The 576,716-nt window shown below is 41.3% G+C and overlaps 4 protein-coding genes across 22 annotated transcripts; all 4 read right to left on the reverse strand.

Moving 5' to 3' along the window:
* Positions 1-215: 215 nt before the first annotated feature.
* Positions 216-68,379, reverse strand: srek1 (splicing regulatory glutamine/lysine-rich protein 1). 4 transcript variants are annotated; one of them, XM_041185995.1, is made up of 13 exons: positions 64,996-65,128; positions 53,091-53,224; positions 45,309-45,431; positions 44,926-45,032; positions 44,116-44,322; positions 39,794-39,972; positions 37,347-37,477; positions 35,411-35,501; positions 25,422-25,550; positions 14,821-14,961; positions 10,023-10,430; positions 6,473-6,650; positions 216-3,060 (listed from the first exon to the last, which is right to left on the reverse strand). In XM_041185995.1, the coding sequence occupies exons 4-13, from the start codon at positions 44,974-44,976 to the stop codon at positions 2,794-2,796; spliced, it is 1,782 nt and encodes a 593-aa protein (XP_041041929.1). In that variant the 5' UTR covers positions 44,977-45,032; positions 45,309-45,431; positions 53,091-53,224; positions 64,996-65,128; the 3' UTR covers positions 216-2,793. The 4 variants fall into 4 exon arrangements, with proteins under 4 accessions (XP_041041929.1, XP_041041931.1, XP_041041930.1 ...); XM_041185997.1 differs by having other exon boundaries at positions 45,337-45,434; XM_041185996.1 differs by having other exon boundaries at positions 45,309-45,434.
* A 27,613-nt stretch (positions 68,380-95,992) lies between these two features.
* Positions 95,993-409,051, reverse strand: erbin (erbb2 interacting protein). 5 transcript variants are annotated; one of them, XM_041185891.1, is made up of 26 exons: positions 408,940-409,051; positions 315,518-315,715; positions 312,598-312,715; positions 266,332-266,410; positions 248,165-248,254; positions 220,323-220,379; positions 199,599-199,662; positions 198,859-198,933; positions 196,094-196,238; positions 193,430-193,502; positions 193,053-193,182; positions 190,298-190,413; positions 179,452-179,521; positions 167,172-167,271; positions 157,961-158,082; positions 151,130-151,303; positions 149,296-149,481; positions 145,631-145,745; positions 139,070-139,244; positions 135,684-137,298; positions 128,940-129,083; positions 127,251-127,373; positions 111,986-112,210; positions 106,771-106,863; positions 106,444-106,518; positions 95,993-98,924 (listed from the first exon to the last, which is right to left on the reverse strand). In XM_041185891.1, exons 2-26 carry the CDS (start codon positions 315,704-315,706, stop codon positions 98,817-98,819), a joined length of 4,461 nt encoding a protein of 1,486 aa, XP_041041825.1. In that variant the 5' UTR covers positions 315,707-315,715; positions 408,940-409,051; the 3' UTR covers positions 95,993-98,816. The 5 variants fall into 5 exon arrangements, with proteins under 5 accessions (XP_041041825.1, XP_041041827.1, XP_041041826.1 ...); XM_041185893.1 differs by lacking the exon at positions 408,940-409,051 and adding an exon at positions 408,612-408,633; XM_041185892.1 differs by lacking the exon at positions 408,940-409,051 and adding an exon at positions 329,600-329,707.
* Positions 409,052-464,314: 55,263 nt separating this feature from the next.
* LOC121277322 (neurolysin, mitochondrial-like) lies at positions 464,315-501,423 on the reverse strand. Of its 5 annotated transcripts, none has more exons than XM_041186646.1 (13): positions 501,179-501,423; positions 495,920-496,173; positions 493,450-493,598; positions 490,915-491,022; positions 490,563-490,665; positions 486,406-486,566; positions 484,330-484,465; positions 481,803-482,169; positions 477,523-477,724; positions 476,502-476,688; positions 468,585-468,713; positions 466,025-466,161; positions 464,315-464,713 (listed from the first exon to the last, which is right to left on the reverse strand). In XM_041186646.1, exons 1-13 carry the CDS (start codon positions 501,343-501,345, stop codon positions 464,552-464,554), a joined length of 2,262 nt encoding a protein of 753 aa, XP_041042580.1. In that variant the 5' UTR covers positions 501,346-501,423; the 3' UTR covers positions 464,315-464,551. The 5 variants fall into 5 exon arrangements, with proteins under 5 accessions (XP_041042580.1, XP_041042584.1, XP_041042582.1 ...); XM_041186650.1 differs by lacking the exon at positions 501,179-501,423 and adding an exon at positions 499,685-499,829; XM_041186648.1 differs by lacking the exon at positions 468,585-468,713.
* Positions 501,424-519,222: 17,799 nt separating this feature from the next.
* On the reverse strand, positions 519,223-553,943 carry tlr3 (toll-like receptor 3). 8 transcript variants are annotated; one of them, XM_041186287.1, is made up of 7 exons: positions 542,643-542,953; positions 541,021-541,082; positions 540,675-540,938; positions 539,776-540,244; positions 535,052-535,243; positions 520,918-522,770; positions 519,223-520,644 (listed from the first exon to the last, which is right to left on the reverse strand). In XM_041186287.1, the coding sequence occupies exons 4-7, from the start codon at positions 540,208-540,210 to the stop codon at positions 520,416-520,418; spliced, it is 2,709 nt and encodes a 902-aa protein (XP_041042221.1). In that variant the 5' UTR covers positions 540,211-540,244; positions 540,675-540,938; positions 541,021-541,082; positions 542,643-542,953; the 3' UTR covers positions 519,223-520,415. The 8 variants fall into 8 exon arrangements, with proteins under 8 accessions (XP_041042221.1, XP_041042224.1, XP_041042222.1 ...); XM_041186290.1 differs by lacking the exon at positions 540,675-540,938 and having other exon boundaries at positions 542,861-542,961; XM_041186288.1 differs by lacking the exon at positions 541,021-541,082.
* Positions 553,944-576,716: the final 22,773 nt, after the last annotated feature.

Consider the following 576,716-nt stretch of genomic DNA (forward strand, 5'->3'; position numbering starts at 1 on the left):
CTGTTGTGGTCAAATGAGGAAAGGGAAAAGAGGGGAGTCCTTCAACCCCTTTTCACCTGGTTGTAACAATAATATAATATATACACATACACACAACCATATATATGTATATATCCTCTACAGTTTGCAGCAATCACTAACAGTAATCAAGCTTAATTTTGTCTGATCAGAAATAAATAATTCAAGAAATAAACCATTGGACAATAATGCTTTGTTTTGTCACAGTTCCCATCTTTCCCAAAAGATATTTCCTTAACCAATATCATTAAAAACATGATTCCAAAGACATTACAAGTACAGTAATCAAATTAAGCCATGTTGTAAGAGGGAAAACAAGAGCTGTTCAACCAATTGTCCTTTTATTAATAGTTTAACTATAGTTATTAATTTTATAACGATTAAAAGGGAACAGTTGGACTAAATAATCACAGCAATCCGTGACTATTTGTAAAATGGATATCACACAACAATCTTTAGTGCCACAAAGATGAATTCAGTTGCATTTTCTGAAATAGACTGTAATTAGCAACTAGCCAATTTGCAAGTTTTGTATTATGGTTCTTCTTGTACTATAAACTTTTAATAGAAAATTGCACTTCACAGTTTAACACAATGTACAAATAGCATCTTTGCAGACTGTCAGAGCCTTACACGTGCTAAATATTCCAAAATGTCAGTAAATACCTCACCCTCCTAACACAACGCACCTTCAAAATGTAAGCAGTATGCAATAAATGGAGCTTATTTAACAGACATGAACCATTGGCAAAAGAAAACAGACATTATTAACTTCTGTATTGTTAGATCAACGAAGAAATAATGTGCCCTGTGGCATTCTGTAGAAATGAGAGGAAAAGGTTATTTGAACTATGAATGGTAGTGTGTTAAGTTTAACAAGACTTACTCTTGTATTGATAAGTATAGTATATCATGGTACAGTACTTGGACTCAATTATAGGTCTTAGCTTCTGAAATAAGAGTTCAATTCTCCATTTTCTTTGGCAGGAAAGCAGTCAATTATGGAAAAGATGTTAGCAGATTCCTACTCAGTCAAATAAATCCAGCAATAGTTTAGAATTACATTATTATGACCTAGACAAATTATGGCCTTAGAGCAGATTGTTTATCAGTTGCACTGTACTGGGCCATAAAATAGGGCAAGCTTGATCCTCCCCCAGCCCCCGCGCCCCTATTATTAGAGCAAAACAGTCAACTGCCACTGAAAATTACATAAGTAGAAGAGCGAGTAATATTTTCAGGAAGTGTTCCATTAACTATATATAAATGTTTTTCACTATGTTACAGTGCTTTTGCCTAAAAATTCAGAGGTTGAGATAATGCTTTCTTGCTATACTACAACACTATATTGCTTTGTTAAATATATTGGGTTAAAATGTAGAATTAGATTACACCACTGCTTATTTTATCTGTTCGATTTTTATCTCTCTTCTTAACGTGGTGGGTCATGCAAGGTATAGTTCAGACACCAAGAGTCCTCCAGTACTCTAACTCATGTAGCCTCTATACTTGTTGTAGCCAATCCTTACGCATGAGCTTCCATGAGCGTCAGCAATTGTAGACTTATGAGCTGCCAAGTTGAACCTTATCCTCATTTACAATTTGCACCTGCTCAATTTCTTGCAAGGATCACTGATAGTATTTAAAACCAGAAGCTCTGCCTGCTTGTTCCCCTTCCTATTCCACAGCTTAGAAGCTGTCAAACCCAACCGCCATTTCAGCTAATTCTGCATAAACTGATATTGGATCTTCCAGATCATTATAGCTTGGCATCACTAAATGATGCATTTACCTCACTAAAGTCATTGCAGGAGCTCTGTCTGCTTAGCTAATAATGAGTCACATCCTCACGTCTAGTTTTGGAATCTTTGTTCACAAACTCATTAGTTTATCTGTAATCAGTAAGATTCCAGTGCATGACAGCCCACACACAAAAATAACAACAAACGTGACCATAGTTTAAAGCTTTCAGTAATAAAGTGATTTATAGCAACACTAGAATCTGATTCATTCTGTTAAATCTTAACATCTTAAATCAAAGCAAATAAGCCAATCTTCTAAAGTAATTAAAAAGCCATCGTGAATAAATTGAATAGTAACTCTATAATTTCAGTGAAAGCACTGGTACCACTGTAACATCATTACTTATCAAATCACAAACCTCTTCCTATCTGTGATGCATATACATAAGAGTGCTTGATTTCATTTACTTGCCAAAGCTATATCGTACAAATAGAAAAATTCAGAGTTTGGAATCATTAATTTTATTTCTCCTGGAAAACTTGCACTCTGCAATAAAATCTTATTCTATCCAACTGTGTATTTTTCTATATTTCATCTGTCTGTATCAATACATCTGCAAATGGCCAAGTCTACAACTGCAAGGAGTGGAAAAAAAACTCTAGATGAAGAAATTGTTATTTAAGCATGACACTGTTCCCTCCCCTCATTAACACTAGCAAAATAATGTACTGGCAACTTACAGACTTAACAACATTCTGTGAAGGCAAATGTGTGTTTTGTGAGAGTTTAAACAAAGTAGTACATATATTTACAAATCCTTTTATGACAAAGGCACTACTTTGTCATTTTCAGTCTGAGTGACATTACTCATCCATCCATTCATTCATTCTATGCTCACTGGTTCATGCACGAACGCAGTTAAGTTTTTCGTTACAGATTTCTTCCATCATCAGCTTTAAAAGATTGATGAAGCACCCAATTGTGGGATCCATCAAAGATAATGCCACACAGATGTATAATTAGGTCAAACTGCTAAGGACATTCTACCTCAGCTGAAGGTACAGACTTGTTCTGCTTATCATTTAAGTCTGTAGATAATGTGTCTGTTTTTTCTCCGTTTTCCTCTTCAGCATTAACTAAAGGGGTATTTTCAGACTTCTTTTCTTCTTCTGTGTTTTGGTGAACTATGTTATGGTCACCATTTTCTTTAACATTGACCAAGACTTCACTACTGGTTTCAGTGTTTTCTTTATTTTTATCATTATTATACGCTTGTTCATTATTGCAGTCACCTTCGATCTGAAAAATAATAAATATCCATTAAAAACCCCACAAAAAACATGACTGATAATAGTAATCTAAATAAAGTAAGTTAGCATACGCTATCATAACATGATATTTACCTAAAAAAAAGTATGACTTATATTTAAGTTCAAAAGGGTAGACATAGAACGAATTGGACAGCTCTTTCATTATCCAGTGAAATTCCATTGCTTTTACTGGGCTGAATGGTCTCCTTCTATTCTGTAAAAATCCAACGATGGTTCCATCACAACTATTTTAGAATAGTTGACACAGATGTAAACAGAGCTCATCAACACAAATGTAAATGCTGTATGAAGTTGAGTCTCTTCATAAGCCACTCCTTTATACCCACTAGTTCTCATTATTGAGCAATGATGTCAAATGCCTTCAAGTCAGTCATCCAAACGAACATAGCGTGGGCCTGCACCAGAACCTCACTGAAGAGTCGATCACTGAACAGTGGCCCAAGAATCTATGTAACTTGACATACAGTTACAGGTAGATAGTTTATTCTTTAAACTCCTTAGCTCCTGTTTTGGTGATCCACCACCATTCAAGCTAGCTGTTGGTCAAATCCTGATTTACAATTTATGGAAGCAAACTAAAAAAAGGCTTGTTTAAAGTCAGCATATGCAAGTTCAAATAGGCACTGCTTCATAAATTTTTTTATGATACTATCAATCTCTCTATTTTCTCCCCAGTTTCCTCGCACATTGCAGTACCTGTGGCCGACAGAGGTGGCAGATAGCCTGCTCTCAGGGATCTACCAATAATACTACATGTCAACTACTAAGAACATGGCAGTGTCTTGGGGATGTCACTCATTTTAGTATTCTGTTCCAGTGGGAATTAGCTGGCCAGTTTGGTTATTCACACCCATGGTATTAAAAGTAGTTTCATGAATGGAGAAAACTTATCAATAACTTATCAGGTGCTTCTGTCAGATTTAACTGGGTAAAAAAAAAGTCCACAGATCCCAATGTAACAAAACAAAATGGTATGATAACATGGCAAGCAAAGATGATCTTACTTCATGCTATTTCTAACTATCGGGTCTATTCGGGTGCTTCACAATATTAGGATTATACTTATCGCCTGTGATACACAATTTGAAGCAGTCAGAGGGCCTTTTTAATGCAAAGTTGTCTAAAACTAAAGCCTCTCTCAATACGACGTTGTGTCAGTTCTGGAGAGATGAAAGGTAATTCTGAAGAGGTAACATGCTTTACAATCTTGATAACAGTTCATAATTAAACTAAACAAATATAAAACAATATTCACACCAGTTGTATAAACAGAATATCCATAATAGGTAGGGCAAATGGTTTGTAATTTCCCAGACCAGCTCAGAAATTGGCATTTTTTTTACTGTCTCTGGAACTTTTGTAAAATTGCAGCATTCAAACAACAAATTGCAGTGAGCGTAACAGAAGAGAATTATTGGGGATGTCAGTCAGTTGATACATTGTGACTGCCTTTGTGACTGGTGAAGAAAGTCTTCAAAACTACACTATGGAGTAAACTGGCTGTTCCTGTGTCATTATTTTGCAGACCTTGCATTATTTCTGTGTTACATCTCAAAACCCAACTAGCCAGGATAAGAATAGAAATCTGACTCAGTTTAACAGATCAACTTTGATTCCAATTTGGGCTGCATTGTATTTTAAGGTTATTTTACAACAGCACTATTTTAAAATTATTCATTCATGGGCTGCAGGCTTTGCTGGCTGGGCCATCATTTATTGACCATCCCTAGGTGATGAGCTGCCTTCTTGAACGTTGCAGTCCATATGGTATAGGTACCAGTGCTGTTAGGGAGTTCCAGGATTTTGACCCAGCAACAGTGAAGGAACGGTAATATATTTCCAAGTCAGGACGGTGAGTGACTTAGAGGGGAACTTCCAGGTGGTGGTGTTCCCATCTATCTGCTGTCCTTGCCCTTCTAGCTGGTAGAAATCGTGGGTTTGGAAGGTGCTGTCTAAGAAGCATTGGTGAATTCCTGCAGTGCATCTTGTACACACTCTTGCTACTGTGTGTCGGTGGTGGAGGGAGTGAATGTTTGTGGATGTGGTGCCTAACAAGCGGGCAGCTTTGTCCTGGAGGGTGTCAAGCTTCTTGAGTGTTGTTGGAGCTGTACTCATCCAGGCAAGTGGAGAGTCAGGAGGTAAGTTACTTGTCGCAGGATTCCTAACCTCTTAACTGCTCTTGTAGCCTCATTATTTATATGGCTAGTCTAGTTCAGCTTCGGGTCAATGGTAACCCCCAGTATGTTGATAGTGGAGTATTCAGTGATGGTAATGCAATTGAATGTGTTCCAGACTTGGCTAGGGGTGCAGCAAGTTCTGGTTCACAAGTCTTCAATTGAATGTCAAGAGGTGATGGTTAGATTCTCTCTTGTTGGAGATGGTCATTGCCTGGCGCAAATGTTACTTGACATATGTCAGCCCAAGCCTAGATATTGTCCAGGTTTTGCTGCATTTGGACATGGACTGCTTCAGTATCTGAGGAGTCGCAAATGGTGCTGAACATTGTGCAATCATCAGCGAACATCCCCACTTCTGACTTTACGATTGAAGGAAGGTCATTGATGAAGCAGCTGAAGATGGCTGGGCTGAGGACACTACCCTGAGGAACTTCTGCAGTGATGTCCTGGAGCTGAGATGACTGACCTCCAACAACCACAACCATCTTCCTTTGTGCTAGGTATGACTCCAACTGGTGGAGAGATTTTCCTGTGATTCCCAGTGACTCCAGTTTTGCAAGGGCTCCTTGATGCCACACTCAGTCGAATGCTGCCTTGATGTCAAAGATAATCACTCTCACCTCACCTCGGGAGTTCAGCTCTTTTGTCCATGTTTGAACCAAGGCTGTGACGAGGTCAGGAGTTGAGTGGCCCTGGCAGAACCCAAACTGGGCATCAGTGAGCAGGTTATTGATAAGCATGTACTGCTTGATAGCACTGTTGATGACCCCTTCCATTACTTTACTGATGATTGAGGGTAGACTGATGGGGCACTAATTGGCTGGGTTGGATTTGTCCTGCTTTTTTGAGTACAGGACGTGCCTGAGCAATTTTTCACATAGCTGGGTAAATGCCAGTATTATAGCTGTACTGGAACAGCTTGGCTAGGGGTGCAGCAAGTTCTGGAGCACAAGTCTTCAGTATTATTGGAATGTGTGTGCATATTGAATTTCTAACCACCTATATACATATTCATGTAAGGGGATTCCATTTATTTCTGCTTGCTAAGTTTAGGAAACCTGCTTCTCATTAGTGAATGTGTTTTATTTTTATCCATACCCACAATAACCACCTGTATTTCTTAAATACTTTAAAGCTGCTCTTAAAATAAAATACGAGTTATGGCACAACTTAATTTCCAGCAATTCCTTCATTAAATTGCACCTTGATATCTGTTTTATCCAGCTTGATTTTGCCATCTTTTTCCTTGTCTTTCTTCTTCTTGGAGGTAGAATGATCCCGTTTGTTCTTATCCTGGCTCTGGCTGCTTGAATTTTCTCTGTTCTCAACTCTATCTCTGCTGTGTCCTCTGTCTTTGTCTTTTCTTTTCTCTTTCTTATTTCTGACAAAAAGGCAACATTTACACAGTGTACAAAAATAATGGACAGCCAAATATCTAAACATACAATGATCATATTAATATTCAATTGGCAGGGTTCCTGGAATTTTGCAAGACAAAGAGGGGAAGGAAAGGAAAAAATAAGCAAGACAACAAGAGGGAAAGGAGAGAAATAAAGAAAAAAGTGAAAGCGAGGGAGAGGAGGGGAAAAAAAAAATCACTGAATTGTTACAGTGCAGAAGGAAGCCATTCAGCCCATCAAGTATGCACCAGCTCTCTGAATGAGCAATTCACTTAGCGTCATTCTCCATAAAGTGCTTTTAAGATGTCATGAGGCTCATGAAAGCTGCTATGTAAATGCAATTTCTTTTCTAGACTTCATAGTCCTTTTTTAGAATTAGACTGTTATCTGAAGAGAAAGAATTTGTAAGCTTACGGAGAAATGGTAGTAATTTTGAAGAGTTACTGTCGCAATATAGGAAATGTCAATCTGCATACAGCAGGCTCCCACAGACATAAATGTGATAATGACCAGATAATCTGTTTTAGCAAAGTTGGCTGAAGGATAAATATTGGGCAGACAGAGGGCAACTCCACCACTCTTTTCCAAAGAGCATGGTGTTGCACCAATTTCCTGTAGGAATTGTACAGATATCAACAAGATAAATATTTTTAAATTACTGTATAAAATATATTAAAAGGACAGTTTGGTTTAGTCATATTGTGCATTTTAAACTATAAAAATTAATGTAGGTACATATGTACTTATCCCATAGCCAGTTGAAGAAATTAATTAGGTAATCAATGGTAGTTTGAATACTAATAGAACTTAATCTCTCACAAATTGCATCTTAATACCCAGTAATTTGTATCCATTAATCTTTACACATTCACTTAAGAACATAATAGGAGAAAGATTTAGGTCATTCAGCCGTTCAAGCCAATCAATACGATAAAGGCTAATCTTCTACCTCAACTCCCCTCCCCACCCTATCCCCACATCCCTTAATTTCTTCAGTATCCAAAAATCTAATAATCTGTCTTGAATGTAACAAATATTTGCGCAGCTCCTTTAATGTAATGAAACATCCCAAGGTGCCTCACAGTATTATAAAGCAAAATATGTCACAGAGCCACATAAGGAGATATTAAGTAAGATGATCAAAAGCTTGGTCAGAAGTAGATTTTAAGAAATGCCTTAAAAGAGGAGAGCGAAGTAGAGACATGGAGAGGTGCAGGGAGGGGGGCCTAGGCAACTGAAAGCAAGGCCGCCAATGCTGAATACAATTACAACTGGGGATATACAAGAGGCAGAATTAAATGAGCACAGATATTACCCCCAATCCCATGAGTTTTAAATTTGCATAATTATCTGTTAAACTCTTCAGAGGTTCTGCAAACTTAAGGAGCTGAATTTAATGGTGCTTGCCAATGCCCCTTGCATCCCACCTTATATATAGAATGCATGCTAAATTTAGCCCTCTCAAGAGGGAAAATATTAACTGGTATATGTTTCTGCTTCAAAATTACCAATTCCATATATCACTTCAATCCACACTGGATAACGATTCTAAAATGATACTTCTGAAAAGTGCATGCGTAAGGATTGAGGACAAATCCAATTTCGCAATGAAATACGATCTTGAAGTAGGTTTCTGTTAGCACAACAAAAGCTTATTTTCAACTTTGACTATGCTGCTGGGGTAAACAATGAGCAGAAAGCACTTTTATACTCAGAGGGAGAACAAAAGCAGCTATCAAAATCACCATAGATGATGGCGAGAAAAAGGCATCAATGCTATTGTGATCATCGGGTCTCAGGAGTGGTCTCACCAGACTGTATCACAAAACCTTTGTGGCAGCGCTACGAAGTGGAGAGGCTGAGCCTTCCTAATCATCTCTATCGCACAAACAGTAACACCATGAAGGTGAACAGTCATCTGGATTCTCACGATTTGTTTTTATTTTCCCAAAATATTGCAACTGTACCACAGAGGGGGGCTGGAATAATAAACTGAAAATTTTTTAGACTGAAGTCTGTGTGAAATGTAAAGGAAGCCTCTATTTTAGAGTCAGGAGTCCTGCCCAAATGGCAGGAACCCTACTACAATTGGATAAAATGGTGGCTTGGCATCACAAGCTGAGTTTGTGCTTTGCCATTTTAACTTCCAAGTTTTAGCAGCTGCAAGGTCAAGCCCAAAAGCTGTCAGCAAAAGCTGGAGATACACAAGATCAAACGCGAGGAGAGGCTGAGGTAAGTTAATTTTAACTTTTTTTTGTGTCCTTATGGGCCTGGAAGAGCAGGACTGTTCCTTTGAGCCTGACAAGGACTCCTTGGGTTTTGCCAGCCTCAAAACGTCCGTTTCCCTGCCAGCGCATACAATCACCATGGTCCCTCCCTCTTTGCATGTACCTTGATGGGGACCTTTTTTTATTCATTCATGGGATGTGGGTGTCACTGGCTAGGCCAGTATTTGTTACTCATCCCTAATTGCCCTTGAGAAAGTGGTGAACTGCCTTCTTGAACCACTGCAATGGTACACCTACAGTGCAGTTAGGTAGAGAGTTCCAGGATTTTGACCCAGTTACAGTGAAGAAACTACGATATGTTTCCAAATCAGGATGGTGAAGGGTTTGGAAGGAAACTTCCAGGTGGTGGCATTCCCATGCATCTCCCGCTCTTGTCCTTCTAAATGGCAGCAGTTGTGGGTTTGGAAGGTGCAGTCTAAGGAGCATTGGTGAGTTCCTGCAGTGCGTGTTGTAGATGGTACACACTGCTGCTACTGTACATCGGTGGTGGAGGGAGTGAATGTTTGTGGACAGGGTGTCAATCAAGTGGGCTGCTTCTACAAACATTCAATCCCTCCTTCCTGGGGGTCCCTGTTGGTGGCCTATTGCCATTTCCCACTCCCACCAGCCATCATGGCATTCTGTTGGCATTGGGTGGGAGTTAGCACTGTCCATTGTAAATTAGAGTCAGCAGGCAAAATTACCTGTAACTCAAGCTGCCATACACTCATCAAAGCATGGAACAATAGCTTGCCAATGTACTAATTTAATTGTAGCCAAGTACCCCAAAGCATTTGATAGAAACAGAAAGAGAAAGAAAAGACACAGAGCAACAGAGAACTGTTAGGGAGATGACTGAAGGTACAGTCAAAGAGGCAGATTTGAGTAGTCAACTGAAGGTGCGTAAGAGTGCAGGAAGGATGAAGGGATGTGGGATGAGGTCCAGGGAGCAGAGGTATGACAGTTCAAAGCTTGGGAACTTAAGTGTACTTAGGCTGTTTGATGTTAAAAAAGATTATATAAATGCAGGTATCTTTGTAGGTCCAAAATAAATTTAGTTATATATAGAAATTTATGTAAAGTCACCTTCTTGGAGATGGAGATCTGGAAAACTTTCTTTTTGGTGTCCTTGGCCGTATTCTCGGTGACCTGGACCTCCTCCTTGGTGACCTGGATCTCCTCCTCGGCGATCTGGAAACCCTCCTCCTCGGTGACCTGGACTTCCTTCTCGGAGACCTGGACCTCCTCCTCGGTGACCTGGACCTCCTCCTCGGCGACCTGGACCTCCTCCTCGGTGATCTGGACCTCCTCCTCGGCGACCTGGACCTCCTCCTCGGCGACCTGGACCTCCTCCTTGGTGACCTGGACCTCCTCCTCGGCGACTTGGACCTCCTCTTTGGTGTCCGGGACCTCCTTCTCGGAGACCTGGACCTCTTCCTTGGTGACTTGGATCTTTTTCTTGATAAACTCCTGCTTTTCTTTCGATATTTTTCTCTGTAAATATAATTACCATAATTTCACAACATGTTCACAACAACTGGTAGAAAAGGACATTGGATGACAATAAATAATCCCTGCTGTCATCTTAGTGGCAGCATCACCTGGGCCAGAAGGATGTGGGTTCAAGTCTGAGTTCCAGACTCGAGTGCATAAATTAGACTGGAACTTCAGTGCATTGAGGGAGTGCCATTCTTCTAGAAGCGCAGTCCATTAGATGAAACAACTATGCATTAAAAATTCAAAAAAGAGGGATTCCTTTCTTAACCAACACCACCAAAAACAAAATAACTGGTCATTCACCCAGTTGTTTTTGATATCTTACTGTATTAACTGGTTGTCATATTTCTTCAAATAACAAAAATTTGCATTTATATAACACATTTAACAGAGGAGATGGGATTTAAAGAGGATCTTAAATGAGGAGAATTCTAGAGATTGGGTTCCTGGCAGCTGAAGGTACAATAACCAATGGTGGGGTTGAAGGAGGGATACACAAGAGGCCGGAGTCAGAGGAATGAAGAATTTGGGGGTGTTGTAGAGCGGAGAAGATTACAGAGATAGGGAAGGGTGAGGCCATGAGGGATTTGAACAAAAGGGTGAGGAATTTTAAATTTGCGATGTTGGTTGATTGGGTACCAATGTGGATCAGGGAGGAGAGGAATGATGGATTTGCAAGACTTGGTACAGGATTGGATAAAAACTGCAAAATTTTGAATAAGCTGAAACATATGATGGGTGAAGGGTGGGTGGTCTGCCAGGACAACACTAGAATGATATAGTGTGGAGGTGACAACTGCATGGATAAGGTTTTTAGAAGCAAATGAGTGCAGTTAGAGGCAGAGATGGATGATGTTAAAGAGTTGGAAGTAGGCAAGCTTTGTAGTGTAGAAGATATGGGGTCTGAAACTTGGCTCAATAGGATGCCAAGATTTCAGACAGGCTAATACAGCCTGATTCAGTGGTCTGGGAGAGGGATGTATAGATGGCAAATGTGTGGTGGCGGCTGAAGACAATGGCATTCGTCTTTTCAATGTTTAATTGGAGAAAATTGTAGCTCATTCAAGACTGGATATTTCAAGTAATTTATTGTAAAATTAAGTGCTTTGAGAAGTTTCCATGTAAAAGGTGCTATATAAATGCAAATCCATCTTTCTTGTATGTTAAGTTCTAAAAGTCCATAAGAAACAAATGGCCTCAGGGATGCCCAATTTCTGTCCCTTCCAAAAGGTCATAACAGTGAACTGGGCTGAAATTCCAGTGCAGTACTTAGGTAAGTAATATAGGCTGCACATCTGGCTCATTCTGAGATCCAGCACAAATTTAACACACTGCCTGTGATCATGTGAATGCACTGCATGCTTTGAACACCACCTGCCAGTTTTCAGGTGTGATCGAATTTCTAGACTCTCAAAAGTGCCTTGTATTTCTTGAGTTTTCTTCAAGCAAGAGACTAGAATGTTGGGAACATGGATATCGTTACAACTGTCATCAAAGCCTGAATGTGGTCAACAAGCAATTATGGCAGTTTTTTTCCTCCCCCAGATGGACCTACTCTGGGAGTGCATTGAGTCCTTCTAGAACTTTGATTGAAAATTGCTCCCTATCAGTGGTGAATGAATTTAAGTAATAAATAATTCTGGCCCACATTTAACCTTAGAATCCAAACATCAGCAGTGTATATGATTAATAAATAACAGAAAACAATTAAGCAGAGACAAGCGATGTCAAGTGAAATACAGCCCTAAAAACATAGCCAGTTGTAAAGCAGCAATAAATCAACTCAACTGACAGGCATCCATATAACCAGTCATCTAAGTGCCTGTTCCAAGCTCCTAGGAGAAACAATCCAATTAATTCCGCATTTCTCCTCTTTCCCACTAGCCCTGCAAATGTTCCTTCTTCAAGTATTGATCCAATTCCCTTTTGAAGGCTGTAACTGAATCTCTTACACCAGCCTTTCATGCAGTCCAAACCGTATCAACAATCCACTGCACAAAAACATTGCTTCATTTTGCCTTTGACTCTTTTGCCAACTATTGAAATTTGCGTCCTTTAGTTACTGATCCTTCTGCCGCTGGATACAGTTTCTCCTTATTTACTCTATCAAAATCATCCATGGTTTTGTGCATCTCTATCACATTTTCTCTTCAACTTCTCGGCTCTAAGGACAACAGCTCCACCATCCGCAGTCTTTCCACAAAACCGAAGCTCCCGATCCCTGGTTTTATTCTAATAAATTGTTTCTTTATCCTCTCGAAGGACTTGACATCATTCTTAAAGTGTGGTGCCCAGAACAGGACAATACTGCAGTTGAGGCCAAACTTCTGTTTTATACAGGTTCACCATAACTTCCTAGCTTTTGTACTCTATGTCTCTTATTTATAAAGCCCAGGTTCCCTTATGCTTTAACAGCCTTCTCAACTTAAAAAACATCATTCACGGGATGTGAGCATCACTGGTAATATTGCCCAAACCTAATTCTCCTTGAGCAGTTGGTGAGCCACCTTCCTTAACCTGCGGCCCATGCATATAAATACATTCACAAGAAAGGGGTTCCTGGATTTTGACCCAATGACAGTGAAGGAACAGCGATATCGCTCCAAGTCAGGATTGTGTACGACTTGGAGGGGAGCTTGCTGGTGGTGATGTTCCCTTGTGCCTCTGCCATTGTTCTTTGGTTGGAGAGGTCAGGGTTGGGTTGGGTTTGAAAGGTGCTGTCAAAGGAGGCTTGGCAAATTATTACAGTGTTTCTTATTGTTGGTAGACACTACTGCCACTGTGTGTTGTGGGTGGAATGCCAATTAAAGTGGCTTTGTCCTGGATGGTGTTGATTTCTTGTTATTCCACTTCAGAGATCTGTACACAAATATACAAATTAAGAGGAGTAGGCCACTCACCCCCTCGAGCCTGCTCCACCATTCAAAAAGATCATGGCTGATCTGACTGTAGCTTCAACTACACATCTCCGCCTATCCCCAATAACCTTTCATATACACCTCCAGGGGTCTCTTTTTTTAAAAAAATTCTTTCATTTGATCACATGAAGCAACATTTTTATGCAGTGGATTGTTGATATGGGATGGACTGCCTGAAAGGCTGGTGCAAGAGATTCAGCCTTCAAAAGGGAATTGGATCAATACTTGAACAAGGAACATTTTTAGGGCTACGGGGAAAGAGGAGAGATGCGGAATTAAACGGATTGTTTCTCCAAAGAGCTTGGAACAGGCAATTAGATGACTGGCAATGTGACAGTCTCTGGAAGTGCCAGCATTGGCTGCTCATCCCTAATTTCACTTGAGAACATGGGTGGTGAGCCGCCTTCTTGAACCAATGCAGTCCATCTCTGTTCCTGCACCTCCTTTAAAATTGTACCATTTAACTTACATTGCTCTGCCTCATTCTTCTTATCAAAATGTATCACTTTACACTTCTCTGCATTTACTTTCATTTGCTTTGTGCCTGCCCATTTCATCAGCCTATGTTCCCTGAAAGATCCTCAACTTCTACTATATTTTCAATTTTCCAGTCACCTGCAAATTTTGAAATTATGATCTAAAAACCAAAACCCAGGTAATTAATAATAATCAAAAAGAGCCTTATGAGAGTGGTCCTTAAAGAAGGAAACCTTTTAGTCTGAAAAACAACCATTCCCAACTGCTCATTGCTTTCTGCCCCTTAGCCAATTGTGTATCCAAGCAGCTGCTGTCCCTTTAATCCCACAGGTTCCAATTTACTAACAAGTCTATTATGGTGCTTTATCAAATGTCTTTTGAAAGTCAAACATACATCAACCGCACCACCCTCAACATCCTTCACTGTTACTTTCTCAAAGAACTCAATCAAGTTAGTAGTGAAAAATTATTTGCCTTTAATAAATACAAGCTTTTGATTATTACTCCATAATTTGCCAGCGTCAATTAAAGTTGTGCTGGGTTACTGTCCCTAAAGTTTCTTCACTCCCTTCCTTTGATCAAAGATATAATATTTGCAATTCTCCAGTCCTCTGGCATCACTCCCACATGTAGTGAGAATTAGAAGACAGTGGTCAGAACCGTTGCAATTTCTACCTTTTATTTTGCAAACTGGGATGCATCCCATCTGGACCAGGTGACTTTTCTATTTTGAGTACTGTTATCCCATTAAGCACTTCCTCTATATCCTATTAAACATCTTAAATCAAACTTCAAGCAGTAACAAGTCAAATTAAGTGTGAAAAATCAACTGTCATCACTTGGGTTGACATGTCTATGTTGCTTATGGCAACTCAATTCTTTATTTTTTTAAAATCATTAGGTCATCAAATTGAAAACAATTCTAAATATGTGGGAGCATTTATCTAATTTTCTGAACATAATTAAATACTCCAATTTATCTGATACCCTACTTGCTTGAACTCCGGGATCTCCTAGATGAGCTGTTTCTTCCTGGCGGAGTGCTGGACTTCTTTTCTTTCTTCTTCCCATAATCTCCATCTCCATCTTTGTTTTCTTCTTTCACTTTACTGTCACTTTCCACTTTCTTTTCCCTGTTAGTGTGCACAGAATTTGTAAATCACAGAAATAAGCATATTTTAGCAAGATACAATTTAATCTGTACACTTCAAAGATAGAAATTTCAGTGTATTTATATTTATCATCAGTTTTGTTCAACTTAATTTTTAAATATTAATTTTGAAGATTTACAAAGATACAACAAAGTTTTCATTAATCTAAATTCACCCATAGTTTTTAATTGAAAATTACTGACTATAATAATGAACACTAAGAAAAAATAAGTAATACCTATTTACAGCTGAGATAAGATTTTTAAACAAATTAAGGTCCAATTTTTCCCAATTGTAGAATGACTGTGGCCGCTTTTACCTTAAAAGGCTTGCACTTATATAGCAGTTCATCAGGTTGTTGAAACATTTCAATGCATTTCACACAATTAATCACTTGTACAATGCAGTGACATAAACAAGAAAGTTGAACTTCACATCGGGAATTACAAAATAACAAACTAACAAAATCACAAAGCCTGCCTAACTCATCCTTCCAGAGGCCCAATGGTTCACCTATCGCATAGCATTAGGCCTGTTAAGTCTGATGCTATAATGCTGAAGTTCTATAATGCTTTACGTGCACCTAGTACTACATTCAGTTCTGGTTACCAAGGGACAAAGCAAATAAATATTAAGTTTTGGAGAAATGCAGAGAAAGACCACAAGCTGCTATTTAATATTGTAGCTTTAAGAAGGGTAGAAAAATTTGAACACTTCAGTCAAGAAAGGGGGCAAATGAGCAAGGAGTTTAGATAGTAGTTAAGATACTAATTTGAATGGAAAAGGTTAATCTGAAAACTATTTTGACTTATATCATAAATGCAGGACAAGGGGAGATACATACAAACTAGCAAAAAAAACTGCAGGAATAATAGTGGTAAGCATTTCTGCTAGGCAGGTCAATGGAGACAAAAGTCTGGAATTGGAATCATTCTTGAGGTAGATTCTGTGATGGGGAATCAGTAGGTTTCTATGGGACGATAAACTAAATGGATGAAGTTAATTCTATTAGGGTTAATTTAATTACAGAAATGTAGGCATAGGAGGATATTTGATTGAGCTTTTTCAAATGATGAGGGATTAGATTCTTTCCAGTGGACAGATTATTTTTGAGATGAGTATAAAATAAATACGGAGAGTTAGATTAGATGCTATGAAGTAGTTATTTTCACAGAAAAGTCTTTGACTCCTGGAACAAATTGCTGGTGTGATGAATATGGATTACTTGTAGGCCTTCAAAAGGGAGCTGGATAATCTCCTGAGGCCACTTCAAGTTAACTAATAGGTAGTTAGTGGGCTGACTGGAAATAAAGGGGACTAATGAGTTATCAGTCTCTTGGAGTTTGCTTGATTGCTTTGGCAAATCACAGAAACATGTTCCTAAATTTGCCTAAGGCATTTCCTGTTTTTCTGCCTCTTCCAGATGATTAGGTCGGGTACAGTCAATAACCCATGAGGTTGCAATATGTCTGGATGGGACAGGCTTGATGGATCAGAGGTCTCTGCCCATTCATTTTCATGTTTAAATTTATTTCCATGATCTTCTCAATTTACTAGCACAAGAAAGTAACTCTGGAATCATGCAAAAGGTAGATAAACATTGTATTCATTGGATCAAAGGTTTGTTTCTAAGAAAGTGGCTGGCTGGCTGCATTGCCTTTAATTGTAGCTACCATTGTATCTTTTAGGGAGCTAGAAGTTCCTGCAATGTTCAGTGAATTTATCCAACAATAATTTAGCGAAACAGACCAAGATGATCCCTGGTCTGTGCTGATCTCAGCTGGGGCAACAGTAGTGCCACTATCCTCCGCGTACCAAAGTTACAATTCTTACTTCTGATCACGATCCGGCAACCATTGTTGGAAGTTCAAATGCAGGAAAAAATTTGTTTAAATGCGATGTCCCCATTATAGAAGAACATGCCCACAATTATTGTCAAGGCTTACCAAGGACCATTTAGATCTAGTACCAGAGGATGATGTTACTCATGGAGCTATATTTAAAGGAGGGGCAACATCTGCAGATGAGGAGAAATTACTGGGCAGAGAAAAAAATCTTGGCCTCCCTAATAACGTGGTAATGCCCAGGATTCTATTGGTTTTCATCACCTTAGAGTGAAAAAAAAATTTAATTAAAAAAAAGTCATGTGGCATTTAAAAGCTAGGAAAATAATTATCTGAAATCATGTGTTTCATATAATACAATAGGAATTGAAATGGTCTTATTTAATCAAGTCATCAACTTGGTTCTAACCCAGGCTGTCAGAAAAAAACTAGATAATGCCATTGCTTCACTCAGATAAAATTACACAAAACTGGTGAGTTGCTAAAGGCCTTCTATTATATTTTCTCTCATTAAATGACAATCACCATAAAAGTAAAAGAAATTAGTGTTCTTGCTCAGATTTTCTGCTTCCAACTGAATAATACAAGAAATTGTCACAGTTGCACCTGAAATCTTTAACAGTGAACTCTGCTCGATTTAGAAAATGAGACTAAAGTAGATTCATTGAGTTCTGATAAAGAATACAAATTTAAAATGACTAGGAAAGAGGACCTGTTTGGGGATTATCAGGAACTAGGACCTAAATTAAAGAACAGGTCCTCAAGTGTTATAATCTCCGGATTACTACCCGAGCCACGTGAAAATTGGCATAGGGACGCGAGTATAAAGGAAGTAAACATGTGGCTAAAGGAGTGGTGCGGGAAAGAGGGGTTCCATTTCGTGGGGCACTGGCATCAGTACTGGAACAGGAGGGATCTGTACCGTTGGGACGGTCTCCACCTGAACCGATCTGGGACCAATGTTCCAGCGAAAAGGGTAAATAGGGTGGTCAACAGGACTTTAAACTAGAAAGTGAGGGGGTGGGGGGGTGGAAAGGGTAAAACTCCAAGAAGTATGACTAATGGGAAACAAAGCAGCAGGTTAGCTTGTGGGGGGGTGGATTCAACTTCATGGAAAATTATGAAAAAACTGAAAAGAAAGGAGAGCCCAGGAGAGGCTATTAAAGTCCCCAGAACACACAATAGGAGAGTGTTTGGAAAGGGCTAGGAATCTAACTTCAAGCACATCAGATAAAGGGACGACAATGAGAAAGGGGACGGGAAATACAGGACTGAAGATGTTGTATCTGAATGCACGCAGTACACGAAATAAGGTAAATGAGCTTGTGGCGCAGATTGAAATTGGCAGGTATGATGTGGTGGGCATTACAGAGACATGGCTGCAAGGGGATTAGGACTGGGAGCTAAATGTCCAAGGATATACATCCTATCGAAAAGATAGGCAGGTTGGCAGAGGGGGTGGGATTGCTTTGTTAGTAAGAAATGAAATTAATTCGATAGCAAGAAATGATGTAGGGTCAGATGATGTAGAATCTGTGTGGGTAGAGTTGAGGAACCGCAAAGGTGAAAAAACCATAATGGGAGTTACACACAGGCCTCCGAACAGTAGTCAGGATGTGGGGCACAAGATACACCAGGAGATAGAAAAGGTGTGTAAGAAAGGCAAGTGATCATGGGGGATTTCAATATGCAGGTAGACTGGGAAAATCAGAACAAAAACAGAATTACCTGGAAAAACTCAGCAGGTCTGGCAGCATCGGCGGAGAAGAAAAGAGTTGACGTTTCAAGTCCTCATGACCCTTCGACAGAACTTGAGTTCGAGTCCAAGAAAGAGTTGAAATATAAGCTGGTTTAAGGTGTGTGTGTGGGGGGTGGAGAGATAGAGAGACAGAGAGCTGGCGGGGGGGGGGGGGGGGGGGGGGGGGGCGGTGGTTGTAAGGACAAACAAGCAGTGATAGAAGCAGATCATCAAAAGATGTCAACGACAATAGTACAATAGAACACATAGGTGTTAAAGTTAAAGTTGGTGATATTATCTAAACGAATGTGCTAATTAAGAATGGATGGTAGGGCACTCAAGGTATAGCTCTAGTGGGGGTTTTTTTTTAATAATGGAATTAGGTGGGAAAAGGAAAATCAGGTTGGTAGTGGATCCAAGAAAAGGAATTTGTGGGATTTAGCGATGTGTAATAAGACAGATTTGATAAGGGAGCTTAAGGCGAAGGAACCCTTAGGAGGAAGTGACCATAATATGATAGAATTTATCCTGCAATTTGAGAGGAAAAAGCTGGAATCAGATGTAACGGTATTACAGTTGAATAAAGGCAACTACAGAGGCATGAGGGAGGAGCTGGCCAGAATTAATTGGGAGATGAACCTAGCAGGAAAGACAGATGAACAGCAATGGCAGGAGTTTCTGGGAGTAATTTGGGAGACACAGCAAAAATTCATCCCTAGGAAGAAGCATACTAAAGGGAGGACGAGGCAACCATGGCTGACAAGGGAAGTCAGGGACAGCATAAAAGCTAAAGAGAAAGCATACAATGCGGCGAAGAGCAGTGGGAAACCAGGGGATTGGGAAGCCTACAAAGACCAACAGAGGACAACTAAAAAAGAAATAAGGAGGGAGAAGATTAAATATGAGGGTAAACTAGCCAGTAATATAAAAGAAGATTGCAAGAGTTTTTTAGATATACAAAGGGTAAGAGAGAGGCAAAAGTGGACATTGGGCCGCTAGAAAATGACGCTGGAGTAGTAGTATTGGGGAACAAAGAAATGGCTGAGGAACTGAATAGGTACTTTACGTCAGTCTTTACAGTGGAAGACATGAGTGACATCCCCAAAGTTCAAGAGAGTCGGGGGGCAGAGGTGAGTATGGTGGCCATTATCAAGGAGAAGGTGCTAGGAAAACTGAAAGGTCTGAAGGTGGATACATCACCTGGACCAGATGGATTCTGAAGGAGATAGCTGAAGAGATAGCGGAGGCGTTAGTGGTGATCTTTCAGGAATCACTGGAGTCAGGGAGGGACGCAGAGGACTGGAAAATCACTAATGTAACCCCCCTGTTTAAGAAGGGAGTGAAGCAAAAGACGGGAAATTACAGGCCAATTAGCCTGACTTCGGTGGTTGGTAAGATTTTAGAGTCCATTATTAAGGATGAGATTTCAGAATACTTGGAAGTGCATGGTAAAATCGAGCAAAGTCAGCATGGTTTCATCAAGGGGAGGTTATGCCTGACAAATCTGTTAGAATTCTTTGAGGAGGTAACGAGTAGGTTAGACAAAGGACAGCCAATGGATGTTATCTACTTGGACTTCCAGAAGGCCTTTGACAAGGTGCCGCACAGGAGGCTGCTCAGTAAGATAAGAGCCCATGGTGTTAGAGGCAAGCTACTAGCATGGATAGATGATTGGCTGTGTGGCAGGAGGCAGAGAGTGGGGATAAGGGGGTCCTTCTCAGGATGGCGGCCGGTGACTAGTGGAGTTCCGCAGGGGTCAGTGTTGGGAACACAACTTTTCACTTTATACATTAACGATCTAGATGAAGGAACTGAGGACATCCTGGCTAAGTTTGCAGATGATACAAAGATAGGTGGAGGGACAGGTACTATTGAGGAGGTGGGGAGGCTGCAGGAGGATTTGGATAGGTTAGGAGAATGGGCAAAGAAGTGGCAGATGGAATACAACATGGGGAAGTGTGAGGTCATGCACTTTGGTAGGAAGAATAGAGACATAGACTATTTTCTAAATGGGGAGAGAATTCAGAAATCTGGAGTGCAAAGGGACTTGGGAGTCCTAGTCCAGGATTCTCTTAAGGTTAACTTGCAGGTTGAGTCGGTAGTTAGGAAGGCAAATGCAATGTTGGCATTTATTTTGAGAGGACTAGAATATAAAAGCAGGGATGTGCTGCTGAAGCTTTATAAGGCTCTGGTCAGACCACATTTAGAATATTGTGAGCAATTTTGGGCCCCGTATCTCAGGAAGGATGTGCTGGCCCTGGAGAGGGTACAGAGGAGATTCACGAGAATGATCCCAGGAATGAAAGGCTTAACATATGAGGAACGTTTGAGGACTCTGGGTCTATACTCGATGGAGTTTAGAAGGATGAGGGGGGATCTGATTGAAACTTACAGAATAATTAAAGGCCTGGATAGAGTGGACGTGGGGAAGATGTTTCCATTAGTAGGAGAGACAGCCTCAGAGTAATGGAAGACCTTTTAGAACAGAGATGAGGAGAAACTTATTTAGCCAGAGAGTGGTGAATCTATGGAATTCATTGCCACAGAAAGCTGTGGAGGCCAGGTCATTGAGTGTATTTAAGACTAAGATAGATAGGTTCTTGACTGGTAAGGGGATCAAAGGTTACGGAGAAAAGGCGGGACAATGGGGTTGAGAAACTTATCAGCCATGATTGAATGGCGGAGCAGATTCGATAAGCCGAATGGCCTAATTTCTGCTCCTATGTCTTATGGTCTAAAATGTCAAAACTTTGCAGATGCTGCTTGTCTATTTCCAGAACTTTGCTTTTATTTTTAATCAACAAGTCACCTTCACCCGGAATTTATGGCTTTTAACTCAGACATTGCAAAGACAAATTTAGTCATAGCTTCCGCCTTGATTAATGAGATCATCTAGGTGTTTATGCTTGAAATATTAAAAAAAGTACTTTGTACAATTAACATTTGAGAACCACTAATCCATGGTGGATACTGTTTGGGTTGACAGTGTGCATCAGAAGTGCATTACACTTCACCAAATACTGGTGCTTGTACATTACCATTGTAGTACTCAAGTATGTGGAGCAGAAAGACTTCTGATACTGCTGGAGGCCCCCTTTTGGGCACTAGGATAGGAAGATCAGGAGAAAATTAGATCCTGCAGTATCATTATGGAGGCATTAAAACCCCATGGCAGAAGAGAGAAACTATCTCATTTTTATGCAAGTAATGGGTCAAGTATTTTATCTGTATACCTTTCAATGAATTTTGGTAAGGTTATAATTTAATTACTGTGTGTAAGAAGCTGTGATCGGAGCGTTGGTATTCTTCATGTTTATTTAAATGTTCTGTCCCCTGCGAACAAGGTTGTGCTGCTGTGTCATTGCTGGAATGGCAGCAGAACTCTGCACAGCTATCGAGGCACCCATGCAATCTGCCTTGTAAGAAACTGATAAAAGGACTGTGTCATGATGCCAAATAAGAGGTGGAACACGCATAGGAGATTATCAATTAACTGAATCTTCTCATTTCATTCCAGGTGACATGGCACAGTTCTACAGTTAAGGAGTGGAAAGATGGTGAAGGAGGGAGGGCTTTAGATACCTGGGATACTGGATCTGGGGGAGATGGCACCTGTACAAACCAGATGGGTTGCACCTGAACAGAGCTGGGACTGAATTCTTTGCGGGGCGTTTTGCTAGAACTGATAGGAGGGTTTTAAGCTAACTCAGCAGGCGTGTTGGAACCAAGAGAAAATATTAGCGAGGAATACCAGGGTGCACCAAATACTGGGAGGGACAGACAGCACTCATATAGAGCATAGCAAGTTAATAAGTAAAGCTGGGGTAAGGGAGAAGGTAACAAAATCTAAATCAGAGTTATTATGCATGTATGTGAATGCATGGAGTACAGTGAATAAAACTGGAGGGGGGGTTGCAGGCGTAGATTGCCATGTGGAAATATGATGATGTGGCGATAACAGAGACCTCCCTCAAAGGAGGGCAGAACTGGGTGTTAAACATTCCTGGGTAGGTGGTGTTCAGAAAAGATAGGAAATGAAGGAAATGAGGAGGGGTGGCTGTATTGGTTAGGGGTTGTAGCATTGTAGTGTTGGAGAAAGAGGATGTCAAAGAGGCTTCATGGACAGAATCAATTTGACTGGAGCTAAGGAACAAAACGGGTGCAATTACATTGCTTGGCACAGTCTTTAGGTCACCAAATAGTGAGAAGGACATAGAAGAACAAAACTGCAGGGAAATTACAGAGAGATGCAAACACTATAGAGTAGTTATAATGGGGGACTTCAATTACCCGAATGTAGACTGGGGCAGCAGTAGTATAAAGGATGGAGGGGCAAAAGTTCCTAGGTTGTGTTCAGGAGAATTTTCTACAGCAGTATGTGTCCAATCCAACAAGAAAAGACTCTTGGAAATGAGGTGGGCCAAATAGATCAAGTGACAGTGGGGCAACATTTAGGAGACAGTGATCATTGTGTTGTACATTTCAGGAAGATGATGGAAAAAGAGAACTGGCAATCCAGAGTAAGAATAATTAACTGGACGAGAGCCAACTTTGATGGGGCAAGAACGGAGCTGTGACAGCTAGACTCGAACGAAAGATTGGCAAGAAAAACTGTAGCTGAACAATGGTTTATCTTCAAAAAAGAATTGGTTTGGGCACAGTCAAGGTAAACTCCATTGAAAGGGAAAGGTAGGGCAAGCAAATCCAGAGCTCTCTGGATGAAAAAGGAGAATGAAATTAAGATAAAAAAGAAAAACTGTCAGGTAGAAAATACAATTGAGAACCATGGGGAATACAGAAGGTTCAGAGGGGAGGTGAAAAAGCATATTAGAGAAGCAAAGAGGGATTATGAGAAAAGGCTGGCAGCCAAGATAAAGGGAAATCCCAAAGTCTTCTATAGACATTTAAATAGGAAAAGGGCGGTAAGAGGAGTAGGGCCGATTAGGGACCTAAAAGGGAATTTACACCTGGACGAAGGGGCCATGGCTGAGGCATTAAATGAATACTTTGCATCTGTATTTACCAAGGAGGTAGATGCTACCCAGGCCATAGTGACAGTCAAGGAAACTCTGTCACTAAAAAAGTTCAAAACTGACAAGGAGGAAGTGTTGAATACACACTCGGTACTTAAAATTGACAAGGCACTGGGACTGGATGAGATGCATCCAAGGATACTGAAGGAAGTGAGAGTAGAAATTGCAGGGGCACTGGTCATAATCTTGCAGTCTTCCATAGACTCAGGGGTGGTGCCAGAGGACGGGAGAATTGCAAACGTTATGCACTTATTCAAAAAAGGTTGTAAGGATAAGCCCAGCAATTACAGACCAGTCAGTTTAACTTCAGTTAAGTTGGAGTGGGCAGTTAGGTGGCAGATGAATTTCAATGTGGATAAGTGAGGTGATGCATTTTGGTAGGAAGAACATGGTCAAACAATATAAAATAAGGGGTGAAGTTTTGAAGGGGGTTTCAGGAGCAGAAAGACTTGGGTGCATATGTGCATAGATCATTGTAGGTGGCAGGACAGGTGGAGATAGGAGCTAATAAAGTATATAGTATCCTGGGCTTTATTAATAAGGGCATAGAATACAAGAGCAGGGAAGTTATGATGAATTTATATAAGACACCCGTTAGGCCTCAGCTGGAATATTATGTACAGTTCTGGACGCCACATTATAGAAAGGATGTGAACACATTGGAGAGAGTGCAGAAGAGGTTTACAAGAATGGTTCCAGGTATGTGAAACTTCACTTACGAAGATAGATTGGAGAGGTTGGGACTGTTCTCCTTGGAGAGAAGGCAGCTAAGAGTAAATTTAATAGAGATGTTCAAAATCAGGAGCAGGCTGGATAGAGTAGATAGGGAGAAGCTGTTCTCGCTCGTGAAAGGATAATGAACAAGAGGGCACAGATTTAAAGTGATTTGCTAAAGGAGCAGATGTGAGAAAAAACTTTTTCACATTAGTGGTTCAGATCTGGAATGCACTGCTTGGAAGTGTGGTGGAGGTAGGTTCAATCAAGGCATTCAAGAGGGCATTGGATGATTATTTGAATAGAAACAATGTTCAAGGGTACAGGGAAAAGGCAGGGCAATGGCACTAGGTCAGAATGCTCATCTGGAGAACCGGTGCAGACACGATGAGCCGAATGGCCTCCTTCTGTGCCATTAAAATTCTGAGATTCTGGGTAGAGGGCTGCCTATCTTGTGATAGGGACACAGTTGCCAATGGCTCATGAGAATGCAGGCAAATGACTTCACAAGTTGCCAAGGGATCTCACAGCTGTTTCTGCTCAGCATCCTCCAAAGAAGCCATAACACAAAATGCAAAGTTGGCACTGTACTGAAAATGGCTTGCAACATTAAGTATAAAGAACCAACAGCATTCTGCAACAAGTACTCAGGCAATAAAACCATTCTAATTAAAAAGAAGCAAAAATAAAGACCGTTCTTAGTAATACCAGCCTTTTTAAAGATAGATAGCATCAACATTCAAGTCTGATAGGTGCAATGCCAGTTTTGATTTGGGAGTTTGCTTATGAAATATGTTGGATGGGGAATTGAGTGTATAGGCTTATAGTGCTCATCAGCACACAGTTTACACTGGTTCACCATCTTCAGGCCAAGTCAGGTGGAACTACCTCAAAAACCATACAAGAAAGTCAGCTGTTATTCAGGTGCAAGACGGTAGCAAAGCATTAGTGCTTGTTAACATGCTCACTGAGATGTTCTAGCTGACAATCTCTGGATAGGACACATTTGTTAGGTGCTGTTTAGGCACCTAACCCAAGAATATTAAAACTGAAGACTGAAAGGGCAAATTGGAAGTTTGGCTCCTTAAATTTTAAACAATAACAGGTGTTTACCTTGATGGCGAACAACTTTTTGATCGGCGCCTGTCTTTTGATCGTGAACGCTTTGTATGAGGACTCTTAGAATCACACCTGTCTTTGTGTCTTGAGGGAGATCTCTGTTGCGACCTACTCCTGGAACATCTGAAGAATAAAGGTAGGAATAAAGTTTTTTTTCTGTGACAACACAAAGAGACTCAAAAATTGAACGCATGCATAATTTTTTTAGAAAAAGCAGAAAATTTTGGTAACTAGCTTTGTAACCGCTTTGAAGTAAAACAAAACACAATTTTTTTTTCAGTGCTGTAGTTCAAAAAAGATGCCAGTTTTAAAAAAAAACTGTGATGTAACAACCAAGTACAGCAATTTTCAGCATTCCAGTCATCAGTAGGTAGCCTGCTATAAAAAGAACACTTCCCCCCCCAGCCCGTGACCACAGGAAGCAACATGATAGAAAGCATGGAATGTCATAGTGTCGGGTTATTGAAGTCCATATCTAACAAAGGGTATGCAAGTGTCCACTAAGTAATGCTGACTAGGGGATTAATACTTCAGCTGGTAGTAGAGCATAACAACAAATCTCAGTCCTTTTAGATTAGAAAGAGGAAATATCAGCCATGATTCAGGCTCCCAACTGTCATCAATAAGTCACCAGAATCAGATGAGATCCATTCAAGGAAACTGAGGGAAGTAAGGATGGAAATTACAAAGGCACTGGCCACGATCTTCCAACCGTCCTTGGGTTGGTGCCAAAGGACTGGAAAATTGCTCAAGAAGGGGTGTAAGGATAAGCCCAGCAACTACAGGCCAGTCAGTGTAACCTCACTGGTGGAAAAGCTTTTAGAAACAAAAATCAGGGATAAAATTAACAGTAACTTCAACAAATTTGGACTAATTAAGGAAAGCCAAAACGGATTTGGGGCAAAGGGCAAATTGTATTCAATTAACTTGCTTGATTTTTTGATGAGGTAACAGAAAGAGCTGATGAGGGTAATGCGTTTGATGTGGTGCACATGGACTTCCAAAAGGCATTTGATAACATGACACATAGTAGGCTTGTCAGCAAAGTTAGAGCTTATGGAATAAAACGGACAATATCATCATGGATACAAAATTGGCTGAGTGGCAGGAAATTAAAAGTTATGGTGATGGTTGTTTTTCGGACTGCAGGAAGGTATACACCAGGGGTTGGTGTTAGGCCCTCTGCCTTTCCTAATTTCCATTAATGACCCAGATGTAGTCGTACAGGGCATAATCTTAAAAGTTGGGGAATACACAAAACCTGGGAGTACTGCAAACTGTGAAGAAGATAGGGATGAATTTCAAGAGGACGTAAACGGGCTTCTAGGTTGGGCGGACAAGTGGCACCACATGGACTGCAGAAGTTCAAGGTGGCAGCTCACCACCACCTTCTCAAGGGCACCTAGGGATGGGCAATAAATGCTGGCCCAGCCAGCGAAGCCCACATCCCATGAAAGAATTAAAAAAAAATTAAATGCAGAGAAGTGTGAAGTGATTCATTCTGATAGGAAAAAATGGAGAGGCAATTCTAAACAAAGTGCACTTTTACACCCAAATCCTTCTGCTCCTGCACCTCCTTGGAATTGTACCCTTTATTTTATACTGTCTCTCCATGCTCTTCCTACCAAAACGCATCACCTCACATTTCTCCACACTGAACTTCATCTGCCACCTATCTATCCACTCCACCAACTTGTCTATGTCCTTTTGAAGTTCTATACTATCCTCCTCACAGACATCATGGGTCAATAGTCCACCTTCTGTGCTGTAAACAATGTATGATTCTGTAATAATCCCTGCTGGAAGATGAATAATTGGATATTGGGTAAGGATAGGATTGGGATCAGCTGCAATGTATACCGTATGGTCAAATATGTTGCCAACACTCATTGCTTAGGTTCACATGTGAAGAATAGGCACTACAGTGGGCTACTTATACTCCAATGTGAATTAGCATCTTCATGAAAAAAAAATCTAAGACTGTCTAACACTATATCCTGAGTGTCATGGCCTGATTCAGAATGTGAAGTTCCAATTAAATGGAGTGGCCCACTTTACACTGCAGATTCTCTGCAAGAACTACTCAATAAGCATGATGACATTTTTCTCTTTTCATACACCTTAGGAGAGAACAGTGTATGGATGATAGGAATTTGATCTGATGAGCAAAAAATGGTCAGGGCTGAAAACATGAAGCAACTGCAAAGCCAGTAAGCATTCAACAGTAACAACTTGCATTTGTATAGCACCCTTAACATGGTAAAATATCCTAAGGTGCTTACAGGTGTGTTATCAGGCAAGATTTGACATCAAGTCACATAAGGGGATATTGGGGCGGGGGGGGGGGGGGGGGGGGGGGGGGGGGGGGGGGGGTTGTGTGTGTGTCAAAGAGGTAGGCTTTAACATGCATCTTTAAGGAGGAAAGCCAAGTAGAGAGGTGGAGAAATTTACAGAGGGTATTCTAGAGCTTGGGGCCAACATAGCCAAAGGCTTGGCCAGCAATCTTGGAGTGATAAAAATGGGTGTGCAAGAGGCCAGAAATGGAGGAGTGCAGAGATCTTGGAGGGTTGTAGGACTGTCCAACTTTGAAACTATCAAGTCTAGGGGTAACAGATGAGGGTGTCAGCAGTAGATAAGCTAAGGTGAGGAAGAGACGGATGAAGTTAAAAGCCTGCAAAGCGATACAGATAGGTTTGTGTGGACAAATATTTGGCAGATGAGAGTAGAATGTGGGAAAGTGAGAGGTTCTCTACTTTGGCGAGGAGAATAGAAAAGCAGATTATTTACAGTACAGAGGAATCTGGGTGTCTTGTACATGAATCACAAAATGTTAGTATGAAGGCACAGCAAGTAATTAGGAAGGCAAATTGGAATGTTAGCCTTTATTGCAAGTGGGATGGAGTATAAAAATAAGGAAGTCTTACTACAACTGTACTGGGCGTTACTGAGACTGTACCTGGAGCACTACATAGTTTTGGGCTCCTTACTTAAGGAGGGATATAATTGCATCTGAGACAGTTCAGAGATGGTTGATTAAGGGGTTAAGGGGTTGTCTTAGGAAGAAAGATTGGGCTTTTACTCATTGGAATGTAAGAGAATAAGAAGTGATCTCATTGAAACACAAGATTCTGACGGGACTTGACAGGATAATTGCTGAGAGGATGCTCCCCTCATGGGGGAATCCAGAACTTGGGGGCTGTTTTAAACGAAGGGATCTCCTATTTAAGATAGAGATGAAGAGAGTTTTTTTTCTTTCAGTAGGGAGAAGGAATTCTTTGGAATGCTCTACTGCAGAGAGCAATGGTGGCTGGGTCATTGAATATATTCAAGGCTAAGTTAAATAGATTTTTGATCTCCAAGGGAATCAATGGTTATGGGGGTTAGGCAGAAAAGTGGAATTAAGATCACAATCAGATCAGCTATGATCTTATTGAATGGCAAAACATGCTCAAGGGGGCAAACAGCCTACTCCTGTTCTTATATCTTGTGTTATGTAGGTGTAAGTAGGTGGTCTCGTTGATGGTGGGGCTGGAGGTCAATTCTGTCAGGGTACATGCAAGCCCATTTAAGATCTTTCCTATCTCAGAGTCACCAGCCTGTAAACATATCCTTGCATGAGACCTTTCTTAGCACTCATGATTTGGAGCAGTTTGATGGTGCGAAAGATAGACAATGCGAGAAAGAGACATGCTGTACTGGCACAGCAGGGTTTCATTAGCTGAGACGGAGATCTACTGTTGCAGCAATACATGCGAGGTACACCTGATAATGCCATTCTTGTCATGGTTACTCATGAAAAGGGATAAAATGTCACAAAGAAACAAAGTTGTCTAGAGCGCTGCCAAAAATTTAAAGAGAGGAACCTATTGCCCATTGGTTAAAAAAAAGGATAGGAAATTTTGTAAGATTCCACTCCTGGTGCAGAGCCTCACCTAAGTGGGAGCATCGATTGGAGAATCTGACATGCAGGTCAGCCTTCCCAATTCACAATTCTCCTCCTGATAAAGGATTGTTGAATATGCACCCCAACTGAGGAAGGCTATATGAATAATCCTAAAAAAAAAACTGGCAAGTGTAAAAATCATATAAACTATCTCAAAATCTGGGTTCAAAACATACTGATAAACTAGCCTCTTTTTCAAAAGTATCTGAATTTAAATGTTACAACTGCACTTTTTGGTAGTTAATTATTTTAATGTGTACGAGCTAATTTCAGAGCATATTTTGCTAAACAGATATTTTTGGGCATGCTGCAAACTTTGCACAATACTAAGAGGTTTTGTTTATTAGTGCTGCGCGTTTCAGTATATTTTGCATGCAGCAAATTTACCAAAATATATATGTGATTTAACATCCAAGCAGTAGGTTCTCACCAAATTAAATGCAGAATCAGTAATGCATAGGAGAAATGCATTTATGGCTTTGGTTGAAATCTGAAAAGGGCTTTAATTTACTAAGATCACAAGTTAATACACAAATGTAGGTATAGTCTCACACTCACTAAGAATTGGGTCAAAGCTCAAAGAATTGAATAAATACCAATTATTACATTTAGCGAAAACTTTCAGCACTGTTGTAATAAGTTTACAGAAGTAAGATTACAGAATAGACACACGATGCCAATTTCTAGTATCCTTTCTTTTAAAAAAAATCCTTCTGAGAATTCCTTCTGAAAAGGGACATGTTCAGAATGATCCAATTCTGGTGAAAACTGAAGTCCTCTAATTACTTAAGTTGGTAGAATTTATCATCATTGGGTCATGCTCCTTCAATGATTAAACTCCATCCATGTCTCTGTCACTGTGAACATTTCAGCAATAATATGTCACATATCAGCACAACCCCCATTAGTCCTTAGAAACTTTCCTCCTTCTTATCAACCTTGGGGAGGAGGGAAAAACAAGCATACAATGCCTGGTCATATTGGAGTATGGTTGAAATCAGGAATTATGGAGAAACAGGATAGCTAAACCAACACCTATCTTTTCATTAGGATCTTCAATATAATGTGCTCATTAATCAAAATCTAGGCCAGGATTTTCCATGCCCGCCAGCATCAGGCATGATCAGTGGTGCAAGTGGACAATATGGCACGATGGGTTTCACGATGGTTGCAACCAGTTTGCGATCATCTGCTCAGCCTGCCATTGATGGGCTGCATTTCCCGCCATCGGACGTCGGGAACCTCATTGTAATACATCAGCATATTGTTATTAGGCCTGCCCGTTGGATTTATTGCCCCCCACCTCCCGCTGGATTGTCTGTTCATGCTGGCGGGGAAACACACTGATGTGTTTCACAACAGCACATAAGCGACGTACATTTGGCAGGCTGTACTTCGCTCGGGACTTCAAGGTTTGTTTGTCTACGTTGCTTCAGTCAGCACTCGCAGTCATCAGCACCAGGATTCATAGACAGCACCAAATCACTTTTAGCGGGTTCACAGCAGGTCTCTACCTACCAGATCAGCTGTATGTGGGTGGCTTTTCAATGGCTGCAGGGCTAGGACTTGCTTGGCGAAGAGAGAGAAGTGGCTTCAGGCAAGGGAAGAGGCTGCAGGACGAGGGCTGTACTGGGGAAGGAGGGTAACCCAGGGTTGTGTGGGGGCACATGCTCATCTGTGCAAGTGGCCTCAAGATGGTGATGCCTAAGGAGGCAGCCTCCAGAGGAGATGAGGCCAGATGAATATATGAGGATATGGGTTTGAGAATGGGTGATGATGTCTCTTGTGCTGACAGTGAGTGAGATACCAGTGAATGTGTGTGATGGGCTTGTGTGTGAGAGTTGAGAATGATGAGATGGTTGACATACCCTGGCTGGACAGATGAGATCATTCATCCTCTATCTGCACTGGATGGCCAACCTCTTCTGTGCAACATTGGCACTGGCCACCGCTACCATCACCTACCAAACTAGAGTGGTAATGTTGCTGCCCCTCCTGCAGCCAGAATGGGGTAGACATCATCACAGTGGGCCTCCACAGCATCCAAAGGGTGCTCGAGGGCCTTTTGTGGCATGTCTTCTTTGCTGCAATCCTGGGCTGGAAGCGAGCGGAGCTGTACTTTAAATGTGGCGCCTGGCATGATGAAATGGCGAGGTGACGGCGTGGCAGGCGAATCAGAGCCCACCTACCATGGAAACGGCAGGTTTCCTGGGAATGCATAAATAATGTGGCAGATTTGGGACGATACGGCGTGAAAACCTGCCATCACGGCCGGCAGGCAAATGTTGTTTTACCTGACAGCTACCGCACTTAGTGCAAATCTGGGGCGATTCCACCCCTAGTAAAGTGGTTAGTTTGTCCTGTTTAATGTCATAACTGCAAAGTTGGTGTTCCTGGATGAGTGCCATGTTTCAATTTTAACTGGCGAAAACATAACTTTCAAGATATCTAATACTTTACTCAAAAATATTTTAACCTTTGGAGATGGTCAGATAGCAGAATCAGCCTTTACTGCTATAGTTACAATGATTCTTTTTCTGAACAATCCTGCCCACAAAAATAACTAAATGTAGTTTTTTTTTTACAGTGTTGTAATGTTATAATATGAGTGTTATAATAATATAACTTCTTTGAAATTCAAACTAACAGCAACATTGTCCCATGCAGTTGAGGTATTACAGGTGTTACTAATCACTCCATGTTACAATAGAACTTGCTACAGGAATTGACAAATCGGAGGGGGTGTAACTGGACTTACTGCTCACCATATCCAAACAGTACGAGATGGAAAAAAGCAAATGTGATGTTGGGTTCAATTGCTAAATCAAACCTCAAACCTCTCAGAAGTCAAAGCCATTGTGGTGACCAGGATGCTCAATGTTCCAGGCCATTGCCAAGAGTACAGAATACATTTTGGTCTCCATGATTTAAGGGACCATCCAAGCCCCAGGGACAATGCAAAGTAAAGCAACAGGACTTATCTCAATGTAAGCAGATGATCTTGGTCAAATGCTTCGAAAAGCCAGAGATCTTTAGCTCAAAGAGATGTTTCAGAATCAACCTGATATGGGTATGGTAGACTTATGGTTATGGCACTAACTTAGCAATGTATCAGTTGAGAATTCAAATCCCACCAAGTTGTGAAACTGAATTGAATATTCAACTTGTTCACTAATGTCCTTCAGAGACTAAAATTTGTCTTCTCTACACAGCTAAATGACCTTAGCCCTGTACTATAATGCTTATTCTTAATGCCCTCAGGACAATTAGGAGACAGGCAATAAATGCTGCATCATTGTCATTCACATCTGAAGAGAAAATGATGAAGAAAATACCTACAGTTTGAGAAAAGTAAACCCAAATCAATATTTTACAAATACCAGGACAAGAAACCATCAATTCATGTTTGTGAAGGAGAAGTTTAGAACAGTAGAACAGAAGGAAATACACAGACAGGAAATTTTTGTTTAGAGGTTGCTCAACAGCAGGGAGGATCGTTGAGGGTGGGATACTGGAGTAATTTAAAGGAGCATCTAAATGCTACAACAGGAAAACAGAATGGTTGTTATTCCAGATTGAAATCAAGTGTATTACAGGGCTTTCTTCACTGTGATATCACTACAATCTCTATACCTAACAAACAGGATATTTATAATAACAGATCAAATCTTAGAGATGCAATTGGTTTCACATTAAAACAAAAGCAGTATCTACATATTTAATAACCATCAACCAAAATAAAGTGAATTATTAATTTTTGTATTTCATATCTCATAACATATGTGATATAAACAAAATATTAGTAAGTCACTGAAAATTGAATTTATCCCAGTTATTAGCAGTACATACTCAATCCACACAAGAGAACAAGAGATATTTGGTCCTCATTGCTAAGGAACTACAAGAAAGCAGGGAGACAGAGAGACAGACGGAGTGGGGGGAGGGGGGGGTGAAGAGGGAGAGAGAGACACAGAGACAGATAGAGGGAGGGGCAGACAGACAGGGACACCATCTTCACCATCAACCCTTCCACAAAAAATGCAAAATCCATTTCACCATGGACTCCACCCAACTCATCCAGTCACCCAAAACATAGCTCTTGGAAAACATGAAGGCAAACACCACTACTTACATCTAAACCTTCACCTCCACTTTTCAAAACAAGCCTGTCAATCTCTAAATGACACGTTTCTGATCATCTTCATTCATACTTATTGCCATAACATTCAAAAATAGCAATAATTTTCTGGGACAAATTCCATAATCAATGGCTTGCTACTGAAACTCCTCTTTAAAACATTCACTAATATTAACCAATGTATTTCAGTTATTTATTTTATGTGCTTTTATCAGACTCGTCTACATTTTCTCTCCAACTTCTTTGTTATTTTAAACTTGCTTTAAAAGCTTATACAGTAAAATTACTATCAAAGGAATTTGGAAGTAAGTTTCAAACAGTGCAGTTATGTCACTCTTACTGTGGCTAATTCAAGATCTTGAAAAGAAAGACAAGCAAAAACCTGTAAATTTCTCTCACATGTATCATCAGATCAGCCATTCTGAGTTCATGGAGGTAGCCTGCATAACGCCATCGTACTCACTGAGTATCATGTTTCAGCAAGTTACTTCCAGCTGCAGTTAGGGGAAAGAAAATACCACAAAATGGCAGGCTAATTTATTATTTACCAATTAGAGGTATGCTGCACAAAACAGATTTTTAACTTTTTTAATTTTTGTACAAATGCAAATCTTCATTCAGGGCTCATCACAGAAAGGTCAGTGAGAAATGTTAGGCAGTATCCATTAAACATAATACTCAAATTTTGTAAAGGGAACAGGAAAGAATACTTCTTTAATGTCATAAATGTTAGAAAATCTACTGAGATGATACTAAAAACCAAAATGCAGTTTTGAACTCATTACAGTAATCACTTTTTCAGAAGGGAATCTTTTTCGATTAGATCAGTCTACAGGTATGAATTGGGACAATGACTTAAGTATTAAAAAGAGTTACTGTAAGAGGAGGCAGTCATAAGATAACGTATGGCTGCATAGTAACCAAAACTAGTCAGATGCAAGTATGCCATTTCCCAGCCCAGCGCTCTACTTGCTTCAGACCTGGCCCAGTGTTTCCCTGTGTAAACCATTCAGCCTAAAAAAAATAAAACAAGCGCTATGAAAATAATAGATACCGTTTTTTATATGTTGAATGTCTGATATAAAATGGTTACTTATTACGGACTCATCAGAATGCGTAATATGTTTATTTCTATGCCTTTATTTGAGAATGAATCAAAATATTAAAACAAGCAAATGGAGTGAATGGTGTCCAACTACTTAATTTCAACTACTTGAACAGTGCATCAACTGATCACAAAGCTTCACATAGAATTCCAATAAATCTTTGTGCTAAACCACTTTACATATTTATAGATACTTCCAGAAACTAACGTCAATATCCATGTCAAACATTTACGCAACACAAATTCCATTATGCTTTACTATTTTACAAAGTCTCACACTTGCATTTGTGCTTCGCCTCCTCAGAAAATTATAGCATAGTACTTATGGTTGTTCATGTTGATCAACAAAAGTTCTCTTTTCAAATCATTTGCATTTTTTTATGGAACTGTGTCACTGCGTTATTTGCTTTACTATTACCTAGCCTCAAATCAATATTTTAATTGCAATAATGCCTAAATTTTCATTTAATCAAGCTTTCACAAGATATATATTCTGCTTTGTTAAAAAAAAATGCATAGATCGAGATTGCAATAAAATGGCACAGTACAATACTGCATCACAAGTATATATTGAAAAGCAGTGGACTTGGACACAATGCAAGACATGATAGTAAGAAAAAGAGCTAACAATAAGTGATCTCACGGAGGGTAAATTATATTTTGAAATTACCAGTTTTAACAGGCGATTTATGTTTTTAATAAACATCTGCATTTATCAGATGATAAAACACCCAACGAAACATGAAACCCTTACAGCAACCACATCTGAAGTAAACATACTTTGTTTAATGCCTCACCTTTGTTTTGAACTGGAACGAGATCTTTTCTTTCTCGATCGGGAATAGGATCGGGATCTTCTGTTTTTCTCATCACTTTCCTTTTCCCCAACTTGAGTAAGTAAATTTAAAAAAATACAATGACTAATACTCAGCAAGTTGCATAGATTTAAATAGAATGAACAGCTCAGAAATAGGTCACTTTATGTGGATAGAAAATTATAAATATAAATCCCACTTTAAATATGTAAAAAAGTATAGAACAGGAATTGTACTAAAATGTCACAGTACTGTACTGTGCTTCATGCTGCTGGTAATTATTTAATTTCAAAATGGTAATGTGATGAGAAATACTGGCCTTGACATCAAGGCAGCATTTGACCGGGTATGGCTTCAAGGAGCTCTAGCAAAACTGAAGTCAATAGGAAACGGGGGAAATCTCTCCACTGGTTGGAGTCATACCTAACACAAAAGGAAGATGGTAGTGATTGCTGCAGGTCAAATATCACAGTCCCAGGACATTGCTGCAAGGGTTCCTTCAGCTATTTCATCAATGACCTTCCCTCCAACACGGGGTCATAAATGGGGATGTTCACTGATGATTGCACAATGTTCAATATCATTCGCAACTCCTCAGATACTGAAGCACTCTGTGCCTGCATGCAGAAAGATCTGGACAACTATCAGGATTGGACTGATAGGTGGCAAGTAACATTAGCGCCACAGATGCCAAGCAATGACCATTATCGAAAAAGTCATTTCCCTTGACATTGACCAGAAACTTCCCTAGACCAGCCATATAAATACTGTGGCTACAGGAACAGGTCAGAGGCTAGGAATTCTGCAGCAAGTAACTTACCTCTGACTATCCAAAGCCTGTCCACCATATCTACAAATCATACTCTCCTCTTGCCTGGATGAATGCAGCTCCAACAACGCTCAAGGAGCTTAACATCATCCAGGTCAAAGCAGCCCACTTGATTAGCACCCCATAACCGCCTTCAACATTCACTCCATCCACCACTGAGGCAACAATGCATACCATGTATAAGATACACAGGATCAACTTGCCAAGGCTCATTCGACTGCACCTTCCAAAGCTGTGACCGCTGCCACTTAGAAGAACAAGGGCAGCAGATGAATAGGAACTACCTGCAAGTTCCCCTTCAAGTCACACACCATCCTGACTTGGAATTATATTGCTGTCCTTTACCGTTGCTGGGTCAAAATCCTGGAACTCCCTCCCTAACAGCACTGTGAGTGTAGCTACACCATATGGACTGCAACAGTTCAAGGCAGCGGCTCACCACCATCTGCTCAAAGACAATTGGGGATAGTCAATAAATGGTGGTTGGGCGAGCGATGCTCACATCTCAAGAACAAATGAAAAAAATTGTTTCTTGTTGTTTACATTGTTCTTTAGATAGCAAACTAACGACAAACTGTAAAGACAATAACCAGAATGCCAATGTCCCACTAGTTCTTTTGTGATTAGATTTAATTTATATTTTCCTCAGTAACTAAAACTGATGATTTGTCTTGCTTTTTATGGTAAAAAGCTTTTCTTTAAAATGAAAATACCTACATGCAGATTGCCAAACTGTTCAAGCCACTTCTTGTAATTGCCTCACTTTGGAGCATTTAAATGACAAGATTTACCCTAAGGGCTGATTTTAACTTCCAGCAACTGTGAAAAAATTGCCTCAAGCGGTTATAGTTTTTTCTTGTAGGAATGGATAGGGAATCAGGAAAGTAAGTGCAATAATCAACTTAAAATTATATAGCACTTCAGCCAAGTATAATTTTGGTTCGGAGCACGAACCGAAATACTGAACAGCCAATGATAGGTAGTTAAGTAAATATTTAGTTAAATAGTTACAAAGGATAAAATGTTTAATGTCAAATATCTATCATGAAAATCCAAGATTTACTTCTTTACAACTCTCATTTTCTATACCTGGTTCAATAACTGCTGATATAAAGGACTGGGCTTCTCTCACTCTCTTCATCACTTCTTCAAGCTCTTTGGCAGCAGCCTGTGGTGTCATCTCAGGAGGCTTCACAATCGCATTATTAGAATGATTGATCCTGGATATCAAAAATACAAAAAAAAGAATCCTTTCAAACATATGCAGAGATTCAAAGTCATTCCTAGAAAGGCATACTTGGAAATTGCTGGCCTAAAAGTCACGCTGCCACTTCAGAGTGGAGAACATTTATAAATTTTGCAGATCTGTTGATTTAACACAGAACATGTGTTAAATCTTCCCTTGCGTAACTGGATTCTTTGATAATGTACAACAAAGTAATTTATATGAACAAACTGAAAATGCATCTGGAGCACAACCCAATGTTTATCCTTTTCTGGAATCTTCCTATGAACTCATAGGAGTGAATTTTTCCAGCTCTCCTTTGAGCCACCAGGAAAATGTCTCCCCGGCATGTTCAGGCCTCCTTGTACTTTTGTTGAAAACAGCTTTACAGCAATAATGGCAACTTACCTATTGACGATGGGAAGCCAATTAACGTAATTATGGAGGCAATTAGCGGGCATTTTTGAAAGGTTGTGGAATTTTGCCAGTGGCACACGGCTTTGCCCAAAGTGAAGACCCCAAAATTACGTTTCAAAAACAGCCAAATGCTCCAAGACCAGTCGTTAGTTAGGTGTGCAATTATAATTGCATTCCTGGGCTCAAGACAACCAGGTGGTTCAACTAGTATGACCCATCAAAAATACAGGTATAATTACTTTCGATATGATGAACCCATCCAGCACATGGCAATAGGAAGGGGGTGGGGGGGGGGGGGTGAATTAAATTTCAGAGTCCATTTGCTTCCAGGGTATTCTGTACTAAGTTTTTGAAATTTTTGAGGATAGAGCGATGTAGAACTAGATGGCTAAGAGTGAACAACATGAACAATAGTGCTAACCAAGTTACGTCAGGGACAGAGGATAACTTCACTAGTTCAGCGGGAACCCTTGCTCAACAGGCACACAATTGAAAGAATTCATGCGACATATCCAGACCAACCTCAGCAAGACTGCTAGTGGGAGCACAAAATTTTTCCCTGCAGTATCAGCTAAGCACTCTTGCATTTGAGGTTGTGGGTTCAAGTCCAATGACATGAAGACATTCCAATGCAGCAGCAAGTTGGGCTGCATTGTTGGAAATGATCTCTTTCAGTTGCGATGTTAAATCAACAGTCTATCTGTTCAGGTGAAACTTAAATCATAAAGGTGTATATTAAAAAAAAAGTGTTTTCTCCCTGGTGTCCTGGCTAACTTTGATCCGTCAATCAACATCACCCAAAGCAGGTTAATTGATTGTTTATCTCATTGTGGCCTGTGGGATCGTACTGTCCACAAGATGGTGGACACATTTACTACTGTAATAACCATCACTATGATTCAAAGTAATTCACTGTACCTTCAGATATTTTTATAAGTTAAAAGCGTATATAAAAAGCAAATTAAAAACCAACTTAAAGGAAAGATGCACAAACTCACACCAAGATCTGTAAAGTTTCCCTTATTTTTGCTAAGGGCATCGGATAGCATGAGGGCTCGTAAGTCAGCCAAAATGTTCATAAATGCTTTCCCAGACATGATGGTGGTAAAATTCCACTTCAGCGAAGGCACAGAACATATGGCAGTGGATTTGCTGTCCATTATATCCCTGCCCAGATTTCCTCTCCATTGAAGTCAAATCACCCATTTTATATCCTCGCTGAAGTTGAATTTTACTACTGCAGAATTGTGGCAGCTTCCATTCAATAACAGTTAGTTGATGGAATGGTCCTTAGTTTTAACTTTATTTGTCATGAATCCTGTTTAGCTTTCACAAATTGTAAGACATCTCAGACCAGTTCTATCTCACACAAAGTGCCCATGGTAACAAACAAAAAAATACATAATTCTATAATAGAAACTTTATGAAATATTACTTAGCAACAGTAAATAAACCTATGCCATAGCAGAGTTACCTGCAAAAGCACAGTGTGCCACTGAAAAAGTCAGCCTTCTAGGCTTTGTGTTGGATTACTATTGTAATCATTGGGGAGGATAGGGCCATCTTCAATTTTGAACTTTATAATGGAATGAACTATTGATAATTTTATTTTGTGTTTGTCAGATGTAACAATCTTTTCACTTTGCATTTTCCATTTGCAGTTCTACTGATCTGACTTTCTGTTAGCTATCTTATTTGAAGTCTAATATCCTATAACACAAAGGATGAAAATGATATATGAGGGAGGAGGAGCATTTGTAAAAAATACCAAGTGGCAAGTTCACAGACAGCCATTAAGAGCGTTTGATGCTCTACTTCTGGATTTATAATACACACTTAAGGTAAACAACTGGTTCTTATTTTAAATCAATAATCCAAACAACTAAAAACCTACTTTAAAGGCCTGTCCCCAAACATGGCTCCATTGAAGGCCAAGGCTCGTAGTACAGAAGACTGCTCAGCAAATTCAACAAAGGCAAATCGGGTTGGCTGCGTCTCATCTCCTGCCATACGTACAAACTTCACCTCACCCACCTGGCTGAAAAATTCTAGTAGCTGATCTGCTGTTGTGGTCTTTAAAGAAAAATGAAAGTAACATAATTATTGTGGCTGTTAGAGAACAATGCACCCGTCATTATTCATAATGTTGTACAGATAAGGGTTCATTTAGCAATTATCCTGTAATCCCAGTACAGGATATGGAGCATTTCTCAGCTGTTCTATGTTTCAGAGGATTGACACAAAAATGCTGTAGACTGTCAGATAGAATTGAATAATCAGAGTATTTTGTAGGGCTGAAGGAGGTAACTCAAGGCTTAGTGCTGAGACCAGTGGGTTCATAATTTACAGAAACAACCTGGACTCAGGAATCAAACAACAATTTCAAAATGTGCAGTCAACACCAAAGCTTTTGGCCTGGTTTGGGGGCGGGAAGGAGGCGTATATAGTTAATACAGTGGAGGATCGCGACAAAATATACGAGGACATTAATAAACTGCAGTATGGTTGCATAATTGGCAAATAAACATCAATATAGATAAATATGATGTAGTACCATTTTGTGTAAGAATATACTCCTTGGAAAATAAGTATCTAAATGGAGCAGGGGGGATCGGGAGTACAAATATACCAAAGATTCTTTTTGACAAGGGGGTCAAGAGGTAGGCTGGAAAGTCGAGTTGAGGCCCCAAGCCTATCAGCCATGGTCTTATCAAATGGCAGAGTAGGCTTGAGAGGCCGAATGGTCTACTCCTGCTCCTAATTCATACTTTCGCATGCTTGTATGGCTAAAAAAGAATCATACCAGAACTGAGAGGTTATCACATCAGGAAACAATGAATAGGCTGAGGTTTTTTTCTCCAGAAAAGGTAGGGTTGAGGGGATAATCTGATAGATGACTTTATTATGAAAGGTTTGACAGGGTAGGCTTAGAGAAAATGTTTCCACTTGAGGGGGAGACCAGAACTAGGGACCATAAATGTAAGATAGTTACTAAAGCCAACAGGAAATTCCAGAGAAATTTCTTTATCCAAGTCTAGCGAGAATGTGTATGTCGCTACCACAAGTAGCGGTTGAGGCAACTAGCCTAGATACATTTAAGGGGAAGCTAAACAAACACACATCAGAGGAAGGAACAGAAAGTTAGGTTGATGGGTTTAGATGAATGAGGATGAGAGGATGCTTATATGAAACATAAACACTGACATGAACATTTTCGGCTGAGGGGTCCATTTTTGTGCTGTAAATACTATGTAATAAGTAGGCACAAGGCCATGAAAGGATTTAAACACCCATTCACCCCACATATAACCAATTTCTCAGATATTCCACAAAGGTATCACTGCATTAATAACTGGAAACTTCACCATCTCAAGGGCATTCAGGATAGGCAGGAAATGCTCGCCTTACCAGAGATGCTTACATCCTATGAATGTGTTTGGGGTAAGTGCTTATTAATACATCAGTAGAATTCTGCTTAGTTAGTTTGACAGAAGTCATTTCGAGTCTCTTTCGAATCCTGGTACTTATTTTATCTTCTGAATCTAGTATTAACCATGTGCTGGACATCCTTGTGTGTAATGTGTCTAGAATGTTGGGACTACATTAGTTTTTAAAAATTTGTTTCTTAAAATTCAATACACACAAAAGTGTGCATGGGAAGGGTTTAAAATGCATGGAGTATCATCACTAATGCTGAAAGGTTTGCAGAAGAGTATTACAGCCCACCGAATCATGCAAAGTTCCAGCACAGAAACAACCATTTGGCTTATCAAGTCTGCCGGTACCCTTCTGCACAAAGCAGATAGTTTGGAGAAACTGGGGAAATCAGTGCCTGAAGAAAATATTTACAGGGCTGTGAGGAAAGGGCGATGAAGTGGAACTTAATTGGCCATTGACAGGTCGGCGGGCCTGCAGCTGATTTTGCTGTGCCCCCGCTTTCCTGAAAATTTAAATGGGGCGGGATGATGTCGGGCGTTCCGCCCGACATCATTCCGCGTCATTTTACATGTCGGCGAGCAGGTCCAACCCCCTGCTCGCCAATGGCAAAATTCTGCCCCATGTCTCCATTTACTCAAGGTTGTTGCTGTATTATGTGATTACTTTTGTAGCATCAAGTCCTCAGGTGAGTTGTTACGTTTTGCAACTAACTCAATGTTAGTAGAACTTAATTAATCCTGTTCAGCTTGAGTAAGCGCCTACATGCCTCAAGTGCTGTACCTATCAATATATCGGGTTCCAGGGCAAAGCAGCTTGCTTTATTGGCACCCTATCCACAAACATGCGCTACCTCCACCACTGATGCACAGTGGCAGCAGTGCATGCCATTGACAAGATGCATTGCAAGAACTCACCAAGCCTCCAAACCCGCAACCACTGGAAGCACAAGAGCAGCAGACACATGGGAACACAACCACCTGGAAGGCCCCCTCCAAGCGACTCACAATCCTGAGTTGGAAATATATCGCTGTCCCTTTACTGGAATTCCCTACCTAACAGCACTGTGGGTGTACCTACACCACATGAACTGCAATGGTTCAAGAGGTTCACCACCACCGTCCCAAGGGCATTAAATGCTGGCCTAGCCAGTAACACCCACATCCCATGAACGAATTAAAAAAAACTTCCTACCCCATATATGAAAAACTCACAGGATTGCCTTTCTCCAGCTTCAAGACAATACCCGACAAGATGCACTTTATTTTTTTGTAGTACACAGCCTATTAAATGCGTGGGCCCTTTTGCATGCTCAGCAAGAGCAGTAAATTGAAGTGACTAACTTCTGCATGGCCTTTCTGGAAACTTTTGGGTTGCTGTGTGGCCTAGAAAGAACACTGTTGCTCATTACTGTTCCTAATTTATTTCATTTGCTCCTGAAATTCTAATCCATGCCTTCAAAATTTAAAGGATTAACTTTCTAAATAGCCATATTTTCTACAACAAAAACAAAAATCGCTGGAAAAACTCAGGTCTGACAGCATCTGCGGAGAGAAAGGCAGAGTTAACATTTCGAGCCTGTATGACTCTTCTGCCATATTTTCTACTTCCACCCTTCACAGGCTGCCGTTATCCCAGAACACAATGGCATGCGGCATCTCCCACATACCTATTGCTCCCACCATCATCCAAGTTTACCGGTTCCCTTGCCAAAGTGAATATTGTTTAAAGTCTATCATGCCTCAGCCTATTTAGGTACTTTCCTGCAACCATGCCTTCAGCCCAAATGCACTGTTCCTCCGACTCCTGCTCACTGCTTATACTGCTTATCACTCAGAGGTCAATCTTTCATGCTTTTGTGCAATGGAACTATTTTGTTACCTGTCTTCCCATCTTCAAAGTTCCAAAGATTTCTCTGTAACTATGCCTTTAGACTGCCACCTCCAAATCCTGATTAAGTATCCTCAATTCACACAGCTTATCGGGATAATGGCCTGGATTTTGTGGTCATTGGTGAAGTAAAGGCATATGCTGCTGATCTCTAACAAAGCCACCAATTAAGATCTAGCGATCTCTGTGGCATGTAGCAGCAGTGATGTCAGCGAGTAGAGTAAGCAAGCAATCATATTAAAGTATTCTTACAAACAGCAAAGCTGAAAGTTAAAAGGAGTGAATCCTTTTACTTTTATTTTAAAGTTTCAAATAGCAAAATAAATTATTCATGATTGGGATTAATATTGAAGCTAAAATAAAGGAACAAAACTTTTATTTCAACTTGTGGATTTTTTATTGTCATAATGAAGAAATTTGACATTCCACAAACAAAAAATTTGCTTTTAAGCGCTAGCGAGGGTGTTTAGCAATAATTACGAAGTCAGTACATTGTTAGAAGTCCAGTTAAACTTCATTCAACAAGGTGTAATTTGTTCAATGGTTTTTACAGTGAGAATAACTACAGAACTGAAGTTCTTGTCAGCTCAACAATTTGCCATAGATTGCAGTCTGGGGAGACCTCAACAACGTGACCTCTGGAAAAGCATAGGAACACAGACAGCAAATTCTGGACTTCCATATTACTTTGCACATGTGCAAACTCCTGAAGTTGCTGTCAGTTTCACTGGAGTTTTAGGCCAATGTAAAATCAAGCTTTGGTGTACATGATTTCAATATAGATATTGAAACAACTGTACCAGTTTAACTTTTCAGTAGCAGAACATTTAAGAGAGAGAAGAATTTAAAAGCTTGACAGTTTTATCAACATAAATTAATTAAACAATTTACCTGTGAGTTCAAGTTTCCAACATAAATTGTTCTTCTGATTTCTTCAATCTTGGAAGGGTCCACATTTCCCATTGTTGGAGGTTGAGAGTTTATTCCTAAAGCTGTAAGAGTGGGATCAAGTCCAGCTTGTAGTGCTCCCAGTGTAGTAAAAGGGACAGAACCAACCACAGCTCCCATTGTACTCGCAACTGCGTCAACTGTAGTAATCTGTCAAAAATAAAGTAGTTTGGGAATTAGTTAGCAAAAATCTTTTTCACTGAACCGTACAATTTCTTTTAAACAACAATTTCCTTTCAAAATGTGCTACACCCACCTAACATTCTGAATGTACAAGTGAATTTACAAGTGAAAATGAATACTGGGCTGAACAAGATTATCAGGAGGGGTGACCATAAGCTTGCTCCAAGATGTGGATTGAATGAAGGCCTTAAATGGTGGTTGTTGGGGGGGGGGGGGTGGAAGAGGACGAGGGGTTTAGGCAGGAAATTCTGGAGCATGGGCCAATGATGGGGTGAAACAGTTCTGCATCCATGTCCCTCAATCCAAAATCTCATTTGTTCAGCACAAAATACACCTTTCATTTCACTAATTTGCATTTTTCTGCTCCAACTCAGCCAATAGCTTCCAATGCTCACAATCTGCCCTTACCCCTTTAACAAGTTTAACACCAAATTTTAGGAAGAAAACTACCTGGCCATCCAACTTCTATTCCATTTCATTTGCTATACTTATATTTAGGCTTCGACTAAGCTGTAATATAAATATTAAACAGTGCTTTACAGGCACTTTATAATTCAAAACATCACATACGGAAACAAGGGGGGTTGATGTTGGGGCTGGGAGCAACCCTGCACCAGGCATCAATCCTGTAGAAGGAGCCAAAAGGGACAAGGCTTTGGCTTCATCTGGAATTTTACCTGTGAAAGAAACAAAACAATTACTTAGGATAATGGAATCAAGTTTAAAAAAAGAGTTTCTTTTCCCATCTCAAAAGCACAGATTGACTAATCTGAGAGCTCACTTCTAGATCCTTCCAAAAACATACAAACAAAGATGTCTTTTTAACCTACTCTGTAATAAAATTAAAATAAAATGCAAAACTGTCAAAACTGTAAGCAACCATATATTACAGGAAAAGTTGTTTTAATAATTAAAAATGTAGACAATAATTTAACACTTTGAGCTATGGTCACCTGTACTTGAAACTTATTGGTCATGTACCATACGATATCAAGCATGGACGCTTTCCCCAGGCGATCACTCTCAGTGTTCGAAAGTTGTGTTACACACGACAACCGTTCATGTTGGCTGCATCACTACTAGCACACAGAACATCAGATACAGAAAAGAAGAACATTTTTTAAAATTCTTTTTTTTTAGTCCCCAATAAAATGACATAGCCAAAATCGAAGAACTGATTTTTTAAAAAAAATTAAAAACCAGTTAAACAGTCGCAGCAAGACACCATAATTGTTTACTTATGAGATTATAATGGTTCATGTAATTCAATTTGTCCTGAATACCATAAATTACAGCTCTAAAATTTCACATCTGTTTACCTTGCCTGTGTAACAGTAATTTCTATGTGCACCAGCACAAATGATTTTACAGTCAACTGATCACCAGTTACTGTGCTTTTAGGCTTGGGTGGAGGTTGGGGAGGTGGGTGGGAAAGCTGCCAGCTCAATTCGCATGCAGCCCTTTTGTGGCTGAAGTGTAGCTTCTTTGATGAGTTACTTAACTGTCCTTCCTCTTCCTTAATCCAGGTAACCTATATAATTGGAATTAGCTGATCTCCTACAGCATCGATTTTATAGTGTAGTTTCCATGTTTAGTTGCCAAGATAGAACTATGCTCCTTTTAAGATTACTGCTAAATTATTCTCTGTGGAGAAAAGTGGTATAAACTAGGAAAATACGAAATTAAACTTATGTAGATCAGTGACTCTAATTTTTCAATTCCTGCCTGTCGTTAGAAGCCAGTTTATCAATGTCAGAAAGATTATCTGGAAAATAACTGGCTTTGTCTTAATCTTTTTAACAATTTTGAGGTGTGACGGAAAGAACTAAAGGGTTTTACAACCCTTTGATAAAATACACTACTTAATTTTACCCAGCAGAGGTGCTGCAACAAACAAAGCTTTTGAGCAATCAAATGGTCCAGCACACTCCAAAAGGGAGGAAAGCGAGGGTGGTGGCAGGGGGAAGGGGGTGGGTGATGGTTTGTGACACTGGTGCTACTGCCACAAGCACATTCTTTTAGTTTTACAAGTCTCTGCAGCAGAGAAGAAGCCAGATCTGCTCCCTATTCAACTATGTGCTGCTCAGGTTATTAAGTAATAAGTAAAGCAAAAATAATAAAATGAGAAAGACGGAGCGGGAGTGAATGCAAGAGACTGATGAATGAGTGAGCAAATGAGAGAAAACTGCAAGCAGGCAGAAACAAAATGACAGGATGGATAATTGTTGGAAAGCAAAGGGCAATGAGCAAAAATAGAAAAGGGGAGAAGAAAAATGGGATTCAATGAACAGAGAGTTTGAGAAGACAATGCAGATTTCAATTAAATAGTTAGACGTGTGCCAAGTCATACTGCAATAATATTTGGTGTGTCAGTATGTGCAGCTAAACGGTAAATATGTTTTTAATAAACTGGTTCATGACTTTTCTATGTCTGCTGCTTTATGGTCTAAGCTTCTTGCATAGAGAACTTGTAGTTATAATGAGAATATCAGAGAGGTAATTAGTTTTTTTTTAAATTAAACTTGAGTATCCATTGTTAGTATAGAATAATTTTGATGTTTGTTTAGCTACATTGGTCTCCCTGCTATAAATCATTCTGATGCATCATTGAACCCAATAAGCCCAGACTGGCTTTTCAAAATGCTAATACGGTGGCCGCAATATTTACAGAGAGTGCAGGAGAGGCCAAAGAACCTGGCAAGGCCAGAAACATGCATGTACTGTTGAACTTCATTGCAGGGTCTCATTATAGATTTTGCATCAGTTTCCTATCCAACAGCTAGTCAGTGGCCAGGAGGAAAAGCCATCTGCAGGTGGTCACAGTCAGATATTACTGGGAACAGTCCACAGCAATCAGTGGCGAAGAAGGTCAGTTGGCAGTCAGCAGAGGCTGTAATTGAAGAGAGGAGGCCGAAGGAAGCACTTCTGCTCCCTGGCCTGCAAAAGTGCTAGAAAGGCAATTGCCTTTCACCCTTTTATGGCCATGGTTCTTGACCCCAGGGAAACCCACACAGCAATAGTCAATTTAACATTGGGCTCCCATTTGCACTATGGGAGTCCAATTTAAATATGTTAATGAAGTGTTCCATGTCATCACAGCAAGACATTCTGATGTCAAGGAACCCACCACCTTAAAAATACAGTGGGCACATGCTCAGAGGGTTAGGTCATGTTTTGTGCACTTGCCGGTTTAATCTCCTGCCCAACCTTCTCCAGCTTATAACAGAAGGGTTTAATATCAAGGCCTGTGATTTTGTTGCTCACAACACAACAGTGATATTTTTGCTCCCCAGTCCTGAATATCAAACTTGACAGCAAGTTTGCCATGACAGAGTTATGACTTTTTACATTTAGTGTTACTTGACAGTAATGATAGTAAAATCTTCAGAATATGTTTAAGATTTCACTTTACTCAGGTACTAGTCACCTATAACAACTCTTGCGTCTTTGGGGTTCTGGGAAGAATTTCCCATAAATTTGCCCAAGTTTATTTTGTCTTTCCCACAGGATTGTTTGACTGATGGGTGTAGCTGAGTGGATGGTACATGAAGGCTGTACCATGTCTGGATGCATCAAAGTGGATAGGACCAGCTGGTCTTTGCCATATGTTCTTACGTAAACAAAAACAAATTATTACTGCCACCTTTAGCTTACTGGACTTGTGAGCAGCAACAACATGGTGAACAAGCCAGAAATTAACTACAAAACATACAAACGATCAGCCTCCAGCTATTGTTATAAAGGATTATCTCCCAAAATGTACCCTGTGGTTATTACTGAAATTAAAATTAGCTCAGAATTTTAAAACAAAAAAAAAATGTTTTTAACATTAGTTCAACCTAACTCAACTACTTCCTAAAAGCAATCAGTAAAAAAGATAGCTTTGTGGAAAAATGCATCATTTGATTTGGTAGTCATTGCAGACTTCGAAGGTCTCAGGTTTAATTTCTGGTTTGAGCTGACCACAGATAGGCCAGAATAAGGCAATGGCGCTAATACTTGCCACCATACCCTTTAAATAGTGGAGAAGAAAATTAGGTAGGGTTCACACTGATGATCACTGTGGTCTGTGCTTGAAACCGTAAATGTGGATATTGGATGAGGATAAAATTCAATCCTGCTGTGTTATTCTCTCATAGCTCAACAGACAATGCTGATGAAAGGTTATCAACCTGAAACGTTAATTGTTTCTCTCTTAAAAGATGCTGCCTCTCCTGCTAAATATTTCTAATAATTTGTTTTTTTTAGCCAGGTGATACTTGTTGTCAGAGCACATATATAAAATAAGCTTTTGAGTAAGGAGCCAAAGAGCTATTGGCACCCAAGCAAACTGTACATTAACACAATCATTGCCTATGGTTTGGAAAAAATTTGTCAAAACTTAGGCTAAAAAATAGAAATGTACAGTTTCAGACAAACAGAACAAATGTTTCCAAACACTTGTGCTATATTTGAGAAGTATATCAATTATTACTTTATGAAGGGATATTATCACCTACCACTAGCTTTTACACGCAAAAATGTCTACGTGCTTTAACATTCAATTAGTGCCTGAAACCACTAGTGAACAACTTACAAATTTTTTGGTGGAAATGGTGAAGATCATGCAGTGCACTGCACTTTACTGCTACCAAGTACATGCTCTGTTTTATACCACACAATGACCTTATTTTAATAATAGCAGGAGAAAAATGCTTTGAAACTTTTAACTGCACAGAGGATATAGCCAGTGTGCTGTTACTACATAGAATACAGATGAAAGATCAGCTTTGCATTATATTAATTACTGTACACAATTTAGTTAAAAGACTACATATTAAAGCACCACTGTTTTTCAATCATAGAATAAAAATGTACAAGGCCAGACTGGAAAGTGATGTGTGGTATAAAACAGAATTATTTTTGCTGTAGCCACTATTCATTATCTATACAATGTAATTACATTGTTTCCAAAAACGTTTCTCATTAACATAAGGAATACGTACAAACATATAGCTATCATTTACTAAAACAGAAAAATAGATTTCACTGCAACAATCACAGAAAATGTGATGGAACCAATAAGAAGAGAATTGCATCATATATCAATTGAAATTTCAATGCCATACAGAAAGCTCTCAAACAATTGTTGAAAACAAGCTCTTATGGTTTTAAACATGATATTATGGTATAATGCAAAATCTTAAGTAACAATGGCATAAATTTATCTTGGCATTTTAAAACAAAATGATTTAATTATAAGCTACTATATCTAAAAAGAACTCCACTTCCCAATACATACACACACACATACATACAGACACGCACATCAGGAACTGATTTATTAAACAGTATTTTAGTTAGAACACATTTATAAACAACACAGTACAAAAACAGAAAGGTTAAAATGTTTAAAGAGAAGATGTATACAAGGGACAAATAAAAAAATAAAGACAGGGTATCCATCTTGGAAGATGTCGACGGGCAGTCTCCAGCCATTATTCCCCCCGTGAAGGTTTTGCTTGGTGTCAGCATTAGTGGCATGGCAAACAATGCCTACAGTAGGCAAGTGCACAGGTCTGCCTTCGCCAGTCTAGTCATCTACTAATGCACACACATCACAGAGAAAACATACAAAACCAAATTAATATTGGTACTGGGAATCCATCGACCATTAAATATGGTTAATAAAGAAAAATCTTAAATTAATTAGGACATATTTCAAATTACTTGAAAACATGATATACCTGCAGGAAAAGAACCAGCCACTGTTTTGGCTTATATATGAGATAATGCAGCAACTTGTACTTAACAATCCATTTAGTACTAAACCAGCTTTTAGAATTGGAATGTAACAGTTGCCAACATAAATTAAAGGAATTAAAAAATGGCTCAGATGACTTAATACTGCACAGATTCAAGTTTTTTTTAACGTCTGTCCATTGAGTAAAAACTTGTTTGTTCCTACAAGATTGTAAATTCCATTATCACTATTGAAATGGCACATAAAGTCACAGAGTATGAATTTTAATTTGTAAAGACCAAAACACAGATTTCAAATAAGAGATATAGTGAAAACCACACCTTTAAGTTTTATAAAGCAAGAATCAGACTTTAACAAGTTATGTTTAATTTAAGTTCTAAATATGCATTTGAAAGTGAACCTTTATCTGCCATGACATCTTTCTCAGTTCACACAATAGCATAAATAGAACACCGCATTATTAGCTATCTAACATAATTATGTGTATTATAAAGTAGCTCCATAGAATACATTTTCCAAACCACACCTTAAAAATGTTTATCATACCTGTGAATCTCAACTTAAAACAAAAGATGCGAGATCAATGTCAAATATTATATTTTGGTGTGGGCTTTCCACTGGAAAGTTTTGCAATGGGCCCAATTACATTTAGGTTTTACAGGATGAAATCAGTACAGAACAAAGCAGTTGAAACGAGTTATTGAATTTCAGTAAAAATTCCTACAGTAACCTTAAATCTTGTCTACACTAGCTAACATATCTTCTACAGACAGTTGGCAAAGCCTATTATTATTGTTTATAATTTAAAGTGCCAGTATGGAAATATTTTTAATAGTGTTACTCAGAGATAAAATATAATCTATATGTTTATAATATCTTGATGGTCTTTTTCCATGGATATTTTTCTTTAATATGGATACCTAAACGTGTGTGCTCTTGATCTGTAGTCCCATATGTCAGAAATCAGGGCTACAATGGAGTGTGGACCTTTTCCCTGCCAGCAGGGAGCAAAGTATCAGCTCCATAGTAATTTCAGCAGCATGATGACAACTAACTAGCATAAAAAATATTTATTTCGAATAAATCAATTTTTTTTAAAAATCAGAAGATTTGTTCCAAAGCCATCTTCTGGTTTGCTAGGACAAAATTAAGATCCTGGTCCAGAATATGCAGTTATAACAATACTATAACTGTCAGCAATGCCATCTTTGCTGTGTAAAACTGACATCTGGTGCATGTAGACGCGTAGTTAAATCTGATGATTGCTGTCAAGAATACTCTGCTCCTCCTCACAACATCAGTAATTTGACATCAACCTCAACTTTTTGCGCATTATTCTCACTGTAATAAACACTGGAAATGTTACGCCTTGCTGAATGAGATATAACTGAGTTTTTACAAAGTTTGTTTATAATATTTCATTTTCTACCCTAATTTCATGGTTATATCACAATATTTATTTCACTTTCTGTAAAATGATTAAAAATGAACTATAATTCATGCTCTTTACTTGGTTTGCTATCAGAATTTTTCAATCTGACAGGCTGATCAAATTGCTTGGATGATTTCACTGTTGCTGGGTGTCAAAAATCTCCTAAAGATTATGCCTGGTTAAAAGTCACATTGAATGGAGCCCACTAAATCTTTGTGGGCAGCTTTTATTTGAGGAGGATTGCCAGGAGAAAGCACCATCTTATAGCAGACCTCACTGCTCATCCACCCGACTTTGATCTCCCACAACGACAATGGGCCCTTTTAAACCATTTCCAGACTGGCCAAGACCACTGTGCAGTCACCCAACCACAGTGGCTTTGCCAAGACTATCCAGGCTGCAACTGAGGTGCAGTCAAATCAATGACTCAATTTGTTGACTAAAGTTGAAGACGGGTTTAATGAACTTCATCTAGCCACTGACAAGGCTGTCCCCTGGCTCTGTGACTATGCACACGCTAAATAAATAAATACTCAGGTCAACAGCAAGCACTATCCTTGCAGCATGTTCTGTAAAATCCAGGACAATGATTTCTGCATACTTCATACTGTATTTATGAAATCTTGCAATATTAATTTCCTGCTTAATAAAAAGAATTCAAGCAAAACTGGGCATATTCCAATTAATAAAAATTGGTATTAGTAATATCTGTGAAAGTACAGGATATCCACAATTTAATTAATGCTTTTTAAAAATTAATAATGCTTCAGTATTAAGTGGCCTGCATAATTTTATTAACTCAAAAAATTGCATCAAAGCTTTTCTGAAAAAAAAAGGAAATATATATACAATATATATGTAGTTACGCCTCACATCAACTGCTTTACTTTAGTCATCTAGCTTCTGATCGCAATATGATCGGTTGCAGACAGACCTGCCAACAAATCTTGTGCTACATTTCATAAACTGTGTTTTTCCACACAGCCCAATAGGCGAGGCACTCCCTATTGCAAAATGCTTAGGCAAGACTAAAATAGGTAGGCTAGTTAGATTTCAAAGGACAAAATAAAAACCATAGTTAACTAATACACACAAATGATTGGCGTACCACAATGCAAGATTAGTAATTAATGCATTTATACGTGCGGATGAAATTCATCTGCCTGCTCTTCTTATCTGTTAGTCCATTTAAAATGATTAGATTAAGATCCTTGTTAAAGTAATGGAGCATATTAATTACTAATACTGCATAGTACAATTTCTAACCCAAGCCTTCTTTTATATTTGATTGCGATTCCATTGCTCAACATCAAAGAACAATTTTGCCCATCATGAATTTTTGAGCTGTGCTTTTAATGCAATATTCAGAATTCCACAAAACAAGCCCACTGCTTAACACAGTAATACACATTCCAGACAGTGGAATAACCGGTGTTAGATAAAGGCCACTGTCCACCGTCAAGAATCCTGAGAAACTATTTCCCTCAGCTAAAAAGTGGATGTACATTAAAATAATAGTCAGAGAGCTGATAAATTTGCAACAAAGCCTTAAATACCTACCTTCACTGAAGGGTACAACTATCAGGCCTCTGTCTATAAAAACCACGTTTGTTAGATGCTGGGCCACACCAACACTCACAGGATCGTGATATTTAATGTAACATACCCTTGACGAAACTGGAATAGGCGAATTGCTGCAAGAAGAAAAATGTCAGGGTAAGCTTATTACGTTTAACTTACAATGATGCTACAACATGTTCTTCAAAATTACAATAAAAACTACCATTTTTATAGCATTATCATGCATAGTGAAACATCTCAAGACACTTTACAAGATGGACAGTAAGCAGGAAAGAGAATGGGAAATTTGTGATTAAGAGGGGGTGGAAATACAGTAGAAGCTGCTGCAGAAAGGAAGATGACAAGGTAGGAACATTGTTTCAAGGAGTTGGGCTGAAATGGCTTTTTAGAAAATTCATTCCTGGATGTAGGCATCACTGGCAAAAGCCAGCATTTATTGCTAGACTCTGTTTGCCCAGGGAAGATGGTGATGGAATGCCTTCTTGAACCACAAGCAGTGGTTTGATCGAAATGAATGGTTTGCTACTTCAGAGGGTAATTAAGTCAACCATGTTAATGTGGGACTGGAGTCACATATAGGTCAGGCTGGTTAAGGTGGGACGCTTCCTTAAAGGACTTTAGTGAACCAGTTGGTCAAAATGACATGGTAAGATCCGAATTCTCATTCTATGATTATCCAGTAACATAACCACTACACTATCATATCTAGCTGAAGGGCTATTTGTGAATAAGAGAATGGGGGGGAACATGAAACAAAGTAGGATAGTGTTAGAAAAGTAGAATTCTGGCACTGAGACATATGGCTGGAGAAAATGTTGGGGTATTCACACAGTTGTTTTGTCAGCTTCAGTAGCATGCTACTTAAGCCATATTAAATATGTCAGTCTTTAAAAAACAACCTTAAATTCAGAGTTCTGAAGAAATTTGTAAGTAAGTAGTACTTCACTAACCAGGGCCATACATTTAACTGTGGAAATTAAATTATAGGTACATAGAAAGACTACAGGAGCTGGACTTACTTGTTCCTTAAATGAGGAGGGCTGAGAAGAGATTCAATAGATGTGTATAAAATCATGAAGGGTTTAGATAATTAAAGAAAAATAGTTTCAAATGGCTGAAGACTTGCAAACCAGATTTAAAGTGGTTCGGAAAAGTTAGGGATGCGACATGAGGAAAAACTTTTTAAAAAAATGAATATGTGGTTACGATTTGGAACACATTGCCTGATTGGGTGGTGGCAACAGATTCAATAATATCCTTCAAATGCAAAGGAGAAAAAATTGGAAGAATATGGGGAGCCTCTATGACTAACTGGATTGAACTTCAAAATAGAAGGCACAGACCTGATGGGCCGAATGGCCTCTTTGTGTTATACCATTCTATGATTCTATGGAATTGCCTGAACTTATTTCATGTAGCGCTTTTGCAGCCAGTAGTCAAAACTTTGAGTCTAAACCCCAAAGGCAAAACACCAATGTTTGACTCAGGGTCACCCAGTTGTCCTTCCTCTCCCATTTCAAAATACCTGAGCCCTCTTCTCCTGAAACCAATGACTCAAGCTACAATATTTTTCCGTGGATGGTGGCAGTCCTCTTTACTTCATTTAAGCAGCAATCCCACATGAGCCTAGACAGTGCATGCCAGTTCCCACTTTTCATACTATCTCAGAAATTGCAAACCTTAGAAACTCTAGCCAGTAATCTTTTAGCTATCTACATTACTCTTAATTGTATGTCACTCCAATTTTATTTAGGTCCCAAAATTTCACTTCAAGTCACATAGTTATGAAACCTTATGCAAGAAATTCTCATGTATTAACAGAATCATAGGGCAGGATTTTTATCTTGTTGGGCGGGTGCAGCGGGCGGGGGGGCCAGGAATGGTCGCAAAACCGAGCCACAATTTCATGCTGGCTGAAACGCTCAGCACTACCCGGGTGGGAGCGGGAGGAAGGCAAGGGTGGAAGTTTGTGCAGGCGCGCATGCACACTGAAAGTTCCCTGAAGGCACAGAGCTCCCTCAGGGGGCTGAAGAATTTTAAAAACATAAATGAAGAATTTAAGAATGTTAAAAACATGTCCCCTTATGTGACTCGTCACACGTGCAGGGACATGTTAAAAATAAGTTAAAAAATTTTTTTTTAAAAAAAATCACTTGTCGAATCCCGCCTGTGGATGAGGTTTCGCAAAAAATGCAAAGGCCGCTTGGCCTATTTGCCCGCCCACCAATCAAACAGGCAGTGAAACATCCGACTTAATTAAGGGCCTTAATAGGCCTCTTAATTGTCAGCAGGTGCGCTGCTGCCTTTCACACGTGCCCGCTGAGGGAAAGATCATGCACTATTTTACTCTCATTTGGGTCAGGTGCACGCCTGCCTGACGAGAGAAAAATTCTGCCCATAGAATTGTTATGGTGAAGGTGGAAGCCATTTAGCCCATCGTGTCAGCACCTGCTCTCTGAACATTTTAACTTAGTGCCAATCTCCTGCCTTTCCCCCGTAACCCTGCACATTGATTCTATTTAAATAATCATCCAATGTCCTCTTGAATGCCTCAATTGACCCTGCTTCCACCACAATGCCAGGCAGTGCATTCCAAACACTAACTACTCGCTGTGTGAAAAAGCTTTTTTTCACCTCGCATTTGCTTCTTCTGCAAAATACTTGAAACCGTACCATCTCGGTTCTCAATTTATGAGCGAGAACAGTTTCTCCATATCTATTCTGACCAAACCCCTCATGAGTTTGAAAACTTCAATCAAGTCTTCTCTTAACCTTCTCCTCACCAAGGAAAACAGTCCTAACTTCTCCAATCTTTCCTCATAACTGAAGTGTCTCATCCCTGGAACCATTCTCGCAAACCTGTTTTGCACTCTCTCCATTGTGTTAACATCCTTCCTATAGTGTGGCACCCAGAAGCGAACACAATACTCCAGTTGAGGTCTAACCAGTGTCTTATCTAAGTTAATCATAATCTCCCTGCTCTTGTACTCTATGACCCTATTAATGAAGCCTAGAATACTGTGTGCTTTAGAAACAGCTTTCCCGACCTATCCTGCCACCTTTAATGACTAATGTACAGATACACCCAGGTCTCTCTACTCTTGCACACCCTTTAGAATAGTATCCTTTATTTTATACTGTCTCTCCATGTTCTTGGTACCCAAGTGTATCACCTCACACTTCTCCGTATTAAACTTCAACTGCCACCTATCTGCCCGCTTCACCAATGTGTCAGTGTCCTTTTGAAGTTCTACACTGTCCTCCTCACAATTTACAATTCTCCCAAATTTTGTATTGTCCGCAAACTTTGAAATTGTCCCCTGCACAACAAGATCTAGGTCATTTATATACATCAGGAAAAGCATGGGTCCCAATGCCAGCCCCTGGGGAACTCCGCTACAAACCTTCCTCCAGCCTGAAAAATACCCATTAACCATTACTCTCTATTGCCTATCTTATCCTAACAAACATAAAATTGTGTGAATAGTGCGAGTAAAAATGCAGGGAAGTTATACTGAACTTTTATAAAGCTTTGGTTAGGCCCCAATTACAGCAGTGTGTTCTGTTCTGTCACCACACTTTAGGAAGGATGTGAGGGCGCTTCAGGGGGGCAGCAGAGGAGATTTATCAGAATAGTTCCAGGGATGAGGAATTTTAGCTACTGGGTTAGGTTGGAAAAACAAAAGAGACTGAGGGGAGATTTGACAGAAGTGGCCAAGATTAAGGCAAGTTTAAATGAAACAGACAAAGAAAAGCTGTTCCCATTAGTAGATGGTACAAGGACTTGGGGATAAATATTTAAGATTTGGGGCAACAGATTCAGGGGCAATGTGAGGAAGAACTTTTTTTTTTACAAAGCTAGTGGCAAAAGCTAGTGGCAATAACCTAGAACTTGTTGCCTGTGCAGCAGAGACAATGAATGTTTTCAAAAGGACATTGGATGGGAAATAAGCTTGCAGAGATACAGGGATACAGCAGGCAATGGGCCTGACTGGACTGCTTGACAGAAAGCCGACATGGCCTCAATGGGTCAAAAGGCCTCCTCCTGTGACAGCAGGCCACCAGCTCTTCAGGCCCTTGGAGTAACACCAGGAACGTGGCAACCCAGCCACAATAGCAACATGGACAACAAACTAGAACCAAGGTGAGTGGGAACGGTGCCACTGGGCAGGCTGTGGTGAATTGAGGGTGGGGTGGGAGGGGGGGTAATTGCTGAAGTCAGCTGGGTGTTTCTGCAGGGGAATCCCTTGGTGGGCCACAGAGTGACTGATAGGCCACAGAATGCCAGTGGCAGTGGGAAGAGACCCTTAAGTGACTTTAATTGGCTACCTAGGTCCAGGAATGCCATCCTCCACCCTCCCAGCTGCTGAGAGAATTCCAGGGTATTTGGATGGTAAAGGGCACTCCACCTTTTACTTTCCCTCCTGATGCTCCACTCCCACAATCCTCCAACCCCACTTCCAAAGGGCAACTTTAAATTTCACCCCATGACTCTAATGATGGTAAAATGAATCTGCATCACCAATCAAAAGCTATTCAGGAAAAAAATGATTTTTTGTGAGGTTGGGAGGGGTGGGGTGGGGTGGGCCAAGTACCACCTCAATGAAATCGAAAGGTACTTCCATTAGGTCAAGATGAGAAGATCTACACATTGTTACCATACATCCAAACTGCAAATAACAATAGAAGACACTGCATTTTGTGCAATTTCAACATAGCTTATTTCCTTTATTTTTTCTCACTGGGAATTTCCTCAGTACGTTCTTTCCGTCAGTTATTGGATGTTTAGTAGAAGATTGAGGAAACCCTGTTTATGCACAGGTTTCTGCCAATTTGGCTGACCAGGAAAATACCCCCCAAAATTATGCTTAATGCGTCCCACTCTTGTTGACCTAGCTATTTCAATTAAGTTAAGCTTTCTTGTAATAATTATTTTTGGTCAGTAATTATTTTAGTTAACCTTTCCTCTGATAAGCATCAAAAAATAGAGATTTGAAAAAACCCAAAGGAGAAAGGAAAATCAGAGGGAAAAGACGAAGAGACAAAAATAATAAGCTTTAAAATAATAAATATAAAAATGTAAATGAAATACCAAAGTTTAACTGATGAAAAAAAGAATAAAATATTCAAGATAAAATATATAGGAAAATAGTAAAGACAATTAAGAAAAGAATTCCCAACCTAACTTCTTTCTAACAGGACCATTTTAGCTTGTAAACACAAGTTGTTGTTATTTCTCAAATCTACAAACAAGGTGCAAAACTTAGCTGATATATTTCACAACAATTTTCAGGTATATATTGCCCATAACATAGTAAAACATCCCAAGGAGCTTCACAGAAGCATAATCAGATCAAAATTCACACCAAGCCAAAGGAGACCTTAGGGCAAATGATCCAAAGCTTGAACCAAGAGCTAGTTTTCAAAAGATTCTTAACAGAGGAGAGAGGTTTCGGTAAGACTTCAAAAGCTTAGGTCTATGCAGCTGAATTCATGGCCAACAAAGGTGGGGGGAAGGAAATCAGAGGAGGCCAGAAATGGATGACCACAGAGTTCTTGGAGGTTCGAAGAGTTTCAGATTAGAGAAATAGGGAGGGACAATATTATATAGGGATTTGAACATGAGGATGAGCATTGCAAACTTGTTGCTTTGATGGACCAAGAACAACGTAGGTCAGTGAGCACAAGGGTGATGTGCGAAGAAGTTACAAATGGGCAGAATAATTTTCAATGAAATGAAGTTTCTGGAGGATGGTAAGTGGGAGGCTAGCTTGGAGAGAATTGGAATTGTTGATCTGGAGGTAACAAAGCCTCAATTTTAACAGCAAAGAGACTGAGGCGGGTGGACACAGATAATATTAGACATGGAAGTAGGTGGACTTGGTGATGGAGGGGAAATAAGGCTAAAAGCTCAGCTCAGAGTCAAGTAGAACACAAAGGTTGTGAACAGTCTGGTTCATCTCACAGTGCCAGGGAATTGATGACTAGGGAATAGCGTTTATGGTGGGAGCCAAAGGCAATGGCTTTGGTCATCTCAATGCTTAACTGGAGGAAATTTCTGCTCATCTAGTATTGGACAATGGACAACCAGCGTTGCAGCACAGAGGCGGTGGAGAGGTCAAGAGAGCTGTTGGCGAGGTATGGCTGGCATTGACAGTGTATTTATGATATACAGTGATGCATGAAGACACATGACCCAGGCCCAGTGTAGTGTTGAGCAGAGGAGTGTATAGACCTAAGCATGGAGACAGCTCTATGTACATGTATAAATAGTCCCAGTACTTAAAGATTTACACTTAACCTACAGGAGACTACAGAGCCTTTTTTTAAAAAAAGGCATACTGATCTGTAGCCAACACTCTCCCAACATGGTGGCAGAAATAGGATTCAAAACCCAGAAACTTGCTAAAATGCAGAGACAAACCAAAATGAAGACTGAGAAAAATTCAACAAAGCATTCTGACCTGAAAAGAAGCAGAGGCACAGAGGAAAAATCGCCAGAAAATGCTCCAGAGAAAAGAACTGGAAGCTGAAGGCAAAGATTTAAAATTCGTTACTGCAGTAGAAGACTTCACTGAATCTCCTTTGGAAATCCAGCTTCAGAGTGCAGAGTTGACAGAACCTGCAAGCATAAGCTAAAATCTTTTAAAATTCTAGGCTATAGCAAGTCCTCAGAACTCCTTTAAGTAATTCAGTGTCACAGGTTAAAGGCAAAATACTGTGGATGCTAGAAATCTGGAACAAAAATTCAGCAGGACTGACAGCATCTGTGGAAAGACAGAGTTAACGTTTTGAGTCCGTATGACTTCTTCAGAGCTAAAGGGAAGTAGAAATGTGGTGAAATATATACTATTTAAGGATGGTGGAACAGGTGAAGCTGGATGGAAGGCCAGTGATAGGTGAAGGCAAAGGAGAGATTGCAAAAGATATCATAAACAAAATGTCAAAGGGTTGTCTGCTTCCAATTTCCACCCCTCCATCACTTTCATATGGTCCATCTCCAATACTTCCCTTCCCTAGACCTGTCTCAATTTCTGGTGATGGGCTATCCACCAACATTCATTACAAGCCCACCGACTCCCACAGCTACCTTGGCTACAGCTCCTTACACCCTGCTTCCTGTAAGAACTCTATCTCATTCTCTCAGTTCCTTCACCTCCATCGCATCTGTTTCGATAATACCACTTTCCAAAACGGTGCTTCTAACATGTCTTCCTTCATCCTTACCCGAGGTTTCCACCCACGGTGGTTGACAGGGCCCTCAACTGTATCTGACCCATCTCCCATGCCTCAGCCCTCAAACCTTCCTCTCCCTCCCAGGACAATGATAGGGTCCCCTTGTCCTCACTTTTCACCCTACCAGCCTCCGCATTCAAAGGATCATCCTCCACCATTTCCACCAACTCCAGCATGATGCCACCATCAAACACATCTTCCCTTCACCACCAGCCCCCCCCCCCCCCCCCCCCCCCCCCCCCCCCCGGCCGCGTTGGCATTCCGTAGGGATAGTTCCCTCCGGGACAACCTGCTCCACTCCTGCATCACTCCCTACACCTCAACCCCCTCCCACGGCAGCTTCCCATGCAATCGCAGAAGGTGCAACACCTGCCCCTTTACTTCCCCCCTCCTCACCGTCCAAAGGCCCAAACATTCCTTTCAAGTGAAGCAGCATTTCACTTGCACTTCCCTCAATTTGGTCTACTGCATTCACTGCTCCCTATACGGTCTCCTCTACATTGGAGAGACCAAACACAGGTTGGGTGACCGCTTTGCGGAACACCTTTGGTCTGTCCGCAAACATGATGCAGACCTTCCTGTTGCTTGCCATTTCAACACACCATCCTGCTCTCTTGTCCACATGTCTGTCCTTGGCCTGCTGCAATGTTCCAGTGAAGCTCATCGCAAACTGGAGGTACAGCACCTCATCTTCCGATTAGGCATTTCACAGCCTTCCGGGCTTGACACTGAGTTCAACAACTTCAGACCATGAACTGTCTCTCCATCCCCACCCTCTTTTTGATCCACTTTTTTCTATATTCATTTTTATTTTTTACTTTTTTATTTTTCTCCCATTTATTTTTATTATTGTTATTTTTAAAATTTATTTCCATTTTTATTCATTGTTTTATCCCCATCTTTTAGCATATTTTCGATCTTTTTCTCACCACCGTCCCCTCCCCCACCCCACCCACACTAAGGCCATCTGTCACTTTCCAGAGTGCTTACCCTGGTCCAGACATCATCACATTCTGCTTTCCACTTTTAATGTCACCATTTGCACCTCCTTAAGCCAGTACCATCACTATTAACAACCATTTGTTTATGACATCTTTTGCAATCTCTCCTTTGCCTCCACCTATCGTTTGCCTTCTATACAGCTTCACCTGTTCTACCCCCCCCCAAACAGTACATATTTCACCACATTTCTACTTCCCTTTAGCTCTGAAGAAGAGTCATACGGGCTCAAAACGTTAACTCTGTCTTTCTCGCCAGATGCTGACAGACCTGCTGAGATTTTCCAGCATTTTTTGTTTTTGTTTGTGTCATAAGTGCCATTTGAAAGAAACCCATCGCTAAAACCTGAGTCAGAGCCTGAAAATGTGGTGTCCGACTGAAAAGAGAAAGAATTAATTACGTATTGCCGGAACATCACGACTGTCTAGTTCAGTGAAAAACAAGCAGAATTTTCAGTTCATATGACTCAATAGTTTCTGAAGTAAACCGGTGAACAAAAGTCATCTGCAAGCAGCCAATCTAGGCAGCCATTGTTACATTTTTTTTTACAAGAAGAGCTCCAGTGCTACTGTGCGGAGCCTGCCAAAACTGGCAAGCGCAGGACATCCTGCGCCTGAGGGAGCAACGCCATCCTGAAATCTAGAAAAAGCTCCACAGAAAATTTTAAAAACTGCTGGCAGGGAAAAAAGAAAGCTTTCAAATCGAGTCCAACAACTTAGAGGAGCAAATCGCTGACCAAGACTATTAGTTTGAAGGTGCTGCAGAGCAAAATGGTTACCGCTCAGCCACTCTTACAAGGGAGACAACATTTAAAGCTGTAACTGCAGAAGAAAAATGACCATGGATCAAAATTCCACCTTACCAGATCAGTTTGCACTTATGCAAGTGCCAAACCCAACAAGAAACGTGGCATCGTTGAGAAAATAATTTTTAAATTACTGGAGTATATGAGGTCTCAGTAAAAATTCAGAAGTCATCCAGATTAATACTTTGTTATATTGCTTTGTGAACTTACAGAACATGTAATCCTAATACATGGCATTGATGAATACTCAATCAGCCTTGAGGAACTATTAACAGCCTTTGACAAATACTTCAATCTTCAATTTGAGGAGTGTGCAGAGTTTAAAACTAGGCCTAGAAACCCCCAGCAAAGTGATGAAACGGAAAAGACAGTGCCCAAACAAACCACGAGGGTGCCATAGAGACAGGGAATCTTACAGCTGCCCCAAAGGCATTCTATATTCCGGGAGGAAGGGTTTTATTTTATTCATTCGTGGGATGTGGACGTCGCTGACTAGGCCAGCATTTATTGCCCATCCCTAAATGCCCTGTTCAGGAGGCATTTTAAGAGTCAGCCATATTGCTGTGGGTCTGGAGTCACATGTAGGCCAGACCAGGTATGGACAGCAGATTTCCTTCCCTAAAGGACACTGGTGAGCCAGATGGGTTTTTACGACTATCAGCAATGGTTTCATGGTTATCACCGGAGTTTAATTCCAGATTTTTAAAAATTGAATTCAAATTCCAACATCTGCCGTGGTGGGATTCGAACCCAGGTCCCCAGAGCATCACCCTGGGTCTCTGGATTAACAGTCCAGTGACAATACCACTATGCCACCACCTCTCCTCAAAGAAAGAGACTGCAGCACTTAAGAGAACAATTGCACATTTGGAGTGAACCTTGGAAAAATTACATTTCCAACAAGATATACGAAGAGATGAAAATCAAGAACATGGAATGGCAAACAAAGGTAGAAATTCTCACAATAGAGTGTGAGGTATCCCAAAACCAATTGGCAGAAGTGCCATAACAGAATGTGAGCTTGAAGGATAGCACAGAGGAATTATACTCTGCCAAGGAACAACTGTTCAGTGTAGAGAATCAACTTTCATATAGGAACTGATGAGAATGCTGGAGTGTCACTCACAGGAAGTAGGACACCTGAAAGAGGACTTGGAAGTGCTAAAATGATGAACTTGTACAAACAAATTCAACAAAGATAGATCTTCAATTAAAACTTGATGAATTTCAAACATCAGATGTCTCTAGTAAACATTGCGAAAAATGCCTGGAACAGGAGAAGGAATTGCTGAAGAATCAGACCAGTTCCTTGAATGCAGAATTAATAACCAAAACCAATGAATTTGTTGAACTCCAATCTAACCTGAACAACATGATGGACAAGATGCGTTGCATGGAATAGCAAATTCAAACTTTGCAAGTAGATAAGGGGAATTCTAAGAAACATATTGAGGATTTAACGAATGAACTGAAGATTTCTAAACAGCAGTCAGTGACCAGGCAACATTCTGGGAAGAACTGAATGCCCAACTGCAGTTGTCAAACTTATATTAGAGTTCCAAAGGCAACTCAAATAAAAACAATTCAACTTACCAGAGAAGTTGTGGAGCAAGCTTGTCCATTCTTGTTACAGGTTCTGAAAAACCCTCAAAGGACAGACCAGCCAGCCAGCCACCCTGGAGGCAACCATGACGCCTCCAGTGGAAGAGGTGAAAGAGAGTGATCAGCAGTCCATAAAGCCTCTACCTCCAGCCCCGAAGACAGGACAGTAAATTAATACTGCAATATTGTGCATATGCCGCAACACCCAGCCGGCATGCCAAAGCCACAAGAGATGCTGGAACCTGGAAGCAATCATCCACAACCAACGAGGTGATCATGCCACTAAAACTCTTTCTCACCGCAGGAACGCTCTTCCTCGGCCAGAGAGGACATCAAGATGACCCACGTGACGATGGAAAAAGCGTAAGAAGCAACAAGGAAATGAACACAATATTCGTCCACCCTGCAAGAAATGAGTTAGAGTAACAACAATCACCGATCAACGCAACAGCCGGACCAACTGAATATGGTTCAACATGATGGAATGGAAGAAAAGAATGAAAGCATATCCAGATGCCAGCTCAACCTCCAGGCCAACAGGAAGTACCAGCAACGACAGAGCCTACCACTCCTCTGACAAAATGTGAACGAGATATGGAAGGGCTAAGGCCTCCAGACAACCTGAAGTGTTAAATTCAAGGACTTGAAGGGAAGAGATGGAAGTAGTCATAATGCAGTAACAACGTAAATGTATGTATGGCAGCGATAACAATGTAAGACATGAAGTAAACTAGTACAACTCCAAATACATTGGATAACGACTGGGGGGAGGTGCAGTATAAGAGTCTAGCACTTTTGGGTTAATGTGCGACTGAGTACAGTACCACCCACAGAGTGATTAAGATGGCACATGACCTAGACCCAGGATGTGGTGTTGAGCAGAGGCGTGTATAGACCTAAGCATGGAGACAGCTCCTAGCTTGTTCCCATTACTGTACATGTGTAAATAGTTCCAGCAGTTAATAAAGACTTACAATTAACCTACAGAAGACTACAGAGACTTCTTTAAGGCATACCAATCTGTAACCAACACCCTAACAGAAACAGAGATATTTTAGAAACCTACTTAAATACATCTAGGTATTTATTTTCAAAAATACAGCATAAAACACACTGGAATTGATTCAAGTGAGGTGAGAGTGACATCAACGGAGCATTTGACTGATTGTAGCATCAAGGAGCCCTAGCAAAACTGGAGTCAATGCGTATTGGGGGAAAACTCTCCACTGGTTGGAGTCATACCTAGCACGAAGGAAGATGATTGCGGTCACTGGAGGTCGATCATCTCAGTTCCAGGACATCACTGCAGGAGTTCCTCAGGGTAGTGCCCTAGGCCCAACCATCTTCAGCTGCTTCATCAATAATTTTTCCTTCCATCATAAGGTCAGAAGTGGGGATGTTCGCTGATGATTATACAATGTTCAGCACCATTCGCAACTCCTCAGATATTGAAGCAGTCCATGTCCAAATGCAGCAAGACCTGGACAATATTCAGGCTTGGGCTAACAAGTGCTAAGTAACATTCATGCCATGCAAGTGGCGGGCAATGACCATCTCCAACAAGAGAGAATCTAACCATCACCCCTTGATGTTCAATGGAATTACCATCGCTGAATCCCCAACTATCAACATCCTGGGGGTTACCACTGACCAGAAACTGAACTGGACTAGCCATATAAATATTGTGGCTACAAGAGCAGGTCAGAGGCTAGGAATCCTATGATGAGTAACTTAGCCCCTGACTCCCCAAAGCCTGTCCACCAACTAGAAGGCACAAGTCAGGAGTGTGATGGAATATTTTATCCACTTGCCTGGATAAGTGCAGCTCCAACAATACTCATGAATCTCACCACCATCCAGGACAAAGCAGCCCACTTGATTGATACCCCATCCACAAATGTCTGATAATGAAGGAATGGTGATATATTGCCAACTCAGGACGATACGTGCCTTGGAGGGGAACCTGTAGGTTGTGGTGTTTCCCTGTGCCTTCTGCCCTTCTAGGTGGGAGATGCTGCAGGTTTGGAAGGTGCTGCTAAAAAAGACTTGGCGAGTTGCTGCGCTGTAACTTGAAGATGGTAAAACACCAAGGAAATGCATGTTTAAAAGTCAATGATGCCAAGCTCCTTGTGTGTTGCTAAAGCTGCACTCATCCAGGCAAGCGAACAGCATCCCAACACACTCCTGGTTTGTGGCTTATAAGTGATGGTTAGGCTTTGGCAGTCAGGAGATGAGTTACTCACTGCACTATATGCAACCCCTCACCCATTCTTGCAGCTACAGTATTTATGTGGCTGGTCCGATTTTGTTTTTGATCAGAGGATGTTGATGGTGGGGGAATTCAACAGCAATGCCATTGAAGGAAAAGGGTAGGTAGCTGGATCCCTCCTTTTGGAAATGGTCACTGCCTGGCACCTCGGTGGCAAGCTGCATGCGGGCATAGACTGCTTCCTGGGCTGAAATGCATAAAGCTTCCCACCAAGATCAAGAGTTCAAATCTCACAATGGCAAACTATGAAAAAATGTAATTTCATCTGAAACGGGTTTGTACTCGAAAGAGTTACATATTATCAGAACGGTTTTGCTTGGCCTAAATAGCCAAGTGGTTATGGTACTGGGTTTGTAACCCCAAGATCAAGATTTCAAATCTCACAATGGCAAACTATGAAACAATGTAACTTCATCTGAAACAGATGGAAACGTGTTTGACTCGAAAGAGTTACATATTCTATGGTTCAGCATCCAGAGGTTCGGTGGACCTCATATCCTTGATGATTCGGATAGCACCGTTATTGCCCAAATAGCATGGCCCAAGGTCACTGAAAGTGGCAACGCAGATGGATAAGGTAGTCAGGAAGGCATATGGCATGCCTGCCTTCATTGGCAGGGGTATTGCATATAAAAGCTGGGAAGTCATGCTGCAGATTTGTAGAACCTTGGTTAGGCCACACTTGGAATATTGCGTGCAATTCTGGTCGCCACATTACCAGAAGGATATGGAGGCATTGGAGAGGGTGCAGAGGAGGTTTACCAGGATGCTGCCTGGTCTGGAGGTTATTACCTATGAGGAGGGGTTGGAGAAACTCGGATTGTTCTCACTAGAGCGACAGAGATTGAAGGGTAATTTGATAGAAGTTTACAAAATTATGACTGGCATGGACAGAGTAGACAGTCAGAAGCTTTTTCCCCAGGGTGGATGAGTCAATTACTTGGGGACATAGATTTAAGATGAGAGGAGAAAAATATAGAGGAGATGTGCGGGGCAAGTCTTTTACGCAGAGGGTAGTGAGTGTCTGGAATTCGCTGCCAGAGGTGGTGGAAGCAGGTACGATAGTGGTGTTTAAGAGGCAGCTTGACAAATACATGAATAGGATGGGAATAGAGAGATACGGACCCCGGACAATATGATCGGCGCAGGCTTGGAGGGCTGAAGGGCCTGTTCCTGTGCTGTACTTTACTTTGTTCTTTGTAACTACAAAACCTTTGATTGCATGTACAATATTTTGTGATCTCACTGATTCATTTTAACTCTGTTAAAGTGAAGATACAGTTATCATCTTATTGACTGGCAGAACAGGCTAGAGAAGGTATAAGGGCCCACTCCCGCTTCTAATTCGACGTTCCCTAGTGAAATGTGGGCAACTTTAAAATCAATACAGTGGTTTACTTGACATGATTGAACAGAACACCATTTGCACAGCAGGGTGAATTTTCACCGGCGAGGGGAAAACAGACCGTAGCGGACAAGCTGTCGGATTTACAAACCGCTTAATTTTCGTTTGCATGCCGAAACAATTTAGGCTGTAAAACAGGCGGCACAAATCACAGCCCTGGTTCCTGCCTGGAAGAGGGGCAACATTCACCCCATAAGTTGTATACGTTCCCCATCACTCAGTAACATGAAAAATAAACGATGACCCAGGTATATCCTTCCGTACTAGTGGGCATCACTGGCACTCAGTCGGCGAGGCACCGGGATTTTATATTTTTAGTAAAGGTCAGGAGCTTGGAAAGGGGGCGAGATTAGGCAGAGATGGGAGGGACAGGATGGGATGGACAAGCCGAACCTGCGATCTCCCGTGTACTGGAAACCCAGGCCCGCCGGACCTACCCCACCAGGCTGACTTGTAGCTCTGCTGCCGGGCGGGCTCGGCGCCAACAGCAGAAGCTGCGCAACGCTCGCCGTAAAATGGCGGCAGCGCTGGGACCGGGATGGGGGTGGGTGGGCGGGGGAGAGAGAGAGAGAGAGCGCGCATTGCCCGCCGCTCGGACCAGTCCGTCCGTCCCAAACTGCCTCCTTCCTCGCCATACCGGCTGCAGCTCGTTCACTTACTCGGAAGGGAAGACGCGGAACTCGTCGATCTCTCCCAGGAAGCTGAAGAGAGTGGTCAGCTGCTCGCTACTGGCCACCGGGGAGATGTTAGTGACCTGGACCACAGAGGTGGACATGATGCAGGGTCCCCGAGGGAGGCTGTGCTCGGTTTCTGTGGGAGTCAGTCTGTGTTTTTTTTTTCTCTCACACGCGATCGAGCAGTTCCTTCTCTATCTAATCGCTTTTCTTTCTTTCTCTCTCGCTCCGCTGCGCGAACGTCGCACTAGGCCCGTCTCCCAACAGCCTTTGCAACGCAGCCAGTGATTGACAGTAGTCCAACCCCGCCCCCCTCAACCCAGCCGCTGATTGACAATAGTCCAACCCCGCCCCCCACAACCCAGCCGCTGATTGACAGTAGTCCAACCCCGCCCCCTCAACCCAGCCGCTGATTGACAGTAGTCCTTCCCTTCCTTGACCTCTCTGTCTCAATCTCTGGTGATAGACTGCCCACCAATATTCATTACAAGCCTACTGACTCCCACAGCTACCTCGACTACAGCTCCTCACACCCCGCTTCCTGTAAGGACTCCATCCCATTCTCTCAGTTCCTTCTCCTCCATCGCATCTGTTCTGATGATGCCACTTTCAAAAACAGTTCCTCTGACATATCCTCCTTCTTTCTTAACCGAGGTTTTCCACCCACGGTGATTGACAGGGCCCTCAAATGTGTCCGGCCCATCTCCCACGCATCCACCCTCACGCCTTCTCTTCCCTCCCAGAAACATGATAGGGTCCCCCTTGTCCTCACTAATCACCCCACCGGCCTCCGCATTCAAAGGATCATCCTCCACCATTTCCGCCAACTCCAGCATGATGCCACCATCAAACACATCTTCCCTTCACCCCCCCCCCCCCCGGCGGCATTCCATAGGGATCGTTTCCTCCATGACACCCTGGTCCACTCCTCCATCACCCCCTACTCCTCAACCCCCTCCCACGCAACCGCAGAAGATGCAACACCTGCCCCTTCACTTCCTCTCTCCTCAGTGTCCAAGGGCCCAAACACTCCTTTCAAATGAAGCAGCATTTCACTTGCACTTCCCTCAACTTAGTCTACTGCATTCGTTGCTCCCAGCGCGGTTTCCTCTACATTGGAGAGACCAAAAGCAGACTGGGTGACCACTTTGCAGACCTCCCTGTCGCTTGCCATTTCAACACTCCAACCTGCTCTCATGCCCAAATGTCTGTCCTTGGCTTGCTGCATTGTTCCTGTGAAGTTCAACGCAAATTGGAGGAACAGCACCTCATCTTCCGACTCGGCACTTTACAGCCTTCCGGACTGAATATTGAGTTCAACAATTTTAGATCTTGAACTCTCTCCTCCATCCCCATCCCCACCCCCTTTCCGTCTCTTGCCCCTCCTTTTTGTTTTTTCCAATAATTTATATAGATTTTTCTTTTCCCACCTATTTCCATTATTTGTAAATGTATTTCCACCCATTGTTTTATCTCTACCTTTTGGCCTTTTTAGTATTCCTTCACCCTACCTCACCCCCATTAGAGCTATCTGTACCTTGTTTGTCCTGCTTTCTACTCTTAATTAGCACATTCCTTTAGATAATATCACCACCTTCAACACCTCTTTGTCCTTTTGTCTGTGACATCTATTGGTTATCTCCACCTATTACTGGCTTCTTGTCCCAACAATCCCCCCCCCAGCACCCCACCCTTAAACCAGCTTATATTTCACCCCTTTCCTATTTTTACTTAGTTCTGTTGAAGGGTCATGAGGACTCGAAACGTCAACTGTGCTCTTCTCCGCTGATGCTGCCAGACCTGCTGAGTTTTTCCAGGTATTTCTGTTTCTATTTTTGTTTTGGATTTCCAGCATCCGCAGTTCTTTGCTTTTATGACAATAGTCCAACCCCGCCCCCTCAACCCAGCCACTGATTGACAGTAGTCCAACCCGCTCCCTCAGCCCAGCCGCAAGTTCCACAGATCATAAACTGGTGCAAGCGCGCTTCTCTCTCTCTCACACACCCCCAGCAGAGATTGATAGAGTGGGTTCATTTTACTACAAGCACCACCTTTTTGTTTTGCACGTTATATGTGGCATCGGAAAAAGTGAGGAGAAACTGAAAGCAGGCTAGCCGAGTTGACCTTTCAGAGAAAACTGAAGCCAGCGAATCCTGCACCTTCTTAGCCCACTGCTTTCATCTACAGAAAGTGCAGAGCGGCAATCCCAAGCCACATCAGGTAATGCCAAACGGAGTTGACCATCAAAGTGCAAACCATCGTCTAATGAGGAGGAAAATATATTGCAGTAGTTTTGCCAATGCAATGTCCTGCTAATGGTGATTCTAAGCTCCTTTAAATTTCTCATCAGAGACCTATCCTCAAAAAAAAACCAACCCTCGACCCATCTGTCCTTGCAAACTACTGCCTCATCTCCAGCCTCCCATTGCTCTCCAGTCCTCAAATGTGTTGTCACCTCCCAAATCCACACCTACTTTTCCTGGAACTCCATGCTCCAATTGGGTTTTTGCTCCTGCCACAGTACCAAAATGGTTATCAAATGTACAAATGACATCCTATGTGACTGACAAAGGTAAACTTTTCATCTTTTTTTCTCTATCTGACTGCAGCCTTTGATGCGGTTGACCACATCATCCTTCTCCAGTGCCTCTCCAATGTTGTCCAGTTGGGTGGGACTAATCTTGCCTGGTTCCATTCTTTTCCATCTAATCACATCACTTGCAATGACTTCTCTTTCTGCTACTGTACCATTACCTCTGATATACCCCAAGGATCAATCCTTGACCCCCTCCTATTTCTCATTTACGTGCTGCCCCTCAGCAACATCATAAAGCACAGTGTTCGTTTCCACATGTAGGCTGATGACACTCAGCCCTACCTCACCACTGCTTCTCAATCCCTCCACTATTGCTATTATCACATTGCTTATCTGACATCCACTATTAGATGAGCGAAAATTTCCTCCAATTAAATATTGGGAAACTGAAGCCATGTTTTTTGGTTCCCGCTCCACACTACATTCCATTGCTACTCAGTCCATCCTTTTCCCTGGCAGAAGTCTGAGATTAGCCAGTCTGTTCACAACCTTAGTGTTGCATTTGTTCCCTCGAAGAGCTTCCGACCTCGTATTTGTGCCATCACTAAGAACACCTATTTCCACCTCTGTTACATCTCTTTATTCTGTCATGGGATGTGGGGTCATTGGCAAGGTCACTGTATGTTAACCATCCATAATTGCCCTTGGACTGAGCAGCTTGCTAGGCAGTTAAGAGTCAACCACATTGCTGAAAGTCTGGAGTCACATGTAGGCCAGAATAGGATGGCAGATTTTCTTCCCTAAAGGACATTAGTGAACCAGATTTTTTTTTTTATGACAAGCGATGATAGTTTCATGGTCACCATTATTGAGACGAGCTTTCAATTCCAGATTTTATTAACTGAATTTAAATTCCATCAGCTGCCATAGTGGGATTTGAACCCCTGTAGCCTGGATTACAAGTCCCATGACTTCATCCTTGCCTTAGTTCATTTGCTGTGAAATATTTATTCTTGTCTTTGTTGCCTCTAGACTGGACTATTCCAACACACTCCGCTCCCACATTTTAACCTCTGTAAACTTGAGGTCACCCAAAACCTCTGCTGCCTGTGTCCTAACTTGCATCAAATCCAATTCACCGGTCACTCCTATGCTCACTGATTTACATTGGCTCCCGGACAAGCAACATCTTGATTTTAAACTTCACAGCCTAACATTTTCAATTCCATCCATGGCCTTGCCCCTCCCTATTTCTCTAATCTCTTCCAGCCACACAACCCTCCTGTGCTCATTTAATTCTGGCCTCTTGTGAATCCCCTGTTTTAATTACTTCACCACTGATGGCTGTACTTTCAGTTGCCTAGGCCCTAAGCTCTGGAACATCCACCCTACATTTCTCTGTCCTTCTACCTCACTTTCCTCCTTTAAGAGAATGTTACGATCTGGTTAGGGATCAGTAACTTTTGTCATAATGTAGAAGGAATTTGAAATCCAATGTATTTACTAAGAGAATAAAACTACAAAGAGTCAACAAAGCAAACTGTCAATACTATTTCTCTTCTACTCTAACATCCAGAAGTGACATGAGGTAAACATGTCAAATTAACAAATTAACATGTCAAACTCAAATCACAAATGGCAGACACAACCAAAACAAATCCCATGATTTTTTTCAGCAACCCATCCAGATGTCAGTGATCACTGAGAGTCACAAAAACTCTTTAGAACTCTCCCTTCCTCATGAGGAAAGAGAGGAGCTGAAATTTCCAAGGATATACCACTGATTACTCTCAACAGCAGCTCCAACTCAGCCTGGAAGCCCTCTTGCTTCTTCTGCCTACTAAGAGTTGTCAAGCAACTGGATTCCAGCTCAGGCTGCATCTACAACTGCCCGCCTCACAGCCACTCAAATCACGTCATCTAAAGCTGTGTCCCACTGGATTGACCACCTTATACCCCAGCAGCTAAACACCTGCACAATCCCAGATAACCACTGCTCACCACAAGCTCTCTCTTCGCCCCAGCTTCACTGAGCTGACAACTGCTTCTGGGCTTCTCTAAGCTCAAGCTCCCCATGGGCTTCTCTAAACCCCAGCTGCAGAGAGCTAACGACAGCACTTCACCTGCTACCTTTTCAGCTCCGGACTATCACGTGGGCTCACTTTCATCCCATACATAGGTTATGTGGTCCTTGTTTTGTGCCGTAAACTGGGTCAAGTGAGCAAACTTTTGATGCCAATTCCCCAACCATCAAAGGGAACCCGAAATTGAGAATGCAGGTCCTGTCTTACTGCCGTGTTCTGTGCTTGTGCTGGAGCCCCAGGCATGCCGGGAGTTATAGTCCTCCCACAGCACCTGGAGTGTTGGACAGCAGTGTCAGATCTCCTCACAACACTCCTTAAAACCTACCTCTGACCAAGCTTTTGGTCATCCGACCGAATATCTCCTTATGTAGCCTGGGTATCATATTCTGTTTTTTAATGCTCCTGTGAAGTGCCTTGGGACATTTTGTTAAAAGCATTATATAAAAAGTTGCTTTCAACAACAATTATTTTTAATGAGTTTATTTTTTAAAGACGTTGTTTAGAACAAAAACTTGCATTTACACAGCGCTTTTCACAACCACAGGAAATGCCAAAGCTTTACATCCAATGAAATACTTTTGAAGTCTATTCATTGTTATAGGAAACACAGCAGCTCTTTTGTGGGGGACAGGGTAATGGAGACGGAGCTTCCATTTAATGTCTCATTCAAAAAGATAGCCCCTGTGATAGTGCAGTACACTCTCAGTACTGCACTGGAATGCCAGCCTGGATTTTATGTTCGAGTCCTGGAGTGGGACTCAAACCCACAATCTTGACTCCAATGCAAGCATGCTACTAACTGAGCCATAGCTAGCAGTTCATGACACTTGTTTAGCCGCAAAGTTTGCGAGAATGAATTAAAGTTTTTGTGTTGTTCGTGCAACAAAAATCTCAAGACCCCTAGAATATCCAGAACTCCCAGTGTTATTCTAGTGCTTCAGAAGATAGTAACTTGTACATTTTGAGCAAATGATTGAATGCAATAAATGGAACAATACCACTAACAACCTTTAGGGTTTACCTAGCTATTTCCTTGTTGAACGTGTTTGAAGAAAGCAAAAACAACAGCTGTGTGCTTGCCGGAAATAGAGGTAACTACTGGGTTCAGTCAGGTTTCCATGATCAGTTGTATACACAGAAAAATGATGGTTAACATAACTCCAAACTTACAAACTTCCAAATTTGGAATTCGGCATAATTCCACCGAGCGAGAGTGAGATCCCCAGATAGGAGCTGGAAAGTGCAAATTTTAAAATTGCATTGATGCATTAAAAAAATTAAGGTATTTTTGATGTAATATAAAATGTTAAATAATATATACGTTATAATGTAGATAGCTAAGATTCATTCATACCCTGGACTATTGGGAGATGTAGAATGGAACCTAGACCCCGTCTATCTCCTTCGGGAATATCACAGGGTTTTGTTTTGAGGGAACTGGTTGGCTGTCAACAACCTCAATTGTTCCTAAAAACATTAGAAAATGGAGCTACCAAATCAATAGAAGCACTTCAACTAGAAGTGCCTATCTCAAAAATTACTGGCATCTTTATAGTGCCTTTAATCATAAAACATTGAGTGATGCAGAAGAGGAGGCCGCCATTTGGCCCATCGTGCCTGGGTGGCTCTTTGGTCATGCTATCCAGTTCATCTCATTCTCCCGATAACCTTGTAAAATTTCTCTCTTCAATTATTTATCTAATTAATTTTGAGAGTTATTAAAGAATCTACTTTCACCAATCGCCTTAAATTTGTGCCCTCTGGTCACTTCACTGACCGTTCTGCCACTGGAAACAGTTTCTCCTTATTTACTCAATCAAACCGTTAAGGGTTTTGAACACCTGCTCTTAACCATCTCTGCTCGAAGGGGAGCAATACTAGTACACTTGTCTCTGCACATATTGCAAGTTCCTCTTCCCTGGTCCCATTCTAATAAATTTCTTCTGCACTTTCTGCAAAGCCTGGCATTCATCTTTAAGTGTGTTGCCCAGAATGGGACAGAGTATCCTAAGCTGAGTGTTTTAACCAGTGTTTTACAAACATTTAACATAACTTTCTTGCTGTTGTACTCTGTTCCTCTATTAATAAAGTCAAGAATCTCTCTTTTTTTTTAAAAACAGCCTTCTCAACCTATCCCTCCACCAAAGATCTGTGTGTTTGTGTGTCCAGGTCTCTATCTGCCTGCACCCCCTTTAAAATTGCACCATTTAGTTCATATTATCTTACCTCATTCTTCCTAACAAAGGCGTGGATTTCCACGCAGAGGGTCTCCATCTTTGTGAAAATTCAGCAGAGGCCTGAATCTGAAGTCCCATCCCCAAACTGGTGTTCACCATTTCTTGCAGGGGGTGGTGCGGTGGTGGTGGTTGGAAAGGTGTGTGGACGTGTGTTCTAAGTAGTGCATTCCTGGTTCACGGTTCATGGGACATGTTTGGAGCAGGTCAAGTGCCCTTTGGAAAAAGTTAGGCACCCTTTGGGAGAGGTACGGTGCCCCCTGGGATTGTTAAAAGTAGACATGATTATGTGTAAAATGTGCATAAGTTTATTGGAACTGTCCAACTATCAAAGAACTATCCAAGCTGTCAAGGGATTTATCTCTGCTGGGTTTTAAATTTAAAGTGTGGAATTGAAAAAAAAAATCAGTGCTTGATATTTCATTCTGTCTGTTGACATAAGCCTGAGAGCTATCATTATAGCATTTGTGCTGCATAACTGATTTTACAACTTAACATTATCGCAGTGGGGTGCCTGTTAAATGAGCAGTTTTATTGATAGCTCCAAGTGGTTATAGAATAGAATTTTTTTCTTTAAGAGATTAATTGAACGGATTTCAATGGTTTTTTAATGAGTTTTTTTCTTGAACAAAGACGTAATTAATAGCCACATCCTTATTTTACGTCAGCATGGCTCCTGAGGTTTGTCCATGGTGGATACTGGGTGAGTTGACATGGAGGGGGTCAGGGCAAATTGTAAGGGGCATGAATTGGCACTAAGTTAGATTATAAAGACCCATGGGGGTGAATGGGGTCTTGGGTTGGCATAGGAGGTATGAGGCGCCATAGTGGGTTGGTACAGGGGCTTGTTGATATGAGGGGTATGGGTGGAGAGAATGAAGGGCTATGGGGGTGGTTAGATAGGCATGAGGTGGCAAAGGTTAGAATGGATGGGACACAGGGTGGGTGAGGGGCTGAGAGAAATAGATGCTGTTTTTTTGTTTTGTTCATTTTAAAAATAAATTCAACAAAGTGCAAGAGCACAGAGACAGGCCTTCCACCCAGCCTACCTCCGCACCCAACAACCTCTGCATTCATTTGGGGGCAGCAGGCCCAACTTCAAGTCAGCCCTCCCATCATACCAGAACAAACATTTCAAATTCAGGGTCTCTTTTTCCTGTGTCGGGTTAATGGAGCCAAGAAATGTCACATCTCTGCACACCTAACCTGGGAGCAAAAATTCGGGACATAACGTGTCACTACCCACTCCTCCACATTAAGTTGTAGCTGCTGTGTGTTTGTCCATTTCACCATTCTGTCCAACTTCCTGAAGCCTGTTACTATCAGGTCAGCCACGATCTTATTAAATGGCGGAGGGGCTGAATGGCCTACTCCTGCTCCTTGTTTGTATGTTTGTATCATTTCCTTATTCACTATATTTGAGAGTTTCACCTGCAAATTTTGAAATTATGCCCTGGATGTAAATAAGTCCAAGTCATTAATTTAATAAAAAGAGAGTGATCCGAATATCAATCCCAAGGATCCACCACTGCATAGAGTGATCACAATACAGGAGACAGCCATTCGACCCATCAAGACCTTGCCACACCCCAGTCTGGAAAACTTTTCACTATTATTCTCTGCTTTGTCTCCAAGCCAATTTTGTATCTAAGATATCACTTTCCCTTTAATCCCACGTGTTTTAATTTTGTTGATAAGCATATTATGTGGTGCTTTGTGATCACATCTTCAACCTACTTCATTACACCAAAGAGTTCAATGAAATTAATTAAACATGTATTGCCTATAATAAATCTGCGACAGCATTCATTTATTAGTCCTTACTTTTCCAAATTCCAATTCAATTCGTTTCGGATTATTCTCAAAGTTTTCCCATCTCAGGCCGACTGGCCTGTAGTTGCCGGGTTTATTCCTCTCTCATTTTTTCCAAATAAGGAGCAACATTTGAAATCTTCCAGTCTTCTGGCATGACCCCGATATCCTAGAAGGACTGGAAGATTGTGGCCAGAGCCACTGCATCAGAAAGTAAAAATAGGAGGAGGAGTAGATCACAAGGCCCATGGGAGAGTGCTTCATCATTAAAAATTGTCATGGCTGATCTTGGGCTTCAACTCCACTTTCTCACCCCCTTCGCATGTCTCTTGATTCCATGAGAGACCAAAAAGCTGTCTATCTTAGCCTTAACTGTATTCAATGATGGTACATCCACAACTCTCGGGTAGAGAATTCCAAAGATTCACAACCCTTTGAGTGAAGATCTCAGTCCTAAATGATCGGCCCCTTATTCTGAAACTGCGCCCCCTTGTTCTAGATTCGCCAGACAGCGGAAACAATTCTCAGTATCTACCCTGTCAAGCCCCTTTTTAATCTTGAATGTTTCAATGAGATCACCTCTCATTCTTCTAAACGCCAGAAAATATAGACCCAATTTGCTCAGCCCTTTCATCCCAGGGCTCAATCTAGTGAACCTTTGCTGTACTGCCTCCAATGCAAGTATATGTTTCCTTAAACATAGAGACCAAAACTATAGGTGTAGTGTCACCAAAGTCCCAAAACAATTGTAGCAAGATTTCTTTATTCTTGTATTCTAAATCCCTTGCAGTAAAGGCCAACGCGCTAATTGCTTTTTTAATTGCAGGGTGTATCTGCATACTAACTTGTGCAAGTACACCAAAGTCTCCCTGAGCATCAACATTTACAAGTTTCATGCCTTTTAAAAATATTTTGCTTTTCTATTCTTAGAGCTAAAATGAATATCCTCACACTCTCTCACATTATACTCCATCCTGTTGCCCACTCACTTAACCAGTCTATATGAGGTGATCTCATTATCTCAGAGGCTGCTCTTTGCAGCCTCTTTGTGCCATCCTCAGAACTTGCATTGCCGTCAAGTTTTGTATCGTCAGCAAGCTTAGCTACATTACTCTCTGTCTCTTCATCTAAGTCATTAATAAAGATTGCAAATAGTTGAGATCCCTGCACTGATCCTTGCAGAACTTCACTAGTCAAGCCAGACACTTGAAAATGCCTCCATTTATCCCTGCTCTTTGCTTCCTATCCACTAACCAATTCTCTATCCATATTAATATATTACCCCCAAATCCATGAGCACTTATCTCGTGTTAGCTTTTTGGCTGGCACCTTATTGAATGCCTTTTGGAAATCCAGGTTCCAAACAAGACTTGTTCCCCTTTAGCTATCCTAATAATTACATCTTCAAAACATTCTAATAAATCTGTCAAACAGGATTTCTCTCTTGTAATACCATGTTGACTTATTCGAATCATACTATGCTTTTCTAAATGATTAAGGCTTCCTTAATAACAGATTCCAGCATTTTCCCCAACTGATGTTAGGCTAACTGGTCTTTGGTTCGGTGTTTTCTCTCTCCCTCCTTTCTTGAAAAGTGGTGTAACATTCGTCAACTTCCAGTCTGCTAGTCTGTTCCAGAATCTAGGGAATTTTGGAAAATCATAGCCAGAACATCAAGTATCTCTGCAGCTTTCTCTTCTGGAACCCTCAGGTGGAGACCACCAGGTCCCAGGGATTTGTCAGATTTTCATCCCTTGAGTTTCTCCAGTACTTCTTCTCTGCTGATATAAATTACCTTAATTGTGGCCATTACACCACTTTCCTGCCTGTCCCCATAACCCTTGACACCCTTGTCAATGAAAAATCTGTCTAACTCAGCCTTGAATAACGCAGCTTTCCTGCTGCCTGTGGAAGAGAATTCCAAAGACTAACAACCCTCTGAAAGAATAAATTCCTTCTCAGTCTTAAATGGGAAACCCCTTATTTTCAAACTGTGTCCCCTAGTTCTAGGTTCCCCCATGAGAGGAAACCTCTCAGCAGCTATCCTATCAAGCTCCCTCAGAATCTACTATATTTCAATAAGATCACTTCTCATTCTTTTAAACTCCAATGAATATAGGCCCAACCTGCTCAACCTTTCCTCATAAGACCACCATTAGCCCCTAGGTTACCCTCTATTTCTGATATGTAACTTGCGTCTTCTACTGTGAAGATGGACACAAAACATTTGTTCAATAGTTCTGCCATTTCCTCACTTCCCCTTGATAATTCCTCCTGTCTCTGCTTCTAAGGGACCAGTATTTACTTCAGCTACTCTCTCTCTTTTTATATCCTTGTACATGTCCTGACAATCTGTTTTTATATTCCTGGCTAGTTTACATTCATATTCTACCCTTTCCCTCTTTATCAGCTATAAGAATAACAAAAAAATACTACTTGTAGTATCTGCTATTTACCTCCAATTGGAATGTTTTCTTGCCACATTCCTTCATAATCCAGGTGCTTTTAAAAATCAGATTAGAAGTATAGTTAGGGAAACAACTCCACAATCACAGATCCACTTATTAAATCACTGAAAATCATTAACTTTGACATTATATATTACAAGAAAAAACAGGTTATTTTTCAACTCACCCATGAATTGACATGCATTTGCACATCTTGCAATTTATGTGCATTTTGTCTGTCAGACTTGGACATTTCTGTTACATACACCTAAATTGCTCAAAATTCATTCATAAAACTGCAACTGAATAAACAGGGAACGTATTAATCAAGGCAAGCAAATTAACTACATTACATAAACATCTGATGAAAATCTACTAAGCATATATAAACACAATGAATGAATTTCTAGTAAAAGATATTAATTTAAAAACAACAAAATAGAGTAAAAATAACAAAAACAAATTTAAAAATAACATATTTAAGTTATATGCAGTTACTTGTATGTCATTGCTGGAGGCCAACCATCTCAGTTCCAGGATATTGTTGCTGGAGTTCCTCAGGGTAGTGTCCTAGCCCCAACCATCTTCAGCTGCTTCATCAATGACCTTCCCTCCATCATAAGGTCAGAAGTGAGGATGTTCGCTGATGATTGCACAATGCTCAGCACCATTTCCGATTCCTCAAGTACAGAAGCAGTCCATAGCCATAGGTAACAAGACCTGGAAACATTCCGCTTGGGTTGATAAATGGCAAGTAACATTGCGCCACATTATGTGTCAGGCAATGATCATGTCCAACAAGAGAGAATCTAATAATCTCCTGTTGATGTTCAATAGCATTACTAACACTGAATGCCCACTATCAAACCCTGTTGGTTACATTAACCAGAAACTTAACTGGACTAATAATATAAATACCATGGCTACGAGAGAACGTCAGAGGCTGGAATTCTGCAGTGAGTAACAAACCTTCTGACTCCCCAAAGCCTGTCTACCACCTCATATGCACAAGTCAAGAGTAGAATGTAATACTCTCCACTTGCCTTGTTGATTGTAGCTCCGTGACACCAAAGAAGCTTAGCACAATCCAAGACAAAGCAGCCCGCTTGATCAGCGCCCCATCCACCACATAGTGGCAGCAGTATGTATCATCTACAAGAAACACTGCAGCACGTTGCTATGGCTCCTTCGACAGCACATTCCAAACCCGTGACTTCTACTACTTTCAAGGACAAAGGCAGCAGACACATGAGAATACCATCACCTGAAGTTCCCGTACAAGCCATACCCATCCTGACTTGGAACTATAATGCCATTCATTTATTGTTGCTGGTTCAAAATTGTGAGCTCCCTTCCTGTGGGTGTACCAGAGGGGAAATGGTGGTGTAATGGACTGGTAATCCAGAGACTCAGGCTAATGCTCTGGGGACATGGGCTCAAATCCTACCTTGATAGCTGGTGGAATTTAAATTCAGTTAGTAAATCTGGAATGTAAAGTTAGTCTCAGTATTGGTGACCATGACAACGATCATTGATTATTGTAAAAACCCATCTGGTGCTTTAACGTCCTTTAGGGAAGGAAATCTGTCATCCTTACCTGCTCCGGCCTGCATGCGACTCCAGACGCACAGAATTGTGGTTGACTCTTCACTGCCCTCTGAAATAGGCTAGCAAGCCACTCAGTTCAATTAGGGATGGGCAACAAATGCTGGCCTCGTCAGCAAAGCCCACATCCCATGAGAGAATAAAGAAAAACAAAGATGGACCCCAGTGATTCAAGAAGAGGCCTCACCACCACCTTCTCAAGGACAATTTGGAAGGGGCAACAAACGTTTGCCTTGCCAGTGATGCTCACATCCCACAAAATAATTTTAAAAAATACCTAATACAAAAGCAAAATACTGTAGATGCTGGAAATCTGAAATATAAACAAAAAGTGCTGGAAAAACTCAGGTCAGACAGCATCTCTGGAGAGAAATAGTTAATGTTTCAAGTCGAAATTACCAGTCATATAAAACAAAATCCCTCTGCTCAATCCTATTAAGACACTATTATTTTTCCTACTAAAATATACACTTCTATCTATACTGAAATTCATTTGCCAATTACAAACCCATTCTTCAAGTTTATTAATGTTCCTTCTCTGTGTTAACTACACCTCGCCAAATTGGTATCATCCACAAACTTTGAAATCAGATTTCAGAGTTCAAATTGTTTATGTAAATTGAGAAGCGGTCCTAGCACCAATCTTGCAGAACACAACATCCCACATATTGTTATTTAGTGAACTACCATTAAACCCTAAACAAAAACAGAATTACCTGGAAAAACTCAGCAGGTCTGGCAGCATCGGCGGAGAAGAAAAGAGTTGACGTTTCGAGTCCTCATGACCCTTCGACAGAACTTGAGTGAATCCAAGAAAGGGGTGAAATATAAGCTGGTTTAAGGTGTGTGTGATGGGGTGGGGGGGCGGTGTGGTTGTAGGGACAAATAAGCAGTGATAGAAGCAGATCATCAAAAGATGTCACAGACAACAGAACAAAAGAACAATGATCGTTGTTAAAGTTGGTGATATTATCTAAACGAATGTGCTAATTAAGAATGGATGGTAGGGCACTCAAGCTATAGCTCTAGTGGGGGTGGGGGGAGCATAAAAGATTTAAAAATATTTGAAAATAATGGAAATAGGTGGGAAAAGAAAAATCTATATAATTTATTGGAAAAAACAAAAGGAAGGGGGAAGAAACAGAAAGGAGGTGGGGATGGAGGAGGGAGCTCAAGACCTAAAGTTGTTGAATTCAATATTCAGTCCGGAAGGCTGTAAAGTGCCTAGTCGGAAGATGAGGTGTTGTTCCTCCAGTTTGCGTTGGGCTTCACTGGAACAATGCAGCAAGCCAAGAACAGACATGTGGGCAAGAGAGCAGGGTGGAGTGTTAAAATGGCAAGCGACAGGGAGGTTTGGGTCATTCTTGCGTACAGACCGCAGGTGTTCTGCAAAGTGGTCTCCCAGTTTACGTTTGGTTTCTCCAATGTAGAGGAGACCACATTGGAAGCAACGAATGCAGTAAACTAAGTTGGTGGAAATGCAAGTGAAATGCTGCTTCACTTGAAAGGAGTGTTTGGGCCCTTGGACGGTGAGGAGAGAGGAAGTGAAGGGGCAGGTGTTACATCTTTTGCGTGGGCATGGGGTGGTGCCATAGGAGGGGGTTGAGGAGTGGGGGTGATGGAGGAGTGGACCAGGGTGACCCGGAGGGAACAATCCCTATGGAATGCCAATAGGGGGGGTGAAGGGAAGAGGTGTTTGGTGGTGGCATCATGCTGGAGATGGCGGAAATGGCGGAGGATGATCCTTTGAATGCGGAGGCTGGTGGGGTGATAAGTGAGGACAAGGGGGACCCTATCATGTTTCTGGGAGGGAGGAGAAGGTGTGAGGGCGGATGCGCGGGAGATGGGCCGGACACGGTTGACGGCCCTGTCAACGACCGTGGGTAGAAAACCTTGGTTAAGGAAGAAGGAGGACATGTCAGAGGAACTGTTTTTGAAGGTAGCATCATCAGAACAGATGCGACGGAGGCGAAGGAACTGAGAGAATGGGATGGAGTCCTTACAGGAAGCGGGGTGTGAGGAGCTGTAGTTGAGGTAGCTGTGGGAGTCGGTAGGTTTGTAATGGATATTGGTGGACAGTCTATCACCAGAAATTGAGACAGAGAGGTCAAGGAAGGGAAAGGAAGTGTCAGAGATGGACCAATTGAAAATGATGGAGGAGTGGAGATTGGAAGCAAAATTAATAAATTTTTCCAAGTCTCGACGAGAGCATGAAGCAGCACCGAAGTAATCATCGATGTACCGGAGAAAGAGTTGTGGAAGGGGGCCTGAGTAGGACTGGAACAAGGAATGTTCCACATACCCCTTAAAGAGACAGGCATAGCTGGGGCCCATGTGGGTACCCATAGCCACACCTTTTATTTGGAGGAAATGAGAGGAGTTGAAGGAGAAATTGTTCAGTGTGAGAACAAGTTCAGCCAGATGGAGGAGAGTAGCGGTGGATGGGGATTGTTCGGGCCTCTGTTTGAGGAAGAAGCTAAGGGCACTCAGACCATCCATTAAACCCTGATTGCTTTCTGTTTTGTAGCTAGTTTACCATCCATTCTGCTACTTGTCTCGACTCCATATGTTCCGACCTTAGTCGCAAGCCAACTATGAGTCTCCCTTATCGAAAGTGTTTTGAAAATCCAAGAATGTTCCAATGTTACCCCACTGCATTACCCTCATCAACCCTTTCTGTTACTTCTTCATAAAATGCAATCAGGTTGGTCAAACATGATCCATCCTCTTAAAATATGTGCCATTATATTTTCAGTTTTTAGATGTTCTTCTTTTAAATGTTTGAGTGAAGATTACATTATCTTTCCTACCACTGACATTAAGTCCATTGGTCTGTCTTCCCCTGGACTTGATCTATCTTCCTTTTTAAACATAGGAATCATATTGACTGTCCACCAGTCATAAAAAACATAGGGCAGAATCTTCCAGTCCCGCCAGCTGTGAGAAGCGTGGCAGGCAGGGGAACTTAATTTGGCAGGAGGCCAAAAATCAGTTTCCTCACATTGGGATGAATTTGTGGAATTCTGTTCTCGGGACTTTAAAGGCAAGTTAAAGGTGGTTCGAGCTTCCTGATGAACAATGTCAAGAACCTCATTTGCATGCTTAAGTATCTCATGAATGCCCATTAAAAGGCCACCCTCCAGAATTAAGCTCCCCCATCAAATTAAGTTCGCCTCCAGCAACAAATTTGAATGTTCACTTTTACAACCCACATAAGTGCCACACACCTGGCAAGCTTATTTCAAAGTCGTGGAAGAAGTTGAGTAGATTATGCTTTTGCGCTCTTGGAATACGCTCACAACTTGACTGATATCGGATCTAGTGGCACAAGCTGCGCAAAGGGTGGTTAGGATGGAAGGATGGAATGGAGGCTGGACTTGGGAGGCAGGCTAAGGGAGGTGCGGGGGGAGAGGGGAAGAAGGGAGACTGCCTGGGTGTCCTTTAAATATGGTGCCCTAACCTCCAAACCAATGAGGTAATGGTGGGATGGTGATTTCCTGCCTGCCCCTACCATGAGATTCGTTGTGCTCAGCAAAGATGTATAAGTAATGAGCTGACCAGCACATGGTCAGCCATCCCGCACCCCCTCCCCGTACAGACACTCTGACTTTTGCTCCCACCACCAAATTTAGACTTCAGAGTGGAAGATTCTGCCCATAGCAAATAGGAGCAAGGGTGGGCTATACAGCTCTTTAACCCTGCTCTGCTATTCATTAAGAACATGGCTAATCATCAACATTAACTTAACCTTGATGCTCTACTTCTTTATTCCCCAATCCACCTGGTGCACAAAAAAATCATCCATCTTAATTTTAAACATGCTCAATGACCAAGCATTCACAGCCCTCTGAAGTAGCAAATTCCAAAGATTCACAACCCTTGGATGAAGACATTCCTCCTCATCCAATTCATAAATTGCTGTCCTCTTTTCCTGAGACTATCACCTCAATTTCTAGACCCTCCAGACAGAAGAGACATCCTCTTAGCATTTACCATGTCAAGTTAAGAATTTTATACCTCTTGTTATGACCAGGATGGGAGGAGTGTGCAGTTTCTTTAGCCCCACTACTCCATAGATTGCAAAGTAAGTCTAAATGTTTAATTCACTCACCAAAATGGCTAGTTGTTTACCTTCATTATTGCTAGACCCAGAATGAAAAAGAGACTTTAACCAGACCTTTTTCAATAAACTCAGAATAATTGATTTATTGTGAAACAAAATTCATTTTTCGCAAACAAGTTGCGAAACTGGGTAACATACAATTTACCCTTTTTAAAACCCCAACACACACACACACACAAACAAGGTTTCTGAAGGGTTTGACATAAGGGAATACTTTTATGAGAAAGGATAAAGTTCAAAAAGGTCTTGATAATGTCAATTTGGTGCTCCTGCATGTGAAGACAGCACTGGTCACTGTAGTTGTCTGGAAGTCCTTTCCAAAGGATCTTTGGTGAAACACTGTCTTTGTTAACTCTCGCTTGTCATAGCCTCGTGGGCTTTCAAGTACCGAGTTGTACTGAGATGTGGATTTTCTGGCTGAAGGTGAACACCCACTCTGGACTGCAGGCAATACAGGGAGAGAGAGGGGAGCAATTTTCCTTCACAGTTCACTCCCAAGACACACACAGTTCAAAAAAAATTCAGACAGAACTTCTCAGGCCAGGTGTTTCTCAGCCAATCAGCAGAAGCCCACAGCCTGGCAGAAGTTTATTATTTGAACTTAAGTAAACAAAATAACTCTCATCTCTGCAGGTGTCTTGCAGGTCATTTAGTTGAAATCATGGGATTTCTTGGAAAAAGCAGCTTGCACACGGACCAAAGTGAACTTGTAAGCTTTTAAAAAAACTCAGGAGAGTGTCCAAATAATTCAATGTTCTTCCAGTTTTTTTTAAAAAAAGCATAAAGTTGTTGGAGATATGGATTCCTAACATGCATCCACCCTTAGGAAATGAAATGCCATTTCTAAACGTTTTTCATTACAAAGTGTGCAGGAAAAAAACATATACAACATTTTTTAAAAATTTAAACGTGCACTCAATCATTAATTCCTTATATGGAACCTATACAGCTTTCTCTGATCTTCTTGATTTCCATATAATTCTAACAAAAATTACATTCTTGATAATGCTTCAGAATTTATCTCATCCTCCCCAGCAATATGGACAATCTTTAAGTTATACAGCTGTATTAGCAAGCTCCATCAGAACAGTCTGGTATTTTGAGTCTTAAATGTTTCCACAAAGGCCAAGGGATTATGGTCAGTATATTAGTGTTTCTTTACAGCCATGACAGCATATACCTCAAAACGTTCAAGAGCCAGTAACAATCCCAAGGTATCCTTTTCTACCGTAGAGTATTTCTTTTGATACCAATTTATTTATTTTTTTAAAAAAGTACCCTGCTGACTTCTCTATGCCCAATTCGTCATCTTGCAATAAGACCACTCCCACCCCCAAAGTCATTGGCATCGATTGTCATTTTGAAGGATTTAGTGAAGTTAAGGGCAGCTAACACTGGTTCATTAGAAATGCCTACATCTTCTCAAAAGCTGTCTGGCACTCTCTTGACCATACCACCTTTGCCTTCTTTTGCAACAAAGCTGTTAGTAGAACAGCTATTATGCTGAAGTTTGGCACAAACGTATGATAGAAGCTGCACTTCCTGAAAAATCTCATGATATCTCGTTTCGTTTTAGAGCCTGGGAATCCCACCAAAGCCTGTACTGTCAGCATTCTTGGCAACACTTGTCCTTGTCATACAATATGCCCTCAGTAAGTTACTGACGTTTTCACAAACTCACTCTTGGCAAGGTTTATTATGAGATCTGACTGTAATTATTGAAATAGGGCTTCCAATTGTTTTAAATGATCTTTCCAAGTGTTGCTATAAATCAATACATCGTCCAAGTATACCACACACTTAGGAATACTGGTTATAACTTGATTCATTAATCTTCGGAAAGTGGCTGCTACATTTTTTCACCTGAATGGCATCACTCAGCATTGGTATAACCCATTTGGCGTGGCAAAAGTGGATATCTCTTTAGCTCGCAATGTTAAAGATACTTGTAGGTACCCTTTCACTAAATCTATCTTAGTAAGGAACGTGGCATTGTCAACCCTGTCAATATAATCTTCTAAACAAGGGATTGGGTAGGAGTCAGTTTTTGTTACTGCATTAGCCTTTCTGTAATCTATGCAGAATTTGGATGATTAGGTTTAGTTAGGTGATTTTCCAACATATATTGAATTTCTGCTTTCACTCAAGTTTCTCTGGGCTTAAACAATAAAGATGTTGTTTTATGGGAATAGATTTCCCTACATCCACATCATGCTTGGCTAAGGTTGTATCCCTACAGACTCCTTTAAATTCTGTAATCTCACAAGATCTTCTTGTTGTCCTGTCTCTAAGTATGAAAATATGCTGTCCTAATATTTCAGTGTTAGCTAATCAGATAATAGGAGGTTCAATTGGTGAACTGTCTAAGTCTCCTTCTGCCTCACTCTGTTTCTTTCACCCTCCACTGTCCTTACTATCTGACATACCTGCTGCTCCTTATCCTCCTCCCCATGATGGTATTATTTTAACATACTGTTATGACACAGCCAATTCTTTTTCCTATGATCTGGGGTGTCGATCTAATAATTTACTTTACCAACCCTCTTAATGACCATATATGGACCACTGAACTGTCCTTTCAGAGGTTCCCCGTCAAGGCAATAACACTAATATTTCATCCCCCCGTTGAAACGTTTGAGTCTCAGCTTGCTTATCTGCTCACTCCTTCACTTTTGTTTGTGAAACGTTAAAATGTTCTTGAGCCACTTTGCAGGCTCCCGGGAGCTGTTCCTGGAACAGGGACACACAATCTAGCATATAGGACTCATCCCTCTGTCCTAAAAACTTTTCTTCGATTAATTTCAGAAGACTTTATCTCATGTCCGTAAATTAATTCAAAAGGACTAAAACCAGTCAATTCATTTGGTGAATCTCAGGTGGCACATAAAAGAAAGTCCAGTCCTTTGTTCCAATCATGGGGATATTCATGACAATATGCTTTAATCATTGTTTTGAGAGTTTGATGGTACCGCTCCAAAGCTCCTTGTGTCAAGGATGATATACCATGTACTTTAACTGTTTTATACCCAAACTACTCATTATTTTTTGAAAAGTGTTAGACCTTAAATTGGATCTTTGATCCAACTGGATCTCAACTGGTAATCCATAGAGCAAAAAATTGGGAAAACTTCTCCTCCCTGACCTTAGCTGTAATTGTTCTCAAAGGGATGGCCTCTGGAAATTGAGTTGTCATATCCATAATAGTAAGGATACACTGATGTCCTATTTTTGGTAATAGTCTCAAGCAGGTCTACTAACAGCCTATTGAATGGTTCCCCAAAAACTGGTATTAGAATGAAGGGTGCAGGTTTGATTGTAGGTTGTGGTTTCCCCACCATCTGGCACATATGGCATGTTTTACAAAACTGCACCACGATCTTGTAAAGACCTGGCCAGTAAAGATGCTGGTTTATTCATGTCTGAGTTTTCCATGTCCCTACATGTCCTGCCATAGAAATTTCATGCGCTATCCGTAATGTCTCTTTACGATATTTTGGGTGGTACAACAACCTGATCAACAACCGTTCACTCTTCACTTCCTCATTGGAATTCCCTTTTTAACATAATGTTCTGGAACTCCCTCAGCTTCAGCTTGGACTGATTGTGCTACCTTACTGTACTCTGGGTCAAATTGTTGAGCCTCGATTAGAGAAGATTTACTAAACATCTTTCACATTATCCAAGTCTTTAAAGAAAGTTTTGGCTAACTAAATATCTGTCTGTGGTATCACTTTGACTTCCCATAATGGACTTTGCTCTGCTTGGGTCATCACACATGAAGGAAAAAAAAATCCTGGTACCTTTTCCTGCAACTGCGCCATCTCTTTTCCTTCACTTGGGCTTTCTATAATTATGGGAAAAGCTACTACTTTCACTCTGGCTAAATTAGTAACCGTGTCTTCAGGCAACTTCCAGACAACCCCTAACATCACTGTTCCAGACATTAGGTCATACCCCAGATACAAAGGTAGGAGTATATACTCCCCACTAATGCCATTTATTAAAATTTTGGCTTTTTATGTGCTCTCTGGTGGATATGTTATGCCTTTCCCCAGCAAGAGTGCTCGTGTGGCTCTTGTGTGTCTTAATATAATAGGTTTAGCTGTCTCATTTGAGGGACAAAGGGATACTTTTCCTCTCAGCAAAAATTCTTTATAACCCTCATGTACTTTAGTTACCTCCCCTACACTCACAGCAGTGTTCACACTCAGACTCACAGCTGAAGTTAATGTTACAACTTGATCTGTTGTATTTTCAGTCGGGGCTCTTTTTCCTGAATTACCCTTATGTACCTCAATAAGTCCCTTGATTTCCCACGCAACTTCCAGCAGTCTGCCTGAAGGTGTCCCACCTTGTTACAATGGAAACACTTAGGCCTTTGAATATCTCCTCCACCCTCAGCACCTTCCTTTCTGTGCTGAGGAGGAGTTCCCAGGGCGTTCCCAGTTCTCCCTTTTCTTCCCTGGCTACTTGCATTCCTTTAATTCTAAATGCTGGGTAATTACTTTAATCAGATCATCCTTACGAAATCCTGCTTTTATTTCTACTTTCACTTTACCTGCTAACTCTCTCAGTTTAGCCTTGGTCAAGAATTTCAAATTATTTACTGTTACATCTTCTACTCCCAAAAAACTCTTAGCAACTTCCAAAGCCATTTTGGTTTACTAATATATAAGAAACCTGGTATCTATCCTTTTATCCTTTACCAATTAGTATTAATAAACATCCAATCACCAATTGTTTGTGTTTCAAAATCCCAAAGGAGTCCCCAGTCTATGTTAGGACCGGGATGTGAGGACTGTGCAGTTTCTCTAGCCCCATTACTCCACAGGTCGCTCCTGTAAATGTTTAAGCCACTCATCGAAATGGCCAATTGTTTACCTTCGCTACTTCTAGACCCAAAGTAAAAGAGACTTTAACCAGGCTTCTTTCAATAAACTCAGAATGACTGATTTATTGTGAAACGAAACTTTTTCTTTTAAACAAGTTGCAGAATTGGTTAACATTAAATTTGTAATCCAGAAGTGTATTTACCCCTTTTAAAATCCCAACACACACACGCGCGCACACAAAACAAAGGACAAAACAGGTGCCTGTAGAGATTGGTGTAAGGGAACACTTTATGAAAAAGGATAAAGTTCGAAAAGGTCTTGATGCTGTCAATTTGGTGTTCCTGCAGTAGTTGTCTGGAAGCCCTTTCCAAAGGATCTTTGGCGAAACCGTCTTTGTTAACTCTCATTTGTTGTAGCCTCTCAGGCTTTCAAATACAGACGAGTTATACAAAGATGAGGATTTTCTGGCTGAAGGTGAACACCCACTCTGGACTGCAGGCAATAAAGGGAGAGAGAGAGAGTGAGAGGAACAATCTTCCTTCACAGTTCGCTCCCAAGAGACACACACAGTTCAAATACATGTTCAGACAGAAGTTTTTCCAGGCCAGGTGTTTTTCAGCCAATCAGGAGTCCACGGCCTGGCAACAGTTTTTTTTTAACCCAAATAAACAAAATAACTCATCTCCCCAGGTTTCTTGCAGGTCATTTAGCAGAAGTCGTGATACCTTGGAAAAAGCAGCTTGCTCACAGACCAAAGTGAACTTGTAACCTTTAAAAAAAACTCAGGAGAGTGTCCAAATAATTCAATGTCCTAATTTTTTTTTTAAAAACCAAGCATATAGCTCCTGGAGATATGCGTTCCAAACAATTTCAATGAAATGGCATTATTCCCTTTACTAAAGAATATTTTTTTATTTATATATGTGCATGTAATAATGCCTCTACTATCTTTTCCCAAACTTCTATTAATGTGCGGTGGCAATCCATTCGGATCAGGAATTTTATCCTCAGCTCCATTTCAATTATCCCTCCCACCTCCGCCTTTCCATCTTAAGTATCTTTATTTCTTTTTCAATCTGTTCTTCTGTCACGTCCATGTCAGTTAGTCTAAGTATTTTAAAACTGAGTCTAATCAATTACTTATTATTAAATCTATTACATCAAATTTAATTTTCAAGCAGAAGGAGCCACTGGTGAGTTGTACAAGTTCCAGCTGGGAGTCATCTTTTTGACGTGCTGCAGATTACCTTAGCTGGAATGGATCTCTGAGAATAGGGCTGTTGCTTGGTCAAGGAAACTCTGTTGCCAATTGTGTCTGCCATAATTAACTACGAAGGGACATACTTGGAATTGGTTGTAAATTCCAGCAATGATTCCTGAAGGTTTCTAACATGCCAGTCACCCAATAATTACAATCAATATTTTTCTGTGTCTCATGTCTGTAGGAAACTCCAGTAGACTTAAAATAAGATAACATTATACCCTGGCTGCCATTCTACTCCAACATCAAGAACAACCATGGCCAACTGGTGTCCAATAATGCCTGTCTGTACTCAGCAATATAAGGTGGACTATGTACAATAGGGAATTCATTGGACCCTATCTAGATTCTTGAGTCGAACATGGACAGAAGAGCTGAACTCCAAAGATGAGGAGAGAGTGATTGCCCTTGACATCAAGGCAGCATTTGACAGAGTGTGGCATCAAGGAGCCCTAGCAAAACTGGAGTCAATGGGAATCAGGGGAAATACTCTCCACTGGTTGGAGTCATACCTAACATAAAGGAAGATGGTTGTGGTTGTTGCAGGTCAGTTATCTCAGCTCCAGGACATCACTGCTGGAGTTTCTTAGGATAGTGTCCTAGGCCCAACCATCTTCAGCAGCTTCATCAATGACCTTCCTTCCATCATAAAGTGCACAATGTTCAGCACCATTTGCAACTCCTCAGGTACTGAATTAGTCCATGTCCAAATGCAACAAGACCTGGACAATATCCAAGCTTGGGCTGACAAGTGGCAAATAACATTCATACCACACAAGTGTCAGACTATGCCTATTTTTTAAAAATTCATTCATGGGATGTGGGTGTCATTGACTGGGCCAGCATTTATTGCCTATCCATAATTACCCCTTGAACTGAGTGGCTTGCTAGGGCATTTCAGAGTCAACCACATTGCTGTGGATCTGGAGTCACATGTAGGCCAGACTAGGTAAGGACGGCTGATTTCCAACCCTAAAGGGCATTAGTGAACCAGATGGGTTTTTACGACAACTGGCAATGGTTTCACAGTCATTAGATTTTTAATTCCAGATTTCTTTACTGAATTCAAGTTTCACCATCTGCCATGGTAGGATTCGAACCTGGGTCCCCAGAGCTTTACCCTGGCTATCTGGAGTACCAGTCTAGTGACAATACCACTATGCCATCACCTCCAACAAGAGAATATCTAACCATCACCTCTTTAATTCAATGGCATTACAACGGCTGTATTCTCCACTATCAACATCCTGGGGGGGGTGGGGATTACCATTGACCAGCAACTGAACTGGACTAGCCATATAAATACTGTGGCTACAGGAGCAGCTCAGAGGCTAGGAATTGTGCGATGAGTAATTCACCTCCTGATTCTCCAAAGCCTGTCCACCATCTACAAGGCACAAGTCAGGAGTATGATGAAATACTCTCCACTTGCCTGGATGAATGCAGCTCCAACAACACTAAAAAATGCTTGACACCATCCTGAACAAAGCAGCCCGCTTGATTGGTAACCCATTCACAAACATTCAATCCCTCCACCACTGATGCACTGTGGAGCATTGTGTACCATCTACAAGCCTCCTTCGGCAGCACCTTTCAAACCCATGACCACTACCATCTAGAAGGACGAGGACAGCAGACACATGGGAACACCACCACCTGGATGCAAGTTCCCATCCAAGCCACTTGCCATTCTGACTTTGAAATATATCACCATTTCTTCACTGTCACTGGGTCAAAATCTTGGAACTGATTCCCTAACAGCACAGTGAGTGTACCTAAACCACATGCACTGCAGCAGTTGAAGGAGGCAGCTCACCACCACCTTCTCAAGGGAAATTAGGGATGGACAATAAATGCTGGCCTAGCCAGGGATGCTCACATCCCATGAACTAAAAAAAAGCCATTCATCTAATCCAAGCCAAATTGCTGCAGACAACATGGGAAGAGGGAGTTAAAAGCCTCAAAAGTCTTTCTACGTTAACCTTAGTGGATACAGAATGGGATCTGACACAGAAGCTCACTGGTATCTGATGAACCCAGTTTTTGCTTATGCTGAGATTTCTGATGAAATCCAACTTGAGGAATGGAACTAAAAGCTGGTAAGTTCCACTGGTCCCCAAATTGAGCCATTAACCTCAGCTTTCTGAAAATTCCAAAGCTCTGTGGAATGATGCCATGAATGTCAATTAAGACAGTAATGAGGGAATTGCAGTCATGACTCACTGGAAAAAGACAGTCATCCAAATGGAGAAAGTAGTAACGACTGCAGCGTAAGCCAAATAGATTCTTTCAGTTTCCTTAACAACTTCTGAGGGTTCTGAGCTCCTGAATCTGTTGGAGATTTATGATATTGCTTGTTCAGCTGGGGCTTCTCAATAGGTAATGTTTTCAATACCATTCAGAAACAACCTCTGGAAGCTATTATGAATTAAAAACCCAAGTCTGCACTAAACTTGCATCAGTTTAATCAATTAAAAATTTGCTCAACGTATTTAATACATTTAGATGTCCAAAAGTCTTCTGTTGAACTCTGTTCCACATGCATTTCACTAATCCTGCAAGAGATTGTTTGAGCACAAGTGGTCCCAAATTCCTTATCCACGTACAAAGATTGGTGCAGAGCATCTCTTACCTATTGCAGTTTGGGATAATCAGTGAGAACCTTGTGCCTCCAAAATCAAATTCCATGTTGATCTAAAGCTTGAAGAATGTTTCTCCGACTGTGGTATCCAAGGCCCCAGGCTGGATAATAGACTTGGGACATATTTATGCAAGAATAGTCTTCTACTGGGTAACCTTATTTTGAGCTCGCTTACCAAGCAAATTTAAAAATTTAGTCATGTCATCAATTACAAGGAAGGATCTATATGAATCTTTAAACTTGGAGCTGCTATCAAAGTGAAGTTAATAACAAATGCATAGAAAGCAACAGACATTGCCTCATAGATCAAGTAACATGACAAAATGTCTAATCACTACAAAGTTTCTCCAATATATTACAGAACTTGGCCTTTTTAAGCTGATGAATGGGGGGGGGGTCTTTGCTGACGATAGGGTTTTCAAAACTATGCAGAGAGAACAGGAAGCTCAGCAGGTGCACATGAAGTTCTATAAAAGGGTAGCATCTTAGTCTCCACATACAAATGGAAAAATGCTTACAGTTTTCTATGATTCTATCATCTAACAAGTAAAAAGGAACTTAAGATTCCCTCTTCCTCCCAAGTAGATGTGGGGAAGAAAGAGCAGGTATTGTGGCAGGTATACCTGCAGAGCATGACTGCTTCCCACCACACTGATTGTTTCTCTGTATAAGTCTCTTGAAACAAGGTGTGCAGGAATCCAATTAGTCTTTTAAAAAAGATCCTTTGCCTTTAGTGGGAGGTACTAAGTCACCAAGAGCTTATTTTCTTAATGGGCTATACCCCCCAAAAAATTAAAATTCTCACTGTACTCTCTGAAGAGTCACTGCAACTCAACTTGCTTCCCAACAGAGGTATTTTTTCCTAGACTGAGAGCTTTGCACGGAATGTATAGTAGAAATAAGGCCAGAGTTTTGCTCTTGATTTTTTTTAGCTTATAATCCCTAAAGGCCCCTTTGTAGAAGTGAAGTGGCAAGGTAAATAGGGATGGTTCCAAAGGCAAGGTAAAAGTGGCAAAAAACTTCAAAGATTTATGCTGGAACAGAGCAGAGGCAGTGTACCAGAGCAGGAGACACAAGCACTAACTGGGATTTAGCCAGAGAAGTTTGCTCAGATAAGGTAGAGCAAGATCATTGGGAGATTTGCAAACAAGAATATGAAACAGATAAATAGAGAGGTCAGCACTAGAAAAGGGGGTCAATTCAATGGTATATGGAAGATAGACAAACAGGAAAGAATTACTTGTTGTCTAGATTCCAGAATTGGTGTACACTGACAACTCCCTCATATCTTAACTAATTGATAGAATCAGTAAAATTGATTAACCTAATTACCCTTGAAATGCAATCATCTAAGATGGTGTACAAAATTTACAGAAGCTTTGCCTAAAAAAGACTAGGTATCACTGACTGGAAGATGAGATTGCATGAGTTTCCTTTTATCAATATTTTCTGAGGGTGTTTAGTGAGTCTTATGGTCAATATTAGACACCTACTGGTACGACTAGATGAAGAAAGGTCATGATACATTAATACATTCTAATGAAAGTTTAGTTAACTAGTACTGAGATAAATGAACACAATAAACTCCATCTGCACACACAGTGCAATATAATATTTACTGTTGTGTAATATCATCCTAACCGGAATTATTTCTGCTTCTTTAGTGAGACATACTTCTGCTATCTTCTAAGGTAACTTGTGCTACTACTGTATTTACTCGCTGTTGTATGTAATTGCAACAGTGAGAGGTTCTTTCAGTGCAGCAATGGCAACACATGTTAACAACTTATATTTGTATGGAATTAAATGTTGACTGCATGTCCAGGACTTGGACATGAGTCATAAATGAAGCAAAGTTAAAAAAAGACCTTTTAAAGTCATTCAGTATGGAGAGGTCAGAGGTAGCTCAAAAGCTATTTTATTTTTATTTACACTATAAGTTTAACAATGAGAACAAATCCATGAACCTAGACTGCAGGAAGCATCCTGTTTTTTGTTTTTGATATTACATAAATACTAAACTTTGAGAGTCTAATGCACAGAAATTTAATTATAAAATATAGTTTAAGATAATAAACCTCCCATCAATGATTTATAGACAATCTGGAATTTATAAATAAGACTGAAAAAGTGACTTGACTTCAAAGTTTTTGTTTTAGTAATATGCTTCTAATTTACATTACTGCTTATAGAGTTCACTTCATATGGTTTACATAACAATGGTACTGCTTAGGTAATATTGCAACCATAAAGTGCTTTAGTGTACTATAGAAATTATTTCAATATAAAAAAAGCACAAAATGTGGTCAAGTGAAGTAAGTGATTGGAATTTTTTTAATAAACCACAATAGGAACATATAGAAGCAATTTGCATTTTTGTAAATTGAGTGGATTTATAAATCAGTTTCAGTTGTCAGTGGGACACAGCGATTTTGACTGACTGTTTAAGATTTCATATACAACAGACTGCCTTCATTAAAACTAAAACTGTACAAAGTAAATCAGACTGCGAAGAGCATTAGTTTACCCTAATTACCATAGATTATGTCAGAAACCATCTAGTTATATACAAAATGTGGAATGTTGAACAAATGCAGCTCTTTTCAAATATCATTTCAGACTTGCTCAATAAAAAGGCAATGGTTCAAAATATAATCAGGAATACAGTGTTACTGTGGGGACCAGGTTACGTACAGTGGCTACTGCTGGTTCATTTTAAATTTGTTATAATCAAGGACGCATTCAACTATATACAAACTTTAGAAAAATCCAGTCCAAAAGAAACCATCTAAATAAATAAGTTACATAATAAATATGAGGGAATGTTTAAGACTTTTCAATTTATTTCTGGTTTACATACGCAGCTGAATTACACCTTTCATGTATTGGTCATCAACAGAGATCCAACAGTTACCTAAAATGCTACTGACCTTATAATCAAACACCGACTTCGTAAACCGGTTATCACACAAAAAAATAGTTTTTTTTAAAAAGCTTTATGTAAAACAAGATAGAAATGAAACAGAAACTAATGACTTTAAAATCAACCATCTTCCTGCAAAGTCAGAAATGCTGCAGGATATGGCTTACTAAAGACAGGCGAGACTTTGTTTTACTTTTGACAAGTAGCTGGCATCTCATCCACTGCTTTGATCCAGTCCAATCAATGGACTTGCTGATATTGGTCGAAATTTGGCTTCAAAATTGTTGCTCCAGGTTACATGAAAATCAAACAATTCCAGATGTATCAGGTCATTACTGCATCCAGGAATTGAAAATTCCTGAAGTAAATGTGAAATTAATTAGCTCTTTTTGACCCACCAAAATATAATTTGACAGTGCATACACAATGCAAAGATTTCAAACAGTGGTACTTTTATGATCACCAAGTTCATGAAAGGCAATTCTAGCTTGAAACATTTTACAAACTTCAATTCTTACCAATAGGCTATTTCATTGAAATATAATTTACTCTTTCTGTATAAGTTCTGTTACAGTATTACCACGCAGCTGAACAGTATTATTCCCCATTAGGTAAAATAGTTTCTTACTTTTTAAAAACTGTTTCCACGATTTTAAAAACCATGCCTTTAACCGTGGGTAAAAATCTTTTAAAATAGAAAGTTAGCAATCAACGCAGCTTGTGACCTTGCATCAAACTTAAAAAAAAGAAAACCTTTGAAGTTTTCAACGCACAACAAACTTTTATACAATTTACCTTAATGGGAATGCTGCTACAAAATACCAGTGATCAAGAGACATGAAGCCATGAGCTGCTGCAACATACAGAAAATACCCAAGCAGGGTTTTGTTTTTGCTTATGTACACAATTATTTCTGCTAAACCCTTGGAGCAACTTTGTCGATAAATTTGGTTCCAATGTGAGGAAAATAGCCTTTTAGCACCATCATGGGAGCATTTAAAGGGTTTTGTTCAAATAATTCTTAGACTGAACATTTTATAAAATAAATGAACTGATTTAATGCTTATGTTGGTATAGAAATTTTACAGGGAATTGAGATTTTAAAAGGTAAGCAATATTACTAAATTCATAAAACCCCAGATATTTTCTTCTAAATATACATACAGTATTGCTTCTTTGCACAGTTTGAATCTGTATTAAAAACTTAATTCTCGGTCTCCTATGGCACTTCCACTGTGATACACAAGAGTGACCAGTATACATCAGTATTGTTAATTATACCCATTTTTAGTAAAGATAGAAAGGTTTTTTTTAAAATGTTGGCCAAATGTACTAGAAATGATAACAGTGTAATAAAATAACATTCTCGTACAGTAATAGGCAGCATAACCACAATCCTCGTTCTTTGTAAAAACACTAAGAAACCTTGTTCTTTAAGAATCCACTTCACATTTCAGAACACTCTTATAGTAACAGACCATCTCAGACAGACAGGTTTCATTTGCTCTTCCTTTCCCAATCCAACTTTGAATAATGACTTCTCCATCATTAAACCACACTATCATACATTTACTTTGGTAACCTAGCCCCATATTCAGTTTTACCATCGACTCCCAGCAAGGTCACTTTATTGTATATGCTCAAGCCACTCACCTACCCATTCGTCTAAACAATGCACACACATCCATTTTCCAGCTCCTGTATATCATACCCAGAGGTTTCAGCGTTTAACAATTATACAAAGGTGATTAAAAATAAAGGCATACTTCTATGGACCAGATAGCCCTGCCACCTGTCCATGAGCTAAAATCAGGCTCACTACATAAGCCTTGTACAATTTATTTAGTAATGTATAAGATTATCCAAAAATAAAACCTAAACTCTGTACAGAAAAGCACACAGGTTTGTTCATATTAAGAGTGATTTTGATGTTTACTATATTAATTCCTCACCCTGCAATATTTGCTTCCATTACCTATTTCAGTCCCTGTATCCACACCCCTACCATTATAGAGTGGTTGTGCCCCTTATACCAAAGCTCTACCATTGCCAATACATTACAGCCTAAACTCATTTGACCATTTTATCAGTCCATTGATCCCTCTCCCAACTCCCAGTAAAAAGTGATATCAGCTGCATTTTTTGCTATGGAATTACTTATTTAAAAAAAACTGGTCACAATGGTTGATTTCTTCTTTTTGTCCATGATTCACATCATTAGGATGCAACTTCCCTCAGGATAATTAAGTCCACTGCATTCTGGAAGGTTTTTAATAGTGACACTGCTTGTCCATGCTCAATATTGACGAAATTGTATCCATTAGCCTGCAAAAGAAGTATATCCATTCATAATATATTTTTTTTAAAAAGTACAAACAGCAAAAAAATTAACCAAGCTTAACAAAAATTAAACCTATTCACTTGTAAAATTATAATTCTGCAGTTTGACTCAAATAGGAATAGAAGAACAAGATGCAGAAACATTTGCCCTTTTGAGCCTGCTTCACTATTTAATAAGAATATTGCTGGAAGACATCTTTACTCTTGCACTCCAACCCCTTAGTAATAAAGACTTGCTTTCCTAATTGCTTTCTCCAACTGCATGTTAACTTTCTGAGAGTTGTGTACCAAGGTCACTCTAAACACCAACACTTCTTTGTCTCACCATTTGAAAAAATAATCTGCTTTTCTACTTTTCCCATCGAAGTAGATAGCTTTACATTTCTCCACATTATATTCTGTTATATGCCTGCCCACTTACTCAACGTGTTTATATCCATTTTCAGGCTCCTATCATCCTCCACATGGTTAACCTTCCCATCTAACTTTGCATCGTCAGAAAACTTGGATACATTACTCTCAGTCCCCTATATAAATTACTGATATAGATTATATATAGCTGAGGCCCAGGCACTAATCCACGCAGTATCCTACTGGTTACAGCCTGCCAACCCGAAATTGACCCATACTGGTTCTCCATTATCTACCCTGATAGTTACAGCCTCAGAAAGACCTGACACATTTGTCAAAAATGATTTCCCTTTCATAAATCCATGTCGACTCTCTCCAATTATATTATGATTTTTAAGTGCCCTCAGAGATCAGGTACCTAGTAATAGATTCTAGCATTTTACCTACTACTTATGTTAGGCTAGAACTCCCCCAACAAATGGTTCAGAATGTGTTCTCTCCATCTGCTTCTCAATCAGGTCCAGTTAACCTCATGAGTATCTTTGCTTCAACACTGTGCTTCACTACAGAGCTGAAAGACCAGTTCTATGAGGAGCTTGACACTGCTTTCAGCAGAATCCCTAAGTCATGAACATTTTTCACCTACTGGGGGATTTCAACGCACGAGTGGGCGCAGACCATGAGGCATGGACAGAGACTATTTGAGCTTTGCTGCTACCAAGAGCTTTGTGTAAGTAACACCTTCTTTATGAACAAACCATGCCACAAGATGTCCTGGATCAGGGTATTGGCACCAGCTGGATCTCATCATCACTAGACGTGATTCTTTGAACAGCACTCTCAATACACACAGTTACTACAGTGCTGACTGTGATACAGATCCACACCCTTGTGTGCACCAGGGTTAGGATGCAACCCCTGAAGCTTTTTCATTCAAATCAGAAATGCCATTCTCATATCAAAGTCAGCCAAATTGATCGCATACTCACGTTGATCCTCATAATCAACGTCAGCAAGATAAAAGCCAACAATTCCTCGACTCGATAGAACAGGCACTCTCTGGCATTTTCTCACAGTACAAAAGTGAAAAGGAACATACTTTGGACACCATCTACAATGCTGCACTCTCAACAAATGAGAAGAGCGAAAAAATGCTGACTGATGCAAGGCTAACGTCACAGGGCTGTTAACCGTCATTGAAGACAAGCGGTCCGCTCTCATTAATTACAAAAGAGATCCGAGCTAGAAAACAGTGAATGTACTATAAGCCACTTGAAGTCCAACAGACTGCTAGGCAGTGCGCCAATGACTATTTTGCCAGAACATCCAGATGTTCTTCGATACAGGGAATATCAGGGGCATGTATAAAGGAATCAAAAAAGTAACAGGTCTATCAACAAAGAAAACAATTCCACTGAAAAAGGCAGGGGAGGTCATCACCGACTGTAATAAACAGTTGGAGAGATGGGTGGAGCACTATCTTGAGTTCTATTCTAGGGGGAACACTATCACCGAGGAAGCTCTAGGCACCATAGAAAACCTGCCTGAAATAGCAGAGCTGTATATTGAACCCACAGTGGAGGAGCTTAATAAAGCTATTGACTCCCTTGCCATGCGCAAAGCTTGAGGTGCTGATACTATAACCGCCTGAGCTCATCCAAGTACAGGAAATCTTCTCTGTTTCTACTGGTGGGAGGGGCCAGTGCTCCAGGATGATTGAGATGCAAAGAGTGTACAGAACACGGGTAACTGCAGTGACTGCAACAACCATCAAGGCATTTCTCTGCTGAGCAGCACGGGAGAAGTATTTTGCCCACGTTGCTCCCGTCAGATTGCAGATCTTGACCGAACGCATCTACCCTGAATCCCAGTGTGGTTTCAGAGCTGCAAATTCTCCAACTGACATGACCTTCTCAGTCCAGCACCAGCAAGAGAAATGCTGTGAACAAAGGAGACCACTATACACTGCCTTCACAATCTCACCAAGCCGAAGGCAGAGGTGGTCTGTTTAAGCTGCTGGAGAAAGTTGGCTGCCTGCCGAAGCTGCTCAACATGGTCTTTTTTCCATGACAACATGATGGGTAAGGTCAGCTATGACAGGGCAACATCGGAACTATTGGAGATCCAGAGAAACAGGGTTGTGTTCTGGCATCGACACCCTGTGGCACATTCTTCTCTTTGCTGCTGTCACATGCCTTCAGGTCATCTACAAGGATGTTTACTTACCTACCAGAACTGACCAAAAGCTCTTCAGCCTTGCTTGCCTGAGATCCAAGACTAGTTGTGCCAAAGCCTCATCAGAGAGTTGCTCTATGCTGATGCTACACAAACATTCCATATGTAGCATTAACTTCAGCAGCAAATGGACAGATTCACGCCTGCAATGCATTTGGTTTGACCATCAGTACCAGGAAGACAAATATCATGGCCTAGCATGTTTTCATAGCCCCTTCCATCAGCACTGACAATTTGACGCTGGAGGTTGTTGATAGCTTCACATATGTAGGCTCCACAATCACTCGTAATCTGTCACTTGATGCTGAAATGAACACTGGCATTGCAAAAGCTGCAGCTGTTATATGCAAGCCAAGTAAGAGTAACAGCAACCTGACCAAGAACACCAAAATACTAGTCTACCAAATCTGTGTCCGCAAGCACACTTCAGTGGTGAGACCTGGACAACTCTAGCTAGGCAGGAGAAAAGGATGAACAATTTCCACCTTTGCTCTGTGAAATGTATTTTTGGCATCTCTTGGGAAGACAAATCGCCAATACAGAAGGTCCTGGAGTGTGCTAATTCCACCAATATGCACTCAAGACTAAGCCAACGATATCTACGCTGGGTCAGCCATGTTCATCAGATAGATGGTGGCTGTATACGCAAAGGTCTTCTGTATGGTGAACTGGCCACTAGGTCATGACCTCTTGGGCGACCTTATCTCTGCTAAAAGAACACCTGCAAGTTAGAAATAAAGATGGCAGATATTGACACTGACAACTGGAGACAGTCACAGACAGCCGTGATCTCTGGAGGCTGACTGTTTGGAAGGGCTTTGGAAGAGACGAGCAGAAACAAAGTGCTCAGCTGGCTGAGAAGAGAGCCCAGAGAAAACAGAAGCCAGCGAATCCTGCATCTTATCAGCCCACTGTCTTCCTCTGCAGCAAATGCAGCAACCATGCCAGAGTGCATCTCCTGAGCTGAACCAGGAGATGCTCAAAACAGAATTGACCATCATGGTACAAACCACTGTCTTACAAGACAGAAGGCTGCCAACCAAGGTGTCAGCTTAACTGGCCTATAGTTCTTTGTTTTTTTCTCTCCCTCCTTTCTTAAATACTGCAGTGACATTTGCTACCTTCCAATCCATGTTGTCATTCTAAAATCTAGGGAATTCTGGGAGAGCAACACAAATGCATCTATTCTCTTTCAGCCACCTCTTTTAAAACCTTAGGATGTAGGCCATCAGGTCCAGGAGAATTATCAGCTTTTAGGCCTATTAATTTCTCCAGTACTACTTCTTCACCAATATCAATTTCTTTTAGTTCATTATTCTCATCAGACCGTTGGTTCCTTAAACTTCGGAATGTTTTTGTGCCTTCTACTATGAGGACAGATATAAACTATTTGTTTAGTGTCTCTGCAATTTTCTTACTCCCCATTATAATTTCTTCCATTTCTGTCCATAACATTTAGTTTCACTTATCTCTTCCTTTTAACATAGCTATGGGCGATTTTACGACCTGTTTTTATGTTTCTTTTTAGTTAACTCTCATGTTCTATTTTCCACCAATTTCTTGATCATCCTCTGTACAATTCCAGAACTGTTCCAATCCTCAAGCTTACTACTCTTTTTGACAATGTTGTAGGCCTCATCTATTAATCTAATGCTATCTTCTAATTTATCTTGATTGCCATCGTTGGACCACTTTTCCTATAGGGTTTTCATTCCTTTAGAATGTATATTCATTGCAAATTATAATCCAATTTATTTGCTAGCCATGTTATAATGAAGGTAAATGATGCCAGGTTGAATGTAACAGTAACCTCTTCTAGAAAGAAAGAATGAGTTTAAATTGTGAGTGCTAACATAAACAATTTGTTTTTATACAGTGTCCTTAAGTGTTTTGCCAATGTTTGGCAGGGGCCGGGGAAACCCTAAAAGAAAATGAATTGCGGTGGGAGAGGTAGAAGACGTGACAGAAAGCTTAGTCAAAAAGATGGGTTGTAAACAGTTTTTAACAGTGGCATGAGAAGTGGAGAGGCTGATGGATTTAGGGAAGGAATTTGAGACATTAGTTATTAAGTAATTGAGGGCTTTACTGCCAAAGGAGAGTATGGGGAAGCAAAGCAATCTAGGTTTGGCAGACCAAAGGTTGCAGCAAGGTACACAAGGTTGGAGAAGGTGCCAGAGCAGGGTGGGTAGAAGCCCTGGTATGATTTGAAAATGGGGATTTTAAGTTTGACAGCTTGGCAGGAAGGAAATGCTGGCCAACAATGATAAGGGTGAGAAGAAGGGATTATTGTAGAACAGAATCTGGGTAGTTTTGAACAAATTAGTGCTTTTGAAGGGTGGAAAGCCAACAAGGACACGGGAAAAATCAGTGACTTTGGGAGTGAGATAGGGGGCAGAGCTTATAGTCATAGTAGATTAGTAGGGGTCTTGGTATTGGGTAAATTGTGGATTAAACAACACAATCAAGGTTTTGCACTGTTGGGAAGGGGATGGAATCAATGGTTTGACAATGGCATTTGTAGCTTCAATCTTCCCTATGCTGAGCTGGAAGAAATTTCCAAGGCTAGATAGCAAACAGGTGGTTATGAGAATTGGTGAAGCGGTACTGCTGGATGTTACCTGCATACTTACAAAAGTTGACTGTGCAGGTGGAGGATGTCACCAGAGGTATATACATCAAAAAAAGGAAAGGGCTAAGCATAGATCACTGGTGGACTCCAAAGGTAACTGCTCCGCCAATGAGAGAGAAGACATAGCTGGAGCTCAGACAGGTGGAATTGGTACCATGCAAGAGCCATCCTATGGAGCTGAAAAATAGAGGCAAGGCAATGGAGGAGGATGTAGTTGATTCCCTCAAATGCAGTGGAGAAGTCAAGGAGGACAGGAGAGATAATATTGCAACTTTAGTCATAGAGGATGTTATTTGTAACTTTTTCCAGGGAATTATCAGTGCTATGAACAGGGCAGAAGCAGAATTGACACAGTTTGGACTTTTGTAAGATACTGACATGAAGTTGGAAGGCAATGACACAAATGAGAAAAAAATGGAACTTAAAAATGGGTTGTTAGTTGGATGGAACAGATGGGTTAAATGTTGAACTTTTGAGTAAGGACCCAATGAGGGATAGTATCTGTGGAAAAGGATTTATTGCCAGCAACATGGAGGCCAAGAGTTGCACGAGGAAGGAGAAATCATGAAAACGGAGAATGAGCTCATTGAAGAGGTAGGATTGGAGAGGATGCGGGTACCAGGAAAACATGAGTGAAAGAGGATTGCCAATAAGGTGGTTGGGACCATATGACTAAGGGAAACAAGATGTGGAGGTGACAGCAGTGACAACTGCTAGATATATGGTATCAATATTATAAATAAAATAATCCATGTATTCTTTGCACCTGGTTTGAAGGCAAGGACAAAGGGAACAGTGGAAAGGGACTTGATAAGACAATTCACCATTTGCTCTAGAAGGGAGCTTTGTTTTTCCTTGCTCTTGATGATAATCCGTGAATAGCGGAAGAGAGGGAAGTGCAGTAATATTCACTGTGGCTGAAGCAGATGTGATGACAAACAAGACCAGTCATGAACCAAATGTGCTTGAGGTTTTGACAGAGATCTGGCTCAATGAGTCTATCCCTTAGTGAATGGAGGAAAGTATCCACAGTGGTGAAATTATTTCAATTAAGCAAGCTGATCAGAATATTTGCCATATCGACTCCTGAAAGCAATTGAGTATTTAAGTTCTTTTTTCCTTTGTGAGAGGAAATTGATGGTGCCATATGTCCTTTAGACAAAGATAGTAAGTAATGGAGTGTGTTTTGGCACAGATGATGTAGGCAAACAGTTTGGATATAGTATTACATGACTTACTGAATCGATCTATAATATTCGAAAATCAGGAGTTTGAAAAAAAAAAGCCATTTCACCTAGACAGGTAGCTGTGATCATAGGCTTCCTGGAAGCTTAAGCAAGTCTATTTAGCAAGTACCTTTGCAATTAAGACCTAGAAGGTCCCAAGTTCAACCCTATGTTGGGTTGATTCACTCAGTTAAGTCAGCGGTAAGCACTGGTTTCAGCAACTCCAATTTAAGGAAGGAGAAAAGTGGGCACAGTTCTCAGCCTAGCGACACCTGTTGCTGCATCTGTGCTTGTCAGGTGAGGACAGGATTGGGCTTGGCTAAGATGCCTACTGCGGAGAAATAGCCCAATAACTCACGCATTAAGGTTCAGGCAAGAACCCACTTGAGTGGGTTACTGACCCTGTGAAATTAGAACCCAGTAAGTACTTTTAGAAGAGACAGTCAATAACTTAACTTTTGTGGTAATCAGAAGAAACTAAAACACCACTTTGGAAGAAAAATGTTGCCTCGATTCCCAAAGTTGGTTCATAGATACACAGATTGAAGCCATTTACATGTAAATGTGTTTTACGACGTAAATCAGAGTAAGGAGATTGAGGAGAAATCTGCTGTTAGATTAATCACAAAGAACATAGCAATGGGAAAGTAAAACTAGGAAATCAAGTGGAATTATGGATGCCACTTAAAAATAAACAACCTTATGGACAATGTGCTTTACCACTGGTTAAATTGCTGCTCTTTTAACATTAATTCAGGATTTTGAGGTTTTTCCACAACAGCACAAGTTTAACAATGCTAATGCTAAGCTAGTAACAATGGATGAAGTTTTCACTGTACTATATTAAAAAACAGTCAATGATTAAGTTCAACATGTTGAGACAATTTCTTTAAGGCAAGAAATATTAACATATAAGCAAATTTGAACAAATCTAGAGCAAATGCATGAGAGCATGCATAATAGAAAATACAGGAGAAAGACTGTGTGTGAGAACAAATGAGAGAGTGTGCAATTTGTGGCAATGTGGAGATCAGAAAATTGAGTAAGCTTAATAGGAAATTACCTGAACTATTTTATCTCCAGGATGCAACAGTTTTGAAGCTGGCCCTTCTGGTTGAACTCTAGTTACAAATATACCCTAAATAATGAATAAACATTAAGAGGTGTAAACATATTTTTCTATAATCTTAAATACTTACAAAGAAACTCATGATAATAAACTATGACACTGAATGTATACAATTTGGAAGACATCATGGGCAATTCTAATTAAAACAAGGTTCAGTAATTTTTTTAAACATTGCTCGTTACTGAAACGGCTAGCTCAAGGTTTATTTTCCTCTAAAGTGGTCAATGTCTAGTTGAAGCAATAAAATAGTTAAATACTCACATTATCATCAGGTCTGAAAGGGTTCCCTCGACCTCCAATACCTCCAGATATACTGAAACCCAGCTCAGGATTCTTATCTATTCTAACATGCATCTGAAAAAGTGGGATAAAGGAAACAACATTTAATTAAATTGAGATATTTCACTGTTATTTAACTTGGTGTTTATAACTTAAACTGGGAGGGGAGGGGGGAGAAAGGAAAATCAAAAAGTAGCTTAAAATCTTTTTCATCATTTGTACCTTTGGGATTTGGGCACACATCTCACCCACATGCTGGGAACGAAAGTCTGCATTTTTTAAAGAGATAATGATCCTAATTATAGTACACATTGGCAATTGCAACTCAGTTCTCACTGGAGAGAACTTTTCAAGCACATGGGTTTTCCACAATTTTCATAAATATTTCAAAGCAAATTTTACTGACCAGCAATTGTATGGCTCATGTTAAATTGTCAACTTGGTTTAGCTGTTAACATTCTCATCTCCAAGTCAGCAACCTGTAGATTGAGGCCCAAAGTAGGACTTCAGCCTGTGATTAGTGCTGTGCTGTTGAAAAATTCTGCCCTTTAGATAGATATCAAAACAGGGATCTGTCTACTCTGATGGTGGATTTTAAAAGTCCCATTTGACTGAATTAGGGATATTTCCCACTATTCTGGCCAATATTTCTGCTTCAGATCACAAACTTCAAACTCAGATGACCTGGTCATTCATCACTTTGCTATTTGTGGGCTTCTGCTGCTTGCAAAATATCTAGCAGATTTTTCTACATTGCTACACTCCAAAAACTAATTATTTGCAACACAAGTGAGATACTACTGAAAGACATGATAAGGTCCTTTATCTGAAGGTCTGAAACCTCATACTGCTGCCCTGCCATAACTGGTGTAAATGGGGCTTATTTTATATATATGGTGACGTTACTGTGGCAGAAAATCAAACGGAAATTCAGTCTTTCTTAGAGGTGAACTGTTCAATGCTCCAAATTTACCTCAAGGCTTTTTTTTTACTACTCGTGACACCAGACAACTACTGCTGGTATAGAGGCAATGTCTGAACCTGTAACGTTAAAGGTGAAATGAATTTAACCAACCTGTTAAACTTTAAATTTATGATGACACCTTAAAGAAACTCAAAAGGTCTAGATTTGCACTTAATAGAAGTGCTTAAGTCTGAAAAAAGGGTGCCTGAGAAGCTATAGAGTGTTACAGACTATCAAAGTCCCAGGTTCAATTACCAGTCCGTGCTGTTAGCCAGTCTAAGTTTAGGTGATCGCGGGAATGTTGTTATTAGCTTCAGTGCTCCTGGATAAAGGGAAAGGAGAGGAAAAGGTCTATGATTTCTCATTATCTGATTCAGTGATGCCTGTTTAAGAATAATAGTGTGGGCAAGGCAAGTGAAGATTTTCAAGGCCCATGCAACAAGGTTCTAGTATCAACTGTTACTTTTAGAAGAGGAGGATGTTACAAATACCAAGAATATAAGATTGTTATGTTTTGGAACTGTCTCTTTAGGGCAAAATGGAGGAATGAATGGGGGTCATATGGCCTATTCTGTATTCTGTCCCACAACAAGCCTGGGTGGCTTGGTTGTTCAAGGTTAAAGGGGAACCCAGGTAGCTTGACTGGGAAGAAAGTGCAAAGTGTTCACACCTGTAGACAACGTCAAGAGCATCTATGATGACTGTTGGTAGACTGCTGGTCTTTTGAGACTCACAGGGAAGCGTTAGGATAATCATGTTTTATAAGCAGATACATTTTAAAGTGTCCATTTAATTCCCAGAAAGAATGGAATTTCTGTAAATTATAGTATAGGTTGCCCATTGAATAGTGTTTAGACATTGTTGTTTTTAGGTTTTTTTTTACAGTAAAAGCCTTAAAACTGGAAATTTTGTTGTGTGGTTCTTCTAGTTCTTCTGGAAATTCAATTTTTTAAAAATTCATCCACAGGACGTGGGTGTCGGTGGCTGGGCCAGCATTTATTGTCCATCCTTAATTGCCCTTGAGAAGATGGTAGTGAGCTGCCTTCTTAAACCGCAGCAGTCCATGTAGGTACATCCACAGTGCTGTTAGGAAGGGAGTTCCAGGATTTTGACCCAGTGAAGAAATGGTGATATATTTTCAAGTTAGGATGGTGAGTCATCGGAGAGGAATTTCCAGGTGGTGGTGTTCCCATCTATCTGCTGTCCTTGTCCTTCTAGGTGGCAGTGGTCGCGGGTTTGGAAGGTGCTGTCGAAGGAGCCTTGGTGAATTCCTGCAATGCATCTTGTAGGTGGTACACACTGCTGCTACTGTGCATCGGTGGTGGAGGGAGTGAATATCTATGGATGTGGTACCAGTCAAGCAGGTTGCTTTGTCCTAGACGCTGTTAAGTTTCTTGAGTGTTGTGGGAGCTGTACTCATCCAGGCAAGTGGGGAGTATTCCATCACATTCCTGACTTGTGCCTTGTAGATGGTCGATAGGCTTCGGGAAGTCAGGAGGTGAGTTACTCGTCGCACAATTCCTAGTCTCTGACCTGCTCTTGTAACCACAGTATTTATATGGCTAGTCCAGTTCAGTTTCTGATCAATGGTAATGCCCAGGATGTTGATAGTGGGGGTTCAGTGATGGTAATGCCATTGAACATCAAGGGGTGATGGTTTGATTCTCCCTTGTTGGAGATGGTCATTGCCTGGAGCTTGTGTGGCGTGAATGCTACTTGCCTCTTGTCAGCCCAAGCCTGGATATTGTCCAGGTCTTGCTGCATTTGGACATGGACTGCTGCAGTATCTGAGTCGTCACAAATGGTGAACATTGTGCAATCATCAGAGAACATCTCCGTTTCTGACCTTATGACGGAAGGAAGGTCATTGATGAAGCAGCTGAAGATGGTTGGGCTAAGGACATTATGCTAAAGACCTCCTGCAGTGATGTCCTGAAACATCTTCCTTTGTGCTAGATATGACTCCAACCAGTGGAGAGTTTTCCTCCTGATTTGCATTAACTCCAGTTTTGCTAGGGCTCCTTGATGCCACACTCCATCAAATGCTGCCTTGATGTCAAGGGCAGTCACTCTCACCTCATCTCAGAAGTTCAGCTCTTTTGTCCATGTTTGAACCAAGGCTGTAATGAAGTCAGGAGCTGAGTGGCCCTGGCGGAACACAAACTGGGCATCAGTGAGCAGGTTACTGCTAAGTAGGTGCCGCTTGATAGCACTGTTGGCGACCCCTCCATTACTTTACTAATGATGGAGAACACACTGATGGGCCGGTAATTGGCCGGGTTGGATTTGTCCTGCTTTGTGTGTACAGGACATACCTGGGCAATTTTCCACATATCCGGTAGATGCCAGTGTTGTTGCTGTACTGGAAAAGTTTGGCAAAGTGCACGGCAAGTTCTAGAGCACAAGTATACAGTGCTATTGCCGGAATGTTGTCAGGGCCCATAGCCTTTGCAGTATCCAGTGCCTTCAGTTGTTTCTTGATATCACATGGCTGAAGACTGGCATCGGTGATGCTGGGGACCTCCAGAGGAGGCAGAGATCGATCATCCACTCAGCACTTCTGGCTGAAGATTGTAGCAAATGCTTCAGCCTTCTCTTGTGCACTGACGTGCTGGACATCATTGAGGATGGAGATATTTGTGCAGCCTCCTCCTCCATTGAGTGGTTTAATTGTCCACCAACATTCATGACTGGATGTGGCAGGACTGCAGAGCTTACATCTCATCTGTTCGTTGTGGGATCACTTAGCCCTGTCTATCAGTTGCTGCTTTTGCTGTTTGGCATGCAAGTAGTTCTGTGTTATAGCTTCATCAGGTTGACAGCTCATTTTTTCATATGCCTGGTGTTGCTCCTGGCATGCCCTCCTGCACTCTTCATTGAACCAAGGCTGATCCCCTTGGCTTGATGGTAATGGTAGAGTGGGGGATATGCCGGGCCATAAGGTTACAGATTGCGTTCAAATTCAATTCTGCTACTGATGGCCCACAACGTCTCATTGATACCCAGTCTTGAGTTGCTAGATCTGTTCGAAATCTATCCCATTTAGCATGGCGGTGGTGCCACACAACACGATGAAGGGTATCCTCAATGTGAAAGCAGGACTTCATCTCCACAACAATAATGCGGTGGTTACTCCTACCGATACTGTCCTGGACAGATGCATCTAGGACAGGCAGGTTGGTGATGAGGTCAAGCATGTTTTTCCTTCTTGTTGGTTCCCTCACCACCTGCTGCAGACCCAGTCTGGCAGCTATGTCATTTAGGACTCGGCCCACTCGGTCAGTACCGGTGCTACCGAACCACTCTTGGCATTGGACATTGAAGTCCCCCATCCAGAGTACATTCTGCACCCTTGCTACCCTCAGTGCTTCCTCCAAGTGGTGTTCAATATGGAGGAGCACTGATTCATCAGCTGAGGGAAGGCAGTACGTGGTAATCAGCAGGAGGTTTCCTTGCCCACGTTTGACCTGATGCCGTGAGATTTCATGGAGTCCAGAATTGATGTTGAGGACTCCCAGGGCAATTCCCTCTGACTGTATACCACTGTGCCGCCACCTCTGCTGGGCCTGTCCTGCCAGTGGGACAGGACACACCCAGGGATGGTGATGGTGGAGTCTGGGACATTATCTGTAAGGTATGATTCTGTGAGGATGACTATGTCAGGCTGCTGCTTGACTGGTCTGTGAGACAGTTCTCCAAATTTCGGCAGAAGCCCCCAGTTGTTAGTAAGGAGAACTTTGTAGGGTCGACAGGGCTGCAATTGCTGTTGTCACTTCCGATGCCTTGGCCAATGCTGGGTGGTCCGTCCGGTTTCATCCTTTCTTGTGACTTTGTAGCAGTTTGTTACAACTGAGAGGCTTGCTCGGCCATTTCATAGGGCATTTAAGAGTCAACCACATTAATGCGGGTCAAACCAGGTAAGACGACAGATTTCCTTCCCTAAAGGGCATTAGTGAACCAGATGGGTTTTTAACAACAGTCGACAATGGTGTCATGGTCATCATTAGATTTTTCATTCCAGATTTTTATTGAATTCAAATTCCACCATCTGCCGTGGAGGGATTCGAACCCGGGTACCCAGAGCATTAACCTGGGTCTCTGGATTACTAGTCCAGTAACAGATAACTTTTACAAGCTATTAGTCTCTATGGGAATCATAACAAGGTCAAGGAGAGAAAAAGTTGGGGAAATTCTTGGGAGTATTAGGAGAAGGATCCTACAATTCGGCCTTACCTCATGCTGTACAATATCACGGCCTTGTCTCATCAGATGGCTTGTTGATGCACCTTGTGTTGGACAGTAAGGAGGTTGATGCGATACTTTTAGCATTAAAAAATCAATCAGCTGCTCCCTCGAAGGATGTCTCCCAACAGTTGCTTGGGACATTGTGTGATGTGGTTGGTTGCAATTTATCGGAACTCTTGAAGATTGGTACATCTGGCCATTTGTCAAAGGCACCTGGGTAGCAAAGTAGCAATGAAAACTTCAAAACACTTGCTTCAAACTTAACAGTTTTGAAAGATTTCTGCACATATTTGCGAACAAGTTTCTGAGAAATTTGAGAATAGACCACTCAGCCAATCAATCTTACTTCTTCATCTTGGGTCTGTTTAGGGAGCTTGTGTCATTTTCATCTTTTTCTATCTTGAATCTACATTTCTTAACTTGAGAACTGATCCAATCCCCTGCTGAAATCTTCAACTTCATATTTATTGCACTAGGTGGCAGTTTCATAGAGCAGACAACTTTAAGAATGACAATGTTATACATATTTATCAACCAAATTGTGAATACAATGCAGAACAAGTCATTAGATATATACATGGGAAGTCCGGTTACATTGCACTCTTTCACTTGTGGAAAATATGCCTCTGCTTCACTCTCTTGACAGTGACATATTTAATTAGGGACTCAATGATGTGGGAGATTATGGCTATGAACTCAGATCCTTCCAATCAAATGGTACTTTGTGCTCCAGTGCAGTGGACTAATTTGTTCCACCAAGATTAATTCAATACTCTGAATGCAGTCTGCATTCAATTACATAACTTTTTTTTAAAGAAAAGCACAAAACCAAGAAATGAGGACATAAAAATGAAATTACAACTGGCACGTGGGTATATTTAGTGGTTGATACAATTAAAAAACAAAACCCAATTTCCAAAGTCATCTTTCATAATGAAAAGCACAAATAAATAATTTAAACATTGAACTCCTCCCAAATGACACTTGGTTAAGGTGACACGTGCTTCAGCTGTACAAACCAGAAGGTTGCAGTTTACAGCTGGGGTGACAGTAATGGTGTTCCTCAATAGCAGTTTGGTGGTGGTAGGGATGGGGCAGGGGGCGTGCAGGAGAAAAGAGTTTACTTTTTCAGCAGGTATTCACAAGTGCAAAGGTCCGAAAATTATTTAAGGAATACCTTCAAGGGCAGAAAACACAGCAAGTTATAACACATTATGAAATGCAAAAGCATTACAACTGGCACACATCTAGAAAGGCTTTGCATTAATCATTTAAAATATTTCTACATATTTCCTAGGCTTCATTCTAGGAGCTTTAGATGCCAAAAGTACAAATGTTTTCGTATCCAGGTTACAGAATTGTTTTAAAATTGCTGCCTCTGGAAGTCTGCTAAATACTGTTAACACACCCATTTCAATCACACTGGACTCAAATCTTCTCAATGTTCTGTGCCAAACTTCAAGATTTCAGCTGTTTTAACAATCCTTAAAGAAAAATCAGTAGAACTTGGGTGACTTCTGCCATAATTCAAAAGGATTTTTTTTTCAATGTATAAATGATACACAATACTTAATGCCACAAGAGAAAGCTGACAAACCATTTGGACACAAAAGAGAAAATAAACAGGCTAATAGACAATACAAACCAATAAGAAATAAATGACAATGTAGAGTATAGACAAAATGGGAAATAAGTAAATCAGTTTAAAGGGCTATAACTGAAAAAAAGCAAAAAATGCTAGAAGTATTCAGGTCAGGCGACAACTGTGGAGAAAGAAACAGAGCTGATGTTTCAGGTCTTTGACTTTTCACCAGGACTGGGAAAAGTTAGAAACTGAATAGGTTTTGAGCTAGGACTCATTGAGACAAGGACAAAGGGAAGCTATGTAAAAGAGTGAAAGACAGGAGGGATTGAATAACAGAAGTATTAGGCTGGAATTTTCCAGCCCCAGCGAGCCACTGATATCTCCATTCACATGAAAGATCCCACCAGAATGAGGGGCTGGAAAATTCTGTCCTCAGTCTTACAGGGCCAAAGGGTATGGTGATGGGGCAAGAAAAGAAAGGGCCATACCTGAATGTGGCTGGCCAGAACTGATTTGCAGACATTTGAAGAGACAGAATTGGCCTGGATTTTCATCCTCGAGCCAGGTAGCGAGAGCCAGGAAAACTGCCGGCTCGGCCTGCCCGCCTCGGGGGTGAAGTGCCCGCAAAGGTGGGATCTTCATTGCAGGGGTGCAGATGCAGCTGGAGTCTATCAGCTGGCCCAGAAAAAAGTGCAAAGGCAGCCACAGGGGCTGCCAGGTGCCAAGGCAGGCAGTTTAAAAGGCCACCTCAGTGCCGTGGGACTTTGTTCCAGTTAAAATAAAAAAACTAAGGCCCTCCATCCTTCACACTCCCTTCACCAACCAAACACTCCCTGTGCCCTATCCATGCCACCTCATGCCCCTCACCCATTCCCTATGACCCCTCAGGTGCCCTCATGCCCCTCTACCCATGGCCCCTCATGCCCCCTCATGCCCATGTTCCCACATGATCCTATGCCCCTCTGCTCTGCCCTTTCACCCACGTTCAGTCCCTTCATGTCCCCTATGCCATGGAAGTGCTATAGCTTGGCACAGGGTAACTGGGGATGGGCAATAAATGCTGGTCCAGCTAGCGAAGCCCACATCTCGTGAATGAATAAAAATAGGGGGCATCAGGAGACATGGGGGGGCGGGGTGTAACTTGGTATAGGAGCCATGGAGGGGCATAGCTTGATATAAGGGGCATGAGGGTAACTTTTGAACTTACCTTTTAAAGGATCGCGTCATGCAAACTAGGGTTCACTATTCCTCGAATGAGCTGTGAATGACAACTCTTTAAAAACCTGGCCCAACTCCATAAAAATTGCGGAGGAGGAGGAGATGCTCATCTCCACAACAGAGCCGACCAGGTCAGGAGTGCCAGATGCGGGCATTTGACAAGAACAAGCCTGCACCCTTTAAAGGAACACCTGAAAAACAGATTGCTTGGGCATGGGATGGGGAATGCCAGAATCTGAATGTGTCTACCATTTTTAAAGGGCTCCCAAGTCAACTTGACTCAGTGAAAATCCAGGCCAATGTCTCGAACTACTTTAGTCAAATACAACAATGTCTGCAGGCACCACACACATGCATTCTGAGCAAGTACACCAGACTACACATATAGCCTGATTGAGAAAAATATATTATTAATCTGATGCCATATTTCTGTTTTGTAGATTTTGGACGAATTGACAGAGCTGGACAATTTTGAGCGCGCAATTCATTTTGCGGTGTCCCTGATATCCAATAAAATCAGGGAGTTCCAACAAATGTCTCCAAAATGTTAAGTGAAACATTTCTAAGCAAATCCTCATTCTCAAGTAGTGCAATTTGAGGACCATGAAAAATCCATTCTGGGAAAAATGTCCAACCCCAAATTAAATCTGCATTTTAGTCATATTTATCACCAGCAATTTCAGCAATAGCACCACTTGGCCTGCCTGATGATTCATGTGGACTTTCGATTTAAAACAATACAATCCAATTTTAAAAAATGAAAATATTTTACATTTGATTTTGTAATAATTTATATAATTTTACTTCCAATAATGCCAAGTTATTCTTCTGAGCTAGATGAAAAAATTGCTGCTGTGGGTAATTATTTGTTCTAGAACTTAAGGCTGTAACTCTGTATGTTTGTACAGCCAGCCCAGTAAGATGAGTGAAGTTACACATTTCAAATTTTACCTTTTATGGAAATGCTAAAAAAATTCAAAATTGCAAAACTGAAAACATGGTCAAAAACCCGGCATCTTTATAAAGTTAATATCCATGATGGAATTACCATCTTGGCACAGACTTTGTCAGTGGCAAAGGAATTGCGCACACAGCTGATTTCAGAAAAAGCTGCCCACAGAGTTGCACCAGGATCTAAAACACAGGTTTCTCTATTCTGACGTTACTTTGAACTAGGTGCCTTCCACAAGGGATCTGTGGTATCTAAAAGCAAGAGCACGCAGGCTGATTCAAGAAGCAGATTGAACAATTCACAGAGTCAGCAAAGCAGCAAGTAAAAATCAGTGAAAAAATCACTGTACAGAAAGTGAAATAAAGATTAGGACATATACATGGGTTAAGGAGGAAATGTAAATATCAGAATGAAATTTTTAAAAAATTTAAATGTTCTTTTGAGGGACTGATGCTTCAAACTTGTAAAGTCAGTTTTTCAGTGCCTGAGAGATTATTCGGTATTTAGTGCTTAGTACAAGGCTTAGTATTCCATTGAAAATCATTTACTCCTGATTAAACAAGGCTTAACATTTTCCATTGGTCCTTACAGCAAGAATAGGGTAAACAAAGTTATTGAAAAAGTGATTTCTAATTGCAACCATCTGTGAAAACCACAACAGCGCATCCAGTGGAAGAGCAAGGTATCTCCAGCAACTTCTGGACATTCATTCTTAACTGAGCATGTGTGGATGCTAGAGGTTGCTTTACACAGTAATAAAGGTGGCAGTGATTAAATCTGCATTTTCACTGTTATTACTACCTCAAATTATGAGCTACGATGATGATGATACTTGGGAGTTTCTGATGAGAAATATCCAAAAAGATTGGAGCCTAGGAGTTTAAAGCTTTCCAACAGATAAGCATCTGTCTATGCATTATCTCAGTTACAATTACATTCATACATAGTCTCTTGAATATCATGTCAGAGGATAAGTAACATATCAACTCTCTTATAAGCTATAGTTTGAACATGCAGGCTCCATGTCAAGGTGCCAATGTTTCTGACACTACTGACATGAACAGAATATTTGCTCAAAATAATCTTTAACGCAAAATTCACGAGTATTACTTGAAAAAGAAACTAGGTACACAAAATGATAATTAGATCCCTTAAAATATGAATTTTTTTTCTTGTTGCAAGTATGTCTGTATTGAGTAGATCTCTAGGCTAGCTCTTAATTTGATGAAGAAATATTGGCGTTTGGCTACTTTTTTCACTGGTTGTTTTAAATGTCTAACCAGTGCTTGGTCATGTCAGCTGAGTTAGAGGTTTCAGTTATGAGCAAAGACCAGAGAGACTGGGGCTTTTTAACTGTGAAAATTAGTATCGGGGTGATTTATAGAGGTATAGAAGACAGTAAATGGATGGAAAAGGTGAAACTTTAAATTAAATGACTAGCAGCACAAGGGTCACAGGTTCCAATTAATATAATACATAATAATAGAGCCATTTTGGGTGGATAAACTAGGATGGCCTTCCTTATTAGCAATTACCTTGTGATTTACTCAAGTTTAAAGTTGAGAAAGAGTTGACACTCCATACCATATAGGAGTTAGTCTTGCAAGAGGTGATGAACTCTCAAGTACAGAAGAATAGTTAAGACATAGGAAGGCAAGTGGGTTAGCCCATCTGCTGGGAGAAAGGAGGAGGGTTCTTAGCAGAGGCAGAGCAGAAAATGAGGGCGTGCAGATGTCCAATAGGTATATACAGTGTTGGATACTCATTTTGCAGGCAAGGACAGTAACTCGGGTGGAGGGAAATCAAGGACAATTAGGGTTGGGCAACAAATGCTGGCATCGCCAGTGATGCTCACATCCCAGGAAGGAAAATTGCAATACTTGGGGTGAGGGACCGATTGTGCTGAGAAAAGACAAGTGGGTTGTACACTGAAACAATGGTTAGACCTTTCTGCAGTTGTGACTATGAAGTCCAATGCTCCATGGTACATTACCTCTTTTTTTTCATTCACGGGATGTGGTCTTCACTGGCTGGGCCAGCATTTATTGCCCATTCCTAACTACCCTTGAGAAGGTGGTGGTGAGCTGCCTTCTTGAACCACTGCAGTGCACATGGTATAGGTACATCCACAGTGCTGTTAGGAAGGGAGCTCCAGGATTTTGACCCAGCAACAGTGAAGGACCGATGATATATTTCCAAGTCAGGATGATGAATGGTTTGGAGGGGAATTTCCAGGTGGTGGTGTTCCCATCTATCTGCTGCCCTTGTCTTCTAGATGGTAGTGGTTGTAGGTTTGGAAGGTGCTGTTTAAGGAGCCTCAATGAATTCCTGCAGTGCATCTTGTAGATGGCACACTGCTGCCAATGTGCTTCGGTAGTGGAGAGAGTGAATGTTTGTAGATGTAGTGCCAATCAAGCAGGCTGCTTTGTCCTGGACAGTGTCAAGCTTCTCGAGTGTTATGGGAGCTTCAAGGCAAGTGGGGAGGATTCCATCACACTCCTGACTTGTGCCTTGTAGATGGTGGACAGGCTTTGGGGAGTCAGGAGGCGAGTTACTTGTGGCAGGACCCCCAGCTTCTGACCTGCTCTTGTAGCCACAGTATTTATACGGCTAATTCAGTTCAGTTTCTGGTCAATGGTAACCCCCAGGGTGTTGATATGTGCAAGAGTAAGGAATACATTGGAGAAATGAAGAAAATTCTGCTTCATATTAAAACTAATACGTGAAGAATATAATGAAGGTCTTACATAGGAAATTGAGGCACTAGGTGTCAGACTCAAAAGCAGGATTCGAAAGGGTCTTGGGTTATTTTTAACGTAATGTGCTAAGCCAGTTAGGAAGAAGCAGATACATCACCAAGGCTTAAAAGATAGTTTAGAAGAGAGAGTTTCAGACTCCTGACACTGGAACAGGGAGAAGCTTAATGGGTTCACTTAAACCAAATCAGCGCCACTGCCCTCACTACTAAGGTAAATAGAGCAATGGAGGGGCTAAAATAAGCATAGTGAAAGGATAAAGCAATTGAAAAATGAAATCTGAGGGGAAGATCTTGAGGAAGATAGCCAAGGAAAGAAAAAAATAAACAGAATCGCATAACAGAATGGTGCTCATATTGGGGGTTTGGGGGGGTGGGGGTGGGGGGGGGGTGGGGGGGGGGGGGGGGGGGGGGGGGGGAGACGGACGATGGGGGGGCATGGTTGATAGTTGAGGGTTGGGGGGGAGCAATAGTATAGTTACCCAGGTATTAGAACTGCTTTTAACCTTTCCTGTGTAACCATTCTGCTGAGAGAATTGGAACCATCTGAAATCTCCAACTTTAAATCAGAGTTTCGGAGGGTTCCATACACAGGGAAATTGCCCAATGGAAGTTGAAACTTCCTGGGTGATTCCTGTGCATTCCTTGCATGGGGACTTCCAAGAGGTGCCCCAGCGCATCTTCTGGGGTACCACTGGGGAACTAAAGATCTGGGCCAATATTTTCAGGAATGATCAGGATTGAAGATACATTAGTGGACAGAAAATGGACCCTTTTCACCGGCAGAAGAGCAGGTTTTTTTTGGGAGAATTAAAAAAATAGGTGGTCACAGAGCATTGGACAAAGCAAAATAAATCAAAGAGTGTGATGGTGAAATCTAAATGGGTCAAACTTCAATAAATGAAATTCCACATATGCCGAAGTTGTCAACCATTCCTGCCAGCAGAATAGCAAAAGCTATAGAACAGTCCTCATGATTTACTGAATTCCACTGTGATTGACCACGGTTAGCCGAACTTTTGTTTGGTGCCAGCAAGGAAAATAATGCCGAAACCCTTCACAGAGGTGCAAGCAAGCTGGCCTCTTCCGCCAGGGGTTATGTGACTGTGCTGACCAAAGTGGAGTGGTTGGATCTAAGTGCGCTCAAATTTCACTGTGAAGTGACATGCAAAGGGTGAGAGCATGGTGAAACCTATGAGCAAGTTAAAAGTGTTATCCATCTAAGAGAAGTTGAAGTTGATAGAGCCAGTGGAAAATGTGGCGTGAAAGAAAAAGTGGACATCACGAAAGAGCTTTACCAGTGCTAAATCCTGGCCTTTTTTCAAAGCCAATACCCAGCCTTTTTTCAAGGCGAACCCATGGTAAGCTGTGAACAAATAGAATAAAGATTTTTTTTACTCTTTTACTTTGTTTTTTTTATTTGGCATTTGAATCTGAAAAACAGAATAATGAGCTTTAGAATGACTCAATATGCAGCATTTCAAATATAGTACCGCGTCTGTAGAGGTAATGGGTTACACATTCACGTGGCAAATTCTGTGGTCAAAATAGTGTTACAATCCCTGTGGAGGCCAATCACCTAAAACTGAGCCTCCCAATGGAAGAAACTGATGGACAAGATTCCACCTTTTAAGAGCTTTTACTCTAACAAAACAAAATCAACATCAATTAAACATTAATTAACAGGCAAAATATATTCAATACATACCATAGGTGACCCTTTAAACAGATGATACAACAAAGATAGGTCTCTCAGATTTCTTAAGTATATGGCATTAATCTCAGCCGTAGGGTCCCTCAAAAACTAGTCTTCCCTAGATAGAGTTTGCTTTCCTTTATTCACATAGAAATTAGGCACCAAGTCCCATGCAACTGCAATTTTACTCCAACCAAATTCCATGGATACAATTTCCACCAAATGGTAGCAAGAGTCCAGATCCCTCTCAGCTCTGCTTTCAGAACCAGCCTTTTTGGTCTTCTTTCCAGCTGTGCCATGACTTTCTTCCTTATCACTATCTCATTCACACATAACGCTCCAGTGCCTGTCTGTATTGTTCTCACCTCCAGCCGACGTTCAATCTCGGCTTAATTGTTCCCCCTCCCAATCTGCTTTTGTTTCCCTAGCAGCCTAAACCGCAGGCATATTTCCTAGGAGTCTGATGTAACAGTTAGGAATCCAGGGTTACACACTCCCACTGCCTTTTCCAGAAACCCAAAGTTTTGGTTTCTTTTTCAGTTAGGAACTGTCTCAAAATTACAAGCATTGAAACCAGTCAGTTCAGGCAACAACTTGCAAACTGTGGATTTCGCAACAAGAAGGAGTTCTTAGAATGCATCCTTAGTCTGTTGTACATGTAATAAAGAAGGATATGAAACCAAGTTCTCAGGAGATGAACTTAGAAAAAGTAGCACGCTTGGCAAACTGTGCTCATAATCCAATTGGTTCATACTGAAAACAGAATTCATCCAAGAGAAATATGTTGGACTAGAAATTAGTGGGACTCGTGCAATGCAAGGAGACCTGGCCATATTAATTGACTTATTATCTATTCTTTTCCCAGCATTAGAATGAATCAATTGATCAGAGCAAAACTCTCACTACCACATCAAATTCAGAATGGAGCAGCCTCTGTAACCATCGACAACTTCAACCACAGTGGAGCCAAGCATGTAAGTGGAAGATACAAGGCCGAGATGTCAGCAAGCATCTTATCTAAAAAGTGCTGAACGGATAATCCTACTTGACCTTTTCTTGCGGACTTCATCATTTCAAGATGGAAGTGTGCAACTAAGTTAGCTCAATCGATGTGACATAAAGAAACAGTGCATTCAACAAAGCAAACAAAGGCAATCATCTGGTTGTAGTGCTGAAGACCTAGGATTACATAGGACATATGGTAGAGAAACAGGCCATTCAACATAATCAGTCCATGCTGGTGGTGTTTATGCTCTACTCAAACCTCCGCCTTTCTTTCCCCCATCTAAGTCTATTGTTGTAACTTTCTATTCCCTTCTCCCTCATATGCTTGTCCAGTTTCCCCATAAATGTATCTATACTAATTGCTTCAGCCACTCCATTTAGTAGTGTAAAGAACATATTTTTATTTTTTGGACTGTGGCTTTAAAAACTACCAAGGCTGCAGTTTGAAGATGTTCACTCGAGCAGGAAGAAGAAAATCCACAATGTTGCTATCTCATGGAACAGTGCGCACCAGGTTGGACAGAATGGTGCTGGAACGGAGACCTGGTTTAAGAGGGAACTGCTTAGCAACAGTGTTTTGATTGGCTCCTGACCAAGTGGCCAGGTTCTGTTTGAGGCTAGTGCAGTAGTTCAGCTCCTAGCCTGAAAAGAGGAAAGACTTGAAACCTCTCTCTCCTGTGTTTTGTAAGACTCCAGTAATCCTGCCATTGTAGCTAGCTGGCTATTCCTCACATCCTACTTTCTTTGAGAAACTCCAGTCAGGAGGAAAAGGGGGAAAAACACTAGTAGAGACATTAAAAGCAAGTTTCAACCAGAGAATCACAGACTGCAAGTGTTGGGAGACCACCTCATGTCAGCCACAACAACCTGCAAGAAATTTGGAAGAAAGCAATCAGTCAACCTATCTAATCCTGAACTCTGGAATGGTGCTGTTGAACTGTTTTATCTCGCCCTTAAAATCTATGTTTTGTGTGGGGTGAGAATATGTTTGTTTGTGTGTAGTAATTCATATTTCTTTCTTTTGCCACTGGTTGCAGACAATTTGTTTAATACACAGTTATTTACTTGTTAAGTTACAAACCTGGCGCTCGTATTCTTTTAACCTAAATTAAACAGTTAGGTAAAATGGGGCAATCTGATGGTCTAATCAAACTTTTCATATTTGTCACAGCTCAGGGAGCAGTGGGGCTTGATACTACAGTGCACTATGCCCAGTGAGTCGTGACAATAGCAGGTTTCATATTCCCACCACCCTTTGGGTAAAGTTCTTTCTTCTGAATTCCAAATGGATTTCTTGGTGATTATCTTAATGATGGCCTCTAGTTATGGTCTTCCGCAAGAAACATTTTCGCTGTATCAACTCTATCAAATAGTTTAAAGGCCTCTATTAGATAACCCTTCAGCCTTCATTTTTCTCAAAAGAGACGAAGCCTGTCAATCCTTTCCTGATACGCATACCCACACATTTCTTGTAAATCTTCTCTACACCTTTTCCAGTACCTCTATACCCTTTTTATAATATGCTAATCAGAACTGCACACAGTACTCTTAAGTGTGGTCTAACCAAGGTTCGACACTGGTTTAGCATAACTTCATCTTTTTTCAGTTTTATCCCTCTATTAGGAATAAAGCCTTGGCTTGGTTTGCTTTTTTTTTCTAATGGCCTTGCTAACCTGTTGCGCAACTTTTGGTGATCCCGTTGTTCTTCTATGCCACCAGTTGAGGCCAGTTAGCAATGCATTTTGCCACTTGTCCCCTAACTCCACATTCATTGGCCTTGTTCATTCGTCCATTATGGGGCTCCTTATCGAAGGCATTTTGAAGATCCAGACAAATTATATCTACTACATTAGCATTGTCTGGTCTCTGTTAACTCCTCAAAAAATTAAATAACGTTGGTCAAGTAGGATCTTCCCTTTTAAAATCCAAGTTGACTATTCATTATTCGATTTTTCGTTTCTCAATGTTCTTCAATTCTCTCTTGTTGGGATTCCATTACTTTTGCTACCACCGTTGTTAAGCTGACTGGTCTATAATCCCTTGGGCTTGTTCTGTTCCCCTTAAATATAGGGATTACATCAGCTATCCGCCAGTCTTCTGGCACTACACCTTTTTCTAACAAATTATTAAATATGTGTAGTAATGCCTCTGCTATCTCTTCCTAGTTTCTTTTAAAATATGCAGATGTATTCAATCCACAACAGGGGCTTTAATCCCCTTCATTTTGATTATTTTATTCAATACCTCTGCACCAGAGTTATCTGTTCCCCTAGCTATTTCTGTACAGTGAAGACAGTGGCATCTACTAAATATGAAAGATTGCCCAACTTTCCTACTCACCAAAAGCAGGTTAATCTAAGTAAAAACAGAAAATGTTGAAAAAACTGGAGTGCTAGAATAAACCTAACCAAACTGGCATCCTATCAGCCTCCTCTCAATTATCAATAAAGTTTATGGAAGCAACTCTCAATAGTGACAACTCCACACCAACCTGCTCATCAACACCTAGTTCAGGTTCTGCCAGGACCATTTAACTGCAAACTTCTTCACAGCCTTGATTCAGACCTGGACACAAGAGCTCAATGCCACTGAAGAGATGAAAGCACCTGCTCTCGTCATTAATTGACTGAGTTATGAAACAAGAGAGCCCTAACAAAATTGAAGTCAATGTTAGTCAACCAGAAAACCCTCCAATGACTACAATTGTACCCGATGACATGGTTATTGGAGGGTAGCAATCAAGCCACTGGTCAATACTTCAGAAATGTGCCCTCAACCTAACCATCTTCAGCTATTTCATTAATTAACTTCCCTTCATCATAAGGTCAGGAATTGGGCCATCACTGAATAATCCAGCGTTCAGCTCTACTCATGGCTTCTTTCAATAATGAAGGAACCCACATCAGCCTACAGCAGGACCTGAATACCATCCTGCTGGGGCTGAAAAGCAGCAGGTGACAATCTCGCCAAATGTGTGCCAGGTAATTATCACATCAAACACGAGAAAATGCCACCATCTCTTCTTGACTTTCGATGGTGCCGCCAGCATGAAGTACCACCATCAGCATCTTGGCAGTCACCAATGACCAGAATCTGAACCAGACAAGCCACATCAACACCATAACTATGTGAAGGAATCCATGTAAAGAAATATGGTCGTAATGAAGGGTTATAGGGGACAAAAAGTGTTATTTTTCCATTGAAAACTCAGAAAAGTTTTAAAAGGGTTCATTCTTTAAGAACAGGTCTAAAATAGTTCATAAGGACAAACTCTTAGTGCAATGAAGATTCACTGACAAAAAAGACGTACACCCAAAAAGTCTGCACACCAGCATATTTTCTTTCTTACACTATCACAAAAGATGGCACAATGTAGGGATTGATAACTGAACCACATTTAGAGAGAAACTTTTACAATTCGCAGTTATACTCCAATCTTATAACACAAACACCAAAAGAAAATGTTAATGAAACATTCAGCAAGGTTCACTTTCCCAGAATATGAGAGGCCCATGATTTACATGGAATTTGACAGTTATATAAATTTCCTTAGAATTAAAGTGGAATGTCTTTCATGGAAATTAAGAATGATCAAAATAAATTGGAGCATTAAAAGGAGGGACCCAATAACAATGGAGAAACCAACCCTATATGTAAGAAATTAATTATGCAACCCAAAAAGTCTTCAGGAGCAAACTGGAAAAGGCAGATTTGCTTAATCAGCTTAGGCGAGTCTTGCTCTGGGGATCAAGGTAACCGTTACTTTAATATGTGATAGATGTCCCATTTAAAATATTTTCACTCCAGCAATTAAAATATAAAACTGAATTCTCTATCAGAAATAAAGCTTATAATTTTTTTCCCTAGAACCTACTTAATGTTGCAATTTACTTTTCCACCCAGACTTTGAATTGTATATTTGGTTCTTTAATAAACATATATATTTTAGAATTTATATTGCCTTAAAGTGTTCTTTATCATCAACTTGAGAACCCGACTCCATGCTCTCTTAGGTAGAGGAATACATTATTAAGGAGCTTTTACGCAGATCCTGATAATATCTGGGAAAATTACAAACTGGCTTTAACTTACTGAAAAGGCTGTCCAGAGGACAGTAATAATCTCGGTTGGCCCTTTTCCTTTGGGGGAGAGATAGATCAATGCTTTAGACCCATTTAATTGTCTTTGATTTCTGACTTTCTTTACCCGAGGTTGAAAGGAGTTATCTGAGAAGTCCACCTAATCTGGGATTGTCCCAAAAAGGGGCTGGGTACTGTATGACAAATGGCTCACCTCCTAAGCTCACAATGCCTTTTCACCTTCTACAAATCTGTAGTCGCAAGTCAGATGGAATAATCACTTCTGACCTGAATGGGTGCAGTTGCAACACTCAAGCTTGACACAATCCAGGACAGAGCAATTCACAACATTGATTCCCTGTCACTGGACTCAATGGGGAGGCGGTGTTAATGGTCACAGGACTAATATTCCAGAGGCCCAGGGTAATGCTCTAGGGACCAGGGTTCGAATCCCACCATAGCAGATGGTGAAATTTGAATTAATTAAAAATCAGGAATTAAAAGTCTGATGATGACCATGAAGTCATCTGGTTCACTAATGTCCTTTCGGGAAGGAAATCTGCTGTCCTTACCTGATCTGGCTTACATGTGACTCCACACCCACAGGAATGTGGTTGACTCTTAAATGCCCTCTGAACAAGGGCAATTAGGGATGGGCAATAAATGCTGGCCTCGCATTTAATTAATTAAATAAAAATATGCACCCTCTTCACCAATAGTGCACTATGTTGCAGCATATACAATGTACAACATGCATTGCAGTGACTTATCAGTTATTTCGGCAGAAGTTCACTCCCCTGTGGTTGTTGGGTCAAGGACAAGAGTAAGAAAGTTGTCGGGACACTATCACTTATTTCCCAGTTTACCTCCCAAGTCACATAATATCAAGGACTGCAGTGATTCAATGAGACGGCTCACCACCACTACCTTCTCAGAACAATTAAGAATGGGCACTAAAATGTAGCTTTGCCAGCAATGCCTACATCCAGAGAACAAATCAAACAAAACCATATTTAATTAAAAAACACATTATTAAAAGTTAAAAGAATGTTTATAAGTTAATTTTCAATTAAATTTGAGCTGCTCTTTTCAGTGTTGTTTCACAGTTCAAATTTGCTTGCTGACACTTGGAACAGCTAGCCGAGGTTCTGTTCATTGTATTGGTTTTGGACTGACATCTGTTCTACGGTGCATTATGAAATCACCATTGTAGTTTAAATATTTTGCAATCATTGCCCTTTCAAATTGATCAGAAATGAAATCCACTGTAAATAGATTCAATTTCGTTCTATAGCAAGGACACTTTGATGTCTACTAAACAATGAGCAATACGAATATCTGTTACTATATATGACTTAAGTATCCAACTAGGTATGTGTACAAGGATAAGAAGACATGCTCAGCTTCAATGCTCTTCTAGTTCCAGGCTTAGTGGCATTCTAGTGGTGAGTAGCTATGAGGATAATGCACCTCAGCCCATGCAACATGGCAACGTATGACTGCAGAACTAAAATCACAAATAGAGTTTCTAATTAAACCCAATACCTGATTAAAGAAAGCACCAGTAGCTTTTATGATGAAACAGAATTCCTGATCAAAACCTGGCTAACTTAAATGGGAAAATTAGGAAGATTTTTATTTAGCAATTCTGATTAACCACCTTTGATCATTAAAAGTAAAATTGCAACTCATTTAGACAATGAATATGTTGTGGCTTGTGCCTCATCATTTTTCCCCGAGCTGAACTGCAATGTAAAATAGGGCACAATACCACTGCTGTCAGAAATGCTATCCGTTATATATTAAAGATATATTTTCATTTTTTCAAAAATGCTGTATCAAAATTAAAACCTGGCACACAACAAGGAAAATGTGTACAGTGCACAACATTAAAAAGGTAGCAACCTTCTGTTGAATTACTCCATAAAATATTTTTATGGCTGATCACTTGCAGAACACTTACTTTTCTCATGCTGTCTGGTGGAATATCCTTCATAACATGTGTAGCAGATGAGTAATTCTGCTGTCCAACACTGAAGACATCATCTTGATTTGGGTCCCCGATACTGTTACCTTGTGATGGATACTGTAATAAAAATGGGAAAACATAAATAACTTCGGACGTTGATCATAAAGATCTGATAAAAATGACTGCAGGGTTTCATTTGAAAAATTGCTCAAAATTTTAGTTGAAGAAAATTTTACTGTGTTTAGCAAAAGCAAAGTTTCTTCCTATTGTAACCATTTTGTCATTCGAGAAGGAGCAAGGTCGAACAACAGGCCTATGGGTTCAGAATCATTTTAGGTAGTGAGATATGTAAATTTCAGCCCATATGTAAATCAAGACTTCAGGGATAACATTTTATTAATTTGACAAAAGTTAAGCAAGCAACAAAAGCCTAGGCTGAATGAGTGCTCCATTTCAAATATACATATTTATAAAAATAAATTATTTTGGACTGAACCACAGCAACAGCACATTCACAAAAAGAGCAAGGAATGGGACAGGAAGATATTATATAATACACTCTTTCATACACGCTCCACAGGTGCTGTTTAAAAATAAGGGGTCACCCATTTAAGACAGATGAGGAGGATTTTTTTTTTCTTTGAGGGTCGTGAGTCTTTGGAACTCTCTTCCTCAAAAGGCGGTGGAAGCAGAATCTTTGAATAGTTTTAAGATTGAGGTCAATAGAATCTTGATAAGCAAGGGGGGTGAAAGGTTATCTGGGGTAAGCAGGATATGTAGAGTTGAAGTTACAATCAGATCAGTCATGATCTTACTGAATGGTGCAGCAGGCTCGAGGGGCCTACTCCAAATTCATACGTACGGACATGCATTATTAAGTAAAGTAATTGTACCGTAAGGCTAAACATTATAGCTTCATGGCTAAACAGGCCAAAAGAAATAAGAACTTTCATAATCAGAATACTGTGAATATTATTGAAAGGAACATCTGCATTTCCAGTGACTGTATTTCAGAATGGGCTGTTTTCCTTACATAGAATAAACTCAATGCACTGGAAAGTTGAGGTTTTATCTCTGCTGACTTAGATCATTTCTGCCAGAAGAGCAGCAAGAATCTGGTTATACACCACATCTCTGGCTGGACATGGCCAGATTTTCCACTCCTGATTGCTATCAATGATCCCTGCTGGAAAATGCACTTATGTGAACGTTAAGCGAGTTTGCCTACACTGGCCCCTTGACAGAATAGTTGGCCCAGGCACTCTGTCCAAGCTCAAACATGAAGAACAGCCATATAAATGAGACAACAGATAGCTGCCACCACTGGAGCTCTAATCCAGCTTGAATCACGTGCTCATGGGAGAAGCAGAGAAAATGGAATAAGATTGCAGGAGGTGGAGAAATACTTATTTTAAAACCTCAAGATTTTTCTATAATGTGTAATGAATACCATGGAGCTGAGGTCAAAGTTATTCATGTGTTAAGGCCCGGAAATGCGTGGAGTTGTGAATTTAAGTGATCTGATAAAGAATTTTCACATAACCAGAGGTGAGTAAGAACTTTTAGTTCTATGCAACCTGAAGATTGACATTTAGTTAAAAAAACTAATTACTTGTAGCTAGGATTGCTCAAGTACTTGCTACACAACTCGTTCATGGTAACCAGCCCATTGTTGGTACTCACACGGAACATGTGCACTCCGGAATTCCTTCCGTCTGCAACACTCAAGGCAACGTTGCCCTGGCTGTCGTGCAGTTCCCTACAGCTTCCAGAGTGCATGCTGCTAAAAGCAGCATAATTGAAATTAAACGATCTAGACAGCATGCTCTGAATAAAGAGGGACAAGAAAATTCCACAGCTTTAACACAGAGATTAGTGCAGCATGCAGTAAAAGGATAAATTGCAAGAGACAACTTCCCTCCCCACCAAAGACTCAAGGCATCATGCAAACAGAAAAAGCATGCAAAACACAAAACATGTACTCTGATCCAACAACTTTCGTTAAGGTTAATCTGAATAAGCACTTGTGTTTTCTGAATAGCTCGTAAAAACATCCAGCAAATACGCAAGCAAAGGCAACCTAACTTTGGACCTTCAGTTACATTTTAGAAAAAAATTTAATTTTTTATATCAATGCTATAATTTTGACTTACAATATTGTTCCCATGTAAACTAAGCTGGCCAAAAAATGTAAATTTGACTGCTACTGGTTGATTACACAACAGCAGTGCTATTGTCAAAGGCTTGGGAGAAGCTTCAAGGTTTCACTCCACAGATGTTGTCTGGCCTTCTGAGTATTGCCATTACTTTTTGTTTTAAATAGTTAAGAGAAACTTGCTTGGCCACTATTTCAGATGGTACTTAAAAAGGGAAGCAAAAATTACTTTTACATCTGTGTGTTTGATATAAAGGAGAATTAAAAACATAGGTGCGACAACCTAGGAATACACACTAGAAGTACTTCCAACAAGTGATGAAGCAATGAGTTGAAAATGATTGCAATGAAATGGAAGAGGCACTTTAAAAAAAAATGAAGTTCCAGTTAGGTGTTATTTAGTTGTATTCATATTTGCTGCAAGTGTTGCTTGATTGATGACCAATTGTCAGTTAAACATGCAAGGATCTTAACATTACTGATTGCCAAGAAGCCCATGTTTCTAAATGTTAATACATAAAATGTTAATTTGAAGTAAATATCTAGATACAGGGATGAATACTAAAGCTGTGTAATGATATGAGGTTTAACAATACATTTCGTCTCAAGCATATTTTTCGCATTTAAAAGAAAAGCAAGATGATTTTCTAATTTCTATAGTACTATTCTCTCAAACATTTGCTGAACACAAGTTTTGCTTCACAGAACAGGGAGGTTAAGAACTGTAAGGAGCATGTGCAGTTAACAAGATAGTTTGTTCATGCAATCTTATGGAATAAGGATTTCTAGTAAAAGGGTATAATCAATGATGATATATGGAAATTGCAGTATACCTTTCTCTAACCTTTTAAAGTAATATATGAATTATCATGTTTTGAAATAATTAATTGTCTTTTTCAAAAAAGGAACATTTAACTATGTATTATATTTCTGGAAAAAGACATGCTGTTGATGCTTTTTGTCTTGCACTCATCAGGGTAGATGCGAGAATGCCATCTTTCAAAGGGAACAATTATTTACAGTGCATGAGAAAAGGGTGCTGATTGTTTGGCAAGTCGGCTCTGATTGGTCAAGGAGAATGGAGAATCAGCTATGGAGAATGCACCAGGGACCTATTGTCCCCCATGTTTTTGTTTAATTCAAAAAAGACACAATGCCTGCAGAGGACAGGTTCCTGTATATGACTATATGTAGCTTCCATCAAGCATAATGCGAGCCACATTGCGAGCCTGACTGATAATCTTAAATTGGTTGTCAATGTAATTCTTAGTACATTCAGGATTGTTCAGCACATGCTGTCCAATCACGGAATCACAACTAACATTGGACATTATGTTCTGAGTTCTGCTAACAGTGGTTGGTTAAGTACAGTCAGTACTCTGCCTATTGTGAACAGCCGAAGGGAGGTGCTGCTTGATATGATCTGCCACTTGTTGGGATGTAAGGTTTACGTACCTGGCATTGCACTGGCACTGAAGTTTATCCACCACATTACTCATTTGTGTAGTAGGCAGTACGTCTTTTTGGCTTGACGGCCACATCCTGTTAGTGGAAAATACCCCACCATGTTGCTACTGCATTGTACTAGCATGAAATGGCTAGCTTTGGCTGTTGTTCAAAGGTTTGAGATACCTTACCCTTCCAGCGTAATTTGAGGTAGACTGGGCACTTTTCAGACCCTAAAGTGGTGGTCTTAGGCTCTTTTGTGAGTATGTGTAGAACACAGCAAGCAATGGTATTATGGGGATAGTCATTATCCTGCAAGGTATTTCGATGTGCCCTATTTCAGTATCAAGCGTGCATGGAGAACAAATGCCTCGGGCCTTATTTTCAAGTTTGGCGATAAGGCCAATATTATAGCAGAGCAATAGGAATGCCTTGCATATGTTGCCCAGTAAAGATAGGCTTGCGGTAGACAGTAGTAAAGAACCCATTAGTGGATTTCTCAACTATTATACTGAAGGGAGCTTGTTAGACTGCTCCTTTTGAGCACAGGTTGGAGCAATGTGGTGGATGAATTTCAGTGCTGGCATGATGCCAGGTACGTAGAATGCACGTCCCAACTGGTGGATCATATTAAACAGCACATTCCTTGGACTGTTCACAACATGCAGAGTACTGAACATGCTTAATCAGCCTGTGCTTACAAAACTCAGAAGTTCATGTCCAATATTAGATGTGATTCCATGATCAGATTGTTCAGCAATTGCTGCCCAGAGTGTGCTAAGAATCACACTAACAACCAATTTAAGATCATCAGTTGAGCTCGCAATGTAGCTCCCTTAAGCTTGCCAGAAGCTGCAAATATTCATATGCACAGTCCTTTGCAAACAGAAGAAATTGTCCAGGGATTGCGCTTTTTTCAAATTAAATAAAAGGATATGGGGCAATAACTCCTTGGACCATTCGCCATGGCAACACTTCAACCAGTCAGAGCTGATTTGCCAACCAATCAGCACCATTCTCTCATGCAGCATAACTTGTTGCTCCCTTTGAAATTTGCGTCTGTCCTGATGAGGCATGCTGACAGGCATGTCTCTTTTTTCAGCAATACTCAAGTTCTGTGCTACCAAGCAACTATATGTATTATATACTATACCAATAAAGGCATGTGCTTTCTATTATATAACACTAAGTTAGAAAGTGACCCTCTTGCTGAAATATGTTGCTAGAAATGGCTGTGAAAATAATTCCAAAAATGATCCAAATTCTAAAGCAATGCACACATATGCAAATAATGCATAAAGCTACTTCAAAAACAGATCTGCTGCATTTATAAATTTGTAGATCATTCTGGGTCTACCATTAAAAGCAACCATGAAACCTTCAGTCTTACCCTGGTGAATGTGATGTACAAGTGCACGAGAAGGAAAATGGGTATTACAAAGTCGACTTCACTATGTTTTGAATTCAGTATTATGGGTAACAAAAATAACTCATAAGCTTGAACGTTTGAACAACAAACGCATGGCAATTTAAAAAAAAGCTATTAATGGGATTTTCAGTTAGGGTTCTGGAAATTAGGTAGCGTTTTTACATCTGATTTTCTTTAGGAAAAGAAGTTTTAATGTTTTGCACTGATGGAAATGAAACTCTCAACATGTACTCTCATAAAAATAATATATTCTTAAAAGTGCAGCTACTTTTAAATCTGATGAAAATACAAACAGCATACAACTTGCACTTATATAGTACCTTTAACATGGTGAGATGTCCCAAAGTGCATCAGAGGAGAGTCATCAGAAAAAGCCTGGCATGGAGCCACATAAGGAGGCATTAGGTCAGATGGCCAAATGCTTAAGTTAAGTTTTAAAGGGACCTTAAAGGGGGGAGAGAGAGAGATAGGGAATCGGAGAGGTGGGGGATTTCCAGAGCTTAGGGCCTCTGTAGCTGAAAGAACAGCCACCAGTGGTGGAGTGATTAAAATCAGAAATGCTCAAAAGGCTGGTATTGGAGGAGCATAAACACCTCAGGGTTAACAGGGCTAGAGGTGGTGACAGAGATTGGAGATTGAGGAGTGGTGGGGGGGGGCGAGAGAGAGAGAGGGGGAGCTGCGTTAACAGCCATGGAGGATTTGAAAACAAGGATGGGAATTTTAAAACCGAGGTTAGGTCATTGAGCACAAGGGTGATGGTGAGTGGGACTGAGTGCTACTTAGGATACAGGCAGCGTAATTTTGGATGAGCTTAATTTTATGCAGGGTGGCAGACTGGAGGCCAGTCAGAAGTGCACCGAATCTTAGAGATAACAAAAACTTTTGTCAATAATGGTTTCAGCAGTAGATGACCTGGGGGAGGGGTGGTTTCAGGTGACGTTATGGAGGTGAGGCTAGGCAGTCTCAAGTGAGGGCATGGATATGTTGTTGAAAACTCATCCTTGGAATCAAATACAACACCAAGGTTACAAACGGTCTGGTTCAGCCTCAGACAGTTGCCAAGGAGAGAACTGAAGTCGGTGGCTTGGGATTGGAGTTTGCGGTGGGACACAAGGTTGGCCTTCCCAATCACAAAAATTGCTGGAAGAAATCGGCAGGTCTGACGGAATCTGTGGAGAGAAAGACAGAGTTAACGTTTCCAGTCCGAATGACTCTACTTCAGAGTTATTCGGACTCGAAACGTTAACTCTGTCTTTCTCTCCACAGATGCTGTCAGGCCTGCTGAGTTTTTCCAGCATTTTTTGTTTTTGTTTCAGATTTTCAGCGTCTGCAGTATTTTACCTTTATTTTGGTCTTCCCCAAAACCTGGTTTAAGGAAATTTCTACTCTTTTAGTATTGAATGTCAGACAAGCAGTCTGACAGTCAGGAGACAAGAAAGGTGCTAGTAAGGCAAAACTGGGTGTACATGTGGAACCTGATGCTGTTTTCGAATAATGTCACTGTGAGGCAGCATATGCAGGTAGGGAAAAGGAGACAGCCAAGGATATACCCTTAGGTGACACCAGAGATAATGGTGTGGAAGAGGGAAGAGAAGACATTGCAGGTGATTCTCTGGCTATGATGTGACAGGTAAGAATGAAACCAGGCGAGCGCAGCCCCAAGTTGAACAACAGAGAAGCACTGGAAAATTTTGTGTGGACAATCATGTCAATGGTTGCAGGCAAGTGAAGAATGATGACAAGGAGTAGCTCACTCTGGTCACAGTCACATAGGATGTCACTTGTCCTTTTTGATGGCCAGGAATTATTTTTGCATTCTAGGATTTTCCTGAAATAGTGAGCAGTTTTGGCAGAGGAGAGCAGGACACAATAGTATTGATGAAAGGTCACTGACCTGAAAGGTTAATTGTTTGTCTATCCACTGATGCTGCCAGGTCTGCTGAGTATTTCCAGCATATGTTGTTTTTATTTTAGCTTACCAGCATCTGCAGGATTTTGCTTTTGTGTTACAACAGTGGTGTGTGGGGTCAGGCCAGATTTGGTAATGAATGGGCTAAACCATGTTTCTGTCACGTACGTTCAAGTCTGTGTCTTGTGAACATAAGGAAGTGAAGATGGGGCAGTGCCAGGGGGATGATCAGGGTGAGACAGTGTAATTATTCTAATGGGGACTAGGGCATCAAAAGGTAGAGGTGAGCACATGGTTGAGCAAATCAGTAGTTGCAGAAAGGTCGTGGTGAATGGAGGGCCAAAGGCTAGACAGTTGGTATTTTAAACGTGCAGTTGTAAGTGAACTGGGAGAGATTTTTCCAGGGATGGGCACAGTAGGGTAGAGCGCTTGGAGGGGGAAAAGATATGGGGGGGAGAGCGATACAAGGTCATGGCCATAGTTAGCTTTATCTGTGACTGACATTATGGAAGTAGTGAGGCCAGGTGAGATGGCAAGGTCAAGGGGGTAGCCATGAACATGCAGGGGAGTTTATATGGAAGGAGAAAGTGAAGGAGAGCAGTGAACTCAGAACAGTCAGATCATGATGAGTTGAGTTGGTGGTTGAAATCATGGAGGATATGTCGTCGATCAATGCAGAGTGTCGGGAAGGGACACAGTGAAGCTATCTCTAAGAAAATTGGCATGGTACTTAGGTGGGCGATACAAAATGAGGATTTTAAATGTCAGGCAAGAGAGGTAGAGCAAAGTGAGATGCTCAAAAGGAGAAGATGCTAGAAGAGTCTGGGACAAGCACCACCACCATGGCAGTTTGAGTGGAACAAGTGGCAGAAGTTATAGTTGTATAGAGAGGCTTCATCACCCCTCAGCTAGATTTTTGTTAAAGCCACAATGCAGATGCAATCATTCGCAAAAGCTCGTGGATGATAAGGCCTTGTTTGCAAGTAAACAGACATGTACTAAAATGTGGTTTTTGCAAGTGGCAGACAATTTCTGATATACAATCTACTGAAAACCCAACAACATCAATACCCATCTCATGCTTACGCACTTGATTCAAAGGCAAAAAGATAAGTATGGAAAAAACTGCTCAAGAAAGCAGCTCATCTATTTTAAAATGAAAACTGTAATTTTAGGATTGTTTTTGAAAACTGTCAACTATTAAAAACCACTTGTGTTAAACCTGCACCAAATCTGTATACACTAAACAACTATCAAATGTTCAATACAAATGAATCAAATATTAGAAAAGGTGAAGAGGTGAATAAGTATATGAGAATCTTTAGGTTATTATCACAATGCACAGAGCTTGCAATTATACCTGTAAATGTTTCAGTAGCATTAACATGCAATATTATTGTTTAGGTAACTGAGAATAGTCTAATCGTTGATTTTTTTTCAATCTAACATATGAAGGTTGGACTAAAGCAATTAAAAGAGAGTACATACCTTTTCTAACTTTTTGGCTTCAATGTGACGTAACACCTGCTCCCTCCAATCAGGTGGCACCTTGTTGGCCCCCTGTGCATCCAGAAGTGAATGCTCAGATTTCACCCTCACATTGGGTCTTTTAGTTGGACTAGTCCGTGAGTAATTGAAATCGCTGATAGACATTGTTCTCTCTGGAACTTCAGTTACATGTGGCCGTGCACTATGAGGCCTAGATGCAGATGGACCATCAACACTGTAAGTCCTTGCAGATAGAGGTCTTTGTGAGCCCTGAACTACCTGGGGCCCTCTTCCAAGTGTATGTAAATCCCTGTAAGTCATATAGTCTGCCTCTGGTACTGGAACTCGCCTACAGTGGTGGGCTTCAGGAAGAGTAACAGAGGAAGTAGATGAAACACTGCTCTGTCTCTGCAAGGTGGACCTCTGACTGGCCTGAATCAATCTCTCACCTGGAGGGCAACCCCACATTTCCACTTGTCGAGTTCCAACCCTTGGCTGCATATTGTAAGTCATGTTGGATTGGGCATTATTGCGATTAGAGAAGTTCATGTTTGCAGAATGCTTTACGTAATTGGCATTGTCAAGTGTCTCAGACCTCTGAAGGTGATGGGATCCTATATTACCTTGATCTGTTTGAAACGCTTGCCTCTGTGGCCACACATTCTCTTTGGTTATTCCACTGCTGCTGTACTGGACATTGTACTGAGGTACTGGAGGCATCTGTGCAACAGCGATAGCTCCTTTCTTTAAAGTGATGCCTTGAGGGTTGAAGTTTTGATCAAATGTGTACACTGCCTTTTTGCATGAAATAAGATCTGACGATGACGCAGAATTTCCAGTAAATGGTTGTAACGACTGGTCACTCAGAAGACTGGCAGACTTACTGCGGATTATATTTTGTCCCTGTCCAGCTATAGGTGGCGCCCTTACTATTAAATTTTGCTCATGAGGTCCATTGTCATTGATATCATAAAGTTTTAACCCCCCTGTTTCAATGTGTGTTATACTGAGAGATTTGACAACTGGTCCTTGAGAACACTCCCGATGTGGAGACAGCTCTTCAGTGCTCCTAGAGATAGCAGCATCAACATTTGAAAATGTACCAGGTAAATTTTGTTGTTCTGCTTCAGAGTGGAATTGATATTGTTTAATTTCCTCCAGCCGTCCATTTATTTGATTTTGTGGCAAATCATTAGGTACTTCATTTCCATTCTTTAAACGCTCTGTGATTTCTTTTGGATTACCTTTCAAAATATTTTCTGATGATTGTTCAAATATATTCATCCCTCCATCAACACTACTTTCACATTTAGTTCCTGCATCTAATTTCTGAACCACATCCTCTGTGGCAAGCTCATTCTTATTCACACCAACCTTGAATAATTTCTGGTATTGCTGTGTATTACTATTCAAATCAATCTCCTTCTCCAGGAGACCTAGTTTCTCCTCAACATTGAATTCAAATTCAGACAATTTAATGGCTTCTTTGTTCCCTGCAGGAGAATCAATAGATGAATCAATCTCATGAGTTTTCACAATGGCCTGAAGTGGTGTGCTAGATCTTGTTCCGTTTTGAAGCAGTGGAGATGTTTCACGAAGATCACCTCGATTGTTCCTGCAAACAATATTAAAAACACTTTAAAAACAATAACAAACAGTAACAAAAATGAAAACAGCCACTTTCAGTAGCCGAAAGCTTTTTGTTACAGATAGGTCATCACATTTCACAATGGCAAGCAACAATGGATAAACGACATAATTGTAACAGGGAGATGGTGGCATAGTGGTAATGTCACCACTATTAATCCAGAGGCCCAGGATAATGTCCTGATGAAATGGGTTCAAATCCCATCATGGCAGCTGGGATTTAAAATCAAGAAATAAACCTCGAATATAAAGCTAGTCTCAGTAATGGTGACCATGAAACTACCATTGATTTTTGTAAAAACCCATCTGGTTTACTAATGTCCTTGAGGGAAAGAAATCTGCCATCCTTACCTGCTCTGGCATACATGTGACTCCAGACCCACAGCAATGTGATCAAATTTTAGATGTCCCCTGAAATGGCCTAGCAAACCAATTGGTTCAAGGGTGATCAGAGATGGGTAACAAATGCTGGCTCTGCCATTGATGCCCATGGAATTAAAAAAAAGGATGGATAGCTTGAAGATGAAGCTGTTAAACTGTATGAATGCAAGTTCGGTATTGAAATTAGAATTTCTTGAATAGCAAATTTCCGATGTCTACGATGATAGGTAATGTTACAGCACCTTGAGCTGTTTATTACATTTAAAGCACAATATAAATTGCCATTCTAAAACTGCAACCCTTAATGCTGTCAAGATAGTTTGCACAAGCTAAGAAAAACATTTAGCACTAGGGAAACCAATATATTTAATTTCTCAGTTCACATGGCATGAAAAAATTATACTATTTGAATCTGTACCTCTGCAGATTACCTTTGCAAACCTTAGGTTTCTCCAGAGCAAAGTCAAAATACCAAATGGTGCAATGTTCATCATCCTTTAGTTGCCATAAAGCTTTAGGACCTACTCCAAAATTAGTCTCTAATGCCCTACTGGAGATTAACCCACTCTACTTACACCTTGCAGTATAGATTCACTTATAATACATTAAGCCTGTAGCTAATTTTTACAAAGTTGTAAGAATAACCATTGTTAAATGATAAAACTAAGTTGCCAACATTTGACTTTACACAACATTACTTCAAAAAGTTTTTTTTAAAAAAGCTGATCGTCAAAAGGGTTGAGGATCTATCTTCAGGGTGGTCAACCTCATTATTTGAAAGAACAGGAATAAATTTTGATGAACTAGGATTAGGTTAACCTAAACCTAACCCCAGAAAAAGGGGCTGGTTAAGAAATCATATGGACAAGAGCCTTTACTTGCAACCTTGATGCGAAAGCCCACAATTTAACCTTGCTCCCAGGATGCAGAAGCGAACTGCGCCCAGTCCTCACTTACTTTTGAATGAGGAATCATGTTAGCATGGCAAGGCGAGGCTGTTCAAACATTACAATAATTATGCCATATATAATTTCTTTTTCTTGTGCATGCAGTAGAAGTATAAACTTTGACAAATTTGGTAATTGCATTAAATGGAAAATATGTAAGTTTAAAAGACATTATTAAAACAGCAAATGGGCATTAAATGACTCGTTAGCATACTCATCTGCCAGGGCAATTTCTTATATAAAGTTCTCTTTAAAAAAATTTGCATAATTTCCTCACTTTTGATAATTCATACAAATTGAAATTCCATTTGGTAGAAAGGTATAGGTCATTCTTGAATATGTCATCCAATCTTGCTTTCATTGCGCCAGTAAGTAGAGGGTAATTTCTCTTAACAGAACAATGGGCTTTACCTTTTAAGAAGTGGAATGGCAGTTTTAGCATCTTTGTCGGGGGTTGACTGCAAGGTCTCCTGGCTACTTCCTGTGTTGAAGGAAACTGTATCCGATATCCTGGATGGCGACGAGCAATTACTGTTGTTCTGATTACTGTTTGGAATTAGCTCCTCAAATAAGGAATCGGCATCATCTTTTTTGAGAGAGGAGAAAGTATTCAAATACAATTGGATAAGTTACACACAAACACAGACAAAAGAAATACACTCTTATGATCTTGGATTTAATGGAACTGTCAGGTTCCTGTAAGCTGGGCAAGATGGTTTTCCTCGTCCACTTGAACACCTCACCCAAGGCTCATGCGTCGAAGAATAGGGTTAGATACGAAAAAAACTGAACGGTAAACCAATGTAAGGCACTGCTTTTAGAAAAGATGGTTGCTTATGTAAAGATGATGTCTTGATAATCTCAAACCACAAGATCAAACAAACTTTAGGGGCAGAACTTTTCACTTGGCGGGCAAGCACCCAACCCCTTCAAGCATGAAACGATGTGCGTTGACATCAGCCGAGTCACGTGATAGTCCGGTCAGCAATGTGCCCACCGACAATTAAAAGGCCTGTTAAGGCCATTAAATATTCAATTAACCTAAATTTTTCACTGCCCGTCCAACCTAATGGTTGGTGGGCAGGCCAAAAGGCCAAGCAGCCTCTTTTTGGAAACCTCATCCACTGGTAGGATGAGGTTTCCAAAAACAAATAAAAATAAAATATAAGTTTTACAATTGAATTAATAACATGCCCCTGGTCATGTGACACAGTCACATGAGGGGACATGTTTTATTATATTTTTATTTATTTTTTTTTAAACAGTGCTTCATCTCCGAGGCAGCTCTGTGCCTTGGAGATTATGAAGCACTCACTCGCACATGTGCGTGAAGTTCATGCTTGCCCCGCTCACCCTCCTCCCCCCGCGCACACAGGCAGTGCTGAGTGCTGCCACTCATGTTTCACGCTGGGGGGGCCTTAATTGGCCCACCAGCTTGAAATTGCAGTCCAGTGCTGAACACCTGCCAAGGGCAAAATTCTGCCCAAGATTATATTCAAAAATCACAGCATGATCCCAAATGTGTAAAGCATTTTAAGGTTTGCATAAGCTGCTGGGTTTACCTTTGTGCCAGCAGTTTTACTCACTGTCTAAACTGACCAAAAGCACTATTTACAGTAACTAATGTCTGCAACTCAATATTTGTGTAATAACAAATACTTCCAGGGTGTTAAAATTCCTATTTTTTAAACTTATAAATGTTAACATTTATGATATTTCAGTTCTTCATGCATGTCTCAATCGTTATTTTATTCCATGCAAATTTGTATATTTTATTCCATGCAAATTTGTATAAAAGTGAATGAGTCAATGCATTTTTTGCTGGATTGTGGACCAAGAGAATTCGCCAATGTGATTGGTTGCTTAAATTGCTTGATAACATTACTATTGGAGGAGGCCTGGAGATCCCTTGACATGATGCCAAATACAAATTAACACTAGGAAAGGGGAAATCCACACCATGGAGGTTAATAAGTCTTTGTGGGTAGGTTTTTGAGGTGGCCTCACCATTGATCAGCACAATATTTCAAGCACATTGCTACAGACTACCTTTGTAATATTGCCTGTCTCTGGCCCTGCCTCAGCCCATCTGAAACCCTCATCCATGCTTTTATCATCTTCAAACTCAGTAGTCCAATCTTCATGTGACTTCCATCCCCCATTAACTGTAACTCAAGCAAAATACAGTTACCTGTATCCTGTCTCGGACCAAGCATTACACCAGCCCTGTGCTCATTGACTAACGCTGGTTCCAAGTTCAGCACCACATCAATTTTAAAATTTTCATCCTCAGATTCAACTTGTTCCAGGGGCATCGTCCCTCCCATATCCATAACCTCCTCTATCCCCCTAAAACCCTCCCAATGCTGACACTGCTCCAATTCTAGCTTCTTGTGCATCCTCTGTTTGATTTCACCCCTCCATTGGCAGCCGTGTCTTTAGCTGTTGAGGCCCCAAACTCTAGAAACCCCTCCCCAAACCTCTCTGCCTTGCCCACCTCCAAGGTGTTCCTTAAAACCTGCTTCTGTCACCTGTCCCAATATGTCCTTATGTCTCACAGTATCAAATGGGGGGAAGTGTGAAGTTATTCACTTTGGTCAGAAGAATAAAAAGTTGAATAATTTTAAAGGGTGTGAAACTTGTAAATGTTGATGTTCAAAGAGACTTGGTGTGCTCATACAAGGAATGCAGAAAGTGAACATGCAGGTACAGCATGCAATTAGGGAGGCAAATGGCATGTTAGCCTTTACTGAAAGGGGACTGGTGTACAGGAACAAAGGAGTCTTGCTACATCTGTACAGGGCTTTGGTGAGACCACCTGTGAAATACTGTGTGCAGTTCTGTTCTCCATTTTTAAAGAAGGATTTGCTTGCATTGGAGGTGGGACAGTGAACTATCACAAAATTAGTTCCTGGGATGAGGTAGCTCTCCTATGCTGAGAAGCTGCGTAAACTGGGATTATATTTTCTGGAATTTAGAAGAATGAGAGGTGACCTCATTGAAACATACAATGTTCTGAAGGGGCTTGATAGGATAGATGCCGAGAGATTGTTTCTGCTGGTCGGGGAATCTAAAATGTGGGGAGAAGTGGGGGTCAGGGGCACACTCTCTGGATAAGGGGCCAATCATTCAAGACTGTGATGAGGAGTAATTACTGTACTCAAAGAGTTGTGAGTTTTTGCAACTCTTTACCCAGAGGGTTGTGGATGCTGCACCATTGGACACACTTAAGGCTGGGATAGACAGGTTTTTGGTCTCTCAGGCAATCAAAAGATCCGGGGAGTTAAATGGAGATATAGCCCAAGATTAGCCATGATCATTTTGGAAAAAGGACCAGGTTTGACAGGCAGTCTGGTCTACTTCTGCTCCTATTTCTTGTTTTCTTGCATCTGATAACGCTCCTGTGAAGTGTTTTGGGATCCTTTACTACATTAAAGATGCTTAAACGCATGCTACTGGTGCAATTTCTAAAAGCATCATTTTAGACATAGCATTGATTCCACAACAATGTTTCTAGTCATTCAGTTTAACTGTAAATCAATAAGATGCATATGAGACAGTTTTGTTCATAAAACAGAACAACAGGAATTTACCTCTTGGTTAACATATATATGCAATTTAAAAGGGTACACCTGATGGAATCAGTAATTAAAGCTGGGAAAGAATGAATCCAAACTTGGAATTAATGCATTTCTGCAGCACTTTAAATCTTCAATGTCCCTAGAGTCAATGTGTAAAATTGCGCCTGATGAAGAAAATGTTGAGGGGAAACCCAATTAAATGCAAATGGATCTTAGTACCCTGGCAAACAATACCAGAAGTGGAAAAAAGTGAACTGTATAATCTTGCTTAGGAGAGGGAATCCCATTATTATTATAAAAGGAATAAAATAATTATGATACAATTATGATTTTTTCCTCATATTAGAAAAGAACCTGAGAGCTGATGACATCATGGAGCCACCTTACAAACTCGGTGTGGTAACATAGTGGTTGCGCTATTCATAATTCAGAGGCTGTGTCTAATAATCTGAAGACATGATTTCAAATCCAAAAAGGGTAATTTATGAAATGGATTCAGTCAAATAAGTAAATCTGAATTTTTTTTAAAATCTAGCCTCGGTAATGGTGACCATGAAGCTATAGGGACAACGTTTCAAAGAGCACGAAGAGACACAGCAGCAGATCAGTTAAAAGAGCTAGGCCAGTCTGTGGCTCCAGAGCAAACCGACAGCGTTCTGAGGAACTCAAAGTGTGATGTCACAGGGAAACGGGTAAAAATGATTGACTGGTGAGTATTTTTTCCTTGTTTCTCTTCTGAAACTTGGGGTTTTTTTTATATTCGTTCATATTCGTGGATGTCACTGGTTAGGCTAGCATTTATTGTCATCCCTAATTGCTCTAGAGGTGGGGTGGAAGCTGCCTTCTGGAACCACGTTAGTCCATGTGGTGCAGGTACATACACAGTGCTGTTGGAAAGTGTATTCCAGGATTTAGACCCAACAACAGCAAAGGAATGGGAAACAGTTCCAAGTCATAGTGGTGTGAGACTTGGAAGGCAGGTTGTGGTGTTCCCACGCATCTGTTGTCTTTCTAGGTGGTAGAGGTCACAGGTTAGGAAGATGCTGTTAAAGGAGCCTTGGTGGGTTGCTTCAGTGCATCTTGTAGATGGTACTCACTACTGCTACTGTGTGCCAGTGGTGGAGGGAGTAAATATTTATTATGGTGGATGAGGTGCCAATCAAGTGAGCTGCTTTGTCCTGAATGGTGTCGAGCTTCTTGAGTATTTTTGGAGCTGCATTCATCCAGGCATTACACTCCTGACTGGCGCCTTGTAGAAGGTGGACAGACTTTGGGGAGTTAGGAGGCGAGTTACTTGCCGCAGAATTCCCAGCCTCTGACCTGCTTTTGTTGCCACAGTATTTACATGGCTGTCCAGTTCAGTGTCTGGTCAATGGTAACCCCCAGGATGTTGATATTTGGGGATTCAGCAATGGTAATGCCATTGAATGTCAAAGGGTGATGGTTAGATTCGCTCTTTTCGGAGATGGTCATTGCCTCACACTTGTCTAATGCGAATGTTACTTGCCACTTATCAGCCCTAGCCTGAAGATTGTCCAGGGCTTGCTGGACAATAATTGTAAGGTTTATTAATAGTAGCAAGGTTTACTAACAGTTGTAAAGCTTATTAGTACAGTAGTAGAATTTATGAATCCTAAATTAATTGACCTAAAAGCAATGGAGGCTGGGTCATTAAATTTATTCAAGGCTGAGTTAGATAGACTTTTGATAGACAAGGGGTTCAAGGGTTATTGGGGGGGGGGGGGGAGAGGCAGAAAGGAAAGTGGAGTTGAGACCACAATGATCTTATCAAATGGCAGAGCAGGCTCAAAGGGCTGAATGGCCTACTGCTGCTCTTAAGTCCTTTATTCCTTTAGGGTTGTTTTAAAAACTCAACTAGTTCACTAATGTTGTTAAGGGAAGAAAATAAAAGAGGCTGGCCCTTCATATGGCTTCAGGCCACAGCTACATGGCTACCTAATACCTGCCCTCAAATGGTTCAGCAAGCCACTCAGTTGTATTCAAGGCAGTGGTTCACCACCACTTCCCCAAGGGCAATTAGGTATGGGCAAAAAATACAGGCCTCTACAGCAACATCCATAACCCAAGAATGAACAAGGTAAAAAGGAAAATGGAGTTGAATGTGTACATCGAAAATCAGCGCACAGTAACAAACTCTGGTTAAACTGTGTTGATTCAGCTCACTCACATGGTTTAGCTCAATAACTCTTAATATACCTTTATCAATTATCTCATTCAACCAAGTGCAGTAAGACCCAACTTTTTTTTTGAACATGGTAGAGAAGCAAAGCTCTAAAGAAAACACAGTTCTGATAAAAGGTCATTGACCTGAAAATGTGAACTCACTCTCTCCAGATTTGAATATTTTCAGCACTTTGTTTTTAATTACAACAACTAAAGCTCATTTAATATTCCCCCTTTCTCCATCTCAAACAAATGGCAAATGCTTATAAGAAGCTAATTTTTTGTGCTTTCTGGAAAGTTAAAATGTTGCCAAAGGTGATCATCAATATGCTATAACACAAAGAGCCATTGGCAACAACTAACATGTTGTGGGCATAACTTAACATGAATCTGCTCTCCTGCTTTAGAAGTATACACCAGGCTATGGACAGCCAGAGAGTATTTCTTCGAGAAAAACAGTATTGACAAATAAGTAAAACTTATGAGTTCAAGAGAACCACTGAAATGATCAAGTTTAATTAGCTCAGTGTTAGTTAATTAACAGTGACTCTCAGTGTCACCTGTGAGTAAGACAGCCATTAGTTCAAGACCTACTTCATCAGATTACCTAGGCTGTTATTTAGGAAATACTACATTATTGGAGGTGCAATCTTTCAGCCTTTAAGCCAAAGCCCTATGGACATAGTTATATAGGTGTCAATCAATACCATCAACTGGAACTTTGCTGTAGACCAATGTGGATATTAGCATACTCATCAAAGTAGTTAGCTGGCTCTTTAGGGCATCCCAAGAACATGAGAAGTACTATAGACATGCAAGTTTGTTCTTTTTAAGTACATCTAATTTGATTTCTTTTCGAAGCTTATTATGTTCTCGCCATGCTCTCCAACTTATCAGTTAGATCAAGATGCATATGAAAATCAGAAATCAAAGCAGCCATCCAAATTGCTTGAAGCACACACAGAATATTAGATATGAACTAAAAGTGAAGCCAATTGAACTTAACAGCACACCATATTTATAAAAACTAACTTCCTATATCTGTCCTTGATTGAAGTGCATAAAATACATTTTTAATGCACCCAAGTAGCTGCAGACTAAAGTGAGCAATAACATTTTCTAAAATATTGACAAAGGCTCTTCCATGTCTTAACCACAACCAACAGATTCTGACAGATTTATCAATATTTAATTTAATTTAACCAACCTCTTTTCTCTTTACTCAGTGCAACAACTTTTGGTTGAGTGATTGGTATCTTAATCAAGGGTGGCCTTAATTCTGCCATCTTCATCTCTTCGTCTGAAGAAGTGTTTTCAGTATCCTATCAAACCAGGATGAGAAGGGAGGGAAAGTTGGTTAAATGCCATACAGACCAGAAAATAATTTCTAAAGCACACAGAAAACCATAGGATGCATGTCACATTTTCAACTTTGACTTTCTAAAAAATACAAAAGGCTTTCCTCTCCCCATTTTAGCAACTCCTAAAGTTATTGATCCATACTGGTCAAGATCTATGGAAATTTTAGATCACCTGGTCTGTCTGGAGCTCCACACAAGGGGGTACATTGATCCACTGAATCCACCTTTCCAACAGCTTCTTTCAAATTCATTGAAAGCAAGCCACATGACTTAGAACAATTTTACATTCTTAGAGCATCTTGGGATCAGTTGATTTATTAGACTGGCTGCTGTTCAAATGATATTTCCTTGCACATCCTTTAGCTTCATATAGAAGTCCATCTTTTTGGATTGTTGTACAGCAGTGATTCAATCCCTGTAGTGCTCCTTATTCTGAAAGAACAGTTGCTGCATAATCTAATGCAAAATTCCCCTTGATACAGTTTTTAATGTGCTAAAATCTCAACATTTCTGAAACAATCTTGCTATTTGACTATACTTTAACTCTCAAAATCGTCTAAATTATGCATTGATATTAATTATTAAATTCTCTAGTAACCTGTATAGAGTCACATTTCAAATCAGATCATGCCAATTAAGTTTGAATTTGCAGCCTCAGAGATGAGCAAAAATACAAGAAACGTGTTCTACTAAGACTGCAGAATCATACAGCACCTTTGTTCCCAACTTTTCTTAGTTTAATATCTTTCAGATCATATACTTAACTGTGGATCTGTCCACTTGTTCATGTGGACAAAACGGGTGATATGATATTAGTTGAGGAGCAGAGGGAAGCTTTCCTCATTTCCTGGCCAACATTTATCCCACAAACAACTCCACCAAACATAACAACTGGCAGTTTATCATACTGCTGCTTGTGGGGCCTTGTTGTGCACAATACATAACATTGAATTTTGAAATGCAATTATTCATTACCTGTGAAACAATTTGAAACATCTAAAGGAAGTAAAGCTGTTGTATAAATTCAGATTCTCTCTTTTTCTTCACTAAGAATGTTTAAGCACAGAAATAAAGTTCAATCAAAGAAATCTGATTCATGTGTATTTATCCTAATGACCTTTTTGCTTGCATTTCAATTTAACTAAACATTGATGTATGTGTTATGATGAAGATGGCACATCTTGCCTTCTTAGTTATAAATAAAGCCTAGAGTCTTTAAAAATTAATAGGGCTTTTGGTCAAACAATGCTCTATAATGCTGCTCCTGACTATCTGTGCTTCACAATTTGTATATTAATTGAGTTGTAAATTCATCTGAGAGAGGAGCAACACAAAAACAATATCAGCAAAGGGCACATCAGTTTTATATAAAGTTTAAAATCTACCACAAGATGCTGCAGTAACAGGTTGACCACAATGGGGTGGGTGGTGCAGGGGGAGGAAATGGCATGGGGGAAGTGGAAGACAGCACACAAGGTAGGGGGGGATTGTTGGGGGGGGGGGTGGTGGGGGAGAATATGGGAAGGAGCACTTACGGCAGCAGAAAGAGGATGGGATCGGGAAGCCGGTGACATGGTATACGGGGCTGAAACAGTCTAAGGGGTGTGGAATGAAGGATGGGGATGGCATAGGAAAATGGCATGGGTTGGAGATAATTTAATTCCTTCCCAACAGCACTGTGGGTGTACCTGCAACACATGGACTGCAGTGGTTCAAGGCTGACCTCTCAAGGGCAATTAGGAATGGCAATAAACGGCGGCCTAGCCAGTGACACCCACATCCCATGAAAAAATATTTTTTAAAAAAAAAATGAAAGGAATAAACAGGCATCGTATGAGAGGGGTGACAATGGAAGGATGGAATGACATGTGATGGCATCTAAAGAAGTACTGTTGTAATAAAGGTGCTTACTTCACGACAAATGCAAAAGCAAGCAAAATCAGACAGCCAAAGTGAGCAAAACAGTATCAGTAAATAAATGAGAGAAAAACTAAGAAAAAGACTAAAAATGTTAATTGTAAATCAATTGCGGGTTAATTGCATTAATGGGTTGGGCATTATTTGGGGGTTCACCTCTGTTCGCATATGTAGAAGCAGGCTGCAAGAATGGTTGGAGGTACATGAAATGTAATGTGCCGCTGTCTAAAAAAGATTTAAGTGTATAGAGAGTATGCTGCAGTTTTATCCTTCACCACCTGGCTATGTGAGGTATAACAGTAAATGGCAAAGGAACAATTTTTTAAAAGTTTGTTCATGGGATTTATTGCCCATGAGAAGGTGCTGGGAAGCTACCTTTTTGAACCGCTGCAGTCCATACAGTCCAGCTGAAGGAGGTACATCCACAGCAGTGTTAGGGAGGAGTTCCAGGATTTTGACTCAGCTACATTGAAGGTACAATGATATATTTCTAAGTCAAGATGGAGGAGAACTTCCAGGTGGTGGTGTTCCCATGCGTTTGCTGCCCTTGTCCTTCTAGATGGTAGTGGTCATGGGTTTGAAAGGTGCTGTCAAATGAGGCTTGGTGAGTTCCTGCAGTGCATCTTGTAGATAGTACACACTGCTGCCATCAGTGGCAGTGAATGTTTGAAGATGGGGTGCCGATCAAACGGACTGCTCTGTCTTTTAGTGTCAAGCTTGAGTGTTGTTGGAGCTGCACTGACCCAGGCAGGTGGGAGTATTCCATTACACTCCTGGCTTGTGCCTTGTAGGCAGTGGAGCGCCCTTGGGGAGTCAGGAGGTGAGTTACTTGCTACAGGATTCCTAAGCTCTGACCTGCTTTTGTAGCCACAGTATTTATATGGCTAGTCCAGTTCAGTTTCTGGTCAATGGTAACCCCCAGGATGTTGATAGTGGGGAATTCAGTGATGGTAATGCCATTGTAGGTCAAGGGGGTGATGATAAGATTCTCTCTTGTTGGAGATGGTCATTGCCTAGCACTTGCGTGGCGCGAATGTTACTTGCCACTTGTCAGTCCAAGCCTGGATATTGTCCAGGTCTTGCTTCATTTGGACATGGACTGCTTCAGTATCTGAGGTGTCGCAAATGGCGCTGAGCATTGTGCAATCCATCTGCGAGCATCCCCACTTCTGACCTTATGATGGGAGGAAGGTCATTGATGCAGCAGCTGAAGACTGTTGGGCCCAGGACACTACTCTGAGGAAATCTTGCAGTGATATCCTGGAACTGAGATTATTGACCTCCAACAACCACATCCAACTTCTTTTGTGCTAGTTATGGCTCTAACCAGTGGAGAGTTTCCCCCAATTCCCATTGAGCACGGTTTTGCTTGGGTTCCTTGATGCCACACTCGGTCAAATGCTGCCTTGATGTCAAGGGCAGTCACTCTCACCTCACCAGTATTTGTTAAGAGAAAACGAAAATCAGAATAGCTTGACTATGACCTGGCATTAGCATAGTTTTAAAATTTGTGCAAAATCATTTTGTCCTTAATTTTCAGAAAATAATTTAGTAACAACAATGTGAACACTGATAACAACAGTTACTGGTATACCTCAAGTGCATCTTCATCGTTGGCAGCAGTGCTTATATCCTCAGCATCATCCACAACTGCATTTTTTTGGGTATTTTCCACATTGTCACTCAGGTCTTCCTCAATGTTTTGCTTGGTGCAGTTTTCCACCATATTCAATTCAACATTTTCTGATGATTTAATGCATTCTATAGTACAGTCTGTTACCTAAGAATACAGTATGGATATTTTCCTTGTAACTAGGTGCAGGTCGTTAGTGATTAAGTCAGTTTTATATTTCTTGCAATGCAGGACATTGAAATACAAGAACAGCAGTTTTATCCAAATATGTCTTTTGCAAAAACTACTTCTAAAGGAACAGAAGATTAGTATTAACAAAGTACTACCTGCATTTTGGTGCAGGTAGGAGTAACAATTTGTTTGTGCAACTTAAAATTTCTACTGAAGCACTACCTAGATTCCTAAAGTATACAAAAATCATTCAAACTGAAGACTAAGAATAGGTTCTAATAACGTCAGGAAAAACTTCTTGTGAATGATGCAATCCAATCAAATTTAGAGAATATAGTTCTAAATGCATTTTTACCAAAAAGAAATTTGGGAGCCAAGGTTCCCCCACCACCCCCTCCAACCAGGTGTTTATATGTTTTGAGATGAGGTGACAAGCTCAACAACAACAAAAAATCCAAATGGAAGGAAATGTTAGCTCCTTTAAAAGAATTTCTTCTGTACAAGTGCAAACGTATTTTCAATCCCAGCAACATGTTGCTAGATAAACAAAAGTCAAGCAATACATATAGAAATTCTTTTTTTTTAAAATCTGACAACCAGAAAGTTGGTGTTACATCTTTTGGAAAAAGACAACGAAAAGGAGAATTTGTCTTTATTTTCTGATAGGAAGGTTAACGCACTCTTGTCTCTTCAGGTACCATCCCCTAAGAGGGCATTGGTGACCATGGACTTCCAAGTGTCGGTCCATGGTACAGCAGTGTTTTGTTATTCCCTTCTGCAGGTTCTGGCTGACAAGAGACTCTCCCACTCTTAGCTCCTGGCATAGGCCTATTGGGAGATTTGCAGATTGATAATCAATCCATTTGACCATATTACGAATGCTCCATCAAGTCCCGGAGTGCAACTTGAGCTTCTGGCTCAGAGATGTGAGTGCTACCACTACACCACAAGACCCCTGTTAACACACTGGCTGATAGTTAATATTGGTCACTTGGTCAAATTCTTTTACTGTCTTTGAAGTCAGAACTGCAAAAAGCTTCATTGAGCTCAAATATGACACAGACCTGTGTTGTATACACTTTTATATACGAGCATCTAAAAGCTTATCTACATATACAAGAGTTTTCTCAGTGAAAATGCCACAGATCTCAGCTTATAAGTCAACCACTGAATCCTGAAAAATCAACATCTATGTCAAGTATAAAAGTGAACTGTTAGCATGGGTGTGAATGGTTGCCATCTTTGTCATTCACCATGTGAAGTTCTGATCTATGTGGGCCTGACTTAACCTCCTGTGCACCTTAGCAACACAGTCTGCTTGATCCCTTGCACCTAGTTATGAGGTACTGGTAGGTAAAACATCAGTTGTGGGGTGAAAAATTGAGGCTGACCACTAATATGAATATAGAATGTTGTGACTGAAAATTGTTGGTGGAGGAGGTGGGCTGGGGGTAGGGTGTCGACTTCTGAACCAAGTATATGCAAAACATGATTTTTGGGGCTGAAAAATGGGGTACTCTTATATGTCACAATCCACGGTAATCCATAAATAGGCTGTTGACTGAGTTATATAAAGATCTATTTACATTGCAATTTCTAGAGCTGTGATTTAGCATTTTCTCACCTCTACACCAGAATTTTTCGTTGTGACTGATCGGTCATCATTCTGCTTCATTTCAGTTCCAGAATCATCTGATGTTCCATCATCTTTTAATCTATGTACCACACTCTGAGCAGTTTTAACCATGTTTTTGAGCTCATCAGGATATGGTGTTGGATACCTTTTCAAGTTACCTTCCTATACATGAACAAAAAGAGTAATAATTGGTAGTGCCATTGGTACCTTATTGGCTCTGCAGCAGCACAGGCAAGTTGGTCAACAATTTTCCTGAAGCTCAGTATGCTTCAAACAAACATGTACATGCTTTATTGGACAGCTGTTTCTGTTCTGCATACTAGATAACAACTGGACCATTCATTGGTCAAATTAGGATCTTAATTAAACTTATCTTAGCTCCTCTTGCACTGTCTATATACAAACACAGCCAATGGTACAAGCTACATGTGAATGTTGACTTGCCATTGGCCTGATGCATATGAATACATAGGAATCTGAGACTATTCAATCTCCTATAACAACTAAAATAAAAACAGCCAAATAAACATGAACACAATTCTTTAAGCTATTGTGGACACGACTCACTAGTTCATTTGATAAACTATTTAAAAGCAAATCTTTAAATGTTTACATAGAACACTTCTTTACAACTACTTTTCAATGTCACAAAAATGTTAAAATAGGGATACAGTATAGCTTTCATACAGTCAAAAATCAATTCATCACAAGCATTTCATTGTACTACGGCTTCTTTAAAAGCAACACTTTCAAATCGCTTTTGGATAGTGTTATCAGTTAGACACACTGTCATCTCACTGTCCAAAACTGGGGAAACTTCTGATAAGTTTTCTGTTGCTTTTCCAGCCATATCCACCCTAAATTTCTCTGTGGATCGCCACCTTGATGCAGTGGAGAGGCTTGTGTGTTCTGATAATCCCTTGAACAATGCCATCGGGGGCTCTCGTGGCAGGGTCACTAATAGCAACAAGGTCATTGGGAGATGCCAGACAAAGTGCATTCCAAAACGTCCTCAACAGCAGAACCAGTGAAGTAAGACTGTGTTTCTCAATGGCTATGAAGGGCAAAGAAGGCTGTAGCGACAAAGTGGTCCCATTCAGCATGGTTTGACATGTCACCAATATCTGATTGTGAGGACAATGTTGGCACCTGAAGGTCCTCACATTAAATAAAGTAACGCACAAGCTTCTACCAAGGTCCATTTGCGAAGTCCTGAGGCGATGTAGGACTGGTGATGGGGGCAGGGCTGTGAACGTGGGAGTCACTAGTCAAGATTCTGTATACCAGTGACAGATGCATAAAGGTTAAAGTTGAAGAATCATACGGACTCGAAACATTAACTGTTTTCCTCTCCGCAGATGCTGTCAGAACTGCTGAGTCTTTCCAGGTATTTTTATTTTTGTTTTTGTGATGCATAAAGGTTGTTGGACATCTGTACTGGGATCAAGGTCAAACTGACAAAATCCTCATCATTCACAGGATGGTCTTTCGTTTCTTAATGATAACAATGCTATCCATCAACACTGGAAAGAACAACTCACCAAACATGAATCTACAATGGCAGCAGATGCCTTCTAGGCTTCAAGAATGCGACAAGTGTAACTACCTTCACGAAGGGAGATTAATCATGTGGAAACTATCGAGGTACTTCCCTCTTGTCCACAGCAGAGAAAATCCTGACACGCAGGCCCCTAAATAACCCACTTTCTGTGGCTGAGGAAATCCTCCCAGAGACACAATGTGATGATAGACCTTCCAGAAGAACTTCTGACATGGCCTTTGCTGCTAGACAAATGCAAGAAAAATATAGAGAACACCAGGAACATTTCATTGCATTCATCGACCTGGCCATGTGACTCAGTAAATAGCCAGGCTCTGTAGATTGTGCTCCAAAGATTCTGGCGCCCAAGAAACTTCATCACAACCTGCAATTGCTTCACAGCGATGTGACTGCAACTGTCTCAAGTGGGAGATCTGAAACAGATGCTTTCAAAATCCGGACTAGGGTCAAGCAAGGCTATGTGAGCACCTTCAAGGATCACTTGCCCTCTGGTGTCAGTATTAAATACCCTCTAAATGGAAAACTCTTTAACCTTGGTTGCCTCTGTGCCTAAATTAAACTGAACTCCATGGACATACATGATCAACAGTTTGCAGATGACTGCAGTGTCATTGCCCATTCTGCACCAGATTTGCAAACTACTCTTGATCCCTTCAATTTTGCATACAAGAAACTTGGCCTATCCTTGAATGTTGCCAAAACAAAACTCATTATCAGCTCACAACTGGTCAGCCAAATATTTCACCTTCCATATATGTTGAAGGAGGCACTCTGGAATATGTTGATCACCTCCCATTCCTTAGTGTTCCTCTGTCAAAAGGCCACAATTGATGAGGTCCAACAATAGATTAGGTGCACCAACTCAGCCTTCTACAAACTATGGTAGCGAATGTCTGTCAACAAATAGCTGCACAAGTCAACGGAAACCCTAGTGCATATCGTCACCACATTCCTGTAATGCAGCAAGACCTGGACTGTGTACCGGTGCTGTATTAGAACACTAGAGAAATTCCATCAGCAATGCCTCCACTGAGATTCTCAAGATCCAATGGGAGGACCATTAAAAAAAGGCTTGTGCCCTTCTTGAAGCCAAGTCCACAAATACACAAGCAAAACTCCTGCAAAATCAATTTTGATGGATTGGACATTGAGCTGGGAAAAACATATCCACCGCCTGCTCCTGTTCTCTTAACTCTCAAATGGCCAATGTTCTAGGGAAAGATAAAGAAAACAGTTCCAAGACACTCCGAAGTCCTCCTTGAAGTGCAGCAGCTTTGACATTAATAACTGGGAGGAGTTTGCTACCAGTCATTCAGATGGGTGATAACTTGTCCATCAATCAGCATCTTGCTTCGAGTCCCTATGCATTAATGACAAGGCAGAGCGGCAGCAGAGAAGAAAAGAAAAGGAAGCAAATCCTGCACCCTGGATCCTATGACCCTGTTGGATGTCCTGCCCCATTTGCCCAAAGATCTGTGGGACAAGGATTGGCCTGTTCAGCCGCATGAAGACCCATGGCAAAAACTTGCGACCGAGTAGACATCATTCTCAAATCATGGGATAGCAGCTGATGATGACCCTATGCTATTAGGAAATAGGCTTGCAGAGTTATCTGAAGAACACCCTACCACCACTTTTATTCATAAACAAGGTGATCTTTCTAACTATTACTGCTCTTAACATTCAAATTTCTAAAATTACCAAGGCTGCTGTTAATACAAATATTTTTTTTAAAGTTATTAGCAGTTTGTTTTTGGATTTTGCTTAAAAAAACAAAGTGTTGCCTGTTACACACCTCTGGAACTGTTCTCAAGCACATCAAGGAATCACCTGGCAAAATTTTTTAAATCATTTGCAAGGCCTGGCATCATATACTTCCAAACAGGACACCATTTTTTCCCTTTCCACTAAAACTAGGTCTATGATGATCTAGTTGATAATGCTCATGTGAAGCACCTCGGGATATTTTATTATGTTAAAGATGCTAAATAAATACAATTGCTGTTGTAGCTTTGTTTCAAATAGCTCTATGTTTGTTGTATTTGGTGACAGCTCTTGACCCCTTTTCCAACAATTCAATAACTCCCCTGGGTTCTGCCTCCTCTCTCTCCCCTCACCCACTTAATATCCAATATTTATGGTAATCGAGGAATAGAGCACAAATACAGGACATTATGTTAAACTTTTAAAAAACTACTGATTAGGTCTCAGCTAGTTTAGTATGTTCCGTTCAGGGAACCATACTTCATGAAGACTGACAAGGCATCAGAGGGCACAGAAGGGATTTACTAGAATGATATGTGGAATGGGGGACTTCAGTTATGTGGAGAGACTGGAGAAGCTGGGGTTGTTCTCCTTCCGGCAGAGAAGGTTCAGGAGATTTGACAGATGTGTCCAATATTATAAATAGTTTTGAATATAGTAAATAAAGGAAGGACCGTTTCCAGTGACAGAAGTGTTATAATCAGAGAAAGGACACAAATTTAAAGTGATTAGCAAAAGAACCAGAAATAACAAGGATTCTTTTTCATGTTGCTGTGATCTGGAATGCACTGCCTGAAAGTGTGTGTGGAAGCAGATTCAATTGTAGCCTTTAAAAGAGAACTGGATAAATAATTTACTGGAAATGAAGCATGGGGTCATGAGGAAACAACAGGGAAGTGGGATTAATTGGGTGGCTCTACCAACAAGCCAGCACAAACTCAATGGGCCAAATGGCTCCTGCTTTGCTATATCATTCTATGATTCTAGGGCCATGGGCAAAGAGAAGAGGACTGGGATTAATTGGGCAGTTCTTAGCAACGGGCTAAGTAATCTCATTCTGTACTGTATTATTCTGAGTGGACGATTCTATGACCACCCAAAACAGATCTGGTAATTTATCTCATTGCAGCTTGTGGGAACTTGACTGCCATAATTACCTGCAAGTGACTACATTTTAGAAATATATAATTGGCTGTAAAGCAGTGTAGGGCATTGACATCATTAATTTTTCCTTCTCTAAATTCTCCCTTAACAAATTTCTGCCACTATTATGGATAACTGTTATTCAGAGTAACATCACTGCAACCTTTTATTAACTTGTATTCCTCTATAAGGTTTCCTATACGTTGTTTACCTTCAAAGTTATTGAGCCCCATTTTTCCTCATAACTCAATTATTTGCAATCTCACGGATGCAACATGCCTAGAGCTTAACTATTCTCCTTATGTCTTGGTAACCAAAACTACATACAATTGTTGAAAGTTCAGTCTAAGAACTGCACAGTTTTAGTTTGTTTGCGTTCCAAAATTCTCAGTTGAACACTAGTTCATTTCTGTACAAGACTCATTTGAGAAGGTACAAGTAGACATTCAAGTACAACCAATGCTTAAAGTAACCAGAGATGCAGATAAAAGAAGACAAATTTAAAATAGGGATCAGGTTTGTCAGCTGGAGCATTAAATAATTAGAGTCGTGCTCAGAGAAAATTACCAGTGTTTCCAACGTTTTTGTTTTGCGAAATATTGTGTGGTAAACACCATTCTCAATAATGTTACTTTTTTCAGAAAGGATTAGGAAAATTGCAAATGTGCACGCAGCATGAACATTTTTCAGTATAATGGCAGTCAAATGTTATCCATAGGGGAACTAAAGGACCTCTTTCTGAATTAATGGTTTCCACACAAGCTATGTTCCAGACATCAGGCTGCATTTTCAAAATAATTATTTCTAAAGCATAACAGTAGGGGCTGTAAAGTACAGAGCTTTGGCAGTATTCTTGTCATGGATTTGTTACAACAATAAATGTGTCCACATGGTGATGCTATAGTTCTTGTAGGCTCAGCAGCTCTAAATCACATAGGAAGTAACTGATGAGTCACTGAGTAGAAAGAGCACATTGCGCAAAAAAGGGAACTGCGTTCTTCCACTAATTATAAGTTATTGCTTACTTGTCAATCTCTTGAGCAAATTTATCCCAATAAACAATTTTAAATACAATAGGAAATGAATTTAATTTTTTTTTAATCAAAACACAGCTTTCAAAACAATGCTTATCCACAACTGGGCATTTACCAGCTAACACAAAGTTAGGCCCTAAGTTATCATGCAAGTTCATCTAGTATTACTTGGACTGAAAGCTTTCAGGACTTTTTCCCTCTTATTGATCACTTTTAAAATAAATTTCACAAGAGTAATCATATTACTTTTCCATGCTTTAAGTATTGGTTAAAAAAATAAAGTCTTGTTACTTTAACTCCAAGCAAAATACTTTGACATCTAAGGAATGAATAAATGTAAAATGTAACTTGAATGTTTAAGGTAAGCTATTGCTATTGTCTATCCTGGTGCCCACTCCTCCCCCACCTACCCACCACCCTGCCAACTGCAAATGGCAGCCTGAAAACAATGTCTGTTGCAATGCTCCTTTCTCTGTACAGCAAGGTGCTAAGCTAAGTCTCCCAATTCATAATGTCATGCTCCAGAGTTCAAGTGACAGCACTCTATTGCTCAATATTTTTTTCCTGGTATTTAAATGATATTGATGTCAACCCTCCCTTTTTAAAAGCACTTGTCACAATGACAGCAATATTAGATTTTGCAAAAGGCAAAAAAATTATTCAATTAAAAATTTTAATGGGAGCAAAATAATTATTTCCTTTTATCAAAGTTTGAAAAGTTAGTATGAATGACTCAGGGTTTCTGACTGCTAACTAATTGAAGTGAGCACTAACACACACATCATTGACTTTGCAGTCAATATCCACAATTCAGTTCAGCAAAATATTCGCATTTGCATAGCACCTGGGACATGGCATCTCAAAATACTTTATATAATTAATAGTTTGGCATGCAATGTCTTTTGTAACCAAACGCAGCAACAATTCTCTGCCACCCAAATCCTGCAAGCAGCAATGAGGACAATGACCAATCTGCTTTCACGTGGCATTGGTTGCCTAGGGCAAATTCTCTGTATTTTAAAAAGTGACATTAACTATTTAATAAACTCTATTTGACATCCATTTAAACACATGGAACAAGTAGAGAAGACCCTGTTTTAATGTTCCATCTATGACAATGCAGTGCTCCCTCAGTATTGTACGAGAGTGTTGGTAATGTATTCAGGCCCTGACCTTGGGCTCAAGTCCAGGATCTTCCGGTTCTGAAAGTGTGCTATCAATGTGGTTAAGGTTAACGTGAAAAAGCTAAAAATTTTGAACACCTAATGTTATATATGACTTTAAAGTGCCATCAATTTGACTAGTTATTGAACTCACCCTTGGTGGTGCCTCTCTTTCATCCTTGTCCTCATCACATTCAAAAGCCACTTGAGCACGCTGCTTCCTTTGTTCTTCCCACAGCGAAGGATTGAAACTTTCATTATCCGAGATAAACAACACTAATAAAGCAACAGAATGCAGTTTCCCATTAGAAATCCTTTATAGTAAACTGTACATTTTTGCTGGAACACATAACTATCAGTTTAAACAAAGAGTCCACCTCGAGCAAAGCAGAATGTTGTAGGTTTCAATGAGATCACCTTTCATTTTTCTAAACTCCAGAGTATACAAGCCCAAATTAGTTAGCCTATCCTCAGAGGACAACCCCCTCATTCAAGGGACCAATCTAGTGAGCCTTCACTTTACTGCCTCCAATGCAAGTATATCCTCTCTTAAATGTAGAAACCAAAACTGCACACTGTACTCCAGATGTGGTCTCTCCAAAACCCTGTATAATTTCAGCAAGACTTCTTTATTCTTGTACTCCAATCCTCTTGCAATAAAGGCCAACATGCTATTTGCCTTCCCATTACTTACCACATCTGCATCCAAACTTTCTGCATTCCTCATACAAGCACACCCAAGTCTCTTTGAATATCAACATTTACAAGTTTCACACCTTTTAAAAAAATTTTGCTTTTCTATTCTTAAGACCAAAGTGAATTACTTCACACTTCCCTACATTATACTCCATTTGCCATCTTGTTGCCCCCTCACTTAACCTGTCTCTATCTTTTTGCAGCTTCTTGGTGTCCTCCCCACAGCTTACCCTTCCACCTAGTTTGGTATCATCAGCAAACTTTGATACATTATTCTGTCTTTTAATCGAAATCATTAATACGAATGGTACATAGCATTGAGCTAAACTGTTTTAATAATTTAAATATTAGTAAACAGAATTAAGTGTTGCACTTCTTTGTTTTTCATCAGCTGAAAACTCTTCAAATCTGCAAACTGACTTTTATACAAAACCTAAGAAATCCCCTTCAAAAAGAAAAGTTGATTGAAGTACAATGAAATTAGCACTAATTGGCTGTCACCCAAATTCTACCATAGGAGCTGTTGTAACAATGCAACATTACTTTTATGAAATGTAAAGATGATTTTTGTGGAGGTACTTATTTCTGCATCAAGTGCCTTTGGGATTTTAACATGCTTTTCAAAAGTGAAAAGCATTAGTCAAACAGTCCTGGAGCTTAGAGGGAGGCTTGAAAAGGCTCTCTCTGCAATGTGATATGTAACCCCACATAATATTTTAACATCTGCAATGGATTAACACATTATCTTTCAGCTTTGGCACCCAAGCTTCTTTACTACAAGCTTCATATGAAATGAGTTTGGGCTGTGTTAATAGGTGTTCATAAATTATTTTAAGTTTTCTTTGTGGTCAGAGGTAAGGGATCTTAGTGGAGATATATGGAATCTTTCCCATTCCTTGCGCTTCATTTATTTTTAAGCATCAAGTAATGTATAGCAACAGCCAAGTCAGAGGAAAAAGCTTATTGTGTAACCCAATGTACCAGTAGGTCTCCAGGGTCCAATTTAATACAAATTGCCAGTTAACACACATGCCACAAAGATGGCTGGTGTGAATAAGGGAAATGTGCAGTCTTCTTTCTAGAATAAATGGAACAGAATAAAAGGTAATTTTATTCTGTATCTAATCAGGTTAGAACTTTAGTCAGGGATAGGAATAATGCATTATAAGGTGAGGTGAGGTGAGTGACTGCCCTTGACATCAAGGCTGCATTTGACTGAGTGTGGCATCAAGGAGCCCTAGCAAAACTGGAGTCAATGGGAATCGGGGGAAAACTCTGCTTGTTGGAATCATACCTAGCACAAAGGAAGATGGTTGTGGTTGTTGGAGGTCAGTCATCTCAGCTCCAGGACATCACTGCAGAAGTTCCTCAGGTTAGTGTCCTTGGCCCAACCATCTTTAACTGCTTCATCAATGACCATCCTTCCATCATAAGGTCAGAAGTGGGGATGTTCGCTGATGATTGCACATTGTTCAGCATCATTTGTGACTCCTCAGATACTGAAGCAGTCCATGTCCAAATGCAGCAAGGCCTGGACAATATCCAGGCTTGGGCTGACAAGTGGCATGTAACATTCGCACCACACAAGTGCTGGGCAATGGCCATCTCCAACAAGGGAGAATCTAACCATCGCCCCTTGACATTCAATGGCATTACCATTACTGATTACCCCACTATCAACATCCTGGGGGGTTATCATTGACCAGAAGCTGAACTGGACTCACCATATAAACACTGTGGCTACAAGAGTAGGTCAGAGGCCAGAAATCCTGCAACAAGTAACTCACCCCCTGATTCCACAAAGCCTGTCCATCATCTGCAAGGCACAAATCAGGAGTGTGATGGAATACTACCCACTTGCCCGGATGAGTGCAGCTCCCACAACACTCAAAAAGCTGGACTCTGTCCAGGACAAAGCAGCCCACTTGATTAGCGCCACGTCCACAAACATTCACTCCCTCCACCACCGACGCACAATGACAGCAGTGTGTACCATCTACAAGATGCACTGCAGGAATTCAACAAGGCTCCTTCAACAGTGCCGTCCAAACCCACAACCAATACCATCAAGAAGGACAAAGGCAGCAGATAGATGGGAATACCACCACCTGGAAGCTCTCCTCCAAGTCACTCACCATCCTGACTTGGAAATATATCGCCGTTCCTTCACTGTTGCTGGGTCAAGAATCCTGGAACTCCTTTCCTAACAGCACTGTGGGTATACCTACACCACATGGACTGCAGTGGTTCAGGAAGGTGGCTCATCACCACTTTCTCAAAGGCAACTACAGATGGGCAATAAATGCTGGCTCAGCTAGTGAAACTCATCGTGTGAATGAATAAAAAAAATTGAACTTCTGTGACAACATGGTCTTGAAAATCAGAGTCAGCCATTTATGGCAGAGAAGGAGGCATTCAGCCATTGATTCCATGATAACTCACCATGGAGGGACCCAGTCAGTCCAATTCCACCGCTCTTTCCATGCAGCCCTGCAAGTTTTCTTCCTTCAAGTTCCCAAAGAATTTCCTTTTGAAACCATCAGTTGTTCCTGCTTCTACCACCCTTGTGGGCAGCGGGTTCCAGGACATTACCATTCAATGCATGAAGACAATTTTTCTCACATTCCCCTGCATTTCTTGCCCAAACTCTGTGTCCCCTTGTACCATCAGTTAATGGGAACAGTTTTGCCTTGCCTGCCTGACCTAAGCCTGTCATAAGCTTGTACACCTCTATCAAATCTACCCTCAATTGCCTTTGCTCCAAGGAGAAGAACCCCAGCCTATCCAAACCAACCTTGTAACAAAATCCCCCATCATCCCTGGAACCCCTCTGCACCCTCTCAAGGATCTTCACATTTCCCTCAAGTGTGGCCACCAGAATTGGATGCAATATTCTCATTGGGGGCCAGCAAGAAATTAATATAAGTTCAGCATAACCTCCCTGCTTTTGTACTCAATGTCTCTATTAATGAAGCCAAGATCCCATAAGCTTTGCTAACCACTCTCTCAATGTCCTGTCACCTCCAAAGATCAATGTACATGCACCTCCAGGTTCCTCTGCTCCTACAGCCTTTAGAATTATGACAGAGTCTATACCACCTCTCCCCATCCCACCTGTCAAAATGCATTACATCTAGAGTATTCAAAGAATCAATGAGGCTATTCACTACATTATGTTTGTATTCTTTACTCTCTACATTCTGTATGTTAGCGTTCATGAGATAACATTGAACCAAAATCTATTCTATATGGTAACTTGGGTAATAAATGCCCATAACAAATTCATTTGTTTGCTTAGGTCACAAATGGCTCAGTCACTCAGTTAGGCAGGTGAGCTATAAAAATCAGAGTGCTAGGTTCCATTCTCAATCTGCATCAATTTACTTGACTCCAACGAGGTGGCAGTAGAAACTGGATGTGGCCTTCGTTGGCTGGGCCAGTATTACCAATCCTTAACTTCCCTTGAGAAGGTGGTGGTGAGCTGCCTTCTTGAACTGCTGCAGTCCATGTGGTGTAGGTACACCCACAGTGCTGTTAGGGAGTTCCAGGATTTGACCCAGCAACAGTGAAGGAATGGCAATATATTTCCAAGTCAGGATGGCGAGTGACTTGGAGGGGAACTGCTAAGTGGTGATGTTCCCACCTATCTGCTGCCCTTGTCCTTATAGATAGTAGTGGTTGTGGGTTTGGAAGGTGCTGTCAAAGGACCCTTGGTTAAACAGTAATAACCTGCTTAGTTTGGGTTCCACCAGGGCCACTTAGTTCCTGACCTCATTATGGCCTTGATCCGGACATGGGCAAAAGTGTCAAACTCAAGGGGTTAGGTGAGAGTGATTGCTCTTGATATCAAGGCAGCATTTGACCAAGTGTGGCATCAAGGAGCCTTAGCAAAACTGCAGCCAATGTGAAAATGCTCCACTGACTGGAGTCATACCTAGCACAAAGCAAGATAGTTGTGGTTGTTGAAGGTCAATCATCTCAGCTCCAGGGTGTCGCCGCAGGAGTTCCTTAGGGCAATGTTTTTGGCCCAACCATTTTTAGTTGCTTCATCAGTGAACAACCCTTTTTCACAATGTCAGAAGCTGGATGTTCACTGATGATTGCACAATGTTCAGCACCGATTCCTCAGGTACTGAAGCAGTCTGTGCCCAAATGCAGCAAGACCTGGACAACATTCAGGCTTAGGCTGATAAGTGGCAAGTAACATTCATGCCACACAAGTGCCAGCAATGGCCATCTCCAGCAAGTGAGAATCTCCCCTTGACATTCAATGGCATCACCATCACTGGACCTTCCATTATCTGGGGGTTACCATTAACCAGAAACTGAACTGGAATAGCCATATAAATAGCAGGTCAGAGGTCGAGAATTCTGCAACGAGTAGCTCAGCCTCCGACACCCCAAAGCTTGTCCACCATCTACAAGGCACAAGTCAGGAGTGTGATAGAATACTCTCTACTTGTCTGGATGAGTGCAGCTCCAACAACACTCAAGAAGCTAAACATCTTCCAGAGCAAAGCATAGCCCACTTAATCAGCACCCCACTGTCTTCAACATTCACTCCCTCCACCAGTGACGCACAGTGGCAGCAGTGTATACTATCTAAATGATACACTGCAGCAACTCACAAAGGCTCCTTTGACAGCACCTTCCAAATCCAGAACCTTGGCCATCTAGAAGAATAAGGGCAACAGGTGCAAGAGAACAACACCACCTGCAAATTCCCCTCCAAGCAACATACCATCCTGACCTGAAACTATATCGCCATTCGTTCATTGTCACTGGGTCAAAATCCTGGAGCTGCTTTCCTAACAGCACTGTGGGTGTACCTACTGCAACAGTTCAAAGCCACAGCTCAACACCACCTTCTAAGGGCAATTGGGGATGGGCAAATGATGGTCTAGCCAGTGACACTCACAAGCGATGGCATAGTGGCATTCACTGGACTAGTAATCCAGAGACCAAAGGTAATGCTCTGGGGACCAGTGTTCGAATCCTACCATCTGCCATAGTGGAATTTGAACTCAATAAAAATCTGGAATTAAAAGTCAAATGATGACCATGAAACCATGGCCAATTGTTGTAAAAACCCACCTGGGTCACTAATGCCCTTTACAGAAGGAAATCTGTCGTCCTTACCTGGTCTGGCCTACATATGATTCCAGACCCACAGCAATGTGGGTGGCTCTTAAATTCCCTTTGAAATGGCCGAGCAAGCCACTCAGTTGTATTGAACCGCTACAAAGTCTCAAAAAAAAAGGAAAGAAGCCAAGCGGACCACCCGGTATCGACCCCTAGGCACCAGAAATGACAACAGCAAACTCAGCCCTGTCTACCTTGCAAAGTCCTCCTGACTAACATCTGGGGGATTGTGCCAAAATTGGGAGAGCTGTCTCAGTCTAGTCAAGCAACAGCATGCCATAGTCATCCTCACAGAATCATATCTTACAGATAATGTCCCAGACACCACCAACACCATCCCTGGGTATGTCCTGTCCCACTGGCAGGACAGACCCAGCAGAGGTGGCAGCACAGTGGTATACAGTCGGGAGTGAGTTGCACTGAGAGTCCTTAACATCGACTCCAGATGCCATGGAGTCTCAGGGAATCAGTTCAAACATGGGCAAGGAAACCTCCTGCTGATTATCATGTACCACCTTCCCTCAGCTGATGAATCAGTGCTCCTCCATGTTAACACTACTTGGAGGAAGCACTGAGGGTGGCAAAGGCGCAGAATGTATTCTGGGTGGGGGACTTCAATGTTCATCACCAAGAGTGGCTCGGTAGCACCACGACTGACCGAGCTGGCCCAGTTCTAAATGACATAGCTGCTAGACTGGGCTTGTGGCAGGTGGTGAGGGAATCAACCAGAGGGGAAAAACATACTTGACCTCATCTTCACCAACCTGCCTGCTGCAGCTGCATCTGTCCATGACATTATCAGTAGGCGTGGCCACCACACAGTCTGTGGAGATATTCCCGCCTTCACATTGAGGATACCCTCCAACATGTTGTGTGGCACTATCACTGTACTAAATGAGATAGATTTTGAACAAATCTAGCAACTCAAGACGCACTGTGGGCCATCAGTAGCAGCAGAATTACACTGAACACAACCTTAACCTCATGGCTCAGCATACACCCACTCTACCATTACCATCCAGCCAAGGGATTAACCCTGATACAATGAAGAGTGTAGGAGGCATGCCAGGAGCAGAATCAGGCATACCTAAAAATGAGGTGTCAACCTGGCGAAGCTATAACACAAGACTACTTGCATGCCAAACAGCATAAGCAGCAAGTGACAGACAGAGCTAAGTGATCCCACAACCAATGATCAGATCTAAGCTCTGCAGTCCTGCCACATCCAGTCATGAATGGTGGTGGACAATTAAACAACTCACTGAGGGAGCCCAGCATATCAGTGCAAAAGATAAGGCAAAAGCATTTGCTACAATCTTCAGCCAGAAGTGCCGAGTGAATGGTCCATCTCTGACTCCTTCGAGGTCCCCAGCAATGCAGATGCCAGTCTTCAGCCAATTCAATTCGCTGCATGTGATATCAAGAAATGGCTGAAGGCACTGGACACTGCAAAGGTTTTGGGGCCTGACAAAATTCAAATAGTACTGAAGATTTGTGCTCCAGAACTTGGCACGTCCCTTACTACAACACATGCATCTAACCAGCTAGGTGGAAAATTGCCCAGGTATGCACAAATGCTGGTCCCGGGAACATTTCCAGTGCCCAGGACCAGCATGTGTGCAGGAAGTGTGTCCAGCTACAGCTCCTGGGAGCTCAGGTTTCAGAGCTGGAACAGCGGCTGGGGACACTGTGCAGCAATCCGCGAGTTTGAGAACATCGCGGATAGAACGTTTAAAAAGGTGGTCACACCGCAGCTGAAAGGACTTGAGAAAGGAAGGGAATGGGTGACTACCAGGCAGTCCAAGAGAGACAGGCAGGTAGTTCAGGGGTCCTGCTAGAGGCTGATGAGGAGCTGGTTCCTCCATGGAGTGCAGACAGAGCCAAGCTTCTGGCACCACAGGCAGCCTGTCTGTACAGGAGGGGAGGATGAGAGGAAGAGCAATAGTAATAGGGGATTCTATAGTCAGGGAAAGAGACAGGTGCCACTTTGGCCGTCAACATGACTCCAGGATGGTGTGTCGCCTCCCTGCTGCCAGGGTCAAGGATGTCACTGAATGGCTGCAGGGCATCCTGAAGGGAGAGGGTGATAAGGCAGGGGTCATGGTACATGTTGGTAGCAATGACATAGGTAGAAAGAGGGATGAGGTCTTGCATCAATAATTCAGGGAGTTAGGCAGTAGACTAAAAAGCAAGACCTCTCAAGTTGTAACCTCTGGATTACTCCCAGTGCCATGTGCTAGTGAGGTCAGAAATAGGAGAATAGCACAGATGAATACATGGCTTAAGAGTTGGTGCAGGAGGGAGGGTTTCAGATTCCTGGATCACTGGGACCGTTTCTGGGGAAGGTGGGACCTGTACAAGTGGGATGGTCTACATATGAACCAGAGCAGGACTAACATCCTTGTGAGTGGGTTTGCTAGTGCTGTTGGGAGGAGCTTAAACTAATTCACCAAAGCTCCTTAGAAAGCATCTTCCAAACCCATGACCACTACCATTTAGAAGAACAAGGGTAGCAGATAGATGGGAACACCATCACCTGGAAGGCCCCCTCCAGGTCACATCACCATCCTGACTTGGAAATATATCGCCATTCCTTCATTGTTGCTGGGTCAAAATACTGGAACTCTCTCCCTAACAGCACTGTGTGGGTGTACCTGCACCACATGGACTGCAGCGGTTCAAGAAGGCAGCTCACCACCAGCTTCTCAAGGGCAACTGAGGATGGTCAATAAATGTTGGCCCAGCCAGCGAAGCTCACATCTTGTGAATGAATAAAAAAAACTTGTGAAATAAAAGAAAGCTTAACAGAATCTGATCTCCACCTTCTCCAGGGTAACTAAAGACGTGCATGCAGTGAATGTGGGCCCTGCCACTGATAGCCACATCGCACGAATAAATATAAAAAGGCCAGAGAGGCTGGGATTGTTCTTCCTGAAATAGAGATGCTTAAAAGGAAATCTGTTGGAGATGCTTAAAATCGTGAATTGTTTTGAGGGAATAAATAAGGAGAAGCTGTTTCCAGTGACAGAAAGGTCAGTAAGTGGAGGACATTCGGTAGATTGAAGGTGATTGACAAAAGAACAAGAGGTGGCATGCGGAAACTTTTTTTTAATGCAGCAAGTTATGATGATTTCAAATGCATGATGAAAGCAGAATCAGTACTAAATTTCAGAAGAAAATTAAATAGAATACTTGCAGGGAATTGTCATTTTAGGAATGGGAAGGGCAGGCAAATGGGACTAATTGAAAAGCTCTACCAAAGGACCAACACAGGAATTCAGCTGAATGGCCCCTTCTACACTGTAGGACGCTATGAGAGAGATGGACTGAGACAGACAATGACTAACCTGCTGAAACCCACTGTAAAGGGTCACATATATAGTGTCCGCCTGGAGAATTTACCAGACAGTGCCAGAGCAATGGTGAGAAGTGGGATGAAAATTTGTTTTAGAAGCAGCAGTCTGAAATAAGACTTGAAACTGTTTGTGACATTAACAGGGATTGCCCAAAGTTTTACTGAAACTTACCATCTTCTGTCCTAGGTTGCTGCGGGAACATGTAGTTTGTGAGCACTTGTTTCTGCGTATCTGGATCCACCTCTTTCTGAAGAGGAATAAGTGGTTTAGACTGCAAAACAAAGGCTAAATATTAGTTTTTAGTGCATTTACCTCCTCGTGTTCCTCCTCAAAGACAATTATACAATTCAACATTTCACGGGTAACAGCCCTTGGGTACTTCACACAGCTTGCCCACTGAGAGCTCAGAGAGCTGGCTACTTGGTTGCAGGTTTTTTGTTTATTCATTCATGGGATGTGGGCGTCGCTCACAAGGCCAGCATTTATTGGCCATCTCTAATTGCCCTTGTTCAGAGGGCATTTAAGAGTGAACCACATTATAGTTGAGCTCATATACGTTGTCACTTGGCAGCCAGATGTTCACTTCCAACAGTGCTTACTGGATCGCAATCAGAAAAAGGAACCCTGGTCAATTTGTCCTTTCTAGCTCACAGACTCTAGAGCAAGTTATGTTTAATTATTAATTTAAAACATATTTCAGTTCACAGACAGATGAACTCAGGTGAAGAGAATACTCAAATAGAGCAGGAGCAACAAAAAAGAAATGTGTCAAATAAAGCAGTGTGAAAAAGACAGCATCAGGGCAGTTTAAGTACTAACGTACAAAGTACAAGAATTAAATTGAGTGAATCAGAGGCTCATTTACAGTCTTACGAGGATATGATATGGTGGCCATAAATAAGAAATGTTTGAAAGCTAGTCATGAACAAGAGTTGAATACTGTATTCCAGTTTATAAGATCTTTGGAAAGGGTATGAAAAAATGGAAGAGTGGGTGCAGTATTATTGATTAGATACACCACTACAATATTACCAAGCGAGGACATAGGTAAGAAAAAACAAATCAATGGCTAGAATTGAGGAATGAGAGAGGACTTCAACCTCTAATGGGAGATGTCACCTGATAGAAACATTGAAGTGGTACAATGTATTAATGCAAGGATCAAAGAGGTTTGCAGCAAAAGCACAGTTGTTTTAATTGGATACTTGAACAGCTCAGGTCATAAAGGCAATTTGAGTAAATTCAAGGTAGTATTTTTTTTAGAGCAACAAGGAACATAGGATTGACAAGAGGGTAGGTCATGCAAAACTCAGTAATGAGTAATGAGCCAATTGTAGTTCATAACCCGATAGTAATGGAACATTTATCTAACCCTAATCATAATATGATCAAATTCAGTGTTAGGTGTGAAAGGGAAAAATCTGACAGTTATTAAGATTCTAGATTTTGGTACAAATAATTTTAACCAGATAAGGCAGAGAAGGACAACAGCAAAATAGTCAAAGCTCATACTAGATAACTTCTCATTACTCATCTGTAGTTTTTCAAGAAAGAATTTAACTTAATACAGGACCAGTGCATACCATTAAGGGCAAGAGCTCAAATTACCAAAGAAAACACCCATGGTTGACAAGAGATATTAAAGATAACCAAGTTAAAGGAAAGAGGAAACAAAAGTGCAAAAAATAGTATATATACAGGGGATTGGGAGTGATATAAATGTCAGGGGAAGACAAAAAAGAAACATGAGGGAGGTATCAAGATGAACACAAAGTTTTTAAATTTATAAGCAAAAGGTTCATCAAGGGGTCCTTTTAAGAATGGATATGGGCAATATTGCTCTTGGAAATAAAGACTTACTGAAAAAAAATGCCACTAAAAATTGAAATTCCCAGGGCCTCTAAGCTGCACAAACACTCAAATCAGCAACGTGCCATGCAGGCAACAAAGAGGCACAAGCAACGGTCCCTTTAAAACGTGTACATGCTCAGCTGCAATCTTAAAGGGGCCATGCAGTGCACTAAGCTGGTCATGCATGGCCATGGAAGCTAGAGGGGGCATTATTTTAAATTCAAGCATTTTACAGGAAGTAGGTGTTGCAGATGCTTTAGCCATAAATTTTCTAAGTGCTCTCACTTCTGGAATGTCCCCTTTAGATCAGAAAATTACAAATGAAACTTCATTAGGTGCATCAAAAAGGTGCAGTAACATTGATCGGTGCAGTATGTAGACCACCAACTAGTGGAAGGGATGTAGAGAAACAAATTGGCAAAGAAATTACAGAGAGGAGCAAGAATTATAGTGTAATCATAATGGGGGACTTCAATTATCCAAACATAGACTGGGGTAGGAATAGTGCAAAGACACAAGAGAGGCGAGAGCTCCTAGAATGTGTTCAGAATAATTTTCTGCAACAGGGATGTTTCCGGTTCAATGAGAGGGCAGACACTGTTGGACCTGGTTCTGGGGAATGATTTCACCCAAGTGGATCAAATATCAGTGGGACAGTATTTAGGGGACAGTGACCATTGTATCATAAGGTTTAGGTTGGCCTTGGAAAAGGGCAAAGAACAATCCAGTGCAAGGATCTTAATTGGGGGAAAGCCAACTTTGATGGGATGAGAATGCATCTGAGTCGAGTGACTTTGAATCACATGCTGGCTGAAAAGACAGTGGCTAAACAATGGGACACCTTCAAAGAAACAGCATTGCAGGCAATGTGGAGGTATATTCCCTTGAAGGGGAAAGGTAGAACAAATAAATCCAGAGCATCCTGGATGACGAGGGAGATAGAGGGAGAGATGAAAAGGACGGAGTGCATATATGACAGATGTCATGTAGAAAATACAATGGAGAATCAGGCTGAATACAGAAGGACTAGAAGGAAAGTGAAAAAACTAATGAGAGGAGAAATGAGAGAGAATGAAAAGAGCTAACAGAAAAAGGTGTTCTATAAGCACACAAATAATAAAAGGGTGGTAAAAGTAAGAATAGGGTTGATTAGGGATAAAAAAAGGGGACTTGCACGTGGAGGCAGAAGAAATAATGGAGTACTTTGCATCTGTTTTTACAAAGGAAGGTGATACTACCCAGGCTGAGGTGAAGGAGGAGCTAACTGGTATACTAGAAGAACTTACAATTGAGAAGAAGGTGGCTCCACAAAGGTGGTGCTAGAATTACTTACAGCTCACCACCACCTTCTCAAGGGCAACTAGGGATGGGCAATAAATGCTGGCCCAGCCAGCAAAGCCCATATCCTGTGAATGAATTAAAAAAAAGATAAGGTACAGCACCAGGTGAGATGCATCCAAGGGTACTGAGGGAAGTGATAGTGGAAATTGCAGAGGCACTCATGATAATCTTCCAGTCTTCCTTAGGCACTGGGGTGGTGCCAGAGGACTGGAGAATTGCGAATGTTACAGCCTTGTTCAAAAAGGGGTGTAACTACAGACCGGTCAGTTTGACTACAGTGGTAATGTAACTTCTGGAAACCATAGCTCAGGACAAAAATCAATAGTCACTTAGACTAGTGCAGGATAATTAAGGAAAGCCAGCACAGATTCTTCAAGGGAAAATCATGTTTAACTAACTGGGTAGGGTTTTTTGAAATAATAGAGAAGGTTGATAACAGCAACACTACTGATGTGGTGTACATGGATTTTCAAAAGACATTTGATACAGAGCCGCAGGACAGGCTTGTGAGCAAAATTCTAGCTCATGGAGTAAAAGGGAAAGTAGGCACTTGGATAAGAGATGGGCTGAGTGACAAGAAACAGAGTAGTGATAAATGGTTGTTTTTCAGATTGGCGGAAGGTTTGTAGTGGAGTCCCCCAGGGGTCCATGTTGGGGCCGTTTCTTCCTGAGGTATATTAATGACCTAAACTGTGGTATTCAAGGCATGATTTCAAAATTTGTAGATGATACGAAGATGGAAACATTGTCAACTGTGATGAGGATAGTTGTGAACATCAAAATGACAGACATGTTGGTGGATTTGGCAGATGAAGTCCAATGTAGTGAAGTTCCCTCTAGAGAAGTATGAGGTGATTCATTTTGGCAGGAAGAATATGGACAGACAGCATAAAATAAAGAGAGAAACTCGAAAGGAGGCGCATGTACACCAAGGTGTCTAAGTCATTGAAGATGGCAGGGCACGTTAAGAGAGCAGTTAATAAAGCATATAATACCTTAGGTTTTATTAATAGGGGCACTGAGTACAAGAATAAGGAGGTCATGTTGAATTTGTATAAGGCACTAGTTAGGCCATTTCTGGAATACCATGTCCAGCTCTGGATGCCATACTTGAGGAAGGATGTGAAGGCATTGCAAAGAGTGCAGAGGAGATTCACAAGAATGATTCCAGGGATAAAGAACTGTAGTTACGAGGCTAGATTGGAGAGAATGGGGCTGTTTTCTTTGGAGAAAGAGAGGCTGAGAGGAGACTTGATAGAGGTAATCAGAATCCTGAGGCGTATGGACATGTTAAATAGTAAGAAACTGTTCTCACTCAAGAGAGCATCAAGAACTAGAGGGCATGAATTCAAAATAATTGGCTAGAGGAGTAGCAGCGATGAGGAAAAGTTTTTTCACTCAGACTCAGAGGGTAGTTGGAGTCTGCAACGTGAGAGAGCAGGTTCGATTGAGGCATTCAAAAGAGAATTGGATTGCTATATGAGAAAAAAGAATGTGCAAGGTTACGGGGATAAGGCAGGGGAGTGGGACTAGGTAAATGCTCTTTCAGAGAGCCAGTGCAGACTCAATGGGTTGAATGGCCTCCTTCTGCACTGCAAAGATTCTGTGATTATTTAAGAATGGAGATAGAAAAAAAAAAATCAGGAACTTATAAACCTATTAGTCAAACATCTGTTGTGGGGAAATTACTGAAATGTGTAATTAAGGACAGTGACTGAGCACTTAGAAAAATTTGAGCTGATTGGAGAAAGCCAACAGGGTTTTAAAAGGCAAAAGCAAAAAACTGCAAATGCTGGAAATCCAAAACAAAAATAAAAATACCTGGAAAAACTCAGCAGGTCTGACAGCATCTGCAGAGAGGAACACAGTTAACGTTTCGAGTCTGTAAGACTCTTCAACAGAACTAAGGAAAAATAGAAAGGAAGTGAAATATAAGCTGATTTAAGGCGGGGTGGGACAAGTAGAGCTGGATAGAGGGCCAGTGATAGGTGGAGATAGCCAAAAGATGTCATAGGCAAAAGGACAAAGAGGTGTTGAGGGTGGTGATATTATCTAAGGAATGTGCTAATAGGTATCATTAAGGGTAGAAAGCAGGACGAGCAAGGTACAGATAGCCCTAGTGGGGGTGGGGTGGGGGGAAGGGATCGAAATAGGCTAAAAGGTAGAGATAAGACAATGGATGGAAATACATTTAAAAATAATGGAAATAGGTGGGAAATGAAAATCTATATAAATTATTGGAAAAAAGGGGGATCGGAAAGGGGGTGGGGGTGGAGGAGAGAATTCATGATCTAAAATCTGAATATTGAGTTCAACAATTTTAGATCATGAATTCTCTCCTCCACCCCTACCCCCTTTTTTCCAATAATTTATATAGATTTTTCTTTTCCCACCTATTTCCATTATTTTAAATGTATTTCCATCCATTGTTTTATCTCTACCTTTTAGCTTATTTCGATCCCTTCCCCCCACCCCACCCCCACTAGTGCTATCTGTACATTGCTCGTCCTGCTTTCTGCCCTTAATGTCACCTATTAGCACATTCCTTAGATAACATCACCACCTTCAACACCTTTTTGTCTTTTGTCTATGACATCTTTTGGCTATCTCCACCTATCACTGGCCCTCTATCCAGTTCTACTTGTCCCACCCCGCCTTAAACCAAACCAGCTTATATTTCACCTCTTTTCTATTTTTCCTTAGTTCTGCTGAAGAGTCATACAGACTCGAAACGTTAACTGTGTTCCTCTCCGCAGATGTTGTCAGACCTGCTGAATTTTTCCAGGTATTTTTATTTTTGTTTAGGGTTTTAAAAGGGTCATGTCAAGTCTAACGGACCCAATTGAATTACTTTTTTTTGAGAAAGTACCCAAATACTAAAGTGGTAGAGAAGGGAATGTCAATGGATACAGCTTATATGAACTTTCAGAGGGCCTTCTGCAAGGTTCCACATAAGAGGCTGTTAACTAAATTAAAGCTCATGGAGCTGAAGATAAAACATTAATTTGATTTGGAGTTTGATTAGATGGTAGAAGACAGAAAGAGTACACACCAATTATCCCTGCTAACTGGAAGAAAGTGACCAATGGTTTTCCACGAAGAACTGTGCTGGGGCCTCAACTATTCACTATATTTATTAATGACTTAGATAAAACAATACAGAGCCATATAGCTAAGCTTGCTGATGACACAAAGATTGATGCCACAGTGTGTAGTGTAGATGGGAGCATGAATTTAAAAAAGGGACATTGATAGATTAGCTGAGTCGGCAAAACCATAGCAGATTGATTTCAGTGCAGTTAACACAGAGGTCGTCCATTTTGGACCACCAAAGGGTAGGTCAGAGCACTTTCTAAAGGGTGAAAAACTATGAAATGTAGAGGTTCAAAGAGGTGCAGGGGTCCATGTACACATATCACTGAAATGTCGTGGTCAGGTACAAAAAAAAAATCAAGATGTTATATTTAGAGAGTGCGATTCTAACTAAACAAAGCCTTGGTTAGAAAACATCTGGAGCACTGTCTACAATTCTGGGCACCTGCCAAAGGGCATATTGACCTTGGAAGGAGAGCTGGGCAGCTTCACCAGAATGTTTCCAGGGGTCCAATGGATAAATTATGAGGAAAGAATACATAAACTTGACTTGTATTTCCTGGAATACAGAGATTATGCTTTGATTTGATTAATGTTTTTAGGATTTTGCAAGGATTTAATAGGGAAGAGAAACTTCTTCTGGGGTAATCTAGGACAAGGGTGGTCATAACCTTAAAATCAAAGCCAGGTCATTGAGCAGAGAAGTTGGGAAACTCTTCTTCGCACAAAGATTAGAAGAAGTGTTAAACTCTCTGCCACAGTAACTGCATCATTTAACATTTTTAAATCCAAGATTGATGGATTATTGCTAGCCAAAGAGTTTAGGGATTTGGAATCAAGGCAGTCAATGGAGTAATGTGACAAACCGATCATGATCTCGCTGAATTTTTGGAACAGGCTTGAGGGGCTGGATGTTTGTGAAAAAGTCAGTCAGCATCTTGATATGCCAAACAGCAAATATTGCCATTGTATTACAATGGTTCATCACATTTCACCTCAAAGAATGTTGAAAAACCTCAGAACAAGTTATTGACTTTAAAGAGGAACAAAATTGACCCACAATCAAATATTAAAATTACCTTTCACTGGAAGATTCACCAACTTATATAAAAGGTATAATATTTGTGACTTGAGATCTGAAAGTTTGTAGATCACTAACCAAGAATAAACCATCTATATATTTTTTAAAAATAGAATTGTGCAATCTGGGTGGTGGGAAAACACTTGCAATCCAAAGTTTGTGATAAATTTAGAAGAATTTAAAATACTGCTGTATTTACAACACTGCATCTCACTTATAGTGAACATACAGGAAGCAGCCTTCCCATACTTTCCAAATATCCCTTCATATTCCTTAGTATTCAAAATCGATCAACTTCTGTCTTGAATACATCCAACTGAATATCCACAACCCTCTGGGGTATTAAATCAAAAACAGATTCACAACCCTTTGAACCAAGAAATTTCTCTTCAGCCAACCCCTTATTCTGAGGCTGTACCCCCTTGTTCTAGCTTACTAAACATTTAACCGAAAGAGCCTGATGAGAATTTTGTACGTTTCAACGAAAACACCACTCATTCTTCTAAATTCCAAGAAACAAAGGGTCAATTTACCCAATTTCTGCTCATAGGACAATTCCCTCATACCAAGAATCAGTCTAGTGAGCCTTAGTTGCATTTCCGCCAAGGCTCGCACAGCCTTCCTTAGGTAATGAGAGCAAAATGGAGTACACAGTATATATGCACAAGTTCCTTAACTGCTAAAATTGAGTTTCTCTGCTTCAAAATAAAGTTGAATAATTGCAACATTAGCCCCAAGCATATTAAAATTGCTGCTGAGACAAGGATTGACAGACATTTGCCAATGTCTGCAAAATGCCAATTACTGCCCCATCAATCTACTCTTAAGCGTCAGTAAAGTGATGAAAAGGATCAGTAACACTGCTGTCAAGCAGCACTTACTCAGCAATAACCTGCTCACCACTGCTCAGTTTGGGTTTTGTCAGGGCCACTCAACTCTAAATCTCATAACAGCCTTGGTTCTAACATGGAAAAAAGGAGCGAATTCAAGAAGTAAGGTGAAAGAGCGCCTGCCCTTGGCATCAAGGCAACATTTGACCGAGTGTAGCATTATGGTTGTTGAAGGCTAATTGACTGCACCCCAGGACATCAGTGAACAAATTCCTTAGGGCATTGTCCTAGGCCCAACCATCTTCAATGGCCATCTTAAAGTCAGAAATGGGGAGTTTTGCTGATGATTGCACCATGCTCAGTTCCATTCACAACTCCTCCAAGTAACTCCCCAAAGCCTTCTCACCAAATACATGGCATAAATCATGTTGTGATGGCATACACAGCATGTGCCTGAATAAGTACAGTTCGAACAATACACAAGAAGCTCAACGTTATCCAGGACTAACAGGCCACTTGATTGGGACCTCATCTGCCAAGTTAAACATTCAATCACTCTGCAACCTGCACACTGAAGCTGGAGAGTGCACCATACACAAGATGCACCGCAGCAATTCACTGAGGCATCTTGGGCAGCAACTTCCAAACTTGTAATCTCTATGACCTAGAAAGGCATTGGCAGCAGGCACAAGGGAACACCACCACCTGCAAGTTCAGCTCCAAGTTACACACTATCCTGACTTAGAAACATGTCACACTGTTTCTTTGTCATCACTGGATCAAAATCCTGGAGCTTCCTCCCAACAGCGATGTGGGAGTACCTTCACCATACGAACTGCAGTAGTTCGAGGCAGCATTCCTTGCTACCTAGTCAATAAACGTTGGCCTTGCCAGCAATGCCCACATCAGGTAAATGAATAAGAAGTGTAATTGGAACATCTTAACCTTTAATAGCATGTTAAATCATGCAATATACTTGTGCAATTTTAAAACTGGGAAGTTATTATTGAGGCTGCTTCCACCATGCTTGGTGAAACAAAGGTTAATATTGACTCTTGAAACATTTAAAATACAGAGATTGAGCCAAAGTTAGATCTCAAATTCTTTCACAACAATGATCAGTAGCTTGGCATAAGTCAATCAAATGCTGCAAAAAAACAAAAGCCAAAATTAAACCAAAATTGACATAATCATGTTGCCCAGTCCCCATAGAAAATGTACACAAGTATATCTATGGGGAACCTGACTGGCATTTTACTCTCAAATAGATTTTCCAGAATTCAACTGTAGAACAGCTACCAAAGGTAATATGCAAGAATCTGCTCCAGTTTGCTGTCAAGGAATTTGTGGGAGTCTCCATTGCTAATGCGAGACGACCTCACAGAGCATATTTAGTGGACTCTGGTTTCCAGTTTACAACAACCTGTATTTACACAGGTCCTCTAATTTTGAAACACGCTCCAAAGCATTTCACAGAGCTGCAATTAGACACAAATCAATATCAAGCCAAATGAGAAGACTAAAAGCATGGCTATAAAGAAAGGATCTGAAGAAAAGTCTTCAAAAATAGGAAGGTGGAGAGGCACAGGGGTTTAGTGAGCGAATGTCCAGACCTCAGAACCTCAACAGCTGAAGGTCTGGCCATCAATGGTGGAGCAAAAGGAGGAGGAGATGTAAAGACAGCCAAGAAATTGCAGGAATGTAGAATCCTTGGGGGTTGAGGATTAGAGAACATATGAACATAAGAAATGTGAGCAGGAATAAGCCATTCGGCCCCTTGGGTCTGCTCTGCCATTCAATAAGGTCATGACTGATCTGATCATGGCCTTAACACCACTTTCCTGCCTGCTCCCTGTAACCCTGGGCTCCCTTGTCAGTTAAAAAAATCTGTATAGCTCAGCCGTGAATATGTTTAATTAGCCAGCCTCACTGCTTACTGGGGTAGAGAATCCCCAACACTAACTACCTTCTGAGAGAAACTCTTCCTCACCTCAGTCTTAAATGGGAGAGCCCATATTGCGAAACTGTGCCCCTTCCTTCTAGATTTCCCCATGAGGGAAAACATCCTTTCAGCATCTACCCTGTCAAGCCCCTCAGAATCTTACATGTTTCAATAACGTGGTTACAGATAAGAGGGAGTCTACTAGTGGATTTGGACACAACTATGAGTTTGCAGTTATTGAGGCAGGGCATTGACAGCTCAGTATTTCATGTGCTTTGCTGGAGGAAATTGTAGCTCATCCATGATGGAGTATTAGATAAATGGTCAAGGGTATAGTCAAACCGCAGAGCAAACGGTGCCAGGAATGGATGGGCACCATGCTGTACAGGCAGCTTTGTACTTTTGTTATCCAGCAAAATCTGACACCAAACCAGAAAAATAGCAATTAGGATAGATGTGCAAATGGTTAAATTTGAGGATCACCATAAAGGAGAAATAAGAGAGAGATTTTTAGACAGGGGATTTCAGAGCTTAGGGTCTTGATTAAAAGCAGGAATGCGCGAGAGCCTGGAATAGGAAGGAAGCAGAGATCTTGGAGAGTTGTAGGACCAGATAAAATTAAAGAGAACAGGGAAAGGCAGGGGTACTTAAAGGCTTGAAAACGAGATTGAGAATTTTTAAAATTGAGGATGTGCTAGATCAGGAACCAGTGTAGGGTGGAAAAGCACAGGGGTGATGGATGAATAGGACTTGATTTGAAAGAGGATAGAGCTGCAGAGTCTTGGATGACCTTGAGTTTACGGAGGTTGCAAATTGGGAGGCTGGCCAGGACAGCATTGAAATAGTCAAGTCTAGAGATAACAAAGGCTTGGTCAGGTGAAGGTACAGAGGTGGAAGTATGTGGTCTCGGTGGTAGAAAGGATGTGAACTCAGAAGCTTAGTTCACTGTCAAATAAGGCGCCAAGGTTGTGAACAGTGTGTTTCACGTAACAGGCAGTGGTTAGGGAGAGCAATGAAGTAGATGGCTAGGGAACTGAGTTTGTCAAGGGGGGGCAAAAGACAATGTTTTCAGTCGTGTCAATATTTAATGAAAGGAACTTTCTCCTAAACCAATACTGGATATCAAGAATGCATTGCAACATATCAGTGACAGTAGATGGGTCGAGTGGTGGCTGTTGTGACTCTACACATGGAACGTGACACATTTTTGCATGATGTCGTTAAGGGGCAGCAGTTAAATGAGAAATGAGGCCAAGGATAGATCCTTGGGGACTCCAGAGCTAAGTGTGGGAGCAGGGAACAGAAGTCATGGTAGATGATTTGCCAGCTATGTGTCGATAAATAGGAATGAAAACAAATGAGGGCAGTCCCACTCAGCTGGACTATGGAGGAGAGGTACTGGCTAGCATGGCCAGCTTTCTCAAAGGCTGCAGAAAAGTCAAGAAAGGATAGTTTATCACAATTACAGTCACACAGGGTGTCATTTGTGACTTTCATAAGGGCTGTCAGTGTTGTGGATGTGGTAGAAACCTGACCGAAGAAGGGAATTCAACCATGGAGTTGCAGAAAGACACTCAACTTATTCAAAGACCTTTGAGAGGTATGGGAAGTTGAAGATTTGGTGGTAGTTGATAAGGATAGAGGGGGTCAAAGGCAGTTCTGTTGAGGGGAAGGGGTGAGTGAAAGGGCCTGTGGAGAAGGAAACATTAACAAGATTAGGTAATATGGAAGCCAGGGAGGGCAGGTGGATGGTCAGAAGCTTGGTGGGAATTGGGTCAATGAAGTAGGAAATGGATCTCATGGACAAGATAAGCTTGGAGAAGGCATAAGGGGATATAAAGGAAGGTCTAATCTGGGCTGATACGTATCCACTATTAGAGCCAGGGAACCTTGAGCAGTAGAGGGGAAATTGAGAGAGAAGATTAAAGGATGCCCATGGGTAGTGTTGCAAGGGAGAGGAAGAATAAAGGAGCCATCTCAAGTATTATGGAGAGATAGTTTGGATAGTGCTTAGAATATAAAATCTAGCTGGAAAATAATGAAGACTTCATCTATTCGAAATTATTCTGGAAAATATCCTGACAATATCAATGGCTATTATTCATTAACATGCTGATCTAAAATATAATATGGCGGTTTTCGGCACAAGCCAGAAAACTGATAGAATGTTGACACGTTTAAGAAGCAGGTCACATCTATTTTTACTTGTAAATCCTACTGACCTTTCTTTCTCTGAAAACGTTCTGAAAATAAGTTTACATGCTGCTCTAATTTTCCAGGGGTGTAATTTAAAAATTGGGTGCACTGACTCACCTGGTTTTCAGACAGCCACATCGCTGTTAGTTCTTGCAGTTTTGTGAAGCCAAATGGCAGATTCTTTAACCTAAGGAAACATCATTAAGTTGCGTCACTTAACAGGAAAACTGTAATTTAATTCATAACATAAATTATAGATTGAATCAAGTGTTTTGAGATAACAGCATCCTGATACTTGCAAAGGCATCAATTTTTTGTGGGTGGTGCATAAGACTAAGTGGTTATTAAGTTACTTCAGAGACATAGTTCTGTCAAAACGGTCAGTAACAAAACACTTCAACAAAAATATGCAGAAGTGACAGATTACCCTAGTCAAAAATTACAAGGCACTTCGGGTTCTGAAATGAAACAACAGATGGAGCAGTGATACAATGTTTAGGAACTTAAAGCAATCACTCTCAAGGATGGCTTTGCATTGATCAGAAAAAGTAACGTGGCACAGTAACTAAACTTTGTTACATACACATAACAAGTCCTCTCTTGATAATCCAGACAATAGCCATTGTTTGGGGATGCAGAGGACTGGGTGAAACTTGAACTGATGTCCAAAATTTAACAAACCATCTGATGCTGTTCGCATGACTAGTGTTTTAACTTGCAGCTCTGCAATTTTGTTCTGTAATAATACAATTAGTAAGTCAGTTCGGTCATGGCAGGGGTCTCACACAAGTACTCTGCTTTATCCCAGCAAACAAAGGAAGAAAGTATTCACGTGACAATCATCTGGTCAAACAGAGATTAATATTTTGCTGCTTTCTTATCAAACCATCAGTTATTCTGATCACAGGCTGGAATAGTTGATTTTTCCAACTTTCGATTCACTCATGCACGCGCCGAAAATCAGTAAGGTTTCAGTCTCTTACTTGGCCATCAGTAATGAATGTCAATAAAACATTGATGTGCTTTTTAAAAGCATTGGAGCAATAACTGTTCGTAGGAAAGGCGAGTTGGCTGAATAGCTAATGTAGCTGGAAGATCTGAGCTGGGAGGAAAGTTTGGATAGGCTGGGGCTGTTTTCCTTGGAGCAGCAGAGGTTGAGACGGGACCTGATAGAGGTGTATAAGATTATGAGGGACATAAATAAGGTGGATAGAAAGGCACTTTTCCATTAGTAGAGTGGTCAATACCAGGGGGCATAGATTTAAGATAAGAGGTAGAAGGCTAAAAGGGAAGTTGAGGAGATATTTTTTCACCCAGAGGGTGGTGGGAGTCTGGAACTCACTGCCTGAAAGGGTGATTGAGTCAGGAACTCTCTAACATTTAATAAATATCTAGATATTCACTTGAGTTGCCATAGCCTCCAGGGCTATAGGCTAAGCACTGGAAAATGGGATTAGCGTAGTCAGATCTTTGTTGACCGGTACGGACATGATGGGCTGAATGGCCTGCTTCTGTGCTGTAAACATCTATGAGCAATAAGGGTGTTGAAGGAAGTGAGAGACTGGTTTTATTCATCTATCATAATTAATAAATTCTTTACTTTTTTTATTCTTTAATGGGGTGTGGATGTCGCTGGCAAGGCCAACATTTGTTGCCCATCCCTATTTGCCCTTGAACTGAGTGGCTAACTAGGCCATTTCAGAGGCCAGCTAAGAGTCAACAACATTGCTATGGACCTGGAGTCATATGTAATCCAAACCAGATAAGGATGGCAGATTTCCTTCCCTAAAGGACATTAGTGAACCAGATGGGTTTCAATGAAAGTTTCATGGGCACCATTACTGACACTAGCTTTCAATTCCAGGTTTTATGAATTGAACTTAAATTACACCAACTGCTATGACAGCATTTAAACCCACGTCCCCAGAGCATTCACCTGGGTCTCAGGATTACTACACCAGTGACATTACCACAATGCCACCATCTCCCTTAAAATACAGTAAAGGATATAGAAATACAGTAGAAAGTTAATAAGCTAGTAAAGCAGAATGAAAAATAAGCAGTTTATTCTTGACAGAGTTTCCTGAACCCAAGGACTGCTGGAGCACTGCTTTCCATCAACCATCGCCTAGATGATTCTGGGCATTGAATACTTTGCTAAAATAACTACTTTGCTATCACAAGCATACTTGACGTTTTCCAACAAATTTCACTCAAGAGCAAAGCTGTAGTCTTTTTCCCCCAATCACACATATGCACCCGGTCAACTTTGTGAAGGGACCGAATTAGGCCCACTTCCTTCTGTTATAATTTGTACCAACTCGAGTTAAATTTTAAAATGAATCCATGTGGCCTGAAGGGATGGGCTTGTGGGTCACAGAATTGTTGCAGTGCAGAGGGTAGCCAAATGGCTCTCGTTCCCGATCCTTTTATGAGTGGAAACAGTTTCTGTAAGTATGGAGCAAAGGGATGCACAAAGATGAGACTGTACCAGAGTGTGTAGCTGAGAATTTGGTTCAGGTGAGAATTCAGTGCAGAGGTGCAAAGAGAGGAGAGGAACTTGAAGTGGGAGGGGGAGGATCCAGTTGTTGCGGTTCACGTGGGAACCAATGATATAACAGAATATCATTCCTGGTTCTCCCTATGAGAATTTGAGGAGTTAGGGGCCAAATTAAAACACAGGACATCGAAGGTAATAATCACTGGATTGTTACCTGAGCCACAAACCATTTGGCATAGAGTCAAGCAGATTAGAGAATTAAACGTGTGGCTCAAAGAGTGGTGTGGGAAGAAGCGATTTTGAATCATGGGGCACTGGCATCAGTACTCAGGGAAGAGTGAGCTATTCCATTAGGATGTGCTACACTTGAACTGGGCTGGGGTCAATATCCTGGCCAATCACATAACTAGGGCTCTGGGCAGGGCTTTAAACTAATGGAAGTTGGAAGGTGTGGGGAGGGGGGGGTGGGGGGTAGTGTTGGATGAAGGGAGATTTAGGAGCCCAATGAGAAAGGTCAAGGCATTGGAACAGTACAGCAATGTGGGTAAAGACAAGCAGAGTGGGGCAGGAAGGGCCAGAGTGTTCAGCAAAAAATTGTACATCAGTGATTGAGGTCATTGAAGGGGATAGAGGTAAAGTAATGAAATTAAACATTTATATCTGAACGCGTGAAGTATCTGAATAAGATAGATGAGCTAGTGATATGAATAGAGGTAAATGATTTAGATCTAATCACCTTTATAGAGCCATAGTTACAAGGTGATTAAAGTTGGGAAATATCTCAGAAATACAAGCAGAATGGCAAAGGAGGAGGGACGGCCCTGATAGCAAAGGATGACGTCAGGACATTAGTGAGAAAGGATATGGCCTCAGAAGGTCATGAAGTAGAATTAATATGGGTAGAAATTAAGGAATAGCAAGAGTCAGAAAACACTGGTGGTGGTAGTTTATAGGCCACGTAACAATAGATATATCATTGGGCAGAGCATTAAACAAGAAATTATTGCCACCTGTAACAAAGGCAATGTAATAATTGTGGGGGACTTTAATCTTCATCTAGAGTGTGCAATCAAATTGGCAAGAGTGGTTCAGAAGATGGATTTGTAGAATGCTTTTGCGACAGTTTCTTGGAGCAACACCTTATGGAACCTACTCAGAATAAAGCTATTTTAGATCTAGCGCTATGTAATGAAGCAGGGTTAATTAGTAATGCCACAGTAAAAGATCTACTGGGAAATAGTGATCATAATACCATTAAATTCCATGTTAAGTTTGAAAGTGACATACTCCAATCACAAATAAGAAACAAAATTAAACAAAGCCAATTACATGGGTGTGAGGGGAGAACTGGCTAAGATTAGTTGGGTAAATAGACTGAAGGTTCTGGAGGTAAATGAACAGTGGAAAAGATTTAAAATTCAAAATTTTCAACAAAAATACATTTCATTGAAAAACAAAACTTAGAAAGAAAGGCCCCCCTGTGGCTCACTCAGGAAGTTAAGGATGGCAAGTCTGAGAATCGGGATTCTTTTAGAAACCAGCAAAGAGCCACCAAAAAGTTGATAAAAGGGAAAAAATAGAATATGAGAGTAAACTAGCCAGAAATATAAAAACAGATTGCATACAAAAAGGGATAGAGTAGCTAAAGTTGGTCCCTTAGAAGCAGAGACAAGGAAGATTTCATGGGGAATGAGGAAATGGCAGAGGTATTCAGCAAACATTTGTGTCTGTCTTCACAGAAGACAAAAGTTGCATTCCAGAAATAGAAAGGAACAAAGGGACTAAAAAGAGTGAGGAAATTAAGGAAATTAATATCAGCAGACAAAAAGTATGGAGAAACTTGAGACTGAAATCTCACAAAGCTCTGGGACCTGATACCCTACACCCTTGGGCTCAAAAAGAGAGCGCTGCAGAAGTAGTGGATGTGTTAGACAAGATTTCCCTAAATTCCTTAGTTTGGAAGTTAGGAAATGTAACACCCCTTTTCAAGAAAGGAAGGCTTGAGAAAACAGTGAACTACAGGCCGGTTAGCCTAACTTCAGTCATTGGAAAAATGCTGGAGTCTATTATTAAGGAAATCTTAACAATGCACTTAGAAAAGTAAAATATGATCAGAACAAGTCAACACAATTTTACTAAAAGGAAATCCTGTTTGACAAATTTATTAGAGTTTTTTGAGGATGCAAGTAGTAGGGCAGATAAAGCGGAACCAGTAAGTGTAGTATACCTGGATTTCCAAAAGGCATTTAATAAGGTACTACACAAAAGGTTAGTAGGCAAGAAAGGGGCTCAAGGATTTGAGGGTACTATGTTAGCATGGATAGAAGATTGGTTAATGGATAGAATGCAGTGAACAGGCTTAATGGGGAGGCAGTGGCATAGTGGTATTGTCACTGGACCAGCATTTCAGAGACCCAGGGTAATGCTCTGGGAACCCAGGTTCGAATCCCACCATGGCAGATGGTGAAATTTGAATTCAATAAAAATCTGGAATTAAAAGTCTGATGATGACCATGAAACCATTGCCGATAGCCACAAAAAACCCATCTGGTTCAATAATGTCCTTTAGGTGAGGAGATCTGCCACCCTTACCTGGTCTGGCCTTGATGTGACTCTTAAATGCCCTCTGAACATAAGAAATTATGGGTGGGCAGCAACGCCCACATCCCACGAAGAAAAGATTTTTCAAGGTAGTGGAGAGGTGCAAGGATCAGAGCTGGGTCTCAGCTATTTTCAATCTATATTAATGACTTAGATGAAGAGACAGAGTAAAGTGCCTAGGTTTGCTGATGGCAACAAGCTCAGTGGGAATAAGTTGTGGAGAAGACACGGAAAGACTGCAAAGAGATATAGACAGGTCAAGTAAGCAAGCGACAAGATGGCAGATGGAGCATCATGTAAGCAAGTGTGAAGTTATTCACTTTGGTTTTGATTAGAAAAGCAGAACAATTTTTAAAAGGTATAAAACTCGCAAGTGCTGATGTTCAGAGAGACTTGGGCGTGCAGGTAGAATGAACACAGAAAGTTAGCAATCAGGTGCAACAAGCAATTAAGGCAGCATATGGCAGATTGGCCTTTATTGCAAGGTAATTGGAGTACAAGAATAAAGAAGTCTTGCTACAATTGTACAGGGTTTTGGCAAGACCACATCTGGAACACTGGGTGTAGTTTTGGTTTCTATATTTAAGAAAGAATATATTTGGATTGGAGGCAGTAAATCAAAGGCTCATTAGATTTCTCCCTGGGATGACATGACAAGAGGCTTAGTGAATTGGCTAATATTCTCTGGAGTTTAGAAGAATGACAGGCAATCTCACTGAAATCTACAAAATTCTGAAGGGGCTTGATTGGGTAGTGAGAGATTGTTTCCGCTGGTCAGGGTGTCTAAAACATGGGGGCACAGCCTCAGATAAGCGATCAATCATTTAGGACTGAGGAGAAATTACTTCACTCAATTGTTTATAAATCTTTTGAATTCTCTAACCTGGAGGGCTGTGGATGCTCCATTGTTGATCTTCCAAACTCTCATATTTTTACCTCTATCAAATCTACTCTCAGCCTTCTTTTCTCCAAGAAAAACAGTCCTGACTTCTCCAATCTATCTTCACAACTGAAGTTCCTCATCCCTGGAACCATTCTCATGAATCTTTTATGCACTCTCTCTAATACCTGCCCAGAACTGGATGCAATACTCTAGCTGAGGCCAAACCAGTGTCCTATACAAATTCAACATGACCTCCTTGCTCTCGTACTCTATGCCCCTATTAATAAAGCCTACAATACTGTATGCTTTGTTAACTGATCTCTCAACTTGTCCTGCCAACTTCAATGACTTATACGCACATACACTCAGGTCCCTCTGCTCCTGCACCCACTTTAGAATTGTACTTTTATTCTATATTATATCTCCATATTCGTCCTACCAAAATCACATTACACTTCTCTGCATTGAACTTCATCTGCCACCTGCACACCAATTCCACCAACTTGTCTATGCCCTTTTGAAGTTCTACACTATCCTCCTCACAGTTCACATTGTTTCCAAGTTTCGCATCATCGACAAATTTTGAAATTGTGCCCTGTACACAAAGGACCAAGTCATTAATATGGATTAGGAAAATCAAGGGCCCCAACACCGACTCCTGGGAAACTCCACTACAAACCTCCCTCCAGCCCAAAAAGCATTCTTTCACCACTACTGCTTGTCACTCACCCAATTTTGTATCCATATTGCTACTGTTCCTTTTATTCCAGGAACTCTAACTTTGCTCCTAAGTCTGTCGGGTGGCACTGTATCAAATGCCTTTTGGAAGTCCATGTACACTGCATCAACTGCATTACCCTCATCAACTGTGTTACCTCTTCAAAAAACTCCAGAAAGTTAGTTAAACACAATTTTCCCTCAACAGATCCATGCTAACTTTCCTTAATTAACTGTCATTTGCCTATGTGACTATAAATTTTGTTCAAAATTATTATTTCTGAAGCAGTCCATGTCCAAATGCAGCAAGACCTGGACAATATCCAGGCTTGGGCTGACAACTGGCAAGTAACATTCATGCTACACAAGTGCCAGGCAATGACCGTCGCCAACGAGAGAATCCAACCATCGCCCCATGACGTTCAATGGCATTACCATCACTGAAAACCCCACTATCAGCACCCTGGGGGTTCCATTGACCAGAAACTGAACTGGACTAGCCACGTACTGTGGCTTCAAGAGCAAGTCAGAGGCTAGGATTCCTGCAATGAGGAACTCACGTCCTGACTCACCAAAGCCTGTACACCATCTACAAGGCACAAGTCTGGAGTGTGTTGGACTACTCCCCACTTGTCTGGATGAGTGCAGCTCACACAACACTCAAAAAGCTTGACACCATCCAGGACAAAGCTGCCCACTTGACTGGCATCACAACCACAAACATTCACTCCCTTCACCACTGACACACAGTCACAGCAGTGTGTACCATCTACAAGATGCACTGAAGGAACTCAGCAAGGCTCCTTTCACAGAATCTTCCAAATCCGTGACTACTACCATCTAGAAGGACAAAGGCAGCAGAAACATGGGAACACCACACCCTCTAAGTCACTCACCATCCTGACTTGGAAGTATATCACTGTTCCTTCACTGCACCAGGTCAAAATCCTGGAACTCCCTTCCTAACAACACTGTGGGTGTACCGACACCACATGGACTGCAGTGGTTCAAGAAAGCAGCTCATCACTACCTTCTCAAGGGCAACTAGGGATAGTCAATATATACTGGCTCAGGCAGCGAAGCCCACACCCTGTGAATGAATTTTAAAAAAATCCCACAACAGAGGTTAAACTGATGGACTGTAGTTGCTGGGCTTACCTTTACACCCTTTTTTGGATAAGAGTGCAACATTTGCAATTCTCCAGTCCTCTGGCACCACCCCTGCATCTAAGGAGGACTCTGCAATTTCCACTCTCACATCCCTCAGTATCCTTGGATGCATCCTACTTGGTCCTGTTGCCTTATTAGATTTTAAGTACTGGCAGTCTATTCAATACCTCCTCCTTATCAATTTTAAACCTTTCTAACGCCTGAATGATCTCTGCTTTCACCATAGCTGGGGTGGGCATCTTCTGCCTTACTAAAGACAGCTGCAAGGTATTCATTTAATACCTCATGTATGCCCTCTGCTTCCATGCGTAAATCCTCTTTTTGGCTCCTATCCACCCTAATCCTCTTTTTTACCACCCATTTCCTATTTATATGACTATAAAAGACTTTGGCATTCCCTTTTATTTTGACTGCCAGTCTCTTTTCAAATTCCCTCCTCGCTTCTCTTATTTACTTTTTTCACCTCCCCTCTGGATCTTCTAATATTCAGCCTGGTTCTCAATTGTTTTTCTAACTGACATCTGTCATATGCACATTTTTTCTTCTTTACCTTAGTTTCTCTCTCTTTTGTTATCCAGGGGCCTCCGGAATTGTTTGCCCTACCTTTCCCTTTCAAGGGATAATACCTTGACTGTGACTTGATTTGAAGGTTGTCCTTTGTTCAGCTACAGTTTTTCCTGCCAGCCTTTGACTCCAATTTATTTGGTCCATTCTTATCCCCATCGAAGTTGGTTTACCCCCGGTTAATTAGTCTTACTCTGGATTGTTCTTTGTCATTCTCCACAGCCAGCCTAAGTCTTAGGATACAATGATCACTGTCCCCTAAATGTTCTTCCACCAACACTTGATCCACTTGGCTCACCTCATTCCCTCCTTTCTCATTGGTCTGGAAACATATTCCTGTAGAAAAATTTCCTGAACACACTCTAGGAACTCTTGACCCTCTCTGCCGTTTACAATACTAGCATCCCAGTCTATATTTAGATAATTAAAGTCCCCCATTATAACTACCCTATAATTTTTGCATCTCTCTGTAATTCATTCCTCTACATCCTTCACATTAGTTGGAGGCCTATAGATTACACCAAACAATGTAATTGCACCTCTCCTGTTCCTTAGCTCTACACAGATAGATTCTGATCCTTGAACCCTTTGGTAAATTCCTCTTTCTCCAGCACTGCAATGCTCTCCTTAATCAATACTGCCACCCCTCCCCCTTTTCTTCCTTTCATATCTTTCCTGAACAAGTTCTATCCAGGAATATTTAACACCCAGTCCTGTCCTCTTTTGAACCTGGTCTTTGTTATACCCACAATACTGTATTTCCATATAGCAATCTGTGCTTGTAACTCACCAATCTTTTTTGTCACACCCCGTGCATTCACATACATACACAGTAACCTGATTTATTACTTTCTTCCTTACTCTCACCACATCTATTAACTTATATTCCTTTTTCTAGTGATATCTATCTTTCCCAGTACTTCATGCACCTTGGTATTCCTCGTTGATATTCTCTTCTGGTTCCCAAACCGCTGCCAAATTACTTTAAATCCTCCACAATAGCACAAGTAAAATGCCCTGCAAGGAACTCAGCCCCTGCTCTATTTAGGAGCAACCCATCCGCCTTGTGCAGGTCCCATCTCCCCCAGAGCTGGTCTCAATAACCCAAGAATCTAATGCCCTTCCTCCTGCACCATCTTTCCAGCCATGCATTAATTTGCTTTATCCTCCTATTTCTATACTCACTTGCACATGGTACTGTGAGTAATCTGTAAATTACTACTTTTGAGGTCCTACTTGCTTTTCTCCTACCTAGCTCCCTAAATTCTGACTACAGGATATCATCTCATTTTCTGCCTATGTCATTTGTACCAATGTGGACCATGACTGCTGGCTGTTCATCCTCCATGCTCCGGGTGCTCTTCAGCTGCTCAATTATATCGTTTGCCAGGGAGGCTACACACCATCTTGGATTCATGTATGCAGCTGCAAAAATGCCGATATATTCCCCTAACTATCAGATTACCCATCACTATTGCTCTTTCAGTCTACCTTGTACTGCCCCAGTACGGCTGAGCCATCTGTGGTGCCATCGACTCGGCTCGGGCTGCACTCCCCGGATGAACCATCACTCTCATCAGTGGTCAGAACTGAATACTGGTTGGAGGTGGGAGGCACTCAGGGCACTCCTGCACAGCCTGCCTGTTCCATTTTGACTGCCTGGTTGTCACCCGTTCACTTACTCCCTGCATACTCTTAAGCTGAGGGGTGATATCTATAAGCATGCTATCCACGAAGCTCTCAATCTCACAGATGCACTGCGGACGCCAGCTGCTGCTCAAGTTCCAAAACCCAGAGCTCAAGCTGCTGCAGCTAACGGCACGTCCTGCACGAATGGCTATCTAGGACACAGAAAGCATCCTGGAGTTTGCACATAGCACACAATGTTACTACTATTAATAAAGCTTTACTAATACTGATAAATGCTGCTAACGCTTAACCTTACTAGTAGTAATAAACTCTACTTAAAAATAAAAAGATAAGATTCAGATATTAAAATAGGTGAGATAGTCTCTTTAGATCTCCTTTGTGTTCCTATCCTCTGCTGCTCCATTTAAAAATTCGCACAGCTCAACTTATCACACGCTTTGAAGCATCATACTTTCAAAGCAAACATCATTTTTCTCCATCAACAAAATGACGAGATATTTAAGTGGCAAGCAAACAATTAGCTTCCATGAGAATCTGAGGAGGTCAAAGTCCATGGGTCATGCAAAACATGTCCAGATTCTCATTTGTAATATGAATGGAAATATCTAAATATAACCTACTCCGAAATTACTGCAACATCTCACTACTATACACATTGTGGTACATTTATTCCATCATTCCATTTAAGCACATAAAAAAAAATCAAAGGCAGGCTTAATTTGAACACGTCTACATTGAAATGTAAATTGCACACCTGGAAGTATTAAAAATTGCAAAAGAATGAAGCATATAATCTTTCCTAAAATTGTTTGAATTGCAAAAGTAGTTTGGAAAACATCTGCATTTCTGTCAAGAATCGCTTAATTCTGAACACTGACCGGTTGTCACTGAGATTAATGACTTTCAGTTTCTGCATTTCTCCCATTTCTTCAGGCAAGTACTCCAATTTGTTGGAATGAAGGAACAGGACAGTCACATTCTTCCAGTTACCAATCTGAGGCAAATCAAATCATTACAATTTGAGACATTTATTTACATCAGAACAGCATAAGTTGGTGTTTAACCAACACAAAGACACAAGCTGGAATTAAGTTACAAGACAGTAATTTGGTGCTTTAGATGAATTCATAAATTGCAGAGGAATTTTGTTTTAGCTATTATGTAGCAGAGCATCAGAGACAGCATGAAGGTTAAATGATAAGGAGGGCCATTTTGCAGGCTCTGCAGCCACACAGCAAACATGTAATTGGTATTTCAAAGACGCAGCTCCTTTCAGCACAACATAAACAGCTCAGAAAGGTACAGAGCTGAAATGGTGGAATTAATTCCGTACCACTGGATGAATTCCAATACATCACAAAGTTTTGCCTTTATTTAATCACCGTGCAGTTAAACCTCAGCTAACTCAAAGAAATTCACTATGTCATGTGATCTCAAACTAATCTGCTTAGATGGGATTTCCATCCTGGAAAGAGGACAAGCAGCTCAAATTTCCTACAAGGTATGACGGCCCCCTTCACCTTCATAGCTCTCTCTAAACTCAGAACAAAATTAAATATCAATATTTCTGCATCTCTAATGTGTGGTTTTAGCAGACAATTCAGTGAAAATGTTTTTGCTAATCAGCAGGACAGTAACCTACACCTATGAAATCCTGTATTCAAAAATTTTCCTCAATGAACAGTATCCATAGAAGTTTTACATTCTTACGTGGAAATATTGCAACTCTGTTGTAACCACTGAAATAACTTTTTCATATAGACGATACAGAATATGCAAAATGGTACAGTGGAAGAGAGGACATGATAAATTTTAGGACAGGCTTGGATAAATTTTTGGCAGACAGGTCCATTGAGGATATGACATATGAGGTGGGGTATTAAGTCTGACTTTGCAGCCAGCCTCGCAGATTCTTTGCTTCTTTTGTAGAAGATCCATTTTACTCTTGGAATCTGATGTATTAACATTAAAGTTTACAAATTCCATCTGTGTGGTTCCAATCTAAAACAAATAGTGAGGTATGTTTTTATAATGCTAAACACTTAAATTTAGCACAAAACTTAATACTTTAGTAGAGATAAACAGACATCTAACTGTTCACAGACTTTAAAAGTTGCCTTGGGTGCTTTTCTACATTAAAGATGCTATATAACTACACCCTGTTGTCAAGAAACCCAGGATGACAGATTCAAACCCATAGCAAATTACATAATTAAGGTTGAGAACAGCAAAAGGCAAGGTGTCTGGAGCTCAAACCTGGGATTTTGAATGTGTGGAATGATAGGAAGGCAAAGCAGCTGGATGCTGAGAAAGAACACAGAGGAGCAGCAATGATGTTAAATATGTAGCAGTTCACACTCATACACTAACCAAAGATGCAGAGTGGGCAAAAGGCGACGGTAGGGACAACCTGATCAAGATATATCCTCAATTTAAATTTTATGTGGCTGTAATAATGTTAGTTCTGGAGACACAGACAACATTATTGATGCTGGGTGGCATTAGACCAGAAGACATAGGAGCAGGAAGCCATTCGGCCCATCAGGTCTGCTCTGCCATTCAATGAGATCATGGCTGATCTGATAATACTCAACTCCACTTTCCTGCCTTTTCCCCCAAAACCCTTGATTCCATTACTGATTAAAAATCTGTCTATCTCAACTTTGAATACACTTAATGACCCAACCTCTACAGCCCTCTGTGGCAAAGGATTCCACAAATTCACTACCCTCAGAGAAGAAATTCCTCCTCATCTCTGTATTAAATGGGTGTCCCCTTACTCTAAGATTATGCCCTCTGGTCCTAAACTCTCCCACAAGGGGATAAACCTTCTCAGCACCTACCCTGTCAAGCCACCTAAGAATCTTAAATGTTTCAATAAGGTCACCTCTCATTCTCCTAAACTCCAATGAGTACAGGCCCAACCTACTCAACCTCTCCTCATAAGAAAATCCTTCCATACCTGGGATCAGCCTAGTGAACCTTCTCTGGGCTGCCTCCAATGGCAGTATATCATAAACAACTTTTTTATTAAATCTAGTGTAATTAGCCCTTTCAGTACAATATATTGCAAAGTAAAATAAGAAGTTGTTAACCACAGACGTTCACAATGTGTTTGGAACATAGAAAGTGGAGTAGGCCAGTCAGCCACTTAATCCTGTTCTACTATTGAATTGGATCATAATTGATCTCTACCTTAATTTCATTTTCCAGTTATAAAACTTTACTCCATTTCCATTTAACCAATAATTAGGAATCCAATATTGTCAAAATAGGCTATTTAAACATATAGGATATAGTCAGACACAGGATCTAGGAAGCACTTAAAAATCAGTATTTATTATATAAAAAAAGTTTGAATCGCTGAATCCAAGATAATTACTTTGTAATAAAACATCTGAGCTATGAATGCTGACTACAGCATTTTAAATAAATACTTGCAGTAATGTAGCATTTCATCATGCTGAGATGTCTCAAAGAATTACCAAAGTCAACTTTTAATTTCTGTTTAAATAACAGATTTTCAACAAATTTATGAATGTACAGGAAAAGATTGAGTGCAGATGTCAATAAAATGACTGGAATTTTCAAGTTTTGTTCATAAAGCAAGAGTTAAGTTGATAATTTAGTTACCTCTGAAGGAAGTTCTGTTATGAAGTTATGGTCTGCTGCAAATGTTCTTTGATTTTGTAATTGCCCAATTGTAGAAGGTAGAGCTTCAATTTCATTAAAACTGCAATCAAATTCTTCTAAACATGAAAGCCTACAGAAACACAGATACATAATTCATTGCACATAACTAAGAATGTATTGTTTACATACTTCTCTCAAAAACATTCCGTATAGGCTAAACCATGGAAAAGATGTGTTACTGACAAATGATTCCTTTGACAAGGACTCACACGACAAGCAAATAGGGTGCAAAATCATTTCTTACCTAAGCAAGGATGTCTGTTTAAAATAATCTACCTGTGCCACAGATTAATTTTCTACCAATTTGAAATACCTACCCTCCTACTGAATCTGGCAAATTTATTAGTTGATTTTCATCCACCTTGAGCGCAGTTAGCTTCTTAAGAGAACCTAAAAACAATAGTAATGAATCATTAAACAAGAAATTAAGAGATGCACAATAGACCCCAGAAGAATTTCAGTTCAAAACTGTAGAATATTTCAATATGTTCAAATTCTAGTGACAGCACCATAAGGAGAAAGACCATGTGGTTCAACCATATTCAATTTACGGTTTGCTAATGGCCAGATTTTGCAGTAGTAGTGACAATGAGGCTGTCATGGCTTACTGCCCTTATGAAATAAATAGCTCAGCAACGTACTCATCCACACATGGGGAGTTAAATGTGGAAATCAGGAAGTTGTTATTCGATATGCCATGCTCTTCTCCAAACTACACTAATATCCCGCCAATAAATTCAGCTTTAGACACTTGAGGGGCATGATGTTGCAGACCTTATCTACTAAACATGCTGTAAAAACATTCGGGCTTGACCGTTCAAGTATAAATGAATTTTTTTTGATAGGGTGACAAGGTTTAATTACTTCTAAACCTCTCTGGCACTGAAAAAACAATTTTTATAATTCGACAGTCTCATTCCTTCAGATTTATTTTGTTTTAATTCCCAGAAATAATGTATAAGGAAGAGACTTTTAAAAAACATTTTCTTATCTCTCTTTTAATTTTACTTGCTGAAAATGAATTTACATTGAATATTCTAACTCATACTTCCTGGTTTAGACTGGCTCGCAATAAGGATTCCTCAATCTGATTGGTTGAAGAGACATGCCGTTGCTTTCCCTGCTCACACATGGCCAGATCCCCTGTAGAGGGCACTGCTTTACAATAGCTCTCTAATTATCCTAAATTGCCTCACAAATGCTCACTAAAAGTCTGCGCACAGCTGAAAGCACAATGAATGGTGAGTGTTGTTCATTCGCTTCTGATAAAGTCCAGGTCATTATGCTTATCCAAGTTCTATGAAAACTACCTTTTTGATAGATTTCTTTCATACTTGTCTCCTGTCCCACAGGCTGAAATTAAGCTACTACTCTTTCCTCACAGCCCATTAGCCAGGCTCACTTTAATCTTCATCCTTTTACTTTTTTCTGATTTTGTAATTCCTTATTATAAAAGGTACAAAGATCAGAATTGGCTGCAGCGTCATGAGTTAATCACGGGTTAATATTACATCTTTAGTTGGTAGTTTCTGTTCTGGATATATATGCCAAGATTTTAACTGCCACAAAGTCTGGCAAAGTTTACAGCAATCATTTTTTGGTCTTCAAGTACTCAACGGAAAAGGTTTAAATTCACGCATAAATCCACCAATTTAGTTTTACTGTGCAGCCCTTAAGCACTTGAGTTGGGTGAAAAACAGTTAAGATAAATTATAGCATTCAAAGTTGAAGAGCTCAGTGAAGTAAAAAAACCTGTCATCCTCTTCTTCTCTCCAACCCCCAATACTGTAGCTTTTATTATTTCAAGATGTGACCACTGCAGAAAAACATATTGGTTACTATGGAGCTGCACTGGGATTTCCTGGCTTTATAGCTCAAGAGGGGAGGCAGTCTAGAATGAATGTAAACATGGATTAAGAGATAACGAGGAAGTCTCAATTGAACCTAGTTTCATTTTATTAACCATTTTAATTTTTTTCCCATTTTCTGCCAGCTAAAGGTTCTTCACTTTGTGATACTACATTTGACACTATTTATATTTTTCAATTTGCACCTTCAAAGAGCTGTAGGGGTAATACCAGGTTGCGTGATTTACTCACAGATAAAAGGAACATGGGTGCGTTTTCCTCATGAACTGGATTTTGCTTTTGCATTTGGTTTAATCAACAAGTTTATTCCCTCTTCTCAAGATTTTGGCTTTTTTTTTCCAGAACAGCCTATTGGATTAGGTGGTATGTGTCCAGAAGACAATAAATATGGGTTAAAATTGTGGAAAGAGTCATTACTCTTAGGCATTAGGGAAAAAAAATCAAAATAAACACTAGCCAGTGATAAACTAGCAACAGAAAGGAAACTTGGGCATGAAGGTTTACAAAAAAAAGTACCCTGCAATAGGTATTATAAATATGGGAGTTGTTACAGCGAGTTTTCATGTTTTACCATAACGCATCAGCAGATACCATTGGTTGAATTCAAAGAGTTTTGTTCCTTGTTCCAATTTATTCAATTAGTTTTGCTAAAAAATAAACTATTGTTTTGGGCATCAAAGAGAATTCTCTGGCATTTACATTCTAAAAGAAATTTGCGGGACGTTAAACAGCTGACATATTTAATTTATAAAACTGTACGTAAATTTTAAAATTAAGAGTTTAAAAATTATCCTGCAGTTCTGTGTCATTATGAGCAGTTTCTTTGAAGTTATATAAATATTAGTTGTGTATTAAAAAGTACAAAAATGTTCAAAATCTAGAATAATTTAATATTTGCAACTCAAGTTGTTCTCATTCCTCATACCATTGTTTCAAACATACCCTAGTGGATCACGAACTTAAATGCCAATAAAACTAAGTCAGACACTGGAAATATTGCAGTTAAATTTATACCAAAGTACAATTAAGTATTGCTAATACTATACTTTTAGATATAGAACACTTCTTTATTCAAATATTCATGCATACATTATTCACTTAAAAGTAACAAACCAATGGATTCAGGTAGCTGTTGGAGCACATTGCTAGATAGCAACAAGTCCTGGAGGTTCTCACAACCTGATATGGCATCGTCAACCATTTCCACATTGTTTTTGGAAACATCCAAGTAGGTCAACTGCTTTAATTTGCCAATAAACTGTAAGGAGAAAAATAAATAAAATTGAAATTTACCATTCAGTCACATCTTTACCACTAAGCGGTCATACCAACTAAGAGCTCCTTTGATGGTTCAACTGCTACGGTTGATTAGCTGAGACAAACACAGTAGGAAAGCCCCATGTTCAAACACCAATTGATATTAATCAAGCTGAGTGCAAACTAGGACTATGGTATAGTACTAAAACTGACCTCGATGTCTTTGGTTAGGGAAGGGAGTTAAAAAAGAACAGACCTTGCTGAAACTACGCATGAGCATCAGATATGATCATGGTCAGCTATAACTATCTCCAGTTTGAATAACTCACTAACACTCACCATCCAGGCTCACACATGAGCAATGAGTTCTTGCAGATGTAGTGGAGGGCAACAGGTGCCCATGGAACAATACCATAGCAAGGAGCCAACACCTTTAAGAAAGGAGTGCAGAAAGTGGACAGAAGAAACAGAGCAGAACAACAACCAAAGCTCTAAATTTACCAAAGACCTGACATTCCTGTTGGAGTTTCGATGCTCAAGACTTTCTGCAACATTTCTTCAGCCCCACCACAATTCAGTATTAATCAGGAGCATGGCTTAAAATTAGAGCCCAAATTCAGCTGCTGTTGAGTACAGTGGGTTTCACCTCAAGTGTCAAATCAGTTCCCACCATGGTCAGGTAAAACACACATTTGAAGTTCAACTTCTACTGAATCAGTAAATTGATAGGATGTCCCTTTAGGAACAACAGTTATTCTTTGGGAGAAGAAAAATGCGAACATGGCAGGTGAAAAGAATGGGTTCCAGTAAAGGCTTCTTTGGTAGAATAATGATCCAAAATAGTTCAGAAAACCTGCTACATACTAGAATTCTCTACCCATTTGTGGTTATTAGAAGCCAAATAATTATAAAACTCTCCTGTTACCCACTAAGATAATATTTCCCAATGTTACTTTCTTTTTAACATGCAAAGATACATATTCTAGAAATATGAACTCCTTAGTCTGCTCACATAAGAAGCACTTTCCTTCAAAAACCTTTAAAAAGATGATCAAATATATATGGATCATGATTAACTACTCATGCAATTTAAACTACAGAGAGTGTTGAGGCTAAAAGCATATGCATTAATGAGCAGAGATTGCTAAATAACCTCTAGGGATTGGAAAGATGTGCAGAATTTGGTTTGGAAACATTACAATATCAACACACTTGATATATGAAACATAATCTTGCTACAGTATCTGTGGTGCTCTTATGAAACCAGCAAGCTGAAAAGATACAACTAACAAAAAGAGGACAATGCAAATACCTTTCCAGAAGCTTGATTTTCTGCAAACGTCAATGTTTCCTCTTTAGGGATGGGATGGAGTCACACTTGTTTCCTTAGATTTTAGGCCCTCTAGCCCTGGCCCCTCACACCCTCCCAACCACTCACCATGCCACCTCTATGCCAACTCATGACCCCACCCACCACCCTTTGCCCTTACACCTTCCATGCAACTTACCCAGTATCTAGCGTGGGCAGACCTAAGGAGCCATTTTGAGATTAAATAAAATAAAGGCCTAAATATCTATGACAGCCTTCAGTATATATTTTTTTATTCGTGAAAGCCTACTCAAAACTCTTAAATTCCCTTAAGTACTTAACCCCTTAAAAAAACAGACTTTTATTCATAACTCCAAAGAGACAACTAATCCTTTAATAAACTTTGAGCTGTCAATCAATCTGTGAATTTAGAACCCCACACTGAAATGAGATCACTAAGTTTGTGGAAAGCCAAGTATTTTTTCAAATCCTGGCATAGGAGCCTATTTTGTTAATTTTTAAAGGGCTAAGGGTTTAAATAGCTCCACAGCTTGACAGTTCTACAGCCATTATCCACCCTCCATGAGTACTTATGTCTATTCTTTAAAAATTCATTACTCTCATACTGCAGGTTAAGGCCCTTGCTATAGCAAAACTAGAGTCTGCTTGAGCTCAGCACTGAGTTCAAATGGCTTTTCAGAGTTTGGGATTCCCTCATGTGTGAGTAACTCCCCACCCCCTTTCCCCTACTGATGAAAATAGGATGTGTCAGAAATGGGGTGGTACTTCCTAAGCCATGTCCTACTTGCCATTTTTAAAGATCTATGGAATCTCCACAACTCTGCAAAAATCTGGCCCATAAAGTAGAATCATCGATCAACCATAGTTTTCCTGTTAATTACAGAATTATGATGGCACAGGAGGAGGCCATTTGGCTCATCGTGTCTGCACCGTCGCTCCAGATGAGCATTATGACCTAGTGCCATTGCCCTGCTTTTTCCCCAGGTGAATTTGAAAATAGAATTATGTTGGCCTAAAATTGCTGAATAAAATAGGGTGGCCAGTACAATGGTTTTATTTTCAAAATCCACCATGCACCACACATTTATTTTTTACTCATTGTCAACCTGAATTAACAGTGTGTTTATGGGAACATTTGTCAGTATAGATCTAGTGCTTGTGGTCTAATCAAGGTTTTAATGGGCTGCCAGTTTAGCTCCACCTAATTAAATTTATATGATGTTCACGTTATGATTATGGTTAAATTCCTACATTGGTGCAGCATCAATTAGCACCACAGCACAACACATACCCCTGGAAGCATTGCAAGTCTATTGCCATCCATCCAAAACTCTTTCAGTCCCGTCAGTTGTTCTAATACTTCAGGCTAATAGGAAACAGAACAAAAAGACACATTTTTAAAAATACACATACAAGAACACATACAAAAAGATATTTTTAAATAACACTTCAGTGGTTTATCTTTCTAAAACATTTGATCATAGATGGCAACTAAAACTGCCTACTTGGAAAGGACATCCATGGTTGAAAAAAGGTTGGAAAATATGCAGCAGCAAGGCAGGTTAAGATGAATTATTTTGCAGCTAAAATGGAGCAGGCTACGTACATGAACAAATAAAAAAGGCCATTTGCTTCGATTACTTTTAAACCAAAGGTACCTTTTTAAAAAAGAAATACAAATCTGCACATACGTCATGAGAAACCAGTGATTTTCAATGGAACAAAAAGGTAGTCACTGCATTTATCTTGGCCAAGAGTTTGGTTATAAAAGCACTGTGCTGCCAATCTTCTTAGCTTTGTAAATCATGTTCACAAACTCTTTTCCAATGCAGACCAAGCTCTTAACTTCTCATCTGCAAAAAATTCCAAAGTCCATTTTTTTTGGTAGCCCATTCTACAATTCAAATAAATCTTCCTGTTCAATGCTTCCTGTTCTAGGAGGCATTCCATAAACTATCAAAAATCATGGGCCAATTAATTGCTTTACAAATCACAGAGGTGCATTGGTTGAGTTTTTCTTGAACTACTTACCACTTCTGTGAACTCATTACTTCCCAAATCTAATCTCTCCAACTGGGTGAGCCTGCTCATGGTTCTACAAAGATCAAGGATCAACAAGTAAGATATTGGAAAACAAGGCAGTTGACATGAAACAGAGCATACAGATACAGCTTCCGGATATCTAGATCCTAAAGCTTTTTTTAAAATTTTCTATTTTGGGATAGTTAACTTTGCCAATATAAAAAAAACTCAACAATGTTATTTCAAGTACAACTGCTTCAAAACTTTAAGTCTTGTAATTCTAAACAAAATGGAGCTGCTTTGATTAAATCAATCATCCAACAGAATGCTAGCAATCAAACAGTATCAATTGCTTTTAAAAAAATAATTTGAAAGTATGTCCACCTCAGATAACCAAACCATACTTATAGCTTCAACTCTCATTCATTTACAATGAGGTGATCAGGTTACTCTGACATTGCGAGTAGGTTGTAATTTGAAACAGACGGCAAGAGTCAAAGCTTTAAAGTGCCCAAAAGAATGCATTTTTTTCTAAAAAGTCACGCAAGGACAGTAGGAGTGTAAATCCTTCCACACACCATGGCAAAACGTACTGATACTCCACTATTCAGATGGTCATAGTGATCAAATCTTGATCAATAGGTTGTTCACTAAAAAAACATTTTCAAATGGTCTTCCAGTTTGGACAAAATACGTATGACAGGGAAATTCCGTAGGCAGCTATGTTAAAATTCAAAATGAGTCCTGGATTTGTGACAGCTGATTAGCTAAGTGCAATGGGCCAGAATTTACTGTCAAAATAATTGAGGGTAACGCTGCTCACCATTAACCATGTACAAATTGGAAAGCAGCTTCAGGTGACGTTTGAGGGAGGTGCAGTGGTAATGTCACTGGACTGGTAATTCAGAGGCCCAGGCTAATGGTCTGGGGGCACAGGTTCAAAAACCATTACGGAAGCTGGTGGAATTTAAATTCAACTAATAAAATCTGGAATTAAAAGCCAGTCTAATGGTGACCATGAAACCATTGTCGATTGTTGTAAGAGCCCATCTGGTTCATTAATGTCCTTCAGGGAAGAAAATCTGTTATCCTTACGTGGTCTGACCTATATGTGACTCCAGGCCCACAGCTGTCTGAAATGGCCTAGCAAGCCACTCAGTTGCATCAAACCTCTATGAAGTCTAAAAGGAATGAAATGGACAGACCACCCGGCATCGACCTAGGCACCAGTAATGACAACAGCAAACCCAGCCCTGTCAGCCCTGCAAAGTCTGCCTTCCTAACATTTGGGGTCTTGAGCCAAAATTGGGAAAGCTGTCTCACAGACAAGTCAAGCAACAGTCTAACATAGTCATACTCACGGAATCATACTGACAGACAATATCTCAGACACGACCAATACCATCATCATCCTGGGCATACTCTGTCCCACCAACAGGACAGATCCACCAGAGGTGGCAGCACGACGGTATACAATTTGGAGGAAGTTATCCTGGGAATCCTTAACATTGAGTATGGATTCCATGAAGTCTCATGGCATCAGGTCAAACATGGGCAAGGTAACTCCCTGCTGATTACCACAAACCATCCCCCCTCAGCTGATGAATCAGTGCTCCTCCATGTTGAGCGCCATTTAGAGGAAGCACTGAGGGTGGGAAGGGCACAGAATGTACCCTGGGAGGGGGAATTCAATGCCCATCACCACGAGTGGCTTGATAGCACAACTAATGACCGAGCTGGCCTAATTCTAAAGGACACAAGCTGCTGGAAAGGGTCTCTGACAGGTGGTGAGAACACCAACAATAAGGAAAATCTATTCTACCTTGTCCTCACCAATCTACCGGTTGCAGATGCATCTGTCCATGTCAGTATTTGTAGGAGCGAGTCCTTATGGAGACAAAGTCCCTTCTTCACAATGAGGATACCATCCATTGTGTTGTGTGACACTACCGCCATGCCAAATGTGATAGATTTCAAACAGATTGAGCAACTCAAAACTGGGCATCCATGAGGCGCTGTGGGCCATCAGCAGCAGCAGAATTGTACACAACCTCAATCTGCAACCTCATGGCCCAGGATATACCGCACTTGACCATCAACATCAAGCCGGGATCAAGCCTTGTTCAATGAAGAGTACAGAACAGTGTGCCAGGAGCAGCACCAGGCATACCCAAAAATTAGGTTTCAGCCTGGTGAAGCTAATACACAAGATGACTTGCCTGCTAAACAGCAAAAGCAGCAAGTGACAGACAGGGTTAAGTGATTCCACAACTGACGGATCAGATCCGAGCTCTGCATTCCTACCACATTCAGTCGTGTATTGTGATGGACGATTAAACAACTCTCAGGAGGAAGAGGCTCCACAAATATCCCCATCCTCAATGAGGTGGGGAAGCCCAGCACATCAGTGCCAAAGATAAGGCTGAAGCATTTGCAGCCATCTTCAGCCAGAAGTGCCAAGTGGATGATCCATCTCCGCCTCCTCTTGAGGTCCCGAGCATCAGAGATGCCATTCATCAGCAAATTCGATTCACTCCATATGATAGCAAGGAATGGCTGAACTCAGTGGATATTGGCCCTTACAACATTCCGGCAATAGTACTAAAGACCTTTACTCCAAAACTAGCTGCACCCCGAGCCAAGCTGTTCCAGTACATCTAGGAAACTGGCATCTACCCGGAAAAGTGGAAAATTGCCTAGGTATGTCCTGCACACAAAAAGCAGGACAAATCCAACCTGGCCAATTACCAAGATAAAAACAAAAAAACTGCGGATGCTGGAAATCCAAAACAACAACAGAATTACCTGGAAAAACTCAGCAGGTCTGGCAGCATCGGTGGAGAAGAAAAGAGTTGACGTTTCGAGTCCTCATGACCCTTCGACAGAACTTGAGTTTGAGTCCAAGAAAGAGTTGAAATATAAGCTGGTTTAAGGTGTGTGTGTGGGGGGCGGAGAGATAGAGAGACAGAGAGGTGGGGGGGTGGGGCGCTGTGGTTGTAGGGGCAAACAAGCAGTGACGCAAACTGGAGGAACAACACCTCATCTTCCGACTAGGGACTTTACAGCCTTCCGGACTGAATATTGAATTCAACAACTTTAGGTCGTGAGCTCCCTCCCCCATCCCCACCCCCTTTCTGTTTCCCCCTTCCTTTTTTTTTCCAATAAATTATAAAGATTTTCCTTTTCCCACCTATTTCCATTATATAAAAAAAAAACCCCACTAGAGCTATACCTTGAGTGCCCTACCATCCATTCTTAATTAGCACATTTGTTTAGATAATATCACCAACTTTAACTTTAACACCTATGTGTTCTTTTGTACTATTGTTGTTGACATCTTTTGATGATCTGCTTCTATCACTGCTTGTTTGTCCCTACAACCACAGCGCCCCCCCACCCACCTCCCCCACCCCCCCCCCCCCCCCCTCCACCTCTCTGTCTCTCTATCTCTCCGCCCCCCACACACACACCTTAAACCAGCTTATATTTCAACTCTTTCTTGGACTCGAACGCAAGTTCTGTCGAAGGGTCATGAGGACTCGAAACGTCAACTCTTTTCTTCTCCGCCGATGCTGCCAGACCTGCTGAGTTTTTCCAGGTAATTCTGTTTTTGTTCTGGCCAATTACCAGCCCATCAGTCAAACCTTGATCATCAAAGTGATAGAAGGTGTTGTTGACAGTGCTATTAACTCTTTCGAGTACAAACCCGTTTCCATCTGTTTCAGATGAAGCTACATTGTTTCATAGTTTGCCATTGTGAGATTTGAACTCTTGATAATCTTTTAAATCTTTTAAATATCTGTTTCAGATGAAGTTACATTGTTTCATGGTTTGCCATTGTGAGATTTGAACTCTTGATCTTGGGTTTACAAACCCAGTACCATAACCACTTGGCTATTTAGGCCAAGCTTAGAAATAGGCATCACTGATGTCAACTTGTCTTTCATTTGTAACTCTTTTGAGTACAAACATGTTTCCATCTGTTCCTATTCGGATGAAGTTACATTGTTTCATAGTTTGCCATTGTGAGATTTGAACTCTTGATCTTGGGGTTACAAACCCAGTACCATAACCACTTGGCTATTTAGGCCAAGCGACAGTGCTATTAAGTGGCACTTAAACACAATAACCTCCCCACGATGCTCAAATTGGGTTCTGCCAGGGCCACTCAGCTCTGACCTCATTACAACTTTGGTCTAAACATGGAAAAAAGAGCCCAACTTCAGGTGAGGTGAGAGTGACTGCACTTGACATAAAGGCAGTATTTGACCGAGTGCGGCATCAAGGGCCTCTAGCAAAGCTGAAGTCAATCAGAATCAGGGGAAAAATCAGGGTTGGACTCATACCAAGCACAAAGGAAGATGGTTGTGGTTTTTGGAGGTCAATATTCTCAGTCCTCCCCACTTGCCTGGATGAATGCAGCTCCTACAACACTCAAGAAACTTGACACCATCCAGGAAAAAGCAGCCTGCTTGATTGGCACCACATCCACAAACATTCACCACCAGTACAGTAGCAGCAGTATGTACCATCTACAAGATGCACTGCAGTAATTCACCAAGACTCCTCAGACAGCACCTTCCAAACCCACAACTACCACCATCTAGAAGGACAAGGGCAGCAGCTGGATGGGAACACCACCACCTGGAAGTTGCCCTCAAAATCACTTACCATCCTGACTTGGAAATATATCACCATTCCTTCACTGTCGCTGGGTCAATTTTCTGGATCTCCGTTCCTAACAGCACTTGTGGGTGTTCCTACAACACATGGACTGTAGTGGTTCAAGAAGGCAGCTCACCACCACCTTCTCATGGGCAATTAGGGATGGGGATAAATGCTGCCCAAACCTCCATCCCCATGAGTGAACATATTAAAAAAGAAGTGGTGCTCCACTCAGTCCTGAAATGGCATCTCACCATTGCCACATGATTCAAATGTGGCTTGAAATTCATGTACTTGCATGGCAGATATGAAGTAAATTCACCATAAAAAAAGTTGAGGTTTGTCCATTTCAGTCCAAGTACTCTTTTAAAGAGTGTAAAAAGCCTAAATTTGTGCCAATCAGCTGCTCTGACAGTGGAAATTAACTATTTCTGGTTACAGTCTTATTCCTTCTCATACTGTTCGAGATTTAAAAAAATTATTTTGTTCTTGGTCAACCGGAGCAATGACGGGTAAAGTAAAACAGTAATAAAAACAATATTAAATGATATTGGGCCAACATGTATTTTAGCTGGAGAAAAGAGTGTTGCCTCTTCATTTGATCTTGTTTATGCAAGACTATTGCAAAGTTACAAATGTGCATTTGGGATCTGAGAGTATTTTTTTTTCCAAACAAAAAGATCCCACTTTGTTTTTTTGTCTCTCTCAATAAAATCTCTCTTTTCATCTTTGTATATTTTATTCAATATTCTAGTTTGTGCTGTTCAATTCGATTGATTAAAGCGATACGCAATTGTTTACACAGTTCACACAGTCCCAGATACCCACTTACAGCAACTTGCAGTGCAAAATCTTGTAAATTAAACAGGCAAGGGCAAGTCTAGCTGACAGCAGGCGCCATTTATTCACCCATTGCTTCAAATTCTGGCACAATACTATTCTTTCATTGTGGTTCCCTCTCTGACAACGCTCCAGTGCCCAAAGAGCAAAAATAACAACTTTAACTGATGTTAACTCTAAACCCAGCTGTATTCTCCTAGTTGAAACCAATGGATTTGATTTGTTTGAAAATTAGATCTTACAAAATCATGAGAGATTGACAAAAGATGCGTCTGAAAAGGCGTGCTGGCTGCTTTTTTGGCAAATGAACAAGGGTCCTTCAGAATATATCCATCAAAACCTCACAGCTGTGCAGTCTAAAAGGCTGAACCAATACTCTGCCTATGTTTTATCCAAACAGTGCATAATGTCCTAGAGTCTTACCAGATATGGGTTGTGTAACAACTGTATTGCACACCTATTATCCCAGTTGTCTTCAGGACTGGGCAAATCACAAAACAGCCACTCAATAGTCATGCAATCTCATTCACACATTTTTCAAATTCAAGAACAGAGATCTTCATTTAAAAAGGCTGAGAGAAGATTTTTATCCCACGTTCTGAACAGGGGCAATTTATTTATTAACACCTGGGTTATACACTCCAATCCATACAAATACAGTTCAGTCATCTAAAGCGACTGGAGAATCCATTATCATTACCTCAATCAGCACCATTAATAATACCCTTCATCCCACCACAAAGGTGATGCACAACATAATGGGCAAAAATTGTTATCAGTGTCTGAAATAAGACTGTATAAATTATAATGCCCAAATTATGATCCAAGGTGCCTTTGCTGTCACTGTGGAAAAAGCACTGTAGTGATATCAAACACCACTGGAATGGTGTTCTGAAATCCAAGTAACTGAATATTTGACTATAAAGTAGCATTGTAGAAGAAACAACCTTGGACAAATGCTGAAAAGCTGCTGACTATTGATAAAGATACCAGACATTGCCCTAATGATGTATCATATCATTACGTTCGACAGAAAAATAAATGGATAAGTTATTCAAGGCTTGAAATGTTAACAGAGCCTGTGGATATAATTGAATTAAAATTATTTGAGCTCAGGTTCTGTTCAAGTGAAGCCTGTTTGTTCAATTGCAAAATGCTTGCCCAATGTTTAAACTGGGTTATTTGGGTCAAATGCATCATACTGTTCTTGTATATAGAATTCATATGGTAACAAGCACCTGTTTCAACCCATCTTCTGGGGGATTAGCAGTTCCTTCAATCATTTTCTGGTCATGAGTGTGAGAAAAGACAAACTTGCTCTGTCAATCCCAGTGCATTTTCTGTTCATTTTGCTGTCCGACATTCATACTAGCACAAAAATCAATTGTATGGACTAAGTTCATTCTGAACATGTCTACCAACACCAGGCCCAGCACAGGTGGTCCGAACTATCAAAATCAAACATATAAGGATCGTAAAATATGATCTATTTCTGCTCCTTTCACACAGATTTTCACATGAACAGTCAACTCTGATATTAACATTACTAACACAGTAAAACAATACACTACCTTCGTGAATCTCCCCTTGATATTCACAGGTGCATTCAGAGCCTTGTATTAAACTATACACTGGTTTCTGTTTTTGCAATCACTCTTTGTCAGAAATAATCAAAGTAGCTTAATATCTCTATTAAGTTTCCAGATATACACATGAGATATTCACAGTCTGGGGTACTTGAGACAGTGCTCCCAAAGGGGTAGAAAAAGATTAATAGGTTAATGGGGAAGGTGGTGTGCAGGGAACCAGAAAGGGCTGCAAGTCCTCTTCATATTTATACATTTAGCAAAGTGCAGTGAAAGAGGGAGTCCAGGATGGACTTGGAAAATACAATAGACAGAATATGGAAAATGTTACAAGTTGGAAATGAACTGAAAATGCTATGGATTTGGGGAGCCCAAATGCAGATTGGGTGATCGCAGAGCTGAACGCCACCATTCAGTCTGCAAAGCCTGACCTTGGGCTTCTGGTCACCTACCATTTTAATCAGTCATAGAGGTCTACATCACAGAAAAAGGCCCTTCGGTCCATCAAGTTTACACCAGTCCAACAAGTACCTAACTATTCTAATCACATTTTCCAGCACTAGGCCCATAGCCTTCTATGCCACGGCATCGCAAGTGCACATCCAAATACTTATTAAATGTTATGAGGGTTTCTGCCTCTACTACCCTTTCAGGCAGTGAGTTCCAGGTTTCCACCACCCCCCTGGGTAAAAAAATTCCTCACATTCCCTCTGAACCTCCCGCCCTTTACCTTAAATCCATACCCCCTGGTTACTGATCCCTCCACCAAGGGGAAAAGTTCCTTCCTGTCTACCAACCCTTCATAATTTTATACAACTCAATCATGACCCCCCTCAATCTCCTCTGCTCCAGGGAAAATAACCCCAGTCTATCCAATCTCTCCTCACAACTAAAACTCTCCAGCCCAGGCAACATCCTGGTAAATCTCCTCTGCACTCTCTCTAGTGCAATCACTTCCTTCCTATAATGCAGATTCCAGAATTGCATGCAATACTCTAGCTGCGGCCTAACCAGTGTTTTATACAGTTCCAGCATAACCTCCCTGTGCTTATGTTCTATGCCTCGGCTAATAAAGGCAAGTATCTCATATGCCTTCTTAACCACCTTATCTACCTGTCCCGTTACCTTAAGGGACCAGCGGACATGCACACCAAGCTCCCTTTGTTCCTCGGTACTTCCCAGGGCCCTACCTTTCATCGTCTATTCTCGTGCCTTGTTTGTCCTGCCCAAGTGCATCACCTCACACTTATCCGGATTAAATTCCATTTGCCACTGATCAGCCCATCTGACCAGCTCATCTATATCCTCCTGTAAACTAAGGCTATCCTCCTACTATTTACCACACCACCAACTTTTGTGTCATCTGCAAACTTACTGATCAACCATCCTACATTCAAGTCTAAATCGTTTATATATACCACAAACAACAAGGGAGCCAACACTGATCCCTGCAGAACCCCACTGGACACAGGCATCCAGTCACAAAAACAACCCTCAACCATCACTCTCTGCTTCCTGCCACTCAGCCAATTCTGGATCAAATTTGCCAAATTGCCTTGGATCCCATGGACTCTTACCTTCGTTATCAGTCTTCCATGTGGGACCTTACCAAAAGCCTTGCTGAAGTCCAAGTAGATGACGTCAAATGCATTGCCCTCATCTACACACCTGGTCACCTCTTCGAAAAATTCAATCAAGTTGGTCAGACATGACCTCCCCTTAACAAAACCATGCTGACTGTCCTTGATTAATCCCTGCATCACCAAATGTAGATTAATTCTGTCCCTCAGAATTGCTTCCAATAGTTTCCACACCACTGAGGTTAGACTGACTGGCCTGTAGTTCCCTGGTTTATCCCTTCCTCCCTTCTTGAATAACAATACCACATTGGTTGTCCTCCAGTCCTCTGGCACCTCTCCTGTGGCCAGAGAGGTATTGAAAATTATTGCCAGCGTCCCTGCTATCTCCTCCCTTGCCTTACTCAACGGCCTGGGATGTATTTCATCAGGGCCTAAAGATTTATCTACTTTTAAGCGTGCCAGACCACTTAGAACCTCCTCCCTTTCTATGCTAATTTCTTGAATTATATCACCAGTCCTTATGCCTAATTTCCATACCCACGTTGTCTCTCTCACTTATGAACACTGACACAAAGTATTCATTTAGAACCCTACTTACGTCGTCCGGCTCCACACACAAATTACCACGAGGGTCCTTACTGGGCCTTGCTCTTTTCCTAGTTATCCTCTTACTTTTAAATGTACTTGTAAAATAACTTTGGATTTTCCTTTATTTTACCTGCCAATGTTTTTTCATGCTCCCTTTTTGCTCTCCTAATTTCCTTTTTAAATTCCGCCATACATATTCTATACTCCTCTAGGGCTTCCGCTGTTTTGAGACCTCAGTATTAGCCATAAGCCTCCCTTTTTCTCTTTATCCAACCCTGTATATCTCTCGACATCCAGGGTTCCCTGGATTTGTTGGTCCCACCCTTTGCCTTTATTGGAATATGTTGGCCCTGTACTCTCCATATTTCCTTCTTGAATGAGTCCCACTGCTGTGATGCAGATTTACCTAAAAGTAGCTGCTCCCAGTCCACTCTGGCCAAATCATATCTGATCTTATTAAAATTGGCCTTCCCCCAATTTAGAACTCTGATATCTGGCCCATCCTTGTCCTTTTCCAGAACAACATAGAATCTAACAGAGTTATGATCACTATCTGCAAAATGCTCCCTCACTGATACCACTGCCACTTACCCAGCTTCATTCCCTAAAATTAAGTCCAGTCTCTTGTAAGGCCTTCTATGTACTGCCTTAAAAAGCTCTCCTGGATGCATTTTAAGAATTCTGTTCCCTCTAAACTTATGACACTATGACTAACCCAGTTAATGTTGGGGAGGTTGAAATCCCCCACTATTACTACCCTTTATTTTTACACTTCTCTGATATTTGCCTACATATCTGCTCTTCTATTTCTCTCTGACTGTTTGGGGGCCTGTAGTACTCTCCCAGAAATGTGATTGCTCCTTTTTTGTTTTTCAGTTCTACCCATTTGACTTCATTTGAGCAGCCTTCTAAGATGTCATCCCTCCTTACTGCTGAAATTGATTCCTTGATCAATATTGAGATACCCCCTCCTCCTCTTTTACCTCCTTCCCTGTCTCGCCTGAAGGCCCTATATCTTGGTATATTGAGCTGCCAATCCTGCCCCTCTCTCAACCATGTCTCTGTGACAGCAATGATATTATACTTCTCTATCGCAATCCCATCCTAGCCTTAGCTTCTGCAATATTCCAAAGAAGCTCACTGGAAGTTTGATCCTTTGATCAGGCACCTCACAATCTTTGTTGAACTCAAATGTTGACTCCAATTTCACATCACACCTTTTTCTTTTAATCAAAATATTCTCCTGCAATTAATACGGTGATTGGTTTATTAAGCCTTCCTAGAACTTAAATTTTTTTTAAACATTGTTTCTTAAATTAGGGTTTTAAGAGATTGCCGGTATTATAATAACGTTAAAGTTGTTTGTTACTGTTTTCAAAGGAAGACTTGGCCAGCTTTTGTATGCAAATGTAATTCATATCATGACCAGGTTCAGATCCAGCAACTTTTGAGCCAGGTTTGTGATAGCGTAATTTTTGAGTGGATATTATTTTTCTAATACTGGAATAACTGCCTTTGAATCAATTCTACTCATGAAAACTCTCTTCCTACATTGTTTACAAGTTGATGTGGAGTTATGCTGGAATGCATTCAGTAGAACAGTGCCTCATCCGCAGCCTGCGTGCTATACTCAGCCAGCTATTAGCCAGGCTTAATTGTTCAGATAGGTTTTTGATCTACAAGGGAGTCAAGGGTTATGGGGGATAGGCAGGAAAATGGAGTTAAGGCCACAATCAGATTAGTCATGATCTTCTTGAATGGTGAAGCAGGCTCAATGAGCTGAATGGGCTACACCTGCAGCCATCTCTTACGAACTTATTCAATGTTAATTGTGGCAACATTTGGATATGCGAGACTTGAACATGGGAGGATCAGTATTCATATCAATTGGAAATGTGTCATTCAGATATCTTTTGATTGACAGTTTCAATTAATTGTAAAAATAGCTTTTTTGTTTCTCTTTTTGGTTAGCATAATTTCCAAAAACCTGGTCTGTCTTCATTTTTGTTTTATTAGTTTGCTGTTCAATGTAACAGGAATTGGTACAGAGAAAGCTAAATCCCATGTTAAGACTTTTGTCAGTTATGTATGCTAATATTTCTAAGGAGAGTGCTTAAAGCTAAAATCTACATGGAAATGCCTCTACCAGTGTCCACTTGCCAACCAATCAGCACTGTCTTCTCATACAGTATAAAGTTGTTGCTTCTCCTGACATTGGTATTCTTGTGATTGTCCTGATGAGTCTTACAGTATATTATAAAGGATGTAATAGCACAGCATTTAGAAATGCATAATATAATCAAATAGAGTTAGCATGGCTTCATGAAGGGGCAATCATGCCTGAAAAATTTATTAGAATTCTTTGAGGTAACAAGCAAGATAGATAAAGGGAAACCAGTAGATGTAATATATTTGGATTTACAAAAGGCATTCGATAAGGTACCGCACATAAGGCTGTTTAATAAGGTGAGAGTCCATGGTGCTGGGTGTAATATATTAGCATGGATAGAGGATTGGCTAACAAATAGAAGACAGTTGGGAAAAGTGGGGCATTTTCAGGATGGCAACCTGTAACTGGGAATGCCACAGGGATCAGTGCTGGGGCCACAATTACTTAAAATATATATTAATGACTCAGATGAGAGAAGTGAATGTACGATTGCCAAGTTTGCAGGTGACACAAAAATAGTTGGGAAGGCAAGTGGTGAGGATGACACAGAAGGAGTCTACAGAGGGATATAGACAGGTTAAATGAATGGGAAAAAACTTGGCTGATGAAATATAATATGGGATAATGTGAGGTTATGCATTTTAGCAGGAAGAATAGAGGAACTGAATATTATTTAAATGGAGAACGACTGCCGAAACCTACAGCATAGAGGGATTTGGGAGTCCTCATGCAGGCATCCCAAAAAGCTAACTTATGAGTTTGGCAGATAGCAGGAAAGGTAAGTGGAATGTTGGCCTTTACTTCAAAGGGAATGGAGTAAAAAAAATAGGGAAGTCTTGCTAAAACTATACAAGGCACTAGTTAGACATACCTAGAATACTGTGAACAGCTTTGGTTGCCTTATCTAAGGAAAAGTATACTGGAATTGGAAACAGTCCAGAGAAGTTCACTAGGCTGATCCTGGGTATGGAGGGATTTTCTTATGAGGAGAGGTTGAGTAGGTTGGGTCAGTACTCACTGGAGTTTAGAAGAATGAGAGGGGACCTTATTGAAACATATAAGATTCTTGGAGAGCTTGACAGGGTAGATGCTGAGAGGTTGTTTCCCTCGTGGGAGAGTCTAGGACCAGAGAACATAATCTCAGAGTAAGGGTTGCCCATTTAAAACAGTGATGAGGAGGAATTTCATCTCTTAGAGGGTAGTCAATCTGTGAAATCTTTACCACAGAGGGCTGTAGAGGCTGGGATGTTAAGTATATGCAAGACAGAGACAGACAGATTTTTAATCAGTAAGAGAATCAAGGGTTATGGGGAAAAGAAAGGAAAGTGGAGTTGAGGATCATCAGATCAGCCATGATCTCATTGAATGGCAGTGCAGACTTGATGGGCGGAATGGCCTACTTCTGCTCCTACATCTTATGATCTTAAGAGTGAAAGACGAAAAGCTTTGACAACATTTTTTCAGCAATGCTCAAATCTTTTATTGTTTTGAAATACACACTGTAACTTAAGTGAAGCAGTATAATCTAACTAAATCTGCCAACTTTGCTTGTGCTTCTGGCTAATGATATTAATTAAACTTGATCTTTAATTTTTTGTCCATCATATGGTCATGTGGTGCATTATTAGAGAGTGCAGACTGCACTATTTCCAATGCAGACTGTGATGTTTATCCAGAGACTTACTATCCTAAGTACTTAGCACACAAGGTCAGGTTTTAGCCTAGTACAAGCCTATGCGTGTCTATGAAAACCTCCTTTCACACAAAGCACAGATAGAAAATAGCAAGTACCCTGAATCAGAGGAAATATTTCTTCTCAATTGCTTCTGGAAATATCTGAAGATACTTGCTTATGTTTTGAGGCACCAAGCGGACACTGGTGAGCTTATGTACCACTGATCTAAGTGAAGGGTTCAAACGTCAGCACCATATATAAAGACTATAAAGTCGAAAAAATAGTCATTTGCTAATACAGAACTTGAGCATCGCTGAAAAATAAAAAGAGGCATTCACTGGTTCATTCCCTGCGGCAATATCTTGGCCAATCAGAATCAAGCTGCCTGGTTTAAATTTCAAACAATGTTAGGCAGTTAACAGTCAGTCACCATCAACCAGTGCATTCTCCATGGCAATGCCTCTACCAAAGTCTATCTGCCAACCAATCAGCACACTCTTCTCATATAGTATAACTAGGTTTGTTTCCCAATATTGGTATTTTCTTGTGAATTGTCTTGATGAGTACAAGGCGAAAAGCTTAGACAAAAAGGCCTCTCTTTTCAGCAATAAAGATGTAGAACTGTAACGTTATTTAATCATACTAGTTATTTCAACACTAAACAAACAATCAGTAGATAACGTGCAAGAGAAAACTGTTGACCAATACTGAAATTATTGGCAACAATGTCAAATAGCTACAGCAATTGAAATATTGGGATACTGTAGCAAGCGGTTATGTTACTAGACTAGTAATCCAGTCGCTTGGAATAATTATCTGGAGGCATGAGTTCAAATCCCAACACGGCAGCTGGGAAATTTAAACCCAATTAATAAATCTGGAATAGAAGACTAGTACCAGTAACTGTGCCCTTGAAACTACCAGATTGTTGTAAAAAAGTCTATTTGGTTCACTGTTGTCCTTTTGGGAAGGAAATCTGCCATCCTTACCTAATCTGGCCTATATCTGACTCCAGACCCACAGCAATGTGGCTGACTCTTAACTGTGTAAAATGGCCTAAAAACCATTCAGTTGTATTCAAGAAAGCGGCTCGCCACTCAAGACTAAAAGCAATGGACAATAAATGCTGGTCTTGCCAGAGGCACTCACACATCTGAATGAATAATGAAAGAAAACATAAGGTCCATTGAATAAAGGCCCAAACAAGTGAGACCGATACAGTGAAACAATGCCAAATGGCAGGGATGGGACATTGTCCAGTTATCCTCATTGTCCTGGAAAATTAATCAAGGCAATGAAAAGGAATCCAAGGGCTCAAGTTTTAAATCAAAGATCTAAGGAAAGAAGGCACTTATACTTTACAAAACATGGTTTTTCCACGGTCAACACCTCCAAGTAAATGCACCCAGCCCCACTCACTTCATTGAATTTACATAGTGCACTACATGAAGATAAACAGCCCAAAGTGCTTGACAGAAGTATAATTAGACAAAAATAGATGAGCCAAATGGGGAGATATTAAGAAAGGTGACTAAAACCTTGGTCACTAATTTTAAGTCTTAAAGGTGCAGGAAGTATACAGTGATGGGGAGGCGTTTGGTGGGGAAATTCTGCAACATAGGTTCTAGACAGCTGAAAGTGTGGGCACCATTGGTGAGGCAAGATGGGTGGGGTCAGAGGTTGGGGGTTACTGTTGGCACGGGAGGCCAGATGCTTTTTGTTTATAATGCAAGTAACTGATGCATTGAACCAACTTGAAATCAATTTGCACATTTGCCACAATCAAGTTTTTCCCACAAGGCAGCCATATTCAAGCTCAGTGGGACCTGGCTTCTCAGAATATGCAGAAGCAACTGATAATATAGAAAAATAAAAGTCGCACTAGTACCGGAGGGCCATGGGCTGCTCTCACATCAGACAGAGATGACTGGTGCTGAGTTTAACCTGAGGGTCACCCACCACACCTCAGGCAAGGGGCGAGGTTGAGAAGGTAGGGCTTTCACAGATGACCTCAGCCAGTACGGGAAATGAACCCGCATTGAACTTGTAGTTTGAGATTTGGGACTGGTGCCAAAATGCTCGCTCTGCATCACTTGGCACCCAGCCAAGTGAGCTAACCAACACCCCCACCCCCCCCACCACCACCCCCCCCCCAAATAATATAGATAGAGCAGTGCAGAGTGAGCATTTTGGCACCACTCTCCCAAATCGCAAACTACAAGTTCAAATGCTTCAAGAAAGCCAAAGCTATTTTTTTTTTAAATAAGAATAATTAATTTTTCTGTAAAATGCAGGGCAAGATAATAAACTGAAATTTTCAACCACAAACTAAACTCAAACTGGCAGCCTTATTAAATAGACTGCTACTTCAGTGCCACAATTACAGAGGTTTTTGAAGATTTTTAAGGCAATTCCATATCATTCTGAATGGAGCAAGGCTTTTGCTGATGAAAGGCTTTTACCCAAAAGGTTAAACCATCTTTCTCTTTCAACAGGTGACAGGCCTGCAGTGTACTTCCAACAATACGTTTTCATTAAAATAAACTGGTGTTTGGATTTAATTCCATGGCTACGATATGGTCTATATAAATACAGTGGCAATCAATGTGGGTGTTGAATTTTGGGCAGGAAAGGAAAAAATACCACCCCATCAGCACCTCATCCAAGTAATCCTTCTGTGGATGTAAGTGCAGATCATCAGCGTGGGGAAGCTCAGTCAAAGACATCACCTAAGCCCTTTATAATTTCCGTTAGGGTTGAGAAGATCGCAAGCAACAAATCCTGCTGATTTTTTAACCTTCTGAGTCAAAGGAAGCGAGTTATTCTTTGCACTCCCACTGAGATCAACTATCTCAGCAGAGATGAGGTCCTTCAAGCTTGAAAAGCTCAGTTATACACTACTTTTAATAGGCTTTCGATTGAGCAAGTCCCACTAAATTCTTCACGGGATGCCATGCACACATATAGAAATTAAAACCAGATCATTTCACAACTATTATTTAGAGGAACACCAACAGATTCCATTTCCAGCTCATTGTCTTGGTAAAGTGAGAAGTATCAACTAAGGAGAATGCTTGCAATTAAATATCTAGCATAACATTTTGGAAAGTGCCCAAAATATATTTACAATCCTGGAAAACAAGCATCTTTTGTCCTCAAATAGGTATGAATTTTACATCATTACAAGCTTCCATTTAGCCTGTTGATTTAGGGCAGCGTTTTCAGAGTTTAATTTCCATCCAAAACGATCAACATTTATTAAGTTACAAAAGCCGATGCTGGAAATCTGAAATAAGAACCAAAAAAGCTGGAGAAACTCAGCAGGTCAGGCAGCATCTGTGGAGGGGAACAGAGTGAATGTTTCAGGTCGATTACCTTTTATCAGAAGACAGAAAGTTCTAATGAAAGGTCATTGGCCCAAAATGTTAGTGATTTTCTTTCCACAGATGCTGCCTGACCTGATTAATTTTTCCCCAGCCTTTTCTGTTCTTATTTATTAAGTTACCTTCTACTCTGCTGAGCAAGGTAGAAGCTTTTGAGAAGCAAGGCAATTTTTCAAACAGTCTGAATTAAATTGAAACCTAGGTTCTATAGATGAAAAAGGAGTTGTGGCATTTTGAATTTGTCCACAGCGAGTTGTCTTATCTCTACAGAAGCAATAAATGAACCGTCAAGAAAACCGGTTGTTTAGTTTTAAAAAAAAGTAATTTGGGTCTGTCTGACATCAGACATGATAGGAAAACAGACTATTAATTATATAATACCTCATTACGTCATTCAGAAAACATTTCATGTGAATTGTGCTGAAGAGCAGCAGTCATTTTATGGAGATCTTATAAACAGTAACGAGAGAAGTGGCCAGTTAATCAATTTTTTTTGGGAGGGGCTGATTGAAGAAGTAATGCTGGCCTGGAGATTGGAACAAGACCCCCCTCCTCTTTGATAAAATGACACGGGGTCTTTAACATCCATCTACCTAAAGAAGCTATTTGATGTTTCATCTGAAAGACAACAACAAAGCTCTCAGCAATGCACTGGACTGTCAGTTTAGATTATATTACCAGTCCTGAACCGGAGAATGAACCTACAAGTCTTCTGACTCAAGGTGAGAATGCTACCATCTGAGCCCTTTTACATTCAATTAAACTGGGTGATGAAATAGGATAATCATATAGACTGCTCACCTCTGGGATCTGGTCCAGGAGGAAAAGTCAGTGCAGAAAATGGAAAAATCCAATATCTGTAAGCTAATAGTGTTCTTTTGCAGCTGGACATAGAATAGAGGGTGCTTTACTCTGCATGTAGGCATGTTGCACCTGATCTGATGGCACTTACGGTGAGAATCAGAAATTGTTGCACTTTCAGATACTAATATACCTGAACACTCAGCTGAAATACAAGTTATGCTTATATTGTGAAACTTTATATAGCATTGAAGCGACAACACATAGGCTCAACAGCAGAAGAAGCATGCGACTGAGCTAAGCAATCCAGATCTAAAGCCCAGTCACATCCAGTTGTGAATGCTGCTGGACAATCAAACAACTAACCAGAAGAAGCACCTCCATGAACATCCCATCCCCAGTGATGGGAGAACCTAGCATATCAGTGCAAAGGGCAAGGCTGAAGTATTTGCAACCATCCTAAACCAAAGGTGTCAAGTGGGTTATCTCCCTCAGCCTCCTCCTGAGATTTGCAGCATCACAGATAGCAGTCTTCAGCCAACTCAATTCACTCCATGTGTTATCAAGAAATGGCTGAATGCACTAGATACTGCAAAGGTTATGGGGCCTGACAACATCCTGGTAATAGTACTGAAGATTTGAGCTTCAGAGCTAGCCATGCCGTACTCAAGCTGTTCCATATAGCCACAATACTGGCATCTACCAGACAATGTGGAAAATTGCAGTTATTTCACGTCAACAAAAATCAGGATAAATGTAATCAGATCAATTATGGCCCCATTAATCTACTGTAACCAAAGTGATGGAAGGTGTTATCAACAGTGCTATCAAGCAGCACTTACTCAGCAACAATCTGCTCACCAACAGGAAAGCAAAATATTGCAGGTGCCTAGAAATCTGAAATAAAAACAAAGTGCTGGAAATACTCAGCAAGTCTGGTAGCAACTGTGAACAGAGAGACAGAGTTAACATTTCAAATCAAAAATGATTGTTCTTCAGAGCTGAAGGAAGGTAGAAATGAGATGGCTTTTATGCTGTTGAAAGGACAGAGGCAGCAGAAAAACAAAAGGGAAGCTCTGGGGTAGGGTAGAAGTCAGGAAAGATTAGATGACTAGATTAGATAAGAAGTACCTGGATCTGCACCTAAAGTGCTGTAAACTGCAAGGCTATGGGCCGGGTGCAGGAAGGTGGGATTAGAAAGGACACTTGGGTGTCCTTGGGCTGGCATGGACAAGATGGGCCGAATGGCCTCCTTCTGTGCTGTAACTTTTCCGTGGTTCTATGACAAAGATGTCAAGGAACAAAAGGCAAAGAGAGTGGTAATCGTCTGAAGAGTCATACTCAATTTGAAACATAAACCTTGTATCTCTCTCACCGATGCTGCCAGACCTGCTGAATATTTCCAGCATCTCTTGTTTTTTTATACCTGTCCACCGATGCAGAGTTTGGATTCTACTAGGGACCTTTGGCTCCACACCTTATTATAGCCTTGGGCTAAAAAAGAGCTGCATTCAAGCAGTGAGTTGAGGGTGAGCGCACTTGACATCAAGTCAGCAATTGACTGAGGAGACCTAACCAAGTTGAAGTCAATGGGAATCAAGGGAAAACTCTCCACTGCTTGAGGCCATACCAAGCACAATAGGGTTGGAGCCATATCTAGCACAACAGGAAGGGTCCGTGATTGTTGGAGGCCAATCATCTCAGCTCCCGGCGTCGCTCAGGGTAGTGCCCAAGGCCCAGTCTTCATCAATGACCTTCCCTCCAACATAAGATCAAAAGTGAGGATTTTCACTGTGATTGCAGTGTTCAATACCATTTACAGCTCCTTAGATATCGAAGCAGTCCATGTCTGAATGCAGCAAGACCTGAACATCATTCAGGCTTGGGCTGACAAGTGGGAAGAAACATTCACACCATTTAAGTGCTAGGCAATGACCATCTCCAACAAGAGAACCTAACCATCTTCCCTTGAAATTCAATGGCATCATCATTGAAACCCCCACCATCAATGTTCTAGGGTTACCACTGAAATAAAAACAAAATTCTGTGGATGCTGGAGATCTTAAATAAAAACATTAAAGTGCTGGAAAACCTCAGCATGTCTGGCAGCATCTGTGGTGAAATAAACAGAGGTAACGGTTCGAGTCCAATTTGACTCTTCTGAAGAAGCCAAGATTATCCAGGTACTATGGCTGCAAGAGCAGGGTTAGAAATTCTGCAGTAGGTAACACACCTCCTGATTCCCCAAAGTTGGTTCACCATCTACAAGGCACAGTGGCAGCAGTGTGTACCATCTACACGACGCACTGCAGCAACTCGCCACATTTCCTTCAACAGCACTTCCAAACCTGTAACCTTCATCACCTAGAAGGCCAAGGGCAACAGACACAAGCTCCCCTTCAAGTCACACACCATCCTGGCTTGGAATCATATCACCGTTCCTTCACTGTTGTTGGGTGAAAAATCTGGAACTCTGTCCTGAACAGCACAGTGGATGTACCTACACCAGATGGACTCTAACAGTTCAAGAAGTCAGCTCACAGCCACCTTTCCCAAGACTGATTAGGGATGAGCAACAAACCCCGGCCTTGCCAGTGATGCTCACATCCCATGAATTAATTGAAAAAAAAATGCTGGTAATGCTGCAAAGGCAATCATCTTTGCAGCATTTTTTGTACACAACAGGTAGCCATATTTTGTTAAAGAGACTCGATTTTTAAAAAAATGATGATACACTGGAAAGGCTTGAATGATTGTATTTATCTATAAATGGGTCTGGGGCTGCATCTGTAAAATTACTGTACTATCAAGGACATATCTCTGCACTAGAATAGTGTGGCATTTATTTCCAGCATTCCAAAGTGCTGGAAGGGAATTACATAAATTACTCTCGCAATCTTTTGACAGACTGTGATTTGCTGCTTGGTTTTCCACTCGCCCATCAGATTTTGGGTGTCTGTAACTTCAGACCGTTTCATGCCAATCTATTTTTAATATGCAAGTTCACAATCTTGCCATTAGCAGAATTGTGATGAACTTGGTTAGCTTTTGTTTCTTTGATTGATATTCACAAAATGACATCAAGAGAATTGACATGGAAAAGCTGTTGAGCCCAACAGTCTCAAACAGCTGCATTAACATACAAAGTTGAAAGAAGATTGTGGAATTGATAATTCTGCTGTCATGCACCACTGAGACATTTCCTCCCATACAGTTCCCTTCATGAGGCTACCAGCACTCATTAAAGATCAACAATTCATAACTCCATAAAGATGCCGAACAGAGATAGAAGGGGAGAAGATATGGATAAAAAAATGATAATGATTTTAATTTTAAATGAACTGATCGGAAGACACTTCAGGTGAAAATTAAGCTGGCAAATTAGATGGACTTATATGACACTCTAAGGTATACAAACTGATATTAAATACAGAAAAATTCTTACTTTGGCAACATCTTTAGTTGATTTTCTCGTAGTTCCAATATCTGCAATTTGGTCAATCTGAAAAATAGAGAAGCGTACAATTAAACCACCAATCAACATTGATACTTCACAAGATACATGAGCTGGTAGTGTTTATTAATCAACAACATTCATTTAGACAGTGCCTTGACCATAAAATATAACCACAGCCCTTCAAAAACAAACGTATGCGAGTTCAATGGCCTCTAAACCAGGAAGAGAGAGATTAGGAAGATTAACGGAAGATTTAGCTGAAGAAATGGATTTATAAAAGTAGCAGTTTTTATTTTCATCAAGTAAAAAGAGGGATGACAAGGCTGAGAGTTTTTAAGAAGCAGAACTAAGCTAGAGCCAAGTTAGGCGATGGAAGGAGAGGATGCACAGAAGCTAGAGTCTTAGAGAAACCAAGAAACAGAGAAATCTATACTCGATGGAGTTTAGAAGGATGAGGGGGGATTTGATTGAAACTTACAGAATACTGAAAGGCCTGGATACAGTGGACGTGGGGAAGATGTTTCCATTAGAAGGAGAGACTAGGACCCGAGGGCACAGCCTCAGAGTAAAGAGAAGACCTTTTAGAACAGAGATGAGGAGAAACTTCTTTAGCTAGAGAGTGCTGAATCTATGGAATTCATTGCCCCACAGAAGGCTTTGGAGGCCAGGTCATTGAGTGTATTTAAGACCGAGATAGACAGGTTCTTGATTGGTAAGGGGATCAAAGGTTATGGGGAGAAGGCAGGAGAATGGGATTGAGAAACTTATCAGCCATGATTGAATGGCGGAGCAGATGCAATGGGCTAAATGGCCTAATTTCTGCTCCTATGTCTTATGGTCTTGTGGAAATTGGAAGAGATATAGGATTGGAGATAGATTGGAGGTGGGGTTAGTTGTTAGGATTTGAGAGAGAATTTTAAACTTAGTGCTGTGGAAGACTGAACAGGATATATAGACAGCAGAATTAGAATCAATGAAAGATAGAGAATGGGAGACCTGCAAGGCGGGCACAGGAACTGTTTAGGTGGTGAGTGATGAAGGTCTGTATAAGGGTTTCAGTGATAGTGGGGCTGTAGCAGGAGCAGCATGGGCTGAGAAGGACTGAGGAAGGAGCAAAGACAGCCGCTGTTGCTGGAGTGGAAGTAAGTGCTCTTGGCAACAATTAGTATGAGCCATTTAAAGCTCCTTTTAGGGTTTCAACAGATGATAAGATTGAAGTTGCCTGGTTCAGTATGAGCAAATGGTCAGAGAAGTTATGCAGTCAGTAGCAAGACAGCAGAGTTTTTAGCTGGAGCGAAAGATGTGTCAATCTCCCTAATTTCTAAGCCGGAAGCTGCTCAATGAGTGAGGAAACAGAAGCTATTATCGGAGATGCACTATTTGCATTCAGATAGGAGCAAAATACATTAAAAGTGCAATAGCACAGACTAGATGATAAAAAAAAGGTATTGGTGAAGTATCTTGTGACATTAACCATAATGTGCACTGGAGGGGGAGATATACACCATTGTTGTCATCACAAAGGATGTTATTCATAGATTTTTAAGGCCAGTTCAGAGAATAAGCTTTATCAGTGCTACAAAACAGCAAGTTCCAGGGCATATATACATAAAGCTAGGAGGCAACACATTTAAAGACTGAAGACAGCAAAGGAAGGTTGGAAAGAGGGTGGTGGATGTAGAGGGCATGAGGGTCAACTTGTATTTTTTGTTGGGGGGAGGGGAAGAAATAACACTGGTAGTTTTGAAGGGGTTGAGGGTTAATGCTAATAGATCTGGCAACAAGAAAGAATGGACAAATTGAAGGGAGACAAGGGGAGAGGGAATCCAGTGAAGAGGAAGTGGATACTTTTCAGCCTCCAATATTTGGTTCTAACTTCGGTACAAGGGAAGTAACTGATTGGTGAGTAACCGGTAAGTTATTCTACCTATAATAAGTGGTTTGTAAAAGTTAAGGTGTGGCAGGGCACCTAGTCTGAGTGCAATGTGCATGATGTGGAATGTGGGAAGTCATGGACATATCATGTGTCCTAGACAAACACATCTGCAGAAAGTGTCGCCAGCTGCAAAGCTTGAGCTCTGGGTTTTGGAGCTTGAGCAGTCACTGTGGTTCATCTGTAAGGCAGAGAACTATATGGAGAGCACGTTCAGAGAGACAGTCACACCACAGGTTAGGAACATGAAGACAGAGAGGGAATGGATGACCAATAGGCAGTCTAAGAGAACCAGGCAGTCACCTGAGTTGATCTCTCTCGCTCACTAATTGGTTTTCCATTTTGGATATTGGTGAGGGCTATGGTTCCTCAGGGGAGTGAAACTGGAGCCAAGTTTATAGCACCACAGGTGACTCAGGTGCACATTGGGGAGAAAGAATAGCAATAGTGATAGGGGATTCGTTAGTTAGGGAAACAGACAAGCATTTCTGCAGCTGTAGGCATGACTCTAGGGTGGTATGTTGCCTCACTGCTGCCAGGGTCAAGGATGTCAGAGAGCGGCTGCAGGATATTCTTCTAGGGGAGAGTGAACAGCCAGAAGTCGTGGTCCACATTGGTACCAATGACATATGTAAAAGGTGGGGGGGGGGGGGGGGGGGGTAGAGAGAGCAGATTTTAGGGAGTTAGGAAATAAAGTATAAAGTAGGACCTCAAGAGCAGTAATCTCAGGATTACCCCCCAGTGCCACATGCTAGTGAACACAGCAATAGGAGGAATGAGCAATTGAATACATGGAGGGGGGATATCAGGTTTCTGGGGCATTGGAACTAGTTCTGAGGCAGTTGGGACATGGACATGTTGCATCTTAGCCGGACTGGGACTAATATCCTCACAGGGAGATTCTTTTGTCTTGTTGGGGAGGGTTTAAAGTAGATTGGCAAGGGGATGGGTACCTCAGAGGCAGCTCAGATTGGAGGGAAACAAAACTGGTAACAGGCAGTAGAAAAACAGTAAGTGAAATTGGAAGGCAGGCATTAAATAGGATCAGAATGCAGAACATATTAAAAAGGCAAAGTAAAGGACACTATCTGAATGGATGCTGCATTCGCAACAAGATAAGATGATTTGAAGGCACAATTAAAGGTAAATGGGTATGATTTAATTGCCATGAAAGAGACATGGGTACAGATGGCCAAGACTGTGAACTGAATATTCCAGGATATTCGTTAACTTAAGAAGGATAGGCAAAAAGGAAAAGGAGGTGGGATAGTGCTGTTAATAAGGGACAAGATCAGTCCATTAGTGCGGGAGGATTTTAGATTGAAGGATCAAGATGTAGAATCAGTTTGGGTGGAACTAAGAAATGACAAGGGGCAGCAAACATTGGTGGGAGTGGTTTATAGGCCACCAAACTCTAGTGATAATGTCAGGTATGGTAGAAATCAGGAAATTAGAGCTGCATGTAACATGGGTATACGGTCATAATGGGTGACTTCAATTTACATATAGATTGGGAAACCTAATTAGTACTAATGCTGTGGAAGATGAATTGCTGGAATATGTATGAGACGGGTTTCTGGAGCAGTATGTCGAAGAAGCAACTAGTGATCGGTTTATTTTAGATTTAGCATTTTTTTCTTAATTTATTCATGGGATGTAAGCTTCACTGGCTGGGCCAGCATTTATTGCCCATTCCTATTTGTCCTTGAGAAGGTGGTGGAGAGCTGACTTCTTGAACTGCTGCAGTCTATGTGGTGTAGGTACACCCACAGTGCTGTTAGGAAGGGAATTCCAGGATTTTGATCCAGCGACAGTGAAGGAACGGCAATATATTCCCAAGACAGGATGGTGAGAGACTTGTAGGGGAACATCCAGGTGGTGGTGTTGAGGCCATCTATCTGCTGCCCTTGTCCTTTGAGGTGGTAGTGGTCATGGGTTTGGAAGATGCTGTTGAAGAAGCCATGGTGAATTTCTGCAGTGCATCTTGTCGATGGCACACAATGCTGCTACTATGCGTCGATGATGGAGGGAGGGAATGTTTGTGGATTTGGTGCAAATCAAGCGGGCTGCTTTGCCCTGGATGGTGTCAAGCTTCTTGAGTGTTGTGGGAGCTGCACTCATCCAGGCAAGTTGGGAGTATTCCATCACACTCCTGACTTGTGCCTTGTAGATGGTGCATAGGCTTTGGGGAGTCAGGTGATGAGTTACTCGTCGCACGATTCCTAGCCTCTGACCTACTCTTGTAGCCACAGTATTTATTTGGCTAGTCCAGTTCAGTTTTTGTTCAATGGCAACCCCCAGGAAGTTGAAAGTGGGGGATTCAGTGATGGTAATGCCAATGAGCATCAAGGGCGGTGGTTGGATTGTCTCTTGTTGGAGATGGTCATTACCTGATACTTGTGTGACGGGAATGTTATTTGCCACTTGTCAAACCAAGCCTGGATATTGTCCAGGTCTTGCTGCATTTGGACAGAGACTGCTTCAGTATCTGAGGAGTCATGAATGGTGAACATTGTGCAATCATCAGCGAACATCTGATCTTGTGATGGAAGGAAGGTCATTGATGAAGCAGATGAAGATGGTTGTGCCGAGTACACTACCCTGAGGAACTCCTGCAGTGATGTCCTGGAGCTGAGATGTTCTGGACCTTCAACAACCACAACCATCTCCCTTTGTGCTAGGTATGACTCCAACCAGCTGAGAGCTTTCCCCGATTCCCATTGACCCGCATTTTGCTCGGTCTCCTTGATGCCATGCTTGCTCAAATGCAGCCTTGATGTCAAGGGCAGTCACTCTTACCTCACCTTGGGAGTTCAGCTCTTTTGTCCATGTTTGAACCAAGGCTATAATGAGGTCAGGAGCTGAGTAGCCCTGGCGGAACCCAAACTGAGCGTCAGTGAGCAGGTTATTGCTAAGCTAGTGCCACTTGATGGCACTGGAAGCAGCTGAAGACACTAGATATTGAAAAGGCTATAGGCCCTGACAATATTCCAGCAATAGTACTGGAGACTTGTTCTCCAGAATTTGCTGCACCCTAGCCAAGCTGTTCCAGTACAGCTACAACACTGGCATCTACTCGGCTATGTGGAAAATTGCCCTGTACCCAAAAAACAGGACAAATCCAACCCAGCCAATTACCACCTCATCAGTCTACTCTCAATCATCTCTAAAGTAATGGAAGGGATCATCAACAGTGCTATCAAGTGGCATTTGCTTAGCAATAACCTGCTTATTGATGCCCAGTTTGGGTTCTGCCAGGGCCAACTCAGCTCCTGACCTCGTTACAGCCTTGGTTCAAACATGGAAAAAGCAGCTTACCTACCGAGTTGAGGTGAGAATGACTATCCTCGACACCAAGGCAGCATTTGACTGAGTGTGACATTAAGGAGCCCTAGCAAAACTGGACTTAATGGGAATCAGGGGGAAAACTCTCAGCTGGTTGGAGTGATCCCTAACACAAAAGGAAGATGGTTGTGGTTGTTGGAGGTCAGTCATCTCAGCTCCAGGGCATCGCTGCAGGAGTTCCTCAGGGTCATGTCCTCGGACCAACCATCTTCAGCTGCTTCATCAATGACCTTCCTTCCATCATAAGGTCAGAAGTGGGGACGTTCGCTGTGCAGTCGTCAATGTTCAGCACCATTCATGACTCCTCAGATACTGAAGCGGCCCATGTCCAAATGCAGCAAGACCTGGACAATATCCAGGCTTGGGCTGACAAGTGGCAAGTAACATTCGTGCTACACAAGTGTCAGGTAATGACCATCCCCAACAAGAGAGAATCTAACCATCACCCCTTGATGTTCAATGGCATTACCATCACTGAATCCCCCACCATCAACATCCTGGGGGTCGCCATGGACCAGGAACTGAACTGGACTAGCTATATAAATACTGTGGCTACAAGAGCAGGTCAGAGGCTAGGAAACCTGTGATGAGTAACTCACCTCCTGGCTCCCCAAAGCCTGTCCACCATCTACAAGGCACAAGTCAGGAATGTGATGGAATACTTCCCACTTGCCTGGAAAAGTACAGCTTCTACAACACTAAAGAAGCTGGATATCGTCCAGGACAAAGCAGTCTATTTGTTTGGCACCACATCCACAAACATTCACTCCCTCCATCATCGACACACAGTAGCAGCAGTGTGTGCCGTCTACAAGATGCACTGCAGGAATTCACCAAAGCTCCTTACACAGCACCTTTCAAACCCACCATCACTAGCACCTGGAAGGATAAGGACAACAGATACATGGGAACACCGCCTGGAAGTTCCCCTCCAAGTCACTCACCACCCTGACTTGGAAATATATTGTCACTCCTTCACTGTTGCTGGGTCAATGTCCTGGAACTCTCTTCCTAACAGCATTGAGGGCGTACCTACACCACATGGACTGCAGCGGGTTGAAGGAAGCAGCTCACCACCACCTTCTCAAAGGCAACTAGGGATGGGCAATAAATGACGGCCTGGCCAGCAAAGCCCTCATCCCGTGAATGAGTTTTTAAAAAGCTATACAGGGCATTGGTGGGATCATGTCCCAAATGGTGTGTGTAGTTTTAAGGAAGGATGTCAATGTGTTGGAGGCAGTTCAGAGATGGTTCACTAGATTGATGCCTGGAAGGTGCGAGTTATCTTATGAGGAAAGTTTAGATGGACTGGGCTTGTTTCCACTGGAGCTTAGTAGAGTGAGGGGTGACTTGAATGAAGTATATAAAATCCTGAACAGCACTAACAAGTTGGGCGTGGAAAGGATGTTTCCTCTTGTGGGTGAGTCCTGAACTAGGGGGTACTGTTTTAAAATTAGGAGTTGCCCTTTTAGGACAGAAATGAGGAGAAATCTTTTCTGAGGGCTGAACGACTTTGGAACTTTCTGCCTCTGAAGGCGGTGGAGGCGGGGTCATTGAATATTGCTAAAAAGTGGAGGTAGATTGATTTCCTTGCCTAACAAGAATCTAAGGTTATTTGAGGTAATGGGAATGTGGAATTCGAAACACAAATAGATCAGTTATGATCTTATTGAATGGCGGAGCAGGCTCGAGGAGCCGAAAAGGGTTGGGATTTAGAATCCAGCTGTCATGAGCAAGAAATTGATAAAGGGAAAAGAGACTGTGAATGCAAGCTAGCAAGGAATATCAAGATCTGTCTATAAAAGCTTCTCAAGATAAGTGAAAAGGAAAAGATTAGCTAGGTCAAACGTGGGTCCATTACAAGCAGAGACAGGAGAATTCGTAATGGAGAATAGGGAAATGGCGGAGAAACTAAACAATTACATTGTGTCTGTCTTCACGGAGGAAGATACAGAGAATCTCCTAGAGATACTAGGGAACCAAAGTACTTGTGAAAATAAGGAACTGAAAAAATTGGTATTAATAAAAAGTAATATTTGAAAAATTAATTGTATTGAAGGTTGATAAATCACCTGGTCCAGATGAGCTGCAAGCCAGAGTGTTGAAGATGGTGGCTATAAAGATAGTGATGCATTGGTGGTTATCTTTGAAAATTCTATAGATTCTGGAAAGATTCCTGCAAACTGGAAAGTAGCAAATGTAACCCCATTATTTAAGGAGGGGAGGGGGTGGTGCAAGGGGAGAGAGAGAGAGAGAAAATAGAGAACTACAGACCTGTTAGTTTGACCGCAGTAATAGGGAAAATGTTACAATTATAAAGGATATCTGGGCACTTAGAAAATAATAATAGGATTGGGCAGAATCAACATGGATTTATGAAAGTCAAATCAAGTTTGACAAACTATAGGAATCAGAGGATATTAACTATAGCATAGATAAAGGAGAACCCAGTCGATGTGGTGTACTTGGATTTTCAGAAGGCTTTTAATAAGGTCCCACACAGGAGGTTAGTAAACAAAATTAGAGCTCGTGTTTGGGGGTAATATAGTAGTATGGGTTGAGAATTGGCTAACAGACAAGAAACAGTGTAGGAATAAAAGGGTCATTCTCAGGATGGCAGGCTAGTGAGGTACCGCAAGGATCAGCGCTGGAGCCACAGTTGTTCACAATCCATATAAATAATATGGATGTGGGACCAAATGTAATATTTCCAAATTTGCTGATGACACAAAGCTAGGTGGAATCTAATTTGGAGGATGATGCAAGGAGGCTTCAAGGGGATTTGGACAGGCTAAGTGAATAGGCAAGAACATGACAGATAGAATATAATGTAAGTGTGAAGTTATCCACTTTGGTAGAAAAAAAAACCCAGAAATGCAGAGTACTTCTTGAATGGCGAGAGGTTCAGAAGTGTTGATGTCCAAACACTTTTGTCCAAACATTGGGTGTCCTTGTTCATGAGTCACTAAAAGCTATCATGCAGGTACAGAAAATAATTAGGAATGCAAATGGTATGCTGGCCTTCATTGCAAGGGGATTTGAGTACAGGAGCAAAGATGTCTTGCTTCAATTATATAGGGTCTCGGTGAGACTGCACCTGGAGTATTGCGTACAGTTTTGGCCTCCTTACCTAAGGGAGTGCCAGAGAGGGAGTGCAATGGAAGCTCCCCAGACTAATTCCTGGATGGCAGGATTGTCTTATGAGGAGAGATTGAGAAAACTGGGCCTGTATTCTCTAGAGTTTCTAAGAATTAAGGGTGATCTCATTGAAATTTACAAAATTCTTACAAGGCGTGACAGGGAGGATGTGGATAAGATGTTTTCCCTGGGGACACAATATCAGAATAAGGGGTGGGCCATTTAAATGCAAGATGAGGAATTTCTTCACTCAGATAGCACAGTCTCTTTGTAATTCTCAACCCCAGAAGGTTGTACAAGCTCAATCACTGACTATGTTCAAGGCAGAAATCAATAGATTTCTGGTTACTAATAACATCAAGGGATATGATGATAGTGGGGAAAACTGACGGAGATAGATATCAGCCATGATTTGTTTGAATGATGGAGCAGCCTCGATGGGCTGAATGGCCTAGCCCTGCTCCTATGTTCCTCTGATATCACTGAAGAGATGAGATTTGAGAGCTTGAAGGCGAAACTGCGAAATGATGGGCTACAGTGGGTGGGAAATTTGCAGGAAGGAATTAAATGAAAAGGGTACGGTGAATAAAATCATGAACTCTTATTTGGCAAGATATTCCGTGCGCTGAAGGAAAGAATGAAACCAGAGTGGGCATATAAAAAGTTAACCACCAGGAGCCAGTCAGTAGGTGCAGAGCCTGCATTCAGAAAGGGAAATCGTTATGTGACATCAAGGGAGGCAGATAAGTGATTGGGTGGCATGTATTTTCCATTTAGCTTATGTAAACTAGGGAGTTTCAATCAGGGTAGGTAGCATAGTATGAATATAAGCAGAGGTAGGATGAAGGGTATGAAAGTAAAATTTAATTAGTAAAATAATTAATTAACTTAAACACTGTAAAGATGGCAGGGCAGGTGATATGTTGCAGCTACAGAATGTCGGTTCTCGTGGACCCCACTGTGATCTAAGGAAAACACACCTATAATAAACGTCTGTAGCTCGAGGAACTTCGGCTCAGAGAAAGGGAGCTGGGGTGTGAGCTTCCGACACTGCATTGCATTGCATCAGGGAAGGGGAAAGTTACCTGGGCATTTTGCTCCGGGGTGCAGTCATACACCTTAGACTAGGGTCATCTGGTACGTTCCATTGTCAGTGAAAGGAGGGTGTGACGGCACGTGAGGCACGTATGGGGAACCGAGAAGGTAGAAGTGAAGGAGCTTCAGCCTTTGCTTTTGTCCAACAGGTTCGAGGTTCTTGCAGCCTGTATGGACGAGAGTGGGGGCTGCAGGTGGATGAGCAAAATGTCCATGGCACCATGGTAAAGAAAGCTATTCAAGCAGGGGAAGTTAATAGGAGGGCAATGGTAGTAGAGGACAGTATAATATAGACAGTATAGTTTAGACATGGCGCTCTGCAGCCCAGAAGGCTGTGTTACAAGCCCAGTGCCAAAGTTCAGGACATCTGGATTGGAAAGGAACTTGCAGTGGGAGGGAAAGAATCCAGTTGTCATGGTCCATGTGGGTACCAATGATATCTGTAGGATGAGGAAAGGGTTCTACTTTGGGATTAGGAGCAGCTGGAGGCTAAATTTAACAGGAGAACCTCAAATTATAATAATTTCTGGATTTTTATTTAAGCCATGAGTAAATTGGTCTAGGATAAATAAGATTAGAAATAGCAATACATAGCTCAAAGGCTGGTATGGGAGAAATGTGTTTCGGTTCATGGGGCACCAGTACCAGGGAAAGAGCAAGCTGTAGCATTGGAACAGCTTTTATCTGAACCGTCCTGGCACCAGTGTTTTGGCAAAGTGTAAAACTAAAGTGGCAGAGCGGACTTTAAACTAAATGGTGGGAGCAAGCAATCAAATGAGGGGAGAAGTGATTATTTTAAGGGAGAGGCCAAGGCAAGCCAGCAAGTTAGCAATAAGGGTAATGATGATCAGAACATGGCAGGATGGGACAGAGTGTACAAACTTAAGAGTGTGCCAGCAGATAAAGCTAGAGATTGCAAAACTAGTAAAAATACTGAACTAAATGCTTTGTATCTGAATGTGTGTGGCATTAGTAACAAAATGAGTGAATTGTCAGCTCAAATGGAAATAAATATGTATGATCTGATAGACATTACAGAGACATGGGTCTAAGATGACAAAGACTGAGATCTGAATATTCAATTTCAGAATATTCCTGAATATGCCATTTTGGAAGAACAAAGCTAAGGAAAGGTGAAGGGATAGCTCTGTTAATTAAGGATTACATTAGTACAACAGAGAGAGATGACCTTAGCCCTAAAGATCAAGATGTAGAATCAGTTTGTATCACTAATCTCCTGGAGTTTGAGGAGGTAACAGAGAAGGTCGATAACAGAAACACTGGAGGATATGGATTTTCAAAAGGGATTTAATACAATGCCACAGAACAGACTTGTGAGCAAAATTCTAGCTCATGGAATAAGAGAGAAAGTAGGCACTTGGATAAGAAATTGGCTGAGTGACAGGAAACAGTAGTGATTAATGATTGTTTTCAGATTGGAGGAAGGTTTGTCATGGAACTTCCTAGGGGTCAGTGTTAGGACCCTGGCTCTTCCTGATATATATTAATGATCTAGACTGCAGTGTTCAGGGCATGATTTCAAAATTTGCAGGTGATACAAAGATTGGAGACGTTGTCAACTGTGATAAGGATAGTCTTGAACTTCAAAAGGACATAGACATGTTGGTGGATTGGGCAGACAAGTGGCAGATGAAGTTCAATGCAGAGAAGTGTGAAGTGATTTATTTTGGCAGGTAGAATATGGAGATACAGTATAAAATAAAGAGAGTGTTATGACGTGGCAGATGATCTGCGCCAGGCAGATCAAATCAACGAAGGAAACTTGATCGCGCTAGCACAATGATTTGGCAATTTGTATTTATTTAGAGATGCGTGCCTTGAATTCAGAAGTAAAAAGTCCACCAAGACTTGAGATTTTTTTAAAATCTAAAATTAAAATGTTTATTAACAAAAGAGAAGATTTCCAGTGCATACATAGAACTACCAATTAGAACCAAAATAACTTCTAAAATCCCTAATTAACCTGACTCACAATTACATTCCCTTTAAAGACAACGGTCCAAAAAAATAGATATTAGATTTTAAATAGATCCAGCAAACTAACAATACGCTGGACAGTAGAATTCAAAATTGCTCTCTCCAGCTTCGGTTTCTGTAGACAGCAGTTTTATTCACAAATGCTGGTAACTTCATGAAGGCTATTTCACACACACCTGTTAGGTCTCACAATGCCTTCCCCTGACACACAGCTTCATTCGCCTTTATACATGTTTCTCTCTTTTTAATATGTCCATTCCATTGTTTCCATATGTCTGAAACTTTTACCTTTCTCATATAAATCTTTTCATGTTCCTACTATTCTCATTAACCTCAAATTCAAATCCCCCTTCATCTAAAATGCAAATTCCCTTTACACCTTACATGCTAAGACCTTAACCATGTTTACTCATTAGCATATTAAAACACTTCTACACCTTACTTACTTTGATAACTTCAACTAGCAGTCTGCTTGGCTACAAAATGTAATTAAGTCATACACACAGACAGAACAACACAAACCCCATAAAACCACTTTACAATAAACCAGAAAAAGAGTGTAAAAATTATTATACCTTCATGACAAGAGAAACTTTAGAGGTTAGCAGAGATGCAGTGGCAAAAATTTAAGGGGATGTTTCATAATACTTAGCAAAGATACATTCCAATGAGAAAGAAAGACTCTAGGGGAAGGAGATGCTATCTGTGGTTAACGAAGGAAGTTAAAGATAGTATCAAATTGAAAAAGTATACAATTCTGCCAAGATTAGGGGCTGGTCAGAAGATTGGACAGAATGTCAGAAACAACAATGTTTCAAGGCTGTATGACTCTTTTTCAGAGCTCTGAGATTTTCCAGCATTTTCTGTTTTTATTTCAGATTTCCAGCATCCGCTGTATTTTTTTTATTCGTTTACAGGATGTGGGCTTCCCTGGCTGGGCTAGCATTTATTGCCCATCCCTACATGTCCTTGAGAAGCTGATGGTGAGCTGCCTTCTTAAACCTCTGCAGTCCATGTGGTGTATGTACACACACAGTGCTGTTAGAAAGGGAGTTCCAGGATTTTGATTCAGTGACAGTGAATGGCAATATATTTCCAAATCAGAATGGTAAGTGACTTGGAGGGGAACTTCCAGGGGATGGTATTCCCATCTAGCTGCTGCCCTTGTCCTTCTAGGTGGTAGTGGTCGTGGGTTTGGAAGCTGCTGTCGAAGGAGCTTTGGTGAATTCCATTCTTGTAGATGGTACACACTGCTGCCACTGTGTGTCGGTGGTGGAGGGAGTGACTGTTTGTGGATGTGGTGCCAATCCAGTGGGCAGCTTTGTCCTGGACGATGTCCAGCTTCTTCAGTGTTGTGGGAGCTGCACTCATCCAGGCAAGTAGGGGGTATGTCATCACACCCTGACTTGTGCCTTGTAGATGGTGGACAGACTTTAGGGAGTCAGGTGATGAGTTAGTCATCGCAGGGTTCCTAGCTTCTGACCTACTCTTGTATTCACAGTATTTATACATGACTAGTCCAGTTCAGTTTCTGGTCAATGGTAACCCCCAAGATGTTGATAGTGGGGGATTCAGTGATGGTAACACCATTGAATGTCAAGGGGTGATGGTTAGATTCTCTCTTGTTGGAAATATTATTATCTGATACTTGTGTGGCGCAAGTGGTTGCTAGCGCAAGCCTGGATATTGTCCAGGTCTTGCTGCATTTGGACATGGGCTGCTTCAGTGTCTGAGGAGTCATGAATGATGCTCATCAGCGAGCATCCCCACTTCTAACCTTATGATGGAAGGAAGGTCATTGATGAAGCAGCTGAAGATGGTTAGGCTGAGGACACTACCCTCAGGAGCTCCTGCAGTGATGTCCTGGAACTGAGATGACTGACCAACAACCACATCCATCTTCCTTTGTGCTAGGTATGACTCCAACCAGCGGAGAGCTTTCCCCAATTTCCTTTGTCTCCAGTTTTCCTAGGGCTCCTTGATGCCAAGCTCGGTCAAATGTGGCCTCAGTGTGAAGAGCCGTCACTCTCAACTCACCTCGGGAGTTCAGTTCTTTTGCCCATGTTTGAGCCAAAGCTGTAATGAGGTCAGGAGCTGAGTGGCCCTGGTAGAACTCGAACTGGGCGTCGGTGAGCAGGTTATTGCTAAGCAAGTGCCACTTGATAGCACTGTTGATTACCCCTTCCATTATTTTACTGATGATCGAGAGTAGATTGATAGGGGTGGTAATTGGCCAGGTTGCTTTTACAAACGTAGGGATGTTTTGCTACAGTTGTGTACAGCATACACAATACAGTATTGGAGAGACCACATCTGGATTTCTGTGTACTGTCTTGGTCTCCTTATTTATGGAAGTGGATAACTGCATTAGAAGCAGTTCAGTGACGGCTCACTTGACTGATTCCTGGGATTTAGGCATTGTCTTAGGAGAAAAGTTTGGTCGATGGTTGTAAAAGTCCATCAGGTTCACTAATGTCCTTTAGGGAAGGAAATCTGCTGTCCTTACCTGGTCAGGCCTACATGTGACTCCAGAACCACAGCAATATGGTTGGTTCTTAAATGCCCTCTGAACAAGGGCAATTAGGGATGGGCAATAAATGCTGGGCTAGCCAGCGATGGCCACATCCAACGAATAAAAAAAATTCTGAGGGGAGCTGACAGGATAGATGCTGAAAGGATGTTTCCCCTTGTGGGAGAGATCAGAACTCGGGGACACAGTTCAAAAATATGGGGCCTCCCATTTGAGGAGGGGTTGAGAAGAAATTTTTTTCTCTTAGAGGGCTGTTAATCGGTGGAATTCTCTTCCCCAGAGAGTGGTAGAGGCAGGGTTATTGAGTATTTTTGAACCTGAGTTTGAGGTAAACAGGAAAATAGAGTTGAGGCCACAATCAGATCAACCATGATCTTATCAAATGGCCTATTCCTGCTCCGAATACATGTTTCCATGGGCAGGATTTTACGCACCGGCAAGCGTAAAATGACGTGTGATGTCGTCCGGGGGGGGACTCGTGACGTCACCACGCCCCATTTAAATTTTCAGGAAGGCAGGGGCACAGCGAAACCAGCTGTGCACCTGCCGACCTGTCAATGGCCAATTGAGGCCATTGACAGGGTGAATTATGTAAAGAACCTGCCCGTTCAATCTTAAGGTTGGTGGGCAGGCCAGGAGACCCGGTGCAAACTAGCAAAAGCATGAAACCTCATCCACGGATGGGATGAGGTTTCATATAGGGTTTAAAAAAATTTTAATAACGTTTTTGTGACAATTATGGACATGTCCCAACTCATGTGACATTGTCACCTGAGGGGACATGTTAGGGAAATTTTACTTTTCTATTTTTAGGTTTTGTACATTTTGAGCCAATCTCCCTGAGGCAGCATTTAGCGTCAGGGAGATGAGAGCGCACTCTTGATTTTGGGACTCCCCCCTGCCCGCACAGGGAGCACATAGTGCTTGTGTGTGGACTTCATGCTGGGTGGGCCTTAACTGGTCCACCCATGTAAAATGGCGCTGTGCCTCCAATCGGGGACGTCAATTGGAAGAGTGCCTGTACGCACACACCATTCAACATTCTCTCCCCCACCCCCTCCCACCCAGCAGGGGGGTGGTGGTTCAACCCATGTGTCTGAAATGACTGTGAGCTGTATAATTTCAGGAAAAAAGTGCCATTTTCAGTAATCCTAAATTTAATGGACGTTTGCAAATATCAGAAAAGGGAAGACCAGCTAGTCCGTTAAGTTGTGATGCCTTGTGCATCACACAAGAGGCTTTTTACCCCAGATGTGATGTCAGCTCCTGGGAGACACAGCCAGATCAAAAACCCAAGGTTAATTCAGGAAAAAATGGAAATTGATTTGCAAATTCCATGTGCATTATATAACCACATTTTTATTTTGCCAGATCAGTATACAACTGATCCAATGATTAAATGAAGCAAAGTTCAGGATCTATATTCCTTGACCTGTCTCCAAAGTACTATCTGCTTATGATTTTACAGACTATAATCCAAAATACTGACACTCTCGTCATAACTTTAAGATTTTCAATACACTGGGATATAGCTCTGGAAGAGGTTTCAGCTTTTCAACATCTTCAGTTGTTATTGAAAACAATTTACCAGTTTCTGATGTGTATAACTGATAGCTCACTATTCAATGGCCACTTACAGATCTAAAATAATATTGAAAGCAACGAATTGCAAAGCTAATAGAAAAATTAACATTGATGCACTTCAGGATGCCAGTTTCTGAAAGTTTTCCTTAATATAGGACTGAGCAGCAGGAATAGGCCATTTAGACCTTTGAGCCTGCTCTCTCATTCAAGATCATCAAGCATGTGAAAAACTGATCATTTTGAGGCTTAGTAATAAATGCAGAAGAGCTATTTTCACTCTCATTTACTACTTGCATGGAGGCAAAGTCCAGCTTGTCTAAACAGGGTGGTCCAATGAATAAGTTCAATATAAAAAAAATCAACAACCCTTTCTACCAAACTACACAAGGATCCTCCTGCCTCAGAATTAAAGACACATAAGACTCAAGCCAAAATAAATTATACAAACAAATGTTTGCATGATATGAGTTACCAAACTATAAAAGCTAATAAAATTGTGCAAATTACATAATCAACAGTAATATGTTGATGGAGCATAGATGAACTATTATCAAGTCTGCGTAAGCAAATAAACTCTGCAACTATGCGTTGTGCAAGCTGCCTCTGAAATGTTCTATTTTTAGCACCTTTATAGTCAAGAGCAAATGCCACAGCTGTGCACCGCTGAAGTAAAAGGTCTCGGGGCTAACTCTTTCTTAGGACATGTACTTCAATATGAGTTACAACATTGTTTAGTTGTACTGAAGCCTTACAGTGATCAAATGTATACTTATCATCTCATGTGGAACATGCTAAATAAGAGAGCATATTGTTGACAAAAAAAAAAATGCTCAGGAGTTCAACTCTACACCACACCACATGCAAACTCAAGTTAATTTTGTTGGACAAGCTGCCTCTGAGGCACAAGTTCTCATTTTTCAACTTTTTGATGAGGGGTTGTCAGAGAAGAGGGGAGGGGCATGGGGGAGCTTCATGTAAAACTTTACATTAAAGAACCTAGACACCACTTTGTGTAAAACAGTCCATGCACCACTTTGAAGCAATTTATAAACATTGCTCTCCTGCCACACATCTCTAACCAACTTGTTTTCAATCCCCATACTATTCACTCACACAGTTCCATATTACGCTTTCTTATTCCTCAAACTGAGGGATGGATTCAAACAGCTCATGAGACAAGAAATCTGTCTCTTTTCAATATAATAACTAAAAAGGATCAGATAGCACTACAATGGTTATATTACTGGTCTAGTCACCTAGAAGCTGGACTGATAATTCCAAGAACACAGAAGTTAAAATCTCACCATGACACCTTAAATAAGTTTTTTATTTAAGCAAAAACTATTTGGAAATAAAATGCTGGTGGCAGTGACTGTGTGGGATTGTTGTGAAAAACAAGCTGCCATCGCTGCAATTCCAGTTCTACAACAGCATGGCTGACCTAGTGACTGCAATCTAAAGTGGACTATCGAGCCATTCACGCGCATCAAACTACTGCAAAGAACAAGACCAAAAGCAGGTGGACCACTCATCTGCAACCTAGGCATCAAATCAGGGCATGACAAAGAAACAAAGTCCTCCTCACTAACATCTGGACTGGTTCCAATGTTTGAGAGAGCTATTCGACCTAACAATCATACTCTCAAAGTTAGCCAACATCTCAGGCTCCTCTCTCCATCATCATCCCTGGCTACACCTTATCCCATCAGCAGGACGGCTCCTTTAGAGGTCAATGAGCAGTGATATAGAGGAAGAGGGCCTTTGAGTCAGCAACAATGATTATCAACCTCATTAATCCTCATGACTTCAGGTCAAATGTGAACAGGAAAATCTGCTAATTATCACCTGTCTCCTCCCTCCGCTGCTGCTTTTTATTTTCATGGGATGTGGGTGTTGCTGGCAAGGCCAGCACTTGTTGCCCACCCCTGAACTGAGTGGCTTGCTAGGTCATTTCATAGGGCAGTTAAATGTCAACCACATTGCTGTGTGTCTAGAATCACTGGATTTTAATGGCACATAAGGAGGCTAATAGAATTGTTTATTGCAAGGGGAATTGAATACAATAGTAGGGAGTTTATACTTCAGTTATACAGGGCACTGGCGAGACCACATCTGGAGTACTGTGTACAGTACTGGTCTCCTTATTTAAGGAAGAACATAAATGCATTGGAAGCAGTTCAGAGATGGTTTTCAAAGCTAATACCTGGACTGGACAGATTGCCTTTATGAGGACAAGTTAGGCATGTATCTCGAAAAACTCAGCAGGTCTGGCAGCATCGGCGGAGAAGAAAAGAGTTGACGTTTCGAGTCCTCATGACCCTTCGACAGAACTAGGTGAATCCCAGGAAGGGGTGAAATATAAGGTGGTTTAAGGTGGTGGTGGTGGTGGGGTTGGGTTACACCGCACCGCCCCCCCCCTCCCCCCCCCCCCCCAAAACCACCTTAAACCAGCTTATATTTCACCCCTTCCTGGGATTCACCTAGTTCTGTCGATGGGTCATGAGGACTCGAAACGTCAACTCTTTTATTCTCCGCAGATGCTGCCAGACCTGCTGAGTTTTTCCAGGTAATTCTGTTTTTGTTTTGGATTTCCGGCATCCACAGTTTTTTGTTTTTATATTATATAGGCATGTATCTCCTTAAGTTTAGAAGGGCAAGAAGCGACTTGATTGAAATGTAAGATCCTGAGAGGTCTTGACGAGGGCAATGTGGAAAGGATTTTCCTCTTGTGAGAGAATCTAGTACTAGAGGCGACTGGTTAAAAGTAACCGGGGGGGGTGCATTTAAGACAGAGATGGGGAGAATTTTTTTTCTTGGAGGGCGGTGAGTCTTTGGAATTCTCTTCCTCAAAAGGCAGTGGAATCAGTCTTTGAATATTTTTAAGGCAGGGCTAGATAGATTCTTGATAAGCAAGGGGGTGAAAGTTTCTCAGGAGTTGGTGGGAATTTGGAGCTGAGGCTATGATCTTATTGAATGGCAGACCAGTATCGAAGGGCCTCCATCTGCACCTAATTTGTATGCTCATATGCAACAAGTGCTGGCCTTGCCAGTGATGTCCACATACTATAAAAGAATTTTTAAAAAGTCATATATGGCACAAAGGAAGACAGATGTGGGTAGTCAATCATCTCAGTCCCAGGACATGACTGCAATTCCTTAGAGCAAAAAGGTGAAATGACGATTGAGAAAGACAGATGAGATCGAGAAAGAGAAATAAGAGAGACTGAAAAATTAAAATATACTTTTGAAATCTCCAACACTAATTAGTTTCTATAGGGATGAAATTCCACACTTGTAAAATTAATTTTTCAGGGACACAGAGATTGCTCAGCAGTAATTTTCACACTGTAAAAATTCACTTCTTCCTGAATGCACCAATTCTCTAGCATCGGTTACAGGGGACTGGTGCTGAATTCATCGGGAAGGACTGTTGTAGTGTACCCTGTAGAGATGTAGAATATCTCCAACAGCAACTTCCAGATTTCCAAGTTTAACTATACATGTACAGATGCCAGGAGCTGCTGAGAGATTTTTCCCCATTATAACTGAGTGCAGTTAGCCTCATTATCATCTCGGCAAAATATGGGCCAGCGTGTGGAAAGAGAAGGTACATGGCAAAAATTGCAAATTTTCTTAACAGAGTGCGTTTTATTTTCTCGTACTATGTGGTGGACCTCGTAAGAGATTACTATTCTCTTGTTTTGTAACCCTTTATTTGCAGGCAGACAAGGCTAAACACACAAATAAGAAGGTTGGATGAAAGGTATTTCACACTTGCATTCATTATATTTCATCTGCCATCATCAGTCCAAATGTGTCTCATTTGAAGTTTGAGATACTTCCTCTGAAACCACAACTCCTATGTGTTTGGCAGCAAATGCATCTATTACCAATTCATGTTAAGATTCTGAATTCAAGTCATTGATGTAAATTAAAAGCAATGATGATCCCATGACTAATCTTTGGAGCAACCCACTCAGCTTCATCCACATCCCTCCCACCCCAATACACACATTTATAAAGCTCCTCTAAGAAGTATAATCATTTTCCACCCATGGCCAATTATTTAACCAGCTCCAAGCAAATTAGGATTTAGGATTAAATACAGAAACATTTGGGGAAAAAAAAGCTTTAATTCAGGTATAGCATACAGGATTCAACAAGCTATCTTCTACTAGTTAAGCAACTCAAAAACTTATAGAAACACAAGTCACTCTAAGCCAAACTTAACTGCTTCCACTAACTTTTTCCAGAGGTGTATAAATGAGGTCAGGATATTGCAATCAAGGAAGATGAAAATGCTTAATGAAACTTATCATTTTTGTCTATCAGTTTGCATAAACAAAGCAAGTCTCTACAACAGCCTTGTCTAAGAAGCACTTTAAGACAAAAAATCTGTCATTTGCAGACATGTGGTTGCCACATTATAGATGGCACTCAAACATAACTGACCTGATCTCCATACAGCTGGCGGCAACATAAGACCCACTTTTTTTTAATAGAAATTGCCATTTGCAGTCTGACTAACTGTCTCCTCTTCTGGTCTGCTAAAGACAGAGTGTCTGTGTGCCTTTGTTGCAGTCATGCAGACACAGAATTGTCTGAGAGAATTTTAAGGCCTGCTGTACTCATCAGTAACAAACTGTGCCTAGTGTGCCTTCAATTTCTATGCTTACTTAAACTCTTATTTCCTTGAATGTGCCATCCTCTTCCAGCAATTTCCCTGAAACCCTAGTTAATCACAGTTAAGAATTTAGTTATTAGAAACTAACCCCATTCTTCAAAAGAGTAAGGGAAATTCAGTTAATGTGCAGAGTCAGCCGAAGTATCAAAATATCATGACTTTCCTTATTCAAAGGGCACCTTAGTTAGTTTCAGAACAATGGATATTAATTCATTGAAGAGAGCCCTGCACCTTTCCAAAATACATTAGAACAGTCAAATCAAATCCAAAAGAATCTTTAAAAATTGTGTAACCTAGAGTTTTCACTCTACAATACTTTAATAGAAAGTCCCTGGAGAAAGGGATACCTTAACCCAATTCAAGATCTAACCAGTAGAATGAAATGGTTGATATGAAAACTTAATTCTAAGACTGATTAATGGAGAATTGTAGCCAGGATTTCCTCCTGCTCCAAATGGAGAAAGGATGAATCTAAATAGAAGTGACAGTAAAGACAAAGTAAAGGCAATCGACAAATTTCACATCCCCAGTTGCTGTAAATTTAACAGCCATATTTAGCAAACATATACATTACTCCATTAAGACTCCTTTCAGCAAAAAGTTAAGAGCTCGACTACTGTCATGATGATGGGGAAAGATGGCAAGAAATAATGTAACTACTCAGCAATAAATAAAGTACATATGAACAGAAACCGCTGATAACACTCAGCAGTTCGGGCAGCATCTGCAAAACAGTTACGGTTTCTGGTCAAAGGTCCTTTCTCAGGATTGGAAGATAAAAATGTAACTTTTTTTTAAGCAAGCAGAAAGGCATGGAAAGAGGAGAGGAAAATACAAAAGGGAATGTCTGTGATAGGACGGAAGGCAAGTGTGATTAAATGACACCAAAAAAAATGGGAACGGTGGCTATGATTAGAAATTGTTGTACTTTGTATTCTGGATTTTGCAGTCAGCAGCGAAGCAAGAACACTCGCTGCTGACCTCAAAGACAGCTCCCCACAAAGCTCTAGTAATTACTGTGGTGGGAATTCCCCCTTTCCCAATGGCAGTTTAAAGTCTTGCGCCAGGTCCAGAGATGTCTTGACACGCAGCTGCAGTGTCAGCCAGCAGGTAGGCAGGTGTGCACACACAGAAAACCAGGAAGTTTAAAGCAACTTAAAATCCTTCAGATTGTTTTAAGATAGCAGCGAAAATAAAAACATAGATTTTTTAAAAATGCAGAACCTTTTTAGAAAAAAAGGTCACTGACATTCCATGAATATAAATTAGCCTTTTAGAGCCAATGAGGCTGTTTAGCAGCAATTATGAAGTTGGCCCACCATTATAACCTCAATTACATCTAGGGATGGGATGGGTAATAAATGCTTGCCCAGCCAGTGATACCCACTTCCTGCGAATGAATTTAAGAAAAAAACAACAGGTCCAACTTTTTCCAGGGTTCTTACAGCGAGACTAACAGAGTAAAAGTAGAAGGTTTTATCAATTCCTGATTGTAATGAAGATTGCAACCTGCGTGAATCTCTACAGCACAGCCTGTGGAGCAGCATAGGCTCATTGACAAAAATTTTTTGATTTCTGCATTATTCAGCCCAATACAAGACTCTTGTCGTCGCTGTCAGTTTCAGTGGAGAAACGATGGCAAATGCTGACATTTTCAACAGGAAAATTCAGACCAATGTTGATTCTGGAAGGTGGTAAAATGCCTAATGAAAAGATAAGGTTCTGTTCCTTCAACTTCTGTAGAGATTCACTGGAGCAGTGTAAAAGGCTGAGGACAGAGAGTGAACTGGAGAATTAAAATAGCAAGTGAGAAGTTCAGGATCACATTTGTGGAATGCACGGAGGTGTTCAACAATGCAACCGCCCTGGCTGTGTTTGGTCTCCCCAGTGCAGGGGAGATTTCATCTTGAGCAGTGGATACAGTGTACTGAATTGAAAAAAGCACAAGGATATTGCTGTTTCACTTGAAATGAGTGTTTGGGGCCCTGTGAAGTGGGTGGTGCACAGGATGGTGGTATGGGAAGAGAAGGGAGTGTTGGGGTAATGGAACAGGGACAAAGTTGTTGCAGATGGAATGGTCCCTTCAGAATATTGAAAAGGGAGGAGTGGGGAAAGGGAAGGTGAGTTTAGTGGTGACATTGCGCTGGAGGTGGAGAAAATGGCAGAAGATTATCGATTGAATACGCAAGTTTTTGGGGAGGAAGGTGAGAACAAGGGGGCCCCTTTTTCTGGTTCTGGGAATGGGACGTAGGGGTGAGGGAACAAGTATGGAAAAGAGGATGGTCAAGGGCCATGCCAACCATAGTAGAGAACAATCTTCAATTGAAGAAAAAGGAAGACATATTGGGAGCACTGGCAAGAAAGGCAGCATTGTCAGAGCTGATGCAACGGAGATGGATAAACTGGGAGAATGGGGTAAAGCCCTTGTAGGAAGCCGGTTTACATAAGACATAAGAACTAGGAGCGGGAGTAGGTAATTCAGCCCCTCGAGCCTGCCCTGCCATTCAATACGAACATAGCTGATCTCATTTCAGCCTCAACTACAATTTCCCGCCCTCTCCCCATAACCTTTTAACTCGTTACTAATTTAAAATCTGTCTATCTCCTGCTTAAATTTATTCAGCGTCCCGGCATCCACTGCACTCTGAGGTAGTGAATTCCACAGATTCACGACCATTTGAGAAAAGTAATTTTCCCTCATCTGATTTAAATCTACCACCCATTAGCCTAAAACTATGGCCTCTTATTCTAGAATGCCCCACAAGGGGAAACATCCACTCCACGTCTACATTGTCTATCTCCTTTAGCATCTTATATGCCTCAATTAGATCTCCACTCATCCTTCTAAACTCTAGCGAGTATAGGCCTAAACTACTCAATCTCTCCTCATAAGACAAGCCCCGCATCTCTGGAATCAATCTAGTGAACCTCCTCTGAACCACCTCCAATGCAACTACATCCTTCCTCAAGTAAAGGGACCAAAACGGTGCACAGTACTCCAGGTACGGTCTCACCAATGCCTTGTACAGTGGCAACAACACTTCCCTATTTTTATACTCTATTCCTTTAGCAATAAATGCCAAAATTCCATTTGCCATCCTTATTACCTGATGTACCTGCATAATAGCTTTCAGCAATTCATGCACGAGGACATCCAGATCCCTTTGCACTGAAGCATCCTGAAGTTTCTCTCCATTTAAATAATAAGTCACCTTTTTATTCTTCTGACCAAAATGGATAACCTCACACTTATCCACGTTAAACTCCATCTGCCAAATTTTGGCCCATTCACCTAACCTGTCCATATCCATTTGTAAATTTCTTATTTCTTCATTGCAACTTACTGTCCCACTATTTTGGTGTCATCTGCAAATTTAGCTATAGTACCTTCTATCCCTGAATCCAAGTCATTCATATAGATTATAAATAGTTGGGGCACCAAGGACTGAACCCTGTGGCATCCCACTAGTTACAGCTTGCTATCCAGAATAAGACCCATTTATCCCAACTCTCTGCTTTTTGTTGGTTAGCCAATCCTCTATCCAAGCTAAGATATTACCCCTATCTCCGTGTGATCTTCTCTTTTTATATTAATCTTTTGTGTAGCACCTTATCAAAGGCCTTCTGGAAGTTCAGATATACTACATCTACAGGATCCCCATTATCCACTTTGCTTGTCACATCTTCAAAGAACTCTAGCAAATTCTGTCGTGAGGAAGCATAATCAAGATAGCTGTTGGAGTCAGTGCACTTATAATAGATACTGGTTAACAGTCTGAACCCAGAAATGTGATGAGATCCAACAAAGCTGAAAGATCACATGCCTGAGAAACTGGCTCAAAGGGTTGGTAAGTTCACCCAAAAAAACATATCAACTACATTTTGTGAACCATAAATGTGCAAAACACTGGGGAAGTGGTGGCATAGTGCCAATGTCACTGACTAGTATTCCAGAGACCCAAGGTAATACTCTGGGGACCCAGGCTTGAATCCCACGAGGGCAGATGGTGAAATTGAATCTAATAAAAATCTGGGATTAGAAGTCTGATGATGACCATGAAACCATTGCTGATTGTTGTAAAAACCCATCTGGTTCACTAATGTCCTTTAGGAAGGAAATTTGCCATCTTTACCTGGGCTCTGAAGAAGAGTCATACAGACTCGAAACATTACTCTGTCCTTCTCTCCACAGATGCTGTCAGACCTGAGTTTTTCCAGCATTTTTTGTTTTTGATCCTTACCTGGTCTGGCCTACATGTGACCCCAGAACCACAACAACGTCTCAAGGACTCAAATGTCCTCTGAACAAGGGCAATTAGTGATGGGCAATAAATGCTGGCTTAGCCAGCGATGCCCACAGCCCATGAATGATTTTTTTTTTAATGGCTATGAGGTGTTAACTTAGGAAGGAAACTTTAATCTGTGCTGGGAACTTAATCCAGACAACAAAGAGGAAACATCTGATTGTTATCAGCAGGTACTAAACAAAATTCCAGAAGCCCGATAACATTTCAATATAAAACGTTGTGTGAAGTTTATGATTCATTTATTCATTAAGTTGAAAGGGGAAAGAGTCACTGGCACACTGTCGTTTTTTTGGTGGAATATAACGAATTAAGTTGACCGCTATTTCATCAGAAACTGGAAGATGGCCTTTATACAATATACATTTCAAATTACAAGAATTATGTCTGTTGAATGCCATTACAGAAGAAAAAACTCTATGCCAGTCATAATTACAATCAATAAGGTGATGCATGACCTTGAAAATACGTGCATAACTTATTAACTGAAACTCATATCCAGTTAGAACTTAACATTGAACAGTAAATGCTGACTGCTATCTGCATATCCCATCAAATGAAAGCCAGTTCCTTAGAGGTCAATAATTTAGGTAATAAAATAAGCCTAAATATTCTTTTATAATTCACATTTCTTTTAAGTAGATTATGTAAATGCAGCAGTCCACTGATTTCCTAATTGCATTGAGAGTTTCATCTAACATTAATGTTTAAATAGATGAATGCACATATACAGCTTCGCCTGTGCATTCGAATGAAGTATTGAATTATACTTCACCAGTAAGGTAAGATTTTGTTTATATCACACATTTCTAGGATCATTTGGCATCCATTGTTTATCTGGAAATGATTGAATTTTAGTTAGAATAACTTTCATATGGCTTCCATCCTGATTCTCCCAAGAATCTACGCTTCCAAGAGGAATTCGATTATATTCATATATTCCATTACAGGAAGTTAACACCTAATTTAGAGAGGATATGAACAAGTAGCTCCTGCAACATATGTTAAAACATACTGTTATCATTTTAAGATGAAGTTTTATTTAAAATAGTTTCAGATACATTTTGCAGTGTTCTACGATAGCCATTATGGTATTTTCCCAAATTTACCTTACACAGGAATGTAAGAACATAAGAAATAGGAAGTGTAGACCATTTGGCCCCTTAAGCCTGTTCCACCATTCATTAAGATCATGGTTAATCTAATTTTAGCCTTAACTTTACATTCCTGCCTGCCTTTCCCTCTTATGGTACAGCCAATTGTAAATGCTAAGTTGTTCAAATCCCAAAGGGGAACTTGAAACAACTGTGACAACTTGTTTTGCAATTTGTATAAATTTTGAGATGCATGTCTTGAATTCAGATGTAATAAGATCGCCAAATCTTAGACGTTTTTACAAAACTAAATTAAACATTTATTAATAAGAGAAATTATTTCAAACACATACATAGATCCATGAAAGGAATCATTCTCTCAGTGCCTACCCTGTCAAGCCCCCTCAGAATCTTATATGTTTCAATATCACCTCTCATTTTTCTAAACTCCAATGGGTATTGGCCCAGCCTACTCAACCTTTCCTCATGAGACAATGTCTTCATCTCAGAAATCACCCTAATGAACCTTACTTGCCCTATTATGTGAACAACTTCAAATAAAAATGGTGCTCACACAAAATCCACTAAAAACACATATAAAGAGATTCTTCCAGATATGCAGAGTTCCAAAATGACATACAGCCTGGTGTGATCTTATCTTGATTATCCAACCTCGCAGTGCAACCTTCATAGCATTATGAATAGATCAGTCTCACACCGTGGTGTAAAGTATATGGGGAATGTAAGGTTAAAAACCCTACAGATTCATGAAGATTCAGATTTTGAATCAGGCAGCCTCTACTTCAATTACTTAAATCATTTTGCTGCTTAATTTTCTCTTCTTTAAAAATTAAAAGCAGAACAAACAGCATGATTACCATAAGTGATGCTTGTAGTACATTGCATAACCGGAGTTTACCTGGACAGAACCAACAACAAAAGCAACATTGTTTAGGAATATAACTTAAATATATTTAAACACCCACTACAGAAGTATAGCATTTCTATCCCCTGTCACAACAATAAATTGCAGGTCAAAGGACATTTCACAGCATCATTTAGCTACAAGTAACAAGGTATCAACATTAAATCCACAATGTACATTTGAATCATGTTGAAAAATGCATATCCAGATCAAACAAGAACTTTTATTGCTAGATGAAAAGCAGAATACTGTGCAAGCTGGAAATCTGGAATTAAAACAGAAAATGCTGGAAACACTAAGCGCGTCAGGAAACATATATGAAGAGAGAAACAGAACAATGCTTCAAGACCTTTCATCAGAACTGAGAAAAGTTAGAGATGTAATAGGTTTTGAGCAAGGGGTGAGTGGGGCAAAAAGAGGATAAAGGAAAGGTCTGTGGAGAGGGTGGAAGAAATCGAGTGACAGAAATGATAATTCTGAAATCACTAGTCTTACAGGGTTAAAGAGAATGTTGACAGAGCAAGAAAATTTAATTCTCCACCTTGTTCTAACACTGACATGTGTCCTTGGCCTGTTGTATTGTTCCAGTGAAGCTGAACGTCAGCTTGAGGAACAGCACCTCAACTTTCGATTAGACAACTTACAGCCTTCCAGGCTCAACATTAAGTGCAACCATTTCAGACCATAAATTCTGTTCCCACCTCTCCTTGTTTCCCTTTTTTTTTGCATGTTTCAGTTTTTCTCTTACTTAAACTTATATTGCCAGACTGGTATTTAGAGTTGAGTATGTGAGATGGGTTCCTTGTATAAATACAAATATGTTGATTCTAGTACAAATCCATGCTGGCTCAAAGTGAAAGGATCAACTAGGAAATATGCATGGGAAAATGATACATTATCGTACAAAGGAAAAATGGATTGAATCCACTGGGTTACTCATGAGTACCTCCATCAGCTTCCCAGAGACCGAGAGGAGTATTCACTATTTTGCTGATGGAGCATGCCAAGTGATCATTTAAGAGAGAGGGGAAATGTAAGGAATGCAAGGATAGAGAACAGTTTTATTGGAACATATTACAGCACTGATCAAATAAAATTCATAAAGAGAAGCTTCAATGGATTCAAAGTAATCAGTAAATCCTCAAGTGACTGCATTACTATTGAGGCATTATGTATTTGTGAATAAAATAGCTTGCTTACCTTCCAAAGTTTGCTGGCAAAAACTCCAAAAAGGCATCATTTAGGTAAAGTTGAGTCAGGTTCAGTAACTGTGTGAAGCCATCAGGAAGCCTGGAAGGGAAGGAAAGAAAATGGTTCCAATTTTCTAATTGGTTCTAGGGGCAATTTTAATACACGGTGTCGATTCGATATTCAAGTGAACATTTTTAACAAAATAGAAGATAAGGGAAAGTAATATAGCTACATTTTTTTTCAGATCTGATGTCTGTTTTAAGATTATTGAATAACCATGTTAGATTTCTGGTAACGCCCCCATTTTATTTCAACCTGTTTGAAATTTCAACTGAAACTGGGCAGAACCTTACCTCAGATAGCACTGGCATTTGAGTGCGTCATTACTTTATGCAGTAAATTATGCTACCGATGGAAACAGGTGGCTGGACATTGTCCATAAGGCAGGAGAAAGGATTTCAGACAAGAGCAAAAAAAATGATTCCAAGTTTTGGATCAATGAGCCATGAAGTTAGGTCATTAGAAAATTCAGGTTACTTCGTTTACAAAAACATGATGCAGTAACACACATCAAATCAAAACATTCTTGCTTCATTTGTATGTTGTGAAATTGACAGCACCACAGACTCCACCAAACAAGATTTTTTAAATAACTTTTCCCCCATTAAGACCCTTTCCATTCAGGAAGTAACCACCTGAGCCACTGACATATGGAATCAATTATGACCAAAGAAGTGGATTTCAATTCATTTGAAGCATTGGGAAAGAAAATTGAATCAGGCATGATCGAACAAAGAACAATAATGGCAACACTAGACTTTAAAGTAAGGCAGCCAACTGGATGAGCTGAATGCCATTTTCTCATTTAAAAGTGTACTAGTATGGACACAATACTTGGATGGACCATAGATAGTTTATAGCATAGAATAAAGACACTTGGCTCATCTTCACTAATTTAAATCTAATTACACTGTCCAACCCTCTTCCTGACTGTCCTGTATTTTCCTATGTATAATGATCCTGTGCTGAGATTACCCCTGGACAAGCCTGATCCCAGGGTGGAACCCAGCTTGAGAGATCCTAACTTTTATTTGTTTGTTTAGATACGTGGAGAGGGGCTACTGAACAGAGTCACAAGAGTCAACTAGTGAGCTTTTAACAAAAGCATAAAATATTTATTAAACCAGAAACGATGAACTATATTACAATACTCCATCACCCACAATTATACCTTGACAGATTGTAAGGATAACACAAGTTACAAAAGCTATCTTATTCTTTAACGTTCACAGTAATTACACAGTCCACGTAACCCAATTGGTCAGGTGCACCACACTCTGAAACCAAGTGACAGATGCCACCTCAGCCAGGTGCTATGGATCTCTCATCAACTCCCCCAAGATGCTAGTCTCATCATGAGTCAACTGCTCTCACTGAACTCCATTTTTCACACAAGGGTTTCCAATCTCCACTCTTAAAGAACTCGCTCTGGAATCTTCTCCCAAACCGATGCTTTCCCTCTTCTTCCGATGTCCCTCTGTCCTGGGTCACCACATGCAGTCAAGCTTTCTTCCACCACCTCTCCCTCGCAGACTCAACCATCAGTAGTACACCACTGCTTTACATGCACATAGCAAAGTGTTACAGACCTTCAGCTGTCTCTTTGGTCCTTCTTGCCTCTTGTAAGCTGATCTAGCTTTAAATCTGCTTTCTGCCACTTTTGTCTATTTAAATCTGAAGCTAGGAGCCCTTCTCTCTGCCCCTCATTCTTAACTTCACTTAACAGGACTTTTTCCAGGTTCCTGTCCTTCCTTTGGCGAGAAGGTCTTCTTGGGACTTTCTCCTGTTCCGTTCCCCTGTATTTTGGGTTTTTTTTCTTTGACTTGGGACTGGCTATCTTTCCCCTTTGCTCCAGTCTCTCCTGGCAGCTACTTTCAAAGAACTTTAGCTTGGGATTGGCTGTCTGCCCCTCCTAGGTTGCTTCTGTTTCGAGCTGTCTTCAAAAGCTGCTATTCCTTTAGTTTTTGTGTCTCTCTCCAAGGGAGGGACCTGCCTCCCTGGACCCCTGTTGCTAGGCAACGTCCCAGTTTCTCTGCTCATTTGTTTAACTTAGCTGCAACAGTCATAAACCTCATTAGAAATGTAGGCACCTTTTAAAGTGAAACAAACTCAATTTGACCTTATCGTATCACACAAATACAAATCAACCTTAAACTTTAAAGCTAAAACTCATTCCTAACGCCCATAAATACAAATATAACTTAATTAAATTGTCTCTACTTCCTAACATGTCTCAAACATTTCTTCACTTTTGTCTTAAAAGATGCAACGGTTTCTACATGAACCATTGCCTCTGGCACAGTGTTTGTTCCAACTACTTTCACCTTGAAGAAATTTCTCCACACTTATGCTAAATTATTAAGCCCTTTCACTGGCTCTCCAACCAGAGGAAATAGACTTTTTCCATTCAGTCTGTCAAAACTTTACTTCATATTAGAAACTTCTACTGAACTTCCTCTAAACTCTTGTACTCCCTACACCCCAGTTTCTAAAACATGACTCAAAGAGGACTTCTCCCAATATTCCGGTTAGTATTTATTTCTCAACGCATGTCGCTAAAACAAGTGATTTGGTCATTTCAAAAACAATTATTAAACCACGGGATCAGGGCTTCAATGGCAATGCCAGCATTTACTGAACATCCACCATTACTCTTGGGAGGCGGTGTTGAGTCGCCTTTTGAAGTGCTGCAGCCCAGTGGTGAAGTTACTTCCAACTTGATGTTAGGTAGGCATTTTCAGGATTTTAAACCAGCGACAATGAAGGGGCAGCAGTGTATTTCCAAGAACTTGCAGGTGGTCATGTTCCATGCACTTGCTGCCCTTGTCCTTGCAGATTGTAGAGGTTGCTGTTTTTACATGGTACTATCGAAGGAGCCTTGTCAAGTTGCTGCAGTGCATCTTATAAATGTTATACCTAGCTGCCACAAGTGTGCCAATGTTTTTTATTTATTCATTCATGGGATGTGGGCATTTCTGGTTAGGCCAACATTTATTGCCTATCCCTAACTGCCCTTGAGAAGGTGGTGGTGAACTGCCTCCTTTAACTGCTGCAGTTCATGTATTGTAGGAATACCGATAGCGCTGTTAAGAAGGGAGCTCTAAGATTTTGACCCAGCAACAATGAAGGAACAGCGATATAGCTCCAAGTCAGGAAGGTGTGTGAACTGGAGGGAAACTTGCACGTGGCGGTGTTCCCATGCATCTGCTGGCCTCGTCCTTTTATGTGGTAAAGGTTGCGGATTTGGATGCTGCTGTCGAAGGAGCCTTGGTAAGTTGCTGCAGTGCATCTTGCACATAGCACACACTGTTGCCACTGTGTGTCGAGGAGGAGGCAGTGAATGGATGAAGTGCAAATCAAGTGGGCTGTTTTGCCCTGTGTGGTATCAAGCTTCATGAGTGTTGTTGCAGCTGCACTGATCCAGGTAAGTGGAGAGTATTACTTCACACTCTTGACTTGTGCCTTGTTAGATAGATTGGCTTTGGGCAGTAGGGAGGCGAGTTAGTCACCATAGAATTCTCAGCCTCCAATCTACTCTTCTGGCCATAGTATTTATATGGCTGCTGCAGTTCAGCTTCTGGTCAATGGTAACCCCAGGATTGTGGGAGATTCAGCAATAGTAATGTCATTGACTGCCTGGGGAAATGGCTACATCCTCTCTTGTTGGAGATTGTCTTTGCCTGGCACATGTATTATTTGCCACTTATCAGCCCAAGCCTGAATACTGCCCAGGTCTTGCTGCACATGGACAGGGACTACTTCAGTATCTGAGGAGTTGCAAGTGGCACTGAACACTGCACAGCCCTACATCTGACCTTATGATGGAGGGAAGGTCATGGATGAAACAACTGAAGATGGTTGGGCCCAGGTCATTACTCTGAGGAACTCCTGCAGCAATTTCCTGCAACTGAGATGGTTGACCTCCAAAAACCACAACTCTCTTCCTTTTTGCTAGGTATTAAACCAATGGAGAGTTCTTCCACTGATTCCCATTGACTCCAGCTTTTCTAGGGCTCCTTGATGCCACACCCGCCACATGCTGCCTTGATGTCAAAGGCAGTCACTCTCATCTCAAGTTCAGCTTCTTTGTCCATGTTTGAACCAAGACTGTAATGAGTTCAGGAGCTGAGTGGCCCTAGCGGAACCCAAACTGAGCATGAGTGAGCAGGTTATGACTAAACACCACTTGATAGCACTGTTGACACGACTGGAGGGAATGAATGTTAAAGTGATGGATGAGGTGCCAAATCAAGTAAAGGATTTGGTATGCTGTATGCCAAGTTTTTTGGGTGTTGTTAGATTGCACTCATTCAGGCAAGTGGAAATTATTTCACCGCACTCCTGACTTTTGCCCTGTAGGTCATGGAAAGTCTTTGGGGAGTCACAAGGTAAGTCCTTTAAACCAATGTCAACTGAATACCTAACCAATGACCTGCTCTTGTAGCACTGGTTGGTCCAATTAAGTTTCTGGTCAATTGTAGCTGTCAGAATGTTAATGGTGAGGGATTCAGAGTTGGTAATATCATTGAATCCCAAGGGAGATGATTAGACTTACTCTTGCTGGAGATGATTACTGCCTGGCATTTGTGTGTTACTTGCCACCAATCAGTCTAAGCTTGAATGCTGTTTAGGCCTTGCTGCATGCAGGCTCGGACTGCTTCATTATCTAAGGAACAGTGAACAGAACTAACACAGTGTAATCATCAGCGAACATGCGCACTTGTGACCTCCTGATGAAGGAAAGGTCATTAATGAAGCAGCTGAAGATGGTTGGGCCCAGAGCACTGCCCTGAGGAACTACAGCACTGCCCTGAGGAACTACAGCAACGCAACAATATCCTTGGGCTTAGATGATTGGCCTCCAACAACCCCAACAAAAAAATTCAAATTATCTTACTGCTGCTTTAAAACCTGGTTGAATGTAAATAAGCTGCCATGTTACAATATTGTCTACACTTCAGAAGTACTTAATTGGCTGTGAAGCATTTTAGGGTTTCCTGAGGTCATGAAAGGAGCAATGCAAATGTACATTGTTTCTTTATACACCCATTTCTTGATTGGTTCCCCAAGAATATTACTCTCACTTTTTCATATTCAATTGCATATACCTGTCAACTCATTTCTCTTACCAATTAAGTTCTTTGTGAAGTCTTTTACAGTCCTGTCCTTTGCCAAATCTTTTGTTTGTCAACAAGATTTGAGATTGTATTTTCTATGTCCAATCCAAATCATTATATATTTTATATACATATTAAATAAAGGTAACAAAAGCAAACCCCTGTGATACAACACTCTAACCCTTCAACTGAAGAAACACCCATTTACTGTTTCTAGTCCATACAGTTTTACCTCAGTGCTGCTGTATTCCTTTTATACCACTTGTTTGATTTTTTTCTAACTAGGTTCTTAAGAGACACCTTATCATATTGCATTTGTCAAACAGCATTGGCCTTTATCAAATCCATGTCAGCTGTCCTTGATTAACCCACCCATGTCTAAATGCTCATTAATTTTAACTTGAATTATGGTTTATAATTGGTTGCAGATAATTAATGCTGGTTTTCCCACAATTATTGTGAAATGTCCTGGTCTATACTTACTCATTCATCCATCATTCCCTCCTTAATTAAAGGGATTACTTTGGCTATTCTCCAGTTCCACAGCATAATTTGCTAATTTGAAGGTTTAACTATTGTGGCCACAACCTCCGCCATCTCCTCTGAGTTCTTTCAATGGCTTATGGTGCATGCCATCCAGACCACATGACTTGTACTTGCAGTGCTCATCTATTTTATTTTTCCAATAAGCAATTCCTTTTTGACCACAATCAGAATCCTGCAGCACAAGAGGCCATTTGAACCATTGTGCCTGTGCTGATACTTTGAATGATTTATGCAATTAATGCCAATTACCCCTTCCCCCACTTTTTCTGATAGCCCTGTAAATTCTTCCTTTTTAACACACATCCAATTCTGCTTTGAAAGTTACAATTGAACCCATTCCCAACATCCTTTCAGGTCATGCATTCCAGATCATAACTGAAAAATTCGTCTCATCTGTTCTCTCTCTCTTTTTGACAATTATCCTTAATCAGTGTTCTCTGGTTATCAAATTACTCAGCAGTGGGAGTTTTCCCTTATTTACTCCACCAGATACTTGAGTCTCTTCACATTGAAGTCACTCATTACTTGGGATCATTCAGGTAAATTTCCTCTGCATCCTCTCACAGATCTTAACATCCTTCCTAAAGTGTGGTGTGCAGAATACTGTAGCTGCGGCTTAACTAATGACCTATAACAAATTTGATGAACAGCTTCCCCTCTACGATACCTATTATACTCACTTCCATTCATTCTTTGTAAAAATTTTCCCATATACTTTATTAGCCACTTTCTCAATCTGCCCTGCTACCTTCGATAATTTGTGCACATATATCCCCAGGTCCCTCTGATCCTGCACCCACTTTAGAATTGCAAACTTTATTTTATATTGGCTCGCCCCATTCTTCCTACCAAAATTTGTCACTTCACACTTTTCTGCATTATATTCCAACTGGCACTTGAATGCCCATTCCACCAGCCTGTCTGACCGCTTGAAGTTTATTATCCTCCTCGCAGTTCACAATACTTCCAAGTTATGTCATCTGCAAACTTTGTGTCTTGAGCGCCAAAGTCTCAGTCATTAACATATATCAAGAAAAGCAGAGGTCTTAACACTGTCCCCTGAGGAAGACCACCATATATCTTGCTCGCCCAAAAAAAAAGCATTCTGTCACTCAGCCAGCTTTAAACCCTTGCTGCCACTTTCCCTTTTGTTCCATGGATTTCAGCTTTGCAGGCAAGCCTATTACTTGGCACTTTATGAAATGCCTTTTCAAAGTCTTTGTCAAATGCATCAACCACATTACGCTCATCAATCCTGTTACAGGGTCACACAATCCCAGTGCAGAAGAGGCCCTTCGACCCTTGAGTCTGCACCGACACGTGAGAAACACTTAACTTACCTACCTAATCCCATTTACCAGCACTTGGCTCATAGCCTTGAATGTTATGACGTGCCAAGTGCTCATCCAGGTACTTTTTAAAGGATATGAGGCAACTCACCTCCACCATCCTCTCAGGCAGCACATTCCAGACCATCACCACCCTCTGAGTAAAAAAGATTTTCCTCACATCCCCCCCTTAACCTCCTGCCCCTCACCTTCAACTTATGTCCCTCCGTGACTGACCCTTCAACTAAGAGGAACAGCTGCTCCCCATCCACCCTGTCCATGCCCCTCAATCTTGTACACCTCGATCAGGTCGCCCCCTCAGTCTTCTCTGCTCCAAAGAAAACAACCCAAGTCTATTCAAAGAGATATAAACAAAAAAACTGCGGATGCTGGAAATCCAAAACAAAAACAAAAACAAAAACAGAATTACCTGGAAAAACTCAGCAGGTCTGGCAGCATCGGCGGAGAAGAAAAGAGTTGACGTTTTGAGTCCTCATGACCCTTCGACAGAACTTGAGTTCGAGTCCAAGAAAGAGTTGAAATATAAGCTGGTTTAAGGTGTGTGTGTGGGGGGCAGAGAGAGAGAGAGAGGTGGAGTGGGGGTGTAGTTGTAGGGACAAACAAGCAGTGATAGAAGCAGATCATCAAAAGATGTCAACAACAATAGTACAAAAGAACACATAGGTGTTAAAAAGTTAAAGTTGGTGATATTATCTAAACGAATGTGCTAATTAAGAATGGATGGTAGGGCACTCAAGGTATAGCTCTAGTGGGGGTGGGGAGAGCATAAAAGATGTAAAAAACCCGCTTTCACAGCCACATCTCCTTTCTCAGTGACTGTCTCCATCTCTGACTTACCCCACGTGGATTTCAACTGAAATTCCACCCCTCATGTTTCGAACACACCCAGGATTACAGGTATCTCCAGGACATAAAACGTTTCTCGGACTGCTGTTCCCGTCACATTCTGAAATCCACACTCAGTGCCATGCGCCGCCATATGAACACACTCGACCTCTCCCTCCAGCAGCACCGCCGTACCCTTTTTCCATTTTAACACTCCACCCTGCTCTCTTGCCCACATGTCTGTCCTTGGCTTGCTGCATTGTTCCAGTGAAGCCCAACGCAAACTGGAGGAACAACACCTCATCTTCCGACTAGGCACTTTACAGCCATCCGGACTGAATATTGAATTCAACAACTTTAGGTCGTGAGCTCCCTCCCCCATCCCCACCCCCTTTCTGTTTCCCCCTTCCTTTTCTTTTTTTTCCAATAAATTATATAGATTTTCCTTTTCCCACCTATTTCCATTATATAAAAAAAAATTTTTTTTTTTTTTTTTACATCTTTTATGCTCTCCCCACCCCCACTAGAGCTATACCTTGAGTGCCCTACCATCCATTCTTAATTAGCACATTCGTTTAGATAATATCACCAACTTTAACATTTTAACACCTATGTGTTCTTTTGTACTATTGTTGTTGACATCTTTTGATGATCTGCTTCTATCACTGCTTGTTTGTCCCTACAACCACACCCCCACTCCACCTCTCTCTCTCTCTGCCCCCCACACACACACCTTAAACCAGCTTATATTTCAACTCTTTCTTGGACTCGAACTCAAGTTCTGTCGAAGGGTCATGAGGACTCAAAACGTCAACTCTTTTCTTCTCCGCCGATGCTGCCAGACCTGCTGAGTTTTTCCAGGTAATTCTGTTTTTGTTTTTGTTCCAAGTCTATTCAACCTCACTTCATAACTTAAATGTTTCATCCCAGGCAACATCCTGGTGAATCTCCTCTGCACCCCCTCCAGTGCAATCACATCCTTCCTATAATGTGGCGACCAGAACTGCACACAGTACTCCAGCTGTGGCCTCACCAAGGTTCTATGCAACTCCAACATGACCTCCCTACTTTTGTAATCTATGCCTCGATTGATAAAGGCAAGTGTCCCACATGCCTTTTCCACCACCCCACTAACATGCCCCTCCGCCTTCAGAGATCTATGGACACACACACCAAGGTCCCTTTGTTCCTCAGAATTTCCTAATGTCATGCCGTTGATTGAATACTTCCTTGTCAAATTACTCCTTCCAAAGTGTATCACTTCACACTTTTCAGGGTTAAATTCCATCTGCCACTTATCTGTCCATTTGACCATCCCGTCTATATCTTCCTGTAGCCCAAGACACTCAACCTCACTGTTAACCACCCAGCCAATCTTTGGGTCATCTGCAAACTTACTAATCCTACCCCCCACATAGTCATCTATGTCATTTATATAAATGACAATAGGGGACTGAGCACAGATCCCTGTTACATCATCAAAAACTCAATCAAGTCAGTAAAACACAATTTCCCCTTAACGAATTGTGGTTTTCCTCAATAAATTGGCATTTGTCCAAGCCACGGTTAATTTTGTCCAGGATTATTATTTCTAAAAACTGTCCAACTACCAAGGTTAACCTGACTGCAGTTGCTGGGTTTATCCTTATGCTGTTTTTTAAAACAGTGCTGCAACATTTGCAATTCACCAGTCTTCTGGCACCATCCCTATCTAAGGGGGATTGCAAGATGATCAGCACTGCTGGAATTTCCACCCTTACTTCCCTCAGCATCTTTGGAAACATCCCATTCCTAGTTGTTTATCAACTTTAAGCACAGCCAACCTTTCTAATGGTTCCCTAAGCTTTTTTCCCCATTCAGAATGTCAACTATAGACCCTTTTACTTTGATTTTGGCAGCATCTTCTTCATCAGTAAAGACAGGTGCAAAGTACCTCAACCATGCCTTCTTCCTGCAAACACAGGTACCCTTTCGGTCCCACCCCACCTCTTACTACTATTAACTATTTATATCCCTAGTGAAGACTTGTTGATTTCCTGTGGTGTTAGCTGCTATTCGCTTCTCAAATTGTCTCTTTGGCTGTTATTTCCTTTTTCACTTCCCCTCTGAACTTTCTATATTCAGCTTGGTTCTCACTTGTATTATCATCTTGATATCTGTCATACATTCCCTTTTTCTACTTCATCTTACTCTTTATTTCTTTTGTCATCCATTGAGTGCTAGCTTTTCCTCCTCATAGGAATTCTCAACAGTACCTGAACACCCTCCTCTTTAGAAGCAGTCCATTGTTCCTTTATAGTTGTTCCTCCAATTTTGATTCATGAAAGTATATTTTGAATACATTTTTATTGTATCCACTTCTCATTTGAAAGTATCCCAATTAGTCAGTTTGTTAACTTTTATGCTTAGTAAATTTATGCCATATCCCCACTTGCACTAAAGCTCGACTTATTCCAGTCAAGCACTCTTAGCTTTAACGCTTCATTATTTCTTTTCAATTTTTACATCAAAGCCAACAAGACTGTGTCACTTTTCCAAATTGAAAATAACAAATGGTCTCCTTCTGTACCATAAATACTATTCTCTAGATTGTTAAGAGACCTAAGCAACCTTGTCAGGCAGAGGTCAGGAACTACAAGTACAACAGGCCTCAGGAGTTTCTGTGCATGCACAGATGCCAGCGGGAAGTTTATCGGGGTGCCTGCATGAAAAAGAAAACGGCGCAAAACCTGCTCACAAGACCCAGGAATGGGGTGCCATTGCAGAGAGAAGTCCCAGAGAGGGGGCATAGGAAAGTCACAAAAAGGGAACCCATGGAAAGGACCCTGAGAGAGAGAGAGAACGTAGCAGGGAAGAAGCCATCGGGAGGAGACAACCGCTGGCAGGAACCACCGGGAAGGGGAACAAAGAAAGAGGCTCCAAGAACTAGAAGTACTGCGGTTGGCCAGCTTCAAATAGTGAGGACTCAGGAGAAGCCCTGGAGACAGGAGAAGGCAGGAGGCTGGTGATTCCTTGCTGCAGGCCATTAGGGAAAAGGTAACCCTTTGGAGCAGTGGTGCTCTGCTCCGTGTGGCTGAAGAGCTGAAGCTGTGCTTGTGAGTTGGTGCTGGAGTGCAGACTCAGGAATCCAGGGAAACAGAGATGGGACTGAAACCCTGCGAGGTGAGCAGTCATTGAGGCAGTCCGAGTCGGAGAAACCTTTGGAGGGAATTCCAAGGCTAGATCTTCGAAAGGGACGAGTGAAGACTTGGGAGAGAGTTCCAACAAGATTGGTTGACTCAGTGTTTACTGACATCTGGGTGGGTCGTTGAGAAATCTGTGGGATCTGTATTGGTTCCATTTGCCACGTATTGTGCAGTGTGATGTGTTCAACCCCAGTTTGACTGTTAATTCACATGTACTTCATGTTGATTCTGAATGTTAGAGCACGTGATAGATATTGTAAATTCTTTTATCTTTCTGACCTTATACAATAGAGTTCATTTTGTTTGTGCAAAAAACTGTGGAGTCTTGTGGCTTTCTTCCCTTAGTAAATACTTTGGGCCGTAACATCACAGCTCCCCAGCATCAGATTTGGGGTGTACCCCAAAGATGTGCTGGGGAAGCCCTCTCAGAACTTCAAAGATTAGGATTTCCACCGCAATTGCCCAGAAGTGTGAATTTCCCTCTGGGCAATTGCCTTGTTCTGGGAACCATCCAAAAATGCAAATTAAATCACAAATGTCAGGTGGTTCTGGTTACGTTATACAAATGGTCATTCAGGAAAAGTTAGAAGAATTGAAATCTCTTCTAACTTCTGGGTAACTGTTGTGAAGATGCAGACTGACCACCCCCACCAACTACCTCATGGGACTCTTTCTCCACCCTCCCCTCCCAGGGGGCTCCCCCTACACCACTGACCCCCCAGGGGGCTCCTCCCACCCAGACTACATGCCCTCCCAAAAAAAACAGCAGTCTCCACCCAACCCCCCCACCAACTCTCCATGGGAACCCCCCAACCTGAGCCTGCCACCAACCCCCCCACCAACAAAGTACTGACCCTGCACCACCCATGCAGGCCCACCCACCCTGATTCCCCCCATGCCTGCCTGATGTCCCACGAGCAGCCCCTCTCCCTCACGTGTCAAACAGGCACCCCCCAACCCTCAAACGTCTGACAGGCCCCCCTCCTCCAAAAATCCAATAGGCACCCCCCTTCCCACAAAACTCTGACACACCCTCCTGATATTCGACACCCCAACATCCGATCACCCACATCTCCCAAATTCTATCCACTTACCTCCTCCCTGGCCTGTCAATTTCAAATCGGACTTTTAAACTTACCTCGTTTAGCGCAGCTCCTGCCATAAAAAAGGGGGTGTGCCCTTCTTAAAATTGACTCTGCTGGACTGTGACGCTTGGCTTAGGAGTCAGTTGTGCTGCGTGGATCTTGCCCACCCTGAGTTAGAAGATCGGGGGACACAGGCACGGAAGAAATTTCACTTAATTAGTTGGGCACAGAGTGGCAATCTGACGCTGACTGTCATTCCGAGCAAGTCGTGGCCTCCTGGGTCTCAAACTTCGTCCACTTTAAACAGTGAGACCATAAGAGGTAGGAGCAGAAGTAGGCCATTTGGCCCATCAAGTCTGCTCCACTTTCCAATGAGATCACGGCTGATCTGATAATCCTCAACTCCACTTTCCTGCCTTTTCTCCATAACCCTCGATTCTCTTACTGATTAAAAATCTGTCTATCTCAGCCTTGAATATATTTAATGACCCAGCTTCTACAGCCCTCTGTGGTAAAGAGTTCCACAGATTGACTACCCTCAGAGAAGAAATTCCTCCTTATCTGTCTTAAATGGATGACCCCTTACTCTGAGATTATACCCTGTGGTCCTAGATTCTCCCAAAAGGGGAAGCAACCTCTCAGCGTCTACCCTGTCAAGTCTCCTCAGAATCTTATATGTTTCAATAAGGTCACCTTTCATTCTTCTAAACTCCAATGAGTACAGGCCCAACCTACTCAAACTCTCTGCATAAGAAAATGCCTCCAGACCCAGGATCAACCTAGTGAACCTTCTCTGGACTGCCTCCAATGCCAGTGTAGCTTCCTTGAGATAAGAGGACCAAAACTGTTCACAGTATTCCAGGTGCAGTCCAACTAGTGCCTTGTGTCGTTTTACCAAGACTTCCCTATTTTATACTCCATTCCCTTTGAAATAAAAATCAACATTTCATTTGCCTTCCCTATTATCTGAACTTGTATGCTAGCTTTTTGTGACTCATGCACGAGGATCCCCAAATCCCTCCGCACTGCAGCTTTTTGACGATTTTCTTTATTTAAATAATATTCAGCTCCTCTATTCTTCCTGCCAAAGTGCAAAGCCTTACATTTTCCCACATTCTATTCTGCCAAGTTTTTGCCCACTCATTTAACATGTCTATATACCTCTGTAGACTGATCCTCACCACTTGCATTCCCACCTATTTTTGTGTCATCCACAAACTTGGTGATGGTGCATTCAATTCCCTGATCCAAGTCATTAATATATATTGTAAATAATTGTGGCCCAAGCACTGATCCCTGTGGCACTCCACAAGTTACAGATTGCCATCCTGAAAATGCCCCTCTTATCCCAACTCTGTCTCCTATTAGTTAGCCAATTCTCTATCCATGCTAATATACTAACCCCAACACCATGGGGATCTCATCTTATTAAGTACCTTATGTGCGGTACCTTATCAAATGCCTTTTGGAAATCCAAATATATTACATCTACTGGTTCCTCTTTATCTATCCTACTGGTTACCTCCTCAAAGAATTCTAATAAATTTGGCAGGCAGGATTTCCCCTTCATGAAGCCATTCTGACTCTGCTTGATTATATTATGCATTTCTAAATGCTCCATTACATTCTTTATAATAGACTAACATTTTCCCAATGACAGATGTTAAGCCAACTGGCCTATAGTTACCTGTTTTTTGTCTCCCTCCCTTTTTGAATAAGGATATTACATTGGCATATTACATTTTCCTATCTTCTGGAGCTTTTCCAGAATCTAAGGATTCTTGGAAGATAACGACTAGTGTGTCCACCATCTCTGTAGCCACTTCCTTTAATGTTCTAGGATGCAACCCACCAGGTCCTGGGGGCTTATTGGCCTTTAGCCCCATTAGTTTCCCTAGTACTTTTTCTCTAGTGATAGTTATTGTATTTATTTCCTCTGTACTTTTTGCCCCTTGATTATTTAGTATTTTTGGAATGGTATTAGTGTCTTCTACCATGAAGACTGATGCAAAGTATTTATTCAACTCCTCTGCCATTTCCTGGTTCACCATTATTTCTCCAGTCTCATTCTCTAAGGGGCCTGTTTTCACTTTGGCCTCTCTCTTCCTTTTTATGTATTTAAAGAAGCTCTTACCGTCTGTTTTTATATTACTTACTAGTTTATCCTTTAAGTTTACTTTCTCCCTCTATTTTTTGTTGGTCTTTAAACCTTTCACAATGCTCTGGCTTACCACTAATCTTTGCAACTTTGTGTATGTTTTCTCTTTTAATTTGATACTATTCTTAATTACCTTGGTTAGCCATGGTTGGTTTACCCCTTCCTAGAATTCTTCTTTCTCACTGGGATATATCTTTGTTGTGAGGCATGAACTATTTTCTTAAATGTCTGCCATTGTCTATCAACTGTCTTTTCTGTTAAACTCCTTTCCCTGTCCACTCCAGCCAACTCTGCCCTCATTGCTATGTAATTACCTTATTCAAGTTTAGCAGTTGTCTCCGATCTAAGCTTCTCACTCTCAAATTGAATGCTAAATTCTACCATGTTATGGTCACTGCTGCCGAGGGGATCTTTTACTCTGAGATCATTTATTAAACTGGCCTCATTACACATTACCAGATCGAAAAAAGCCTGATCCCTGGTTGGATCCACAACATATTGTTCTAGGAAACTGTCCCAAATACACTATGAATTCTTGCTCAAGGCTACCTCTGCCAAATTGATTATCCCAATCTACATGAAGATTAGGATCACCCATGATTAATGTAGTCTTTTTTACATGCCCTCATTATCTCCTGATTTATTCATTGTCCTACAGTATAGCTACTGTTAGATGGCCTATAGACTACTCCCACCAGTATCTTCTTCCCCTTGTTATTTCTCACCTCCACCCATATGGATTTTACATCTTCCGATCCAAGATCCTTTCTTGCTATTGTACTTATTCCATCTCTTATAACAAAGCTACCCCACCACCCTTTCCTTCCAGACTGTCCTTTCAAAAAGTCACATATCCCTGAATATTTATTTTCCAGTTTTTTTCTCCTAATAGCTATTACGGAGACATGGTTACAAAATCATACCAATTAACCTCTACTTGTGCCGTTAATTCATTTATCTAGTTCTAAACACTGCGTGCATTTAAGTAAAGAGTCATTAATTATGCATTTTTACCATTTTTTCCCCTTTGACCCTATTTGCTGCTTTTTTTTTGTATGTTTGTACACTGTCGCTTCCTGTCTCACTCTGGGTATCATTATCTAAATAGATGCCCTGCAATACTGTCATATCCTTTTGTTTTGTATGCCTACATATCCGCTCTCCGGAACCTTCCCCTCCCCCTCTTATTTAGTTTAAAGCTCCCTCTGTGGCCCTAGTTATTCAATTCACCAGGATATCGATCCCAGCACAGTTCAAGTGAAGCCTGTCCCACTGGAACAGCTCCCTCCTAACCCAGCACTGGTGCCAGTACCCTATGAACTGAAACCCATTCCTCTCACACCAATCTCTGACCCATGCATTTAACTCCTTGACTTTATTTACCCTATGCCAGTTTGCCTGTGGTTCAGGTAGTAATCCTGATATTACCTTGGAGGTTCTGCTTTTTAATTTAGCTCTTAAGTGTTCAAATTCTGAACCTCCTTTCTAGTCCTATCAATGTCCTTGGTACCAACATGGACGATGACAACTGGATGCCTCCCCTCCCACTCCAAGTTCCTCTCCAGCCCTGAGAAGATGTCCTTAACCCTGACACCAAGCAGGCAACACAGCCTTCAGGACTCACGCTCACGGCTGCAGAGAACTATATCTATCTGCCTAATTATTTTGTCTCCTGCCACCACGATGTTCCTATTTCCTCCCCCAACTTGAACGGTTCCCTGTACCACAGTGCCATGGTCAGTTCACTCATCCTCCCTGCAGTCCTTGCTCTGGTCCACACATCTTTCAAGAACCTCATAACTGTTAGACAGTTGCAGGGGCCAAGGCTCCTCGAAAGCTACCCCCTGGGTCCCCAGACCTGTCTCACCTGCAGTCACACCCTCCTGTCCCTGATCACAGACTAAATTTGAATTACATAATCTGAGGGCTGTGACCACCTCCTGGAGCAAAGTGTCCAAGTAACTGTCCCCTCCCTGATGTAGTGCAATGTCTGAAGCTCGGACTCTAGCTCCTCAACATCGGACCTGAAGTTCCTCAAGCTGCAAACACTTGCTACAGGTGTGTTTGCTCTGGATCACCTTGGTGTTCAGCAGTTCACACACATCACCTGTCCTGCCATCACTATTGTATTTAATTTAATTATTAATTACTCTAGTGTCCCTGCTCTTTACACTTGAAGAATCCCCCGCTCTTTACACTTTATTGTAATTATTTTTTTTACATCTGTATCAATCTGATCCTTATCAAGCTATTTTTAAGAAGAGAGAAAAAAAAGACTAGATACCTAAATACAAACAAAAGACCTTACTTTTACTTTAAAGGCTAGCAATGCTCACCAATCCTACTCACCAATCAGCTGCTTTCCTTGCACTTGCGTCACATTGTGGTTTGTGATGTCAATCCACCACTGGTCTTACCTGAACTCTCCCTGTTATTTTTAAAATGAACTCTCCCCGCTCTTTTTAAAATGAAGTGACTTGTCCCTAAGCAGATCGTGCCAAAAAATTTGGTGGTCTGGTCCAGGATCATAAGTTGTAACTGAAGATAACTATTTAAATTTTGTACATCACATCCAGAGCAGTGGAGGGGACAAAAAGTGCTAGCATGCAGAATTGTGAATGAGGAAGGAATGCTTTGTAAAAATTCAATCCACTTTCTGTCAATATTTTTGGGATGATGCTAATAATGGGGGTTACCATTGACCAGAAACTAAACTGGACCAGCCATATAAATACTGTGATTGCAAGACAGGTCAGAGGCTGAGAATTCTGCAGAGAGTAACTCACCTCCTGCCTCTGCAAAGCCTGTCCACCATCTACAAGATACAAGTCAGGGATGTAATGGAATACTCCCCACTTGCCTGGGTGAGTGCAGCTCCAACAACACAAGCTCAACACCATCCAGGACATAGCCTACTTGATTGGCACCCTATTCACCACCTTCAACATTCATTCCCTCTACGCACAGGGACAGCAGTGCATACCATCTACAAGAGTCAGTGCAACAACTCACCAAGGCGCATGGGCAGCACCTTCCACACCCGCGATCTCTACAACCTAGAAGGACAAGGATAGCAGATACATGGGGAACACCACCACCTGCAAGCTCCCCTCCAAGTCACACACCATTGACTTGGAACTATATTGCCACTCCCTCACTGATGCTGAGTCAAAATCCTGGAACTCCCTACCTAACAGCACAGTGGTTGTTCCTACCACACATGGGCTGCAGCAGTTCAAGAAGGCAGCTTACTGCTATCTTCTCAAAGGCAATTAAGGGTGGGCAATGAATGCTTAATAACCCCCATTACTAGCATCATCCCAAAAATATTGACAGAAAGTGGATTGAATTTTTATGAAGCATTCCTTCCTCATTCACAATTCTGCATGCCAGCACTTTTTGTCCCCTCCAATGCTCTGGATGTGATGTACAAAATTTAAATAGTTATCTTCAGTTACAACTTATGATCCTGGACCAGACCACCAAATTTTTTTGGCACGATCTGCTTAGGGACCAGTAACTTCAGCCAGCGACGCCCATATTGCATGAACAAATAGCAAAAAAATTATAGACAAATCAAAGACTTAAATATTCTTTTCATTTTTGAGTCATATCCAACATTCCCCCAACACAATTTAAAGCTTCTGCTAAGAAAGGACAGCTCTAAAGAGACTTCAAGAAAATACAGCACATTCTAAATGAACAAGCTGCAAGCATCTAGTGGATAATAGTTAAGATGTCTGGAAAATAAATCATTTTAGCAGAATCATTCTTCCAAACTGGCTTCAACACAAATAAAATGTCAATATGAACATAAAAATTAATTGTTGATTATAAATGAATCAACTTACTTTGAAATAGGGTTTACACTGGCCTCAACAACAGATAGGACCTTGCAGTTTTTGATATTTTCTGGAAATTCTTGAATCCCTGAAAAAGACACAAGATTTGTTTTATATATGTAATCATTACATTCACTTTAATTTATATGGGAAATGAAAGATGGACTCAGTAGAACAAAATGAGTACGTATTGTGGCTAGAAATAAACTCCACAGATAAATATAGAACGACCTTTCAGGCTTCCTTCTGGCACTTTTTTTAAAGTTTAGTCTAAAATGTGTTTACCACTATTACAAAGCACAGACATGTTTACATAATAATAAATTCTCTATGGCTTCTTACAACAGCAAGTCTGACTGATTAAACTACTGTAATCTTGTTCTTATACACCCATTTACACGAGGAAAGCTGCATTTCTTTTGGTGAACCGCACAATACAAAATGACTGGATCTTATTCGTCCAAGACTCAATCTTGCTGATGGCTTCAGTTACAGTAATACTGATGCTCAAGCTATCAAACGTCATCGTATTTTGATAACACAGGAAGCTCTTACTGATGGTAATTCTATGCATAGTTTTACTACAGACAACTGTAACAGTTAACATTGGAAACATGTATTATAATTCAACTATTTTGATTAGCCTAAATATCAGACATCCCATTCAAATCTCAAGTTGCATTATTGTAAAAGTTTCCCTATGATTGCAAATAACTCTAAGTAACCTAAAAATAGGTATATTCAAAGCTACATCTCACCAGCCAAAAATTTATTAAAGGTTTTTCATCCAAAATGACTTCAAAAAGAAAAAGTATTGAGATGTGATTGGCAAGGCCATGAGTTACGGTGATCAAATAACTAAATTCACTTTCATGGCATGGAATTCCAAGATTGCAAGTGGTGTTTGGGGGTTAAATTCTGTGTTTGACTTTCCAGTGAAAATTACAAATCAGTGACTGGTCTTGATGATCAATTCTGGAATTTGGATTTTGCCAGTGTGGATGGTTGTGAAGCCAAGTATTTACAGATGAGAATTTCTGTTACACACAGCCTGTTCTGAACTCTGACTGGCAGAAACCTATATTGCACACCAGAAGGACAGCCTTTTCTTTTTACTTATCATCACCATCATGGCAGAGTTAGAATGCTACAATGGAGCATGTTGTTGGTGTACACAGCAGTGTGACATGAAGGGCAGGTTTGTGGATGATCCAGTTAGCAGGGCTACTGAAAGTGTACTTTCGCTACATTGCTTTTGATTTAACTTACACAGGTTGCTTTGCTTTTTCATGAGTATAAGGGCTGCAAACACTAAAATGTGAAGGATCTGACTTCAAATGGTCTTTGGAAAGTCACAGAGTCATACAGCACAGAAACAGGCCCTTTGGCCCATTGTGTCTGTGCCAGCCATCAAGCACCTATCTATTCTCTTCCTGTTTTCCAGCACTTGGCCCATTGCCCTGTATGCTATGGCATTTCAAGTGCTCATCTAAATGCTACTTATATGTTGTGAAGAAAGTGGGGGGTTGAGGGAAGAAAACAATGGCCTTTGACCCAATCAAAGCAGCCCCCTTTCACACACCATGCACAATCTATTTCAGTTCTCACTACTAAATTTGACAAAAACCTTAATCAGATGCCAATTAAAATGTGAGGTTGCTCGGCAGAGAGCATATGATTATTATCGAAATAGAGTTTGCAGCCCTGCCTCACTCAACACAAACCACACTATGCTTAATTTGTGAGTTGCACAATTTCACCTAAAAATTACAAGGTGGTGAAGGAACAGCAGGCGGAGGTAGGTTACCACATGGACCACAGCCACCACCCATCAACCAACCATGCAGTGAAATATATCACTGATTATGTGCAAGTTAGTATCCCTTTTCAGTCTTGAAAAATTGAACTTTTATATATACAGTACCAAATCCTTTATCCGTACATTTGAAAACTGAACATCCAAAAACAAAACTTTTTTTGAATGGCTATGCAGTTAATTTGTATGTTAATAAAGCAATGTAATATTATACTACAGGTGTAATAAGTATTAACAGGTAAGAAATCAGGTGGGAGAGAGTTGACAAATGGAGAAATACCTAGTATTTGTAGACTATAAAATAAAAACAAAAATCTGCGGATGCTGGAAATCCAAAACAAAAACAGAATTACCTGGAAAAACTCAGCAGGTCTGGCAGCATCGGTGGAGAAGAAAAAAGTGACGTTTCAAGGTCCTCATGACCCTTCAACAGAACTGAGTGAATATTAGGAAAGGGGTGAAATATAAGCTGGTTTAAGGTCCGCGGGGGGGGGGGGGGGGGGGGGGGGGGGTTGTTGTTGTTGTTGTTGTTATTGTAAGGACAAGCAAGCAGTGATAGGAGCAGATAATCAAAAGATGTCACAGATAAAAGAACAAAGAGTTGTTGAAGGTGGTGATATTATGTAAACGAATGTGCTAATTAAGAATGAATGGCAGGGCACTCAAGGTACAGCTCTAGTGGGGGTGGGGTGGAAAGACTAGCAGGGCATAAAAGATTTAAAAATAATAGAAATAGGTGGGAAAAGAAAAATCTATATAAATTATTGGAAAAAACAAAAGGAAGGGGGAAGAAACAGATAGGGGGTGGGGATGGAAGAGTGAGTTCAAGATCTAAAGTTGTTGAATTCAATATTCAGTCCGGAAGGCTGTAAAGGGCCTAGTTGGAAGATGAGGTGCTGTTCCTCCAGTTTGCGTTGGGCTTCACTGGAACAATGCAGCAAGCCAAGGACAGACATGTGGGCAAGTGAGCAGGGTGGAGTGTTAAAATGGCAAGCGACAGGGAGGTTTGGGTCATTCTTGCAGACAGACCGCAGGTGTTCTGCAAAGCGGTCACCCAGTTTATGTTTGGTCTCTCCAATGTAGAGACCACTGCATTGGGAGCAACGAATGCATGACATTAGTCGTCTCAATTTCTTTGATCCTCTCACCCATTCTAACCTGTCTCTCTCTGAACTTAGTGCACTCCATTCTCTCATTGTGGTGAGACCAAACGTAAACTGGGCGACCGCTTTGCAGAACACCTGCGGTCTGTCCACAAGAAAGACCCACACCTCCCTGTCGCTTGCCATTTTAACACTCCACCCTGCTCTCTTGCCCACATGTCTGTCTTTGGCTTGCTGCATTGTTCCAGTGAAGCCTAACGCAAACTGGTGGAACAGCACCACATCTTCTAACTAGGCATTTTACAGCCTTCCGGACTGAATATTGAATTCAACAACTTTAGGTCTTGAACTTCTTCCTCCATCCCCACCCCCTTTCTGTTTCTTACCCCCTTCCTTTTGTTTCTTCCATTAATTTATAAAGTTTTTTCTTTTCCCACCTATTTCCATTATTTTTAAATCTTTTATGCCCTGCTAGTCTTTCCACCCCACCCCCACTAGAGCTGTACCTTGGGTGTCCTGCCATCCATTCTTAATTAGCACATTCGCTTAGATAATATCATCACCTTCAACAACTCTTTGTTCTTTTGTCTGTGACATCTTTTGATTATCTGCTCCCATCACTGCTTGCTTGTCACTACAACCACCACACCCCCACCCTCACCCCCGCCCTCCCCCCCCGCACCCCCCCCCCCCCCCCCCCCCCCCCCCCAGCTTAAACCAGCTTATATTTCACCCCTCTCCTAATATTCACTCAGTTCTGTTGAAGGATCATGAGGACTTGAAACGTCAACCCTTTGTAGACTATAGCTAATCTAGGTTTAGATTACTGTAATGTAAGTAGGCCTAGGCCTACAATATATACGGTAGCAACCGAAAACCAAAAATATCTGAACACCAAAACGCAATTAGTCCCAAGGGTTTCATATAAAAGGATACCCAGCCTGTAGCAATTGTGCACAACAAGATTATTTGCCACTTCTTTATTCAGACAAAACAGATGTGCAACACTGTAAATCAGGAAACATAATATGCTAGATTTATTGACAGGATGCAAATCTGTTGAACTTTTCGCAATATAATGAGCACAAATTTTGCAAGCAAGAATATGTGACATAACAGGAATGAACCAAAAACTCTGAATTAGGTTCAAATATGGAACGATTAAATTACAACTCTTTGTATATAGACAGAATAGTACCAAACAGGGCCAGTCAGCCCAGAGTCTGCACTCGGAAGCATTTTGGTACATAGAACCACTTATATAGAAACACAGAAAATAGGAGTAGGCCATTTGGCCCTTCAAGCCTGCTCCACCATTCATTATGATCATGGCTGATCATCCAACTCAATAGCCTGCTCCCGATTTCTCCCCATATCCTTTGATCCCTTTCGCCCCAAGGGCTACATCCAACTCCTTCTTGAAAGCATACAACTACTTTGGCCTCAACTACTTTGTGGTACCGAATGTCACAGGCTCACCATTCTCTGGGTGAAGAAATTTCTCCTCATCTCAGTCCTAATGGTCTACCCTGTATCCTCAGACTGTGACCCCTGGTTCTGGACTCCCCCACCATCGGGAACATCCTTCCTGCATCTACCCTATCTAGTCCTGTTAGAATTTTATAGGTTTCTATGAGATCCCCCCTCATTCTTCTGAACCCCAGGGAATATAATCCTAACTGACTCAATCTCTCCTCATACATCAATCCATCGCCCCAGGAATCAGTCGGGTAAACCTTCAATGCACACCCTCTATAGCAAGAACATTCTTCCTCAGATAAGGAGACCAAAACTACACACAATATTCCAGGTGTGGTCTCACCAAGGCCCTGTATAATTGCAGCAAGACATCCCCGCTCCTGTATTCAAATCCTCTGGCCACGAAGGCCAACAGACCATTTGCCTTCTTTACTGCCTGCTGCACCTGCAGGTCGCATTGCACATTCCCCTCTCTCAATTTATAGCCATTCAGGTAATAATCTGCCTTCCTGTTTTTGCTACCGAGGTGGATAACCTCACATTTATCCACATCATACTGCATCTGCCATGCATTTACTCAGTTTGTCCAAATCATACTGAAGCACTTCTGCATCCTCCTCACAGATCACCCTCCCACCAAGCTTTGTCTCATCTGCAAGTTTGGAGATATTATATTTAGTTCCCTCATCTAAATCATTAATAAATAGTGAATAGCTGGGGTCCCAGCACCGATCCCTGCGGTACCCCACTAGTCACTGCCTGTCATTCAAAAAAGACCTGTTGATTCCTACTCTTTGTTTCATGTCTGCCAACCAGTTTTCTATCCATCTCAATACACTACCCCCAATCCCTTGCACTTTAATTTTACACGCTAATCTCTTGCGGGACTTTGTCGAAAGCCTTCTGAAAGTCCAAATAAACCACATCCATGGCTCCCTCCTCATCAACTCAATTAGTTATATCCTCAAAAGATTCCAGTAGATTTGTCAAGCATGGTTTCCCTTTCATAAATCCATGCTGACTCTGTCCGATTCTGCCACTGTTTTCCACGTGCTCGGCTATTAAATCTTTTATTATGGACTCTAGAATTTTCCCCACTACCAACGTCAGGCTGACTGGTCTATAATTCCCTATTTTCTCTCTACTTCCCTTTTTAAATAGTGGGGTTAAATATTTGCTATATAGCAACAAAGCATCATCATTAGAACTACTGCAGAGCAAAAATTAGACTTTCTGTAATGGAATAAAGCTCCAAAAGGTAAGTATTTGCCCTTTTATTCTTAAATTGAAAGTTTGGTGCATATTCTCAACACCCATCAATCCCTAGAATGCATCAGTCATTCATTTCATAAAAGGCCTATAGCACTACAAGTGATGTGGTAAACCAAAGAGAAGAGGCAAGGCAAGAGAGGAAGATATTAATATAGGAAATGATAAACAGACTGTGACAGGAAGGGACAGAGCATACAAATCCAAGAGTAAATCAGCAGATAAGGCTCGACGCTACAAAAATAGTAAAAGGGCAAAACTAAAGGTTCTGCATCTAAATGCATGTAGCATTCGAAACAAAACAGATGAACTGAGAGCGCAAATAGAAGTAAATAAGTACGTTCTGATAACCATTGCAGAGACATGGCTACAGGATGACATAGATTGGGACCTAAATATTGAAGGGTACGTGACATTTAGGAAGGACAGGAAGTTAGAAAAAGGAAGGGTGGTTCTGTTAATTAATGATGGTATTAGCACATAAGAGAGGGGTGCCCTAAGTTCAGGAAACCGGGACCTGGAAGTGGATTGGGTTGAGATGAGATGAGAAATGATGAAGGCAAAAAGTCACTTTTGGGAGTGATGTCCAGGCCCCCAAATTCAAACTTACAGGGTAGGAAAGAATATAAAAGAGATAATGGGAGCTTGTCAGAAAGGTGCAGCATTGATCATGGGGGATTTTAATCTCCATATAGACTGGAAAAATCAGATGGGCAAAGGTAGCATAGTTAAGGGGTTCGCAGAATAATTTTGGGATAGTTTCTTAGAACACCGCATTCTGGAGCCAACCAGACAGCAGGCTATACTGGATCTGATATTGAGTGAGATAGGATTAATTCAGAACCTCATAGCGAAGGTACCTGTAGGTAGCAGTGATCATAATATGATTGAATTTTACATTCATTTTGAGAATGTGTCCAAGGCTAGTATTTTAAGCTTAAATAAGGGCAATTATGAGGGCATGAAAGCGGAGCTAGCTAAAGTGAGCTGGTAAATGAGGTTGAGGGATAGGTCAATAGAGATGCAGTGGCAGACTTTTAAAGGGATATTTCAGAATACACAGGATAGATACATTCCAAAGAGAAAGAAAAATTCCAAGGGGAGGGCCCATCACCTGTGGTTAACTAAAAAATTTAAAGACAATATCAAACTTAAAGAAAAAGCATATAATTACACAAAGACAGGTGGCAGGTCAGAAGATTCGAAAGAATATAAAGAACAGCAAAGAATGACCAAAAAATTAATGAGGGAAAAATTGGAGCGTGAGAGGAGGCTCGGTAGTAATATAAAGATGGATAGTAAGAGTATTTACAGATATTTAAATAAGAAAAGAATTAACAAAGTTAGCATTGGTCCTATGGAAAGTGCGCCTGGGAAATTGGTAATGGAAAGTGGGGAGATGGTGGATGAATTAAACAGGTATTTTGCTTCAGTCTTCATGACAGAGGGCACAAGTAACATCCCAGAAATAGCTGCTAAATCAGGAAATGGGAAGGAGGAAGGAACTCTGGGGAAAATAACAACCACCAAGGAAGCGGTATTGAGCAAATTGTTGTGGCTGCAGGCTGACAAATCCTACGTCTGGATGGACTTCAACCTAAGCTCTTGAAAGAAGTGGCTTAGTGAGGCAGTTGATGGTTTTAATTTTCCAAAATTCCCTAGATTCGGGGAAGGTTCCATTAGTTTGAAAAATAACATACGTAACTCCATTATTCAAAAACGGACAGGGGGGTGGGGGGACAGAAAGCAGAAAACTACAGGCCAGTAAGAATAACATTTGCCATAGGAAAAGTGTTAGAAGCTATCACTAGAGATGTTACAACAGGGCACTTAAAAAATTTCAAGGCAATCAGGCAGAGTCAACATGGTTTTGTGAAAGGGAAATCATGTTTAACAAATTTATTGGAGTTCTTTGAAGGAGTACCATGTGCTGTGAATAAAGGGGAGCCAGTGGATGTACTGTACTTAAGATTTCCAGAAGGCATTCGATAAAGTGCCACATCAAAGGTTATTGCGAAAAAATAAAAGTTCTTGGCAACATATTGGCATGGATAGGAGATTGGCTGGCTAACAGAGAGCAGAGAATTTGCATAAATTTTTTTGCATAAGTCTTTTTCTGGCTGAGGATGTGACGACTGGTGTGCCACAGGGATGAGGCCTCAACTTTTTACAATTCATATAAATGACTTGGATGAAGGGACCAAAGGAATTGTTGCTAAATTTGCTGATGGCACAAAGATAGGTAGGAAAGTAAGTTGTGAAAAAAAGATAAAGAGGCTACAAAGGGACATAGATAGGTTAGAGTGTGCAAAGATCTGGTAAATGGAGTATGAAGTGGTCAAATGTGAAATTGTCCAGAATGGCAGGAAGAATAAAAAATAAGCTTATTATCTAGTGGTGAGAGATTGCAAAGCTGAGATTCAGAGGGATCTGGATGCCCTAGTGCACGAGTCACAAAAGGCTAGTATGCAGGTATAGCAAATAATTAGGAAAGCTAATAGAATATCACTTATTGTGAGGGGAATTGATTACAAAAGTAGGGAGGCTATGCTTGAGTTGTACAGGGAATTGGTGAGACCACATCTGGAATATTGTGTACAGTACTGGTCTCCTTATTAAGGCAAGATGTAAATGTGTTAGAAGCAGTTCAGGGAAGGTTTACTAGACTAATACCAGGAATGGGCAGGTTGTCTTATGAAGAAAGGCTGGGCAGGTTTGGCTTGTATCCACTGGAGTTTAGAAGAGTAAGAGGCACCTTGATTGAAACCTTTAAGATCCTGAGGGTTCTTGACAGGGTAGATGTGAAGAGGATGTTGCCTCTTGTTGGACAACCTAGAACTAGGGTTCACTGTTTGAAAATAAGGGGACAGAGGAGGAGAAATTTTTCCTCTGAGGCTCGACTGTCTTTGGAACTCTCTCCCTCAAAAGGCGGTGGAAGCAACATCTTTGAATATTTTTTAAGGCAAAGTTCCATAGATTCTTCTTGAACAAGGGGGCGAAATGTTATTGTGGGTCAGCAAGAGTGTGGGGTTGAGGTTACCATCAGATCAATCATGATCTTTTTGAATGGCGGAGCGGGCTCAAGAGGCCAAGGGACCTACTCCTGCTCCTAATTCATACGTTCGTATGAATCAGACTGGGAGGAGCATGTGTCAGGTTCGGATCAGTGAAGCAGACCAAGAGAAGCGTGCAGCAGGTTAGGATCACTATGAAGCAGGCTGGGAGGAGTGTGAAGGAAGGTCGGGATAACTGCAGCAAGAGAGGGGAAAGAAAATCAAACTTTGACATCACAAGATGGCTGAGGTTGATTAGCTGCGGAGATTGGCTGCTGAGTATTGTAGCATTGTTTCCCTTCCTGCAAAGTTATGAAGCTAGTCTAAGGAATTGGGAATTTAAAATTTCAATCTATTTTGATAACAGGGGTTAAGTAAAGTATTTCAATTAAGCTCCCTATAATTAAGTGACAAAAGAAGAAGAGAAGTGAGCAGCTGGTGAGTGTTTCTTTTTAAGTAATAAATTTTTATTGTCTAATGGATAGCAGAATGGCAGGGCAGCCATTCTGCCCTGGCTGCAGTATACATCCTGTTCCATGTGGGAACTCCAGGACATACATTCACTAAGTGTCGTCATCAGCTACAGCAGCTTGAGCAGCAGTTGGCATCACTGCAACATATCCACAAGGCTTTGTGATTATAATGTGATCACCCTGCAGCTTAAGAGTATGCAGAGAAGAGGGGGAATGGGTGACCACCAGGCAGTCAAGAAGAAATAGATGGATAGTGCAGGAGTTTCCCAAGGGCATCTCACTCTCATCAGTATTTAGAAATGAATACTGGTTGGAAAGTGATGGTTTATCTAGGGAATGCAGCCAGAGCCAAGTTCCTGGCGTCACTGCTGGTTCAGCTATACGACTGGAAAAGCAATCGTGATCAGAGGTTTGACAGTTAGGGGAACAGTCAGGCATTTCTGCAGCTGCATATGTGAATCCAGGATGGTATGTTGCCTGCCTGCTACCAGGGTCAAGGATGTCACTGAACAGCTGGAGAGCACACTGAGGGAGTAGGGTGAACGGCCTGCTGTCATGGTCCACACTGGTACCAACGCCACAGGCAGAATAAGGGATATAGTCCTGTAGTCAGAATTTAGGGAGATAGGTAGGAAATTAACATGCAGGGCCTCAGAAGTAATAATCTTACTCCCAGTATCAAACTCACGTAAGTATAGAAGCAGGAGGATAGAGCAGATGAATGCATGAGTGGAAAGATGGTGCAGGAGGGCGGGCGTTAGATCCCTGGGGAATTGGGATCAGTGCTGAGGCAGATCGGTCTTATGAAGGTCAGACAGGTTGCACCTAAACATAGCTGAGACCAAATTCCTGGTGGGGTGATTTGCTGGTGCTATTAGGGATAGTTTAAACTAACTTGGCAGGGGTGTGGGAGCCAGGAGTTTTTATTAGAGAGGAATACCAAGGTACAAAAAATATTAGGAGAGACAGATCGGACTAGAGTGGGAAATAGTAAGATATTAGGTGTTTTCAACAAAAAGGAAAACTCTTATGAGGACACTGCATGTATGTGAACGCGCAGAGTGCAGTAAATAAGATTGGTGTGTTGCAGACACAGATAGCAAATATAATGGCTAAAAGGGCAGGACTGGGTATTAAATATTCCAGGATACAAGGTGTTCAGGAAAGATGGGAAAGAGTGATTGCTGCACTAATTAAGAAGGGTATTGCAGTGTTGGAGAAAGAGGATGTCCCTGAAAGGTTAAGGACAGAATCTATTTGGCTGGAACTAAGAAACAATAAAGGTATCATTACATTGCTTGGTGTTTTCCATATGTCTTCAACTAGTGGGAAAGCTGTACAGGAACACATTTGCAAGAACATTACACAAAAGTGCAGGAACTACGGAGTAGTTATAATGGGGGACTTTAATTATCCAAATATAGACAGGGATAGTAGTCGAGTAAAGGGCAGAGAGAGACAAAAGTTCCTGCAGTGTGTTCTGGAAAAATTCCTGTAGCAGTATGTTTCCAGTCCAACAAGAAAGGAGGCATTGCTAGATCTGATTATAGAATGAAGTGGATCAAGTGTCAGTAGGGAAACATTTATGGGGCAGTGATCATTGTATCATAAGGTTTAGGTTGGCTAGGGAAAGGACAAGGACAAATTCAGAAGAATAATTAACCAGGAGAAGGCCAACCTCAATGGTGTAAGAATGGATCTGGCCCAGATAAATTGGAATCAAAGATTAATAGGTAAAACTGTAACTGAACAATGCACTGCCTATAAAGAAGAGTTTGTGTACAGTCATTGTATATTCCCACAAAGGGCAAAGGTGGGGCAAACAAATCCATAGCTCCCTAGATGACAAAAGAGAAAAAGATTAAGAAAAGGTATACATATAACATATATCAGGCTGATAATATAATTGAGAAATAGACTGAATATACAAGGTTCAAAGGGGAATCAAGAAAGTGAATAAATAGAGTATGAGAAGAGACTGGCAGCTAATATAAAAATGAATCCAGTCTTCCATAGATATATAAATGACAGAAGGGTGGTTAGAGGAAGAAAAGCACCGATTAGAAACCAGAAAGGGAATTTATGCATGGAGACCAGGGGCATGGCAGAGGTACTAAATGGATTCTCTTTACCAGAGAACAAGATGCTGCCCAGGTCATGGCAGAAGAGGTGGTAGTTCAGATACTCGTTGGGTTTAGAATTAATAAGGTGGTGGTATAGGATGTGCAGTTGTACTTCAAGTTGATAAGGCACCAGGACTGGTTGAGGTGCATCTAAGGGTGCTGAGGGAAGTGGAAGTGGAAATTGCAGAGGTACTGGCCATAATTTTTCAGTCTTCTTCAACTCAGGGGTGGTGTCAGAGAATTGCAAAATGTTATAGCCTTTTTCAAAAAAGGGTGTAATGATAAGCCCAACAACCATTGTCCAGTCAGTTAACCTCATTGGTGGGGAAGCTTTTAGAAATGATAACTTGGAACAAAAATGAATAATCATTTAGGAAAATACAAGTTAAGGAAAGCCAGCGTAGATTACGTTAAGAGTAAGTCGTGTTAACTAACTTGCTTGACTTTTTTGATGAGGTAGCAGAGGGTTGGAGAAGGTAATGCTGTTGACGTGGTATACATGGACTTCCAAACGGCATTTAATAAAGTGCCGCAGGATTTGTGGGCAAAATTATCGCTCATGGAATATAAGAGATGACAGCAACAGGAATACAAAATTGGCTCAGTAACAGGAAGGAGAGAATGGTGGTGAATGGCTGGTTTTCGGAGTGGAGGAAGGCTTGTAGTGGAGTTCTCTAGGAATCGGTATTAGGACCCTTGTTCTTCCTGTTATATATTAATGACCTAGACCTTAGTTTCAAAATTCACAGTTGATACAAAACTTAGCAGTGTGAACCACAAGGAGGATTGTGTAGAACTTTAAAAGGACAGAGGTTGGTGGATTGAGCAGACAAATGGCAGATGAAATTTAAGGCAGGGAAGTGCGAAGTGGTTCATTTTGCTAGAGGGACAATATAAAGGATACAATTCTAAAGTGGGTGCAGGAGCAAAGGGATCTGGGTGAATATGTGTACAGTTCATTGAAGATGGCAGGACAAGTTGAAAGAGAAGCTAATAAAGCATATAGTATCCTGGGCTTTATCAATAGGGGCATAGAGTACAAAATCAAGGCAGTTATGTTAAAGGGTCACGAGGACTCGAAACGTCAACTCTTTTCTTCTCCGTCCGTGCTGCCAGACCTGCTGAATTTTTCCAGGTAATTCTGTTTTTGTTTCAGTTATGTTAAACCTGTATAAAAACATTGGTTCAGCCTCAGCTGAAGTATTGCATCCAGTTCTGAGCACCATTTTAGCAAGTACGTGAAGGCACTGGACAGGGTGCAGAATAGGTTCAAAAGAATAGTTACAGGAATAAGGGGTAAGGAACTTCAGTTGTATGAATGAATTTGAAAAGCTAGAGTTGTTTTCCTTGGAGAAGGGAAGATTAAGAGGAAATTTCATAGGGGTATTCAAACTTATGAAGGGCCTGGACAGAGTAGATAGGGAGAAACTCTTCTTGTTGGTGTAAGGGTCAAGAACCAGAGGACACTGGTTTAAGGTTATAGGCAAAAGAAGCAACAGCAACACGAGGGAAAACCTTTTTATGAGTCCCATAAGTCAAATGATACACCAAGTCTTCACTATAAATTGCCTCGCTTTACGTCTTGCGCTACAACGTCATTTAATCTTTCAGACTTTTTTTTTGATTTGCGTTGCTATTTTCCATTTTACAGCAGCTGCACTCTGGCCCCGCACCCTAGTGCTGAACATGGGGCCAGCCGCTGCCATGTTCTGATGCTGGGAGTTCAGAATGCACAGTGCGGCACACATACAGTGCAGTATTTCAACTTGTACATGGGACATTTCTTGCTCGGAGAAACCAAAAGGATCGAACTCCATCTTTCACGTTAAGTGAATGAAGGGTTCCCATAGGAATCAAAGTTGTTTCACTTAAAGTTGAGATTTTCAGGAACACAACCACAACTAATAGTGAGGAGTTACCGTACTATGAGCCCTGTCCCATAAATATTCCCCTCTGACACTTGATCCATGTGCCCACCTGAGTCTCCAGAACCTGGTCCTGGAGTGCCGCCTTCCTCACTGGGCCAGAAACATTCTAATCTAGAAAATACTACCCAGCACACTCTAGAAATTCTTGCCCCTCTCTGCCCTTTACACTATTATCCTAATATACGCACTACTAATCCTAATATAGACTGGGATAGTAATTTATAACTATTCTATACTTCTTGTGTAATTTTCTTGCAAATTCAATCCTCTACATTTTTCCCACTAATTTGTGGCCTATAGAATGCATGTAAAGGTACTTTTATTGTTTCTTTGCTCTAACCAAACAAATTTTGTCCTTGACCCCTCTAGGATATCCTCTCTCCCCAGTACTGTAATGTTCTCCCTTTATCAATGCTGTCATCCCTCCCCCTTTCTTCCCTTCCCTATCTTTCCTGAACACATATCCAGGAATATTTTTTACACAGCTCTACTCTTTTTTAAGCTAGGTCTTTGTTATCATCACAATATCATAATTCCACATCCAACCTTATTTACCCTGCTCCATACATTCACATACATGCAGTGAATCTATTTTAGACCATATTTCATTCCCTCTTACTCTGATCCCACCTAATAGCTTAATATTTCATACTCTAGTGTTATGCATCTCTCCCAATTCTTTGCTCATCTTGACCTTCCTCTTTAATAATATCTCCTGGTTCCCACAGCCCTGCCATGAGTTTAAACCCTTCCCAACAGCACTAGCAAATCGCCTCACAAGGACATGAGTTCCGACTCTTGATGTGTAACTCATCCCATCTATACAGGTCCCATCTCCCCCAGAACCTGTCCCCATATCCCAGGAATCTAAAGCCCTTCCTCCTGCACCATGTCTCCAGCCATGCCTTCATCTGCTCTATCGCCCCATTTCTATACTCCCTATTGTGTGGTACTGGGAGCAATCCAGAGATTACTACCTTCAAGTCCTGTTTGCTAGCTTCTTTCCTAGCTCCCTAAACTCTGCCTGTAGGACCTCATCCCTCTTTCCATCCATGTCATTAGTGCCAATATCGACCATGACTGCTGACTGTTCATCCTCCCCCCCCCTCTGCAGCTGTTCAGTGACATCCTTGACCCTGGCACCAGGAAGGCAACATACCATCCTGGATTCACGCCTAAGGCTGCATAAGTAACGGCCAACAACATCACCATTATTGTGACTGTAAATTATAGTCCTAAGTTTTTGACTGAATCCAAAATCATATTGCCGCAATCATATTATAGCTATTATAAACAGTTAATAAAAATCATGTTAATTATCATTTAGTTCGTGCAGTTTACCAAATCAAGAGTTTGTTTAGGAACCCTGCAAAATTGCTGTTGTGATACCAGAGACTTGAAATACAAACCAATTAACAGAGCTAAGCAAAGATATTGGGTATAATGCATCATACTGACCCAAACAACCAGGGTCTGGATTTTTTTTCCCCTTTTCATACGTTATGAAGCACCCTCAGAGATGTGAATAGATGTCCACAATAAAAGGAATTCCATTTATATAACTAAAATGCTTCACAGTTCTTCAAATGAGTGGCAATTAGCTATATAGCATTATTCAGAGCTTTACTGTCACTTTACTGAAAATGCTGCAGTTATCCCATGCCCAGGGCATTTATTTACTGCAGAATTACTCCACATAAAAAGGTATCTAGAGAAATGCTGTGTCAACATATGAGCAGGCGGTAATGGGACAATTTATTAAAAAAATTCAAAATGTAAAACATGCTTATCCAAATTAGTTTCCAGGTGCCCAACACAAAGCATTTAAGCATGCTGGAATAAATTATTTCTGCTCCTTCTTGATTTCAAAATGAATCAGCTAGCAGCAGGAAATATATAATGCATCAAGCAAATTAAGTGCAAATTCAGTGCAGTATTCCTATACCAAACCATCATCAAAACAAGATCTCAAGTAAAACATTTTAGGTTTTAGTGTTCACATCCCTAATAACTTCTCTCTTTTCAAATTAGATAGATAAATTACTCATCATCTGGCTAGGAGCAGTCAAAACCCCCCCCACCCAAGCAAAACACTGATGCTGGAAATCCGAACTAAAAACAGAAAATGTTTAAGATACTCAACAGGTCTAGCAGCATCTGTGTAGAGTTAACATTTCAGGTTGTGAACTTTTATCAAGATTCCTCTCATCAGAAATCTTTTTTGTCTTTATAGTTTCTATATATAGCATTTGATGGAAATGGTCAAAAAACCAATATTTCCAACAAAAACAAAAAGTGCTGGAAAAACTCAGCAGGTCTAACAGTATCTGTGGAGAGAAAGACAGAGTTAAAATTTCGAGTCCGTATGACTTCTTCAGAGCTAAAGGGAAGTAAGAAATATGGTGAAATACACTCCTTTTTGATCCCCTTTTTTCTGTTTTTATTTTTTAAATATTCATTTTTATTTAATTTTTTTCCACATTTTAATTATTTTTAAAAGTTATTTACATTTTTATTCATGGTTTTATCCCCAGCTTTTAGCCTATTTTCGATCTTTTTTCCCACCATTGTCCTCTCCCCCAACACCACCGCCACTAGGGCCATATGTCACTTTCCAGAGGTGCTTACCCTAGTCCAGCCATTATCACATTCTGCTTTCATCTCTTAATGTCACCATTAGCACCTCCTTTAGCCAGTTAACAACCTCCTTTAACAACCAATTAACAATCCTTTGACCTTTTGTTTATGACATCTTTTGCAACCTCTCCTTTGCCTCCACCTATCACTGGCCTTCTATACAGCTTCACCTATTCCACCCCCCCTTAAACAGTATATATTTCACCACATTTCTACATCCCTTTAGCTCTGAAGAAGTCATACAGGCTTGAAACATTAACTCTGTCTTTCTCTCCACAAATGCTATCAGACCTGCTGAATTTCTCCTGCATTTTTTCTTTCAGTTTCAGATTTCCAGCATCCACAGTATTTTGCCTTTACCAATATTTCCAATGTTGGATGATTGGCCAATACTCTTAACTGGCATCATTCCCAGAAATGATTCTATGGAACACTACATAGATCCTTCTTCCCACATTCCCTTCACCCATGTTAACCGCAGATTTTAAATGGACAACTTGTGCCTTCAAAGATTTTCAATCCAATGGATAGGTTACTAGTTTTGTAGCTTTCCTTTGCAATTATTTTATAACAGGTCAACATGAAAGTGGAGGATACACAGGGCCAGGCAAGTTTTTGAAAGATGAGCCATTAGCCACAATGATTCCTGACCTTCACCTGCCGTCACCCCACCTTCTTCCTCTTTCGTCTTCAAACTTGTTCCTCTCACCCTGCTACCAGGCGCTCGTGGAGTTCTCTCCAAATCCTTTGTACAGCTCCTCCTTCACACCTCCCCTTTTCAAAGCTCATCTCCATCCCCCCTTTAACATCCATCCTCTTGTTTTCCCTTCAGATATTCATCTCCATCTCTTCCTCTCCCTCTTCCCCATCCTATCTCTGCCTTTCCCCTCAGCTTCCTTAGAGGCAAAAGTGAAAATGGAGGGTCATATATGGAGAAGGATGAGAAGCCAGTGGATAGGGGTGGTGGGAGAAGGTTTGTGGTCAGGGAAACATGATGAGTGAAAGACAAATTACCACACAGTGACACTCACAGTGACATCACCACTAGACTGGAGATGGGCCTGGGCGGTCTCAAAGTAGAACCATCAAAACTCACCTTGGAGACCAAATGAAATTCAAGAAAACTAGAAAATATTGATAGAGATACACTAGATTAACTGGGGAAAAATATTAGATAACATTATGACAGGAAGTACATATGGATAACAAACTATATGTTCCATATGTGTTTTGGCTTTCAAGTAATTTTTGAGCTTAACAAATGATTTTGTTGAAATCATTGTCTTGAAAAGGTACATTTTAAAGCACCACAGGTTAATGTGCTGCACAGAAATCACCTGTATTTACACAATGCTAGGCTACGTCATACAATGTGAAACAATACCCACCCATTGGTAATAAATACTTTTAAGCTTCATTACAGATGCTTGATAACAGTTCATATGTACAATATATGGTTTGAATAATAGGTAAACCACAAACAAATGAGTCATATGAAAAGTTATACAATGCACCCAGGAAGTAATTTGCATGGGAAAGAAAATGTTCACTAGGATCAAAGTAAATATTTTCATATTTTAGCATGTGACAAGACATAGAGCTAGATTCAAAAGGTGGTTTTTAGAAATCTGATTTGTCAATAAGTACTCAAATGAGAACAGCTTACATTAGTCACTCATAGCTTAGTATAAACCAGGAAAAGCACTTTTGGAATTTAAATTATAAAGGTTACAAAGTTAATGGATAAAAGACTGAAATGTCAGGCCTACAGATGCGCCATGAAGGTCAACCCTGAAAGTTGCTCGGATGCTTGCAGCCCTGAATCATAGAATGCTACCTCACAGAAGGAAGCCATTTGGCTAAATCATGTCCGTGTTGACTCTTTGAAAGAGCTATCCAATTAGTCCCAATCACCTGCTTGTTCCCCAGTGACCTGCAACTATTTCTTTTTCAGGTATTTATCTAATTTCTTTTTGAAAGTTACTACTGAACCTGCTTCCACCACCCTTTCAGGCAGTGCAGTGCATTGCAGATCAGAACTCATTGCATAAAGGATTCCCATCTTCCTCTGGTTGTTTTGCCAATTACATAAATTGGGCCCCCTGATTATCAAACTCCCCTGCCAGTGGAAACAGTTTCTCCTTATCTTGTCTATCAAAATCCCTCATATTATGAGCATCTTCTAAAAGGAGAAAAATCCCAGCTCCTACCTGGCTCCTGCTGAACTTGCTGAATTCTGTTGTCCAAGCACAACATTATCAAATCTGCTGACAAGGGCAGTGCTGTTTTTGTCTGGTCAACTGACCTCTCCCTTGCAGAGGCCAAAAGTCAGCTCCCTGACACCCTACCTATGACCCCATCAAACATCAAGTCATCGTCTTCACGGCTGTCTTCAGGGCCTCATCTCCTCTGGAAATCATCTTGCACAACCTCCAACCTCATAGTTACACCAATCCCAAATTGTCTGCTTCTGCCTTCTTCGCAAGATCCACAAACAGGACTGTCCGAATGCACCCATCGTTTCAACCTATTCTTGCCCCAATGAACGGATTACTTCCTATTGCGACAATATTTTGTCTCCTGTCCAGTTTCTTCCCACCCACATTCGTGACTCATCCGATGCCCTTTGTCAGGTTTAGTTTCCAATTTCCTGGCCCTAACCACCTCCACTTTGTCATCAGGGATGGGGGTGGGTGAAGTCAAAAAGGTCTGAAAATTTTTTGTGACAAAGTATCGCGTACACATTATAGCACAAAGCAGTAAAGTCACTGCAGCGTGGGGGCCAGAAAGTTATGGTTTTTCTGATCTGTAGTAAAATAAAAATGCTTTCACCCCACTTCAGTTGGATGTAATTATTCAGCTTTAAGTGGGTAGAAACATTAGTTTTCCCTTTGTTTACCTTCTACAACCATCAAGACTGTGGACCAATGCATTTGTATAAAATCAACGTGATTTCAGCATTTGATAGTACTATGTAATTCAGGATGAAGTAAATATTAACACCACGACATGACATTGAACACTTATTCTCTAGCTGACTGGCTTGGTTTTGTCTTATAGCAGATCCTAAGTATAAGGTGAACGAATCAAATCCATCATGCCACGTAAGAACAATTTGCATCAATGCCTGTAATGTGGAAAAAAGTGCTTCATGTAAACAATCAGACAAAAATTGACACCAATGCAAAGCAAAAAATATTAGGACAGGTCACTAAATGCTTGGCTTGAGGTAGGATTTAAGGAGGGTCATAAAGAAAGAACATAAGTGAGGTGGAGACAGAGACTAAAAGAGATTTACCCTTGAAAGTTTTTTAAAATATATTTGTTCATGGGATGTGGACGTTGTTGGCTTGGCCAGCATTATTGCCCATCCCCAATTGCCCTTAATCAGAGGCATTTAAGAGTGGGGCATTGTTGTGGGTCTGGAGTCACACGGAGGCCGGACAAGGATGGCAGATTTCCTTCCCTAATGGACATTAGTGATGGGTTTTTATGACAATGGTTTCACAGTCATCATTAGGTTTTTAATTCCAGGTTTTTATTGGATTCAAATTCCACCATCTACCGTGGTGGGATTCAAACCCAGGTCCCCAGAGCATTAGTGCTGGGGTTCCAGATTACCAGCCTAGTGACAATACCACTAAGCCACCACCTCCCCTTTGTGCTATTAACGTAAAGCTCAGTTTCCATTAGTGGGCCAGGCAAAATAATGTTACATATTTAAGTCCCAGGCCAGATATGTTTACCTTGACAATGTAAACCTGTGCTGGATGTACTTGCAAAGGAGAGGGAGGGGGGAGTTGGAAAAACATTTCAAAGGTGGATTCCACAATTGAAAAGGTGGGAAATTTCTCATCCTTGGATTTGGCTAGTGGTTTCCCACAAGGATCCTGTGTTAGGGCCTCAGCTATTTGTATATTTATTAACGATTTAGGTGATGGGATAGAAAGCTTTACATCTTTACGCTCGAGGAACTTCGGCTCAGAGTTGATGAGCTGGAGTCCAAGCTACAGACACTGCAACCCAACAGGGAGGGGGAGAGTTACCTGGACACTGCATTTCAGGGGATAGTCACAACCCTTAGATTAATTACATCAAATTTGGACGGTGGTCAGGGACCAGAGGGTGTGACCAAGAGTGAGGCAAGGTATGGGGTACAAGAATTTAACTTTGGAGGATCCTCAGCAAGTTCCCTTGTCCAATAGGTAGGAGGTTCTTGCTCCCTGTGTGGATGAGGGCACAGACTGCAGGGAGGATGAGCGAACCGACCACAGCACCATGGTACAGAGTGCCATTCAAGTGGAGGGAGAAAAAGGGAAATGTATCAGTAATAGGGGATTGCACAGTTAGGGGAATAGGTGCTGCTCTCAGAGCAAGGACAGAGTCCCAAAGGCTGTGTTGCCTACCTGATACTTAGGGTAAGGACATCTCTTCTGGGCTGGAGAGGAACTTGGGAGTGGGAGGGGAAGGATCCAGTTGTCGTAGTCCATGTAGGTACCAACGACATAGGTAGGACTAGAAGAGGTTTTGCTGAGGGGCTGCAAGCAGCTTGGGGCTAAATTAAAAAGCAGAAACTCAATGGTAATAATCTCTGGATTTCTACCTGAGCCACATGCAAATTGGCGTAGGGTAAATAAGATTAGAAAACTAAATGCGTGGCTCAAAGTTTGGTGTGGGAGAAATGGGTTCAGATTCATGGGGCACTGGCACCAGTACTGGGGAAGGAGAGAGCTGTTCCATTTGAACCATGCTGGAACCAGTGTCCTGGCGAATCATATAACTAGAGATGTAGATAGGAATTTAAACTAATTAGTAGGGGGGAGGGTTCAATTGAATGGAAGTTTTAAAAAAATCTAAAAGAGAGCAGAGGTGCAGCGTAGTGAAGAGGCGAATGATAATCAAAGTGTGACAGGAAGGGGCAGAAAATATAAGCAGAGAAGTGCAGCAGAAATCAGAACCAAAACGAGTAATAATGGTAAAATGTCAAAGCTTAAGGATCTTTATCTGAATGCACACAGCATTTGTAACAAGATAGATGCGTTGACGACACAAATAGAAATAAATGGATATGACTTGATAGCTATTACAGAGACGTGGCTGCAGGGTGGCCAAGGCTGGGAACTCAATATTCAAGGGTATTCGACGTTTTGGAAAAATAAGCAAAAAAGAAAAGGAAGTAGGCTAGCTTTGCTAATAAAGGAAAGTATCAGTGTAGTGGTGAGTAGTGGTAAAGCTGCAATAGATTGTGATGTGGAATCAGTTTGGATAGAATTAAAGAATAGCAAGGGGAAGAAGACATGGGTGGGAGTTGTCTACGGAGTCCTGAAGAATTGCCTTACAAAGTTTAAATCAGGAAATAAAGGAAGTGTGTAAGAAAGGCGCTACAATTGTCATGGGTGATTTTAATCTGCACATTGACTGGACAAATCAGATTGGCAGGGGTAACATGGAAGACGAATTTGTTGAGTGCATCAGGGATTGTTTCTTAGAGCAATATGTTGCAGAACCTACCTGGTAGGTAGTAATGTGTAATGAGGTAGATTAATAAGAGACATTGTAGTTAAGGGTCCTCCAGGGGGTACCGGTCACATCATGGTAAAATTTCAAATTCAGTTTGAGTGTGAGCAATTCTCCTCAAACCTGTGTCCTCAACTTAAATAAGGGCAATTACAAAGGTATGAAGAAAGAGTTGTCTAAAATGGGCTGGGAAAATAGATTAAGGAGAAGGTCAGTGGATGAGCAGTGGCAGACAGATAAGCAGATATTTCATAACGCTCAGCAAAAATCTATCCTAGTCAAAAAGAACGAATTGATGAGAAGCATGATCCACCTGTGGTTAACAAAAGCTGGTCAAGGAGAGTATCCAATCAAAAACTAGGGCATACAAAGTGGCGAAAACAGTGGTAGGCTGGAAGACTGGGAATTTTTTATGAACCAACAGCAGATGACAAAAAACTAATAAAGAGGGAGAAAATTAATTATGAAAGTAAATTGGCAAGAAATATAAAAACAAACAACAAGAGGTTCTACGGGTATATAAAAAGTGAGTAGCTGAAGTGAGCATGGGACCCTTGGAGGATGTGACTGGAGAACTGATAACGGGGAACAGGGAAATGACAGATAATTTAAATCAATATTTTGTAATTGGTCTTCACGGTGGAGAACACTATAAACATCCCAAAGATATCAGATAAGCAAGGGGCTAATGGGAGGAAAGATCTTATCATAAGACACAAAGTATTTAACAAACTAATGGGACTAAAGGCAGGCAAGTCGCCAGGACCTGATGGCCTGCTTCCAAGGGTTTTAAAGGAAGTGGCTGCAGATATAGTGGAGGCATTGGTCAAAATATTCCAGAATTCACTGGATTCCAGGAGGGACCCAGCAGACTGGAAAACCACTAATGTGACGCCCTTGTTCAAGAAAGGAGGAAAATAAAAAGCAGGAAATTATAGGCCAGTCAGCCTAACATGTCGTTGGGAAAACGCTAGAGTCGAACTAGGGGACATCGTTACAGAATAAGGGGGCATTCATTTAAAACTAAGATACAAAGGAATTTCTTCTTTCACAAGGTAGTGGATGCCTTGAATTCTCTACCTCAGAGTTGTGGCGGCTAGATCACTGAAAGTATTTAAAGGGGAGGTAGACAGATTTTTGAAATATCGCGGAGTTGAGGGCTATGAGGAGCTGGTTTGAAAGAGAAGTCAAGGCCTGGGGCAGATCAGCCATGATCTTATTGAATGGTGGGGCAGGCTTGAGGGGCTGAATGGCCTACTCCTGCGTCTATTTCTTATGCGCTTTGTGGGGAGATGGTGGCGTAATGGTAATGTCACTGAACTAGTAATCCAGAGGCCCAGGCTAACACCCTGGGGACATGGGTTCAAAACCCACTACAGTAGCTGGTGGAATTTAAATTCAATTAATAAAAAATCTGGATGACAGAGCTAGTGGTGACCTTGAAACCATCATTAATTGTTGTTAAAAACCCACCTGGTTCACTAATGTCCTCCAGGGAAGGAAATCAGCCATCATGTTTGGCCTACATGTGACTCCAGACCTACAGCAATGTGGTTGACTCTTAACTAGCCTCTGAAATGGCCCTGCAAGCCCTCTGTTCAAGGGCAACAAATGCTGGCCAGCAATGCCCACAATCCATGAAAGAATAAAGAAAAATAAATCCAAGTTTGCCAAGGACACAAAGATGGGTGGTACTGTAAGTGGTGTGGAGCAATGCATAAAATTATTAAGAAGTGTTAATGGATTAAATGAATGGGCAAAACAAAGGCAAATGTATTTCAATGTGGACAAGTTGGATCTAAAAAGGAAAGAGCAGAATACTTTCTAAATGGTGAAAAGCCAGCAACAGAGGAGCTCCGACAAGCCTTGGTAGTTCAGTCAAATGGATCATTGCAATGTCAAAAACTGGTACAGAAAATAATCAAAAACTGAATTCTGACCTTTATATGTAGAGGACTAGAATGCAATTGGGTAGAGGTTACAGCTATCCAATGTACTGGTCAGAAAAACACCTGGAGTACTCAGAGCTCTGGGTACCACACATTTTAAAAGATACCTTGGCTTTGGAGAGAATGCAGCGTAAATGTACCAGAATGATACATGGACTTCAAGGGTTACATTACAAGGAGAGAGTACACAGGCTAGGGTTGTACACCCTGGAATTTAGAAGGCTGAACGATGATTGAAGTTTTCAAGACATTAAGCAGAACTGGTAGTTTCGATTTACACAATTTCTAGAAGCCAGTTAAGGATTAAGGGATATTTTAAGGTCAACCTTTCAGTAGTTAAGTTAGTGAACACTTCTACAAGCAAACTATCGCAGTTTGGAACTCTCTTCCACAAATGGCAGTTGATACTAGATCTATTGTTTTTTTTTAAACTAAGATTGATAGATTTTAGTGAACTAATGGTATTACGAGATATGGGGTTAAAAACAGCTATGTAAATTTAGGTCACAGATCAGCCATGACCTCACTGAATGGTGAAACGTGCTCAAGGGGTAAAATGACCTGATCCAATTTCTATCTGTCCTTCTTGTCCATGAATGATGGTTAAAGGATTTGAAACTTACATTTTCATAATTAAAGAAGAAATATATGGCGTGGGTTTGCTGTTTTCCTTGTGCTCATACTGTTTAACCTGATTTATGTTTAGTTTAAACTCCGTGTGGTCTAATGAAATTGGCAAGGTACTTGTGAGTAATTAAATATCAGCAAAATGGGCACCAACAAATAGAGGTGTTTTTGGGTCTAACTTCCCAATTGTGTCTATGGAGGAAACTCAAGAACACATTTGAACGCATTGAATTTGATAATTTTAATTTATGCTTTCACAGGGTGTGGGCATCTCTGGCCAGATCAGCATTTATTGCCCATCCTGAATTGCCCTAAGGTGGTGGTGTGTGAGCTGCCTTCTTGAACTGCTGCAGTCTGTATGGTGTAGGTACACCCAGAGTACTGTTAGGGAGTTCCAGGATTTTGACCCAGTAAATGTGAAGGGACAGCCATATAGGTCTAAATCAGGATGGTGTGTGACTTGGAGGAGGAATTTGCAGGTGATGGTGTTCCCATGCATCTGCTGCCAGTGTCCCTCTATGTGTAGAGTTTGCAGGTTTGGAAGGTGCTGCAGAAGCAGCGTTGGTGAGTTACTGCAGTGCATCTTGTAGATTGTACACAACGCTACCACTGTGCATCGGTGGTGAGGGAAGTAAATATTCAAGGTGGTGGATGTGGTACCAATCAAGGGGGGTGCCTTGCCTGGATAGTGTCGAGCTTTTTGAGTGTTACTGGAGCTGCACTCATCCAGGCAAGTGCAGAGTATTCCATCATACTCCTGACTCATGCCTTGTAGATGGTGGATGAACTTTGGGGAGTCAGGAGATGAGCTACTTGCTGCAGAATACTTTGTAGCTCAGCTTACACAGCTGAACATACTCTAGTTTCAAAGGCAGATGCTATAAATCACAAGCTTAACTCAGGTGTTACATCAATTTAAATGCATTACAAACATGCCAGTATACCGGTGGAAACTGACAACACCCAGTTGTAACTCTGCATCGCCTCTCTCAACCCCTCCACTCGGACTGCTTTATCAGCATCTAAATATCAGGAAGATTGACGCCATTGTCTTCGGTCCCCATGACAAATTATTTCCTTAGCCACCAATTTCACCCCTCTGAGGTTGAGCAAGACTGTTCTGACCATAAGATGAGCTTCCAATCAGATTGCAGCACTAAGATTGTCTATTTCCATCATTGTAACATTGCCCTTCTCCATCCGACTTCAGCTCATCTGCAGCCAAAACCCTCATGTTTCTTTGTCACATCTGGGTTTGACTATCCCAATGCATTCCATCCTCTGTGAACTTGAGGTCTTCCAAAACTCTGGTGCCTGTATCCTTGATCACTCCAAGCCCTGTTCATCCATCACCCCTCACCCCTATGCTTGCTGACCGACGCTATCTCCTGGTTAGGCAATGTCTTCACTTGAAAATCATCATCCATGTTTTCAAATTCCCCCATGGCCTCACCCCTCCCCATCTCTATAATCTTCACTGGCTCCAAAACTCTGAGGTATCTGCACCTCCAAAATATGAGCATCCCAAAGTTTAATTGCTGCATCACTTGTGGCCATGCCTTCAGCTGCCAAAGCCCTAAGCTCTGGAATTCCTACCCTAACCCTCTCCATCTATCTGCTTTCCTCCTTTAAGACACTCCTTAAAGACACTCCTTAAAGCTTACCTCTTCGACCAAGCTTTTGGCCACCTGACCTCATATCTCTTTACGTAGCTTGGTGACATATTTTGTTTCAGTGCGCCTGAGACACATCTTAGGATGTTTCACTACATTAAAGCCCCATTATACATAAAAATTGTTGTTATGTACATAAGAACTTTGAATCACCAACTAATTTCTCCAAACATATGGTGACAGCCACAATCTCCAAACTAATTTAAGCTACTTATGTAAAATTCATACTTAACCTCATTTTGCAAGGTTCGCTAAAACAAAATTACAAATTGAATGTTGTGTGTCATCTGTCAATGCAATCATTTATGCTAATTTACAATGATGCAGTCGTGTTCAATTTTCCTTGCTGGTCAATAAAGCGAAGCAACTTTAGAGAATAAAGAGGGGGCAAAAGGAGAGGCAAGGTTTATTACCCGATGTTTTATAGAAAATAAATTTGGCACACAAAAGTTTGACAAAACTGTCCCCACCCACACACTCACACATGCTGGTCCAAAAGACAGAGACTTCAGACCAAGGGTGCGCAGAAGTTTGAAAGGGGGTTCTTGCCACTTGTTGTCTACAGGGAGTCGGGCGGTATTGGGGAGGCAGAAATAAAAGTTTGCCAAGGGCAGGGCCAACCTGGAAAGCCAGTGCAGCAGCAGGGGGAAAGGAGAAATAAAGTTGCACATTTGTACCACTGTACAGTGCTTGCGAACTGCACTCTCTGCTGCCAGCCACCTGATTTCCTCCAAGTCAGGGATGTCCCGCCCGGCTGCCTTGTGTTCTAGGCCACATTCAAAGTTGGAACTGTCCCCAGAACCTGCGCTTTATGATGTTCACATGCTGCATTCTTTCCTTCCTCATCTGGCAGCTCACCTTGGGCACCGTGCCCGACAAAGCCACACATGAATACATTGCACAGGCAGCCAGAGGCAGGCACACTGCACAAACATATCCCTCTCTGCCAGAATCAATAGGAAGTCTTTTCCCTTTCTATTGTTGCGGTTGTAAGCTCAGAGTTGCCTGGTGTTTTTTCTTATGTTGAAAGCACAATATATTTCAAATATACCTCTCTGTCATAACCAAGGAGAAGGGGAGGCAGAGGTGGAGGTCAGAGGAACATTTCAAAGGGCAAAATTCCATAAATAAAAAGTTGGAATTCCACCAAAATGGAAATTTCTCATCACTGAATCATGGACATTCAACTTTTATACAGCGCCACCCCCCTGCAAGTATGGTCTCAGAGCTCTCTGCTTCATCTTTGAATTGAGGCTCAACCAGTCCCCAACACCACTCCTCTCCACCAGGCTGAACTTGGTCTCACAATGAACAACTTCTCCTGTAACCTCGCATACTTGCTCCAATTTAAAAGGTAATGCTATGGGTGCCTGCATGGGTCCAAGCTGTGCCTACATTTTGAGGCTAACGGGACCATTCCTTCTTCTAGTCACACTCTGATTCCCTCCCCCACTTTTTTCTCCCTAGAACATTGCATTGTGGATGTTTCCTGCTCTCATTATGAACTGGAAAGTTTCATCAACTTTGCTCCCAAATTCCACCTTCTCTCACCTTCAAGTGGTCTGTCTCTGTCTCTCTCCTTCCTTGACTTTCTAGTCTCCATTTCTGGGGATGAGCTATCAACAAATATTCATTATAAGCCCACTGACTCCCACAGCTTCCTTAACAACACTTCCTCACACTGTGCTTCCTCTATGGATTCTATTTCATTCTCCCAGTTTCTGAGCCTCTGTTACATGTGTTCTTATGACTTAACCTTCCATACTAGTGCTTCTGATACATCATCTTTTTGCTCAACCGAGAATCTCCCCCACCCAATAACAACGGTTGACAGGGCCCTCGATTGTGCTTGTCCCATATCCTGCACTCCCCCTTCCCTTGTAGAACTTGGTTCCACTCGTCTTTTGCTTCCACTCCACAAGCTTCCGTATTGGATCATCCTCTGCCATTTCCACCATCTCCCCTTTCAGAATTCTGAAGGGATTGCTCCTTTCTCAATACCGTGGTTCCTTCATCAATATCACCCTCAAAACCCCCTTCACCCTGCCCACAGCACCTTTCCATGCAAGCGCAGGAGATGCAACACTTGCCCTTTAACTACCTCCCTCATCACCATGCCAACACTCATTCCAGGAGAAACAACAATTTGCATGCACTTATTTCAATTTAGTATACTATATTCACTGCTCACAATACAGTCTGCTGTACAGTGGGGAGACCAAATGCAGATTGGATGACCATTTACTGGATCACCTCAATTCAGTCCGCAAGTGAGAGCTTTTGGTCGCCTATCGTTTTACTTCAATCCCATACTAACTTCTCCGTCCTTCTCCACTTTGGAGGGAGGGGGTGGCACAGGAGTATTATCACTGGACTGGTATTCCAGAGACCCAGGGTAATGCTCTGGGCACCTGTGTTCGAACCCCACCATAACAGATGTTGAAATTTGAATTCAATAAAAATCTGGAATTAAAAAAGTCTGCTGACGACCATGAAACCATTGTCGATTGTTGTAAAAACCCATCTGGTTCACTAATGTCCTTTAGGGAAGGAAATCTGCCGTCCTTATCTGGTCTGGCCTACATGTGACTCCAGCAATGTGGTTGATTCTTAACTGCCCTCTGAACAAGGGCAATCAGGGATGGGCAATAAATGCTGGCCTAGCCAATGGTGCCCACATCCCTTGAATAAAAAAAAAGCTAGAATATTCCAGTGAAGAGGACTCGAGGAACAGAATCTCATCTTTCATTTCAGCACTTCCGGCTCAATAATGAGTTCAACAATTTCTTGCCAAGTAAAATAAGTAAACCAAACTAAAAAAAAGTTAACATAAGTGAAGTAAACTTAAGGAATGGCAGGGCAGCTCAGTCAGGTTGAATGCCTGTCCTACAGTATGCGAGAAGATGTGGACGCTACCAGTGACCTAGATGATCACATGCAGCAAGTGTCACCAACTGCAGAAACTTGAGCTCTTGGATTTTGGAGTCACCGTGGTATGTCCGCGAGACTGAGAGCTACATGAACAGCACGTTCAGAGAGGTGGTCACACGTTAGGAGCATGGAGGCAGAAAGGGAACAGATAACAGCCAGGCACTCCAAGAAAACCAGGCAAATAGTGCAGGAGTGCTCCAACGTCTCATTCACTAATCAGGTTTCTGTTTTAGATGCTGGTGAGGATGTTGGTTCTTCGGAGAAGTGTAGTCAGAGCCAAGTTCGCGGCACTACGGGCAGCTCAGGTGTATAGGAGGGGAGGAAGAAGAGGGGAAGAGCAGTAGTCATGGGGATTTGTTAGTTAGGGGAATGAACATGCTTTTCTGTGGCCATAGACATGACTCCAGCATGGTATGCTGCCTCCCTGGTGCCAAGGGGGAGGGTGTCACAGAGCAGCTGCAGGACATTCTTCTAGGGGAGGGGGAACAGCCAGAAGCCGTGGTCCATGTTGGTGCCAATCATTTAGAAAAAGGGATGAAGTCCTGAAAGCAGATTTCAGGGAGCTAGAAAGGAAATTGAAAAGCAGGACTTCTAAAGCAGTAACCTCAGAATTACTTCCAGTCCCACATACTAGTGAGCATAGAAATTGGAGAATTGATCGGTTGGACACTTGGATGAAGAACTGGTGTAGGAGAGAGGGCATCACATTTGAGGCACTGGGACCAGTTCTGGGACAGGTGGGACTTGTACAAGATGGACAGGCTGCATCTTAGCAGGACCAGGACTAACATCCTCGCAGGCAGATTTGCAGGTGCTGTTAGGGAAGGTTTAAACTAGATTGCAGACGGAACCCTGAGAGGGAGCTCAGATTTGAGGGAGGTAAAACTGGTAAAATGAAGTAGAAAAGTAGAAAGCAAAAACAGAAGACAGGCAAAACATAGGCAGCATCAAATAATATCAGGATAGAAAATAATGTTAAAAAAGTAGAATTAAAGGCATTCTGACTGCACATAGCATTCGCAAAAAGGTTGATGATTCGAATGCACAAATCGAGGTAAATGGGTATGATTTAATTGCTATTACGGAGATGCTGATACAGGGTGACCAAGTTTGGGAACTGTATATCCAAGGATGAGATCAGTACATTGGTAAGAGAGGCTCTTAGATCAAAGGATCAAGATGTAGAATCAGTTTGGGTGAAGCTAAGACACAGCATGGGGCAGCAAACATCGGTGGGGCCTGTTTACAGCCACCAAACTGTAGTGGTAACGTTGGGCATGGTATAAATTAGGAAATTAGAGTTTCACCTAATATGGGTAATAATGGGCAACTTCAATTTGCACAGACTGGGTTAACCAAATCAGTACTGATGCTGTAGAGGATGAATTCCTGGAGTGTACACGAGGTGGGTTTCTGCAGCAGTACGTTGAGGAGCCAAGTAGGGATCGGCTATTTTTGACTTAGTGTTGAGTAATGAGAAAGGACTAATTATAACCTTGCTGTAAAGCAATCTTTGGGAAAAAGTGACCATAATATGATAGAATTTCACATTAAGTTTGAATGTGATATAGTTAATTCTGAAACCAGGGTCTTAAATCTGGAGAAAGGAAATTGTGATGGTTTGAGGGGCAAGTTGGCTAAGGTGGGTTGGTAAAATACACAAAGATTTGGCGGTAGGCAGACAATTGTTAGTATTTTTAAAAATACTACACAGCCTTCCACAGATATACATTCCTCCAAGGCACAAACACCTGAAGGGTAAGGTAAATCAACCATGGTGAATAAAGAAGTTAAAGATTGCATTAGATCAAAGGAAATGGCTTATAAGGATGCCAAAAAAAGTAGTAAACCTGAGGATTAAGAGCAGTTTAGAACCCATCAAAGAAATTGATTTAAGGGAAAAGAGTGTACAAATGCAAACTAGCAAGGAACATAAAAGCAGACTGTAAAAGCTTCTTTGGGTATGTGAATAGGAAAAGATTAGCTTGGACAAATGTGGGCCCATTTCAGGAGGGCACAGGAGAATTTATAGTGGAAAACGGTGAAATGGTGGAGAAACTAAACAGTTACTTTGTGTCTGTGTTCACGGAAAAAGATACAGAAAATCTCCCAGAAGTACCAGGCGACCAAGGGACTTGTGAAACCGAGGAAGTAAAGGAAATTAGTATTAGTGAAGAGGTAGTACTTGAAAAGTTAACTGGGTCAAAAGCTGATAAATCCCCTGGACCAGATGAGCTTCACCCCAGTGTTGAAGGAGGAGCCTAGAGAGATAGTGGATGCATAGGTGGTTATCTTTCAAAATTCTATAGGTTCTGGAAAGCTTCCTGCAGACCAGAAAGTAGCAAATGTAACCCCACTATTTAAGAAGGGAGGAAGAGGGGGAATGGAGAACTACAGACCTGTTAGTTTGAAGTCAGTAGTAGAGAAAATGTTAGAATCTATTACTAAGAAAGTCATAACTGGACATTTAGAAAATAACAACAGGGTTGGGCAGAGTCAACATTGATTTGTGAAAGGGAAATCATGTTCGACAAACCTGTTGGGAGTTTTTTGAGAATGTTACTTGTAGCATAGTTAAAGGAGAACCAGCAGACGTGGTTTATTTGGATTTTCAGAAGGTTTTTGATAAAGCCCCACACAGGTTAGTAAATAAAATTGGAGCACATAAAATTGGGGGAAATATACTAGTTGGTTAATAGACAGAAAGCAGAGAGTAGGAATAAACAAATTTTTCCCCCTAAAGGACATTAGTGAACCAATGAACCAGATGGGTTTTCACAACAATTGGCAATGGTTTCAAGGTCATCATTAGGCTTTTAATTCCAGATTTTTGTTGAATTCAAATTTCACCATGTGCCATGGTGGGATTCAAACCCAGGTCCACGGAGCATTACCCTCTCTGGAATACTAATCCAGTGCCAATACCACTATGCCACCACCTCCCCCAAGACTGATATGAGGAGAAACATAAGAGGGCTGGAAGCTCAATCATTCAGCATATTCAAGACAGAAGTCGATAAGATTCCTGGAGACTAATGACATCAAGGGATATGGAGATAGTGCAGGAAAGTGGCACTGAGGCAGATGATCAGCCATGACCTTACTGAATGGCAGAGCAGGCTCAACGGGCCGAATGACCTGGAGCCTGTTATGATGTTCCTACTTGTCCCATTGCCACACCCTTTGGCCCTGTACCACCAACTATCATTTAATCTCTCCTGCCTTCAACCCTATCACAGGTCTTCCCTCTTTGTTCTTTTTTTCACCTTCTCCCCTTATACAAGCTTGAAACATATTACATTCCTAGCTTCTCCGAGTGCTGATGAAAGGTCATCAACCTGAAAAGTTAACTGTTTCTCTCTCTGCAGATGCTGTCTGACTTGCTGAGTATTTCCAGCATTTTCTGTTTTCATTCCAGCTTCTCTGGTTTCTCCACATAATGAAGCCACTCATCCCTGTTAGAAATGAAGTCACAGATTTCCTATAGTCTAATGAACTCCCTAGGAAACAAGAACTATTAACTGATAGTTAATATCATCCCTGTATACAAGACATCACTTGGGAGAGTGGCTTTTCTGTTTGCACCAAGTATGAAGCTGAGTAACTGAGCCATCTAATGCTTGATTCCAGGTGTGTGTGGAGTTATTGATTTAAACTAGAATGCCTGAGGGGTGCTATAATGGGCCTTTGCATTAGAGAGGGTAAATGCAGGTAAGATTCCTGCTTCTGCTTGCTTTCCATCAACACCAGCTGAAGTACATAAGCCAGGTTAGGACAGGATCAGGTTCAGGAGCAGCTGCAATTTACCCAGTCAAACAGAATGGCAAAACACAACACCCAGGTTCATAGAACAGCCAACTCAGCAATTATCAGTTGGTGTTTTTGACTATTTAACAAGGAGATGGGGTATGCACCGTGGAATAGAAACTGTGGAGAGGAGGAAGAAAGAAAGATTGAGATGTTGGAGAGAAAAGAGCTATAACTGAAGAGAAAGGAAAGGCTGAAGGGGGAAGGATGGAGGAAATAGAGATGGGAAAGGAAGGAAAGTTGGGTGGAGGGAAAAGGGGAGGTTACATGAGGCAAAGAAGGAAGCTTGTGAGAAAAAGCCAAAAAAACTAATAAACCATATGAGGAGAGTGATTTGGCTGAGACACAATACTGAAATAATCCTAGAGAAAGTCTCAAAAGGTCATTTTGTTTTGCAAATGATTTTAACTTTACCACTTTCAGGTGGGAGGATTTAGCGGGAGCTGCCTCTACTTCGATGCCATTTAACAATTTTGATCAAAACAGAAGTTGAAGGCTGCCTTGGTGGTGGAATAAAAATCACCGGCTTTTGAGTGGTTGGATTGATTGCTGAAAGTTAAGGTTAATCAGGTTTGTCAGCAATACAGGAGGAGGTTGTCTAAGCCCTTTAACGATCACTACCACCCACCAACTCCTCCTCTTTCCCCAGTTGATTTACACAAGACAGAATAGCCTGATAGCAAAACACTGTGGATGCTGGAAATCTGAAATAAAAACTGAAAACACTAGAAATACTCAAAAAGTCAAGCAGCAGCTGAGCAGAGCAAAGCAAGAGTTAATGCTTCAGCTCTGTGAACTAATGAAAGTCAATACCATGGAATTGTTTCTTTCCCCACAGATGCTGCCAAACCTACTGAGTTTTTCCAGCATTTTCTGCTTTGTTTTCAGAATAGAAATTGGCTCAGGTTGCTTCTTCCTTAGGCCATTCACAAAAGTACTTCTGAAATACATTATTTTTCTACTAATTTTCACATGAAGGTGTATTTTCCAATAAAATAATGACTTGCAGGAAAGGGAAAGAGAAGAATCAACAACCAAAGAAATGGAATTTGGATATCCTCTAGCAGCAACAGCCTCCCAGAAAATGATCATCACATTAGCACATACGAACATAGCATTAGGTCACTCGGCCCCTCGAGCCTGCTCCACCATTCAACAAGATCATGGCTGATCTGATTTTAACTTCAATGCCACATTCCCACCTATCCCTGATAATCTTTCACCAACCCCAGCCCCTTTGCTTATCAAGAAGCAATCTACCTCTGCCTTAAGGATATTCAAAGACTCTGCTTCCACTGCCTTTTGAGGAAGAGAGTTCCAAAGATTCTGAAGCCACAGAAAAAATTTCTAATCTCTGTCCTAAATGGGTGACCCCTTATTTTTTTAATAAGCAGTGGCCCTAGTTCTAGATTCTCCCATAAGAGCAATCATCCTCTCCACATCCACCCTGTCAAGACCCCTCATGGTCTTGTGTTTCAATCAAGTCACCTCCTACTCTTCTAAACTCCAGCAGATACAAGCCTAGCATGCTCAATATTTCCTTGTAAAACAACCTGCCCATTCCAGGTATTAGTGTAGTAAACCTCTGAACTGTTTCCAATGCATTTATAATTTAAATAAGATGACTAATACTGTACACAGTATTCCAGATGTGATCTCACTAGTGCTCTGTCCACCTGAAGGATAACTTCCCTATTTTTGCATTCAATTTGCCTCGCAATAAACATTCTATTAGATTTCTTAATTACTTGCTGTATCGGCAAACGAACCTTTTGCAATTCTTGCACTAGGACACCCAGATTCCTCTGAACCTCAGAGCTCTGCAATCTCTCACCATTTAGATAAAATAGTGATAATAGTGTTTCTCACGTGTTGCTGCAGACTCGATGGGCTGAAGGGCCTCTTCTGCACTGTGAGGTTCTGTGATTGTGAAAATGTTTTTTTATTCTTCATGCCAACATGGACAATTTCACATTTTCCCATATTATACTCTATTTGCCAGATCTTTGCTCACTCACTGAGTCAATGCTTAAACCATCAATATCCTTTGGTAGTCTCATGTCCTCTTCACAACTTACTTTCCTACCTATCTGGGTCATCAGCAAGTTTAGCAACCAGACACTCATCCAAGTCATTTATATCAACTGCAAAAAGTTGAGGCCCCAGCATTGATCCCTACCCACACCACTCATTACATCTTGCCAACCAGAAAATGGCCCATTTATGCCTATTCTCTGTTTCCTGTTAATTAGTCAATCTTCTATCCATGCCAATATGTTGTTACCCTCTACACCATGAGCTTTTACTTTCTGCAAAAACCTTATCAAAGGCCTCCTGGAAATTTAAGTCCATACATCCAACGATTCCCCTTTATCCAAAGCACATGCTACATTTTGAAAGAACTCCAATAAATTGGTTAAACATGATTTCCCTCTCGCAAAACCATGTTGACTGTGCCTGATCATCTTCAATTTATCTATGTGCCCTGCTATAACATCTTTAATAACAGCTTCTAACACTTTCCCTATGACTGGTGTTGAACTAACTGGTCAACAGTTTCCTGCTTTGTCACCCTCCCTTTCTGAATAAAGGAGCTGCATTTGCTATTTTCCAATCTAATTCTAGGGAATTTTGGAGAAGTAAAACCAACGTGTCAAACATCTAATGAGCCACTTCTTTAAGACCCTAGGATGAAGTCCATCAGGACCCGGGGATTTGTCAGCCCGCAGCTCCAGCAATTTGCTCAGTATCTCTTCCCAGCGACGATAATTTTGAGTTCCTCCCTCCCTTCCTTCCTTCCTTTTCTCGGTTTACAGCTAATTCTGGGATGTTATTTGTACCCTCCATGGTGAAGAAATATCTAGAGAAACTCTTACTGTCTCTATTTCTCGCTAGCTCTCTCTCGTAATCAAATTTTTCCCTTCTTATTAATCTTTTAGTCATTCTTTGCAGTTTTTTATATTCTGTCCAATCTTCTGACCTGCCACCCATCCTTGCACAATTATATGCTTTTTCTTTAAGTTTGATACTATCATTAACTTTTTTTGATTAATCAGATGATTGTCCTCCCTTTGAAATTTTTCTTTCTTGTTGGTGTGTATATATTCTGTGTATTCTGAAATATCCCCATAAATGTCTGCTACTGCACCTCTATGGACCTATCCCTTAACTTAATTTGCCAGTTCACTTTAGCTAGTTCTGTTTTCATGCTCTCATAACTGCCCTTATTTCAATTTTTAAAAATTAGTCTTAGACCCACTTCTCCCTCTCTCTCAAACTGAGCGTAAAACTCAATCATATTATGATTGCTGTTACCCAGGAAAGCCTTCACTAAGAGGTCATTAATTAATCCCATCTCATTGTGCAATACCAGGTCTAGTATTGCCTGCTCTCTGGTTGGCCCCAGAACATGCCATTCTAAGAATCTATTCTGAAAATATTTTATGAATTCCTCATCTAGGCTACCTTTGCCTATCTGATTTTTCCAGTCTATTTGTAGATTAAAATTCCCCATGATTATCACCATACCTTTCTGACAAGCTCCCATTATTTCTTCCTTTATACCCCATCCTACTGTGTGGTTATTAGTTGGCCTGTCCACCACTCCCACAAATGACTTCTTGCCTTTATCATTTCTCATCTCTACGCAAACCACTTCTACATTCTGATCTCCTGAACTTAGTTCATCCCTCTCTATTCTGCTAATACCATCATTAATTAACAGAGCCATCCCTCCACCCTTTCCTAGCTTCCTGTCCTTCCTAAATGTCATGTACCCTTCAATATTCAGGTCCCAATCTATGTCACCCTGCAGCCATATCTCTGTAATTGCTATCAAATCATACTTATTTATTCTATTTGCGCTATCTGTTCATCTTTTTTGTTTTGCATGTTAAATGCGTTCAGATACAGTACCTCTGTCCTTTAATTATTTTTGTAATGTCTGACCTTATCTGATTTACTCTTAGATTTGCACTCCCTATCCCTTCCACTCACGCTATTTTCATCATTTCCCATATTAACATCTTTCCCTCTTTCTTTGTCTCTTCTCTTTGCTTTACCCATATCCTCTCACATTTGATCCCTCACCCCCAATATTTAGCTTAAAACCCTCTCTACTTCCCCTGTTAAGTGGCTTACTAGAACACTGGTCCCAACACTGTTCAGGTGTACACCATCTCAATGATACAGCCCCACTTTCCCCAGTGCTGGCATCAGTGCCCCATGAACTGGAACCCGCTTCACCTGTGCCAATCTTTGAGCTATGCATTCATCTCTCTAATTTATATCCTATGACAATTTGCACGTGGCTCAGGTAATAATCCAGATTATTACCTTTGAGATTGTTTTTGAATTTACTGCCTAGCTCCTCACTCTCTCTAGGCAGAACCTCTTTCCTAATTTTACCTATGTTGTTGGTACCTGCATGGACCACGACAACTGGATCCTCCCCTCCCACAGCAAGTTCCTCTCCAGCCCTGGGCAAATATCCGAAACCTTGGCACTGGGCAGACAGCCTTCTGGATTCTTGCTCTCGGCTACAAAAAAGAAAGTGTCTCTCACTCAATTACACCGTCCTATACTACCACTAACATTTCTTTTTGCTCCCCACACTTGAATGGCTTCCTGTACTATGGTGCTATGGCCAGTCTGCTCATCCACCCTGAAGGCCTCACTTTCATCCACAATGGTTACAAGCACCTCAAGTCTAAGGCTCCTCCACTGCTGTCTGCGAAGTCCCTTTACTTGCCTCACTCATGGTCACATCCTCCTGTCCTTCACTGCTGACCAAAATGGATGACCCTATTCTAAGAGATGTGACCGTCTTCTGGTACAACGTGTCCAAGTATTTCTCCCCCTCCCTGATGTTGCGCAGTGTTTGCTGATCAGCTTCCAGATCAATAATCCTGATCCGGAATTCACCTGGTTGTTTACACTTTGGCCTGGATTGTGTTGGCATCCAGGATCTCCTACATTCCACAGCTGCAACACAACAACTGTTCTACCATTGTTCCTTGTGTTATTTAATTTAATTACTTAATTAACTCCAAATAATTCCTATGTAAACGATAATTTACTATGCTTAATAAATGCTAGTACAGTGCACACTGTGTTATACATTTCTTAATTCCTAACTGACTTGTCCTTCTGTTACACCCAAAAAATAGAAAACTCCTCTTTTCAACTCTACACTCACCAAAACTTATTTCAACTCTCTCTGCTTGCAATCTGCACCCTGCTTGCAAAGCTGCACCCAGACCTCTATATTTATCATCTTTGTAGCTGAGAATACGGCAACTAGATTGGGCTAGTTAGCCAATTAACTAAGCAGATGCTCTCCAGGAGCTTGTTTATCCCTGCCTAAGGTTGGAAGAAACTCGCTTACTTGGGTTTACTTGCTCACTTGGCTTTAGTCGCTCACTTAACCCAATTAAATGCGAACTGGAGACCAGATTTTCAGAAAAATAATCGATACTTAGAACTCCCCCCCTCACCAAACGCTTATTAGCTCACTCTGCTTTACCTAAAAGGTCATACAATGGTGGTAACCTTGGCATGTGTGCATTAGCAGGAATAGCACTTGCTATTTTGACACCACCTATAAAACCTGAAACTGGCATGAACCAGAAGCTGAAACCATGGACTGGAATTGAACCAAGACGAGCCTTCATCAACAGCTGTTCCACTAGTTAATGACGGTCAAATAAAATTAGTAACTTAGGTTAAGAATGAAATTTTAGGATAGAAAATAAATAATCTTTTGATAAATTACTGCAGAATTAACTTCAAACTGTAGGCTAAACTGCAATGACTTATAGTGGTGCAAGACACCAGAAACAATGAAAGATGGCATTTTCTGGAATATGTTAACATATAAAACTTATGAACATACAAATTAGGAACAGGAGTAGGCCACTTGGCCCTACGAGCATGCTTCACCATTCAATAAGATCATGGCTGATCTGACTGTAACCTCCACTCCAAATTCCCCCCTATCCCTGATAGCCTTTCACCCCCTTGCTTTTTTATTAAATCATGGATGTAGGCTTTGCTGGCTGGGCCAGCATTCATTGCCCATGATAAGGTGGGGATGAGCTACCTTCTTGAGCCACTGCAGTCCATGTGGCTTAGGTACACCCACAGCGCTGTTAGAAAGGGAGTTCAAGAATTTTGACCCAGCAACAGTGATGGAGCTGCAATATATTTCCAAGTCAGGGTGGTAAGTGACTTAGAGGGGAGCTTCCAGCTGGTAGTGTTCCTATCTATCTGCTGCCCTTGTCCTTCTAGAGGGTAGTGGTCGCAGGTTTAGAAGGTGCTGTCGAAGAAGCTTTGGTGAATTTCTGCAGTGCATCCTGCAGATGGTACAACTGCTGCTACTGTGCATCAGTGGCGGAGGGAGTGAAGGTTTGTGAATATGGTGCTTTGTCCTGGATGGTGTCAAGTTTCCTGAGTGTTGTGGGAGCTGCACTCATCCAGGCAAGTGGGGAGTATTCCATCACACTCCTGACTTGTGCCTTGTTGATGATGGACAGGCTTTGGGGAGTCAGGAGGTGAGTTACTTGTCGCATGATTCCTAGCCTCTGACCTGCTCTTGTAGTATTTATATGGCTAGTCCAGTTCAGTTTCTGGTCAATGATAACTCCCCAGGATATTGATAGTGGGGCATTCAGTGATGGTAATGCAACTGAACATCAAGGGGTGATGGTTAGATTCTCTTTTGTTGGAGGTAGTCATTTCCTGGCACTCATGTGGTGCAAATGTTACTTGCCACTTGTCAGCCCAAGCCTGGATATTGTCCAGGTCTTGCTGCATTTGGACGTGGACTGCTTCAATACCTGAGGAGTCACAAATGATGCTGAACATTGTGCAATAATCAGCGAGCATCCCCATTTCTGACCTTATGATGGTAGGAAGGTCATTGATGAAGCAGCTGAAGATGGTTGAGCTGAGGACAATACCCTGAGGAACACCGGCAGTGATGTCCTGGAGCTGAAATATATGACCTCCAACAACCACAACCACCTTTCTTCATGCTAGGTGTGACTGCAACCAATAGAGAGAGTTTTCTCCCCAATTCCCATTGACTCCAGTTTTGCTCGGATCCCTTGATGCCACACTCCGTCAAATGTGGCCTTGATGTCAAGGGCAGTCACTCTCACCTCATCAGTTCAGCTCTTGGTCCATGTTTGAGCCAAGGCTGTAATGTGGTCAGGATCTGAGTGGCCCTGGCAGAACCTAAGCTGGGCGTCAGTGAGCAGATTATTGCTAAGCAAGTGCCACTTGACAGCACTGTTGAACTGATTACTCCTTCCATTACCTTACTGACGATCGAGTGTACACTGATAAGGCGGTAACTGACCAAGTTGGATTGTCCTGCTTTTTGTGTACAGGACATACCTGGGCAATTTTCCGCATAACCAAGTAGATGCCAGTGTCATAGCTGTACTGGAGCAGCTTGGCTAGGGGCATGGCAAGTTCTGGAGCACAAGTCTTCAGTACTATTGCTGGAATATTGTCAGGGCCCATAGCCTTTGTAGTATCCAGTGCCTTCAGCCGTTTCTTGATATCAAATGGAATAAATCAAATTATCTGAAGACTGGCATCTATGATGTTAGGGCTTTCTGGAGGAGGCTGAGATGGATCATCCACACAGCACTTCTGGCTGAAGATTTTAGCAAATGCTTCAGCCTTATCTTTTGCACTGATGTGCTGGGCTCCTCCATCATTGAGGATGGGGATATTTGTGGAGCCTCCCTCTTCCAGTGAGTGGTTTAATTGTCCACCACCATTCACAACTCGATGTGGCAGAACTGCACAGCTTAGATCTGATCCGTCGGTTGTGGGATCGCTTAACTCTGTCCATCGCTTGCTGCTTATTCTGTGTGGCATGCAAGTAGTCCTATGTTATAGCTTCACCAGGTTGACATCTCATTTTTAGGTATGCTTGGTGCTGCTCCTGGCATGCCTTCTGCACTCTTCGTTGAATCAGGATTGATCCCCTGGCTTGATAGTAATGGTAGAGTGGGGAGTATGCCAGGCCATGGGCTTGTGTTTGAATACAATTCTACTGCTGCTGATGGCCCACAGCGCCTCATGGATACCCAGTCTTGAGTTGTTAGATCTGTTCGAAATCTATCCCAATTAGCACGGTGGTAGTGCTAAACGTGCTCACCAATAATCTATCTACCTCTGCCTTAAAAATATTCAAAGACTCTGCTTCCATCACCTTTTGAAGCCGATAGTTCCTAAGACTCTCAACCCTGACAAAAAATTTCTCTTCATCTCTGTCCTAAAAGGATGATCGCTTATTTGTTTCCCTCATTTGCAGGAGTGGCCCGAGATCTCAATTCTCCCACAAGAGGAAACATCCTCTCCACATCCACCCTGTCAAGGCCCCTCAGGATCTTGGTTTTTCCATCAAATTGCCTCTTACTCTTCTAAACTCCAGTGGATACAAGCCTAGCATGCCCAACCTTCCTTCATAAAACCCACCCAATCCAGGTAAATCTTCTCTGAATTGCTTCCAGTGCATTTACATCCTTCCTTAATAAGGAGACCAATGCTGTACACAATACACCCAGATGTGGTCTCACCAATGCCTCGTATAGCTGAAGGATAGCCTCCCTACTTTTGTGTTCAATTCCCGTCGCCATAAATGATAACATTCTATTAGCTTTCCTATTTACTTGCTGTACTTGCATGCTAGCCTTTTGCGATTCTTGCACTAGGGCACCCAGATCCCTCTGCATTGCACAACGTTGCAATCTCTCACCATTTAGAAAAAATGCTTTTTTATTCTTCCTGCCAAAATGGACAATTTCACACTTTGACATTACAATCCATTTGCCAGGTCTTTATGCACTCAGTCAAACTATCTTAATCAAGGTCGATGGCAAAAAGATAAAAGGAACTAATGAAACAGTTCAGAACAAGGCCTGAAATACACAATGCAGCGGTCAGGCTGCCAGTTCAAGTTGGAGGTGCATGGCACCATGTTATAAAAGGGATAATGCTTCTTAGCAGACACTCTTCTCTCCACCCTCTTGGATAATTACAATTCCTATTTATGTGAAGTTTCACAGAAAAATCTATACTCGTGCAACTAGGTTCTCTTGATGTTGAAATTATGATTGTCACTGGGAACAAAAAGGCCATTTACCCTGCATCAGGTCTGTGTTGCACCTGACCTTATAATTTTTGATGGCAAATCAAAGCAAATAATGGAGAAGTGCACTCCTTTTCTCTGAATCAATAACACTCCCTGAACAAGCATGAAAATTTTATCAGGTGCGGTAGCATAACAGTTACGTTACTGGATTAGAAGCCTGAACTAAGAATCCAGAGGCAAAAGTTCAAATCTCATCAGACCAGTTAATTAAATAAATCTGTAATAAAAAACTTGTATAGATAATGGTGAAACTACAAGATTATTATAAACCCAACCCGCTGTCCTTGCCTGGTCTGGCCAACATGTGACTCCTGACCCACAGCAATGTGGTTGACTCGAGTGCCTTGTGAAAGGCCTAACAAACCACATCTCTGCAGCAAAGCTACTATGATGGGCTGCAGCAGAACCACCTTCTGAAGGTCAATTGGGGAATTGGGGATGGACAATAAATGCTGGCCTTTCAAGCAACACCTGCAGTCAGAATGTGAATTAAAAATAAAATCACGCAAAAGATGGAGATTTGATATGACTGGTAAAATATCTGCCATTTGGGCTGACCTAAAATTCCTAAGAAATAAGAAATCTCAATTTTATCACACATCTCTATTTCAACCCATGATATCAACAAAGCGCTTTATTTTAAATATTTTAATGGAGTTAATTGTGAGAATGCAGTACTAGCTTAAAATGTATGAAACACTCTTTCACGCAACCAATTTGAAAAGTTCAATTAAGTGAAGTCAAGTTTCCAGGTTTGAAAAGCCCCTATAAATCTGGCTTGATTGCAGGCTGGCTTAGATTTCTATGAACCTTCGGCACCAAATCTGCTACCTTAAGCATTAGAAGCTTTTGACAACTTAACGAGTGACACTTTTTACTGTATTTATAAACTCTCACAAAGTTACTGTCACTTTTATTGAGCTAAAGGACTGGGGAGATCACCCCTGCAGAAAATGTTCCCTGGGGGTCCTACCTACCACATCCGTGGAATGAATAAGAATGTAAAGGGTACATGGGTCATGATCAATTGCAAAAGCAACTGAAAGGTAACAATACCTAGCCTAGGTTACTAGGAGAAACTAGAGAGATTAGTGAAGGCACTGACAATCATGGTGACATAGTCAATGGACGAGGAAGTACCAGCAGATTGAAAGCAGGCTAAGTAGTTCACATAGCAAAAAAGGGATAAGAAACTGGGTACGGACAACAATCGACAATTAGCCATACATCAATTCCATGAAAAATAATAGAATCCATTATCAGAAATAAACTAGAGATTTAGCTGCACAATAATAACCTGACTAACAATAGTCAGCATTGTTTCAGTAGGGGTAGAGTCTGCCTTCAAAGAAATGAATGTAGGAAAGGCAGCAGCTAATTTGTGCTTGGCAACGTCCCACAAACAGCAGCGTGACAAGGACCAGGCAATCTGTCTTAGTCATGTCGGCTGAGAGATAAATATTGGCCAGCAAACCAATATTGCAAGTGAACTCCTTAAACTTGAAGCTTTATGGTTTAGACAAGTATAAACAATTTGCTGAATGGTAGAAAATATGTAGTACTTTTTGGAGAATTTTACAGCTAGTGATTTGTAGGAGGTGAGCAGGATGTCTTAGAGCTCTGGTGTTGACATCACTAATGTTTCTAATTTATTAAAGGGTGTAATTAAGACACTCGGTGCAACATGGTCAAATTTGCAAAGGGTAATAAATCAGGTTGTGTAGCAGAATTAGTGCAGACTGCTCAGAAATTACATATCTTTCCAGCGGATTCTGTTGGTGAACAGAATAGTGGCAGATAAAACTTAATACAGACACATGAAAAGCACTGCACAGTAGAAGCAAAAACGAGCAACAACTTGCAAACATAATCGTGTCTCGAACGTGTAAAAATATTTTAAGGCGCATGAGAGAAGCATAAACAGATAAAAGTCTATGCCAAGCTGGGAGAAAAGATATTAGGAAGGGCAGGTAGAAGTTCTGTCAAAGAGTTGCATTTTAAGAAGAGACTTAAAAAGGAAAGGGAATTGGAGGAGTTTAGGGGGACAATTCCTGTGCTTTGGGTCAAGTTAACAGGAAGTACAGCTGCCAATAGTGGACTAAAAGGAACGAGGGATGCACAAGAGGCCAGAGCTGGAGAGGCTGAGTCCTTGGATTGCTGTCGAAGGATATAGACACAAACTGGATGAAGTCATGAAGTCAATTTAAATACAATAATGAGAATTTGAAATAGGAAGCATTGGGCTGACAGGTGAGCAGGGTCTTGGTGGTGGGATAAGAAACATAAAAGTAGAATTTTGGATGATTTAAGGATGATGTGGGATGGCAAAATAGCCCAAGAGGTAAGTAGAACAGTCAAGTGTGGAGGTGACACAGTTATGAATAAGGCTTTAACAGAGGGGAGATGGGTGATGTCACAGGGCTGTAGGTAGGCTTCCTTTGTGAAGGAGATGGCTACAATTTATATTTATACAGCACCTTTAACATCATGAAATGCATCAAGGTGCTTCACAGTAAATTAAAAAGCATGACACTGAGCCACATAAGGAGACATTATTTAGGTGACCAAAAGCTTGGTCAAAGAGGAATGTTTCAAGGAGTGTCTTAAAGGAGACAAGTGAGGTGCAGAGGCAGAGAGGTAGAAAGGGAATTCCAGAGCTTGGGACCAAGGCAACTGAAGGTACAACCACCAATGGTGGAGTATGATTCAAACTCACGAAAAACCAAAATTAGACAAGTGCAGATACCTCAGAGGATTGTGGAGTGGAGGAGATTACAGGATTAGGGAGGGACAAGGCCATGGAAGTATTTGAAAACAAGGTGTTGCTTGACCAGGAGCCAATATAGGTCAGTGAGCACAGAAGCGATAGGGGAATGGGACTTGCTGCAAGTTAAGACATGGGCATCAGAGTTTTGGATGACCTCAAGTTTAGGGAAGGTGGAATGTGGGAGACCAACCAGGAGTGTGTTGAAATAGTCAAGTCTAGAGGTAATTTTTTAAATTATTATTATTAATTAATGGATGCTTAGGCTAGCATTTATTTCCCATCCTTAATTTCCCTTGAGAAGGTGGTGGTGAGCTGCCTTCTTGAACCGCTGCAGTCCATGTGGTGTAGGTGCACCCACAGTTCTGTTAGGGAGGGAGTTTCAGGATTTTGACCCAACAACATTGAAGGAACGGCTATACATTTCCAAGTCAGGATGGTGAGTGGCTTGGAGGGGAACTTCCAGGTGGTGGTGTTCCCACCTGCCTGCTGTCCTTGCCCTTCTAGTTGGTTGAGGTCGTGGGTTTGGAAAGTGTTATCTAAGGAGCCTTGGTGACCTCCTGCAGTGCGAAAAATGAAAGTCACCATAGTCCCATAGGCTGCTCTCTCATTAGAGTGACTGGTGGTGAGTTTAACTTGAGGGCGAGGTTGAGAAGGATGGCCTCAGCCAGTACGAGAATTGAACCTGTGCTGTTGGTCACTGCATCACAAGCCAGCCGTCCAGCCATCTGAGCTCACCTAAGTGCACCTTGTAGATGCTACACAAGGCTGCCACTGTGTGTTGGTGGAAGAGGGAGTGAATGTTTGCGGAAGGGGTGCCAATCAAGCAGACTGCTTTGTCCTGAATGGTGTCAAGCTTCTCGAGAGTTATTGGAACTGCACTCACCCAGGCAAGTGGAGAATATTATATCACGCTATTTAATTGCAAGGAATTTCAATTTATTTAGCACTGGATGTCAGTCAAGCAGTTTTGATAACATGGAGCTAAAGAAGGGATCAGAAGAGGTGGCGGACAGGTAGAGCTGAGTGTTGTCAGATTCCATGAAAATTCTGACCTTATGTCTTCATATCATGATGCTATGGAACAGCAGAGAGGTGAGAATGAGGAGGAAGCTAAGGGCCCTTCAGGGCCCTCCCATTAGAAGGAACCCATTACCTGCTCTTATAGAAAGCCTCAGGTATCTTCCACTGGTCACTTCAGAAAAAAACAAATGCAATTTATGAATGAAAACTGATATCTTTTGTCAAAATGCTTTATTGCCTATGTATGTACTGAATGCAAGATTATTTATAAAGCATTCCAGATTAGCTACAGCAGTGCACATTATTGGAGAGATGTTATTGTAAAAACACATACTGTTTAAATTTCACTGTATTAGGAGTCAAATGAGTTCTGTTTGCAACGACCATTTTGTAAAATGACAATAATCCCAATTTTTGAGACTGCAAACATTTGGTTCGATCTGAAATTGTTGCATTTTCAACACAGATTCAAAGACTAATCTAAAAGGATGCATTGCATTCTGGATTTCAGATCCTGACCCCAATCTTAAACAAGTATTTAGTTGCAGCAAACAAGATTTTACTCCACAAGGATTATACGGATTAGGTGTCTAAACTGGATGGTATCAGCTTTGAACTAGTTCAACCTTGTTCTCTTCAAGAACAGTGGGGAAATGAGAAGAAATCAACCAATGTAATGAAAACACTAAGCAGGTTAGGCAACATCTCAACCAGGGAACATCTTGGTCTGCATGCTTCAGTGCCACACCATATGGTTTTCACTCATCCACTGAGGTACTAGGGAATGAGAATATTTATCCAAACCAGATCATGCAGAAGAAATTGTGCCATTCCTGAGGTTAGTGATTATTTTGATAATCTTTCAATTGCATTACAACAAACATCTACCGTCTGAAATTCAAACCTCTTTAAAAGTACAACAAAAACTCCTTACCGTTCTTGCTGACATCCAATTCCCTGAGATTGATGAGATTTGCAATGGATGCTGGCAACACAGTTAGATCATTATCTGGCATGCTTAGCTTGTGCAGAGACTGGCAATTGAACAGTTGCTGTGTGGCAAGAGACAAAAAAAAGTTCAATTAAAGCAAGATGCTATAAAATCAGCAAGTAAGCATTTAGTAGTGAGGTTTAAAATATGTAACCAACCAGTATTCTTTCACCTTAGACTTACTGCTGCCTTTGATGTTCCAGCCAATCAGTGAAGCCCTTACATTTGAGCACCTAAAATATTGTGTGACTCATTAGAAATCTAGGTACAATTAAACATTTTTATTTCATTCTTAACCCTTTTAAAACACAAGCTGAGTAGTTATTAATCAACACTGGAACATCTGAATCTATCTTTTCAACCATTTGACATCTGCAAGCCTTGGTCCTTCAACTCAACTTACTTGGAAGATTCTTTGGGTTTCCATTTCCACTGCCTCGCGAGTAAGGCATTTTCCACATTTACAAATCTTCAGCATGCAGTAATTACATTTCAAACCCTAGATGTTTTCTCTCAAGTTCTGCATCTTAGACCATTCTAAAAGATGAACCCTTGCTCCTTATGCCCTGGAACATTCCTGTCTAGGTAACTTCTAGCTTGCCCAAAGATTGAATGTATGGCTCTTGTAAGATAGAATTTTTAAAAGAAACCCAAAATATAACAGGTAGAGTGCAAAGCCAAGCTCCTTAAGAGACTGGAATGGATTCCAGGTTCTTCAGCAATGTGGGCTTGTATCCTAGCACAGTTGTGTTTTTCTTATTTTTACCCTCAGTGTTTCAGACTACTCATCAATGAGCCCTAACTTCCTTTCTCACAGAGTGCATACACTCCCACAAGCTACATACATTTTTTCAGATGGTCTCAGTAATTGGGTTTTTCACGTCTCCACACGCTCCTTCCATTACACAAAAGGTTGCTTAACAACACAACTAGACCTTGTTTTTAACATTAATATAATAATTTTACAGGAGTTAAGCTTCACCAGTTCCTTCTATATAAAAGTAACAGAATGCAAACTGTGCAATAATTAATTTTAACTACTTAGCAGTTATCTTTTGGTTTTTCACTAACTACAGAAGCTATGCAACTTACACACAATGCATAGAAACAGGCTTTTCAGCCCAGCTGGTCTAAGTCAGTGGTTATGCTCCACAAAAGCCTTCTCCCAGCCTTCCTCATTGAACTTCATCAGCATAATCTTCTATCCCTGCATATGTAGCTAATTTCCTCTCAACTTCTCCTTGTGGTAACAAGTTTCATTTTCTAACCACATTTGGATAAAGAAGTTTTCTCCTGAACTTCCTATTAGATTTATGTTTATTAGACTTAGATTTATGCCCCATGGTTTTGGTCTCCCTACAATCGGGAACATCTCTGTCTACCCAATCAAACACTTTCAATCTTAAAGACATGCATCAAGTTACCTCTGAGCCTTCTCTTTCCTAGAGAAAAGAGGCTCAGCCTGTTCAATTTTTCCTTATATTATAATCTCTCAGTTCTAATATCATCCTTATAAATGTTGTTTTCATCTTTTCCGGTGATTCTATGCCCTTTCTACAATATGGAGACTGGAAAAGAAGCGGGGCCGGGGAACGCAGTGGGTGGAATGGAAGGAAAGTGTGGGGCGAAGGGGTGGGATGTGGGAGGAAAAAGAAAGGGGGGAATGGAAGTAGCAAAAAGGGGGATAAGAAAGGAGTAGGGAAAAGGAGGTTGATGTGGGTGTCATAAGCTGTTGGAGAGGTCTTCCTGTAAAATGAAAAATTAAACTGGATAGAGACAACCCAACAGAGATTTGCCAATAATGGGGATTTTGGATGGGGTTAGCAGCCAGGCGGTGCTTTGGACGGAGAAAATCAGCCATCAGTGAGGATGTAGTATTGGTACAAGAGATACAGCCAATGATAATTGAACAGGAGCCTTACACAAGGGGTGAAGGTTTACTGCAATGTGCGAACTATGACTTACTGCTCATTTGGAGGAGTCTACAACACCTGCTGAATGAACAGGGAAAAGGAAGCAGTAGAACATGGATGGTGTGGATATTGGATTTTCACTGCTGCTTGTTTCATATGTTAACAATTCAACACTGTCTGTAGGACTTCAACCAGCTTCCAGCTACCATGAAATTTTGATGGCACCATGCATGTTTATGCAAGCATGTGGAAGAACGGAGGCCAAAAACTTGCTCAGAATGACACACAAAAAGGGGGATGGGGGTAACAATGTGGGAAGTTGTAGGGATCTCTTTTTGACCGACCAAAATTGAGGCTTATTTTGTGTTCACTTTAAGCCTCCCTTAATTCATCCATTTCGTGAAGAATTCATCCTTCGGTATTTGCAAACGTTCATAGAATGTGCATCTATTGCTTTCTCTTATCAAAAATTGTCTGCCTAGTTGTATGACTCCCTTACAATATTGTTTGGCCTGATATGTACTCTTAGGTGGTCTGCCATTACTTCCAATAGGCCTTTCAATGGGGTACAGCTGCACAACAATAGTAAACTGGATCAAATTTTCCAGATTTAAACTGAAACAGTACATCTTGAGGACCACATTCATTGTGAATGAAGTTCCTAATTAACAACGAACTTATAATGACTTTAATCAAACTACCACTTAATTGAATTTTGTATTTCAAGATTATTGTAGATTTATATGCCCCATTAAGTAATCAGATTTTCACATTTGTCAAGTTAATCTGTTAAAGGAAATAAACAAGGAAGAGTAACACCTGGAGAAAGCAAAGTACAGGAACATTCTAAATATGCAACGCAATTCAGCAATTGAGGGCAATTTTTCAGACAAGGGGTTTGCTTCTGATATGTACAGCAACTAAACCTTTGCCAAAGAAAAATATCTCACCTTTGGAAGCTCTTCAATCTGGTTAGCATCTAAATAAAGTTCCTCCAAGGTCTTATCAAAGGGGAAGATCTCTTTGGGCACTTGTTCCAAACTGCAGTGAGAATAGTCCAAGACAGTGACAGCTTCTTCTTCTCCCCTTAGACAGCGACATGGCACCAGCCTTCCAAACAAATTACGCTTTGTCGTCATGATTAAGCACTGCAAACAAAAGAGAGATTCAATAAGGCTTTGTAGCTGTAGAAAAATCATTTGCATACACTCCGTTCCACACCAAAAATGTCAAAAGTGTACATAAAGCTCCAATGATATCAGTGGCTGCTTAAATTTCACTTTAAGGTAGAAGGCATTTGAACTACTTCTTGTTTAAATGTACATCAGTTGTGTGTTCAGTATCAATCAATATTTAGAAATAATTATATTAGCAACAAATTCCAAGAAAAGTCACACCAAAATCCCTTGATGCTGCTTATTAATGAAAGTTGTTGTACTGTTCATCAACAGTAGCAAAAGACAACAGCCTTTTACAAGAAAGTCAATTTGGATCAGGCCCATCACTCAAGGACACAGTTCACTGCAAAAATATGTACACAGCCAGCCTTTGAATAACAATTTTACCCAGTGCTCTTCAAAGCTTTTGCTTAAAAATTTTTATGCACGTACATACAACAGCGGGTGGGTAAATGAAAAATACTTCACATTCCATTGACATCACATGCTACAAATTTGCATGGTGCATCATGTCAATCCTCTTAAAAGCATCCCTAATGTTTACCTCAACTACCAAATTTTTGACGATGCTATACCCAAGGACAGTTGCATCAAATGATTTGGCACACAGGACTGGGAACTAGATCAAGACCATTTTATTGAGAAGGGCTGCATTCACGATTTAGCAAAGGATTGATCTGCACAATACATCAAAATGGTCTTTGTTGAAAAGATCATTTTGACAAGTCAAGTCACTACCTGCATCCTTACAAATTTTCATGCTTTCTTCATACCAAATAAAAAACAAAATGTGGTCCAGAACCGAAAAAGAGCAAGGGGGAAGAGAAGAAAAACAAAAAGCAGTGCCTCTTCATGCCTTCCCTAAGAATATGATTTACTCGTAAGCTTTTCCATATCTGCAACAGATTTCAAGTGAGGCCTCTATGATAACAGGAGCAGTTCACCTGAATCAACTATTCAGTGATTCTTTCTAGCACTATTGGGGGCCTGGAGTAGAGAGTTTACACAGGGTGGTGGCACCGAGTATCTCTTGGGTCCCTTTGCTGACATCCTGGCCAAATGCCCATTTTGAAGCCAGGTCAAAAACAGTTTTATGTTATATATTGATTGCAACCTCTTTTATCCCCCTTCCTGAGGGAGGTTGTTCCTCAACTTCAAGCTTTATTTTGCCCCACAATTTTCACCTTTGGTCATCCAGTACATGGGGACAAGAACGATGGGTGTTTTGTTTCAAGGCCTCGCAGAAAGCTGCTGGTCACAGGTCAGGGTTGGAGATAATTCATGGGAAGGGCTGCTCCAACTGCTGAACATTCTTCCGAAGTCTTGCGTGAGCCTGGGCAATCATGGGACAAGGTACCATGGTGTTCACCAGTGTCTCTAAAGCATTACATGACCAGTGGGCAGTGTTGAGCATACTATGCTTTGTCAAAGATAACCAGTACTTGTTTTAACACTTATGAATGCGTTTTTATTTAACTTGGACATCTGTATTAGTGGCAGTCTTGACTTGAGGGAAGCAGATGTTAGTTTGCTTTTTTAAAAAAATCCTGGTAGCATTGTGTTCCTGTCCTATCATGCAATACAGTGCCCAAGTAAAAGAGACAACTGTATCAATAAGCTTCCTTCATTCACCAAACTCTCCCACCAAGTCACCCATTACATTTAAAATGTAACGCACAGCCAAATTTGCAAAGAGGTTTATTTTAAAATGTTAAACGATTTTGGAGGAGCAGAAATTAAATTTATGCTTCAGATCATGACATGTCGAACGACACTTAAAATTTGCAATCTTTATCATACAGCATAAAGCTTATCATTTTATGGCCAAATCTGGTTACGAGCAGCTTCTTATTTATTCATTTCAGGATGTGGGCATCACTGGCTAGGTCAGCATGTGACTCATCCCTAATTGCACTTGAGAACGTGGAGGTGAGCTGAATTCTTGAACCGCTGCAATCCCTGTAATTTAGGAGAGCTGTCTCAAAGACTAGTCAAGCAACAGCCTGACATAGTCATCCTCACGGAATCATACCTTACAGGTAATGTCCCAGACACCACCATCACCATCCCTGGGTATGCCATGTGCCACCGGCAGGGCAGGCCCAGCAGGGGTAGCATCATAGTGATAAACATTCGAGAGAGAGTTGCCCTGGGAGTTCTCAACATCGACTCTGGACCCCATGAAGTCTCATGGCATTAAGTCAAACATGGGCAAGGAAACCTCCTGCTGATTACCACGTACTGCCATCCCTGATGAAGCAGTGCACCTCTTGGGAGGAAGCACTGAGGGTGGCAAGGATGCAGAATGTATCTGGGTGGGGGACTTCAATGTCCATCACTAAGAGTGGCTCAGTAGCACCACTACTGACTTGAGTCCTAAATGACTTAGCTGCTAGACTGGGTCTGCACAATGATTGTTGATGAGGATGAGGTCAAGTATGTTTTTCCCTCTTGTTGGTTCTCTCACTACCTGCTGCAGATGCATCTGTCCATGACAGTATCAGTAGGAGTGGCCAGCGCACAATCATTGTGGAGACAAAGTCCCGCCTTCACATTGAGGATACCCTCCATCGTATTGTGTGGCTTCAGATTTTGAACTGATCTAGCAACTCAAGGCTGGGCATCCATGAGGCACTGAAATCCCGAGGTGAGGTGAGAGTGACTGACCTTGACATCAAGGCTGCATTTGGCAGAGTGTGGCATCAAGGAGCCCTAGCAAAACTGGAATTAATGGGAATCAGGGGGAAAACTTTCTGCTGGTTGGCAGTCATACCTAGCAAGAAGGAAGATGGATGTGGGTGTTGGAGGTCAGTCATCTCAGCTCCAGGACATCACTGTAGGAGTTCCTCAGGGTGGTGTCCTCGGCCCAACCATTTCAGTTGCTTCATCAATGACCTTCTCTCCATCGTAAGGTCAGAAGTGGGGATGTTCGCTGATGATTGCATAATGTTCAGTACCATTTGCAACTCCTCAGATACTGAAGCAGTCCATGTCCAAATGCAGCAAGACCTGGACGATATCCAGGCTTGGGATGAGAAGTGACAAGTAACATTCGTGCCACGGAAGTGTCAGGCAATGACCATCTCCAACAAGAGAGAGAGTCCAACCATTGCCCCTTGATGTTCAGTGGCATTACTATCTCTGAATCTCCCACTATCAACATCTTGGGGTTGCCACTGACCAGAAACTGAATTAGATTAGCTATGTAAATACTGTGGCTACAAGAGCAGGTCAGAGGCTAGGAATCATGCGACAAGTAACTCACCTCCTGACTCCCCAAAGCCTGTCCACCATCTACAAGGCAGAAGTCAGGAGTGTGATGGAATACTCCCCATTTGCCTGGATGAGTACAGTTCCCACAACACTCAAGAATCTTGACACTGTCAAGGACAAAGCAGTCCATTTGATTGGCACCACATCCACAAACATTCACTCCCTCCACCACCAGTGCACAGTAGCAGTGGTGTGTGCCATCTACAAGATGCGCTGCAGAAATTCAAGAAGGCTCCATTGACAGCACCTTCCAAACCCATGGCTACTACCATTTAGAAGGACAAGGGCAGCAGATAGATGGGAACACCACCACCTGGAAATTCCACTCCAAGTCACTCACCATCCTGGCTTGGAAATATATCGCTGTTCCTTCATTGTCACTGGGTCAAAATCCTGGAACTCCCTTCTTAACAGCACTATGGGTGTACCTACACCACATGGACTGCAGAGGTTCAAGAAGGCAGCTCACCAACAGCTTCTCAAGGGCAGTTAGAGATGGGCAATAAATGCTGGCCCAGCCAGCGAAGCCGACATCCCATGAATGAAAGAAAAAAAAAAGTTCAACTCTCCAAATTCAGTCGAGCGTCTGTGGAGCAACTATTAAATAACTTTCAATTGATTATGTCACAAACAAAATTCCAAATAATGCACATATTGTAAAGCTGCCCTGCATCAGCGAACCCGCATATCTATTCCCTATCAATTTGATAGAGAAGGGCAATATGCAGTGGAAAGAAGCATTTATTGCCCATCCCTAATTGCTCTTGTTCAGAGGGTAATTAAGAGTCAAAATGATTCTGCTGTGGGTCTGGCTGCAGACCAGGTAATGACAGCAGATCTCCTTTTCCAAAGGGCATTAGTGAACCATATGGGTTTTTATGACATTCAGCACTGGTTTTGTGGTCATCAGATTTTTTAAATACCAGATTTTTATTGAATTCAAATTTCACCATCTGCCTTGGTGGGATGCAAACCCAGTTCCCCAGGGCATTACCCTGGGTCTCTGAATTACTAGTCCAGTGACAATACCACCATGACACCACCTCCCCTTCTGAATATAATTAATTCTAAAAACTAAAACATAAATGTAGTATTGATTTCTGGATGCTGGTAATGGTGTAGATGCACAACAAGCTCTTGGATATATATAATTATTCTTGAAGATTATTTCAGATTGGAATGTATTCCAATCAATCAACAGTTTTAAAAGTCAGAAGTGAACGACAAGGTAGCAGTCACTTTCGCAGCTGACAAATTATACTTCATTTCATGCTACTCAAAATATTTTATGCTAAATATTGCTATTCTAAATATTATTTCTTTGACACCTTCATTCACTTTTTCTCATTTGCAAAAGGAAAAAATCTATTTGAAGTTAATGTTGTTTAAATAAAAATCAGAAAACTACTTTTAAACTCCAAATCTCAAAGACAACTTCATGAATAAAGATGCTCAGACATATACAAATGCTATCAGTTTTAAAATGCTGATAGCTAAGTAGAATAAAAGATAACTCACTTACATACCACATGATACATTTCACAGTATCTTTACAGTGCAGGAGGCCATTCGGCCCATCAAGTCTGCATTGGCACTCTGAAAGAGCATTCCACCTAGTCCCACTCTTCTGCCTTATCCCTGTAATCTTGCACATTCTCTCTTTTCAGGTAGCAATCCAATTCCCTTTTCCCTTCTTCCCAATTCCACCCCCCCCACCACTCTCCTCAAATTGTTGACCTCTTATTCATTTCATCTCGCACACTGTTCATTTTTTATGCAAACTGGCCATTATTTATGTAATGCCTTCACAATGAATGCTAGTGGAATATTTAATCTGAGTGTTTTACTGATCCTGTCCCCATAAATATCTACCTACAGGAATAGCAGGGTCCCTTGTTAACTTCCTTTCGCAACACCAAGGCCAACTGTAGAGCTCCCAACACTACCACAACCAGGATTAACTAATAACCAAGTAAATAAATAAACTTCAAGGTTCAAATGTAGGATTTTTTGGTGCACATGGAACAGCTGATTACTAGATAAACTAAACTAAGCTTTATTGGAAGCTCTACATTTCCAGTATTAATTTGTGAAACAAAATCCAAAGACTAGCACAAAGTTTGCCTTGCAGGCTGTAAACATCTGTAAATATAAATACAGCACATCCACCAGTTCCCCTTTATCCACAGCATATATTACTTCTTCAAAGAACTCCAATAAATTTATTAAACGTGACTCCCCTTTCACAAAACTATGTTGACTTTGCCTGATTACCCTGAAGTTTTCCAAGTGCCCTGCTATAACATCTTTAATAATAGCTTCTAACATCTTACGGATGGCAGATGTTGAATTAACTGGCTTGCAGTTTCCTGCTTGTGTCTTCCCCTTCCGCCCCCACCACCACCCCAACTTTTTGAAGAGGGTATAAATTCGCTAATTTCCAATCTAATGGAAATTCCCCCAATCTAGGGAATTTTGGAAAACAAAAACTATGCATCAATTACCTCTAAGATAAAAGCAAAATACTGCGGATGCTGGAAATCTGAAATAAAAACAGAAAATGCCAGAAAAACTCTGCAGTTCTGGCTGCATTTGTGGAGTAAGAAACAAAGTTAATGTTTCAAGTCCATATGACTCTTCTTCACAGCTGAAGAGAAGCTCTGAAGAGTCATTCGGACTTGCAACATTAACTCTGTTTCTCTCTCCATGATGCTGCCAGACCTGCTGAGTTTTTCCAGCATTTTCTGTTTCTATTTGCATCAATTACCTCATGAGACTTTTAAGACTCCAGGATGAAGTCCATCAGGGTCTTGGGGCTTGTCAACCCACAGCTCCAACAATTTTCACAGTACCACTTCCCTGGTGATTGTAATTTTCCTGAGTTCCCCCCTCACTCCCTTCCATTTCCTGATTTACAGCTATTTCTGGATGTCACTTATATCGTTTATGGTGAAAACAGATGCAAAATACCTGTTCAATTCATCTGCCATCTATCTCTTTTTCCATTATTAACTCCCCAGACTCACTTTCTAAAGGTCCAATGCTCACTTTGTTAACTCTTTTTTAAATATCTAAAGAAACTCTTACTGTGTCTTTATATTTCCATGTACAGGTATTAGTTCATACTTCTGTGTACAGACATTCAGCTAAAATCATATTGTTGATTGCATATGTGATGCAAAAAGTAGGGCTTAAATACCAAGAGATGTCTAAAAAAATACAACCAAACATGACTTTAAAAAAAAGTCCAGTCAGTGATAGAAAACATTGATTCTTGTGCTTGACAAGGACGAATTGGAAAATTCTCTAATCTAAGGAACTAACCTCTCTCCCCTCATCAATTTGCCTCCTGTTACACACAATGACAGACAGTATTCTAAAATCTTTAAATTCTTTGTTATGACACCTTGAGATTTTGAAGCTGGGCAAATTAAAGATAGTGTTTTCTTTTTAAAAAGACCGTTTTCTTTAGTTAACAGGAACAATTTTTGATCAAAATAAAAGCAAAAAAAAACCTGCAGATGCTAGAAATCAAAGAGAAACAGAAAATGCCATAAACACTCGGCAGGCCAGTCAGCATCGGCAAAGAGTACAGCTGGGCTAACCTTTCAGGTGCAGGCCAATGATTAGCACAATTTCCTAAAATTAATTTCAAGCTGGTGAAAAGCTAGTCCACTCAAGAAAATCTTAAAATGCTTCATTCATCATTTATGTACGAAGCAAGGTTCTGGTTGTGATGTTTTCCACAAGTTAAAGCTTGAAACAAATTAAAACGAAGGCGTAGAAAATTCACTTAGTCAAACTCTCGAGCTGGACTGGTTCCAGAGAATGAGTGTCAACACCCCAACCCCCAGGCAGCAAACGCATACTTCCTGTTGCACTGTACCAAGCTATTGATGCAAGATCAAGTGTTGTATTAATTTACATACATTAGCTCTTTCTGACGTTTCAGATTTTTGCAGTGCTCACCAAGCTAATCAGTTCTGCAAATCAGTTCTGCACAGCAGTAAAACCAGGGTATTTGAAAGGACATGTAGGGGTAATAATAGTTTATCACTTTACACTCACTAATTGAATTTTTCTTTCAACTCATAACAAACAGAAACGAAAAGGACACTTTTAGATTTAATTTCTGCCATATTCACTTCTATGGAGCTTCCTTAAACTTGAAGGCTAAATTAATCCAGGTTAAACGCCTGCATGCCAAAACGTCCCTGTGATTGAAGTGAGACACCAAAAGATGATTAATTAAGTTATCCCACACAAAAAAGACAGTCTTTCACACTTCTAATCTCTTAAAAACAGGTGACACCTTGAACCCATGAAAAACTCAGCTAACCGGTAGTGTTATTTACAATTTTATCTGGTGTGAAAAGCTCCATTCGTATAGATAACCATCAGCATTTGCCCTTAATCACCTGCGGTATCACTTCTGCTGCAACTATTTTTAAGCAAATACTGGAAGCTAAGAATTTTCCACCTATTTTGCTCTCAGCTCTGATTCTGCCATCTCAAAATAATGGCATATACGCATTAGATTTGGTAATGTCTTTCGGAGAAAAGCTGATCAATTTGCATTGGGAGGGAGAGGATCCAGTTGTCATGTTCTACGGGGGAACCAATGACATAGCAGAACATCGTTTATGGCTCTGCCTAAGAAAATGTGGAGTTAGGGGCCAACTTAAACACACACTATCATAGATACTCGTCTCAGGGCTGTTACCCAAGCCTCACGCCAATTGGCGTAGGGTCAGGCAGATTAGGGAATTAAACATGTGGCTCAAAGAGTGGTGTAGGAAGAAGGGGTTTCGATTCATGGATCACTGGTGTCAGTACTCAGGAAAGAATGAGCTATTCTGTTGAGAATAAACCAGGCTGGGACCAGTGTCCTGGCCAATTGTATAACTCGGACTGTGGACAGGGCTTTAAACTAACAGGAGAAGGGGGGGAGGGAGAGTTCAGGTGAAGGGAACTTTCAAAATTCAAAGTAAAAGGCCAAGGCATTGGAACAGTATAGCTGTGTAGTTAAGGGCAAGCAGAACGGGACAGGAAATAGACAGTGGGTTTTTCAAAAATTAGATAAAGAGAGGTAAACTAGTGGCACGAGTAGAGGTAATAGATTTAGAACTAATCACCATTACAGAGGCATAGTTACAAGGTGACCAACAGGTTGGGAAATAAATATTCCAGTGTACACAATATTTAGGAAAGACAGTCAGAATGGCATAGGAGGAGGGGTAAGCCCTGATAGCAAAGGACGACATAAGGACATTAGTGAGAAACAATCTGGCCTCAGAAAATCATGAAGTAGAATCAGTAAGGGTGGAAATTAGGAATAGCAAGAGTCAGAAAACACTGAGTGGGAGTAGTTTGAAGGCCCCTTAACAGTAATTATATCATAGGGCAGAGCATTGTGCAAGAAATGATTGGAACTTGTTACAAAGGAAATGTAATAATTGTGGGTGACTTTAATCTTCATACAGACTAGGACAATCAAATTGGCAAGGGTGATCTAGGAGATAAATTTGTAGAATGTTTCTATGACAGATTCTTGAAGCAATATCTTGCAGAACTGACGAGAGTTAAAGCTATCCTAGATCTAGTATTGTGTAATATAGCAAGGTTAATTAGCAATTAAAAGGTCTACTGGAAAATCATAATGCCATTGAATTCGATGTTAAGTTTGAAAGTGACAAACTCCAATCACAAACAACAACCTTAAACTTAAAGTCAAATACATAGGTATGAGGGGTGGCTGACCATGGAGCGATATTGTATGTCAGTGGTAAACAGCAGAAGCCTATGTCAAAATCAGTACTCCCGATGTGGTCTCTCCAAAGCTCTGCACAAATGTAGCAAGACTTTATTCCTGTGCTTCAGTCCCCTTGCAATAAAGGCCAGCATACCATTTGCCACCTTAATTGCTTGCTACACTTGTGTGCTAACACTCTGCGTTCATTGTAGAAGCATATCCGAGTCTCTTTTGACATCAATGTTTAAAAAAGAACACACATCTGATAAAGGGCAAGGAACTTACACATTTTTGTTGGCAGAATGACAAAACAAAGGATATACATGCACTGGAGGCGGTACGGCAAGGTTCACTAAATTGGTCCCTGGGATGAGTGGGGGTTGTCCTATGATGAGAAATGCAATGAAGAGAAATTACTTCATTCAAAAGGTTTGTGGATCTTTGGAATTCTCTACCCAGAGAACTGTGGATGCTCCATCATTGAATACATTTAAGGCTGGGATAGACAGATCTATTCTCTCTAAGGGAATCAAGGGATATGGAGAGCAAGCAAGAAAGTGAAGTTGAAACCAAAGATCAGCCATGATCGTATCAAATGGCGGAGCTGGTTCGATGGACCACATGGTCTACTTCTGCTCTTATTTCTTGTGTTCTTAGAGAAAGGTAACAATTGCAGTAAATGTGTTACTTTTTGCGCAAGAATTATCTGATAGACAATATGAGTAGGTAAATAGATCTTTCGGGGTATTAGGAGGAAATGCTAACTCAAGGATAAATTGCCACTGTGTTACCTTCAAGCATAGAATTAAAGCAAGTTTGAGCATTTGCCACAATGTACATAACGTATCAAATTGCAACATTTGTATAAACAAAGTGACGTTTATTAAATGCACATTTTCATACTATTGCTGGAAACACTTAAAAAGCATAGAAGCATTGATTGCTAAATTGCCTGACATTTCTCAGAACATTTAATCTAGGAGTTCATCAGGGAAGAGCACCATGGGAACAGTAAAGAGAAGTACCTCAGGAAGTAGTCTTCAGTTTCAGTGTTAATTATAAATGGCTCGGGGATGGCTGACCAAGGAGCAATATCAGCAGAAGCCTATGTAAAAATCAGTCCACATGCAGTCATTGGCTGCCCCATTCAGTTACTCAACAATGCAACAAAATTCAAAGCAGCCCTAAACAAAAAAACACACATCTGATAAAGGGCAAGGAACTTACACATTTTTGTTGGCAGAATGACAAAACAGTGAAAGGTTTACAATCCAAACAACTAATAATCTATAAAAAAAAATTCCTTCAAATATCCAAGGTGAAAAGCTGAAGCAACATTGCATGAAGATGAAATTAACAAATAAAACAAATAAAACCTCTAGGCCAGGTAAAACAGGGAGTAGTTTCGAAAGACTCAGTTTCCAAGAGCAAGGATGGTCCAAAGATGGCAAAGGAGTTTTGAGGCCCAAGCAAAGTAAATGAGTTGGGCAACAGTATGAGGAGTCTCAAAGGCCCGAGGAGGAGGAAGATGCACTATAAATGCAACTCCTTTGTTTCAATTATAATTGAAGGAATATTGAAAAATTCATGAAAGGGGGAAGACAGACAGAACACCATCACATGTATACTACAAGGTTAGGACTGCATATTAGAGAACCTTAAAAATAACTTGCTGACAATGCCCACACAGTACGAAACGAAGGTAATCTATATTTTCCAGCGTTGGTGGACCTGGATATTTCCTGTTTCTATTTCTGACAATGTTCTCATGCCTCACCTAAGAGCAAAGTGTGTTCTAGGAAAGCTTCCCCATATTTAGGAGCAGTCAAGTGCTAGAAGGGAATACTAGAAGAATTAAGAGTTCTTATGGAGGCAGCGGTGGGTGGTGGGGAGGGGGAGGGGTTGCAAGAAAGAGCATGTTACAAAACTGAAGAAACAGGTCTTATTGAATGCAAATTTTGGCAATAGAGACACAAAAGTTTCACTTGATGATAAAGGAGATAAGGTCAAAAATGTTGGTAAAGCATCTGGGATGAGTATTCATATCTCTGCAGGAGTTGGTGCCTTCAGGGGAGGAAGAAAATTGGACTTTCTAAAACAAAATACATAATTATATTAGAATCATTCAATCTTGTACTAGTAATGAGAAAAATCCACAAGCACATTTTATTGAATACAAGATGAAGCAAACATGGATTTGGAAGCATGACAAATGCTCGTCTCTTGTCAGATCAAAAAGGAATTACTGGAATATCGTCAAGTGACTATACTGGTAGATTTGGCTAGCAGACAGCCTATATGACTGTCCCAAAACACAAGGTTTCACATTAACAGTTGCTGAAGACAAAGCAGCAGACGTAACTTATGATAACTTAGCCAACCAGGCTAAAATTTGGCCGAGCATCAGAAAAGAAATGAACAATGGCAAAACTCTGTCTGGGTAGCAAAGAACAGTGTCCAGCTTAGTCACATCATTTTGCACTGACATCGGATTGTCAGACCAAGCGACTCTACTGCAGAGGAAATTCAAAAGCTAAGGAACAGCAGAAAACATTTCAAGTACAAACATGCAGAAAGCATGTGAGAGCACGAAATGAATTCATTTTGCACTTTTTTCTGAAGTGGACATTGAACAGGTTTTAGTCTATTTCTTAGTCAATTAACCAATGACCAAGGTGTTCTCAACTACACTGGTGGAGTTGATACTGGCTCAGTAACATTTCTTAGATGTTTGACCACACTGTTATTGAAATCAACAGGCCAAAGAATGCTGAGGATAATTACAAGCTTCAAGGGGACAAAGCCTGAACAACTGATAATTGGATAGTTGCCCCTTGGGAAAAATGCTTAAAAGGGAAGGTAATTTTTAAATAAGGCATGGACAACAACAATAAAGACAGCTTGCATTTATATAGCCCTTTTAAGGTCCCCATCACAGGAGCATTATAAACAAAATTTGGCTTTGAACCACCCAAGGAGACATTTTAACAACTGACCAAAAGCTTGGTCAAAGAGGTAAGTTTGAAAGGAGTGTCTTAAAAGCCGGAGAGAGGGGTAGCGAAGTTTAGGGAGGGAATTCCAGAGCTTAGAGCTTAACAGTGGAGCGATTAAAACTGAAGCTGCACAAGAGGCCAAAATCTGAGTAGCACAGAGGAAGGGGCAAAGCCGTGGAAAGATTTGAAAACCAGGATGAGAATTTTAAAATTGAGGCATTTCCACATAGAAGCCAATGTAGATTGGCAAGCACGGGACGGGGGGGGGGGGGTGATGGGTGAATATGACTAGGCGAGAGTTAGCATACAGACAACAGATTTTTGGATGGGCTCAAGTTGAGAGAGAATATGGGAGGCCAGTCAGGGAAGCACTGGGATAATTAAATCTCGAAGACAACAAAGGCATAAACAAGGATTTTGGCATCAGATCAGTTTAAGGAGGGCCAGAATCAGGCAAAGTTATGCAGGTGGAAGTAGTTAATCCTGGTAATTGCCTGGATAATTAAAAAAAGACTTTTATTTCATTAGTGCTTTGCATGACCACTGGAAGTCTCAAAGTGCTTTACACCAAATGAAGTATTTTCGAATATTGTAGTTACCACTGTATTCTAAGAAATGTGGTAGCTAATTTGTGCTCAACAAACTCCCACATAACGATCAGATAAAATGTTTATTGTAACGTTGATTGAGGGATTAATATTGGTCAGGTCACCATGATAACTTCCCTGCTATTCAAAATAATGCCATGGGATCTTTTACATCCACTCAAGCAGAAGGGGCCCTCAGATTAAGGTCTCATCGGCTCCCTTACTACTGCATTGAAGTGTCAGCTTTGATTGTGTTCAAGCCCTGGAGTGGGACTTGAACCCAGAAACTTGTGACTCAGAAGCAAGTATGCTATCAACTGAGCCATGGCTGACTAATTCAGATTAAAGGTTGAAAGTAAGTCACAAGTAGTGGTCAGGGGACATGAATAAAAATTTCACAAATTAACTCTAAAGACCTCTTTATGAGCATTAGTCAACTTAGTCAAATTAGGCAGAAATTCTGCCTTCAAAATTGTCACATCGGTTGTCTTTTAAAATTAGTAGGACCAAAATCTTATGAAGTGTTTTGTGGTCGTAGAGAGCAGAGGGGGATGCATAAATGGATGGAGCACTCTGCTGGAATATTTTGAAATGCAGCAAGAGAAATGAGTGAATAAATTAAATGAGTGTCAAGTAAGGAGCAGAGAGTAAATTTTGTGTCTTGCTTGTTCCTTTCACCTGTTGCCATTCATGTTGTCCAGCAACTAAACAAGTTTAAACAAAGAAATAAACTCTTTCTTGATCAGGCGAGATGGGGTAAAATCATTGTGCTCTTATTCCACATACAGTTAACAATAAAGGACCATAATCTTGGCACATTTGTGTGCAAATCTTGGATTCTAACGGCATAACATTGCAGCACCCAAGGAAAAATATTACATTGATTCGTTAATAAATAATGTCAGGGGTGTCAAATATCCACAAGGTTTAACTAATTAGAATTTTTTCTTCTGTGCAACTACCTTAATGTTCTCAAGTTCTGCAATTACAGCAGTTATTTATATAACCCTTTTAAAAATGGTAAAAACGTCCCACGGCACAATTACAAGTCACTTTGAAGTTTCTTATGCTCAGGATAACCCTAATTTTCATTAAGTATCATATAATTTACTTTAGGCACCTCACCCACAGGGAAAAAAAAATCAAAAAATTGAAAGCACTGGTTCACAATTCAAAACTGATGGAACTACCTTCTGACCTTTTTTGGTATTCAACCTCCAACTGACATTTACAAGATTTGTCGTTGTACCTCATCTGTCTCTCAAAGGCCAGTAGATACTTGCATCTAACTGCTAACTCTTTCCAACATCTTGTCAATTTTCTTCCATTCTCTTTTCAAGCTTCTGTATTATTCCCTATATCATGCTCTGAAAAGGCTTTCTTTAGCTGGTTTTGCATGCAATTGAAGCTCTTGACTTGAACACATGCACTGTAATCAAAAAATAACTGAATGCATAAATACATATCTGCAATATGAACAGAGCACAACAGGATACAATGGTTTGTGGTAAACTGCTCATGATGTGGCAGACAGACTTGTAATGCAACATTTTTATGTCGTCCATACCAAGCATTTACTTTCTGGAAACAACGTCCCAATTATGTTCTCGTCATGAATAACCACAAAAAGTAAATATAACACCATTAAATTCAGAACAACACCTCGGTGCAACTTAGTGCATTTACTGGATTATCCAACATATGGCATGAAACATACTGGACCAAAAAACAATTAAACAGTCACTGAGGAAAATACAACACGTTTGAAATGACTTACAAGTAAATTGGTTTCAAATGCTGTGCTACATCTTTCTGCTCTTGCTATTGGTCAGATATTTATTTAGGTTCATTTTATGAATCTTTACTGAATACAAAGAAACTGGATTCATTTTTTAAAATCAAAAATTGCAATTTAACTCTAACGTTCTACTGAAACAAATCATTCTATTCACCAAAAGAGAGACAGAATAAGAGTACTATTCAGTTTGTTACATAAGTGTTTGAATTGACCTGTCAGTAAGCCATAAACCACTAATGGTGGAAGATTCCCATTAACTAATGCAAAATCATAAATCCTGCTTCAAATACAAAAGGCTGCAGAATACTGTAACTGCAGAATACTGTAACTACTTGTTAGTCAGTAATTATTGCAGGACAATTCTTTTACCAAGTCAAAATGTTTTCATGCTGACACAAATTTAATTCTTAAGGCATTTATATATCAGTGTTACACAAAGAGCGAAAAGAAAAATGCATACAAGCATATGCATGAAATCTCAGCATGCGACAATTGCTCATTTTCAATCATCAATTATTTTTGAAAAAAATCACCTGTGGTTTATAGTTTCAGTTATCAAATGCACCATGACAATCCTGAAAAAACCTGAATGATAAATGTAAACTCAAAGTCTATGTACAGAAATCCAGAGTGTCTTCCGCTAAGATGTAATAAAAATTTTACATTATACAGGTTAATCTGGCAGTCACAAATTCCCATAAACAGTTCCATATATTCCAAGTCAGCAACTGCACTTCAATTTAACAAGTTAGCTGAAGTGCAGATTCACATACAAAATCCATGATGCTCAGTTTGGTTTTCGGCAGAGCCACGTGGCTCCAGATCTCCTTACATCTTGGCCTTAAGATGGAAAAAAAGAACCGAATTCTAGTGGTGAGACTAGTATGATTGGCCCTTGACATCAAGGCAGCAACTGACCAAATATGGCATCAAAGAGCCATGGCATCAAGGAGCCATGGGAATTGGTTGGAATCATACAGAACACAAAAGGAAGATGATTATGGTTGTTGGAAGCCCCAGAACATTGGTGCAGGAGTTCTTCAAGGTGGTGTCACAGGCCTAACAATCTTCAGCTTCTTCATCATGACCTTCCTTCCAATCATAAGGTCAGAAATAGTGATGTTCACTGATAATTGTATGGTGTTCAGTACCATTCATGACTCCTCAGATACCAAAGCAGTCCATGCCCACATGCAGTAAGGCCTGGATAACATTTAGGCTTGGGCTGATGAGTTGCAAGTAACCTTTGCAGCACATTAGTGCTGGGCAACAGCTATCTCGAACAAGGAAGAATCTAACCATCAGCCCAAGACTTGCAGTAGCATTATCATCCTGGGATTACTCCAGTAGCTGTGGGTACTGATCAGAAACAAAACTGGACCAGCCATATAAATACTGTAGTTACAAAAGCAGGTCAGGGACTAGAAATTCTGCAATCACTAACTCACTTCCTTACTACCAAAGCTTGCCATTCATTTACAAGGCACAAGACATGGGTGCGATTGAATACTCGCCACTTGCTTTGATGAGGGCATCTCTAAAAACACTCAAGAATCTTAACACTATACAGGAAAAAGCAACCCGCTTGATCGTCACCCCATCCACAACCTTAAACATTCATTCCCTCTCACTGCAGTGATTCACGAAGTCTCCTTCGCCATCACCTTCCAAACCTGTGACCTCTACCATCTAAGAGGACAAGGGCAGCAGGCACATGGGAACACCACTTGTAAACTCCCCTCCAAGCCACACATCATTGCTCCCTAACTTCACTGTGAGTGTACCTCACACTACATGGACTGTTCAAAGACAATTAAGGATAGCAACAAATGTTGGTCTTGTGAGCAAGGCTCACGTCCCTTGAGAAAACAGGAAATAAAACAAATAAGAACAAAAATATAGCATTTCTGAAGTCATTTGAAGAAAGGAAAAGTTACAGGACTAGGTAGGTAATAATTATCCTTTATTTTGTCCTTTAGCATATAAGACTACATGACTATAATTTGTCAGGCCAGTTATTGCAACTTAAACAAATGATAGCATTGAAGCTAATGTTTACGTGTTATGCTTAAATTAACAGTATTTGTTATTAAATGACAGTCTTTTAAAACTTTCCAACATGCTACTAACTGGACATTTGATGTATTCAGTTGGTAATATGATTTCAGGTTCATCTGGCTTTTGAAGCTTGAAATTACAGCTCTCATTTATTCAAACTGGGTTGCTCTGGGATGTTTTCTCATCATCACAAAGTAACCCACCAGGTCTCTATTTAAGGTAGGTTCAAAAAAATTAAATGTTTTTGCATGTAGGTGAACAGAGTACTTCAAACAATATACCCTCCTAATCTTTCCTTCTCTCAAGTAGCTTCTTACATTTTATTTTAAGAGCTTCGGGGCAAGCCACAACACCTGTCAGTGCTGCCTAATAGTTGACAGCCAAATGGGAATTCAGTTTAGCATTCTCAAACTCTCACTGGTGGTGGTCAAAATGCCACCAACAAATGGAAAAATAACAGGTCAAACAACAAAGAAAGCAGACTCCAGGGTAAATGGTGCTACAGCCAATGATAATCAATCAGGAATACTATGTACCAGTGTCTAGTTTATAGAAGGCTGAGGGTAAATTACATAATTGCTCTGATATTGAACTCTAGCAAAGTCTAAGAAACTGTACGATCCAAATAGCACATTTTGGAAAATTTTTCCTTATGCGTGTTTCATCCATTGTACTAATAATTTACATATCTTAAATTATAGAAAGTTAACTATACTGGAACTTCCGTAATGTTTAAGTGGACCATTTATTTTAATGGGTCAATATTTAAAGCTAAGGCATATACATTACTTCTCCACCTGCCTGCAAGAGTGAACTGGTAAAGGCTGCACAAAATGTAGGAACATTTATAAGAATGCAGCTCAAGTTTACCTGTGCAATGCCGTGCAAGTTTACCTAAATGGCATTTAATGATTTTAATACTTTTTGAATGGTTAAGTGTTGCTCCATAAGCTGTTTTTTTTTTTTGCATCCTCCTGTCTCGTCCTGCTTGTAGCTACTCCTACCAGGCGATCTACTGTCATGGTATGTCAATGACTTTCCATGGTTACAGGGCTTATACTGTACGAGGATCCCAGAGGTGACTGACCATTTGCCTTCCTAAACATTATGACAGTGCCCCAGATGTGGTGCACACCTTGTGGTTTCCACCTTCTGAGCCATTGCCCAATTAACTTGTTAGAATCTTCTGCCTCATCTTCTTTCTGTACAAGTCTTGGGAAACAAATAAACATATACACAGGGGCCTAGGTTGAATAATTTCCTGTCAGTTCTGTCAATTATTAACTGCCAAGACACCAGAGTCCCTGGCTTGTCACTGATCAAAATGGAGAAGGCACTGAACACATTGAGACACTTCATCAGGAATGCGCCTAGGTGGAGTTGAGACATTGGAGACAGCACACAAACCTCCAAACAAGCCATCTATCCGGCCCTTCAAGGACCACCTGCCCTGCATGTGACAGAGTTTGCAGGTCGTGCATTGGATTTATTGGCCATCTCAGAACCCATCGAACCGGAGTGGAAGCCAGTTCTCCTTGATCCTGAGGGACTACTTAAGAGAAGACACAGTAGATCATTCAAACAAACAGAGTGCTTCTTTCTGATTTTAAAACTGACAGCTCAGTTTCAATCCTATGTAGGCTGTTGACAGTGAGTGCACCTGCCACTAGTACTATTATACAGAAGTCACAGTTGATTTTTGGATGCAGCCTTTTTGACTGACCCTATCTAATAACAGACAATGAAAGGAGGAGCATTGAGTTGGTAAGATGGTTGCTGTGGTGTCAGATCTTCCTTTACAGCAGAACAATAGAGGTGAGTGAAAAGAGAAAAACATACTGGGAAACTGTTGTTTTTATTCAGTTGTGGGATGTGGGTGTTGCTGGCTTGGCCAGCATTTATTGCCCATCCCTAATTGCCCAAGAGATGGTGGTGGTGAGCTGCCTTCTTGAACCACTGCAGTCCTTGTGGTATAAGTACACCCTGTTAGGGAGTACCAGGATTTTGACCCAGCGACAGTGAAGGAATGGCGATATATTTCCAAGTCAGGATGGTGAGTGACTTCAAGGGAAACTTCCAGGTGGTGGTGTTCCCATGTGTCTGTTGCCCTTGTCCTTCTGGATGGTAGCGGTTGTGCATTTAGGGGGTGCTGTCTAAGGAGCCTTGGTGAGTTCCTGCAGTGTATTTTGTAGATGGTACACACTGCTGCTACTGTGCATCAGTGGTGGAGGGAGTGCCAATCAAATGGGCTGCTTTGACCTGAATGGTGTCAAGCTTAAGTGTTTTTGGATCTGCATTCATCCTGGCAAGTGGACAGTATTCCATCACACTCCTGACCTATGCCCTATAGATGGTGGACAGGCTTTGGGGAGTCAGGTGGTGAGATACTTGTCACATGATTCCTAGCCTCTGACCTGCTCTTGTAGCCGGAGTATTCATATGGCAAGTTCTAGTTTCTGGTCAATAGTAAACACAAGATGTTGATAGTGGGGGATTGATAGTGGAGAATTCAGCGAAGGCAGTGCCATTGAATGTCAAGGGACGGTGGCTAGATTCTCTCGTTAGCCCAAGCCTGGATATTGTCCAGGTCTTGCTGTATTTGAACATAGACTGTTTCAGTATCTGAGGAGTTGTGAATGGTGAACATCAGCAAACATCTCCTTCTGACCTATGATAAAAGGAAGATCATTGATGAAGCAGCTTGCGCCTAGAACACTACCCTGAGGAACTCCTGCAGTGATGTCCTGGAACTGAGATGATTGGCCTCCAACAACTACAACTATCTTCCTTTGTGCTAGCTATGACTCCAACCAGTGGAGAGCTTTTCCCCTGCATCCCATGGACTCTAGTTTTGCTGGGCCTCCTTGATGCCACACTCTGTCAAATGCTGCCTTGATGTCAAGGGCAGTCACTCACCTCAAGTTTAAGTATTCTCTGCCACAGTTCTTAACGTATTGTTGAATTCCATTTTCCTCTTAAGGATCATCAGTCATGGAGATTGAACCTTTTTGATATATAGTGCCAACAACAATCATTCTGGACTCAGTAAAACTTTCTGCATTTCTTCAAAGTGCCTTAATTCCAATGTCTGCAATATTCAACAGAATTTGTACTATCACATGCTGTTGCTCGCGACTGTCAATTTATTCCTAATTTGTAAAGCAGGTTCACAAACTGTAAAAACACATATGGCTATTCCTAAAAATCATTCTATATAAATTGTGTCCACTAGCTATAAGAATGAGATTTTCGTTCATCAGATAGATTCAATAAGATTCGAGTGGTGAAAAGACAATGTTGCTACTCCACCAGCTTTCATTCTTCTATTTTTCTCTTTGCTGAATTTCATTTCTCTAATTATTAATTTAAGTTCCTCAAATACAAGGTACTGATGTGGCCTCTGCACAAGCCATGTACAATTTACATCAGCATGGACTCTTTTCCATCATATTTTCTATAAGGAAATGTTATGCACTGTGCCAATCTCCATGGGTGATTAGACAAAAATGCCAAAATGTGCATTCTTTTTTATTGCTTTAGCTCAGAAGTAATTCCCTTGACTGGCACAAACCTGCAAAACCTAAAATTACTGTACTCAGCAGCCAACAGCACCATCACACCTTTGTTTAAACCATGCAATGTTCGTTGAAGAAATAACTGATAACTGCCGTGAAGAGGGATGTCATCACATCCAAAATTCAATGCTGGGAGACTAGCTGCACAACCAAAGCTGCAGTGAAAAAATTCATTTTTCGTAAAAATTGGTTACTGCTCTTAAAACGTGGGGTCGAGGGGAAGCTTGTGCAACAGCTGAAGTACTCCTCGGGGTCTGTCCCGGCTTGTGAAAGACAACATCATTATCCTTTGAGTCTGTGTTATGAATGCTCCAGATTTCATTTTACTTAAAAAGGCAGCAACAGAAATAGCATACCAATAAACAAATACAAAAAACCCCCCAAAAATCTAGAACAGATTCCCAGAACACTGCATAAACAAGTGTGCGAGTTACCTAGATTGAGACAGATAGAAATCTGATGGCCACATAGAACCTTTGGGATGGTCTCATGAGTTTAATTTAAAATCCGATGCTGCGTATAGTTCAGCCTTTCCTCGGTGCCACATCCCTTAATCTGTATGTCTAGATATTTATTGGTGCAGACTTTGGGCACATTTTTGACTGATTCAGATATAAAAAAATGTTGGCTCAACAAAGTAGATTCATGGAAATTTTTTTTTTTAAATTGGGAGACAAGTTATTCTAAAAAGACTGCACCCGAGATTACCTCGGCAGAACTATTTCATAGGATCATACAGCAAGGAAGCACATCCAGCCAATCATGCCTGTACCAGCTTTTTGAAAGAGCTATGCAGTAAGTCTTCTATCCCTGTAATATAGCTAGGCTTTCTTACACTCCCATTAAGTAAAAGCAGAGCGAGAAAGTGGCAACTGATGGCATGCCTGTACTCAGAGGCCTTCTGCTTAGTTTATGAGAACCCAAGCTCAAATTAACTTCCTCCTTTTTAAATGATTATTCATATTCTCAGCATGTGTAGCAATGAGTCAGTTCTATGCAACCCAGTGCCAAAATTCTGGTAGTAGTTAACTACAACAACAGCTTGCATTTATATAGCACTTTAATGTTGTGAAATATTCAAAGGCACTTCAGAGGAGCATTAAACAAAATTTGACACCAAGCCACATAAGTAGATACTAGGATGGGTGACCAAGAAGCTTGGCCAGAGAGATAAGTTAAAAGAGGAAAGGGAATAGAGATAGTTGGTGAGGTTTCAGGAGGGAATTCCAAAGGGTCTAGGCAGGTTAAGGAAGACCGCTGGTGGTATAGCAAAGAAAACTGGGAATGTGCAAGAAGCCAAAATTGGCAAACTGAGTTCTTGGAGAGTTGTGGGGTTTGAGAATATTGCAGAGCTAGAGAGGGACAAGGACCTGGAGGAATTTGAAAACAAGGATGGGGATTTTAAATTTATGTTGTTGTTGGATTGGAAGCCAATGTTGATCAGTGAGCACAAGGCTGATAGGTGAATGAGGCTTGTTGCCCATATCCCAACTCACAACCAGTTCAAGCATATGGAGGGTAAAAAAGTGGGAGGCTGGTCAGGAGAGCACTGGAATAGTCAAGTCCAGAGGTAAAACAAAAACAGAATTACCTGGAAAAACTCAGCAGGTCTGGCAGCATCGGCGGAGAAGAAAAGAGTTGACGTTTCGAGTCCTCATGACCCTTCGACAGAACTTGAGGGTCGAAGGGTCATGAGGACTCGAAACGTCAACTCTTTTCTTCTCCACCGATGCTGCCAGACCTGCTGAGTTTTTCCAGGTAATTCTGTTTTTAAGTTCAGAGGTAATACTGGCATGGATGAGGATTTGAGCAGATGAGCTGAGGCAAGGCCAGAGGTAGATGATATTAAAGAGGTTAATTCTAGAATCAAACAGTATACCATTGTTGCAAACAATTTGGATCAGCTTTAAACAGTAACTGGGGATAGGAATGCAGTTGATGTCTAGGGAATCGAATTTGTGGTGGGCTCTTTAAGGTTTTGGTCTTCGCAGAGCAGGAATATTTAATGGTCTATAACTATAGAATATATTATCTAAAACTGTTGGACAGAAATTATGCTAGTACAAATCTCATGGCTCATCGACGTTACAGGTAATATTGGTATCAGAAGTTATTTGAAATTAAAAAGAGCAAATTAATTGGTCGAATATCACAAAAATAAATTCTCACCTAATTGCTAATCAAGTCAGAGACACTAACTGAAACAGAACCAAGCTGGCACAAACAATTCACACTCTGATTATTGTTCTCTAGAGTATGCTGCACAGTTCAACAAGGTAATTGGACAGTGTTTGACGTACACTCTGGTTTTGGCTCTCAGTTCAGTGGAAAGTGTGGTAGAGAGAGTTAATTTTAATCTACAAAGCTGAAGTAAAACTCCCAGTGCACACTGGTTAAAAGTTTCAATGAAAAGCCTCAATGAATTGTGTTCGATTTGTTTGGCGTGAGAGACATGAAACTAAAGTAAGCACCAGGCATTTGTGTGGCTGGGCAAACAGTTCACTGTATTCAGTACTGCACAATTTATTCTCCCTTAATAGCTGAGATATCAAATCGTGCCATGTCACAATTCAAGGCAATAGACTGGCTGATAGTTATAAGGCAGAAATTCAATTCAACTGACATGAAAGCAACAAAAGCTAAACTCCAGCACATTTTAACATCTGGTGTAATGAAAACCAGGACAGTCATTTTTACAAAATAATAGTAAAACCAGTGTAGTTTACTGCACAAAAGGCTGTCATTTTGTCCACTGTGTTCTTTGCTAGAGCAATCAAAAATCATTACACTGTCCCAATCTCTTCCCATTCCCTTGCAGAGATGTCAGCCTTGGCTCAGTGGTGGCACTCCTGCCTCAAAATCAGAAGATCATAGATTCAAGCCCACTTCAGGGACTTGTGTCTAAGCTAAAACTTCAGTGCAACACTGAAGAGGTACAGTCAGTCAGAGGTGCCATAATTGGATGAGACTGAGGTCCTATCTCCTGTCTTAAAAATACCTTTTTTTCTCCCAAAATGTCCTTATGTGGCTTGTTGTCAAACTTTGTTTAGCACTCCAGTGTAGCACCTTGGGGTGGTTTACTATGTTAAAGGTGCATATGGAAGTATGGCTAAATTACTGCATCTGTACCAATGATACACCCTTTATGTACTAGATCTGTTACCAACTTTAAATCTATTATGTGCAATTTTCTTAGTAGCTACAGGGAAAAAAAATGTCAAAGCTTTTTCAATGTTAAATGCCATTTGTTTTCTTTTTTAGCTAACTAAAGTGTTACAAAACAAATGGAATTATAGTTCTACAGGGTGGAGGGGGAAGCACACATTTCATTCAATTTTACTGATTTATTGATTTTTTTTATTGACATTGAAAATCAACTTGGTATTCAGCAGCTTGATTTAAAATGTTGCAAGAAGATAGACAAGTCATATAACACAAATGAATTGGTAGAGCTTGATGAGCTTCTACCAAATCCAACAGTAGAGAGGATGATTGAAGGCATGTGAGATGGTTCAGCAATAAAGCTCAATGACAAATTCAAACCACAGTATTTCTCCAAAAGTTCACATGAAGTACAAAATATAACTTTCGCTTTCAGCTTTTAATTTCAAACAACACACTAATTAGGATGCATAGCAGTAAAGGTCTTCAAATCGGCAGAAAAGTCACACTCTGGAAAAACAGCCTTTCTTCCCTCCCATTGGTGTATGGGAGATAATGACAGAACTGAAACTGAATGAAAAATTTAAATGTATCTATACACACCCAGCTAAGCATGTATAGAGGTGAACAGTGCCATATTCATCAGTCTAAGCCTTCTATATTGGTACATAACACTGAGGCCAAATCACACCTGAAAAATAAATGAGCTATGACAAGGGTTGTTTGAATAGTCCAGCCAGATGAGAGTGGAGAGTGGAAATGGACACAGAACTTGGTGGGCAGAAATATATATATTTTTTTTAAGTATTCAGTTTCCTCCCCACTGCTGGATAAAATTCACATTTAAACATATTTGTTGCCTTGAAAAATATAAACAAATCATTTGGAACACAGGCCATGTTCAGCCCATTTCTGCTGCGTCAATTTATTAGGCATTTTAATGTGCTGTAAAAAGATCGCCACTGAGAAAATACTTCCTGTTGCTACAATGCTTCATTTCAGATCAACAACTGGCTTCTCTTCCGAACACTCAAGATTAATTTTCAGTGCTCCAACCTCCTGAAGCGAAATGGTGGCATAGTGGCTTTGTTGCTGGACCAGAGACCCAGGGTAATATTCTGGGGGCCCGGGTTCGAATCCCAGGAATTTGAATTCAATAAAAATCTGGAATTAAAAGTCTGATGATGACCATGAAGCCATTGCCATTTGCCCTGGTTTGCCACTAATGGAAAGAAATCTGCTGTCCTGTGACTCCAGACCCACAGTGAAATACAAGGACAATTAGGGATGGGCAATAAATGCTGACCTAGCCAGTCATGAATGAAAGATAATTTAAAAAATCCTCCTGATTACCTGCAGTAAGCTTGTAATTACAATTTTTTAGTAGCTTTTCCCAATATACATGAACATACACTATGTACATTATGTTCACAATTGAGTATTGTGACCCACTGTAGTTCAGTATCAAAAGAACTTAAGTGGAAAATATAAACACAAGATGTGTTTATGTTTGTGTCTCTTTACATGATGTTTCAATTCAATATTGAAGCCAAGGAAGTTCAGCACATTTAGATACACATGAATCTTGCAACATAATATTTTATTATAGAACAAACTAGAAATGTTTGTGCGCTGGATATAATTAAAATCTAAATGGGTTTTTGGTTTACTGATTGATTACCTTTTATGAATTGAGTTTTTTTTAAAAAAGCTTCATTAAAAATACAATGGCGATTTTATAGTATAAAATAGCCTCTAGTATAGTGCCCTAAAACTTTCTTCCAGATATTCACACTCTTACACGAGGGGGTTTCTTTTCCTTTAGCAGTCCATTTTAAACATTTTTCTTCATTTTTAATGGAATACTCATAGGGTTATTTTCTTGATCAGAATTACTTTTTGAGCAATTCTCCACTTCAACATTATACTACAGTATCTAGCCAAAATTACCTACTCACCAAAAGGCAGGAAAAATTAATAAATAGCACAATACACTCAAACCAAAACAGAAATAACTGGAAGCACGCAGTCAGTCAGTGTGGAAAGAACAAACAGTAGATGTTTCCAATTCATTTCCCTCTTGGCGGGGGCTGGGGGCGGGGGGGGGGTTTGAGGTGGAGGAATGGGCAATTGCTTTGACTTCTTTAGCAGTCTATCTACATGTTCCCCCTTCACAGAAGACATACAGACTATTTAGCACTTTAAGATTCCAGTAGTGCATATGTACTCTGTTCCCACATCCTGAAGGGTCTTCCATCTGAAGTACATATGCACAAGTTTTATACAATGTAAAAATTACACATTCTTTTCTGTAACAGGCTTCAATTACTCATTTACATCTTTTACGTTGATGGTTTTTAACCCAGTTTTTTTCTGCAAACATCAAAGTTTTTCATCTCAGTCATCTGACAGTGTGCTGTCAACAGGAAAATAATGGAGGCAATTGTCTCTTTGAAGGGTTAAATATGTTAAGAATGAAAATTTCCCTTCAGCCGCCTACTGGCCAAAACATTTAAAAGGGTAACATGGGATATGGGAATACTCATGATAGAGCCTTGGAAAAAGGAGTCACTAGTCCCAGGAGAGTAGAAAGAGAAGGAAAAAAATCTGATGGAAACGATATAGGCAAGAAGCAATTCTGTGGGAAATTACTAATGACTGATAGAAGTTCTCTGAACGTTTTAAGAGATATCAAGGCGACTATTTTTGTAACTGGAATGACACAAGCATCTTACACCATTAATTGGAAATGTGAAGCTTTGACCGCCAGACTAAGTGAGCCAAATCTCAGAATTGACACCTTCTAGCAATTGCTTTATTCTCCTTAATTAAGACAGAAAATAGTGGCAATATTCAACAATGACCCTTTGACCCGAGATGTTAACTCTGCTGCCAGACCTGCTAAATATTCTGAGCATTTTCTGTTTTTATTTCAGATTTCCAGTATCTACGGTATTTTGCTTTTGCTTTATTTTCCTGCCTCCTTTGACAGATTGAAAACATTCAGCAATCTCGAAATAATCCGGTGAGAAGCCCTCAAAATGAATCAGAAGTTTTACCAGCTCAGCAGTTGATTTTTTTTGTATTTAAAATTTCACATTTCCAATAGAAACAGATCAAGAGGCCTCAACAAGTTAAACATTTTGTTTGAACAAAAATTATAAAGAAAAAATGCTTCATTTCACATTTACTATTTACCTACATCATGACAGGAATAATGGGTTGTTGCTGTTGTGCTATGGACCACACAGAAATAGCTAACAATGATATCGAAAGGAAGCTGGGTGTGCTTTTTGAATTCATTTTTACGGGATATGGGCTTCGCTGGCTAGGTTAGCATTTATTGCCCATCCCTAATTGCCCTTGAGAAGGTGGTGTTGAGATGCTTTCTTGAACCGCTGCAGTCCCTGTGATGTTGGTACACCCAGAGTGCTGTTAGGGAGGGATTCAACACAACATGTCAGATGACTGCAAAGCAGAAATGAAGCAAACAGGGTGCTTAATTACCAGGTTATTTCTACAGTCAGTTCTGCTTAAGTGGCAACATGACATGCTAAATCTATAGAGCAATCTGGACCTAAAGTCATCTTCAATTTTGGTCACCTAGATCTAAGGGAAACATTTAAGCAGTCAGGTGATGCTAAGAGCCATCAGGCAGATCTTTCATCTCAAAGATTAAATTAAGGAAGATTGGAAGTGCTAAGAATCTTTAGCTTTAAAAAGGGATAGAAGTGGTATCTTGTAGAAGCTTACCTATGCTATTGAACATCTTGTAAAGTATACTTGGAGTGCTGCCAATTTATAATATTAGCACCTGGAACCCACTTTTTTGGGTCATCACTTTCAGAAAAGCGACTTTGAGCCTGTTAAAATGGGAAGAGGAGCCAAATATCCTTTACGTCCTTTGAGAATGTCACAGTAGCTATGTGGCTCTTAGCATCAAATCACACCTTCATCTGTCCTACTACTCAGGCACTCTCTCCTCCTTTGAGCATCTCACCTTATTCTACCCCTCTCACTTAAATTAGTTGCTCTCTATCTCTACTGTCCATCGAAGAACTATTAAAAAATCTCAGATGTCTTCACTGTTTTTCTATCTCAGCCTCTGGGCCAAGGAACTTCTCATTCCCAGTGATTTCAAACTCTACCTCAATTCATTATGCTCTTTCCTCTGAGTTTGATTCCCTCTTATCCTTAATTAATCTTACCCTCCATGTAAACTTCCCAACCAATATTCACAGTCAAGAAACTTTTCTCTTTAGTTCTGATAAAGAGTCATACCGTCTTGAAACATTAACTGTCTTCCTCTCCACAGATGTTGTCAGACCTGCTGAGTTTTTCCAGCAATTTTTGTTTTTGATTCCGATTTCCAACATTTGCAGTATTTTGCTTTTTTCACAGTTACCTCCTTGACTTTGCCATCTCACATAGCCTCACTACCTCCATTATATCAACCACAGGTAAAGCTATCTATAATTACTTCTTTGTATCATTCTACACCCACATCCTCCTTTCCCCTTCCCACTCCCAACCCTATTTCTTTCTGTATATCCTTGCAAAAATCTCTCCTAATTCACTTACAAATGCACTTTCAAATTCCCAACTATTTAGCCTCCAATTATGGCATTTGTACAGCTACCAATCTATTCATCATAGCCTCCGTTCCAACTTTGATGCACTAGTACCATTAAAGCCATTTTACAGACACACACACACACTCTCTCTACCACACACACACCCTGGCCATTCCCTAGCATGGCCCTCATCTCTACTCCCTTATATCGGACAAATACAAACTTAAATGGATAAGCCAGTTGTCTACCATATCCATTCACTGTCAGATTGAGCTGGACCACATAAAGCATCAGACCCTACTCTCGTGTCAAAACTGCTCATTATTCCAGGATAATCCTGGAAAGGTACACCACCACCCAGTTTCTTTCACTATTGTAAACAGTCTTCTTCAACCTCTCCCCCATCTTCTCCACTCTCCCTGTAACATTGTCCAATTATGCCCTGGCCTCAACGCATCTGCAACTGAAGCCCTCAGCCACGCCTCTGTTATCTCTCGACTTGGCTACTATAAACACACTCCTGACCTGCCTCCCACACCCTACCCTCCGTAAACTTGAGGTCATCCAAACTTCTGCTCCCTGTATCTTATTTCACACCAAGTCCCATTCTCCTATAACCCCTATGCTTGCTGACCTACATTGACACCCAGTTAAGCACCGCCTCCATTTTAACATTTTCATCCTCATTTTCAAATCCCTCCAGGGGATCCCTTCTTACCCCTGTAATCTCCTCCAGGTACACAAGCTGTTGCACCATTGGTGGTTCTGCCTTCAGCTGCCAGGCCCTAAACGCTGGAATTCCCTCCCTAAATCTCTCCATCTCTCTAACTCTCTTCCCTCTTTTTAAAGAGGATCCTTAAAACTAACTCATTGACCAAGCTTTTGGCCATTTGAATTAATATTGCCTTATGTGAGGCAGTGTTAAATTTTGGTTTTTGTGCTCCTGTGACATGTTTTGGGGTGGTTTATTACTTTGCAGGTGCTGTATAAATACAAGTCATTGTTGCTAGCATTTCCAAATTTACAACGTGAAGCACAGACCCGCCCTCTACAAAAACAAGAGTTATTTCCTGTTCTATAATTACTAGTGGAACATTCAAAGCAAACTACCCACCAAACAATTCACTTGGACCACACACATAAGGTACTAACATACATTCTGGATTCCTCCTCTTCAGCGAAACTGGTTTAAGCAGTCTGTTCTCCACCGCTGGCCCACAGGCTAAAGCTGTCTTTAATTTGGTACTCATTATTAAATTCCATTCCATAAGGACGACTCTTAAAATACTGTAGAAAGGTTTACTACTGCAAGAAAAAAGTGTTCTTTGGAAACTCTTAGGGCCAAGTGGAAGGAGCTTCATTCTGACCTGCACTATACACAAAATGGGACTATTTGATGTTGACAGTGTCAGACATGTCCTAAATATCCCACCCCAAGACATGGCTATTCCTGTTGCAAATGAAAGGTTTAGTTATTAACATTTAGCTAATTAAAAAAAGAAAATAGCCACTGCGTTGATTTCAGACACTTGAAAGCAGCATCACTTTTATTAAATAAAAGGTTCTGGAAGTTCTCATTTTCAAAGACCATCATGTAAGAGGAATAGATCACATTAGTACCTCTTTTTTTATAGCAGGCAGCTAAATAGCAAAATGTCAATTATCAGGGCCCCCATGCAGTGTGCAGGCTATAACTTTAGACAGCATACTTATGGTAAACAGAAATATCTTTGATTCATGCAAAAGTGGGATGAATTCATAAAACAAGCATTTTCTTGTGCCACAAGACAGGAAAGGAATAATGTAGGAAAGAGGGAGTTAAAAGACAAAAAGGGCTAAAGAATCAAAAACTTCCCTTAAAAAACTACCAGGAATAGTAATTGCTTAAGAATTCAACCAGTCCTTGCTTGCAAAACTCAAAAGTGTGTTCAACATGACATGCATTTCTGCGATTGGACAACATTTGCTAAATAATCCTCAGTGTGCTAAGAATTGCGCTGATAACCAATTTAAGATTATCAGTTGGGCTTGCAGTGTGGTACGTATGCATGTACTGGAAGCTACACATATTAATATACTGGGCCCTGTTCTTTACAGACAGAAGGAACATGTACACACATAGTGCCTGTTTCAGCTTCATAAAATAAGTGACATACATTCACTGACTCATTCTTCAGGGTAAAGCCTTGACCAATCAGCGTCAAACTGCCTGGTTTAAATTTCAACCAATGCTTGGCAGTTAACTGTCAGTCACCATCACTGGTGCATTCTCCATGGCAACGCCTCTATCAGAGTCCACTTGCCAACCAATCATAAATCTCTTCATATACAGTATAAATTGGTGTTTCCCCTTATATTGATATTCTTATGGTGAACTGATGAGTGCAAGACGAAAAGTTGCGAAGTCTCTTTTCTCAGCAACACTCAAGTTCAATTGAATCTGGTAGCACAAATCCACATCGATCAGAATAATCGTTGCTGTTAAATTCTTGCTGTTCCAGGTTTGACAATCCCAGCCAGAACATCAGCTGTTTGCTCAGTGGCCTCAACATTGAAGAGACGAGGAGGGATAAATGTTGTTTTGTTTATACACACAGCAGACAGGACTCCCAATAGCTATCCTGACATGCCCACTGAATGGGCTGGAGAAGGTCAATATCTCCTGCCTCATTATGTTAAAGCCAATGGTTCAGATAGGCATCAAAGGAACAGTTTTCGAAATTCGCACTACTATATAGATGCGGTCATTTTATCAAATGCCAGGTATGAAATTTAACCTAGGCAAAAACATTTTTTTTTAGTATTGCCCATCTTTATAGAATATAACTCAGTACAATTTTGATATATCACAGGATAATGTTTAATGCAAGTTAAGCAGAAATTTTGGGAACTAAGGGAACACGATTATTAGTTCTAAAATTAAGTTTCCAAGTGATTTGGAATGTTAGGCTTGACAGGCCAATAGTCCTCCCTTGCCCAAAACATAACAGCAATTATTTAAACACTGAAAATAGAGCTGTGATATGTTGGTTAAAAGAAAGTTTACTGGACTGATTATAATCAAGAACTTTAAAACAGAAATATGGCACATTTGCTTACATAATATTTTCAATTTCACACACGCAATCTTCTCCCTGTAGTACAAGTTTAACCAAACACACAGTGATAACTTCCTGAATAGCTGTAGAGCTCAAAGCTTTTATCTAACTTTTAGTCAGGCCAGCAAACAAACTACATTTCCAGGACATTACATTAATAAACACTTGGTTTGTCACGTTCGGCTTCGCATTATCTTCCACAAGGTATGACCCAAAAGGTTAACATGCAAATTCTATGGTGTCACACAATTTCACAATAGTTTAGTTTATGTTTCTATCCAATACCGGGAAGGATACATTGCTGGGCTTGTGGGTGTTATCATAAACCATCTTTGCACAAGTTGCATAACTGGTTCTTCGTTAACAGAGATCTCCATAAAAGAGGACAAAGGCGTTAGTCTACAATGTTGTTTCATTATTATCCTTTTATATGGCACTGAGACTTGGGTCACCTGCCAAAGGCACCTCAAGGCACTGGAGGATTTCCACCAGTGGTGTCTGCACAGGATACTCAAAGCCAAGTGAAGTGGGAAGACAGGCAAACAAACTCCAACAATCTCACCTAAGCCAACTGCACCAGTATCACAACCATGATTGTGCAAAATAAGTTTGGCTGGTCTGGACACTGCCATCAGCATGCCAAACAATTAACTTCCGAAACAAATCTACTTTTCACGACTCAAGGGCAGAGAAAACTTTTTAAGGACACTCGAAAAGCCTCATTGAAGAGGAGAAATGGACATTGGTGCATGAGAAAAACTTTCCTCAAACCATACCATGAGGGAGTGCCTCAACCAACAAGCCCCAACACAGTTGGAAACTGACCGCATGAACTGAGTGAGGGAAAAGTGACAAAATCAAGAGAGAGGGGGAGCAGAACCCTGGCTTGAGAACCCCCCTTCCATAAAGCAACTCTTATCCTCTTTGCCCAAAGACCTGTGGCTTCAGAATTGGCCTGTTGAATCACCTGAGGACATACAAATCATGAAGGCGGGCAAATGTCATCCTCATTTCAAAAGACAGATGACAATGGCAATAACCCAACTGCTCAAAGATGGAAAACAATAGAGGATCTACTCATGCTTTATACACCCTCCAAAAATTTTATCTGGGAAAGTGAAATGCTTGAAATCAGGCTTTAAAAATCAATATCCCTTTTGTCAATGGCTTTTTACTAAGTATCAGAGAGGATTTGCATCAACAAGTTCCTACACAAAGTTTGCAATGTTAATCAAACAATTCTGTTGAAGGGTCATGAGGACCTGAAACGTCAACTCTTTTCTTCTCCGCCGATGCTGCCAGGCCTGCTGAGCTTTTCCAGGTAATTCTGTTTTTGTTTTTAATCAAACAATTGCAAGGAAGTACCAGGCTTCCCCACTTCGAACGTGGCAAAACTGTGAACATAATTCACAAAAGGCTACTTACATATCTTCCAATGCCCATGACCAAACAGTATCAGTGGAAACCAAGAGGTCATACACAACGTAAGCAATTCATTTTCATTTTTAACTTATAAAAAAGTGCAATGCAATTGATTTTGTACTATAAAAGTTATTATGCAAGAATGATTACATGCTACTGAACTGCTCTGCAGTGAACAAGATACTGAATTCTTCATTAACCTTTCATTTGCTGAGGATATTTCTTCCAGTAGCGTACTTCTGGGACCACTCAATAGGCAAACATTTTCCTGCCCAAGTATTACTTTATTTGTACATCTTAATGCAAAGTTTGCTTCTTTAGTTTTCAAGCACAAAACTTGACTTTTGTAGAATTCAGAAGAAGCTCATTGTGCATTTTGAGCACTGAGGCTATGCCAAGGACTAAGTTTTTTAAAACCACTTGCTGTTGAAGCTCAATTAGTGAGATGGTGAAGAATAGAGCTGGAGTCTAGTCTTTGCACACTTATCAGGTTTTAATTGTAGAGACATACATTACATACCATACACCTCCATTCTAACACAGCCACAGGTTCAGGCTGCTTCTATAGATATAGAAATATATATCTCCAGTTAATGCCTACCACATCAACGCAATTAACCCCAATTGATACACAATATCATTTGGAACACGACCACCGCATAAAATAAGTCCTACTGCTCTCATAAGCAAATGACCCTTTATTAATAATCCAGTTTGCATTTAGTTCCCATCCACAGAAGCCTACAGTTTTCCAAATTATAATACACATTCTCCTGCAAAACCTTCAATTTTCTTTTTCATTTTCTTGAGACAGAATGCACTTATGAAAAAAATACAAATAGAGAACTGGTTGTTTATGTTAAATATAAACTTACAAATTAGCTACATGAAACTGATGTGACAGAATGTCAATTACATCACAGGAACCCGAGGCATAACCAAAACTACAACACCTCACTGGAGCTTGTGTTCCCTTATAGCTTCAATCATCATTAAAATGGTGCTGAAAATAAGAACAGTGGCCATAGCGAAATCTCCACTGGCAAGTGACAATGTTTGTAAGGGTTGTCAATTTATGGTCAATGTCGGTTTTGTGATTGATGAGCTTCACAGGGTTACAAAACACGGACTACTCCTTTAAATCAGAGGATGCTTAATTCAAATGATCTGGTAATTTGAACAGCAGCACAAAATTATTACATTGCTCTTATTAACATTTTTTAATATGAATTAATGGCTAATTCACATTTTTAATGCAAATATCAGTCAAATTATCAATCAAATTATTGGTCTCCCATAGATATTCATCCAAAGCTTTTTAAAAAAGCCTACACTTTTCTAAACTTTCCTCATAATTATCTCCTCAAACACTACTGTTCTAATTATGTCCTCAGACACTCTTGTTCAGCCTTACCACCTGTCACTACAGTGGAAGCTGGGTGCCATTTACAACATAAGATCGTCATACAATGACATGTTTCACCATGAAACGCAAATTGCTTATGACACACTATTGTATGGGGTAGTACCCTTTAAAGATCAAGTCGGAATTTTGAATTAAAGCCTTAGAATACTGAAGCCAAGAAAATGAAATGGCATGCAATTATAAAAAAAAAAGCTTAAATTCTCTACAAGGCTTTGAAGAAAATATCAAGTCAAAGGTGTGAGAATTAACCATGAAGCCAAAGACAGACGACATGGACTTTCCACTATGATCAGACAGGCACATCACCATCCTCAGATCATTTGCAAGGGTAGTTATAAAGCAAGTAATGAAGGCCCGTCTGTCCCTCTCAAGTGGACATAAAGATCCCATGGAACCATTTGAAGTGCAGCAAAGGAGTTCACCACAGTTTCCTGGTCAATGTTTAACCCTCAATTATCTCCAAAACATAATAGATATTCTGGTCAGAACACATTGCTGTTTGTGGGACTTTGCTTAGAGCTAATTGGCTGCCCCATTTCCTACATGAGAACAGTGACTACACTTCAAAACTGCTTCATTGGTACATAGGTGCTTTTGGGGTGACACAAAGTCATGAAAGGTGCTATATAAATGCAAAACATTTAGATGGGTTTCTTTGACCTCTGCACATGAACTGCAAAGTTTCTTCATAGCTTTTTGAGGTAACATGGAAGCTTTTTTTAAAATTTAAACATAGATCTTGGCAATAACAACCAAGCCCACTCTGCAGTGGAAGCTGCAACAGGTTAACTTGAGCTACTGTAGCACTAGGTCGATAGAAAGAGCATCATTTCCAAATGACTTTTTGAAGTACATAAAGACAAAAAATTACTAACTACTCATGAATGAATATAGCAAGACAATAAAAGCAAAATGAAAGGGAACATTTGCACACAACTTTTGTGGCTTCTACTGATAATTGTTCCTGAATTAGATGCAAGTACGTGCTCAAATATTCTACACTTAGCACAATTATGTCACGCTGATGGACAAAGAGAGGGTATAAACTGCCTTCAGACATCATTGCTGCACCACCAACTTACAATGTTTGGGTAGTTATTTCACCTATTGCCCAAATCAGATTTTCATTTTTAGAAACCGTCTGTTCAGCAATGTATTACTTTGTACTCACTGAGTGGTGACTAATTAGGCCTCCACTGGCAAATGCATTTCAACTAAATTAGCTGTCTGCCTCCAACTCATTGTCTTGTGACCTGCTTTAGTACACTAGAATATTATGGGATGAATTGCGCTTTTTATTTAGCTTCCCCACAGCTTATAAAGAATTAATGTACAAAAAGAAACCAGTGATGTTAACACAGAATTGAATTAAAACTTGATGAGATTGCATAAAACCACTGACATTAGCACTTCCATTTCCTTTGCCGTCCAAAAAGAAGTTAACAGCAACTTCAAACCTTTGGCTCAACTCTAACGATTTGACGTTATCAGACCATAAAGCAGTTGATCTGATCATCCAATAACTTTACAAACACCCTAACAAAACAGAATGGTTAGATCAAATCTTTACTTGTGCTAAAGAGGTCTATGGCAGGTATAATTCAAGCTCTCTTCCTCTCTTAAAAATCAAGGGCAGTTTTCAAAATCCTTTAGGTGCAAACTGTGATCACAGACCGTTGAGCGTTCAAGGTCTGATGATAATGCCACTCAAAGTCTCCAGTTTTCGGGTTTACGAATGCCAAGGATGTTTTGCATGCTGGCACATCTTTTTAAACACATATGCACACAAGACAAAACACTTAAAACAATAGTGAGAAGAAAATTTTCAACATATACAAAATTGCTTCTTACAACTGCATATACACAGCACTATTAACAGAAAAATTTCCTAAATGCTTCAGGGGCATAATCATAAAACAAGAAATTCAAGCATAAACATAGGTGAACAAAAGCTTACTTGAACTGATGGATTTTAACAGGGGTCTTAAGAGGACAGCGAGGTGAAACCAGTGTACAGGGCCTAGTCAGGCTCAATGTGCCAAATGGCCTACTCCTACTTATGACCTTTTGTTCTTATAATGGATTTATAACTTGCCAAGGGTCCAAAACAGGAAGTTTTCAGGAGCCATTAATAATCAGACATTCTAACCCATATATTTAAACCAAATTTAACTAATCTTCGCAATATTGCTCCAAAGAGAAGTCATTTTGGACTCAAAACATTGGCGGTTACTCTCTCCAAAGATGCTGCCAGGCCTGCTGAGTTTTTCCAACACTTTGTTTTTATTTCAGATCTCCAGCATCTGCAGGATTTTGATTTTATTCACAATATTCTTGGCTCTTTAGTAGAATGGATTAAATCTGAGACAATGAACACTTCCATTTATATAGTGTCTTTAATATAAAAATAAATTTCATTTGTGCTTTACACTATGGAAAACAGATGTCAGTCAGGGATGGCATGGGCTGCCAACTTAGATTCCATAATCTATTTTGATGGTTATTAACACAAACTATTTTCTCAGTCATAAATTCAAATGATCAATTACAAGTAACCAGAATAGTTTGTTAAAAATTTTTTTAAGTTTGACAGGACACACAGCAGTAAAGTGGTTGATGCAACTTTTGACTTTCATACTTGTCTCCTGCCTTAATTTGAAAAATTTAAATAGAAGGCCGAGCCACAGATTGCAGACCAGAACCAAAGGTTGAAAAAAATGTCGACTGATAAGTAGCAATCAGGTTAGAGGATAATTGTTAATGCTGATTTCAATCAAATTAGAAGTGTTTAAAACAATGCATGTTTAAAATTGCTTGAAGTATTTTGTGAAAAATATTGTACTACAAGGGGGCCAGTTAGCTAGATGGTTAGCGTTTGGCCAGAATAACACCGACTGCGCAGGTTCAATTTCCATTCCAGCTGGTGTAGACTTGGGCCCTGCCTCTTGGCCCTGTCCGAGTGTAGAAGGCAACGGCAAACCACCACTGGCCAACGACTGCCAAGAAAATAGCTCAGGATGAAGCATCAGCAGACACTGAGCCAAGGACCTGCCTTTGAGCAGAGCACATGTAACAAGACCACACCACTACACTACAATAAATTGCAGGCCATTGCCAGAATTTTTTTTATCCATTCTAGGGATGTGCTGGCATGGCCAACGTTTATTGCCCATCCCTAATTGCTGCTGCAGCCTATCTGGTGTAGGTACACCCCCAGGGTTCTACAGTGGCTTCATACATTTAAGTGGCTTGCTATGCCATTTCAGAGGGCAGTTAAGAGTCAAACACATTGCTGTGGGCCTGAGTCACATGTAGGTCAGATCAGGTAAGGCCTACAGATTTTCTTTCCTGATGGATATTAGTTATTGGAATTTTACCATAATCTGATAAATGTGTGATCATTTCTAAATGAGACCAACATTTTATTCAAGATTTATGAACTAACTGAATTTAAATTCCGCTAGATGCCGTGGTGGGGTTTGAACTTGTGTTTCTAGAGCATTGGCCTGAGTCTGTGGATTAATAGTCCAGCAATATGGCCACTATGCAACCATGTTAAATTATCGTCTTATTGTGGATCAGATCAATGAAAATAGTTATTGCTGTCAGCAATCCAAAAAATAGCTAGTGGCAGCTGCTCATTTGATTCTGGGTGGCAGGCAGATTATTCATTATTAAAGTCCATACTTTATTACGTGTGACTGGAATTTGAGCTTTGTTTGCATAATGTAACACACATGAAAACCATGACTGCTGCAATACAGTTCTTTTCCAAATGTGAAAACTGAATGTTTTTCTTCTATAAAAATATTACTGAAGGAAGACTCTCTGAATGTTGCAGCTTTAAGGAGAAGATACTTAGTAAGGTACAAGTCTTCCAAGAAATTATCAAATTAAAAAATGAGCTCATCAGATCCCCACGAGCTGATTCCCAATATGAAGCAAACTGACATTCAAACAATGTCATCTTCACTTAATAGGTTTGCTGGGGAAAGTGCCTAATGGCAGAAGAAAACAGACAGTACCAGCTCCATAAAATTGCGTCTCATCAGCTAGCCACTATGTTTGAATCCTGAATGCCAGATTATCTTAGTGAAGGAAATGGATAGGCAAGAATTAATGCAAATATTTGTTGCTTTACCTAGCAATACCTCAATTCAAGTCAAGTTAACCGTGTGCTTTATTCCAACATACCTACATTTAATTGTTTTGAAGTATTCCATATGCTGTAGTGTTTAGCACAAATGCATGTGTCAAAAGGTTCACTTAAGAAACAATGCAGGACCCTACTATCAAGAATTTGCCTGCTTACCAAAACAATTTTATTTGGTCAAGATGAGGTTTTTTTAAAAATTCATTCACGGGATGTGGGCTTTGCTGGCTGGGCCAGCGTTTACTGCCCATTCCTAGTTGCCCTTCAGAAGGTGACGGTGAGCTGCATTCTTGAACCACTGTAGTCCATGAGGTGTCAGTACACCCACAGTGCTGTTAGGAAGAAAGTTCGAGGATTTTGACCCAGTGACAGTGAAGGAGCAGCGATACATTTGCAAGTCAGTGGGGTGAGTGACTTGGAGGGGAACTTCCAGCTGGTGGTGTTCCCATCTATCTGCTACCTTGTTCTTCTAGATGGCAGTGGTCGTGGGTTTGGAAGTTACTGTCTAAGGAGTCTTGGTTAATGCCTGCAATGTATCTTGTAGATGGTACACACTGCTGCTAATGTGTGTTGGTGGTGGAGGGAGTGAATGATTGAGAGTGTGATGCCATCAAGTGGGCTACCTGGTCCTGGATGGCATCAAGCTTCTTGAGCATTGTGGGAGTTGCACTCATCCAGGCAAGTGGAGCCTGTTCTATCACACTCCTGACTTGTGCCTTGTAGATGGTGGACAGACTATGGGGAGTCAGGAGGCTAGTTACCCGTCGCAGGGTTCCTAGCCTCTGACCTGCTCTTGCAGCCACAGTATTTAAAAGGTTAGTCCAGTTCAGTTTCTGGTCGATGGTAACCCCGAGGATGTTGATAGTGGGGGATTCAGCGACGGTAATGCCATTGAGCATCAAGGGGCAATGATTAGATTCTCTCTTGTTGGGGATGATCATTGCCTGGCACGAATGTTGCTTGCCACTTGTCAGCCCAAGCCTGGATATCGTCCAGGTCTTGCTGAATTTGGGCACTGACGGCTTCAGTAGCTGAGGAATCACAAATGGTGCTGAATATTGTGCAATCACCAGCGAACATCCTCACTTCTGACCTTGTGATGGAAGGAAAGTCACTGATGAAGCAGCTGATGATGGTTGGGTCGAGGACACTAGCCTGGGGAACTCCTGCAGTGATGTCCTGGAGCTGAGAAGATTGACCTCCAACAACCACAACCATCTTCCTTCATGCTAGGTATGACTCCAACCAATGGAGAGTAGCCCCCACCCCCGGATTCCCATTAGCTCCAGCTTTGCTAGGGCTCCTTGATGCCACAGTCTAATGATGCTTGTCAAGGGCAGTTACTCTCACCTCACCTCGGGAGTTCAGCTCTTTTGTCCATGTTTGAACTATAGCTGCAATGAAGTCAGGAGCTGAGTGGCCCCGGCAGAACCCAAACTGGGCATCAGTGAGCAGGTTATTGCTAAGCAAGTGCTGCTTGACAGCACTGTTCATGACCCCTTCCATTACTTTACTGACGATCGAGAGTAGACTGATGGGGCGGTAATTAGCTGGGTTGGATTTGTCCTGTTTTGTGTGTACAAGACATACTTGGGCAATTTTCCACATAGCCAGTTCGATGCCCGTGTTGTAGATGTACTGGAACAGCTTGGCTAGAGGTGTGGCTAGTTCTGGAGCATATGTCTCTAGTGCTATTGCCAGGATATTGTCTGGGCCCATAGCCTTTACACTATCCATTGCCTTCAGCTCTTTCTTGATGTCAGAGTGATTTGAATTGGCTGAAGACTGGCATCTGTGATGCTGGGGACCTCCAGAGGAGGCTGAGAGGGATCATCTACTTGCCACTTCTGGCTGAAGATTGTAGCAAATGCTTCAGCCTTATCTTTTGCACTGTTGTGCTGGGCTCCCCCATCATTGAGGATGGGGATATTTGTGGAGCCACCTCCTCCTCTAGTGAGAGTTCTTGAATTGTCTACCACCATTCACTACTGGATGTGGCAAGGCTACAGAGCTTAGATCTGATCCATTGATTGTGGGGTCACTTAGCTCTATCACCTGCTGCTTATGCAGTCTGGTACACAAGTAGTTCTATGTTATAGTTTCACCAGGTTGACACCTCATTTTTAGCTATGCCTGGTGCTGCTTCTGCACTCTTCATTGAACTAGGGTTGATCGCCCGGCTGGATGGTAATGGCAGAGTAGGGGTATACCAGGCCATGAGGTTACAGATTGTGATCGAGTATAATTCTGCTGCTGGTGGCCCACAGCGCCTCATGGATACCCAGTTGAGTTGCTAAATCTGTTTGAAATCTGTCCCATTTAGCACATTGGCAGTGCCACACAACACGATGTAGGGTATCCTCAATGTGAGGGCGGAACTTCATCTCCACAATGACTGTGAGGTGGTCACTCCTACCGGTACTGTCATGGACAGATGCATCTGTGGCAGGCAGATTGGTGAGGTTGAGGTGAAGTATGTTTTTCCCTCCTGTTGGTTCCTTCACCACCTGCTGCAGACCCAGTCTCGCGGCTATGTCCTTTAGGACTTGCCACCCTCAGTGCTTCCTCCAAGTGGTGCTCAACATGGAGGAGCACTGATTCATCAGCTGAGGGAGGGCAGAACATGGTAATCAGGAGGTTTCCTTGCCCATGTTTGACCTGATGCCATGAGACTTCATGGGGTCCGGAGTTGATGAGGACTCCCAGCTCCTCCTCCCGGGTGTATACCACTATATCGCAATCTCTGATGGACCTGTCCTATCAGTGGGACAGGACATACCCAGGGATGGTGGTGGTCTGTAAGGTATGATCCTGTGTGGATGACTATGTCAGATTAAGTAAAGAGGGCTTTGCAGGGGCAACAGTTTGCTGTTGTCGTTTCCAGTGCCTAGGTCTGGTTTCATTCCTCTTTTGAGACTTTGTAGCTTTGATACAACTGAGTGACTTGCTAGGCCATTTCAGAGGGCATTTAAAAGTCAACCATATTGTTGTGGGTCTGGTGTCACAGGCAGGCCAGTCAGACCAGGTAAAGATGGTAGATTTCCTTCCCTAAAGGGCATTAGTGAACCAGATGGGTTTTTACAACAATTGACAATGGTCATCATTAGACTTTTAATTCCAACCTTACTATTGAATTCAAATTCCACCATCTGCAATGGCAGGATTCAAACCCAGGTCCCCAGAGCATTGCTCTGGGCCTCTGGATTACAAGTCCAGTGACAATACCACAACACCATTGTCTCCCCATCAAGATATAGGTTAGGAAACAGCTGATTCCACTAGTTATTTGGTTGCATTCAAATTTTCAGCCCACTGTACCTTAATTTCCAAAATGAAATGCTTATCCTTTAATAGCCATCCATGTGCCAATATTGACTGACAAATGTACTTACAAAAGCACTTTTAATTAATTGTATACCAGAAACAGCGTTTGTTTGTTGAACTAAAATTTACATTGCGCGGTTATTAGCCCTACTCTATTATTATAAAAAAAGCCACTGCAAATATCACCATGATATTGCATCATAACTTTTAAAATAATGTTATGAAACTAATGCAACATTGGAAAAGGCTAAAATCTTTAGTTTTACAATTCTAGTTCTTTGAATGGAGCTCATCTTTTATGTATAACAGGATAGGTCTACAAGATGTCGTCATTTGGGATAGCTGTCCCTCAGGCATTGTCTTTTTGCTCTGCAGTCATGTGATTTTCCCCAAAACTGTGTAAGTCACATGCTCATAGATTAGTTTGTTTTTATTCTAACCGACACAGGCTGTATTGTCGGTTATTCTCACACAAGAAAGGAAATACTGTCATCAGCATTAAATTAGTAAATATAATGATCTTCATTCTACAAACCTAGGTTAAGTCTGCACAAGCAGCAAATTGAAACCATGCCAAAGAGGAAATTCACCACAAATCACTACCCCTTTAAGGGTTTTACCATTAATGAGCTCTTCTCCATTCCTCCTCACCACCCCGCCCCCACCACCCAAGGCCTCATTCTCACCATATTCTCAGTTCCTTGTTAGCGCAAATAACAAGAGGTTTGAATATAAAAAGAGAACTTGCACATAATAGTACAAGGGAAGGCGAGGGTTCTGCAATGAAAATACATTCAAAATGAGACTACAGCTGAAGTACTTAGTTCAATATTCTTCCACGTTCAACTGCACAGGTTGTCAGAGCTTGGAGATAGGATTGGCCACGTGAACGTGTTAAACATGTCTGAACAGATAATACTTAGAAAACATTTAGATCCCTGAGCTGAACACTCTCCATATTCTATAATGCTGGCATAGCTCGAGTGGAATGGTTCCAACATCCCCAAATAGTCCCCTTTCCTCATATTTAGCAGTTTCAATGTGTGTAATTCAGAATTCCCCTTTTGACAAGGAAGACCGCTGAATGATTCCATTGAGAGCGATTCAGGATTCTAGAAAGATGTGGATTCCTCCTACATTCTGGTTAGTTTCTCGTTCAGCCTCATTGGACCCAAGCACACAAAAGCCCATCAGTCCCTCAAAAGGGTAGTTTGCATATGTTAAATGCTTTGAAATATCTTCAATCTGTTCTCTAAAGATAATCTAAGGAACAACACTGAACTGTTATAAATTGGAATTAGATGATTCTGAAAGCAAGAAGTTTTCACCAAAAATTTATTGGTAGGAAAACAAATCATAAGCAACAAGAATTGATCCAATGGCCCCTCAAACCTGAATGTTTTACCTGTGAGGCTTTCACTTAAATACTAACATACAGAAATATTTCTGGGTTTCCACAGCATCTGGCAGATTTAGTTTAGTTCCTGGAATGATACGGAAGAACTGATTTGCCAAAAAGCATATCCTAAAATTTGGTACAGTTAACTGATTGGCTAAGGATCTAATCAGCCTAAAGTTGGAACTGAGTAAGAAAACTCTGGAACAAAAACAAAAATACCTGGAAAAACTCAGCAGGTCTGACAGCATCTGTGGAGAGAGATACAGTTGACGTTTCAAGTCCGTATGACCCTTCATCAGAACTAAGACATATAGAAATGAGATGAAATAGAAGCTGGGAGAGGGGGGGTGGGTGGGACAGGTAGAGCTCGATAGGGGACCAATGAATGGTGGAAGCCAAGAAGAGACTGCTAAAGATGTCATAGACAAAAGGGTGTTGACGGTGGTGATATTATCTAAAAGATGTGCTAATGAAATAAGCAAGTAAAACTACTCCTGTCCAGGCCCAGTATGCACATTGTAATTGGCAATAAGTACAAAGAAACACATAATACAGAGTATTCTCTGTTTTTTAGTAAAAGGGTAAATTAAGATTTTTTTTTCATGAAAAGTCCTTTTGTCTCTCCCCAAGAACTATGAAAGCCAAGTTGCTAGATGGTGTGTACAGTATCACAGATAAGTGACAAATGAAATAATCAGCATTTCTGTGTAATTAGAACCTTAAAAATATAGTTCTACATTTGGAATATGAGAAAACAAGTACATTTTAAAAGAAAGCTTTAATTGCAATATAGTAAAGTCAAAAACCACTGCTGACTCTAAAATAAAAATTCTTTTAAGGCTCCAGTATTCTTTGCCTTTGGCCAAAATAACAGCTCTACTTTGAAAGCAGCAAGCAGTTATTGGCTTGTGCGAACAGGAGTCATTAATTTGGCTAGTTCATATTATGTACCATACATAATTGTTAGTCAAAACAATAAACATTGTCTTCATTTTATTAAATTAATTGGTTAGTTGTTACAAAAAGCTCGGATCTAAGCAGCCCGGAACAAAGGAAAAATCCACATCTTCCACGGACCCTGGTTAACACAACCTCTCCACACAACCAAATGCACACACTATATGAAGAGTAGGGCAGTTGTCTCCGGTGTCCTTACTGTGTGCAAATAGGCTGCCATATTTCCTACATTACAACAGTGACCATAATGTACTCCATTGTAGCAAAATGCTTTGACACACCCTGAGATCATGAAAAGTGCTATACGGATGTAAGTATTTTCTTGGGTCTTTTAAAAACAAGTGAACAATGATGATAAAGATCAAAATTCACAATAATTGCTTTACATTCTTATTTATTTGTTCATGGGATGAACGCATTGCTAGCAAAGCCAACATTTATTGCCAATCCCCTTGAAAGGTGGAAAGCCACCTTCTTGTATTGTTGCAGACCATGTGGTGTAGGTACACCATGGTGCTGTTCGGAAGGGAATCCTAGGATTTTGATTCAGTAGTAGTGAAGGAATGGCAGTACATTCCAAGTCAGGATTCTGTGTGACTTGGAGGGGAACTTGCAGATAATGGTGTTCCCATGCATCTGCTGCCTTATTCTTCAAGGTGATAGAGGTCACAGTTTTGGAAAGTGCTATCAAAGAAGTCTTGGTAAGTTGCTGCAGTGCATCTTGTAGATGGTACACACTGCTGCCACTGTGCATCTGGAGTGCAAATCAAGTAGGCTTCTTTGTCTTAAACGGTACTGAGCTTCTTGGGTGTTATTGGAGCTGCACTCAACCAGGCAAGTGGACAGTATCCAATCATACTCCTGACTTGTGCCTTGTAGATGATGAACAGGCTTTGGAGAGTCAGCCGCAGAATTCCCAACCCCTGACCTTCTCTGGTAGCCATACTATTTATAGTAGAGTTTCTAATCAATAGTAATCCACAGGATGTTGATAGCTGGGGATTCAGCAATGGTATGCTATTGAATGTCAAGCGAAATAGTTAAGACAATTCTGTCTTGGTGGATTTATTCATTGCCTAGCACTTGTGTGGTGTGAATATTACTTGCTACTTGTCAGCCCAAGTCTGAATGTTGTCCAGGTCTTCCTGCAAATGGACATGGACTGCTTCAGTATCTGAGAAGCTGTGAATGGTGCTGAACATTATGCAATCATCAGCGAACATCCCCAGATCTGCCCTTATGCTGGAGGGAGGGTCATTGATGAAGCAGCTGAAGATGGTTGGGCCTGGGATACTAACCTAAGGAACTCCTGCAGCGATGTCTTGACCTCCAACAACCACAACCATTGCCCTTTGTGCTACATGTATGACTCCAACCAATAGAGAGTTTCCCCCAAATTCCACTGACTTCAGTTTTGCTAGGGCTCCTTGATGTCATACTCTTGTCAAATGCCTTGATGTCAAAGGCCATCACTCTCATCTCAAGTTCAGCTCTTTAGTCCATGTTTGGACCATGGCTGTAATGAGGCCTGGAGCCAAGCAGAACACAAATTGAGCATCAGTGAGCAAGTTATGTAACACACTGAAAGAACAATCATGCAGTTATTGCACTTACACAAGATTTAGAGACTTACAGGTCCTATCCACTGGATCTTATTCAATTTAGATGCACCACCTTTACTTGTGTGAAAAAGTTGTGATTGCTATGAAAAAAATTATGTTGAAAACAAAGCATTGCTATATGGCAGTTTTGAAGGCCCATTAAAACATTCCCCAATTGAAAGATTAAAACATTTATTTTTGGTTATTATGCTCATTTTAAACATTTTGAGATCCAGTTACATTCTAAACTACATGGTCAGGTTAGCACTAGGTGCCAAAATCCCAGAGTTTTACCTCAACAATATGAAATCCTTCACAAACCAGCTGGGTCAGCACTAAACCATGCTAAGAGTCTTGAACAACAGCCAATTCAGGAATTAAGCTTTGGCTCTATTTCACCCAGATATTACACTGAAATGCATGGAAATCATTTTAGACCAATTAACAAAATCACACCAAACTCAATGAACATCTCAAGTTTAAAACATGAGACAGACTCATTTTGCTATGTTCGGCTCAAAAATGTTTGTATTAAGTTTAGCTAAACTTGAAACATTTTGTCTATATGCAAGGGAGGAGACAGTGGCGTTGTGGACTTGTAATCCAGAGGCCCAGGCTAATGCTCTGGGGACATGGGTTCTGGCTGAATTTGAACTCAATTAAAATTAATCTGGAAGGGAAAGTTAGTCTCAGTAATAGCGACTGTGAAAATATTCATTGATGTCCTTCGGACAGCCATCTTTACCTGATGTTGCCTACATGTGACTCCAGACCCATAGCTGACTCTTAACTGCCCTCTTCAACAGGCTGGCAAGCCACTCAGTTCAAGGGCAATCAGGGATGGGCAACTAATTGGCCTTGCCACATCTCTTGAAAGAATAAAGAAAAACGGCAAAAACAGCGTGTAGTGTCACTGCTCGGTAATCGGTTTTTTTTGGTGTAGTTGTCAATAGCAAGTACCAAAACAGCCAGTGTTAACAAAATGGCACATGCAGCCTGGAAGAATTTGAAGTAATTTCAGTAATCCTATCTCTGGGTTTCAGACAGCAATAAATTGCGCACATTTCACTTCTGCTTATGACAACATCAATGACCTTGTCATCATACACTTGTATCTACAGCTTTTTCTTGAAACCATGCATTTTGTTTTATTCAAATGCCAACTTTTGATATTAGAGTTACAGCATCATCATACTATTATTCAGCTCCTCCAGTCATAATGGACTTCAAATATTGAACAGTTCTGGTCAGATCATTGCAGAGGAGTTGGAACTGATTAAGAACATACTCAATCGAACTAATACATCATTACAAAAATGTTAACTTAGAAGGTCTGTGCAATGGATATTTAATCTCAAAGTATTTCTGGTTACATCCCTGTCTTTCATATCTTTACTCCGAAACAATCCAGTCATAATAGATATATGTTTGTGCTCATCATCACAAGTGATGTTTGTGATGGGAATGGAACATTTACTATTTTGGGCTTCCAGCATGCCTAGGTCACATGTAGCAGAGCTATGTGCAGCATGTGATCCATTCTTTCCTAACAATCCATTGCTCCCACCCCCCAATCTCAGAAGAATTCAATTATCACATTTTCAGTTTTCCATACTAGCTACGCAGTGAGGTTGCCAATTAGCCTCAAATTCAGGTCAATTGTGTGTGTTGCAGGTCAAGTCTGTGTAAAATTTTTTTTTCATAATACAGGCTTTTCTATTCTCATGGTTTAACCTAACAAATCTTAATATTGATTTCTTAACATTTAAATCAATCTAGAAATAAGTTTCTAAGAGTTTTAATGCATGGCTCTGCTAAAATAGATGCCCACACTTCTCCCTCATCCCAAGAACAAAGGAATAAAGTGCTCCTGTTTCAACAGAATATTTTGGCACTTTTAAGATTAATGTAATGAAAAAACATATGCATAGCAAAGACCAGGTTATCTTTAGGGCAGTCATGCAAACTAAGGGGAGGAAAAAAAGGGAAGTGAAGGCAGTTACAGGACAACTACTACAAAATCAAACATTACGGAATTATAAAAGCAAAATACTGTGGATGCTGGAGATCCGAAATAAAAGCCAAATGCTGGAAAAAACTCAGCAGGTCTGGTAGCATCTGTGGGGGGGCTGAAACAGAGTTAATGCTTCAAGTCCAAATATGACTCTGTTCCAAAGAGTCATATTGGACTTGAAACGTCAACTCTGTTTCCCTCTCCACAGATGCTGCCAGACCAACTGAGTTTTTCCAGCACTTTCTGTTGTTATTACTAACGTTATTCTGTGAAACATCAGAATCCTACTGACAGGTATCAAATTCTGCAGAGGGGCCTGGACTAGAGCACCAACGTCAATTACACAGCAGTTACAAAACTTAGAACAAAATCATATCCTTCAAACAGAAATGAAACAGGTGATTTTTTTTTCCAAAAAGCACAATTGTTTATTAACTTTTCAAGAAACTTGTGCCCCTTCACAAGGATTTGCAAGGTTAATGAAACAGACAGCTCCTTAAAACATCAACAAAGTAGTAAATAAAGAATTTTTCTTGTGTTGAGTAACAGTGGAATACAGCAATTGATTTGACAAGAACCTGAGGTTTGATGGAAGTCAGCCTGTCATGCAGCGTGCGCTGGGGAGTTGGCAAATCTTTGGAAGCTGTCAGGACTTAAAAGTTTTAAGGAGTGTATACGCCTTATCATAGGGGGCAACATGCTCTCTAGAGGAGAGTGCCATACTGGTAATGTCATTCAATTAGTAATTCAGAGGCCCAGTCCAGTGTTCTGGAGACAGGGGTTCAAATCCCAACATGGCAACTAATTCAATGGATTAAAAAAAAACTGGAATTGAAAGCTAGCCTCAGTGATGGGGACCATAAGACGTAGGAGCAGAAGCAGGCTATTCAACCCATCAAGTCTGCTCCGCCATTCAATGAGATCACGGCTGATCTGATAATCCTCAGCTCCACTTTCCTGCCCTGTCCCCATAACCCTTGATTCCATTACTGATTAAAAATCTGTCTATCTCAGCCTTGAATATACTTAATGACCCAGCCTCTACAGCCCTCTGTGGTAAAGAATTCCACACATTAACTACCCTCAGAGAAGAAATTCCTCCTCATCTCTGTTGTAAATAGGCACCCCCTTACTCTGAGATTATGCCCTCTGGTCCTAGATTCTCCCATAAAGGGAAAACAACCTCTCAGCACCTACCCTATCAAGCCCCTCTTATATTTTTCAATAAGATTGCTTCTCATTCTCCTGAACTCAAATGAATATAGGCCCAGCCTACTCAACCTCTCCTCATAAGAAAATCCCTCCAACCCCAGGATTAACCTAGTGAACGTTCACTGGGCTACCTCCAACGCTAGTATATCTTTCCTTAGATAAGGGGGCCAAAATTGTTCACAGTATTCTAGGTGTGGTCCAACTAGTGCCTTGTATAGTTTTATCAAGACTTCCCTATTTTTATACTCCATTCCCTTTGAAATAAAGGCCAACATTCCATTTGCCTTCCCTATTACCTGAACTGACATGCTAGCTTTTTGGGGTTCGTGCATAAGGACACCAATATCCCTCTGTGCTGCAGCTTTCTTCAGTCTTTCTCCATTTAAGTAATATTCAGCTCCTCTATTCTTCCTGCTAAAGTGCATAACCTCACACTTTCCCACATTATATTCCATCTGCCACGTGTTTGCTCACTCACTTAACCTGTCTATATCCCTCTGTAGATTCTGTCATCCTCACCACTTGCCTTCCCATCTATTTTTATGTCATCCGCAAACTTGGCAATAGTACATTCATTTCCCTCATCCGAGTCATATATATTATAAATAATTGTTCCCCTTGCACTGATCCTTGTGGCACTCCACTAGTTATAGGCTGCCATCCTGAAAATGAACCCCCCCCCCCACCTTATCCCAACCTCTGCCTTCTATTAGTTAGCCAGTCCTCTATCCATGCTAGTATACTACCTTCAACACCATGAGCTCTTATATTATTAAGTAACCTTGTGTGGTACCTCATTAAATGCCTTTTGCAAATCCAATATATTACATCTACTTGTTCCCCGTTATCTATCCTGCTTGTTACCTCTGCAAAGAATTCTAATATATCTGTCAGACATGATTTCCCTTTCATGAAGTTATGCTGACTCTGCTTGATTATATTATGCATTTCTCAATGCTCTGCTATTACATCTTTCATAATAGACTCCAACATTTTCCCAATGACTGATGTTAAGCTACTGGCCTACAGTTACGTTTTTTTTGTCTCCCTTTTTTTTGAATAAGGGTGTTACATTGGCAATTTTCCAATCCTCTGGGACTTTTCCAGAATCTAAGGACGCTTGGAAGATTACTACCAGTGCATCCACTAACTCTGCAGCTATTTCCTTTAATATCCTAGGATGCAACCTATCAGGTCCAGATGACTAATCGGCCTTTAGCCCCATTAGATTCCCCAGTACTTTAGTGATAGTTATTGTATTTATTTCCTTGCCCCCACCCTTTTGCCCCATGATTATTTAGTATTTTTGTTGTGCTATTAGCATCTTCTACTGTGAAGACTGAAGCAGGGTATTTATTCAGCAACTCTGCCATTTCCTAGTTCTCCATTATTATTTCCCCAGCCTCATCCTTTAAGGGACCTATATTGACTTTGGCCTCTCTCTCCCTTTTTATATATTTAAAAAAGCTCTTAGTGTCCTGTGAAACCATTGTCAATTGTCATAAAAACCCATCTGGCTCACTAATGTCCTTTACGGAAGGAAATCTGCCATCCTTACCTGGTCTGACCTACATGTGATCCAGATCCACAACAATGTGGTTGACTCTTCACTGTCCCCTGAAAAAACCTAGCAAGCCACTCAGTTCAGGGGGAATTAGGGATGAGGGCAACAAATGCTGCCCTTGCCAGTGACACTGACATCCAATAAAAAGAGTAAAATAAAATGCCCAAGGTTCCCCTCATTTGTATTGCAAATTTGCATGGTTCATGTTCATTTACTTACATCTATACTTGGTGCTATAACATATGTTCAAGCTCTCTCAGCCAGATTAATGGTTTCTGTGGGTCTTAGTATATTATTGACAAACTGCATTTATTTTGCACTAAGCACCAGCTGACAGTTTAAACATGGCAATAATTAGATTGTTAGAGGGAACACGGGAGGTTTTTTTTAAAAACATCATAGATGGGCATCAGAGACCTGCTGCTTGCAATTCCTGTGCCATGTGGGAACTTCAAGGCACTTTACATATCTTGGATGATATGTGCAGGAAGTACCTCCAGCTGCTCAAGCTCAGGATTTCCAAGCTTGAGCAGCAGCTGGAGTCACTGAGAAGCTTCAGGGAGGATGAGAGCTTCTTTAGTCATAGGTTCCAGGAGGTGGCCAGCCCACAGGCGAGTGAGAGGTCAGAATAGTAGGTGGGTGACCATCCAAAAGAGCAGGAAACATAGAAACATTGAAAATAGGAGTAGGCCATTCAGCCCTTCGAGCCTGCTCCGCCATTCGTTATAATCATGGCTGATCATCCAACTCAATAGCCTGCATCCGCTTTCCCCTCATATCCTTTGATCCCTTTCACCTCAAGAGCTATATCTAACTCCTTCTTGAAAACATACAATGTTTTGGCCAGAACTACTTTCTGTGGTAGTGAATTTCATATGCTCAAGAAGAGGCAGCCGGTGGGGTCTTTGGGATTCGTGCCACTCTAAAACAGATACTCAGTATTAGAGGCTGCTGGGAGTGACAATACCCTGAAGGGGTGCATTCTAGTCCAAGGCACTAGTGTGCAAGAAGCAGGAACAGCAAAGTGTAGAAATCCCTTGTTATAGAAGATCCCACAGTTAAGGGGACTGGCAGGCATTTCTGTAACTGTCATTCAGGAGTCCTGCATGATGTGTTGCCTCTCTGGTGTCAGGGTAAAGGACATCATGGTGAGGGTGCAGAATATTCTACGGAGGCAAGGGAGTGAGCCAGAGGTTGTGGTGTGCGTTGGGACCGACAAGACCTTGATACCCGTTCTCTCTAGGGTCAGATATTCAGGATCTAGGGAGGGAGTTAAAAAGTAAGACCTCAAAAGGTAATAATCTCTGGATTGCTCCCAGTGCCATGTGCCAGTGAGAGTAGAAAAAGGAAGTTAGGGAAGACTAACATGTGGCTTAAGGCACGGTGCAAAAGGGTGGGCTTCAGATTCATGGGGCATTGGGACCAATTCTGGAATAGAAGGCATCTATTCAGAAGGGACAGATTGGTCCCAGTACTGATAAGGTGTAATGTCCTTGCGGGGATGTTCACCGGTGCGATTGGGGAGTGTTTAAACTAGATTGGCAGGGGTGTGGGCACCAGCACATAGAAATAGAAGAGTAATTTGGAGTGTTGAACAGTACTAGAGAAAGAAGTTGTACTGTATTAGGTAAGAGTGGATTAAGGAGGGCAATGAGGAATGCAAAGACTGGACCACAATGCATGCACGTGAACACACAAAGTGCAGCGTATAAGGTTGGGAAGCTACAGGCAAAAAAAGTAATGTGGAAATATGATGGTGGCAATAACGGAAAAGTGGCTTACAAATGGAGAGAACTGGTCACTTGATGTACGGATATGAAGTGCTCAGAAAAGATAGAGAAGGAAGACATTGTACTTTGGAAAGATACAATTTCTTGAGGGGGCAAGCGCAGCATCTATTTGATTGCAGTTAAGAAGCAAAAAAAAAGGTAAGTTTGCATTGCTTGGGGTTTTCTAAAGGCCTTCAAATAGCGAGAGACATAGAGCAACATGGAAATCACTGAGATGTGGAGCAACTATGGTGTGGTGATACTGGGGGACTTTAATTACCCAAATGTTAATTGGGATAATGTTACAATAAAGATTAAAGAGGAAGGGAAATTTCTGAATCAGGTTCAGAAGAGCCTCCGAGATCAATATGTTCTCAACCCAACTCAAAGGCGTTGCTGAATCTGGTGCCAAGAAATGTGGTGGGTCAAGTGAACCAGGTATCTGTGGGTGAACATTTGGGTAAGAGTGATCACCATATCATAAGGTTTAGATTGATAATGGAGAAAAATCAAGGAACAATCTAATATAGGACATCAAAATTGGAAGAGGGCTAACTTAAATGTTATGAAAAGGGATCTAGCAGGGTAAAATGGAACTGGATACTAACAGGAAAAACTGTAACAGACAATGGGTGATCTTTAAGGAAGAGATGCTTCAGAGACAGGCGAGATATATTTCAACAAGGGCAAAAGGCAAAAGAGCCAAAAACAGGGCTCCTTGAATGATGAGAGTGATAGAGATGACTATGAAACAAAAAAAGGAGGATATATGATACATGTCAGGCGAGTTCTTCAAGTGAGGAATAGGTCAAGTACAATAGATTAAGAGGTGAAGCAAAGAAGAAAATAAGATTGGCAATGGGATAATATGAGAATAGAGTGACAGGTAACATAAAAGGGAACCCAAAAATCTTCCATTAGCATGTAAATAATAAGCAGGAGGTGAAGTCGGTCCTATTAGGGACAAAGAGGGTGATATATGCTTAGAAGTGCAGGGAAAGGTTAGTTTACTTAACAAATTCTTTATATTCGTGTTTATTATAAAACAGGAATTTACAGAGTATCTGTAGAAGCAGAGATAGAGGCAATGGATAGTGTGAAAAATCAAAGGCAGGAGAGGTACTGAAAAGACAGTTATGTTTGAGGCAGATAAGTCACCTGATCCAGGTGGCTTGTATTCTAGGTTGCTAAAGGAGTTGGGGGTGGAGATAGAAAATGATTTGCCTTAGTTTTTCAACTTTCCTCAATATGGGGGAGGTGCCAGAGGATTTGAGTCTGGCAAATGTGACACCCACATTCAAAAGAGTGTAAAGACTGCCCTAGCCACTACAGGCCAATTTGTCTAACATCAATGGTGAGGAAGGTTTTGGAATCCTTAAATCAGGGGAAAAAAATCAAGAGACACTTTGAGGGTTTTGAGTTAATTAAGGATAACCAGAGATTGGTGGAAAGCAGATCATACTTGAATAATCTGTTACTTCATCAAAAAATTCAATTATAAGGTCAATGAAGGGAATGCAGTGGATGTTGTCAATATGGAGTATAAGAAAGCATTTGTAGAAGTACCATATAAAAAGGCTGGTTAACTAAATTAGGCTTAAGGATTAGGAGGGCCAATGTAAATTGGATTTTAAAAATTGGCTTAAGGACAGAAAGCAGCAAGTCACAGTAGATGGAAGATGGTTTTATATAGCTCGGATTTTGGAATACGGAGTAAAATTTCAAAATTTGCCAATGATTCCAAACTTGGAGGAATGACAAACAGTGAGGATGATATGAATTGCCTGCAACAGGACATAAATAGTCCAGCAGAATAGGCAGACAAGTGGCAGATGGAGTCTGATAGAGAAGTGTGAGGTTATGTATTTTAGTAGATGGGATGGGGAGAGGCAATATAGGCTTAATGGCAGAATTCTAAATAGTGCTCAGGAACAGAGGGAACCAAGGGTGCACATGCATCAATATTTAAAGGCTGGGTGAGGTGTGCAAAATGAGTAAATGCACAGATCAAATTTCATGCAGGCAAATGCAAGGCAATCACACAGCAAGTATAAACAGATAACACATGAATTGTGTCGAAATAAATAACAATGAAGAGACTTGAAAATTGTATAGACGTGAATCTAGTCAATCAGCAAGGCCAACAGAAAGTTGAATTACCTAGCCAAAACAGTGCTCTGGCCACCTTGCATATCATGCCCAGTTCTGGTCACTGAGCCATAGGGGAGATATCAGAATACAGGAGGCCATGAAAAGAAGAGCCACATGGCTGAAAGGCCAATGTTAAAGATTTGAGTGTTGAAGAATTCTGGAAAATCCAGGACTTCTCAGACTGTCAAAGGATGAGAGGTGATCTTATAAAGGCAAGTACAGATATTTAAAGGTGAGTCCAGAATTACGTTTCAGCCCAAATATCCTATGCCAGTGTTTCATTCAGTTTGCAGATTTCTACTTAAGTTGATTCTAGAACCAGATCATGAGGTTTTGTCCATGTTTACATCAAACAATGTGTGCAGAAGTACACTTCACCTGGAATGTATAAGACCTAAGTTTAAAAATATGAAATGCAAAATTCTCAATGCAGACTCAGCGCATAATTATCCTTATACTTTGAATAAAATACCAGGACAACAACTTAGAGATATTGTTTTACTTTAAAACTGACTATTCACACATTAACAACATGCAAAATGCAAGGCATTTCTAACTGACACACCATGAGCGTTCTACCATGGCTACTGCTGAAACTGGAGCTTAGTTTTATATTTTATTGGAATGCATCACTTCCAATTTAATCATGGGTTAAAGAGTTTTGAAAAATCATAAAGGCTAGCTTGACTTTTTATGTAAAGAAACTTGTTTAAAAATTCTTTCATGGGATGTGGGCATCACTGGCAAGGCCAAGCATTTGTTGCTGATTCTTAACTGCCCTTGAATAGATTGGCTTGCTGGGCCATTGCAGAGGACAGTTAAGAATCAACCACATTGCTGTGGGTTTGGAGTCACATAAAGGCCAGGACAACAGATTTCCTTCCTTAAAAAGGACATTAGTGAACCAGAAGGGTTTTTACAACATGGTCACCATTACTGAGACAAGCTTTGTATTCCAGATTTATTAATTGAAGTTAAATTCTACCAGCTGCCATGGTCAGATTTGAACCCATGTCCCCAGAGAATTAGCCTGGACCTCTGGATTACTAGTTCAGTGACATTACCACTACACCACCACCTCTCCTCTCTCACTAATCAAAGCTATTAGAACAATTAAAGTAAGAAATCCCAAACTGTAAAGTTCAACAGCAATTCTAGTTAGAAAAGAAGTGAAAAGTGATGCTGCTCAGTTAGCAGATATGACAAAGCCACAGCTGGCTGCAAATTAAAGCAATCTGCGGAGTGAACTGACTGTAATCTTTTAGGTAGGCTTGCTAGTTCATTGTGAAGAGATACATCATAATTAAAGCTGAGGATGGTCATCCTCATTCATCTGCTGAATCCTTCTCCTTGTTCCTTAAAAAACACCATCCAATTGTTTTTTTAAAGTGTGATTCTAGGGTTTTTTTTTAAACTTTCATTCATTTCAATATGCCATCACTATGAAAAGATTCCTGATATCAGTTTAAATTTACCTTGAAGTATTTTCTTCAATGTCAACTGTCCCCCCCCTAAACAGGAAGGGGTCTATTTTTATTTCAGGATAGCAGAAAGTTAGTTATGTGGTGTAGCAGCAAAATAAACATATGAAAAATAGTGATCAAACCTCAATTAAAACCTCCACAATTCATTTGCCCAAATTCAACCGATCCACAATTTAGAAGACGAATCTCAAATTCATCCCACACAACATACCAGGATCCTGAAATACGTGGTGATATTTACATTAAATCATCGTGGATTTCTCTCCCCCCACAACCAAAAATCCTTGCATGCCAAGGTCAATAACGTTTACAAGTCCTAGAGGGCAGGCACTAAAAATCTAATCCCTCTATAGCAGCGGTTCTGAAAAGGTGTTCAGCAAGGATGGTGGCCCAAGATGAAAGCCACTGACGTTTGATGCCATGGCCAAGGTCATATGAGAGGAGAACAGGCCAGGCAGCTCATCCCCACCACCAGACTGGCTCCTACGTGCATGGCATGAGTCGTCATATGCCCTAGCAACAATATAATTTTATGGGCAAGACTTACATCACTGTTACAACATTCAACTGCGATATCAGATTTTCAACACTTGTGGTGCTGAAAACAAAGAGGAACTGACTCAGCATGGAGCCCAACATGAGTTCGAAGCTCTCCAGCTTGGTGTCTCATTAGTAACCTCATTAGTGTCTCATCAAAAGGAGCGTCATTCTTCCCATTAACTCTGATGGGATTTTTTTGTGATGGCAAACAAAAACAGGTGGGGTAGAACTAAGAGGTGGCCCATATTGTCCTCCCTAAGCAGTTTAAGAACCACTGCTCTGCAGCTTCCATTGCATAAATTAACAAAAATACATCCAAAAAATAAGCCTGGGGATTTCCAAAATCAAAAAATACCAATAACAAAACTATGTTGCTAGGTTTTTTTAAAGCGAGAATTGAGGGGCAAAGAGAAAGGAAGAAAATGCTCATTTCCTACTAGCTGAATTATTTATTCAGACCATCTATGACCACACTGGTTGCAGTCTGCAAACTAATTCTAAGCTCTACTTCATTAACAATAGGCACAAGTGGCTAGTGTTCTGGCAGTTCCAGTCTGAGCATCCAGTGTACTGTGAACAGACATTAACCTGAAGTTTGACTATTAGCAACACTACTATATAACAAAATATCATATCCCCAAATATTTCAGTGCAGTCATCACTTTACACAGGCAATTAGTGCAGTACATAATAAGGTTCATTTAATAAAGTTTGTACAGGGGATGGGCTGTGGGGAGGAAGGTTCTTATCAGTATTGATAAAGTAGTCAATGTCCCCAAAGAATTAAAAACAAAAAAACTGTGGATGCTGGAAATCCAAAACAAAAACAAAAACAGAATTACCTGGAAAAACTCAGCAGGTCGGGCAGCATCGGCGGAGGAGAAAAGAGTTGACGTTTCGAGTCCTCATGACCCTTCGAAAGAATTAACCTGGGCCTCTGGATTACTAGCCCAATGACATTGCTACTGCACCACCATCTCTCCTGATTCAATTGTTCACTTACAATGACTTAAAAAGGATTTAAGTCCATTAACAAATGGAAAATTGCTTGAACATGATTTTACGTAAAGTTGAAAATTTGTGCTTTTTAAAAAAAATCATTCCAGAGACATTTATCAAACCTCCTATTCATAATTAATATATTTATGCAAAAAGAAAAGTATCCCTGAACCAATTACTTTGGTGCTTTTGCAGCTGTACATTTATATTTTATATATATATATATAAAAAAAAAGTATTTTTGAAGGGAAAGTGGAATCAGAAAAGCTTCGAAAAAGGGTGTGCGTGTGATGGAGCAATTTAAAAAAAGTGAAAATTGGGTGCAACAGGATGATTCAGCAATAGGCATCCTAGCTAGTTCAAACATATATCTAGTAGATTACACTTTCTTCTTTTAGTCTTTGAAGTATTTCATTTATTGTTACATACACAGTACACAAGTTTCCACTTCAATCATTACTTTCATTCATGTCAAATTGTTATAACAAAGTAATTGCAGCTTGAGACGTTATAACTTTATTGGGTCTCCCATGGCACAGCTCACAGTAGATCAGAGAATGTGGTTTTATGAAAACAGGACATTTATATACAGTGCATCGGTGTGAAATGTGGTGTATTCCTTTAAGACCACAGCGTATCCCTATAAGGCCACAAAGATGTAACTGTTCCGGCTTTTCGAAATCAGGTCGATTGTTCATAACAAATTCTCAGCACTTATATGCTGAAGAGTGACACTACTCACTGCCAGAATGTTGATGATTTTGTAGTTTCTCTCCTCAATCATGCCTGGAGACCAGTCTGCACCACATTTAATCAATGTACAAAATTTGTATCATATAACAATCCTCCACTACTCGCTACATTTTGCTGAAGAAATAATCCTGTTCTACTTGGGAGACTCTGCTGTACTTCCAGTCATGGTCAGTCTTGGTATCCTAACTGTCTGTGAGCAGCTAAAGTTACTTAATACAGCTATGAAAGCACCTTCAGCAATGGCAACTGTTTTTTTTAAACATTTGGCCATTTGAGTGTTCCCCTCCCTCAGCCCTTTAAAAACTATAGGAAAAGATGTTTGCACATAGAAATCCTCTTGTAGTGAAGTTGCTGCTATTATGAGTAATTTAATTAGAAATTGTGTGTGCTGCCTTGAGAAAATGCTATAATTTAAAAAGGGCGTGTATATCTCTAAAGAGGCAAACCTAAAACTGAAGACATAAGCACAGCTGCATGTCACCTAGGCCACCCATTTCTACTGACTACAAAAAATGTGGATAAATTTGTCCCAGGCAGTGATCACCCAGCTTATGTTCATCAGCAATAAACAACCCAACAACACTTGGTTTGAGTTCTACCAAAAACATGCAGCTCCAGACATCACAATAGCCTTGATACTTATATGAAAGCAAGAGCAGATTGCCAAAGAAACAGCAAGAGTAACTGTCCTCCACAAAGTATGACAGTAAAGAACCCCAGAAAAACAGAAGATAATGGGGGCCAAAGGAAACACTGTCCAATGGGTCATGCTTGTCGAAAGCCAATGGTAGCAGCCCTAGGACATGACTACAGAATACTCCCAGGGAAGCAACTTTGACCTTGCCATCTGCATCTCTTTCATCAATGGGCTTGCTTCCAATCAAAAGAGAATAGCAGTTATTGAACAATGATTCCAGAGAGCAGCTCCATTCACAGCTTCTCCACTAATGAAGAAGTGCATGTCAGGGCTCCAGCAGACCATACCACTACCCAGGCTTGGACTGATAAGTGCCAGACAATAGAATTATGCAACTTAATGAAGTCCAACAACAACCACTGAGGTCTATCATCAAAATCTTGGGGTCATCATTCACCAGAAGTTTAAGTAGATCAGCCACATATAACTGCGGCTACAGGAGCAAGTTAGAAGCTGGATGTTCAGGCAATTATCTAATTTCCTGACCCAATTTCTCCATAATCTAGAAGACTCAAGTCAGTAGTGTGATGGAGTGTGCAATGCAGTTTGCCTGGATGAGTGCAGCTCCAACAACACTTAAGCAGCTCAACACCATCCAGGACAAAACAGTCTATTTCTCTATTTCACTGGCACCCCATTCACTAACTTACACTTTCACTCCCTATATCACTAGCACACCATTGCTGCAGTGTGTACCATCTACAAAAGATACTGCAGCAACTTGCCAAGGCTTCTTTGACAGCACCTTGCCAGTGAAGCCCACATCCCATGAATGAATTAAAAAAATTGAAATGCCAACTCATGATTGCTGTGTACCTACAAATCTTCTCTTACCACTATTTTCAGGGTGTTACTGTCAGTTGATTAAGTCATTCTGCAACATTAATGAGACAAATACACAGACTACAAGACAGCTGTGTCATGTTACTTTATAAGCTGTAGTATTAGAAGCAGTGTCACTAAACTTCCCGGGCCTCTGCTCAGGCTCTCTCCACAACATGAGAAATGGAGCATGTGGGATCATGAAACTATATCACAGACTGATATTGTTGTCAGCTATCCCTCAATTTGACAGTGTTGTCTACTCAGTGCCACAAATTTCTGCCATGGGTCTTCATGTGACTGAAAAGGCAAATTTTCAACTCAGATCTTCGGGCACTTGTAAATTAACCCACAGCTGATCAGCCAAATAGTCCACCTCCATATATCTTTGAAGTAGACACTCTGGAATATGTTGAGCACTTCCCAAGCCTTGGCAGCTACGTCTCTCAAAAGGCCACAATTCAAGAGAGAGATTCAACATCGGATCAACTGTGTCAGCTCAGCCTTCTGCAAACTACGGCAGCAAGTATTTGACAACAAAGATCTCCATAAGTCAACAGAAGTCCTAGTGAACAGAACAGTTCTTGACACCATACTCTTGTACTGTAGTGAGACCTGCACTGTGTATCAGTGATGCATAAGCGAGTGCTAGAGAAATTCCATCAGCAAAGCCTCTGTCGTATCCTCCAGACTTAATGGGAGGACCATCGAGCAAATGCTAGTGTCCTTCTTGAAGCCAGCTCTGCAAGCAATTCAGGCAGAACTCCTGCAAAATCAACTTCCATGGGCTGCACACCATGTTTGGATGGCTGAAAAGCGCCTTGCCCATCAGGTCCTGTTTTCTAACTCAAATGGCCAACATTCTGGGGCAGGACAAAGAAAATGCTTCAAAGACACTCTGAAGTACTTTTTAAAGCATGGCTTCATAGTGCAGGACGTCGCAAGAGTTAGTGGGATTCAGAGTTCAGGATTTGCTTCTTGCTCATCTGCTTCATTGACATGTTGTGACTCAAAGCGTGTTGCAGCTTGATGGACAGGTTTTTACCATTTTGAACAACTGGTAGAAATCTTCCCCCAGTCATTAATGTCAATGCTGCCATGCATTCCAGTGTATGGAAGTTAATTTTGCAGGAGGTTTACCTGATTGCTTGCTAAGCTGGCTTCAAGGAAGGCACAAGCATTTGCTCATTGGTCCTCCTATTGAATCTGAAGGATGCTTTGCTGATGGAATTGCTCTAGCACTCTTATGTGTCGCCGATACACAGTCCAGGTCTCACTACACTACAGGAATATGGTGACAAGAACTGTTCTGTTCACTAGGATTTCTGTTGACTGATGGAGGGCTTTGTTGTCAAACACTTGCTGCTGTAGTTTGCAGAAGGCTAAGCTAACACAGCTGATCCGGTGTTGGCTCTCCCACTCAAATTGTGGCCTTTTGAGACACATAGTTACCAAGGTTTGGGAAGTGCTCAACATATTCCAGAGTCTCTACTTCAATAGATATGTGGAGGTAGAAAATTTGGCTGACCAGGTGTGGGTTAATACACAAGCTTAGTTTTGGCCACATTCAAAAGGGCAAGCCCTGTTTCTTGTTTGCAACGTTAAGAGATCGAGGGCGCCTTGTAAATCAGGTGCAGGGTGGGCAAGGCCTGTCTGACACTAAACATTTAAATCAATCAGACTCAGTAACACAAAGCAAATTTAACAAACATTTTCATTCTAACCAGATACAAAGGTGGAACCTAGGGGGATTTTTTTTCTCTTATTACCAAGAACATCATAACAAATGTGATGTCCCAATATTGAGCTCGATTTAAAAGTTTCATTTTTTTAGCCCATAAATAATAATCTACACTATAAGGCCAACTGTAAAACGAGCTGGCCATTTTAACCTTTCCAAATGTCAGCTTGGCTCAATCAGCAACCTTTTTACGTGAGCTAGGAGGTTATAGTTTCAGGCTCCACTCCAGGGGATAAAATTAGCAAGTCCTGCGTCATTGTGTAGAACGAGTGCTGCGTTTTTCGACATTAAACTGAGGTGACATTATCGGTTCAGGTAAAAGATTCCATGGTCCAACTGAAGATCAGCGGAGCGTTTCCAAACTCTGCTGGCCATCATTACTCTCAACCAACCAACACAAAAAAAACTGGACAAGCATCTCATTACTGTTTGTGGGACCTTATTGTGCACAATATGATTGCCGCATCCACCCAAGTAACAATCGCTACATTTCTGAAGGCAATTTACTGGGTGCAGACCACTTAGGAATGCCCTCAAGAACATAATTAGACACTATAGAGTGTCCAGTATTTTTTTTTCTCCTCCCAATAAACAGATGCATCTCTAAACATCACTTTCCAAGTTTTATTTTCAATAAAAAAAATTCTGAAGACTTAATTCTACAAGTTTAAATTCATTATTACAGACATAATAGAGGTGAATCTGATCAGGAGTAAAGTCAAATGAATAAGTAGCAATCTTCAAAATAATGACCAACAGTAAGGAACTAGCTCCTTAGACAGTGTGGTTTCACACAGTAATTACCTGGCATGGTATTACTCCAAAAGGTGTTGTGAAACCAAAAAGACAATCATAATTATCCACAATACAACACAAGGCAAAAATCGAAAATGCACTTGCTAATCAGTGAAGTGGCTTCCATGTAAAAGAATAAATTTCAGCAGGGGACTTACCAGTCAAATCACCTATAGAACAATGGGCCCTTTTCCAGCCAAACTAGGGAAAAGTAATATTTATTAAATAGGATTGGCTTACTCCCTGAATAAAGTACCAGGAGCTGCCAGTGTAAACATTCTCTTGTATTTTAGTAAACAAACCACCGGTGATGCTGTCATGTTATTAAGATACATCCATAAAAGGTGCAACAGATAGAGTTAACTGCTAATGGAAACAACATATAGAATACAGCAACATCCCAGCACAAGAGTCTCCTGAGCTGTTCCATGAAGCTCTCAACAAATCATACCATATGGGAGGATTTTATGCCAAGTACACTCACATTTATCATTTGATTTCACAGATTTACGTAGCAATATTAAAATATACACCATTAAGTGGATTGTTTTCTTTTGAAACATCAACATTGTATTAGATTGGTCCATACCCATAGTTAACAATCCTGCAATAGGAAGTTAAATTTTAGTTTTGATCAGACAAATGTACAACCAATTGGTTGGGAGAAACGTAAGAGTCTCTTTGACAAAGTTTCACACATCTACTTAGTTGCAAAGCATATACCGAATAAATTGCAGAAATAGTCATTTGGTAGTACAGCACTTGAGCACTGCTGACAAAAAAGGAGGCATTTCTTGTCAAAGCTTTTCAACTTACACTCATCAGGAAAATTCAAAAGGTACCACCAATGTCAGGAGAAATAACATTTATACTGTATGAGAAGAGAGTGTTGAATGGCTGACAAGTGGGATCTCATTGGTAGAGGTGCTGTCATGGAGAATGCACCAGTTAATGGTGACTGATAGTTTACTGCCAAGCATTGTTTGAAACCTGAAGCGTAATTCTCAGCACACAGAGGATTAAGCACGCATGCTACTATGCAGTAGCAACACAAGTGGTATTCGCCACCAACAGGATGCTGCCATCAAGCCAAAAAGATGTTCTGCCTATCACACAAATGAGTAATGTGATGTATGAATTTCAGTGCCAATGTGATGCTATGTCCCAAAAACTGGTGGATTGTGTCCAACAGCATGCCCCTTCCATTGCTCGCAATGGGCAAGGCACAGACCATATCCAACCAGCCCGTGCTTGTAAAACTCAAAACAGTGTCCAACATTAGATGCAATTCTATGATTGGACAACATTTGCTAAACAATCCTCAACATACCAAGAATTACGCTGACAACCAATTTAAGATTGCCAATCAGGCTCACATTGTGGCGCATGTGTGTGTACTGGAATCTACATATATTAATACAGAGGGCCTTGTTCTTTGCAGAGAAAAAGAAACGTACACATATTGCACCTGTTTCAGCTAAACAAATTAAGTGACAGCCATGCACTGGTTCATCCCCCAGGGCAATGTCTTGACCAGAATCAAGCTGCCTGGTTTAAATTTCAAACAATGCTTGGCAATTAACTGTCAGTCATCATCAATCAGTGCATTCTCCATGGCAACACCTTTACCAAAGTCCACTTGCCAATCAATCAGCACTCTTCTCATCCAGCAAAAATATGTTACCCCTGACATTTTCTTGTGAATTGTCCTGTGTGCAAGATGAAAAAGCTTTGACAAAAAAATGTCCCTTTTCACAGCAATTATCAAATTACAGAAAAGCAAAGATAGGGATCAATGTGTACTGAAATATTACATTCATACAAATGATTTTCACACCCCACTTTGATCTTGCACTAGGATAGCTTTGCATTCAAGGCAAATTCAGAAACAAAATGAAGAACCTCGCACACAGCATGTTTACTGATCTCAACTTCCCCAAAATGCACACAACCAGTCTAAATGGCTCTAATTTCAGATACATGCTTGTAGAACCAGAAGCAGGAATAGAACAGCCAGATCAGTCATTATAGCCAACATTAAGAGCAAAACATTGTTCTTTAAATCACAACCTCTTAAGCTCCATACTTTTCATTTAGCACTTCCACATTTCCAGGGGGAATTTTTCTTTGTCATTCTCAACACAGTCATTGAATGTTTCATAACATCAGCCAATTCAGCTCACTTAACATTCAAACTCACAAATACATCAACATATCATGTGTTTTGTAACCATAAAGCTATGCCAATAGAGTACTTAAAATAAAACCCACAGGGGTATGAAGACAGATTGGTGAGTACTGTTCCTTTTTAATTCATGGCTGTTATAGTTCATCTCAGTTAAGAATGGGGGGGTTGGGGTTGGAGGCAGAAAAAGCAAGCAGAATAGTAAATAAAACAGTTTTCCCTCAGAGAATCACAAGATAAAATATCATCTGCCACTACAAATGATATTTTCTATTTCGACATTGGCTTCTGAACTATTTAATGTATTCTGAGAAATAATAATAATGGAAGTTAATTTCAGGAAGAGATCAGGGATATTGGGTTTCCCCTCTTGTCAGGTCAATCCCATAAATGGGTTGCAGAAGGAATGGGATTGATGGGTCAATTCCATTTTCTCATTCCAAGTTTTTTTGTATTCTTATTTCACAGTGACCTGGACCCTGCCCCTTGCAATGTGGAATACTGACCATTTTAAAGAGCTGAGAGATCGTTTTTGCTCTGAAAGTACATTTTTGGAAATTCTTTTCACAACTGAGTTTAGCCAGATGTATGAAGTCATAGCTTCATTCCTTCTCTCAACCCACCACATCGGTATAACATAGATTTGTAAGAAATGTACATTTTTAGTGACGCCATATATTTTACTCGACGTGGCCATCCTTAAAATTGTAGCTATATATTAATTTTCAATTTAACTATAAGTCCAATATACTGATGATTAATGGACATTTATGGTTTTCTGTACAGTAACATCCAAATCTCTCAACTGATCACACTGTTCAAATATATTTTGTACACTTTTACAATAAGTAATGCAACATGATTAAGTTTGTACTGTGGTACTGATGAGGTTACGCTGAGCTTGCTGGATGTACAATACCAGGAAGGAAGGAACAGTGAAACAAAAACCAAAGATGCAATAATCAAAATATAACAGCAAAGTTCCAGTGAAATGTATTCAAATTTGAGGGTGCAATATGCAGTAAGTGAGTCAACATGTTATGAATACTGTTCTGCAATCCTTACCCTCTTCAAAACTATATCTAATTGCAGCCCAAGGTGAAGATTTATTTTCACAAATGGCTGTTACGAATCATAAATTAAAATCAGTTCCCATCAATAGTAAATGCAGACCACTGCACACAAACTGCCCCAATCTTTTCCTTAAATTAACCATTTCCATTTTGCCTCTTGTGCCTTGTAAATTCAAAGCACAAAAATAAAAACAGCTTTATATCAGAGGTAGACTTGAGACTTCCTAAAAGCTGCTGCTTTCTTTGAGAAAACATGTAAGCTTCAAAAGATAAGTCAGCTCACAGACTTCAAGTGCTCGATGCCTCAGAAATAATAATTTGAGTTATCTTAAAGGGAACCAGTCAGCTGGACTTCATCTTGGAAATCCCTACAAACCACACTGGTGCCATAACTCTGGGTAAAAACACATGTTCATAGGTACATTCAAAAATATAGACATTCCCATGAAGCAGTCTACTTATGGGACAGGCAATGGACAAACTTTAAGTAATTTCATGTATTCAGAAACATCAGTGATTTACCAGTCCAGTCCATTTGTAACCATATTATAGAAAAATGAAGCAATTATTCCAAACAACCCAGGTAATTCATCTGTTTATCTTATACTATAACAACAGTCGTAAAAACAAATTTACTAGCAACTGTGAATAATCCAAATCTGTGTTGTGTGTCTAAAGAATGAACTTGCATTTATGTAGTGCCTTTGATGTCCTCAGGACATCCCAAAGTGCTGAGGCATTTAATTTTTTTTTGAAGTGTAGATACTGTCTTTACAGTTAAATGTTACAGCCAATTTTGCAAAGCAAAGTCCTACAAATAGTAATGAAAAACGAAGAGTTCTCTTTTCATGGTAAAACAAAAACAGAATTACCTGGAAAAACTCAGGTCTGGCAGCATCGGCGGAGAAGAAAAGAGTTGACGTTTCGAGTCCTCATGACCCTTTGACAGAACTGTTCTGTCGAAGGGTCATGAGGACTCGAAACATCAACTCTTTTCTTCTCCGCCGATGCTGCCAGACCTGCTGAGTTTTTCCAGGCAATTCTGTTTTTGTTTTGGATTTCCAGCATCCGCAGTTTTTTTGTTTTTATCTCTTTTCATGGTATTGGTTACGTAACAAATGTTGAGAGAACTCCCATGTTCTTCAAATACAGTCGTGTCTCAAATTCCACAGTGCAAAAACTGGAGCTGTCCAAAAACTAGACATTTTTAGAATGTGCCATGCATCAATTTTAATTGAGTAAAGTTAAAAACAAACTTACCTGGATAATTCAACTATATGCTGCATTGGTGTAGTGTGGTACCAGACTAGGTATCTTCTTTGCCGCTTGCACGCCAGGCTATCCCTCTGAGCAACTCTTGAACCTACTCAACTGAGCTCAAACCATACAGACCATGACCCAAACCACCTGACCTGAAATTCAGCAGGATCTGAAATCCAGCGCAGCCTCAGTCCCGAGGATGCCAGTTTTGAGACACTGTACCCCGTAGTGCCATGGGATCCTTCACATCCACTTCAGAGAGTGGGCTCAACACATCTTATCACAGGGGCAATGTAGCAATCTGTCAGCATTGCACTTAAAACTATATGCTCAAGTCCTGCAGTAGGGACCTTCAAAAATGAGTGTTGCACCATGAAGCTAAGGTTGTAAAAAAATGTTCAAATCATTAAGCTTCACAACCTACTTTATGATGAGACAATTGCTTCTGCAATGAAAATTACCACAGCAACATAAGGAATTTCAGTTATATGAAATTGCAGACGAATCAGAATCATATAATATCAGTGACTACACTGCAAAATAAATTGAAACATAGCTGTAAGTTGATCATCCATAAAATGCAAACTCTTGTCACAGCATTGGAACCAACATACAATTACTACTATGCTTTAAGCTTGTTCAGTTTTGCAAACATTAAAGTTGCATTTTGGTTCCTGAAATATAATACAACAGCAAGGTAACTCCCAATGGCACGCAAGAGTCTCCCACAGATCCTTTGATCAAATACCTCGATATTTAAGTCAGCACAACACATGCATCCTCATCACAACCCTGACAGGCAAAGTCATTGCTCAACATGATTAAGAGTAGAACAGCAGTAAGCAAATTCACTTAAAAGCTATTATTGGTCAAGAATTTAGTTAATTCTAATGAGAAATGAAATCTGAGTATTCATTAATACAAAAAAACCATGATATTTGAAGCCTATTCAGTAAGCTGTAGGTCAAGCTTTACTATTGGGGAGGGGAGGAGGGGTGGGTCCTAGGTGCAGTGGGGTAGTGGTGGAAAATAATTCTTCAAAAAAAATCTGAATACGATGGTTAAGTGGATAGGGCAGAGCTACAGTATACAGAAAAATCAATAAAAGGCAGTCCAGGGACAATTCATTGTGCTGACATATCGTGCCACTGCTTGGTAAGATTTCTAATATAAAGAATCCATATTGTTGCTATGGGTTCATTTTAAAACTACGCAAGTACTCCCACAAAAGCTTTAAAATAGACATTGCCTACAATTAAAATTGTGGCACTTGACATTTCATTCGCCGACTGTAGCTTCAAGTTTTACAAATGGGCACACAAAGTTAGAATTTAAAACTAACTGCAATTCTCCACGGGTTTTATTTCTACAGCAATTAAATCAATAGCTTTTAAAACAGAACTCAAAACATTTACAATCTCTAACATCTTGTTCCTGTTGTTCCTCTGTTGGTCCACTTAATAAAGCACCATGCCACACAGACTAACAGTTTGATTGAAAGTAGTTCATACTGCTGATATACTACATAGTTTATTCTCCTTCTTAAATGCCCTAATTAGGTCCGACAAGAATATGATCTTTCTAGGTCTTTCAAAGACAGTCTCACAAGAGAACCAACTGGGACACTGAATAAGACAATTCAAATGGCATACTGTTAAAGGGAAAAAAATATATAGAAGAAACTCCGAGTACAATCAGACAGTTTTGCATTTCTAAAATTCTACATGTGTGGTCGTTATCTTATGGTATTAATAAAGGTAGGCAAGAAAAATGTGGTTCAATTGTCAGGCTTTCTATCACCTTACACAAGCAAAGTATGGGACCTTTTAACAAAAAAAATTTGTGGACGTGGGGGGAATAGAAGTTCCAAAGTCAAATGAAAAGGCTGAACAAGCAGCACACCCAGTGGGAAATTGGCATGACCCATACTAGCTCAAACTATCAGAAAAATAACTTCACCGAAAAAAAACAAATTTAAGGTGGGCACTCAATTTCAACGTTCAGACAGAATCATGAATGACTCAAGTTCTGCTCTTGCAGTTCACTTGGTAATTGAAAATATTTTATATCAGGACTAATACAAAAGCAAAATACTGAGGATGCTAGAAATTGGGCCCAAAAAGAGAAAATGCTGCAAATATTCAGCAGGTCATGCAGCAACTATGGGGGAGAGAAGTTAACTAACAGTTCTGAAGAAAGGCGATTAACCCGAAATGTCAACTCTTGCTCTCTCTACAGATGGTGCCTAACTGAGTATTTCCAATATTTTCTGTTTTTATCTTAGGACCACCTTGATTTATATGTACCCATTATCTTCCTAGTAATGCATCTTCTAGAAGTCTAAGATTTGTACACATTCAAAGTAACCAGCTGACGTGTGTGCTGCAAATGTGAAGGCATTTTTAAATTGACAGAAAGCACTTCACCAATCAACAATGGTGCGCTACCAACACCAAAATAATGATTTATGTGTCTCCAAAAGCAACAAACTTTTACTGAGTCCAAGAGCTACCATAACCATTAATATGGAGATGAGAGCTCAAATCTCATCATGGCCATCCTTTTTGAAAATCTGGAAATGACAAACAGGTACCAAAGTGACCATGTTGTAAAAGCCCACTTGGCTCATTGTCAACCATCTCCCGCAGTTATTCAGGGCCTTAAAATATACATTTCTGTGTGAACCAGCAATGTATTCTATTCTTTCTCCTCTGCATTGGGGAAACCAAATGCAGATTCAGTGACTGCTTTAATAAACAGCCGATTTCTGTCTACAAGACTCCAAGCTACTGATGGCTCTCCATTTCATCACCCTCTTCCCATTTTTCCACGGGCTGTTAAGTAGAATTTTCACCAGAGAAGTGACAGACAACAAAATAATCCAGCCACCTCCCCATCGCATTCAATTGCATTACCATTACCTAATCACCCCCCATCAACAATGGGTCACCACTGCCCAGAAACCTAACTGGACCCATACTTAAGTACTGAGACTACAGGTGCTGGGTTTTCTCCAGCATGTAACTCACCTTCTGACTCCCCAAAGCCTGTCCACCATCTATAAGGAAGTCAGGTGTGCGATAGAACATACACCAATGCCAACAAAACTCAAGAAGTTCAACACTACCCAGGACAAAGCAGTCCACTGGATTCACGCTCCCTCCACCACTGGTGCATCTTAGCCACAAGGTGTACCATTTAGGAGATGCAGTGAGGCAACTCATCAAGCATCCTTCAACTGCACCCAAATCAGTGACCTCTATCACCTAGAAGTACAAGGGCAGCAGGCACACACGAACACTACCGTCTGCAAGTTTCCCTCCAAGTCACATACTATTCTGATCTGGAAATATATCACCATACTAAAAATCCTGAATCTCTCTACCTTAACAGCTGTAGGGGGAGTACCTACATCACACGGCCTGCAGTGGTTCAAGGTAGTGGCTCACCACCACTTTCTCAGAGGTACTTAGAATCGGGCAATAAGTGCTTGCCTTGCCAGTGACAACCACGTGCCACAAATGAATTAAAACCTCTGGCCACGATGAAGCTCAACCCAATATTAAGATCTTTCTCACCTTTCCCCTAGGAACACAAACTCTGGTCTGAAAAGTTATTTTACACCTTTGCGGTTTCACCTCTCCTAGTTTCACACCCAATCTCCCAATTTTGCACCTATCATTTCCTTGCATTGCCCCAGACTTCAGACTTCCTTATTTATTTAAATGTTCTTTTTTTTTCTTCAATGCTTTTGTTTATCACTTGGCAGAGATAACCTGTTATGGGGTAAGGTAGCATAGCGATTATTTTACTGGACAAGAAATCCAGAGGGCTAATGATCCAGAAGCACAAGTTCAAATCCCACCAGAGGAAATTTAAATTCAGTTAATTAAATAAATCTATAATAAAAAGCTGGTATCAGGAATGGTGACCAGGAAATTACCGATTGATCTTAAAAAATATCCATCGAGTTCACAAATGTCCATTAGGGAAGGAAATCTGCTGTCTTACCCAGTCTAGCCTGTACATGACTCCAGACCCACAGCAAAGTGGTTGACTTAAGTGTCTTCTGAAATGGCTGTGCAAACAATTTAGTCATCTACAAGAAGGTAGCTCATTATTTTCTCATGGGCAATTAGGAATGGGCAATAAATGCTGGCCTTGTTATTATCAATTGCCCATATCCTCTGAATAAAAAATGTTATTCCCTCCATAGTTCTTCTCTAGGTTTATCTTTTAATGCACTCTCGCCTTTTTTTCTTGGATTGTGGTAACATGCCTGTCCAAGTTTTATGTTTCAGTATTGAAAGGCCTGCACTCTCATTAAATGAGTCCATGACAGTTAACTACCACATTATCTATTGAAAGGAGATGGTTCAAGAGGGTAACTACTTTCTTAATCTTTGCTTGGCCTAAATAGCCAAGTGGTTATGGTACTGGGTTTGTAACCCTAAGATCAAGAGTTCAAATCTCACAATGGCAAACTATGAAACAATGTAACTTCATCTGAAACAGATGGAAACGTGTTTGTACTCAAAAGAGATACTTTCTTAATCTGATTCTAATGATTTTTGAACTTGAGAGTCCAGCATTTTTAAACAACTACTAAATTGGGCAGGCAAACAGCCTGATACAGTTCAACAGGCACCAATATTCTTACAGCCAAATTCATTTTTTTGTTCATAACTATTAATTGCTCACTATATTTTGATTTTTTCCTCAAAATTGTGGCTAATATCAATTCATTAAGTCATTTCTAAGCATTAGTTCAAATGAATCAATCTAGAAAGTTTTTGATGATAGTAAAATGTGTTAAATTAAAACTGTTTGCAGTCCTTCAATGTTCCAAAAGTAAAAGCAGGGAACATAGTAAAATGACATTCCAGTCATTTGATTCAAACTTCAATTAGCACTATGGCAATCCTATACATGGAAAAGCATACTTGGAAGTGTTAAAACAAACCAGCAATTGAGTTATCTAATTTTCTTAAGTGGTGTCCAAATAAACTTCATCAATCACTAAATCATTCCTGCTGTGAGCAGTGTGTGCCATCAATGAATGTTATTTCCAAAGTAAATAAGAGGATGAATCACTAACTAAGTAACAAGCCATCAAGCTGTTTTGTTACATTCTATAAAAACACACCTTGAAAAATCAATTATTTGTCTGGAACTCAAAATATCACTATCAAATATCAATAGCTGGCTATTACAGAAATACTTATACTAATTATTCACACAAACTGTTTTGTGTGGAATTCCTTAATACAATAATGCTGGTGTTCAAATCACATATCACAATTTTACCAGGAATAAATCAGGACTTGAAAAATATAAAGATATGTAGAAAAATATATACACAGTAAATATACACACACCTACACAATATTATTTTTAAAAATGGAATACAACAGCATCCAACTAGTTATGAACATCCTTCCATTTGAAACCTGACTCATTTTCAGTTGGTACTCAGTTGAATTAGATAATATTAAGCTTACTCATCCATCACTTGATTCTACCTACAAGGATCCAGTCTCCTGACCATTTAAATCAAAAAAAACTTTGACATCTTCAGAAAAATGACAAAAGTTCCCTTATTGAAGCATATGTTAACTCCAGAAACAAAATGCATCCCAAGAATAGTAAAAAAAAAATGAAGAGGAAAAGGGAAGGGGAAACTTAAAGCAATCACTATTCTTACAGAAAAAGTAAACCAAAAAATGATGGGAATAAAGGCTGACAAATCCCAGGTCTGATGGCCTGATTTCTAGAGTCTTTAAAAACATGGCTGCAGAGGTAGTGGTTGCAACGGTTGTGATCTTCCAAAATTGCCTAGATTCTGGAAAGGTCTCAGCAAATTGGAAAGCCACAAGTGCAACATTTCTATTCAAGCGTCATTGGGAAAATGCTGGAATCCATTATTAAGGGAGCCATAGCAGGACATTCAGAAAATCATAACACAATAAAAGCAGAGTCAATATAGTTTCATGAAACAGAAATTGGGTTTGATAAATTTATTAGAATTCTTTGAGGATAAACTAGTGTCACGACTCACTGGGAATACTGCATTATAATATCAAGCCCCATTGATCCCTGAGCCACGACAAATGTGCAACGTTTGATTAGACCACTAAATTGCCCAATTCTACCTGTTTAATTTAGGTTAACAGAATACGAGCACCAGGTTTGTAAACTTAAGTAAATAACTGTTTATTAAACAAATTGTCCTTAACCAGTGGCAAAAGGAAGAAATATGAACTGCTAACTTTCAACTCTAACTTAAATTCTACCCCTACTTAACCCCTCCACACACACAACCCATAGATTTTAAGGGTGAGATAAAACAGTTCAATAACACCAATGATGTATTCCAAAATCCTTGCAGTTTGTTGTTGATGACACAAGGTGGTCTCCCAGTACTTTCAGTCTGTGGTTCACTGGTTGAAAAACTTGCTTTTCGATGTCTCTACTGGTGAATTTTCCCCTTTTCCTCTTGACAGGGGTTTTCAGAGAAAGCAGGTTACGGAGATGTGAGGGGTAGCCAGGTAGCTATTTGGCAGAATTGCTGGAATCTTACAAACACAGGAAAGAGAGGTTCAGAACTCCTTTCTGGCACCATCCCATTCTCTTATGGTACCCTATGTTCCAGGATAGCAACATTGTAGATATTCCTCATCCTGTTCCAGGGAATACGTCTTTCAGTTGCAGCTATGGTAGTTTTTTTAAAGCTACAGTCCAATTTTAAAACCACTGTCCAAGAAAAATAAAAAATAGGTTCTTTACACTAGCAGGATAGATAAAAAGGAATATTGCATTTGGATTTCTATAAGACATTTGGTAAGGTGCAACATAAAAGGTTACTATGCAAAATAAAAGCTTATGGTACTGCAGGTGATAATATATTAGCAGGGATAGAAGATTGGTTAACTAACAGGAAACGGTCAGGATAAATGGGTCATTTTCAAATTGGAGAATCAGCGCTGGAGCCTCAATTATTTACAATGGCAACTTGGATGAAGGGACTAAGTATACTGTATAGCATCAGCAAATTTGGATAAAGTAGGAAATGAGCTGTGAGTGGGACACCGTCTGCAAAGGAATATGAATAAGGTAAGTGACTGGGCAAAAAACTGGAGTATAATGTGGGAAAATGTGAGCTTGTTTTATTTGGCGGGAAAAATAAAAAAGCAGATTATTTAAATACTAGACTTCAGAACGCTGCAGTACAGAGGGATCTGGGTATCCTTGCACATGAATCAAAGTTAACATGCAGGTACAGCAAGCAATTAGGAAGGCAAATGGAATGTTGACCTTTATTACAAGGTAGGTGGAGTATAAAATAGGGAAGTCTTGCTGTACAGGGCATTGGTAAGACCACAACCGGTATTGGGTACAGTTTTGGTCTCCTTATTTAAGGAGGGATACACTTGAATTGGTGTCAATTTAGGGAAGGTTCGCTAGGCTGATTCCTGGGGTGAAATAGTTATATGAGAAAAGGTTGAGAACGTTGGGTATATTCTCAGTGGAGTCGAAGAATGAGAGGTGATTTTATTCAAACATAAGATTCTGAGAGAATGTTACCTTTCCTGGGGGAATCTAGAGATAGGAGGCACAATTTCAAAATACGGGGTCTCCCATTTAAGATGGAGATAAGGAAGAATTTCTTCTCTCAGAGGATCGCTAATCTTTTGAATTCTCAACCCCAGAGAGCAGTGGAAGCTGGGTCACTAAATATATTCAAGGCTGAGTTAGACAGATTTTTGATCTATAAGGGAATTAAGGGTTATGGTGTGCAGGCAAGGAAGTGGAGTTAAGGCCACAGTCAGATCAGCCATGATCTTATTGAATGACACAGTTGACCTGATGGGCCAAATGGCCTACTCCTGCTCCTATTTTTAATGTCCTCAGTTTAGCTGATTTGTTTTTTGTAACTCTTTCGAGTACAAACCCGTTTCCATCTGCTTCAGATGAAGTTACATTGTTTCATAGTGAGCGATTGTGAGATTTGAACTCTTGATACTCTTTTGAGTAAACCTGTTTCCATCTGTTTCAGATGAAGTTACATTGTTTCATAGTTTGCCATTGTGAGATTTGAACTCTTGATCTTGGGGTTACAAACCCAGTACCATAACCACTTGGCTATTTAAGCCAAGCAATATTTTTAACGCCATTGTGAGATTTGAACTCTTGATCTTGGGGTTACAAACCCAGTACCATAACCACTTGGCTCTTTAGGCCAAGCTTCCTCAGTTTAGCATGCAGAGAAAACCACATTCACATTAATCAAAATGATCACTTGTTCTAATTGGTAATTGATACTAAAGACAACAAGGTGCAGAGGCTAATGAAATATGGCTGTACAGATCTTGCAGCAAAGTTGAATTATTAAACAGGAATACATTTATCACAATTTTAGAAATACTAGGCCTTACTGAATTTGCAATTTTCAATTTCTCTTTTTAAAACTCAGGTTGGTTCATAATTTTAGCGCACCAAATATCTTGTAGCAGATTAAGTTTGTTATCTCAAAAATCTGGTTGATAATGCTGTTATAAGATTTCATAAACATCTAATAAAATAGATATTACTAGGATAGCAAATTAAAATGAACTTCCAAGGCTGCTTTAGCAACTAGCTAATAAATAAATACATGAAAGCCAATGAAAAATTAACTAAATTTAAGACTACAGATATACCATACTATCAGTCAAAGCAGATTGACAGCCATTAAAACTTAATTTGAACTGCCTAGTTGGAATCATGGCCTTGATTTTTGTGCTCAAGTCCTGGAGTGGGATATGAACACACAATTTTCTGACTCAGTGCTGAGAAGGTTATCAACTGAACCACTGTTGACGCTCTTAGTAGAAGAAAGGAAAATATACAGAAGGGCAGAACTGAAACAGTGAAGGACATTAAGGATTAAAGAGCCTAACAATTAGGGTCAAGATGTTACAAATATAAAGTTTAAATGAATGTTGTGTTTTGGGACTGTGTCTTTAATTTAGGGCAAGATGGAAGAATGAAGGGGGTCACATGACCTGCTCTGACTTCTACTCACAACAAGTCTGAGTGGTTTGGCCATTAAAGGTTAAAGGGGAGACCTGATTGTTTTCTGGATAGAAGGTGCAAGATAATCACAACTCTAAACAATAACCAGGGAAATTGTGCTGGTAGCAGATAGACCATTAATCTCCAAGTCACAGGGAGGTGTTAGGAATGTCAGGTTTTGTAAATAGCTATACTTTAAACTGTCTATTTAATTGCAAGACAGAATGAAGTTGGCAGTCCAGATGATAAGCAATTAGTATTTCTACCTGCATACAAGGCCAATATGATTCACGTTGCCATGGTGATAGGCTTGAAAGGAAGACACCAATGGAAGCCATTGTAGGATTGGGTTGCAGGCTTTCCTGAAATATCACCAAAACCCACAGGCATGAGAAGCCTACAAGAATGACGGGGTGGGCAAGGCAGGGGGCCCGTGCGGGCGAGGCAGGGGGTGCACACAGAGCTGAAGAAGAGTCATACGGACTTGAAACATTAACTCTCTCTTTCTCTCCACAGATGCTGTTAGACCTGCTGAGTTTTTCCAGCATTTTTGGTTTTTCTTTCAGATTTCCAGCATCCACAGTATTTTGCCTTTAATCTTAGAGTTTAATCAATGTTGCCTTTAGCTTGTTTGTTGCAGTACAAGTCTTAAAACTTGAAATCTTTTAGTGTGAGGAGAAAAGACTTTAAACATGCAATACAGCTTGCAACGGGAGATTTGAGAATGGGCCAAAGCTAGAACAGATTAATGTCCAACTCTAGGCTTGTACTTCACGCTTACATCACTGTTAAGCAGAAACTACTCTGTAGCAAAGCAGAAGTGATAGTATAACTACATCCTAAAACAACTGTTTTGCTTGATTTCTTTATGGTGTCAGTGTAGAAATTAAAGCGTAAAAGGAGTAATTGAACAAACCAGTAGGAACATGAATGATTTAATGTGTCAACTCAACATAACGCTCAATAGTGAACAAGTTAATGAGCATCTGAGCCCCACAGTCTGACAACATTGTGTTGGCATCCCTTAGCAAGCTCCATAAACACACTGCAGCATTCAACCCAAAAAAACAACCTGGAACAACTCATGACATTGCCAGAATTCTGCAAAAATAAATGAAAAAAGTGGCCTGATACAATCTATTGAATTACAACTTATTCTACGAAATCCTTTTAATGTGTGGGGCAGAAAAAGCATTAGATGCCCAGATCTGTGTCACTACTTGGTAGCAAACTGTCTATACAGTCATAAATTGCTTCAGACAAGTCAAAGATGAGGAATCATTTCCCCCTAGTCTGTTAGGAACTAGCAAGATGTGGGGGAAGGAAAGAGGAATTGTACCCAGCTCATACTGGTTTAACTCCAGGCACATAACTAGTGTTCCTTCTCTATGTATAGAATTTAGAAGTGTTTCATATCAAATGTGCATTTGCTATATAAAAAAAGCACAGGCAACAAATGAAGAAAAAATGATAAATTGTGTACATGCACAGTTTAAATGGGCTGTGACCTATCTTTAGCAAGGAAAAAAACTACCTTACTTACATTCTGTATAACCTTCTCTTTCCTGTGAACTCATATCACCTACCACCACACCCCCACCCCATCCAACTCCCCCACCAAAAAGCTCTAAAAATCCGAGTTCTTGACCACTCACTAATTCAGCGTAATAAAATGGCCAGATGGGTTTGGTTTCAAATCGAAGATCTGTCTATTCAGTTTACAGAAGTATGAAAACAGTGCATGCACATGACTGTATAAGTCAGGGTGGAATGTGCATTCATACTTCAGGTCAAGTATCTGGGTGTAATAAATTGTGTGAAATTACATTATTTTAAGATGAATATTAACTTGGGTTAAATTATTCTGTCTTGATATCAGAGATAAACCAGCCTTCCCAATCTCCAATATCAAGATGATTCTCAAAATCTTTAAAAATGGGAAAAATAATGATAATAATTGGTCACTAACGATAACAATCTTATATCGTAGTAAATTTTCCAACTGCATGGAACTCCAAAATCAAATTGCAATTCATGAGTTGTTACAATTACAGGTTTAGTTGGGTCACTCTGACACAGAGTTAGCACAATGTTCTTTCACAGTTGGTAACTGGATTCAAATGTACCATAAACTGACGAGATCAAAGCTTCTTCCTCTCTCCAGTATTTGCAAATGTCCTCATGAATTCAGCTCAGTCACAATAGAAATACATAAGTTACGAAGGAAAACAGGTAGTTAGGCCTAAAACATGCATGTAGTGCTTGTGCTCTATGCGGACAAATAGTTCTAATCACACTTACCCACCCTGTTCCCATGTCCCTCTAACCATTATTCCAATCTATACATCAATGCCAATGCCAAGTTATGTTTCAATCATAAATTACAGAGTCTTACAACTGTACATGAAGATGTTTCTCCTGCCCTCAGTTCTAAATCTTACAAATTTAATCTTGGTTCAATGTAACTACAGCCCCATGTTCTCAACCTTCAAATACTGGAAACAGCCAGCTCCTCTATCATTTCGGAGACAGCCCTCCTAATTTTATACACCTCTACCACACCGCCTCAGATTCTGCACTGTTTTAATGTAAAAAACATTTTCAAGATTTCTTCAGATTTGTATTTCCTCCCATCAGCCAAGACCCTAATGAATCTACTCTGTTCCTACTTTAAAGCCTCAATATTAACTTCTATACATCTAGAATTTTACATAAAAGCAAAATAATGCAGATGCTGGAAATCTGAAACAAAAACAGAAAATGCTGGAAAATCTCAACAGATCTAACAGCATCTGTGAAGAGAAAGACGGTGTTAACGTTGAGTCCGTACTACTCTTCTTCACAGCTTCCCTTTGGCTTTGAAGAGTCATACCCCTAGAATTTGATGTAGTTGTCTCATCGATCCATGGTGCTGATTTGGATATCCTGTAAACCTGTATCCCTAAATCTGCTTGCTCTTCCACAACATTAACGCATCTACATGCATGCATTTGTGTGTGCACGGACACTCGCATATACTTGTTTAGCATCTGCAAATCTCAACATCATTTCCTCTAGGTCGATAAACAAATCATTCATAGGCATAGGGAACATGCGGTGCACTAGAACTGAACGTTATGAGATACCACTATCACCCACAACCACTAGGAAAACTAACCTTAACTCCAAATTACCACCAAACTTCCATTCTTGCTTTTTTTATTCCCCCAAACATATAAACTGCACTGATGAAATTTTGCTTACCTTAATTAATAATGGAATCTTTGCATACATGATTTTTTGAAGCATTCATGACTTATACAATTTCAAATGGCCAAAATAAGAGGTCCTCAGGGCCAATGAAGGTTCAGAATTTTCAAAAATCAACACAGTGCATTAATTTATTTGGAAAAACTCAGGAGATTTTCCAGGCGCACACAAGGAAACAAAACAGTGCCCCCCACCCCCACCCCAGACCTGAAAGCAAAGCAGAAGAAAAGGAGCAACAGACAGAGGGTGAGAGGGCAAGAGAGCCACGAGCACAAAAGGGGGACCCCCAACAACACAGAGGAATAAAAGGAGAGGGGGGAGGTTAGGAAATGGAGAGAAAGGAATAAAAGGAATGGCAGAGAGAGAGAATTGAGAGAATAAATCAACAACAAAAAAAGTCATGCAGTAGCATTACAGGACAGCAGACTGATCATTCGGTGAGGCTAGAGGTAAGAAGTGCAGACCTGAAGGAACTCGGGGGCAGAGCAGTATGAGTGCGAGTATGAGGGACTGAGGTTAAATAAAGTGTTGCCAGCATAAGGGAAGGTGCTGACTGACAAGCGGTTGGTGTTTCTTTTTGTACAAGCCTTTATTTCCATTAAGTTTTCTTAGTCTAATACATACAGGCATAGCAGGGAACCCCAGTCCCCTGGAATGCACATCCTGTTCCATGTTCCAGGATACTTCTGGTCTCCTGGATGACATGCACAGGAAGGGTAATCAGCTGGAGTAACACAAGCTCCAGGTTTCAGAGGTTAAGCAATAGCTGCATAACTGTGATGTATCCATGAGGGCTCACAGAGTTTCACAGATTTGGGGGGGGGGGGGGAAGGGGCAGGGTCAAGACTGGTGGATTGATTGAGGCTGGGAGTTCTGGGCTACTGTCATCTATGCCGATCAAGTGCCCTCGCGCTAAGATCAGTGTCCACATGGTGCTCCTCGGGGAACCAGCAATCACCAGGTGTGCTAAAGAGGGGTGAACGGGCTCAGGTCGGAAACAGGACAGGTCAAAGCTCCCGTACTGTTCAGTAGTGGGATGGCACCAGTGAATAAATGCAGCAGTGCAGTCTGACCAATACAGGAAGATGCATTCTTAAAAAAAATTGCAGTCAATAATACTGGTGAAGGTAATAGGGTTCATCTGGAATGGAATGTAGGCAGATGCCTCAGCTGTACAGGGGCAGGAGGAAGATTGGGAAAGCAAGAGTATTTGAGGGTTCTCTAATTAGGGAAACATTCAGGTGTTTCTGCAGATGTGAATCCAGGATGGCAATACTGCTTCCTTGGCAAGGGTCAAATTTCTCAAAGAGTGGCTGCAAAGCACACCAAGGATGAAGAACCAGACATCATAGTTCATATCAGTAGAAACAACATAGGTAATAAGAGGTATGAGATCCTGCAAGTGGGTTTTAGGAGCTAGGAAAGAAACTAGCAACAAGCACATAAAAGGTAGTAATTCCAAATTACAGCCAGTGCCACTGGTTATTGCGTGTAGAAATAGAAGCATAGAGCAGATGAATGTGCGGCTTGGGGGGTGGGGGGGGGGGATGGTGCAGGAGGGAGGTCTCCAGATTACTGGGACATTGGGATCGGTTCTGGGGAAAGGTGAGGCCTACACAGGCCAGACGGGTTGCACCTCACAAAGCATGGACCAATGTTATGGGAGCAAGCTACTGAGTTGGATGATCAGCCATGATCATAATGAATGGCGGAGCAGGCTCGAAGGGTCTACTCCTGCTCCTATTTTCTATGTTTCTAAGTTCTTCCACAGCAATTTGTTAGTGCTATTGGGAGGCTTTAAACTAATGGCAAGGAGATGGGAGCCAGGGTGTAGCAACAGAAAGGTGAAGAATGAGGGGAGACAAAATAAAGGGTCCAATTCTAAAGTGGATACAGTAGAAGCCTGAGGGTATATGTATACAAATTGTTGTGGGTGGCAAGGCAGGTCGAGAAAGCATGCAGGATCCTAGGCTTTTTAAACAGAGGCATAGAATACAAAAACAAGTAAGTTATGAAGAACCTTTACAAAACACTGGTTCAGCATCATCTGGGGTAGTGTGTCTAATTCTGCACACTACACTTTAGCAAGGACGTGAAGGTAACAGTTCCAGGCATGAAGGACTTCAGTTTGTGGATGGATTGGAGAAGCTGGGGTTGTTTTCCTTAGTCAAGAAAAGGTTGAGGAGATTTGATAGAGGTGTTGAAAATAATTAAAACTCTAGACAAAGTAGATAGGGAGAAATTATTCCCATTGACTGGCGGGTTGAGAACCACAGGACATTGATTATAAGATGAATGGCAAAAGAACCAATGGCAACCTGAGGAAGAACTTTTTTTGAAAATACAGGGAGTGTTTAAGATCTGGAATGCACTGCCTGACAGTGCGGTGGAGGTAGATTCAATTGTGGCTTTCAAGAGGAGATTGGATAAGCACCCGAAGACAAAGACATTTGCAGGGTTACAGGGAAAGAGCGGGAGTGCGGGACTAGCTGATTTTCTCTAGCAGGCAGCTGGCATAGACATAGTGGGCTGAACAACCACCTTCTGTGCTGTAACCATTCTACGATTCTAAATTGCATAGCAATCGGGTCAGCTTTCTAGATTCTTGAAAAGTCACCCTTCATGTGGTTTACTGTGCAATTTTTAAAAATATTGTCATGCTTTGCCATTTTAAGGTTAACTTTTGAACAGTGGATCAAAATGAGCAGCAACTTCAATAATTATACTCAGCTGGAGTACGAAGTGAATTTAGAAAACTAATAACACGCGTAATTATGCCAAGAAAAAAAGGTACAAGAGGAATATGAAATTTGGACAGAACATATAAGAGCTGAGACAAAAGAGCAAATCGTTTGAGTTAGACATGCAAGGTAATCAGTTCCAAGGCGGGGTAGCATCTCCTTTTCTTCTCCCACCCACAGAATGCAAGATTATTGCTGCATTTTTCACACCCTCGGGATGTCCCAATGTGCTTTACAACTAATGAATTACTTTTGAAAGTGAAGGCAGTCAAGTATGAAATTCATAAATTACAGATTAATGAATGAATGGCCAAACAATCTATTTTTCTTCAGAAATAAATATTAGTTAGGACCTTAGAAATCTCCCTACACATCTCTGAACAGTAGCATGGGATCTTTTACTATTACCCAAGAACCGCAAACAGACTGGAGTTCAATATCTCATCCAAAAGATGACAATGTGAACAATAGAGTACAATACTCTTTTGGCACACACTCAGTGTCAGCCTAGATTACGTGCTTAGATCTTCTGAGCTATCAAACAGAGCTTTTCAAAACTCGCAGACTACTCTAGTTTTTGGGATCTCAGTTCATTCTATATTTTTAATGGGATAAACAGCCAACATCATGCTAAACCAAAAATGGAAACCCAATCGCACAGCAATTGGCCTAGAAAAATTCTCGAAAGTGTCCACCAAGCTGCCTTCTCAAAATCTGTCATTATTTTGTCAGACGAGACATTACGTAGACTGTGCCCCATTAAGTGTTCAGGATTTCCAGTATTCCTTCAAAGAAAATCAGAACCATTAAAGATACAAGTCTTAAATAGCTCTGAAGGTTTTTCATATGGTTTGCATTTCTCAAAAACCAAAGGAGGAAAATTCTGCAGCGTTAGCTAACATTACTAAAGAGTTAGTCATTTTAATTTCCACCAGACTATTGTCTAAAACCACCAACATCGTTCTGCCTCCTACAGCAGTTGAAATAATATATATTACAAAGGCTGCAATGAAAACGTATGAAAGTTTTAACTTTGTAATCTTTAACCAAGATTTGCCATCAGCACACTTTAAATTAGAAAGTGATGTTAATGCTGTTGGTGGCTTTTATATGCAATTTAAATCAGTAGACTTACAGAAGAAATTTTAGATCAGATTTGTATCTTAATATTATCCACCAATTACTTTTGCATTTTGAACCATAGTAATTGGATTTGACATTAGTGTTATTCAGGATATTCCACTTCATATTCAACATCATATAAATCATTGTTTTAATTTTCAAAGCTTTCACTGACTAATGCAACAGTTCCTATGGCATAGGGTGTCATTGAGATGCCAAAACCCCTAACCTCCCCCCACCCCCAAAGACACACAGACATTGGCATTCCAACTCCTAAAGCACAGATAACTTTATCCAATTTTTACTTGTATTTCTTATTCAATGGTTTGCACCATTTGAAATTTTGTAAATTGCAAGATCTGGAAAGGGCCATCCTTAACACTGTTACTTCAATGATGGATAAGCTCTAAATTATAACACATAAGGTCTGTTAGTGCCCAGAATGTGAAATGTATGCAAATTAACGGGCACAGATTTAAAAAGCATATGTGGTCCCAAGGCATCTATGGTATGCAATCATGCAATGTATGAGAATTAGAAGCTATGATGTGTTAGAAATTCAATGCTTTTGTTATATCTAGATTCCAGTTCAACGAAAAAAGTACATTTGTCAGGACACAATACAGACTAAATGTTAGAAATAAGCTCTCAAAAGCTGATGAACGGATAAATTGCTTAATTATTGAATTTCATGCATAGAAAAGCTTCAAGTAATTTAGTTCATCAGTAACTAGATTTGGAATTATTGATAACAGGTCTTCATGAATACAGGCAGCTTCCTAAACTGGGCAGAATGAAAATATTCATCTAGCATTGATTTTGAAACTGCAGTTTCACCCAAATATAGCAATCCTTTCCTGCTTTTCTTAAAATTGATAGAAGATTAAGACTAAACTAGTAATAACTTAGGGCCTAATATAAGTAGAGCAGGAAGAGAAGATGACTTACATGCAGATTCAGCTGGTGTCAGAGCTCCTGCTCATGGTTACCTGGAAATAAATTCACATACAGGCACACCAAAAATATCAGTGAATCATAGAAGTATCACCCATCTTTTAATTGCTAAATATTTGCATGCAAGCCAAGACTAACAGCAAAGAACAGCAATGCAAACGCATGATCAGAAGCCTGAAAATCAAAGTCACCCAAATTTCTCCTTTACATGTCTTTGACCAGAGATCTTCCTTTGTTTTCCTTGATTTAGTCAGAGGATTTCTGAAACAAAGTACACTTCTCAGACCAAAACAAACTGTAGCTGATCTATTTTCAAGAGTGAAGAGTGAAAACCAAACAAAATTCCTCTATGAAAATGAGAATTTCACTCAAAACCTTCAAATTATCATTGAATTAAAAACAAAAAAACTGCGGATGCTGGAAATCCAAAACAAAAACAAAAACAGAATTACCTGGAAAAACTCAGCAGGTCTGGCAGCATCGGCGGAGAAGAAAAGAGTTGACGTTTCGAGTCCTCATGACCCTTCGACAGAACTTGAGTTCGAGTCCAAGAAAGAGTTGAAAAAAAGCTGGTTTAAGGTGTGTGTGTGGGGGGGCGGGGAGAGAGAGAGGTGGAGTGGGGGTGTAGTTGTAGGGACAAACAAGCAGTGATAGAAGCAGATCATCAAAAGATGTCAACAACAATAGTACAAAAGAACACATAGGTGTTAAAGTTAAAGTTGGTGATATTATCTAAACGAATGTGCTAATTAAGAATGGATGGTAGGGCACTCAAGGTATAGCTCTAGTGGGGGTGGGGAGAGCATAAAAGATGTAAAAAAATAATTTTTTTTCCCCTTTATAATGGAAATAGGTGGGAAAAGGAAAATCTATATAATTTATTGGAAAAAAAAGAAAAGGAAGGGAGAAACAGAAAGGGGGTGGGGATGGGGGAGGGAGCTCACGACCTAAAGTTGTTGAATTCAATATTCAGTCCGGATGGCTGTAAAGTGCCTAGTCGGAAGATGAGGTGTTGTTCCTCCAGTTTGCATTGGGCTTCACTGGAACAATGCAGCAAGCCAAGGACAGACATGTGGGCAAGAGAGCAGGGTGGTGTGTTAAAATGGCAAGCGACAGGGAGGTTTGGGTCATTCTTGCGGACAGACCGCAAGTGTTCTGCAAAGCGGTCGCCCAGTTTACGTTTGGTCTCTCCAATGTAGAGGAGACCACATTGGGAGCAACAAATGCAGTAGACTAACTTGGGGGAAATGCAAGTGAAATGCTGCTTCACTTGAAAGGAGTGTTTGGGTCCTTGGACGGTGAGGAGAGAGGAAGTGAAGGGGCAGGTGTTGCATCTTTTGCGTGGGCATGGGGTGGTGCCATAGGAGGGGGTTGAGGAGTAGGGGGTGATGGAGGAGTGGACCAGGGTGTCCCGGAGGGAGTGATCCCTACGGAATGTCGACGGGGGGGGGTGAAGGGAAGATGTGTTTGGTGGTGGCATCATGCTGGAGTTGGCGGAAATGGCCAAAGGATGATCCTTTGAATGCGGAGGCTCGTGGGGTGATAAGTGAGGACAAGGGGGACCCTATCATGTTTCTGGGAGGGAGGAGAAGGCGTGAGGGCGGATGCGCGGGAGATGGGCCGGACACGGTTGAGGGCCCTGTCAACGACTGTGGGTGGAAAACCTCGGGTAAGGAAGAAGGAGGACATGTCAGAGGAACTGTTTTTGAAGGTAGCATCATCGGAACAGATGCGACGGAGGCGAAGGAACTGAGTGAATGGGATGGAGTCCTTACAGGAAGCGGGGTGTGAGGAGCTGTAGTCGAGATAGCTGTGGGAGTCGGTGGGTTTGTAATGGATATTGGTGGACAGTCTATCACCAGAGATTGAGACAGAGAGGTCAAGGAAGCGAAGGGAAGTGTCAGAGATGGACCACGTGAAAATGATGGAGGGGTGGAGATTGGAAGCAAAATTAATAAATTTTTCCAAGTCCCGACGAGAGCATGAAGCAGCACCGACGTAATCATCGATGTAACGGAGAAAGAGTTGTGGAAGGGGGCCGGAGTAGGACTGGAACAAGGAATGTTCCACATACCCCATAAAGAGACAGGCATAGCTGGGGCCATTGAACATCATTGAACATAGTCATGGAAGTAACAAAAAGAATCTACAGTAGCTTCCTCATCTCTTTCCCAAAAGAATGGCTTGCAAGCTAGTTGGGGCCATGTCAAACAGTGTCAAGAAAACTTACAGTTAAGTAAAATGTGACACTATTGAAAAAGATTGCCCAGCTAATAAAGCTTCCTACAACGGATTGACAGTTGGAATCCTTGAGCAGCCTGTCACTTAAGACCACTCACTCGCTCTACAGGGAATTGCTCCAAATCTCAACAAAGATGTAGCATTCTATAGCCATTAGAGGTGAATTAATATCATAGTAGACAGACAATTAGACTATGATTGAGTAATAGCAGGGATGAGCACTTTGTGTCACTGAAAGGCTTTAAAATAACTTGCATTAAAAGAAAACTGGACATACATTGTTTCGCCTATTTATTTTAGTCAGTCTGTATTCTGTGAATCTTGAAAAAAAAAACTAAACCAAAAATCTCTGCATAAATAAACTAAATTATTTAAAAATATCAAGACTGCATTACTATGAGACAAGTCAGAAAGCATGCATAACAGCTTTGAACTTTCATTAAAAAAGGGAGATGCTGGAAAAATGAACAGAAAATTGAAACAAATGAACAAGACTGAATTTGACTGTCACCAGAGTTGATGACCTGTAACTGCATCATTCAAATTCAGAGAGTCTTTGCTCTGGGTTAAACCATCAGGTTTATGAGCTGGAAGGCACAATATGATATTCACAAGCTGAAGTGTAGGATCAAGAGAATTACAGAAGAAATAATGCAAGCCTGATCGGGTTACATCAAAGAATAGAAGGCAGTAATCCTAGTGAATTTCTCATTAAAATTCTTCAACTATTGGGCAGCCTGGTTAATAAGAAACTGTAAAGCATATACTGGCACACAAGGCAAGATCAGATCCTGATCCTGTCCACTTGGTACATTTCAACAGGACTAGGCTTCTAAAGTACTTCATTGGCTATAAAGTGCTTTCAAGGCATCTGGGGGTCATGAAAGGTGCTACATAAAATTCTTCCCTTCCAAATGATCTATTTCCAAATGCCCAAATGGTCCAATAAGCCACAAACAGGAAAGGGATACTATGCATACAGGCAAAAGGCTACCTAGTTTCTTCAAAAAGCTGGCACATGTACAATAGGCCAAAAAGCCTTCTCCTATGCTCTATTTGTGGATCTCATATCAAGAGAGGATTTCAACAAGTTAAACAAAAATTGAAAAAAAAGTGATCAAATCCAGCTCTTCACATTTTTAATTAGCTCAAATTTAGTAATTTGGAAATTTAGAATCACCAATAAAAGCATTGAGGGGTGAGTGGTGGGTGGGGATAGGGAGCAGAATGTAGGGAACAGCACCACTTTTGAACTGTAACTTTTCATTCTATAAAATTTACTTCAAAGTAGTGTTCAAGTTTCAACTTTCAAGCACCTCTACAAACTCCTGTTTTAGCCTCTTCCTTCCAATGTTGAACAGCCTGGAATTTCTCTATTTTCTCTGTGATATCTAGTGCTTCAATGACACCTTGGTGTCTCATCCATCAAAGTTCTACAAAGACTAGTTATGTTTCGTATCCTCAGATTTACACAAATTTAGTTAAGTAGTTAATAATTCTATTCACTTTAATGATTGCTGCTCTATATGATTTGACATGCAAAATGCTGAGTCTAATGTTTTTTCAACACCTGCCTACCCATCATCCCGCATATATACATCCATCATTCTGTTGCTTCCAATGTGCAGTACCTTATCCAGGCTAAAGCTGCAACATTGAATTTCATAAAATAATCAGCTTATTTTACATATCCTCACTAGACTGAATACTCCCCAAGTTAAACATTAATTGTTAATCTGGTCAATAGATACTTAGTTGCAGAATCCAAATCACTGCACCAGACAGCTACTAAAGCACATCTGGCCATTGGTGAAGTCAACCTCATGTCTTGAACTTAATGACATTAAAAGAATGCCCATCTTTGGTTAAAAAGATCAAAATGGTTTTTATTTTGCCCCACACACTATATTGCATCAGTATTTTAGATACAGCGCCATGTTGATGCAATGAAAGAGTAAAAAGTATCTTGTTGAAACTACAGGAGCAGTGCTACAGAGTTAATCTTTTTTTCATGAAAGATTGCTCACTTGCTTAATATCCTGAAATGTATGATCCCTTTAAAACTGGCAGTTGGTCTACTGCCATTTTTGGTGATATTAATGTTAGGGATTTAGAGGAACAATGTTGTACACATGGACAATCAAACGATCAACCACTTTGGACGCTGAAGCCCAATGCTCTGCAGCCACAAATTTAATCAGAAATGAAAAGAATTGCAGCTATTTCTGAGCTGACCATACTTACAGAACAATGGAACAAAACAGACACACAATGATCTTTGGGATGTTTCTTTTTGCATGGAACATTTGATGTTAGAGTGTTAAATGCTGTGTACAGTGTCCATCTTAATTTTCTCCTTCACATCTTGATTGTACCTTCATTCATAAAACAATGCATACAATTAAAAATTGAATACAGGATCTAAGATTGTGGCTATTTGACCAACATCGAAGGTAGCTACTCAAGACAAATGTGACAGGAAAAAACCAGGATGGTGTTGAACTTGTGTTGTTGGAGTTGCACTCATCCAGGCAAGTAGTGTCTATTCCATCACATTCCTAACTTGTACCTAGTCAATGCTAGAAAGGCTTTGACAAATCAGGAGGTAAATCACTCATGCTGAATTCCCAGCTTCTAACTGCTCGTAGCCACATTATTTATGCAGCTGATTCGTTGCTGGTCAATAGTGACCCCCAGTCGTGAATCAAACTGAACACTGTGGAATCATCAGTGTATTTCCTAATCTCTGACATTATGATAGAGGGTAGGTCGATAAAGAAACAGTTAAGATCGCTGGGTATAGGACACTGCCCTGTGGAGCTCCTGCAGCAATGTCCTTGGGCTGAAATGATTGGCCTCCAACAATCTGTGATAGGCATGACTTCAATTTTATTAGGGCTCCCTAATGCCATGTTTGGACCAAGACTGTAATGAGGTCTGGAGCCAAGTGGTTCTGCTGGAGCCGAAAATGAGCAGTGAGCAGGTTATTGCTGAGTAAGTGCCACTTGATAGCACTGTCGACAACCCATTCCATCACTTTGCTGATGACTAAAAGTAGGCTGGTGAGGTGGTAATTGACTGGACTGAATTTGACCTGCTTCTTGGAGTGAGGACAAACCTGGGCAATTTTCCACTTTGTTAAATAGATGCCAGTATTGCAGCTGCACTCAAACAGCTTGGTTAATTTGAAGCACAGGGCTTCAGTTATTGTTAGTCTAACTGTGCTTTTTCCATTCAGTCATAGTCATAGAGGTCTACAGCACAGAAAAAGGTCCTTTGACCCATCAGGTCTGCACCAGTCAAACAAGTACCTAACTATTCTAATCCCATTTTCCAGCACTAGGCCCATAGCCCTGTATGCCATGGCATCACAAGTGCACATCCAAATACTTATTAAATGTTGTGAGGGTTTCTGCCTCAACTACCCTTTCAGGCAGAGTTCCAAATTCCCACCACCATCTGGGTGAAAAAATTCTTCCTTACATCCACTTCAAACCTCCTGCCCCTTACCTTAAATCTATGCCCCCTGGTTATTGAACCCTCCACCAAGGGGAAATGTTCCTTCCTGTCTACCCCATATATGCCACTCAATTTTATACACCTCAATCATGTCCCCCCTCAATCTCCCCTGTTCCAGGTAAAATAACCCCAGTCCAACCAATCTCTCCTCATAACTAAAACTCTCCAGCCCAGGCAACATCTTGGTAAATCTCCTCTGCACTCTCTCTAGTGCAATCACATCCTTCCTATAATGCGAATTCCAGAACTGCACGCAATACTCTAGCTGCGGCCTAACCAGCGTTTTACACAGTTCCAGCATAACCTCCCTGCTCTTACATTCTATGCCTCAGCTAATAAAGACAAGTATCCCATATGCCTTCTTAACCACCTTATCTACTTGTCCCACTACCTTAAGGACATGTACACCAAGCTCCCTCTGATCCTCGATACTTCCCAGAATATACAATTCATCACGTATTCCCGTGCCTTGTTTTACCTGCCCAAGTTTTACCTACCTCACACTTATCCGGATTAAATTCTATTTGCCATTGATCAGCCCATCTATATCCTCCTGTAATCCAAGGTTATCCTCCTCACTATTTACCACCCCACCAATTTTCATGTCATCCGCAAAGTTACTGACCAACAGTCCTACATTCAAGTCTAAATTGTTTATATATACCACAAAAAGCAAGGGACCCAACACTGATCCCTGTGGAAACCCACTGGATACAGGCATCCAGTCACAAAAACACCCCTCGACCATCACCCTCTGCTTCCTGTCACTCAGCCAATTCTGGATCCAAATTGCCTTGGATCCCATGGGTTCTTACATTCGTTATCAGTTTCCCATACTGAACATTTATACCAATAGTATTTATGTTATTTATAGAAAACTTGCATTCCATTCAACAACCTGCACAGATTCTCATTTTAGGTACAATAAACTTTTAAGGACCTTTAAAGTGCAAAAGGGTTCTCCTGGAATTTAACTGGCTAAAAACAAGACACTCACCAGCATAAAGCACTTGGAGCCCTTTTATTATTTGTCTTTTTTTCAAAAGGTGTGCTTGAATGTGGGTGACACTGCAGTATTTATTGCCCATCCCTTATTGTCCTACAGGCAGAGTCAATCACATAGTATGGGATTGAAATTACACAGGCCAAACCAGGTAATGATGATAGGTTCCCCCCTGAAGGACATAAGTGACCCAATTGGATTTTTAACAACAAAACGATAACTTTTATGGGTGAGGTCTCTATTATCAGTCCACAAATCACCAGGTTTGTTCAATTCAATAATTTGCTATAGTGGGCTTTAAACTCTCAACTTCTGGATTGCTAGTCCACTATCTTATCCAGTAGCCAATCATAGGATCACTATTAGGATATTCACTGTGATATCATGTGGAAAGTATAATAGATTCCAGTCACATGTACCTCTCCAGCATTGTTAACTTATCTGGCTTAGGTACAGCATCAACTTATCAAGTTTGACCTTGTTCCAATCTTCCATTGCCAGACATGCACTATTGAGCCAGCTTGACCCTGAAGAAATCTGAGTTATCTTTACTCCAAAGATAATTTTTAGACAACTGTGAAGAACCCCTATTAAGCAGACAACAGACAGCATGGATGAATATCATCCCCCGTATAAATTGCAACAAGGTGGTAATGTGGAACTTCAGCAACAACAGGCATTACATTACACAGGTCAATATAACCCAATCATTGCAGGCCTGGGCACATGACTATGCTTTACATCTGACCAACACTTTACAGCAGCAGGCATTCCAAACCTTAGACCTTCTTTCATCAGACATCTGTCTTTTCAAAGACCTACTGGATAACTCAATTCACCATGTTCTAGGTATCCCAAATCTAATGCAACATACAAGTACCATAGAATCAAAGGAGGTCATTTGGTCCATTACATCTGAGCTGCTTCTTCAAAAGATCTATCCAATTAGTCTCACTCTACTGCTTTTTATCGACAGTCTGGCATTTTTTTCCAGATATAAATCCAATTACTTTGAAAACATTACCATTGAATCTGTTTCCACCATCCTTTCAGGCAGCACATTTCAAACCATAACAACTAGCTGCGTAAAAAAAATCTCTATGTCTCTCCACTGGTTATTTTGCCAAAAATCTTAAATTGGTATCATATGCAACCACCAACCCATTAAGGTAAACCATGATTCATGATGGCACATGGAACACACTAGATCCCCAAGTGGATCAACAAAAATACCAGAAAAGATGCACAATGCCTTCAAAAATACTTGGAATGGACACAGCCCTTTACAATGCCACTGCTTTATATAGAAACAGAAGAGTGGACAACTATATCTCACCCTTTTTCAAGGAAGGGTACCATCTACCCATATATCGATCTTTCAGCTAGAATACAAATTCCAGAGTCCAGATTTGTCCATTGATCCATGCTTATCAGGAACAGAATTCAGTTTCATTAAAGAGGGGATATATTCATGATACTTCCCTCCACTGGGTCAAACCCAGATCACAAAGGATCATCTACTTTTAAAAGAAATGTAGAATAATACCCTGTATGTTTCTGTAAGAAAAACACTTCCAATGTTTTGTACATTCACTAGAAAGAAGAGGAGGTTAAAAGGTACAAAACTTGGGGGAAAAAGAAATCAGGTCCCAATCTATTAGTTTTGTCCTAGCCATTTTATGTCTTGCAAAAAAAGCAATATCTTCATTAACATCAGTATCTTTGGCAAGGTCTTTAATTTTAAGTATCCTAAACAATATCGCTCAGGTGTGTGATATTGTGAGTATCATCCCTGCCTCTAAGCCAGAAGCTCTGGGTTTGAGTCTCATCCCAGGTCTTAAAGACCAAGGTAGGTGCAGTTACAACATAGTCAAACAGGTTAGATAACAACCTGTAAATCTGTCCAAGCATATGCCAAATGGCAGGCAGTATGAGTGACAGAGATTCCTGATCAGCCACGTGATGAAAAGAACATTGGGGCCTCTATCATCACTAGCTATAACTCCGGATTACAACATGTATGTAAAAGTGCAAGATGCCACAGCAATTTAGACCCCGAATGAATTATAACACACCACCACCAAACAACATTGCCACCACCACCACCACCACCAACCCCCCCCCCCCCCCCCCAACTTCACCATCACTCTCTCACACACATACGCACACACACAAAAACTTGTTTTTTCACCCTTCTCCGAGATTGAATTGTAGTACTTGTGCAAAATGTAACTCTGGGAATTTTGCTTAAGAACATGAGGGGGGCAAACAATTGTAATGAAAATATCGATTGCTTCACACTTCAGTGAATTATTAACCACAGAGCTCCAAGGCTCAGTTAAGCTCTAAGGAAGTGCAACTCAAAACAAAAAACTTCAAACATACTTACACTCTTGCATTAACTCAAAAGTACAGCCATGACAGATAGAGACTTAATTTTGATGTCAAATTACTTGGACAACTGGAGGTCAACACAAGCGTGTACACATACCCATGCAGTATTCCTCTGTAAATAAATATGTCTCCACAGAAAAGTATAAAAAGTTGACTTCGTAGGAATATTTTAAACGCTAGTTTTTTTTTGGAGGTAGCGGGGTAAGAATCAAGGTCAAGGTTTCGTCAGAAATGGATGGGGGGGGGGGGTGGAAATCAGGTTAACATTTGCTTCCTGTCTTCCAAAAGATGTGCTAGTTGCCTCTTTCTGATATTAAGCCAATTATCCGAACAAGTAAATACAGCACTTATCTTTTAACACCGTTACTGTGAACATACCAGGGTTGATGCAATAAGCTGCTTCGGTTCAGGCCCTTAAGTTAAACAAAGGGATCTCTGTGTGATACGTTTAGACCTTGAACAGCCTCAACTGCAGGTTTCAAAAACACCTCCAAAAAAAAACTTCCTTTTCTGCTTTCCGAATAAACAACACTCATTTGCCATTGTGATGACTATATTTCGGCTTAAAAAAAAAACCCAAAATAGCCGGTTCGGATCTACGCTCATTAAAGTTGCCCCAGCAGCAGAAGAGGGGAGGCTGGGCCTTCCCTCGGAAGACGAGCAGAAACCAAGCCGTAAACAAATTTCCAAATACAAGCCATTTTACCTTCACTCGCCGCTGATCCAGGGAACCCGCTTCCTCATCGGCTTCGGCTTTAAACTTTAAAACAACAACCAACACAATCCACAAAGGTCGGCCGGGGGTGGGGGGGCGTGTGTGTGGGGTGTGGGGGGTGGGGGTGGTGTTATGTGGAGTTTGTGGAAAGTCCAAACAATTTTTTCTTTTTTTAAAAAAGGAAAACTCGCAAGCTGTCTGCGCCAAGCGCTCTGATCTGGCCGATGCAGCGAAGTCCAATTAAATCTTCGCCATGTCTTTGTGCGCCGAAGTTTTTCAAGTTCTTTTCTTCCTTCCCCCTCTTATGATGCAACCAAGTCTTTTTGTCGGCTCAAAAGTAACTTTCAGTTCCTTGGCTCAATTTAAAGGCTCTGTTCTTCCTACAAAAAATATAATTTAAAATGGAGTAAAATACGACGACCCAGAGGGGGACGGGAGTGAAAAAGTACCAAGTCTTTTCAAAGCAGGGAACCGCGGGCAATCCACAGCATTTCCAAGACGCAAGAAGTAAAAGGCTGCAACAGGAGAGAGATAAAATGTCCCCTATTGTATAGTTTCACCCTCAGAAAGGAACTCTTGTGGTTCTTCCTCCTCCCTCAGTTTTTTAATACCCCCCCCCCCTCCGCCTCCTTTCTTTACAGTAAGATTGCCGCACCCAAAGCCATCCGAAATGAATTTCTCCTCTCTATTTCTGCTAACGATTCAGACACTATCAGCAGCGCATGGCTCCAGATTTGCGCGCAACTCCCTCGAGCTTCGGGCAAATAATTAAAGAGGGAGAGGGGGGGAAAAAAAGCAGCAGCAGCCACCACCAACCACTGCGTCCTCAGCAGACAGAGCACACTGTGACCAAGGCGATGTGTGTATTGGGGGGGGGGGGGGGGTTGGGCGCAGAAAAAGTGAAGCAGAGACACAGATGATACACCCGACAGGGTGAAGCAACAGCGCCAGCTTACTCCAGCGGCCACAGTGTAACCAGCGCCCGGCGTTTTGATTGACACTTTAAGCAACCACACGCCGCCACACACACTCCCCAGTCAATCATCCCCCAGCCCCAATCATATCCTGCTCCCGGACCAGGGGAACTTCCTTCCACCTTCTGCGTAAAGTTTCTTTTTTTATGTAGCTTTTTTTTTCTGGGTTACGAAGGGAGGGAGGTTTATTAATATTTGCTTTCAACACACCGCAATTCTCGTTTGCACCAGGAACGTTTTAAAGTTGATGCTTTGGAATAAGGCCAGGCGACCATGCCAATTTGTCACTTTCATTGTGTTTCCCAATCTCTCCACCTACGGTTAATAATTCCCAAACCAGACTGATATACAAAAGCCGATTTACTTTCGTGGAAATGTTCTAAAAAAGAATAATGTGAGGTTTCACTTTGCTATCGTGGCACTACAAATCCAAATAAGAGATCCTTTTGTTTTACATAAAGCAAAACACGCTGGATAAGGAGATATCGTGACCCATCTAGAACTAATTTTTTTGGCACCGACGAGATTCGAACTTGTCGTCGAGCAGACTGATCGCCATTCTGCTTTGGTCAGGTTCATTGTACGCGCTTGTCCTGACTCGTCTACTACATTTCGGTTTACTATTTCGTTGCCAAGTGAATTCACTCACGTTTGCTTTCCATTCGCAATTCCGAATTCCGCTGTGTTCCATTGAAATAGAAAAGTGCTAAATGTTTTTCACTGTGAACTAAGGGTGAGAGATAGCTAAGTTCTGCTCATGTACAGGTTCTGCTCGACGTCTGCGGTCGTTTAAATTTTCTGATATGTAAAAAAAACATATTAAACAGAAAACACTTCAAGCACACTATAGGTTAGTTCGCAGAGTTCTGATGAGGAGTTGTAACCTGAAACATTTATCTGTTCTGTTCACAGATGCTGGCTTATCTGAGGTGTAAATCTATTATAAAATGTTAATATATACAAAGTGAATTTGAGGCAAATAAATCATATTACTCAGCAGTTCATGTCGAATTGATTCTCATCTGCTTTACGATGAAGGGGAACCAACATCTATTAAAACATTAACAGAATTACCTGGAAAAACTCAGCAGGTCTGGCAGCATCGGCGGAGAAGAAAAGAGTTGACGTTTCGAGTCCTCATGACCCTTCGACAGTTCTGTCGAAGGGTCATGAGGACTCGAAACGTCAACTCTTTTCTTCTCCGCCGATGCTGCCAGACCTGCTGAGTTTTTCCAGGTAATTCTGTTTTTGTTTTGGATTTCCAGCATCCGCAGTTTTTTTGTTTTTATATCTATTAAAACATTGTCGCTTGGAATTGAAAACGTTCAGTTATCCGTTATCATCTCCTTCTATACACATGTGATTCACTGTTGTAGAGTGTCACAGTATGGGGTTGTTGTGTTATGTTTCCCCTTCAGAAATGGAAACCTTAAGCATTCAAAGCTTGCTGTGCAGTACAATTTCTTGAGGCAATTGCTTTAAAACAACACTGTTCGGGTTTCTTCCGCTACTACATCGCATTATCAGAATCTGTCTTCACAACTGAGACATCGGTGCAACCCTTCCTTCCTGAATACTTTCCTGTCTGCACCCTGCATAAGCTTCTTAGAATCGTACAATCTCAAATCTACAAAAAAAAAAGAAATCTGCACAGGCTTTGTCTTGAATCTGCGCCATTGCGTTCAAGCAATTTTTCACCTCCCATTTTAATTTAGCTATGTTGTGGGGCTGAGGAGAGGGTTCTGCCCCGGCTATTTTGTAAATCGACAAACTTTACTAATAGCGTTGTCTGCAGACACGTTATTGAAATGTCCCACCATTTTATATGTCTTGATGCTACAAAACTGAATTCGGTGAGGATTTTCCATAGCATAAACATATGCGGCAGTACCAAATAATTCCACGGTTGAGTAATTTTTTTACAGCCAGTGATCTGATGGTAATTAGAGAAGTTGAGATCAGGTAACTTGAGTATAATTCAGGAATTGGATCTAGGACAGTGGAGGTCTATAATATATTCACAGGATGAGAGCAATGCTGGCAAGGCAGCTTTTATTTCCATCCCTACTTCCCCTAAGAAGATGGTCCAGGCTTCGTCCTTGAATCATTACAATCCTTGTGGTGATGGTGTCCTCCTAATAGTGTTAGGTAGGGAAATTCTAGGATTTTAACCCAGTAATGAAGGAAGGGAGGATATTTTCAAGTCAGGGTGGTGTATAAATTGGAGGTATTCTTGGAGGCGATGGTATTACCTTGGTATTGTTCTTGTGCATGTCTCTGGTTGATGCAATGCGTCCTGTGTTAGCATAACACAGTTATGGTGTGGTCAGTCTGCTTGTCACCTCTTGCTTTCAGCTCTCACCACTGGCTAGCAGTACAACAATTGCAAAAAGAGAACCAACTGCATAAGCTTATCCCACTCTTGATCAGCAAGCCCCATGTAGTGCCTCCCTGTGGTGACATATGCAGGACAAACATGCAGGAAGGGTGTCTCCCCTGGTTGGGGAGGGGGGTGTCTAGAACCAGGGGTCACAGTCTCAGAATACAAAATAGGCCATTTAGGACTGAGATGAGGAGGAATTTCTTCAGTCGGAGGGTGGTGAATCTTTGGAATTCTCTACCTCAGAGGGCTGTGGAGGCTATGTTATTGAATACATTTAAAGCAAAGGCAAATAGATTTCTAGATACCAATGACATCAATGGGCTAGTGAGTGAAGATGGCATTAAGGTAACAGATCAGTCATGACCTAGTTAAATGGCGGAGGGGGCTCAAGGGGCCAAATGGCCTCCTCCTGTCCCTATGTTCCTATATGTAAACTGGGAACCTCGTGGACCCAGGCTAAACTAAAGGGGACTCAGAGGAGGCCTGATCCCCAGACGCAGGACATAAGGGCCCACTGGCATGTGGCTACGTCCTAGAGTCTACGAACCAGATCTCCACCCATGAGTAAATAGCCCCATTGCCTTGTGGGTGTCTCAGGAGAGAAGACAGCTAAAAGAGTAAACCCTGACAGGAAATATGGAATGGAGTCCTACAGTTATCTGTCAGGCAGCTTTCTGGCAACTCCTGCAGCAGATCTGGTACCAAACAGTACTGGTTTTATCCTTTCCTTAGGACAATACTGGCATTGCCAAAAAAGGGGGTCCTGATGCTTGGGAAACTCAGGGTCTCCATACTATTTGCCCACATCTGCTAGTTGGAGGGGACAACCCAGATTCGTGATTTACATTGGCATAACATGGGAAGAAGAAACAATTACTCTTGCTTGATTGGCATAGAGCATGAGTATTAGCGGTTACTTTTGATAGTGAGAGAGTGCATTGCATCTCATTGGATAGCTACTACCCGCCTCAAGCTGGGCAGCTCTCCATCAGGGGCTGTCCCACCTTGCTTCAGTAGGTGTTTGGAACTTGGAGGGTCATCTCTCAATAGGTGGGTTGCTCATCTATGCACCAGGCAAGACAAAGTCCACAAAGAAGACACCAGTCTTTCGCGTCACAGGCTGGAATTTGAGGACCATGCATCTTGGTCTTGTCAATGACCTTTTACAGGTTAATGAGGCACAGAAGACAGCTGTGATCAACAAAGAACTTCCAAGGTTCAATCGTTGCTGCGCTTCAAGAAACTAAGCTCACTCAAAGAACCCCTTAAAGAGAAATAGTACACATTCTTCTGGCAAGGAAAAACTCAAGAGTCAACGCATGAGCATAGAGCGGGTTTCGCAGTAACAAACATTCAACTTGTGATGATTGAACCACCCACAGAAGACTCAGGGAGACTTCTTACCCTTCAATTATCAATAAGCCCAATTAACCTCATGTGCATCTCACCTCCACCTCAGATGTCAAGAATCAATACCATCAGCAGAATTCCCAGCACCAAGAGACTGTACCTTTTAGGGGACTTCAACACAAGGTGGATACTGACTACACAGCTTTGTCAATGTGCATTGGGCACCAGGGAATCGGCAAGATGAACGAAAATGGACAGACGTTGCTGGAGCTATGCAGTTACTGTGGAACTCTGTGATGAACAGCTACTTCCAAACCAAGCTGTGCACAATGTGTCCTGGAGACATCAAAATCATGTCGCTGGCAGCAGCTAGATCTCATCATCACCAGACATACCACCCTCAACAGTATCCTCAACACTCATAGCTTTCACAGTGCTGTGACACTGACCATTTCCTGGTGTGTAGCAAAGTCAGGCTTCAGCCAAAGGAACTATACCACTCCAAGAAGAAAGATTGGCTAAACACTTGCCGTACCAGTGACCCAGAAAAGGACCCGGGAGTAGTTCCTCAACATCCTTAATCAAACTCTTTTGGACAACAATGTCCAAGGCCAGAGTCAATGTCAAAGTGGGATCATTGCACAATACCATCTTATTACTGTGTCATCTATCACTGTGTGCAGGAAAAGAAAGGAAAAGAGGAATGCTGACTGGTCTGAGGCTTATTAGACTGAAATGGAGTCAGTTACTGCAACCAAGAGGAGAGCACTCATGAACTACAAGCAAGACCGCAGCAAACAAAATCTGGGTGCTCTCAGAGCTGTCAGAATCAAGTCTCAGAAGACTCCTTGGCAATGTGCCAATCAATATTAGTTGAAACTCTGCTGAGGCATACAATTTGCTCCTGAATCCGGGATGCTAGAGAGGTATATGGAGGAATCAACAAAGCAACATTCCCTGCTGCAACCAAATTAGCCCCCTTGAAGACAAAGAAATGGGTGATCACTGAGCCTAGCCAGCAGATGGATAGGTAGATGGGGCACCACTCGAACTCTACACGATGGAGAGCACTGTCACTGAAGAAGCTGTCAGTGCCATTCTAGACTTTCCTGTCATGGAGGAGCTGGACAGAGAGCCCACCATAGTAGAGTTCAACAAGGTTATTGACTGTCTTGCTGGTGGTAAAGCCACCGGAAATGATGGCATTCCACCTGAAATCATCAAAAGTGGAAAACCAGCAATGTTTCAGCATCTCATGAACTTCTGTGCCGCCATTGGAAGGAATGATTTGTGCCTCAAGACATGCGTGATGTAAACATAGTTACCTTGCACAAAAACAAACGGTATCACAGTGACTGCAACAATTACCGAGATATCTCTTGTTAAACATTATGGGAAAGGTCTTTGTTCGGGGTTGGTCTGACCAGATTGCAGACCCTAGTGTCACGCATCTATCCTGAGCCTCAGTGCAACTTCAGAACTGGCAGATCGACAGTTGACATGATTTCCTCATTTTGACAGTTACAGGAGAAATGCCACAAAGAGCGCAGACCACTCTACCTCCCCTTCATAGACCTCAACCTTGTCAGCAGAGACGGAAACTTTAAACTGCTGAGGAAAACAGGCTGCCTCCCTGGGCGGCATTTCTTCTTTCCACGAGGACATGCACAGTGTCGTCAGTTACAATGGAGCATGATCAGAGGCTTTCCAGATCAGCAGTGGGTAAAGCTGGGCTGCGTCCCGGCACCAACTCTCTTTGGCATATTTTTCTCCATGCTGCTGTTGTATGTCTTCGGCAAATCAATTTTTTTTGAGGGTGACTACCTACATGCCAGATCTGACGGCAAGCTGTTCATCTTGGCAACTGTGCGCCAAGACAAAAGTGCACAATATCCTATAACGTGAGTTGCTGTTTGCTGATGATGCCCCACTGGCATCCCATACTGCTTGCAGCAGCAACAGCTTGTAGATCGGTTCTCCAGGGCCTGTGAGGAGTTTGGACTGACAATCAGCGTCAGGAAGACCAAAGTTCTGGACCAGAAGTAGAGACTCCTCCTTCCATCAATATACTGACAACCTCACTCTGAAGGTCATCGACAACTTCACATATCTTGGATCAACAATCACCAGCAACCTGTCCTTTGATACTGAAATCAGCACCTTGATTGCTAAGGCCAAGGTGATGTCAAAGTTGAGAGGTCAAGTGTGGACCAACAGCAATCTAACTGAAAATACAAAGCTCTGTGTGTGCTAGCCTTGTGTTCTCAGCAGCCTCCTTGACAGTAGCAAGGCATGGACAACTTAAGCAAGTCAAGAAAATCGGCTGAACAGCTTCAAACTCTGCTGCCTCAGACAAATATTGGGCATCTCCTGGCAAGGCAGAGTATCAAATATGGAAGTATACCAGCATGCAGGGATCCCCAGCAATGTTGCCTTCTTGAGTCAGCTGGGTAATGTGACCCAAATGGATGATAGCCAGATCCCCAAAGACATGCTCTAGTGAGCTTGCTATCGGCACAAGACCAACTGATCACCTACATCTGTGATACATGCGCGTCTGCAAGACTTCAAGTTCACCAGGATTGGAATCAATGCATGGGAAGTCTGCACTGCTGACCAAAATGCCTGGAGATAAGCTGTTAGGAAGGGCGTGGAAAAAGCAGAGGGCAAAAAATAATGACCAGATGGTGAAAAAGAGAGCCTGCCAGAAGGAAAAAACATCAGTTGACCTCGGGGCAATGTTATTCATCTGTGCCAACTGCGGAATAGTCTGCCACTCACAAATCAGCCTTTACAGCCACAACAGTTGATGCTCAATACAGAAGTGGTAAACACTCTGGCGCAGGCCACCATCTCCCGAGACAGACAGATTCCAAGAAGAATATAATAAATTGTTCTTGTCCTTCTTGGTAATAGAGGTTATAGAGCTAGGAGGTTCTGTCAAAGAAAGCTTGCTAAATGACTGCGGTGTATCCTACGTAAAGAACATACTGAATCCAGCACTGATTGCTGACTGGATGGATATTGAGTTAATTGTGCTGACCAAACAGGCTGGATAGTGAAGAGTTGTCTCGGTGGTGTTGTGGTAGCAGCTATCCAGACAAGTGTTGAGTATTCCAACACAATTATCATTTCAGCCTTGTAGACCATGGAGTGGCTTTGCAGGGTCAAAAGGTGAATTGCTCTTTGCAAAGTATTTCACCTCTGCACCGCTCTTGTAGCCACAGTGCTTAAATGGCTAGTTCTTATTAAACTTCTGTTAATGGTGGTTCTCCAAGATACTGATGGCAAGGATGGAGAAATACTGCTGCCATTGAAAGTCAAGAGGACATAATGGGCTTTCTCTTGTTCAAAATGGTAATTACCTGGCTTTTATATAGCCTTTGTCAGCATGAGCCAGGATATCGTGCAAGTCCTGCTGTAAACCTGCATGGCTGCTTAAGTAGAGGATTTGTGAATGAAGCTGACTACTGTGGAATCATCAGTAAATTGTTCTCTACCTACCCTTATATCAGGAGAAAAGTAATTGACAGAGCCGCTAAAGATGTTTGGTTGAGGGCACTTTCCTGAGGAACTTCTGCAGTGATTTTTTGGAGCGGAGTGCTTGATCTTTTATATTCAAAACTATCCTCCTATGTGCCTGGGATGGCTCTGGCTCAAGGTGGGTTTTGTCTGTGACCTCAATTGATTTTTTTTGCTGAGACCTGGTGCCATACTTAGTTGAGTGGTGAATTATATTGCTCATGTATGGCAAACATCTAAATGTGGAACCTCTTAGAATCATAGAGAGTTTATGGCACAGAAAGAAGCCATCATGTCTGCGCTGGCCAAAAAGTGGCCTAATCCCACTTTCTAGCATTTAGTCTATAGCCCTGCAGGTTACAGTACTTGAGGTGTATATGCCGACACCTTCTAAATGAGTTGAGGGTTTCTGCCTCTACTACGCTTTCAGGGAATCAGTTCCAAATCCCCACAGCCCTCTGGGTGAAAATTAGTTTTCCTCATCCCCCCTCTAATCTTTCTACCAATCACTTTAAATCAATGGCCCCTCGTCTCTGCTAAAGTAAATAGGTCCTTCCCATCTACACTATCCAAGCCCCTTATAATTTTGTACACCTCAATCAAATTTCCCTCAGCCATCTCTGTTCAAAGAAGAACAACCCCAGCCTAGCCAATCTTTCCTCATAGCTGCAATTTTCCAGTCCTGGCAACATCCTTGTATACCTCCTCTGTACCCTTTCGAGTGCAATTACATCCATTCTGTAATGAGGTGACCAAAACAGCACACAGTACTCATGTTATGGCCTGACTAAGGTTTTATATATTCTTTTCATTCGTGGGATATAGGCATTGCTGGCTAGGCCAGCATTTATTGCCCGTCTCTAATTGCCCTTAATAATTAAGTGGCTTGCTAAGCCATTTCAGAGGGCATTTAAGAATCAACCACATTGCTGTGGGTCTGAAGTCACATGTAGGCCAGACCAGGTAGGGATAGCAGATTTCCTTCCATAAAGGACAATAGTGAACGAGGTGGGTTTTTACGACAATGGTTTCATGGGCCAGAATTTTATAGCCCTGTTGCAGTGGGGATGGGGCCGTAAAATACAGTGAGCCATTCTAAACCCCATTGACTTTGGCGGGAACATAAAATCCCACTGCCATAAAATTCCAACCATGGTCATCATTAGACTTTTAATTCCATGATTTTTATTGAATTCAAATTTCACCATTTGCTGTGGTGGGATTCAAACCCAGGTCCACAAAGCATTACCTTGGGTATTTGAAGTACTAGTCCATTGCCTCCCTGCTCTTCTGTGCCTCTGCTAATAAATGAAAGGATTCAATATGCCTGCTTGACGGCCTTATCAGCCTGTCTTGTTACCTTCAGGGATCTGTGGACATTCACTCCAAGGTCCCCTACTTCTTCCAAACCTTTCAGTATCCTCCCATTTATTGTGTAATCCTTTGCATTGTTTGACCTCCCCAAATGCATCACTTCACACTTCTCTGGGTTGGATTCCATTTGTTACTTTTCTGCCCACTTGAGCAGTCCATTGACATCTTCCTGCAGTCCACAGCTGACCACAGCACACCATCCTACCTCAGCAGATGAATCAGCACTCCTTCATGTTGAACACCACTTGGAGGAAGCACTGAGGGTGAAAAGGGTGCAGAATATACTCTGGATGGAGGACTTCAATGTCCATCACCAAGAGGGACTCGTTAGCAACAGTACAGATTGCACTGGCTGAGTCCTTAAGGACTGGTAGACTGGGTCTGAGGCAGGTGGTGAGGGAACCAACAAGAGGGAAAAACAGACTTGACCTCATCCTCACTGACCTTCCTGCTGCAGTTGCATCTGTCCATGACAGTATTGGTACGAGTGACAATCACACAGTCCTTGTGGAAATAAAGTCTCAACTTCACATTGAGGATACCCTCTGTCATGTTTTGTGCCACTACCACCATGCTAAATGAGATAGATTTGGAACAGATCTAGAAATTCAAAACTGGCTATCCATGAGGTGGGGTGGGCCCTCAGCAGCAACAGAACAGTATTCAACCACAATCTATCATCTTATGGCCCAGCATATCCCCCACTTCACCATTACCATCTAACCAGGCATACCAAAATATGAGGTGTCCACCTGGTGAAGCTACAACACAAGATTACTTACATGCTAAACAGCATAAGCAGCAAGCAATATATAGAGCTAAGTGATTCCAAAACCAACAAATCAGATTTTTAAAATTCATTCATGGGATGTGGTCTTTCCTGGCTGGGCCACCATTTATTGTCCATCCCTAGTTGCCCACTGAGAAGATGGTGGTGAGCTGCCTTCTTGAACCGCTGCAGTCCATGTGGTGTAGGTATACCCACAATGCTTTTAGGAAGGGAGTTCCAGGATCTTGACCCAGTGACAGTGAAGGAACGGTGATATATTTCCAAGTCAGGATGGTGAGTGACTTGGAGGGGAACTTCCAGGCGGTGATGTTCTCATCTCTCTGCTACCCTTGTCCTTCTATATGGTAGTGTTCTTGGGTTTGGAAGGTGCTGTCTAAGGAGCCTTGGTGAATTCCTGCAGTGCATCTTGTAGATGGTACACACTGCTGCTACTGTGCATCAGTCGTGGAATAAGTGAATGTTTATGAATGTGGTGCCAATCAAGTGGCTGCTTTGTCCTGGGCAGTATCAAGATTCTTGAATGTTGTGGGAGCTGCACTCATCCAGGCAAGTGGGGAGTATTCCATCACACTCCTGACTTGCGCCTTGTTGATGGTGGACAGGCTTTGGGGAGTCAGAAGGAGAGTTACTCATTGCAGAATTCCTAGCCTCGGCCCTGCTCTTGTAGCCACAGTATTTATATGGCTAGTCCTGTTCAGTTTTTGGTCAATGTTAACCCCCAGGATGTTGAAAGTGGGGGAATTCAGTGATGGTAATACCATTGAACGTCACGGGGTGATGGTTAGATCCTCTCTTGTTGGAGGTGGTCATTGCCTGTGTGGTGTGAATGATGCTTGACACTTGTGAGCCCAAGCCTGGATATTATCCAGGTCTTGCTGCATTTGGACATGGACTGCTTTAGTTTCTGAGGAGTCATTTTGGTACTAAACATTGTGCAATCATCAGCGAACATCCCCACTTCTGACCATATGGTGGAAGGAAGGTCATTAATGAAATAGCTGAAGATCGTTGGACCTAGGACACTATCCTGAGGAACTCCTGCAGTGATGTCCTGGAGCTGAGACGATTGAAACCCAACAATCACAAGCTTTTTTACTTAATTCTGTTGAAGAGTCATACGGACTCGAAACGTTAACTGTGTTCCTCTCCGCAGATGCTGCCAGACCTGCTGAGTTTTTCCAGGTATTTTTATTTTTGTTTTGGATTTCCAGCATCCGCAGTTTTTTGCTTTTAATCACAAGTAACTTCCTTTGTGCTAGGTATGACTCCAACCAATTTTCCTCGATTCCCATTGACTCCAGTTTTGCTAGGGTTCCTTGATGCAATACTCGGTCTAATGCGGTCTTGATGTCAAGGGCAGTCACTGTCACCTCATCTCGTGAGTTCAGCTCTTTTGTCCAAGTTTGAACCAAGGTTGTAATGATGTCAGGAGCAGAGTGGCCCTGGCGGAACCCGGGCGTCAGTGAGCAGGCTATTACTAAGCAAGTGCCACTTGATAGCATTGTTGATTACCCCTTCCATTACTTTACTGATGATTGAGAGTAGACTGATGGGGCGGTAATTGGCTGGGTTGGATTTGTCCTGCTTTTAATGTACAGGACATTCCTGGGCAATTTTCCACATTTGCTGGGTGGATGCCAGTATTGTAGCTGTACTGGAACAGCTTAGCTAGGGGCGCAGCAAGTTCTGGAGCACAAATCTTCAGTACTATCGCTGGAAAATTGTCAGGGCCCATAGCCTTTTCAGTATCCAGTGCCTTCAGACATTTCTTGATATCACGTGAAGTGATATTGGAATCGAATTGGCTGAAGACTAGCATCTGTGATGCTCTGGACTTCTGGAGGAGGCCAAAGTGAATCATCCACTTGGCACATCTGGCTGAAGATTGTTGCAAATGCTTCAGCCTTAACTTTTGCACTGATGTGCTGGGCCCCCCATCATTGAGGATGGGGATATTTGTGGAGACTCCTCCTCCAGTGAGTTGTTTAATTGTCCACCACCATTCACGACTGGATGTGGCAGGACTGCAGAGCTTAGATCTGAAGCGTTGATTGTGAGATCACTTAGCCCTGCCTATCACTTGCTGTTTATGCTGTTTGGCACGTAAGTAGTCTTGTGTTATAGCTTCATCTGGTTGACACCTCATTTTTAGGTGTGCCTGGTGCTGCTCCTGGCATGCCCTCCTGCACTCTTCATTGAACCAGGGTTGATCACCTGGCTTGATGGTAATGGCAGAGTAGGGGATATGTCAGGCCATGAGGTTACAGATTGTGTTCGAGTACAGTTCTGCTGCTGCTGATGGCCCACAGCGCCTCATGGATGCCCAGTCTTGAATTGCTAGATCTATTTGACATCTATCCTATTTAGCACAATAGTAATACCACAGAGCACGATGGAGAGTATCCTCAATGTGAAGGTGGAACTTCGTCTCCATGATGACTGTGTGGTAGTCATTCCTACCAATACTGCCTCGGACAGATGCATCTGCGGCAGGCAGGTTGGTGAGGATGAGGTCAAGTATGTTTTTGGCTCCTGTTGGTTCCTTTACCACCTGCCACAGACCCAGTCTAGCAGCTATGTCCTTTAGGACTCAGCCAGCTCAGTCAGTAGTGGTGCTACCGAGCCACTCTTGGTGATGGACATTGAAGCCCCCCATCCAGAGTACATTCTGCACCCTTGCCACCATCAGTGCTTCCTCCTAGTGGTGTTCAACATGGAGTAGCACTGATTCATCAGCTGAGGGGGGGCAGTACGTGGTAATCAGCAGGAGATTTCCTTGCCTATGTTTGACCTGATGCTATGAGACTTCATGAGGTCCAGAGTCAATGTTGAGGACTCCCAGGGCAACTCCCTTCCGAGTGTATACCACTGTGCTGCCACCTCTGCTGGGTCTGTCATGCCAGTGAGACCTACATTCCCAGGGATGGTGATGGTGGCATCTGGGACATTATCTGTAAGATATGATTCCATGAGGATGGCTATGTCAGGCTGTTGCTTGATTAGTTTGTGAGACAGCTCTCCCAATTTTGGCACTAGCCTTAGTAGGCAGGACTTTGCAGGGTTGACAGGGCTGAGTTTGTCGTTGTCATTTCTGTTGCCTAGGTAGTCCATCTGGTTTCATTCCTTTTTTGAGGCTTGCTAGGCCATTTTAGAAGGCATTTAAGAGTCAAGCAGATTGCTATGGATCTGGAGTCACATGTAGGTCATACCAGGTAAAGATGGCAGATTTCCTTCCCTAAAGGGCATCAGTGAACCAGATGGGTTTTCACAACAATCGACAATGGCCATCATTAGGTTTTTAATTTTGGATTTTTATTGAATTCAAATTCCACCGCCTGCCATGGAGGGATTTGAACCCAGGTCCCCAGACTATTACCCTGGCTCTCTGGATTACGAGTCCAGTGACAATACCACTATGCCATCACTACCCCCAGATATAAGCTCTGCAGTCCTGCCACATCCAGTTGTGAACGGTGGCGGACAATTAAACAGTTCACTGGAGGAGAAGGCTCCACAAATATAATCAATCTCAATAATGGAGGAGCCCCACACATCAGTAAAAAAGATAAGGCTGAAATATTTGCAACAATCTTCAACCAAAATTGCTGAGTGCATGACCCATCTCGGCCTCCTCTGGAGGTCCCCAGCATCACAAATGCCAGTCTTCATGCCAATTCAATTCGCTCCATGTGACATCAAGAAACAACTGAAGGCACTGGATACTGAAGATAGTACTGAAAACTTTTACTTCAGAACTTGCTGTGCCCCCAGCCAAGCTGTTCCAGTACAGCTACAATACTGGCATCCAGCCACCAATGTAGAAAATTGCCCAGGTATGTCCTGTACACAAAAAGCAGGACAAATCCAACCTGGCCAATTACTGACCCATCAGTCTACTCTCCATCATCAGTAAAGTGATGGAAGGTGTCATCAATAGCGCTATCAAGTGGTGCTTGAGTCATAGAGGTGTACAGCACAGTAAAAGCTCACTCAGCTCATCGTGCTTCACAATAACCTGCTCACTGAAGCTCAGTTTGGGTTCCGCCGGGGTCACTTAGCTCCTGACCTTATTACAGCCTTGGTTCAAACATGGACACAGGGGCTGAAGTGGCTGCCCTTGCCATCAAGGCAGCATTTGATCAAGTGTGGCATCAAGGAGCCCTAACAAAACTGGAGTCAATGGGAATCAGGGGGAAAACTCTTCACTGGTTGGAGTCATACCTAGCACAAAGGAAGATTGTGGGGGTTGTTGGAGGTCAGTCACCTCAGTTTCAGGACATCACTGCAAGAGTTCCTCAGGGTGATATCCTAGGCCCAACAATTTTCAACTGCTTCATCAATGACCTTCCTTCCATCATGAAGTCAGATGTGGGGATGTTTGCTGATGATTGCATAATGTTCAGCACTATTCGTGACTCCACAGATACTGAATCAGTCCAAATCCAAATGCAGCAAGTCCTGGATGACATCTAGGTTAGGGCTGACAAGTGACAAATAACATTTGTGCCACACAAGTGTCAGGCAATGACCATCTCCAACAAAGGGAATCTAACCATCAGCGCTTGACATTCAATGGCATTACATTGCTGAATCCCCCACTATCAACATCCTGGGGGTTACCATTGACCAGAAACTGAACTGGACTAGCCATATAAACACTGTGGTTAAAAGAGCAGGTCAGAGGCTAGGAATCCTGAGGCGAACAATCACCTCATTAATATATGCCTCTAAAAGCAAGGGTCCTAATATTCAGCCCTGCAGAATCCCACTGGAAATAGCCTTCCAATCACAAAAACATCCATCAACAGTTACCCTTTGTTTCCTGCCATTGAGCTAGTTTTGTATCCAGCTTGCTAGATTCCCCTGGATTCCATGGGCTTTTATTTTTTAACAGTCTGCCATGTGGGACCTTGTCAAATGCCTTGCTAAAATCTATGTAGACAACATCAACTGGATTACCTTCATCAATCTTCCTTGTTTCTTCCTCAAAAAATTCAATCAAATTAGTAGGACACACCCTTCCCTTAAACACTTTTGTGCTATCCCTTATGAACGGGAGTAAGTGAGATGTTGGGTATATCAGAAATAGGAGAGTTCTAAATTCGCATAAACCAACAGGTCTTATTAAACTTTAATGTAACACCTTGATACCCCAAATATTGGTATATCTTGGCAGCCCAGGAAGATTGATTCACAGAGTCAGAAAAAAAGCCCATGGACTGAAAAATACTGCAGAGATCTCACCACAGGCAGGATGACATGAGGTGAGTTGTTAAGTGAGAACTACTAGGCAACAAAGCAAATGTATTAGTGTAATCAGCAGAAAGGAGCTGTAATAGTTTTGAATGAGTGGAATTTGCTTTCATTTTATTCGACAGCCTAATGCAGTAAACACAATCACACCATAATCCAAGAGGTACAGATCCAAGGGATAGATTGGCCTATTCCTGTTTCTCTATTCCCCTTAAATACACTTATGCCATGCCACTCAACTACTCCCTTAATGGAAAACCATCAGCACATTCCTCTGACTCTAATGCAAGAGAGTTATCATAATATGGCAATTGTGGAAATAAGTTATTGCGTAAGGAAGAATCTGCACTTATGTAGATAAAAGGTAATTAATTTGTCTAAATGTTTTATTATTTTACAGCTACTGCATCTATGCACAGCCAGGGATCATACTTGAGTTTTATGGTATAAATTTTCTGGTAAACATAAACCCGACTGGAAGTCATGTTGTGTAATTTTCAGTGCTGGTGCAATGCCAGGTATGTAGGCCAATGATTGGTGGATAGTATCAAACAGCATGTCCCTTCGGCTGTTTGCAATAGGCATACTACTGACCGTACTTAACTAGCCCATGCTTACAAAACTCAGAACATAATGTGATTCTGTGATCAAGCAGCACTTGCTGAACAATCCTGAGTGTGCTAAGAAATACACTAAACATCACTTTAAGATTATCAGCTAGGCTTACAATGTAGCTCACTTATGCTTGCTAGAAGCTACATATATTTATATGCAGGGACCTGTCCTCTGCAGGCAAAAGGAATATGTCTAGGCCTTGCGCTTCTTTTGAATTAAACAAAAGCATGGGGGACAATAGATCAGAGCTGCCTTGTGAACCAATCATGCAGTATAAATTGTTGTTCCCTTTGAAATTTAGCATTCTTGATAGTCCTGGTGACTGTCCTGATGAATGCAAGATGATAAGCTTCTACAGCATGTCTCCTTTTCAGAAATAATCAAGTTTTATACTACTGAGCGACTATAAATGCAAGTCTTTCTTTTTGGAATAATAGCAGATAATTGAAATATTTTTCCGAGCATCAAAGCACCTGCACTCTCCTGGTAATTCTGATGCCTGCACATGTGCCAGAACATAGACAGGACTGGGCAATGCCAAAAGAGTTGTAAAACTTGCCCAATTTTCTTTTTCAGTGAAGTCAATAGAAATCTGGTGGGTGCTTGTTTTGCACCTCTTCCAATATTGGATTCCATCCCACATAAGTGAAAACCTACTAGTGGATAGGGAAGATATAGACAGGTTTGTTAATACAGTGCACATATTTACGTTAGGAAAAGGTCTCCTCTGGACCTTGCTGAATCACTTTATAGTCAGCAAAGGATTTTTTTCTGCAGCCTCTTCGGGTTCCTCTTGTTGTGGTTTGGTGGCATCCATCTTTAGGTTCTCCATGATGCTGCCTCTTCACACAGTAAAGTTGTGGAGCATGCAGGACACCCCTTGAAACTTCCTGGCACCTGGAGGACTGCTTCTCCATGCCAGTGGTGCACCCTATGATTACTCTGTCAACTCATCGTATCTATTTCCAGTTGCTGTTCTTGTACTGCAGAATTGGCATCAGCTAGGGCTCCAGGGTCTTCCTTGGGCTTTCAAGAGCCACCTTATTACTTTCTTTTATGGATTACAGGCACCTCTCTCAACCCCTCCTCTGCCCCTAAATTATCAGACTGTTTATCTGACATCCAGTACTGGATGAGCAGAAATTTCCTCCAATTAAATATTGGGAAGATTGAAGCCATTGCCTTCAGTCTCCACCACAAACTCCACGCCCTTGCTATCAATTCCATCCCTCTTCATGGCAACTGTCTGAGGCTGAACCAGACTCTTTGTAACCTCACTGTCATATTTGACCCCAAGATGAGCTGTCAGCCACATATCTACGCTGATATTTCCAGCTCTGCAACATTGCTCGTTACTGCCCCTGTCTCAGCTCATCTGCTGCCGGTATCCTCATCTATGCTTTTTATAACCCCATACTTGAATATTCTAATGCTTTCCTAGCTGCCTTCCCATATTCTACCCTTTGTAAACTTGAGGTAATCCAAATGTATGCTGCCCATGTCCTATATCGCATCAAATGTCCTCTATGCTGATCTGCTTGGCACCCAGTTAAACAATGCCTTGTTTTTAAAATTCTCATCTGTTTTCAAATCCTGCCATGGTCTCCCTATCTTGCAAACTCCTCCAGCCCACAACCCTCCAAGATTTCTGAGCTCTTCTAATTCCAGCCTCTTGAACATCCCTAATTTTAATCACTCCACCATTGGTTGCCCTGCTTTCAGCCAGCTATGCCCTAAGCAACTGGAATTTCCTCCTTAATCCTCTATACCTCTCTTCCTTGCCTTCCCCTTTCTCAAACTGAAAACTTTGACCAAGATTTAGGTCATTTGCCCTAGTATGTTATGGCTAATGTGGATCAGTGTCATATTTTGTTTTATAATGCCTTTATGAAATGCCTTTGGTCATTTTATTACATTAAAGGTGTTCTATAAATACAAGCTGTTGTTAAATATTGGTGGCATTGTGAATTGTCTTAATATGAAAGTATTGTGATTGCTGCCTGGGAAGTAAAAAATAATTTTCATTATTCATTGCTGATGGTTGTAAACACACATAGGGTGCAATCCTGTTCAACTTTTTTACATCTTGTGTAAAGGAAGGTAGGGTGATGTTTGTGCAAACTTTAACCCCCTGTAACTTCAGGATCCTGCAACTCCTTAAAGTTTGCACAGCTACTATTGCTTGGTCATGGGAAAGGAGACAAAATTATTTGTTTAAACGGATCAGGAACTTGCTTAGTATATTTGTGAACAGCTGATTGACTTCATTACAAACATTGATAGGCGTAGCCAGGAATGATTCCAAAGCAGAAAAGTTGTATCCCCTGTCTCCTTTGCTCCACCAATGGTGGCTGTGCCTTCGGCAGTATAGGCCATTATCTCCGGAATTCCTTCCCCAGTCCTGCACCTCTGTACCATTCTCTTCCCCTTGAAGATCTCCCGATACAGCATCTGATCACATGTCCTAATAGTTTATTCTTTGGCTCGTTGTCAATTTTTATCTTTTCTCCTGCAATGTGCCGAAAGACGTTTTATTACATTAAAGGTGCTATCTAACTGCAAATTTTGTTGTTCTTAACATTGAGCCTTTGGCAGTGTCATGCCTTTGGACAAATGGCGCAACACAAGCATGACTTCCCTTTTCCTGCAAATCAAGATTTATGCACTTTTGGCTGTAGACGTGGGTGGGAGGGTGCCAGCATGTTTGTACAGATTGGTGAAGTATTACCTGCTTGGCAATCTTCCATCGCTCCTCCTCTTCTTCCTCAAAAAAAACCACAAGGGACGTTCCCGTTAAAAAAAAATATTGCGGAGGCTGAAAGAAAACAGGACCAAGATTTGCAGAAAGGAGTATAACAAAAAGTCAAGGAAATCTTCATTTAGGGCTCTTTATATTCACCCTGTAAACAGCTCGGTTCCTAGAAACACAGGTCACATATAAATGAGTTGAAGAATCAGTTCAATGTCAGCGTGGATAACAGGAAATTGCAGACACAACGCGATATTGTCATTATTGCCATACATCTGTCGACAAACCGGTAGGCATTTCCTGGGATGTTGAAAAATGCTATCATGAGGTTGGATTGGCATTAAACATAATGGATATCAGCTCCTTCTTCCAACTGATTACACCCACTTTATGTCTGATAACTGAATCCCAAAGCTAGGCTTCGATGTTTCAGTGACATGCCACACGAACCTCTGTTTTTAAAGGAAACGTTGAAAATTATCTCCTGCTTAAAATAAAAATGAATTTTAAAAATCCACTATCAACAGAATCAGAGGCAGTGATATTGAAGCCTCATATTGTCTTTAAGTGTGTTAAAATTTAGTCACAGGTCCTAACAGTTTGAAACTTTAGTCTCACATAGAACAGCTGTTGCTGCTGATCGGTAAGGAGCAACATCTGTAAATTAATCCAAACCATGGGAAAACAGAAGCTTTTTGTGTTTCATTTTCCTCAGTTAAACGCGATCTTCTGCTTCTGGACACTATGTAAGGCACGTTTGACATTGTACCTGTTTTATGCTCTCAATTCCTTGATGCTAAATAAATAAACTGCCATCAACCATTCATCATAGGGCACTTCAAATGAGTGTTCCTTTCATAGATCGGTTTATGTAAAATATCAACGGAAACTATAAAAAATTAAGTCAGAAAGGAAAATATGCTGAGTTGGCAGTTCTGTACCCAACTCCAGCCACACCATGCTTCAGCTGTTACTGGTGGTCTCCAGAGAATATTAAAACATTTGAGGAGCATATATATGTACATTGTATGTGCTTTTAAAAATGTTTTTAAAAAGGCAGGACACTGGAGCCTGGGTATTCTGACTACTGTCTCTCTGAAAAAGCAGTCGCTGTGAACAAGGATTTGAAAAGAATTTCCCTGGGGGAGCTTGAAAGAATGGCACTACCTAGGAGCATACCATTATATTTAGTATTCCTTGATTTGGAGGAGGAGGAATGTCTGCATCAGGGAAGGATATGAGTGTCTGAGGAGACTGAGAAGAGTAAAGAATTAACCAGAAAGAAGACAGTGTAGACCAGAAGCTCAATTCCCTAGCTATCGGAGGAGCAATGTCTGAGACAGTTCCATTAACCTAAAGATGCACTCTGTTATAAGATATTGGAACTTGACCTGAGGACATCCTCTTGGGAAATCACCACCTCCCAACAAGCACACAAGACGTAGCTTGGCTGGTGGTGAGAAAGGCCCTCCCCGTCAGATCCTTCCTACATACCAGGAGTCTTACCCCCTCCGCACGTTGCCCTCGATGTGGCTGTGGTGGGGATGAGTAACCGTTGTTCACCTCCTTGTGGATTGTGCCTTTGCAAAGAAGGTCTGGAGGGAGATGCAGTGGTTTCTGTCGAGGTTTATCCCAAGCAGCACCATGACACAGTACTCTTGTGCTCTATGGGCTGTTCCCAGGGACACCCACCGAGACAAACATCAACTGCAGCTGGAGGATCATCAGATCAGTGAAAGCCACTCTTTGGCCTGCCCAAAACTTGTTAGTTTTCCAGTGCAAAGAGTTGTCCCCGACTGAGTGTTGCAGACTAGCACATTCCAAGGTCCAGGGCTTTGTGATAAGGGACACACTAAAGCTTGGGGCAGCGGCCTCAAAGGCACAATGGGGAAAAGTTTGCTGTCTAAGACCTTTCTGCCACAGTGCGCCAAGGGGTTGGGAATTGCATAGATCTCTTGGGCTGTACAGCTCACAATGAATGTATGCATTGAAAACTAATTGTATTATAATTGTACTGAAGCACCTCAGAGTGCAACATGATGTATGTCGATAACTCCAATACCATTGCACAGTCTGACTGTCTGTAATGACTATATTGAAATGACTGTAATATTCATTGACTTATTGAAGCACCTCATGATCCATATGTAAAAGTTGAATATGATTGCACTTTTTGTGATGGCCATTTCAAAATGTTTTGTAATGTTCTTTCAGATATTTTATGAATAAAGTACATTTTTCAAAAAAAAGTGTAGGCTGATCATTTCATATTAGTGCAGATGTTCTATTTTACATGTCTCATTAGTACATTGACACATCAAGCATGTGACAGATACATTTGTTCATTGCAGTTGAGGAATTCAATGAGACGGCTTTGGACTTCATCAGAGTGGTAGACTTTTAAAGGTATGCAAGAGGCAACAAAACTGCAGTCATTTTGCTTCAGAGCATCAGTTGATGAGATAATTGCATTCATTAATAGAAAGGTGTGAACATAGGAATAAGATCATACATTTTACATCTAGGTATCCCGGAAATCAAAAACAGAATTACCTGGAAAAACTCAGCAGGTCTGGCAGCATCAGCAGAGAAAAGAGTTGACGTTTCGAGTCCTCATGACCCTTCAACAGAACTAGGTGAATCCAAGGAGAGGGGTGAAATATAAGCTGGTTTAAGGAGGGTGGGGTGGGGGGGGGGGGAGAGAGAAATGGAGGGGGGGTGTGGTTGTAGGGACAAGCAAGCAGTGATAGAAGCAGATAATCAAAAGATGTCACTGACAAAAGAACAAAAGAACACAGGTGTTGAAGTTGGTGATATTATCTAAACGAATGTGCTAATTAAGAATGGATGGTAGAGCACTCAAGGTATAGCTCTAGTGAGGGTGGGGGGGGCAGAAAAGATTTAGAAATAATGGAAATAGGTGGGAAAAGAAAAATCTATATAAATTATTGGAAAAAAACAAAAGGAAGGGGGAAGAAACAGAAAGGGGGTGGAGTTGGAGGAGGGAGTTCAAGACCTAGAGTTGTTGAATTCAATATTCAGTCCGGAAGGCTGTAAAGTGCCTAGTCGGAAGATGAGGTGCTGTTCCTCCAGTTTGCGTTGGGCTTCACTGGAACAATGCAGCAAGCCAAGGACAGACATGTGGGCAAGAGAGCAGGGTGGAGTGTTAAAATGGCAAGCGACAGGGAGGTTTGGGTCATTCTTGCGGACAGACCGCAGGTGTTCTGCAAAGCGGTCATCCAGTTTACGTTTGGTCTCTCCAATGTAGAGGAGACCGCATTGGGAGCAACGAATGCAGTAGACTAAGTTTGGGGGAAATGCAAGTGAAATGCTGCTTCACTTGAAAGGAGTGTTTGAGCCCTTGGACGGTGAAGGGGCAGGTGTTGCATCTTTTGCGTGGGCATGGGGAGGTGCCATAGGTGGGGGTTGAGGAGTAGGGGGTGATGGAGGAGTGGACCAGGGTGTCCCGGAGGGAACGATCCCTATGGAATGCCGCCGGGGGGGGGTGAAGGGAAGATGTGTTTGGTGGTGGCATCATGCTGGAGTTGGCGGAAATGGTGGAGGATGATCCTTTGAATGCGGAGGCTGGTGGGGTGATAAGTGGGGACAAGGGGGATCCTATCATGTTTCTGGGAGGGAGGAGAGGGCGTGAGGGCGGATGCGCGGGAGATGGGCCAGACACGGTTGAGGGCCCTATCAATGACCGTGAGTGGAAAACCTCGGTTAAGGAAGAAGGAGGACATGTCAGAGGCACTGTTTTTGAAGGTAGCATCATCAGAACAGATGCGACGGAGGTGGAGGAACTGAGAGAATGGGATGGAGTCCTTACAGGAAGCGGGGTGTGAGGAGCTGTGGTCGAGGTAGCTGTGGGTGTCAGTAGGCTTGTAATGGATATTGGTGGACAGTCTATCACCAGAGATTGAGACAGAGAGGTCAAGGAAGGGAAGGGAAGTGTCAGAGATGGACCACGTGAAAATGATGGAGGGGTGGAGATTGGAAGCAAAATTAATAAATTTTTCCAAGTCCCGACGAGAGCATGAAGCAGCACCGAAGTAATCATCGATGTACCGGAGAAAGAGTTGTGGAAGGGGGCCGGAGTAGGACTGGAACAAGGAATGTTCCACATACCCCATAAAGAGACAGGCATAGCTGGGGCCCATGCGGGTACCCATAGCCACACCTTTTTTTTGGAGGAAGTGAGAGGAGTTGAAGGAGAAATTGTTCAGCGTGAGAACAAGTTCAGCCAGACGGAGGAGAGTAGTGGTGGATGGGGATTGTTCGGGCCTCTGTTCGAGGAAGAAGCTAAGGGCCCTCAGACCATCCTGGTGGGGGATGGAGGTGTAGAGGGATTGGACGTCCATGGTGAAGAGGAAGCAGTTGGGGCCAGGGAACTGGAAATTGTTGATGTGACGTAACATGTCAGAGGAATCACGGATGTAGGTGGGAAGGGACTGGACAAGGGGAGAGAGAAGGGAGTCAAGATAACAAGAAATGAGTTCCGTGGGGCAGGAGCAAGCTGAGACGATTGGTCTACCTGGACAGTTCTGTTTGTGGATTTTGGGTAGGAGGTAGAAGCGAGCCATCCGAGGTTGGCCGACTGTCAGGTTGGAAGCTGTGGGAGGAAGATCCCCAGAGGAGATGAGGTCAGTGACAATCCTGGAAACAATGGCTTGATGTTCAGTGGTGGGGTCATGGTCCAGGGAGAGGTAGGAGAACGTGTCTGCGAGTTGACGCTCAGCCTCTGCGAGGTAGAGGTCAGAGTGCCAGACAACAGCACCACCCTTGTCAGCGGGTTTGATGACAATGTCAGGGTTGGACCTGAGAGAATGGATTGCAGTAAGTTCAGAGAGAGAGAGATTAGAATAGGTGAGAGGAGCAGAGAAATTGAGATGACTAATGTCGCGCCGACAGTTTTCAATGAAAAGATCAAGAGAAGGTAAGAATCCAGAGGGAGGGGTCCAAGTGGAGGGAGAATATTGGAGGTGGGTAAAAGGATCCATTGAACGGGGAGAGGACTCCTGCCCAAAGAAGTGAGCCTGGAGACGAAGACGGCGGAAGAAGAGTTCAGCATCGTGCCGAGCCCGAAACTCATTGAGATGAGGGCGTAAGGGTATGAAACTAAATCCTTTGCTGAGTACTGAATGTTCAGCATCGGAGAGGGGAAGGTCAGGGGGTATAGTGAATACACGGCTGGGGCTGGGATTGGAAGATGGGGTGGGGACGGAGGGACAGGCAGGGTTGGAGGGTTCTAGATGGGTGTTGGTGTTGATGAGTTGTTGGAGCTTGCGTTCCTTAGCACTTGAGAGAAAGAGAAAAAGTTTCTTGTTGACCTTCAGATGAGACGAAGAATAAAAGGAAACTGGGGGCATGCGCAGCTTTGAAAAAGGGTACGGCAGTGCTGCTGGAGGGAGAAGTCGAGTGTGTTCATATGGCGGCGCATGGCACTGGGTGTGGATCTCAGAATGTGACGGGAACAGCAGTCTGAGAAACGTTTTATGTCCCGGAGATACCTGTATTCCTGGGTGAGTTCGAAACATGAGGGGTGGAATTTCAGTTGAAATCCACGTGGGGTAAGTCGGAGATGGAGACAGTCACTGAGAAAGGAGATACTGCTGTGAAAGCGGGTTTTAGTAAACACCTTGTCAAACACCAGGAGAGAAATGGAAAGCAATGAAGGTGAACAAGGCAAAAGAGAGATACGGAAATCTTGTCGCAGAGTGGAACAAAACTTCTTCAACGTAGGCATTTCTTGAAGAGGAGTGGCAGTCAATTAAACAAGGAGATAAAAACAAAAAACTGTGGATGCTGGAAATCCAAAACAATAACAGAATTACCTGGAAAAACTCTGCAGGTCTGGCAGCATCAGCGGAGAAGAAAAGAGTTGACATTTTGAGTCCTCATGACCCTTCAACAGAACTAGGTGAATCCAAGAGAGGGGTGGTTTAAGTTTGGGGGGGGGGGGGGGGGGGGGGGGGGGGGGGGGCGGTTGGGTGGGGGGAGAGAAATGGACGGGGGTGTGGTTGTAGGGACAAGCAAGCAGTGATAGAAGCAGATAATCAAAAGATGTCACAGACAAAAGAACAAAAGAACACAGAGGTGTTGAAGTTGGTGATATTATCTAAACGAATGTGCTAATTAAGAATGGATGGTAGAGCACTCAAGGTATAGCTCTAGTGGGGGTGGGGGGGCAGAAAAGATTTAAAAATAACGGAAATAGGTGGGAAAAGAAAAATCTATATAATTTATTGGAAAAAACAAAAGGAAGGGGGAAGAAACAGAAAGGGGGTGGGAATGGAGGAGGGAGTTCAAGACCTAAAGTTGGTGAATTCAATATTCAGTCCGGAAGGCTGTAAAGTGCCTAGTCGGAAGATGAGGTTTGCGTTGGGCTTCACTGGAACAATGCAGCAAGCCAAGGATAGACATGTGGGCAAGAGAGCAGGGTGGAGTGTTAAAATGGCAAGCGACAGGGAGGTTTGGGTCATTCTTGCGGACAGTCCGCAGGTGTTCTGCAAAGCGGTCGCCCAGTTTACGTTTGGTCTCTCCAATGTAGAGGAGACCGCATTGGGAGCAACGAATGCAGTAGACTAAGTTTGGGGGAAATGCAAGTGAAATGCTGCTTCACTTGAAAGGAATGTTTAGGCCCTTGGATGGTGAGGAGAGAGGAAGTGAAGGGGCAGGCTGGTGGGGTGATAAGTGAGGATAAGGGGGACCCTATCATGTTTCTGGGAGGGAGGAGAAGGTGTGAGGGTGGATGCGCGGGAGATGGGCCAGACACAGTTGAGGGCCCTGTCAACGACCGTGGGTGGAAAACATCAGTTAACCTATTTCACTCCTCTCCTTGGATTCACCTAGTTCTGTTGAAGGGTCATGAGGACTCGAAACGTCAACTCTTTTCTTCTCCACTGATGCTGCCAGACCTGCTGAGTTTTTCCACGTAATTCTGTTTTTGTTTTGGATTTCCAGCATCCCGCAGTTTTTTGTTTTTATCCCAGAAATCAGCCTGATGCCTTCATCACAAAGCAGTCCTCTGTTCCAGCACTTTTTAAAGATATAAGGTAGATAAGTGGATGGCTACTTGAAGTCAGGATTCCATGCATTTCCACTGCGGTGCAATGAGTTCCACACATCCGTTAAGGTTATTGCCGAACACACTTTAGGAATGCTGAAATCTAGATTTCAGTACCCAGGCCGTTCTGATGAAGCTCCTCAATATCCTCCAGCTTGCATGTCCAGAATAATAATAGCTTGCAGCATTTTTCACCATGTTGTTTTGCAGAGGGGAATTCAACTTCAGGAAGATGATTGTGATAAGAAGGAACAACCCAGGAAGAAGCAGGAGGTTCTGCAGGAGGGACCTGATCATCATGAAGCCATGCCTGTCAAGCCACTGGGATTGGGTATGTCCGTTAATCTTAGATTGTGGTAGTGGCACCTAATAGCTTCAGTTATGCCCCTTCATTGTGCACTCTTACTAAACATTTTCTGACAGGAACTACTCTACTTTAAAAAGTATAGTTGTTTTGGATTTCAAGGTGCTCATCAAATGGGAGGAAGCATTTGGATTAGAAGTAGCACTTTTACCTCTGAGACAGAAGATGTAGAGTTTCAAAGCCCACTCCAGACAGTGCTGGAAAGTCGAGGCCAGAGCACAGAACAGGGAGCCTTGGCCAGTATTTGAGCCCCAACCAAGATGTCTAAGATTGGGAGTTTGTGCCAAAATTGGGAGTGCTGTCCCACAGACTAGTCAAGCAACATAATCAAAGCAAAATATTGCAGATGCTGGAACTCTGAAATAAAAAAACAGAAAATACTGGAAAAACTCAGCAGGTCTGGCAGCATCCATAGAGAGAATAACAGAGTTAACATTTCAAGTCCAATATGACTCTTTTTCAGAACTAGTCAAGCAACAGCCTAACATAGTCATACTCAACAAATCATACCTTCCAGACAGTGTCCAAGACACCACCATCACCATCCCTGGGTATGCCTTGTCCTACTGGCAGGGCAGACCCACCAGAGGTTGCAGCACAGTGGCATACATTGGAGAGGGAGTTGTCACAGGAGTCCTCGTGGTATCAAGTCAAACATGGACAAGGAAACCTGTTGATTACCACCTACCTCTTCCCACACAACACTGCAAACCCCGCCCCACCACCACCCTAACTCAGCTGATGAATCAGTACTCCTCCATGTTGAACACCAAAGAAGCACTGAGGGAGGAAAGAGCACTGAATATGCTCTAGGTGGGGGATTTCAATGTCCATCACCAGAAGTGGCTTGGTAGCACCACTATTAACTGAACTGGCCAAGTCCTAAAGGGCATTGCTGCTAGACTGGGTCTGTAGCAGGTGGTGAGAGAATCAACAATAGGGAAATTCTACTTGACCTCATGCTCACCAAGCTACCTGTCACAGATGCATCTGTCCATGACAGTATTGGTAGGAGTGACCACCACATAGACCTTGTAGAGACAAAGTCCCGCCTTCACATTGAGGATACCTTCCATCGCATTGTGTGGCACTACCGTCGTGCTAGATGGGATTGATTCCAAACAGATCTAGGAGGTTCCACGAATATCCCATCTTCAATGATGGTAGAGCCCAGCACATCAGTGCAAAAGGCAAGGCTGAAACATTGGCAGCCATCTTCAGCCTGAAGTGCCAAGTGGATGATCCATCTTGACCTCCTTCGGAGGTCCCCAGCTTCACAGATGCCAGACCTCAGCCAATTTGATTCACTCCACGTGATATCAAGAAATGGCTGAAGGCTCTGGATACTGCAAAGGCTACAGGCCCTGCAACGTTCCGGCAATAGTTCTTAAGACTTGTGCTCCAGAACTTGCCATGCGCCTAGCCAAGCTGTGCCAGTACAGCTAAGGCACTGGCATTTATTTGGCAATGTGGAAAACTGCCAAGGTATGTCCTGTACACAAAAAGCAGGACAAATCTAACCCAGCCAATTACTCCCCCATCAGTCTATTCTTGATCATCAGCAAAGTGATGGAAGGGTTGTCGACAGTGGTTTTAAGTGGCACTTACAAGCAATAACCTGCTCACTGATGCTCAGTTTGGATTGTAATAGGGCCACTTAGCTCCTGACCTCATTATAGTCTTGGTCCAACATGGACAAAAGAGCTAAATTCAAGGATGATTGAGAGCGACTGCCCTTGCCATCAAGGCAGCATTTGACAGAGTGTGGCATCAAGGAGCCCTAGCAAGACTGAAGTTAATGGGAATTAGGGGGGAAACTCTCCACTGGTTGGAGTCATACCTAGCACAAAGGAAGATAGTTGTGGTTGTTGGAGGTCAGTCATCTCAGCCCCAGGGCATTGCTGCAGGGGTTCCTCAGGGTAGTGTTCTAGGTCCAACCACCTTCAGCTGCATCACCAATGACCTTCCCTTCATCATACGGTCAGAAGTGGGGATGTTCGCTGATGATTGCACAATGTTCAGCACCATTTGTGACTCCACAGATACAAAAGCAGTCCATGTCAATATGCAGCAAGACATGGACGAAATTCAGTCTTGGGCTGATAAGTGGCAAATAAGATTAATGCCACACAAGTGCCAGGCAATGACTATCTCTAACAACAGGGAATCTAAACATCTCCCCATGACATTCAATGGCATTACCATCTCTTAATCCCCCACTATCAACATATTAGGGGTTATCATTGAACAAAGCCTGACTGGACCAACCACATAAATACTATGCCTACAAGAGCAGGTCAGAGGCTGGGAACTCTGCAGTGGGAACTCATCTCCTGACCCCCCAAAGCCTGTCCACCATCTACAAGGTACAAGTCAGGAGTGCAATGGAATACTGTCCACTTGCCTGGATGAGTGCAGCTCCACCAGCACTCAAGAAAGGTAACACCATCCAGGACAAAGCAGTCCATTTGATTGGCAGCCCATCTGACACCAAAACCATTCACTCCCTCAGTCACCAACAAACGGTGGCAGCAGTGTGTACCTTCTACAAGATGCACTGCAGGAATTCACCAAGGCTACTTGAACAGCCCCTTCCAAACCCACAACTTCTACCACCTAGAAGGACAAGGGCAATAGATGCATGGGAACACTACACCTGCAAGTGCCTTTCCCAGCCACACACCACCCTGACTTGGAACTGTATAGCTGTTCCTTCACTGTTGCTGGATCAAATCCTGGAACTCACACCCTAAAAGCATGGTGGGTATACCTAAGCCACATCGACTGCAGGGTTCAAGAAGGCAGCTCATGACCACCTTCTCAAGAGCAATTAGGGATGGGCAATAAATGATAGCCTAGCCAGCAATGCCTACATCCTATGAATTAATAAATAAAAACAAAATTGTCTCAGCTGTTGTGATGCTATTTGTCACAGCTGTCAAAATATGAGCAGTTTGTTGGATGTGGATTGGCCTGAAGTCTCCTCAGAAGCTCTTAACAAAAAAGATTTATTTTCTTCAGCTTTGTAGTTACAGAGCATAACCAGGCAGGGAAAAGCCTCAAGGAAGAGCTGTGTGCTTGTAATAACGTTGAATTAACACAGCGCAGCGGAGGTATGCACTCTACTGAGTGCCCCCTTCAGATGTTTATAACCGTTACTTATGCCTCCAAAATATTATACACAAATAATGCAATTAAACTCATGTAACGATTGCCACAGAAAATACAGCTACATATACAATGTGAATGAGGGAGTGAAAATAACTTCTTGCGTAATTTTTGTGACTGAATACTCATTTCTATTTTAATGTATGTTATAAAACAAGCAAACATCAGCAATTCCAATTGATGGCCAACTGAAAGAATCTTTTCTTTCGTTCCACTCTCATTTTGATTTTTATGTTAGAGATCATCTATTATTATCTTTTTTTTCCGGTTTTCTTAACATTCATCTGCTGGTGGCAGCAACTCATACGGGTGTACGATTTCAATAGCAACTGCAGTATATTTTTTATGAGTCTACCAAGTTATAATGGAGACAAATATATGAAATCCTCCTGGACATTTAGAGCAAGTCAATGAACAATGGGGAGGTTTCAATAGACTGGAAAAGACAAATGCACTTTCCTTATTTTGAAGAATGCCAGAGCTACATTTTCCAACTACATGCCCATTAGTCCGATCTGAGGAATGAAAAATATTAGACGAACCATTGATTAGAACAAAAATTGAGATGACTCTGAATTAAAATAACAAAATACACCAGTTGGAGATTAATAAGGTGAGAAAAAAGTAAACAATCCTGCAGGAATTTAATTGAAAAGCAGAAAAGCTATGTTAAACTTGTACAGAAATTTTGGTTAGACTACATTTAGAGTATTGTACATGGCTCACGTCTACATATTAAAAAGCATGTAGAGGCACTGGAGAAGGTGCGAAAAATATTTACAATGATGATACCAGAACTGACAGGCTATACATATTAGGAAAGTTTGAAGAGGCTGGAGAGCTTGAAGAGTTTATGTAATGGGTCATGACAAAGAGACAATGTTTCCACATGTAGGGGCGACCAAAACTAGTGGCCACAAATATAAAGTAGTCACTAATAAATCCAATAGGAAATTCAGGAGAATCTTCTTTACCCAATGAGTTATTAGAATGTGGAACTTGCTACCACAAGGAGCTGTTGAGGTGAATAGAAGAAAGGATTTTAAAGGGGAGCTGAATGATTCCATGAGGGAAAAAGGAATAGAAGGTAATGCTAATAATATTAGGGGAAATAGAGTGGGAGAAGGCATGCGTGGAGCGTAAACACTGGCATGGATCTCTTGGGTCAAATTGCCTGTTTCTGTGCTATATATTGTATGTGATCTTATATAAAAATAGCTACTACAGTTAGAAAAGGCTTGCCTGACCTCATATGCATCAAGACTTTCATAAAAGATCTGATAGAGCATTTCATTTGAGATTGCCTTCTGAGCTAAGATCAGAGGTGATCATGAGAAAGATGGTGACATGGATTAAGAATTGACTAAAGTGAAGAAAGCCGAGGAGGGCCATAAGAAACTCATCAGAGGCTGAATAAATTATTGTAATATGGACAATATGCAGAGTAATACATATTGAAAGCAAAAATGGAAGCATATGTTTATGTTTATGGCAGGGGCTGGGTTTGCCAGAGCAGAAGTTGAAGCAGACCTCGAATTGTAGTTGACTCAGCCTTCACTGTGTCCAGAGCAAAGTCACAATAGATAAGTGAACACCATTTTTTAAATCTCTAAAATTATACTGAAGCTGTACAATATATTCTGGTCAGGCTTTATCCAATTAGTGTTTATGGTTCTTGGGCATCACAAAGCAGCAAGTCAATATGCACAGATGCAAGATTATGAAAGGTAACTTTTGTATTTCTTTATATTGGGGGTGATCTGTTGAAACAGATTGCCAGAAAGACCAAGCCAGTTGATTCATGCAGAAACAGCTGGATGCTATAAATATGATTGGTAGTCCAGTAGGCTAAGATCAAATTGTTTAAATTGCCTTCTGCATCTGAACCTATCTTGTGATTGTCTTACCTATTTCTCACCATAAGAAACTGAGCTGAGTTGAAGGCTAGAACACAACTCTTCCTGAAGGCAAATGAGTAGAAGTGGCAGTTTCTACATCTCCATTAGTGTAGCGCACAGTATAACTAGGATGTCTGTTTGCACTTCTGTTGGTACCGTACCTGTAGGTACAGTATAAAAAGAGCATTTATGGTCCTATCTTTGATGTGTGGTTCAGAATGCAGTAAAAATTGAAACAAGAATTTGAAGCTACGTAACAAAATATTATTTTAAGCCTTGAGGGAAGGAAAATAACTGTGCTGGAAAAATGGTAAAAGGTATATGAGAGTTGATTATTTTAGTTAATTTTTTGAAATTATCATCCCTCCTACTTCTCACCCCACCCAGCAGCTCTCTTGATGGCCTGCACAAGAACATAATACCATGTATACAATTGCAGGAGTGAGCCAATATCATCATTTCATGGCTCATTGAAATATCAATGTGCAGTGTGAGCTATCCTTCCACAATGTTTCAATTGATTCCTCATAGACTGCTGTTGACTAGAGTTGAGCAAGAATTGTTCCCTTGCAATAATTAATGGACATTTATGAGTAATTCCAGTGAAAAGTGATGTGTGATTTTTTTCATTGATCTTTATGAACTTAGATATAAATAAAAATGGAATTAATTTACAATAAATTTGGACAAATTGACTTCTGCTAAAATAATTGCATTTTTATTGGCCAATTTAGAAAAGTTGATAGTTAATCTACAAAACATCTCCCTCGTGTGGATTGAGATGGAATGGTATTCTATGTTTCAAGGAATATTTTGATCACTATACCTGCAGACATTTAGTTGGGATTTTTTTAGATTGATGTAAGCAAATAAGGGGTCTATAAATAGAATGAAAAGTTCTACAGTGGAGTTAAAGTATATTGCCAGAAAGAATTACAGGGTTAGCAAAGTTTTATTCACTTAAAACACATTTTTTGTGAGGCTTCCTGTAAGAAATAAAAAGCAATGAAGACTGTTTTTGTGGAATTATTATGGTGCTTATTAGGTGTTATTTGTGGAAGAAGGGTGGTTCCTTTAAGTGATATACTAAAACTAATATTGCAAAAATTAAACATGGTCCTAAAAACAAATTGAAGCATATTTCTTAGTCTATAGAAAATGACATTTGATGGATTTTGGGTTTGATGTTGAGAACTAAATAATTTTGCCCAGGAAATCGCTAAAGATGATCAATATTTTATTTTCTAAAGCTTATCCGCTTTAGCTTAAACATTAACAGGTTGAAATCAGCTTATAATATAATTTATACAGTTTGCAGAAAATGCCCTTGCACCTCTTTTCTTTATTATAGCTCTGCAATAACGGAGGACAATGACAACGGTGTTTGAGAAGGCTAATATAATGATAAACAACCCAAACCAGAACAGGGACTAGGCTTTGACAGATTTGAATCAAGAATCATATTCAACAAAGGCGAAAGTTTATTTTTAATTTACAGTACTATCGGAGTACTATTGGAGCTCCCACCTTCAGAATAAGATGTTTGATCTTGCCTGCCCTCTGTGAGTCCCATGTCACTTTGCAAACAAGAACTAGGGAGGTGCCCTAGTAAACATTTATTCTTCAATTAATGCCACTTAAGCAGATTACCTGGCCATTTAGCTCAATGCTGTTAGTGAGACTTTAAATTGGCTAACACATTTCTCTACATTATAGCACAATTACACATCAAAAGTATTTAATTGGCTGTATTGTAGTTTGGGATGTCTTGAGGTCATGAAAGGCCATAATGATCTTTTTTACCCCTATAAAAGGCTCTGAGGAAGAGTCATATGGACTCAAAATATTAACTTTTTTTTTCAAAACAAGAACAGAAACAGAAATGCCTGGAAAAACTCAGCAGGAATGGCAGCATTGGTGGAGGAGAGCACAGGTGACGTTTCGAGTCCCCATGACCCTTCACCAGAACTAAGTAAAAATAGGAAAGGGGTGAAATATAAGCTGGTTTAAGGGTGGGGGGGGCGGTGGTTTGTTGGGACAAACAGCCAGTAATAATGGAGATAACCAAAAGATGTCATAGACAAAAGGACAAAGAGGTATTGAAGGTGGTGATATTAGCTAAAGGAATGTGCTAATTAAGAGTAGAAAGCAGGACAGACAAGGTACAGATAGCTCTACTGGTGTTGGGGGAATACTAAAAGTGCTAAAAGGTAGAGATAAACAATGGGTGGAAATACATTTAAAAATAATGGAAATAGGTGGGAAAAGAAAAATCTATATAAATTATTGGAAGAAAACAAAAAGGAAGGGCAAGAGACGGAAAGAGGGTGGGGATGGAGGAGAGAGTTCAAGATCTAAAATTGTTGAACTCGATATTCAGTCCAGAAGGCTATAAAGTGCCTAGTCGGAAGATGAGGTGCTGTTCTTCCAGTTTGCGTTGAGCTTCACTGGAACATTGCAGCAAGTGAAAGACAGACATGTGGGCATGAGAGCAGGGTGGAGTGTTGAAATGGCAAGTGACAGGGAGATCTGGGTAATGATTGCGGATAGACTGAAGGTGTTCTGCAAAGCGGTCACCCAGTCTGCGTTTGGTCTCTCCAATGTAGAGGAAACCACATTGGGAGCAATGAATGCAGTAGACTAAGTTGAGGGAAGTGCAAGTGAAATGCTGCTTCACTTGAAAGGAGTGTTTGGGCCCTTGGATGGTGAGGAGAGAGGAAGTGAAGGGGCAGGTGTTGCATCTTCTGCGGTTGCATGGGAAGGTGCCGTGGGAGGTGGTTGAGGAGTAGGGGGTGATGGAGGATTGGACCAGGGTGTCACAGAGGGAATGAACCCTATGGAATGCCGCCAGGGGGGTGAAGGGAAGATGTGTTTGGTGGTGGCATCATGCTGGAGTTGGCGGAAATGGCGGAGGATGATCCTTTGAATGTGGAGGCTGGTGGGGTGATAAGTGAGGACAAGGGGGACCCTATCATGTTTCTGGGAGGGAGGAGAAGGCATGAGGGCGGATGCGCGGGAGATGGGCCAGACATGGTTGAGGGCCCTGTCAACGACCGTGAGTGGAAAAGCTCAGTTAAGGAAGAAGGAGGACATGTCAGAGGAACTGTTTTTGAAAGTGGCATCATCAGAACAGATGCGACGGAGGCGAAGGAACAGAGAGAATGGGATGGAGTCCTTATAGGAAGCGGGGTGTGAGGAGCTGTCGTTGAGGTAGCTGTGGGAGTCGGTAGGCTTGTAATGGATATCGGTGGGCAATCTATCACCAGAAATTGAGACAGAGAGGTCAAGGAAGGGAAGGGAAGTGTCAGAGATGGACCATGTGTAAATGATGGATTTCCAGCATCCCCAGTTTTTTGCTTTTATTAACTTTTTTTCTCTCTTCAAAGATGCTGTCAGACATGCTGAGTTTTTCTAGCATTTCCTTTTTATTATTATTATTATTGTTTGTTAGCAAATCATGAATGACTGTGACCACAGTGCATTATCTCTGCTGGTCAATTTCTATATCCTGTGGCATTTGAACTAATTAATCAGGGCATCATCCTCCATTGACTCATGTCCATTTTCCATCATTGTCAAGACATCCCTTCCATAGCTAATCTGCTATCTGTTCATCATATCTTCAGCAATGGCTTTTCCTCCCATGCCCTTATAATCTCTCTGAAATCTCCTAAGGTATCCCTTGATCACCTTTTTTCTTTGCAAAGCTTTATTTCTTACATTACAGGTAAGAGTGTTTTGCCATGTAAAGAGCCAGAGTTAAAAGCTATTTTAAAACATCATATATATATATATGAATCTATTATGCATATGGGTATACACTTGTACATATATTTTATGAAACTATTATTTATAGCTGTGCATTCACCATATATTTTATGATACTGTTACACATATCTGCCCTCTTTATTTAAATGCATTGTCTGCACACATGTGGTCAGCTTCTGTACTTATGATAATAACACCAATCTCTACCTCTCTAACATGTCTCAGTTTCACATTCTGTCAGACTAACTTTTGGCATTGCGCCCTGGATAAGTCATTGGCACAACCTTTGAATAAGTAGCTGGGAAGTCTTCCACATCTACCGTATGTTCTACACCCTTGCCACTGATTCCATCTCACTCCCAGCATTGTCTAAAACTGCACAACATTGTTTTCAACCCTGAGCCTAACTTCAAATCCAGCTTATATTTCACCTCTTTTCTATTTTTACTTAGTTCTGTTGAAGAGTCATACGGACTCAAAATGTTAACTATGTTCCTCTCCGCAGATGCTGCCAGACTTGCCGATTTTTTCCAGGTATTTTTATTTTTGTTTCAAATCCCACCTTCTCTTCTTACTTCCACCTCTGCCACATTGCCTACTTTCACTCCCAGTATAACAATGGTAAATTCACTACAATTCATTGCGTGTTTTGGGGTGTCCTGAGAATGTGATAAGACAATATACAAATGCAAGTTCCTTTAATGGAGGGAAGCTTGATACCAAGGTCTACTTTGTAGTGTCTGAGTAACATACATTTTATCCATTGTACAAGAGCTGAATTGACATGAACTTCCACGTTGTACACTATCATTCAAATGGTGTATTAAGTCATAATTATTGCTGAACAACCTTGCTGGTCCTGAAAAGCTAATTTTCTGGGATGTCAAATTTCTAGAGTCCATGATAAAATTCCAAAGACTTTCAAAATAATAAACATTAATTTTCAAAGGTTTTAAAATCTACTTGTTACTTCCTGGTTTGCCGTCAATGAGAATTCTTCAGTGTGATTAGCTGCAAAGCTTGCTTGATGACATTGCCATTGCTGGATGTTGGAGGACTCAGAAAGCTGGCACCAGAATGAAATTAAAATTGGGAAGGGTGCAAATCATATCACAAAGCTTGCTAGATCTTGTGAAGCAGCTTTGAGATCAGCAGAGTTATCATCGCTTTATTGATGACTGCAAACTCCGGGCCATTGGCTAACCACTCTTTTGCCTACAAGCACTTGTCATGCTCTTACTGTGGGCGTTGCTGAAATCAGTTCTCTATCTTATCCAATTCTTCCTTGGGTGTTACTGTTGAAACTGCTTCCACCACCCTTTGTTGCAGTATATATCAGATCACAACGACTATCCAGTAGGCAACCAATCACACTGTGATACTTATGGGTTCATCACTTTTAATGTGCAAATCATATTTGCTCCTTTTAGAGCTGGAATCTAATGCTTCACCTTTCACAATGTTAAATGCCCTTTTCCCTGATGCTAATTCCCTATAGATCTCAATACTTCACCACAATTAAAACAATTACAATTGATAATTACTAGACGATAGACAGCAGAGTGTAGTTATCTAATTTACTACTTCACCTTTGTTCTCATGGGATAGCACTTTAGGCATTAATGTCTGTTGATGGAGCTCATCAAATGCTTCCTGAAAGATGTATAGATCATCCATATTATTGTACTTACTAAAAGTTAAGTCCTTAAATCTTTAAGCCCGCTTTTCATAATCCACGCAGACTTGTTCTACTCTCTTAAATTGCTCTTTGTAACTGTTTCCAATATTTTTTCTTCAACTGAAATTCAGGTAACCGCCCAAAATTTAATCGGACAGAATTTTCTCTTCGGCATGCAGGGGTGGGCCCCGCATTTCGACGTGTAAATGATGCGCAATTATGTCGGGCGTGCATCCCGATGTCACCGCGCGTCATTCCGATCTTTCGTTTGGTGGGCGCGGGCCAGAGTTGGCTGCACAGCTGCCGAACTGTCAAAGGCCTGTTAAGGCCATTAATGAATCAATTTAGACAATTGACATGGCTGCCTGTCCAATCTTAATGTTGGCGGGCAGGCGAAGAGCCCAAGCAGCCTTTGCGTTTTGCATGAGACCTCATCCATGTTTGGGATGAGGTTTCATGAAGGTTTTATTAAAGGAATAAAATTTTTTTTGACAATTCATAAACATGTCCCAGCTCATGTGACACTGTCACATGATGGGACATGTCTGAATAATTTTATTCTTTCTTTTTTTCAAACTTTAAAACTCCGTGCCTCAGGGAGATTTCGCGCACACGGCCCCGACTCTCTCTCCTCCCCCCTGTCCACACAGATACCACTGAGTGCTACCAGGCACATGTCACGCTGGGCGGGCCTTAATTCTCCCGCCCATGTAAAATGGCGGTGCGGAACCAATCGTGGGTAGTAACCGGCTCTGCACCCACCCGCGCCCGCTCCTGACTGGCCCGTTCAACAGGCAAAAGATTCTGCCCCTAGTTTAACGGTAACGTTCAACCTTTCCAAAGACAAAAGCCCTTTAATTGATTAAAATGGGAATCACGAATCACTGCAATTGAAGATATAACTTGTTGTGCTCCAGTATCACCATTTCTGTTATCACCATTCTGTCCAACTGATTCAGAAAAAAAATCTGATGTAGCAATCTTAATTCTTGCCTTTTATTCTTTGTAAATTGGATTTCTGTTTTTGATTAATATTCAGGCAGTTCAGTTTTTTTAAGTGTATCCATATTCTCTGGCTCATTTACCCCCTCAATGCAAATATCATATTAGTAATACCATTGTTTTCTAAAATGAAAATTGTTGTGGAATTTTCTTCCCTGCTATGTGTGCAGACAGGTCCAAATTGCTACCTGGTTTCTATTAGTACAATTCTGAGACAGCTGTTAGAAGACAAACTAGAGGAGCTCTATTTCCCTTGAATCAATGAAGTAGTTTGGGCAACCCAATGTCATTGGGAAAGTGCCTGCTACTTTCTGTAATGAAGGGTATATACCAAAACAAATAAAGTGCCTCGTCAAATAAAAATGCACACAAGTATTATATTGTGAATTAATTCTCATTGTTGATGAAACATGCAATACCCTGGATTGTGGAAGGGCAACCTAAAATGACTAAAAATTATCCTCCCTCTCATTTTCATTTCCATGTTTAATAATTTATCATTTTACATTATGATCATTAGTTCTAATCTGCAAATTTTTAATCCATTCAGGCTTACTTTGAAAGTGTGGGTTAACTTTGCTTTCAACAAGGTGTTGTCCTCTGTTAACCCTTCTAAATGTTCTACTCCATAGCCATTTTTTTAGCGGGTCTGGTTAGCTCAGTTGACTGGATGATTAGCCTGCTGTTCTGAATAATGCCAGCAGCGTGGGTTAGGTTCCTGCTCCGGCTGAGGTAGATTTGGGACTGGTCTTCTCGCTCTGCCTCTGAGAGTGGAAGGCAATAGAAAATCACCACTCACAAAAAAAAAACTGCCAAGAAAACAGCTCAGGATGAGGCAGCAGCAGACATTGAGCTAAGGATCTGCCTTTGGGCAGAGCACAAATGGCATGGAGCAATTTGAGTATACCTGCTGTCATATTTGCATTAGTTGGTATATACACCATGAGGCACTGGAATTCAAATTATCTGTCTATTATCTGTCTTCAAATCTATCCTTAATAAATTGTCTGTCAAATACTGCATTTCTGTCTTGTGTTATTCAAGTGGGGAGAGTGGCTGACGTTTGATACTGGTTTCTTACTTGCATGTATTTGTTCTTCTGGTCATTATTATCTGCTGATTATAATGGTCACTTTGTCTTATTACACCTATTCTGCTTTCATTTTGTGCATTTTCACTGCTGATGTTCATTCAAGAATCTCAAATAAAAAGCATAGAGAGAAATATCTGCTCCCTCATTCTGATCTAAAATATGATTATTAAAATTGTTCACTTCTTAGCTTCCCTTTCCTCAGTACATTTTTATCTACATTAGAAAATTTTAAATCAATTTATTTATTATTTTGCCCTAGTTCATTAATATGGCTTTGAATACATCCTCCAACAATTATGTCTTATTTACAATATAACCTTAAAAGCCCGGCTTTTTGGAATATTTTAAAGTTTAACTGATCAGAGTTTGTAGGAAAGGGATGTTGTCAATTTTGCGAATCTCAGTCCTAAGGGACAAAATGGAGAACTTCACCAAAATAACTGGGAGGCATAAATGAATTTACTCTTTTTGGGCAAATAATTTTCAAAAAATATCAAAACTGCTGTATAAAAAACATCTGCACACATTTCTATACATTACATTTACAATCCATTCAATTTCACTTTGTAAGAACCTGGATTATGAAAAGATATCAAAGAAAGTGTAGATTTTTTTTTACAGGTCAGACATCATCTTTCTGTCAACCCCCAACATTTTCTTTAAGTTCCTGAACCAAGATGTCAGGCAGACGAACAGCTCCCAGGCTTCTGCTTATATTAATTTGCAACTGGACTGAGTTGCAGGGCAGTGGTATGGGTTAGCTCAAACTCTTACTTCTTTTCCTGTCATTTTAGGAATTATAATGATCTAGCTGTATTACTGTTTAACATCACAGCAACCAGTTCACAAATGTGTTTTGTGCAACATTTGGCCAACTTCAAGCCAGATAATATAATTTTCTATTACGATGCTGTTTCTCAAAGCCTTCAGATACTCTTCCAAATCTTCAGATCAGAGAGACCTTCAGAGGAATAAAACTTTCATTACTTGTACAAGTATGTTTAGATAGTCTTTATGAAACATATTAAGCACTACCTTCTCTTCACAACAGATATTCTTTTTTTTGGAAAAGGTTCTGAAAAACATGATAAATTTTGTTGCTTTAATTCACCGATTCTGTGTTTATTTAAGTTGCTGAAGTTTGCAACACTTTATAATGTGGTTAATTGTTTTTTTTTCACTTTTGATAATTGGAATCTTTTTGGCTACTATTTTTCAATTTGACACTTTTAAAAACATGGGATGCATATATAACACATATAGCATACACAATTTGCTAAATTGTAGCCAAAATTACAGTGTTTTAAAAAGTAACTTTGAAAACATCTTAAAGCGCATCAACATTTTTTCAACAAAGCCATTTACAGCCTTTGTCTTCCTAATAATGTTTTTCAGATATGTTCCCATTTGCACTTTGTTTGGGAATGTGGATTTTAAGGATTGATTGATGCAGTAGATTAAATTCAGCCTTATCACCTTTATGACCTGAATTTAATCCTGCTCGGATTGATAGGAGAGTTTGAATTGAAATGAGTGGTGGCAGAGGTGGGGTGGGGGGGGCGGTGGAGGCACGAGTATTCTTCTGAGCATGTAGCTCAAACACTGGCTGGATGTACCCTGCAGAAGCTTTAGTCTGGATTGGACTATACTTAACCTAGCTTCATGTCTAATACTTTTTTTTAGTTCTTCCAGGAGATGTGGGCATCACTAGCTAGGCCAGCATTTATTGCCCATCCCTAACTGCCCTTGAGAAGGTGGTGGTGAGCTGCCTTCTTGAACTGCTGCAGTCCATGTGGTGTAGGTACACCCACAGTGCTGTTAGGGAGGGAGTTCCAGGATTTTGACCTAGTGATAGCGAAGGAACGATGATATATTTCCAAGTCAGGATGGTGAGTGGCTTGGAAGAGAACTTGCAGGTGATGATGTTCTCATGCATCTGCTGCCCTTGTCCTTCTAGGTGGTAGAAGTCGTGGGTTTGGAAGGTCCTATCGAAGAAACCTTAATGAGTTGCTGCAATGCATCTTGTAGATGGTACTCACTGCTGCCACTGTGTGTTGTTGGTGGAGGAAATGAATGTTTCAGGTGGTGGATGGGGTGCCAGGCTACTTTGTCCTGGATGGTGTCACGGGTGTTGTTGGAGTTGTACTCATCCAGGCAAGTGGGTAGTATTCCATCACATTCCTGACTTTACTAAATAATACTATAATGCTAACACCATACTAATACCAACATACTCGGTACCTAACCTGCAAAGCTGTTCCATTTACTCATCTGATGTTTTGCACCTTGACAAAACTAGAAATTCACCAAAAATGTATATGTTCACTAAAGATTTATCTGTGGCTAATCATAAGTGTAACCGTAGAAATTTGCAGCATGGAAAGTCATTTGATCTGCCCTGCATATACTGGTTCTTTGTAAGGACAGTTGTTCTCAGTCCCACAGCCCTGATTTTTGTCCATAACCCTGTAAGTTCCTCATACTCAAGTATCTGCTGGACACCATTTTGATATAATTTATGGAATTAGCTTCAGGTAGAATGTTCCAGATACCAACATCTCTGGGTGAAACCATTCATCCTCATCGCCCCTCTAGACTTTTTGCCAATGATTTTAAATCTATTTTAAATCCTAAGCCAAAGAGAACAACCTTTATGTACTCTCTCAAAACTCCGACTCATCTTGAAAACCTCTATTTGGTCACTTCTTATAATCTTTGCTGTTTCAAGGGGACTAATTCTAACTAATGATCCCGCCATCTAGAAGGACAAGGGTGGCAGATAGATGGGAACACCACCAGCTGGAAGTTCCCCTCCAAGTCACTCACCATCCTGACTTGGAAATACATCGCTGTTCCTTCGCTGTTGCTGGGTCAAAATCCCAGAGCCCCTTTCCTACCTGCACTGTGGGTGTACCTGCACCACATGGACTGCAGCAGTTCAAGAAGTCAGCTCACCACCACCTTCTCAATGGCAATTAGGGATGAGCAATAAATGCTGGATTAGCCAACAGAGCTCATATCCCGTGAAGGAATATAAAAAAAAATCCAACCTCTCCTTGTAACATCTTTCCTGAAGTGTGGTTTCCAGAATTATCCACAAAAGCAGTGATTTAAATAGTTTGAGCACAATCACTTTGCTTTTACTTTCTATGCCCCTATTTATAAAGCCACATTATCTGTATGCTTTTTTTAAACTACTTGATCAGCGTTCCTCCAAAAGTGCCAAGTTTTGTATCATCTGCAAACTTAATATTATTGCTCTCTATATCAGAGTCTTGGCGATTTATAAAAATTGATAAGAGTACTGGACATTGCAAACCACCTCCCAGGCTGACAAATATCCATCCACCACCACCCACTGCTTCCTGTCACTAAGCCAATTTCTCCTTAATTCCATGGGCTTTCAAAACACATGCTGCAGGCCAAACTAAGAGAGATGAAGGACTGATGGTGGGAAAACAAGGCTGATGAGCTTCAAGCAGCTGCCGATAAAAATGACCTGAAGGCTCTACATGAAGGTCCGCGATCAGTCTTTGGCCTCAAAACCAACGGTGTGGCACCCATCATCTCAGCAAATGGCAATCAATTGCTAACAAATAGGCATGAGATTGTCTCTCATTGAGCAGAGCACTTCAGCAATCTCCTACATCAACAATCCATTGTGTCCAACAATACCATTCAGTCACTTCCACAGTACCATGCTCCAGAAGAACCTGCTCTCGCTCTTTCTCAATCGGAAGTCACAAAGGCCATAAAGCAGCTTTCCATGGGCAGGTCACTGGGAGTCATTGGAACCCTACCTGAAGTATTCAAGTACAGAGGGACACACATGGTTAGGAAACTCATGAGTGTCTTCTGTCTAATCTGTAACTAGGGCACTGTTGCCCAAGGATACAAGGAAGCCTCCATAACTCATCTCTACAAATGGTAAGGGAGAAGTCCATCTGTGACAATCCTTGTGGAATATCACTTCTTTTAACAGCAGGAAAAATTCTTGCAAGACTGTCACTCACCTCACAGACCCTGTGTACCCAGAATCACAGTGCGCTAGACGGGAAACAACGTACATGATCTTTGCAGCACATCAAATTCAAGTCCTGCACACAGAATAAGGACTCTACGTGGTGTGCGTTGACCTGACCAAATCTTCTGATACAGTAAACCAGGAAGGCCTGTAGAAGTTCTGCACAAATATGGCTATCCAGAAAAGAGGATCAGTGTCATTTGCTGATTTCACAATGGCGTGATCGTCAACATGATGCAAAGTCATATGTCTTTGAATGCCTTTCCTGTCATCAACAGCACTAAGCAGGGCTGAGTGTTGGCTCCAGTTCTGTTTGCCATATACTTCTCGGCCATGCTCCAGTATGCACTCAAAGATCTTGACATAGGAATACACATTTAAAGGCTCAAGGCTTGCACAAAGGTTACTGAACAGCTGCTGAGTGAATTCTTGTTCTCAGACGACTGGTGTCAATAGCACATACTCTGGAGGACACTCAACTGCTTGTTGAAGGCTTTGCCGTAGCCTCCGAACACTTTGGCCTGACAATAAGTCTGAAGAAGACAGAGATCTCGTATCAACACTCCATGTTCCCGCCCCCCTGCCCCCACACCCCCCCTCCCACTATCCCCCCACCCCCCGCACCCCCCACACCACCCTCCAACTCCCATGGGCAATTAACTCCAAGACCTCACAGTCACTATCAACAACACACCCCTCTGTTCAGTACAGAAGTTTTGTTATCTTGGGAGTATCTTCTGCAATAACACTATGTGAATGACAAAAGCAACCATTGTCTGGCAAAAGCAAGCTCTCAGCGTTTGGCAGGCTCACTCACAGACTTTGGAAAAAGCATGGTATTTGTCTCAGAACAAAGATCAAAGTCTTAGCAGGCAGTGATTCTAATATCATTTCTTTATGGGTGTGAGACTTGAATAACTTGCCGGCATCACGTAAAACAATTCGGAGCATTCCATCCTCACTGTCTGAAATCTGTTCACAACAGGTGGCAGGACAAAACCCCAACACAGAGGTTTTTTGCAAAGTGCTGCATACCTGGCATTGAGAACATATTCCTCAGAGCTCAGCTGCGCTGGATTGGTCATGTGATTTGTATGGCGGATTCCCTACGGTACCCTACAGCCAGCTGAGTACGCCAGCCTGCGCCACAGGAGTGTCACCTTTTGCCATTATTTTTAATAGCAGGTTAACAAGCATGGCTGCCTTACCCATGTGACCTGTTACAAGTCCAAAGTCCTTTTCCAAATAAAATGATGTTAGGCCAGTTAACATCCTGTGTTGTGGCTTTTCACCCCCTGAGAGTTTTAGACAGCCAAGGCCTTTTGTGTTTGGGGTGAGGAGCTTTTATAATACCAGCTCTACCTGTCCCACCCCCCTCTACCAGCTTATATTTCACCTCATTTCTCTATTTTCTTAGTTCTGATGAAGAGTCATACGGACTCGAAACATCAACTGTATTCCTCTCCGCAGATGCTGTCAGACCTGCTGAGTTTTTCCAGGTATTTTTGTTTTTGTTTCAGATTTCCAGCATCTGCAGTATTTTGCTTTTATCACAATACAACGTAAAGTCAATGAGATCCATTTCATTTTCAAGTATCCATTGAGGTTTGATGTCTCTATTGTTCATGGTGAAGCAGAAAGGCAAAGTTGGTTGGTATGTTATGGTCCTTTCTGTTGATGGTCCATCCTTAACAAATGAATGTGTGAATTTCACAAGTGGCTGTGATTGTCCGTATGTAATTAGGTATTTGCCTGAGTTTCAGGTCTGTCTGGTGCTCAATACTATCAAGTCACGTGATATGCTACAGCCACCGGTTATTAACTGAATCTTACCCCTAATATTTGTCATAAGCCTCCTTTTTATGTTGTATGCTAACTTTTTATTTCCTTTGTCATCCAGGGTGCATTAGTTTTTGATACTCTACTTTTTCCCTTCAAAGGAATATTTCTAATATGAACCATGAACTATCTTTCCCCTGAATGCCTTCAATTGCTCTGTTACTGCATTACCCTGCAGCTGCCTTTTCCAGTCTACCTGTTCTATGTCCCTTATTAGCTCACTGAAATTTGTCATTCCCAGTTCAGTATTTCCAACTTCAATATTTTCTGACTGTTTGCCAAAATTACGATAAACTGAGTTATGTTCATGGTCATGTTTAGCTAGGTGATCTCCTACTGTCACACACTCTAAATTGTCCAACTTAATTTCCTAGAACCAGATCCAACCCTGCTTCCTTCCTTGTTGGACAGGAAACATATTGATCAAAAAAATTCTCCTGTGCATAAAGGGGAATTTTTTCTTCCTTACTCTTAGCACTATGTTTTTCCCGTTTATATTCAATGAACTTCTTTCCAAATAGGACAAGTCAATTTTTGCTACATCTTTGAAATTTGCCATCAAATGTGACCACTATGTCCTTCAAAATCATGCCACTTATAGTGTACTGTCTTTTTAACATTAGTCCTCTGAAAGTGCATCACTTCCTACTTGAGGGCATTGAACTCTATCTGCCATGCTTCTTTCCATTTCATCATCCTGTCACTGTTATCCTGAAATCTACATCTCTCCTCATCAGTATCTACTATGTTGCCGAGTTTCATCTCATCTGCTTCCTAAACCTGAGTCAACAATCTAGAGCACCCTTCCTAACAGCACTGTGAGTGTATCTACACCAGATGGACTGAAATAGTTGAAGAAGGCAGCTCACCACCACCTTCTCAGGGGCAGTGAGGGATGGGGAACAAATACTGGCTGTCATTGATTGTTATGCCCTATGAGAGAATTAAAAAAGTCTAGTTTGTTCATAAAAATTAATAAAAGAGTAATGGACCCAAAACCAATCCTTGGAGAACACCATTGCAAACCATCTCCCAACCTGAAATATATCCATCCATCCACCAACCTCTGTTTCCATGCCAATTTTGCATCCATACCACCAGATTCCCCTTATTTCTATTGTCTTCCATCTTCTTGACAAGACTACTGTGGCAGTAGTCTTTCTGAAAGTCCACATATACAACAACTACACCACTGCTTAATCTACCTTCTCTGTTACTCCATCAAAGATTTCAATCAAGTTAATCAGACACAAGTTGTCCTTTACACATCTGTGCTGGCTCTCCTTGAGTAATCCATGGCCTTTGAAATGAAAGCTCATTTTCTCCCTTTCTCAGTCCAACGTCAACCTGTATTTTCCTTGCTCATCCCTGTCCATCATCTTGAATAATAGATAACATTAGCAACTCTTGAGCACTACTCCTGTATCCAATGAGGATTGAAAGACTGTGACCAATGCCTTGCTATTTCTATCTTTGCTTTTTTCAGCAACCCAGACCAGATGACTTACCAACTTTCAGTGATGCTAATCTTAGTGCATCTTCTCTATTATTATCCCATCCATAAATTACCTCCTCTTTTAGTGTAACTATTTGCTTCCTTTGTGCTGATACAAAACACTCTTTCAATACTTTAGCTATCCTCTGCCTCAACATAAAAATCTTCCTTTGCGTTTTTTGTAGACCAATTTTTTTCCACAGTAAATCACTTGCATTTTATATGTTTATAAAATGTTTTATGGTTCAATTTATTGTTATCTGCTAATCTTTTCTGGTAACTTTTCTTTGCTTCCCACATTAACTTTTCAATTCCCTCTTGTACATTCCATAAACTTCCTAATTATTAACTGAATCTTGCTTCTCATATTTGCCAGTAGCCTCATTTTTATGTGTTATCTTAGCTCTTATTTGTTTTGTCATCCAGTGTGCATTAGCTTTGGCTAGTCTACTCAAAGGAATATATCTAGTTTGTAGCTGAAACACCTCTCCCCTAAATTCCCTCCATTGCTCCTTTATTGCTTTACTGATTGTAATTGTTTTTTTTCAATCTATCTGTGATAGATTCTCCCCCCCACCCCACCCCCCTCAAATCACTAAAATTAAATCTTTCCAGTTGAGCATTTTGCCGTTGATTTTTTCTGGGCTCTTTTCCATAATTCCTTTAAAACAAAAGATGTTGTGGTCACTGTTAGCTAACTGATCCCAAACTCCTACACTCCACTTGCCTAATTCATTTCCTGGAACCAGATCCAACTCTCCTTTCTTTGTTGCTGGACTGGAGAAATTTGTTGAGAAAGTTGACATACATATAGAGGAAATTCCTTTCTATCTTTGCCTTTAGCAATATGTTTTCCCAGCCTATATTAGCTAATTAAAGTCTCCTAGTATTACTGCTCTATTTTTGTTAAATGCCTTTGAAAACTTGCCACCAAATTAGCTCATCAATCTTTCTCTCACTGTTTGGAGTTCTATATAAAAAAAACCCACCTCTGTTTCTAACCAAAGCCAGAAGATTCAGTCCTAGAACTATTTGGTATATCCTTTCTATTAGAATTGTAACATCATCATGAATCAGCATTGCTACACCCTTCTCTTTTTCCTTCTCATTTCTGAATACTTGCCAACCAATGATGTTAAGAACCCATTCTTGGCCTTGTTTGAGCCAACTCTCTGTTAATACAACCCCATCTACGTGGTAACTGTGCCTACAGCTCACCAACCTTATTTGTTGCACTACTGAGACTAATGTACATAAAATTTAATATCTCCTTTGTTACTTTGGTTATTTTCTCAATCTGGTCTCAGCAATTATTGGGATATTTCTAATTTTACGGTTGTTTGTACTGTATACCTGTGTCATCTGATCTTATTGCTGCCCCTTTCTGCTATTTTCTGGTTCCTTTCACCCCCTGCCTAATTAGGCTAAATCATTCCCAATTGTATAGTCAACCTCTCAGCAACATTGGCCTCCAATTTGTTCGGTTACAATCTATCCATCTTGTACAGGTGCCCACTCCGATAACTGGTCCCAATGTTCAAGATACTATTCTTCTTCCACCTTTTCTCAAGCCACATATTTAGTTGTACTATCTCCGTGTTTCTATATTCACTGGGAGCAATCCTGAGATTACTATATTTAGGGCTCTATTTTTAAAATATTTTTCTTGGCTCTTGAAACTCTGCCTGAATGACCACGGCACTTTTGTCGACCTATATCGCTGGTTCCAATGTGAACCATGAAATTTGGCTGTTCTCCTTCCCCTTGTAGAATGTTCTGCATTCACTCTGTGATATCCTTCGGCACCAGAAAACCAACATGTCATTCAAGAATCATGTTTACGGTTCCTTAAACACCTGTCTTTTGCCCCTAACTATTGAATCCCCTATGACTACTGCATTTCTACCTTCCTTTTCCTAGACACAGTTAAATCTCCTGCATTTCTCCAGAGTCGTCACCCTCCCCGGTATTCAAAATTGAAAACTGGCTAGTGAGCGTCACTAACTTTGGGGATTCCTGCACCACCTGTGTCTTCCTCTTACCATGTTTGGTGGTCACACATCACTTCACCTCCAGCACCTTTTGTGGCAGTGGGGTGACCACCTCCTAGAACATAAGATCCAGGAGACTCTCAGATTCCTGTAGTTGCTCCACAAGCTCCAAAACTTTAAGCTGGAGCTCAAGCAACTGACAACACTTCTCAAAGATGTGGTTATCCAGGACTCATGGAGTGACGTCAAGTTACTACATGGAACAGGATGAGTATGCAATGTCCTTACTGGTCTGCATGATAGTCAATCCCAAATCTAAATTATTGAAGCCCTGACAAATAAAACACTTGACACTGTACTCTAAAAATCTAAGACATTGATGTGTAAGACTATAACCCGCAAAGCCATGAGACTAATCTCTAAGAATCCGATCTCCAAAAGAGTGAGAAACTAAAATAGGATAACTAAAAACATTAGAGTTGAAATTTATCAATCAAAAACATAATAGAAATTACCATCAATTTAATTAACAACAAAAGTGAAAAAACAATTTAATGAAACAAATTAATAAATTAAGACTTACCTGTTTTCCACTCTCACTGCATCTACATCCCTTTTAAATTTATTTCTTGGTGTTCTGCGTTCAGCTTACCCTCTGACTCTGAATTATTGCGCACACTGGCTTGCATTGTTTCCTCTCAGGCTTGCTCTTTCCTCTCTCACTGACTCTCTGCCACTGTTTTTCCTGCTTTTATCTGTTTGTTTTTATCTGTTAGCTTCTCGCACTGTTTCCCCTCAGGCTCGGCCTCTCTGCCGTCACTATCCCTCTACCACTATTTCTCCTGCTTTTACATGTTGGCCCCTCACATTGTTTCTCCCTACACTTACTCTTTCTACTATCGTTTCCATCAAATCCTTGCATTTATTTCTTTCGTTCAATCCTACTGAAAGTCATAAAATAAAATTTGTCATAACTACATAATTCACTGGGAAACATTAAAAAAATACTCTTCTCGTCTTCCAAAGTCATGTCTGAATTTCTTTTACAACATCCTTTTCTTCTCTAGGGAATTCTGGCTTGCACTCTAATTGCTTTTGCATGAGAAAGAAAGAAATGGGTCTTAATTTTTAGGGCCATAAAGTCATAAGAAACCAAAGAAGGTGTAGACCATTCGGCCCTTCGAGCTTGCTCTGTCTTTCAATAAGATCATGCCTTACCTGATTGTGGCCTTAACTCCACTTTTCATCCTGTTCCCCCATAACTCTTTGACTCCCATGTCAATCAAAAATCTGAATAACTCAGCCTTGAATATATTCAATGACCCAGCCTCCACTGCTCTCTGTGGAAGAGAGCTCCAAAGATCCTCTGAGAGAAAAAATTCCTCCTCATTTTCATTTGAATGGAAAACCTCTTATTTTTAAACTATATCCCCTAGTTCTGGATTCCCCCAAGAGAGGAAACATTGGGAAGAATCGTCCGGTCCCATTGGTGGTGGGCGTCATCGTGGGTGTGAGTGGACAATATGACCAGAGGGCCAAAAATCAGTTTCACGCCATTATGAAACCAGTTTGCAATTGTCCACTCTGCCCGTCAATGGCAGAACACATTTCTCACCGTCTAACATTGGGAACATCATTTTAATGCATTTGCAGCTCATTCTTGTGTTTTCATGCCGGAATCATCCTCCCCATGTCAAATTTACCACTCACTTCGGCATGATTTCAGGACGGCGCACTTCACGACTGCCTTTAAAAGGCATGCACCTGGCAAGCTGAACTTCGAGAGGAACTCAGAGCTGAGTGCACACAAGTTCGTGAACATTGCCTGTAGGGCATCAAGGAAGAGGTGCTGCGCATTTGGGTAGGCACAGGCAAGTCGTTTTTCTGGGCTGGTTTTCAGTGCTGTGCCGGGGCAAGGGTGAGACTCGGGGAGTGGGATGGCAAGGCAGTACAGACTGAAGGAAGTACACAAGCGAGGGAGACGGGGGACGGGAGGGGAGAGAAGCAACCACGCACTTGGAAAAACTTGTCAAAAGTGAGCATTCTTCTGCAGCTGAGACTGTTCACCAGCAGCTCCATTAACACGCTTGGTGTTGGGCCTCTGAAGCTTTTTTGCCAACTCAAGCAATGCAAAAGCATGAATGTGCCACCAAACGCTCCAGGAATTTTCACCCCTTAGGTGCAGACTGCAAATTAATGTGTGTTTTAGGGGGCAGCAGAGCAATTGGCCGACTGGTCAGGTTGTAGAATCCCCTTGTGAAAGGTGGCCATGGTGCAATCACTGATGGAGGTGCCTGGAGACTCTTGCAATGTCTATTAATATTTGGACCAGTATCCATTATGCTTTAAGCTAACAGCGCAGCCTTGCAGTGTGGGCTAGGAGAATGCCCGCACCTGAGCTGGGAGCACAGCATGCAGTCCAGTGGTCGAAGCTGCTGCCAATCCATCAAGTGGAGTGGGGCAGAGGTGGGCGGGGTTTTGGACAGCCAATGAACGCAGTACACACTGGCCATCCAAGTGGTGGCCAGCGCTGTCTGGCATGCATGAAGGGGCCTTGAGACTTAACTAAGAAAGGTCCTTAGGACACATTTGCTAACCCACCTGTCTCTCTCTTTGATCCTGCAGGAGGAGAACATCAGGATCATGGAGCCTGTGATTTAGCAGTGTGGCTCATGGCTTACAGGGAGCAGAGAAGAAGAAGAGAGCGGTGGAGGTGCCTGGCTCAGCAAAGGGAAGAGCACCTCCCTCAAGATGAAGGGGCAGCAGGGCCTGCTGGGAATGCAGCTGAAGATCCACAGAGAGCTGTCGCTTCACTAGACCCAAGATTTATCGACGGCGCTTGTCATTCTTGTAGGTGACTGAGAACCAGTGTTGCCGAAGACTATGCTTGTCTAGGGAACTGGTCGGACACTATGTCACCTGCTGAAGGATTTGGTGCCATGGGGATATGGAGGGCATCCACTGCCAGTAGCCATGAAAGTGACCGTGGTACTCAATTTTTACGCCAGTGGCTCTTTCCAGGGCTCCACAGTTGACCTATGTGGGATTTTGCAAGCCTTCATGACTAAGTGTATCCAGGGGGGTCACAGACTCCATCTTTGTTGAAGGTACAGAACTTTGTGCTTTTCGCCTGGGGTCAGGAAAGCCAGGAAGCAAGTGCGCTGGGTTTTGCGCAGATCTCTGGTTTTCCACAGGTGCCGTCGATTGCACTCATGTGGCGCTTAGATCTCTGAGGCAACAAGTAGTCAACTACGTCAACTGCAAGGGCTTCCACTGGCTGAATGTTTAGCAGGTCTGCGACCACCACAACTACATCCTACGGGTCTGCATTCAATTCCCAGGGAGCGTCCATGACCCCTACATCGTTAGCAGATCTCAGATCCCTGACGTTTCCAGGGTCCAGAGAGACTGCATGGTTAGCTCCTCAGGGACAAGGGCTACCCACAGCAGCCATGGCCGATAATGCCTGGGTGGTGGCCTCAGGCTGCAGCAGAGCAATAGTATAACAAGATTCAAACCACGTCCCAGACTTTGACGGAACAAAGGATAGGCATCTTCACAGAATTACAGAATTTTAACGTCACAGAAGGCCATTCGGCCCATTGTGGCTGCACCGGCTCTCCAAATGAGCGTTATGACCTAGTGCCATTGCCCTGTCTTTTCCCTATACCCCTGCGCAATGTTTCTATTTAAATAATCATCTAATACCTTCTTGAATGCCTTGATTGAACCTGCCTCCACCACACTTCCAGGCAGTGTATTCCAGACCCAAACCACATGTTGTGTGAAAAAGTTTTTTCTCATGTCACGTTTGCTTCTTTTGTATCTTGAAAATTAGGCCGCGGTGCTTTAACAGGTCCAGTGGAGCAGTGTAATATAGTCCACAAAGGGTGTCACGCATTAACATTGCTTGCTGTGCACTTCCACAACCTGGCGCTGCAACAGGGGGAGGACCTGGCTGGGGAGGAGATGGAGGAGCTGCACATCTCCTCCAATGAGGAGGAATCCAAGCGGTGATGAGGTCCTCGAAGGCGAGGATGCTGGCGATGAGGCCGTCGCACTGGCCAGACGAGGCAGGAGCACTCAGGAGACCCTCAAAGCTGCAAGATTCCTGGAGGATGATGGTGAGATGTAGTGAGGACAGTCCTGACATCCTCACCTTGTATCTGTGAACCTTTGACTCCAGTGTGGCTGATGGCAGTGTATATAAGCGGGAGGGTTGGTGGTGGTGGTGGTGGTGGGGTGGAGGCGGGGTGGGGTGGGGGTGGGGGGTGGTAATCCAGTGATTATTACCTTTTGCGGTTCTGCTTCTTAATTTGTTGCCTAACTCATACTAACTATGTAGAACCTCCTTCTGTGTCTTGCCTATGTCATTGGTACCTTCATGATGAGTTGATCTTTGCCCTTCCACTGCAAGTTCCTCTCCAGTCCTGGCAAATGTCTCAAACCCTAGCACCAGGAAGGCAACACAGCTGTCTGGACTCTCACTCTTTGCTGCAGAGAACAGTGTCAATCCCCCTCACCATACTGCTCCCTATTACCTTTTAGCTCTCCCCACTTGAATGGCTTCCGCATTCAAAGGATCATCCTCACCATTTCCGCCAACTCCAGCATGATGCCACCACCAAACACATCTTCCCTTCACCCTCGCTATCGGCATTCCGTAGGGATCGCTCCCTCCTGGACACCCTGGTCCACTCCTCCATCACCCCCTACTCCTCAACCCCCTCCTATGGCACCACCCCATGCCCACGCAAAAGATGCAACACCTGCCCCTTCACTTCCTCTCTCCTCACCGTCCAAGGGCCCAAACACTCCTTTCAAGTGAAGCAGCATTTCACTTGCATTTCCCCCCAACTTAGTCTACTGCATTCGTTGCTCCCAATGTGGTCTCCTCTACATTGGAGAGACCAAACGTAAACTGGGCGACCGCTTTGCAGAACACCTGCGGTCTGTCCGCAAGAATGACCCAAACCTCCCTGTCGCTTGCCATTTTAACACTCCACCCTGCTCTCTTGCCCACGTGTCTGTCCTTGGCTTGCCGCATTGTTCCAGTGAAGACCAACGCAAACTGGAGGAACAACACCTCATCTTCCAACTAGGCACTTTACAGCCTTCCGGACTGAATATTGAATTCAAGAATTTTAGGTTGTGAGCTCCCTCCCCCATCCCCACCCCCTTTCTGTTTCCCCCTTCCTTTTTTTTCCAATAAATTATGTAGATTTTTCTTTTCCCAACTATTTCCATTATTTTTAAATATCTTAAAATCTTTTATGCTCTCCCCAACCCCACTAGAGCTATACCTTGAGTGCCCTACCATCCATTCTTAATTAGCACATTCGTTTAGATAATATCACCAACTTTAACACCTATGTGTTCTTTTGTTCTATTGTTGTTCACATCTTTTGATGATCTGCTTCTATCACTGCTTGTTTGTCCCTACAACCACACCCCCCCCTCCACTTCTCTCTCTCTCTCTCTCTCCGCCCCCCCACACACCTTAAACCAGCTTATATTTCAACTCTTTCTTGGACTCGAACTCAAGTTCTGTCGAAGGGTCATGAGGACTCGAAACGTCAACTCTTTTCTTCTCCGCCGATGCTGCCAGATCTGCTGAGTTTTTCCAGGTAATTCTGTTTAAGATGAACCACTCCCTTCTACTCATGTGAAAGCAGTATCCCTTCTAAAATGACATTTTATGAACTTAAGCATAAAATTCAGAATAAATTGTATTGTTGTCATGTGGCAATAATTCTGAATCGTGAAATAGAAAGCCTGCCACGTTTTGGCAATAAATACTCATACCGAAGGCAAATTTCCTTCCTCAGCCACCAAAAGAAAAATCAATGTGTAGATATTATTTATTTGTAGGCCTAGTTTACTGATTTACTAATTCACATTTAACCATTCAAAATGAATAAGATGCTTTACTCTGAGCCAAGGCAAACCTGTGACTTTTATTCTTCACATTCACAATGTGTAAAAGAAGCATAGTTGTTTGTGCTAGATTGGTCTAATTTTAGAACGGCAATCAACTGTATTGCTAACATGGAGATCTTCAGGTAGGGCTGGACCTCTCTGTGGCATTAATTACAGTAACTATTGCTCGACACCCTAGAGTGACTTGGTCGCAAATGGGTTGAAGTTAACTATTCCTCTCCACAGAAGTGCCTAATGGGGTGAGGGAGCAGCTTTAAAGTGGCTGACTATTGCTCCACAACATACCAAACTCTGGAAGCTATACTAATAGCTGGATAATTTCCACACTACATTCAGATATATTTGAGATTGAAACTATTTATTTTACCTTGAAGCTGCTTCGAGATCTTATCTAACCAGAAATAGGAAATTTCTAAGCTGTTTGGATCTCTGCCGTGGAATTCCATATAACAAGTCTCCCCTCACCAACCACACACCATAGGTCTGTCGAGAATGATGGAGCTTGGTAGCACATCAGTGTCTTGTTTCTGCAAGACAGAAACATGATTCAACCCACCCATTCAGAAAAGGTAGCTCATACACCTATACCTGACTAATGAAGGATGTAAAAACCACACTGAACCCGTATGCGCAATCGTGCTATCAGACTCAATATGATCAAACACATCTCCCTGTTAATGCCTTAAGTAAAATCAATTTACAACAGCATGTAAACATTTCAAAAGACAGTCTATGTTAAAAGTCTGGCTTTTCAAATACTATCAGAATAAAATATGCATCCATAAAGTGGATTTCTTGTGAAATATTTTTGTAACATACTGACTGGACTTGTAATCAGCAGTTAATCACACAGTAGACATGTAGTGATGGAGGTTACAACAGTTAACCTTTCTGTCTGGCTTCTCCCATCAGCAGTATGGTCTTTATTTACTGCTGCATATGCCAGGATGCTTGCAGCAGGCCAAGAAAAGACTAAACAGAACAGAAACTGCTGCATGAAAATAAAATATGATGGATGTGATTACATGGCTAGAACTGCATTTTTTTTATTCGGGTGAACATTACAGCCAAACTGAGCTTTGCGATTTGTGATCTCTTTCTTTTAATTCCAATGATTACTTTATACAAATGCCTCAGTTATCCATTATGCTTTCCAGAATGCGAACAGATATTGGTATAATACACTTAAGGGGTAAACTTGCATAATAGTATCAGTGAAATGTAACTCCATTCATTTGCACATATATCTTACTCTTGGTGCATAAATTTAAGTTTCACCAGAAGAACACTGTTGTTGATCAATCATCAATCCTTTGCTCAGAAGGAAAGCCTTTTGATTCGGTTCACGTCCAAGGAAGTTTTTGAGCATGTCCATGCCATCTAAAGTTCCCCCCGGTTTGAGGATACAATCCCTGTACTTCACACCAACCTATTAATGGGAAAAGGAAAACCTTAGTATACTTCAGTAAGTATTAATTTTCAAAATGTTTCAACAATTAATAATCGTGTAAAGCTTGCTGTCTCTAGATGGTATCCTTACTCTGGGCTGCTCCCTTTAATTTTTGCACACAAAGAGGCAGAAAATGGTTTCAATGGATCCAATGCTGGGAACTTAAGCAAGTGGAGGATATCATTCGAAATGATAAAGGCACTAAACAAAGTAGATAATCTATCTTCATTTTATTATTGTCCACTTACTTGGAGTGCTTGCTGTTAAAGTATTATCTATTTGATGCAGGTCAGGGAAGTTGCTGTATGCATGCAGTAAAATCCTTGGTTGAAAAGATCTTGGTTCTCTCCCCACCAAATGGTAACTGTTTGACTTATTCAACCAACTATGAAACTAGTCGGCTGGAGTTCCTTTCTGGTGCAAATAATTGCCTCAATATTCTAAAATTTCCAGTATTCTGGTGCAACCCACAAAGCAGAACAGTATTTCTTTCCAATCCACACAACTGAATCTGTACTTGTGAAGCATATAACGTGGCGTTAAACCTGGGAGGTAGGATTACAGAACGATTTTTAGTAAGACTTTGAGAGGATATGCAGTGAGTTTAGTCATTATGACTGATGGGATAAAGAGGCTTCAAACAAGATACTGTCAATCACTAACCCTCCTTAGGGCAGACATCAAGGCTGGCTGCAGCATCATTTTTTAAACAGTGGATCTCCCTTGGCAGTGGTAATGATGGGTCAGAGATTATGCCATTTTGTATGAAACTGTATACAATGTAATTATAACTTCAATAAATAGGATCATCTTGATGCTTATTCGAGGATCTGCATTCCCCTGTAGCTTGGCAGTTGTTTGTAAATCCTTTGTTTCTCCTCGAGATTCTAAGAAGTGACCCTTCTCTTTTTTCATGTACTTTCTTAAAAATAGTTTTACAAAACTTTGATATATATATACTTGTACATTACTTGGAACAAATTTCACTTCTTTTTAAAATTGATAAATCCTGTTCACCTTAAATCTAACGAATTCACAAGATGCTTTGGAGGAATTGTAATGTGAGAAGGGTCACCCACATGTACAGCGTGAGCATAAAAACCTAAAACAGGCAGTCCCTTCTGATCTTTATCCCTGTTGACAACTTCAAAATATTATACTTGGAAGATAACCAATTAAGATAAGTTACTGCTCAATGATATACAGTTTTGTTATACTAATGATGATCTGAAGCTACCAAATACTATTTCAACAGAATGCTAATGTGAAAAAAGGACTGCAATATATTACCATAGGATCCATTATATGATTATTTTTGAAGAGGCTGTAGAACATGTCCATTGAGAAAACTTCACTGAATAGGTACCCATAGTACTGACCATCATAGCCACCTGCCAGGTGCCCAAAAGTAGCAGGCATATTCGTTCCTGCAAAACAAATCAAGCAAATAAAAAGGCTCATGTTTCTTAGCAGGAAAGTGTGTAAATCCAATAGCTTACAGTTTTTCATACTTTTTTGTTGAAATACAGATGAAGGCACATTCTGTGATTCAGTGCATCATTTATTTGTGTTATAAGATCCAGTTTAAGAATCCTAGGGCTGGATTTTCTCTGAGTCAGGATGACTCAGGACCCCTTTAAAAATAGTGGCTGTGACCCAATTCTGGGATTCCTGACCCCATTCCCAGGGTTTCTAATTTTCAAGAGTGCCTTTTAAGGGTGTAGGTTGGTTGGTGTCAAAAGCCTGCACCTTGCACTCCTGACTTGGCCAGCTCCACTGTGGGGATAGGCGTGGAGTAGTGCTAGCTTTTTAAAGAGTCATGGCTCACAGCACCACAGCAGTGTTGTGAACCATAGTATGCATGAGTGGACCTTTTGAAAGGCAAGTTCAAAAGATCCTCCTCATGCCCCACCATGCCAAGCTATGCCCCCTTATCAACCCCTATGACTTCTCATGTCCCCCATGCCCCACAAACAATCCCTATGGCCCCTCATACCCCCATGCCAAGCTATGGCACTTTCATGCCCATTCTCCCACTAGACACTGTATAGAAGCATTGAAACCTATAGTGACAATAGTACGTATAAAAGAAGCTTTAAAAAGTCATGCGTTGATAATTTTCTATTTTCTTAAAAGAAAACTCCTTTTTACTATAGCCCAATAAAGGTATCAATCATCCAGATCCTTTAAAGTATCAATAGCTGAAACTGCAAGTGCTTGAAACCCTATTTATCTTGTGTAAATAAAATTTGTGAAATTGACAGCATAGATCAGAGAGCTAGAGCAGTCAGTCAAACAATGTTTGCCCTGGGGGACAGATATCTCAACAGGGTAATGGATTTCTAGGCTCTTGGCTGAGCCTCATTATGTATTTTTGGCTGAGAAAATTGAAAGTTGTTAGCAAGAGTTGAAAAAAATCTATTCTAGCAGTTAGAGCAGATGTTTGTTGAAAATACCCCAAGGGCTATCATTATGTCATTATTAATGCTTGGCTGATTTCCACAATTTATTATCTCAGTAGGGGATCCTAAGTTCACAGTTTGACTGACAGCTCAAAGAAATATTAAAGAGTTTGATGCGGGGTTATGAATAGAAGTCTGTTGTTATATGGTTTTAATTACTTGATGAGATTTAAATGTTTTAAATGGTCTTTCATGAGTGAGAGTGTTTTTTTTTTACTATAGCCAAGGCAATAATAGATATTTAGACCATTGTTTTATTTAATCTCAACATGGCTCCTGGGGTCTGCCTATAGTGGACACTGGGTGAGTTGGCATACATATGAACATATGAATTAAGAGCAGGAGTTGGCCATTTGGCTCCTCGAGCCTGCTCTGCCATTCAATAAGATTATGGCTGATCTGATTGTGGCCTCAAATACACATTCCCTATCCCCAGATAACCTTTGACTCCCTTGTTAGCCAAGAATCTAACTGCTCTCTGGGGAAGACTAATGATCCTCTGAGAGAAAAAAAATCTCATTTCCATCTGAAATGCCCTTATTTTTAAAATGCGAATCCTTGTTCTAGTCTCTCCTACATGGGGAAACATCCTTTCAGCTTCCACCCGGTCAAGTCCCCTCAGGATTTTATATGTTTCAATAAGATCATCCCTCATTCTTCTAAACCCAAATGGATGCAGGCCCAATCTGTCCAACCTTTCCTCATACGATAACCCCCCCATCCCAGATATCAGTTGAGTGAGGATGTAAGGGCAAAGGGTGATGGGTGGGTTGCAATGAGTTATCATTAAGTTGGTATGGCAGCTATAGGGGTTATGGGGGTGGTTGGCAGAGCATGGTTATCATGGAGGTATGAGGGGCCATTGGGGATGGATGGGAGCATGGGGTGGCATCAGTTAGCATGGATGGGACATGGGGAGTGGGTGAGGTATGAGGGGTGAGAGCTAGAGGGCCTAACATTTAACAAAATAACTAGGACGAAGTCCCAGAGAAAGCCCACCTTCGTACTTGGTAGCCCCTGTGGCTGCCTCTGAACAGTGTCTGGGGGTGGCGGGCCTGATTCTATCCTGCATCTGCACCTGACCTGTCCCCAGAGGAAATATCCTGCTATTTGGGTGAGTTTCTCCTGAGGTGGGTGCGGCGAGCCAGAAGATTACCTGACTCCCGCTACCCGACTCGGCAGCGAAAATTCGGGCCCAGGTCTCCTGAATTGGCTACAGCTCTCTGGTTTCTTGGCTCCCTTAGTGGGGGAAGATTGAAGGAAAGGTTTCTTTACGTGGAAGGAATAAATTAAGAATGAGATGATGATGTATGGGCATAATGGCTTTTCTGCTCCAAGATACATAAAATAAGAAAATAAGTTTGAATTTTGTCCTGCAGGTTTTGTACCTGGTGATGCTGGTATTCCAAGAATTTCTTCACAGTTTTTGGCGTATTCCTCCGCTGTATTAGCAGATGACTTTGTATGAATTGACTGGTCAAACTTACTCAAAACAATTTGCCGCAGATTTAGAAGACCTAGTTGGGAAGGAGAAAGGTTATGTAGACTTTTTCCAAAATTAAATGATAGATGATCGGGAATGTGAAAAAATGGGTTAAAAGTCTGTATTCCTCAATTATCAATGATGCACATTAACTAATAATGTGCAAGGTTAGCTGTTCTATTAAATTTTTCCAATCAGAATATTTAAGAACCATTTAGGGAGGGAAATGCGTCCTGCTCCCAGAATAAGCAGAACATCCATCTGGCTGCCTCATCTCCCCTATGCAGTTCCCATGTAGCAGTCGCCATGCTGTAGGGCACAGAGAAAAAAGGAAAACGTTAGAGGCAAAAAAGGAAATGAGAGTGGAAAGAGGAGAAAAGGGAAGAGGACAAAAGGGGAAGAGAAAAGTAAGCAGAGAACGAGAAAAACAAGTGTAGAGGGCAGCCTAAATGGGCAAGGGAGGAAAAGAGAAATGAAAGGGGACAGGGAAAGAAAAGAAAAAGGGGGAGAAAATCTTTTATCCCCTTTTTTCTGTAAACTTACCTTAGGTGTAGAGATGAGTTTTGAGGTGTGACCTCTGTCTGAAAAAAAGTTTGACAGAGTTTTGTTTGAAATTTATTAGCAGTAATGAAAACTGGTTTGAGCAAGCCTTAACCAAAGCAAATTGGCACGCTTGGGTTACCCTGACCATCGGTTTGTCAATGACACCTCTGTTACTGCTCCCTCCCTGAGTGATCAGTAAAAATCCCCGAAAAATTGACTTGTGCTTTGACACCATGGGTTCTATTTCCCTCCAGCTTCTGTTCACAAAGAAACAGTAAAAAAACACAGAAGTGGCCAGCTGACCCATTGTGTTTGTGCTAGTGCTTTGCTGAATCAATCCCAATCTTTCCCAACTGCCCTGGTTCTTTTCCCATAACACCGTGTCTTTCTCTGTTTCAATTATTTATTGATGTTTCCCTTAAAGGATGCAATAGTCTCTGCCACAGCTACATGCCGCGACAAAGCATTCCATGCTCAAACAACTCTCATGTTAACAAATTCCTCCTGTTTACTTTCTTCTCAGTTTTAAATCTGACATCTCAACACTGACTTTCCAAACCGAACAAATAAACTTTCCCTATTCAGGCTATTAAAGCCTTCCATAATTTTAAAATTCTGTATTCAATCACTGGTATTATTTATCCAATTATGCACTTGTGCCAATTTCTTTCAAAGGGATTAAGTCATGCAAACAGAATATAGAATCATATAACTCATTTCAGACTCCCCGCACATGCTGTCTGCACTAGTCAAACGATTAAGGGATCATATTTGAGACAATTTATCAGAGCCATTATCATCAAATTAATATTGATGAGGTTTCAACTCAACTTTGCTTCTAAATAGAGGCAAAATAGCAACCCTTATCAATATTTTAACCATTTAAGTTTGCTGGTCAGAAGGTGACCATTCAGTCCATCATCTCTGTTCTTTGCTTAAGCAATCCAAAAAAAGTACCATTGCAATGGTCTTTCCACAAAGCCCTTCGTCTTCTTCTACTTCAAATACTTATCCAATTATCTGCTCCTATAGAGACTGTTCCAGTGTCTTTACTGTGTGGACTTTAAATTAATACTCAATTTATTTTATTCCTTTCGGCAAAAATATTCTAATCTTTAGTTGACAATAGCACAATGGACCTCTTCAAGGAAATTAAAAAAAGCCTTTCGGCTGGGTGATTCTTTAAAAAAATAATCACAACTTTTATATTTTAAAGACTATGGCCTGGATTTTCACTATGTCAAGTTGACTTGGGAGCCCTTTAAAAATGGAGGGAGGGTCCTAATTCTGGAATTCCTGACCCCATTCCCGGGCTGTGTGATTTTTGAGAGTGCCCTTATAGGGTGTGGGCTTCTTCCCGTCAGAAGACTGCATCCATCACATCCGGTCTGTCCAGCTCCATTGCGGGATAGATATTTTTTAGAGTCAGGTGAGATTTTAAAAAAGTTGTCGTTCATGGCCCCTTAGAGGTGTCGTGAATCCTAGTTTGCATGTGGGGACCTTTTATGTATGCTGGCTGAGAGCCAAAGCATCTATAAGAATTACAGAACACCTGTGTCCCAGATGAAATGTTGTTTGATTGAGAGCTCAGGCTCTCTGATCTCTGTGGTCAATTTCATAATGTTTGTTGACATAAATCAAGTGGTTTCAAGTGTTTGTAGTTTGTAGTTTTTGAAACTGCAAATGGCCTGGATGATTGAAACTTTTATTACCTTTGTCCAGAGTTTTCTTTTCTAAGCGCAGGGGAAAGTGATCATTGGATTACATTTTTTCACCCTTTATTTAAACATATGTCACTTAACACGGTGGTGTTCATTGGTTCCAGAAAGTGTACAGTGGCCAATAGACCTGGAAGTGTCAGAGCTTGGCCTAAGTGGCATAGGCTGTGGGTTGAAGGGCAGAGCCTGACATTTGGGGGGGGGGGGGGGGGGCACATGAAGGGACATATGGGTTGGCTGAAAGGGCAGAGCCTGGCATAGGCAGCGTGAGGGGCCTAAGGGGTTGGATGGAAGGGCAGAGTCTTGCACAGGGGGCATGAGGGGAAATAGGGGGTGGGGGGGCATGAGGTGGCGTGGATGGGGCATGGGAAGCATTTGGAGGATGAAGGGGGTTTGAGGGCTGGGGGGGGCCTTTGTTATTTCTCACTGAGACAAAGTCCCATGGCACCGAGACAGGCCTTTTAAACAGCTCGCCTCTGTACCCAGCAGCTTCTGTGGCTGCCTCCACATTTCTTCCTGGGTTGGTGGGCCTGACTCCGGCTCGTACCCCGTCCCCAGCAATGAAGATCCCGCCTTTCTGGGCACTTTCTCCCGGGGTGGGCGGATCGAGCTGAGAATTTTTCTGACTCCCCCAACCTTCCTTGAGGATGAAAATCCAGATCTATAAATCTATTCCAAGACCTGAAAGCTAGAATATAAATTGATCTTTAAAAGCACATAATACCTATTCTAATAATGAATCACACAAAACTGTTGTTTACTGGATTCATTATTTAATTGTAATAACTCATGTTCAAAATTTGAAAGATGTCCAGTTGTAAATCCACTCAGGAGTTAAAATTCAGTTCATTCAAGCAATTAAAGCTCCATCTTATTCAAATAGAAAATGCTTATTTGATTATTTATTACTATCTTTTTAAAATATGCTAGGTTAACTCTGAAAAGTAGATCACCAGGAACTGAATGCATGTATAATGGGGTAAAAAACAAAAAATTGGTAACATAATGTAAAAATTCTCTCCAAATCAATGCCTATGGTATAACAAATGTCTGCTTTCACAGCAAGGAAGAAAAACTAAAAAGGAATTGATCTCAAAATGTTGGTATGGGGAAAAACCTTCTAATATATGCAATACACAATGTAGGATGAACTTTTAGTTTGCCATATAAAATACATTTGATTGAAACTCTGGAGTGTAGTGCCATGAATATGCAACTCAGTCCTACCCTTGGTCACTGTATATTGGAATTTCAATGTGATGTACATTTATGCCAAAATTTCAACCCCTCTAACAATATCAGAAATGTCATAAATTTAAGGTGACTAGATTCTATCAGGTATTTGAACCTACCTCTTGCTTGGTACTTGGAGTTTAGAATGGAGTTTTTTTTGTCGGAAATATATTGGCGATAATGCCTCAAAACAGGTACCTACTTGGCTTCCTATCCTCAATTTCTGCAAACCACAAATTTCAACAGCTTAGCTGCAAGTGGTAGGTTGCATGAAGCATGCAGAGGGGAGCTAAGAGACAGGAGGCTTCATATCATGTATCAAGAAATTTATATTTATTTATTTGGTTCTTCCTTTGCATTTAAAATGTAACCAGCACTTGTATAGGTGTCAGTTTCAATTATCTATTAGGAAACTGCTGTGCAGTCCATCAAATTGCCATATGATCCACATTTTGTTTATTTGTCCTTTCACTTCATAAGTGAACAAGTAAATTACTCATGGATTACTAATTTTTTTTGTGCCAACTTTTTTCCCTGTTCCACACTGATGGCTAGACACTCCTGCTGGTTTATAATTTCCTGGCATCAGTTTCCCTCTGCCACCTGCTTGCAGGAGCCAGAAAACCTGTATGGAAAGGCTGTTCAATGGGAAGGGTGGGTGGGTGTGGGTGAGGGGTATATACAATGCCAAATCTTACCCATCCATCACTTAACATTCACATACATAAACTTGTGAGCAGCAGGGCTTCACTGAATGGTGATTAGGAGCAGGAATCCTTGCTTGATCTTTTGTGTTGTTTTCAGGGAAAAACAACCTCCTTTGTGGGTTTTGTTCAACTGTGCTATGGATAGAGCCAATATTATTTTGTCTAACACCAAGAGTATTATACGATCTTAGTTTAATTAGTAGCACTCTTGTTTTTGAGTCTGAAGGTGTGGGTTCAAGCCCCATTATCAAGGCTTGAGTGCATAATCAAGGCTGACGCTCCAGGGCAGTACTGAGGAGGTGCTACATTTATGGAAGTGTCATCTTTTGGACGAAATATTAAATCAAGATAGATGTTTAAGATGCCACCTGTATTCAAAGAGGATAAAGGAGTATCATGGCCCATACTTTTCCTCAGCCAGCACCATCAAAAACAGATCAATTAGTCATTCACTGCTGGAGAATGGTTGACACATTTGCAAATCTGCACTTTAAAAAGTGAGTTAATTTGACACTACATTAATGAATTACATTATAACAGTATTAACAGCCAAATTAACCAAAACAAAATATTGTTATCCTGTAGAGAGTGCAAATGCAAATGCTATTTCCCACCTGTTTCTATATTCTTTCCTTGGTAGTTGTCTTCCCTCCTCTCCTGGAGAGGATGACTCCTTACCATAGGCAATGGATACACCCTTTGCTCAGGCACCTATTAATCTGCTCAAGCATCCAGTATTCAATTACTATCCTTTTCTGATCTCACACTCATTCGCGTTTTTTTAATATTCGTCCATAGGATGTGGGCGCCGCTAGCAGGGCCAGCATTTATTGTCCATCCCTAGTTGCCCTTGAAAAGGTCGTGTTGAGCTGCCTTCTTGAACCGCTGCAGTCCCTGTGGCGCAGGTACACCCAGAGTGCTGTAAGGGAGGGAGTTCCAGGATTTTGACCCAGTGACAGTGAAGGAAAGGCGATATATTTCCAAGTCAGGATGGTGTGTGGCTTGGAGGGGTACTTGCGGGTGGCGGTGTTCCCATGTACCTGCTGCCTTTGTCCTTCTAGATGGTAGCGGTTGTGCATTTGGAAGGTACTGTCTGAGGGGTCTTGGTGAGTTCCTGCAGTGCATCTTGTAGATGGTTCACACTGCTGTCACTGTACGTCGGTGGTGGAAGGAGTGAATGCTGGTGGATGGGGTACCAGTGAAGCGGGTTGTTTTGTCCTGGATGGTGTCAAGCTTCTTGTTGTTGGAGCTGCACTCATTCAGGCAAGCAGGCAGTATTCCATCATGCTCCTTACATGTGCTTTGTAGATGGTTGTCAGGGTTTGGGGGGTCAGGAGATGAGTTACTCCACCGCAGGATTCCTAGCCTCTGACCTGCTCTTGTAGCCACAGAATTTTTATGGCTAGTCCAGTTCAGTTTCTGGTCAATAGTAACCCACCAGGATGTTGATAGTGGGGGATTCAACATTGGCAATGTCAAGGGGCAATGGTTAGAATCTCTCTTGTTGGGGATGGTCATTGTCTGGCACTTGTGTGGTGCAAATATTACTTGCCACTTGCCAGCCCAAGACTGGATATTGTCCAGGTCTTGCTGCATTTGGACATGGACTGCTTCAGTATCTGTGGAGTTGACAATGGTGCTGAACATTGTGCAATCATCAACGAACATCCCCATTTCTGACCTTATGATGGAAGGAAAGTCATTGATGAAGCTTCTGAAGATAGTTGGGCCTAGGACACTACCCTGAGGAACTGCTGCAGTGATGACTGCAGCTAGAACTGAGATGAGTGACCTCCAACAACCACAATCATCTTCTTTTGTGCTAGGTATGACTCCAACCAGTGGAGCATTTTCCCCCTGATTCCCACCGAGTCCAGTTTTGCTAGGGTTCCTTGATTGTCTTGACATTAAGAGCTTCACTTCACTTCACTTCTACAGTTCAGCTCTTTTGTCCACGTTTGAACCAAGGCTGTAATGAGGAGCTGAATGATCCTGGCAGAACCCAAAATGAGTGTCTGCGAGCAGGTTATTGTTAAGCAAGATAGATAGCACTGTTGACGACCCCTTCCATCGCTTTACTGATGCTTGAGAGTAGACTGATCGGGTGGCAACTGGCTGGGTTGGATTTGTCCTGTTTTCTGTGTACAGGACATACCTGGGCAATTTTCCACATAGACGGGTAGGTGCCAGTGTTGTAGCTGTACTGGAACAGTTTGGCTAGGGGCGCAGCAAGTTCTGGAGCACAAGTCTTTAGGACTATTGCCAGAATAATATCAGGACCCATAGCCTTTGCAGTATCCAATGTCTTCAGCAGTTTCTTAATATCATGTGGAGTGAATCAAGTTGGCTGTTTCCATGTGGTGTTAGTACTTGGACCACAGTAGGCTTTTTTGTGTCCTCAAACTAGGAGGGATATTGCCATTGTGCTATCCTGCACACATCAGCTAACTCAGCACAAACAAGGAACCAAACTTGGGACCTTCCTTCTCTGTATAGCTCTCTCTAAACTAACTCATGGGGCCACTGACGAAGCACTGAAAACATACCTGTTTGATGGACACACCAAGTTTGGAGGGTGACAAAGTGTTGTTTTCCTATAACTTCTCCAAACAGTGAGGGGATTATTTATTTAATTATTTTACTCCCCACCCCACCACCCCACCCATCCCACCAGAATTGTTTGTTTACTGTTTCCATGAAGTTGGTGCCATGATGTTATTGAATGGCGGCGCAGGCTCGAGGAGCTGAATGGTCTATTCCTGTTCCTATTTCTTATGTTCTTATGCCTCGCCCACAAATAACTCATCTTCCTATGCAAATCTAAATAGCGAGTGGAGGGCATCAAAACTGAGTCTGATCTTGTCCTCACTCAAAATGCACAAATATGTACTTTCCTATCATTGGAAACAATTCTGGCTCATTTTATCATCCCTATCTGAGAGCCAATGAAACTAAATTTAGGAATATAACTGCTTTGGCTGAGATTTTCTAACCCTCCACTGGCTGATTATTCGACCTGGGATCTGGTGCTCTGTATGGCTTTGAACCAAAACATCAGGTGGAATTACCCATTAAGACATGTGCTTAATACAAAAATTTATCCCAGTAGTGAACAGAATTTGTACTAAGAACCTGAAGGCTGATCTAGTTTAGTAAAGGGTTCACCAGCTAGAGAAGATCTATTTCTTTAAAGTATAACATTCCAAATAGAAACACGCCTAAATGACCTTAGCCTATGGCAATACTGTGGCTATGGCACTGAGCTAGTAACTCAAAAGATACGACTTCAAATCATGAAAAATATTTGAGAAAGCTGTTGGAATGTTGCCTAAAAACAAACTGCTTCACTAATGTTTTTCAGTCTGGCCTACACAATGTGGTTTATTTTTAATTCACTCTCAAGTGGTCTGGCATGCTCCTTAGCATCAGAAACAATCACTACAAGCAAGGCCGGTAACAGTTCAAGAAGGCAGGCCATTTCCTTGGATCAACTAGTGATGGACGATGAATGCAGCATTTCCATATTCTGAGAAAATGTGCTTTTACATCTTACCAATCAAGTATTATTGCTGCTTGGAAAAGCATTCCAATGCTATTGGGAGTTAAGAGTTCACTTCTTACCAGCATTAGCTTGTCTCGATTGAATAAGTTGCTCAAGTAAATCATCTGGAATAGGACACCCATCTTTATAATGGTGCGACATTCTCTTGAGCGGTTCCTTCTCCCAAACCCAGTTCTCTAACATCTGGGAAGGGGCCTCCACAAAATCTGTCTCCACATTAGTTCCACTGAACATGGCAAAATCAGCCTGCAAAATAAATTGAATTATCAATGTGTTAAATTACGTTGGCTACTTAAATAGTTTATAGAAAAACACTGCATTGTAGAATTACATTTAAAGTGAGAATAGCCTTAAAACAAATAAAGAAAGCAAGCAAACTTTGGAACAATGAAACCAAGTATTGAACAGATATCTCGGCAAATAGTCCAGAGATTGGACTGCTGATATTCACAATGTGACTTTTCATTTTTGATAATATATAATGGTATTGTTTTACAGGCTCTGCTAATCCATTTAGGAGTTGTTCAGTTTCTTACTTCACACAATGCTCCCATTTTGGGGGACATGATCCCTACTAGAGCCTATGACCTTTTCAGTCAGTATCACACAAGTCTGGTAGTCCTCACTTGATCAGGCAAAGATAGGTGAGGCCATATAGTTCAAATGTGAACAGCAATTGTCTCAGTTCTTCCGTTAGGCAGAGAAGCAAAGCATCTCTGGTATCACTCATATTGGAGATACCATCCCACAGGATTAGAAGTTGAATAGACAGATTGCTAGGTGCTAAAGTAACCAAAACTAACTGCGCTGAATAACCAGCTACCACTGCTCTTCAGAAACAATTGGAGGTTGAGGACAGATGGAGAAGAACTGGCATTTATGCACTCCATTTGCAAATTCATGCAACATCCCAAAATCCTTTACAAATGATGGAATTTTTTTTTCCAACTGCAGTCACTGTTAACATGACAGCAATTTTGCACAGACAACAAATGACTAAATTACCAGATCATCAGTGGTAATGTTTTACTGGCGGGTGGTGGGCCAAATCCTAGATTGAAAAAACTGTAAAGTGGGTACCTGGGCACAGATCTGGTGCATTACATGACCAAATTCATGGAAGTAAGTCTCAACTTCCTCATGCCGGAGAAGGGAGGGAGCATCAGATGTTGGTTTGGTGAAATTTGCTATCATAGCTGATATTGCCACCTGTCTGGTTCCATTGGGCAGTAGGCATCCAGGCTGGAGATCAAAACAAGCTGCATGCCCATACTTCCCATCTCTGTAACAAAAAAATTAACAGAGCAACTGACTTTATCATTTTAATCTTATAATCACAACAAAATCGAACAAATACACAGCATAAGATCACTACTATGTGATATTACAGTATAATAAATATTATTACAATTGACAGAATAACTTGTCTTTATATATAGGGCCTTTAATATACATAAAAGTCCAAAGGCACTTCACAGACGTGTAATTAAGTTTTCATTGTATATAACAAGCATATGCAATAAGTTGGAAAACACAGGACATAAGTAACCTCATCTTAAAGTCATTGCAGCAAAACTCTTCACATCCCTAATTTTTTTTTCACATTTGCACTAAATTTATTGAATACTGCAGCCACTAAGTGGGATAGTACACTTTCATGAATCACATAATCATTTTCCTAATTACAACTTTTTGATTGTAATAAGCAGCATTATTTCCAATTGTGGTGCTTTACATCTGACAAGTAAGTCAGATGCGAATAAAGCTGCTTTATGCTTTTTACATAAAATACACAGAATCTCATCATGTCTGCACTGTTGATGTTAATAATGTGAATTGTAAGGGACTGGAGTGACGTGAGTAAGTCTTCCAATGTGCTACGTCAAAAAAATCATGAAGAGAATCTGAGCACGTGTTCTGTCTTAAGCTATTCTTTCAGGAAGGGATGCAAGGTGCTCCCCATACAGAAGGAGCTACAAATTCTCATGTTGATTCCCACTGGCCACTTAGCGTGGTATTGGAGCAAGCTGATGGCCTTTCAGCCAAGATTGGTGTGTGGCACCAAAGAAAGAACAAACTACGAAGAGGGACTTCACAAAAACGGCACAAAAGTAATTATATATACAAAAAGGGATCCGAAGTAACAGCAAATGCAACAGCTTCATTGTTCATTTACAAGTTTCTGGTAATATTCATAAATTGCTTCAGTCTTGCATCGATTCAATTTGAGTCTTAAAATGCCTTCCGAACAAATATTTTCTATTTGACTGATTTGACAGTCAATATTTTTAAAATTTATTCGTGCAACATGAATTTTGCTGGGATTGCCGGCATTTATTCCCCACCTTTACTTACCCTTGAGAAGCTGATGAGTTCCCTCTTGAACCGCTGCAGTCCATGTGGTGAAGGTACCCTCACAATGCTGTCAGCGGGTTCCAGGATTTTGACCCAGCGAAGATGAAGGAATTCCAACACATTTCCGAGTTAGGATAGTGTGAGACTTGGAGGAAAACCTGCACGTGGTGGTGTTCCCATGGACCTGTTGCTCTGTCCTTCTAGATGGTAGTGGTCATGGGTTTGGAAGGTGCTGTCCTAGGAGCCTTAGTGGTTCTGCAGTGCATCTTGTAGATGGTACACACTGCTGCCACTGTTTGATGGTGATGGAGGGAGTGAACGTTTGTGGAAGGGGTGCCAATCAAGCAGGCTGCTTTGTCCTGGATGGTATCAAGCTTCTTGAAAGTTGTTGGTGCTGCAATCATCCAGGCAAGCGGAGAGTATTCCATCTGACTTGTGCTTTGTAGATGGTAGATAGGATTTGGGGAGTCAGGAGGTGAGTTACTTGCTGCAAGACTCCTGGCCTCTGACCTGCTCTTGTAGCTACTGTATTTATATGGCTAGTCCAGTTCAGGTTCTGGTCAATGGTAACCCCCAGGATGTTGATAGTAGGAGATTGGAATATCAAGCAGTGATGGTTTGATTCTCTCTTTTTGGAGATGGTCATTGCTTGGCACTTGTGTGGCATGAAGGTGGGAAAGAGAGCCTTCATCAGCAGCTCGCTTTTAACTTCGGGCGCCCCTTCACTCCCACCCCTCTAAGATCCAGTAACCGCAGGACCTCCTTCCTCCCCCCCACCAGCCTCTTCCCTGAAACCCCAATTCCTCACTGTCCGCCCCCACAGGCTCCCCCTATCCTCCCTGCCCTGAGACCCCCAAAACCTATCTCTTCCTGGAATCCTAGGACTTAGGCTCTGGGGACTGCATGCATTCCCAGTCCTGTCCACTGCAGCTTCTGGTGCTGCTGGGACTACAGAGCTGCCTGCCAATCAGATTGGCCTGCAGCTCTCTAAGACGGGACTTCCTCCAGAGCGAGGGGCAGGAGCCCCACCTGCAGCCAATTAATACTCATTGGAGCGTGAAATCGCTGCGGGGCAGACAATGTCAGTGGAGGTGTGTTTCCTACCAACTTTCCAGATGGCGGGAAGGGAAACCCCACAATCCTAAAAATCCTGGCCCAGGTCTTGCTGTATATGGGCATGGGCTGCTTCATTATCTGAGAAGGTGAGAACAGAACAAAACAATGTGCAACATCAATGAACACTCCCACTTCTGATACCATGATGGAGGAAAGGTCATTGATGAAGCAGCTGAAGATGGTTAGGCCTTGTATACTGCCCTGAGGAACTCCTGCAGGGATGCCCGGGACTGAGATGATTGACCTCCACAAACATTTCTTTGTGCTAGATACGGTTCCTGCCAATGGAAAAGTTTTCTTCCTGATTCCAGTTGACTTTAATTTTACTGGGGCTCCATTATGCCACAAATGCTCACTCTCATCTCACTTCTGAAATTCAGCTCTTTGGCCCATGTTTAGACCAAGGCTACGTTAAGGTCTGGAGTTGAGTGGCCCGTGCAGTGAGCATCATTGAGCAGGTTATTGGTGAGTAAGTGCCACTTGATAGCGCTGCCAATTGTACCTTCCGTTGCTTTGCTGATGATTGAGTTTAGACTGATGAGTGGTAACTGGTCATGTTGAATTTCTCCTGCTTTCTGCGGACAGGAAATACCCTGGCAATTTTCCATTTTATTGTGTATTTGCTAGGTTGTAGTTATACTGAAACAACTTAGCTACTGCACAAGCCTTCTCCACTGCAGGGATACTGTTGGCATCTATAGCCTTTGCAGTATTCTGTGTGCTTGTCCATTTCTTGATATCACCTGGAGTAAGCTGAATTGGATGAAGACTGGATTTTGTTACGATAGTGACCTCAGGAGGAGATCGAGAAGGATTATCCACTCCACAACTCTGACTGATGATGGTTGCAAAGGCTTCAGCCTTGTCCCTTGCACTCATGTGCTATGCTCCGTCATCATTGAGAATGGGGAAATTCATGAAGCCTGCTCCTGTTGTTGTTGATTGTTGTCCACCAACATTCACAACTGCACGTAACCAGACTGCAAGACTCAGGTTTGATCCATTGGTCACTTGGCTCTGTCCATAATATGCTGTTTCCACTGCTTACTATGCATGTATTCCTGTCTTGTAGCTTCACCAGGTTGGAACTTAATTTTCAGGTATGCCGGCTGCTGCTCCTGGCCTGCTTGCCTGCACTCCTCATTGAACCAGTTTTGCTCCCCTGCCTTGATGGTAATGGTTGACTGAGGGATATGCTGGGCAATGAGGTTACAGATTGTGCTGGAATAGAATTCGGCTTCTGCTGAAGGTCCAAGTGGCTCATGAATGCCTAGTTTTGAGGTGTTAGATATGTTTCGAACCTATCCCTTTCAGCACAATGGTAGTGCCACAAAACACAATATCCTCAGCGTTAAGGTGGGTCTTTGTCTCTACAATGACTGCAACAATCACTGCTGCCAATACTGTCATGGATAGATGCATTGGTGACAGGTAAAGGTCAAGATCATATAGGATTTTCTCTCATGTTGGTTCCTTCACCATCTGCAGTAGACCCAGCCTGGCAGATATGTCCTTCAGGAATTGGCCTGCTCAGGCAGTAGTGCTGCTAAGTCACACTTGGTGATGGACATTAAAGGTCCCAGAGTACATGCTATGCCCTTGCTACTCTCAGTGCTTCTTCCAAGTAGTGTTCAACATGAAAGAGTACTGATTCATCAATGGAGGGTCAGTGTAGGTACTAATCAGGAAGCTTCCTTGCCCATGTTTGATCTTCATGATTTTTGGAGTCAATGTTGAGGACTCCTGCGGCCATTTGCTCCTGACTGTTTACCATTGTGCTGGGCCTGTCCTGCAGTGGGGCAGGACATGCCCCAGGGATGGTGATGTTGTTGGCTGAAATTGCTAAGATTTCGACAAGATAATACACTTAAAGATGTTAACTGACATACCTTGGATAGAGATCGAGATAAAACTGTCCCAGAACATCACACGTAGCAGCATCCTGGACAGTGTACACAGTTACACTCTCATGCCAGGTGTGAGCGTTCTCTGATTTGTGGAAAGTCAGTCCCAACAATTCCTGGTAGATGTTCATTAGTGCTGCAGTTACTACTTCGATAGGGAAGAACTCCTTCAGATAATTCTGGTCAATGTAATATTTGATTTTCTCAGTCTGTGTCATATAATAAAGCATATCCCATGCATTTATTTTCTTGTCAAACTTGAATCCACGCTTTTCACATTCTTTCTTCTTTAAATCTAAAATGAATCGCCTTTCCTCCTCACCTAAAGGTTTCAATTTCTGATATAATTCGTCTGTAGAGCAAAAGTAAGGGAATGAATTACAAGTTTGATTTCGGATTGTAAATTATACTGCACTCCAACCACTTTGCTTATCGTACCAAGGATAAATATCATGGACTGACATTCTTGGCGCAGAGCATTGTGCAGTAGGAGCGTTCATCAGAGATTCAGGTGTGAAGATCAGCTTGCTAGATTCGTAGTTCATAATATTTCCTCTCTACTAAAATGAACGGACGGAAATTATGTAGACTGCAAATCAGATATGTGGTCTGCTGTGTCTGAATTCCCACTATGTGCTTCTGTTGGGCAGATACACTTCCAGCAAGATGAATGCAGCACAATACACTGGCTGAAACAGGAATGTACAGAATTCAAAAAGCCAAATCCCTCTCAGTATCTTGGAAATACACATCTCACAATATCTTTCATACATTTTTTTCCAGGTTCTTATCCAACCATCTCTGGTACTTTCTGATCCAATCAGCCTTCCTTACACTTACTGCCTACTGCATAGTGAAATCTAAACATTCTTTTCACATTCCCTTCATTATATTTGAGGTTGTACCTGTGTCGAATTTATAACTATGCTCAACATATTCACAGTCCACCCAATGCCTCAAATTTAAAATTTGAATCCATGTTTAAATCTGTTCATAGCCTCATCCCTCTGATCTTTTTCTCTGACCTATCGTAAACCCATTTACTATTCTCTACCACTGTCGGCTGTACCTTCAGATCCCTAAGTCCCGTTAATGAGTTTGTTCCCTACCCTCTTTACCCTTCCAGCCTCCTCGTCCATATTTATAAGACCTTCTTTAAAATCCACTTTTTGACCAAACTTTTGGTCACCTTTCTGAATAGGTCCTTCTTTGGTGTGGTAGCCACTTTCTGGACTATGCCTCTGAGAATTGCCTTACAATGTTCTTCTACATTAAATGTATTTTGCAAGTGTAAAGTTATTGTTGTTAATCTTGTCTATCCTCATTAGGAATTTGAACCCTCAGGGCTGAATTTTACCGTCGGTGAGCAGGGGGGGCGGGGCCCACTCGCCGACGCACAAAACGAAGTGGGATTCACCCCAATATCATCCCGCCCCATTTAAATTTTCAGGAAGGCGGGCCCACAAAAAAATCAGCTGCGGGCCCACCGACCAGTCAATGGCCAATTGAGGCCATTGACAGGATCATTAAAACAACTAAAGGCCCAGCCCGTCCAACCTTAAGGCTGGCGGGCAGGCCAGGAGTCCCGGCAGCAAACAGAAAAAACATGAAACCTCATCCACCGGCGGGATGAGGTTTCATGTGGGCTTTAAAAAGTTTAATAAAGTTTTAGCGTAGATTATGAGCATGTCCCATCTCATGTGATATTGTCACATGAGGGGGACATGTTAAGGATTCTTTTTTCCATCTTTAATGTATTTAGAACTGTCAGCGATCTCCCTGAGGCAGCATTTAGCCTTAGGGAGATGTACGCTCTTTCGTGCGCATGGGCGAAAGAGCACACTCTCGCTTTTGGGGATTCCCCCCCGCCCACACACCCGCCGGACGTCGCGCTGGGTGGGCCTTAATTGGCTCGCCCATGTAAAATGGCGACGGGGCCCGCTTCCCCGGCGGGGATCGGCTCCCCACCCGCCGGAGATTGGGTTGGGCCTGCCCGCCTGGAAGGCAGAAAATTCTGCCCTCAGTAAAATAACTCCTGAGACTTCTCTTCTCCAACTTCTGCTGCCTCTCTTTGTGACTTGCGTGCCAAACCCATCAATTTAGTTGCCCCTTAGTACACCCTCTCCAATACCTGGATGTCTCTCTGATAATATGGCGACCAGAAACAATAGACAGTAATCTAAATTATACTGGACTCTGGCACTCTGGACAAACTAAGAAGTTCTCCTCCAGATCTGTACTCTACTCATTTGGCTTTACAGACATGATCTTATTTGCTCACTCTTCTTACTTTTGCACACTGTGTTACCTATCTGATATGAACTTTAAATCTAAAGCAAACACTTGTCACATCAATATACACAATGATAGGAAAGTGAAGTTGGCAAACATATTATCAGCGAGTTAGTGGGCAGCCTGTGATAATTTAAATTCCATTTGTTTGCTGATGAATACCTCTTAGAAACAATCTTAAATCTCAGTACTCCGTGAAATTTTAATGAAAGGAACACACCTAAGAATTTGACAACATTTTGCACTTTTTTGACCACGTTCATCTCAAGTGCGAAGTCAGCATGTGAACGAAAGCCCAGTAATTCCGCTGCCTTTGCTCGAAGTGGAATCAGCTTTTCAAGAATTCTTGTGTTTTCCTGCCAATAAAATATCATGAGAATTAATCTATTGATTTAACTTCATAGGGTTTCCAGAAGCACATTTGAGTTTTTTTTCTCAAGTGTTAAGATATTCAGTGGTAAAAAAGAAGTTTGCCATCGAAAGAATTTCTTTCAAATTTCCTTCTGAATCCCTATGGATCCATTGCAGAGTGATCCTTTGAAAATCAACTTGTTTTTATACAGCACCTTTTAATATAGTAAAACATCCCAAGGAGCTTCACAGCAGTATTAAGCAAAATTTGACACTGAGCCACATAAGGGCCCGAACTTTTAGTTGGCGGGCAGGCGAAAAGGCCAAGTGTTTTTAGGAAACCTCATCCAAGGGCGGGATGAGGTTTCCAACAGCAATTAAAAATAAAACAAAAATGTTAACTTTTCATTAATAACATGTCCTTGGTCATGTGACAGAGTCACATGAGGGGGCATGTTTTGTAATATTTTAAAATTCTTTATTTTTTATTTTAATAAATCTTCAGCTGCCTCAGGGAGCTTTTCTTCCTGTGTGCACCCTCGCACATGTGCGAAGTTCCCCACTCACCGCCCCCCCCCCCAACCCCGCCCCCACCACCACCACCACCACAGGAAGCACTGAACGCTGCAGCGCGCGTTTCACACACTGGGTGGGCCTTGATTGGCCCACCAGCATGAAATTGCAGTCGCAGCCTGATCACGGGTGGCAGTCGGCTTCCCGACCACTCCCACCCACCCCGGCTGACGAGGGCAAAATTTCGGCCAAGGAGATATTAGGACAGGAGACCTAAGGCTTGGTCAAAGAGTTAGGCTTTAAGTAGCATCTTAAAGGAGGAGAGGAAGGTGGAAATGTTTAGGGAGCATGGAATTCCAGAGCTCAGGACCAAGGCAGCTGAAGGCACGGCTGCTAATGGTGGAATGATTAAAAAGGGGAATGGACAAGAAGTCAGAATTGGAAGAGTGTAAATGTCATGGAGGCTTGAAGGGCTTGTGGAGATTATAGAGATAAGAATTTGTGGTTTGAAGCAAAAGAAGGGGAGAGAGAGAGAAGTGAAATCCAGCCTAATATATAGCATTGTGGTCTCCATTGAGGTTGAGAATAGATGCAATTACAGCAGGAACTAAAGTATACGAGTCTGCCATCCTGTTTCAAAATGGAGGGAAAGCATTTCATCCCATAGACCAACATAGGCTGAGATCTGTCCCAGTGATTAATAGCGATAAATAGTCTTTTATTTTAATTTTGTTCTTTTTATTTTATTCTGTTTATTTTTTAGATGCAATTATAGCAGGAGCTAAAGTGTACAAGTCTGCCATCCTGTTTCAAGATGGAGGGAAAGTACACAGCAGTGCATTCCATCCCGTAGTCTAACATAGGCTGAGACTTGTCCCAGTAATTTATAGTAATAAATAGTCTTTTATTTTAAGAATCAGAAGCTTCTCCTACAGCCTATTAGGCTAACTAAAATTACTGCACGTTAAATTGATCTTTATGACCAGCTGCCACACTGGTAACAGCCATAAATAGATTAAGGCTAAGTATGAAATCTGTCAGATAAAATTCCATGAACTGAAAAACTTGTGACATTCACATGTTATACAGACAGGGCACTTAAAAAAATCATGTTAATTATAAGCAGCTTCACTGTTTAATACAGATCTGCAATTTTTTTGTAGATTCCACTCTCAATTTTCACAGTAAAAATCTAAAATCTCACCAGATTCTAAAATCAATGAACTTTTGATCAATTTAAATTGAAGCATTTTACCAGCAAAATCGTCCTTTTCATGAATCAGTTCAGCGATTGCAACATAGAACAACAACAATTAACATTTATATAGCATCTTTAACATACTAAAACATCCCAAGGTGCTTAGACTCTGAAATAGATTTATAGAAATTAATATCTATTCAATCTGTTTGTAACACTGTAACTTTGTCATACCTCTTTACATCTAGAATTAAAAGCTGCTTCCATTTTTCTTCTGGTTTCAGGCAAATAACACTCTTTAACGATGGGCATGTAGTCAGGGTACTTCAAGGTCACCTTGTATTTATTATCACTAGCCTTTTCCAAATCATCAAGAAAGTCATCTGGGAGGCCCCCTATGAGAAGCAGCCAAACTAATTTTACAGTTGTACATAGCAAAGCGGATTATCAGAACAAATTTAGATCTGAACATAAATGAATAAAAAACATCATCGTTATCATGCGTGCTCTGCCCGAAGGCAAGTCCTTGGCTCGTTGTCTGCTGATACTTCATCCTGAGCTATTTTCTTGGCACTTTTGCCAGTGGTGTTTTACCATTAAACTCTCAGGAACAGGGGGAGGAGGCAGGTCCCAAGATTTAATTTTATTCATTCATGGGATTTGGGCTTCGCTGGCTGGCCGAGCATTTATTGCCCATCCCTAGTTGCCCTTGAGAAGGTGGTGGTGAGCTGCCTTCTTGAACCGCTGCAGTCCATGTGGTGTAGGTACACCCACAGTGCTGTTAAGAAGGGAGTTCCAGGATTTTGACCCAACAATAGTGAATGGAGGGGTGAGTTATTTCCAAGTCAGGATGGTGAGTGACTTAGAGGGGAATTTCCAGGTGGTGGTGTTCCCATCTATCTGCTGTCCTTGTCCTTCTAAGTGTTAGTGGTCGTGGGTTTGGAAGGTGCTGTCTAAGGAGTCTTGGTGAATTCCTGCAGTGTATCCTATAGATGGTACACACTGCTGCCACTGATGCACTGATCAGTGGTGGAGGGAGTGAGTATTTGTGGATGTGGTGCCAATCAAGCAGGCTGCTTTGTCCTGGACGGTGTCCAGCTTCTTCAGAGCTGTAGGAGTTGTACTCATCTAGGCAAGTGGGGAGTATTCCATCACATTCCTGACTTGTGCCTTGTAGATGATGGACAGGCTTTGGGGAGTCAGGAGGCAAGTTACTCGTTGCATGATTCTTAGCCTCTGACTTGCTCTTGTAGCCACAGTATTTATATGGCTAGTCCAATTCAGTTTCTGGCCAATGGTAATCCCAGGATGTTGATAGTGGGGGATTCAGTTATGGTAATGCCATTGAACATCAAGGGGCGATGGTTGGATTCTCTCTTGTTGGAGATGGTCATTGCCTGACACTTGTGTGGCGTGAATGTTACTTGCCACTTGTCAGCCCAAGCCTGGATATTGTCCAGATCTTGCTGCATTTGGACATGGACTGCTTCAGTACCTGAGGAGTAATGAATGAACATTGTGCAATCATCAGCAAGCATCCCCACTTCTGACCTTATGATGGAAGGAAAGTCACTGATGAAGCAGTTGAAGATAGTTGGGCCTAGGACACTACTCTGAGGAACTCCTGCAGTGATTTCCTGGAACTGAGATGACTGACCTCCAACAACCACAATCATCTTCCTTTGTGCTAGGTGTGACTCCAACCAGTGAAGAGTTCTCCCCCTGATTCCCATTGACTCCAGTTTTGCCAGGGCTTCTTGATGCCACACTCGGTCAAATGCTGCCTTGTAGTCAAGGGCAGTCACTCTCACCTCACCTCGGGAGTTCAGCTCTTTTGTCCATGTTTGAACCAAAGCTGTAACGAGGTCAGGAGCTGGGTGATCCTGACGGAACCTAAACTGGGCATCAGTGAGCAAGCTATTGCTAAACAAGTGCTGCTTGATAGCACTGTTGATAACGTCTTCCCTTACTGATGATGGAGTAGACTGACGGTAATTGGCTGGGTTGGAATTGCCCTGCTTTTTGTGTACAGGACATTATCTGGGCAATTTTACACATAGCCGGGTAGATGCCAGTGTTATAGCTAGGGGCACGGCAAGTTCTGGAGCACAAATACTATTCAGTACTATTGCCGGAATGTTATCAGCCTTTTCAGTATCCAGTGCCTTCAGCCATTTCTTGATATCACATGGAGTGAATTAAATTGGCTGAAGACTGGCATCTGTGATGCTGGGGACCTCTGGAGGAGGCTGAGATGGATCATCCACTCAGCACTTCTGGCTGAAGATTGTTGCAAATGCCATATCTTTTGTACTGCTGTGCTGGGCTCCTCCATCATTAAGGATGGGGATATTTGTGGAGCCTCCTCCTCCAGTGAGTTGTTTAATTGTCCACCACCATTCATGGCGGGATGAGGCAGGACTGCAGAGCTTAGATATGATCTGTTGATTGTGGGATCGCTTAGCTCTGTCTAGCACACAAGTAGTCCTGTTTTATAGATGGTAATGGAATATGCCAGGCCATGAGGTTACGAGTATGATTCTGCTGCTACTGATGGAGGCCCAGTCTTGAGTTGCTAAATAGCACTGTTTAGCATGGTGGTAGTGCTACCAACACAATGGAGGGTATCCTCAATGTGAATACAGGAATTCGTCTCCACAATGACTGTGCAGAGTCACGGACAGAAGCATCTGCGGCAGGCAAGTTGGTGAGGATCCAAAACAAAAACAGAATTACCTGGAAAAACTCAGCAGGTCTGGCAGCATCGGCGGAGAAGAAAAGAGTTGACGTTTCGAGTCCTCATGACCCTTCGACAGAACTTGAGTTTGAGTCCAAGAAAGAGTTGAAATATAAGCTGGTTTAAGGTGTGTGTGTGGGGGGCGGAGAGATAGATTAGAGAGAGAGAGGTGGGGGTGTGGTTGTAGGGACAAACAAGCAGTGATAGAAGCAGATCATCAAAAGATGTCAATGACAATAGTACAATAGAACACATAGGTGTTTCTTCTCCGCCGATGCTGCCAGACCTGCTGAGTTTTTCCAGGTAATTCTGTTTTTGTTTTGGATTTCCAGCATCCGCAGTTTTTTTGTTTTTATTTAAGTTGGTGAGGATGATTATTGTTGGTTCCCTCACAGCCTCCCGCAGATTCAGTCTAGCAGCTATGCCATTTAGGACTTGGCCAATAGTGCTACCAAGGACAACAGATTTCCTAGTGAACCACATAGGTTTCACGGTCATCACTGGACTTTTAATTCCAGATTTTTATTGAATTCAAATTCCACCATTTGCTGTGGCAGGATTCAAACCCGGGTCCCCAGAGTATTACCCTAGGTTTCTGGATTACTACAATACCACTACACCATCGCCTCTCCTTGAGCCTACCTCAGCTGGAATGGGAATCGAACCCATTCTAAACCACACGCTAGCCATCTAGCCAACTGAGTTAACTGGCTTCAAATGAATAAAAAAAACAATTAAACCAAACTTACCCTCTAATAATGGGCTTTTGTGGTATTTGGTCATGGGTGATGTAGTTAACTGCATCTTTAGTCATATTAATAACTTCTTTGAAATTTACATCTTTATCCCCAAATCAATGTCCATTAATATATGTAGATGGTTACAGAAAGCTAGAAACTTCATAGCAGCAGAGGAAACATTTCATTTGACTTGTTTTTTTTTCCCTCATCACCTCCCTGCTGGGTTTCTGTTCCACAGGAGCCAGTCACCAGGTTATACCTCTCTGAAACAACAACTCTTTAGGTGTAAGCCTTATTGCAGGCTAGTCAACCATGGGAAGAAAGTTAATCAGAGCTGAGCTTGATTCTGTCCACATGCGCAAACTTTCTATTGGGGTTACTAAATAGCAATCAGGAGTGAAGACTTCCTCCTCTTCAACATAATATCACTTAAACTGTTTTTGGAACTGATCCATCCTTTTAAAACCTTCAATATATCAGCAAAATTAAATTTCAGTACAGTATATTGCTACATCTTGTGTAATAAAGTAACATTAGACAAATATGTTTTATTTACTTATCGATTCAATTTGCTTTCTTTCTTTGTCTACTTGGTTTGCCCATTTATCTCCCTGCATTTCTTTAATTTCCTCCAAAAATGGTTAGGCTGAGTTATTTCAACAGTTCACCTCCAAAAACTACAACAGAAAATTTAGTGCAGCAAAATAAGACTTACTTCACTTCCTTACATATTTACTAAGTACAAATCCTAAATAGAAACGTTAAATCAAATGACCTGGAAAGCAATCTTGCCATAAGCATCCAGTTACTGTGTACCAGACAGATTTGTTACTCCAAGCAGAGTAAGATTTCTCACCAAAATAAATATACATGCAAACAAGTTACCCATGCATGTCAGGAATCATGGTTCATACCCAGTTCATCCCTGGTGAACAAAAGGACAGTAGTGTCCTCATTGAGATTCTTGTCGAAGTCAATACAGAGCTCGCTGATTTGCTTCTTGATGGTTTTGAGTTCCTGAGTAATACAAGAAGGATAAAATGTCAGCCAATGTTATCCAACATGGAGTAATATAGATGTTTTTGCAATTGTTACATTTGTATCACAGATCTACTGAACTCAGTAGTTGTTCATCTGTATAAAGCTAGGGCACATGATCCCAGATGGCTCCAGTGACCCAATGTTACATTGCCATTAGAATGTTAACATAATTGTAACTCATTTCTTTGCATGTAATACGGAAGAGAATCACACTACTGAACCTACTAATTGGGTTTCTTTTGGAAGGTGTAATCCATTTCTTCTTCCCACTTTCAGCAGTCTTTCTATGTATCGCTTAGCCTCTGGCTTCAGGGCCTCAGGATCACACTTTTCCTGTAGTTTTGCATAAAGCAGGAATTAATTTCAGATTTTGAAAACTGGGATGGGTGAGGGTTGGGAGTTCAAATAAAAATGATGCAAGAAATGCAGTTATATCAAATACAGCAACACAGTGGAAGTAACTTGCACTTGCTAACAAGGCAGTAAGCCCTTTGAACTTCAAAATTGTCCAGCGATGGGAAATTCTGCTTGTACTTTTAAAAATGGAAGCAGCGAGCTCTGTTTTGTCCAACTAGAGAAGTGGTGCAAGCAGAAGGTATAACTCTGCATTGTGTACTCACATTACACCATATAATGAAGATAAAAAGTCTTGCATTTATACAGCGGATTTCACAATCTCGAAATATCCCAGTGCTTTACAGCCAACGGAGCGCTTTAAAGTGTAGTCATTGTTGTGACATAGGAAATGTGGCAGTCAAGGTCTACCAGGCAGCAACGTGATAATAACCAGATCAGTTGTTTCAGTGATGTTCACTGTGGGATAAATATTGGTTAGGATACCAGGGACTTTTTCTCTTCTTCAAATACTGTCATGAATATTTAACATTCTCCTGAGGGGGCTTCAGTTTAATGTCTTATCCATAATAAAGCACTTCTGACTGTGCAGCACCCTCACACTATTGTCAGGTTTCTGGATTGGTACTTGAACTTCTAATTCAAAAATGAGAGTGCCATCAACTGAGTTACAGCTGACACCTAGGGCCAGATTTTTGTGGAGTTAGGAAGATGCGCAGGCCTGTAAAAATGGCAGGCGGTGCCCAGATGTGGAAATCCCGCCCCCATTTCCAACAGGTCTAATTTTTGTCGGCAGGGCCAAGAGATGAGGCGTGATTCAGACAGGAGGGAAATCCAAACTCTGCAGGGCCAATTGAACCCAGTGCCAAGTTCAAACTGACTTCATTTTGGCTATCCCAAGGACCTTAACCTGCAGGGCAGGAGTCATGAATTGATGGAATAGATAGAAACGCTCTTGAAGGGTGGATAAGATTTGTTTAAGTGTCATAATTTGAAGTTTTTAAATACCCTGCTCTTTAAACTTGGCAGAAAACAGGCTTAGGCTGTCAGTGAGAGTTAACAAAAATACCTACAGCTGGACTACTTTGATTGACAAGTCATCTGGTGTAGGCTAGAAAAAAACATTACTTTATGTTCATGCAGTTTCAATAAAAATTCTTTATTGACATTTCCCAAGGGCTTATTAGGTCATTATCGATGTTTGGCTGAGTTTTGAAAGCTACAGTAATCTCAGCAGGGGGTTCTGAGTTTACAGCTTGATTGGAGTTTAAAGAGGCTATTAAAGAATTAGCTATCTTTGATGTCTATTCAGAAGAAGTTTGTCATTATAAGTGAAGACTTGAGGAGATCTAAAAGCTTTGAATGGATTTCATGAATGGGAGTTTATTCACTATCAAGTTTGTGAGTGACAACTGTATTTGATTGTTAAAAGTATATATTTTTTCATCTCCACATGGCTCCTAAGGTCTGCCCACGATGGATGATGGGTGAGTGGTTATGGAGGTGGCAAGGGATATAAGTGGTCATGGGCTATATGAGCAGGGCATGGGTTGGCATGGAGGGACCGTGGGGGTGACATGGGGGTGCTGAGGGGATGTAAGGGGTGAGGACTAGAGAGCCTAACAGCTTTTAAAACAACTGCAATGAAGTCATAGAGGACTGAGGCAGGCTGTCTAACCAGTCTGCCTTCACTCACCTGCCGCCTTGGCAGCCTATAACCTGGTTCTGGGGTCAGCAGGCCTGAATCTACCATGCTCCTGCCTCCTCGCAGTGAAAATTGAGTCTGATGTGGCTCTACTGAGTTGAGAAATTTCCCCGACTCGAGCTACCCATAGCGCGGTCAATGCTGTACACAGAATAGGCCATTTTCTTAAGTTGATTGTGTTTCTGATAAAACACCTTCCTTCATTTTAGCAGTTGCTATTCCGAAATGTGCTAACGCAATAACCTCATTGTGCATCAGGGTCAAAAAATATAGTAATGCTTAGTAATTGGACTCACTCTCACTTGATAAAACAACATAGCTTACTAAGATTAAAAGTTGAATGAATGTACCCTTTATGTTCATCCATTTGCCCCACTGAGGTAATTAACCCTTTCTTTGCTCCTGACACTTTAGATATTTAAGCCACCAATCCCGCTGATGAGTCACAGTCTGTCCATAAAGACTGGTCGTTGATTGCATAACTGAGTAAGCCGCAGGTTTCTACCTGACCATTTTATATCCATGCTTCTAGGCAGTAACATGATGCAAGTGTTCCCACTGAGCAAGTGAATTTTTTTTACTTCAAGTAAGAAAATGATCACTTTCCCTCAGTTACTAAGAGATAATAATAAGGTTGCACCATTCAACTGAAATCTGGGGACAGCTGTTGCTGTGCTTAAAATATTGATCAAAGCTTTCACCTGTAGAGCCACAATGCGTTGAAACACATCGTCTCTCATAGACATGTCCACATCAAACTCTGAAAGCTTCTTGTCTGCCTCAGTGCTGGCAGCACGCACATCTTTGTGCTCAGAAACATGTTTTAGAAACGTCAGATTGCTATGATCCACTGAAAGAGAAAGGAAAGACGGATTATGGTGTTTTTGTTATATTGAAATGGATACTAGTAGTGTAGTTTAGGAAGAAAGTTAGTGAAAAAAATATTTCTACAACCTGACTTTGAGTAGTGGGTGATCAAGAAGAGTTAAGTTTATTTAGTTCTTTATTACCTCACAGCTCTTCACATAAAACTTGAAATGTAATGATTGCTGCTAGCTAGGAAAACAAGGATCACTTTACCAAATTTAAAATTAGTTATGTCCAGTTTAATAGATTAAATGAAAATTGAGACCTTGCCCTAAGTTAATTCATCAACAGCAAGTTAATTAAGGCTCAGCTTAAGTAACATTAAACCGAGTGCGTGATAAGAACAATAAGTACAAGAAGGTATTAGCAAGAGTTTCTGAGTTTTATCATGTAATTCTGAAAGGTGAATCGGATAATCTTCCATTGCATCTCTAGCAAAAGCACTTTAATATGCAGTAATATTTTGCATTGCTGGAATAAGCTTTTATTCTCCAAAATAAACTTTGTTTTACCTAATGGTTGCCATCCCAACTAGCTACAGGAGGTAATATGATTGGAATGACATTATAGGACATGCAATTTATTACTTTACCACTATAAGGTTTACACCAAGGCCCAGAATTTCCTGGAGGCGAGCAAATTTATTGGTGGATTTATGTCATAGGGTCCATTGTATGGCGCAGAAGAAAGTGGAAATTAAGTTGTCTTCAGGAAACTAGGACAACTGCATGATTAAGTAGGCACCTTCTAAGAAACAGCCTTTGACATTGATAACACAGGGACGGTTTGTGTACAAGCACTTTATATTTCACCACATAAATCATATTGTTATTAAGATGTCTTAGCACCTATTTATGAGAATGAATTAATCCATATAGAAAGCTTAATTCAATCATTACAGATATGACGTTGAGACGATGTTGGTTGGATTGATTACTTAACCATCTTATCTGATTATATCCTAAGTGATAGGAAGTGTAACTTTTGGCAAGAAACGTCAGGTTAGGTTTCAGACAAATTCTGCCCTTGAAGAACTGTGTAAAGGGGTAATCAATGCCGGCAACGGGGATCTCTTATGCTATAGGACAGCCACCAGAATGACATTCCTCCAAATAAGAAACTTTAGTCATCTGAACCAATGGGCTGAAAGTGAAATTGATAAATAAAACCCTGCTCGTGCCCTTGATGGGCAAGCAGGCTTTAATATTTAAAGAGATAGAAGTTTATCCCTGAGAATCTGGAGATAGATGAAAAGAATTTGTTAAGCTGAAGTAGAGATCCTGAAGGAAAACGTAAAAAGGTACCCACTTCGCCGTAGCTTCCACTTGCTCCATCCAAAGCACCAAGATGTGGTGTGGCCCTGTGTACTAATTCTCACCCTGGTCGCTCCTGTGATAGCATCTCCTCCTCTGAGCACCTCACCTTGTTTCAGCTCTCTCACCTGTCCTTCAAAATCCCTATTCTCTTTTGCCCAGCAAGCCCCATGCTTGGAAAGAGAAAAGTATCCAATTTTCAGCATAGACATTGATATAGAGATTGCCCACTTCACTTGTTTTTCAAATATTCTGAAATGGGTTGTGTAAAGTACTCACGACACGGTCTATTGCATTTCCAACCACCTTGTCCCTTGCCCTAGTTCATAGTACGGGGGTGACAGGGTTAGAATTGCCCATTTATGGACATTTGTGTATCAATGATATAAAATTCAAGGGAAAATGTCTTGTGACATGCCTTCTGTGAACCTTGCACTGTGCAGGGGGCAGCTGCTAGACCCAGACAAAGTGCATTCTCTTGATGGCAGTGGTACATTGGCGGAATGGTTTTAAAATATACAAATTGCCCAACCATATGATACCATTTCTGATGTTTAATGACATTATGGTTATGTTACTGGACTAGTAATCCAAAGGCTTGAACCATAATTGCATCTAGGAATTTAAATTCAATTAATTAAATAAAAACTGGAATACAAATCTAGTATCAGTAATATTGACCACAGAGCTACTGGGCTGTTGGAAAAGCCCACTGGGTTCACTAATGTACATGGTGAAGGAAATCTCATGTCCTTACCAGGTCTGACCTATGTGTAACTGTAGACCCACAGCAATATGGCTAACTACCGCCCTCAAATGACCTAATAAGCCGCACAGTTGCATTCAAGTGGTGGCTCACCACCACCTTCTCACAGACAATTAGGGATTGGCAATAAATGCTGGTATTACCAGTGATGCCCATATCCCATTAATGAATTAAAAAAAAACTCAAACTAGCCACAGCATTCCTATTTATTGTCTGATGACTTACCAGCATATTCGACTTCCACATCTGCTAGAGCCTTCAATGTGTTTTCATATGTGACTTCTTCAATATCTAATGCTCCAACACTGTCATATACTTGCTTGGTTTTACAAATGAGGGCATCTGTCTGAAATTTGATTTGATCTGGTGTTAAATTCCATCGCAACTTGTTCATGTCCATTACTTTTGATGAATTTATTTGAGAGTCAAGAACAATTCCTGTTCCTGAAGGTACCATGGAATAAGTCTGTGAACACAACCTTTTAGAAAAATAAAATAAACATTTTGAATGGAAAAGCAATTTATACAGTTTTGCAATAAAAATTAACACATTGGGCTGCATAAATTTAAATTGTACAACCTCCCAAAGAAAGAACTATTTTGTCATCCTGCATGCTGGGTATATAATATACCTAGACGTTAATATATTTCCGTTACTCAAATATGCATTATCTTTTTGTTTGATATGAGCAGCTCCATATAAAGCAATGTTCCTCTAATGGTTCAGCAGGTAAATGAAATGCATGGTGTGATACTAATCCTGATAGGCCATGAAGTTTCTAGGTCCTGGTAAGACTCTGTGCTGATACGGAAAATCGCACGACATCTAGAAACCATTACAATTTCCCTCAGTGAATCAGACTGCTAAAAAGCAAAGTCAATCAGACCTCTCACTCTCATCCATTGCCGTCCCCTGAAAATATGTACCAGTGCGGGAGACAATGTGATCTGACTGATCTAAGATAGTCATGTGGTTGCTCTGGCTCTGAACACTGACAAGGTTGAGCTCTGCTGCTCATGAATCCTTGCACGATCACATAAAGAGGAAAAGAGAAAGAACAACAGTTGTTAAAAGTTATCCCATATCACTGGCTTTAAAAAGGAATCCGAGATAGTAGAGCTCATTAGTTTAACTCCTGTCACAAAAAATTGTTTCTTAATACACTAAACATAATTAGCCAAATAGCGCAGGAAAACAATAGTAAATTCGTCAATACTAAACAACAAAGCTGCTATCAACTGATTTTTTTCTAAAAATCTAAAACTAAAATCTAAACTTTGTTCTACAACGTGAAACAGTGCACACATACCACACAAAACCTTTCTTTTAAACAGTCAGGCTTACAAACTGTATCTAGTAATCAGTCACTTGGTTGTACAGAATTGCTGAAAAGAGAGACATGTTACCAAAGCTTTTCATTTTGCACTCAACAGGACATATGCAAGAATGCCAAATTTGAAATGATTACAACATGATGGTGTTGCCAGGGAGAAAATGACAGGGAACCATAGGCTCCCCAAGCTCCCGGGTAATTCAAAAAAGGCGCACGGCTTGAACATATTCCTTTTGTTTGCAGAGAACAGCATGGCAACGTCTCAGCCAATCAGAGTCTACTTGACAACCAATCAGCATCCTTTCCTCCTGTAGCATAAATTGTTGTGATCATTTTTAATTTGGCATCCCTGCATTTGTCCTGAGTGCAAGATGAAAAGCTTCAGCAACACGCATCTAATAAGTTTCAATTTCTCAGTTCAAGGGAACTATTCTCTGGCAGCAGAGCCTCCTGTTTAATTAAAGGAAAGGAAGATGTTTCATAGTCTTGCTGTCTCAACAAAAAAGTACAGGGCAAATATTCAGAAATGTTTAAGTGAAACAGGTCTTCATAGTATGAAGAACAAGGAGTTCAAAGATGTGCAAATCTTTCCTAAAATATCTTGATCATTTACAAAGCCTTCAAGTCAATCTCAAAGTTTAATCAATCCCATTGGTCCTAAATCAGTCATTCACAATTTATAAAAGTTACTGTATTAATTCCAATAACTACAGCCCAATTAAACTTACTTTGCATTTTCTTCCCTCTTACATTCTTTACTTGGATGTGGAAATGTAAACAGACTAACTGTCATGGATCAATTATACACAGGGCCACTGAGAAAATGTGATATCGCAATATATAACAATTACAAAATAACAAAATGGGAGTTCTGGGTTGCTTTCCTGATCTCTGTCCTGTCTTATCTCCACCTCTGTTTTTTTGTTGCTCATTCTTGGTTTTGCAGACAGAGTCAAAGAATGGTTTGGTGAGGAAGCCATCCTTCTTAGAGATGAAACCAGTCTATTCTCTGTTAGAAAGGATGGAGAATATAACAGTCCGGACTCAGAAAAGAGATTTTTTTAATTCATTCATGGGATGTGGGTGTCGCTGGCTGGCCCAGCATTTATTGCCCATCTCTCGTTGCGCAAGAGATGGTGGTGAGCTGCTTTCTTGAACCGCTGCAGTCCATGTGGTGTAGGTACACTCACAGTGCTGTTAGGGAGGGAGCTCCAGGATTTTGACCCAGCGACACTGAAGGAATGGCGATATATTTCCACATCAGGATGGTGAGTGGCTTGGAGGGGAACTTCCAGGTGGTGCTGTTCCAATGTGTCTGCTGCCCTTGTCCTTCTATATGGCAGCGATTGTGGGTTTGGAAGGTGCTGTCTAAGGAGCCTTGGTGAGTTCCTGCAGTGCATCTTGCAGATGGTACACACTGCTGGCAGTGTGCAGTGGAGGGCATGAATGTTTGTGGATGGGATGCCAATCAAGTGGGCTGCTTTCTCCTGGATGGTGTCAAGCTTCTTGAGTGTTGCTGGAGCTGCACTCATCCAGGCAAGTGGAGAGTACTCCATCACACTCCTGACTTGTGCTGTGTCAGAAGGTGAATTACTCACCACAGGATGACTAGCCTCTGACTTGCTCTTGTAGCCACAGTATTTATATGGCTAGTCCAGTTCAGTTTCTGGTCAATGCTAATCCCAGGATGTTGATAGTGGGGGATTTAGCAATGGTAATGCTATTGAATGTCAAGGGGTGATGGTTAGATTCTTTCTTGTTGGAGATGGTCATTGCCTGGCACTTGTGTAGTGCAAATGTAACTTGCCACTTGTCAGCCCAAGACTGGATATTGTCCAGCACTTGCTGCATTTGGACATGGACTATTTTAGTATCTGAGGAGTCATGAATGGTGCTGAACATTGTGCAATCATCAGCGAACATCCCCACTTTTGATCTTATGATGGAACGAAGGTCATTAATGGTGCAGCTGAAGATGGTTGGGCCTAGGACACTATCCTGAGGAACTCCTGCAGTGATATCCTGGAACTGAGATGATTGACCTCCAACAAAAACAACCATCTTCCTTTGTGCTAGTATGACTCCAACCAGTGAAAAGTTTTCCCCCTGATTCCCATTGACTCCAGTTTTGCTAGGGTTCTTTGATTCCACACTTGTTCAAATGCTGCCTTGATGTCAAGGGTAGTCACTCTCACCTCACCCCTGGAGTTCAGCTCTTTTGTCCATATTTGAACAAAGGCTGTTAAGAGTTCAGGAGCTGAGTCACCCTGGCGGAACCCAAACTGAGCGTCAGTGAGCAGGTATTGCTAAGCAAGTGCTGCTTGATAGCATTTTTGATGACCCCTTTCATCACTTTACTGATGATTGAGAGTAGACTAATGGGGCTGTAATTGGTTGGATTGGATTTGTCCTGCTTTTTGTGTACAGGACATACCTGGGCAATTTTCTACATTGCCAGGTAGATGCCAGTGTTGTAGCTCTACTGGAACATTTTGGCTTGGGTCATGGCAAGTTCTGGAGCACAAGTCTTAAGTGCTATTACCAGAATGTTGTCAGGGCCCCTAGTCTTTGCTTCAGCCTTATCTTTTGCACTGATGTGCTGGGCTTCCCAGACTGAGAAGTATATTAGACAGAAGAGGGAAAAATGCAAACATACTGGGAAAGAGGAAAACTAGGCAGTGCATCCGAGTTCTGGAAGCAGGTAAGGCTGACTTAATGAAGAAGGCATTCAGAGAAACTGAATGAGGAGCATTAGGTATTGAACCAATAGTGCTGGAGTCCAATTTTTGATAGTGTTAATTCATCACTGTACAGGATAATGAGAGCACAGGAGTACAAGGTGAATAAACAAACAGGCAGGTAAGGAATGGAGATGACATGACAGAAACCTAGATAGAAGAGAATAAAAAGACCATTAAAGGGACTCAAATGACAGGGAATAAACAAACATAAACAGCCTCACTGTTATTCCTACCACAAAATCCAGGCCAATATGTACAAAATGTAAGAAAAACAGGCCCGATATAGCCCCCAGCTTATCAGCTGCTAAAACCCTCACCCATGCCTTTGTTACCCCTGGACTTGTCTATTTCAATGCACTCCTGGCTCATCTCCCAGACTTTACCCTCCGTAAACTTGAGGTCATCCAAAACTCTGCCGCCCATGTTATGATTCACAGCAAACGCTGTTTTCCTATCACCTCTGTGCTCACTGTCCCGCATTGGCCCCTGATGGAGCACCATCTTGATTTTAAAATTCTCATCCTTGTTTTCAAATCGCTCCACGACCTTGGCCCTCCCTATCTATGTAATCTCCTCCCACCCACAATCCTCCGAGATATCTGCACTCCTGTAATTCTGGCCTCTTGTGCATTCCGAATCATAACTACTCTGTCACTGGCGCTGCGCCTTTAGCTGCGTAGGCCCCAGGCTCTGGAATTCCTGCCCTACATCATTTTCCTCCTTTAAGATGCTCCTTAAAAATGATCCAGTTGATCAAGACTCTGGTCATCTGATAACATCTCCTCATGTGGCTTCGTGTCTTATACCTTTAAAACCCTCCCTAAAGCCTTCCTCTTCAGGTTTGATCTCCTGCCTCTCCAAAATTTCTGGCGGGGCGGGGGGCGGGGGGGAAGAGGGGCAGTGAACCATCTAAATATTTCCTTCAGCCTCTGTGAAGAAGAACCTGGGGTACTTTCCAGTTCCAAATGAGCTGGATAAAATGCAAGCTGTTGTCCATATGGCAGCAAAGAGTAAATTCTTCCCAACAGATGAAGGGCCCGCAGTAGTGAACCAGGCTCAGACTCAGAATCCCGATTCTGCAGCCAGAAAATGGTATTCCTTGCTTGAGGAACCCCCTCCACCCCAATCCAAGGTAGTGAGTGCCACCTACTCCAGCAATGAGTGTTTTGTGCCCTTGCCTTGAGATTCGCACGCTTCACCACAAATTGTTACCACTCAATCAGTTAACCCGTTCGTTACATGTGGCAAAAGTTTCTTTTTTGTTCTCATAAGCCCCACAGTTCTCTCGCGGTTGACACTGAATTGCATGGTTTCACATTGTATCCACCCCCCCCCGCCACCGTACCCACTTCAATGAGACATGAGATCAGCAGCGCAAGTTAACGAATGCGCAGCCGCGCCGTACTAACCGGCTCGTCCCGAAATACCGAATCGCTGGCTCCTCGGTCGGCTTGCGGGAGTGCGCCTGCGCCGCCGCCCAGGGACGTGCCGCTCTAGAACGTTGTGTGAACGGCCGCGAGCGCAGCAGCAGGTGGACTGTGCGGGTCTGGGCGGAAAGGGTGAGACAGAGGGCCATCAGAGGGAGAGAGAAAGCACAGGCCCAGGCAGCCTACAAGACACATGCACACAGAGGAAGCGTACACAGCAAGGGAGACACTCACAGGCGGGCAGTGGAAAAAGCATCTGACGTGTTTGGGGAGGAGGGGGGGAGGTGGCGGTGAGTTGCTGCACTGTCACCCAGCCCGAGTCGTAGAATGATTACAGCACGGAAGGAGACCATTCGGCTAGTGTCTATGCTGGCTCTCTGCAAGAGCAATTCATCTGGTGCCACCCCCTGCCTTTTTCCTCCGTGGCCCTCCAAATTTTTCCACTTTAGATTCCAATTCTCTTTTGAAAGCTATGATTGAATCTGCATCCGCCCCACTCTCAGGCAGCGCGTTCCAGATCTCGCTACGTCAAAATTGTTTTTCCTCATGTCACCATTGTTTCTTTGGTCAATCACCTCAAATCAATGTCCTCTGGTTCTCAATCATTCCTCCAGTGGGAACAGTTTCTCCCTATGTACTCTGTCTAGAACCCTTCATGATTTTAAACATCTATCAAATCTCCCCTCAACTTTCTTGCCCCAACTTCTCCAATTTAGCCATGTAACTGAAATTCCTAATCCCTAGAACTATTCTTGTGAATCTTTTCACATTTCTCCCAAAATGTTGTGCCAAGAGCTGGTTGCAATACTCCACTTGAGGCTGAACAATTGATTTATAGAGTTTTATCATAACTTTGTTGCTTTTTTACACTACGCCCTGTTTTATAAAGTCCAGGATCCCACATGCTCTTTGAACAGCTCTGCACCCCCTTTACAATTGTACCCTTCATTTAACATTGCCTCTCCTTATTCTTCCTACCTGCTCTTACTCCCAAAGGCATTTGAAGCAGTACAGAAATGGGCAAACAGGTGGCAGATGAAGTTCAACACAGAGAATGTAAGGTGACTAATTTTGGTAGGAAGAGTGTGGGGACAATATCAAATAAAATGCACAATTCTAAAGAGGGTGCAGGAGCAGAGGAACCTGCGTGTATAGGCGCATTAGTCATTGAAGGTGGCAATCAGGTGCAGACGGTGGGATTTTCTAACCTGCTGATTGTCCAGTCCCACTGAAAGTCAATGGACTTTGGCTGGACCTCCGCATCCCTCGTGGCGGGTCCTGCCATGGCAGGGCCAGAAAACCTCAGTCAGCAGTTAAAAAAAAGTGTTTATTAATAGGGGCATAGAGTACAACAGCAAGAAGATTATGTTGAACTTGTATAAGACAGTGGTTCAGCCTCAGCTGGAGCATTACGTCCCATAGCACCGCACTATGGGAAAGATGTCAAGGCACTGGTGAGAGTGCAGAAAATGGTTCCAGGGATGAGGAACTTCAGTTATGAAGATGGATTAGAGAAGGCTGAGAAGAGATCTGATAGTGGCATACAAAACCATGAGAGGTCTGGACAGAGCAGATAGGGAGAAATTGTTCCCATTCATGAAAGGATCGAGATTGAAAGGACACAGGTTTTAAGTAATTTGCAAAAGAAGCAAAAGTGACATGAGAAAATACATTTTCACATAGCGGGCAGCTAAGATCTGGAATGCGTTGCCTGAGAGTGTGCTGGAGGCAGGTTCAGTTGAAGCATTAAAAAGGGACTTAGACTATTATTTGAAAAGGAACAATGTGCAGCATTATGGAGAGAAGGTGGAAGAATGGCACTTAGTTGTTCATTTGGAGAGCTGGTGCTGATGGGCTGAATGGCCTGCTTGCGCACTAACAATTCTGTGATTCTGTGAAAAATGAATCACTTCACACTTCGCTACATTAAATTTCATTTGCCACTTGTCCACCCATTCCATCAACCTGTTTATGCCCTTTTGAAGTTTAAGATCTCATGGAATAAAAGGAAAATTGGAATATGGGTACAATTGGCTGAGTGACAGAAAACAGCGGGTAATGGTAAATGGTTTTTCGCGGACTGGAGGAAGATTTATAACGGGGTTCCGCAAGGGTCGGTGTTAGGTCCCCTGTCATCCTTCTGATAGTTCACAATACTTCCATGTTTCATGCCATTTGCAAATTTATTTTATTTAACAATCACTAAAAACGTCAGTTTTTGGGGAATTAAAAAACTTCAGGTCATGACAGACCTTATCTGCCCTTCAAGAGCATTTACATCTATTCCATCAATTTTTGATTCTCACACTGTGGGTTAAGGCACTTGCAACAGCCAAAAGGGGATCTGTTTGAACTCAGCACTAAGTTCAAATGACCCTGCTGAGTTCGAGTTTCCTTCCTGTGTGATTCACGCCCTGTCCCCTTTCACCTACCAGCAAAAATAAGATCTGTTGGAAATAGGGGTGGGACTTGCACATCTGGGTCCATTTCACCATTTTTAAAGGTCCATGAAGTGGTTTTCTCAGCTCCACAAAAATCTGGCCCTAGGTCTCTAAACTATTATCAATAAGAGCAGGGGACCTAACATCAACCCTTGCAGAACCCTATTATAAATCTTTCTCCAGTCTGCAAAAAGCCATTCACCATTCACCATTCAAAAAACCATTCACTCTGTTTTCTGTCATTCAGCCAATTGTACCCATATTGCTACTGTTCCTTTTATTCCATGAGCTCTAACTTTGTTCATAAGTCTGTTGTGTGGCACTTTATCAAATGCCTTTTGGAAGTCCATGTACACTACATCAACCACATTACCTTCATCTACCCTTTCTGTTACCTCCTTAAAAAACTCAAAACAATTAAGTTAAACCATGATTTGCCCATAACAAAGTCGTGCTGGCTTTCCTTAATTAACTCACATTCGCTCAAATGACTACAGAACTTCCAAACTTAAAGCCCTAGTTGTATTCGTTAAAATCATGACTTTAAGTGAAATGACATTGCTGAAAAGAGAGACATGTTGAGAAGCTTTTTGTCTTGCACTCATCAAGGCAAATGTAAGAATGCCAAATGTCAAACAATCACTATAATTTATACTACCAGACAAAAGGGCGTTAATTGGTTGGCAGGTTAACTCTAATTGGCCGTGATGTTGCCATGGAGAAAGCAGCTAAGAATTATAGGCTCAACATGCTTCAAAAAAAGGCAGAAGGCTTGATCATATTCATTTTGCTTGCAAAGAATGGGTTCCTGCATATGAATGTGTGGTGCTTCTAGCAAATGTAAATGAACCACATTACAAGCTCGACTGATTACCTTAAATTGGTTGTTATTGTAACTATTAGCACACTCAGAATTGTTCAGAAAGTGCTGTTCAGTTATGGAGTCAAATCTAACAGGAAACATTTTGGGTTTTGAAAGCATGGGCTGGTACAATCTGCACTTTGCCTATTACGAACAATCAAAGAAACACACTGTTTGATTTGATCAGCCAATTTTCAGGATGTATGGTGGAAAATACCACTCGAATAGCCACTGCAAATTCGTGGCATGAAACAACTTGCTTAATGTGTTGTTCAAATTTTTGGGAAACTTTGCTTTTCCAGGCTAACTTAAGTTAGGCTGGACACTTAGTTATGGCTACGTGAGTAGTAATTCCCACTAACAGAGTACTGCTGTCAATCCAAAAAGACATTCTGCCAACCACACAATTAATCAACGTTGTGCATGAATTTCAATGCCGGTGTGAAGTCAGGTAGGTAGGCTATATGTCCCAATGATTGATTGATTGAATCAAACAACAAGTTCCTTCGATTTTTTGTAATAGATGTCAACTATAAGTGATCCCTGGTGTCCAGAAACAGATCAAGCTGGCTGAGCAGCCATTCAGAATGATGTATTCTAGCAAACAGCAAATCAGGAAGCAAAAATAGGATTATCCTTCAGTTTTTAATCAATTTGCAGAAAGCAAAATTAAGGTTTTGATATCCATATAGGATTAAGGTAGAAGCTAAAGTATCATAAACATATCTTTTAAACAAAACATATAAAAATGAATTTTTATTGTTTAAAAATCTATAGAACTGTTATCATTGAATGGAGGGCATGGCACTCGGATGTCTAAAATTAGTTTTTCAGAGCTGCTCAGTAGCAATAATGACTTATGCATCATTCGTATTGGTACCATTCTTTCCTCTGAGTCAGAAGGTTTCAGATTCAAGTTCCACTCCAGGATTTGTGCACAAAAATTAGGGCTGATATTCCAGTGCAGCATTGAGAGAGGTCTGATGAGATGTTACACCAAAGCCCCATGACACTATTTCAAAAAGGAGCAAAGGAGTTTTTCACTGGTGCCCTGGCCAATATAGATCCCTCAATCAACATAACAAAGAAAGACTTATATTTTTATAGTGCTTAACATCTATATAGAATAGCATTTAGATAGCTTAACATCTGTCAAAGGGAAAATATTAAAAACTATTATTAAAGGTGTTATTCCAGGCAACTTCGATAAATACAAGGTAATCAGGCAGAGTCAACATAGTTTTGTGAGAGGGAAATCATGTTCAACTCATTTATTGGAGTTCCTGAAGAAGTAACATGTGCTGTGGATAAAGGGGAACTGGTGGATGTACTGTACTTAGATTTTCAGAAGGCATTTGATAGGACGCCATATCAAAGGTTATTGTGGAAAATTAAAGCTTATGGTGTAGGGGTAACATATTGGACAGAAAATTGGCCATCTAATGGGAGACAGAGAGTAGGCATAAATGGGTCATTTTATTGTTGGCAAGATGTAATTAGTGGCATGCGATAGGGATCAGTGCTGGGGCCTCAAGCTTTTACAATTTACATAAATGATTTTGAATGAAGGGACTGAAGATATGGTTGTTAAATTTGCTGATGACACAAAGATAGGTAGGAAAGTAAGTTGTGAAGAGTACATAAGGAGGCTACAAAGGAACACAGACAGGGCAAGTAAGTGGGCAAAGATCTGGCAAAAAGAGTATAATGTGGAAAAATGTGAAATTGTCCATTTTGACAGAAAAAATAAAAAAAGAAGCATATTATCTAAATGGTGAGAGATTGCAGAGCTGGGTGTCCTAGTGCATGACTCACAAAATGCAAGTATGTAAATACAGCAAGTAATTAGGAAAGCTTATAGAATGTTATCATTTATTGCAAGGGAAATTGAATACAAAAAAAAGAGAGGTTCTGCTTTAGTTATACAGGTCATTGATAATTGGAATGGGTGGATTGTCTTATGAAGAAAGGTTGCACAGGCTATGCTTGTATCCGCTGGAGTTTAGAAGAGTAAGAGGTGACTTGATTGTAACATGTAAGATCCTGAGGGACCTTGACAGGGTGGATGTGAAAAGATGTTTCCTCTCGTGGGAGAATCTTGAACTAGGGGTCACTCTTCAAAAATAAGGGGTCGCTCATTTAAGACAGAGATGAGAAGAAACTTTTTCTCCCATAGGGTTTTGAGCCTTTGGAACTCTCTTCTTCAAAAGCGGTGGAAGCAAAGTCTTTGAATGTTTTTAAGGTAGAGGTAGATAGATTCTTGATCAGCAAGGGGGTGAAAGGTTATCGAGTAGTGCGAATGTGGAGGTTGCAGTCAGGTCATTCATGATCTTATTGAATCATGATCAGCCAGGATCCTACTGAATGGCGGAGTAGGCCCAAGGGGCCTAGTGGCCTACTCCTGCTCCTAATTCGTACGTTTGTATTTTCATGACCAGTGGACATCCCAAAGCACTTCCCAGCCAATTAAAAACAAAACAGATTATCTGGTCACTGTCACATTGTTGCTTTTGGGAGTTTGTTGTGCAAATTGGCTACTTGTTTCCTACGTTAAAACAGTGACTATTCTTCTAAAAATACTTCATTGCTGTATGTTCAGTGGTTGTGACAGGTGCTATATGAACACAAATCTTTCTTTCTTTCTTATAGCACACAGTCATCCATAACTTCCACGCTCCACAGCGTCAGACTTGGGGGGTACTCCAAAGATGCGATGGGGAATCCCTCTGGGAAGTTCCCAGGTAGGGGGTTGCACAGCAATTGCCCAGAAGTGCTATCTTACACTGGACAATTGAGCTGTGCCGGGAACCATCCGAAAATGCGATTTAAATCGCAAACTCTGGATGGTTCCGCTGGGGTTGTACCAATGGTTATCCAGAAAAAGTTAAAAGAATTGAAACCTCTTCTAAGTTCTAAGTAACTATTGTAAAGACCCAGACTGACCCCATGGGACTCCCCGAGACCCCCAAACCCCCCGGGACTGCTCCCCGCCTCCGCACCTTGGAACCCCCCGAACTCAGACACCCCCACCTCCCCCTGCCCCCAACATCCGATAGTGCCTCAGCCTTGGACCCCCCAACCAACCCCCTGACCTCAGAACTCCCCCAATCTTGGACCCCCAACCACCCACACCCCCACCTTGGACCCCCCTCTGTCTTGGGCCCCCCTCTGTCTTGGGCCCCCTCCACCTGAGACCCACCCCCCCCCCACCCGACCACAGAAACCTCCTTGAACTTCGGACCCCCCATCCAACCTCTGTCTTCGGATCCCTCCCAACCCCTTTCGACACAAGCCCAAGCAACTACAGCGAATGGAAGTGTCAACATTATTCTCAAGCCCAGGTAAGTAGGTCTTTATTTCTTCTAGTTTCTGTGGGCAAGCACTTTCCGATGCTAGTCGGAGGTTACAGCTCATTTAACAAGGCTTCACATTACTAATGATTTTTACAGCGAGATAGTGAGTAAAAGGTTCAAGTTTGCTTCAATTCATTGATTCTGTATTGGTTCCATCTCTGGAGACTGCATCAGTGCATCCTGTGGAGGAGCAGCAGGAGACAGCAACCTTTGGAATTCCGCACTCCATTGTGCATGTGTGGAGCCAGAAGTTGCTGTCATTTTTACACAGTAGGGATGGCGACACTGACAGTTTTCCATTCGTTACGACTGCAAATTTCAGACCAATTAAACATGCTATACCCTCCGGCGCTCACCACTGGTGGAAGGCCTCAAGTGTACAGATGGACACTGTAAATGTCTGGTCACAGACACAGAAGAGATAGGCAGCCACCACCCCATAGGCCTCACCAATCCTGTGGCTATAAATTGCTATTTTGGCATGGTCCCATCCTCTTTTTGGTGCATCTGTGCACTTCCGTGTAGCTGATTCTCCACATTCCTCTGCACGCTGCCACCATCATGTCATACAGTCTACACCTCATCTAAGCACCACTGCATTCATGTTTTGATCTCTTCAGTGGCACTGGCCCAATTTTTTCCTTGAAGAAATAAAAATCAGTGGTTCAGACAACTCATGATCTCCAACTGATCCCATCTATCCTTTCTTATGATGTTGCTTGTTTGCCAGGTCGCACCATTTCCTTTAACCTTACCCTTTCAGATTCAAAACAATCTCTCCTTAGCAAACGTCTTTCTTGACTTCTTTCATTCCTGTCCATGCTCGTTTCAACACATTGCAAGCTCTACATGATATCATGCTCTGCTGTCACCTTTGCTTCTATCTCCATGCTTTGCTTTTAGCCCTTCTATTTGATTTGACCCCTTTTCCTATTTCCACCTTCCTTGACTTTTCCCAAAATATCTCCCTTTTGTATCTTGCCTTTTCTGAATTGTGTCATTAAGATCTTGCTTGACCATCCTCTTCTGTGGAAAGAAGATGAAGGTGACCAAAGGCTTGATAAAAGGGGCAGGCTTTAAGGAGCGATAAAGTAGAGAAAGGCAGGGGTACAAAGAGGTTTAGGGAGACAATTGCAGAGGTTAAAGTCTAGACAACTGAAAACATGGCTATCGATGGTGGGACGAAGGGAGTTGTGGATGCACAAAAGGCCAGAATTGGAGGGATACAGAGTTCTTGAAGGGTCGTAGAGCTGGAGGCGGTTACAGAGACAGGAGGGCTGATTTGAACGCTGGCGAAAATTTTAAATTTGATGCAGTGGTGGGTGGACTGGGAGACAATGTAAGAGATCGAGAACAGGAATGATGAATTAACTGGGCATTGTCTGAGTAGGATAAGAACAGAACTTTGGATGAGCTCAAGTTTATGGACAATGGAAGGTGAGAAGCTGGCAGGGAGAGAATTGCAATGGTCAAGGCTGACAGTAAGAAGAGCATGGGTGAGGGTTTTAGCAGAATTGAGCTGAGGCAGAGGTTGTGATGAGCAACATTATGAGGTGAAAGTAGGCCTTGGTGATAGAGTGGATATGGGGTTGGAATCTCAGATCTGGGTCAAAAAGGATGCCAAGGTTTTGAGCAGACTGGTTCAGCCCAGTCTAGAGTTGTGGATTGGGGCTTAAGACAATGGCTTTAGTTTTCCCCAGATTGAATCAGAGGAAATTTGAGCTCATCCAGGACTGGATGCCAGATAAAGAGTCTCACAACATGGAGGCAGTGGAGGAAGGGAGATGATGGTGAGGTCAAGTGGGCTCCTGTCAGCCTGCATGTGGAAGCTGACATGTTTTCAGAAGATGTTGAATGTGGGTAACATGTAGATGAGAAATAAGAAAAGGGCAAGAATAGATCCTTGTGGTCTCCAGTGGTAACCCTGCATGGGCAGGATGAAAAACAATTGCAGGATGTTTTCTGGTTATGACTGGATAGGTAAGAGTGGAACCAAGCGAGGTCAGTTCTGGGCAGCTGGACAATAACAGAAGAGAGGCATTGGAGGAGGAGGATGTGCCAAAGGACTCAATGAATACAAAGAACACCCAGGATCATGTGGTGGGCATTGAGTTCTGCACAGGTAGCTTTGAATTTCCAATTATGATGATGATTCTGCACTTTAAATGCGAACCTAGCTTTCTCTGTATTCTCTATACACCTTGCTATGTACTTTTAGCATTTGCAGTTATTTAGATTTCCAGTAAAATTGTTTCTTTTTATTTTTACATAAAGACAAACAGACAGTACCATCTCAGGCAACAAAGCTTTGCAGGCAAGCACATGCTCTTTGTTATGTGTCCCTTTTTTACTGGCTTTGAATGCTGGAGGAGATGACTAGTGGCTTACAATATCAAGACCATTTAAACTTCTTTTATGGCAATATGCTAGAATTTTTGTTCTTTAGATCATTTTGGGAGGAATATACGTATCCAGATACTTATTTAGCAAACAACATTTCTGATTTGAATTAAAGTTGGAGAGCTGTAGGCTCTTAGTATTTGTGTAGCCTGATAAGACAGCCAGAAATATGTCAAACTTGCAGCTTTTTACGCTAAAGGCATCAATTTTAAACTGTGATTAAAACCCATTTCTTGGTACAGTGTTATCTGAGCACTGCCTCCGGCTCGATTTTAGGATTTATCAGTTCTCATCTAAATCATTTTGAGGGAATAGTTTTCCATCTCGGGGGGGAAAAGTGTCCAGCACAGATGAGGACTGAAAGGAGGAGAGAAAATGCTGGAAGTCTGTGATAAAACAGAAAATGTCAGAAATACAGAGCAAATTAAATGGACATCTGTTAAAGGAAAAGAGAGATTAATTTCTTGATTGTAGAACCCTCCAATTTTATTTAGGCGTCTTTGGACAGGTTTTACATATTTGTGTATAGTCCCTTGTTGATATATCTAACATCTAATCTTGGCTGGGTACATGGGCTAGCCAGAAGACTAAGTCAGGGTTGGGTGGATATTGGGTTAAGGCAATTTGGTCACTGCTTTCTCTTGATTAAAAATGAACATCCAAACCTGGTGGAATAAATTAACTTTTCGGTTAAGTAAAAATACAACATGGAATTTCATTGGAAATATATTGCAAGATATATTTCCTTAAAAAAATAGATTCTAGAAGAAATCAGTTGTTAAATTTGTTGCAAATGTGATTGTTTTATTTTGCCCTCTATTTATACGTATATTTATTAGTCATGAAAGTCAACATATCTATATATTTACACAATTCAATAGTTTTCAGCCGGAGCTTTAAGGTGATAATACAAGTTTGTTGGTAGTGGGTGGCTGTCTGTGCTATTGTTTTTTCCCAAAGTGAAGCAAACCTTCCATTTACTTTCATGGCAACTAAAATATGTTTTTGCTAGAACAAACTGAGTTTCCAGCATAGTATATATGGGAGTAGATCTTCCAGTGTCTCAAACCTGTCCCATCTTTCAAAACGGTCGTGGCTAATCTGTACCTCAACTCCATTTATCTGTCGTTGCTCCAAGACCTTAATACTCTGATCAAATCATATCAAAAATCTTTCTTTTCTTAGTTGCAAAATGCAAGTGAAGGCTATTTTTATTAAAAAATGATTTATTTGGTAAGAAATTATATGTATATTGTTCTTCTTTGAACAAATCCAACAAATAAGCAACAGGTGTTGTTGATTGAATATTTCAAATGTGCTTTATTTTGGCAATATGGATAAAGTTGGAAAACTCAAAGTCAGTGATAAAAACACAGAAATACAATTTAAAAAATTTCCACATTTGTTTAAATAGTAAAGACACCTTTATTTGTACACCCTGACACCAAAGAAACAAAGGGGACAATTTATTTTTCCCTGGACCTGTACCAAAATATAGCTGCAAATTTATGGATAAAAGGATTTTTTTCTCTTTATACCTGTTATGACCGCAGCTGATGTTATTCACTGAGCAAGCCAAATCCCAGAGGGAAAGTTGTTTTGCTGATCATAACTCTTTTTTTGAAAATGAGGGGAAAACTACTGATACCAGAAGCATAGAATCTGAGTAAACCTTTTAGGATTTTAAAATTAACAGATTTATTAACAAGAAGAAAAAAAAACTTAAACACACAAGATTAATATTACACAGTTGAAACAATCTTACAAAACATTCCCCGAATAACCCACTTGATCAGAAGACAAAAGTAAGCTACTTAGCAATAACTCCCTTAAGGATTTTAACCATAAAAATCTGGTAATATTACCCAAGGTAAAACTGCTACTACTTTAGTAAAGTATACCACACAAATTTCCATTTTCTTCCACTCTGCTATGGAAATCCAAAGGAAATTCAGAAACAGACTACTGTCTGGAAACAAAGGCTTTCCTGGCTTGAAACTGGATGGCTCCTTTAAATTCACAACTTTTCTCAGCACAGAGCTGGACTCAGGACACCTCCTCCACACAACCACCTCAACTCCAATAAATATCTTTCCTTAAATATCTTTTTTCCCTTTCATCCTAGACTCCATTGGCCTAAGCACATCTTTGAACTGAACTTTTCCAAACTATAAAAATCTTTCATGTTTTCCTGTTGCCTCCACTTTCAGGTCAAATAAAATTAAATAACCTTCCCTTGTTTACTTATGAAACCTTTGTTAAGTTGTAAAGCCCCTTAAAACTTCCTTTGAAATTTAGCAGCTGAAAAGTCAAGTCCTTACCTATCATCTAATGCAAATTTTAAAATCCAATGTATTTACTTATAATTCCAACTTCACCATAGCCTCTCATTACAATTGCTTGCATCTAGCACCTTTACCTTTTATCTCTCAGTTCCCAAAGACAAGCTTAATATGGCAAAAATAAAAACTTTAGGGAGCCTTATCAAATTTTAAATTAAAGTACCATCTTGGGGCTGGTGATACAGTCCCAAAGTGTTTATTTATACTCTTGAGCATACCAATAAAACAAACAAATGAACTAATAAGCAAAGTAACTAATTAATATCCCCTTAAAGGGGCACTGAAACAAAAAAAAATCTTTTGTTCTTTAATAGGGTGTGGGCATTGCTAGGCCATTTCTGAGCGCAGTCAAGAGTCAACCAAATGTAGGCCAGACCAGGTAAGGATGGCAGATTTCCTTCCTAAAGGACATTAGTGAACCAGATGGGTTTTTATAGCAAATGATAGTTGTCATTGTCACCCTTACTGAGAGTAGCTTTATATTCCAGACTTTTAAATTGAGTTCAAATTACACCAGCTGCCATGGTGGGATTTGAACCCATGTCCTCAAAACATTAGTCTGGATCACTAGCCCAGTGACACAATCGCTATGCTGCCACTTCCCATACCTGATAACTGCTAATTGCCTGATAAAGTCCAGTTGAAAGGAGATTTCTGTGTGTTGAAATGGTCAAATGATGTCTTAGTACTGCTAAATTACTGCTTAGTTACTCTCCAAAACATTTATGCAGCAAAATAATTTTTTGCGCATGGCCAATTTTACTGCTGTCTCACCGAACACAACAGCATGAGAGGGGCTGAGACTTCCAATGGAACTGGAGGCTTCAAAGAGTGTGAGAGGGATTGAGACTTCCAGCGGACTGATGCTGCTACTGCTGCTGGTGGTGGGGGCTCAATCTGTGGAACCGACCAGATTCAGAGAAAATCGAATGTGATGTCACATGGAACCAAGCATGTGATTGGTTGATGAGTATTTTGCTCATTTATCTTTTAAGAATGGGACAATTTATTGGTAACTATAAGGTTTTTTTTGGTAGTGAAGTTTTTGTAGTCGTAGTAAAACTTATTGGGAGTAGTAGGGTTTTTTTTTAATTAATTGAAAAAGTAATTAACACATAATTGTGTAAATGGCTCAATTATAGAAAAATATAAAAGTTTCACATAACCCGCAACTAACTAATAGGCACAGGAGAAGGAGCTGATTGGTGAGTAAATCTTTACTTTCCAGTCTCCGGTTTATAGGAAATAGTCCAAAAGTAAACTTAAGGTATGGCAGGGAAGCTCGGCCATGCAGAATGCCCATTCTTTGGCATGTGGGCAGTTGTGGACTCTTCACATGCCCGAGATGAGCATGTGCAAGAAGTGTCACCAGCTGCAGAAACTTGAGCTCTGGGTTTCGGAACTTGAGTAATGGTTGGAGTCACTGTGGCGCATCTGTGATGCTGAGGACTACATGGATAGCATGTTTAGGGAGGTGTTGACACCACAGATTAGGAGCGTGCAGGCACAGAGGGAATGGATGACCATCAGAAAGTCTAGGAGGGCCAGGCAGGTGATGCCAGAGTCCTTTGAGTTTACCTTGCTCAAGAACCGGTTTTCCATTTTGGATGTTGGTGAAGGCGATGGTTCCTCAGAGGAGTGCAGCAAGAGCCAAGTTCAGGGCACCAAGCTGCCTGGGCGGAAAGGAAGAAGAGTACAAGACAGATAGTGATAGGAGGTTCAATAGTTAGGGAACAGACAGGCGATTCTGCAGCTGTAGAAGTGACTCCAAGGTGGTATGTTGCCTCCTTGGTGCCGGGGTCAAGAGTATCACAGAGCGGCTGCAGTACATTCTTAAGGGGGAAGGTGAACAGCCAGAGGTCGTGGTTCACATTGGTACCAATGACGTAGATAGAAAGAGGGATGAGGTCCTGAAAACAGATTTTAGAGAGTTAGATAAGACATTACAAAGCAGGACGAAAGAGGTAGGAATCTCCAGATTACGACCGCTGCCATGCTTCAGTGAGCATAGAAATAGGAGGTTAGAGCTGACGAATGTGTGGCTGGAGAGATGGTGCAGGAGGGAGAGATTCAGAATCTTGGGGCATTGGAACTAGTTCTGGGGGAGGTGGGACCTGTACAAGCCAGATGGTTTGTATCTCAATGGGGCCAGGATCTTTATCCTTACTGGGAGGTTTCCTGGTGCTTTTGGGGAGGATTTAAACTAGTTTGGTAGGGTAGACTCAGATGGGGCAAAATCAGAAATGATAATGGAAGGTAGAAAATCAGTGAGTGAGTCTGGAAGGCAAAGGAAACAAAAGATAGAAAATAAAAAAGAGTTTGTGCTCAAGGATATTTACTTCAATGCAAGGAGTATAGTAAATAAAGCAGATGAGCTGAGGTACAGATGGCAGTATGATATCATAGCTATTACAGATACATGGCTTAAGAATGACAGTTCAATGTTCCTGGTTACAGGGTTTTCAGATGAGATAGAGAGGGGGATTAAAAGAGAAGCTGTGAGGAGGGATGATATGTGAGGAGGATCATCAACTGAGGCCATACGGATTGAGCTTAGGAACAAAAAAGGAACAGTCACACTACTGGGAATGTACTACAGACCCCCAAACAGTCAGAAGGAGATAGCAAAACAAACATGTAGGCAAATCTCTGAGAAGTGCAAAACAATAGGGCAGTAATGGTAGGGGATTTTAACTACTCCAACAGTGGTAGTTTTAGTGTGAAGAGAATGGAGGTAACAGAGTTCTTAAGGTACATTCAGGAGAACCTTTTGGCCAGTATGTATCAAGTCCAACAAGACAGGGCATGGTTCTGGACTTAGTTTCAGGAAATGAAGCTGGGCAGCTGGAAGGAGTGATGGAGGGAGAGCATTTTGGTGGTGGTGATCATAATTCAGTTAGTTTTAACATAATTATGGAAAAGGACAAAGATAGAACAGGAGTTAAAGTTCTAAATTGGGGCACGGCCAATTTTACTAATTTGAAGAGTGATTTAGAAAATGTGAACTGGAAATAGCTATTTGAAGCTAAATCAGTGTCAGAGCAGTGGGAAGCATTCAAAGGGTAGGTTCATGGGGCTGAATTTTCCCCCTTTTGGGGGGGAAGTTGAATGGCGGGCGCGCACAGGCGCGCTTCTGATCGGTGCCCCCAATTGGGGGTGTGGCGCCATTTTATGTGGGCGGGCCAATTAAGGCCCGCACAGCATGACGTCCGCACAGAAGCACTATGTGCTCCCTATGTGGGCGGGGGGTGGGATCCCAAAATCGAGAGTGCGCTCTTTCGCGCATGCGCACGATAGAGTGCACTCATCTTCCTGAGGCTAAGTGCAGGCTGTAAATGTCAAAAAGATAAAAATAGAAAAATAAAATTTCCCTAACATTTCCCCTCATGTGACAATGTCACATGAGTTGGGACATGTCCACAATTTTCTCAGAAACTTTATTGAAATTTTTTAAAGCTACATGAAACCTCATTCTGCCCGTGGATGAGGTTTCATGCCTTTTCCAATTCCCGCCGGGGCTCCTGGCCTGCTCACCAACCTTACTTAACAGCCTCTGTCAAAGGCTTCGATTGGCCATTGACAGGTCGGTGGACGCGCAGCTGATTTTGCTGCGCCCCTGCCTTCCTGAAAATTTAAATGGGGCATGGTGAAGTCGGGAGTTCCCCGTGATATCACCGCGGGTCATTTTACGTGTTGGTGAGTGGGCTCCACCCCCGCTCGCCGACGGGTAAAATCCTGCCCAAGCAGCTCAGGGTAAACATGTTCCCACAAAGAGAAAGGGTGGTACGGCCAAATCTAGAGACCCCTGGATGTCAAGGAACTTACAGGGTAAGATAAGGCAGAAAAGGAAAACTTATGTCAGACACCAAGAACTCAATACTACGGAAAGCTGAGAGGAGTATAGAAAATGGAGGGGTGAAATCGAAAAGGAAATTAGGAAAGCAAAGAGAAGGCATGAACAAATATTGGCAAGCAAAATCAAGGAGAACCCAAAGATGTTTATCAATACATTAAGAGTAAGAGGATAACTAAGGAAACGGTAGGGCCCATAAAAGACCAAAAAGGTAACCTATGTGTTGAGGCGGAGGATATGGATATGGTTCTGAATGAATACTTTGTGTCTATCTTCACAAAAGAGGGGGAAATGCAGACATTGTAATTAAAGGGGAGGAATGTGAAGTTTTGGATGCGATATACATAGGGAGAGACGCAGTATTAAGAGGATTAGCATCCTTGAAAGCGGGTAAATCACCAGGGTCAGATGAAATGTACCCCAGGCTGTTAAAAGAAGCCAAGGAGGAAATACCGGAAGGTCTGACCATCATTTCCTAATCCTCACTGGATACAGGTGTGGTCTCGGAGGATTGGAGGTCTGCTAACATTGTACCTTTATTTAAAAAGAGAGCAATGAACAGACCGAATAATTACAGGTCAGTCAGTCTGAACTTGGTGGTGGTCAAATTATTGAAGTCAACTCTGAGGGACAGGATAAACTATCGCATGGAAAGACATGGATTAATCAAGCATGGATTTGATAAGGGAAGGTTGTGACTGACTAATTTAATTGAATTTTTTGAGGAAGTAGCAAGGAGAATTGATGAGGGTGGTGTAGTTGATGTGATCTATATGGATTTTAGCAAGGCTTTTGACAAGGTCCCACATGGAGACTGGTTAAAAAAATAAAGGCACATGGGATCCAGGGGAATGTAGCAAGCTGGATACAAAATTGGCTTAGTGACAGGGAACATAGGGCAATTGTTGATGAGGGTTTTTGCAACAGGAAGGCTGTTTCCAGTGGGGTTCCCCATGGATCAGCACTAGGTCCCCTGCTTTTTGTGGTATACATTAATGATTTGGATGTAAATGTAGGAGGGATGATCAAGAAGTTTACAGACAACATAAAAATTGGTCACGCACAATTGATAGCGAGGAGACCATAAGGCTATAAGATGTAGGAGCAGAAGTAGGCCAATCGGCCCTTCAAATCTGTCGTGCCGTTCAATGAGATCATGGCTGATCTGATAATCTTCAACTCCACTTTCCTGCCTTTTCCCCATAACCCTTGATTCCCTTACTGATTAAAAATCTGTCTTTCTCAGCCTTGAATATACTTAACGACCCAGCCTCTACAGCCCTCTGCGGTAAAGAGTTCCCCAGATTGACTACCCTCTGGTTTTGTGATTCATACAAACGGGATCCCCCAAATCCCTCTGTGCTGCAGCCTTCTGCAGTTTTTTCATTTAAATAATATTCAGCTCCTCTATTCCTGCCAAAGTGCATAACCTCACATTTTCCCACATTATATTCCATCTGCCAAGATTTTGCCCACTCACTTAACCTGGCCTTATCCCTCTGTAGACTCCTTGTGTCATCCTCACCACTTGCTTTCACAGCTATTTTTGTGCCACCCGCAAACTTGGCGATAATACATTCATTTCCCTCATCCAAGTCATTAATGTATAATGTAAATAATTGTGGTCTCAGCACTGATCCCTGTGGCATTCCACTAATTAGAGGTTGCCATCCTGAAAATGCTCCTTATCCCAACTCTCTGCCTTCTATCAGTTAGCCAGTCCTCTATCCATGCTAATATACTACCCCAACACCATGGGCTCTTATCTTATTAAGTGTCCTTATGTGTGGTACCCTATCGAATGCCTTTTGTAAATCCAAATATATTACATCTACTGGTTCCCCTATCTATCCAGCTTGTTACTTCCTCAAAGGATTCTAATACTTTGTCAGGCATGATTCCCCCTTCATGAAGCCATGCTGACTCTGCTTGATTCTATTATCTATTTCTAAATGCCCTGCTATTACATCCTTTATAATAGACTCTAACATTTTCCCAATGATGGATGTTAAGCTAACTGGCCTACAGTTACCTGTTTTTTGTCTCCCTCCCTTTTTGAATAAGGGTGTTACATTGGCAGTTTTCCAATCCTCTGGGACTATTCCAGAATCTAAGGATTCTTGGAAGATTACTACCAGTGCATCCATTGTCTCTGTAGGTACTTACTTTAACATCCTAGGCTGCAACCCACCAGGTCCAGGGGATGTATCGACATTTAGCTCCATTAGTTTCCCTAGTATTTTTTCTCTAGTGATAGTTATTGTATTTATTTCCCCCCTCCCACTTTTGCCCCTTGATTATTTAGTATTTTTGGAATGCTATTAGTGTCTTCTACTGTAAAGATTGATGCAAATTATTTATTCAACTCCTCTGCCATTGCCTGGTTCCCCATTATTATTTGCCCAGCCTCGTTCTCTAAGGGACCTGTGTTTACTTTGGCCTCACTCTTCCTTTTTATATATTTAAAGAAGCTCTTACTGTCCATTTTTTATATTACTTGCTAGTTTACCCTTAAAATTTATTTACTCCCTCTCTATTTTTTTTGGTCATCTTCTGTTGGTTTTTAAACCTTTCCCAATCCTCTAGCTTAACACTAATCTTTGCCACATTGTATGCTTTTTCTTTCAATTTGGTACTATCCTTAACTTCCTTGGTTAACCACGGTTGGTTTATCCCCTTCCTAGAATCCTTCTTCCTCACTGGGATATATCTTAGTTGTGAGGCATGAACTATTTTCTTAAATATCTGCCATTGTTCATCAACTGTCTATTCCGCTAAACTCCTTTCCCAGTCCACTCCAGCCAACTCTGCCCTCATTCCATTGTAATTACCCTTATTTAAGTTTAGCACGGCTGTTTCCCACCCAAGTTTCTCACTCTCAAACTGAAAGCTAAATACAACCATGTTATGGTCGCTGTTTCCTAGGGGGATATTTTAATCTGAGATCAGTTATTAAACCTGCCTCATTATACATTACCAGATCCAAAATAGCCTGATCTCTGGTTGGACCCACAACATATTGTTCCTGGAAACTGTCCTGAATACACTCTATGAATTCTTGCTCATGGCTACCTCTGCCAATTTGATTTTCCCAATCTACATGAAGATTAATGTCACCCATGATTAATGTACTGCCTTTTTTACATGCCCTCATTATCTTCTGATTTATTTTCTGTCCTGCAGAATTGATGTAAACTGCAGGAAGATATCAATGGACTGGTCAGGTGGGCAGAAAAGTGGCAAATGGAATTCAACCCATAGAAGTATGAGGTGATGCATTTGGGGAGGTCAAACAAGGCAAAGGATTACACAATAAATGGGAAGATACTGAGAGGTGTAGAGGAAGCAAGGGACCTTGGAGTGAATGTCCCCAGATCTCTGAAGGTAGCAGGACAGATTGATAAGGTGGTTAAGAAGGCATATAGAATCGTTTCATCCTGGGGCATGAAATATAAGAACAGAGTGGTTATGCTGGAACTATATAAAACACTTATCAGGCCACAACTTGAGTACTGTGTGCAGTTTTGATCACTTCATTACAGAAAGGGTGTAATTGCATTAGAGAGGGTGCAGAGGAGATTTACAAGGATGTTGCCAGGACTGATTTAAGGTGATTGGCAAAAGAAGGACCATGAGGAAAAGGTTTTGGATCCTCTGGATCATCTGGAATGCACTATCTGAGAGTATGGTGGAGGCAGGTTCTGTCAAGGCTTTCAAAAGACAAATGGATCATATTCTGAAGAGAAAAGATTTGCATGGTTACGGGGAAAAGGTAGGGGTTTGGCATTGGTGAGTTGCTCTTGCAAAGAGACAACACAGACACGACAGGCCAAATGGTTACAACAGAGAAGGAGACCATTCTATGATTCTATTCAAATTTCTGTTGCTAATACTTGCCCCAAACTTGCCCTTTTTATATTTTTACCCCATGTATTAGGCTGATGAGTGTCTATTGTATTCAGGTAAAGCTACTGGACTCGATTACTTGAACCAAGTGCAACCTTAAGTTTCTCGTGAAAAGCAGGTATTCGCTCATTCTGTACAGGCCAGACTAGAATGCAGTGCGATTTGAACATTCCTCTTCGGAGGCAGAGCATCTGATGTAATTTATAATCAGGGATATCTTGTAAAAAGATCAAAATTATGGCATCTCGGCTTTGCTGAATGACTTGCTGCATTGCTTGATGCACCTTGAACCTGCAATCAGAAAAGTGATTTAATTAGACACAAAGCAACATATGATATTGGTCATGGATATTTCTCCTGACCAAGTGCACGTGCACATTGGCCCAGTGAATTTTTGTCCTCATGTTATGGGGCATCAGCAATGAAAATCACTTTCAGGTAGCCAGTGTGAGTGGGTGGGAGGTGATCCATGTGGTGAATAAATACCGGCAAGGACATGTTGGGTTGAATGGCCTGTTTTGGTTCTGTAAATACTTTGTAAATATGTAATTAAAGTGAGCGTACCTTCTGCACCAGGGATCCTTTAAAAGCTCTTGAGTCATAACAAAGATAATTTTTCTGCTCTGACTTATACTGTTCACGATGGATTCTAGCTCAGAAATTCCAACTTCAGAGTCTCTTTCTTCCAAGCAAAACTGGAACACAGTTTGATCATGTTGCTCCAAGGGCAACAAATAATTGTTGACCCAGTCAATGTCATTTTTTGCATGAATAATGTAAGCATCGTACTCGAATTGAATTTCCTGATGGTCTATCTCCTTAAACCCAAATATTCGGTTGACAGAAACGTTCCAATAGAATTCTAGCCTCCATCCTTGAAATTGAATAAGAAACACAGTAAATATGAAGCCAAGTATAATGCTGCTGCTAATTATGAATGCACCCTCGAAAGGGACGATGTCTTTGCAAGGAGATATGTCAAAAGCTACAACAGTATGGTTGTGGTAACTTGGTGGGGTGTTGCAAATGTATTGACTATTTAAGCCAGGGATGCTGCTGTTGGTCCTATTCAGCCAGGTAACAAACCAGGAAATACTTTCACAAGTACAGTCAAAAGGATTGAATCCCATGTAGAGAGCTGTTAAGTTATTAAATGCTTGGCTAAAAACACTTTTCTCAACAGATGTAATCAAATTTTTCTGCATATGTAGTAATTTGAGAGACTGCAAGTCATTAAATACATCATCTGGAAGAAAATCTAAGTTGTTTGAGCTTAAATCTAAAATACTGAGTTGATACAATCCTTGGAAAGCTTTCTCTGGGAGCTCGTCTAACCCATTGGATTGCAAATCAAGTCTCTGAAGCTCCTTCAAACCACTTAGATACAAAACCGGACCGCCAGGATTAATACTCTTCCAGAGCCGTGCCAAGTTATTGTGTTGCAACTTTAAAACTTGGAGCTGCCGAAGCTCACGGAAAACATCTTTATCTAAATTGGCTAAATTATTGTTGCTAAGATCAAGGACAGAGAGGTTCTGAAGCAGATCAAACGGTGATGGTTGAAAGCTCAATGAGGCGATGTTTGATTTGCTAAGCATTAAGATTTTCATAGAAGGGACATGAACAAAGGATGATGAAGTCAAAATCAACTTCGAGTTATATGATAGGTATATCTCCTCGATCTCACTAAGACCTCGAAATTCCTCTCCCGTAAGGGTCTGAGCAATGGAATTGAGACCTATATCCAAGTTTTTCAGATTCTTGAACCAGGAAAACGCTCCATGCTGCAGTTTTGAAATTTTTGTCTTTGTCAGGTTTAAGCTGACAAGGGGAGACTCAGCAAGAGACATGAATGTTTTATTATTGATGGTTTTCAAGTCGACCAAACAGTTATACAGGCTAAGGTACTTCAGACTTGTCAAGCCAGAGAAAGTATGTGCCCTTATGCCTGCTATACTATTGTCTTCCAGATTGAGTTGCACTAAGTTTTTCAACGCCTGAAATGAGTAATCGTCAATGAGAGATTCTACTTCATTCAGGACATTTTGCCCTTTGAGGCCTTTCTTCAAGTTCAAACACTTTAAATTTTCCAATCCAGCAAACGTTTGGCGGGTGACATGACCGATGCTGTTGTTTTCAAGTTGTAGGTACTCTAAGCTATGCAACCACTGAAACGAATTATCCTGCAACGTAGTTAACCTGTTATTGGACAGATCAAGGGATGTCAAGTTAGTTTTGTTTAATCCATTAAAAGTAGTGTTCTGTATTTTCAGGTGCGTGTTCCTCAAAGAAAGCTCAGTGATGTCGGTCCCTGACAATACATGACAGAGCCGCTTAGTGACATTTTGGCTGAGAGCAACATCATCCAAAACTAGAACGTGTAAACTTCCAATTTTGTGGAAACAATCAGATTCAAACTGGAAAAGAACAAAAAAAAGTTTATTTCTACTGGCATAATTTTGAGTAATAAGAATATAAATATTTATATTTATATGGTACCACATCACACTGATAAATCAAATTTATTGTTCTGCTTAAGTAACAGAAATACATGGAAATATGTACACAAATGTATACTTTAGGCATAGAAATTTACATTCCCCTGTAAGATTATTTCAAGTAATAATACAGTATTCTATCCTAAGCAATTTTTCAAAGAAAATAATTTAACCATGGCTGTTTTATTAGGGAGTAACATTAACCCCCATCATCAACATCCTAAGGGTTATCATTTACCAGAAACCAAACTGGATCAGCCATATAAATACTGTGACTACAAGAGCAGGTCAGAGGCTGGGAATTCTGCGGAGAGTAACTCATCTCCTGACTCCCTGAAGTCTGTCCACCATCTACAAGACAGAGGTCAGAAGTGTGTTGGAGTACTTTCCAAATGCCTGAATGAGTGCAGCTCCTTAAACACTCAAGAAGCTCGATACCATCCAGGACAAATCAGCCCACTGCATTTGCATCCCATCTACCACCATGAACATTCACTCCCTGCAACATGGGCGCATAGTGGCAGCAGTGTGTACCAAGTACAAGAGACACTGCAGCAACTCACCAAACCTCCTTCAAAAGCATCTTTCAAACCTGCAACCTCTATTGCCTGGAAGCACAAGGATAGCAGATGCATGGGAACACCATCATCTGCAGGTCCCCCTTCAAGCCACACATCCTGACTTGGAACTTTATCACCATTTTCCCATTGTCGCTGGGTCAAAATCCTGGAATTCTCTAACAGCTCTGAGGGTGTATCTACATCCCATAAACTCCAGCGGTTCAAGGTGACGGCCAACCACCCACCTTCTCAAGGACAAATAGAGATGAGCAACTAATACTGGCCTTGTCAGCAATGCTCACATTCCAAAATAAACAAATAAAAAAAGTAACACCCAACTTTAAGCAGCTCACAAATATTACTCAGCTCTAAGGTGTCATGTTTGGAACTTGCCTGACAGAAACAGATCGGTGTCAATCAGTTTGGAATTGGATTTTGCATACATATAGATAAAGTGGGCAATATATCACTTAAGTATTGAAATTAATGTTTGGATTTATAACTTCAGATTCCCACGAGAAGCACAGACTAAGACGAGCAGAAGGGGATATTGAACTTTCAGGAAAATTGACTACAATGAGTTAACTGTTACCTATTCTCCTTGAGGTAACTCTCTTTATCATACCAAAGATGTCAGCTTCCAAAGTTAACTTTTAAATACTGCATCCTGAATTTAAAAAAATATCCTGAGGGTGGACTTGCCGAAGCAGGTTTTCAAGCCAGAAAGGGAGGGGAAGAGTACAGTAACTAATACAGTGAATACAGATGAAAATATTCTGAGAATGGTCATTGGTTAAATATCAGCTGAGATATGGAAATAAAAAGCAAGGTTTCATTGTCACCAATAGTGAGAGAGGGTTTCTGCCTTCACTTTAATATGCAATTTGTTTAGCTTTCTAGTGTCTCTTCAGCAGCAGCAATGTTTCAAAATCTTTTTAGGCTGTCCAAACTGAGGGCCAATTGCAGACCCTAGCGGTCCATGAAGCTGAGGCAATTTGGTTTTATTTGCGCTCATATTTTCCTTTCTGTCCTATCTCATTTAAATTTTGCAGCAATGGAATTTTGGGAAGGGCTTTCAATGTTGCTGTTTCACTGGCAAATTCAAAATGAGAACCCCAAGATCTAATAGCTTCTGCAGCTCAAGATACAAACAACAGATGGCATTCTGGATTTAAACTTAAACTTTCCAAATGACTCTATGATAAGAACTCTTGAGGACCACAAAGCCAAAAAGATTTGCTCACAAATGTTAGGTCTTATCTGAAGTTAAAGTTTAATTTACCTCTTCCTATCCCCCTCATGCTCCTGTATGTTGTTCTTGATTTAACAAAGCCTTAATAAACAAAAGCTTTTTTTTAAAGAAGAAACACTTTTCACAGATTTTTATGAATCAATTCTTTTTTTCCCAATGGAGCAAACCTCAGGGTAGCCCTGAGCACAAAAACACGGAAAGTACAATATGGAGGAGGATCTTCCGGTTGGCAAGCGGGGCGATGACATCGGGCGGAACTCCTGATGTCACTTCACGTCATTTCTCTTTTCAGGTCGGCGGGGGAGCAGCCAAATCAGCTGTGCACCCGCTGACCTGTCAACGGCCTATTGCCCATTTAAAAAGTAATTGACATAATTAATGGACCTGCCGTCCAACCTTAAGGTTGGCGGGCAGGCCGAGAGCCCTGCGGGCTTAAGAAAAAGCATGAAACCTAATCGATGGTCGGGATGAGGTTTCATGAGGGTTTTTAAATATATAACAAAGTTTTCAGTAAAAGTGATGGACATGTCCCAACTCATGTGACAGTTTCACATGAGGGGACATGTCAGGGAAATTTTGCTATCATTTCTTTAACATTTTTAAATTTGGAGCCGATCTCCCTGAGGCAGCACTGAGCCTCAGGTAGATCAGTATGCTTATTCACGTGCCTGCGCAAAAGAGCGCACTCCTGGCTGAGGGAATACCCACCCGCCCACACAGGGAGCGCATAGCACTTCTTGGCAGACGTCACGCCGGGTGGGTCTTAATTGGCCCGCCCACGTAAAATGGCAGCACACCCCCACTCGGGGGCGCCGATTGGAGGCGCGCCTGCCCGTGCCCGCTCCTGCACTTTCCCCCCCCGATGGGGAGAAAATTTTTCCCATGAGAACAGGCCATTCAGCCCAACCAGTCTGTGCTAGCATTTATCAGCCTTTCCTTCCCATTTTTCTATCCTTCAGTATTAACCTATAGTTCTTTTAGGCTGCTGGACTACACTCCATTTTGCCATCTTCTTATATTTTCCCTTCAGATTTACCTCCTCCTTGCCCCCGCTATTCATGTTCTTTGCTTTTCTGTGTGTCTTTATCTATTTCCACCTTTTATCTTTTCAGATTCTAGGTCATTCCATTGATACTTCCTTTAGCCCCACCAGCACCCTTTTGTTATGGCTCCAATTAATTGTTTGTTCAGATGAAGGTAAATAGTCCAATCACATTTATCTACTCTGCTCTCCTAGCCTTTTACCCTCCATCCCTTCATCTACTTATCTAATCCATTCTCAAATGTGCGTGTGGTGTCTGCTTCAACCACTAACCCTGGAAATGAATTGCCCAACTTCACAATTCTCTGTGTAAAGGAGCCTCTTCTGCTCTTTGTTCTGAATCTCTTACATTTAATCTTGTATTTTGCCTCTGTTACGGCTCGGGTGGGAGAAGTGCGCAGTTTCTTTAGCATTAGAGTAAATGTTTAATTCACTTACCAAAATGGCTAAATATTTACCTTTGCTACTGTTAGACCCAGAGTAAAAAAGACTGTAACCAGGCCTCTTTCAATAAACTCAGAGTGATTGATTTATGATAAAACAAAACATCTTTTTAAAACAAGTTGCAAGAACTAGTTAACACACAATTTGTAATCTGGAAGTATAACCATCTATCCCTTTTAAAATTACCCAGCACTCACTCACACACATACACACAGACACACAAACGAGGAACAAACAAAGAGTCTCTGCAGAGATGAATGTTTGAAGGAAAAACCTTATAAAAAGGATAAAGTTTGCAGAGTTTTGACACTGTCGATCTGGTGCTCCATCGTGTGAGGACAGGTCACTGGTCCCAGTAGATAGCTGGAGGTTCTCACTAATGGAGTTTCAGTACAGAGGAAAATAGAACTGGATCAATCCTTCCCGCCTGAGCCTCTTGAGTTTCCAAATTCAGACAAGCTCCGCTGAGATGAGGATTCCTAGCTGGACACTGATAACCACACCGTGTTTCATAAAAAGCAAGGGGAGCCCTACATCCCCATTATACATGGCTGAAGTTGTACACTCTGGTTTATCCTTTCAACTCTATAAATAACCTCTCCAGTTCCTCTCATTGTCCTGTCTTTAAATATGAAAATATGGGGCAGAATTTTGCCCTTGGCGTGCAGACTTGGTGGGGGCGGCTGGGAAGCCGACTACCGCCTGTGATCATCACCGCACCGCAATTTCACTCTGGTGGGCTAATAAAGGCCCGTCCAGCATGGAACGCGAGCGGCTGTGCTGAGCACTGCCTGTGTGGGTGGGGGGAGGAGGGCGAGCAGGCCAAGTGCGAGAGAGCTCTGCATAATCTCCCTGAGACATGGAGCAGTTTTAAAAAAAAAGAAAATAAAAATGTCATAAAGCATATCCCCTTGTGACTCTGTCACATGAGCAGGGACATGTTTTTAATTCGAATGTAAAATTTTTAATTGATTTTTATTTGCTTCAGGAAACCTCATTCTGCCCGTGGATGAGGTTTCCTGAAAAGTGCAAAGGCCGCTTGGCCTTTTTGTCTGCCTAATGTAAGGTTGGACGGGCGGCAAAAATTTGAATTTAATTACCTTTTTAATGGCCTTAATAGGCCTTTTAACTGTCAGTGGGTGCGCTGCCAACTCGGGCGTGTGCCCGCCGAACGAAATATCACGGGACTGCGCGATGACATCAGAACAGTCGCCCGACATCATCGGGCATCATTTTACGCTCAGCCGAGATGGGCACGTGCCCACCTGCCAAGCTTAATATTCTGCCCATGGTGACTAACTGTCCTAATATTTCAGAGTTAGCCAACCGGATAGTAGGAGGGTCAATTTGTGAACTGTCTAAGTCCCCTTCTACCTCACTCTTACCAATACCATTGACTAAAACTTTGGATTTTAACGCGCTTTCTGAAGGAAAAATCATGCCTTTCCCCAGCATAAGTGTTTGAGTGACTTCTGTATCTTTCAATATAATTATAGGTTTAGCCGTCTCATTTGAGGGAGAAGGGGCTACTTTTCCTCCCTACAAAAATCTTTATAACTCTCATGTATCTTATTGACTCTTCCTGAACTCACAGCGATGTTCATACTCGGATTCACAGCTGTAGTTAACGCTACAACTTGATCTGTTGTATTTTCAGTCAGGGCTCCTTTTCCTGAATCGCACTTACGTACCCCAATAAGTCCCGCATGACTTCCAGCAATCTGTGCAAACATGTCCCACCTTGTTACAATGGAAACACTTGGGCCTTCGACTAACACTTCCACCCTCAGCACCTTCCTTTCTCTGGACTGAGAAGGAGTTTCCATGGCAGTCCCAGCTGACCCTTCTCTTCCCTGGCTACTTGCCTTCCTCTCACCTTCCCACCTTCTACCTTCCTCGGGCTTGTCGGGGTGACAGAAAGAGGGTGTGGATTTATTGACTAGCTTATAATCGTCAGCCATCTCTGCTGCCTGTCTAGCTGTTGCAACCCTCTGGTTTTCAACATGGGTTCTAACCACTGGAGGAAGTGAATTTTTAATTTCTTCCAGGAGAATTATTAAGAGCTTCATATGTTGCATCTAAGTTTAATGCCCCTATCCAACAGTCAAAATTACTTTGCTTTACCCTCTCAAATTCAATATAGGTCTTGTGAGAAATGCATTTTTGAGAATATTTTTGGGAAATATTGTGTTATTCTGTGAAAAGGGTGTGTGTGTGTCAGAGATTAATAGGTGACAGGTTGTCTGGGGGTTTAAACCATGAGTCAGGAGTGTGGCAGAATACTCTCTGCTTGCCTGGATGAGTGCAGCTCCAACAACACTCAAGAAGCTTGACACCATCCGGGAAAAAGCAGCCCGCTTGATTGACACCCCTTCCACAAACATTCACTCCCTCCACCACTGATGAACAGTGGCAGCAGTGTGTACCATCTACAAAATGCACTTCAGAAACTCACCAAGGCTCCTTAGGCAGCATCTTCCAAATCCACTGCCACTATCATTTAGAAGGACAAGGGCAGCAGATACATGGGAATATCACCATCTGGAAGTTCTTTTCCAAGCCACTCACCATCCTGACTTGGAAATATATCGCTGGGTCAAAATCCTGGAACTCCCCCCCTACAGCACTGCGGGTGTACCTGCATCACAGGCACTGCAGCGGTTTAAGAAGGCAGCTCACCACCACCTTCTCAAGAGTAATTAGGGATAGTCAACAAATGCTGGCCTAGCCAGTGATGCCCAAATCCCATAAAATTAATTTTTAAAAATGAAAAGGATGGAGGTGTTAGGTTTGAGGTACAAGTGAATAGGTTAGATCTAACATTTGCATTTTTAGTTATGTGGAGAGTTTGCTTGAATATCAAAGGGGAGTCAGAGGTAATAAGAAACATGTTTGCATTTTGCAGGAGTCCCATAGGTAAATAGAAGTGGGGATATTATATTTTATTGAGCCAAAAGCAAGGGCAAGATGGAAACATTAAGATCTTATATTTCAATGGATTTTAGTTTCAAAGAGGTATGAAAACATTGGAATCTGAGATGAAAGGGAAAAAAGATATTTTAGTGTTGGGCAATTGAGCTGGAGTGGTGAGATGTAGCAGCTGGAGCTATAGCTTGTGCTGTGGCTGGGAGAGGGTGCAGTCTAAATTAACTATCCAGTCAAGCTAGAAAAATCTTGGGCTGCAATAAGCAGTTTAATTCTGACGTTTGGATTTTCAGAGCAGAGTGGAAGAGAGTTACAGGTTGCGTGGTATGCCTTGATTGAAGCGACAGCAGTTTGCCTTGGGTAAAATTACTGGATTTTTTATAGTTAAATGTCTATGTTGCCTGGAGAGCGTTTACTTGTGGGTCTGACCAAGTAGAGAGTTTTTTGGGGCAATGTTTTATAAGACTAAGTTTAACTGTGTATCTGTAATCTTTTCTTTTATTCTTGTTAATAAAACTTCTAATTTTAATTTTAAAACCCCAAAAGTATTACTGGAGATCTTACTGATGAGATCACTGTGTCCCCTTCTTGTTTTCGGAATCCCAAAAAAATAATAGGTTGGCCTGTAAGCCAAGTTTCCCTCTGGGATATGGTTTGTGCAGCAATTGACATCGGCTGTGGTCATAACAGCCTGCCCAGACTGTTTCTTTATGTTTCAAAATTTCTATCTGTATGCCTCTGGGACCAACGCATACGTACTAGGAATAGCCTTTTTTACTGTATCATAATCCACAGAAACGTCATGAGCTCTACCCACCAACCTACTCTGTTAAAGCAATGTCCAGTTTTCGTTTGGCCATTTGATTTGCTTAGCTAGCTTCTCAAATGAAATAAAGAATGCCTCTACATCCCTTTCCTCAAACTTTGGAAGGGCTTATAGAAATTTAAACAACTCCACACTGGGCTCTGAGTTGGAGGTAGTTTTTCCATCCTCAGAATTTTCCTCAGCATCTGAGGCCTCTTTTTTTAATTCCAGCCTTTTAGAAACAGAAAATAGGAGCAGTAATAGGTAATTTGGCTCTTCCAGCCAGCTCTGCCATTCAGTATGATTATGGCTGATCCTCTATCTCAATGCCTTACTCCTGCACTCTCCCTTTGATGCCTATCAAATCCAGAAATCTATCTATCTCCTTCTTAAAGATATTCAGTGACTTGGCCTCCACAGCCTTCTGTGGTAGAGAATTACACAGGTTCACCATCCTCTGAGTGAAGAAGTTTCTCCTAATCTCAGTCCTAAATGGTCTACCCCATATCCTGAGACTGTGACCTCTCGACAGAGGAAACATCATCCCTACATCCAGTCTGCCCAGCTGTCTCAGAATGTTATATGTTTTAATGAAATCCCCTCTCATTCTTCTAAACTCCAGTGAATACGGCCCAGCCAGCCCAATCACTCCTCATATGACAACCCTGCCACCCCAGGAATCAGTCTGGTGAATCCTCACTGCCCTCTCTCTTTGGCAAGTGTATCCTTTCTTAGGTAAGGAAGCCAAAACTGCACACAATGCGCCAGAAGTGGTCTCACCAAGGCCCTATACAGCTGCAGTAAGACATCCTTGCTCCTGTACTCAAGCCTTCTCACAATGAAGGCCAACATTCCATTTGCCTTCTTAACTGCCTGCCGCACCTGATGCTTGCTTTCAGTGACTGGTATACAAGGACTTCCCAATCTATCACCATTTAAATAATACTCTGCCATTCTGTTTTTCCTACCAAAGTGGATAACTTCACATTTACCCACATTATGCTGCATCTGCCATGTATTCGCCCACCCATTCAACCTGTATAAATCGCCTTGAAGCCTCATAACACCTTCCTCATCACTCACATTCCCACAAAGTTTCGTGTCATCAGCAAACTTGGAAATATTACATTTGGTTCCCTGATCCAAATCATTGACATATATTGTGAATAGCTGGGGCCCAAGCACTGACCCCTGCCATAGCCAACTGGTCACTGCCTGCAACTCCGAAAAAAACCTATTTATTCCTACTCCCTGTTTCCTGTCTGCTAAACAATCCTCAATCCATGTCAATATATTACCCTCAATAATTTATGTGGGACTTTTTCAAAAGCCTTCTGAAAATCCAAATACACCACATCCACTGGTTCTCCCTTATCTATTCTGATAGTTTTTAAAACAATCATTCATGGGATATGGACATCACTGGCTAGACCAGCATTTATTGCCCATCTCTAGTTGCCCTCATTCAGAGGGCATTTTTAAGAGTCAACCATATTGCTGTGGGTCTGGAGTCACATGTAGGCCAGACCAAGTAAGGACAGATTTCCTTTCCTAAAGGGCATTAGTGAACCAGATTTTTATAACAATCAGCAATGGGTTCATGATCATCATCATTAAACTTTTCACCATCTGCCGTGGTGGGATTCAAATCCAAGGCCCAGAGCATTATGCTGGGTCTCTGGAATACTAGCCCAGTGACAATACCACTATGCCACTGCCTCCCTGCATCTATCCTCAACGTCCTCAAATAACTCAGTAGGTTTGTCAAACATGATTTCCCTTTCATAAATCCATGTTGACTTTGTCTAATCCCGTTGATATTTTCTAAGTATCCTGTTATCACATCCTTTATAATAGATCCTAGCATTTTCCCTACTAATGATGTTAGGCCATCCCATCTGTAATACGCTGTTTTCTCCCTCTCTCCTTTTTAAAATAGTGTGGTTTACATTTGCCACCCTCCAATCTGCCGGGACTGTTCCAGAATCTACAGAACTTTGAAAGATGACAACCAACACATCCACTATTTCCATGGTCACCTCCTTTAGTAACCTGTGATGTGGATTATCAGGCCCTGGGCATTTATCGGCTTTCAGTTCCAATAATTTCTCCAGCACAATTGCTTTAGTAATACTCATTTCCTTCAATTCCTCTTTCTTATTAGGCCCTTGGTCCTCTAATATTTCTGGGAAGTTATTTGTGTCTTCCTCTGTTTTGTTTAATTGCTCTGCCATTTCCTTGTTTTCTATTATAAATTCTTCCATTTCAAACTGTAAGGGACCTACATTTGTCTACACTAATCTTTTTCTTTTTACAGAAGCTTTTATAGTCTGCTTTTATGTTCCTTGCAAGTTTACTCTGATAATCTATTTTTCCCCTTTAATCAATCTCTTGGTCCTCCTTTGCTGAATTCCATACTGCTCTCAATCCTCAGGCTTGCTACTTTTTTCTAGCAACTTTACATGACCCCTTTTTGGATCTAACACTATCCCTAATTTATTTTGTTAGCCATGGTTGGGCCGCTTTTCCTGTTGTGTTCTTGTGCCAGAAAGGAATGTTTAACTGTTGCAATGCATACATTCCTTCCTTAAATATTAACCAATGTCTATCCACCTTTTAATGAAGTTTCCCAATCTATCTTAGCAACTCACACCGCATATCTTCATAGTTTCCTTTAAGATTTAGGACCCTAGTTTTAGATCGGACAACTTCACTTTCCATCCTAATGAAGAATTCTATCATGTTATGGCCACTATTAATTAAACTCTTCTCATTGCACAGTACCAAATCTAGGATAGCCTGTTCCCTCATCAGTTCCTTGTCTGATAAACCATCTTGTACACACTCCAGGAAGTCATTCACTACAGTATTATTGCTAATTTGTTTTGTCCAGTCTATATGTAGATTAAAGTCACCCATGATTACTGTAGCACCCTTGTTACATGCACCTCTAATTTCCTGTTTAATGCCGTCCTCTATCTTATCACTACCATTTGGAGGCCTATAGACAACTCCCACTACTGTTTCCCACTGTTTGTTGCTTCTTAGCTTCACCCAGACAGATTCAACATCTAGATTTTCTAAGCCAACATCCTGTCTCACTATCGCACTGATTTCATCCTTAACTAACAACACCACACCACTTCCTTTTCATTTTTGCCTGTCTGTACTAAATGTCGAGTACCGTTGGATATTTAGTTCCCAGTCTTGGTCACCCTGCAGCCATGTCTTGGTAATCGCAATGATATCGTACCCGTTTACATCTATTTGCACTGATAATTCATCAACCTTATTGCAAATGCTCTGTGCATTCAGATACAGTGCCTTTAGAATTGTCTTCTTAACATTTTTACACATTTTTTTGCACTATGGCCATACTAAACTGGTATTTCCTTTCACATTCCTTCTCTCTTTCCTCCCTTGCTAACTTCTCTCTCTCTAGGTCAAGTTTTGCATTTCCATTTCTCTTTCTTTTTCTTCTAATTCAAGTATTTTCAGTTCCTTTTCTTTTTCAAGTTGAAGTATCTCCATTTCTTTTTTGTGTTCAAGTTGCTTCATTTGCAACTATATCCTAGTTAACTCAATTGACCCACCCTCCCAGAGAACGTGGTCTCTCTTGTATCCCTTCCAATTTCAAATGCCACGCTATTACCTCAACTATGTCTGCTTTTGTTGCCCCTATGGTTAATTCTAACTTCGACTTATCCGCTAATCCTATTGGTTTAGCCTTGGTTACCTTTTGTAAACCAGTCGGGGTTAAATCTCCCATCTCTAGCTAAATCTTAGCAACTTCCAAAGCCATTTTGATTTACTAATGTATAAGAAACCTGGTATCTGTCCTTTTATCCTTTACCAATTATTATTATTCCATGTCCAATCACCCGTTGTCCACGTTTTGAAATCCCGCAAGAGCCCTCAATCTATGTTACGACCAGGATGGGAGGAGTGTGCAGTTTATTTAGCCCTACTCCTTCACAGGTCACGCCATTAGTGTAAGTGTTTAATTCACTCACCAAGATGGTCAATTGTTTACCTTCACTACTGTTAGTCCCAGAATAGAAGAGGCTTCCTGGTACCAAGCTTCTTTCAATAAACTCAGAATGATTGATTTGTTATAAAACGAGACTTATTTTCAAAACAAGTTGCAAGAACTGGTTAACACACAGTTTGTAATGTGGAAGTGTAACTATATAACCCTTTTAAAATTCCTCAGCACATACACAGGCACACATACACACACACATAGAAAAAAAGGGCAAACAATTCTGCAGAGATGGGTGGTTGAAGGGTAAACTTTACAAAACGGTTAAAGTTTGCAGGGTTTTGATGCTGTCAATGTGGTGCTCTCTCGTGTGAGGATGGGTTGCTGGTCCCAGTAGATGTTTGGAGGTTCTCACCAATGGAGATTCAGCATGGAGGAAAGTAGAGCCGGATCAATCCTTCTCATCTCAGCCTCTTGGGTTTCCAAATACAGACAAGTTCTACTGGGATGAGGATTCCTAGTTGGATACTGATAACCACGCTGTGTTCCATGCAAGGCAAGGAGAGCATAATTTCAGCAGCTTTTCCCCTTCTCAGTTCATTCCCAACAAGTTCAAAACATAAAGCTCCTCCGTCAGGTGACTTCCAGTAAATCACCAGGCCTTTACCTTTAAAACTGTTTTTTTTCTATTAATGCAAGTGATTGCAGTTCAAATAAACAAAGAGCTCTCCTCCACAAGTGCCATGCTGGTCATTTAGCTGACGTCATGTGATTTCTTAGAAAAGTCATGCTTGCCCACAGTTCAAGATGAACTTATGACCCTTTTTTAAAAAAGCTAGGTCAGTTCCCAAGTGTCCAAATAATGCAATGCCCTTCTAAATTTTAAAAGAAAATATAATTTTTGAAGATATAATTCTAACGCCTCCCATTCTTGCTCCCTCAATTACGAGAGACTGTTTCCTTTTATTTTCAGAATTTTAAACACTTCTATCATATCTAGCAAAAACATGACCCAATTTTCACAAACCTTTATCTTTGTATTTCCTCTTAACAGGCCACATCCTGGTGAATTGGAAATATGGTAGCTTCCATTGGGTTTGTACACAGTTTACACATGCCTACCTTGTTCCTCAAATTAGTTAAGTGGAAAACATGACCATAGAATGACTGCCAGCACAAAACCTCATTACCTCGGTTAGACTGTTGGCTGACAACTCTAGCTGATACAATGTGGTGTTCTTCAGGAAGTAAAAATCGTTGTCCTTTAAGTATGTGATTTTGTTTGCAGACAGCGCCAATCTTTGCAGCTTTTGCAACTGCGGCTGAGTCCCCAGTTTGGCAGAAACCAGTTTATTGTGAGACACATCCAGGACCGTCAAGTCCTTAAAGAGAAAAACACAATCGAATTAGAACAGAATAAATTTAAACGTTCTTCATTTCTATCTCGTTAAATCGCCAATCAAATTTATCTAATTGCAACAGGTTGGATTTCCTGACCTTTGCCTACAGGGAATGCCCAGTAATCTGACTTCAAAGCTCAGGAGAAAGGGCTGAATTATGAAGTCCCTGGTTGTTTTAGCTTGCCCCTGAATTTCCTGGCTTTCTGCATTGGCTCGTAGGCTCCACTTGAAGCAGACACTGACAGAAATCATGCTAATGAACTGGGAGGGTATATCATCTTCCTGAGTGGCTCCCACCCCCATCCCCCAGGACATTTAGATGTTATCTGAACCTACTGATTGCCAATGTCTTAGACTCCACACCTATCTTTCTTTCCCTTTTTTTTAATCCTTCACAATTAGCCTCCTCTTTTACTAAAGTTTGGGCTGTTGGCTGCACTCCATTTTGCCAGCTTTTCCTGTTTTCATTTCAGAATTCGCATTCCTTACTTCACTCATTTTTTTCAACTATCAGCTCCTCTTATTCTTTAAGCTTCTAGGTTATTCCACTGATAACCCCTCTTGTTTTTTTTCCACCACCACACCTTCATTACGGTTCTAGTTAATTGTTCATTATTTCAAGATTGCTGCAGTAACATCAAATGGTCTGTTTTCATCACAAATGCTGACCCAGTGACGAAGCTTTTTCAACTGTTTTTCTTTTTGAAATTTCCAGCATTTGAAGTTTTCGCTTTATAATTTTTAACCCATATTGTTATTTTATATTTGCTACCAATCTAATGTTAAAACCTAACTGAATTTGTTTTCTTGAATATAAAATTGATCACACATTCAGTTAAATATATTTGGTCTTCAGGTGTGTACGCAAACATACAACTCAATCAAATGGCTGCAAGTGGAAATTGCAAGACCCTGGAATTGCAATACAAAAACAGAATTACCTGGAAAAACTCAGCAGGTTTGGCAGCATCGGCGGAGAAGAAAAGAGTTGACATTTTGAGTCCACATGACCCTTCAACAGAACTGATCTTTCTTTACAAGGAGAGGGAAATATAAGCTGGTTTAAGGGGGGGGGGGTGTGGAGGAGGAGAAGTGGAGGGGGGGTGTTAGCATAGGAGCAGATCATCAAAAGATGTCACAGACAAAAGAACAAAAGAACACAGAGGTGTTGAAGTTGGTGATATTATCTAAACGAATGTACTAATTAAGAATGAATGGTAGGGCACTCAAGGTATAGCTCTAGAGGGGGTGGGGGAGCAAAAAAGATTTAAAAATAATGGAAATAGATGGGAAAAGAAAAATCTATATAAATTATTGGAAAAAAAAGGAAGGGGGAAGAAACAGAAAGGGGGTGGGGATGGAGGAGGAAGTTCAAGACCTAAAGTTGTTGAATTCAATATTCAGTCTGGAAGGCTGTAACATGCCTAGTCGGAAGATGAGGTGCTGTTCCTCCAGTTTGCGTTGGGCTTCACTGGAACAAGGCAGCAGGCCAAGTTCAGACATGTGGGCAAGAGAGCAGGGTGGAGTGTTAAAATGGCAAGCGACAGGGAGGTTTGGGTCATTCTTGCGGAAGTTGCAGTTCCCACTTGCTGCCAGTAGACGGAAGTGTAATATTTACATCATGACAAAGCTGCAATTTCAATACAAGATTCCTAGCGTGATGTGTACGTTTGGACCATTACATGATTTGCAAAACAAAAATCTAGCAATTAAGTGCAGATTGTTACAGTGATTCCTTTCCCTACATAACAATCGTGGCTACATTTCAAACTAATTCAATGTATGCAAAATGCTTTGGGATGTTTCTGAGATGTGATGAGGTGTTATAAATCTTTGGTGTTTCTTTAATGAGGACATCAACACGCACCAAGTACATGTAACATTTCCAGCTTTTGATACTGCTATCAAGCCACCACTTACAAAGAAATGGTGGGGTGGGGGAAGCAGCTTCCCAACAATATTATGACAATTTAAAACACATTCCTGAGTAATTTTAACAAAAGATTTGAATCAGGAGTAATAAGTGATGGCGGTTTCCTCTAGGGTTTTGAACATTATTGAAACTCAATTGGGTTACCGTCAGATAATTGCTCTTTCTCAACCACTAACTCAATTCAGAGTCTGCAAGTGAATATGCTGCACACTCAGCCAGTAGAATGGGTTTCATAGGACGCTACCCAACTCTGCATCATCTCCACCACTAGCCCAAAGCTAAGACTCCCTGTCAAAATGAATGAACCTGAGTTTGGTGGGTTCACCTAATATGCAGTAGCTGAGTGCCTCAGAGTAAGAAGGTCACAGGTTCAATCTAGTAGATGAGCCTTTCTTAGCATCAGGGAATTGGCATACTGGAGGAATCTTTCATGGCTTAGGAGCATTGGAAATAGTTTTGGGATCAAGAAGACTGTGGAATAAGGTCTGGGTACTTGTGAAATCCAAAAGGAAACCTTGAGATGTAGGAATGAATAAGTATTGACTAGTGTATCTTGAGGTCCAGCAGGACTGAAGAGGACTTATGGAGATTATTATCCAGTTAAAGGTGCAAATAAACACATTATGAATTAAATGGTATAATGTTCTTGATATACTCTCTGACTAACCATGAGAAATATTACAAGCTATTTAATAAAGCTATGTCACTAGTGTGTGTTTTGTGCATCACAATCACATATTTCTGCATGCCACTTACACTAGATTTGCACCCCCCCAAAAAATAGATAAAAAATAATAATTTAGAGCTGAAATAAAAACAGAAAATGCTGGAAATACTTAGCAGGTCTGACAACACCTGTGGGAAGGCCTATGACCTTTTATCAGAATTGGAAAAAGTTAGAAATGCATTTGAGTCAAGTGAAGGAGGGAAAAAGAACAAAAGGAAAGGCCTGTGAAAGGGTGGAGGGCCGGAGAGATTAAATGACACAATGGTGCAATGACAAAGGGAGTAGCAATGGGAAAAGTAAAGAAACAAAAGATCTGCCTAGAGTCGGTGTGAATGGCAGGATCCTGAACAGCCGCTGTCTGAGAAATGAGAGGGAAGAAAAACAAACCAGCAAAGAAAACCAAAATGGGGGTCGTGATTATGATCTAAGATTGTATATTTAAGGTTGGTACAATTTGCACTGTGTCACCATTAATAAACTCACAAAGGAATATACTGAATCAGTTCAAAACAAAAAGAACACACAGGGCTGCATTTTATGTGCCCCTGCTGGGTGTGTTTTCAGTAGGGAGGCGTGTAAAGTAGGGTGGATGCCCACCCCACCACCTTCCCACCCACCCCTGAGCTCACCCGAAATCAGCAACCTGCCCGCCATATTTTAATAGGTAATCAAGAGTCAGTTAGGCTTATTACAAAGCCAATTTACCTTGATAATACGCTGCCCACGTCATAAAACAATTGGTGTGGGCAGTCAGGTGGGAGCCGGCAGCCCGACTTTTAAAATAATTTCTTCGAAGGGTGGGAAGGAAAGGAGTTTTTATGCTCGGGAGCTGCTCTTTGCAGAGTGAGGGGCAGTCCCTTAAGATGAAACCCAACCCTTTCCTACCCACCCAGAGCCTTTAACCCACCCCACCGCCCCCTCCCTGACCTGTCCAAAGCCTCCCTGCCTGAGACTCCGGACTTACCTGGTTCCGGGGATCCCTGGGCTTTCTTCCTCCTCCTCCTCCTCTTGCAGCCTTGGCAGCGCCCACTAACGCACTCTTGGCACTGCTCGGATTGATGGTGCTGCTGGCTAATCCGAGGGGTGGAAGTCCCACCCTGCCCATTTAGCCCAGCAGCAACACGTTATGCTTACGGGGAGAGCCGGCTGGCCCCTGAAATGTCCAGCCCAAAGCAAAAGGATCATTTTTTTTTTAACCAGACTGCTGCCTACTGATTTTCTAGTTATTTATTTTTCAACTGGCATGCTAGGCTTAACACTTGAGCGTTGTAACCACAGGGCTCCTATGCATTCAAAATCTATGTTATTTTATGGATTTCAACCCAAGTATGTAAGGTTTAAATTTTCACCAGAGTAGCTTAATAAGAAGGTTGTGTGTAGAATAAGTTTTCACTGGCACCTCCAAGTGCAATTTCATTTTTGATAATAACACAAATGGACTTCCCAGTAATGGTGGAATGGTTGAAATGTTTATGCTACCCTCCATAGCTCAATTGACTTTTGACTCCAAATTTTCCCATCTAGCCCTGCTGGGGCTGGAAAACCCCACCCAGTGAAATGGAAGCAACTTCAGATGTGCAAGGTCAAACATGGACAGCTGCTTTGAAAAATAACCCGCAATATTAAGAAAGCAGTTCCGCAATATAAGTATGATATTAAGTACTTGATTATTTCTGAAAAAGAGACATGCTGTCAAAGCTTTTAGTTCTGTTAGTACTCATCAGGACAGAATCACAAGAATACCAAATCTCAAAGGGAACAATAACGCAGGAGAAGATGGTGCTGATCAGCAACTATTTATATTAAGTACTATTGCATTTTTCTATAGCCAGCTGTAGAAGTACTAACACTTACTTGAAGGCTTTTGAAAGGGTCGCCTATGATCTGCTTGATCCTATTGGACTGCAAGTAGAGCTCAGTCAGGTTGCTGCAGTAAGAGAAGTAATGTACAGACAGATGAGATAACTGATTGTGTTCCAGCCCCAGCACTTGTAGAAATGGCAGAACCTTGCATAGGTTTCCATCGATTTTAGTAATGACGTTGTATCCAGAATCCAGAGTTTGAAGCTGTCTGTACCTAGATAGTGTAGAAGCTGGCAAATACCTCAGCTGGTTATGGGAGAGCTTTAGCACTGTCATGTTAACAGGAAGGTCTGAAGGGACACTTGAGAGCTTCAAATGACTGCAATCAGCAACCAGATCTTTTATTTTACATTGATTTTCTGAGGTCAAGACATCATGATACAATGTAGCAAATCCAAAGCACAAGGTGAAAGCCTGGAAATACATTTTCACCTATTAGATGTGAAATCTTTATCTTGTTCTACAAAAGACAAAAAAAAGCACAATTATTAGCCTTCCAGCTTCTTAGTTTAAATTGTGTTTACATTGAGCTTGTGGCAGGTAATCTAAATTGATTGTTATTGTACAAACATTTATGAAATAAAATATCATGGACCAATGTAAAACTTCATAAATAATAACACCACCACACATTTATAATAATAGATTCAAGTAAGATAATCTACTACGTCATTTTGCCCAGTTAAAAAATCACATAAAGTGGTTCACAATGTTGCAAAAATGAAACAACAGTGTGGCTAATAGCCATGATAAAGAGGACATTTAAGAGCATAAGAAACAGGAGCAGGAGTAGACAACACGGTCCATCGAGCCTACTCTGCCATTCAATATGATCATGGCTGATCCCAAGCTTCAACTCCATTTTTCTGCATGCTCCCAGTATCCCTTACCTGAGGGACCAAAAATCTGTCTCTCGCAGCCTTAAATGTATTCAATGATGGAGCATCCACAACTCTCCGGGTTAGAGAATTCCAAAGATTCATCACCTTTTGAGTGAAGTCATTTCTCCTCATCTCAGGCCTAAATGATCAGCCGCTTACTCTGAGATTGAGCCTCTGTAGTTTAGATTCCCCGACCAGCGGAAACAATCAGCATCTACTCAATCAAGCCCCTTCAGAATTTTGTAGGCTTCCATGGGATCACCTCTCATTCTCCTAAACTCCAAAGAATATAAGCCTAATTTACTCAGCCTCTTATCATAAGTAAATGTATAATGTATAAGGGAGTGATATATACCTGCAAAGTAAAGGCAAGAGCCCACGCTTCTTTACTTTGAGCAGTTTTGGTTCCTATATTTTCTGAAAAAGGCGACAAATGGTAATCAGTAGCGGCTCCAGTCTCACTCATCAAAGAGTGGCATCAAGGCTCAACAAGATATCAACAGTTTATTAAAACCACAACACTAGTTAGCAAAACAGGACAGCAGGCACCGTTCTGCACACAGCAGAGTTAGAATAAAATAAAAATAAAACATATTACTGAACCTCTCTTTGGCAGCTGCCAGGGCCACTGAAGGTTCCTGTACCCCATTCCCCATTGCAAACCCATTTCTTAAAGGGGTTCTCAACAGGTATTAAGCCTTCCATTAACATATTCAAAGTGGCCACCAGAGACTCAAAAATGTACCACTTCACTTTGAAGAATCCCATCATCTAGCCTTTTCCCATTCCATCAAACTTGTCAATATTCCCTTGCAAGCTTCCTTCAGTTCTCAAAATTATTTAGTGTTTCCCATTTTAGTATCTTCTGCAGTTGGATGCTACTCACTTTCGCCCTAAATCTAAATCATTGATGTGCAGCGAGCACAAGTGGTTTCAGAACAGAACACACTTGCACCCACTCTAAACGGACCTTAATTCCCATTCTTGGTTTCCTTCCGTCTAACCAGTTTTCAAACCCGGTTTCTTACCGTTCCCCTAATCTCACACCCTTTAATATTTTCCGATAGTCTCCACTGGTGAAAGGTTTTCTGGAAGTCTGTGTACACTCCACCCGCATTTCCCCCAACCACTGTACCCATTAAAGGACTCGATCAGGCTTGTGATGCGCAATTTTTCCCTCTGAAATCTGGGCTTGCTGGTTGGAATTGGCCAATAATAAACACGCCAAAACAGATTATCTCAGCAATTATCTCAAGGCTGTTTGTGGGACCTTTCAGCGTGCAAATTAACTCCTGCATTTTACAAAGTTGAGGGTGTTAATAAATGCTACACGTTGTTATACCGCTGCCCACAAAATAACATTGACTCCATTTCAAAAGCAATTGTTTAGGTCAGTGGTGCTTCGGGAGCGTTCTGAATGTATGAGGGGCATTATATAAAATGCCAGTTCTTTCTATTAACTCCAGATTCTCTTAAAAGACATTAGTGACAACGACATTTGGGCTCTGGCGCCACTGTTATAAGACAGGTAAGCTCCAGTCCTACTGTACTGGGAGTTGTGAAAGTCGCTGTCATGCCCTGTAATATCTCGATGTGTAAAATCTATGTACACACAACTGTCATATCACTGTGGACGGCGATGGCTCTCACAGTTTTGTAAAAGAGGCACAGAAACGAGGATGCTCCGACTAAGATGTTTTGTTAAAGTTAAAACCCAATTCGTTTCACAAAACGTAATGATTATCTTGTATGATATTTGCAATTCGACAAAACAGTGCTCCTGCCAACGTGGATCTGAATTTATCAAATACCAGCGCACGCAATTTAGGCGATGTTAAAATTGTGGGCGAGCTTATCAAGACAAAGGGCCTTCTTTGGTTCAAGTGGCCCACTGAACTTTTCACGGGGAGTCAGCAAACTCCGCAGGATGCGGGTGCCCAGCCCCTGGGCTGTTAGCCGCCTGCAGCTCCTCCTTACCTCAGTCTGGGGCTATCAGCCACGATGCCAGTGTACCTGCCACTTAGCCCTTCAATGAGGCTGAGGCGAGGGCAGTGACACCTTGATCCATGTTCGCCGCACCTCACACAGCAGTCTCCGCTCTCAGCTGCTCTGTCCCCTTTACACCGTGCCCGGGTGGTGGGGGCGGAGGAACAAGGCTAAAAGTTGCTGCTCACATTAAGAGGAAGCTTGCTTACATGCCATGGGTTATCTCCCCTAAGCGCAGTGTCATAGACATTCGTAAACCGCGGGATATTTTTGCCAGCTGGATGGGCTAATTCCCTTCCCTCACTTTCACTTTCGAGTAGGCAGGCATTCTGGGAGGTGCGAGCTCTTATCGCTTCTTTTCCAAACTCCCCTATTGGCTACCTGCAGGTGCATCAGCTACTGTTGCAAAGAGTTGTGAACCAATTGGACACTGTGGGCACCAAGAAATGACCCACATCCATAGCATTGAAGGAGCTATTGCTTCTCACTGGAATGTGGCATAGGATGCTTCACATAGATAGGAGCAGAAGGCCCATTCAACAGGGCAGTGCAGTGGGAACCCTTTTTAATGCTGCTCATTGATATAAAAATCAGCAGTTGGTGTCAATTTCGATCATTAGAACAAAAGGTCAGTTAAAAGATCTGATGCCTTGAAACTGAGTGGTTTTGGTAAGGCATTAGGGGTAGAGACAAGTTGCATTGGTTGTTCTTTCAGTAACGAAAGGCCATGGATTAAGACCACCGCCCGAGCAAAAGTTTTGGAGAAATTTTTTGATGTAGATGGCTTTTTAAAAAATTTCTTTCGTAGGAGGTGGGCATCGCTGGCAAAGCCAGCATTTTTTGCCCATCCCTAAATGCCCCTGAGGAGATTGTGGTGAGCTGCCTTATGACGTGGAATGTTTTACCAGACTTAGCGACAGCAGCAGCATTTATAAAGACTTTTGAAACAACTGATTGGTACTAGAGAGCTTGAATTTTGCTGAAAAGAGGGACATGTCACTGAAGCTTTTTGTCTTGTTCTCATCAGGACAAATGCAAGAATGCCAAATTTCAAACCATCTCAACAATTTGTCTGCCACAGGAGAAAAGGGTGTTGATTGGTTGGCAAGAAGATTCTAATTGGCCAAGGCATTGCCATGAAGAAAGCAATGAGGAGCTATAGGCTCTCCAATCTCTGGGATAATTCAAAAAAGGTGCAAGGCTTGAACATATTCTTTTTGTTTGCAGAGACCGGGTCTCTGTGTATGAATATATGCCACTTCTAGCAAGCATAAATGAGTCACGTTATGAGCTTGACTGATTATCTTAACTTGGTCATTAGTGTAGCTATTACACTAGCTATTACTCAGGATTGCTTAGCAACATTCAAAAACTTTATAAAACAAAGTAGAAAAATATTTTTTATAAAAGGAAGACTTGCATGGATATAGAACTTTATATATGACCACCAGAAATCTCAAAAGTTCTCTACAGCCAATGGAGTACTTTTGAAGTGCTGTCACTGTTGCAATGTAAGAAATGGTGCAACCAATTTAAGCCTAGTAAGCTCCCATAAACAGAAATATGACAATGAGAAAGTTCAATGAAGAGTGTAGGAGGGCAAGCCAGGAGCAGCACCAGGCATACATAAAAATGAAGTGTCAACCTGGTGAAGCTACAACACAGGACTACTTGCATGCCAAACAGTGAAAGCAGAAGTGATAGACAGAGGAAGGCAATTCCACAACTAATGGATCAGATCTAAGCTCTGCAGTTCTGCCAAATCCATTTGTGAATGGTGGTGGACAATTCAACCATTCGTTGGAGCAGGAGGCTCCACAAATATTTCCATCCTCAATGATGGGGGAGCCTAGCACAGCAGTGCAAAATACAAGGCTGGAGCATTTGCAATAATCTTCAGACAGAAGTGTCAAGTGGATGATCTATCTCTGCCTCCTCCTGAGGACCCTACCATCACAGGTGCCAGTCTTCAGCCAATTCAATTTACCCCATGTGATATTAAGAAACAGCTGAAGGCACTGGATAGTGCAAAGGCTATGGGCCCTGTAAATATTCTGGCAGTAGTACTTAAGACTTGTACCTCAGAGCTAGCCTCACCCTTAGCCAAGCAGCTCAAGGACAGCTACAACACGGGCTATGCGGAAAATTGCCCAGGTATGTCCTGTACACAAAAAGCAGACCAACTTTCTGGTCTGTGCTGATAATGACGAGTAGCATTTGCACCACACAATGACCATCTCCAACACATGAGAATCCAATCATCTCCCCTTGACATTCAATGGCATTACCATCGCTGAATTCCCCACTATCAACATCCTGGGGGTTACCATTGATCAGAAACTGAAATGGACTAGCCATATGAATACTGTGGCAACAAAAGCAGGTCAGAGACTAGGAATTCTGTAGCGGGTAACTCACCTCCTGACTCCCTAAAGCCTGTCCACCATCTACAAGACGCAAGTCAGGGGTGTGATAGAATACTTTCCACTTACCTGGATGAGTGCAGCTCCAACAACACTCAAGAAGCTTGACACCATTCAGGACAAAGCGGCCCACTTGATTGGCACCTCATCTACCACCTTCAAAATCCACTCCCTCCACCGCTGCACAGTAGCAGCAGTGTGTACCATCTACAAGATGCACTGCAGCAACTCACCAAGGCTCCTTCAAAAGCATCTTCCAAACCCATGACTCCTATCACCTAGAAGGACAAGGGCAGCAGATGCATGGGAACACCACTACCTGGCCTGGCTTGGAAATATATCACCATTCCTTCATGTTGCTAGATCAAAATCCTGGAACTCCCTTCCTAAAGCATTGTGGGTGTTCCTACACAACATGGACTGCAGCGGTTCAAGAAGACAGCTCACTACCACCTTCTCAAGGGCAAATAGGGATGGACAATAAAAATGCTGACCTAGCCAGTGATGTCCACATCCCATGAAAGAATTAAATAAATAAATAAATAAATAAATAATCTGTTTTCCTGTGATCTGGATTGAGGGATAAATATTAGCCAGGGCGCTGATAACTCTCCTGCTTTTCTTCGAAATACAGCCATGGGATCTTTTACTTCCACCCAAGCAGGCAGGTGGGGCCTCAGTTTAACATTGCACCCAAGAGGCAGCACCCACTCATTAATGCACTGGAGTACCAGTCATTATTTTTAAAAAAATTCATTCATGGGATGTGGGCTTTGATGGCTGGGCCTGCATTTATTGCCTATCCCTAATCGCCCTTGAGAAGGTGGTGGTGAGCTGCCTTCTTGAACCGCTGCAGTCCATGTGGTGTAGGTACACCCGCATTGCTGTTAGAAAAGCGAGTTCCAGGATTTTGATCCAGCGACAGTGAAGGTACGGCGATATATTTCCAAGTCAGGATGGTGAGTGACTTGGGGCGATCTTCCAGGTGGGGGTGTTTCCATCTATTTGCTGCCCTTGTCCTTTTAGATGGTAGTGGTCATGGGTTTGGAAGGTGCTGTTGAAGGAAACTTGGTGAATTCCTGCAGTGCATCTTGTAGATGGTACACACTGCTGCTACTGTGCATCGGTGGTGGAGGGAGTGAATGTTCGTGGATGTAGTTCCAATCAAGTGGGCTACTTTGTCCTCGACAGTGTCCAACTTCTTGAGTGTTGTGGGAACTGCACTCATCCAGGCAAGTGGGGAGTATTCCATCACACTCCTGACTTGTGCCTTGTAGATGGTGGACAGTTTTTGGGGAATCAGGAAGCGAGTTACTTGTCGCACAATTTGTAGCCTCTGACCAGCTCTTGTAGCCACGATATTTATATGAACATTGTGCAATCACCAATGAACATCCCTACTTCTGACCTTATGATGGAAGGAAGGGCATTGATGAAGCAGCTGAAGATAGTGAGAATAATGCATGAAAAGTTGAAATTCACATCGGGTCAGTGATTCTATGTTGATTGCATCTGTGAAGACTGTGACAGTGAGCCCCATGGAGAAGCAGGGTATAAGCAAAAATAAAAGCAAAATACTGCGGATGCTGGAAATCTGAAACAAAAACAAAAATAGCTGGAAAAACTCAGCAGGTCTGACAGCATCTGCGGAGCAGAATACAGTTAACATTTTGAGTCCGAATGACTCTTCATCAGAAGTAGGGTATGACTGGCAGCAACCGTTGGACTTCCATGTTTAACTGTGCATGTGTGGATGCTAGAAGTTGCTGTCCATTCACACAGTAATGACAGCAAATGCGTTGACAGTTTCACCGTCATTACAGCAGCAAATTCCAAGCCATTGGCTTTGGGGTCCCCAATATTTATTTGGCGAACGTTTTTCCTCATCCAAGACTGCAAGTCAAACAAGCAGTATGACAATTCTGAGACAGTGGAGGGGGTGAAAGAAGTGGTTGGCAGGTTTGAGCTGGGCACAAAAGGAACAAAATGAGAAAAGAAACCATTGAACAATCTCGAACACCAAAACTACTTTATGTATCCACAGAAACCAGCAGTCAGTCCGAAACACTGAACGTGCCCTATACGCCCGCAGAGCCTTACATGAACCACAGCACTGTTGAACACAGGTTTAAGATGGTGAAAGAGTTAGAAGGGGACAAGTGGTGCATAAAGAGAAAGGGTAAAAAGATCATAAACTGAAGAAAATAAATATAGAAATCAATAAATGATAAAAAACACAAATAAAACAGGAAAACAATAAAATGTGTAAAATAAAGAACAGGAAAACTTTAAGAGGAAGTGGGAAAGGGGAGATCAGCCAGGAGATGTGAAACCCATGCAGGCTGCTGTTATTTTTTCATCTGCATTAAACTCGTGATACCGGTCCCACAATTAGGTAATAATGGCAAGCTGATCTCACCCTGGTTTAGATGAATTGCCTGGCTCTCAATAACATTTTTCAGGAAAGCAATTACTACCAATTTTGTTTAATGCTGGAAAAATAGCATTATTTTGACAATGTTTCAGCTTTAAAATATTTTTTAAATGTTGGGCTAGAAATCCAAATGTGCAGTGTCCATTTTTCAGCTGCCTTGGAAAAGAAGGAAGCAACAGTCAGAAGAGAGATTTTTTTCCAACCTTTACTCTTTGCATAGAATTAATTAGAGTTTGCAGCACAGATACAGGCCATTTTGGCCCAACCACAAGCTACTCTTTTGTTTGCTGCCAGTGAAGTACTGGTGCTGGGTGGGTGTTGCACTGTTGGAGGTATCATCATTCAGATAAGACATGAAACCAAAGCTTTGTCTACACTCTCAGATGGATGTAAAAGATTCCATGGCACAATTTGGAAGAAGAGCAGGGGAGTTCCCCTGATGCCCTATTCAACATTTATCCCTCAACACCAACACTACTAAATCAGACAATCTGTTCATTTATCACATGGCTGTTTGTGGAAATTTGCTGTGCCCAAATTGGCTGCTGTGTTTCCTACATTGTAACAGTGACAGGTCTTCAAAATTACTTCACTGGCTGGAAAGCACTTTGCAGCATTCTGGGATTGTGTAAGGGGCTGTTTATATGTTTTCCTTCTGTTCTCCCTATTCTGATTCATGTTTACAAGGTTCTCCAGTCTGAGAATGGAGGTGTATCATCACAGATTGAAACACAAATTCCATTGACAAGAACAAGGAACAAAGAACAAAGAACAAAGAAAAGTACAGCACAGGAACAGGCCCTTCGGCCCTCCAAGCCTGCGCCGATCATATTGCCCGTCAACTAAAACATTTTGCACTTCCGGGATCCGTATCCCTCTATTCCCATCCTATTCATGTATTTGTCAAGCTGCCTCTTAAACACCACTATTGTACTTGCTTCCACCAACTCCTCTGGCAGCGAATTCTAGACACTCACTACTCTCTGCGTAAAAAACTTGCCCCGCACATCTCCTCTATAGTTTTCTCCTCTCACCTTAAATCTATGTCCCCTAGTAATTGACTCTTCCACCCTGGGAAAAAACTTCTACTATATCCATGCCACTCATGATTTTGTAAACTTCTATCAAGTCACCCCTTAATCTCCGTCGCTCTAGTGAGAACAATCCGAGTTTCTCCGACCTCTCCTCATAGCTAATAACCTCCAAACCAGGCAGCATCCTGGTAAACCTCTGCACCCTCTCCAATGCCTCCATATCCTTCTGGTCATGTGGCAACCAGAATTGCACACAATATTCCAAGTGTGGCCTAACCAAGGTTCTATACAGCTGCAGCATGACTTCCCAGCTTTTATACTCAATACCCCTGCCAATGAAGGCAAGCATGCCATATGCCTTCCTGACTACCTTATCCACCTGCGTTGCCATTTTCAGTGACCTGTGGACCTTGGTCATTGACCTATAGTAGTCTCTCATAATTGTAAAAACCCCCATACAAGGTGGAAGAATTACCAAGGTTTAATCATTTCTTGAGGGGAGCAGAGTCACACTGCTTGGGTTAAGAGAATCATGGAGATTAACAGCATAGAAAGCAGCTATTCATTCACCTGCTCTTGTAAGAGAGCTATCCACCTAGTCCCATTTCTGGATACTCTTTTAACTGAGTGTCAGCTATGGCTCAAATCTTAGCATGCTTACTTCTGAGTCACAAAATTTTGGGATTAAGCACCACTCCAGGGAGGTGATAGTGTAATGATATTGTCACTGGATTAGTAATCCAGAGGCCCAGGATAATTCTCTGGGGACCCAGTTTGAATCCCACCATAGCAGAAGGTGGAATTTGAATTCAATAAAGATCTGAAATTAAAAGCCATTCTAATGATGACCATGAAACCATTGTCAATTGTTATATAAACCCATCACTAATGCCCTTTAAGAAAGGAAATCTGTTGTCCAGACCCACAACAATGTGGTTGACTCTGAAATAACCTCACTCCGTTGTAACAAACCACTACAAAGTCACAATAAAGGAATGAAACTGCACGGACTTAGTCACTGTAGACTATAACCGCAATCTCAGCCCTGTCCACCCTCCAAAGTCCTCCTTACTAGCATCCAGGGGCTAGTGCCAAAATTGGGAGAGCTGTCTTGCAGGCTAGTCAAGCAACAGCCTGACATAGTCATCCTCATGGAATCATATTTTACAGATAATGTCCCAGACACCACCATCCCTGGGTATGTCCTGTCCCACCAGCAGGACAGGCTCAGCAGAGGTGGTGGCACAGAGCAGAGCTGATAGAGGTATACAAAGTAATGAAGGGCATAGATAGGAAGAAACTTTTCCCCTTAGCAGAGGTGTCAATAACCAGGGGGCATAGATTTAAGGGCAGGGGCAGGAGGTTTAGAGGGGAATTGAGGAAATGTTTTTTCACCCAGAGGGTGGTTGGAATCTGGAACACACTGCCTGAGGGGATGGTAGAGGCAGGAACCCTCACAACATTTAAGAAGTATTTAGATGAGCCCTTGAAATGCCATAGCATACAGGTCTATGGGCCAAGTGCTGCAAAATGGGATTAGAATAGATAGGAGCTTGATGGCAAGCACAGACACAATGGGCCGAAGGGCCTGTTTCTGTATTGTAAAACTCTATGACTATGACAGTGGTATACAGTCAGGAAGGAGTTTCCTGGGAGTCAACATTGACTCCGAATCCCATGAAGTCTCATGGTATCAGGTCAAACATGGGCAAGGAAACCTCCAGCAGATTATCATGTACTTCCCTCCCTCAACTGATAAATCAGTGCTCCTCCATGTTGAACACCACTTGGAGGAAGCATTGAGGGTGGCAAAACACAGAATGTACTCTGGCTGGGAGACTTCAATGTCCAACACCAAGAGTGGCTCAGTAGCACCACTACTGACCGAGCTGGCCAAGTCCTACATGACACAGCTGCCACCCTGCTTGCCGCAGATGCATCTGTCCATGACAGCATCGGTAGGAGTCGCACAGTCGTGGAGACGAAATCCTGCTTTAACATTAAGGGTACTCTCCATTGTGTTGTGTGGCACTGCCACTGTGCTAGATAGATTTCGAACAGATCTAGCAACTCAAGACTGGCCATTCACGAGGCGCTGTGGGCCATCAGCAGCAGCAGAATTATACCCGTACACAATCTGTAACCTCATGGCCTGGCATATCCCCTATGCTACCATTACCATCAAGCCAGGGGATCAACCCTGGTTCAATGAAGAGTGCAGGAGGGTATGCCAGAAGCAGCACCAGGCATACCTAAAAATGAGGTATCAACCTGGTGAAGCTGTAATATAGGACTACTTGCATACCTGACAGCATAAGTAGCAAGTGATAGACAGGGCTAAGCGATCCCACAATCAACGGATCAGATCTAAGCTCTGCAGTCTTGCCACATCCATGTCATGAATGGTGGTGGACAATTAAACAATTCACTGGAGGAGGAGGCTCCACAAATATCTCCATCCTCAATGATGGGAGAGACCAGCACATCAGTGCAAAAGATAAGGCTGAAGCATTTGCTACAATCTTCAGCCAGAGGTCCCCAGCATCACAGATGCTAGCCTTCAGCCAATTTGATTCACTTCACTTGATATCAAGAAATGGATGAAGGCATTGGATACTGCAAAGGCTATGGGCCCTGACAATATTCTGCCAATAATACTGAAAACTTGTGCTACAGAATTCGCGGCGCCTGTAGCCAAGCTGTTCCAGTACAGCTCCGACTCTGGAATCTACCTGGCTATGTGGAAAATTGCCCAGGTATGTCCTGTACACAAAAAGCAGGACAAATGCAATCTGGCAAATTACTGCCCCATCAGTCTAATCTTGATCATCAGTAAAGTAATGGAAGGGGTCATCAACAGTGCTATCCGGCGGCACTTGGTTAGCAATAACCTGCTCAATGGCACCCAGTTTGGGTTCCGCCAGGACCACTCAGCTCCTGACCTCTTTACAGCCTTGGTTCAAACATGGACACAAGACCTGAGCTCCCAAGGTGAGGTGAGAGTGACTGCCCTTGACATCAAGGCTGCATTGGACACCATCAAGCAGCCCTAGCAAAACTGGAGTCAATGGGAATAAGGGGGAAAACTCTCTGTTGGTTAGAGTCATACCTAGCACAAAGGAAGATGGTTGTGATTGTTGGGAGGTCAATCATCTCAGCTCCAGGACATCACTGCAGGAGTTCCTCAGGGTAGTGTCCTCGGCCTAACCATCTTCAGCTGCTTTATCAATGACTTTCTTCCCATTTTAAGGTCAGAAGTGGGGATGTTCGCTGATGATTGCACAATGTTCAGCACCATTCGCAACTCCTCAGATACTGAAGTAATCCATGTCCAAATGCAGGAAGATCTGGACAATATCCAGGCTTGGGCTGACAAGTGGCAAGTAACATTTGTGCCACACAAGTGCTTGACAATAAACATCTCAAACAGGAGAGAATCTAACCATCTCCCCTTGACATTCAATAGCATTAGCATCACTGAATCCCCCAATATCAACACCCCAGGGGTTAGCATTGACCAGAAATGGAGCTGGACCAGCCATATAAATACTGTGGCTGCATCAGCAGGTCAGAGGCTAGGAATCATGTGACTAGTAGCTCACCTCCTGACTTCCCAAAGCCTGTCCACCATCTACGAGGCACAATCAGGCCCAACACGGTACTCACCCTTCCTGAACGCAGCAGGTCGTTAAACCACTTGCAGCAATGGACCCAGGTGTGCCCCACAACATCATGGCTGCTGACACCTCCTCCCAAGCTCTTTTTATAAGGTGCGGTGGCCCCCTCCTTCCATTCTTGGGGACAAGAGTGTCCCTCCTGGCAGCCACCTCCTCCAGGAGGATTGCAAAACACTCATCGGAAAACCAGTAGGCCGAGTGCCCACCTGACCTGCCCTCCTGCCTGGACTCTGCAGCCGCACTTGAAGCCATAATTTCCTGTTGACAACACTGAAGATGTCTTGATCACTGGCAGCCTTCCAGGGTTTGACTGTGCCGTTTTTCAACCGGCCCCAGGTCGCCATTGGGCCTAGCGGCCAACAGGCCCCTGCCCCTGCCTGCCCCCGCCTGCCCTCTCATTCCCAACCATTGTTGATCTGCTTTTCATGTTGGGGGGGCCTTAATTGGCCCGCAAGCATCAAATTGTGGTCAGGGCCGATCGCAGATGGCAGCACTTTTCCCAGCAGCTCCCGGGCCCACCAATCATGCCTGCCCACCGAGCTCAAGATTCTGCCCTACGTTTTTCAGTGACAAGTGTCAATTTGGACAATTTGCAGCTTCTGCTCCCCCAGTCATATCAGTTTCCTTACAAGTGTCACATGTTTTAGATAGGATGAGCTAAATGCATCACTCTGACACTCTTGTGAATTCATTCATACGTTTTGCATTTCATTAAAAATAAATTGCTTCTTGATAGAAATATCTTTTCCCTTTTTTGATTGAAATGCCTCTGTATACAAGACAACATATCTCTCAGGGCACTTTAAAACAATGACAACCTCATTATTTGTCCCTTTTGTTTATCACACTTCCTGTGCAATATTTCTGCTCATCTCTATGCCATGCCAAATAACGTGAAAACTGCACCCTCCCTATCTTCCTGAACACTTGCGCCATAGTCTTGGGGTATCTACAGCATACACTATTCTTCTAGTGCAGATTGTCCAGGAAGGCACATAATAAAGGGTATGATAGCATAATGGTTGTTACTCGCCGGGTAATCCACAGATCAGGGTGACCAACTCTTATGAAATAAAATAAGTGAACACTTTGACCATGGGACCGGGAGAGGAGTTTGCTGATGACCAATTAATTCGGAGGAGTTTGGGGAGTTGGGTATGGGTGACCATAAAAACAGGGGGTGGCTGTTGACCATGAGGGTCAGAGCGGCGGGATGGGGTGGGTGGTGGGGTTTCTAGTGACCAGAAGAGCAGAGGGGGTGGTGGTGGTTTTAAACAATGAAAACTTACAGTTTATCTTATGGAGTCACAACATTATCTCTCTCTACCAACTGACTCACATGCTTGCAGTATCATTAGATCACTCAGCTGAGACTCCCAGGCTCAGTCTCCCTTAAGGGATGTGGGGCAAACAGACAAAATAAAGGACAATCCCTTAAAATACAGGACGATTGACCACACTGCCAGAGGCAGGGGCTAATGATCTGCAGACATGAGTTTGAATCCCATCACCATAGCTAGGAAATTTAAATAAATAAAGCTGAAATAAAAATCTAGCATCAATAATGGTGACCATGAAACAAATTGTATCTTTTTCACTAATGTTCTTTAGGGAAGGAAATCCGCTGTCCTTACCTGGTCTGGTCTTCATGTGACTCCACACCCTCAGCAATGAGGTTGACTCTTAACTGCCCTCTGAAATGACTGAGCAAGCTATTCAACTGCTTTCAAAAAGGTGTCTCACCATCACCAGAGCAATTAGGGAGGGGCAATAAATGCTGCTCTTGCCAACGGTGGCCATATTTTGTGAATGAACAACAAAAAAGTGATTCATGCCATTACTGTGTCAAACCATCTGGGGTCATTTGTGCTGCTCTGCAGTTATTCTTGCCCAAAGAAGTGTTCAAATTAATCATCATCAAAACCCTGTGACTGCAATTTTCCAGAACGCATTCCTGTTTTCTCAGCACTACCAATTAAACTGGAAAATGCCACTGCTGGTGTCATGGGAGTAATGATTTCTAGATCAGTATGGACATTGAAATGCCATATGTTTAGCTTTATTACATTTTCCAGTTACAAAAAAGGACAGATATCTGTATATATCTCTAACTTCTTCCCAGATGTTGTAATAATTATTTTATTCACTATGTAGTTATTTATTGCACATAAAACCCCTTGGAGATGTCCTTGAATTTGTCCTTGCAAAAAAATTAAAGCCTGAAACCTCAAAAATGTTCCCAGAAATAGTTCGAATTCGTCTGAACTGAATCATGCATCTGTAAGGAGACAAGACCCGCAACAGCAACATCCTAATATGTTTCCAAAATATTATTTGAGGAAATTAACTCATGTATTAATTTAAGGTGTTGAAATGAATCGCAGCAGATAATGCAGCTGAGTCATGCTGGCCTAATATATAGCCACAATCATAACTGCTCATAATGGCTCATGGCTGTTTATCACTTTGAGGTGACATGATCTGAAAGGTGTTCACAGGGCATACAACTCCAAGCTGAAATTAATGAAGCACTGTCATGCAATGCAATTCAACTGACAGCAACTTCTGTCTGTTCCTTTTATAAATGGCATTTTCCAGTTTCTTAGTTCATTAAATTTGCAAATGGTGATTTAAAATTGTTCCATTTTTCTTCTCCGGAAGCCAGAAGGAAAAAGTGGAGACTTTGGCTTGGTTCACAGTTTTGAATTAAAAACTACTTCGAATATTGGATTCTTAGGCCAGGATTTTCCGCATCCGATCGGGCTTGTTCAGCGGCAAGATTGGAGAATCTCGCGTGAAGGCCCCAGGCGCATTTTCTGGCGATGTGAATCCAGGCAGGATTCACCGTCCATGGCAGGCTGCAATTCCTGCCATTGAACATCAGGAAACTTAATTTGAATGCATTTGCAAAGTATTACTGTGGCCATGTGCTGGAATCACACCCCCACGTCAAATTTAAAGCCCACATCGGGGCGATTTTATGACTGCGTGGTTTACAACTGCCTTTAAAAGGTATGCACCTGGCGACTTGAACTTCAAGGGGAACTCGGAGGTGAGTGCACACAAATTTGCGCAGTGCTTGCCATGACCCCAATGCAAGGAAGCAGCTCTGCAGATTCAGAGGCGGGGGTGGGGGGGGGGGGGTGGTGGGTGTCACAGGCAAGTCTCCACAATCGCTTCTTCGTGATTGGCTTGTGGTGCGGTAGCAAGGGTGACAGTGCAAAAGGGGAAGGGGGAGAAGGGAACCTTGGGGAGAGGGCGAAAGCACAAGGGGGGAAAGCGGGAGACAGGAACCACGGGGTAAGTACAAGAGTGCAAGGGGGGATCATGGCAGCACAGACTGAAGTTTGAAGACAAACACATGCCTAGGTTAGAGGCGGGGGAAGGAAATGGCTGGGCAAATGCCAAAACAGGTCAAAGATGAGCGCTATTCTGCAGCTGAGAGCATTTAGCTTGAACTCAGTTGACATGCTTGGAGTCAGGATAGTCAAACAATTGTGCCGATCCAAGCAGCACTAATTCCTGGCAGTGCCAATGATTGCTCCTCTACTGTTAACCCCTCGCACGCACACTTCAGACTTGAATGTCTGTTATGGTGCTGCAGAAACATTGGGCAACTGGGCAAGCCTGAGGATCCTGTTGGGAAAGGCAGCCATCGAACGCTGACGGGGTGGGTTGTGCTCCTAGTTCCTTGCATTATGTTTCGGTTGACATTGAAAAGTCACCCTCGTGGTACAAGCAAACCGTGAAGGTTCAGAGTGAGGGTTAGGACAATGCCTGTTACTGAGATGAGAGTTCAGGGTGCAGTCGAGTGGCTGAAGCTGCCGCCAATTGGTCATGTGGTTTTGGGGCGGTGCTGGGTGTGGGCAGGTGAACCATTATGCACACTAAACCATGGGCAACCCCATGTGGTGGCCTGGACTCTTTGACATGCGTTAAGGGGCCTTAAGAGGCAGCAGTAGACCAAGAGTGGTCGATAGGAGGCAATTACTGACCCTCATATCTCTGCCTTTGATACTGCAGTGAGAAGACCATCAGGAACATGGAGTCTAGTGATCTCGCTGTCTGCCTCATTGCTTGTAGGCAGGAGGGAAGAAGGAGAAAAATACGTCCGAGGCGCCTGACTCACAAAACGGATGAGCAGAACCCAGAAGACCAAGAGGCATCATGGCCTCCTTCGCAAGTAGAGGATGAACGCCACAGATCCATCATTCGTAGGTGCATCACTAGACCCAGGGTCTGCAGATGGTGCACGTGCTTCCTGCAGATGAGCCAGAACCAGTGTCACTGACACCTGTGCATGTCACGGGAATTGGTCACACACATATGCCACCTTCTGCAGGATTTGGCACAATGGGGGCTCAGAGGGCATTCTTCCAGGGCTCCACTGGGAACCTTTGCAGGATCTTGTAAGCCTCCCCCACAAATGTAACCAGGAGGTCATGGATGCCCTTTTTGCCAAGGCACAACATTGTCAATTTTGACAGAGATCAGGCAAACCTGGAAGCGACATAGATGACCATGTGGGGTGTAGGATTAGTAAGTTTGTGGATGACACAAAGATTGGCCGGGTGGTTAACAGTGAGGTTGAGTGTCTTGGGCTACAGGAAGATATAGACGGGATGGTCAAATGGGCAGATAAGTGGCAGATGGAATTTAATCCTGAAAAGTGTGAGATGATACACTTTGGAAGGAGTAATTTGACAAGGAAGTATTCAATGAACGGCATGACATTAGGAAATTCTGAGGAACAAAGGGACCTAGGCGTGTGTGTCCATAGATCTCTGAAGGTGGAGGGGCATGTTAGTGGGGTGGTGAAAAAGGCATACTGAACACTTGCTTTTATCAATCGAGGCATAGATTACAAAAGTAGGGAGGTCATGTTGGAGTTGTATTGTACCTTGGTGAGGCCACAGCTGGAGTACTGTGTGCAGTTCTGGTCGCCACATTATAGGAAGGATGTGAATCTATTGGAGGGGGTGCAGAGGAGATTCACCAGGATGTTGCCTGGGTTGAAACATTTAAGTTATGAAGAGGTTGAATAGACTTGGGTTGTTTTCGTTGGAGCAGAGAAGACTGAGGGGCGACCTAATCGAGGTGTACAAGGTTATGAGGGGTATGGACAGGATGGATAGGGAGCAGCTGTTCCCCTTAGTTGAAGGGTCAGTCCACAAGGGGACCTAAGTTCAAGGTGAGGGGCTGGAGGTTTAGGGGGGATGTGAGGAAAAACTTTTTTACCCAGAGGGTGGTTGGAATCTGGAACACACTGCCTGAGGGGATGGTAGAGGCAGGAACCCTCACAACACTTAAGAAGTATTTAGATGAGCACTTGAAACGCCATAGCATACAGGGCTACAGGCCAAGTGCTGGAAAATGGAGTTAGAATAAATAGGTGCTTGATGGCATGGACATGATGGGCCGAAGGGCCTGTTTTTGTGCTGTATACCTCCGTGACTCTATGACTCTAAAAATGGCAGCTTCATGGGAGATAATGCAAGACTGTCAATTGATCTGGTATATTTTGCGCAACACAAATATGAGTACGAGCAGGTACAAGGAGGAACAGCAAAAGATTCTAGACTACAGAGACTGTGGAAAATCATCATTGAAAGATGGCCTGATTCAATTTTCCTTCCATCATAAGGTCAGAGTGGGGATTTCACTGATAATTGCACAATGTTTAGCACCTTTCATGACTCCTCAGGCACTGATGCAGCCTGCGCCCATATGGGGCCAAATCTCAACAACTTTAGCTAACAAGTGGCAAGTAACATTCATGCCACCTAAGTGCCAGGCAATGACCATCTCCAACAGGAGAGAACTCAACCATCTCCCCTTGACATTCAATGCCATTACCACTGCTGAACCCCCCACTATCATCATACTGGAGGGTTACCATTGACCAGAAACTGAACTGGACTAGCAAAATAAATACTGCGGCTACAAGGGCAGGTCAGAGGCTAGGAATCCTGCGATGAGTGACCCACCTCCTGAATCCCCAATGCCTGTCCACCATCTACAATGCACAAGTCAGGAGTGTGATGAAATACTCTCCACTTGCCTGGATGAGTGCTGCTCCCAGAACACTCAAGAAACATGACAGTATCCAGGACATAGCAGCCCACTTGATTGGCACCCCATCCACAAACATTCACTCCTTCCACCACCAACGCACAGTGGTAACAGTGTATACCATCTACAAGATGCATTGCAAAAACTCACAAAGCCTCCTTCGACAGCATCTTCGAAACCAATGACCGTTACCATCTAGAAGGACAAGGGCAGCAGATAGATGGGAACACCATCACCTGGAAGTCCCCCTCCAAGCCAACCACTTCTTCCTTCATGAGAGAAAAGCAAAATACTACGGATGCTGGAAATCTGAAACAGGTTATTGTTCCTTATTCCTTCACTGTTGCTGGGTCAAAATCCTGGAACTCCCTCCCTAACAGCACTATGGTGTACCTACACCACATGGATTGCAATGATTCACGAAGGCAGCCACCACCTCTTTCTCAAGGGCAATTGTGGATGGGGAATAAATGCTGGCCTAGCCAGCAATAACCACATCCCGTGAATGAATAAAAAAAAAACTCCTAGGACAAAGTAGCCAGTTGATTGGCACTCCGTCTACCACATTAAACATCCACTCCCTCCACTACAGTGGCAGCAGTGTGTACCATCTACAAGATGCACTGCAGAAACTCACCAAGGCTCCATGGATAGCACCTTCCAAACCCTTGACCACTACCATCTAGAAGGACAAGGGCAGCAGATGCATGGGAACACTACCACCTAGAAGTTCCTCTCCAAGCCACACACACCCTGACTTGGAACTATATCACCTTTCTTTCACTGTTGCTGGTTCAAAATCCTGGAACTCCTTCTCTAACAGCACTGTTCATGTACCTACGCTACATGGACTACAGCAGCTCAAGAAGGTGGCTCACCACCTTCTGGACCAACCGGCAACACCATATCTCATGAAAGAAAAAAAAACAACTGAAGTTGGTTGGGCCGAGGACACTACCCTGATGAACTCCTGCAGCAATGTTCTGGGGATGGGATGACTGACCTCCAATAACCAAAACCATCTTCCTTTGTGCTCGATATGACTCCACCCAGTGGAGAGCTTTCCCCCTTATTCCCATGGACTCCAGTTTTCCTAAGGCTCCTTGATGCTGCGCTCAGTCAACTGCTGGCTTGATGTCAAGGGCAGTCACTCTCAGCTCACCTGACCTGCCAACTGCAACATTCACCCCCACCGCCCAACCCCAGCCCTTGAACTCCTGCCGCACCGGCCTCAAGATTGCTGGGCAGAATGTGACCTTTAAATGATCAATAATTGGCCACTAATGGGCCGCAACTGGGGGAGAGCTGCCCCAGGACTCGTCCGCCCCACATAAAATTGCGGACAGCTTGGGGAGTCCATCTGTGGAATTACACAGGCCCCCTCACCGGCAAACCTGCTAGCCGGCGATTGTAAAATTCTGCCCATTATCTTCACGAGGCACAATCTTGAACAACCTCTGTCGTTTCAGGTTAACTCAGTTTGCGTTACTTTCAGGTCTGTGTTAGAAGATGGCAGATTCAAGCCCCATATGAGGATCTCAACATGTAACCTAAACTGATGCACGAATGAATTTCTTAAAAGCTGCTACATTGTTCCAAGTGGAGCCCAGCAAATTTGGGCCCCATTCACTTGCTCAGTGGTTCATATGGAAACTAAAAATCCTTCCTCAATCAACATAACCACAAAGCAGGTTAACTGACAATTTATTTCATTGATATTTATAGGATCTTGCTCTCTGCATATTGGTTGCTGTGATTGTCAACTGCTTGAGTTTTGAGGCAGCAGTTGGCGACATACCTGAAAAGCTTGCTGTTTCTGGGGCCTGTAAAATTGTCTCATTCTACCTTGCAACTTATTTATATCATCTCTGTGCAGAGAAATCAATGACAGGTGATTATACCAACTTGAGACCAGTGTTGAAGGCATTGAGAGCAATGTATTGCTGCATTATAACCTTGTTTGCCACAGAGATGATGGGAGGTTGCTTTAGCTGCAACAGTCTGCCTTGGCAGGACAATCAGTGCTTTTGTCTAATTATGTCTCTGTGAAACTCTGTAGGAAGCCTTTCGATGTTAAAGGTGTCTCATAAATGCAAGTTGTTGCTGTTCTTTCCAGAGGGTAGAATCTTGATAGGACTATATTTTGCTGCATTTTATGCACCGTGCCCCCCCCTCCATCTCCCCTCAGCAGTTACACTGGAGATGAAAGTGCAGCCAGGTATTAATTTCAGAGCCAAGTATACACATTTATCACAATACAGTATGAATAATTTTGGTAAAAGCAAAATACTGCAGATGCTGGAAATCTGAAACAAAAACAGAAACAGCTGGAAAAACTCAGCAGATCTGACATCATCTGTGGAGAGGAAGACAGTGTTAATGTTTTGAGTCCATATGACTCTTCATCAGAACTAATAATAACTAAGATAATTTTGGTCCTTTCTTTTTTGAGGGCAATATCCTTTCTGTCCTGCAGAGGGAGCACAAGACATGCGTGAGAAGCACAAAACTTAATACTGAATCTCGTGTGGCTAAATGCCATTCATCCCTCCAAGTTGTTTGCAGATTGCTTGGATTAGTTTGAACAAAGCATTTTTTTGAAAGTGTTGAGAATGCAGCAATTTAAAATTGGGTTGATTGCTGTAGTTTAGCTGGAATTTGACCTTTTCTCCATTCCAATAGACTTCAGCTTTTGGTACAAAAAGAAAAGAAAGACTTGCATTTATATAGCACCTTTCACAACCACTGGTCATCACAGAGCATAATTAACTACTTTTGAAATGCAGTTATGGTTGCAATGTAGAAAACACAGCAGCCAATTTGCACACAGCAGTATATAAAAATATAAGTTTTCATGTGAAGCAAGCTTCCTGTATTATTTTTATTTCAAGCAATTCATAGCAATCATAATTGGAGTTTGAAATTTAAATTAAACTTCTAAGAATTTAACTGAAATACTCACATCCAAGTGATCTTTATCTGAATGACAAAATTATGTTTAAAGTCTGTTAACTATTACATCTACTACTTCCAACTTTGATATGTGTTAAAAATGAACCAGAATGTCTGGTTCTCAAACAAAGAGCTGAATTCTAGAGGTAAATTGAGAGTTACTGCCCTTGACATACAGGCAGCATTTGAATATTACATCACAGAATCACAGAAACACAGAATCACACAGTGAAGAGGCCCTTTGGCCCATCGAGTCTGCACTGCCACGTGAGAAACACCTGACCTACCTACCTAATCCCATTTACCAGCACTTGGTCCATAGCCTTGAATGTTATGACGTGCCAAGTGCTCATCCAGGTACTTTTTAAAGGATGTGAGGCAACCCGCCTCCACCACCCTCCCAGGCAGTGCATTCCAGACCATCACCACCCTCTGGGTAAAAAAGGTTTTCCTCACATCCCCTCTAAACCTCCTGCCCCTCACCTTGAACTTATATCCCCTCATGACTGACCCTTCAACTAAGGGGAACAGCTGCTCCCTATCCTCCCTGTCCATGCCCCTCATAATCTTGCATACCTTGATCAGGTCACCCCTCAGTCTTCTCTGCTCCAAAGAAAACAACCCAATTCTATCTAACCTCTCTTCATAACTTAAATGTTTCATCCCAGGCAACACCTTGGTGAATCTCCTCTGCACCCCTCCAGTGCTATCACATCCTTCCTATAATGTGGCGACCAGAACTGCACACAGTATTCCAGCTGTGGCCTCACCAAGGTTCTATGCCACTCCAACATGATCTCCCTACTTTTGTAATCTATGCCTTGATTGATAAAGACGAGTGTCCCATATGCCTTTTTCACTACCCCACTAACAGGCCCCTCTGCCTTCAGCGATCTATGGACACACACGCCAAGATCCCTTTGTTCCTCAGAACTTCCTAGTGTCATGCCATTCATTTAATACTTCCTTGTCAAATTACTCCTTCCAAAGTGTATCACCTCACATTTTTCAAGGTTAAATTCCATCTGCCACTTTTCTGCCCATTTGACCACCCTGTCTATATCTTCCTGTAGCCCAAGACACTCAACCTCACTGTTAACCACCCAGCCAATCTTTGTGTCATCTGCAAACTTACTAATCCTACCCCCCACATAGTCATCTATGTCGTTTATATAAATGACAAATAATAGGGGACCCATCACAGATCCCTGTGGTATGCCACTGGATACTGGCTTCCAGTCACTAAAGCATCCTTCTGTCATCAAGGGGCCCAAGAAAAATTGAAGTCAATGGGAATCAGGGGCAAATCTATCCTCTGTTTGGTGTCATACCTAGCACAAAGTAAGATAGTTGTAGCTGTTGGAGGCCCAGCATCTGCAGGAGTTCCTCAGAGTAATGTCCTGGGCCCAACCATTTTCAGTTTCTTTATCAATGACCTTCCCTCCAATAAAAGGTCAGTTGCATGGATGTTCACTGATTGCACAGTGCTCAAGACCTGGACAACATTCAGACTTGTGCAGATAAGAGGCAAATAACATTTACAGCACACCTGTTGCTTCTTCAAATGAGAAAATCTAAGCACCTCCCCCTGATGTTCAATGGCATTATCATTGCGGAATCCTTCACTATGAACACCTTGAGTGTTACCATTGACCAGAAACTTAACTGGATCAGCCGTACACAAACTGTGGCTACAGGATCAGGTCAGAGGCTGGGAATTCTGAAGTAAGTAACTAATTTCCTGCCCAAAGCCTGCCCATCATATAAAAGGCACAAATCAGGAATGCAATGGAACACATTCCACTTGCCTGGATGAGTTTAGCTCCAACAACACTCAAGAAGCTTAATACTATCCAGGCCAAATAGTCCGTTTGATTGGCACCCTATCCAACAATTTAAACATTTATTCCCTCCACCACGGGTGAATAGTGGCAGCATTGTGTACCACCTACAAGATGCATTGCAACAGCTCACCAAGGCTCCTTTGACAGCGCCTTCCAAATCCTTGACCTCTACCACTGAGAAGAACAAGGTCAGCAGGCCTATGGGAACACCACACCCGCAAGTTCCCTTCTGAGCCACACACCATCCTGACTTGGAAATATATTGCTATCCCTTTACTGTTACTGGGTCAAAATCCTGAAGCTTCCTTTGTAACAGCACGTTGGCTGCTACACTAGATGGACTACAGTGGTCCAAGAAGGCAGTTTACCATCACATTCTCAAAGGCAATAAGGGGTAGGCAATAAATGCTGGCCCAGCCAGCGATGTTCACATCCCATGAACAAATAAAGTAAATATTTGCACAAAACGTATTCTGATTGCTTCACTATTTATCAGTGTTTGTTATTTGGTCCCTACAGTGTCATTATTGTTTGGTTCAGTCACAATTGTGCTGTACCAACATTTCTCATCTTCCGATTAGGCACTTTACAGCCTTCCAGTCTGAATATTGAGTTCAACAATTTTAGATCATGAACTCTCTCCTCCATCCCCACCCCCTTTCCGATTCCCCCCCCTTTTTTTCCAATAATTTATATAGATTTTTCTTTTCCCACCTATTTCCATTATTTTTAAATGTATTTCCATCCATTGTTTTATCTCTACCTTTTAGCCTTTTACGATTCCATGACCACACCCCACCCCCACTAGGGTTATCTGTACCTTGCTCGTCCTGCTTTCTACCCTTAATTAGCACATTCGTTAGATAATATCACCACCTTCAACACCTCTTTGTCCTTTTGTCTGTGACATCTTTTGGTTATTTCCACCTATCACTGGCCCTTTATCCAGCTCTACTTATCCCACCCCCCCTTTAAACCAGCTTATAGTTCACCTCTTTTCTTTTTTTCCTTAGTTCTGTTGAAGGGTCATTCGGACTCGAAACATTAACTGTGTTCCTCTCCGCAGATGCTGCCAGACCTGCTGAGTTTTTCCAGGTAGTTTTGTTTTGTTTTGGATTTCCAGCATCTGCAGTTTTTTGCTTTTATTTTTTCCTTTTTGCAATCTCCTTTTTGAATGGTTATTTTTTTAACTGTACCAGTTGCATCCTCTGTTATTGTTGGGTTGCCTGGGAAAACAATGGGTGTCCTACTCTGGTAAGAGGTCTGACCTGGAGGCAAAGATCTTTCCTTAAAAGTACTTTTATTTAAATAACTAACTATATACAAGATTACAGAACATCAGAACAGGACTACTGCTCCGCTCTTAGGTTCTTCTCACTCACCTCTCTCTGAGTAATATCATTATGACATAGCTCCTTATGCACATGCTCAGTAATTATTAGAGCTGTGTTAGAGTTAACCCTTTACTCTACATCTCCCACAAGTTCTTATTCCTACATTATTATTGTAACAGGGCTAAGACCCAACACTATATTTTTATGATACAGATATGTATCATCATGTCTAACTTCTAAAACTTTAAAACTGGGCAATGACCTTTTAAATGGCTGAAGCTATGTCTGGCTGTGACCCTTGAACAATAGGAGTGGTTTGGCTGTATCACAGAACCTTGCGCCTCGTTATCTCTGAAGAGATGCAAACAATCCTTCTGGACTGCAGAGACCAAGTTCAAAGTGAATTATACAAAGGCCATCTCCATTTCATAAGCCAGGCCTGGCTACCTGGAACCAAGTTGTCTGCTAGGACAAAGGACCTGGCCACATCCCGTTAAGACTTCATGGTTGCAACATTAACAATCTCAGAACATTGACAAAGCCAAAGTGGAGAGGTGGGAGTCATGTGACATGACACCCCACACCCCCACCCCCCACTCCCCCACCGCCATCCCTAGCTGGTGGAACATGTAATATTGCCTTGCGGAACTGCAAAGCTCAGTCTGTCATCTTTCCATCCACCAAGCAGTAACATAGGGCAGCATTTTCCGGTTGGTGAGCAGGAGTGGGGCCCGCTCGCTGACGTGTAAAATGATGCATGGTGACGACGGGCGGGCATCCCAACGTTACCGCGAGTCATTTAGATTTTCAGTTCAGCGGGCATGCAGCTGACTCAACCACGCGCCCACCGAACTGTCAAAGGCCTATTAAGGCCTGTTAAAAACTAATTAAAACAGCTAAATGAGCTGCCCATTCAACCTTAAGGTTGGCGGGCAGGTGAAGAGCCCAGGCAGCCTTTACATTTTTCATGAAACCTCGTCCGCAGGCAGGATGAAGTTTCATGAAGTGTTTTAAAATTCAATAAAAATTATTTAAAAGATTCATTGACATGCCCCAGCTCATGTGACACTGTCACATGAGGGGACATGTTTTAAAAGTTTTTTTCCCTTTATTTAAATTTTAAAACCTTAAACTGTTCTCCGTGAGGAACAGAGGTGCCTCAGGGAGATTCCTGTACTCTTGCGCACACATGCGCAAAAGAGCGCAGCCCCCGACTCAGGGCAAACTCCCCTGGCATAGCGGGAGCGCTCAGCGCTTCCGGGCAAGCGTCATGCTGGGCGGGCCTTAATTGACCCGCCCACGTAAAATGGAGGCACGGACCCGATCTTGCTCGCTCCCGCCCACCCCCGCACAAACTCCACTGAAGGGGGGAAGGTTCAGCTCAGAGAAAAGGGGTTCTGTCCAGATTTGAATATCTGGCCCCATTTACACTGTTTCTCCTGGAACTTCACACCATTGCCTACAAGACTGACTCATCTCCACTGAAAAAGAATTTTGAATAGAAATTGGATCACATCAAAATCAAGGGGTTGAGAAGTATGTCACCGCTTATAAAGGGGGAAGCAAGTCAAAAACACCTTTCTGTTTACGGACAGGTGGTAAGAGGAGAAATCAAGGCTGTTTAAATTAAACCCCTCCTGTCTGTAACAATTATATACACATCCTCTGGCAGATCTACCAGCTCTCTTCCCATCTGTACTCTACTCAATCCTTTGAGTACCAAGTCAGGACCCACTATATATGCTGATGTTCCCCTTTCGCTCTTGCACTGACTCCTTGTGAACCTCCCAAATAGTCAGTCAAATGTTGGTATCTCATTTTGATGTTTAGCTAGTAGAATTAGACTAATGTGAATCGTAGCCTGGAGTTCCTAGTAAGTTCCAAGTGTGTACTAAACTAATCAAAGTGACTTTTGCTGGAACTTTTTTCTAACCACTTGTTGTGGTTATTGATATTGAGAGAAAGAAGATGAAGGATCAGGATTGAAAAGATTAAATAAAGGGATAAATTTCTTGTCCCTAAACGGATTGAGCATAGCTTGTTCATAAGGAGCAATTTCACAACTGAGGATACCATGGGCAGAATCACCCCCCCACCCACCCCCCCCAACCCACCCCGGTCAGGCGAGGGGAAGGTTTAGAAGCGGGTGCGTGGAGGTGCGCTTCTGTAAAATCAGATCAGTACAACACATTTGCATATAGAGTGGTCCTATAAGGAGTTAGCATTAGAACCTCTCCTCTTCATTTTTATCAATGATAGAGATGAAGGCATTGTGGTAACTGAAATAATTAGATTGCAGTCCAATCTCAATCAGGCAATGGTCCCTAATTGTCAGGTGCTATTTAATTTGGATAATAATTTGCTTGTGTAAGTGACATGACAACCATGTAAACACAATGCAAGGTGGTATGTTCAAGGCTGCTGAATGGGAGAGGGAGCTAGATATTCTTCAGCAAAAGATGTGGTGCATCCTTAATGAATGAATAATGGCATCCATCTGTCTGGGGAGAAGATGGACTGCGCCCAGGCTGTATGTCACTTCTGGATTGAACATCATCAATTGTGGCTGTAGAGGCTGATTCATGAGTGGCAGTCCCTTCCTCAGCTGGCACAGATGAATAGCATTGGCCCAAGGTCGACTGATGTTTGTTCCTTCCAGTGGGCTCTCTTTTCTGTCATCCGTTCATTTCTTTTGTTCTCTGCTTTTTCCACACCCTTCCTGCATATGAGGTTGTATGCCCATAAAGGCTATTGAGAAAGGTAGGCTTGGGTTAAGATGCATTTCCAGGAAAATTAAATACAAAACAAGAAACATCGTACTGTCCCTGTACAAGGTATTGATCAGGCATTATCTTATAATACTGGATTGAATTTTGATTTCTTCACTCTAGAAAATGATTGAATTCTTTCAAATAATGGATTAGACTTGGTCTACGTGGAGAGACAGGCAACTTGAGCCAGAGAGGTTAGGGAGAACAAGAGGGCATAAATGTAAGTTACATAAGCATGAAACTAAATTAGAAACTGATGGAAACTGAATTTGTTGTGCAGTTAAAACTGGCAGTTTAACTACCCACTCTCACCTCAACTCTTTCCCCTGTACCTGCATCCTTAAGCTGTCGGGTCCTGAGGCGGCTGAGGTGCTTGCCTGAGTCAAGAATGTGACTCATGAATTTGTCCAAATAGGAGCTCCTACTAAGATTGTGATTGCATTCTAACCCTTGCTGGGTGAAAGTAGCCGTAAGACCATAAGATGTAGGAGCAGAAGTAGGCCATTTGGCCCATCGAGTCTGTACTTCCATTCAATGAGGTCATGGCTGATCTGATAATCCTCAACTCCACTTTCCTGCCATTTCCCCATAACCCTCAATTCCCTTCATGATTAAAAATCTGTCTATCTCAGCCTTGAAAATACTTAATGAGGCTGCCCCTACAGTTCTCTGCAGTAAAAAATTCCACAGATTGACTACCCTCTGAGAGAAGAAATTCCTTCTCATCTCTTTTAACTGGGTGCCCCCTTGCTCTAAGATTATGCCCTCTGGTCCTAGACCCTCCCACAAGGGGAAACAACCTCTCAGCATCTACCCTGTCAAGCTCCCTAAGAATCTTACATGTTTCAAGAAGGTTGCCTCTCATTCTTCTAAATTACCTACTCAACATCTGCTCAAAAGAAAATCCCTCCATACCCGGGATCAACCTACTGAACCTTCTCTGGACTGCCACCAATGCCAGTATATCTTTCCTTAGATAAGGGAATCAAAACTGTTCACAGAATTCCAGGTGTGGCCTAACTAGTGCCTTGTATAGTTTTAGCAAGGCTTCCCTATTTTTATACTCCATTCCCTTTGAAATAAAGGCCAGCATTCCATTTGCCTTCCCTATTACCTGTTGAACTTGTATGCTAGCTTTTTGGGATTCATGGACAAAGAATCCCAAATCCCTCTGTACTGCAGCCTTCTGCAGTCTTTCTCCATTTAAATAATATTCAGTTCCTCTATTCTTCCCTCCAAGGTGCATAACCTCATATTTTCTCACATTATATTCCATCTGCCAAGATTTTGCTCGCTCAGTTAACCTGTCTATATCCCTCTGTAGACTCTTTGTGTCATCCTCACCACTTGCCTTTCCACCTATTTTTGTGTCATGCGCAAACTTGGCGATAGTACATTCATTTCCCTCATCTAAGTCATTAATATATATTGTAAATAATTGAGGCCCCAGCACTGACCCCTGTGACACTGCACTAGTTACAGGTCACCATCCTGAAAATGCCGCCCTTATCTCAGCTCTCTGCCTTCTATTAGTTAGCCAATCCTCTGTCCATGCGAATATACTAACCCCAACACCATGAGCTGTTAGCCTATTAAGCAGCCTTATGTCTGGTTCCTAATCGAACGCCTTTTGGAAATCCAAATATGTTACATTTACTGGTTCCCCTTTATTCGTCCTGCTTGTTATCTCCTCAAAGAATTCTAATAAATTTGTTAGGCATGATTCCTCCTTCATGAAGCCATGCTGACTCTGCTTGATTAGATTATGTATTTCTAAATGCTCTGCTATTACATCTTTTATAAGACTCCAACATTTTCCCAATGACAGATGTTAAGCTAACTGGTCTATAGTTACCTGTTTTTTGTCTCCCTCCCTTTTTGAATAAGGGTGTTACATTGGCAGTTTTCCAATCCTCTGGGACTTTTCAGAATCTAAGGATTCTTGGAAGATTACCAACAGTGCATCACTATCTTTGTAGTTACTTCCGAGGATGTAAACCCACCAGGTCCAGGGGACTTAACGGCCTTTAGCCCCACTAGTTTCCCTAGTACTTTTTCTCTAGTGATACTTATTGTATTTATTTCCTTCCCCACCTCCTTTGCCCCTTGATTATTTAGTATTTTTGGAATGCTATTACTATCATCTAATATGAAGACTGAAGCAAAGTATTTATTCAACTCCTCTGTCATTTCCTTGTTCCCCATTATTATTTCCCCAGCCTCATTCTCTAAGGGGCCTCTGTTCACTTTGGCCTCTCTCCTTTTTATATATTTAAAGAAGTTCTTACTGTCCATTGTTATATTACTTGCTAGTTTACGCTCAATGTTTATTTTCCCCATCTTTATTATTTTTTGGTCATCGTTTGTTGGCTTTTAAAATTTTCCCAATCCTCTAACTTACCACTAATCTTTGCCACATTGTATGATTTTTCTTTCAATTTGATACTATCTTTAACTTCCTTGGTTAACCATGGTTTGTTTTTCCCCTTCCTTGAATCCTTCTTCCCCACTGGCACATACCTTTGTTGTGAGGCATGAACTATTTTCTTAAATGTCTGTCATTGTTCATCAACTGTCTATTCCGCTAAACTCCTTTCCCAGTCGACTCCAGCCAACTCTGCCCTCATTCCATTGTAATTACTCTTATTTAAGTTTAGCACAGTTGTTTCCCACCCAAGTTTTTCACTCTCAAATTTAATGCTAAATTCTACTATATTATGGTCACTGTTTCCTTGGGGATCCTTTACTCTGAGGTCATTTATTAAACCTGCCTCATTACACATTACCAGATCCAAAATAGCCTGATCCCTGGTTGGATTCACAACATATTGTTCTAAGAAAATGTCCCGAATACGCCCTTTGAACTCTTGCTCATGTCTACCTCTGCCGATTTGAATTTCCCAATCTACATGAAGATTAAAGTCACCCATGATTAATGTACTGCCTTTTTTACATGCCCTCATTATCTCCTGATTTATTCTCTGTGCTACAGTATGGCTACCTATAGACTATTCCCACCAGTGTCTTCTTCCCCTTGTTATTTCTTACCTCCATACATTTGGATTCTACATCTTCCAATCCAAGATCCTTTCTTGCTATCATACTTATTCCATCTTGTACTAAAGCTAATCCAACACCCTTGTCCTCCTGCCTGCCCTTTTGAAGGAAAGGATGAAGAGGCCCAGAAGGTAAATTAATAACTTTTTCTTAGAGAGGTTCTGGGCCCAGCAAAGAAAAGTCAAGCAACAGCCTGACATAGTCATACTCACGGAATCATACCTTGCAGAAAATGTCCCAGAAGCCACATCACCATCTCTGGGTATTCCCTGTCCCACCAGCAGGACAGACATAGCCGAGCTGACAGCACAGTGATATACAGTCGGGAAGGAGTTGCCCTGGAAGTTCTCAACTTCAACTCCCGATGCCATGAAGTCCCATGGCATCAGGTCAAACATGAGCAAGTAAATCTCCTGCTGATTACAACGTACCCCCACCACTAAGCTGATGGGTCAGTCTTCATATTGAACACCACTTGGGAGAAAGCACTGAGGATGCAAGGGGGCAAAATATCCAATCATCAAGAGTGGCTTGTTAACACCATTACTGATCAAGGTGGCCGAGTCCTAAGAGACATAACTGCAAGACTGGGGCTCTGGCAGGTGGTGAGGGAACCAACAAGAAGGAAAGACATACTTGACCTCACCCTCACCAATTTGCCTGTCGCAGGTGCATCTGTCCATGACAGCATCGGTAGGAGTGACCACTGCACAGTACTTATGGAGACAACGTCCCATCATCACATTGAGGATATCCTCTATCATGTTATGTGGCACTACCACTGTGCTAAGTGGGATAGATTTCCAAAAGATCTAACAATTCAGGACTGGGCATCCATGAGGTGCTGTGGGCCATCAGCAGCAGCAGCAGAATTGTACTCGAATATAATCTGTAACCTCATGGCCCGGCATTTCCACCACTACCATTACCACCAAGCCAGGGGATCAGCCCTGATTCAATGAAGAGTTCAGGAGGGCATGCCAGGAGCAGCACCAGGCATACCTAAAAAAATGTCAACCTGGTGAAGCTACAACACAGGACTACATGAGTGCCAAACAACATAAACAGCACGCAATAAACAAAGCTAAGTGATCCCACAGCCAAAGGATCCGATCTAAGCCCTGCAGTCCTGCCTCATCCAGTCGTGAATGTTGGTGGACAATTAAACAACTCACTGGAGGAGGAGGATGCACAAATATCCCCATCCTCAATGGTGGGGAAGCCCAGCATATCAGTGCAACAGATAAGGCTGAGGGATTTGCAACAATCTTCAACCAGAAATGCCGAGTGGGTGATCTATCTTGGCCTCCTCTGGAGGTCCCCAGGATCATAGATGTCAGTCTTTAGCCAATTTGATTCACTCCACGTGGTATCACCGGATACTACAAGGCCTATGGCTTCTGACAATATTCAGGTAATAGTACTGAAGACTTGTGCTCCTGAACTTGCCGAACCCCTAGCAATGTTGCTCCAGTGCAGCTACAACACTGGCACCTATCCGGCAATGTAGAAAATTGCCCTGGTATGTCCTGGACACAAAAAGCAGGACAAATCCAATTACCACACTATCAGTCTACTCACAATCATCAGTAAAGTGGTAGAAGGGGTTATCACAGTGCTATCAAGTAGCACTTACTTAGCAATAACCTGCTCACTGACGCTCAGTTTGGGGTTCCTCCAGGATCATTCAGCTCCTGACCTCATTACAGCCTAGGCCCAAGCATGGATAAAAGAGCTGAACTCCAGAGGTGATATGGGAGTGACTGCCCTTGATATCAAGGCAGCATTTGAATGAGTGTGGCATCAAGGAGCCTTAGCAAAACTGGAGTTAATGGGAATCAGGGGGAGAGCTCTCCCCTGGTTGGAGTCATACCCAGCACAAAGGAAGATGCTTGTGGTTGTTGGAGGTCAATCATTACCAGTTCCAGGACACCACTGCAGGAGTTCCTCAGGATAGTGCCTAAGGCCCAACCATCTTCAGCTGCTTCATCAATGACCTTCCTTCCATCATAAAGTCAGAAGTGGGGATGTTCGCTGATGATTGCACAATGTTCAGCACCACTTGTGACTCCTTAGATGCTGAAGCAGTCAATGTCCAAATGCAGCAAGACCTGGACAATATCCAGGCTTGTGCTGACAAGTGGTAAGTAACACTTGCGCCATGCAAGTGCCTGACAGTGACTATCTCCAACAAAGGGAATCTAACTATCTCCCCTTGATATCCTATGGCATTACCATCACTGAATCCCCCACTAGCAACATCCTGGGGGTTACCATTGACCAGAAACTGAACTGGACTAGCCATATAAATACTGTGGTTACAAGAGCAGGTCAGAGGCGAGTTACTCACCTCCTGACTCCCCAAAGCCTGTCCACCATCTACAAGGCACAAGTCAGGGATGTGATGAAATACTCTCCACTTACCTAGATGAGTGCAGCTCCATCAACACTCAAAAGTTTGATACCATCCAGGACAAAACATCCTACTTGATTGGCACCACGACGCACAGTAGCAGCAGTGTGTACCATCTACAAGTTGCATTGTAGGAGATCACCAAGGTTCCATCAACAACACCTTCCAAACCCATGACTGCTATCACCTAGAAGGAAAAGGTCAGCAGATGCATGGGAACACCACCATGATAAAAGCAAAGAATTGCAGATGCTGGAAATCCAAAACAAAAACAGAAACAGAAATACCTGGAAAAACGCAGCAGGTCTGGCAGCATTGGCGGAGAAGAGTCCTCATGACCCTTCAACAGAACTAAGTAAAAATAGGAAAGGGGTGAAATATAAGCTGGTTTAAGGGTGGCGGGGGGGTTGGTGGTTGTTGGGACAAGCAGCCAGTAATAGGTGGAGATAACCAAAAGATGTCACAGACAAAAGGACAAAGAGGTGTTGAAGGTGGTGATAATATCTCATCCATCCCCACCCCCTTTCCGTTTCTTCCCCCTCCTTTTTGTTTTTTCCAATAATTTACATAGATTTTTCTTTTCCCACCTATTTCCATTATTTTTAAATGTATTTCAACCATTGTTTACCTCTACCTTTTAGCCCTTTTAGTTTTCCTTCGCCCCACCCCCGCTTGAGCTATCTGTACCTTGTCTGTCCTGCTTTCTACTCTTAATTAGCACATTCTTTTAGATAATATCACCACTCTCAACACCTCTTTGTCCTTTTGTCTGTGACATCTTTTGGTTATCTCCACCTATAACTGGCTGCTTGTCCCAACAAACCATCCCCCCCCCACCTTAAACCAGCTTATATTTCACCTGTTTCCTATTTGTAGTTAGTTCTGCTGAAGTGTCATCAGGACTCGAAACATCAACTGTGCTCTTCTCCGCCGATGCTGCCAGACCTGCTGAGTTTTTCCAGGTATTCCTGTTTCTGTTTCTGTTTTGGGAACATCACCACTTGGAAGCCCCCCTCCAAACCACACAGCATCCTGACTTGGAAATATATCATTGTCGCTGGGTCAAAATCCTGGATCTTCCTTCCTAACAGCACTGTAGGTGTACATACACCACATAGACTGCAGCGGTTCAAGAAGGCAGCTCACCACCACCTTCACAAGGTCAGTTAGGGATAGGCAATAAATGCTGCCCTAGCCAGTGACACCCACATCCCATAAATGAATAAAAAAATGTCATGACCTTCTCTGCCTTGGACTCTCTGTCCCATAATCTCCTCCCTGGGAATTAGATTTTTGGCAGCGAAACTTCCTTTGGTGCCAACTGCTGCCAAAACTTCCTCCCCTGCCCACATGATAGCTGATGTCTCTTTCTGCTTCAGCACATAGATGAGTTAAAATTTCCTGAGACTCAAACTTAGGTCTGTTAGTGCATTTTATACTAGTGCATTTGATACACTCACCCACCTTAAACTGACTGGAGGACAAAATAGACTTCCACATAATATTGAGCTAAAAGGCTTGAGGTCTACTCAGCACTTAGCACATATATTAGCTTCTATAATACAATGTAAATGTTTTGCATTCTCAAGAATTAGTTGAATTAAATATGGGCATCTTGAATCCTGTGCATTACTGCTGCTATGAATATTCTCTGGCTGTGAAATAAAGCAGCTCAATTAATTATAAATGGCCTTGTCTTACAAAGAAACTCCTTAGTCTGATTTCAAAAAATTAAAAAACGCGCAGGACAAAGATATGAATTACTGATTCAGATTGCAAGGGGATATGTGAGTTACATTTCTGGATGATGCTGTCCTATAGTTTTTACAGCCCTAAATGTAAAACACTCAGACCACCTATGGGAGAAGCCAACATTGCTGTTCATGCAACTAGGGCCAGGCCAGACATTTGTAACTAGCAATGCTGAACTTTGGCATAGCAGATTCCTTCTGAACAACTGCGGGTGACCTCAACCACAATTCCCAATCCACAGTTTATAATTGCATCAAGAGGGCCCGTGATATACTTTGCTTATCAATGTCAATGGTTTAATGTATTATCCTGTGCCCTTCCCCCAACACCTTAAACAATTCCATTGGTGAGCAGAGAGAACTACCTTGCCTGGACTGAGAAAAGGTTTTGCTGTATAGGGTCAGAATTATGGCTGCAAATACTCATTTCGCTTACGGCTTCCATAATTGCTTCATCTCGTGGCAGTGTAGGACGCAGGAGATTCCAGATGTGGCCGTTAGAGTAACAAGGTCAGATTGAAGCTGTGACTAATGACACCCGTGGAAAAGAGTTGTGAAGAGGCACATTTTGCTGATGAATCTACTGGGGTCATTGTGGTGAGAAAGTGCTGTAGTGGTAATGTCACTGGATTAGAAATCCAGGAGCCCCACAGGCTAATGTTCTGGATACATGTGTTCAAATTGCACCACACAGCTGATGGAATTTAAATTCAATTGAAATATAAAGCCGGTCTCATTAATGGTGACCATGGCAACATTCATCAATTGTTGCCAAAACCCATCTTTTTCTCTAATGTCACTTTAGGGAAGGAAATCTGCCATCCTTACCTGGTCTGATCTATATGTGAATCCCATCCTAGGCAATGTGGAAGGAGAGAATCATGGATGACCAGAGATATTCAGGTTACAATGAGAAGGAAAAGAGAGGCTTTTAGTAGGTACAAGGGAAGCAAATCAGCTGAGGCATTAGTGGAGTACAAAAAGTGCAGGGTGGAGCTTAAGAAAGCAATTAGAAGACCAAAGACGGGATATGAGAAGGATCTGGCTGGCAAAAGTAGAGAAAATCCCAAGATATTCTATAAGTATATCAATGGGAAGAGTAGGGCCCATAAAGGACCACCAGGGAAAGAGTAGGGCCCATAAGGGACCAAGGGGGAAATCCATGGATGGAGCCAGATGACATCGCTAGAGAGTTGAATGAAATCTTCATGTCCATCTTCACCCGAGAGAATGAGGATGAAGGTATCGAACTCTGGGAGAGAGACTGTGAGGTTCTTAAGCAAATTGACATAGGGAATGACAAGGTATTGGAGGTTTTGGCAGGCTTAAAAGTGGACAAATCTCCAGGTCCGGATGATTTGTGTCCCAGACTGCTGAGGGAGGAGATCGCAGGGGCTCTGACCCAAATTTTTAATTCCTCTCTGGACATGGGGGAGGTGCCAGAGGACTGGAGAACAGCAAATGTGGTTCCGCTATTTAAGAAGGGTTGTAGAGATAAGCCAGGGAACTACAGGCCCATGATTCTCGTGTCAGTGATAGGGAAACAATTGGAGAAAATTCCGAAGGAGAGAATCTATCTCCACTTGGAGAGGCAAGGTTTGATCAGGGATAGTCAGCATGGCTTTGTCAGAGGGAGGTCATGCCTAACAAATTTGATTGAATTTTTTGAGGAGGTGACCAGGTGTGTAGATGAAGGTAGTGCAGTTGATGTAGTTTATATGGATTTCAGCAAAGCCTTTGACAAGGTCCCACATGGGAGACTTATAAAGAAGGCAAATGCGCATGGGATACAGGGTAATTTGATAAGGTGGATTCAAAATTGGCTTAGTTGTAGGAGACAGAGGGTGATGACAGAAGGATGCTTTAATGACTGGAAGCCAGGGTCCGGTGGCATACCACAGGGAACTGTGCTGGATCCCCTATTATTTGTCATTTATATAAACAACATAGCTGACTATGTGAGGGGATAGGATTAGTAAGTTTGCAGATGACACAAAGATTGGCCACGTGGTTAACAGTGAGGTTGAGTGTCTTGGGCTACAGGAAGATATAGACGGGATGGTCAAATGGGCAGATAAGTGGCAGATGGAATTTAACCTTGAAAAATGTGAGGTGATATACTTTGGAAGGAGTAATTTGACAAGGAAGTATTCAATGAACACTAGGAAGTTCTGAGGAAGAAAGGGACCTTGGCATGTGTGTCCATAGATCTCTGAAGGTGGAGGGGCATGTTAGTGGGGTGGTGAAAAAGGCATATGGGATACTTGCCTTTATCAATTGAGGATAGATTACAAAAGTCAGGA

The sequence above is a fragment of the Carcharodon carcharias genome, chromosome 4 (assembly GCF_017639515.1).
Source record: "Carcharodon carcharias isolate sCarCar2 chromosome 4, sCarCar2.pri, whole genome shotgun sequence".
Classification (NCBI taxonomy): domain Eukaryota; kingdom Metazoa; phylum Chordata; class Chondrichthyes; order Lamniformes; family Lamnidae; genus Carcharodon; species Carcharodon carcharias.

Bases quoted from the DNA above. Each gene is read 5' to 3' on its own strand.
- tlr3 (XM_041186292.1), bottom strand. From the start codon at position 540,210: ATGTATTTCCAGGCTTTCACCTTGTGCTTTGGATTTGCTACATTGTAT. The intron at 535,244-539,775 runs GTAAGTGTTAGT...TTTCTCTTTAAG, and splicing joins ACCCTTTCAAAAGCCTTCAA to GACTTGACGGTCCTGGATGT. The intron at 520,645-520,917 runs GTACGCTCACTT...TTCTGATTGCAG, and splicing joins AAGGATCCCTGGTGCAGAAG to GTTCAAGGTGCATCAAGCAA.
- srek1 (XM_041185994.1), bottom strand. From the start codon at position 68,202: ATGTCCACCTCTGTGGTCCAGGTCACTAACATCTCCCCGGTGGCCAGT. The intron at 45,033-53,090 runs GTAGGTATTTAA...TTTCTTTCACAG, and splicing joins AGTTGTACCCTTCAGTGAAG to GTAAAATTCCAGATGAAGCC. The intron at 6,651-10,022 runs GTGACTTTACAT...CCTTTTTGTCAG, and splicing joins AGATCTCCATCTCCAAGAAG to AAATAAGAAAGAGAAAAGAA.
- erbin (XM_041185891.1), bottom strand. From the start codon at position 315,706: ATGACGACAAAGCGTAATTTGTTTGGAAGGCTGGTGCCATGTCGCTGT. The intron at 198,934-199,598 runs GTAAGTAGTTCA...GTTTCCTATTAG, and splicing joins GTAATGAGTTCACAGAAGTG to CCTGAAGTATTAGAACAACT. The intron at 112,211-127,250 runs GTAAGTGTTCTG...TTTGCTACCCAG, and splicing joins CACCAGACAGCATGAGAAAA to GTGCCTTTGACAAATGGCCA.
- LOC121277322 (XM_041186646.1), bottom strand. From the start codon at position 501,345: ATGGCCCTCTGTCTCACCCTTTCCGCCCAGACCCGCACAGTCCACCTG. The intron at 496,174-501,178 runs GTTAGTACGGCG...TTTTTCTAAAAG, and splicing joins CGGTATTTCGGGACGAGCCG to GTTGTGTTCACAGACTTATT. The intron at 490,666-490,914 runs GTAGGTTCAGTA...TGTATTACTCAG, and splicing joins TTCCAAAAGAAACCCAATTA to GAACTCAAAACCATCAAGAA.